The following is a 569,707-nucleotide window of genomic DNA, read 5'->3' on the forward strand; positions in this document are numbered from 1 at the left end:
GTCGTCCAGCGTCCGTGAATGTGCACAGGAGAGGTCGTAACCTTTGCTGTCATTCTTTCGCAGAGGCAATGTCGTAGCCTATGAAGTTTACCCGAGGCGTGATCATTGCTGGTTGAAAACTTTACCCAATACCCTGCCAGGATGACTTGAAATACAGTCAGCTTTGGCAATTTTTGCCAGTCTCTTAAGAGACTTACAAAGTCGTTGGAAAAGAAAGATGTTCCCTTGTTTTGGGGTTGCTTGTAATGAGATCAGGGGAATCGCAAGTTCATCCCAATAGTTGGTGTCACATTCATTTCAAGCTTTGATGAGGCAGTGGACGTTAAAGATATTGAGGTTGCGTTTTACAGAGTGTTGTTTACGTCATGTGTGATGATTTTATGGAGAAATTAGCAAATCACAAAAAATTATTTAGCTGGCTTTTCATAGGAAGGACCACGTTTTTGTCACATGTGCTTTATCTCGTGCAATTGGAGAGTCAGTTCATCATGTTACGCAGACACACCTACACTTACTCTAGCTTAGAAACGCTGCCTCTCTGATGACGTTTTGGAGGACAACTGCTTTTTCCCCAAGAGAAGAGTGTCTCAAGCTGAAGCAAGACTACTCCACTTAAAGAGCTCTTACATACTCTGTTAGAAGACTGAAGCAGGCTCCTGCTCATTTGTGGCATTCTAGTAACATTTACTCTGTCCGCAGACCGGCGAGTAATGAACAGGTCATGATAAAAAAATCCCATCTTTGTCTGCAAGCGTTATAAGACCATAGGAGGCTTAAGACGTGAAGCTCTGGAGCTGAGACCTGAGCCCTGAGCCCGGATAGCTCAGTCGGTAGAGCATCAGACTTTTAATCTGAGGGTCCAGGGTTCTCGGTTCGGGCGATGACTGTTCTCGTAAGATCCTATGTCGGATTTTGTGCCGCTGTGTGAAGAGCTCCGTTTCGCTGGGAATGGCGAGAGTTAAACATATCACCCACCTGACAGCATGTAGTCGTGGCCGAGTGAGTAAGGCGATGGACTAGAAATCCATTGGGGTCTCCCCGCGCAGGTTCGAATCCTGCCGACTAAGTCTGCGGGCGTTTTCCTTTGGCTTTCGGGTCAGCTTTTGGACTCGATGATGGATTGGACTTTAAGAGGCATTTCGTTTAAGGTTTGCCGATGAACGTAAACAAAAAGTTGATTGAGACTTCGGAAAATCAATTCCAAGCGCCTTCCGGCCGACACACTAAGGCAGACCTGCAGGCGGCGTTCTGGTGGAGCCTGGTGGCATGCCGTGATCGTATAGTGGTAAGTACTCTGCGTTTTGTGCCGCAGTAACCCCGGTTCGAATCCGGGTCACGGCAGTCCATTCAGGAAGATGGGTGGCTTACCGTTTGTGATCAGCTGCTCAACCCATTCTGTAAAAACGTAACCTCTTCTTACAAGTTCTTTTCGGCACACACCAAGCCCAGATGGTTCACCCCGACGACTCGTCGTGGCCGTCTTCTTAAGGCGATTGACTCGAAAGCCGTTGGGGTCTACCCACGCACGTTCAAACCCTGCCGACTACCAGCGTTTGCTTCCCGGACGTGTTCTTGTTGGACGTTCCAGCTCACGAGGTGTTGTATTTCTGAAGCTCAAGTTGTTACCGTGGGATATGCGAAGGGAAAACTAAGCAGCCTTTTGTAGTTTCTCCCGTGTGTGTTAAACAAGCAGCCCTGTTGTGGAGTGATGCGGCTTCCATTGTCATTTTGACCATATACAGCGCGTACAACAGGAGACCAAAGAAGAGCTGGAACAGGTCGTTGTTTAGAACGGATGTGCATTGTGGCTAATCGTGTTGATCCTTACCTGAGCCATGTTCTGAGAGGTTAAGGATTAAGGCCCCACCCCTTTCTTTTCACAATTTCCATAATTCCCTGCCCCAAATTGTTGTCATTAATTAATTTAAACATGTTTTTGCACTTATGCTTTTCTTAATAGAAAGCGAAAAATAAATAAACTTCTCGTAAAGATCTCTTACCTGCCGAAAAGGCACAACATACAGCAAAGCAGTACCTTCTTCTTCGTCTTCTTTTTCTTCTTCTTTCTCTGTTTAATGGCGGGTAGCACCAACTTTAAGGTGCATTATTGCCACCTACTGTGTTGGAGTGTGAAGCAGAGTTTTCCCCACAAAAAAAACCCTACATTCTCTTAGTCAATCCTGTTATCTTTAAATAATGAAATAAACTCTCCAAGCCGTAACAGATTATATTCTCAGGGTTCAAGTCAACAATTCCCACTTGCCTAATTGCCCTCTGCAGTGTTTACCCTTTCCTCAATATACTTTCGACAAAAACAAAAAACATGCTCTAAAATCTTTACCTGAAGTCTAATCTCAGTTCTCATGGTGATTACCACCATGTCGTCCAGCGTCCGTGAATGTCCACAGGAGAGGTCGTGACCTTTGCTGTCATTCTTTCGCAGAGGCAATATCGTAGCCTATGAGGTTTACCCGAGGCGTGATCATTGCTGGTTGAAAACTTTACCCAATACCCCGCCAGGATGACTTGAAATACAGTCAGCTTTGGCAATTTTTGCCAGTCTCTTAAGAGACTTACAAAGTCGTTGGAAAAGAAAGATGTCCCCTTGTGTTGGGATTGCTCGTAATGAGATCAGGGGAATCGCAGATTCATCCCAATAGTTGGTGTCACATTCATTTCAAGCTTTGATGAGACAGTGGACGTTAAAGATATCAAGATTGCGTTTTACAGAGTGTTCTTTACGTCATGTGTGATGATTTTATGGAGAAATGAGCAAATCACAAAAAATGATTTAGCTGGCGTTTCACAGGAAGGATCACGTTTTTGTCACATGTGCTTTATCTCGTGCAACTGGAGAGTCAGTTCATCGTGTTACGCAGACAGACCTACACTTACTCTAGCTTAGTAACGCTGCCTCTCTGATGACGTTTTGGAGGACAACTGTTTTTTCCCCAAGAGAAGAGTGTCTCAAGTAGTGATGCAAAGTCCGATTCATTTTTGCGAACCGGCTCTTTTCGGACAGTTCGGCTCATTAAACCGGTTCAAAAGCCGATTCACCGGTTCCTGACGTCATCAAGAAATTACTATACGCATTTATTGTATCAATGAAACATTCAAATAAAGTCGTTTGTGTCAACACATTAGAACATTTAAATAAAAAGTTGTTTTTGTGAAGGCATAGGTGATTTATTGCCTTGCATTCACAAGTTAGTAATGTTTGTGGTCACAGTTTAAATCGCGGATCATAAATAATAAATAAATAGTAAATGCAGATATAACTGACCAGTTTTGACAAGCCTACAACTTGAAAAAGATTCCTAAAAGACACTGATGCACAATTGCGGATGTGTGTAAGTATAAATAATAAATAAACTTGTGTGTTAAACTCATTGGTCTTCCTTAAACGACTACAATATGATTTGCATGCAAAATAAATCGTATCAAAACCAATAAAACAAGCATATCAAGAAACGAATAAAACAAAAAACTTCGCGCATCAGGCTCGTTCAAGTCCTCGGTGATTCACACACAGTATCGTCGGCAATCCTCGCCTCGGCAATCATCGACAAACTCCGTTCGGTTCTATGAGTCCGACGTGCTATTTCGGCTGTGCGTCCTGCGTCATCATCCCGGAACCTATGCCCAAAACTAAAGTTCGATTCAGTTCGACTTGCGAACCTTCTCGACCGGTTACTTCCTGAGAACCGGCTCAAAAGAACGATTCGTTCAAGAACCTAACATCACTAGTCTCAAGCTGAAGCAAGACTACTCCACTTAAAGAGCTCTTACATACTCTGTTAGAAGACTGAAGCAGGCTCCTGCTCATTTGTGGCATTCTAGTAACATTTACTCTGTCCGCAGACCGGCGAGTAATGAACAGGTCATGATAAAGAAATCCCATCTTTGTCTGCAAGCATTATAAGACCATAGGAGGCTTGAGACGTGAAGCTCTGGAGCTGTAACCTGAGCCTGGATAGGTCAGTCGGTAGAGCATCAGACTTTTAATCTGAGGGTCCAGGGTTCAAGTCCCTGTTCGGGCGATGACTGTTCTCGTAAAATCCTATGTTGGATTTTGTGCCGCTGTGTGAAGAGCTCTGTTTAGCTGGGAACGGCTAGAGTTAAACATAGAGTTAAACATATCACCCATGACAGCATGTAGTTGTGGCCGAGTGGTTAAGGCGATGGACTAGAAATCTATTGGGGTCTCCCCGCGCAGGTTCGAATCCTGCCGACTACGTCTGCGGGTGTTTTCCTTTGGCTTTCGGGTCAGCTTTCGGGCTCGATGATGGATTGGACTTTAAGAGGCATTTTGTTTAAGGTTGGTCGATGAACGTAAACAAAAAGTTGATTGAGACTTCGGAAAATCAATGCCAAGCGCCTTCCGGCCGACACAGTAAGGCAGACCTGCCCCAGATTGTTGTCCTTAATTAATTGAAACATGTTTTTGCACTTATGCTTTTCTTAATAGAAAGCGAAAAATAAATAAACTTCTCGTAAATATCTCTTACCTGCCGAAAAGGCACAACATATAGCAAAGCAGTACCTTCTTCTTCGTCTTCTTTTTCTTCTTCTTTCTCTGTTTAATGGCGGGTAGCACCAACTTTAAGGTGCATTATTGCCACCTACTGTGTTGGAGTGTGAAGCAGAGTTTTCCCCACAAAAAAAACCCCTACATTCTCTTAGTCAATCCTGTTATCTTTAAATAATGAAATAAACTCTCCAAGCCGTAACAGATTATATTCTCAGGGTTCAAGTCAACAATTCCCACTTGCCTAAATGCCCTCTGCAGTGTTTACCCTTTCCTCAATATACTTTCGACAAAAACATGCTCTAAAATTTGTACCTGAAGTCTAATCTCAGTTCTCATGGTGATTACCACCATGTCGTCCAGCGTCCGTGAATGTGCACAGGAGAGGTCGTGACCTTTGCTGTCATTCTTTCGCAGAGGCAATATCGTAGCCTATGAGGTTTGCCCGAGGCGTGATAATCTCTGGTTGAAAATTTTACCCAATAACTAGTGATGGGCAGAGCGAGGCTTCGTGAAACATTGAAACAGTTGAATCAATTGTGTCGAGGCTTCGAAACATGGATTGAAACCGCCTCCACAGTGACACGTAGTGGTCATTAGCATGTATTGCCATAGAGCAGCCTTGACAAGGTTTTAGACGAGTGCTCACAAATTGTATCCCACATGATGTGTAATTGCTACAAGTGATCAGGTGGGAGAGTGGATAGTGTCCTTGACTCTCATGCAAAAGCCCTTTGGATCGAACCTCGGGAAACGCATTGTTATTACCGATGATGGCTCGAATCTGGGTCACGGCAGTCCATTCAGGAAGATGGGTGGCTGACCCTTTTGTGTCCGGCTGCTCAATCCACTCTGCAAAAACGTAACCTCTTCTTACAAGTTCTTTTCGGCACACACCAAGCACAGATGGTTCACCCCGACGACTCGTCGTAGTCATATCATAGTAAAACATATCACCCGCCTGACAGCATGTAGTCGTGGCCGTACCTGCTAGCGATTGGACAGCCTAAGCATTTCTGACAACATTTGAATACCTCCGAACGAGGTCGGAACACTTCCAACTGAGGTCCGAACAATTTGCGAACAGCTGCTAACTAAATCCAAACACGTCCTAACGCAAATCCGATATATGAGCCAATCAATTCCTACCAAGACTGAAAGAGACTTAGAAAAAACTAAGCAATACTATAAAGTATTTTATATAATACCATTTATTAAATATTTCATAATTTTCCTGTTTTCTATTATTTATTCCTTATATTTATAGCCTACGTATTTGCTCTTAAACTATTATAAAACTATTATGTTTACAAACAAATTAATATGCATATGCTTGTTTATATATTAATAAAACTTTACATCATGTGTGTGTGTGCTACATTTACATATTTTTTAAGTATGTAAATATCATAAATTTAGAACAAAGTGGAAGAAGACAAGATATAAGGTAAAATGAAATATTAGAAAATGGAAAAATATGAAATATTTAATAAATGGTGATATTATTGCTTTTTTAGTATAACCAATTAAAATCTAAAATATTTCTAAATTAATTATAAATGTAACATGATAAAAACGCTATAAGAAACACATATAGGGAACAGACTTTGACAGAACACCGGACATTTTCTCTAATTATTTTCTATTCTAATTATTAAAAGATTTCCAGATGATTTCATCACTCCAGTCTATCCGTTTAAGGGCTTATTGCAAATATAAACATCTACGTTTATCTTCAAATGGTTTCTTTTACGATATACTATAAAATTTATAAATTGTATAGTAAAAAATCAATCAAAAACCATTTACTAACCTCCAAGGTGATTGTTCCAGATGGCTATTTTTTTTCTTTATCCCCCCCCCTTTCCCCTGTTCCCCCCTTCAAGAACCCCAATCAATTAGCCTTTCGCCAAGCCCCGCCCCCCTTAGTTACTGTTGCTACTTCCGACAAACAAATGACAAGCGCGACAGATTGCCATGACGGAAAGCGATATACCCGTGCGTGTCAGTGACCTTTTTTGGAGCAATACCTCGCGATTTCCTCCAGATCGAGGCAAATGTGGTTACAGTATGCAGTGGAGGGATATATAAAAAATATAAAAATACGCAATGAAGGAGACACGGCTACTGTCGAGGCTAATGCTTACCGGTCTCAAGGAAAAAATTAGAAACCACATGACCGGTAACTCAAATGCAACCAGCACAGCCTTGTGGACCAGTCATGCTCTTGCCCTGCCGGGTAAGTTCTCTTTCATATGGTACGGTCTATTAATGTCTATTGCAAATACAAGGGTATGTTAGCTAGCTAAACCTACATGTGTTTCAAAGCCATTCAAAGCTTACTAACATTTCTGTTGTTTAGAGGATAGCCGTTTTGAGAATCATAATGTTTTATTTCCTTTGGTGATAACCAGAATTCACAAATAGGAAACTGCTTTGGCTTAAAATTTGCAGGACAGATAATATAATAAATAAAATGTATAATATAATAAAATTGCACAGCATTTACGGGATTGTAAGGGGTAAAATAAGGGGTAGGTTTTCCGTTCATAAAATGCTACATGAAAGATAAAAACAAATTATTTAAAGTTGATTGTTAGGGCGCTATGTTCGACTTTGTCATAAACTGACGAAAAATAAAGTTTGGGAGCTGAAAGTCCTAACACAACAGCAGGTAATGTAGCTAGCGTTAGCTAACATGTTAACTAATGTTGGCAAAATAACTCATTAAATTATCTTAGAGAGTAGGTTAACATTCTGGCAATTATATTGATGGTAATCATAACTTTGGTCCAATTTGTGTTCTTGCTTCTAGTTAGTAGATTTAGACCACACTGTAACTAGTTAGCTGTAAGCCTTACCTTTGTGCAGACGTATTTATGCTTCGTAAATGTTCGACACATTTAACTGGATGGGGCAGTCCACACTGTTTTATCCATTGTATGGGGCAGTCCATACTGTTTTATCCATTGTATGCACCGCTCACAAGCGCTGCGGGCGTGAATGTTTGTCGGACGTGCTCGCATAGTAACGGTTGCTGTGATGTGTGATTGGACAATGGCCGTTTTGGGGGAGGGGCCGGCGAAAGGTCAATTAAAAGTCAGTCCTTGAAATTATTTCTACACAGGAAAATCCCCAGTGTTAAATTAACTCTATCAGTGTTAAATCAACACTATTTGGTGTTTATATAATCCACACCAGAATCGGTGTTAAAAAAGACTGGTGTTAAAAATATAACTCTGAATCAGTGTTAAAGTTAATGAGATAATGAAGTGATGATTAAGACATTAATGGTGAACACCTGCTGGTCATTCAAATCAATTACATTTTGGACATTTTCCTGTCTCTAAATTTTTATTTTGATGTCTCGTTTTCTGGAGAAAATACTAAAATAATAAAGAAAGACAATTTATTAAATGCAATAGATGAATACTGTTGGGTGTATGCCTCCAAAAGCTGCCATCTTTCACGTTTGCCTCTCTATCAGCATCTCTGTTTAAAAAATAAAATGATAACTTGCAGATTTATTTTCTAAATGGATAAGTTTAACTTCTAAACAGCTGTCAAAACAAAATACAAGTGCTCAACTATTCCAGCATCCACACGCGTGATTTAGTAGACAAATCTTCTTTCTGACGTGATGTCTCACAAGTCAAATAGACATTTATCACAAAATGTATCACATGAAATCTTAAGTTTGTGTTTGTTATGAGTTCATTTGAAGTCACCATTACTGTGATTAGTGTTTCCTATAGTTAGGCATTTGTCCCTTGACCTTCACTGGTCTAACTCTGCTCTTTTAGCAATAGCAACAATGTTTTAGTAAGATCACTTGTTCATTGCTTCATGAGGAGGGAAGCTCTTCCAGACCTTCTCAGATTGTTTATGTTTATTATAATCTACTCTACAAATCATTGAAACATTTGATCACAATTTAATTATGAAGAAACAGGCATATAAAAAAGCTTTCTCTGCTTTAACAGATGTGTTTTATTAACACACTGCCACAATGAGCAGAAGAAAACTAACACTAAACTTCAAGACCCAAGTACCCAACTAAAGGAAACACTAATCGGCACAATGGTGACTTACTTTATTAACCAGATTTACAGCAGTTCTTTAGAAGTTAAACCTATCATCCATGTAACTCTGCAAGCAAGTTGTAATGTTAGTTTTAAAACAGAGATGATGATAGTGTTCATTAAACTCTAGGCATTTTATCTATTGCATTTAATATTTTGGCTTTCTTCCTCATTTTAGTATTACTTTCTCCAGAAAAAGAGTCAACAAAATAAAATTTTTAAGACGGGAACAATTCCAAAATTTTGTTGATTTGACACGGAATGACCAGCAGGTGTTCACCATTAATGACTCAATAACTTCATTATCTTATTAACTTTAACACTGATTTTGTGTTTTTTTAACACCAATCTTGGTGTGGATTATATAAACACCGAGCAGTGTTAATTTAACACTGGGGATTTTGCTGTGAAACATGTCTGAGGCGATGGATAAGTTCTTTTCAGGCGTTTCCCTTCTGTCAGGCCAAAATTAACGCTTTCTAAAAGATAACGTTTGATTACACCAACAACGGAAACAATTTGATGCACGCTACTACTTACTTACTGGTAATTTAGGAATCGCAAAATGCCCTACGGCAGGGGTTACGGGAAATCTCACAGGATGAGGTAAGGCAATGGACTGCTAATCCATTGTGCTCTACATGCGTGGGTTCAAATCCCATCCTCGTCGTCTGTCGTTGTGATATTGAACTGTATTTAAGACGCAACATTGCCGAGGGTTATGTTGTTTCCTACACCTCTAGGAGTGGTCTGCTACCCAGTAGAGAAAGCAACGTGTCTTCGTTGCACCAGTTTTGAAGTGCTTACAATCCAGTGTGTTTTCAGCCTTTAAAGTCCATGCTATGTGCCAACTGTCTAGAAAATGGTAAAGGGTTGAGCGGATTTTTCCTTTGTTGATGTTTGCTGTAAGAGGAATAGAACAGGAATCATAACAACTGAAAAACCTTAGCGGAATGGTTGAAAACATACGTTGTCTCTAGCACAGTTTTTATAGGTCAGTGCTAGAGCGTTTAAACGCAGATAGGGAGGTCTAACCATTCACTTGGACATTATCAAGACAGCTTTAACTGTGGCGAAGCATAACACATGATGGTTCTTCAATTCTTCAGTCACGTGTCTTCTCATAGGGTGATAGCTCAGTGGTAGAGCATTTGACTGCAGATCAAGAGGTCCCCGGTTCAAATCCGGGTGCCCCCTTTAGCCTGTATGTCCGTAACCTCTTGCGGTAGTTTGCCGCGTTAATATTTCGGACTCAAAGTTCATCATGGATCCTTTTAACGTAGGGTTAGGCAAACGTCGGTCCTGGAGTGCAGCAGCCCTGCAGAGTTTAGCTCCAGCTCCAATAAGGGCCACATGAACAGGCTAACCAAGGTCTAAAGGTCACCTGAGAACCACAGGTGGATGGGGTTTATTCAGGGTTGGAAATAAAATCTGCAGGATTGCTGCACTTCAGGACCGGCGTTGCCTACCCCTGTTCTAATGCTAAAGACGAGCATACACTGTGCCATTTCAGCACAGTCGTGGCTTAATGCCAACGTACACTAAACGAGTAAATACCATGCGACGTGAAGCCAAAGCTCACAAATTTTGTGCTGACACTATACCAGGGGTCGCTGACCGTGCTACTGGTGAGCTTCCGCCCTGCAGATTTTAGCTCCAACCCCAATGAAACTTAGCTGAAGCAGCTTATCAAGGTGTTCAGGGTTGCTTGATAATTACAGACTGGTGTGTTGGAGGTGGGTTGAAACTGAAGTCTGCAGGGCAGTAGCCGACCAGCAGCAGGTTTGGAGATACCTCGTTATTCAGTCAGATCGCAGAGCTGCGACTTGACTGCTCACACTTCACCTCTGAAACAAATCGGAGAGATACCCAAACTAAGAAGTGTGTGGCTGTTTGCCGGTTTCGGTTTGCCATGTTGTTCTTCCGCCATATTGGATTGAACAGAAAACCCTAAAAAAGATTCACAGGTCACCAATTTTGTCAGAACTTTACGAAACTCGACGTACACGATCCTTGGACCAAGCCTCACAAAAGTTACTAGAAGGATTTTTGATTTTCGGAAGCATTTGCCCATCACAGCCCAAAATATACCTGTGGCGTAGTCGCCAAACAGGAAGTAGTTCACATCTCAGGAACTCTTTAACATATCTAAACCAAATTTTTTATATGAACTCGGGACTCCAATGTGAAGATGCCCAAGATAAAAAACATTGCAGTAACATGTCTATATTATGTTATTTTCACTTTAAAATATCCAATTGAACCCTATGTAAATAAGAAAAAATGCATTGCGCCTTCACCACTAGAGGGCAGCCTTTACTTTCAAACGTGCCTTCACACGTGACTAGAAAGAAACTGACTGTGTGATTATTGAAAAACTATATATATTGAGTATTATTTGATACTAAATCCGATAGAATATTAATATTTCTCATATATGTTTGTGCACAAAACTGCAAATGGATGTTATATTCTGAACGCTTGGAGCAACAACCTCGTCGGGAGGATGTGCAGTTTCAGGTAGGAATGATATGATTCAGACATCTGACGTTAAACCCTTTCACCCTTTCTTTTTTAATGATATATGGCATGACAAGTTTAATTCCCTTTTTCATCAATGTAATACTGTAAACTAGGGATGTCCCGATCAGGTTTTTTTGCCCTCGAGTCCGAGTCCAAGTCATTTGATTTTGAGTATCTGCCGATACCGAGTCCCGATCCGATACTTCTATAATACATTAAAAAAAAGAATATAGAAGAGTGAGAAAACAGAACCAGTCCAGGATGTTCCTTATGGCATGCCGCACGCATTGCTGTTTCTGTGTGGAGTCAAAAGAGTCTAACTCTGTGCCAGCGCATAACTACAGATGTGTTAAAAAATAATGAATATATAGTATATATGTTCAGGGGTTAAATTGGGGTTTGTTTTGTGGGGAGGCTCTGTTGGGAGGGAGGGTTCGAGGGGTAACATGTTTAATCCTGATGACAGCAAAGCCACTGGGTGTGTTTCAATGACATTTTGTATCTCTGATAGGATTTTATACGTTTCAGTTTTAAAGCTGTGCCACATGTTGACCCAAACTTTAAAACCTGAACTTTAAATTATGCAAATCTATGAGTCTGACACCCTATATGCATTTGGTGCACATGTCATTATGCACAATTGATCAAACTTTGAATGAAGTTATAAGACTCAACCTCCTTGACTCATTCTAGGCATAAGATAGGCTACCCAAAAAGACGCAATTAACAAGAAAAACAACATACTGATTCAGCAATATATCTTATAAATTAGCCATAGAGATTCCCTAAGATGGTCAGCAGTTAGTTATAAAATACCTATAGTTAGGTCGTGATTCATTTGTATAATCAAAATACATTATTTATTAAACTATACAATCAGTTGTATCCAGAGATGTATAGTAACGAAGTAGAACTACTTCACTACTGTACTTAAGTACTAAAAGACAGTATCTGTACTCTACTGAAGTATTATTTTTTTCTCCTACTTCCACTTTTACTTCAGTACATATTTTCGATGAGTTTAATACTTTTACTCCGATACTTTTTTTATGTGCTGCATCGTTACTCTCGTTATAAAAATTTTACAAATCATTCCAAACCCACATTATCACTGCCGGAGCGGTGACACACATTAGAAACACACACACATCGTGGTCTAAACCAATTGGAGATAGTGAAGGGCGGATCCCTTCCTCCCTCTCACTCACTCACAAATATGAGCTGCGGTTGTGGACAAATGTGAAGCAAAGAGAGAGCCAAAGCAGAGAGAACGAATTTGTGCGCATGAAAGGGCGAGTGTGCGCGAAAGAAGGAAACCTAAATACATTGAAACCCCTTGCACATTTCCCTATTACCATTTATATCGACTAATATTTCATTAATACTGAATTCTGTATCGTTAAATTAATCTGAATATTCCTGTCCTTGTACTGCTGCTACAGCCAAAAGAATTGCGAGACGTCCTTCAGCTTAAACATTTGAAATAATATAAACAATATTATATTCAAACTTTTGACTGTTTTCTTTAATAACTACATTACACAATATTTGTACTTTTACTTTCAGTACTTGAGTAGTATATTTTAAAACAAACTACTTGCAGTACTTAAGTACAAAACATGTTTAATACTTTAGTACTTCCACTTAAGTGCTGTGCCTAAAGAGCACTTCAACTTCTACTCAAGTCACTTTTTTGATAGAGCACTTGTACTTTTACTCAAGTCTGGGTCCCTAGTACTTTATACATCTCTGGTTGTATCCAGTTATCTAGTTAACATTTTGTAATGAGATGAGTGACATGGCTATACATACTTTAATACTTTGTTTCTAGACTTCTACTAAGTTTTTTCGACATGGGCACCATTCTTACCTCTCTTTCTCTCTCTCTCTCTCTCTCATCTCTACAGTAATGTCAAATGATCCTGCGCGAATGCGCGTTCTTGAGGTTCTGAGTGAGACGCGGAACTGCGTCTGAGCACATGTTGACAATAACGTTCAACGCGTCGTTTAAATGAGCGGTAAAAACGCGGTTTTGTCGTGGGTTCCTTGCACGCACGAGTGTGAAGCCTATGAATGAAAGCACGTCAAAAGGCTTGTTCGACTTCATGCGGCGCCGCAACAATCGACAGCCAGGTGACGTCAAACTACCGCGAGAGTGATCCGCAAAATCATACGGAGGAGTTTGCTTTTAAATCGTTCTCGCGGAACTTTGACGTCATGCAGCACCACAAGAACCGGCAGCCGGATGAAGTCGAACAAGCCTATTCTCTTCAGTTCACACGCACCAGCGCAGCGCGTACACTGGCGCGGAGCAGAGCGAGAACTTAATGGATTTTAAACCCTGCATATGTATCCGAGTCCTGATCGGGAGGTAACGTCCAATTCCGATCGAGTCTGAAACCACGTGATCGGGGCCAATTTCCGATTACGTGATCGGATCGGGACATCCCTACTGTAAACGTATTAGTTTGTAAAGACAAACGCGTGAGTGGCGCGTCCTCGCCCAACAGGGGCAGTGCTGAAATGCAGCGATCGGTTCGGCGTTGATTCTATGACAGCTACATTGTTTATGGTTTAAATGATTGTTGACGCGAAAAAGTCAGCATTACCATAAAATCATGCATGTGATCAGGGACGTGCACAGGGGGAGGGGGGTTGCTCAGGTTGCCCAGGCAACTGTGCCCTTCTCGACTCAAGTTGCCCTTCCGAGGTGGAAACAAATAAATTGTACTTTTACTTCGTTACACTGTGCGGCGTTCCTTTGTTACTGTATTTTAATTAATTACTAAATGTGTATTTTATTTTTAAAGTGCCGTCTTCCCAGCTAACAGAAAAAAGTTCTAAGAATGTTCCCTGAAAGTTCCCAACGTTCCCAAAAACGTTCTGCCAACGTTCTAAGAAAGCTTTTGTGTTGTCTGAACGTTAGAGGAATGTTACATTTTACCATTTTTAAACGATGACAATGTCATGTTTTAATGTTCACACAATGTTTAAAACAACAACTGTTTTTATATTGAATTATTTGATTGTTATGTAAAGATAGAGAAACATTGCAATTTATTATTTTATAAAACATTATTTCTGAATGTTCAGTACATTTCGTCGCTGTCGGGCGGAAACCTCGTATGTCAAAATTTTGTCAATTTCATATTTTTTCACAAATCGATGTTATTGGTCAGTACCCACGTGGGTCTGTTACTTTTAGAACTTATTAACCAATCTAATGTCCTGGAAAAGCTTGAGCGCAAACCTCTTAACTCCATTGGACATTTCAACTGACTGAGGAACCTCGAAACCTCACCTCTTCTTCACTGTGCGGGAGAGCTTCGATGCATATTTCTCTTCAAGATTGAGCATCGCAACAAAATCCTCGTCGAGCAACACGTCCACTAAGGTAAATGTCATCAAAACACTGGTTATTTATGTCACGAGGGGCCAGTTGTTCAAAAAGTTTAAAAATGATCCAGATTTGGAAATCACATTTTTTCCTATTCAGGACCAGGTAATCCGTCTTACTTTTATGCCGGTTTTTCAAAGCAACATTGGACTGGATCACCCTGATCCAGATACACAGTTTTCAAGATTACCAAATCCAGATTACCTGTGCTCTAAATGGGACAACATATCACAACATGTGCTACCAGCTATGTGAAGAACAGGTAGAAGAACCAATATGGGATCACTGTAAGAGTTTTTCATTTTGAGACAAAACACAAAAATAACATAAACATCCATTTATAATTTCTTTTATGAACCCTCATCTGAGTCACAAAAATATATATATATACAATAACAAATACATTGTGGACGCACAAAGGACGCTTCAAGTGTCTTTTCTGAGCTCCTGTGACTGCTGGCTCTACCAGTGAGGGTCCAGGTTGTATTTCAATAATACAGTAGGGCTGAGATCCAGAATGAATGTTTCCTCACTTTCCTTTACAATCGTAGGCTCACCATCCCCTACAACACCTCGAATCCCATGCAGAGCTTTATAGTTTTCACCTCCAATAATGTCCAGAACCACATATGTGTATTCATCAACACTACTCATTGCAAAACAAGATGTGCAATTGAGCTTTTAAATGGAGTTCTGAAGGGATGCTTTGCATGCCTTAACTACTTGCGAGTGGAACCACAGAGAGCATGCAACATAATACTAGCTTTGAAATTAATATACGTTAATGAATGACATAGAAATTGAATATATTATTTTTGTTTGTGATTGAAATCTGTTTGGGGGATTATTTCATATTTCATTATTTTTACTTTACTGAATAGCTTAATTGGTAGCCTATGTCTACTATATCTACTTTATCACTGTTACAACGGTTACACAAGTCAAGTTCAAAAAATAAATAAAAGTATATACACTAAATGAAACAAATGTGTTATTTGACCAATTTTATAGTTTTTCTACATTTCCCTCCTGGAATCCACCTTTAAATCCTACCCCCTGTTGGGATTAGGATAATCCAGTTTTTTTTGGATCAAAGTTATCCAAATCCTACTGACAAGTTTTGAACAACACAAACTGAAGGTTTGATCCAGATTTAAACTAGGATTGGATTCTGTGATCTAATCTGATTTCAGATTCCTTCTTTCCCTTTTGAACAACCCATTTTCAAGATTTGATCCAATCCGATAACCAAAATCCAATCATCTTACTTTTGAACACCTGGCCCGGGGTGATTCAGGAGCGGAACTAAAAGTGGCAACTAATAGTTCCGCCCGGACAAGAATCCGTGATGCACCGCTACTTCCTGGTTACTCTGGGCAACCGAATTTGGGCTTCATTACATGCAGGTGTGAAAATAAACGTGGCGATTGTCAACTGGATGAATTAAGGAAGAGGTAGAGTATAAAAAGAGCATTGAAGGAACAGGAAGGGGAGTTGTTATTTCGGTCGAGACGGGAGGTGAGACGGAATAGTGAGTGGGCTGAGAAAGAGAGAGAGAGAGAGACGTACAAAGGATATTGTGGATTTGGTAGCACACACGAAGAGGAATTAAAGGAGTAGTGAGTTTAATATATTAAAGAAGCCTTCATTGCAACTTTGTGTATCCATGCACCACTTTGTTCTACAGTCTCCTGTATTGATCGTCGGCGTCATCTAAGGATGCGTTGGGGAGGATAAGAAGGAAATAGTCGTGGACCGACGAACCTGTGAGTACGCATTGCTACAGCTTATGAATGTTTGTATGGGCGGTGTGTGCCGGCCCGACTCGATAAGGAACAGCAGTGTGGATTACGGTCGCGGGGTGACGCCTATCTAGCCATCCTTCGAGTCAGGCTTTCTGTCTGCCATCCCGGGCCTACTCCCAGCCCCTGTGGCCGTCTGGCCTTAAGTCACCACGAGTGTGTGGATTGCTGTGGGTGAGTCTTGTCATTGCTGTGTTTACACTTGAAGATTTGAGTGCAGTGGTGTGTAAATGTTGTCAGCACCCGCCCCCTAGGCCGAAGAGGAAGCTCTGGATGAAGGAGAGTGAGCTGGTGTCGTTAGATGACCGTTACCTTTATACATACCCAGACAGCGAACTGTAATCCATTCTTCCATCTGTTGCTGCTGCAAATTCTGTAAGGAGAGGAGGTATACTGTGAGTATTGTGTGAAGCACTGAAGCCATAGAAATCAGATCAACTACTGTGTGGGGCCATGGATGTGCTGTATTGTGTGTGATAACACGCTGTGAGTGTTTCAGTTGCCCGCCCCTGTCTAGATCTCTGGTCACGTTGTGGAAGAGAGGAGAGGGAAGCGAAAGGCCGACTTACATCGTACACCCCTGGTGTAGTGCTCCATTCTGGTATATCCATATGAGGGATTTTACCTGAGGCCGTGGAAGGCCCTACGTGCAGCAGCCTGCCTTATACTTCCACTTACCCCTTTGTGCAGCCCAGTGGTGATGTATTGATATTTAATAGCTCACTGAAGTATTCCATTCCCTATAAAGCTCTGTGTGTGTGTTGCTGCCGATCCTTTAGCATCGAGCCAAGGGCTCTGTATCGATGAGGGACTGTGCTACGACGTGTTGGGAGCCCCTGTCTAAGTGTGTCCACCAGGAGTCCGTCGCAGTAAGGAGGATCAGCTGTGTGTGTGTGAACTTACGCTCTCTCTCGCTGTTGAAGGTCTGGAATCTTAAAGTTGTACCCCTGCTGTCTCCGGGTTGGTGAGTCACCACTATAAGGTGGAAATTGCTTCTCCTTTATATTTCCCCGAGTTTTCAATGTCACGAGCCCAGTGTGTCTGCCAAACACCCCTGTACATTAAAATCTGCCCCTTTGACACCTCCCTGTACACCCAAGCCACGAGCCAGTGCATTGCCCCATTGTACTTACCTGTGCATTCAAGCTACGAGCCCAGTGCATTTGCCCCTCAACACCACCTGTGTGTTAATGGCACAAGCCCAGTGTATTGCCCCTTAACACTTACCTGTGCATCCAAGCTACGAGCCCAGTGCATTTTCCCTTTATACTTACCTGTGCATCCAAGCTATGAGGCCAGTGTATTTGCCCTTTGACACCTACCTGTATAACCAAACTACGAGCCCAGTGCATTTGCCCCTTGACACCTACCTGTATATTCAAGCTACGAGACCAGTGTATTGCCCCTTTACACGTACCTGTATATCCAAGCTACGAGCCCAGTGTATTGCCCCTTTACACTTACCTGTGCATCCAATCTACAAGCCCAGTGCATTGTCCCTCTACACTTCCCGGTGCATCCAAGCTACGAGCCCAGTGTATTTGCCCCTTGACCCCTACCTCTATATACAAGCTACGAGCCCAGTGTATTGCCCCTTTACACGTACCTGTGCATCCAAGCTACGAGTCCAGTGCATTGTCCCTTTACACTTACCTGTGCATCCAAGCTACGAGCCCAGTGTACCGCCCCTTTCCACTTACCTGTGCATCCAAGCTACAAGCCAAGTGCATTGTCCCTTTACATTTATCTGAGTATCCACTCTACGAGTTCAGTGTACTTACCTGGTTCTCCTGTGTTACTGTTTGAAGTTGTGAACTCTGAGTTATACCTTTTATACTTACCTGTAGAAGTCCCCCTGACGCTGGACCCTTTGTACTCTCCTAAACAGCCGAATACTCACCTGGGTGTTTTCTAGGCCGTTCTAGGCTGACCCCTGGGACCCTACCGATTCACTGGACGCCTTCGTATACGACCGCAGGATACGTATCTGTTGGACTAAACAACCCCAGGTACCCGCTCTCCCCCATACTTGCCTTCATACCTACCTGTGTGTGTCCTTTCCGCCCAGGAGCCAGGAGTGGAGGAATTGGGCTGCAAAGGCTGTGGACAAAAAGGAAGAGCTCGATTAGGAATACCCATCTGAGTTAAAGGAGCATTTCACCCATAGAAACATTAATCTTTATTGAAAGTGCGTCATATTTGTAGTCGAAATGTAACATACATTTAGAATTTGGTGCCTATTTGACAGAGAAAATGGGTGTTTGTAGTTTCACTCCCTCAACAAAGATATTGGACTTCCTTCTTTCAATGATGCAAAATGATGATTTTTACATCATTGAAAGAAGGAAGTGCAACACTGAAATCTGTATTTCTCCTGTCTCAGTGGCAACTGAGGAAATTATGCACGACCATTAAAAAACATGACTGGGGTTCCAACTATACAAAGATTAAGCAAATGGGTGAAGTGTCCCTTTAAAGACTACAAATCCCATAATTCCACGCTGCTTCAGAGCGTCATTAAACAACGTAATTGTTATTGATTTGATCTGGCGCCATCTAGCAGCGCAGATAATAAAAAACGCATCTTTAAAGAAAAAAAAACTTGACCCCGCTAGTTCTGCCATTGCAGTAGGGATGCAGCTATTAACCAGTTTCACTAATAAGCGCGCTTTAATATCTCACGGTACCCGTAAAGCCTTCGCTACACCCTGTGCTTTTTGTTACACGCACGCACACACAAACCAGATCCACGAACCACCTAGAGGCGCGTGCGTCATGATGCAGACTCAAGTGCACTGTATGACAAAGCTCTGCGTTCAAAAGAATATGTGCGCGGGACACGTCTCTTGGTTGTTCGTGCACCTGGTTTGTGTGTGTGCGCGCGCGCAAGTGATAGAGCCACATTCCAATCGGTCTGTGCAGCATTTAAAACCTCCTGCTCGCGGATCAAACCCGGCCGGAGCTCCTGGGCCCGGTTTTTCAAAAGGTTTAATCCGTATAAAATTGATCTGGATTTAGTAATCCTTTTTTTTGCGATCCGTGATCACGTAATTCAGCTTACTTTTGAGCCAGTTTTTCAAAGCAACATCGGATTGGATCAATCTGATATGGATTGGAACTTTTCAGGATCACCAAATCTGGATAACCAGTGCTTAAACAGGATAGGAAATCACAATGTAGAACTATAGATATGTAAAGAGCAACAAGTAGAATTGCCAGTGTGGGGTCAATATAAATTTATTTTTATTTGAAATGATATATAAATTAGTGACAGAATAAAATTTATTGTTTTTGGTCAATTTTGACAGCTGTTTGGGGGATTATTTTATGAGGCCAAACTCTTTCTACTTTGCTGTAGGCCTATACTGAAAGGCTGAATACGTTAAAGCCTACATAATCACTGTAGCCTGACAGATAAACAAATAAAATTAAAACCTTATGAATAAATAGGATATCTTGTAAGATACTGCATGATCCAAATATAGTATTATTTGATACATTTTTTAAGTTTTCATTACATTTTGGGCATAAAATCCACGCTGAATCCACCCTTCTGATGGGATCAGTTTAATCTAGATATTAATCCTACAAAAAAGTTCTGAAAAACCCAAACTAAAGGTTTGATCCGGATCAAAACCAAGATTGGATTACGTGATCTAATCCGTTTTTTCTTTTGAAAAACCCATTTTCAAGATATGATCCAATCCGTTATCCAAAATCCTAGTGGATTACTTTTGAAAAACCGGGCCCTGGTGGTCTGACTGCATTTCATTACCTTGAATTATTTTAATGCATTAATGATTAATGAATTAATAGCATGGGTTAACATAACATTAACGTTAATGCTGCCACCCCTAATATTTATATTAGATTTTTGTTCAATATTAAGCAACACCTGTCAAAATTACTTGCAGTACCTGGTACATGATGACCCTGTGTTATTATTCGTTTTGAGAGGCTCTTATAATTTTTACTAATACTTCAAACCAGTGGCGAAGCTACGGGTGGGCCTGGCCGGGCCTGGGCCCGCCCACTTTGAGTTGTGGCCCATCCAATCAGAAGGCCATTTTCCAGACAAATGTGTAAATAATTTAACAAAAATAAATAATAGTACTACGAATAGACGTCTTATCACAATATAATTCATATATGTAATAAAATTATAAATATAATTAAAATATAAAATATAAGTGCAAGTTTGCATGTTCAAGCAGTTTCGCCGTTTTCTTTTACCCTATTGGTGCCAAGGTTATTATAGTTTTGCATTTTTCATTCGTTTTTATTTTTATTTCGTTTTGACTTTTTGTTTTCAAATTCAGTTTAGTTTTAATTAGTTTTTGAAGTGGGTTTGCTAGTTTAGTTTAGTTTTTATTTTTTGAAAATGCTTAGTTTTAGTTTAGTTTTTATTAGTTTTAGTGTTAGTTTTAGTCTTTTTCATAATTTGGGTTATTTGTCAGGGGCAAGATTCAAAAAGGTCAAAAAAAGAATTGTGTAATAATAACTCAACAAAAACATCATACAATTTTACGAAAATATTCATTCAAAAATAAAACCAGTACATAAAATGTACATATGGGCACAAATATGTAAACAGTCTCAACACTCCGCAGGAAGTGCAAAATGTGCTGTGTGCCAGTAAAAAATCTAAAGAGCCAACAGACTAAAGAAGACATACATGAACTGCATGTATTCAACCTATTTTTGAGCCACAACAAGAGCTCAGTCTGAGAAAAGACCATGACAAATAACCAGAGGTGAAAAGAAGTAACTAAAGAAATTAATACTCAAGTAGCGAGTTAGTAGTTACTCTTGAGAAAAAAATACACACATGCACACACAGTATACAGTGCACACCATAAGTATCAGGACAGTAAAGACAAAAGTTTGCTGTGGAGACCAGAAATTGGTAAGATGAATATCAGTGTGTCCGAAGTACAGAAGTCACATTTGATCAACCTTTGATTATGTTTCAACACATACATGCTTTAACAACAAAGAAAAACAGCCTTTAATGCTGACTTATATGTTGTACCCAAACGCAAAACTCAAAAGAAATGGATCAAACTGATACTACACACGTGTGAACAATTAATGCATTAGGAAACAGTTAACTTGAACACTTCTGAGTCAATGGTCTCAACATGGCCACATTAGATAGTATTAAAATACAAACGTGTTGCGTCATTGACTTGGAATGGTGCAGTTAAAACAGATGACATTTCTGTACTTTTGTCTATTTATCTTTTAATGTTTAGACATTTCTTGACTTCACAGCAAACTGAGGATTTTTGCCTGTATTGTCTGAAAACTTAAAGATCCAGTATGTCATTTTTTTCAACACAAGAGGGCGCAGTTTCCAACAATAACAAAGGCGAAGCTTGATGACGCTTAGAAAGCAGGCTTAGAAAGCAGGTGACGATGGGAGAAGACGTTTTCAATGAGTTTTCACCATCTATCAATGCATCTACGTCAAATTATTGAATCATGACCATGGATGAGGTAATTTATTCGTTTTTGTATTACCTTTATGTCTGATAGCATTATTTTATGTCATCATAATCAATGAACTGCAAGGAACATGACATGTTATGCTATATTATCCCGTTACAACTTAGCAATTCGTCAAATGATTTTTTTGGGTTAATGCTGTGCAGTTTTATGCGTTTATAGTTAATGGCGTGTTGTTTAACATGTTCAAACCAATCGTTCTCATAGTAAATTTGAACGAACATTTGCACGTAGGGATAGATGCCAACTCTCACGTATTGTCCGCAACATTCACGCATTTGATTGGTTTCACACGCTCGTTTGAGCATGTGAAACCAATTAAATGCGTGAATGTTGCGGACAATGTGTGAGAGTTGGCTGCTCTTTAATTGTACTGTCATAATCTCGGTCACTAAATGTGATGAAAAGCCTTACCGAATTACAAAGAGCAATATAACTGTTTATAAGTGCTATTAAAATCGTCTACGGATACTTAAATAATAAAATAGATTTGCTTACCTGTCTATTAATACACTCGCAAGAGCAGAGTCTCTGTCAAGTCCAAGATTGTCGCAAATCTCTCTCTATCTGGAAATCGCCTGACCGAGATTTACTCTGGTTTTATTCCTCCATTTGTCACAAAGTCTGCGTGTATCCGAATATGGACACTTACGTTTTGTTGGCACTTCTATAACGTTACTCGCCAAAGAGTAATCGTGATCCATATCAGCCAATAACAGCTATATCGCTATAACCCGCACTTCCGCATTTGATCATGTGATATTGATCAATACGATAGTGCGGATATTGCGTCACTGAAAGGCGACGTTTTTTTCCGGGATGGACAATTATTTAAAATCGTAATGTATCTAAAAAAAAAAAATTGGAGACTTTTGAGATATTGTAAGTACACTACTGCTGGAAATATATCACACTGTGCAAGTTATTTTAGGAAATTTTATTAAAAAATATGCATATTGGAAATGCATATTGGATCTTTAATGTTGATGTATACAGCTTATAGCTGAAATATCAGACAAGTAAACAGACAAGAGTTTTGCATTCAGTTATGCATATTAAAGTTAAATCAGAGAATCTCCTAAGGTGGTCTGTGGACATAAATGAAATACAAACTGATTTTAGAAAAGAACTCATGTTTTCTTATGTTGTGAATCTCATGTCACGTGTGTGTGTTGTGGGTGCACTTGCAGTACAGTAGACAGCGAATCAGACGTCAATCATAGATGGATATATAATGGCGGGTACACGTGTGAAGTTTTGCATTTAGTTAAAAGATTAGTAAATTCATATTCACGTAATACAATACTCTTTATGTTCCTGAGTGTTTCTAGACACAAGCAAAACCGCTTCAAACGATTCAGTTTTTGCAATGATCTAAACAATTCATTTAAGCTGATTCGCGAACCAATTCAAAACGTTTGGCCCGTTTGCTTTGTAAAGAATCGACTCAAAAGACTCATTTATTTGCCACACCTTGTAAGGAATTAACCTAAACGAGTCATTAATTCGCGAATGTGTGTGTGTGACGCGTGAGAGACGCACGGAAAGGAGTTTGAAGCGTAATTTGCTCTATGAAAGACATTGAAAAAGACGAAAACTAAGGACATTTAATCTATATTTTTATTTTATTTTAGTTAGTTTTGCCAGACACACATTACAGTTTTAGTTAGTTATCGTTTTTTTGTAATGCCTCGTTTTTATTTTTATTTCAGTTAACGACAATGATTTTTCCCACCTAGTTTTCAATTTTTCGTTCATTTTCATTAACGATTATAACCTTGGGTGCACACGCTTGTCAACATGAAACGTTGAATATGATTCGTCAGTCATTGTTAGTTCCGTCTACGCGCGATTGAACTGAATTTGAAAATAACGAGTCGCAAATCATCGCGTTTAACAGCCTTTCCACGATGACATCTGCTGTTGTCTGTTTACTTTTGGAGACAGAGACTATACATCACTCATGGAAATGTTGGATTACTGAGGACATCTTTTCAAACGTTCGCCCTGTCCCAAATGGCACACTCCGGACTTGTGGTCCTCCTCAGAGTCCACACTTTGATGACATCACGTAGTCCAGACTTTAGGGACCCTTGATGCGAGTCCACGTGGGTGCACCGGTGTCGTATTTTGGGACAGACTCGAGCATCACACCGGAAATAGGTAGAGAAGTTGCCCGTCAGTGTGAACTCCTCCCTTCCGTCGTCTGATTGGTCTTATTGCCCTTTCGCAAGGACTTCTGGGTTGGCAAAGTGCGCGAAGCCTGCTGCAGTGCGGGCTTCGCTGAAGACCGCATCAAGGGGGTAAAGGAGGCGCTGATGAGCACACTTCAAAGCGTAAAAATGACAGATGGGACACCCTACGGACTCGTAGACTAGCGAGAACGCGCAATTTAAGGCCACGAGACCGAAAGTCCACATGAAGTGCGCCATTTGGGACAGGGCCGTTGTCATAATGAAACGAGCACTTATTACTTTGATAAGACGTCATGCTGTGTCAAAGACTGTTCTTCACCACATACTGTATAAAAATCATATAACGTTACACAGCAAAATCCCCAGTGTTAAATTAACACTGCTCGGTGTTTATATAATCCACACCAAGATTGGTGTTAAAAAAACACTAAATCAGTGTTAAAGTTAATAAGATAATGAAGTGATTGAGTCATTAATAGTGAACACCTGCTGGTCATTCCGTGTCAAATCAACAAAGTTTTGGAATTGTTCCTGTCTTAAAATTTTTATTTTGTTGACTCGTTTTCTGGAGAAAGTAATACTAAAATGAGGAAGAAAGCCAAAATATTAAATGCAATAGATAAAATGCCTAGAGTTTAATGAACACTATCATCATCTCTGTTTTAAAACTAAAATTACAACTTGCCTGCAGAGTTACATGGATGATAGGTTTAACTTCTAAAGAACTGCTGTAAATCTGGTTAATAAAGTAAGTCACCATTGTGCCGATTAGTGTTTCCTTTAGTTGGGTACTTGGGTCTTGAAGTTAAGTGTTAGTTTTCTTCTGCTCATTGTGTTTATAAAACACATCCGTTAAAGCAGAGGATGATGAGAGAAATGAAGTCTACAACTGATACTATGTGAAATAGTATGAAAGTATAAGTCTTGGGATTCAATGATATCATAAAGTAATCACTGAATACAAGTGTTTAATTTATGTTCTGCCAACCCTGTGAAGCTCCCATGAAATCCAACAGTGCTGTAAAAGTCCACATACCCTAAAGAGTTAAATATTGTTTACTCAAATCTAATCTGTGGTTTCAATCAGACACATTGAGACATCAACAATCAGCCTATAAAACACAATCATGGTGACAATCAACAACAAAACATCATGCCGCAATGCATGCTGGGTACCAGGATTGTAAAAAACTCATTCATAAATCCCATCATGCATTGCAACATGACAAAAATTTTGCAACTTTCTTACCATTAACTGTCACCATCGTTGAGATTTGTATCAGAAATCATCAAGTCTCTCTTAAGCAAAAAAACAACAACATCAAAAAAACACTGAAGCATGACGGCAATCTAATTCAATACAATGTCATTTACATAGAGCTTTTTTATAAGCCTGTTTCTTCATAATTAATTTGTGATCAAATGTTTCAATGTTTTCTAGAGTAGAATATAATAAAAATAAACAATCTCAGAAGGTCTGGAAGGTTTTCCCTCTACATAAAGCAATGAACAAGTGAGCTTACTAAAACTTTGTTGCTATAGCTAAAAGAGGAGAGTTAAATCAGTGAAGGTCAAGGGACAAATGCCTAACTAAAGGAAACACTAATCACAGTAATGGTGACTTCAAATGAACTCATAACAAACACAAACTTAAGATTTAATGTGATACATTTTGTGATAAATGTCTATTTGAATTGTGAGACATCACGTCAGAAAGAAGATTTGTCTACTAAATCACGGGTGTGGATGCTGGAATAGTTGAGCACTTGTATTTTGTTCTGACAGCTGTTTAGAAGTCAAACTTATCCATTTAGAAAATAACTCTGCAAGTTATCATTTTATTTTTCAAACAGAGATGCTGATATGAAAAGAGAGAGGCAAACATGAAAGATTGCAGCTTTTGGAGGCATACACCCAACATTATTCATCTATTGCATTTAATAATCTGTCTTTCTTTATTATTTTAGTATTTTCTCCAGAAAACGAGTCATCAAAATAAAAATTTAGAGACAGGAAAATGTCCAAAATGTAATTGATTTGAATGACCAGCAGGTGTTCACCATTAATGTCTTAATCATCACTTCATTATCTAATTAACTTTAACACTGATTCAGAGTTATATTTTTAACACCAGTCTTTTTTAACATCGATCTTGGTGTGGATTATATAAACACCAAATAGTGTTGATTTAACACTGGTAGAGTTAAATTACCACTGGGGATTTTCCTGTGTACGCTCATCGATGATAAATGCTCGTCTGAGAAATGTATTTCTACTTTTCTTTGCGCGAAGGGACATATTATGATCAAAGATATTGGACTTTGTTATTATGATCGAGACTTTCTCCATCTTTAACCAGAAGCACCGTCTCAGACTAATACAGTAGGACATCTAAAGGTGAGTTCAGACATTTTCGTAATGTTTATAGTGGTGTCATTACTATTTACTTACAGTTTATAGTCAGGAGTATTACTCCAGTCAACTATTTAAGGGGGCAGACTCTGTGTTGTGTCATAGGCTGTATGATTTACTGTTGTTGGAATAAAATGTACACTTAAATGACAACACATGCAACCATAATGTTTGATGGCCATTTTCTCATTAAATAACAATCTCTCAAACGAGTTCTTTAGTAAAATCAAATCACTAACGTTACCTGTTGAATCTGTCGTATCCTATGACGCTTTCACGTCATGCATTTTGCTGACGAGGAATGACAAATCATTGTTCGGAACTATGTTCACGTAATGTAAATAACGTAAAAACTAATTCCTTTACTAATTCAGTTTATATTGAGTTCTATATTTTTAAGTGGATTAATAATTTTGTGTGGCACTGCCCACACAGAAAAAATCCCCAGTGTTAAATTAACTCTATCAGTGTTAAATCAACACTTTTTGGTGTTTATATAATCCACACCAGAATCGGTGTTAAAAAAGACTGGTGTTAAAAATATAACTCTGAATCAGTGTTAAAGTTAATGAGATAATGAAGTGATTATTAAGACATTAATGGTGAACACCTGCTGGTCATTCAAATCAATTACATTTTGGACATTTTCCTGTCTCAAAATTTTTATTTTGATGACTCGTTTTCTGGAGAAAATACTAAAATAAAAAAGAAAGTCAAATTATTAAATGCAATAGATGAATACTGTTGGGTGTATGCCTCCAAAAGCTGCAATCTTTCACGTTTGCCTCTCTATCAGCATCTCTGTTTGAAAAAGGAAATGATATCTTGCAGATTTATTTTCTAAATGGATAAGTTTAACTTCTAAACAGCTGTCAGAACAAAATACAAGTGCTCAACTATTCCAGCATCCACACCCGTGATTTAGTAGACAAATCTTCTTTCTGACGTGATGTCTCACAATTCAAATAGACATTTATCACAAAATGTATCACATTAAATCTTAAGTTTGTGTTTGTTATGAGTTCATTTGAAGTCACCATTACTGTGATTAGTGTTTCCTTTAGTTAGGCATTTGTCCCTTGACCTTCACTGATCTAACTTTGCTCTTTTAGCAATAGCAACAATGTTTTAGTAAGACCACTTGTTCATTGCTTCATGCGGAGGGAAGCTCTTCCAGACCTTCTCAGATTGTTTATTTTTATTATATTCTACTCTACAAATCATTGAAACATTTGATCACAATTTAATTATGAAGAAACAGGCATATAAAAAAGCTCTATGCAAATTACATTGTATTGAATAAGACTCCCATCATGCTTCAATTTTTTTTTTTGTTGTTTTTTGCTTAAGAGAGACTTCATGATTTCTGATACAAATCTCAAGGATGGTGATGGCGAAATTTTTGTCATTCATGGGATTTATGAATGAGTTTTCTACAATCCTGGTACCCAGCATGCATTGCGGCATGACGTTTTGTTGTTGATTGTCACCATGATTGTGTTTTATAGGCTGATTGTTGATGTCTCAGTGTGTCTGACTGAAACCACAGATTAGATTTGGGTAAACAATATTTAACTCTTCAGGGTATGTGGACTTTTACAGCACTGTTGGATTTCATGGGAACCTCACAGGGTTGGCAGAACATAAATTAAACACTTATATTCAGTGATTACTTTTTTATGATATCATTGAATTCCAAGACTTATACTTTCATACTAATTAACATAGTAACAGTTATAGACTTCATTTCTCTCATCTTTCTCTGCTTTAACAGATGTGTTTTATTAACACACTGCCACAATGAGCAGAAGAAAACTAACACTAAACTTCAAGACCCAAGTACCCAACTAAAGGAAACACTAATCGGCACAATGGTGACTAACTTTATCAACCAGATTTACAGCAGTTCTTTAGAAGTTAAAGGACAAGTTCGGTTATTTAGACTTAAAGCCCTGTTTTCAGATTGTTTATGGTCAAATAGAATGGTTTTGACTGAAATTTCGACATTTTCGGCTGCCCTGAGAATTTTCGCGTGTTTGTGTTTCTGCTCAGACCTCTACAATGGATTTAATGGTGCACTGGAACAATCCTTCCTAAAATGCATTAAACTTTCGTTTACAAAGACGTGAAACTCACCGAGTGGTCAGGGGTGTTCACTGGTATGCTCACACAAAAATCGCTCCAAAAGACGCATTCCAACAGGTTTTATGGTAGTTTTTACCAACTCCATTGACTGTATTAGACGTCCTGTGAGGTACGGTATTACTCCGCGCCGGGAACTTTGTTTCTATTCTTGCAATTGGCAAAGGCGGATTAGCGCCACCACCTGGGCTGGAGTGTTTATTATTCAAGCTCTAAGCGGAAGAATGTACGGGTGTGAGGCGTTTGGGGAAATAGGTCCACAAGTTAACAACGAATGCTAAAACAGCTGTTGGAAAGCATCTTTTGCAGCGATTTTTGTGTGAACATATCAGTGAACACCCCTGACCACTCGGTGAGTTTCACGTCTTTGTAAACGAAAGTTTAATGCATTTTAGGAAGGATTGTTCCAGTGCACCATTAAACCCATTGTAGAGGTGTGAGATGAAACACAAACACGCGAAAATTCTCAGGGCAGCCGAAAATGTCGAAATTTCAGTCAAAACCATTCTATTTGACCATAAACAATCTGAAAACAGGGCTTTAAGTCTAAAATACCGAACTTGTCCTTTAAACCTATCATCCATGTAACTCTGCAAGCAAGTTGTAATTTTAGTTTTAAAACAGAGATGATGATAGTGTTCATTAAACTCTAGGCATTTTATCTATTGCATTTAATATTTTGGCTTTCTTCCTCATTTTAGTATTACTTTCTCCAGAAAAAGAGTCAACAAAATAAAAATGTTAAGACAGGAACAATTCCAAAATTTTGTTGATTTGACACGGAATGACCAGCAGGTGTTCACCATTAATGACTCAATCACTTCATTATCTTATTAACTTTAACACTGATTTATTGTTTTTTTAACACCAATCTTGGTGTGGATTATATAAACACCGAGCAGTGTTAATTTAACACTGGGGATTTTGCTGTGCATAGACTGTATAAAACAGGCACAGCCCCACCTGCCCATATACTGTAGACAAGCTGTTGGTTATTTATAAGTTGTTTTATAATTTTGGCTGCGTGCACACCAACGTTTTTAAACGCGGCTGAAAACGCCTGGAGGACGCCAAATACCAGCTGTTTTTTCAGCCTAGCGCTTTGGTTGCTGTGATACTTGAGCTGTGAGCCGGTTGGTTGTTGTGATATTTGTCGGCCATTCGTCCACTGTGATTAAACGGCCGTGTGAGAACTTACATTGACGAGCTGAGCTTTTTCAATAAATGGACAGCTGCTGGCTGTTTTGAAAAACGGCATGCTTCCATTGGGAAAAAAACATACGCCCACCACGGGCATAAAAACTTTGTTGTGCACGCCCCCAGTTTATGTACATTCTATGCTTTGCCCACCTTGTTTTATAAAGGCCCACCCACTTAAACATTTCTGGCTTCGCCACTGCTTCAAACAAACCAAAATAATATTTTTTGCAGCAACCATGTCTATGTCGTTAAAGGAACTCTGTCATGTACAACCACAATGGAACGATGAACTTGAAAATCAACCATTCTGATGACTGGCCTCCACATCCGAGTAACCAACACAAATACACTCAGTAATGGGCTTAATAAAGAAAAACTTAACTAAGATTTTATCTATGTTAACCTATGATATCAGTTATTGGTGTATTTTAAATATTTACGTATTACTAGGCTTATTATACGTGCATTGAAGTTTTAAAATGTATCTAATATAATACTTGAATTAAATTGAATGTTTTGGATACCACCATTAAATTATTTTTTGCACGTAAAACACAAGTAGCAAGGTTTTTATTGAATTCAATTTCAACATAACTGATCATCTGGATCTATCCAGTGACTGCTGTGAAGAGAGCAGCTGGCAACTAGGGAAAGACCCGGTGACAGCCTGGAAAGACAGCTGACAGGAGGGAAAGACCCCAACGGGCCTGCCCCAGGTTAGCTCCCTGGGGTTGGAGGGATTTGGCACTATTAGTGTACAGGTCCCACCCAGCTCTGGCTACAAAAAGTTCAAGGAAGAAAACACCCCCAGAGTCAGCGAGAGCGGGGGAGGATGATGACTCACTGACAGACTACATGGTTACTGACCCAGGAACGAAACAGACAACGAGAAAGATGATCAATAAGATACCTGAGACGACAACATCTACTCCAGGAATTAAGCTCCAAAGTTGTAGATGCGGCTGGACCAAGGAAACATCCTATGCAGGCCTGAGAAGACATCAAGGCTTGAAAAAGTGCTTGCAGTCAGAGCAACAGGGAACTCGCATTGACCGCTACTTCTTGCGAAGCCGGTCGAATAAGTCAAGTGAAGTTCAGCAGCAGGAACAAAACCAAAGTCTGCCGAACATCAATCCCCCTGTTAGAGAGGAAGACGAGGATCCGAGCATAGTGGTGCCTCACCATCCCAACCTGCCGCAGCCTTCAATCGAGAACAAGAGCCAGGGGCGAAAGCCACAAGTCAAGTGGCCAAAATCCTGTGAGAAAAAGGAATGGAAGACAATCGACACCGACATCAGTAACCTCTTGGGACAAATGAAGGGAGCTGCAATTAAGAAATTAGAGCGAATGGGAGACATGATTTACAACTACGGTGCAGAGCGCTTTGGGACGACAGAAAAGAGGAAGAAAACGTCACCCACCATGACGAAGTCCAGGAGACAGCAGGAGATAGAACAGTTAGTCAAGGAAAGAAGGCAGCTTAAAAAACAATGGAGAAAAGCTCCAGATGAGGAGAAGGAGGGAATTAACCTGCTACAGGCAGAAATTAAGAACCGACTGGCAATCTTGAGGAGAGCAGAGAATCTGAGGAGGAGACGAAAAACGAAGGAACAAACGAGATCAAACTTTTTCGGGGACCCCTACAAGTTTGTAAAAAAACTTTTTACAAAGGAAAAAAGTGGCAAACTCAAAGCATCACAGAAAGATCAGGAAAATTTCCTGAAACAGAGTTACACTGATAGCCAGCGAAGTAGACAGATAATTGTTCCACCTGATATGCCGCCGATACATTCCCCAGAGCATCAGCTGGATGCCAGCCCCCCCAGGTGGAGCGAAGTGGAGATAATTGTACGACGGGCAAGAGCTGCATCCTCCCCTGGGCCCAATGGAGTCCCATACCGGCTTTATAAGAACACACCAGAGGTATTGCGTTTTCTCTGGAGACTGATGAAAGTAGCGTGGAAGAAACAAGCAATTCCAACTGCATGGAGGAGGGCAGGAGGTGTCTTAATCCCGAAAGAAAAGGACTCTGTGGACATCAGCCAGTTCCGCCAAATAAGCCTCCTGAATGTTGAAGGAAAAATCTTCTTCAGTGTAGTGGCTCACAGGCTAACAGCATACCTGGTAAAGAACCACTACATCGATACCACAGTGCAGAAAGCAGGGATCCCAGGCTTCTCAGGTTGCTTAGAGCATACAAGCATGATATGGAATCAAATCCAAACTGCAAAAAAGGATGGAAGAGATCTCCATGTTGTGTTTTTGGACCTAGCAAATGCCTTTGGGTCAGTTCCACATAATCTCCTTTGGGCTGCATTCCAATATTTCAGTGTCCCAGAAGCAATCACCAGCCTTGTTAAATCCTATTTTGAAGACTTACAACTATGCCTGACAACTGACGATTGTACCACAGCATGGCAACAGGTAGAAATAGGAATAATGGCAGGATGTACCATCTCACCTTTAGCATTCACGATGGCAATGGAGGTCATCATCCGCGCATCTCGGTGGGTAGTAGGTGGTCAGAAGATCAAATCTGGTCTTCGTCTCCCTCCTATCAGAGCCTATATGGATGATATGACCATCCTCACCACTACCAAGGCTTGTGCTAGGCGGCTGCTGAACAAGCTACATGAGAACATTCACTGGGCCCGGATGGAAATAAAGCCAAGCAAGTCCAGGAGCATTTCGATCGTCAAGGGAAAGCTGACGGAACATCGGTTTTATGTGGGCAAGGAGCCTATACCAACAGTGGCAGAGAAGCCAGTCAAGAGTCTTGGTCGCTGGTACCATGCCACCCTCAAGGACACAGAGCAAATAGACAGGCTTAGGCAGGACACCATGTGCGGTCTAGAGAATATCAACAAGACCATGCTGCCCGGCAGATTAAAGCTGTGGTGCCTTCAATTTGGGCTACTACCCAGGCTGAGGTGGCCTCTTACCATCTACGATGTCCCAATCTCAAAGGTAGAAAACTGGAGAGGTTGGTCAGCTCATTTGCCAAAAAATGGTTGGGACTTCCCAGATGCTTTACCAATATCGGGCTGTATGGAAGAGATATCTTGGAGATTCCTGTTTCCAGCCTTACAGAAGAGTATACGTGTTCTAAGGTAAGGCTGGAAATGACACTAACAGAGTCCCGTGACCCATGTGTTTCCCAAAAGGCTCATACCCTGGTGACCGGAAGGAAATGGAACCCAGCGGCAGCTACTCACCAGGCAAAGTCAGACCTTAGGCACAGAGACATTATTGGCAATGTGCAACAGGGGAGAGGAGGCCTCGGCCTGGGAGAGAGCAGACCATCGTGGCATAAGGCAGCTCCAGCTCAGCGCCGACAGTTGGTTGTTGAGGAGGTGCGTCGACAGGAACAGGCAACGAGATGTGCAAAAGCAGTCTCACAAGCGAAGCAAGGACAGTGGATGAGATGGGAAGGTGTTGAGAGGAGAAAGTTCTCTTGGAGGGAGCTAATGGGCATGAATGCATTTCACATCAGCTTCATCTTACGTGCAACGTATGATGTCCTGCCTTCCCCCTCAAACCTCAACCAGTGGTACGGAGAAGACCCGACGTGCCCCCTCTGTCCATCCCCCGCAAACCTCAAGCACATTTTGGTTGGCTGTAAAACAAGCTTGTCACAAGGCCGCTATACCTGGCGGCACAATCATGTTTTGAAGTGCCTAGCAGATACCTTGGAAAGCAGACGAATAAAGGTCAATGCCCTGCCTTCTCTATCATTCCATCCTTCATACGTAAGAGAGTTCGTTCGAGAAGGTGCAAAGACAGCCACAGTCCAGATAACATCGGACATCGGACAGCTCGGAAGGGCTCGAGACTGGAAATTGGTAGTAGATCTGAACCAAAGGCTCTTCTTCCCTTCTGAGATTGCCACAACAAACCTCAGACCAGACCTTGTGCTCTGGTCCCCCTCACTCCATATCGTGTACATCATAGAGCTTACCGTTCCCTGGGAGGCTGCTGTAGAGGAGGCATTTGAACGCAAGAGTATAAAGTACACTGAGTTGGCAGCTGATGCTGAACAACGTGGATGGAAAGCCAAGGTTTGCCCAGTCGAAGTCGGTTGCAGAGGCTTTGTGGGTAAGTCAACCATCAGGCTGCTTAAGGAATTGGGAGTGCGTGGCCAAATCCTACGCCAAGCCATTAAAACACTTTCAGGTGCAGCAGAAGAAGCAAGTCGGTGGCTTTGGATGAAAAGGGGAGACTCCAGCTGGGCCCCGAATAACACCTGTTGCACGTAAGGGGTAAAAGCAGAGGGGGGCACACCTGGGACGCCAGGCGGTGCCGATGAGCCCTCTGGAGGTGTCGTGGGCCTATCATCGAAACACCAGAGAAGGAGGGTGCCCACCTGATGACCCCAATGAAGCAAAACCCCAGTCGCAGCCCATTCAGCCACCATCACAGCAGGGAAATTACTGATAAAGGAATTGTCAACACTTATACCTCAGGTCTTATATTTAGGGGATTGTTCCATCTAGTCCTAAAACATAACTGGATACCACCAATAAATTATTCTGTGCATGTAAAACACAAGTGAAGGTTTTTATTTATTGGAGAAAAATTGGCTGTTTAATTAATATGATCATTCTGTTTGTTAGACACTAACAAGTGAAAATAGTTAGGTTTGAGTACATTTATTAAAACTCGATAGCTGTAATGCTTCTGTGCAGAAGGAAGCCTGTGAACCACGAAGGTAAGTTTGTGAGCAGATTAATTTCCACTTATTAGACAGCATAGTCCACTCATCGTGTTTTGTATATCACTCGTTTGAGTCGATTGCTTACAAAGCAAATGGGCCAAACGTTTTGAATTGGTTCGCAAATCAGTTTGAATGAATTGTTCAGATCGCTGCAAAAACTAGATTGTCTTAAACTGTTTTACTAGCCTATGTAACGTTAGAAACGCGCAGAATGTAAACCGTGTTGGATTATGTGGATATAAATTTACCAATCTTTTAACTAAAAGCAAAATTTCACACATGTACCCATCATTATATATGCGTGACCTGTTCGTCGTCAAACACAGTTAAAAGCGTGCAGCCTCCAGAAGCATTGTAGCACAGATTGAAGAAAATCCATCAATGATTGACTTTTGATTCACTGTATACTGTACAGTATGATGTAAGTGCTTCTCACAACACACACGTGACATGAGATTCACAACATAAGAAAACATGAGTTAGCTACGCTCCGTCTGTTTGAAAACAATTCAAACGTCAACAAAAACTAACGTCTCGCAGATTCCCTTAGAACGCCTTTAACTTTGTGTTAATGCACCACATTTGTTATGAACATGTGAAGTTAATAATGTAATTATGTGATTGTTGGTACATAATTGTAAAGGTCATCACCTAATTAATTTACTAATAAAAAGTTTATTTTTGTCAAAAATGTATATTAGATCCAGCTCTTTCACAGCAGTTTGTCATTAAGGAGTTTCAGAAACTTTGGACAAAAAATATCTGCTGTATAATTGGGACGCACAAACATCAAGAATCAGAGTTTGAATCTCAACCATGGTGACAATTAAATGAAAAACTTCATGCTGCAATGCATGCTGGGCAGAGATGTATAAAGTACTAGGGACCCAGACTTGAGTAAAAGTACAAGTGCTCTATCAAAAAAGTGACTTGAGTAGAAGTTGAAGTGCTCTTTAGGCACAGCACTTAAGTGGAAGTACTAAAGTATTAAACATGCTTTGTACTTAAGTACTGCAAGTAGTTTGTTTTAAAATATACTACTCAAGTACTGAAAGTAAAAGTACAAGTATTGTGTAATGTAGTTATTAAAGAAAACAGTCAAAAGTTTGAATATAATATTGTTTATATTATTTCAAATGTTTAAGCTGAAGGACGTCTCGCAATTCTTTTGGCTGTAGCAGCAGTACAAGGACAGGAATATTCAGATTAATTTAACGATACAGAATTCAGTATTAATGAAATATTAGTCGATATAAATGGTAATAGGGAAATGTGCAAGGGGTTTCAATGTATTTAGGTTTCCTTCTTTCGCGCACACTCGCCCTTTCATGCGCACAAATTCGTTCTCTCTGCTTTGGCTCTCTCTTTGCTTCACATTTGTCCACAACCGCAGCTCATATTTGTGAGTGAGTGAGAGGGAGGAAGGGATCCGCCCTTCACTATCTCCAATTGGTTTAGACCACGATGTGTGTGTGTTTCTAATGTGTGTCACCGCTCCGGCAGTGATAATGTGGGTTTGGAATGATTTGTAAAATTTTTATAACGAGAGTAACGAGTAACGATGCAGCACATAAAAAAAGTATCGGAGTAAAAGTATTAAACTCATCGAAAATATGTACTGAAGTAAAAGTGGAAGTAGGAGAAAAAAATAATACTTCAGTAGAGTACAGATACTGTACTTTTAGTACTTAAGTACAGTAGTGAAGTAGTTCTACTTCGTTACTATACATCTCTGATGCTGGGTATTAACAAATTACAAATCTCATTCAGGATTCCCACCATGCACTGCAGCATGGATAAATAAGGATTTTTTAAACAATTTTATTTGTCACCATGGTTGAGAGTCATACTCTGATTCTTGATGTTTGTGCATCCCAATTATACAACGGATATTTTTTGTCCAAAGTTTCTAAAACTCCTTAATGACAAACTACTGTGAAAAAGCTGGATCTAATATACATTTTTGACAGAAAATAAACTTTTGATTAGCAAATTAATTAGGTGATGATCTTTACTATTATGTACCAACAACCACAGAATTACACTATTAACTTTACATGTTCATAACAAATGTGGAGTAAAGTTAACACAACCAGAGAAAAAACTAGCAAGCAAACAGTCAAGAGTCAAGAGTCCAACTAAAACAAACAGTAATCACAATAATGGTGACTTAAAATTAAACAAAACATCAACATCTAAACCTAATAAATGAATTGTGTTTTCTACAGCAATATATTTACTGAACATTCAGAAATAATGTTTTATAAAATAATAAAATGCAATGTTTCTCTATCATTTACATAACAATTAAACAAATCAATATAATAAACAGTTGTTGTTTTAAACATTGTGTGAACATTAAAACATGACATTGTCATAACATTTAAAAATGGTAAAATGTAACATTCCTCTAACGTTGAGACAACACAAAAACGTTCTTAGAACGTCAAGAAAACTGGACACTTTTTCCGTTGGCAGAACGTTTTTGGGAACCTTGGGAACTTTCAGGGAACGTTCTTAGAACTTTTTTCTGTTAGCTGGGAAGGGGGGAAACCCACTTAAGAGGCTAACAAAAGAAAAGTACCACTACACCGGCAAGGTATGTGGCCAGGACAAAAATGAAACAACTGGACACACCCAGCTGAAGGGGCGGTGGTACTGTCCAGTCTCAGGACTGACCCTGGATGTCTGGAGTAAGAGTGTTTAGTTTCTGTCACCATTACTTGTCTTTCTTTATGTCATTTGCCTGTCTGTTATACTAAAGTTTAATCATTTTATTGGAGCCAAGAACCGCCTTCACGTTTTAATTTCATTTCCTCTTAATACCAAGACAGTGAGTGTCATCCATTCAATGTAATTTTTAAACCTAAAGCCAGAATTACTTGCAGAATCATTTTACATTTATTCACAAAACCCAACACTCTATGCTCAATTTGGAATATGTTTTATTCACTTGTGCTGTACAGATGTAGTCTTAAATAAATTAATTTTCAAAAAAAGGAGGGGAAACATGACGGGGAAGTTATTATCATCAGGGGCGGAGTGGGACCAAAAAATCTACCGTGAAATTTCATAGACCACCAGCCCTCTGTTGTCAAATAAAAAATAAAAAATAAAATGGTTTCCTGTAAATAAGTGTAAGACAATTTCCCAAAGTGAGTGCGCGGCAAAAGCCACTCTCCACGATTCACAGTGGACTTCCCACTGAGACACATTTGGGTTTCAAAGACACACCTTTAGGGTGTCATACATTTGTATTCTTTTCTCTAAAAGCAAACTGTATATGAAATGCTACATGCACAAAGAATCTAAAATCTGTATCTTATTTGTTTTCTATTGAAATGTCTCATCGCAAGTGGTTACAATGGTCTCATATAACAACAGAATTCAATGTTAAAGTATATGTGCACAGCAAAATCCCCAGTGTTAAATTAACACTGCTCGGTGTTTATATAATCCACACCAAGATTGGTGTTAAAAAAACACTAAATCAGTGTTAAAGTTAATAAGATAATCAAGTGATTGAGTCATTAATGGTGAACAGCTGCTAGTCATTCCGTGTCAAATCAACAAAATTTTGGAATTGTTCCTGTCTTCAAATTTTTATTTTGTTGACTCTTTTTCTGGATAAAGTAATACTAAAATGAGGAAGAAAGCCAAAATATTAAATGCAATAGATAAAATGCCTAGAGTTTAATGAACACTATCATCATCTCTGTTTTAAAACTAAAATGACAACTTGCTTGCAGAGTTACATGGATGATAGGTTTAACTTCTAAAGAACTGCTGTAAATCTGGTTAATAAAGTAAGTCACCATTGTGCCAATTAGTGTTTCCTTTAGTTGGGTACTTGGGTCTTGAAGTTTTGTGTTATTTTTTTCTGCTTATTGTGGCAGTGTGTTTATAAAACACATCTGTTAAAGCAGAGAAAGATGAGAGAAACGAAGTCTATAACTGATACTATGTGAAATAGTATGAAAGTACAAGTCTTGGGATTCAATGATATCATAAAAAATTAATCACTGAATATAAGTGTTTAATTTATGTTCTGCCAACCCTGTGAAGCTCCCATGAAATCCAACAGTGCTGTAAAAGTCCACATACCCTGAAGAGTTAAACATTGTTTACTCAAATCTAATCTGTGGTTTCAATCAGACACACTGAGACATCAACAATCAGCCTATAAAACACAATCATGGTGACAATCAACAACAAAACGTCATGCCGCAATGCATGCTGGGTACCAGGATTGTAGAAAACTCATTCATAAATCCCATCATGCATTGCAACATGACAAAAATTTTGCAACTTTTTTACCATTAACTGTCACCATCGTTGAGATTTGTATCAGAAATCATGAAGTCTCCCTTAAACAAAAAACAACAACAACAAAAAACTCTAAAGCATTACGGCAGTCTTATTCAATACAATGTCTTTCCAAAGGGCTTTTTTATATGCCGGTTTCTTCATAATTAAATTGTGATCAGATGTTTCAATGATTTGTAGAGTAGAATATAATAAAAATAAACAATCTGAGAAGGTCTGGAAGGTTTTCCCTCTACATGAAGCAATGAACAAGTGGTCTTACTAAAACATTGTTGCTATTGCTAAAAGAGCAGAGTTAGATCAGTGAAGGTCAAGGGACAAATGCCTAACTAAAGGAAACACTAATCACAGTAATGGTGACTTCAAATGAACTCATAACAAACACAAACTTAAGATTTAATGTGATACATTTTGTGATAAATGTCTATTTGACTTGTGAGACATCACGTCAGAAAGAAGATTTGTCTACTAAATCACGCGTGTGGATGCTGGAATAGTTGAGCACTTGTATTTTGTTCTGACAGCTGTTTAGAAGTTAAACTTATCCATTTAGAAAATAAATCTGCAAGTTATCATTTTATTTTTCAAACAGAGATGCTGATAGAGAGGCAAAACGTGAAAGATTGCAGCTTTTGGAGGCATACACCCAACAATATTCATCTATTGCATTTAATAATTTGTCTTTCTTTATTATTTTAGTATTTTCTCCAGAAAACGAGTCATCAAAAAAAAAAAAACAGGAAAATGTCCAAAATGTAATTGATTTGAATGACCAGCAGGTGTTCACCATTAATGTCTTAATCATCACTTCATTATCTCATTAACTTTAACACTGATTCAGAGTTATATTTTTAACACCAGTCTTTTTTAACACCGATTCTGGTGTGGATTATATAAACACCAAAAAGTGTTGATTTAACACTGATAGAGTTAATTTAACACTGGGGATTTTCCTGTGTGAAACTTCATTCAATGTTGAAAGACACCTCCCATTCTAAGCATAAACCAATCACCCACTGTATAGAGATTAAGGACAGCCCTTAGTTCTACAACAACCAATCAGTACCAAATTCCTATATGCTTTGTTCTCTGGTTATTTAAGGAGATGTGTAGAAGATTTAGGCGGGACTTTCAATATCGAGAAATGTACCCCCATGATGCTGTCCTGGCACAGCATCATGTATTTTTATTTTACTTTGAGGAATCTGTAACCAGATCTTCATCTCATTACCAGGTATGCAATGGGTTTTCGTTTGATTTTCGTATTCGAATTGGAATGTAAATTGGCTTCTGAATTATGTTTTACCTACCTGGTTAATAAATTGTGTTTGGATTATTCTGTGTTGCTACGAAAGTTATTGACATGATTAGTAAATTACGATGTATCCTTGTTACCGCAATGTCTGAAAATCAGGCTAGTATTACGGACCAAAATCCCAGACTAGATGGCATAGTAGTACATCAGCGGAGGATTTTGGAGATCCGACTAGCACTTGGCGTTAGTTTAAGTTAAATTAGATGCGTGGAGGCTAATTTCCTGTTTAGAGTAACAAGTAAATGTTGTCTGACCACTCTAAATCAGATGAGCCTCAGCCTCTGGTTATTTCAATATTAATCTATCTAAGTTGCATATTAAATTATGACACGATTATACAAAGCTATCATTGGAGAAGACGGTCAGTTTGTTTTATGATAGTGGTCGTGAGCCTCTGGTTAGAAATAAATATTGTAATAATTAAGTTGCACCTCTATGGGGACTAAATAAAGTATGTTCAGAGATGAGCATGCGTAAAGGGCGGCATTCTGAACATATGGTCTAACCTCTAGCAGCGACCAAGCCTGATTCGGTTGTGATCGTGGGCCCGCATGATTATTAAATATTAATAAACGGCCGGTGCGTGAGTCCAAAGCGACATGAGTAGCCGAATGAACGGATGCAATAACAAGTAGGGCTAAACAAGAATAACCAAACATCCACCCAAATTCTGTAACTGTTAAAAGTAATTATCAATCCGATTTATATTAACATTATCTTGGAGTCAGATAATAATACAAAATTGCATAATGCCAAAACGTCATCTGCAAGCGCCGGAAAAGACAGAACGCGCTATAATCCTCGTTTGGATTCCGCCGTTGGGCCAAACGGATGGATGGGGTCATATTTGGCCCCTTACAAAGTGGTGATTCCCGGGACGTGATATTCAACCAGTGAGAAAATCTTATCAAAATGTACAAAGTACGACTGATTCGATCCCTGGAGAATAAGAGTTTTTTCATGGAGCTAAAGGTTTGAACTTCTTCTATTTCTTCAGCTGATGTGGTAAGTCAATCTTTTCTTTGCCTTTTAAAAATGTTTAAGGGAATGTTTTAAACATCCCACATTTATTAAATAGGTTGTAAATATACCTAATGTTAGACTGGAAATCAAATCCGGTGGGGCCTTTAAGAATGAAATGAAACCACATTATCAAAAAATGCTGTGTAACGCTATATGAAGAATGAATTGCTTTGCTCTGTTAAGATCTTTTGTTTACGTGCCTACGGACAACAAAAGATCGTCTTTCATTGGAGTTAAGTCATCCAAAATTTGTTCTGATTCTCAAACAAGGAAAACATCTAGAATCTAAATTTAAATCACCAAATTCTACACAATTGTTTTTGTTGTGACAGCAAATGCACAACCTAGAAAAGATAGCTAACAAACTTTAACAATTAAAAAATGATGTTGGATGATTTAAACTAATGCAATTAATGTGTTTGCATGTGAAAGGAGGACTTGGACAGTTGAGATGTGATAAGCTTACAGATAGTAAGGTTTTTAAATGCTGCATTTGTATGTAGATGTGATGTTTGACAATCAAGGGTAGCTATCTGTCTGCAGATCTACCATTTCTATGGAGATGTGATGTTTGACTATCAAGGGTAGCTCTCCGAGGAGTCTACTGTATTCAAGGTTGTGAGTGAGCCTTCTAAAAGATCACTCTGGACTGAATGAGGATGAAATCAGGAAGTCATATTACAATTACAAACTTCTAATTCAATGTATTCCTCCATTGATGAGATACAATTAAACAAAATCTAAAATTGTTGCAGGAAAATATAATGTTGTTCTAGGCCAATAAAACAGAAATGGTCTTATCTTTCACTGTGAGAAACCCAACTGAGATTAAAAGGGGCTTACCCCCACTCGGATAACGGGCTATCCATTGTTCCCAAGAGAGAACATTGTTTTTAAGGGAGACACTTGTTTTTAAGAGGAATACATTAGCATGAACCAATGAAAATCTGTGCCTCACACCAGTCTGTCCAGGGCTGACACCTTTTCACATTCAAATATATTGATACAGGAACATCTTGCAAACTAAAAACATCAATCTGGTAATCCTTAAGAGATCAGTAATGAATGTATTTTTAATTAATATTATTTTTAATATAATGTAATCTACATTGTGCTCAAGTTGCAATATACATTATATTATAATGGCCAAACAGGCCTCAGATGGTAAATATTGTGGTGTATTACATGTATGTATACTATATGAAATAACTTGCACAGGCCAAACTCACAGAATTGGTTCACTACACAGTGTGTCAAGGAGCGGAGCACGGTGTCACGTGTTGCCATGTTTTAACACTGAAAAATTACATGACACTCATGATGATAGTGAACCAAATCTCCTTCATTGGAAATCTCTAACCCATCTTTTAATCCAATACAGAGGTCTATTTTAATCATTTGATAACTTAACCTATGATAAATGCTGAACACAACAAGCAAAAGAGTCTTTTGGTTCAGAGATCTGAAGCAGGTGTGATGAGCTGATGAATTGCCCACAGGTCTGACTGAACTGAGCAACTTAAAATGAAGCCATTTGAGCTTATGGAAAAGTTCTCCAGCAGAAATGGAGTTTGAATGCTCACAGCAGACAGCATAAGAGTTTAAAATGCTATCACAGCTTAAAGTAATACACTGTCAGACTACACTGCAATAACAGTAGTCAATAAAAACTCTGACCAAAAGATGAAAAACTAATTTAACCTCTGAAAATAAATCTGCAAAGTAACATGACAATGGTACATCTATTCCCTAATGACTGATCACCAAAAGAAAAAATTTGTACCACATGTCTCAATGCAAATTGCAAAAGGGTTAAAAAACTAAAATTGCTTCTCTGCTTGTCCCTTTATCAGGTTGAAAGCTGTAAATCCTGGCCAGAGATGTCTGGCCTCATCAGACAAGACAGCGAACCCTGCAGAAAAACAATCTAGAAAACTGAGGATGGGTGTGAAGACATTCAAAGGCCATTTTACACCTTACTACACTATACCATCATGAATAGACATGGCCTCAAAATTTGCAACCCTAATTGTTAGAGAAAAAAATCCACCCATCTTCCAGACAAACACTGACTGTACAGCACACACATTGACTAAAACAATCTCGTAACACATCTGGTATAGACGTAAAGACTATCCAGACATAAACACTACACACCATACAACATATTCCAAACTTAACACTACATTTAAAATCAACATTCTCCTGTTACACAACAGAGACATCTAATCTAACACATATGCTAAAGTGATATCATTCACACCCATATTAGCAAAACTAAACTTACATGGCAAAGTCACACTTTGATGATTATGTTTTAATTGCAATAACAAACTTACTGTCTAAATCTCAAATCAATAATCTGACTGTCATAAGTGGGGACCAGTGGCGCCCTGATCCTCAACTTATCACTAAACAACAGCACAAAAATTTTCAAGAAACAATCAAACCATTTACATCTCAACTCCTAATATCAAAGGTGACTTAGCCAACATATCACATACACACCTATATAAGTATTCACATATCTCTACACTCATACACCTACTTATACACGCAAACACATTGAAATCTGAGATTCTAAATCTTCAAGTGTATGGACTACACATACTCATAAACATGCCTATACACACAGACACATACAGATACATATACACATAGGCACATACCTGCGCACATAGAAATCTAACATGAGATTCTGAATATTCAATTGTGCTCATGGACTCAACATGTTCTGAACATATTCTAAATTAATCTTAGGCCTACAAGGTGCTTATATTAGAAAATTCTGAGTTTCCCTCGAAACATTCATTATAGATGTGTGTATGGAATGATTACAACATTATGTGCCTATTACTATTATTATTATTATTACTATTATTATTATTATTATTATTATTATATATGGTCTACCATGCCCATACCTAAATCTATTGTAGCAATATTTTACTATCACGTTTATTGATACACCCTATGAGATGCATTACAAAATTTGACTTTAACATGTTCTGTTATTTTTTTTTTTTACATGACCCAATATATGCATATCTGAATGTTATTTAACACTTTCTGGTTTTTATTTTCTTTTATTTTCACATGACCCAATATGCATACCTGAAGAAGGTTATTTTTACATTTTCTGGGTTTTATTTTCATACAATCTATAATATGCATACCTGAAGAAGGTTATTTTTACATTTTCTGGGTTTATTTTCATACAATCTATAATATGCATACCTGAAGATCATTTTAACCATTCCTGGGTTTATTTTCATACAATCTGTAACATGCATATCTCAAGGTTATTTTAACATTTTATTTTCTGGGTTTTATTTTATAATATGCATACCTCAATGTTATGCCTTGTTGTTTTAACCTGATCTTTTGCATCTTCTTCTTCAATATCCAGAGACCAAGTACATTTAAATTCAACTAAACTCCAAATACAACAGTGGGAAAGAACATTGGTCATTTTATAGATCAGATATATTTGACCTGGTGAGACCGTACCACTTGCACTTTCCACATCAAGGTATCATGTGCTATGTTTTTTATTTATTTTATTTATGGTTTACACTATGAATCTCTTGATAATGTTGCTGAGTCTATCAGTATTGATCAATGTTCAATCAATGAATGGTCCTTAAGATGTGCAGGTGTTTCACACAGTGATGTATTGTCAATGACATGATCCCCACCTGACGATGTCTGAAATCAGAGGAGATCACCGTTCAGAGGTGACAACTTTCTTCAAAGGGACAGAACGTCTAAAAACAGGTGGTTTTTCGCAAAAGAATGGGACATTCATTGAACAAAGCACAGAGGCCTTGGTTGACACACTGAACTTGAACACTACGAACACTACAGAGATTGGACACCACCAAGAGCTAACATCTTACTGTATGTTGATCTCATCGGGACTGTTATGTTCTCCGATATGATCAAGCGGCGGAGCTGTAAGACAATTTCCCAAAGTGAGTGCGCGGCAAAAGCCACTCTCCACGATTCACAGTGGACTTCCCACTGAGACACATTTGGGTTTCAAAGACACACCTTTAGGGTGTCATACATTTGTATTCTTTTCTCTAAAAGCAAACTGTATATGAAATGCTACATGCACAAAGAATCTAAAATCTGTATCTTATTTGTTTTCTATTGAAATGTCTCATCGCAAGTGGTTACAATGGTCTCATATAACAACAGAATTCAATGTTAAAGTATATGTGAAACTTCATTCAATGTTGAAAGACACCTCCCATTCTAAGCATAAACCAATCACCCACTGTATAGAGATTAAGGACAGCCCTTAGTTCTACAACAACCAATCAGTACCAAATTCCTATATGCTTTGTTCTCTGGTTATTTAAGGAGATGTGTAGAAGATTTAGGCGGGACTTTCAATATCGAGAAATGTACCCCCATGATGCTGTCCTGGCACAGCATCATGTATTTTTATTTTACTTTGAGGAATCTGTAACCAGATCTTCATCTCATTACCAGGTATGCAATGGGTTTTCGTTTGATTTTCGTATTCGAATTGGAATGTAAATTGGCTTCTGAATTATGTTTTACCTACCTGGTTAATAAATTGTGTTTGGATTATTCTGTGTTGCTACGAAAGTTATTGACATGATTAGTAAATTACGATGTATCCTTGTTACCGCAATGTCTGAAAATCAGGCTAGTATTACGGACCAAAATCCCAGACTAGATGGCATAGTAGTACATCAGCGGAGGATTTTGGAGATCCGACTAGCACTTGGCGTTAGTTTAAGTTAAATTAGATGCGTGGAGGCTAATTTCCTGTTTAGAGTAACAAGTAAATGTTGTCTGACCACTCTAAATCAGATGAGCCTCAGCCTCTGGTTATTTCAATATTAATCTATCTAAGTTGCATATTAAATTATGACACGATTATACAAAGCTATCATTGGAGAAGACGGTCAGTTTGTTTTATGATAGTGGTCGTGAGCCTCTGGTTAGAAATAAATATTGTAATAATTAAGTTGCACCTCTATGGGGACTAAATAAAGTATGTTCAGAGATGAGCACGCGTAAAGGGCGGCCTTCTGAACATATGGTCTAACCTCTAGCAGCGACCAAGCCTGATTCGGTTGTGATCGTGGGCCCGCATGATTATTAAATATTAATAAACGGCCGGTGCGTGAGTCCAAAGCGACATGAGTAGCCGAATGAACGGATGCAATAACAAGTAGGGCTAAACAAGAATAACCAAACATCCAACCAAATTCTGTAACTGTTAAAAGTAATTCTCAATCCGATTTATATTAACACTATCTTGGAGTCAGATAATAATACAAAATTACATAAATGCCAAAACGTCATCTGCAAAGCTCCGGAAAAGACCGAACACGCTATTAATCCTTCCCATGCGGTTTGGACTTCGCCATTGGGCCAAACGGATGGATGGGGGATATAAATTTCACCCCCCTTACATAAGCAAATGCTGAAATCTAAAATTACAATAAAATGACTGCAAAACAACATGAAATACCAAGTGTAATAATTATTATTTAAAAGATCTTAAAGTCAACAGTTCCCTAGTTTTTGGTAAGCTAAAGCTTACTTTGGTTGCAAAGCAGTTGCTTATAAAATTATTAAGCCTGTTTGGAGAGAGATATTTTATGTGACAAAATGTCAGTCATCATGTGATAACGAAAATATAACGAGGCTTAAACTAACTTACGTGTTCTGAGCAGGTGTTGTCAGTGAACAGGCTGTAAACTGTTGGCTAAGTTTCAGACACTCGTGAAAAACTGATGCTGATTATCTGGGAAACATTCTCTAACAGCAGTCAAGTTGTCATTGTTTGTGTCAAAGTTGTGCATTTGTTGTAGCATTAAAACAGGAGATCAGACTTACTCTGCGCTGCTCAAAGTGATGCTCCGAGCCTCGGAGCTCCATTCCTCTGTGGGTGTGCGAGGCTATGCTTTTTTATTGGTTGTTGCGTTAAATCTTACCCAGATACAACAGTCCTATTTTCTGATTGGCTATTGTGTAGCCTCTTACTTTATTTTTTGATTGGCTGATAGAACTCCAGGGGAGACGGGCTTAAAAGAGAGAGCGGTGCGGCCAGATACATTTTGAGCGCTGAAGCATATTAAATATATGCAAATAGGTTTTAGTGTGGCCAGAGTGCATGACTAAAGACTGAAAGCACGGCTATTATCAGACCAGCCCTCGCAGCCTTAAAACACTACCGGCCCACCGGGAAAAGTCCCGACTCTCCCGATTGCCACTCCGCCACTGATTATCATTTACAGTTATACACTGTTAAAGAGCACCTATTATGAGATACACGTTTTTAAACATCCTTTTGTGTGTAAGTGTGTATTAGTACATGCTAACTATATTCAAAAAGTACATACCTCAAAGAAAACGATGACGCGAGTTATCGTCTCTAACGTTCGAGGACTACAGAAAACACTCGGATTGTAGGCAACAGTTTACTTCCTGGGATTAGTGACGTAGATAAGACCAACATTATCATAGTTCAGCCCTCTCTGCTTTGCTTGGGTATGCCCTCAAAGACGGGGGTGGGGAGCGCCGAGTCAGAAGAGAGCTAAAATGGCGGAGGTTGGGAGTCCCTGCTTTGACTCTGTTTGCAAACTCTTGTTTCATTGTTTAAGCGATTAAATCTCTCGAGTAGACGCTGTCTCTTTAGATGCGAGGGCAAAATAGCACTTTATGGACTTCCACAGAGGACATCATGTTTAATACGGTTCCGGAAAAATCCAGTCAGAAGTTGTTCACGGAGTTTTCACAATAACTGCTTCTCATGAACCGAAGCTGGATTTGTGCGACGTCTCCTTCTGAAAGTTGGATTACTGTGCACTTCTGGATCACAGGCTGTAAGTATTCACGTTTATTATTTGCCTTTTACTGTACGTTACGTAACCGGTAACCGGAGATTAACATAATGTGTGTGATTAACATAGAGCTAAGCTTGCAAGCTAATTGTTTTGTGTTGTAATACTGTATTTCATAAACAACGTACCATATTTACACACGTGTATGTTGAATTATGCAGACTATCTTTTTTTTTATCGATGTTGGTTTAGACATGTTTACAAACTTGCTAAGTTACCAGCTAAACTGTTACCGGTAAAATTTGTTCTCATGATCAAACTCAAGAAACTCTTAAGTACAGATGATTTGTTTAAAGTTATATGTATTTTACTGTTGTATTTACTTGAAGCTTTCTTAGATTTTGAAACGAAGTAAACACGTAATGTGTGTTGCTAATGTTGGGCCATATAATATATTAACGTTTTAATGAATAGTCTTACGATTTAAAGTCGTTGTACTCTATTGTTATGTCTTTTTGACTGAATAATACATGTTTGTTTTATTTGTCTATATCCTAGATTCGCAGCTGGACACATCATTCTACACTGTATGCAAACATGCAACATCATTTCATTACACACAGTACAAGGAGTCAGACTGGCATATGAGGAGCAAAGGTGTGTAACACATATGATATATTTAGCTAGTGTAACCACTACCAGTCTTAAATGTATAACTGATGATGACAAAGTTTTTTTTCTCTGCATAATCATAGGAACCCAGACAGTAGCATCGTTTCACAATGTTTCCATCACCATCATCAGTGGATGCCTTTGCCGTCCGTAGCCTGAGATTTCAGATTTGCAGCAAAAAACTTGATTTTCCCATTTATTGGAATGCTTTGCAGCTATTTAAGTATTTTAGTAAGTGTGTTAAATAAAGTAGTATTTACTTTTACAAAAAATTAATTGTTTGTTTATATTTTTAAAGGTTGTACCTTGCAGCCATCCATTACAATGTCACCAAGCCGTAACAAAAGCAGGAGAGGGAAAGTACAAGGCTATGTTCCCAAAACACACAAGTGACATACCGTAAGCAGTAATGTTTTATTTCAAATACATTCATAATTAAAAACTTAATGTATGAAGCAGGGAAATAAATGATCAAAACAAAAGATTTATTGACTGCAATATTTCTACAGTTATGTGGATGATGTGATCAGGCTTGTGTTTGATGAGGTATATGAAGATAAGCTGAAGGAAACCCCGATTCCAATGGACCTGGCATCACAGTTTGAAAGACCTTCAAGGGAGGACGTGATTGCATGCCATCTTCAGTGCAGGGGTTGTCGGAAGCCAGCATTCTGATCAGGAAGCTCCAAGCATATCTGGAGAACAACACACGACAGGATGATAACCTTATAGTGTCGTCTTAAATAGCACCAGCTGACAAAGCTTTGATACGCCATTTATCTGAATAGATAGCTGTAAGAAATGAATTGAACAATTTTTGAAAGAAGAGCACAATATGGTTACTAAAGTATGTTTATTTGTAACATTTAAATATATATTTGTAATAAATAAATAAACTTTTGACTGACTACTTTATTTTCTTTAAAGTTACATATTTTGTTCTTTTGGGTACTTTGTTCCTATAATGATACTTTAGTGTTATTGGTTTAAAAATGTAATAAAACTTACTCTAGTCCTGCACCTCAAAGGCTTATAGTCGGTACAATAAATGTTCTGTGTGTAGGGATTTAGACAATTTGTGCAAAACCTGGATGATGAATCACGCAGGTAAGAGGCCCTGGAACCTGTTGCATTTCTCCTTAAAACCTAATAAGTAAAAACATAGCACGTATAAGTAGTCTTTCATATAAAAGTTTACCATAGTGAAATAATGTAGAACATTCATTTCAATTAATACTTTCTTTGTGCTACATTTGGTGTTTCCATGTAGTTTGCACAGTAATATAGTATGTAAGCAGTCTTTTATAATAAAGTTTACTATAGTAAAATAATGTAGAAATTACCAAGTGAATACTCAACGAATACTTTCTACCCAGCTAACAGAAAAAAGTTCTAAGAACGTTCCCTGAAAGTTCCCAAGGTTCCCAAAAACGTTCTGCCAACGGAAAAAGTGTCCAGTTTTCTTGACGCTCTAAGAACGTTTTTGTGTTGTCTCAACGTTAGAGGAATGTTACATTTTACCATTTTTAAACGTTATGACAATGTCATGTTTTAATGTTCACACAATGTTTAAAACAACAACTATTTATTATATTGACTTCTTTGACTATTATGTAAATGATAGAGAAACATTGCATTTTATCATTTTATAAAACATTATTTCTGAATGTTCAGTAAATATATTGCTGTAGAAAACACAATTCACTTATTAGGCTTAGATGTTGATGTTTTGTTTAATTTTAAGTCACCATTATTGTGATTAGTGTTTGTTTTAGTTGGACTCTTGACTCTTTGCTTGCTTGTGTTTTCCCTGGTTGTGTTAACTTTGTGTTAATGCACCACATTTGTTATGACCATGTAAAGTTAATAGTGTAATTCTGTGGTAGTTGGTACATAATGGTAAAGATCATCACCTAATTAATTTACTAATCAAAAGTGTATTTTCTGTCAATGATGTAAATGAGATCCAGCACTTTCACAGAAGTTTGTCATTAAGGAGTTTTAGAAAACTTAACACAAAAAATATCTGCTGTATAATTGGGACACACAAACCTCAAGAATCAGAGTATGAATCTCAACTATGGTGACAAAAAAAATTGCAAAAAAAACATTATTTATCCATGCTGCAGTGCATGGTGGGAGTCCTGAATGAGATTTGTAATTTGTTGATACCCAGCATGCATTGCAGCATGAAGTTTTTCATTTAGTTGTCACCATGGTTGAGATTCATACTCTGATTCTTGATGTTTGTGCGTCCCAATTATACAGCAGTTATTTTTTGTCCAAAGTTTCTAAAACTCCTTAATGACAAACGGCTGTGAAAGTGCTGGATCTCATTTACATTATTGACAGAAAATAAACTTTTGATTAGTAAATCAATAAGGTGATGATCTTTACCATTATGTACCAACTACCACAGAATTTCACTATTAACTTTACATGTTCATAACAAATGTGGTGTATTAACACAAAGTTAACACAACCAGGGAAGAAACTAGCAAGCAAAAAGTCAAGAGTCAAGAGTACAACTAAAACAAACACTAATCACAATAATGGTGACTTAAAACTAAACAAAACATCAACATCTAAACCTAATAAGTGAATTGTGTTTTCTACAGCAATATATTTACTGAACATTCAGAAATAATGTTTTATAAAAAAAATAAAATGCAATGTCTCTCTATCATTTACATAACAGTCAAACAAGTCAGCATAATAAACAGTTGTTGTTTTAAACATTGTGTGAACATTAAAGCATGACATTGTCATAACATTTAAAAATGGTAAAATGTAACATTCCTCAAACGTTGAGACAACACAAAAACGTTCTTAGAACGTCAAGAAAACTGGACACTTTTTCCGTTGGCAGAAAGTTTTTGGGAACCTTGGGAACTTTCAGGGAACGTTCTTAGAACTTTTTTCTGTTAGCTGGGTATGTGCTACATTTGGTGTTTCCATATAGTTTGCACAGTGATATAGTATGTAAGCAGTATTTTATAATAAAGTTTACTATAGTAAAATAATGTTAACAAATGAAATAGTTTTATAATCATTTCAACAAATACTGGTAACACTTTATTTTACGACCCGCAAAGTACCGCGTAATTAAACCGAATTTACAGCGTACCTATTTGTAACAACAGGGTAGGTAACCTGTAGGTATAAGGGAATAATATTTTAAGTTTGGGGTAATAAGGGGGTAAGAATATGAAGAATTATAAATTATTTATACTCTAAGTATTTTATAACAACAGGGTACCTATTGTAATATTACGTGGTATGTATGACTTAGTCAAGTCTATGGGGAAATTATGTTTTATTTTTTTTTATTGTGAATTTTTCTTATTGACTACTGAATGTTGTATACAGTCAATGTCTACGAGCCACATCGGCAAAAAAATATAACAGCATATCACTTTTATTTTAGTAGCCTATATTACTTGCTTTTAATAACAAAAGTCCAGCTGATTTAATGTGGTTATCTTTTTTTAAGGTAAGTACAATAAAAATAGCAACTTATTCCCTATTTACCAGGAAACTCCTACATTTGCGGACATATTTGAAGTGGTGCTTTGCAATTTATTTACTGTAAACACAAGTATTTTAGCCAAATATAATTTATGAAATGGCAAACCAGAATGAAACAACAGCAGATATCAGCTCCCGCTAAAGCAAAAGACGACTAACGTTACATGCGTAGGTTAGTGCGCAGGTGTAGGGCGCGCGGCCGTCTGCAGGAGGTTTGCTGGAACGCGATCCTGAGGTGAAATTTCTTTAAGAGGTTTTAAAAACGTTCTACACTGTGGAGTACAGCTGCGAGTGATGTTAGCAGGTTCCGCATGCTGGATAAGGTGACTGGTTTTGTTAATACATGACTCACGCATTTCAAACAATGTTTTTCAAGAAAGTTGCTAGCTAACGGTAGCCGGTTAGCTAGCACATAAGTAAGCCTAAAATTTATAAACGTAACTGGCTTAGAAAACTCTGTTTCTGTCAAGGCACAGTGAAGAAACATTTACTGAAGGCTTTCATTTATGTTTTTTATATGTAATGCAGAACAGCATTTGTGAGACGACATCAACTCATCATCCGAGTGGACAAGAACACCAACAGAGGAAGCCAAGCCGCAAAAACAATGAAAAATTGTCATGACTTTTTATTTTAAATAAAAGTTATGTGATAATAAACATTAAGTGTTGGCTTAATTATAGTGTTTTAAAGATGTTTTGAAATAAGTTGTTTTAAAATAAAAATAACAATATTCTGTATGTTTATGGTATTTACCCTATAACAAGAGGTGAACAAAGCACCACTTTAGTTTACAGCCCGCAAATATGAGAGTTACCTGGTACATACACAGAACAATCGGGGAATAAGCCCCACTTTAGTTTACAGCCCGCAAATATGTGAGTTACCTGGTACATACACAGAACAATCGGGGAATAAGCCCCACTTTAGTTTACAGCCCGCAAATATGTGAGTTACCTGGTACATACACCGAACAATCGGGGAATAAGCCCCACTTCAATTTACAGCCCGCAAATATAAGAGTTACCTGGTAACTCCTGTATACATATACAGATCAAAGAGGTACAAGTTGCTATTATTTTTATTGTGTGTTATATTTTATTTGCCGACGTGGCTTGTAGACATCAACTGTAGGCTATACAAAACACTTCATCAGGTAAGTAGCAAATATGAAAAAAAAAACATATTACACATAGACCATATTACCCATAGACGTAAGTCATACATACCACGTAATATTACAATATGTACCCTGTAGTTATGAAATACTTAGAGAATAATTTTCCATATATTCTTACCCCCTTATTACCCCAAACTTAAAATATTAGGTAACACTTTATTTTACGACCCGCAAAGTACCGCGTAATTAAACCGTATTTACAGCGTACCTATTTGTAACAACAGAGTACCTCTGCAGTACGTACTTGTAGTTATAAGGGAACAATATTTTAAGTTTGGGGCCTACTAGTTATGCCATTGTAGGAAATAGGTGGACGTTTGTGTAGACCGGTTAAAACATTGGTTTTGTTTACACAGAAGTCTTGTGTTAGGGACAACAGTAGGTTATATGATCATCGGGGTGAAATCACTGTTGTAGCCTATTGAGTATTGTATGACACGAGAGTGTTTACTATTTGTAAATTAAACATGTAAACATGATGCACGTCATACAAATATTACTGGTGTAAATCGGTTTTGATTTTGTTTTCACTTTAAAACACTGGAATTGTGGTATTGAAACAGACTTTATGGTCTGTGGAGAATAATTTGAATAATAAAACTAATGAATTTGGGTTTGTTCATTCATCTTATGTGTTCTAGTGTTATTATAGTGGATTATTTAGCTAGGCTGTATGAAAGATTATGTCAATAGGGGTAATATTGAATAATCATTTAAGTCTAGGATGTTTTCTGGCACTTCATATTTTAGGAAGGTTTATTATGATTATTTGGATTTATTGTGGTCAATTTATTAACTAATCTTCATTGTGTGAATTTTTAAATACTGGTTCAAAATGACGTCCAATGAGGAATTGAATGTAGAATTTTCTGAAAGGTTTCTAGATAGGTGCACCAAAGAACAACTTCTAGAACTTGCAGAGAGTTATGCTATTGTTTTGACTAGTAATGATAAGAAGCGCAAGGAAGATTTGTTAAAGGCTGTTAAAAGCCAGTTGATAATTAAAGGAGTTCTTGTTATAGGAGATGAGAGTAGTTGTGGTAAGGTATTGTCTCCAAGTGTAGAGAGAGATTTAATGTCAAGAGAAAAACAAACACAGTTTGAAACTGGGAGACTTTCGTTTGAAGATACTCAAGTATTGCAAGAGAGAGAATGGGAAAAACGTGTTCAGTTTAAAAAATTGGAGCTTGAACAGGAGCGTGAGCGTGTTTGAGTTGAAAAAATTAGAGTATGCACGTGAGAGTGAACGTGAACAGAGGCAGTATGAGATGAAAATGCTAGAGCTTGAACTGGAAGTTAAAAAAGCTGAAGCTTCTAAGTCCGTTCCGGTAGGGCAGACTTCTTTTGATGTTGGTCGAAACATTAAGATGGTTCCTCCATTTTGTGAACGTGATGTAGACAAGTATTTTGCCCATTTCGAAAGAGTTGCTGTTTCTCTAAAATGGCCAGAAAAAGTCTGGACTTTACTTTTGCAGTGTGTTTTGACAGGGAAGGCTCAGGAGGTGTTTGCTTCTCTTTCTGAAGAAGAAAGTGTAGATTTTAAACAGGTAAAAATCGCCATTTTGAGAGCATTTGAATTAGTGCCTGAGGCTTATCGACAACGATTTTGGGGTTACAAAAAACTTGAAAAACAAACTTATGTTGAATTCGCTCGGGAAAAGGAAATGATGTTTACAAGATGGTGTCATTCTCAGAAGGTAGAAACCTTGAACCAGTTGAGGGAGTTAATTCTTGTAGAAGAGTTTAAAAACTGTGTTCCAGGGTCGGTATCTACCTATTTGAATGAACAAAAGGCCTTGACCTTAGCAAATGCAGCTGTGTTAGCTGATGAATTTGTTCTGACTCAAAGAGTTTCTTTTCCTGATAGAGCATCAAGTGATCAGAATAAAAAGTTATTTAGAAATCGGTGGACACCTCCAGTAGTTACATCAGGTACGGTGGCAAGTGTACCCCCTGTGAATTTGAATGTTCCATCTGATAAAAAAGGTAGGGTGGTCTGCTTTTATTGTCATAAAGTAGGACATAAAATCTCTGAATGTAATGCTTTAAAGAAGTCAGCTAAGCCAGTTGGATTAGTTGGGCTTGAACCAGTGAAGATTTGTGCATACGAACAGAATTCTGCGGGTACTAAGGTGATATCAACTCAGGTTAACGTTGGGGATCATTATACAGAGTATGCTCCATTTATTACTACTGGTTTTGTGTCTCTGCCAGGACAAGAGGAAAAAGTTTCTGTGCAAAGTCTGAGAGACACTGGAGCGGCTCAGTCCTTTTTGTTAGAGGGAATTCTTCCACTCTCATGTCAGACAGCAACAGGGAAGGATGTGTTGATTAGGGGGATAGAAATGACTTTCTTAAAAGTTCCCTTACATAAGGTACATCTTTCTTCTGATCTTGTAACTGGTGAGGTGATTGTTGGAGTACGATCTTCTCTCCCTGTGCCAGGGGTTACTTTTATACTGGGGAAAGATCCTGCTCAAAGAAAAGTTTGGGGAACATTAAAATCTGTACCATCTACTGTTGTAGTCTCCAAGCCTGTGTTTACAGATATTCCTGATGAGTGTGGGAAAAAGTTTCCCCATGTGTTTCCTACCTGTGCTGTTACCCGAGCTAGAGGAAAACAACTAAAAGCCAAACAACTGTTTGCAGGTGAAGTTTCTTTAAATCCCGACTGTGAGGTAACCTTAGAGAAAACTTTACCTGTTTGTTCTGAGAATTATGCTGAGGAAAGTGATTTACCCTCTAAGGAAGTTGGTAGTGAGACAGGTGAAGATGTATCACTTAGCATGACCTTAACTGATAACATCATTCAGGATTCATCTGATTACTTTTCTGAGAAACGTGTTTCTCAGGAGGATGGGATATCAGAACAATTTTTGTCTTCTCTTTTAAACGTCTCTCGAGAGAACTTGATTCAAGAGCAGTTAGCTGATGCAACTCTTAAATCTTTGTTTTCAATTGTTTGTCCTGAAGGAGATATTGAGACTTCGTTACCATCCTGCTACTTTTTAAAAGAGGGGTTGTTGCTTAGACGGTGGGTCAGTGAAACTGAACCAATTACCAAATCTTATATTCAAGTGGTAGTTCCTCTTAAATTTAGACAATCTGTGATCAGGTTAGCTCATGATGGAGTGGCTGGACATATGGGTGTGCGGAAAACGTATGATCAACTGCAGCGAAAATTCTTTTGGCCTAAATTAAAAAGAGATGTGTCCAAGTTTATTCGAACTTGTCATGTGTGCCAACTCACTGGTAAGCCAAACCAGAAAATCCCTGTGGCTCCTCTCCAACCTATTCCAGCAATATCAAAGCCATTTGAGTATTTGCTTGTTGATTGCGTAGGTCCCTTACCTAGATCAAAGACCGGTCATCAGTATTTACTTACAGTTATGTGTTTATCTACTCGATATCCAGCTGTGTATCCTGTTAGGTCCATCACTACAAAGTCTATTCTCAGAGCTTTAACTGATTTTATGTCAACGTTTGTCATTCCTAGAACTATCCAGTCTGACCAGGACTCTAATTTTATGAGTCACCAGTTTGCTAAAGCTTTGCGACAGTTAAAAATCAGCCATAACATTTCCAGTGCATACCACCCTCAGAGTCAAGGAGCCCTAGAAAGATTTCATCAGACCCTGAAGTCATTGCTGCGGTCATATTGTGTGGATCTTGGCTCTGATTGGGAAGAGGGGTTGCCTTGGCTGCTTATGGGTGTTAGAGAAGTTATTCAGGACCAATGACTTGGTCTTCGGACATGAAGTTCGTGGTCCTACTGCAGTTCTTGCTGATAACTGGATCCCCATTGAACCCGCTAAAAATGTTCTTGATTACGTAAGTGGGTTTCGATATCGGCTGTATGGAGCTCGTGCAATTGCCCAAAGGAAGCTGGGAAAGTCGCAAAGAAAGATGGAAAGGTTATTTAATAAGCAAGCCGTGTCTCAAAAGTTTAAGGTTGGAGACCAAGTATTAGCTTTGTTGCCTCTTGTAAATAATAAAAATGTGCCTAGTTGCACTACCATTATTGAACACGACATTGATGTGGGTAGTGCTTTACCAATCAAGCAGCATACATATAGGGTAAATCCTATGAAGCGTGAATTTTTAAAAAAGGAGGTTGTTTACTTATTGAAGAACAACTTGGCTGAGCCCAGTTTTAGTGCTTGGAGTTCCCCCTGTCTTCTCGTAAATAAGCCTGATGGATCTTACAGGTTTTGTACCGACTATCGTAAGTTGAATTCCATCACTAAGCCTGGTTGTTATCCTTTACCCCGCATAGATGATTGTGTGGACTGAGTGGGTTCTGCCAAGTTTGTGAGCAAATTTGATATTTTAAAGGGGTATTGGCAGGTCCCATTGACTTCTAGGGCAAGGGAACTTTCTGCATTTGTAACACCTGACGACTTCCTCCAATACCGTGTTATGCCATTCGGCGTTCGAAATGCTCCAGCCACTTTCCAGCGCCTTGTTAACAAGGTGTTGTCTGGATTAGCTGGTTGTGAGGCTTATTTGGATGATGTGGTCTTGTTTAGCTCATCCTGGGCAGACCACTTAGTCCAGATAAGGGAGTTTTTTGTTCGTTTGACAGAGGCCTCTTTAACTTTAAATCTGGCAAAATGTGAATTTGGAAAAGCTACTGTCACTTATTTAGGTAAGATCGTGGGAAATGGACAGGTTCGTCCAATTGATGCAAAAATTGAGGCTATCTGTGCTTTTCCAGTACCTACAAATCGCAGAGAATTGCCTAGGTTTCTGGGAATGTCTGGGTATTATCGCGGGTTCTGCCCAAATTTTGCATCTATTGTGTCACCCTTGACCGACCTTATAAGTACTAAAGTACCTTTTGAGTGGACCACTGTTGCTCAGCAGGCATTTGATGGCGCTAAAGCTCTGTTGGCTTGTGCCCCCGTGCTTGTTGCACCAGATTTTTCTCAGCCTTTTTGTTTGGCTGTAGATGCAAGTGATACGGGAGCTGGAGCTGTTCTCTTACAGAGGAGTCAAGATGGAGTAGAGCATCCAATCTGTTACTTTTCAAAAAAAATTAATGTTCATCAGAGAGTTTACTCCGTTGTTGAAAAGGAGGCACTTGCCCTTGTCCTAGCTATTCAACATTTTGAAGTTTATTTGGGGTCTTCTGCCAGTCCCATTGTGGTCTATACAGACCATAATCCTTTGGTGTTTTTACATCGAATGAAAAATCACAACCAGAGGATAATGAGATGGTGTCTCATTTTACAACCATTTTCCCTTGACATTAAACATATTCGAGGCAGCGAAAAATGTCATTGCAGATGCCTTATCTCGAGTGTGAGATTGTATGTTTTGTTGTGTTCCCTATTTCCTTCTCTTCTCTTTCTATCCTGTTTCCTAGGGCCCAGGAAGCGGGAACCAAGTGGAGTGGGGAAATAATTGGAAGTGGTTTTTTTTCTCCCTCCTGCATTCCTTGGAGGAATACTTTTGTGGGGGAGGTGTTACGCCTCCCTGTTTTCCCCCTGCTGGCTCTGATAAACAGTGCAGATGTTAGTTGGGTAACAGGTGCATTCTATTTGTAATCAACCCTCTTATGTTGTGTGGGTATAAAAGATCTGTGGCGCCTGAGTCTCGCTCTCTCTATTTTCTATAATATATATATATATATATATATATATTCCCCCTTAATATCTTTTTTTCCCTATGATTGTTTGTGTCAGACTTTATGCATATTTAGTTACCACACGCGCGTGTTCTTTTTTTCCCCTAGACGTATGTTGTTTAATGTTTTTTTTGTGTTGACAATAAATTGGTTTATTGTTTGAATCACTTGTTGTTCTCCTCTTTTATGTTGCGGTTTATGAGCCAGCCGTAACAACCAGGTAACTCTCATATTTGCGGGCTGTAAACTAAAGTGGTGCTTTGTTCACCTCTTGTTATAAATGTTATAGGGTAAATACCATAAACATACAGAATATTGTTATTTTTATTTTAAAACAACTTATTTCAAAACATCTTTAAAACACTATAATTAAGCAAACACTTAATGTTTATTATCACATAACTTTTATTTAAAATGAAAAGTCATGACAATTTTTCATTGTTTTTGCCGCTTGGCTTCCTCTGTTGGTGTACTTGTCCACTCGGATGATGAGTTGATGTCGTCTCACAAATGCTGTTCTGCATTACATATAAAAAACATAAATGAAAGCCTTCAGTAAATGTTTCTTCACTGTGCCTTGACAGAAACAGAGTTTTCTGAGCCAGTTACTTTAATAACTTAGGCTAACTTATGTGCTAGCTAACCTGCTACCGTTAGCTACTTTCTTGAAAAAACATTGTTTGAAATGCGTGAGTCATGTATTAACAAAACCAGTCACCTTATCCAGCATGCGGATCCTGCTAACATCACTCACAGCCGTACTCCACAGTGTAGAACGTTTTTAAAACCTCTTAAAGAAATTTCACCTCAGGATCGCGTTCCAGCAAACCTCCTGCAGACAGCCGCGCGTTCTACACCTGCGCAGTAGCCGACGCATGTAGTCGTCTTTTGCTTTAGCGGGAGCTGATATCTGCTGTTGTTTCATTCTGGTTTGCCATTGCATAAATTATATTTGGCTAAAATACTTGTGTTTACAGTAAATAAATTGCAAAGCACCACTTCAAATATGTCCGCAAATGTAGGAGTTTCCTGGTAAATAGGGAATAAGTTGCTATTTTTATTGTACTTACCTTAAAAAAAGATAACCACATTAAATCAGCTGGACTTTTGTTATTAAAAGCAAGTAAAATAGGCTACTAAAATAAAAGTGATGTGCTATTATATTTATTTGCCGATGTGGCTCGTAGACATTGACTGTATACAACATTCAGTAGTCAATATGAAAAATTCACAATAAAAAAATAAAACATAATTTCCCCATAGACTTGATTAAGTCATACATACCACGTAATATTACAATAGGTACCCTGTAGTTATAAAATACTTAGAGTATAAATAATTTATAATTCTTCATATTCTTACCCCCTTATTACCCCAAACTTAAAATATTATTACCTTATACCTACAAGTACGTACTGTAGAGGTACCCTGTTGTTACAAATAGGAAAGCTGTAAATTCGGTTTAATTACACGGTACTTTGCGGGTCGTAAAATAAAGTGTTACCAAGATCTGTGAAGAAGTTCTGGTGTCCTACTTCTCAATCTGCTTTGAGACTGCTGCGAGAGGGTGTATTAGGAATTAGGGGTGTGCAAAAAAATCGATTCACATTTGAATCGCGATTCAAGCTTTGCCGATTCAGAATCGATTCATAGCATTACAAAAATCGATTCATACATTTTTTTTGTAATGCCGTGTTACTGTTGTCCTGAAATGAGTTTATCTCAGTATTCCCATAGATGGCGCTGCGTCGTATTCACTCTGACGCCTGCACACTCTTGTCATACAACTTGTCATAGTGTTTCCCACACATTGACTTTACTTGGGCGCGCTGCCCAGTTATATTAACAAGTGCCCAAGTATATCTGGCATCAAATTTTATCTTTTTTGTTTTTCTGTGATGATGACACTCTTTAATAATGACATTTTGTGTGCGACATGATGAGTTCGGTGTATGCGTTCACGTGCTCTCTGTTTCTCAGTGAATTGGGATGCGACGCGAACTCTTCATGTTTCTGAACTTGAGCAGAGTTTTAACATTAGAGGACTTCACGGAGCACCCGCGGACCATATGGTTCCGGGTTTGTATTTGAAATGGTCTGTCGGGTCCGGGTCCGTCATAGTTAAATTACTTCGGGTCCCAAGTCTGATCATGGGCGTCGGAAGCAAATGAAAAGTGAGTGGGTCCCCACGTCAACACCCCCCCCCCCCCCCCCCCCGAAAATACATTTACTGCAATAGATGCAATTTTCATGTTTCCTTTTAATTAACCTGAACATTTGCGTTTATTAAATAAAAGACAGTATTGCGGTCAGAATTCTGGTAATAGCCCTTTGAAAATTTTGCAAATAATGACAGATGTCATATTTCATTTATCTTTCTCTGTGTCATTTTTTTTCTCTACTCTGCTGACAGTAGGCTACAATGTTTCTTTTTTATTTTGAGGAAATAAAAGGTAAGAAAAACGAATGAAGGTAACTGTTACAATTTTTGTATACCTTTTTATTTGTTATACCCAGTCTCTCTTTCTCTCTCTTAGAGAAATATAAATGTGAGATTCTGGAAATTAGATCAATATATTTAATGGTATTCGTCGGGAACATGCTGTCATAAGAGTTTGAGCATGTGTACTTCTAAAACACAATCGATTAAACAATTGCAGAGGTATGACTTTATGAATCATTTGCAAATGTACCTCGCAAATAATGTTAATACGTGAAGACGTTATAATCGCATGAAAAGTAATTGCAGGCTTCTGTAAAAAAAAAACTTTATGGTGCCACGATCGCTGGATAATTTTAATCTAAATAAACTATTTTACTGCAGTAATAATATTTTAACGAGTAGCCTATACTTTTAACGGTTTGAAAGGGACCACATTTAGTGCTGTGTCAATTATTACCAATAAAAGCATATGCTAAACCTTAACGTCTCCGTGCCTCCGCAATTCATATCTCTCCTCCTCATCTCCTCCGTTTTTTTTATTCTGTTTCTTGAACTTGGGGCTCGAGTCGACCTAAAGTTCGAGCTGCCTTTAAAAACAGCAAGAGTTTGTTTACCGTTAATTATTAAGACTATAGGCAGGCAAACTCGTGAAACAGTGAAAGTAAAATAATTCGCCATAATATGGTTTTACACGTCTATAGAAAATATAGTATAAATAAAGCAGTTATTAATTTTCCTAATGCATGGATGTTTGACCTTTACCTCCGTTTTAAACGTTATTCATTTCGCAAAGGAGGTTTTTCAGCACTTTGTTTGAACAGCAACTCAGCAGCACCTCCCTCCGCGACTTTTTTTTAAAAAGCTGAAACGGTCCGCGGTGTAAAAAGCAAAGGTTGGGGATTCCTGCTTTAGTGGAATGGATTTTGACTAACAGCGCATTGATAAGTGAACAGACAAATGCGCTAAAGTACAGAAAAAGTGGGTGGGTCCATTATCATTGGTCTTAAAAAGTGGGTGGGTCCTGTCCCACCCACGTATAATGGTTCCGACGCCCATGAGTCTGATTAATATTGTGTGTAAAACCCGAGTCGAACGGAGAATGGCCGTGAGCGCTACCGTGCTAAAGCTCGCGTGCAGTTTCAGCGTGCCTGCGGTTTCCATGGCGAAAACAACTGGCTCTTTTCTATTATTATTAATAAACCATATCTTTTGTCAAATCTATTGCACTGAATGAGCAAAGCTCAAGCTGACTCAAGATTTACAAAACGCAATGCTGTAATGTAAAGTCCCCTGTCACTGGGACAGCAAGTAGACTTTTGAATCTGAAATAATGAGTGGATTTAGCTTTTTTTTAATTGGCAAGAGAGAAATAGAAAGAGAGGCACTTTTCCTGCTTCTGCTCTATCTAATAGAAATAATAACCATTATAACACCAGTCACATTTATAATCTATAGACCTGCACTGTCTATCATTAATATACTATATTATTGTATTTAATAGAGTTTCATAAAAGGGGTCATCTAATTGCTTCATAACAGTTTTTATTTTTGCATAAAGACATAAAGTAATATCAAACTACATTTAATTTGTTGTGTTTCTTTTCTTTAAAATTGCATATCTCCTACAATCAGTGACGTCGGGTTTTACACACAATATTAATCAGACTCATGGGCGTCGGAACCATTATACGTGGGTGGGACAGGACCCACCCACTTTTTAAGACCAATGATAATGGACCCACCCACTTTTTCTGTACTTTAGCGCATTTGTCTGTTCACTTATCAATCCACCTGAGTGACGTCATCACCACAAATGTCAAATATTATAAAAACCGAAGCAGCACAAACGAAAATTTTACCTGCACAAACCAGCACAAACGAAGCACAAACGTTTAAGACTATTTTGGGTAAATTTGGAGCATGTTGGGGGGCTACGTGACCTCAGTATGACCTATAAATGTTCTTTTAATATCTAAAAAACCAAAGCAGCACAAACGAAAATTTTTGCGGCACAAACCAGCACAAACGGAGCACAAACGATTGAGCATATTTTGCCGACGTTTTGCGTTGGGTGGGGGGCCAACTTCACGCACGTTGACCACGGTGGTGAAAACAGCCTGCAGGATTTACCCCAGAGCCAAAGTCATCATCTCGACCCTACCTCGCAAAGATGTGCCACATAGGATCATCAATAAAATTAATGAAGATTTAGCTAACGCCTGTGCTTTAATGACCAATGTTCAGATAGCAAACCACCAGCGTATCACCCACGAGCATCTATACAACCATTTCCACATTCATCAAGAGGGAATGAAACTGTTTGCAAAAACACTGAAGGAAACAGCACTGAGAAACCCTCGAAGAGCTCATCTTGATGAACATGTGAAGATGATTGGTGAGACGAAGAGCTATGCCGCTGTCGTGGCAGGTAGAAATAACACAGACAACAGTGACCTCAGCCAGATCAAGAATATGCTGAAAATTATATGTAATAATCTCTTAACCTAATTACCATACAATGCAATTATGATAGGAAAATAACCATTACTTTGAAATCAATTATTTTTAATGTGTATAACATTGTATATTTTGAGGCACTATGTTTTCTTTTTCACTTATTTATGTAATTCCCTTAACTTACTTGATCTTCTTTAAAAACATGATTGATTAATAAATTCATACATTATTCTGGTAAAAATACATATAAATATACTAATGCCATCATTTAAAATAGCATGCTATAATATTCAGGAAATGTGCTCCTCTGTATTTGGGAACAAAAGTACTGATCTTCTTAATATTGTACATAGTTCAGATATAATTATTTTAATTGAGACATGGAGTCGTTCAGACCCTAAAAGCCACACTCCTCCAAATTACAGAGAGTTTAGTTTACCATCAGTTAAACACAATGATGTTAAACATGGAAGAGATTCAGGAGGAATCATAATCTGGTTTAAAGAGCATCTTTGGCATTACATTCAGGCTGTGAAAAAAGGAAAAACACACATTTCTACTACATCAACTACACTTTCTTTCTCTGCTACGACATTCTGTTTTTCATTTTCGATAGCATTTAAATGTGTATTCATAGTAGTGTTTACATTCTCATTACAACTAGTACTTGCCTCCATTATTATTGCATCAACAACACAAATCTGTTCCACAACGGGTACATTTTCAGACGATTGTGCATTTACATTCTCATTAACACTAGTATTTGCCTCCATTGTTAATGCATCAACAACACAAATCTTTTTCCCAATAGGTACATTTTCAGACTTTTGTGCTTCATCACCCTCAACATTCAATGCTACGTTCACTGTTTGCATTGCCTTCTCTGGAGAAGCTCTGATAATGTGTCCCTCTCTCCCACAACCAAAGCATCTCATAATGCCAGATGTCGCAAAAATAACATAATTAAAACCATCCACTTTGAACTTCATAACTAAATTCAGTTCTTCATTTACGTTATTCAGAATCATGTAAACATGCCTCCGGAACGACACAACATGCTTTAAACGGGGAGAAGTACATCTTAACGGAACTTTTTTTATTTTTGACATTATCTTTCCATGCCTTGACAGTTCCCTTTCCAAAATCTCGTCCTTAATAAATGGAGGCACATTTGACAAAGTTACTCTTTTTCCCGGTTGCGCAAGAGGCACAACCAGAGTGAAAGTTTCATTAATCACAATGCCGCTAGCTACGGCTAAGTTAACCTTTTCAATGCTATCCAGAAACACCACAATAGCACTGTTCATCCGGGAAGCAGATACAATACTCTCAAAACCAACCACTTCTGCCATTGCTCCACTGAACATTGTGTCTCAGTGATCACTTTAATACCGTGCGGTCTGCTCAGTTCATCAAAAACTGATGGTGCCGGTTCCGCCATTCCGGCCATCTCGCCGGCGCGCCATTCCGGCCATCTCGCCGGCGCGGACGACCGCGCTTTTAAACTAAATAAGTCTTCCCTAACACAATACTAAACCGACTAAACCATAGATAGAACAGCAGGTATAAGGTTAATTAGAAAAACTCACACACACTCCAGCGTGTCCACACTCACTCAGACGCCAACTTCCACGCTCACTCCGCACATACGAGAGAGAGAGAGAGAGAGAGAGAGAGAGAGAGAGAGAGAGAGAGAGAGAGAGAGAGAGAGAGAGAGAGAGAGAGAGAGAGAGAGAGAGAGAGAGAGAGAGAGAGAGAGAGAGAGAGAGAGCGAGAGAGAGAGAGAGAGAGAGAGAGAGAGAGCGAGAGAGAGAGCGAGAGAGCGAGAGAGCGAGAGAGAGAGCGAGAGAGCGAGAGCGAGAGAGAGAGAGCGAGAGCGAGAGAGAGAGAGAGCGAGAGAGCGAGAGAGCGAGAGAGCGAGAGAGCGAGAGAGCGAGAGAGCGAGAGAGCGAGAGAGCGAGAGCGAGAGCGAGAGCGGAGAGCGAGAGCGAGAGCGAGAGCGAGAGCGAGAGCGAGAGCGAGAGCGAGAGCGAGAGAGAGAGAGAGAGAGAGAGAGAGAGAGAGAGAGAGAGAGAGAGAGAGAGAGAGAGAGAGAGAGAGAGTTCTGTCTCATGGAGAAATGTCTCCCCCTCTGGCAAGGCCCATGCCGCTTATGTAGCTGTTGCCTGATGGACCGCAGCTGGGGCCGATCAGCCTGTGATGAAGGCAGGTGTTCCTTGTCTGTTTCCAGGGGGACGCTGATGACTTCTTAGTATGCTCATCACAGTGTATTATTAGATTTGGTGTTAAAAAACATAACACATTTAATTCACTTTTGATGAGTTACAACATGCAAATGGCACTGATTCAGTGGAATGGCCCTAATATTTATTGATGAAGCTGGGTTTAACCTTACAATAAGGTGAAGACAAATTATTGGACAGTGTAGAGGTTCCTGGCCAGCGTTGGGGCAATTTGACACTGTGTGCTGCTATCAATCATCATTGGGTTCTCCATCATCATGATTCTTTGGGCCCTTACGAAGCACAAAATCTCTTGGATTTTCTCAACCATATGATTCCATTATCCAGTACCAACTGAGAGAAAGGACAGGCCGAGCATGTTCAGTATTATTTGAGATGTTGTACGTTTCCCTCGTGTTGCAATTGGTTCAACGACCACCCCAGATTTACAAACTTCTTTTAACCAGCATACTCCCCATTCCACAAGTTTGGTGGTGGAACATTTATGATCAAAACCCTTATGAACAGGAAAACTTTTTGCAGGCAATGGAAGGTGACAATTTAATTATGTCCATTATTATTGAAACACAATTCCATCAGATTAATTAATGTTAACAATAAAGTACTTTTCCATATCAATTCTGTTAATTCATAAATAACCACATCAATCACTTTCCCTTACTAGATCGTTTGAGATGAATCTAAAGTTCTAATAAATGTGTGTGCAAATACATTGTCATTGTTGAGCCAGAAATCTTAACATATGTTACTTAAGTGACAATGTGGCAATGTTACATAATAATAATTACTAAGGGACAGAAGTTACCCCTGCCTGCAGAGTCTGCATCTAACCTGACCCACAGAATGACACCCATGAAGCATAGGCACGATTTAACACTGACCCACAGAGTGACACAGGTGAAGCACAGAATTCATTAGATAAAACACCAATGAATCACAGACATGGCATAGTGGTCAGAGATTTTCTTTCATCAGTTAGATCATGTACATAATGAAATAAAATTATAAATATATATTTCATAGTATAATATTTATTTCTTAAACATGCACTTCAGATCCTTAGCCCCCTCTCTACATTTGATATTTAGTCTTTTTCTAAATCACCTTTTTTCTTTAAAATGGGCCTTTTGTAGCTGCTTTCCTGCTATCATTTTTGAGCCAAAGGGAAATTGAGATATTTGGTTATATTAGATGATACAGGACATATTAGAACATGTTACTATTGACACTAATGTAACATTTCTATTCTCCACTTCTGTCAACGCAGATCCTAATCGTCCAATGCAAATGAATGATAATTTTTAGTGTAGTGTACTGAAAAGCATTACACAAAATTATTGAAAATCTGTAAGAACTGTAAGGAAGCTTTACAATTAAAATAGGGTTCATTTATCAGCTAAGTAAATGTTTAAAAAGATGGTGATACAGTGTCATACAATGGAAATTCCAAAAACTAAACAGGGTCACCCAAAGGAGCAGAAGTGAAATAAGTACAATATAGTGAATATAATTATAGTGCATTTTATGCATACACAATACAATCATATAAAAAACTGTAAATAAGCCTTATGACAGATTAATGCACTTTATGTGCCACAATGCTTACAAAAATTAACCATGGTTTTATTGGTGTAAAGTTGTGGTAACCATATTTTTATCTCCTTCATGCAAGCAGGCACGGCAGGCAGGAGGTGTCTCATTGTTGAGTGGGCCGGCGGCAGTCTTTTCCCATCATAAAGGTCTCTTACGGCTCCTTCGGCATCTTAAGCGACTAAGAAAATGAATATAAAGCGGTTAAACCAAACCAACCGTGTTTTGCACTATACTTTGCACTTTCTCCAATTTTTATTATAATAATATTATAAATTAAACATCTTCTTGTTATATGATAGCAAAGAAGTAAAGCTAACTTCAACAGCCATGGCACTGGATGAGCAATCGTTATCTAAATGGGCAAACAGTCTAAATTATTATGCAAGTTGACTAGAGAAACAAAAAATGTAAAACTGCATCAGCATGACTGCAAGTGGACTTTTAAAGCTGCAAATGAGTGGATTAAACATTTCAATCGGCAATAGAGGAATAACACAAATTTTCACAACTTTCTTGACAAGAAGGATTGTACATTACAGTCAGGTAGAAGGCTATATGGGTAAGACAAAAAGTTTAATTTTCGCAATTTGTTTATTGACTTATTAATAGCATTTAATATAGATGGTTGTCACTCAACACAATCCCTCCACTGATGTAGCGTTCGGTGACAGAATCCAATGATGGTACGCCTGTTGAACAGTAAATGAAATCAGCAAGTCGAATACACTGAGAGAGCTTGCTGAAGTCTCCCACGAGAAGAAACCGTGAAAATGATGTAGACAGGGGTCGACCTGGCTGATATAGGTGGGTTAGCCCAACGTGACTCCCATAGTAAAACACTGAGTGAAGTTAGAAAAAGAACATGGTTATATACAGTTATTTTCAACTAGGGATGGGACGGGATTTCATATCATGATTATACTGACCAAAGTTATCAATATTATCATGGTTTTGTTCAAATGAGATTAAAATGTTCAAAAAAGAACTGATACACACACTGAAAACATTTGAACAAGTTTTATTTTTGAAAATCACAATTTAATATTTAATTTCCCTGAAATAATTTTTTTGGGAAAAAAATAAATCTGTCCAATAAGTTTACCGTGAATTAATACAATACATTATCCCTTAAATGCCTTCTTGTGCAAAAAAACTATGTTGCATGTGCACGCCTGCGTCAAACTGATTCTGGCTGGACAGGATTTACCGCGGTAATTAAACACGGTTGTAATGATAATTACATTTTTAAAGATAATACTAACCGTCAGGACATTTTATCGTGGCTAATCGTGAAACCGGTAATCGTCCCATCCCTTTTTTTAAACCCTGCATTGGGTCAAAAGGGACAAACCCAACACATTGTCGAGTTATATTCTGTGTTTCCAATGTGTGTGGAAATATCTGAGTCCTCCAGCTTACAGTTGAATAACTCTTTAAAACTTGTTGCAATGAGACAAAAAAGGTTTAATTATAGACAATAATATAATTTCAACATAATCAAAACTAAAATGAAACAAAAACATGTGTTCACTTATTTTATGTTACATTTTCATTCAAATTATGTGACATATTATTCAGTATCACTCTTAGTAATAAGTTAGAAGAAAGATATAAACTGCAAACCAAACTACAACAAGAGATGGGAGACAAAAAGGCCCAGGAAAGACAAAAAGAGCATAACCCTAACTGAAGATGTAATACCTGGCCTCCATTAGAGATATGAGCTGCAGCTATACACATTTGTAAGCAACATGTCAATTTTCCATGATGCATAGCCATTACATTTCTTAAATAGCAAATCCTCACCTTAACTCTAGAAACTGAATGATTCCTGGTCAATATCGGCCAGCACAGACTGGACTAACATTCAGCCAATTCACTCAGTCAGAAAAGACTAAAGAGCATCTCACTGTCCTTCTGTGGCCATCAGAGGTTCAATGGCAGCAAGTAAAGAGCTTTCGAACTCTTGATCTGAGAAGCGGGTGGCAGACATACGTGCCCGGCGTCGAATCTCTAACCGAGCGGCCGGAGTCATTGAAAGAATTCGTTCCATGGCGTCTGCGTAACTGTCTTCATCATCTGCCAGGAAGCCTGTTGGACCACCATCATAGGGTACTACAATGTCCAGCTTTGGCCCACCAGATTTGTGAGCAAGAATGATTGTTCCTGCAGCCATGCACTCCACGATACCTGTCAAAATGAAGAAGAAGATGAGTTATATCTGTGTACTCACTATAACCCCATTCACACAATACTTTGGCCCCAGAAAAGGCTTCTGTGTGAACACAAACACGTCCCGTAAATATTCTGGGATGGCTCCCATAAATAGGACCTAGTAACATTGCAGTAATATTCACGGAAAGCATTTTGTGCCGTCACCACAAGAAGTTATGATTCAGGTCTTTGACACAGGGATTTAAATGCAGAACAACATTCACAACGAAATATGTCGACAAAGATCAGTGCAGATCACTATTAGCGCTGAAGCATGTACATCGCACCTTTACATACTTTGTCTAATTACTTCAATTGAGAATTGAATGCTAAAACAATTCATGATAACATTTATGCATTTGACAGATGCTTATATATATACAAAGCAACTTACAGTGCAATACAAAGTATACATTTTTACTAGTATGTGGGTTTCCTGGCTTTGAACCCACAATCTTTTGTGCCGATAACCCAATTCTACACCACTGAGCTATCCATGAGCAAATATATCAGCATGCACCACTTTTATCCTTTGATGTACCTGGAGTCTAAATGTCGCAATTAATTCATAATGCAACAAACATCAATATTCATCTTACCGATCCCAAAATGTTCATTCCACATTGTGTGCAACCCGATTGTGGCTTCTGTTAGATCTTTCTTCAGTTCCTCATAAGATATATTTTGCTTAAACTCCACTCTGTCTGCCATATCAAGATCCTGACACAATCCCTTCAACATCAGTACCCTGTCTTCATCTTCCTGGTCACGACATCCACCAATCAACACTAGTTTTACGGTCACATGATCGTCAGGATCCTCCTCCATTCTGTCCAGAAGCTTTTTGAAAGCCTTGATTTGCAGCTGATGGTCTTTTTCAGGCCTGAACTGACCCACTGAGACCACGGTGCGACACTTTTTGTCGTTTTTCTCCTCACTCTCTTCCTTAAGAGGCACTTCCAGGAAGGCTTGGACATCACATGGTGGGTAGACGACACTGGTGCGATGAGGTGCACGCCACAGAGCCACGATGTGACCCAATGTCCAGGTGGAATTTACCATGATGACATCACTACAGGAGCCAGACAGGCCGTAGAAGAGTGCAAAGACACAATAGTAAATGAATTTGATGGCACTCAGCACAGGGTTACTGGAGATGTAGTCTGCATTATTAAACCTGAGGGTGAAGAAAGCAATTATGTCATTGTAAAACATACAGAAAAATGTGCCTAAAATACCAGGGATTAGTTAAATACCAGAACCGAGCAAAACCTGAAATGCAAGTATGCAGACTATTGTTCTCCCTTATTTAAAACACCGGTGACACCCATATACTTTTCAGTAGGTTTATGGACTGGAAACGATAATAAATAAGTTCATTTTCATGTATTATTTGCCATTATAAGACAATTTGTTCCAGTCCTTAATGCTAATACCCAATGAGTATCATGGCACAGCACACTAAGCAACATTAACATTATGTGAAACATTCTGCTACTGTTTACAGGCGGTCATGGACTATTTTTCTAGTACAAGGAATGCTTCTAGTGATTCTACTTCATGAGAGTTGCATTGATAAGTATTTTTGGTTTAATATTTGTATTGTATTGTAACAGTTTTATAAAAGCAATCATGTTTTAAAAGCTGTGCTGTATGGTAAATATGTCACTCCTGAGGGGGTTGCATTAACTCCTCTTTGTGCCTAACAACACCACTGCGATTTATAGTTGTGCAAAGGTTCCACGCCGTTGGCTTTGCATAACTCTGCGTAGCCTGCATGCACTTCTGCAAAATTGTACTAACGCGTCCTTTTTACGTGGACCGCAAGCACTGTGATTGGTCTGCTAAAACCCCTCCCATCAGGTCCTCATACGGATTTTCGCTAAGGGCATGTAAAAACAAAGATGTGTCAAGTTGAGCATTGATAAACCAAACTGCAACAAAAGTCGCTGTTCATTTACCCCAATCACAGCGAATCTGCTCAAATCATACACAACAAACTGCTGCTGCTTCTTCTTTGGTGGGTTTACTGGATCCGCAACAAAACAATCCTGACCGCCTGAACAAGGTATTTTCGGACTGGAGCGGTTCACTTGTGGTGAGAAAGCAATCTGACCCAACGGACCAACAAACCAGACTGAATATGATGGGTAATAGCATACAATCAGCAGTGCGTTGTATTACAATGTTCTAATACGCCTGGACAAACATATTTCAGACCAACTGTCCAAAACATAAAAAAAAATTAAAAAGTGTTTACCTAACATCTCAAAAAGATGGGTTTTAATCGCTCTGTGAAACAGTAAAAATTAAATAATATAAGGAGAGCTACAAAGTGAATTCTAACCATTGAGAGGACACTTTAAAGGTTAAGTGTGTAATTTTTAAAAGTATTTCTTGACAGAATTGCAAAGTAATATAAAAAATTATATTATCAGGGGTAGAGGGTAGACCGATATGGCTTTTTATCTGGCCGATGCCGATATTTAGAAATCAGGGCAGCCGATGGCCAATATGTTTGGCCGATTTTCTATATGTACATCAAAATCAAAATGTTCTCATCATTAGCAGATATTTCAATGTAAAAATGTCACTATTTAAGTCAAAGTATTTTTTTAAAAATTATGACTGGTCTTTCTGAAGAGTTTTACAACCTCCTCTGCACCATGCATTTATCAGACACAGATATTACCTGACACTCTGCTGTCATTATCTTTGATCAGTTTTTTACCATGGCTTTTATTGCTTTGTAGGATAAAATGCTTATTTGGTAGACCTAATAAATTATTTATTCATCATAAAGTTAACATAGTAAATGTCTATGTTTTTTAGTTGAGACTGTTATTTAGGGCAAATCTTTCTAAACACATTTACATTCTCATTTCTGAGGCGCTATAAGTGACTGATTGTGCTGACAGTGACGTCTTGTGAGTTTAGTGTTGGGACAGATCTGTTGTTTCAACTGTTCATTCAAAGGAGACACTTTGCGAATCGGACGCGTGGTGTTCTAATCCAGGCTGAGCAGCGCAAAACTGTAAACAAAGTGTTACTGTAACAACACGAAAAACATTTCCTCGGTGTAGATAATTTGGTCTTCCGACCTTTCGCCATCGAGTCAGTTTTATTTTGAGTATTAAAAGCAGGGAGACAGTTTAAAGACAGAAAGCGTGCACGCGCGGCTCTGCTCTCTCTGTCACGCAAACAAAACTCATCATCACTCATTAATCACATGAAATGAGCCTAATCTTTGCACGGACAGTGCACCGCGAGACATAAGCCCGTCGCGCTGTTGTACTGGCTGCTTAATTCGCGCGATTTTTATCTACATACACCGAGGGTCCCCTTACGTGGAAGTCGCCATTTTGTGCCGCCATGTTTCTACAGAAACCCTTAACGGACAAACTTTTTTACTAAGTTGTCTCTGTTGATGACATTTTTTGGAGTGACTACCATGGTTTCTCTATGCATTTCAAAAGCGAGGGAAGAGCAGTGGACTGAGCCATTGGTTGCAATTCGCAACCTTACCACTAGATGTTGCTAAAATGTACACACTGCACCTTTAATCCCATATATTTTAAAAAACAAAATGTTGTCTTTTTGAAACTTTGCCATGTGAAAGCGCACTGAACCAAGAAGAAACTGCAACATCACAACAATGTGAATCTCTATTTTAAAATAAAGCAAACGGTCTATATGTAAAAAAAAAAAACCTTATTCATGACACAGCACAGCCCCTCATACCTTAATACTTATCAAATAATTATAAAACTTAAAAAAAAAAAATTGCATTAATGGAAAGTCGCATTACAATTAAGCTATTGGCAAGACTGTAGAATGGCTATTAGTTTTAATGTGCACTGATGGACTTTTAAAAGCTTGCTTCAAGAGAGACATCAAGCCATTAAGATCAGAATCAGAAAGATCAGCCGGTCAGAATGGCCGCTATAAGGCAGCCTCCCAGACAAAAGAGTTAATCGTCAATCAGAATCCTCTAGGAGAGGTACTTAGCGCATGCGCATAATCGACAGGTCTTGTTCTTCTTGTTTTTACAAGATCTGGGGCCGTTGGAAATATGGTGAAGAAGTGACGCGACTTCCTTAAAAGAACTTTGGTTAGATTAAACACCGAAACACACTCAACAGGGCGAAAAAGAATGTAAAAATAAATACCTCCGATTTTTTTTTAACAACGACTTTCAATTTATACATGCCAAACTAGTGGGTAGGGCTATTGATGCACTGGCCACACCTGTTTCATGGCTTTACATGCTGGCTTTAAATGCACATGCTAATATTAAAATAAGCCCTAAACTACAATTCAATTGATAGGAGCTTCCTTTTACTTCCACATAAAACCGAACTTCAGGCTTTGAATCATTAGACTTAAGTCATGTTTTTCTTACTAACCTTGGGTTTCTTTCTCGAATTACAGACAGCATATCAGTGCTAATGGTGGGGTAATGCACATAGCTTCCCACATGACATCCACCGAGGTAACGAAACACAGGTAAGGTAAAAGCGTAGCCCATCGAGTCAATGAAGATGTCTGGGACAAACTCAGTCAAAGCTTCCCATCCGAGGAACATGGATCCTACGCTCTGCCCCAGAAGGGTGAAATATGGGTAATGTTTGGCATCCACTAGATGACGGTGTTTCAGAAACACAAACTTAACAGCTCGAGGGAGTCTGATGTTGAAGTTTCTTCTTGCTCTGTCTAAGATCTGTTCTGCTGTTACGTCTTGATCACCTGTATAGACCACAAAGGAAACATCCTGGTACCTGTATGTATTAAAAAAGGGGGGATAACAAGGTCATGATGTAGCCCAGTCTTGTTGATTTAAATGTTTCAGACAGCTAAATTCAAATGTTGAAACATCTGACCTGTTTTGAAGAGCACGTAAAGCACACCAAAGCACTCTTTCTCCTCCTCCTCCTGCATTGCAGTACGGGTGAAAGAACGCCACGGTCAGCCGGCCATCCTGAGATCTCCTGGTTTTCCTCTTCTTCTGAAACCAGCTTCTCAATCCAATGATAAGGAGGATGAGGATGACTGTAAAACCAAAACTCAGATAGATGCATGGCAATAGTAGAGTCCACAGCAACCTGAGGAAATCAATAAACACACAATAAACCTTTACTATTATTATTATTATTTTTATTAGTTCACAAACAATTCAATTTCTAACAAGATGCAAATGCAAATACATACAACCCTAAAAGTACATGACAAACATCATAAAGCTTTACTATTCAAAGTTGTAACGCTGTGATTTAAGACACTTATTCAGCCGAACAGTGTAAATACACATGAATGTCTTGAATTTGTTGTCACATTTAAAATCGTCACATCTAGTAATATAATGTAATAGATTAACCATAACCAACCAAAGCTGGCTTTTGACTTGTATTCAGTGGGTTGCGAGTGTTAATTTCAAATTCTGGATAGTATACAGAATAAGGATTAACCATAGTACATAGATACATGAGTGATGTGGTTGAAACAACCCAATAAACAAAATAAGTCGTTTGCGCATTCATTCTACAAAGAGAATGAAGTGAACGAGTAAAGTTGTGTGCGTAGATGTTTTTATAAATTTCCTTCGTGGCATGTGTCCGCCAAAGTTTAAAGTTTTCTCATTCAGCATCATGAACAAAATGTAGAGAATCAATATTTTTTACCTAAGTAATTCGCACAGACAGAAAGACTGGTGATCGTGCGCCGACATCTTTTTGACAACACAACTCTCGTCAGAACCCGGAAGCGCATGACGCTGGGTTGCCAGATCTACGTTACAACATACCCCATTAACCCACACATCTTAAGTTTATACTAGTTACATTTAAGACAGGCTCCCTAGGGATCTCCCTCACAAAAATGTGTTTTGTGTTACGCAAAAAAATTGAAGTTTTATTCTTGGTAGATAGAGTAAAATATTTCAATGCAAACATAGCAGACAAATATACTTTAATCCTGCGGGGATCACCCGTGGTAACCTATTATTTCTTTTTTTACAGTCTATGGTGGCACTGACCTGACAACACTTCTCCTTTTAATTTAAGATGAAGAAACAGCTTGAAAGACATTAGCTTATCATTAAATGAAGCGACAGCCTATCCACTAATCTTTATCATGTTTTACACAACATGTAGATTTACTATGATTTTAATGCTATTTTATAAGAGAATGCAGAGTAGGGAATGTCACGACAGGTAGAATTTATTTACGTAATTTTACCGCCAGCAAATATGTAGCATGTGATGTGATATTTTGTCTTATAAAAAAATGTTTTTTTTCCGTCATTCAGGTTTTCCCATAATGATGCTGAAAAAATATAGATTATTTTTTGTTTAGTATAGAATATCATATATTATTGCACAAAATTTACAGTAAGGCTACAAATCTTCTGCTTTTTCTTATAAAATAACATTTTAATAATACATAGCAAACATGCTGACGATTTATTCAAGTAAGAAAATTGTTTATTCAGTGTAGTGATGAAGACGGCTTGCCTTCAAAACAGCTTTGTACGCATCTATTGCCTGGTTCCTGATTGGTTAAAATGAGAACAACTGGTGAGAAATATCCAATCACAAACAGACACAAAGCAAAACGCACGCGCTCAGTCATTTAGAGGAAAACGGTAGCTTTTCATTCAAACTCAGACTTTATCGACTTCAAAACGTCTGAAAGTTTGAATTCCAATAAACAAGTTAACAAAAATTCCTTTAAGAGATTCTTGAATAAACAGTATTTGTCTCATGCTCCATTCATTTTGACATGCCGTGGCTCATACCATATCTTGACCATAGGGGTGGAACCTATATGACATTTCTTTCTAGTTTTATTAATTTTATTACTTGGCGTTTTTTGCAACCCATGATTTTGTTTTCCTAATTTAAAAATAAAATAAAAAATAAGTTGCTAAAGTTGTTTTGATGTCCGTTATTAGATCCAGTAAAAGCAGAGCTCGCCCTACCGCGCTGAAATAGGTTTCTTCCACGTGTCCCGGAAGTTCTCTGGGCTTTTGGTGACGCTGCATTAGGCGACATGGCTCAGCTCCGTAAGTTATATTTTCGCACATTTTTATAGTTTAATTTATGAATTACCTTCGTGAAATCACCTCAGTGATAAATGTGTTCATGATTTGCTTACTGTATATTTAGTGAGCGCGTTTAATCGTGTTTTATCTGTATAGTGGCGTTGCAGGTAACGTTAGCTTACAGCAGTGCAATGATTTGTTCTGATGTTAATAACCATTAAATATGATTTCAGATGCTTTATGCAGTGTTTATGTGCACAGTATACGGTATTTTATTCGTATGGTTTGATATGGTGTATTATGTGGTGTAATTTTAAATGAGTGCCTGTGTGTCATTCATTTGTCAAGAGCTGAATATGTCATTGCTGTTGGGTGACAATTATATCATTCCCTAAAAGTATTTTCCCCTTCACGGGTTTTGTTGGATTATATTAAAACGATAACAAACTGGGTTGTACTATGATGTCAATTTGTTTTCAGTTGCATTGCTAAACTTAATCAGTTACGCTTCTGCACAATTGGGTGCTCATTGTTATGGATGTTGTTTTTTCTTTAAAGGTTTCTTTAGCCTTTTGGTCCTTTCCCTGGTACTTGGGACCCAAACTCTGACACCAACCCATCATTTGACAGCCAGTGATGTGGCCAGACTCCAGGCTGTATTGAGTCAGCCCTTCACTGATCTCAAATCTGCCTATTATTCTGTTGTTGGACTTGGCAAGTTAGGAATCTTTGTTGCTGATGCAGATGTAAGAAAAAACTTTTTATATTGTTCAAAGAATTTTATAAAAATGAATATTTACAATTTAATGCATTTGGTAGATTCAAGGCATTACAAGGTAGACATTTTATCAGTATGTGTATTCACTGGGGATTAAACCCATGATCTTTGTACTGCTAATTCTAACACAATGCTTTACAGCTAAGTTAAAGGAACACAGATTATTATAACTATACTTTATAAGCTAATTTTATTGTTTATCTGTCCTACAGGAGACATGCAAGTTTATCAAGTCTAACCTGGACACCTCAAGCGTTGAGTCGCTGTTTTATGCAGCTGAGGCCAGTCAAGCTCTGTCTGGATGTGAGGTAACGCAGATTCTCATACATCGTATTACATGAACTTTTATTTCGTTGTCACTCACAAAAATATTCCCAATCATTTTATTTACATTAAGATGTATTCATTTTCACCCGTGGGTGAAATGCTCACTTTTAGTGCTGGTGTGTTAACTGTTTTGCTATATTTTGATGTGAAAGATTCTGGTGTCGAACGAGACGCGTGATTTGCTGTTGGCTGCTGTGAGCGAAGACTCCACGGCGTCTCAGATCCATCAGTCCGTCAGTGCTCTCAGTTCTCTCGGGCTTCCTCTAGCATCACAGGAAGTGGTCGGTGCCCTGAAAGCTCGTATCTCTAAGGAGGACAATGTCTTGGCGTGAGTTTATTTCACAATATTTAGACTCTTATCATTTGTCGGTTCTGTAGTCACACATCTTTTATCTCTTGACAGAATCATTCTGGCGCTGCAGACTGCATCGCGTCTCTCTCAGCAAGCTGAACTCACGGAGATACTGGAGGAGATTGAGGTGAGACGCAGATTGTTTTCTGAACACAGACCAATCAGGTGTAAGCTTGAGGCTACACTTATTTTACGTGACTACATTGATGAGTGACACATTTCCTGTCATTTAGCAGAAGGTGGCACTACGAACCATTTCTGTATTTTATAGTTTTATAGTGTTCTTCATTTTGTATTGTAGGATCTGGCAGCCCGTTTGGATGATCTGGGTGGAGTGTTTCTTCAGTTTGAAGAGGGTCTGGAAGCCACAGCACTGTTTGTATCTTCTGCCTACGCCCTGTCAGATCATGTGGACGTTGAGCCGCCACTTAAAGAGGTAGATCAGGCCCTCAGAAAATGCATGATGTAGAACTATGCAGAACAGATTTTTAGTGCGATGGTAAAAATCTGTAGCCTGGTAGAGCTTTAGTTTCACAGTTAATACTACAGTATAAATTCAACGCTAACCAGAATACAGATGGGTGCTTCCAGCGTAGACAGCTTTGCTTATAATTTCAGTTTGAAACATTGTGATTTTCTGCTTGCATACAATGTAAAAAAAATAAGTTGTTTAATGTAAAAAATTACAAATGTGAGTATATCTGATCATTCACAAGTTCACAAAGGCTACACATGTGGCTGTTTATGCACTAATGCCAGGCTGGTCTTTCATTAGATATTGAGTCTTTTGGTTTGCATCTATCAAGTTTCAACCTGAAAAAAATGAAATAAAACCGTTTCATGCCGTTTTCGTGTATTTGTAGTGCCTTCTCAAAAGAAATAACTGCTTTTCTGGTCCCCCTGGCAGGATCAGGTCATTCAGCTGGTGAATTCAATCTTCAGTAAGAAGTCATGGGACTCTCTGTCAGAGGCGTTCAGTGTGGCCAGTGCGGCTGCAGCTCTCTCCAACAATCGCTTTCATGTACCTGTTATTGTCAGTACTGAGGGCACTGCTGCAGTTTCCCACAGTCAACCCCTTCTACAGGTATATTTTTTTTTCTACACAAACTCATCCTACGTAATTTAAAGAACATTTTGTGAACATATAATCTTGTTAACCGTGTTCTAATTATGTCATATAAAAAATTATGTTCTAATTATGTCGAAGGTTATGGGGCACCCTAGATAGTCATTATAGGGCCGCCGTGATTTCAAAAAGTAAGATGTGATCCTGATTCAACATTTTTTGTTGGTCCTGCATCAACGTTTTAATCAAAGAAACAACAAATTACCCTTAACTGTAACCCGAACCATTCTTACCCCTCAAATTAGTATAAAATAATAGTTTAAGATTATTCTTATTGAAGACCCTAAAGGCTCGTACAGACTACATGACTTTAAAACGTTGGTCTGAACTGTGCGGTTCACACTACATGACTTGCTCTCTGTGAAATCAGGAGTGTTCACGTTGTTGATCAGTTCACACCACACGACATAACGTGACTGCCCCATAACCCAATCCTAAATCTAAAAATCTGCCAATTCCTCCAGAAAACAGTGTGAGGCGCAATTGAGGGTTTACATTTATTACAGAAGGAAATCTTTTGGATTAGTTAATTGTGAAATTGGGACAATAATGGACAGTATTGCTTTGTGGCACAATATTTTTAGATATACGTAGTATTTCAATTTTAATAAAATCCAGGGGACCCCCCAATTTATATTTGTGTGCTTCATAGGGAGTCCCTCAGTGCTTATAGGACGTCCGGGACCATTCCAGCCCCCCTCCCCCTTCATTTGTTCACCGCTCCTTTAATATTGAATAATCTAATGTTGACTAATATTGTAAATGTGTTACCTGACTCTAAAGATTGTTTTTTTTGTCACACAGCGAGCTCTTTGATGATGATCTGTATTTTGTGTGTTTGCATACAGCTTCATGTGACAGACGTTTTGTGGCAGCCGCTCACCTCAGCCACTGTACTGGTGGAGTCGGCCACTGCTGTGTCCGCGAAATCTGCCATCCTGAACCAAGCACCCTTCACTTTCAGAGAGTACATACATTTCATCAATCCCTTTAAATACTTTACTGTGGCATACACACTGCAAGCCATCTGGAGTGACAACCGCATTTAAATGCGGGAGTGAATCCCTTAAATTATCGTTCCATGTATGAACACACAGACCAAGACTTACTCCCGAAAATGATTGACACATGTGTAACCATAGCAACGTTCTGATTTCGTGTGGTTATCATTCACGACTTCAACCAAAATAATATTACAGCATTATGTTTTACGATAAACTTCCGTCTTTATGTTGTGTGTTGTGCATTTGTGAGGTTGCTTCCCAGGGCGCTGTCTTGCAGTGTTGCCGGGTCCACAATTTTTTTTATGGTGGTGCTTAACCGTTTATTGATTTGGCTCATTATCATGATTTTGGTGTGAAAATCTGACTTTTTTCATGTTTAAGTGCTATAATAGGGTCCACAGTGCTTCTATCAACTTAAAGTAGGTAGCAAGACTAATTACAATAATACCGCCCCTTAATATGCACTATACAACCACGGTACATTACACGATTCTGTAAATGCGGTTGTCACTACCTGCATTTTGCGGGAATGATTTTGGTTGTAGAATGCAGTTGTCACACTCGTAAATGACTAAAGTGTCTGTTTATAGAACAGGATTAAGCATTAAAAGATGACAACCGAATTTATATGCAGTGTGAACGAGGCTTGTATATGATCCATCTTCTCTGAGACACTGTTAGCTATATAGTTAGCAATGTTTAGCTATAGTGAGAAGAAAACTAATTTGATGTTATAATACAATGAAGATTTTTAAAAGACTAAGAAAGCCCTTTGACATCAACAGTATAGCCACTCTGAAATCTGCAGCGTTAAACTCGCTGTAGGTGTCAATACCGCATCACACTGGACATGTAAAGCAATTGTAAGCATGAGTTTTAATTTTAAATATTTTTTGTGTTTTTAAGTCTTTCTCTGTTTTCTACAGTGGGATTTTTGAGCTGAATTTCATGGCCAGCCAGCCAGCGAGTGGCTACTATCAGTTTTCTGTTGCCATCAGCGGCGACAGCCGGTTTATTGCCAACAACGTTGAGGTAATCTGAAACTTTATACAAAAAGTTAAGTAGTTAAGCTTGTGTAGCATTTTGTCATGACTCAATTTATATAAGAGGACAAAGGGTTGACCTAAAAGTTTAACTTGTATTTGTCGCAATGATCAGCGTTCAGATATTTAATTGGTCCAGTGGTCCAGACTGTTCATCTTATAATTGTGAGGTCAAGTGAGCGTCACATTTGCTGTAGGAAATTTCCATCAGGTCAAAGGTTTCTTCCTCTAAACAAAGGATTTTAAAAAATGCCACACAATTCCTGTAATTGCTGTATTTTTCTGTTCTTTCCTACATGTTAAGCCTGTTAAATGTCCATTTTGATGTATTAGAATAGTTTCGTCATTTTCAAAGCTTCATATTTAACCTTTAATTTCCACTTTCTCAGCTCAAGGTAAAGGTCTCTACCAAGGTCGCCATCAACAACATGGACTTGTCTGTGGTGGATAAGGACCAGAGCATTGGCCCCAAAACCACCAGGTATGATGAGCTTTTATCTCATGTTTTATATTGTATGCCTGTCATTGCAAAATTGTGCCGACTTACGTGCCAAACTGTGTTTCAGAGTGGAATATCCAAGTAAAGCCAAGGCGTCGTTTATGGCAGACAGCCATCAGAACTTTGCCATGACGTTCCAGTTAATCGATGAGACCACAGGAGTGGAGCTCACCCCTCACCAGGTGCTTGTCACAAACTGGCTTGAGCTGATAATAATATCAATAATAATATATATATTGGGACTTCTTTACTTTTACTTTTATGTTGCTGGACTGTAAAGAACAGCAGAACTACTTCAAATGTGCTGTTATTGAAGATGAATTAATTCTAGTCGTTCCTGTTAGACTTTTGTGAGGTTACACAATCAGAAGACGGGTCAGGAGGTGGTGTTTGTGGCCGAGCCCGACAGCAAGAACCTGTATAAGTTTGAGTTGGACACAGCTGAGAGGAAGACAGAGTTTGACTCAATTTCTGGAACCTATGCTCTTCACCTGATGGTGGGAGATGCTACGCTGGAGAACCCAATCTTGTGGAACGTGGTAAGGAAGTTATTTCTATTGAAGACCGCTTGAGCTGTGTTTCTTGTTTGGCCTTAGTTTGCATGTAATCTGTATTTAAGACTGTAAATTTCCTTGTTAAGAACTTTAAGTCAGTTGGAGGACCGATTTAATGTATTTAATATGTCTAATGTCTTCTCAAAGGCTGATGTGGTGCTCAAGTTTCTGGATGAAGAGGCACCTTCAACAATTCAGGCCAAAACATTGTACACACCCAAACCAGAAATCCAGGTAAGCGGTCGAGAGAGACTAACAGCTTTTCATCCTGTCACTTGGACTGGGCTGTATAGCGAATACTTACAATTGTAATGAAGTGACATACTTGCAAGTATAAGAAAGACTTCAAGGTGCAAAAGAGGATGTTTTCGCCGACTAAGAAGCGTAAGAACAGCCCCCCTCCTTCACAGCTCATTTATAGGGAACGGCTCCCAAAACTCATGCACAAGTATTGGAACATGTGTGTTTGTTTACCATCGGCATATGCTGTGTCGCGTCAGTGGATTCATTACATAAATGATATGATAATAAACACATAAGACGTAACGTTAGCTCAGTTGACGCTACTCCCATTTCAACTAGCATGTAGCAGACTGGTCACTGCCTTACAACTACAGTACAGGAACAACGTTAATATGCCTGAATAAAAGTACAACAATAATTATTCCTAAAAGAAAGAATAATCACTGTTACCTGTCGAGAAGAATTTCTGTGAACTGCGTGTCTGTCTTGACACCTCTATGTTCCTTTGTTGCTCTCCAGCGTGGAGAAACATTTCAAAGAACCACTTTGGTTAGATTACGTTATTCTGACAATTTTTTCCTCTTCTCACGGACTTCAAAAAAAGTCTTTCTTTTGCATCCTCCTTCGAGTTTCTTCTCTTCCATGGTGCAAATTCGAGGAGGAAAGCAGGAGCAACAATGAAAACAAACCGAAACTAACAACAGAGTTTCATGCGCTATGCACATAAGTCGCCTGTGTAAAGTTACTCTCACAAGAAATGTAATGGCAGCGATTGACAAGCCAGAAGGCCAATTGCTTACATGATGATTGCGTAAACCAGGGTTCACCAAATGGCGGACCCCGGTCCGAATCCGGACCGCAAGATGCGTCGTTCCGGACCGCAAATCCTTTTGACGCAATGAAATAAATAAAAAGCAAATACTTTTTAACGTTATTATAAAATCCTTTTTATATCAGGCACTTAAAGGCAGCTCAGTAGCGCTATTTGGGTCCTACACCGACCCAGGTTTGAGTGCTGCGCGCCGACACGAACAATCACAGACAGATGTGCAGCGAAGAGAGCAGAGAGTGAAAAACAATGGCATTCTCATAAATTAGGAAAGTTGGTGCTGAAAACTTATTTTTTGAGGTGGGTGGAAAAATACGCATTTATTCTTTCTCATTTGCTCGGAGTCTGTTGCGGTTGTCAAAAGTGGTAACATTAAACGCTATTACGAAACTAAACATAGACACTTTGAAGAAACTTACCCTCAGCAGTACGAGGGAAGGGTGCGAAAAATAAATGAACTAAAAGCCCAGTCTGAGCGACCCACACGGGTCCTCACTCACTTCCACCCAAAAACGAGCCTATGAGTGTTCACTGAAAATACAGTGGATTTTAGGAAAGCATAACAAGCCCGTTACAGATGGGGAAATAGTGCATGGATGCTGCGTGAAACATTTTTAGATGGAAAAGAAAGACATGAAGTGAGGAAAATAATATTTAAAATGTTAGCTGGAAAGGACAAAGCAATTTCTCCCACTAAAGTTATCAGACAGATTAATGTATGCAAGTTAACATAAATGTAATGTGATTTTTTTTAAACTAGGAAGATTATGCTTCCATCTTTAAGTTAAACTCAGTTTAACCTGATTTATTTCATTTGAGCTTATTTACATTTTTATAGACTTAAAGGAACAGTACAAATTAAGAGAGAAAGTCCATATGAATTAAGAGAGATTATTCAGAATACATGATAACTTACATTTTGTTCAATAAAAGCAAATATTTACACTAATTTCTTTAGTCTGGTGAAAGCCGTCAATTTATGTTTTTACGTGCAGTACATAATTGTCCAGACCTTGGCTTGGAGGAGGGTTCATTTCTGGACCTCAAGCTATTTTAATTGAAGACCCCTGGCGTAAACGGTTGCCTGATGTTTTTAAGGCCCTACATTGTGCACAGATGATGTATATTAATATTACTTTCAGTGCACCTAATAAATATCTTTTATCAGTCAAGTAATATTGCAAAAATGTATAAAACAAACATCATATTTAGAGCATCTCTAAACTTCATTAGCAAACACTGTGTTAGATGTAGGTTTTTTTTTCTTTTATACTCTGAATAAACGATTAATTTGTTATTCTTGAATTTCCTAATATTAGTATGAATGTTAATGTTTTAGAAGACAAATGCATGCTTAAAGGTATAGCGGAAGATTTTCGTTTTCCGGGTGGATCACCACTGTTATTGGTCATCCCAGATTACAATCATTCTGATTATATGTTGACGTATAACCGTCGCACGTGCTCGCCTCTACGTTCGCTTTCTGCACATGCGCACTTTCACGTGTATGTGTGTTGTGCTACGGTTTCAACCATTCATTGAAGGTCGCGTTCTCACTGTGTTTTTTTCAAAATGTCTGAGGGTCGCAAGAGAAAAAGTGTCTACGAATTGTATGACAAGAAGAGAAAGGACTTTAAATAAAGAAACAAGACCAGATGTTTACGGGAGACTATTTCACACGCTGGCATGAGCTAAAAGGACAGGTTGGGCTTTCCAGGCGAAGTTTCTACTGGTACATTTTGTCATGCTATTTGGAGAAATCCATTTAAAATCACTGCTGGTAAAAGTTGATGTAAGCTATGATTTGCGATGCTAGCCCTGGCACAAGTCACGAACCGCACAGACATGGTAAACATGCCGACAGAAACTTGTAAACAGAGCGAAGAGAAGAACTGAGCTCCTGCACGCTCTCTCTCTGTCTCGTGCACGCGTTTAACAGGCGTTCCCTCTCGGGCAGAGATGTTCACAAGTCTCTGAGCTCGAGTCCGAGTCAAGTCTGAAGTCTTTGACCTCGAGTCCAAGTCAAGTCTGAAGTCTTTGAGCTTGAGTCCAAGTCAAGTCTGAAGTCTCTGGGCTCGAGTCCAAGTCAAGTCTTGAGTCTCGTTGTAACAAATAAAACTCTAATAACAAATAAAGAAATTATAAACATTTATAAAAAAACAAAGATGCACATTAAGTAATGTCTTAAATTAGCATTAGGTACAGAAATTAAATTCAATGGATAATAACACTGTCTTTATTGTACAAATTATATATTATTATTATTATTATTATTATTATTATTATTGAGCAATAGAAGTGATTTTCTGTTTGTCTTGGGTTGTTTGATTAACATAAATGACACAGACTTAAGTAGGTTAATTGAGGTTACTGTCTCTTTATTAAGAACAAATAAGCCCAGACTGGTTTCTGACTGATTTCTTAAGACACAAACAAAAATGTTTTTATTAGAAAAAGAATACTGTGAGATCATTTTGCGTGTATGTGCCTTGTCAAGAAAAGAAAGATTTTATGTTGGCTTAACTTTTGAAACACTTCTCTCTGTATGTGCCCTACTGAGGGCACTTAAACGCGTGCTCAAACACAGGCAGAGAATATTCCAAACAGCGCTACAGGAAGAAGATGCAGCAGTCGCTTCACATAAAAACGTTACGTTGTTTTTCATTGCTCTATTCAGCAAATGTATGTTAATGGACTACACTACAGTATGACACAAAGTAGCGCAACTCTGGACCTGACTGGAGCTGGACCGGATACACTTAACCGCATGTGCGTACAGAAATCTGCTTACTTGAGCGCCTTTTTGCGGTTAAATTGTTTAACCATTTAAACAATTGCAAGCCTTAGAAACACGTTAATGACAAACTTACCCTATTTAAATTGCATATTAATCCGCAAATCGCATGCGAGCCGAACCGCGGATCCGTCACAGCACTACCCAAAGCTTCAGATGAATGCCACAGCAGCGGCTGCCTGCAGGTACAGTCAACATGTATGTTCGCGGCCTCGCGCGCGGAGCAGATACGTCACGTGTTACGTCGTGGGCAAGTTGTAGGTAACGGAGGGAGGGGTATGACAGCGAGCTCATCAGACGTTTCCTAAAAATAAACATTGTTCACGAGTCGCATGGCTCGAGTCCGAGTCGAGTCTGAAGTCTTTGAGGGTCGAGTCTCAAGTCGAGTCTGAAGTCACTGTGTGTGCGACTTAAGTCGCACTCGAGTCCGAGTCTCAAACTCGAGTCCCCATCTGCTCTCTGGAGCATTTTTTTTAAAATATCGAGGGGCGGTTCTTTTAAATAATTCGGGAAAATCTTCCGCTATACCTTTAAGTAGTGAAAAACACTGTGTAAAACACGTTGTGATTCCATTTTCAGTTGTCGTTTGGTTAAACTGACTGACTTATTAAATATTAACCTTTTAAACTGTCCAGCCCTGCTTGTTACCGTGTTCCTGGTATTAATAGCATTGTGTTTGTACAGCATCTGTTTAGGGAGCCAGAGAAGAAACCACCAACCGTTGTGTCTAATGCATTTACTGCCCTGGTCCTCTCCCCATTTCTTCTTCTGCTCATACTGGTAAGTTGAACTCTTTATCTGGAGGACTGGAAAAATTGATATGCATAAAAGTTGTAAAAACTGTTAATCACTGTGATGCTGCTATGTATTTAGTTATTCTTTACTCATTTATGTTTCTCTTTTGTCTCCTATTCAGTGGTTTAAACTGGGAGCCAATATCTCAAACTTTACTCTGTCGCCCAGCACTATTCTCTTCCATATCGGCCATGCAGGTGAGATGAGGACCTCATTCTGGTCTGTCACCAAGCTGAAACACGTTGTTATATTACTGGAAAGAAACTTGTGTTATGTGTATTTTAAAGACCATAGCGCATGCAAATACAGTCGAATTGCAAGTGGATGACTCTAAAGACAGGTGTAAATTGAGTGTAAAACGTTTTGAGTTCATCCATTGGTGGCGTAAACACGCATTTGGACGAATGTATTGGAGCAGCCACAAAATACAGCCTGCTCTCCACATATTGGTCTAATGTGGGATGTGTGGAGTGTTCAGCGCAGTCTTTAGATTATGTATCTTTAGCACTTACATATACACATACAAATCGCTAAGCAGCATGTTTTCTAACAACACAAGCAGCGTAGTGCGTGTCATCTTAAGCCCCTCATTTCTCACGCTCGTGTTTTAACCACTTGCCCATAAACCATTCCCTCGAAGTAATCAGTACAAAAGCAGAATAAATCCTTTTCAAGCAGCAAGAATGGATTATATTTCCAAAAACTTGCAGCAGTCGGACGTGCAAAAGTGCGTACATTTGCTCAGACCCTGACATGGTGCTAAGCACTTTTCCACGTCAAAGACCGTTTTTATAAATATGAACGATGCTGTGTTTTTTTGTGTATGCATACTTTTTTAATCAGGCCCCAGGTGTAAAAGCGAATGTGTGTTTCTCTCCACCACTTGTGATCTGATCAAACAAAATGCATTTTACTACTAGGTGTAAGCAAGCTCTTTGTGTATAACTTCATAATCATATAATACTGTAATAAAATAGTTATAAGATTTGATTTATTGTTGATACTTTTATTATGTCCTTTGTTTTTTTTCTTCACCTCCAGCTATGTTGGGTCTGATGTACGTGTACTGGACTCACTTAGACATGTTCCAGACTCTGAAGTATCTGGCTATCATCGGCAGCCTCACTTTCTTGGCTGGGAATCGAATGCTGGCACAAAAAGCTGTGAAAAGGTAATGTTTCCATCCTGCTTATTCAAAACACTTCCACAAGCTAATAAGAAATAAATAAAAAGTTAATCTTTTAAACTTATATAAAGGTGTGCAAGGTCATGGTATAGAAAAGTGCTACAGGGCTGGACAACAGCAAAAAGTTCTTGCAACTTGTAACGGCTGTGTCACTGTTTCTCTCTCTCTCTTTGCTTAATTTAGGCATGCGTCACCGTCTCTAATGATCTTCTCATATTTTGTCCTTTGAGACTAGATTAATCTCACTGGTTTAGAATTAATTTTTATTTTACTTTTTGTGTGCACTTCTAAATAACAACCTTTGGTGGGTGGCAAGTATCTTAGGGGCTCTCAGAAAACCACTGAGGGAACTTAAAGGTGCCGAAGAATGTTAAACTGTATTTATCTAGACAGATTATAAGAGTTATGTACATGGTAATGTCATATCGTGAGCCTCAAACACAATTGTTGCAGTGGCCTAGTGGTTCATGTAGGTTGTCTACAAACCGGAAGGTTGGTGGTTCAATCCCCGGCTCCACTGGACCAAGTGTCGAGGTGTCCTTGAGCAAGACACCTAACCCCAGCTGCTCCCGATGAGCTGGCTGGCGCCTTGCATGGCTGACACCGCCGTCTGTGTATGAATGTGTGAGTGAATGGGTGAATGTGAGGCTAATTGTAAAGCGCTTTGGATGGCCATAGGTCTGTTAAAAGCGCAATATAAATGCAGTCCATTTACCATTTACCATGAGTTGTGCTGTGAAACAGCCAATCATAGCAGAGCTCAACATTATTATTCATGACCCTTCCAAATAAGGCAATTACAGCCCTTTTTATTATAGAGGTTGATAGATGGACATGTAAAACTGATTCTAGATAATTTTTGGACTTAATAAAGCCACATACCTTCAATGTAGATATTAGAGAGCAATTTAACAGATTATTTAAATGCTTTCTTTGGCACCCTCAAGTGTCTTGACATTGTTGACGTTTACACCAGGATGGGGTTCACAAAGGTGCTGAATTTTGCTTGTCTAGAGATTTTTCAGTATAGCCTTTCTAATGAAACGCATATACGCAGTGATTTGCAGATATAAAGCTAACACAACATTATTTTTACTGTTGTTATTGTATTTTCATATAAAAACATAATCCTGTAAAACTAATAGAAATTGTAATTTTTTTAATATACTGTAGGAAGTTGCTACCAATACCACTACCTTCAGCATTACGTCCACTGAGTTACCTTCAGCAATAACATCTCTGTATGTGTGACCGACATAAGCCTCAGTGCTTATTTCTTTAACCTTTCTGCTTGTATTTTTCCATCCTTTCTCTTTCTTTGCCCTTTCAGGATCGCTGCTGAGCAAAGTAGTAGGTTGGCAAAGTATAGAAGCCTGCGGTAAATGACAATATGTTTTTTAAAATAAAAGGCCGATCTTCCAGGCTAAAGTAAGGCTTGCCGCTGGCATTTTTGCATCCCATTATTTGACATCAAAATTTTAATGGCAACATCAACTGCATGGCTGTGTTGGTTTGTTAATGATGCAAAGCTTTTTCATTGAAATATTGTGGCAATTCATAACTGTCCAAGCATAGTTTTCACATTGTGCTGTTGTTTATCGATTGGTTGTGATTTTGAGTGTTGTGATGCCTTGTTTTAACTTAAGTTTGTGTCTCACTTCATTAGTCTGTGCAGTGATGACAGCTAACCTGCAGTTCATTCCCCACCTGATAAATTGCCTAATCTGAGATATGAACTTATTTTTTGCCCCCAAGTCCTTTTTGTCACCACAGAAGTTTCTTGGTTGCTGAATTGCCTGATTGAAGTTTTGCATGAGCAACAATTTGGAAAGCACCAAAGGGGTGAATTCACTAAAACGTTGCTAAGCGCAGTATTTCACTGGAATACCTGAGAGTTCACATATACCATCAAATGTGTTTGTCAAATGATTTGAAAAGAGATGCACCGATTAAAAACGAAAATTCTGCGCTTATTGCGCATTCGATTACTTAGAATGACATCTTCCGATATTTTGCTTTTTACTCAAATTATGATGCTATTAAAGGATTAGTCCGTTTTCTTAAAAAAAATCCAGATAATTTACTCACCACCATGTCAGCCAAAATGTTGATGTCGTTCTGTGTTCAGTCGAGAATAAATTCTGTTTTTTGAGGAAAACATTCCAGGATTTTTCTCATTTTAATGGACACCAACACTTAACACTTAACTAAACACTTAACAGTTTTTTTTTAACAGAGTTTCAAAGGACTCAAAATTAACCCAAACGAAGCATTAGGGTCTTATCTAGCAAAACGATTGTCGTTTTTGACAAGAAAAATAAAAAATATGCACTTTTAAACCACAACTTCTCTTCTTCCTCCGGCTATGTGACGAGCCAGCGCGACCTCACGTAATTGCGTAGTGACGTAGAAAGGTCACGTGTTACATATATGAAGTGCACATTTGCGGACTATTTTAAACAATAAACTGACACAAAGACATTAATTAGTATCATTCGACATACAACAACGTCAGAACGGTCCTCTTTCTCCACAACACTGGGGTGTAGTTTCGCATACATCATCCGTGACCTCTTGACGTGATGACGTTTTGCGTGAGGTCGCGCTGGCGCATCACAGGACCGTATATAGACGAGAAGTTGTGGTTTAAAAGTGCATTTTTTTTTCTTGTCAAAAATGACAATCGTTTCACTAGATAAGACCCTTATGCCTTGTTTGGTAGAGTCCTTTGAAACTACGTCGAAAAAAAGGGTTGGGGTCCATTAAAGTCCATTAAAATTAGAAAAATCCTGGAATGTTTTCCTCAAAAAACATAATTTCTTCATGACTGAACAAAGAAAGACAGTCAACATTTTAGATGACGTGGTGGTGAGTAAATTATCTGGATTTTTTTTAAGAAACTGGACTAATCCTTTAAATCCTAGAAGTGCGGAGCAACAACTGCAACTCTCTTGTCATTGTCAGACAATTCAAAGAAATCACACAGTATAAGTTCTGATGCGTTTTTCTGTCCCCTTTGATCATCAGGATACAATTTTTAATGAAAACTACATTATTAGATGGGAATTAAGTCAAGTGAGTCTAAAGTGCAAACACAACTTTTTCCTATATGCAAAGTAGTTTTGTTACAGAATACACAAAACTCCCAATTGTAAGTGTTTGTCTGGTGAAAATAAAGTTGCAATATTATTGCCTAAAAAAGAGAGAACATTTTTCAGTATCTTTTGGGTATCATTAAATGATCAAAAGAGAAGAAAGCCTTTATAACATGACAAATATCCATACACTCAGTAGCCCAGCATGCTTTGGGCATTAGGAAATGATGTATTATTCCAGCAGTCTCTGCCAGATTGTGATAGGCGGCTGTATCATCCAAAACCAACTGGCCTCAAGTTGAGGAAATGTCCCATGCAAATTTTGTTTTGTATCTTTGGTCATGATTTGCATTATTCCAACTGAATCAGGTGGTAAAGTTCTGCATACAAACAATGTTATTAACAAGCACAGGTTATGAAGAATTCTTAGTGAATTCCCCCTCATGTTTTGAATGTTGAATGGTTTGTGCATGATTAAAGTACTTTTCACATATGTTGTTTCAGATGAAATCATTTACATGACATTATTTATACGTCTTTGCAAGGCAGCACTGTATTGATTTTACTCAAATATTCTGGTTAGGGTTTAACTTAATCTAAATTTATAACCTTAACCTTTTCTTTGCTTCATCTTGAGCACTGATATTTGGTTAACTACCGTGGAAATCTAGTATTAATAAAGACCTTTCCTTTTTTCTCTTTTTCAGACTCAAGGCAAAATAATCTTGGAAAAAACATCTAAAGAAGACCATGGATGCTTTGGTTTCATGTTTGTCTTTATTTAAGAAATCTGGGAAGAATTGGTGGAGGTTTAAAAGTTGAAACAAGACTTTAAAAAAAGAAAAGTTCCCAAAATGAAGTTTGACATCAACAGATTTATTAAGGATCATGCAGTTTGCTTTTCACTTTGTTCATTTGAAAACTGAATGCACTGTAAGGAATTTGCTACATTGAGGATATACAATGATTGTTGCTTGTACAGTAACTTGTGTTTGGTGGTAATCCAAAAGAAAGTTTATGGTGTTCATCCACTGTTTCTTTTGATGTTTTTTTTTTAAATGCAAATTCATGATTTTTGTAATGATTTAGCATATTCATGTTGGGTGGATTTTCTCTTTGTATCAAAACATCAGAGCAGGGGTGTTTTTGTCATCACAATTGGAATTATTTGGTCATTCATCAAAACACAAATGGCTCAATGTTTTTTTTTTTAATGAAAAGAAATAAAACAAGGAAAACACAGCTTGTGGTTATTGGTTGAACAATAAAACGCACAGAAGTAAAGGGTTAAAAGAAGAAAGGCCAGTCATGCACATGTGGCTAAAAGTCAACTATTTTAAGAAATAACAATGTAACAAAATACAGTAAGTTAAGGTGCTGACCAAACAAAACCTTGCAGAATTAAACAGTGTATAGACTATTATTTATAGAGTTTTCTTTGTGAGGTTCTCTTTACTCCTGTGGTAGACTTGCCGAGCATTCGATGTCTGGTGTCATTCCACAAGCACACATAGGGCACAGAAAACTGCAGAAAAGATTTATTGAAATTAAATAATCTTCTTTAAAATAAGACTATTAAAGTGTTTATACAGTGCAACACTACTGTCAACTTACAGTGTTTTTTTAACTCTTTGTGGCTCCCTGTAACTTTGTTCCTTCTCAATGAGATTCATATCCACATCTTGCTTGTAGGTGTCTCCGTAGATACCGGACTGGCGTTTTACATAGTTCTTAGTTTCTGTTCTGTTTACCGAAAAAAATAAAGTGAAGTTTGGTAAGATTTTACTATAAACCACTGCTCCCCAATAACAACAAAACTAATCACAAATTTAATGTCAGACAAAGCAGTCCATGTAAAACGTGAAAACATACCCAAGTCTTTTGCCCATCACTGTCTGAAGGAATTTTCTGGCAGATACTTGACCGAGGACTTTTCGGTAGCTGTTGGTAAAAATGGCATCAGCATGTCTTCCATACCTAAAATAAAAAGGTATTTAAAGCTCCAGCAGAGACATATTATTGTTTAAAGAAAAATACATAGACCCTAGATGAATGATGTAGGCAAGTTTAATGTTAGTAACAGAAGACCGACCTAAACTCTACATCTGGTGTTTGTGAGGAGGGTCTGTCTGCTGACAGCTGCAACGGATCCTCGATGGAGGAGGTCATTAATATTGCAGCCGCTCTCTGACCGAACCTAACAAAAAACACTTTTCTTATCATCACTGGGAAATACATAATATGAACATTACCTATAAAAAATTGTTGAAAAGTGAAATCAAAGAGTTTTTTTTAATGCAAGACAGGTACTGTTTTAATCCAAGTTTTAGTAGGACTGACCATGGTAATTTTACTCCAGTGTATTTTAGTCTCTGTAGATGATGTTGATTCTCAACATTATTTTAACTCTCCACATAACGTTTAAATATTTTGATTACACAGGAAACATAATATAATTAATTTAGTAAGTTATCTTTTATTTATACTAAATACTAAATAAACTAGCAGATAAAATATTACATGTTCCACAAAATATCTATATTTCACATAAACTATTAAAAGTCTCGGTTCTTTATATTTAAACACATTTCTGAATAGTAATGTAAACAATTCAGTAATGAAACACTTCTTGAAACCTAGAAAACCTCAACATTTCCATTTCTTACTAGTGAATAAAAAAATTACAAACAATAAAGTGTTTTGCCCTAATATAATGTGTCCTAAAAAGAACTTGTCCCATATATTAGTTGACTTAAATTATGTCATTCTGCTTAACCAACCAACAGTTATTAATATGATAAAAAAATCATTGAGGTTTTAATTCAGGGGGGAAAAACATGGAAAACCACTGCTAGAGAAAACAAGCATTTATGCAAATTTACTCTTGATTTAAAAGCATGCAAACAGAGAACTTTACTGTCTGATTACAGTCTCACACTTAAATCAAAACGATGATGAAAATTTAAAGAATGCTAATTTATATTAAAAACAATATTAAAAATACCGCATTGAAATTGTTTAACTTGTTTAACAAAAACTTTTTTGAAGCTGCATGTTTGTAGAGGTAACAATATTACAATATGACTGTAATACATTTTTGCAGGTAAATCCTAAAATGACACCCAAACGCCACTCACCCTGCTCTCTGTATTTCTTCAGAAAACAATATTAAATATTAAAATTACAATATTTGTGTAAAAATAAGTTGTGCACTTTTAGTAACAAGGGATGGAAATATGTTGAAAAATGAAAATGAGAATGCTATGAAAATATTATTAGATATATTTCTATTCAGGACAAAAAAAAAAATAAATGGACATAACAGTTTACTACATATTGTTTGTTTAGCCTTGAAATGTATTAAAACTCAATTAAACCAAAATATTTGAAAAAAAAATTGTTAACAAACTAATGTAATGTGTGGCTGAATTATGCTTTCAGTTAAAATAACACACACTGTACGAGTTATTTAATCTCTACCATGAATTAGACCTTTTATTAATATGCTTTTATTTACCAAAAATACCAACATTTAAGAAATAAAATACTAATAACCAAACAAGTCATATTAATACTAAAAATAATGTATTATAAAATACTGGATAATAATTTTCATGTAAAAAAACATAATGCGTTCAGAAAAGCAAACTGACCTGAGTGTAGGATAAAGTGGAGATGATTTTACCAGCAGCACCAGACAGCAGACTGCCAGCAGTGCCGTTCTCTGCATCATTCTCACCTGAAACACAACTCACATTACATTTCACAATCTGCTGAAGCAATACTTTCACTTACTGGGCTTTAGTTAATTGACCTCAGTGGACCCTGTAATTGATTTTTTCCCCTCTGTATTTAATTCCCTGTGAGATGTGCATTACAGATTCAATCATTCACAAATCACATTTCAACAAGACATAAAATAACCTAAAACATAACACAAAAGTAAAGGAGGCTTAATGGGATTTAATAGGACAACTTTTCAAGCAACAATTATTTTCTTGATCTTTAGAAAGTAATATACTAAAACCCACATAGGCTACACTGTAACTTCAAGAACATTATAAGATCCATAAAACCACAAAGTCGGCAAATGCTTTTTTTGTGGGGGCTCTCTTCGAAAGAACAATGAAAATGTTTTACTTTCTAATTCAAAATGATCCTTAATTAGTAAATTATGTGAACTTTCAAGAAAAAAGCTTAAGCTTTATTTACCTTATATTTCCTTCTTGATATGCTCTTCTGGATGCTTTTTGAAGATATTTGACAACCCAGAGATGTTGGTGTTACTGTTGCTCAGGGTTTGGTTTCATTCTCAGCCTCTCCAGTGGCTGTAGTGATGCTTAATGAAGGAGTGAATGAGACTCAGGTAGGGATTATTATTCTCTCTCTCTCTCTCTCTCTCTCTCTCTCTCTCTCTCTCTCTCTCTCTCTCTCTCTCTCTCTCTCTCTCTCTCAAAAAAAAATATGGTTCACAACTTAACCTAGGCTGATTGTACAAGTATTTTATACAGAAAGGCTCATTCAACTCTCATTACAAAAATAAACAATGTTTTTGGTGTATTGATTCTTTTTCTGATTTTACTAAGGTAACCATGGTCTTACTATAGTAAAAAAAATGTATAAAACCATACTTAATTTTCGTAAGGGTAATCAAGTCTATTAAAATAATTAGAATTAAAAATTGAATTAATTATCATTTATGTACGGATGTTTTAGTAGTAACACTCGTTTCGATAGAAACTATGGTAACCATGATACATTTTGCGCGTGTCTACAGGACTCTTATTTTGAAGTATTTCACATCGGTATCGCCATATTTCCAGCAATGACAGCAGTCACGTTGTAGTTTTTGTTAGTTACCGGTTCAGTTAGATTAAATAGTTCGCAATCAGTTTCTCATATCTCAGTGTTGTCTTATTATTCTTCCAGAAGCGCTGACATTACCTAATTTCATCTGCTTTACTGCTTGCAAATGCAAGCATCAGTAAGTCATGAAGGGCAGCCTCAGACTCTTCGTTTTTGCCATGAAAAAATGTTTTTCTAGACACATTCACAGAGACATATATCACAGATATTATTGTTCAGGATCGTCTACTAAAGATTATAGCAGGGTTAGTGAATTAAACCGTAAACTGGCATTTGGTCCGAGTTTCGAGGAGTTCATCAAGAGTTCAAACAAGAGTTCAGATGAGCTTCATGAAGAATACGAGGAGCATTATATTCATGCAGACACAACCTCAGCACATTCAAGGAAAGGTTAGAACATTAATAATAAATAATTCCCCGGATTAAGGAAATCTTATCGCATGTTGACTTGTCAAATGTTTTGCAGTGTTTTTTGAAACGTATGGGTGTCAGATGAATGTCAACGACACTGAAATAGCCTGGTCCATTCTTCAGAAAGCAGGCTATACAAGAACACACGAGCTACCAGAGGTACTGCAGTCTAAACATCTACTGTCCAATAAAACATGATTTTATTACAGTGAAAATATAGTAGTCATGATTTGATTACTCAACCACATTTCTCTGGCAGGGGATTAATAATTATTATCTCTTAGTATCTGTTGTATTACCATTGGAATCACCATAGTTTTAGTTTTCAAGTTTACTATGGGTGCAATAGTGAAATGGTAAATTTGTGTATTCTGAGCTGCCTTACTTCGTGAAAATCAACTATATTTTTACTGCAGTAACCATTATACTTAAACCATTGCATTTGTAGAAAACAAAAATTGTTATGGTAATAAAAGAGAACTGTGAGATATTGTGACGTTTATAATATTGCTAATTGCGATGGTTTGCAATAACTGAATGATTTTAATACTTCAAAAGGTTTTGTAAGTTTTAGGTCGATGCATGTAGCAAAAAAAAACTGGCATGACAGAAATTGATGCTTTCTTTTTTTGAAACATGTACGTACATTTTTCGATTTCTAAATATATTTTATTATAATTTAAAGGTGGAGTGCAAAATTTTTGAAAAACACTTTGGAAAAGGGAGTCAGCAGGCCAAGTACCAAAACACACTTGTAGCCAATCAGCAGTAAGGGGCGTGTCTACTAACCAAAATCGTTGCATGGGTTTGCGTATGTGTGGGGCGGGTCTATCAAAAGAAGGCCCTGGAGGGTATTGCACAAAAGTAGAATTAAGAAAGCCAGGATAACAGAAAAGGCCCAGCTTGACCTATAGTTTAATCAGGGCATCCTGGCTTAGTCTGTTGCACAATTTCCAAGCCAGGATGAGAACGTGCAGCTATGTCAAGCCAGGTGTAGCTAGCTAGGTAAGCGCACATTCGCGGCATTCTTAAACAGACCACGGGATCGATCACAGAATCACTGATGCAAAAATTGATGAAACTCATAAAAATTCTTCATGAAACTGCAAACACTTAACTACTACTAATGTGCATATACAGTATTTGATGCAAAAAAGTGTTAATTATCTTAAAAAAGGTATTTATTTCCTATAACAATTTAAATTTGATGGAACTAAACAGAAATCATTGAATTATAATAAGATTTATATACAGGATTTGACCATATAAAGATTTTTTTAAGGAAAAAATTAGGAAAAGGCAACAATAAAAATTCCACCTGCTAAAAAGCAAACATGCTGGGGTCTCTGTGATACCAAGAAGCCCTCAATATGGGATCATTCAGTGCATAAAAGTGGATTTCAACCCCACCCCCAAACTAAAGCTTCCAAAAATACTACATTTACTGTGAGCTTTAAAAGGTTTTCAAACAGTTTTATTCATTGACATGCCATAATACACTGAATAGTATATTCTGGATTGTTGGTGAATACCATCATGCTCAAACAAGGCTGGTTTGGACTGGAATATTGGGAAGTAAGATGGTAGGTCCCTTGAGTGGGCCAAAAGGACATCTGGAAGATATGTAGAGTATAAAATGGGGAAAAAAGGGATCATGTCTTCTGAAATTAATTTACTTTCATGCAGGATAATACACTATAGCATGCTGCAAAAAAGCCGCACTGACTATTTTAATTCATGTGGGCATTAGGGCTGTCAAAATGGCTGAACAAGTACATTCGAAATTCGTTCTTGAAAAATAATAAAATTCGAATTATATTCGAATTATAAAGACCTACTTTATCTTGGAGAAAATACTCCTAAAAGCCCACAAGAGGGCGCAGCACAAAGCCCCAATAATATAAACAAATCATGCACAGCATATTTTTTGTTAAAACGAATGTTATAAACACTAATAAATTAAGCATAATTTCTTAAATTCATATGCAAAGGAACAAAAGTGCACATAGATATCTGGAAGTGCAAAATGCCTCAACAGCCAGCGTGTGTAGGCTATTAACACAAGAAACTATCCATACATTTACAAATTATTTTATGTACCAAACATTAATTAAATTTACAAAATTAACCAGTATATTTGTGCACCTGTAAATGTACAAAACGAATGCCATAAATAGACAATGCATATTAATATAGGGCATTTTATATAATATATAAGTAGATAAATTTACGTGTTTTAAATTAAGTATGAAAACGAATGAATCTTTATTTAAGCCAAAATAAGTGGGAAAGATCATTAGTCATTAAATTGTGTCAAGCTTAAACACTATTCACAACAACTTATATTATATTTTGTGTGTTCCTTGGTTGAAAATATGTAGAAATATATGCGATTAATAAAGTACAGAACAGAAATGTTTAACTTACGCGCAGAGCGAAGCCGTTAATAAAGCAGACTCTCCGTTATTAACATAGAGTACGTGCTGAAACAGTCGAGTTGGCAGATGATCATCATGTTTATATTTCACGCAGATAATGTTGATGAAAAACTTGCATATCAATGTCCAGGTGAAAGTCAAGTTTCCAGTCAGTTATAAAAATAAAGCCACCGCGGCGTTACATTGCAGCTCTCTCATATGCGGTGTGGACTCTGTAGATGCACATATGGTTTTAATGTTGCTAAACAAGCAGCTGTATTATTGATCAGTTATTTTAAACTTTAAAACTGCATTTAGAAGCAGACGACACTAATTCTGTCATCTCAGCTAGTTTCACTTTGCGGATGAATTCCAGTTGATGCTCCAAAAACCAAAGCAGCATCACACAGCCCTTTTAATATTTATTCTGTCCGACTCGTAATCCCCACTGTCTTTTCTTGCTATTTTTCAAATGAATAACGCTGGCTTGCTCCGCATAGTTGGCTGAGCCGCTCTGTATAACAATCCGCGTCAGTTACGTCATCATCATGTTGCGTGAGCTTCCTGACACAGGTAAAATTCGAATGCAAAGTTTTACGTTCGAATATGCATATTTTTTTTTACATTCGACGAATATTCGAAATTCGAATTAAAATTTGACAGCCCTAGTGGGCATTCAATTCAATTCAATTTTATTTATATAGCGCTTTTCACAAGTGTTAATTGTTGCAAAGCAGCTTTACATGAGTAGATGTAGAGGAGAACACAGAAAATCAATAGATAGTATAAGAAGTAGAATATAGCGGCTAAGAATAAACCGTACAAGCGAGCGTATTAATAATGTAACGTATACAGTACAGTGCTAAGTTTAGCAAAAGTTGGCTGACTCTCCCTGGGATTAAAAAACCCCCTAGGAGAAAACCCGGTGGGAAAAACTCCTAGAAGGACAAAAACCCTAAGGAGAAATTAATATATATTTATCTATATATACACGGTAGGGATAGGAAGCGGGTAAGCAGATTAAACTGGTTCAGCCGGTGGTCGTTGGTTGAGCATCGGCTGGGCATTACGTTGAAGGACAGCCAGTAGATCAGTGGTGCGATGACCTTCACAGCAGCAGCAACTGGATCTGTTTGTCTCATTGTCCTCGGGGTCGAGGACGAGACAGGGAGACAAAAACAGAATTCTAGCGTAGGGGCCGTTCGCATGTAATGCAAGTGTCATACAGTGGTTATAGTGGTTTAAGTCAGCTCGGTTCCAGGCTAACTATTGCGGCAATAGTATATTACCCATATGAGGTATGTGAGTGCTTTGTTCTAGACAAAATAACTACTGTGGGAAAAGTACATTTACTGGACATTCTATGTGAATGCTTTGTTAAAGAAGAATGTCTTAAGTTTAGATTTAAATTGATCGACTGTGTCTGATACTCAAACATTATTTGGTAAATCATTCCAGAGCTTAGGGGCCAAGTAGGAAAAGGATCTACCACATTTAGACACTTTTGATTTTCTAGGGATAATTAAGTAACCAGAATTTTGTGATCGCAGTTTACGTGGTGAATTGTATTCTGGTAGTAGTTCTTTAATATACGAGAGCGCTAGGCCATTTTAGGCTTTGTAGGTGATTAGTAATATTTTAAATTGTATGCGATATTTTACTGGTAGCCAGTGTAAAGATGCCAGAATTGGACTTATGTGGTCATACTTTTTAGATCGAGTAAGCACTCTTGCGGCGGCGTTTTGAACCAGCTGTAGCTTGTTTACCTGATTTGCATGGCATCCCCCGAGTAACGAGTTACAATAGTCTATTCTAGAGGTCATAAAAGCATGGATAAGCTTTTCTGCATCTGATGCAGAAAGCATATGGCGTATTTTTGAGATATTTCTAAGATGGAAGAATGCTGTGCGGCAGACATTGGAGATATGACTATCGAAAGATAGATTGCTGTCGAACATTACGCCTAAAGTCTTAACCGTGGAAGATGGCACCACCGTGCAGCCATCTGTGGGCAACTTGTAATCTGACATATTATGTTTGGAGCGATTTGGTTCAATAATAAGTATCTCAGTCTAAAATAAGAAAAAAATAAGGTATTATACCACATCATCCTTTTACCTTAGTCCTATAAACAGTCTGTGGAGCATCATTATATGAAAGATGTGTAAGGTGGACAGCACTATAATTCATATTCAAACATCAACTCTTGGGATGCAATACTAGCATATTTAAGTGAAATAAAGACAGAAACTATAGACTTACAAGTTTAATGAACGGGAGAGTTAAATGTAAAAAATATGCTCATATATTATTATGTAACTTGTGTTAAATACATTATTTGATTTACAATGGTTTTTTATTATCTGTCCATGCAGCACATTTGACAGATATCTGTTTTGTGGATCATTTTAACACACGGAATTTTGATAAAGTGCCTTTTGCATTATAATTTGAAAAGGCATAAGTTGTGTATTTTTTAAGTATTAAAGTATCTTTTGACATTTTAAATATGTCAAATTACGTATTTAAATATAATAGCATGCACACTGTCATATAACTATTCAAATTAAAATACAATATGTAAACTTACTGACTTTATTTTTAAAAACAAACAAAAATAGCATGTGTATAATAATTTGGACCATCCATCACTTTCAGAAAATCAAGGTTAAGAACATTTTGCATGCTGGTGACTTGATTGCAGAAATAAATCTACACATAAGGTAGTGTCTGCTGACATATTTTATCATCTGTACTAATTTTAACATTAAAAAAGTCTCATATATCTGGCACAGGGGTGGGTGTAGTCCACTGCATCCAATGAAAATATAGGGAAAGCTGTAACACAAAATAATGCCTGTTTTACTTTGACTGCCCTAATGTAACACTTTATGGAGTAATCTGTTCCTGTTACTTGCAATCTTGTAGAAGTGATTTCAGTGCTAGACTGACATTTCTTACATCATCTGAGAATCTGTACCTCTCAGTCAGATATTATTTCTCATGCCTTAATGCTAGTCTACATATGTACTTAATTGAAGCTGCCTTTCAACTTCATCAGTCATTTCTTATCTCAACAACTGCTTTAATAAATGTATTCATCAAACCCCTGACAGCAGTCTTCATAATAATAAGACTAAAATAACAGTAAATAAATGACAGTATATCTAGTATTTTTATGCAAGACCATGAAGTGACTAAAACACATGAATATCTAGTAGGATTGAAAGAGGAACTAGCTGATTAATCTGAAATGGTATAGTCTTCTATACCATGCTGTGGATGTTTTATGAGTCTGTGGTGTCTAGCATCATTTTTTTATGCTGTGGTCTGTTGGGGAATTAGTATGAAGGTGGCAGACAGAAATAAACTGGACAAATTAATAAGAGGGGCTGGCTCTGTACATGGTTCATGTTGTGGCTGAGAGAAGTATACAAACTATATTCAATTCTGAACAATCCCTTTCACCCACTACATAGGGTGCTGGCCGACCAGAGAAGTACATTTAGTCAGAGACTGATCACTGCTTAGTGTTTTACTGAGCGTTTTACAAGATCCTTTATACCTGTGGTCAGGCTGTATAACTCCTCTTTGTAAGTGCTGGGACAATTTACTATTGAAGTAAATTACCCTTTTTTTATATGGAAAAAGTTATAGTTTATAATTTTTTTTATTTCTTATCTATTAATTTTTAAATCATTGATGGGCAATTATGTTTTTATTTATTTTTTCTTTAATTTCTATCTTTTCTATAATTGTAACATTAAAGCAGTATACCTCTGGGATTAATTAAGTTCTTTTAATTGATTAATCACTAGGATTAATCTTAGCCTGGTTGTTAGCCTGCTCTGGAGCAGGCTAGCTGCAAAGAGATAATCTCCATAGTAACTCCATCTAGATTAATTTAGCCTCTCTTCATGCAACCGAGTCAGGGCTAAATTCAGCCAGGATAACTAGAAAATCCAAGCTTAATCCCTTATCTTGCTTTTGTGCAATACCCCTCAGATTCTATTGGGGTAGGGGTGTGTTTGTTTAGGTGATTTCATATCAACATTGGCTTTCTGAGATCATGCACCCCACCTTTAAATAGATTTTCCCAACTTGAAGCATTATCGTGTGGCATCAAAAATTTTTCTTTAGTATCATAAAGACCCTTAATACAAATGGAAATCAGTTTTCAAATAAGGTTTGTATACTTTTACTGTAAACATTGTTATATTTTCTTAATTAAGTGTATGTAGCCTATCCAGAAGGCATGTTTAGGCATTACTGGTATGTTATTTCCTTTTGGGTAGGCAGGTTTGAGTCATGTCTGTTGTAGATTTATATTCAGAATATAAGAAGTATATTAACATCTGATATTTTACTACAGGCAGATGTGGTGCTGCTCGTCACTTGCTCTGTCAGGTAATGAATTTTGCTTTTCAAAGATGTTTTTTGGATGGCATTTTGCAGAAACAGACACAAAATTGGTTCTTCAAGATTGTTTAATAACTTTTTAAGTTTACCTTTTTGTTAGGTTATTGATCACCAACCTTAGGAGGTTAACAAAAAATTTGAGACACAGGGCCCTATTTTAACGATCTAAGCGCATTGTCTAAAGCGCACAGCGCAACGTCTAAATGGGCGTGTCCGAATCCACTTTTGCTAATTTAACGACGGGAAAAATGGTTTTTGCGCCGAGCGCATGGTCGAAAAGGGTAGGTCCTATTGTAATGGGAGTATTTTGGGTGTAACGTGCAGTAAACCAATGAGAGTCACAGCTCTCATCCCCTTTAAAAGCAAGTTGCTCTGGCGCTATGTCTAATCCCTATTTAGATGACGGACTTTGTAAACTGAAAAACTAAGCGGAGGAAGAAGATCCCCAGTTTAAGATTAGTGTTAAATAACTATGTTGTTTTTCCACTTTATTGAAATTGTTATTTTTTTATTAAAACCTTTAAAACCCGTTTTCTTTTAGTCATGGAAGTAAAAAAGCAGGCTTTTAATTGCTTTAAATGTATGGCTATCCAATATCACCAAAAAATAATTTACAAGTATGTAAGATAAGGTTTGTACTCTAAAAATACTTTATTTGTAACAAACAGGAGATAAAGAATTTACAAACGGCTCTCCTCACGTTTCAGCACTTTGGACAGCGTTTTTTTTAGCAAAGAGTTTTTTTAAGCATTACTTAAAAATGTTTCTCATCTCACCATATCCACAGGTACAGAGTCATCATACAGTATACAATAAATCTGTGAGGTAGCATTAAAAAAAACATTTAAAAACAGACGCATTTGTTCAAAGCAAAGCATTTATTTACTTACCAGGCTGCAGGTGAAGCAGCTCTTTGCGCCTTCTAACGTCTCATAATTAGTCCTCATTTATGTCCAAGAGATTCAATAATAATCTTTTACATTCAATCCTTTAATCTTTCATATTTAAAAGCATTTTTGTGCTGCTGCGCATTCATGTACCTTGTGATAAGCAAACCCGCGTTGTCCTCCCGTGTATAGGCGCATTTTACTAATGCGCTCTTTAAATAACATAAAACACATTGCGCCATTGACTTTAGACTTTAGACCAGGTTTTTGTTGGTCAATGGCGTAGTCTATTTTAGTTGCCTCAAAATAGCAACGCGCCAACAATGCGCCTGAACACACCTCGTTTTCAGACCAGAACGCCCATGGGCGCAAAAGGGGACGCAAATGCATTTGCTATTTAAACAACGCGGCGCTAAACGTGAAAATTAGGGTGGAAACTAGCGAAAGACACTTGCGTCGCGCATTGCGCTGCATTGCGCCGGGTGTAAGATAGAGCACACAATCTGTGTCATTTTATTAGCAAAAATAGCAAATATAGCCTAATTTATAGGGTGAATGTGCTTTAAAAAAGTTGTGCATCACCAAAGTGTGCCATATTTGTGACCAGGTTGTGGAAACTCAATTTTATTGTCATTTTCTGTTTTCTACATAAAATCATCCTACATAATAAACAATAAAAATATCATCTTGATATATTAAAAGGTCACATAACACATGCTGTTTCTGCATATCTCATGTTAATCTTGAGTACCTATAGAGTAGTATTGCATCCTTCATATCTCCAAAGTGTCTTTAGTTTTATCAGATTTATAAAAGACATCAGCTGTACCGCTTCTTTCCCGAAAAAGAGCAAGCAACACACATAACATTATCCCACTACCTCTGGATAACTAATGATTATCTACAAGTCCGTGTCGTTTACATTATATGCATTTACACAACGATTGCCAACGAAACAAATATTTGATGCACTTTTATTTACCGCCTGCGACTCATGACCTGTCTTTAAACGAACACACATTGGGAAGATGAACAAGCTAAATTTCCCTTACAAACAACAACACACTACTCTGGTGAAGTTGATTTCGTGTCAGCTCTTGGTTGGTGTCTGCGTGCACTATTTCCATATAAGGACTTCCACTGTACTTCCTGCACTGAAATTGCCCATAAAAGAAATAAAGCAAGATTGTTACGTATGAATCCATCATGTTTGAAAAAACTCTCAGAAACTTGTATGAACCCTGGCACAGAAATACTCATGTCCAACTGCTTTTTTGACATTTTTTTAACTATGTTAAGCATAAGCAAACCAACTATTAAGTAGTGTTATTAAGTCTGAATGCATGACATAGCTTTAGACCCCCCCCCCCCAATACTGACTGAGTAAGGTCATGTCAAAGATTTAAATTAATGAGTGAAATCAAACTTTGATGCTTTAAATCTCATCAATAGATTCATGATTGGATTTTATAGGCAGGGTCTTTAACCTTGTGTTTCCTCTTTTACAGGGAAAAGGCAGAGCAAACAATCTGGAACAGACTCAGACAGATCAGTGCGGTAAAGAAGAGACGTTCAAAACACGAAGCTCCATTAAAAATAGGTGTCCTAGGTAACTATTACAACAATTCCTCTTTATTAACTCTTCAGCTATATCGGAGAAGCATGTGAACAACAGGTGCACACAACATACCTGTGTCTCGCTGTAGGCTGCATGGCAGAGAGATTGAAAACTGAATTACTGGAGCGGGAGAAGTTGGTGGATGTTCTCGCAGGGCCTGATGCCTACAGAGATCTGCCCCGGCTGCTTTCTCTTGCTCACGGTGGTCAGAGGGCCAGCAATGTGCTGTTATCATTGGAGGAGACTTACGCTGATGTCATGCCTGTCCATCAAAGTCCTCAGGGACACAGTGCTTTTGTGTGAGTGAATCTCTGACCTTATAGCTTTGAAGTCTTGTGATTGAAGCATTGGAAGGACGGTGAAAGGATCTTATGGGGAAGACTAGGCTTCAGAATTGTTATAAAAATGGATTAATGTTAAGATCAGTGTTTCTCATTTTCAGTACTCAACCACCTCCCAGAGTGTTTTTGATGTTACCCTTCAGTATATAAAACAACTGTTTTGACTCATCAGCTTGATCAGAAGAACATCACTTTATTTCATGTTACTTCGACATGCCCACATATGAAATTTAAATAAATGTAATGTACAGTAATAAACTAACACATTGATTTTACTGCAGGTCCATCATGCGTGGCTGTGATAATATGTGTAGTTACTGTATTGTACCATTCACCCGCGGCAGAGAGAGAAGCAGACCAATGTCTACTATTCTGGAGGAGGTTCGCATGCTTTCAGATCAGGTACAACTGCACCGTTGGAATGCAATATATACATAATCTAAAATGTGCAAGGCCCAACGTCTGGTTAAACTCTTTCCCCGCGTATGTGTTCCTACGTATGTGGCCCATCTGCTGTTTTACATAAATGCCAAAAACCAGGTGAAACAATATCATAATGCATTCCAATTGACTGTTTTGTAGTCTTTATAATAAGTTGTTGCAAACTAAAAGAAAGGCATTTACACTTCCATAGTGTACTTAGTGCTTTTTTTTTCGCACACTAATTTTGTACTTAATATACTAAAAAATGATCTTTAGTAGTTCTTGAGATGTTCTTAAGATTATCTAAGTGCACTTATTTATGCTATTTTGAGACACCATGCATATGAACTAAAATGTGCTTTTAACATAGTATCTCTGTATTAAAAAATGAATTTAGTTAACACTTTCATACAAAGATGGTTTCAAGTTTACTACAAGTGGTACCTAAATAAATAAATTTTTTAAATATATTTTTAGCACATTTTAGTTCATATTTATGGTGTCTCAAAATAGCACAGTGAAGTACACTTAGATGATCTTAAGAACTAAACTTACTAAAGATGAATTTTTAGTATATTAAGTACAAAATTAGTGTGTGAAAATAAAGCACTTTAAGTACACTATGGAAGTGATCTACTTTTTCACCTGGTTCTGTCCACTATCATCTCAGCATTAGCAAACATGTGCGCATTGCTGCCGTGAGGATCAAACTCCTTTCAGGCTTTGCACTTGAATGGTCACATACATGCATAATAATACCAGACAAGTAAACACAGAGTTTAGGAACAATGTAGTTTTGGACTTGGTTTTGGGCAATTGTGCATTACTGTAGGTCAATCATTTTCAAATGTTTTAATTATCGACCAAAAAAACATGAATTTATATAAAAATCTACATTTTTGCAGCTGAAGTGGTTAATTATTTAATAACATTTTTCTTAAATCATCCTGGTGACCCAGTTTTAAAACCACTGTGTGACAGCTGTCTATGTTAATAATTTTGTTTCTCTGTTCTTATTTTATCACTGACTGTTCACTTAAGTATTTTATTACTTAAGAGCTTCTTGAAGGACACATTTCATGAAAATCTGACTTGTTCCATGTTTAAGTTCTATAATTGAGTCATCAGTGCTTTTATCAACCTAGAAAATGTGAAAAAGAGCAACCCAGTGAAAACATAGGTCATTGAAATTTGTCTCCCGTTGTGATGTCAGAAGGGGTAATATTGCCCCTTAATTTGCACTATCCAACCATCGCACTGCCTTTAAGTGCAGAGATCAGCTCATTTTGTAAAAGGACACATCCAAAAACGGCACATTTTTGCTCATACCTAACAAGGGGACAATTTTAACATGCGATAATAAATTATTTATGAGGTATTTTGAGCTAGAACTACACATGTACGCTTGGGACACCAAAGATTTCTTTGACATCTTAAAAAAGTCTTGTCGCCTTTAATATTAATTTCATTAAAAGCATTTGTATCTTTTTTTGAGAAAAAAATCTAATTTTTCCAGCACATTTCTGAAATAACCACTGCAAACTCAGTTATTTTCAACACAAAAATCACAAAAAAATTTTGTGAAATCTTGGAGAGACTGTAATTTGTGTGTGTTTGTATTTAGGGAGTGAAGGAGGTTACCCTGCTGGGCCAGAATGTGAACAGTTATAGGGATTTGTCAGAAGAGCAGTTCAGCAGTTCTGAGGTCAGCCTTCAACTCAGCCGTGGCTTCAAGACCATTTACCGAACAAGACAAGGAGGTCTCCGCTTTGCGGACCTGCTGGACAGAGTGTCACTCATTGATTCAGATATGAGGATACGCTTTACCTCACCACATCCCAAAGACTTTCCTGATGAGGTAATTGCATCCTGTTCTTGGTGGATCATACTGGAAGAGGTGATTTGATCACTACACTTAGGTGTGATCCTTTACATCTAATTACACAGTTAGGTCTAAGTACAGATGGATGATACATAAATGACACTGTATATACTTGAAGGAGAAGATAGTCTGTACATTTGATGCTGGATTTGACTTTCGGTCTTTTAGGTTGGTCACAACAGGTTTGTCTTGACAAGACATAATTGATCAAAAAGTAAATTTTCATGTTAATGACCCTCTTAATATTGTATTGATATCCCACTGTTGGCTTTAAATCCATCCCTTTAGGTGTTGCATTTAATTCAGGAGAGGAAGAACATCTGCAAACAGATTCATCTCCCGGCACAGAGCGGCAGCAGTCGGCTTCTTCACGCTATGAGACGTGGGTGAGAGCTTATCGGGTCATAAGTTTTTAGAGATGATTTAAATAATACAAGTTATTCGGGCTCACGTTGAAATCGTGAATCTAATATTTAGTTCTGATTTCCTTTTGTTTCTGTACTTTCTTAGTTACACCCGAGAGGCGTATCTTGAGCTTGTGGAAAACATTCGTAAACTAATTCCAGGTAACTTGTCAAATATTGTGAAAAACAGTAAACATTATCTGATTCTTGAGTAACTGGGACAGAAATGGTCAAATTGTTTTTTCTGGTTTTTATATTTACTGTCTAAATAAATTGAAATGAATCCAGTTTCTTTACCTTTTAAATACTGGACCTGACAAGTAGGGCTGTTGCGGTAAACAATCTTGTATAACCGCGCTACTGACAAGCCAACCGCATGGATGACAAACAACAGTAACAACCGCGATGTTCACGTTAAATCCATGACATATCATAAATGTATAATAAAGGTCAAATAAATTATCAAGTGTTAAGAGAGTAATTTGTTTTGTAAATGTTTTAATTCAAAATGTAATACTAGGCTGTTCATATTTTGTTAAATCATACAGTAAATGTGTGAAAAGCCTTGAAACTAAGATGATAGAATTGGCGTCACCTGCCTCTAAATGCAGTTTTAAATGTAAAAATTTAAAAGTACTTTAACTGATCAACACAAATACAAAGCGCCATAATGCTGATTGTTCATAAAACTGATTGCTTAGAGACATTAAAAATGAGCGAGTTGCAGCCAATAACTGGGTATTCATCAACCTGATTTTAGGTGCATTTTGAAGTATAAATCGACATCCAATATTGAATTTCAAATAAAAATCCGTTAATTCACAAAAAAGTTTTTATGCTTGCTTGGGTGGTTTTTGACTTATGCGATAAAGAGTAAATGTGAATAATGGGAGATGGAAACGCAGGGCTGCTGCTGATCAAATGGGTGCCCTAAACTGACGTTTACAGTGGTGCTCCCTTTAGTTAAAAAAAACAACAACAAAAAATCTGACACAACTATACTGTGGTAGGGCTGTCAAATTTTAATTCGAATTTCGAATATTCGTCGAATGTAAAAAAAATATGCATATATAATTCGAATTTTATTATTTTTCAAGGACGAATTTCGAATGTACTTGTTCAGCCATTTTGACAGCCCTATACTGTGGAAACTCATTTGCTGAATAAATTCTAAACATTAAACCTACGTGACTGATCATCTAGCTGTTTCTGCTGTCTTTGTCTTTACCATATACAGGTGCTGGTCATATAATCAGAATATCATCAAAAAGTTGATTTATTCCACTAATTCCGTTCAAAAAGTAAAACTTGTAGCCTATATTATATTCATTTATAACATACAGACTGATATATTTCAAATGTTTATTTCTTTTCATTTTGATTTCGTCATGTTTGGATGAAAACCCAGCCAATGTAATGCTGGTGGCTTTATTGTTAACTAACTGAACACTAGACTTTAATCTAGGCATTTAGATATGCAAATTTTGCAACAATATTTGCATGAAATATTAACTTGATGATTATCTACCGACGTGACAATTTTAGGAAGTCCTCTGCATTATTACGGAGAGTCTGCTTTATAAACGGCTTTTCATTTGCTCGGCATGAGCTAAACGTGTGCACAAATACTGGCTAATTTCATTAAGACACCGCTGTGTTCTTTATTGACCGAGGGTCTGTAAATTTGCACTTAACAAGCCTAAACAATGTTTTTTTATTTTATTTTTTGAATATATTCTATATTATTTGCCACGCAAAATCACTGTATAGAAAATTCCTTCAACGCGACAGCCCTACTGACAAGCCATGATTAAGAAACAAATAATGAAAACACATAAAAATCACTCTTTTTAAATACTCAGAACTTGTGTGACTTGTTGTTTAAACAATATTTAAAAATATTTAATATAAAAATTTATATAAATGATATTTCAGGGGTCAGTTTGAGCAGTGATTTTATCACGGGTTTCTGTGGAGAGACTGAAGAGGACCATCAGCAGACCCTCTCTCTCCTCAGGGAGGTGGGCTATAATGTGGGCTTCCTCTTCGCCTACAGCATGAGGAAGGTCAGCATGTTCCTGTTTTTATTTCTGTTAGACACCTGACACATTTATGAGTTTTATGTTTTCTGTTTTATCTCCACGCTCCCAGTAGTTATATCTTTAAATGTTTGAAATTATTTTTCTAGCGGTTGTGTAAATAAGCATAGCTTTTTCTCACTTTAGAAAACCCATGCATATCATCGTCTGCAAGACGATGTCCCTGCAATAGTGAAACAGCAGCGTCTGGAGGAGCTCATCTCTGTTTTTAGAGAAGAGGCAGCCAAAGTTAACATGTCTCTAATCGGCAGTACACAGCTTGTGTTGGTAGAGGGAGTGAGTATTACATGATCTTCAGTGCCTGCTCATTTCTCATTTGGTTGGAGCAAACTCTTGACATTAAGGGAAGTGTACATTTAGTCCTTTTTTTAACTTCCTTTATGTTTTTTGCGCTAACATTACATTTTATTTACTCTGCCCCCCCCCAAAAAAGCTTAATTTAAGATATACCCTGAAGACAAGTCTTATTATCTTTTCACTTTGCAGCACAATGCAAGTTGTTTTATAGATGTTTACATATAAGAACAGAAGAAGTGTACCTATAATATACATAAGACGGTTTTGTTACTACGTGCCATTAGGTCTCACTTATTTTCATGTCTTGTTATTTTACAGGAAAGTAAACGATCTTCTGAGGAACTGTGTGGTCGGAATGATGGAAGCGTGAAAGTGATTTTTCCTAAAACAGATTTGCCTGTTCAGCCAGGGAAACCTCAGGCCGATTCCATTACACCTGGAGATTATGTATTAGTCAAGGTATGCTGTATGAATGAATTATTCTTGGCTTCTTCTCCTTAATGCAAATCTTGCGGGTTTATTTAGAGAAAATTTAAATTTTTGGTTAACCTGACAGGTGACATACACAATGTTCTGTCTATAACTAAAACTATTGACAAGACAGTATATTAACTTTGATTTATCATTAACAAACATGTGGCAGTTTCTTGGACATGACTGAAGTCTAGTCCCAAACTAAAATGCATGTACGAGTTGTCATATTTGAAAACAGTTTGGATTGACATATCTTAAGTCGCCATAAAACAGAAGTTGCAATTGACTTTTTTCCGCGTTGTGACGTATATACAAATGAAACGACGTCTGAAATGAAAAAGCTATGGCTGGGCTTGTACATCGAAAACTGATTAGATAGTTGAATGTTGGGTCACTACTTGCTAAACACCCTGCCCACCTGCCATACCTTGTGTGACCACAAGTAAAAAGAGATTGTTTGGAGGAGGGGGGGAGATTTGTGTTTTTGATTAAAGATTATAAGGGCATATTAATAAAAATAATAATGTAGCTGACAGATAAGTCTGTTGTAAAAAAAAACACAGTATTCCAAAACAAATTAAAAAGTTTTTCATTTAAATTTCATTGAAACTTTAAAATATATCAGTGCTATTGTTTTTTTTTCTCAAAATGCACACCTGTATTGTTTTTAGTAACGTATATTTGTAAAATACATCTTGTAACACATCTTAAAGGAGCAGTTGATTTCCTGATAATTACTCACCCTCACATCGAAAGGTCATGACGTATGTGAAATGCACACATGGACCATTTTAAACAAAAAAGTGACACAAAGACATTAGTCATTTCACATACAACAATTTCTGAATGGTCCTCCTTCTCCACACTTGTAAGCACTGGAGCGGTAGTTTCACGTGCGTCATGCGTGACCTTTCAACGTGATTGCACAAATATTTAGTAACGGACGCGCATTTCAGGCAGGGTCAGAAATTAACACCCGCCAAGCGCCAAATGCGGGTAGATTTTCCGTTTGGCGACTAAATTCAAAAGGCTATCCGCCACACTGGCGGGTGATTTTCATACCAAAATATTAATGCAATATAATGTGTTTGCCAGTAACTAATCTGGGAACGAGGTGAGCTAGCCACAGAACATCTCTACGTTCCAAGTCTCGCACTAGAGACGGTCTGTAGCTAGTAATGCAGGTAACTTGCGGTCTGCAGCTATCTGCTGCATATTAGCTATCAAAATGCATCCCCGCCCTGCCCGTCGGGCTATCTTGACTTATAGGGAGGAAAAAATATATTTAAATGTTTATGCATTCTTTCACAGATTTGGATGGGTAATAATGGTGTATGAAATTCAGGCATTAGGTATTTAAATTACCCTTGAGCGCGCGCTCGAGTTTTACTTTCACTTTCGCGATCGCGCGAAAAGCCACAGTCCAGGAAGCAATCCGTACTGATTTGTCATGGATTTGTTGGGCAAATCCTCCAACTTAGTCCTGTCACTCATTACTATCCTCACGTAAGAAAATTAAATCTCTCGCAGCAAGCTTTAAAGTATAGATTGTACGGGCAGTGAAAAGAGTGATTTGTGCAGAATCGCTCTTAAAGCGACAGTAGCCCCCGTTTTTCTGATCGAAAAAATTATCCAATCTGTAACTGGATGATCCAAACTGTGAGTTTTGTGACCCCCTGAACCACTTTTAAATGGTGAGTATATCTGGTATGGGGATGAGCAGGAACAGTTGGTTTACATGGAAATCCAGTTTTTTGTTTGTTAAAAAAACAACAGCATCAAAACAACAACAAGAATAGCAGATTAAACATTGTGGTTAGAGGAACTATTGGCTTTGTATTGGCAAAATTTGGCCTGTGGTAAAACTAATTGAATAAGCCTGTGCTATGCCCACAAAGTCAAGTGGCATTTTCTTATCTGTGACTTCAGTAAATATTTCAGATTCAGAATCTGATGTATAGAGATTTCAATTCGGTTAGAAGAAAAATTTGTACTGATGATTGATATGTACTGAAAATTGATATGTGTTATTTGTGTTTTGATAGATGTTTTGTCTTAATATTCTACATTAAAAGTAATGTATTTTTTATTCGGGCTACTTGCATTCATTTCGGGGTAGAGTGCCTGCCCGAAAGGCTACCAGGGATTTTGAAATTTTGCGAGCCCTGCCATGAATACAGCAAATGAAATTAATGTACATGTGACAAAAAAAGGCTGTTTATTATTCTGGCCGGTAAAAAATATGCTTGGCTGGTGGATTTTTTCATCTACCAGTCCCCGTGGCAGGTGAGCCAAAAAGTTAATTTCGGACCCTGATTTCAGGGCTACTGCAAGACAAGAAGTTGTGGTTAAAAACTACAACTTTTTAATTTTTTGGCGAAAATGATTATTGTTTCACTAGACAAGTGCCTCGGTTGGATCGTTTAGAGCACTTTGAAGCTGCGTTAAAAGTCCACTATATAGAGGGAAAATCCCGGAATGTCTCTCCCAAAAAACTACATTACTTTTCGACTGAAGAAAGAAAGATATAAACATTTTGGATGACATGGGGGTCCATATCTTAGTTGAACCGTCAAGAGATTTTTGCGATTTTAAGAGATGCATTTGTATTTGCATTGCAGAAGTGACTGAAAACATTGTTCATATAAGGGCACTCACTGTTTTCACAGATTACATCTGCTAACTCCCAGAGTCTGAGAGGACATGCCTTGATTCGATCCTCACCGAGCAACACAAATGTTTCATGTTGACCAACAGATTCCCTAACCAGACACTTCACTGTATTCATGCTCATTTAAATTAAGTTAACAAAGTTACTGTACTAGAGACTAATGTCCATTGTATTAATGTCATGCATAAATAAAAAAATTCTTCAGTATTAATTCTGTTTTTCGTTGTTATACTTTAAGGTGACATTTATGCTGTGAGTGAAACGTTTGATTCAATCAGCAAGTAATCTATGTAGTTAAATACATTTTAAATAAAGGCTATTTTCTACTTGCTCTCCCAACTTGGAGTAATTAGGCACACATCACGCACATCTTATTTATATTTATGTTAGGACCACTATTATGCATACTGTAATAACAGATGTATTATCTAACATTAACATGGCATGACTAGGGATGCCTTACTTACTTACTTACTTATTCATTTAGCTGACGCTTTTATCCAAAGCGACTTACAATTGCTATATATGTCAGAGGTCGCACACCTCTGGAGCAACTACACTCTCAGAAATAGAGGTACAAAACTGTACCTTTTCTGTCACTGGGGCTGTACCCTAAGTTTCCATTTGATACATTTACAGGAATACAAAACAGAATACAATTTTGGGTAGATTACCGTACCTTAAGGACCTACATTGTTAGAAAAAGTCAAAATATGTACCCTAGCTGTCAGAGGAGCAGCACCCTTTATGTATGTACCATTAGGTACAGATATGTAAACATTTATTACCAATATGTACCTTTGAGATACTAATATGTATTTTTGAGGTACTAATAAGTTCTCTTTGGTCCCAGCATGTACCTATGAGGTACTAAAATGAAATCCTTTGGTGCAAATCTGTACTTTTTGAAAGGGTACAGCCCCAGTGACAGAAAAGGTACTAAAAGTGTTAATTTTTTTAGAATTACAAGGTTCTATCTGCATTTGATCTGTTCCAAAAATTCCCATTTACAAATTTGAGAGGATTTTGATATTGTATATTTAGAATACATTTAGGGTCCCTGTTATTTTCATGTTTGAAAGAAACTTGTCCTAAGTTTTACTATATGTATTGCAAAAACTTTGACGCTCAATATCTCAAAACTGCTCAGAACGCAGATAGAACCTTATAATTCCAATGGGACTATATATTATTTTAAATGTTTTAATTCCCATAAAAGTATATAAAATCATACCTATTATATAATATATCTTCTATAGAATCAGCTATGTCTGTCTATCTCTTAAGGTTTTTCCCTTCTAGTACTTTTCCCTCTTGACTAAAAAAGCATGGAGGTCTTTTCTCCCATGGGTTTTTTTTTTCAATCACTGGGGAATCAGCTGACAGTGGCTTAACGTAGCACCTTCTTCTATACATTACATTATTACTATGCTCGCTACACTTTAATCTTAGCCGTTGTATTCTGCTGCTTATGATGTCCATTGATTTTTCTACGTTTTCTCCTGCATCTATTAAAGGAACACGCCCACATTTAGGAATTTAGCTTTGTCTGACGCAGCCCCCGCTAGCTTAGCTTAGCACAAAGACTGGAAGTGAATGGCTTCAGCTAGCATACTGCTCCCAAAAAGTGACAAAATAACGTGAACATTTTCCTATATTTATATGTTGTGATTTGTATAGTCACACCGTGTACAAATAACATGGTCATATGAGACACAGACATCTTTTAACAGTATACATACTGGGAACTATATGAAGAGTTTGGTTCCAAAACGCAATAAATCCATTTTGACAAATTTGGGTAAAAACGTGTTTTCTATACCAAGAATGTGACAAGATGAAAACTACTATTTTCTGTTACAAACTTTCACATAGCATCTTTAGGTTATAAAAACATAAAAAATTCAAATCCATAACTTGATTTTCAAAGATTTTTATAAAAACAAATTATTTTTTCCACAAAATGCAATAAATCCATGACGTTTTGTTTTTCAAAATTCTATGAATCTATTCAATCAACGTATAAATGTCCATTCATTATTGCCATTTTATATTCATTTAGTTGAACAGTTGTACACACTGATTAAAAAAATAAACATTAATGGCAATAATCTAAACACTTTGTCATATTAGGAACACTGTCATTGCTGCGCGGTTATACTTGACGTCGTCGCTTAAAATTTTTCACAGCGATTAGCTGTGTAAAGCACGAGTAAAGCTAGATGCTGTCGGGAGAACAAGCGAGTGCCTCTCGCGTAAATTATTAGATGTTGATGGCTTACATTTCTTTCCCGTCACAGAAAGCCACCACAGGTTTATCAATGCCATTAAAGTATTATTTTTTGTTTGTTTGTTGATCACGTAGTACAAAGTAGATGAGGAAAACTAGGACTCAGTGTACTCAACGCGCCACCATTTTTTGTTTACATTGCGTGGAATGGTGCGCTCGCTGTAATATGTGGAGCGGATTTATTGCATTTTGTGGAAAAGGAGGAGTGGCGTTTATTGCGTTTTGGGAAAAAAGCGAGAAAAGATGACAGAATAACACAGCGGATATTGGATTTTGCGTAAAATTAAGAATTTAATTTTAAATACTGACCTGATCTAATACTGATTTTGGCAGTAACTCATTTTTTTAAAAAATGGCGTTTATTGCGTTTTGGAACCAATCTCTTCATATTCTCAGAAGGTGGAGCACTGCTACAGGGGCGGAGTGACTCTGAGTGAACTCTCTGCTCCTCAACACTTGGTTTCTTGGGTGTTGCAAGCAAGTGGCATTGCTTCATTTTTTGAGAATATAGTTCCCTGTATGTATATGGTTAAAGATGACCTTGTTTATTGTACACAATGTGACTATACAAATTAAAACATATAAATAGGAAAATGTTGGCATTATTTTGTCACTTATTGGCAGCAGTATGCTAGCTGGAGCCATTCACTTCCACTCTTTGTCTGACGCAGCCCCCCCTAGCTTAGTTTAGCACAGAGATGAAAAAGGTATGTACTTATCTAACTCTGGGGGATATAGTGAATAAGCTAAATTCCCCAAATGTGGGCGTGTTCCTTTAATGTAAACCTGCTTTGAAACAATTGTGAAATAAAATAAAATTGAATTGAATTACACCATGGAATCCACAGGAAACAAAGCCCTGCTTGACCCAAAATTATAAACTTCCAATCAATACACTATGAAAAATAATGTTAAAGAAGTTAAAGTGTGTAGAGCTAAACATATCACACCATGGAACCAAATTGAAGCTATCTACTTGGTGATACATGGGTTCATTGAGTGAGTATCATTTAAATGAGGTGGCTTTGTTGTTTCTCAAAAACATATTTTCCACTGCCACAAACAGCTCTGCACAGGCTTTTGCCAACAACAAAGGTTCCACCAAGACTTGACCTCAGATGACTGAATTCAAAGTTTAGAGGGCTAACCATTACACCATGGAACCTCCAGGCAACAAAGGTCTGCTTGACCCAAAATTGTGAAGTTCCAACCAATACACCATCAGAGCTACCGTTGAAAAATTAAAGTGTGGATTGCTAAACATGACACCATAAAACCAAATTAAAGCCATCTACTGGGTGACACATGGGTTCATGGAGTGAGAATTATTTGATGAAGTGGATATTTAACTTTTCTCAAAATGATCTTCTCCAGTTCCGTACAGGCTTTTCTCAACAACTAAGGTTTCACTGAGACTTGAACTCGGATTACTGTATTCAAAGTCCAGAGTGCTAACCATTACACCATGGAACCACATGACAACAAAACCCTGCCTGACCCAAATTTGTAAATTTACAACCAATACACCATCAGAGCTATGGTTATAAGTTAAAGTGTGGATTGCTAAACATGACACCATGAAACCAAATTGAAGCCATCCACTGGGTGACACATGGGTTCATGGAGTGAGAATGATTTAATAAGTGGATATTTAACTTTTCTCAAAATGATCTTCTCCAGTTCCACAAATAGCTCTGTACAGGTTTTTGTCAACAACTAAGGTTCCAACGAGACTTCAACCCGGATCACTGGATTCAAAGTCCAGAGTGCTAACCATTACACCATGGAACCACACGACAATAAAACTCTGCTTGACACAAAATTATAAATTTCCAACCAATACACCATCAGAGCTACTGTTAAAAAGTTAAAGTGTGGAGTGCTAAACATGACACCATGAAACCAAACTGAAGCCATCTACTGGGTGACACATGGGCTCATGGAGTGATAATTATTTGATGAAGTGGATATTTAACTTTCCTCAAAATGATCTTCTCCAGTTCCACAAACAGCTCTGTACAAGTTTTTGTCAACAACTAAGGTTCCAACGAGACTTGAACTTGGATCACTGGATTCAAAGAACAGGGTGCTTACCATAACACAACGGAACCTCCAGCCAACAACACTCTGCTTGATCCAAAATTGTAAAGTTCCAACCAATAAACCATCAGAGCTACCGTTGAAAAATTTAAGTGTGGAGTGCAAAACATAACACCATGAAACCAATTTGAAGGCATCTACTAGGGTGACACATGAGTTCATGGAGTGAGAATTATTTGATGAAGTGGATATTTAACTTTTCTCAAAATTATCTTCTCCAATTCCACAAACAGTTCTGTACAGGCTTTTGTCAACAACTAAGGTTCCACCGAGACTTAAACTCGGATCACTGGATTTAAAATCCAGAGTGCTAACCATTACACCATGGAACCAGACGGCAACAAAACCCTGCTGGACCCAAAATTGTAAATTTCCAACCAATGCACCATCAGAGCTTCTGTTATCTTCTCCAGTTCCACAAACAGTTCTGTACAGGCTTTTGTCAACAACTAAGGTTCCACGGAGGCTTGAACTCGGATCACTGGATTCAAAGTCCAGAGTGCTAACCATTACACCATGGAACCAGACGGCAACAAAACCCTGCTGGACCAACCAATGCACCATCAGAGCTACTGTTAAAAGTTAAAGTGTGGATTGCTAAACATGACACCATAAAACCAAATTGAAGCCATCTACTGAGTGACACATGGGTTCATGGAGTGAGAATTATTTGATGAAGTGGATATTTAACTTTTCTCAAAATGATCTTCCAGTTCCACAAACCGTTCTGTACAGGCTTTTGTCAACAACTAAGGTTCCACCGAGATTTGAACTCGGATCAAAGCGCAGAGTGCTAACCATTACACCATGGAACCACACAGCAATGACACTCTGCCTGACCCAAAATTGTAAATTTCCAACCAATGCACCATCAGAATTACTGTTAAAAGTTAAAGTGTGGAGTGCTAAACATGACATCATGAAACCATCTACTGGGTGACACATGGGTTCATGGAGTGAGAATTATTATTTGATGAAGTGGATATTTAACTTTTCTCAAAATGACCTTCTCCAGTTCCGCCCAGGCTTTTGTCAACAACTAAGGTTTCACTGAGACTTGAACACAGATAAATGGATTCAAAGTGCTAGCCATTACACCATGGAACCACACAGCAATGCCACTCTGCCTGACCCAAAATTGTAAATTTCCAACCAATGCACCATCAGAGCTATTGTTAAAAGTTAAAGTGTGGAGTGCTAAACATGAGACCATGAAACCAAATTGAAGCCATCTACTGGGTGACACATGGGTTCATGGAGTGATAATTATTTGATGAAGTGGATATTTAACTTTTCTCAAAATGATCTTCTCCAGTTCCACACACAGCTCTGTACAGGCTTTTGTCAACAACTAAGGTTCCACCGAGACTTGAACTCAGATCACTGGATTTAAAATCCAGAGTGCTAACCATTACACCATGGAACCACACAGCAATGCCACTCTGCCACTCTGATCTTCTCCAGCTCCACAAAAAGCTCTGTACGGGCTCTTGTCATCAACTAAGGTTCCACCCAGACTTGAACTCGGATCATTGGATTCAAAGTCCAGAGTGCTAACCATTACACCATACGGCAAAAAAACCATGCTGGACCCAAAATTGTAAATTTCCAACCAATGCACCATCAGAGCTACTGTTAAAAGTTAAAGTGGGGATTGCTAAACACGACACCATTAAACCAAATTGAAGCCATCTACTGGGTGACACATGGGTTCATGGAGTGAGAATTATTTGAAGAAGTGGATATTTAACTTTTCTCAAAATGATCTTCCAGTTCCACAAAAAGTTCTGTACAGGCTTTTGTCAACAACAAAGGTTCCACCGAGATTTGAACTTGGATCGCTGGACTTAAAGTACAGAGTGCTAACCATTACACCATGGAACCACACTGCAACGTCACTCTGCCTGACCCAAAATTGTACATTTCCAACCAATGCACCATCAGAGCTACTGTTAAAAGTCAAAGTGTGGAGTGCTAAACATGACATCATGAAACCATCTACTGGGTGACACATGGGTTCATGGAGTGAGAATTATTATTCGATGAAGTGGATATTTAACTTTTCTCAAAATGACCTTCTCCAGTTCCGTCCAGGCTTTTGTCAACAACTAAGGTTTCACTGAGACTTGAACACAGATAAATGGATTCAAAGTCCAGAGTGCTAGCCATTAAACCATGGAACCAAACGTCAACAAAGCTCTGCCTGACCCAAAATTGTAAATTTCCAACCAATACACTATCAGAGCTACTGTTGAAAGTTAAAGTGTGGATTGCTAAACATGACACCATAAAACCATCTACTGGTTGACACATGGGTTCATCGAGTGAGAATTATTTGATGAAATGGATATTTAACTTTCTCAAAATGATCTTCTCCAGTTCCACACACAGCTCTGTACAGGCTCTTGTCAACAACTAAGGTTACACCGAGACTTGAACTCGGATCACTGGATTCAAAGTCCAGAGTCCTAACCATTACACCATGGAAGCACACGGCAACAAAATCCTGCTGGACCCAAATTTGTAAATTTCCAACCACAGCACCATCCGAGCTACTGTTAAAAGTTAAATTGTGGATTGCTAAACATGACACCATAAAACCAAATTGAAGCCATATACTGGGTGACACATGGGTTCATGGAGTGATAATTATTCGATGAAGAGGATCTTTAACTTTTCTCAAAATTATCTTCTCCAGTTCCACAAACAGTTCTGTACAGGCTTTTGTCAACAACTAAGGTTCCACCGAGACTTGAATTCGGATCACTGGATTCAAAGTCCAGAGTGCTAACCATTACAACATGGAACCACACAGCAATGACACTCTGCCTGACCCAAAATTGTAATTTTCCAACCAATGCACCATCAGAGCTACTGTTAAAAGTTAAATTGTGGATTGCTAAACATGACACCATGAAACCAAATTGAAGCCATCTACTGGGTGAAACATGTGTTCATGGAGTGATAATTATTTGATGAAGAGGATCTTTAACTTTTCTCAAAATGATCTTCTCCAGTTCCACAAAAAGTTCTGTACAGGCTCTTGTCAACAACTAAGGTTCCACCGAGACTTGAACTCGGATCACTGGATTCAAAGTCCAGAGTGCTAACCATTACACCATGGAACCAGACGGCAACAAAACCCTGCTGGTCCCAAAATTGTAAATTTCCAACCAATGCACCATCAGAGCTACTGTTAAAAGTTAAAGTGTGGATTGCTAAACATGACACCATAAAACCAAATTGAAGCCATCTACTGGGTGACACATGGGTTCATGGAGTGATAATTATTTGATGAAGAGGATCTTTAACTTTTCTCAAAATGATCTTCTCCAGTTCCACAAAAAGCTCTGTACAGGCTCTTGTCAACAACTAAGGTTCCACCGAGACTTGAACTCGGATCACTGGATTCAAAGTCCAGAGTGCTAACCATTACACCATGGAACCAGACGACAACAAAACCCTGCTGGACCCAAAATTGTAAATTTCCAACCAATGCACCATCAGAGCTACTGTTAAAAGTTAAAGTGTGGATTGCTAAACATGACACCATGAAACCAAATTGAAGCCATCTACTGGGTGAAACATGTGTTCATGGAGTGATAATTATTTGATGAAGAGGATCTTTAACTTTTCTCAAAATGATCTTCTCCAGTTCCACAAAAAGCTCTGTACAGGCTCTTGTCAACAACTAAGGTTCCACCGAGACTTGAACTCGGATCACTGGATTCAAAGTCCAGAGACTAACCATTACACCATGGAACCAGACGGCAACAAAACCCTGCTGGACCCAAAATTGTAAATTTCCAACCAATGCACCATCAGAGCTACTGTTAAAAGTTAAAGTGTGGAGTGCTAAACATGACATCATGAAACCATCTACTGGGTGACACATGGGTTCATGGAGTGAGAATTATTATTTGATGAAGTGGATATTTAACTTTTCTCAAAATTACCTTCTCCAGTTCCGTCCAGGCTTTTGTCAACAACTAAGGTTTCACTTAGACTTGAACACAGATAAATGGATTCAAAGTGCAGAGTGCTAGCCATTACACCATGGAACCAAACGGCAACAAAGCTCTGCCTGACCCAAAATTGTAAATTTCCAACGAATACACTATCAGAGAAACTGTTGATAATTGTATGTGTGTAGTGAAAATCATGACACCATGAAACCAAATTGAAGCCATCTACTGGGTTACACATGGGTTCATGGAGTGAGAATTATTTGATGAAGTGGATATTTAACTTTTCTCAAAATGGTCTTCTCCAGTTCCACACACAGCTCTGTACAGGCTTTTGTCAACAACTAAGGTTCCACCAAGATTTGAATTAGGATCACTGGATTCAAAGTCCAGAGTGCTAACCATTACACCATGGAACCACACTGCAACCAAATTTGTAAATTTCCAACCAATGCACCATCCGAGCTACTGTTAAAAGTTCAATTGTGGATTGCTAAACATTACACCATAAAATCAAATTGAAGCCATCTACTGGGTGACACATGGGTTCATGGAGTGAGAATTATTTGATGAAGTGGATATTTAACTTTTCTCAAAATTATCTTCTCCAGTTCCACAAACAGTTCTGTACAGGCTTTTGTCAACAACTAAGGTTCCATCGAGACTTGAACTCGGATCACTGGATTCAAAGTCCAGAGTGCTAACCATTACAACATGGAACCACACAGCAATGACACTCTGCCTGACCCAAAATTGTAATTTTCCAACCAATGCACCATCAGAGCTACTGTTAAAAGTTAAATTGTGGATTGCTAAACATGACACCATGAAACCAAATTGAAGCCATCTACTGGGTGAAACATGTGTTCATGGAGTGATAATTATTTGATGAAGAGGATCTTTAACTTTTCTCAAAATGATCTTCTCCAGTTCCACACACACCTCTGTACAAGCTTTTGTCAACAACTAAGGTTCCACCGAGACTTGAACTCGGATCACTGGATTCAAAGTCCAGAGTGCTAACCATTACACCATGGAACCAGACGGCAACAAAACCCTGCTGGACCCAAATTTGTAAATTTCCAACCAATGCACCATCAGAGCTACTGTTAAAAGTTAAAGTGTGGATTGCTAAACATGACACCATAAAACCATCTACTGGTTGACACATGGGTTCATCGAGTGAGAATTGTTATTTGATGAAGTGGATATTTAACTTTTCTCAAAATTATCTTCTCCAGTTCCACAAACAGTTCTGTACAGGCTTTTGTCAGCAACCGAGACTTGAACTCAGATCGCTGGACTCAAAGTGCAGAGTGCTAACCATTACACAATGGAACCACACAGCAATGACACTCTGCCTGACCCAAAATTGTAATTTTCCAACCAATGCACCATCAGAGCTACTGTTAAAAGTTAAAGTGTCGAGTGCTAAACATGACATCATGAAACCATCTACTGGGTGACACATGGGTTCATGGAGTGAGAATTATTATTTGATGAAGTGGATATTTAACTTTTCTCAAAATGACCTTCTCCAGTTCCGTCCAGGCTTTTGTCAACAACTAAGGTTTCACTGAGACTTGAACACATATAAATGGATTCAAAGTGCAGAGTGCTAGCCATTACACCATGGAACCAAACGGCAACAAAGCTCTGCCTAACCCAAAATTGTAAATTTCCAACCAATACACTATCAGAGCTACTGTTGAAAAATGTATGTGTGTAGTGAAACTCATGACACCATTAAAACCAAATTGAAGCCATCTACTGGGTGACACATGGGTTCATGGAGTGAGAATTATTTGATGAAGTGGATATTTAACTTTTCTCAAAATGACCTTCCAGTTCCACACACACCTCTGTACAAGCTTTTGTCAACAACTAAGGTTCCGCAGAGACTTGATCTCGGATCACTGGATTCAAAGTCCAGAGTGCTAACCATTACACCATGGAACCACACAGCACTAACACTCTGCCTGAACCAAAATTGTAAATTTCCAACCAATGCACCATCAGAGCTACTGTTAAAAGTTAAAGTGTGGATTGCTAAACATGACACCATGAAACCAAATTAAAGCCATCTACTGGGTGACACATGGGTTCATGGAGTGAGAATTATTCGATGAAGAGGATCTTTAACTTTTCTCAAAATGATCTTCTCCAGTTCCACAAAAAGCTCTGTACAGGCTCTTGTCAACAACTAAGGTTCCACCGAGACTTGAACTCGGATCACTGGATTCAAAGTCCAGAGTGCTAAACATGACATCATGAAACCATCTACTGGGTGACACATGGGTTCATGGAGTGAGAATTATTTGATGAAGTGGATATTTAACTTTTCTCAAAATGTTCTTCTCCAGTTCCACACACAGCTCTGTACAGGCTTTTGTCAACAACTAAGGTTCCACAGAGACTTGAATTCGGATCACTGGATTCAAAGTCCAGAGTGCTAACCATTACACCATGGAACCACACGGCAACCAAAATTGTAAATTTCCAACCAATGCACCATCCGAGCTACTGTTAGAAGTTAAATTGTGGATTGCTAAACATTACACCATAAAACCAAATTGAAGCCATCTACTGGGTGACACATGGGTTCATGGAGTGAGAATTATTTGATGAAGTGGATATTTAACTTTTCTCAAAATTATCTTCTCCAGTTCCACAAACAGTTCTGTACAGGCTTTTGTCAACAACTAAGGTTCCACCGAGACTTGAACTCGGATCACTGGATTCAAAGTCCAGAGTGCTAACCATTACACCATGGAACCAGACGGCAACAAAACCCTGCTGGACCCAAAATTGTAAATTTCCAACCAATGCACCATCAGAGCTACTGTTAAAAGTTAAAGTGTGGAGTGCTAAACATGACACCATAAAACCATCTACTGGTTGACACATGGGTTCATCGAGTGAGAATTGTTATTTGATGAAGTGGATATTTAACTTTTCTCAAAATTATCTTCTCCAGTTCCACAAACAGTTCTGTACAGGCTTTTGTCAGCAACCGAGACTTGAACTCAGATCGCTGGACTCAAAGTGCAGAGTGCTAACCATTACACAATGGAACCACACAGCAATGACACTCTGCCTGACCCAAAATTGTAATTTTCCAACCAATGCACCATCAGAGCTACTGTTAAAAGTTAAAGTGTCGAGTGCTAAACATGACATCATGAAACCATCTACTGGGTGACACATGGGTTCATGGAGTGAGAATTATTATTTGATGAAGTGGATATTTAACTTTTCTCAAAATGACCTTCTCCAGTTCCGTCCAGGCTTTTGTCAACAACTAAGGTTTCACTGAGACTTGAACACATATAAATGGATTCAAAGTGCAGAGTGCTAGCCATTACACCATGGAACCAAACGGCAACAAAGCTCTGCCTAACCCAAAATTGTAAATTTCCAACCAATACACTATCAGAGCTACTGTTGAAAAATGTATGTGTGTAGTGAAACTCATGACACCATAAAACCAAATTGAAGCCATCTACTGGGTGACACATGGGTTCATGGAGTGAGAATTATTTGATGAAGTGTATATTTAACTTTTCTCAAAATGACCTTCCAGTTCCACACACACCTCTGTACAAGCTTTTGTCAACAACTAAGGTTCCGCAGAGACTTGATCTCGGATCACTGGATTCAAAGTCCAGAGTGCTAACCATTACACCATGGAACCACACAGCACTAACACTCTGCCTGAACCAAAATTGTAAATTTCCAACCAATGCACCATCAGAGCTACTGTTAAAAGTTAAAGTGTGGATTGCTAAACATGACACCATGAAACCAAATTAAAGCCATCTACTGGGTGACACATGGGTTCATGGAGTGAGAATTATTTGATGAAGTGGATATTTAACTTTTCTCAAAATGGTCTTCTCCAGTTCCACACACAGCTCTGTACAGGCTTTTGTCAACAACTAAGGTTCCACAGAGACTTGAATTCGGATCACTGGATTCAAAGTCCAGAGTGCTAACCATTACACCATGGAACCACACGGCAACCAAAATTGTAAATTTCCAACCAATGCACCATCCGAGCTACTGTTAGAAGTTAAATTGTGGATTGCTAAACATTACACCATAAAACCAAATTGAAGCCATCTACTGGGTGACACATGGGTTCATGGAGTGAGAATTATTTGATGAAGTGGATATTTAACTTTTCTCAAAATGATCTTCTCCAGTTCTACACACAGCTCTGTACAGGCTTTTGTCAACAACTAAGGTTCTACCGAGACTTGATCTCGGATCACTAGACTCAAAGTCCAGAGTGCTAACCATTACACCATGGAACCACACAGCACTAACACTCTGCCTGACCCAAAATTGTAAATTTCCAACCAATGCACCATCAGAGCTACTGTTAAAAGTTAAAGTGTGGACTGCTAAACATGACACCATGAAACCAAATTGAAGCCATCTAATGGGTGACACATGGGTTCATGGAGTGAAAATTATTTGATGAAGTGGATATTTAACTTTTCTCAAAATGATCTTCTCCAGTTCCACAAAAAGCTCTGTACAGGCTCTTGTCAACAACTAAGGTTCCACCGAGACTTGAACTCGGATCACTGGATTCAAAGTCCAGACTGCTAACCATTACACCATGGAACCACATGGTAACAAAACTCTGCTGGACCCAAATTTGTAAATTTCCAACCAATGCACCATCAGAGCTACTGTTAAAAGTTAAAGTGTGGATTGCTAAACATGACACCATGAAACCAAATTAAATCCATCTACTGGGTGAAACATGTGTTCATGGAGTGAGAATTATTTGATGAAGAGGATCTTTAACTTTTCTCAAAATGATCTTCTCCAGTTCCACAAAAAGCTCTGTACAGGCTCTTGTCAACAACTAAGGTTCCACCGAGACTTGAACTCGGATCACTGGATTCAAAGTCCAGAGTGCTAAACATGACATCATGAAACCATCTACTGGGTGACACATGGGTTCATGGAGTGAGAATTATTTGATGAAGTGGATATTTAACTTTTCTCAAAATGGTCTTCTCCAGTTCCACACACAGCTCTGTACAAGCTTTTGTCAACAACTAAGGTTCCACCGAGACTTGAATTCGGATCACTGGATTCAAAGTCCAGAGTGCTAACCATTACACCATGGAACCACACGGCAACCAAACTTGTAAATTTCCAACCAATGCACCATCCGAGCTACTGTTAGAAGTTAAATTGTGGATTGCTAAACATGACACCATGAAACCAAATTAAAGCCATCTACTGGGTGAAACATGTGTTCATGGAGTGAGAATTATTTGATGAAGAGGATCTTTAACTTTTCTCAAAATGATCTTCTCCAGTTCTACACACAGCTCTGTAAAGGCTTTTGTCAACATCTAAGGTTTCACCGAGACTTGATCTCGGATCACTGGATTTAAAGTCCAGAGTGCTAACCATTACACCATGGAACCACACAGCACTAACACTCTGCCTGACCCAAAATTGTAAATTTCCAACCAATGCACCATCAGAGCTACTGTTAAAAGTTAAAGTGTGGATTGCTAAACATGACACCATGAAACCAAATTAAATCCATCTACTGGGTGAAACATGTGTTCATGGAGTGAGAATTATTTGATGAAGAGGATCTTTAACTTTTCTCAAAATGATCTTCTCCAGTTCCACAAAAAGCTCTGTACAGGCTCTTGTCAACAACTAAGGTTCCACCGAGACTTGAACTCGGATCACTGGATTCAAAGTCCAGAGTGCTAAACATGACCTCATGAAACCATCTACTGGGTGACACATGGGTTCATGGAGTGAGAATTATTTGATGAAGTGGATATTTAACTTTTCTCAAAATGGTCTTCTCCAGTTCCACACACAGCTCTGTACAGGCTTTTGTCAACAACTAAGGTTCCACCGAGACTTGAATTCGGATCACTGGATTCAAAGTCCAGAGTGCTAACCATTACACCATGGAACCACACGGCAACCAAATTTGTAAATTTCCAACCAATGCACCATCCGAGCTACTGTTAGAAGTTAAATTGTGGATTGCTAAACATTACACCATAAAACCAAATTGAAGCCATCTACTGGGTGACACATGGGTTCATGGAGTGAGAATTATTTGATAAAGTGGATATTTAACTTTTCTCAAAATCATCTTCTCCAGTTCTACACACAGCTCTGTACAGGCTTTTGTCAACAACTAAGGGTCCACCGAGACTTGAACTCGCATCACTGGATTCAAAGTCCAGAGTGCTAACCATTACACCATGGAACCAAACGGCAACAAAACCTGCTGGACCCAAAATTGTACATTTCCAACCAATGCACCATCAGAGCTACTGTTAAAAGTTAAAGTGTGGCTTGCTAAACATGACACCATGAAACCAAATTGAAGGCATCTACTGGGTGACACATGGGTTCATGGAGTGAGAACTACTTGATGAAGAGGATCTTTAACTTTTCTCAAAATGATCTTCTCCAGTTCCACAAAAAGCTCTGTACAGGCTCTTGTCAACAACTAAGGTTCCACCGAGACTTGAACTCAGATCACTGGATTCAAAGTCCAGAGTGCAAACCATTACACCATGGAACCACATGGTAACAAAACTCTGCTGGACCCAAATTTGTAAATTTCCAACCAATGCACCATCAGAGCTACTGTTAAAAGTTAAAGTGTGGATTGCTAAACATGACACCATAAAACCAAATTGAAACCATCTACTGGGTGACACATGGGTTCATGGAGTGAGAATTATTTGATGAAGTGGATATTTAACTTTCCTCAAAATGACCTTCCAGTTCCACACACACCTCTGTACAAGCTTTTGTCAACAACTAAGGTTCCACCGAGACTTGAACTCGGATCACTGGATTCAAAGTCCAGAGTGCTAACCATTACACCATGGAACCACACAGCACTAACACTCTGCCTGACCCAAAATTGTAAATTTCCAACCAATGCACCATCAGAGCTACTGTTAAAAGTTAAAGTGTGGATTGCTAAACATGACACCATGAAACCAAATTAAAGCCATCTACTGGGTGACACATGGGTTCATGGAGTGAGAATTATTTGATGAAGAGGATCTTTAACTTTTCTCAAAATGATCTTCTCCAGTTCCACAAAAAGCTCTGTACAGGCTCTTGTCAACAACTAAGGTTCCACCGAGACTTGAACTCGGATCACTGGATTCAAAGCCCAGAGTGCTAAACATGACATCATGAAACCATCTACTGGGTGACACATGGGTTCATGGAGTGAGAATTATTTGATGAAGTGGATATTTAACTTTTCTCAAAATGGTCTTCTCCAGTTCCACACACAGCTCTGTACAGGCTTTTGTCAACAACTAAGGTTCCACCGAGACTTGAATTCGGATCACTGGATTCAAAGTCCAGAGTGCTAACCATTACACCATGGAACCACACGGCAACCAAAATTGTACATTTCCAACCAATGCACCATCCGAGCTACTGTTAGAAGTTAAATTGTGGATTGCTAAACATTACACCATAAAACCAAATTGAAGCCATCTACTGGGTGACACATGGGTTCATGGAGTGAGAATTATTTGATGAAGTGGATATTTAACTTTTCTCAAAATGATCTTCTCCAGTTCTACACACAGCTCTGTACAGGCTTTTGTCAACAACTAAGGTTCCACCGAGACTTGATCTCGGATCACTAGACTCAAAGTCCAGAGTGCTAACCATTACACCATGGAACCACACAGCACTAACACTCTGCCTGACCCAAAATTGTAAATTTCCAACCAATGCACCATCAGAGCTACTGTTAAAAGTTAAAGTGTGGACTGCTAAACATGACACCATGAAACCAAATTGAAGCCATCTAATGGGTGACACATGGGTTCATGGAGTGAAAATTATTTGATGAAGTGGATATTTAACTTTTCTCAGAATGATCTTCTCCAGTTCCACAAAAAGCTCTGTACAGGCAAGAGTCAACAACTAAGGTTCCACAGAGACTTGAACTCGGATCACTGGATTCAAAGTCCAGACTGCTAACCATTACACCATGGAACCACATGGTAACAAAACTCTGCTGGACCCAAAATTGTAAATTTCCAACCAATGCACCATCAGAGCTACTGTTAAAAGTTAAAGTGTGGATTGCTAAACATGACACCATGAAACCAAATTAAATCCATCTACTGGGTGAAACATGTGTTCATGGAGTGAGAATTATTTGATGAAGAGGATCTTTAACTTTTCTCAAAATGATCTTCTCCAGTTCCACAAAAAGCTCTGTACAGGCTCTTGTCAACAACTAAGGTTCCACCGAGACTTGAACTCGGATCACTGGATTCAAAGTCCAGAGTGCTAAACATGACCTCATGAAACCATCTACTGGGTGACACATGGGTTCATGGAGTGAGAATTATTTGATGAAGTGGATATTTAACTTTTCTCAAAATGGTCTTCTCCAGTTCCACACACAGCTCTGTACAGGCTTTTGTCAACAACTAAGGTTCCACCGAGACTTGAATTCGGATCACTGGATTCAAAGTCCAGAGTGCTAACCATTACACCATGGAACCACACGGCAACCAAATTTGTAAATTTCCAACCAATGCACCATCCGAGCTACTGTTAGAAGTTAAATTGTGGATTGCTAAACATTACACCATAAAACCAAATTGAAGCCATCTACTGGGTGACACATGGGTTCATGGAGTGAGAATTATTTGATAAAGTGGATATTTAACTTTTCTCAAAATCATCTTCTCCAGTTCTACACACAGCTCTGTACAGGCTTTTGTCAACAACTAAGGTTCCACCGAGACTTGAACTCGCATCACTGGATTCAAAGTCCAGAGTGCTAACCATTACACCATGGAACCAAACGGCAACAAGACCTGCTGGACCCAAAATTGTACATTTCCAACCAATGCACCATCAGAGCTACTGTTAAAAGTTAAAGTGTGGCTTGCTAAACATGACACCATGAAACCAAATTGAAGGCATCTACTGGGTGACAAATGGGTTCATGGAGTGAGAACTACTTGATGAAGAGGATCTTTAACTTTTCTCAAAATGATCTTCTCCAGTTCCACAAAAAGCTCTGTACAGGCTCTTGTCAACAACTAAGGTTCCACCGAGACTTGAACTCAGATCACTGGATTCAAAGTCCAGAGTGCAAACCATTACACCATGGAACCACATGGCAACAAAACTCTGCTGGACCCAAATTTGTAAATTTCCAACCAATGCACCATCAGAGCTACTGTTAAAAGTTAAAGTGTGGATTGCTAAACATGACACCATAAAACCAAATTGAAGCCATCTACTGGGTGACACATGGGTTCATGGAGTGAGAATTATTTGATGAAGTGGATATTTAACTTTTCTCAAAATGACCTTCCAGTTCCACACACACCTCTGTACAAGCTTTTGTCAACAACTAAGGTTCCACCGAGACTTGAACTCGGATCACTGGATTCAAAGTCCAGAGTGCTAACCATTACACCATGGAACCACACAGCACTAACACTCTGCCTGACCCAAAATTGTAAATTTCCAACCAATGCACCATCAGAGCTACTGTTAAAAGTTAAAGTGTGGATTGCTAAACATGACACCATGAAACCAAATTAAAGCCATCTACTGGGTGACACATGGGTTCATGGAGTGAGAATTATTTGATGAAGAGGATCTTTAACTTTTCTCAAAATGATCTTCTCCAGTTCCACAAAAAGCTCTGTACAGGCTCTTGTCAACAACTAAGGTTCCACCGAGACTTGAACTCGAATCACTGGATTCAAAGCCCAGAGTGCTAAACATGACATCATGAAACCATCTACTGGGTGACACATGGGTTCATGGAGTGAGAATTATTTGATGAAGTGGATATTTAACTTTTCTCAAAATGGTCTTCTCCAGTTCCACACACAGCTCTGTACAGGCTTTTGACAACAACTAAGGTTCCACCGAGACTTGAATTCGGATCACTGGATTCAAAGTCCAGAGTGCTAACCATTACACCATGGAACCACAAGGCAACCAAAATTGTAAATTTCCAACCAATGCACCATCCGAGCTACTGTTAGAAGTTAAATTGTGGATTGCTAAACATTACACCATAAAACCAAATTGAAGCCATCTACTGGGTGACACATGGGTTCATGGAGTGAGAATTATTTGATGAAGTGGATATTTAACTTTTCTCAAAATGATCTTCTCCAGTTCTACACACAGCTCTGTACAGGCTTTTGTCAACAACTAAGGTTCCACCGAGACTTGATCTCGGATCACTAGACTCAAAGTCCAGAGTGCTAACCATTACACCATGGAACCACACAGCACTAACACTCTGCCTGACCCAAAATTGTAAATTTCCAACCAATGCACCATCAGAGCTACTGTTAAAAGTTAAAGTGTGGACTGCTAAACATGACACCATGAAACCAAATTGAAGCCATCTACTGGGTGACACATGGGTTCATGGAGTGAAAATTATTTGATGAAGTGGATATTTAACTTTTCTCAAAATGATCTTCTCCAGTTCCACAAAAAGCTCTATACAGGCTCTTGTCAACAACTAAGGTTCCACCGAGACTTGAACTCGGATCACTGGATTCAAAGTCCAGACTGCTAACCATTACACCATGGAACCACATGGTAACAAAACTCTGCTGGAACAAAATTTGTAAATTTCCAACCAATGCACCATCAGAGCTACTGTTAAAAGTTAAAGTGTGGATTGCTAAACATGACACCATGAAACCAAATTAAAGCCATCTACTGGGTGAAACATGTGTTCATGGAGTGAGAATTATTTGATGAAGAGGATCTTTAACTTTTCTCAAAATGATCTTCTCCAGTTCCACAAAAAGCTCTGTACAGGCTCTTGTCAACAACTAAGGTTCCACCGAGACTTGAAATCGGATCACTGGATTCAAAGTCCAGAGTGCTAAACATGACATCATGAAACCATCTACTGGGTGACACATGGGTTCATGGAGTGAGAATTATTTGATGAAGTGGATATTTAACTTTTCTCAAAATGGTCTTCTCCAGTTCCACACACAGCTCTGTACAGGCTTTTGTCAACAACTAAGGTTCCACCGAGACTTGAATTCGGATCACTGGATTCAAAGTCCAGAGTGTTAACCATTACACCATGGAACCACACGGCAACCAAATTTGTAAATTTCCAACCAATGCACCATCCAAGCTACTGTTAGAAGTTAAATTGTGGATTGCTAAACATTACACCATAAAACCAAATTGAAGCCATCTACTGGGTGACACATGGGTTCATGGAGTGAGAATTATTTGATGAAGTGGATTTTTAACTTTTCTCAAAATGATCTTCTCCAGTTCTACACACAGCTCTGTACAGGCTTTTGTCAACAACTAAGGTTCCACCGAGACTTGATCTCGGATCACTGGACTCAAAGTCCAGAGTGCTAACCATTACACCATGGAACCACACAGCACTAACACTCTGCCTGACCCAAAATTGTAAATTTCCAACCAATGCACCATCAGAGCTACTGTTAAAAGTTAAAGTGTGGATTGCTAAACATGACACCATGAAACCAAATTGAAGCCATCTACTGGGTGACACATGGGTTCCTGGAGTGAAAATTATTTGATGAAGTGGATATTTAACTTTTCTCAAAATGATCTTCTCCAGTTCCACAAAAAGCTCTGTACAGGCTCTTGTCAACAACTAAGGTTCCACCGAGACTTGAACTCGGATCACTGGATTCAAAGTCCAGACTGCTAACCATTACAACATGAAACCACATGGTAACAAAACTCTGCTGGAACCAAATTTGTAAATTTCCAACCAATGCACCATCAGAGCTACTGTTAAAAGTTAAAGTGTGGATTGCTAAACATGACACCATGAAACCAAATTAAAGCCATCTACTGGGTGAAACATGTGTTCATGGAGTGAGAATTATTTGATGAAGAGGATCTTTAACTTTTCTCAAAATGGTCTTCTCCAGTTCCACACACAGCTCTGTACAGGCTTTTGTCAACAACTAAGGTTCCACCGAGACTTGAATTTGGATCACTGGATTCAAAGTCCAGAGTGCTAAACATGACATCATGGAACCACACAGCAACCAAATTTGTAAATTTCCAACCAATGCACTATCCGAGCTACTGTTAGAAGTTAAATTGTGGATTGCTAAACATTACACCATAAAACCAAATTGAAGCCATCTACTGGGTGACACATGGGTTCATGGAGTAAGAATTATTTGATAAGGTGGATATTTAACTTTTCTCAAAATGATCTTCTCCAGTTCCACAAAAAACTCTGTACAGGCTTTTGTCAACAACTAAGGTTCCACCGAGACTTGAACTCGCATCACTGGATTCAAAGTCCAGAGTGCTAACCATTACACCATGGAACCACATGGTAACAAAACTCTGCTGGAACCAAATTTGTAAATTTCCAACCAATGCACCATCAGAGCTACTGTTAAAAGTTAAAGTGTGGATTGCTAAACATGACACCATAAATCCAAATTGAAGCCATCTACTGGGTGACACATGGGTTCATGGAGTGAGAATTATTTGATGAAGTGGATATTTAACTTTTCTCAAAATGATCTTCCAGTTCCACACACACCTCTGTACAAGCTTTTGTCAACAACTAAGGTTCCACCGAGACTTGAACTCGGATCACTGGATTCAAAGTCCAGAGTGCTAACCATTACACCATGGAACCACACAGCACTAACACTCTGCCTGACCCAAAATTATAAATTTCCAACCAATGCACCATCAGAGCTACTGTTAAAAGTTAAAGTGTGGATTGCTAAACATGACACCATGAAACCAAATTGAAGCCATCTACTGGGTGACACATGGGTTCATGGAGTGAAAATTATTTGATGAAGTGGATATTTAACTTTTCTCAAAATGATCTTCTCCAGTTCCACAAAAGGCTCTGTACAGGCTCTTGTCAACAACTAAGGTTCCACCGAGACTTGAACTCGGATCACTAGATTCAAAGTCCAGAGTGCTAACCATTACACCATGGAACCACAAGGTAACAAAACTCTGCTGGACCCAAATTTGTAAATTTCCAACCAATGCACCATCAGAGCTACTGTTAAAAGTTAAAGTGTGGATTGCTAAACATGACACCATGAAACCAAATTAAATCCATCTACTGGGTGAAACGTGTTCATGGAGTGAGAATTATTTGATGAAGAGGATCTTTAACTTTTCTCAAAATGATCTTCTCCAGTTCCACAAAAAGCTCTGTACAGGCTCTTGGCAACAACTAAGGTTCCACCGAGACTTGAACTCGGATCACTGGATTCAAAGTCCAGAGTGCTAAACATGACATCATGAAACCATCTACTGGGTGACACATGGGTTCATGGAGTGAGAATTATTTGATGAAGTGGATATTTAACTTTTCTCAAAATGGTCTTCTCCAGTTCCACACACAGCTCTGTACAGGCTTTTGTCAACAACTAAGGTTCCACCGAGACTTGAATTCGGATCACTGGATTCAAAGTCCAGAGTGCTAACCATTACACCATGGAACCACACGGCAACCAAATTTGTAAATTTCCAACCAATGCACCATCCGAGCTACTGTTAGAAGTTAAATTGTGGATTGCTAAACATTACACCATAAAACCAAATTGAAGCCATCTACTGGGTGACACATGGGTTCATGGAGTGAGAATTATTTGATGAAGTGGATATTTAACTTTTCTCAAAATAATCTTCTCCAGTTCTACACACAGCTCTGTACAGGCTTTTGTCAACAACTAAGGTTCCACCGAGACTTGAACTCGCATCACTGGATTCAAAGTCCAGAGTGCTAACCATTACATCACGGAACCAGACGGCAACAAAACCTGCTGGACCCAAAATTGTAAATTTCCAACCAATGCACCATCAGAGCTACTGTTAAAAGTTAAAGTGTGGATTGCTAAACATGACACCATGAAACCAAATTGAAGGCATCTACTGGGTGACACATGGGTTCATGGAGTGAGAATTACTTGATGAAGAGGATCTTTAACTTTTCTCAAAATGATCTTCTCCAGTTCCACAAAAAGCTCTGTACAGGCTCTTGTCAACAACTAAGGTTCCACCGAGACTTGAACTCGGATCACTGGATTCAAAGTCCAGAGTGCTAACCATTACACCATGGAACCACACGGCAACCAAATTTGTAAATTTCCAACCAATGCACCATCCGCGCTACTGTTAGAAGTTAAATTGTGGATTGCTAAACATTACACCATAAAACCAAATTGAAGCCATCTACTGGGTGACACATGGGTTCATGGAGTGAGAATTATTTGATGAAGTGGATATTTAACTTTTCTCAAAATGATCTTCTCCAGTTCTACACACAGCTCTGTACAGGCTTTTGTCAACAACTAAGGTTCCACCGAGACTTGATCTCGGATCACTAGACTCAAAGTCCAGAGTGCTAACCATTACACCATGGAACCACACAGCACTAACACTCTGCCTGACCCAAAATTGTAAATTTCCAACCAATGCACCATCAGAGCTACTGTTAAAAGTTAAAGTGTGGACTGCTAAACATGACACCATGAAACCAAATTGAAGCCATCTACTGGGTGACACATGGGTTCATGGAGTGAAAATTATTTGATGAAGTGGATATTTAACTTTTCTCAAAATGATCTTCTCCAGTTCCACAAAAAGCTCTATACAGGCTCTTGTCAACAACTAAGGTTCCACCGAGACTTGAACTCGGATCACTGGATTCAAAGTCCAGACTGCTAACCATTACACCATGGAACCACATGGTAACAAAACTCTGCTGGAACAAAATTTGTAAATTTCCAACCAATGCACCATCAGAGCTACTGTTAAAAGTTAAAGTGTGGATTGCTAAACATGACACCATGAAACCAAATTAAAGCCATCTACTGGGTGAAACATGTGTTCATGGAGTGAGAATTATTTGATGAAGAGGATCTTTAACTTTTCTCAAAATGATCTTCTCCAGTTCCACAAAAAGCTCTGTACAGGCTCTTGTCAACAACTAAGGTTCCACCGAGACTTGAAATCGGATCACTGGATTCAAAGTCCAGAGTGCTAAACATGACATCATGAAACCATCTACTGGGTGACACATGGGTTCATGGAGTGAGAATTATTTGATGAAGTGGATATTTAACTTTTCTCAAAATGGTCTTCTCCAGTTCCACACACAGCTCTGTACAGGCTTTTGTCAACAACTAAGGTTCCACCGAGACTTGAATTCGGATCACTGGATTCAAAGTCCAGAGTGTTAACCATTACACCATGGAACCACACGGCAACCAAATTTGTAAATTTCCAACCAATGCACCATCCAAGCTACTGTTAGAAGTTAAATTGTGGATTGCTAAACATTACACCATAAAACCAAATTGAAGCCATCTACTGGGTGACACATGGGTTCATGGAGTGAGAATTATTTGATGAAGTGGATTTTTAACTTTTCTCAAAATGATCTTCTCCAGTTCTACACACAGCTCTGTACAGGCTTTTGTCAACAACTAAGGTTCCACCGAGACTTGATCTCGGATCACTGGACTCAAAGTCCAGAGTGCTAACCATTACACCATGGAACCACACAGCACTAACACTCTGCCTGACCCAAAATTGTAAATTTCCAACCAATGCACCATCAGAGCTACTGTTAAAAGTTAAAGTGTGGATTGCTAAACATGACACCATGAAACCAAATTGAAGCCATCTACTGGGTGACACATGGGTTCCTGGAGTGAAAATTATTTGATGAAGTGGATATTTAACTTTTCTCAAAATGATCTTCTCCAGTTCCACAAAAAGCTCTGTACAGGCTCTTGTCAACAACTAAGGTTCCACCGAGACTTGAACTCGGATCACTGGATTCAAAGTCCAGACTGCTAACCATTACAACATGAAACCACATGGTAACAAAACTCTGCTGGAACCAAATTTGTAAATTTCCAACCAATGCACCATCAGAGCTACTGTTAAAAGTTAAAGTGTGGATTGCTAAACATGACACCATGAAACCAAATTAAAGCCATCTACTGGGTGAAACATGTGTTCATGGAGTGAGAATTATTTGATGAAGAGGATCTTTAACTTTTCTCAAAATGGTCTTCTCCAGTTCCACACACAGCTCTGTACAGGCTTTTGTCAACAACTAAGGTTCCACCGAGACTTGAATTTGGATCACTGGATTCAAAGTCCAGAGTGCTAAACATGACATCATGGAACCACACAGCAACCAAATTTGTAAATTTCCAACCAATGCACTATCCGAGCTACTGTTAGAAGTTAAATTGTGGATTGCTAAACATTACACCATAAAACCAAATTGAAGCCATCTACTGGGTGACACATGGGTTCATGGAGTAAGAATTATTTGATAAGGTGGATATTTAACTTTTCTCAAAATGATCTTCTCCAGTTCCACAAAAAACTCTGTACAGGCTTTTGTCAACAACTAAGGTTCCACCGAGACTTGAACTCGCATCACTGGATTCAAAGTCCAGAGTGCTAACCATTACACCATGGAACCACATGGTAACAAAACTCTGCTGGAACCAAATTTGTAAATTTCCAACCAATGCACCATCAGAGCTACTGTTAAAAGTTAAAGTGTGGATTGCTAAACATGACACCATAAATCCAAATTGAAGCCATCTACTGGGTGACACATGGGTTCATGGAGTGAGAATTATTTGATGAAGTGGATATTTAACTTTTCTCAAAATGATCTTCCAGTTCCACACACACCTCTGTACAAGCTTTTGTCAACAACTAAGGTTCCACCGAGACTTGAACTCGGATCACTGGATTCAAAGTCCAGAGTGCTAACCATTACACCATGGAACCACACAGCACTAACACTCTGCCTGACCCAAAATTATAAATTTCCAACCAATGCACCATCAGAGCTACTGTTAAAAGTTAAAGTGTGGATTGCTAAACATGACACCATGAAACCAAATTGAAGCCATCTACTGGGTGACACATGGGTTCATGGAGTGAAAATTATTTGATGAAGTGGATATTTAACTTTTCTCAAAATGATCTTCTCCAGTTCCACAAAAGGCTCTGTACAGGCTCTTGTCAACAACTAAGGTTCCACCGAGACTTGAACTCGGATCACTAGATTCAAAGTCCAGAGTGCTAACCATTACACCATGGAACCACATGGTAACAAAACTCTGCTGGACCCAAATTTGTAAATTTCCAACCAATGCACCATCAGAGCTACTGTTAAAAGTTAAAGTGTGGATTGCTAAACATGACACCATGAAACCAAATTAAATCCATCTACTGGGTGAAACGTGTTCATGGAGTGAGAATTATTTGATGAAGAGGATCTTTAACTTTTCTCAAAATGATCTTCTCCAGTTCCACAAAAAGCTCTGTACAGGCTCTTGGCAACAACTAAGGTTCCACCGAGACTTGAACTCGGATCACTGGATTCAAAGTCCAGAGTGCTAAACATGACATCATGAAACCATCTACTGGGTGACACATGGGTTCATGGAGTGAGAATTATTTGATGAAGTGGATATTTAACTTTTCTCAAAATGGTCTTCTCCAGTTCCACACACAGCTCTGTACAGGCTTTTGTCAACAACTAAGGTTCCACCGAGACTTGAATTCGGATCACTGGATTCAAAGTCCAGAGTGCTAACCATTACACCATGGAACCACACGGCAACCAAATTTGTAAATTTCCAACCAATGCACCATCCGAGCTACTGTTAGAAGTTAAATTGTGGATTGCTAAACATTACACCATAAAACCAAATTGAAGCCATCTACTGGGTGACACATGGGTTCATGGAGTGAGAATTATTTGATGAAGTGGATATTTAACTTTTCTCAAAATAATCTTCTCCAGTTCTACACACAGCTCTGTACAGGCTTTTGTCAACAACTAAGGTTCCACCGAGACTTGAACTCGCATCACTGGATTCAAAGTCCAGAGTGCTAACCATTACATCACGGAACCAGACGGCAACAAAACCTGCTGGACCCAAAATTGTAAATTTCCAACCAATGCACCATCAGAGCTACTGTTAAAAGTTAAAGTGTGGATTGCTAAACATGACACCATGAAACCAAATTGAAGGCATCTACTGGGTGACACATGGGTTCATGGAGTGAGAATTACTTGATGAAGAGGATCTTTAACTTTTCTCAAAATGATCTTCTCCAGTTCCACAAAAAGCTCTGTACAGGCTCTTGTCAACAACTAAGGTTCCACCGAGACTTGAACTCGGATCACTGGATTCAAAGTCCAGAGTGCTAACCATTACACCATGGAACCACACGGCAACCAAATTTGTAAATTTCCAACCAATGCACCATCCGCGCTACTGTTAGAAGTTAAATTGTGGATTGCTAAACATTACACCATAAAACCAAATTGAAGCCATCTACTGGGTGACACATGGGTTCATGGAGTGAGAATTATTTGATGAAGTGGATATTTAACTTTTCTCAAAATGATCTTCTCCAGTTCTACACACAGCTCTGTACAGGCTTTTGTCAACAACTAAGGTTCCACCGAGACTTGATCTCGGATCACTAGACTCAAAGTCCAGAGTGCTAACCATTACACCATGGAACCACACAGCACTAACACTCTGCCTGACCCAAAATTGTAAATTTCCAACCAATGCACCATCAGAGCTACTGTTAAAAGTTAAAGTGTGGATTGCTAAACATGACACCATGAAACCAAATTGAAGCCATCTACTGGGTGACACATGGGTTCATGGAGTGAAAATTATTTGATGAAGTGGATATTTAACTTTTCTCAAAATGATCTTCTCCAGTTCCACAAAAAGCTCTGTACAGGCTCTTGTCAACAACTAAGGTTCCACCGAGACTTGAACTCGGATCACTGGATTCAAAGTCCAGAGTGCTAACCATTACACCATGGAAGCACACGGCAACCAAATTTGTAAATTTCCAACCAATGCACCATCCGAGCTACTGTTAGAAGTTAAATTGTGGATTGCTAAACATTACACCATAAAACCAAATTGAAGCCATCTACTGGGTGACACATGGGTTCATGGAGTGAGAATTATTTGATGAAGTGGATATTTAACTTTTCTCAAAATGATCTTCTCCAGTTCTACACACAGCTCTGTACAGGCTTTTGTCAACAACTAAGGTTCCACCGAGACTTGAACTCGCATCACTGGATTCAAAGTCCAGAGTGCTAACCATTACACCATAGAACCAAACGGCAACAAAACCTGCTGGACCCAAAATTGTAAATTTCCAACTAATGCACCATCAGAGCTACTGTTAAAAGTTAAAGTGTGGATTGCTAAACATGACACCATGAAACCAAATTGAAGGCATCTACTGGGTGACACATGGGTTCATGGAGTGAGAATTATTTGATGAAGTGGATATTTAACTTTTCTCAAAATGACCTTCCAGTTCCACACACACCTCTGTACAAGCTTTTGTCAACAACTAAGGTTCCACCGAGACTTGAACTCGGATCACTGGATTCAAAGTCCAGAGTGCTAACCATTACACCATGGAACCACACAGCACTAACACTCTGCCTGACCCAAAATTGTAAATTTCCAACCAATGCACCATCAGAGCTACTGTTAAAAGTTAAAGTGTGGATTGCTAAACATGACACCATGAAACCAAATTAAAGCCATCTACTGGGTGACACATGGGTTCATGGAGTGAGAATTATTTGATGAAGAGGATCTTTAACTTTTCTCAAAATGATCTTCTCCAGTTCCACAAAAAGCTCTGTACAGGCTCTTGTCAACAACTAAGGTTCCACCGAGACTTGAACTCGGATCACTGGATTCAAAGTCCAGAGTGCTAAACATGACATCATGAAACCATCTACTGGGTGACACATGGGTTCATGGAGTGAGAATTATTTGATGAAGTGGATATTTAACTTTTCTTAAAATGGTCTTCTCCAGTTCCACACACAGCTCTGTACAGGCTTTTGTCAACAACTAAGGTTCCACCGAGACTTGAATTCGGATCACTGGATTCAAAGTCCAGAGTGCTAACCATTACACCATGGAACCACACGGCAACCAAATTTGTAAATGTCCAACCAATGCACCATCCGAGCTACTGTTAGAAGTTAAATTGTGGATTGCTAAACATTACACCATAAAACCAAATTGAAGCCATCTACTGGGTGACACATGGGTTCATGGAGTGAGAATTATTTGATGAAGTGGATATTTAACTTTTCTCAAAATGATCTTCTCCAGTTCCACAAAAAGCTCTGTACAGGCTTTTGTCAACAACTAAGGTTCCACCGAGACTCAAAGTCCAGAGTGCTAACCATTACACCATGGAACCACATGGTAACAAAACTCTGCTGGACCCAAATTTGTAAATTTCCAACCAATGCACCATCAGAGCTACTGTTAAAAGTTAAAGTGTGGATTGCTAAACATGACACCATGAAACCAAATTAAATCCATCTACTGGGTGAAACGTGTTCATGGAGTGAGAATTATTTGATGAAGAGGATCTTTAACTTTTCTCAAAATGATCTTCTCCAGTTCCACAAAAAGCTCTGTACAGGCTCTTGGCAACAACTAAGGTTCCACCGAGACTTGAACTCGGATCACTGGATTCAAAGTCCAGAGTGCTAAACATGACATCATGAAACCATCTACTGGGTGACACATGGGTTCATGGAGTGAGAATTATTTGATGAAGTGGATATTTAACTTTTCTCAAAATGGTCTTCTCCAGTTCCACACACAGCTCTGTACAGGCTTTTGTCAACAACTAAGGTTCCACCGAGACTTGAATTCGGATCACTGGATTCAAAGTCCAGAGTGCTAACCATTACACCATGGAACCACACGGCAACCAAATTTGTAAATTTCCAACCAATGCACCATCCGAGCTACTGTTAGAAGTTAAATTGTGGATTGCTAAACATTACACCATAAAACCAAATTGAAGCCATCTACTGGGTGACACATGGGTTCATGGAGTGAGAATTATTTGATGAAGTGGATATTTAACTTTTCTCAAAATAATCTTCTCCAGTTCTACACACAGCTCTGTACAGGCTTTTGTCAACAACTAAGGTTCCACCGAGACTTGAACTCGCATCACTGGATTCAAAGTCCAGAGTGCTAACCATTACATCACGGAACCAGACGGCAACAAAACCTGCTGGACCCAAAATTGTAAATTTCCAACCAATGCACCATCAGAGCTACTGTTAAAAGTTAAAGTGTGGATTGCTAAACATGACACCATGAAACCAAATTGAAGGCATCTACTGGGTGACACATGGGTTCATGGAGTGAGAATTACTTGATGAAGAGGATCTTTAACTTTTCTCAAAATGATCTTCTCCAGTTCCACAAAAAGCTCTGTACAGGCTCTTGTCAACAACTAAGGTTCCACCGAGACTTGAACTCGGATCACTGGATTCAAAGTCCAGAGTGCTAACCATTACACCATGGAACCACACGGCAACCAAATTTGTAAATTTCCAACCAATGCACCATCCGCGCTACTGTTAGAAGTTAAATTGTGGATTGCTAAACATTACACCATAAAACCAAATTGAAGCCATCTACTGGGTGACACATGGGTTCATGGAGTGAGAATTATTTGATGAAGTGGATATTTAACTTTTCTCAAAATGATCTTCTCCAGTTCTACACACAGCTCTGTACAGGCTTTTGTCAACAACTAAGGTTCCACCGAGACTTGATCTCGGATCACTAGACTCAAAGTCCAGAGTGCTAACCATTACACCATGGAACCACACAGCACTAACACTCTGCCTGACCCAAAATTGTAAATTTCCAACCAATGCACCATCAGAGCTACTGTTAAAAGTTAAAGTGTGGATTGCTAAACATGACACCATGAAACCAAATTGAAGCCATCTACTGGGTGACACATGGGTTCATGGAGTGAAAATTATTTGATGAAGTGGATATTTAACTTTTCTCAAAATGATCTTCTCCAGTTCCACAAAAAGCTCTGTACAGGCTCTTGTCAACAACTAAGGTTCCACCGAGACTTGAACTCGGATCACTGGATTCAAAGTCCAGAGTGCTAACCATTACACCATGGAAGCACACGGCAACCAAATTTGTAAATTTCCAACCAATGCACCATCCGAGCTACTGTTAGAAGTTAAATTGTGGATTGCTAAACATTACACCATAAAACCAAATTGAAGCCATCTACTGGGTGACACATGGGTTCATGGAGTGAGAATTATTTGATGAAGTGGATATTTAACTTTTCTCAAAATGATCTTCTCCAGTTCTACACACAGCTCTGTACAGGCTTTTGTCAACAACTAAGGTTCCACCGAGACTTGAACTCGCATCACTGGATTCAAAGTCCAGAGTGCTAACCATTACACCATAGAACCAAACGGCAACAAAACCTGCTGGACCCAAAATTGTAAATTTCCAACTAATGCACCATCAGAGCTACTGTTAAAAGTTAAAGTGTGGATTGCTAAACATGACACCATGAAACCAAATTGAAGGCATCTACTGGGTGACACATGGGTTCATGGAGTGAGAATTATTTGATGAAGTGGATATTTAACTTTTCTCAAAATGACCTTCCAGTTCCACACACACCTCTGTACAAGCTTTTGTCAACAACTAAGGTTCCACCGAGACTTGAACTCGGATCACTGGATTCAAAGTCCAGAGTGCTAACCATTACACCATGGAACCACACAGCACTAACACTCTGCCTGACCCAAAATTGTAAATTTCCAACCAATGCACCATCAGAGCTACTGTTAAAAGTTAAAGTGTGGATTGCTAAACATGACACCATGAAACCAAATTAAAGCCATCTACTGGGTGACACATGGGTTCATGGAGTGAGAATTATTTGATGAAGAGGATCTTTAACTTTTCTCAAAATGATCTTCTCCAGTTCCACAAAAAGCTCTGTACAGGCTCTTGTCAACAACTAAGGTTCCACCGAGACTTGAACTCGGATCACTGGATTCAAAGTCCAGAGTGCTAAACATGACATCATGAAACCATCTACTGGGTGACACATGGGTTCATGGAGTGAGAATTATTTGATGAAGTGGATATTTAACTTTTCTTAAAATGGTCTTCTCCAGTTCCACACACAGCTCTGTACAGGCTTTTGTCAACAACTAAGGTTCCACCGAGACTTGAATTCGGATCACTGGATTCAAAGTCCAGAGTGCTAACCATTACACCATGGAACCACACGGCAACCAAATTTGTAAATGTCCAACCAATGCACCATCCGAGCTACTGTTAGAAGTTAAATTGTGGATTGCTAAACATTACACCATAAAACCAAATTGAAGCCATCTACTGGGTGACACATGGGTTCATGGAGTGAGAATTATTTGATGAAGTGGATATTTAACTTTTCTCAAAATGATCTTCTCCAGTTCCACAAAAAGCTCTGTACAGGCTTTTGTCAACAACTAAGGTTCCACCGAGACTCAAAGTCCAGAGTGCTAACCATTACACCATGGAACCACATGGTAACAAAACTCTGCTGGACCCAAATTTGTAAATTTCCAACCAATGCACCATCAGAGCTACTGTTAAAAGTTAAAGTGTGGATTGCTAAACATGACACCATGAAACCAAATTAAATCCATCTACTGGGTGAAACGTGTTCATGGAGTGAGAATTATTTGATGAAGAGGATCTTTAACTTTTCTCAAAATGATCTTCTCCAGTTCCACAAAAAGCTCTGTACAGGCTCTTGTCAACAACTAAGGTTCCACCGAGACTTGAACTCGGATCACTGGATTCAAAGTCCAGAGTGCTAAACATGACATCATGAAACCATCTACTGGGTGACACATGGGTTCATGGAGTGAGAATTATTTGATGAAGTGGATATTTAACTTTTCTCAATATGGTCTTCTCCAGTTCCACACACAGCTCTGTACAGGCTTTTGTCAACAACTAAGGTTCCACCGAGACTTGAATTCGGATCACTGGATTCAAAGTCCAGAGTGCTAAGCATTACACCATGGAACCACACGGCAACCAAATTTGTAAATTTCCAACCAATGCACCATCCGAGCTACTGTTAGAAGTTAAATTGTGGATTGCTAAACATTACACCATAAAACCAAATTGAAGCCATCTACTGGGTGACAAATGGGTTCATGGAGTGAGAATTATTTGATGAAGTGGATATTTAACTTTTCTCAAAATGATCTTCTCCAGTTCTACACACAGCTCTGTACAGGCTTTTGTCAACAACTAAGGTTCCACCTTGACTTGATCTCGGATCACTAGACTCAAAGTCCAGAGTGCTAACCATTACACCATGGAACCACACAGCACTAACACTCTGCCTGACCCAAAATTGTAAATTTCCAACCAATGCACCATCAGAGCTACTGTTAAAAGTTAAAGTGTGGATTGCTAAACATGACACCATGAAACCAAATTGAAGCCATCTACTGGGTGACACATGGGTTCATGGAGTGAAAATTATTTGATGAAGTGGATATTTAACTTTTCTCAAAATGATCTTCTCCAGTTCCACAAAAAGCTCTGTACAGGCTCTTGTCAACAACTAAGGTTCCACCGAGACTTGAACTCGGATCACTGGATTCAAAGTGCAGACTGTTAACCATTACACCATGGAACCACATGGTAACAATACTCTGCTGGAACCAAATTTGTAAATTTCCAACCAATGCACCATCAGAGCTACTGTTAAAAGTTAAAGTGTGGATTGCTAAACATGACACCATGAAACCAAATTAAAGCCATCTACTGGGTGAAACGTGTTCATGGAGTGAGAATTATTTGATGAAGAGGATCTTTAACTTTTCTCAAAATGATCTTCTCCAGTTCTACACACAGCTCTGTACAGGCTTTTGTCAACATCTAAGGTTCCACCGAGACTTGATCTCAGATCACTGGATTCAAAGTCCAGAGTGCTAACCATTACACCATGGAACCACACAGCACTAACACTCTGCCTGACCCAAAATTGTAAATTTCCAACCAATGCACCATCAGAGCTACTGTTAAAAGTTAAATTGTGGAGTGCTAAACATGAGACCATGAAACCAAATTGAAGCCAACTTCTGGGTGACACATGGGTCCATGGAGTGAGAATTATTTGATGAAGTGGATATTTAACTTTTCTCAAAATGGTCTTCTCCAGTTCCACACACAGCTCTGTACAGGCTTTTGTCAACAACTAAGGTTCCACCGAGACTTGAATTCGGATCACTGGATTCAAAGTCCAGAGTGCTAACCATTCCACCATGGAAGCACACGGCAACCAAATTTGTAAATTTCCAACCAATGCACCATCCGAGCTACTGTTAGAAGTTAAATTGTGGATTGCTAAACATTACACCATAAAACCAAATTGAACCCATCTACTGGGTGACACATGGGTTCATGGAGTGAGAATTATTTGATGAAGTGGATATTTAACTTTTCTCAAAATGATCTTCTCCAGTTCTACACACAGCTCTGTACAGGCTTTTGTCAACAACTAAGGTTCCACCGAGACTTGAACTCGCATCACTGGATTCAAAGTCCAGAGTGCTAACCATTCCACCATGGAACCAAACGGCAACAAAACCTGCTGGACCCAAAATTGTAAATTTCCAACCAATGCACCATCAGAGCTACTGTTAAAAGTTAAAGTGTGGATTGCTAAACATGACACCATGAAACCAAATTGAAGGCATCTACTGGGTGACAGATGGGTTCATGGAGTGAGAATTATTTGATGAAGTGGATATTTAACTTTTCTCAAAATGACCTTCCAGTTCCACACACACCTCTGTACAAGCTTTTGTCAACAACTAAGGTTCCACCGAGACTTGAACTCGGATCACTGGATTCAAAGTCCAGAGTGCTAACCATTACACCATGGAACCACACAAGCACTAACACTCTGCCTGACCCAAAATTGTAAATTTCCAACCAATGCACCATCAGAGCTACTGTTAAAAGTTAAAGTGTGGATTGCTAAACATGACACCATGAAACCAAATTAAAGCCATCTACTGGGTGACACATGGGTTCATGGAGTGAGAATTATTTGATGAAGAGGATCTTTAACTTTTCTCAAAATGATCTTCTCCAGTTCCACAAAAAGCTCTGTACAGGCTCTTGTCAACAACTAAGGTTCCACCGAGACTTGAACTCGGATCACTGGATTCAAAGTCCAGAGTGCTAAACATGACATCATGAAACCATCTACTGGGTGACACATGGGTTCATGGAGTGAGAATTATTTGATGAAGTGGATATTTAACTTTTCTCAAAATGGTCTTCTCCAGTTCCACACACAGCTCTGTACAGGCTTTTGTCAACAACTAAGGTTCCACCGAGACTTGAATTCGGATCACTGGATTCAAAGTCCACAGTGCTAACCATTACACCATGGAACCACACGGCAACCAAATTTGTAAATTTCCAACCAATGCACCATCCGAGCTACTGTTAGAAGTTAAATTGTGGATTGCTAAACATTACACCATAAAACCAAATTGAAGCCATCTACTGGGTGACACATGGGTTCATAGAGTGAGAATTATTTGATGAAGTGGATATTTAACTTTTCTCAAAATGATCTTCTCCAGTTCCACAAAAAGCTCTGTACAGGCTTTTGTCAACAACTAAGGTTCCACCGAGACTCAAAGTCCAGAGTGCTAACCATTACACCATGGAACCACATGGTAACAAAACTCTGCTGGACCCAAATTTGTAAATTTCCAACCAATGCACCATCAGAGCTACTGTTAAAAGTTAAAGTGTGGATTGCTAAACATGACACCATGAAACCAAATTAAATCCATCTACTGGGTGAAACATGTGTTCATGGAGTGAGAATTATTTGATGAAGAGGATCTTTAACTTTTCTCAAAATGATCTTCTCCAGTTCCACAAAAAGCTCTGTACAGGCTCTTGTCAACAACTAAGGTTCCACCGAGACTTGAACTCGGATCACTGGATTCAAAGTCCAGAGTGCTAAACATGACATCATGAAACCATCTACTGGGTGACACATGGGTTCATGGAGTGAGAATTATTTGATGAAGTGGATATTTAACTTTTCTCAAAATGACCTTCCAGTTCCACACACACCTCTGTACAAGCTTTTGTCAACAACTAAGGTTCCACTGAGACTTGAACTCGGATCACTGGATTCAAAGTCCAGAGTGCTAACCATTACACCATGGAACCACACAGCACTAACACTCTGCCTGACCCAAAATTGTAAATTTCCAACCAATGCACCATCAGAGCTACTGTTAAAAGTTAAAGTGTGGATTGCTAAACATGACACCATGAAACCAAATTAAAGCCATCTACTGGGTGACACATGGGTTCATGGAGTGAGAATTATTTGATGAAGAGGATCTTTAACTTTTCTCAAAATGATCTTCTCCAGTTCCACAAAAAGCTCTGTACAGGCTCTTGTCAACAACTAAGGTTCCACCGAGACTTGAACTCGGATCACTGGATTCAAAGTCCAGAGTGCTAAACATGACATCATGAAACCATCTACTGGGTGACACATGGGTTCATGGAGTGAGAATTATTTGATGAAGTGGATATTTAACTTTTCTTAAAATGGTCTTCTCCAGTTCCACACACAGCTCTGTACAGGCTTTTGTCAACAACTAAGGTTCCACCGAGACTTGAATTCGGATCACTGGATTCAAAGTCCAGAGTGCTAACCATTACACCATGGAACCACACGGCAACCAAATTTGTAAATGTCCAACCAATGCACCATCCGAGCTACTGTTAGAAGTTAAATTGTGGATTGCTAAACATTACACCATAAAACCAAATTGAAGCCATCTACTGGGTGACACATGGGTTCATGGAGTGAGAATTATTTGATGAAGTGGATATTTAACTTTTCTCAAAATGATCTTCTCCAGTTCCACAAAAAGCTCTGTACAGGCTTTTGTCAACAACTAAGGTTCCACCGAGACTCAAAGTCCAGAGTGCTAACCATTACACCATGGAACCACATGGTAACAAAACTCTGCTGGACCCAAATTTGTAAATTTCCAACCAATGCACCATCAGAGCTACTGTTAAAAGTTAAAGTGTGGATTGCTAAACATGACACCATGAAACCAAATTAAATCCATCTACTGGGTGAAACGTGTTCATGGAGTGAGAATTATTTGATGAAGAGGATCTTTAACTTTTCTCAAAATGATCTTCTCCAGTTCCACAAAAAGCTCTGTACAGGCTCTTGTCAACAACTAAGGTTCCACCGAGACTTGAACTCGGATCACTGGATTCAAAGTCCAGAGTGCTAAACATGACATCATGAAACCATCTACTGGGTGACACATGGGTTCATGGAGTGAGAATTATTTGATGAAGTGGATATTTAACTTTTCTCAATATGGTCTTCTCCAGTTCCACACACAGCTCTGTACAGGCTTTTGTCAACAACTAAGGTTCCACCGAGACTTGAATTCGGATCACTGGATTCAAAGTCCAGAGTGCTAACCATTACACCATGGAACCACACGGCAACCAAATTTGTAAATTTCCAACCAATGCACCATCCGAGCTACTGTTAGAAGTTAAATTGTGGATTGCTAAACATTACACCATAAAACCAAATTGAAGCCATCTACTGGGTGACAAATGGGTTCATGGAGTGAGAATTATTTGATGAAGTGGATATTTAACTTTTCTCAAAATGATCTTCTCCAGTTCTACACACAGCTCTGTACAGGCTTTTGTCAACAACTAAGGTTCCACCGAGACTTGATCTCGGATCACTAGACTCAAAGTCCAGAGTGCTAACCATTACACCATGGAACCACACAGCACTAACACTCTGCCTGACCCAAAATTGTAAATTTCCAACCAATGCACCATCAGAGCTACTGTTAAAAGTTAAAGTGTGGATTGCTAAACATGACACCATGAAACCAAATTGAAGCCATCTACTGGGTGACACATGGGTTCATGGAGTGAAAATTATTTGATGAAGTGGATATTTAACTTTTCTCAAAATGATCTTCTCCAGTTCCACAAAAAGCTCTGTACAGGCTCTTGTCAACAACTAAGGTTCCACCGAGACTTGAACTCGGATCACTGGATTCAAAGTGCAGACTGTTAACCATTACACCATGGAACCACATGGTAACAATACTCTGCTGGAACCAAATTTGTAAATTTCCAACCAATGCACCATCAGAGCTACTGTTAAAAGTTAAAGTGTGGATTGCTAAACATGACACCATGAAACCAAATTAAAGCCATCTACTGGGTGAAACGTGTTCATGGAGTGAGAATTATTTGATGAAGAGGATCTTTAACTTTTCTCAAAATGATCTTCTCCAGTTCTACACACAGCTCTGTACAGGCTTTTGTCAACATCTAAGGTTCCACCGAGACTTGATCTCAGATCACTGGATTCAAAGTCCAGAGTGCTAACCATTAAACCATGGAACCACACAGCACTAACACTCTGCCTGACCCAAAATTGTAAATTTCCAACCAATGCACCATCAGAGCTACTGTTAAAAGTTAAATTGTGGAGTGCTAAACATGAGACCATGAAACCAAATTGAAGCCAACTTCTGGGTGACACATGGGTCCATGGAGTGAGAATTATTTGATGAAGTGGATATTTAACTTTTCTCAAAATGGTCTTCTCCAGTTCCACACACAGCTCTGTACAGGCTTTTGTCAACAACTAAGGTTCCACCGAGACTTGAATTCGGATCACTGGATTCAAAGTCCAGAGTGCTAACCATTACACCATGGAAGCACACGGCAACCAAATTTGTAAATTTCCAACCAATGCACCATCCGAGCTACTGTTAGAAGTTAAATTGTGGATTGCTAAACATTACACCATAAAACCAAATTGAACCCATCTACTGGGTGACACATGGGTTCATGGAGTGAGAATTATTTGATGAAGTGGATATTTAACTTTTCTCAAAATGATCTTCTCCAGTTCTACACACAGCTCTGTACAGGCTTTTGTCAACAACTAAGGTTCCACCGAGACTTGAACTCGCATCACTGGATTCAAAGTCCAGAGTGCTAACCATTCCACCATGGAACCAAACGGCAACAAAACCTGCTGGACCCAAAATTGTAAATTTCCAACCAATGCACCATCAGAGCTACTGTTAAAAGTTAAAGTGTGGATTGCTAAACATGACACCATGAAACCAAATTGAAGGCATCTACTGGGTGACAGATGGGTTCATGGAGTGAGAATTATTTGATGAAGTGGATATTTAACTTTTCTCAAAATGACCTTCCAGTTCCACACACACCTCTGTACAAGCTTTTGTCAACAACTAAGGTTCCACCGAGACTTGAACTCGGATCACTGGATTCAAAGTCCAGAGTGCTAACCATTACACCATGGAACCACACAGCACTAACACTCTGCCTGACCCAAAATTTTAAATTTCCAACCAATGCACCATCAGAGCTACTGTTAAAAGTTAAAGTGTGGATTGCTAAACATGACACCATGAAACCAAATTAAAGCCATCTACTGGGTGACACATGGGTTCATGGAGTGAGAATTATTTGATGAAGAGGATCTTTAACTTTTCTCAAAATGATCTTCTCCAGTTCCACAAAAAGCTCTGTACAGGCTCTTGTCAACAACTAAGGTTCCACCGAGACTTGAACTCGGATCACTGGATTCAAAGTCCAGAGTGCTAAACATGACATCATGAAACCATCTACTGGGTGACACATGGGTTCATGGAGTGAGAATTATTTGATGAAGTGGATATTTATCTTTTCTCAAAATGGTCTTCTCCAGTTCCACACACAGCTCTGTACAGGCTTTTGTCAACAACTAAGGTTCCACCGAGACTTGAATTCGGATCACTGGATTCAAAGTCCACAGTGCTAACCATTACACCATGGAACCACACGGCAACCAAATTTGTAAATTTCCAACCAATGCACCATCCGAGCTACTGTTAGAAGTTAAATTGTGGATTGCTAAACATTACACCATAAAACCAAATTGAAGCCATCTACTGGGTGACACATGGGTTCATAGAGTGAGAATTATTTGATGAAGTGGATATTTAACTTTTCTCAAAATGATCTTCTCCAGTTCCACAAAAAGCTCTGTACAGGCTTTTGTCAACAACTAAGGTTCCACCGAGACTCAAAGTCCAGAGTGCTAACCATTACACCATGGAACCACATGGTAACAAAACTCTGCTGGACCCAAATTTGTAAATTTCCAACCAATGCACCATCAGAGCTACTGTTAAAAGTTAAAGTGTGGATTGCTAAACATGACACCATGAAACCAAATTAAATCCATCTACTGGGTGAAACATGTGTTCATGGAGTGAGAATTATTTGATGAAGAGGATCTTTAACTTTTCTCAAAATGATCTTCTCCAGTTCCACAAAAAGCTCTGTACAGGCTCTTGTCAACAACTAAGGTTCCACCGAGACTTGAACTCGGATCACTGGATTCAAAGTCCAGAGTGCTAAACATGACATCATGAAACCATCTACTGGGTGACACATGGGTTCATGGAGTGAGAATTATTTGATGAAGTGGATATTTAACTTTTCTCAAAATGGTCTTCTCCAGTTCCACACACAGCTCTGTACAGGCTTTTGTCAACAACTAAGGTTCCACCGAGACTTGAATTTGGATCCTTGGATTCAAAGTCCAGAGTGCTAACCATTACACCATGGAACCACACGGCAACCAAATTTGTAAATTTCCAACCAATGCACCATCCGAGCTACTGTTAGAAGTTAAATTGTGGATTGCTAAACATTACACCATAAAACCAAATTGAAGCCATCTACTGGGTGACACATGGGTTCATGGAGTGAGAATTATTTGATGAAGTGGATATTTAACTTTTCTCAAAATGACCTTCTCCAGTTCTACACACAGCTCTGTACAGGCTTTTGTCAACAACTAAGGTTCCACCGAGACTTGATCTCGGATCACTGGACTCAAAGTCCAGAGTGCTAACCATTACACCATGGAACCACACAGCACTAACACTCTGCCTGACCCAAAATTGTACATTTCCAACCAATGCACCATCAGAGCTACTGTTTAAATTTAAAGTGTGGATTGCTAAACATGACACCATGAAACCAAATTGAAGCCATCTACTGGGTGACACATGGGTTCATGGAGTGAAAATTATTTGATGAAGTGGATATTTAACTTTTCTCAAAATGATCTTCTCCAGTTCCACAAAAAGCTCTGTACAGGCTCTTGTCAACAACTAAGGTTTCACCGAGACTTGAACTCGGATCACTGGATTCAAAGTGCAGACTGCTAACCATTACACCATGGAACCACATGGTAACAATACTCTGCTGGAACCAAATTTGTAAATTTCCAACCAATGCACCATCAGAGCTACTGTTAAAAGTTAAAGTGTGGATTGCTAAACATGACACCATGAAACCCAATTAAAGCCATCTACTGGGTGAAACATGTGTTCATGGAGTGAGAATTATTTGATGAAGAGGATCTTTAACTTTTCTCAAAATGATCTTCTCCAGTTCTACACAGAGCTCTGTACAGGCTTTTGTCAACATCTAAGGTTCCACCGAGACTTGATCTCGGATCACTGGATTCAAAGTCCAGAGTGCTAACCATTACACCATGGAACCACACAGCACTAACACTCTGCCTGACCCAAAATTGTAAATTTCCAACCAATGCACCATCAGAGCTACTGTTAAAAGTTAAATTGTGGATTGCTAAACATGAGAGCATGAAACCAAATTGAAGCCAACTTCTGGGTGACACATGGGTCCATGGAGTGAAAATTATTTGATGAAGTGGATATTTAACTTTTCTCAAAATGACATAATAGTTCCACAAACAGTTCTGTACAGGCTTTTGTCAACAACTAAGGTTCCACCGAGACTTGAACTCGGATCACTGGATTCAAAGTCCAGAGTGCTAACCATTACACCATGGAACCAAACAGCAACAAAACCCTGCTGGACCCAAATTTGTAAATTTTCAACCAATACACCATCAGAGCTATGGTTAAAAAGTTAAAGTGTGGAGTGCTAACATGACACCATGAAACCAAATTGAAGCCATCCACTGGGCGACACATGGGTTCATGGAGTGAGAATTATTTGATGAAGAGGATCTTTAACTTTTCTCAAAATGATCTTCTCCAGTTCCACAAAAAGCTCTGTACAGGCTCTTGTCAACAACTAAGGCTTCACCGAGACTTGAACTCGGATCACTGGATTCAAAGTCCAGAGTGCTAACCATTACACCATGGAAACACATGGTAACAAAACTCTGCTGGACCCAAATTTGTAAATTTCCAACCAATGCACCATCAGAGCTACTGTTAAAAGTTAAAGTGTGGAGTGCTAACATGACACCATAAAACCAAATTGAAGCCATATACTGGGTGACACATGGGTTCATGGAGTGATAATTATTTGATGAAGAGGATCTTTAACTTTTCTCAAAATTATCTTCTCCAGTTCCACAAACAGTTCTGTACAGGCTTTTGTCAACAATTAAGGTTCCACCGAGACTTGAATTCGGATCACTGGATTCAAAGTCCAGAGTGGTAACCATTACAACATGGAACCACACAGCAATGACACTCTGCCTGACCCAAAATTGTAATTTTCCAACCAATGCACCATCAGAGCTACTGTTAAAAGTTAAATTGTGGATTGCTAAACATGACACCATGAAACCAAATTGAACCCATCTACTGGGTATAACATGTGTTCATGGAGTGATAATTATTTGATGAAGAGGATCTTTAACTTTTCTCAAAATGATCTTCTCCAGTTCCACAAAAAGTTCTGTACAGGCTCTTGTCAACAACTAAGGTTCCACCGAGACTTGAACTCGGATCACTGGATTCAAAGTCCAGAGTGCTAACCATTAAACCATGGAACCAGACGGCAACAAAACCCTGCTGGACCCAAAATTGTAAATTTCCAACCAATGCACCATCAGAGCTACTGTTAAAAGTTAAAGTGTGGATTGCTAAACATGACACCATAAAACCAAATTGAAGCCATCTACTGGGTGACACATGGGTTCATGGAGTGATAATTATTTGATGAAGAGGATCTTTAACTTTTCTCAAAATGATCTTCTCCAGTTCCACAAAAAGCTCTGTACAGGCTCTTGTCAACAACTAAGGTTCCACCGAGACTTGAACTCGGATCACTGGATTCAAAGTCCAGAGTGCTAACCATTACACCATGGAACCAGATGGCAACAAAACCCTGCTGGACCCAAAATTGTAAATTTCCAACCAATGCACCATCAGAGCTACTGTTAAAAGTTAAAGTGTGGATTGCTAAACATGACACCATGAAACCAAATTGAAGCCATCTACTGGGTGAAACATGTGTTCATGGAGTGATAATTATTTGATGAAGAGGATCTTTAACTTTTCTCAAAATGATCTTATCCAGTTCCACAAAATGCTCTGTACAGGCTCTTGTCAACTACTAAGGTTCCACCGAGAGTTGAACTCGGATCACTGGATTCAAAGTCCAGAGTGCTAAACATGACACCATAAAACCATCTACTGGTTGACACATGGGTTCATCGAGTGAGAATTATTATTTGATGAAGTGGATATTTAACTTTTCTCAAAATTATCTTCTCCAGTTCCACAAACAGTTCTGTACAGGCTTTTGTCAGCAACCGAGACTTGAACTCAGATCGCTGGACTCAAAGTGCAGAGTGCTAACCATTACACAATGGAACCACACAGCAATGACACTCTGCCTGACCCAAAATTGTAATTTTCCAACCAATGCACCATCAGAGCTACTGTTAAAAGTTAAAGTGTCGAGTGCTAAACATGACATCATGAAACCATCTACTGGGTGACACATGGGTTCATGGAGTGAGAATTATTATTTGATGAAGTGGATATTTAACTTTTCTCAAAATGACCTTCTCCAGTTCCGTCCAGGCTTTTGTCAACAACTAAGGTTTCACTGAGACTTGAACACATATAAATGGATTCAAAGTGCAGAGTGCTAGCCATTACACCATGGAACCAAACGGCAACAAAGCTCTGCCTGACCCAAAATTGTAAATTTCCAACCAATACACTATCAGAGCTACTGTTGAAAAATGTATGTGTGTAGTGAAACTCATGACACCATAAAACCAAATTGAAGCCATCTACTGGGTGACACATGGGTTCATGGAGTGAGAATTATTTGATGAAGTGGATATTTAACTTTTCTCAAAATTACCTTCCAGTTCCACACACACCTCTGTACAAGCTTTTGTCAACAACTAAGGTTCCGCAGAGACTTGATCTCGGATCACTGGATTCAAAGTCCAGAGTGCTAACCATTACACCATGGAACCACACAGCACTAACACTCTGCCTGACCCAAAATTGTAAATTTCCAACCAATGCACCATCAGAGCTACTGTTAAAAGTTAAAGTGTGGATTGCTAAACATGACACCATGAAACCAAATTAAAGCCATCTACTGGGTGACACATGGGTTCATGGAGTGAGAATTATTTGATGAAGAGGATCTTTAACTTTTCTCAAAATGATCTTCTCCAGTTCCACAAAAAGCTCTGTACAGGCTCTTGTCAACAACTAAGGTTCCACCGAGACTTGAACTCGGATCACTGGATTCAAAGCCCAGAGTGCTAAACATGACATCATGAAACCATCTACTGGGTGACACATGGGTTCATGGAGTGAGAATTATTTGATGAAGTGGATATTTAACTTTTCTCAAAATGATCTTCTCCAGTTCTACACACAGCTCTGTACAGGCTTTTGTCAACAACTAAGGTTCCACCGAGACTTGAACTCGCATCACTGGATTCAAAGTCCAGAGTGCTAACCATTACACCATGGAACCACACGGTAACCAAAATTGTAAATTTCCAACCAATGCACCATCCGAGCTACTGTTAGAAGTTAAATTGTGGATTGCTAAACATTACACCATAAAACCAAATTGAAGCCATCTACTGGGTGACACATGGGTTCATGGAGTGAGAATTATTTGATGAAGTGGATATTTAACTTTTCTCAAAATTATCTTCTCCAGTTCTACACACAGCTCTGTACAGGCTTTTGTCAACAACTAAGGTTCCACCGAGACTTGATCTCGGATCACTAGACTCAAAGTCCAGAGTGCTAACCATTACACCATGGAACCACACAGCACTAACACTCTGCCTGACCCAAAATTGTAAATTTCCAACCAATGCACCATCAGAGCTACTGTTAAAAGTTAAAGTGTGGACTGCTAAACATGACACCATGAAACCAAATTGAAGCCATCTACTGGGTGACACATGGGTTCATGGAGTGAAAATTATTTGATGAAGTGGATATTTAACTTTTCTCAAAATGATCTTCTCCAGTTCCACAAAAAGCTCTGTACAGGCTCTTGTCAACAACTAAGGTTCCACCGAGACTTGAACTCGGATCACTGGATTCAAAGTCCAGACTGCTAACCATTACACCATGGAACCACATGGTAACAAAACTCTGCTGGACCCAAATTTGTAAATTTCCAACCAATGCACCATCAGAGCTACTGTTAAAAGTTAAAGTGTGGATTGCTAAACATGACACCATGAAACCAAATTAAATCCATCTACTGGGTGAAACATGTGTTCATGGAGTGAGAATTATTTGATGAAGTGGATATTTAACTTTTCTCAAAATGGTCTTCTCTAGTTCCACACACAGCTCTGTACAGGCTTTTGTCAACAACTAAGGTTCCACCGAGACTTGAATTCGGATCACTGGATTCAAAGTCCAGAGTGCTAACCATTACACCATGGAACCACACGGTAACCAAAATTGTAAATTTCCAACCAATGCACCATCCGAGCTACTGTTAGAAGTTAAATTGTGGATTGCTAAACATTACACCATAAAACCAAATTGAAGCCATCTACTGGGTGACACATGGGTTCATGGAGTGAGAATTATTTGATGAAGTGGATATTTAACTTTTCTCAAAATGATCTTCTCCAGTTCTACACACAGCTCTGTACAGGCTTTTGTCAACAACTAAGGTTCCACCGAGACTTGATCTCGGATCACTAGACTCAAAGTCCAGAGTGCTAACCATTACACCATGGAACCACACAGCACTAACACTCTGCCTGACCCAAAATTGTAAATTTCCAACCAATGCACCATCAGAGCTACTGTTAAAAGTTTAAGTGTGGACTGCTAAACATGACACCATGAAACCAAATTGAAGCCATCTACTGGGTGACACATGGGTTCATGGAGTGAAAATTATTTGATGAAGTGGATATTTAACTTTTCTCAAAATGATCTTCTCCAGTTCCACAAAAAGCTCTGTACAGGCTCTTGTCAACAACTAAGGTTCCACCGAGACTTGAACTCGGATCACTGGATTCAAAGTCCAGACTGCTAACCATTACACCATGGAACCACATGGTAACAAAACTCTGCTGGACCCAAATTTGTAAATTTCCAACCAATGCACCATCAGAGCTACTGTTAAAAGTTAAAGTGTGGATTGCTAAACATGACACCATGAAACCAAATTAAATCCATCTACTGGGTGAAACATGTGTTCATGGAGTGAGAATTATTTGATGAAGAGGATCTTTAACTTTTCTCAAAATGATCTTCTCCAGTTCCACAAAAAGCTCTGTACAGGCTCTTGTCAACAACTAAGGTTCCACCGAGACTTGAACTCGGATCACTGGATTCAAAGTCCAGAGTGCTAAACATGACATCATGAAACCATCTACTGGGTGACACATGGGTTCATGGAGTGAGAATTATTTGATGAAGTGGATATTTAACTTTTCTCAAAATGGTCTTCTCCAGTTCCACACACAGCTCTGTACAGGCTTTTGTCAACAACTAAGGTTCCACCGAGACTTGAATTCGGATCACTGGATTCAAAGTCCAGAGTGCTAACCATTACACCATGGAACCACACGGCAACCAAATTTGTAAATTTCCAACCAATGCACCATCCGAGCTACTGGTAGAAGTTAAATTGTGGATTGCTAAACATTACACCATAAAACCAAATTGAAGCCATCTACTGGGTGACACATGGGTTCATGGAGTGAGAATTATTTGATGAAGTGGATATTTAACTTTTCTCAAAATGATCTTCTCCAGTTCTACACACAGCTCTGTACAGGCTTTTGTCAACAACTAAGGTTCCACCGAGACTTGATCTCGGATCACTAGACTCAAAGTGCAGACTGCTAACCAGTACACCATGGAACCACATGGTAACAATACTCTGCTGGAACCAAATTTGTAAATTTCCAACCAATGCACCATCAGAGCTACTGTTAAAAGTTAAAGTGTGGATTGCTAAACATGACACCATGAAACCAAATTAAAGCCATCTACTGGGTGAAACATGTGTTCATGGAGTGAGAATTATTTGATGAAGAGGATCTTTAACTTTTCTCAAAATGATCTTCTCCAGTTCTACACACAGCTCTGTAAAGGCTTTTGTCAACATCTAAGGTTCCACCGAGACTTGATCTCGGATCACTGGATTCAAAGTCCAGAGTGCTAACCATTACACCATGGAACCACACAGCACTAACACTCTGCCTGACCCAAAATTGTAAATTTCTAACCAATGCACCATCAGAGCTACTGTTAAAAGTTAAATTGTGGAGTGCTAAACATGAGACCATGAAACCAAATTGAAGCCAACTTCTGGGTGACACATGGGTCCATGGAGTGAGAATTATTTGATGAAGTGGATATTTAACTTTTCTCAAAATGGTCTTCTCCAGTTCCACACACAGCTCTGTACAGGCTTTTGTCAACAACTAAGGTTCCACCGAGACTTGAATTCGGATCACTGGATTCAAAGTCCAGAGTGCTAACCATTACACCATGGAAGCACACGGCAACCAAATTTGTAAATTTCCAACCAATGCACCATCCGAGCTACTGTTAGAAGTTAAATTGTGGATTGCTAAACATTACACCATAAAACCAAATTGAAGCCATCTACTGGGTGACACATGGGTTCATGGAGTGAGAATTATTTGATGAAGTGGATATTTAACTTTTCTCAAAATGATCTTCTCCAGTTCTACACACAGCTCTGTACAGGCTTTTGTCAACAACTAAGGTTCCACCGAGACTTGAACTCGGATCACTGGATTCAAAGTCCAGAGTGCTAAACATGACATCATGAAACCATCTACTGGGTGAAACATGTGTTCATGGAGTGAGAATTATTTGATGAAGAGGATCTTTAACTTTTCTCAAAATGATCTTCTCCAGTTCTACACACAGCTCTGTAAAGGCTTTTGTCAACATCTAAGGTTCCACCGAGACTTGAACTCGGATCACTGGATTCAAAGTGCAGACTGCTAACCAGTACACCATGGAACCACATGGTAACAATACTCTGCTGGAACCAAATTTGTAAATTTCCAACCAATGCACCATCAGAGCTACTGTTAAAAGTTAAAGTGTGGATTGCTAAACATGACACCATGAAACCAAATTAAAGCCATCTACTGGGTGAAACATGTGTTCATGGAGTGAGAATTATTTGATGAAGAGGATCTTTAACTTTTCTCAAAATGATCTTCTCCAGTTCTACACACAGCTCTGTAAAGGCTTTTGTCAACATCTAAGGTTCCACCGAGACTTGATCTCGGATCACTGGATTCAAAGTCCAGAGTGCTAACCATTACACCATGGAACCACACAGCACTAACACTCTGCCTGACCCAAAATTGTAAATTTCCAACCAATGCACCATCAGAGCTACTGTTAAAAGTTAAATTGTGGAGTGCTAAACATGAGACCATGAAACCAAATTGAAGCCAACTTCTGGGTGACACATGGGTCCATGGAGTGAGAATTATTTGATGAAGTGGATATTTAACTTTTCTCAAAATGATCTTCTCCAGTTCTACACACAGCTCTGTACAGGCTTTTGTCAACAACTAAGGTTCCACCGAGACTTGAATTCGGATCACTGGATTCAAAGTCCAGAGTGCTAACCATTACACCATGGAAGCACACGGCAACCAAATTTGTAAATTTCCAACCAATGCACCATCCGAGCTACTGTTAGAAGTTAAATTGTGGATTGCTAAACATTACACCATAAAACCAAATTGAAGCCATCTACTGGGTGACACATGGGTTCATGGAGTGAGAATTATTTGATGAAGTGGATATTTAACTTTTCTCAAAATGATCTTCTCCAGTTCTACACACAGCTCTGTACAGGCTTTTGTCAACAACTAAGGTTCCACCGAGACTTGAACTCGCATCACTGGATTCAAAGTCCAGAGTGCTAACCATTCCACCATGGAACCAAACGGCAACAAAACCTGCTGGACCCAAAATTGTAAATTTCCAACCAATGCACCATTAGAGCTACTGTTAAAAGTTAAAGTGTGGATTGCTAAACATGACACCATGAAACCAAATTGAAGGCATCTACTGGGTGACACATGGGTTCATGGAGTGAGAATTACTTGATGAAGAGGATCTTTAACTTTTCTCAAAATGATCTTCTCCAGTTCCACAAAAAGCTCTGTACAAGCTTTTGTCAACAACTAAGGTTCCACCGAGACTTGAACTCGGATCACTGGATTCAAAGTCCAGAGTGCTAACCATAACACCATGGAACCACACAGCACTAACACTCTGCCTGACCCAAAATTGTAAATTTCCAACCAATGCACCATCAGAGCTACTGTTAAAAGTTAAAGTGTGGATTGCTAAACATGACACCATGAAACCAAATTAAAGCCATCTACTGGGTGACACATGGGTTCATGGAGTGAGAATTATTTGATGAAGAGGATCTTTAACTTTTCTCAAAATGATCTTCTCCAGTTCCACAAAAAGCTCTGTACAGGCTCTTGTCAACAACTAAGGTTGCACCGAGACTTGAACTCGGATCACTGGATTCAAAGTCCAGAGTGCTAAACATGACATCATGAAACCATCTACTGGGTGACACATGGGTTCATGGAGTGAGAATTATTTGATGAAGTGGATATTTAACTTTTCTCAAAATGGTCTTCTCCAGTTCCACACACAGCTCTGTACAGGCTTTTGTCAACAACTAAGGTTCCACCGAGACTTGAATTCGGATCACTGGATTCAAAGTCCAGAGTGCTAACCATTACACCATGGAACCACACGGCAACCAAATTTGTAAATTTCCAACCAATGCACCATCCGAGCTACTGTTAGAAGTTAAATTGTGGATTGCTAAACATTACACCATAAAACCAAATTGAAGCCATCTACTGGGTGACACATGGGTTCATGGAGTGAGAATTATTTGATGAAGTGGATATTTAACTTTTCTCAAAATGATCTTCTCCAGTTCCACAAAAAGCTCTGTACAGGCTTTTGTCAACAACTAAGGTTCCACCGAGACTCAAAGTCCAGAGTGCTAACCATTACACCATGGAACCACATGGTAACAAAACTCTGCTGGACCCAAATTTGTAAATTTCCAACCAATGCACCATCAGAGCTACTGTTAAAAGTTAAAGTGTGGATTGCTAAACATGACACCATGAAACCAAATTAAATCCATCTACTGGGTGAAACGTGTTCATGGAGTGAGAATTATTTGATGAAGAGGATCTTTAACTTTTCTCAAAATGATCTTCTCCAGTTCCACAAAAACCTCTGTACAGGCTCTTGTCAACAACTAAGGTTCCACCGAGACTTGAACTCGGATCACTGGATTCAAAGTCCAGAGTGCTAAACATGACATCATGAAACCATCTACTGGGTGACACATGGGTTCATGGAGTGAGAATTATTTGATGAAGTGGATATTTAACTTTTCTCAAAATGGTCTTCTCCAGTTCCACACACAGCTCTGTACAGGCTTTTGTCAACAACTAAGGTTCCACCGAGACTTGAATTCGGATCACTGGATTCAAAGTCCAGAGTGCTAACCATTACACCATGGAACCACACGGCAACCAAATTCGTAAATTTCCAACCAATGCACCATCCGAGCTACTGTTAGAAGTTAAATTGTGGATTGCTAAACATTACACCATAAAACCAAATTGAAGCCATCTACTGGGTGACACATGGGTTCATGGAGTGAGAATTATTTGATGAAGAGGATCTTTAACTTTTCTCAAAATGATCTTCTCCAGTTCCACAAAAAGCTCTGTACAGGCTCTTGTCAACAACTAAGGTTCCACCGAGACTTGAACTCGGATCACTGGATTCATAGTCCAGAGTGCTAAACATGACATCATGAAACCATCTACTGGGTGACACATGGGTTCATGGAGTGAGAATTATTTGATGAAGTGGATATTTAACTTTTCTCAAAATGGTCTTCTCCAGTTCCACACACAGCTCTGTACAGGCTTTTGTCAACAACTAAGGTTCCACCGAGACTTGAATTCGGATCACTGGATTCAAAGTCCAGAGTGCTAACCATTACACCATGGAACCACACGGCAACCAAATTTGTAAATTTCCAACCAATGCACCATCCGAGCTACTGTTAGAAGTTAAATTGTGGATTGCTAAACATTACACCATAAAACCAAATTGAAGCCATCTACTGGGTGACACATGGGTTCATGGAGTGAGAATTATTTGATGAAGTGGATATTTAACTTTTCTCAAAATGATCTTCTCCAGTTCTACACACAGCTCTGTACAGGCTTTTGTCAACAACTAAGGTTCCACCGAGACTTGATCTCGGATCACTGGACTCAAAGTCCAGAGTGCTAACCATTACACCATGGAACCACACAGCACTAACACTCTGCCTGACCCAAAATTGTAAATTTCCAACCAATGCACCATCAGAGCTACTGTTAAAATTTAAAGTGTGGATTGCTAAACATGACACCATGAAACCAAATTGAAGCCATCTACTGGGTGACACATGGGTTCATGGAGTGAAAATTATTTGATGAAGTGGATATTTAACTTTTCTCAAAATGGTCTTCTCCAGTTCCACACACAGCTCTGTACAGGCTTTTGTCAACAACTAAGGTTCCACCGAGACTTGAATTCGGATCACTGGATTCAAAGTCCAGAGTGCTAACCATTACACCATGGAAGCACACGGCAACCAAATTTGTAAATTTCCAACCAATGCACCATCCGAGCTACTGTTAGAAGTTAAATTGTGGATTGCTAAACATTACACCATAAAACCAAATTGAAGCCATCTACTGGGTGACACATGGGTTCATGGAGTGAGAATTATTTGATGAAGTGGATATTTAACTTTTCTCAAAATGATCTTCTCCAGTTCTACACACAGCTCTGTACAGGCTTTTGTCAACAACTAAGGTTCCACCGAGACTTGAACTCGCATCACTGGATTCAAAGTCCAGAGTGCTAACCATTCCACCATGGAACCAAACGGCAACAAAACCTGCTGGACCCAAAATTGTAAATTTCCAACCAATGCACCATTAGAGCTACTGTTAAAAGTTAAAGTGTGGATTGCTAAACATGACACCATGAAACCAAATTGAAGGCATCTACTGGGTGACACATGGGTTCATGGAGTGAGAATTACTTGATGAAGAGGATCTTTAACTTTTCTCAAAATGATCTTCTCCAGTTCCACAAAAAGCTCTGTACAAGCTTTTGTCAACAACTAAGGTTCCACCGAGACTTGAACTCGGATCACTGGATTCAAAGTCCAGAGTGCTAACCATTACACCATGGAACCACACAGCACTAACACTCTGCCTGACCCAAAATTGTAAATTTCCAACCAATGCACCATCAGAGCTACTGTTAAAAGTTAAAGTGTGGATTGCTAAACATGACACCATGAAACCAAATTAAAGCCATCTACTGGGTGACACATGGGTTCATGGAGTGAGAATTATTTGATGAAGAGGATCTTTAACTTTTCTCAAAATGATCTTCTCCAGTTCCACAAAAAGCTCTGTACAGGCTCTTGTCAACAACTAAGGTTCCACCGAGACTTGAACTCGGATCACTGGATTCAAAGTCCAGAGTGCTAAACATGACATCATGAAACCATCTACTGGGTGACACATGGGTTCATGGAGTGAGAATTATTTGATGAAGTGGATATTTAACTTTTCTCAAAATGGTCTTCTCCAGTTCCACACACAGCTCTGTACAGGCTTTTGTCAACAACTAAGGTTCCACCGAGACTTGAATTCAGATCACTGGATTCAAAGTCCAGAGTGCTAACCATTACACCATGGAACCACACGGCAACCAAATTTGTAAATTTCCAACCAATGCACCATCCGAGCTACTGTTAGAAGTTAAATTGTGGATTGCTAAACATTACACCATAAAACCAAATTGAAGCCATCTACTGGGTGACACATGGGTTCATGGAGTGAGAATTATTTGATGAAGTGGATATTTAACTTTTCTCAAAATGATCTTCTCCAGTTCCACAAAAAGCTCTGTACAGGCTTTTGTCAACAACTAAGGTTCCACCGAGACTCAAAGTCCAGAGTGCTAACCATTACACCATGGAACCACATGGTAACAAAACTCTGCTGGACCCAAATTTGTAAATTTCCAACCAATGCACCATCAGAGCTACTGTTAAAAGTTAAAGTGTGGATTGCTAAACATGACACCATGAAACCAAATTAAATCCATCTACTGGGTGAAACGTGTTCATGGAGTGAGAATTATTTGATGAAGAGGATCTTTAACTTTTCTCAAAATGATCTTCTCCAGTTCCACAAAAAGCTCTGTACAGGCTCTTGTCAACAACTAAGGTTCCACCGAGACTTGAACTCGGATCACTGGATTCAAAGTCCAGAGTGCTAAACATGACATCATGAAACCATCTACTGGGTGACACATGGGTTCATGGAGTGAGAATTATTTGATGAAGTGGATATTTAACTTTTCTCAAAATGGTCTTCTCCAGTTCCACACACAGCTCTGTACAGGCTTTTGTCAACAACTAAGGTTCCACCGAGACTTGAATTCGGATCACTGGATTCAAAGTCCAGAGTGCTAACCATTACACCATGGAACCACAGGGCAACCAAATTTGTAAATTTCCAACCAATGCACCATCCGAGCTACTGTTAGAAGTTAAATTGTGGATTGCTAAACATTACACCATAAAACCAAATTGAAGCCATCTACTGGGTGACACATGGGTTCATGGAGTGAGAATTATTTGATGAAGAGGATCTTTAACTTTTCTCAAAATGATCTTCTCCAGTTCCACAAAAAGCTCTGTACAGGCTCTTGTCAACAACTAAGGTTCCACCGAGACTTGAACTCGGATCACTGGATTCAAAGTCCAGAGTGCTAAACATGACATCATGAAACCATCTACTGGGTGACACATGGGTTCATGGAGTGAGAATTATTTGATGAAGTGGATATTTAACTTTTCTCAAAATGGTCTTCTCCAGTTCCACACACAGCTCTGTACAGGCTTTTGTCAACAACTAAGGTTCCACCGAGACTTGAATTCGGATCACTGGATTCAAAGTCCAGAGTGCTAACCATTACACCATGGAACCACACGGCAACCAAATTTGTAAATTTCCAACCAATGCACCATCCGAGCTACTGTTAGAAGTTAAATTGTGGATTGCTAAACATTACACCATAAAACCAAATTGAAGCCATCTACTGGGTGACACATGGGTTCATGGAGTGAGAATTATTTGATGAAGTGGATATTTAACTTTTCTCAAAATGATCTTCTCCAGTTCTACACACAGCTCTGTACAGGCTTTTGTCAACAACTAAGGTTCCACCGAGACTTGATCTCGGATCACTGGACTCAAAGTCCAGAGTGCTAACCATTACACCATGGAACCACACAGCACTAACACTCTGCCTGACCCAAAATTGTAAATTTCCAACCAATGCACCATCAGAGCTACTGTTAAAATTTAAAGTGTGGATTGCTAAACATGACACCATGAAACCAAATTGAAGCCATCTACTGGGTGACACATGGGTTCATGGAGTGAAAATTATTTGATGAAGTGGATATTTAACTTTTCTCAAAATGATCTTCTCCAGTTCCACAAAAAGCTCTGTACAGGCTCTTGTCAACAACTAAGGTTCCACCGAGACTTGATCTCGGATCACTGGACTCAAAGTCCAGAGTGCTAACCATTACACCATGGAACCACACAGCACTAACACTCTGCCTGACCCAAAATTGTAAATTTCCAACCAATGCACCATCAGAGCTACTGTTAAAAGTTAAAGTGTGGATTGCTAAACATGACACCATGAAACCCAATTAAAGCCATCTACTGGGTGAAACATGTGTTCATGGAGTGAGAATTATTTGATGAAGAGGATCTTTAACTTTTCTCAAAATGGTCTTCTCCAGTACCACACACAGCTCTGTACAGGCTTTTGTCAACAACTAAGGTTCCACCGAGATTTGAAATCAGATCACTGGATTCAAAGTCCAGAGTGCTAACCATTAAGGGCGATTTATAGTCGTGCGTAGGTCCTACGGCGTAGCTACGGTGTAGGCTATCCGTAGCCTGTGCGTAGCTCTGCGTAGCCTGACGCGCACCTAAGAAAATTTCTAACAGCGCGTCGGCTCTACGCGGACCGTAAGCGCTGTGATTGGTCCACCAGAACCCCTCCCGTCAGGTAAAAAAAAATGCGTCATAGGTATTTCCGTTTGAGACGGTGAAAACAAAGATGAGCCAAGTTGAGGAGTGATTTAACTCAAACTGAAACATAAGTCGCTGTTTATTTACTTCCATCATTGCTGGTCTTCTCAAATTATACACAACAAGTTGCTATTTCTTCTTCGTTTGGGGGTTAACTTGCTTAGCTTCTTCTTCTGTGACGACTTCTGCTGCTACTGTGGTTACACGCGTGATTACTGCCAACCAGCGGTTTCGCGTGTGTTTGCACGTCGACGCGGACGGCGACGCACAAGTATAAATGAAAACCGACGCGGAACCTACGCCGTCGCTGCTACGCCGTAGGACCTACGCACGACTATAAATCGCCCTTTACACCATGGAACCACACTGCAACCAAATTTGTAAATTTCCAACCAATGCACCATCCGAGCTACTGTTAAAAGTTAAATTGTGGATTGCTAAACATTACACCATAAAACCAAATTGAAGCCATCTACTGGGTGACACATGGGTTCATGGAGTGAGAATTATTTGATGAAGTGGATATTTAACTTTTCTCAAAATTATCTTCTCCAGTTCCACAAACAGTTCTGTACAGGCTTTTGTCAACAACTAAGGTTCCACCGAGACTTGAACTCGGATCACTGGATTCAAAGTCCAGAGTGCTAACCATTAAAACATGGAACCACACAGCAATGACACTCTGCCTGACCCAAAATTTTAATTTTCCAACCAATGCACCATCAGAGCTACTGTTAAAAGTTAAAGTGTGGATTGCTAAACATGACACCATGAAACCAAATTGAAGCCATCTACTGGGTGAAACATGTGTTCATGGAGTGAGAATTATTTGATGAAGAGGATCTTTAACTTTTCTCAAAATGATCTTCTCCAGTTCCACAAAAAGCTCTGTACAGGCTCTTGTCAACAACTAAGGTTTCACCGAGACTTGAACTCGGATCACTGGATTCAAAGTCCACAGTGCTAACCATTACACCATGGAACCAGACGGCAACAAAACCCTGCTGGACCCAAAATTGTAAATTTCCAACCAATGCACCATCATAGCTACTTTTAAAAGTTAAAGTGTGGAGTGCTAAACATGAGACCATGAAACCAAATTGAAGCCATCTACTGGGTGACACATGGGTCCATGGAGTGAAAATTATTTGATGAAGTGGATATTTAACTTTTCTCAAAATGATATAATAGTTCCACAAACAGTTCTGTACAGGCTCTTGTCAACAACTAACGTTCCACCCAGGGGTGGTAAAAGTACTCAAAAGTTATACTCGAGTAAAAGTATTTATACCCAAATAAAAAATGACTCCAGTAAAAGTAGAAAGTCCTCCAATCAAACATCACTTGAGTAAAAGTACAAAAGTATCCAATTTAAAACGTACTTAAGTACCGAAAGTAAAAAGTAAATATTATAAATAAAAGTATAGCAATAATTAGGCAGATCAATTGTTTTGGCAGCATGCAGGGAGAACCAGTTGTGCTTACTAGCTTCCAAGCAAACCCATAACGTTCCCCTAATGTTCAAATATGGTTTCCATTTGGTTATTTATGGGAACCAAATAAGAACGTTCTGGGAACGTTCCCTCCAAGTTATTTTTAGGTTTAATTTTATAACCTAGAGAGAACGCTCATTCCCTGCAGGTTATTTTTAGGTTTAATTTTATAACCTAAAGAGAACCTTCCCAAAACATTTCCTGTATGTTATTTTTATTTTTTATAACCTAGAGAGAATGTTCCCTGTATGCTATTTTTATTTTTAGAACCTAGAGAGATGTCCCACTGCTGCTCCGTATGTATTCACTTCTGCTGCTATCCATCAATTTTTTTGGAAATTAAGTGAAAACATCATTAAATCCATTGTAATCTTAGTGCGAAAGTCGTGCGCGCTCCACTACTCCAGCACGCCCTTCTCCAGCATGCGCTTGCGAACTTAGTTTAATTTTACCTCAGAAACAAACATTATTTTACTGATTTCTTTTCTTTCTTTAGTCATTTAGTAACTTAAATATGAGAGAACAAATATTTATTTTAGTGGTTTTCGATCGTTTTTAACGTCTATATGAGGAGAATATGATGTTAAAAGAAGCGTTTGATTGATGTGAAACGGAGATAGCTAACGTTAGGCGGATAAACTGTGGTAAGATTTGTTAAAGTGAATGAAATATTTTCATCTCAGACTACATTATTTTAGCAAATTCTTTTATATTTTTCTTCATTTAGTAACGTTAACTTAAATATGTGTGGACAAAAATATATTTTAATGATTTTCAATTGATTTGACACGTCTTAAGAGAATATGATGTAATGGAAAAGCTTTGAATATTTTATCTAAAAACGGATTGGCGACTAACTGCAGTGGTAAGATCTGTAAAGTATATATTTATCTGTCAATAAATATCTGTTTTAAGTCCTCTATATTGTGTTGAAGTTATTATTTATATATTTTATAAAATACAATATAATCTAAAAACAATATGTGATGCTGAGTTTTTTTATTATTAAAAATAAGCTCCAGTTCATGTTTTCTGAACAATAAACACTGTTTACATGATTTTTAGTCTGATTATTTGCATTGATGCATATCACAATATAAAGGTTAGGGGAACGACTGAACCTTCACCTGTTTTTGCGGTCATCTTCCACTTCGCAATGCGCCGAACTCACTGCTGAGCGTATGCTGGCAAAGAGCTCGTGCGCGTTCTTTTTTTTCAAAAGAAAATCCAGTTTTTCATTGGTTTGAAAAGCCAGTGTAATTAATACTTAGAACGGGCATGGGGAAATGTATCGGAGTAAGAAGTAAACTTTTTTTTTAATATTGTAGTGGAGTAAGAGTAAAAGTAGATGCAAATAAAACATACTCAAGTAAAGTACAGATCCCCGAAAAAAGTACTTAAGTAAAGTAACGAAGTATTTTTACTTCGTTACTTACCACCACTGGTTCCACCGAGACTTGAACTCGGTTCACTGGATTCAAAATCCAGAGTGCTAACCATTACACAATGGAACCAAACGACAACAAAGCTCTGCCTGACCCAAAATTGTAAATTTTCAACCAATGTACCATCAGAGCTACTGTTAAAAGTTAAAGTGTGGATTGCTAAACATGACACCATAAAACCAAATTGAAGCCATCTACTTGGTGACACATGGGTTCATGGAGTGAGAATTATTTGATGAAGTGGATATTTAACTTTTCTCAAAATGATCTTCCAGTTCCACAAACAGTTCTGTACAGGCTTTTGTCAACAACTAAGATTCCAACAAGACTTGAACTCGGATCACTGGATTGAAAGTACAGAGTGCTAACCATTACACCATTGATCCACACGGCAACAAAATCCTGCTGGACCCAAAATTGTAAATTTCCAACCAATGCACCATCAGAGCTACTGTTAAAAGTTAAAGTGTGGATTGCTAAACATGACACCATGAAACCAAATTGAAGCCATCTACTGGGTGACACATGGGTTCATGGAGTGAAAATTATTTGATGAAGTGGATATTTAACTTTTCTCAAAATGATCTTCTCCAGTTCCACAAAAAGCTCTGTACAGGCTCATGTCAACAACTAAGGTTCCACCGAGACTTGAACTCGGATCACTGGATTCAAAGTCCAGAGTGCTAACCATTACACCATGGAACCAGACGGCAACCAAACTTGTAAATTTCCGACCAATGCACTATCCGAGCTACTGTTAAAAGTTAAATTGTGGATTGCTAAACATTACACCATAAAACCAAATTGAAGCCATCTACTGGGTGACACATGGGTTCATGGAGTGAGAATTATTTGATGAAGTGGATATTTAACTTTTCTCAAAATGGTCTTTTCCAGTTCCACACACAGCTCTGTACAGGCTTTAGTCAACAACTAAGGTTCCACCGAGACTTGAATTTGGATCACTGGAATCAAAGCCCAGAGTGCTAACCATTACACCATGGAACCACACAGCAACCAAATTTGTAAATTTCCGACCAATGCACTATCCGAGCTACTGTTAAAAGTTAAATTGTGGATTGCTAAACATTACACCATAAAACCAAATTGAAGCCATCTACTGGGTGACACATGGAGTGAGAATTATTTGATGAAGTGGATATTTAACTTTTCTCAAAATTATCTTCTCCAGTTCCACAAACAATTCTGTACAGGCTTTTGTCAACAACTAAGGTTCCACCGAGACTTGAACTCGGATCACTGGATTGAAAGTACAGAGTGCTAACCATTACACCATTGATCCACACGGCAACAAAACCCTGCTGGACCCAAAATTGTAAATTTCCAACCAATGCACCATCAGAGCTACTGTTAAAAGTTAAAGTGTGGATTGCTAAACATGACACCATGAAACCAAATTGAAGCCATCTACTGGGTGACACATGGGTTCATGGAGTGAAAATTATTTGATGAAGTGGATATTTAACTTTTCTCAAAATGATCTTCTCCAGTTCCACAAAAAGCTCTGTACAGGCTCATGTCAACAACTAAGGTTCCACCGAGACTTGAACTCGGATCACTGGATTCAAAGTCCAGAGTGCTAACCATTACACCATGGAACCAGACGGCAACCAAATTTGTAAATTTCCGACCAATGCACTATCCGAGCTACTGTTAAAAGTTAAATTGTGGATTGCTAAACATTACACCATAAAACCAAATTGAAGCCATCTACTGGGTGACACATGGGTTCATGGAGTGAGAATTATTTGATGAAGTGGATATTTAACTTTTCTCAAAATGGTCTTTTCCAGTTCCACACACAGCTCTGTACAGGCTTTAGTCAACAACTAAGGTTCCACCGAGACTTGAATTTGGATCACTGGAATCAAAGTCCAGAGTGCTAACCATTACACCATGGAACCACACAGCAACCAAATTTGTAAATTTCCGACCAATGCACTATCCGAGCTACTGTTAAAAGTTAAATTGTGGATTGCTAAACATTACACCATAAAACCAAATTGAAGCCATCTACTGGGTGACACATGGAGTGAGAATTATTTGATGAAGTGGATATTTAACTTTTCTCAAAATGATCTTCTAGTTCCACAAACAGTTCTGTACAAGCTTTTGTCAACAACTAAGGTTCCACCGAGACTTGAACTCGGATCACTGGATTCAAAGTCCAGAGTGCTAACCATTACAACATGGAACCACACAGCAATGACACTCTGCCTGACCCAAAACTTTATTTTTCCAAGTTAAAGTGTGGATTGCTAAACATGACACCATGAAACCAAATTGAAGCCATCTACTGGGTGAAACATGTGTTCATGGAGTGAGAATTATTTGATGAAAAGGATCTTTAACTTTTCTCAAAATGATCTTCTCCAGTTCCACAAAAAGCTCTGTACAGGCTTTTGTCAACAACCAAGGTTCCACCGAGACTTGAACTCGGATCACTGGATTCAAAGTCCAGAGTGCTAACCATTACACCATGGAACCAGACAGCAACAAAACCCTGCTGGACCCAAAATTGTAAATTTCCAACCAATGCACCATCAGAGCTACTGTTAAAAGTTAAAGTGTGGATTGCTAAACATGACACCATGAAACCAAATTGAAGCCATCTACTGGGTGACACATGGGTTCATGGAGTGAGAATTATTTGATGAAGTGGATATTTAACTTTTCTCAAAATTGTCTTCTCCAGTTCCACAAACAGTTCTGTACAGGCTTTTGTCAACAACTAAGACTTGAACTCGGGTCACTGGATTCAAAGTCCAGAGTGCTAACCATTACACCATGGAACCAAACGGCAACAAAACCCTGCTGGACCCAAAATTGTAAATTTCCAACGAATTATTTGATGAAGTGGATATTTAACTTTTCTCAAAATGATCTTCTAGTTCCACAAACAGTTCTGTACAGGCTTTTGTCAACAACTAAGGTTCCACCGAGATTTGAACTCAGATCGCTGGACTCAAAGTGCAGAGTGCTAACCATTACACAATGGAACCACACAGCAATGACACTCTGCCTGACCCAAAATTGTAAATTTCCAACCAATGCACCATCAGAGCTACTTTTAAAAGTTAAAGTGTGGAGTGCTAAACATGACATCATGAAACCATCTACTGGGTGACACATGGGTTCATGGAGTGAGAATTATTATTTGATGAAGTGGATATTTAACTTTTCTCAAAATGACCTTCTCCAGTTCAGTCCAGGCTTTTGTCAACAACTAAGGTTCCAATGAGACTTGAACACAGATAAATGGATTCAAAGTCCAGAGTGCTAGCCATTTACACCATTGAACCAAACGGCAACAAAGCTCTGCCTTACCCAAAATTGTAAATTTCCAACCAATACACTATCAGAGCTACTGTTAAAAAAATTTACGTGTGTAGTGAAAATCATGACACCATGAAACCAAATTGAAGCCATCTACTGGGTGACACATGGGTTCATGGAGTGAGAATTATTTGATGAAGTGGATATTTAACTTTTCTCAAAATTATATTCTCCAGTTCCACAAACAGTTCTTTACAGGCTTTTGTCAACAACTAAGGATCCACCGAGACTTGAACTCGGATCACTGGATTCAAAGTCCAGAGTGCTAACCAATACACCATGGAACCACATGGCAACACAACCCTGCTGGACCCAAAATTGTAAATTTCCAACCAATGCACCATCCGAGCTACTGTTAAAAGTTAAATTGTGGATTGCTAAACATGACACAATAAAACCAAATTGAAGCCATCTACTGGGTGACACATGGGTTCATGGAGTGAGAATTATTTGATGAAGAAGATCTTTAACTTTTCTCAAAATGATCTTCTCCAGTTCCACAAAAAGCTCTGTACAGGCTCTTGTCAACAACTAAGGTTCCACCGAGAATTGAACTCGGATCACTGGATTCAAAGTCCAGAGTGCTAACCAGTACACCATGGAACCAAACGGCAACAAAGCTCTGCCTGACCCAAATTTGTAAATTTCCAACCAATGCACCATCTGAGCTACTGTTAAAAGTTAAATTGTGGATTGCTAAACATGACACCATAAAACCAAATTGAAGCCATCTACTGGGTGACACATGGGTTCATGGAGTGAGAATTATTTGATGAAGTGGATATTTAACTTTTCTCAAAATTATCTTCTCCAGTTCCACAAACAGTCCTGTACAGGCTTTTGTCAACAACTATGGTTCCACCGAGACTTGAACTCGGATCACTGGATTCAAAGTCCAGAGTGCTAACCATTACACCATACGGCAACAAAACCCTGCTGGATCTAAAATTGTAAATTTCCAACCAATGCACCATCCGAGCTACTGTTAAAAGTTAAATTGTGGATTGCTAAACATGACACCATAAAACCAAATTGAACCCATATACTGGGTGACACATGGGTTCATGGAGTGAGAATTATTTGATGAAGTGGATATTTAACTTTTCTCAAAATTGTCTTCTCCAGTTCCACAAACAGTTCTGTACAGGCTTTTGTCAACAACTAAGACTTGAACTCGGGTCACTGGATTCAAAGTCCAGAGTGCTAACCATTACACCATGGAACCACACAGCAACAAAACCCTGCTGGACCCAAAATTGTAAATTTCCAACGAATTATTTGATGAAGTGGATATTTAACTTTTCTCAAAATGATCTTCTAGTTCCACAAACAGTTCTGTACAGGCTTTTGTCAACAACTAAGGTTCCACCGAGATTTGAACTCAGATCGCTGGACTCAAAGTGCAGAGTGCTAACCATTACACAATGGAACCACACAGCAATGACACTCTGCCTGACCCAAAATTGTAAATTTCCAACCAATGCACTATCCGAGCTACTGTTAAAAGTTAAATTGTGGATTGCTAAACATTACACCATAAAACCAAATTGAAGCCATCTACTGGGTGACACATGGAGTGAGAATTATTTGATGAAGTGGATATTTAACTTTTCTCAAAATGATCTTCTAGTTCCACAAACAGTTCTGTACAAGCTTTTGTCAACAACTAAGGTTCCACCGAGACTTGAACTCGGATCACTGGATTCAAAGTCCAGAGTGCTAACCATTACAACATGGAACCACACAGCAATGACACTCTGCCTGACCCAAAACTTTATTTTTCCAACCAATGCACCATCAGAGCTACTGTTAAAAGTTAAAGTGTGGATTGCTAAACATGACACCATGAAACCAAATTGAAGCCATCTACTGGGTGAAACATGTGTTCATGGAGTGAGAATTATTTGATGAAAAGGATCTTTAACTTTTCTCAAAATGATCTTCTCCAGTTCCACAAAAAGCTCTGTACAGGCTTTTGTCAACAACCAAGGTTCCACCGAGACTTGAACTCGGATCACTGGATTCAAAGTCCAGAGTGCTAACCATTCGGCCAAAAATGGGGCAAAAGGGACTGCCCATGGGGGGGGAAAGAAGAAAAGAGAGAGGAAAGAGGGGGGAAAGAGAGAAAAAGAAAAGGAGAAAAGAGGAGGAAAACGTACACTTTATTTTTTCAACATTGTTTACACACAGTTCTATACTTATTGCAAGGTTTATCATCACTTTAATTTTCATGTCTTTTGCGGGATTCGAACCTATGGTATGGCAATGTCGCTTGCATTTTCGGTTGTTCTTTAGTCTCGTAGTGCATTCCGGAAGTACACATGCAATGCATTGTGGGTAACGTAGTCATTTTTTTTAAACTCTTTTCCATATAAACAGAGGCGGACACTACATTAGTATTTTTACTTTATACATAAAAGTAAATTTTCAAGTATTCGTATTTTATTAGTGTTTTTCTTTGGAAAACATTCATTCCAAAGCATATTATTATAATTTTTAGTCCACTACATTTCATAATTTCACGTTTTTGGTTTATATTTAATATTTAAGTACATTAAACATCTAGTATTTTTTTACTTTTACTTAAGTAGAAAGTATTTTTGTACTTTTACTCAAGAAAGTAAAAGTACACAATTTTTTATGTAATTAGGTATTAAATCAAGTTTAATATGCAATATAAAAGGAATACACAGTATGATTCTATGCTTTAGAACGTAGTGAACATTTTTTAGTAAAGTATATTTTTTTTTCCAAGACAAACACTCTGATAAAGCACAGATCCTTGGGAAATTTACTCAAAGTACTCAAGTAATGTCTGCCTCTGCATATAAATCACCATAGTAATAACCCTGTGATTATGCAATTATGCACATTAATGCATTTAAAGCAAATTCTCTTGTAAATAAACATATTTTGTGATGTAAACTAATTAATATTCAAATAATTAACTCAAAATGTCACATGCTACATTTAAAGCTAACAGTAATAACAGTGTATAACTGTAAATGTTAATAATTCCCCCATCATGTTTCCCCCTCCTTTTTTTGGTAAACTCATTTATTTGAGAGACTACATCTGTGCAGCACAAGTGAATAAAACATATTCCAAATTGAGGATAGAGTGTTGGGTTTTGTGAATAAATGTAAAATGATTCTGCAAGTAAATCTGGCTTTAGTTTTAACAATTACATTCAATGGAGTACACTCACTGTGCTGGTATTAAGAGGAAATTAAATAAAAACGTGAAGGCTGTTCTTGGCTCCAATAAAATGATTAAACTTTATTATAACAGACAATCAACATAGAGAAAGACATGTAATGGTGACAGAAACTAAACACTCTCCTTCCAGTCATCCAGGGTCAGTCCTGAGGCTGGACAGTACCACCGCCCCTTCAGCTGGGTGTGTCCAGTTGTTTTATTTTTTTCCTGGCCACACAACTTGCAGGTGTAGTGATACTTTTCTTTTGTTAGCCTCTTCCGTGGCGGTTCCCCCCTTGACACTAGCTCCTCATCCTCCTGGGCAGCTTTCTTCAGCCTCCAGGCACGTTGCCTTGGCTGGGATGGAAGGCACTCTGTAGGAGCTTGCTGCAATGGAGAAGCTTGTGGATATGGAGGAGCATGTGGATATGGAGGAGCATGCGGAAATGGAGGAGCATGCGGATATGGAGGAGCATGCGGATATGGAGGAGCATGCGGATATGGAGGTGAATGGGGATATGGAGGTGCATGGGGATATGGAGGTGCATGTGTATAGGGAGGTGCATGGGGATATGGAGGAGCATGCAGAAATGGAGAAGCATGTGGAAATGGAGGCGCATGCTGCAACTGAGGAGTTTGCTGGAATGGAGGCGCTGGCCCAAATTGTGGAGGGAACTGGGGAGGTGGAGATGGTGGAGAGAACACAGGCTTGCTTACCGCTAGTGTGCGCTGGCGGGGGAAAGCTTCCCCCTCATGGTTTTCAGGCTCCTCAAATGTCATAGGTTCATGTGCATGTTGCACAGGGGCAGCTGGAAGTGTGTTCACTGCAGGAAGAGGCTCCTTGGCCAGGTACAGCTGTTTGGGAAGTGCAGTGCCTTGCAGCTGCATGTTCCTGTCCTTCCTCTTATCCCTCTTAAGCAGCCTACAAGACATACATTCATTATTTTATACATGTATAAAAACCTATCCTCCCTCTCTAAGGTTATTACATATTTTCTAACAAGCATGCAGGTGGATGGTTTTTCTTCATGTTAAATCTCGTTGCAAAACGAGATAACTCCATTTTTTTATTTTTCAGAAATCTCATTTTTTGGTTGTGCATTCCAATTAATATCAATTCAACTGCAGTTGGTTTGTTTTCATTTAAACCTTCATAACTTAAAAAATACAGCTAAGTAGCACCATAAAACAAAATAATAACATGATAACATAATAATAAACATGTTTTGACAAAAATGTTAAAAAAAGGGATTTATCTCGTTTTGTAACGAAACTCTTCATATACTGTCTTGACTGTATGGGAAAGGTAAATGAAATAACACATACCATGAAGATACTGTGGTGTTGTTAACCGGCACCAGACTCAGGTTCGTCTGGTTCAGGACAACCATGCTGTCCTCCAGCAGCTGTTTGATGTGGCTGTAGACGCTGACAATGGACTGAGGGATGGGCATGGTTTTCCCCTTTGCGTCCTTTGGCCTGTTGCATGACTGCTCAAACTCTTTTGCAAGTCTGAGGCAAACACAGTCACTGACCCTATGTATTCCGGGGTCCTGGGCTGCTTGGCCGTGAATCATGTATAGTCTGTGGGAGAGAAGGATGATATTTTCTGGACTGTGAACAAGGATGTAAAGTGATGAAGAACTAAGTTACAATGTCAATAGGGATTGCAATAAAATAATTTACACTCAAAAAATACTTTTCACAGTGACTCGTGCTGTCTCTTAATGATTTGTATTGAACCAAAATAATAGCAAATTGTGATCAAGCACCTCTCTGCCGCCTGCTGTCCAGGAGCAGAGCCACTCGGCTTCCTGGGTGCTCTCCATGGTCCTCCTGATGCATGTGCTTTTTTCTTAGCCTTCTGGGTGAACCTAAACAGTGAAAGAGACATCCATATGCTTCATTCATTCCATGGAATGTATGTTTAATTTTGGTGTACAAAATAATGACTATGTTGTACCTTAAAGGTTTTTTGTCCATGGCATGGAGAGCTGTGTACAGGTTGACTATGTACGCCGCCTCCTTGGCTGACAAGGCGGTGATGGTGCGATTCAAGTCAACTAGGTAGGCTGCAAGGGCATCAACTGCCTCCCATCCCACAACGCCCCTCGAGTCACATTGGCTGGTCTGAAAAGTGATAAGTGAGAAAAAGAAAAAAACAAGCAAATTAATGTACACTCTTATTTCTAATATGTGAGCAATGCTGATTTTATATTTATTTACCTTATTAAAATGTAACCACATTTACTTAACATAAGTTAAATAAGTTAAATATTGCGTTTTTGAGTAAGGTGTTGCAGAAAGTGTTTCTGACCTCTGTGATGAGGGGTCCGGGTTCAGTGTCACCCTCCACAGCACTTGGAGGATCACCAGCCCCTATCTCAGCTGACTGGCAGACAATATCAGGCATGGTAATATGTGAGCAATGCTGATTTTATATTTATTTACCTTATTAAAATGTAACCACATTTACTTAAAATAAGTTAAATAAGTTAAATATTGCGTTTTTCAGTAAGGTGTTACAGAAAGTGTTTCTGACCTCTGTGATGAGGGGTCCGGGTTCAGTGTCACCCTCCACAGCACTTGGAGGATCACCAGCCCCTATCTCAGCTGAATGGCAGACAATATCAGGCATGCTGATGGTGTCATCTGGTTCATCCTCCTCCTCAAGCACCTGCGAGGGGATTTCGGAGACCTGTGATGGAGCCAGCAGGTCACCTCTGTTGGTCTGGGCCAATAAATATTCCACTGCTATACGCTCACCTGTAACCAGTGTAAACACAAAATGAAGAAAGGACATACATTCACTATGGCATAACACAAATGTAACTGTGAGAAATATGCTGGTGATTAAAAGCATCCAAAATAAATCAAAACTCAGTAAAATATATTATATTGCCTAGAAATTGCAAAATACGCGTGTCATGTTTTCAAAATTTTCAATTTTAAAGAGTATAGGAGTTCACATTTAATCTGGGCTCTTATTGGCTGCTTTTTTCAATATTCAGTGTAAGTCATCATTCTAAAATAAAATGTTACTTTTCTAGTAACAATAATTAATCAGTAAAGTAAAAGTAATTTCAAGCATTTAACCATACCCCTTCAGATTAAATGATTTTGAAGATCATAACATTTTAGTCAAGTGAGCCTAAACTTTTGAACAGTAGTGTACGCACATCCTTATCCTACATAAACAGCATGTTTTTCACAGCCAAGAAATGCATGTCCTCTGAGTAGGGGGGTGCTTAAGAAAAAGAGGAGGAGAGGATGTAATACTCTGGTAAGCCAGTGTTGCTCTAAGATCTCTCTTACCAGTAGGTTTCCCGGGTGGGGTGATCTCTGGCACCAGATCACAACCATGGACGCGCTGGCTTAAGTTGTTAAGGTGGGAAATCAAGCGAACATCAAAGCTTCTTAGGGACGAGGCCCCCTCCACATCTACTGCCTCCTTAGCCCGACCCATGTTCCATCTTGATGCCCCCTCGAGCATGTACATTTGCATATGTACAGCATTGCACCTCCAGCCTAAGAAACAAAATACTCTGTTCAGTGAACCATTATTGTAAAGGTAATACATATGAATACCCGGCAGTGGTTATTGTGTTATTTTGAATAATTACAACACATTCTCTGTCATAACAGAAAATAACAATTAGAAAAGATATACAATACAGTATGTCTTGATGCAAATGTACCTGGAATAAAAGCACACTGATGTCGGTGAAAACTCTCCAGGGAGGAGGACCCCCTACCACACCTAAGGATGTCCAGCTCTTTGCCGCCCTTTTGGAGTGTCCCCACCTTTGTGTACAGTGCAACACCTGCAGGGTCTTGGAGGCACTCCAGGTGCTTCTGCTGCACTTTCCACACGTGGCGCATGCTGTCATGGCTCACCAGACGCAGCCCTGTGGTGTCTGTCAGCTCCCATACTGATTCCAGCAGCCCTGAAATCATGCTCCGCATCTCCTCCACTCCACGCGTTCTCCTCCTGCAGTGTCTCTTTAATTCCCCTGGGCTGATAGTGGCCATGAGCTGTTCTTCAGTGGGAGTATGTCCGCTGTGGCTGCTCTTCCACTCTGCTCTCTTGGCCTCCTTCAGGCGTTGCACATCCTCCTGGTCCCATTCAAAAACGCAGGAGGAAAGCTTGGCACAAAAGGTGCCATAGAGAGGGTGGTGTTCTGTAGTGAGGCCGCAGTTAAAGCGTCTCATGAAATGGAAGCTGTCTAAGCGCACTGCAGACCTCCATGGGTGAAAGAGCTTAGCCACTGAAGACACACCTGTAAAAAACAACGATTCATAATAACATAGACCACAACACCTGTACTGTGTGTGTGTGTGTGTGTGTGTGTGTGTATGTGTGTGTGTGTGCGTGCGAGAGAGAGAGAAAGAGAGAGAGAGAGAGAGAGAGAGAGAAATTTTCACCCACCTGACTGGCTGCAGCAATCCCGGTCGACATAGATGACCTCAGGTTCAGCTTGGCCCGCATTCTTGTACCGAGTGACGATGCCTTGGCACAACTCTTCCAACCCTGCACCTTCACCCGTCGTCAGAACAGAGTTCAACACCTGGCCAAACTCGTTGCCGATGTTTGTCATCCATGCAGCACTGTCCCCGATCTCGCCAGCCAGCTTTTTGGTGATCTGTAAAACAAACACAAGAAGTAAACCAATTTCCTGTTTTGTTGTAATTATACATATTTTATTTTATATACATTTTTACTATTGAAATCCTAACCTTCTTTGTTGAATCCATTTTAAGAATTCTACCATAGGTAGAAGTGATCACTCCCTTCATTTCATCCACATGGCTGAGGATTTCATTGGAATGGACCGTCTCAAACCATTGAGCAAGTGGAAGGGGCCTGAAGGGTGGTGGAGGAAGATATACAGCTGCAGAGGGGACGAAGGTAGCCATCTTACTATGACGCTCACAGTCTGAGAGGTAGCGGATGGTCTGCCGAGCCCACTCCTCGCTGTGCGCTTCCTCTATTGCAGACTGGAAGTAGGAGGAACTGTTACCAATGGTCCTGGGCTTCAGGAAAGTCATGCATTTCCTGTCCAGAGCCAGCTGTGTTGTGAGGACAGCGGGGAACATGCTCCTGTGTGCCACATCCACCTGGGAGATTATATCCTGGCTCCATGGGCAGACCGGCTGAGAGCACTTGCTGCAACGTGGATAGTCCCCTCCCACTAGGTAGTAGCGGCTATCCACATCAATTACCTCCCTTATCTTTCTGTAGATCCCGGAGCTGTTCATTTTCCGGGAACATTTTGGGCATTTTAAAAGAATTCCCCACATCCTCATTGGTGCCCAGATGAACATCCTCTGCCGGTAGTACCACCCAGGCTCAGGAGGAGATGGTTTGGGCTTCAGTGGGGGGTGAAACCAGCAGGCTTGGATTTTTTGTTTCAGCCGGCCTGTAGGCTCATATAGGCATTTGGAAATCCACACCTGATCTGCTTCCTGGACTACTCTCCGAAACTGCTCAGGAAGAAAACCTTTCCAATTGATTGAAGTTGGTTTTGAAGTTGGTGGAGTTGCAGTGTGGTGTGGTGTGGCAGAGCTACTTGAAGGAGGAAGCAGAGATGGTGTTGTCTTTGATGGTAGAACTTTTGTGGTGGTAGTGCTTTTGTAGTTTTTCGGGGGTGGCTTTTGCGGTGATGGCACAATAAATGCTTTATAGTGAGCCGTTTGGATGTGATTCAAAAGACCAAGAGTACCCTGCACCTTGGCCCCACAGGTGTCACACATCTCCTCCACATGGTGGTCAGACAGGTGCTCTGAAAATTTGTCTCCCTCCACAAGCTGGTTGCACTTGTAGCACTGCACTTTCTGTCCTGCCACTGATGCCCCTGCCTCTGTGTCTCCTCTCCCTGCCTCTGTGTGGTCTCCGACTCCTCCTGCCTCTGTGTCTCCTCTTGCTGCCTCTGTGTTGTCTTGAACTCTCCCTGCCTCTGTGTCTCCTCTACATGTCTCCATGCCTCCTCTCCCTACCTCCATGCTGACTTGGACTTGCCCTGCCTCCGTCTCAACTACTCCTGCCTCACTGGACCCAGCACCTGATGACAGATCTGCTGGCTGGCTATTCAGAATACATACTGGCGAGTCCCTCAAATGGCTGAATACATGTTGCGCCTTCATCTTTGAAATACTTTCGCTTCACCTTTCGCACTGTTATACTACACTCACACTGGACAAAGTCGTAGTACTGGAAGCCATGTTAATCTTGGCATGAAACGGCCACCGTAGGAGTGAAAACACGCTCGAATTGGGCGGAGGGCTAGAAAGTAATATTCAGTTGGAATAGAATTTCACAGCTAGATGGGAGAAGTTCTTACACAATGCAGCTTTAAAAATAGAACAATATGTAAAATAATGTTTATTCATACAATGTCAATTAAAGAAAAAATTTGAAAAAAGACAAAAAGCAAACAGGCTTTATAAACAGGCATTACTGCAAAATCACTGAAGCCCACCAGAGGAAAAACAACCAAACAAACCAGAAACAATAAATTAGTAAATAGTTTCACCTACCTTATGGAACCCACAGGAGCACCGAAGGCTTCTCCCAAACAGATCCTTAGTAGAATGGCTCTGCAGGGGGCAAGCATCAATTCTCTCCAAGGCCTTTTTCCATTTCTTGGCCCCTGGCCGTTTGCCAGTTGAAAAGTGGTATTGGCCCCGAGCATATTTGAAGCAGATGTCCCTCCAGTAACTATCTGGCTTTCCTGTCTTAGTCATCTGAAAACAATAAACAAAAAATAAGTTAAGGTCAAGCCAGACTATGTGTGTAGACAGACAAACAGAGCAGAGGAAATTATACTTGTATGAGTGTATGTTATGTAGGTAGGTAGGTATGTTTGCATGATTGTTTTATAGTTGTTGTGAAGCAATTTGAAAATGTATGTTTTAAAAGGTACTATATACGTTATTTAAAAGGTACTATATAATAAATTAACACATCTGGGCACATCTGTTCGCTCTGCTCAAACACAAAACCAGGCTCCATTACCGGAGGGGATGAAACTTGCCACAACTATTACACATCTTATGGCTTTTCCCGAGAAATCGACAGTTTATATGGCAAATAAACAAATAAATATATGTTTAAAAGTATGTTCCTCTGCCTCCTTCTGGTAAAATAATGTTTATAGATGGTTTACAAAGTATTTATTAACTATTTAACAAGGTATTATAGTAATCTGTTGCGACCTTATAATAACCACCCAGATAATGTTTATAGCCACATAACTTTACAAACCAACTACTAGTAACCCTTAACAAAGTGTTAGGAATATCTGGTCCGCCTATGTAATGTTGAAGATGTTTTAAAAATGGTTTCTTAAAGATTTACACACATTGTTATTAACCATTACCCGATAAGTTACCTTATACATTATATGACGAATATAACTGTAACTGTTAATTTACAGCACAACTTATAATTAGTAAACATTATTAATTATAATTTCATTGTTTGTTTACAGTAAAAAGACTGTTTGCTAACAGTTAAATGACAATTAACGTTAATTAAAGATTAATTAACAATCAATTTACCATCTATTAATGATGGTTATTATAAGCGGCCACGTAATAAGAACGTTGAAATACAATTTGAATATCATGCTAACGGGACGGGAAATGAAATCGTTTATTGATTTGTGTTTTATGAGTGTTGCTTAATGAGTATTAATCAATTTTCCAAACCTTTATCCCGTGTTTTGAGTTGATGCGGTGAAAAAATGGCCGCCACGCTAAAGCGATAACCACGCCCCCTCCCGCGTCACAACGACTACGTCACTGTCCGGACCTGTGTTAGGACCTCGTTTGAAATTCTTTGATCTCGTTAGGAATGTGTTCGGACCTGGTTAGGAGCTGGTTCAGACCTCGTTCGGATGTTAGGACCTCGGAGGCAGTCCAGACACTGGTGGGTACCGGAACCAGACAGCAACAAAACCCTGCTGGACCCAAAATTGTAAATTTCCAACCAATGCACCATCAGAGCTACTGTTAAAAGTTAAAGTGTGGATTGCTAAACATGACACCATGAAACCAAATTGAAGCCATCTACTGGGTGACACATGGGTTCATGGAGTGAAAATTATTTGATGAAGTGGATATTTAACTTCTCTCAAAGTGATCTTCTCCAGTTGCACACACAGCACTGAACAGGCTTTTGTCAACAACTAAGGTTCCACCAAGTCTTGAACTCGTATCACTGGATTCAAAGTCCAGAGTGCTAACCATTACACCATGGAACCACACAGCAACAACACCCTGCTGGACCCAAATTTGTAAACTTCCAACCAATGCACCATCAGAGCTACTGTTAAAAGTTAAAATGTGGATTGCTAAACATGACACCATGAAACCAAATTAAAGCCATCTACTGGGTGACACATGGGTTCATGGAGTGAGAATTATTTGATAAAGTGGATATTTAACTTTTCTCAAAATTATCTTCTCCAGTTCCACAAACAGTTCTGCACAGGCTTTTGTCAACAACTAAGGTTCCACCGAGATTTGAACTCGGATCGCTGGACTCAAAGTGCAGAGTGCTAACCATTACACAATGGAACCACACAGCAAAGACACTCTGCCTGACCCAAAATTGTAAATTTCCAACCAATGCACCATCAGAATTACTGTTAAAAGTTAAAGTGTGGAGTGCTAAACATGACACCATAAAACCAAATTGAAGCCATCTACTGGGTGACACATGAGTTCATGGAGTGAGAATTATTATTTAATGAAGTGGATATTTAACTTTTCTCAAAATGACCTTCTCCAGTTCCGTCCAGGCTTTTGTCAACAACTAAGGTTTCACTGAGACTTGAACACAGATAAATGGATTCAAAGTGCAGAGTGCTATCCATTACACCATGGAACCAAACGGCAACAAAGCTCTGCCTGATCCAAAATTGTAAATTTCCAACCAATACACTATCAGAGCTACTGTTAAAAGATAAATTGTGGATTGCTAAACATGACACCATAAAACCAAATTGAACCCATATACTGGGTGACACATGGGTTCATGGAGTGAGAATTATTTGATGAAGTGGATATTTAACTTTTCTCAAAATTGTCTTCTCCAGTTCCACAAACAGTTCTGTACAGGCTTTTGTCAACAACTAAGACTTGAACTCAGGTCACTGGATTCAAAGTCCAGAGTGCTAACCATTACACCATGGAACCACACGGCAACAAAACCCTGCTGGACCCAAAATTGTAAATTTCCAACGAATTATTTGATGAAGTGGATATTTAACTTTTCTCAAAATGATCTTCTAGTTCCACAAACAGTTCTGTACAGGCTTTTGTCAACAACTAAGGTTCCACCGAGATTTGAACTCAGATCGCTGGACTCAAAGTGCAGAGTGCTAACCATTACACAATGGAACCACACAGCAATGACACTCTGCCTGACCCAAAATTGTAAATTTCCAACCAATGCACCATCAGAGCTACTTTTAAAAGTTAAAGTGTGGAGTGCTAAACATGACATCATGAAACCATCTACTGGGTGACACATGGGTTCATGGAGTGAGAATTATTATTTGATGAAGTGGATATTTAACTTTTCTCAAAATGACCTTCTCCAGTTCAGTCCAGGCTTTTGTCAACAACTAAGGTTCCAATGAGACTTGAACACAGATAAATGGATTCAAAGTCCAGAGTGCTAGCCATTTACACCATTGAACCAAACGGCAACAAAGCTCTGCCTTACCCAAAATTGTAAATTTCCAACCAATACACTATCAGAGCTACTGTTAAAAAAATTTACGTGTGTAGTGAAAATCATGACACCATGAAACCAAATTGAAGCCATCTACTGGGTGACACATGGGTTCATGGAGTGAGAATTATTTGATGAAGTGGATATTTAACTTTTCTCAAAATTATATTCTCCAGTTCCACAAACAGTTCTTTACAGGCTTTTGTCAACAACTAAGGATCCACCGAGACTTGAACTCGGATCACTGGATTCAAAGTCCAGAGTGCTAACCAATACACCATGGAACCACATGGCAACACAACCCTGCTGGACCCAAAATTGTAAATTTCCAACCAATGCACCATCCGAGCTACTGTTAAAAGTTAAATTGTGGATTGCTAAACATGACACAATAAAACCAAATTGAAGCCATCTACTGGGTGACACATGGGTTCATGGAGTGAGAATTATTTGATGAAGAGGATCTTTAACTTTTCTCAAAATGATCTTCTCCAGTTCCACAAAAAGCTCTGTACAGGCTCTTGTCAACAACTAAGGTTCCACCGAGAATTGAACTCGGATCACTGGATTCAAAGTCCAGAGTGCTAACCAGTACACCATGGAACCAAACGGCAACAAAGCTCTGCCTGACCCAAATTTGTAAATTTCCAACCAATGCACCATCTGAGCTACTGTTAAAAGTTAAATTGTGGATTGCTAAACATGACACCATAAAACCAAATTGAAGCCATCTACTGGGTGACACATGGGTTCATGGAGTGAGAATTATTTGATGAAGTGGATATTTAACTTTTCTCAAAATTATCTTCTCCAGTTCCACAAACAGTCCTGTACAGGCTTTTGTCAACAACTATGGTTCCACCGAGACTTGAACTCGGATCACTGGATTCAAAGTCCAGAGTGCTAACCATTACACCATACGGCAACAAAACCCTGCTGGATCTAAAATTGTAAATTTCCAACCAATGCACCATCCGAGCTACTGTTAAAAGTTAAATTGTGGATTGCTAAACATGACACCATAAAACCAAATTGAACCCATATACTGGGTGACACATGGGTTCATGGAGTGAGAATTATTTGATGAAGTGGATATTTAACTTTTCTCAAAATTGTCTTCTCCAGTTCCACAAACAGTTCTGTACAGGCTTTTGTCAACAACTAAGACTTGAACTCGGGTCACTGGATTCAAAGTCCAGAGTGCTAACCATTACACCATGGAACCACACGGCAACAAAACCCTGCTGGACCCAAAATTGTAAATTTCCAACGAATTATTTGATGAAGTGGATATTTAACTTTTCTCAAAATGATCTTCTAGTTCCACAAACAGTTCTGTACAGGCTTTTGTCAACAACTAAGGTTCCACCGAGATTTGAACTCAGATCGCTGGACTCAAAGTGCAGAGTGCTAACCATTACACAATGGAACCACACAGCAATGACACTCTGCCTGACCCAAAATTGTAAATTTCCAACCAATGCACTATCCGAGCTACTGTTAAAAGTTAAATTGTGGATTGCTAAACATTACACCATAAAACCAAATTGAAGCCATCTACTGGGTGACACATGGAGTGAGAATTATTTGATGAAGTGGATATTTAACTTTTCTCAAAATGATCTTCTAGTTCCACAAACAGTTCTGTACAAGCTTTTGTCAACAACTAAGGTTCCACCGAGACTTGAACTCGGATCACTGGATTCAAAGTCCAGAGTGCTAACCATTACAACATGGAACCACACAGCAATGACACTCTGCCTGACCCAAAACTTTATTTTTCCAACCAATGCACCATCAGAGCTACTGTTAAAAGTTAAAGTGTGGATTGCTAAACATGACACCATGAAACCAAATTGAAGCCATCTACTGGGTGAAACATGTGTTCATGGAGTGAGAATTATTTGATGAAAAGGATCTTTAACTTTTCTCAAAATGATCTTCTCCAGTTCCACAAAAAGCTCTGTACAGGCTTTTGTCAACAACCAAGGTTCCACCGAGACTTGAACTCGGATCACTGGATTCAAAGTCCAGAGTGCTAACCATTACACCATGGAACCAGACAGCAACAAAACCCTGCTGGACCCAAAATTGTAAATTTCCAACCAATGCACCATCAGAGCTACTGTTAAAAGTTAAAGTGTGGATTGCTAAACATGACACCATGAAACCAAATTGAAGCCATCTACTGGGTGACACATGGGTTCATGGAGTGAAAATTATTTGATGAAGTGGATATTTAACTTCTCTCAAAGTGATCTTCTCCAGTTGCACACACAGCACTGAACAGGCTTTTGTCAACAACTAAGGTTCCACCAAGTCTTGAACTCGTATCACTGGATTCAAAGTCCAGAGTGCTAACCATTACACCATGGAACCACACAGCAACAACACCCTGCTGGACCCAAATTTGTAAACTTCCAACCAATGCACCATCAGAGCTACTGTTAAAAGTTAAAGTGTGGATTGCTAAACATGACACCATGAAACCAAATTAAAGCCATCTACTGGGTGACACATGGGTTCATGGAGTGAGAATTATTTGATAAAGTGGATATTTAACTTTTCTCAAAATTATCTTCTCCAGTTCCACAAACAGTTCTGCACAGGCTTTTGTCAACAACTAAGGTTCCACCGAGATTTGAACTCGGATCGCTGGACTCAAAGTGCAGAGAGCTAACCATTACACAATGGAACCACACAGCAAAGACACTCTGCCTGACCCAAAATTGTAAATTTCCAACCAATGCACCATCAGAATTACTGTTAAAAGTTAAAGTGTGGAGTGCTAAACATGACACCATAAAACCAAATTGAAGCCATCTACTGGGTGACACATGAGTTCATGGAGTGAGAATTATTATTTAATGAAGTGGATATTTAACTTTTCTCAAAATGACCTTCTCCAGTTCCGTCCAGGCTTTTGTCAACAACTAAGGTTTCACTGAGACTTGAACACAGATAAATGGATTCAAAGTGCAGAGTGCTATCCATTACACCATGGAACCAAACGGCAACAAAGCTCTGCCTGATCCAAAATTGTAAATTTCCAACCAATACACTATCAGAGCTACTGTTAAAAGATAAATTGTGGATTGCTAAACATGACACCATAAAACCAAATTGAACCCATATACTGGGTGACACATGGGTTCATGGAGTGAGAATTATTTGATGAAGTGGATATTTAACTTTTCTCAAAATTGTCTTCTCCAGTTCCACAAACAGTTCTGTACAGGCTTTTGTCAACAACTAAGACTTGAACTCGGGTCACTGGATTCAAAGTCCAGAGTGCTAACCATTACACCATGGAACCAAACGGCAACAAAACCCTGCTGGACCCAAAATTGTAAATTTCCAACGAATTATTTGATGAAGTGGATATTTAACTTTTCTCAAAATGATCTTCTAGTTCCACAAACAGTTCTGTACAGGCTTTTGTCAACAACTAAGGTTCCACCGAGATTTGAACTCAGATCGCTGGACTCAAAGTGCAGAGTGCTAACCATTACACAATGGAACCACACAGCAATGACACTCTGCCTGACCCAAAATTGTAAATTTCCAACCAATGCACCATCAGAGCTACTTTTAAAAGTTAAAGTGTGGAGTGCTAAACATGACATCATGAAACCATCTACTGGGTGACACATGGGTTCATGGAGTGAGAATTATTATTTGATGAAGTGGATATTTAACTTTTCTCAAAATGACCTTCTCCAGTTCAGTCCAGGCTTTTGTCAACAACTAAGGTTTCAATGAGACTTGAACACAGATAAATGGATTCAAAGTCCAGAGTGCTAGCCATTTACACCATTGAACCAAACGGCAACAAAGCTCTGCCTTACCCAAAATTGTAAATTTCCAACCAATACACTATCAGAGCTACTGTTAAAAAAATTTACGTGTGTAGTGAAAATCATGACACCATGAAACCAAATTGAAGCCATCTACTGGGTGACACATGGGTTCATGGAGTGAGAATTATTTGATGAAGTGGATATTTAACTTTTCTCAAAATTATATTCTCCAGTTCCACAAACAGTTCTTTACAGGCTTTTGTCAACAACTAAGGATCCACCGAGACTTGAACTCGGATCACTGGATTCAAAGTCCAGAGTGCTAACCAATACACCATGGAACCACATGGCAACACAACCCTGCTGGACCCAAAATTGTAAATTTCCAACCAATGCACCATCCGAGCTACTGTTAAAAGTTAAATTGTGGATTGCTAAACATGACACAATAAAACCAAATTGAAGCCATCTACTGGGTGACACATGGGTTCATGGAGTGAGAATTATTTGATGAAGAGGATCTTTAACTTTTCTCAAAATGATCTTCTCCAGTTCCACAAAAAGCTCTGTACAGGCTCTTGTCAACAACTAAGGTTCCACCGAGAATTGAACTCGGATCACTGGATTCAAAGTCCAGAGTGCTAACCAGTACACCATGGAACCAAACGGCAACAAAGCTCTGCCTGACCCAAATTTGTAAATTTCCAACCAATGCACCATCTGAGCTACTGTTAAAAGTTAAATTGTGGATTGCTAAACATGACACCATAAAACCAAATTGAAGCCATCTACTGGGTGACACATGGGTTCATGGAGTGAGAATTATTTGATGAAGTGGATATTTAACTTTTCTCAAAATTATCTTCTCCAGTTCCACAAACAGTTCTGTACAGGCTTTTGTCAACAACTATGGTTCCACCGAGACTTGAACTCGGATCACTGGATTCAAAGTCCAGAGTGCTAACCATTACACCATACGGCAACAAAACCCTGCTGGATCTAAAATTGTAAATTTCCAACCAATGCACCATCCGAGCTACTGTTAAAAGTTAAATTGTGGATTGCTAAACATGACACCATAAAACCAAATTGAACCCATATACTGGGTGACACATGGGTTCATGGAGTGAGAATTATTTGATGAAGTGGATATTTAACTTTTCTCAAAATTGTCTTCTCCAGTTCCACAAACAGTTCTGTACAGGCTTTTGTCAACAACTAAGACTTGAACTCGGGTCACTGGATTCAAAGTCCAGAGTGCTAACCATTACACCATGGAACCACACGGCAACAAAACCCTGCTGGACCCAAAATTGTAAATTTCCAACGAATTATTTGATGAAGTGGATATTTAACTTTTCTCAAAATGATCTTCTAGTTCCACAAACAGTTCTGTACAGGCTTTTGTCAACAACTAAGGTTCCACCGAGATTTGAACTCAGATCGCTGGACTCAAAGTGCAGAGTGCTAACCATTACACAATGGAACCACACAGCAATGACACTCTGCCTGACCCAAAATTGTAAATTTCCAACCAATGCACCATCAGAGCTACTGTTAAAAGTTAAAGTGTGGATTGCTAAACATGACACCATGAAACCAAATTGAAGCCATCTACTGGGTGAAACATGTGTTCATGGAGTGAGAATTATTTGATGAAAAGGATCTTTAACTTTTCTCAAAATGATCTTCTCCAGTTCCACAAAAAGCTCTGTACAGGCTTTTGTCAACAACCAAGGTTCCACCGAGACTTGAACTCGGATCACTGGATTCAAAGTCCAGAGTGCTAACCATTACACCATGGAACCAGACAGCAACAAAACCCTGCTGGACCCAAAATTGTAAATTTCCAACCAATGCACCATCAGAGCTACTGTTAAAAGTTAAAGTGTGGATTGCTAAACATGACACCATGAAACCAAATTGAAGCCATCTACTGGGTGACACATGGGTTCATGGAGTGAAAATTATTTGATGAAGTGGATATTTAACTTCTCTCAAAATGATCTTCTCCAGTTGCACACACAGCACTGAACAGGCTTTTGCAACAACTAAGGTTCCACCAAGTCTTGAACTCGTATCACTGGATTCAAAGTCCAGAGTGCTAACCATTACACCATGGAACCACACAGCAACAACACCCTGCTGGACCCAAATTTGTAAACTTCCAACCAATGCACCATCAGAATTACTGTTAAAAGTTAAAGTGTGGATTGCTAAACATGACACCATGAAACCAAATTAAAGCCATCTACTGGGTGACACATGGGTTCATGGAGTGAGAATTATTTGATAAAGTGGATATTTAACTTTTCTCAAAATCATCTTCTCCAGTTCCACAAACAGTTCTGCACAGGCTTTTGTCAACAACTAAGGTTCCACCGAGATTTAAACTCGGATCGCTGGACTCAAAGTGCAGAGTGCTAACCATTACACAATGGAACCACACAGCAAAGACACTCTGCCTGACCCAAAATTGTAAATTTCCAACCAATGCACCATCAGAATTACTGTTAAAAGTTAAAGTGTGGAGTGCTAAACATGACACCATAAAACCAAATTGAAGCCATCTACTGGGTGACACATGAGTTCATGGATTGAGAATTATTATTTAATGAAGTGGATATTTAACTTTTCTCAAAATGACCTTCTCCAGTTCCGTCCAGGCTTTTGTCAACAACTAAGGTTTCACTGAGACTTGAACACAGATAAATGGATTCAAAGTGCAGAGTGCTATCCATTACACCATGGAACCAAACGGCAACAAAGCTCTGCCTGATCCAAAATTGTAAATTTCCAACCAATACACTATCAGAGCTACTGTTAAAAGATAAATTGTGGATTGCTAAACATGACACCATAAAACCAAATTGAACCCATATACTGGGTGACACATGGGTTCATGGAGTGAGAATTATTTGATGAAGTGGATATTTAACTTTTCTCAAAATTGTCTTCTCCAGTTCCACAAACAGTTCTGTACAGGCTTTTGTCAACAACTAAGACTTGAACTCGGGTCACTGGATTCAAAGTCCAGAGTGCTAACCATTACACCATGGAACCACACGGCAACAAAACCCTGCTGGACCCAAAATTGTAAATTTCCAACGAATTATTTGATGAAGTGGATATTTAACTTTTCTCAAAATGATCTTCTAGTTCCACAAACAGTTCTGTACAGGCTTTTGTCAACAACTAAGGTTCCACCGAGATTTGAACTCAGATCGCTGGACTCAAAGTGCAGAGTGCTAACCATTACACAATGGAACCACACAGCAATGACACTCTGCCTGACCCAAAATTGTAAATTTCCAACCAATGCACCATCAGAGCTACTTTTAAAAGTTAAAGTGTGGAGTGCTAAACATGACATCATGAAACCATCTACTGGGTGACACATGGGTTCATGGAGTGAGAATTATTATTTGATGAAGTGGATATTTAACTTTTCTCAAAATGACCTTCTCCAGTTCAGTCCAGGCTTTTGTCAACAACTAAGGTTCCAATGAGACTTGAACACAGATAAATGGATTCAAAGTCCAGAGTGCTAGCCATTTACACCATTGAACCAAACGGCAACAAAGCTCTGCCTTACCCAAAATTGTAAATTTCCAACCAATACACTATCAGAGCTACTGTTAAAAAAATTTACGTGTGTAGTGAAAATCATGACACCATGAAACCAAATTGAAGCCATCTACTGGGTGACACATGGGTTCATGGAGTGAGAATTATTTGATGAAGTGGATATTTAACTTTTCTCAAAATTATATTCTCCAGTTCCACAAACAGTTCTTTACAGGCTTTTGTCAACAACTAAGGATCCACCGAGACTTGAACTCGGATCACTGGATTCAAAGTCCAGAGTGCTAACCAATACACCATGGAACCACATGGCAACACAACCCTGCTGGACCCAAAATTGTAAATTTCCAACCAATGCACCATCCGAGCTACTGTTAAAAGTTAAATTGTGGATTGCTAAACATGACACAATAAAACCAAATTGAAGCCGTCTACTGGGTGACACATGGGTTCATGGAGTGAGAATTATTTGATGAAGAGGATCTTTAACTTTTCTCAAAATGATCTTCTCCAGTTCCACAAAAAGCTCTGTACAGGCTCTTGTCAACAACTAAGGTTCCACCGAGAATTGAACTCGGATCACTGGATTCAAAGTCCAGAGTGCTAACCAGTACACCATGGAACCAAACGGCAACAAAGCTCTGCCTGACCCAAATTTGTAAATTTCCAACCAATGCACCATCTGAGCTACTGTTAAAAGTTAAATTGTGGATTGCTAAACATGACACCATAAAACCAAATTGAAGCCATCTACTGGGTGACACATGGGTTCATGGAGTGAGAATTATTTGATGAAGTGGATATTTAACTTTTCTCAAACTATCTTCTCCAGTTCCACAAACAGTTCTGTACAGGCTTTTGTCAACAACTATGGTTCCACCGAGACTTGAACTCGGATCACTGGATTCAAAGTCCAGAGTGCTAACCATTACACCATGTAACCAGACAGCAACAAAACCCTGCTGGATCTAAAATTGTAAATTTCCAACCAATGCACCATCCGAGCTACTGTTAAAAGTTAAATTGTGGATTGCTAAACATGACACCATAAAACAAAATTGAAGCCATCTACTGGGTGACACATGGGTTCATGGAGTGAGAATTATTTGATGAAGTGGATATTTAACTTTTCTCAAAATTATCTTCTCCAGTTCCACAAACAGTTCTGTACAGGCTTTTGTCAACAACTAAGGTTCCACCGAGACTTGAACTCGGATCACTGGATTCAAAGTCCAGAGTGCTAACCATTACACCATGGAACCAAACAGCAACAAAGCTCTGCCTGACCCAAATTTGTAAATTTCCAACCAATGCACCATCCGAGCTACTGTTAAAAGTTAAATTATGGATTGCTAAACATGACACCATAAAACCAAATTGAAGCCATCTACTGGGTGACACATGGGTTCATGGAGTGAGAATTATTTGATGAAGAGGAAATTTAACTTTTCTCAAAATAATCTTCTCCAGTTCCACAAAAAGCTCTGTACAGGCTCTTGTCAACAACTAAGGTTCCACCGAGACTTGAACTCGGATCACTGGATTCAAAGTCCAGAGTGCTAACCATTACACCATGGAACCAAAAGGCAACAAAGCTCTGCCTGACCCAAATTTGTAAATTTCCAACCAATGCACCATCCGAGCTACTGTTAAAAGTTAAATTGTGGATTGCTAAACATGACAACATAAAACCAAATTGAAGCCATCTACTGGGTGACACATGGGTTCATGAAGTGAGAATTATTTGATGAAGTGGATATTTAACTTTTCTCAAAATTATCTTCTCCAGTTCCACAAAAAGCTCTGTACAGGCTCTTGTCAACAACTAAGGTTCCACCGAGACTTGAACTCGGATCACTGGATTCAAAGTCCAGAGTGCTAACCATTACACCATGGAACCAAACAGCAACAAAGCTCTGCCTGACCCAAATTTGTAAATTTCCAACCAATGCACCATCCGAGCTACTGTTAAAAGTTAAATTATGGATTGCTAAACATGACACCATAAAACCAAATTGAAGCCATCTACTGGGTGACACATGGGTTCATGGAGTGAGAATTATTTGATGAAGTGGATATTTAACTTTTCTCAAAATAATCTTCTCCAGTTCCACAAAAAGCTCTGTACAGGCTCTTGTCAACAACTAAGGTTCCACCGAGACTTGAACTCGGATCACTGGATTCAAAGTCCAGAGTGCTAACCATTACACCATGGAACCAAAAGGCAACAAAGCTCTGCCTGACCCAAATTTGTAAATTTCCAACCAATGCACCATCCGAGCTACTGTTAAAAGTTAAATTGTGGATTGCTAAACATGACACCATAAAACCAAATTGAAGCCATCTACTGGGTGACACATGGGTTCATGAAGTGAGAATTATTTGATGAAGTGGATATTTAACTTTTCTCAAAATTATCTTCTCCAGTTCCACAAAAAGCTCTGTACAGGCTCTTGTCAACAACTAAGGTTCCACCGAGACTTGAACTCGGATCACTGGATTCAAAGTCCAGAGTGCTAACCATTACACCATGGAACCAAAAGGCAACAAAGCTCTGCCTGACCCAAATTTGTAAATTTCCAACCAATGCACCATCCGAGCTACTGTTAAAAGTTAAATTGTGGATTGCTAAACATGACACCATAAAACCAAATTGAAGCCATCTACTGGGTGACACATGGGTTCATGAAGTGAGAATTATTTGATGAAGTGGATATTTAACTTTTCTCAAAATTATCTTCTCCAGTTCCACAAAAAGCTCTGTACAGGCTCTTGTCAACAACTAAGGTTCCACCGAGACTTGAACTCGGATCACTGGATTCAAAGTCCAGAGTGCTAACCATTACACCATGGAACCAAAAGGCAACAAAGCTCTGCCTGACCCAAATTTGTAAATTTCCAACCAATGCACCATCCGAGCTACTGTTAAAAGTTAAATTGTGGATTGCTAAACATGACACCATAAAACCAAATTGAAGCCATCTACTGGGTGACACATGGGTTCATGGAGTGAGAATTATTTGATGAAGTGGATATTTAACTTTTCTCAAAATTATCTTCTCCAGTTCCACAAACAGTTCTGTACAGGCTTTTGTCAACAATTAAGGTTCCACCGAGATTTGAACTCGGATCACTGGATTCAAAGCCCAGAGTGCAAACCATTACACCATGGAACCACATGCCAACAAAACCCTGCTGGACCCAAATTTGTAAATTTCCAACCAATGCACCATCAGGTCTACTGTAAAAAGTTAAAGTGTGGATTGCTAAACATGACACCATAAAACCAAATTGAAGCCATCTACTGGGTGACACATGGGTTCATGGAGTGAGAATTATTTGATGTAGTGGATATTTAACTTTTCTCAAAATGATCTTCCAGTTCCACAAACAGTTCTGTACAGGCTTTTGTCAACAACTAAGGTTCCACCGAGACTTGAACTCAGATCGCTGGACATAAAGTGCAGAGTGCTAACCATTACACAATGGAACCACACAGCAATGACACTCTGCCTGACCCAAAATTGTAAATTTCCAACCAATGCACCATCAGAGCTACTGTTAAAAGTTAAAGTGTGGAGTGCTAAACATGACATCATGAAACCATCTACTGGGTGACACATGGGTTCATGGAGTGAGAATTATTATTTGATGAAGTGGATATTTAACTTTTCTCAAAATGACCTTCTCCAGTTCAGTCCAGGCTTTTGTCAACAACTAAGGTTCCACTGAGACTTGAACACAGATAAATGGATTCAAAGTCCAGAGTGCTAGCCATTTACACCATGGAACCAAACGGCAACAAAGCTCTGCCTGACCCAAAATTGTAAATTTCCAACCAATACACTATCAGAGCTACTGTTAAAAAAATGTATGTGTGTAGTGAAAATCATGACACCATAAAACCAAATTGAAGCCATCTACTGGGTGACCCATGGGTTCATGGAGTGAGAATTATTTGATGAAGTGGATATTTAACTTTTCTCAAAATTATCTTCTCCAGTTCCACAAACAGTTCTGTACAGGCTTTTGTCAACAACTAAGGTTCCACCGAGATTTGAACTCGGATCACTGGATTCAAAGCCCAGAGTGCAAACCATTACACCATGGAACCACATGGCAACAAAACCCTGCTGGACCCAAATTTGTAAATTTCCAACCAATGCACCATCAGGTCTACTGTAAAAAGTTAAAGTGTGGATTGCTAAACATGACACCATAAAACCAAATTGAAGCCATCTACTGGGTGACACATGGGTTCATGGAGTGAGAATTATTTGATGTAGTGGATATTTAACTTTTCTCAAAATGATCTTCCAGTTCCACAAACAGTTCTGTACAGGCTTTTGTCAACAACTAAGGTTCCACCGAGACTTGAACTCAGATCGCTGGACATAAAGTGCAGAGTGCTAACCATTACACAATGGAACCACACAGCAATGACACTCTGCCTGACCCAAAATTGTAAATTTCCAACCAATGCACCATCAGAGCTACTGTTAAAAGTTAAAGTGTGGAGTGCTAAACATGACATCATGAAACCATCTACTGGGTGACACATGGGTTCATGGAGTGAGTATTATTATTTGATGAAGTGGATATTTAACTTTTCTCAAAATGACCTTCTCCAGTTCAGTCCAGGCTTTTGTCAACAACTAAGGTTCCACTGAGACTTGAACACAGATAAATGGATTCAAAGTCCAGAGTGCTAGCCATTTACACCATGGAACCAAACGGCAACAAAGCTCTGCCTGACCCAAAATTGTAAATTTCCAACCAATACACTATCAGAGCTACTGTTAAAAAAATGTATGTGTGTAGTGAAAATCATGACACCATAAAACCAAATTGAAGCCATCTACTGGGTGACCCATGGGTTCATGGAGTGAGAATTATTTGATGAAGTGGATATTTAACTTTTCTCAAAATTATCTTCTCCAGTTCCACAAACAGTTCTGTACAGGCTTTTGTCAACAACTAAGGTTCCACCGAGACTTGAACTCGGATCACTGGATTCAAAGTCCAGAGTGCTAACCATTACACCATGGAACCAAACAGCAACAAAGCTCTGCCTGACCCAAATTTGTAAATTTCCAACCAATGCACCATCCGAGCTACTGTTAAAAGTTAAATTGTGGATTGCTAAACATGACACCATAAAACCAAATTGAAGCCATCTACTGGGCGACACATGGGTTCATGGAGTGAGAATTATTTGATGAAGTGGATATTTAACTTTTCTCAAAACTATCTTCTCCAGTTCCACAAACAGTTCTGTACAGGCTTTTGTCAACAACTAAGGTTCCACCGAGACTTGAACTCGGATCACTGGATTCAAAGTCCAGAGTGCTAACCATTACACCATGGAACCACATGGCAACAAAACCCTGCTGAATCCAAAATTGTAAATTTCCAACCAATGCACCATCCGAGCTACTGTTAAAAGTTAAATTGTGGATTGCTAAACATGACACCATAAAACCAAATTGAAGCCATCTACTGGGTGACACATGGGTTCATGGAGTGAGAATTATTTGATGAAGTGGATATTTAACTTTTCTCAAAATCATCTTCTCCAGTTCCACAAACAGTTCTGTACAGGCTTTTGTCAACAACTAAGGTTCCACCGAGATTTGAACTCGGATCACTGGATTCAAAGCCCAGAGTGCAAACCATTACACCATGGAACCACATGGCAACAAAACCCTGCTGGACCCAAATTTGTAAATTTCCAACCAATGCACCATCAGGTCTACTGTAAAGAGTTAAAGTGTGGATTGCTAAACATGACACCATAAAACCAAATTGAAGCCATCTACTGGGTGACACATGGGTTTATGGAGTGAGAATTATTTGATGTAGTGGATATTTAACTTTTCTCAAAATGATCTTCCAGTTCCACAAACAGTTATGTACGCTGGACATAAAGTGCAGAGTGCTAACCATTACACAATGGAACCACACAGCAATGACACTCTGCCTGACCCAAAATTGTAAATTTCCAACCAATGCACCATCAGAGCTACTGTTAAAAGTTAAAGTGTGGAGTGCTAAACATGACATCATGAAACCATCTACTGGGTGACACATGGGTTCATGGAGTGAGAATTATTATTTGATGAAGTGGATATTTAACTTTTCTCAAAATGACCTTCTCCAGTTCAGTCCAGGCTTTTGTCAACAACTAAGGTTCCACTGAGACTTGAACACAGATAAATGGATTCAAAGTCCAGAGTGCTAGCCATTTACACCATGGAACCACACGGCAACAAAGCTCTGCCTGACCCAAAATTGTAAATTTCCAACCAATACACTATCAGAGCTACTGTTAAAAAAATGTATGTGTGTAGTGAAAATCATGACACCATAAAACCAAATTGAAGCCATCTACTGGGTGACCCATGGGTTCATGGAGTGAGAATTATTTGATGAAGTGGATATTTAACTTTTCTCAAAATTATCTTCTCCAGTTCCACAAACAGTTCTGTACAGGCTTTTGTCAACAACTAAGGTTCCACCGAGACTTGAACTCGGATCACTGGATTCAAAGTCCAGAGTGCTAACCATTACACCATGGAACCAAACAGCAACAAAGCTCTGCCTGACCCAAATTTGTAAATTTCCAACCAATGCACCATCCGAGCTACTGTTAAAAGTTAAATTGTGGATTGCTAAACATGACACCATAAAACCAAATTGAAGCCATCTACTGGGTGACACGTGGGTTCATGGAGTGAGAATTATTTGATGAAGTGGATATTTAACTTTTCTCAAAATCATCTTCTCCAGTTCCACAAACAGTTCTGTACAGGCTTTTGTCAACAACTAAGGTTCCACCGAGACTTGAACTCGGTTCACTGGATTCAAAGTCCAGATTGCTAACCATTACACCATGGAACCAGACGGCAATAAAACCCTGCTGGACCCAAATTTGTACATTTCCAACCATTGCACCATCCGAGCTACTGTTAAAAGTTAAATTGTGGATTGCTAAACATGACACCATAAAACCAAATTGAAGCCATCTACTGGGCGACACATGGGTTCATGGAGTGAGAATTATTTGATGAAGTGGATATTTAACTTTTCTCAAAACTATCTTCTCCAGTTCCACAAACAGTTCTGTACAGGCTTTTGGCAACAAATAAGGTTCCACTGAGACTTGAACTCGGATCACTGGATTCAACGTCCAGAGTGCTAACCATTACACCATGGAACCAGACGGCAACAAAACCCTGCTGAATCCAAAATTGTAAATTTCCAACCAATGCACCATCCGAGCTACTGTTAAAAGTTAAATTGTGGATTGCTAAACATGACACCATAAAACCAAATTGAAGCCATCTACTGGGTGACACATGGGTTCATGGAGTGAGAATTATTTGATGAAGTGGATATTTAAATTTTCTCAAAATCATCTTCTCCAGTTCCACAAACAGTTCTGTACAGGCTTTTGTCAACAACTAAGGTTCCACCGAGACTTGAACTCAGTTCACTGGATTCAAAGTCCAGATTGCTAACCATTACACCATGGAACCAGACGGCAATAAAACCCTGCTGGACCCAAATTTGTACATTTCCAACCAATGCACCATCCGAGCTACTGTTAAAAGTTAAATTGTGGATTGCTACACATGACACCATAAAACCAAATTGAAGCCATCTACTGGGTGACACATGGGTTCATGGAGTGAGAATTATTTGATGAAGTGGATATTTAACTTTTCTCAAAATTATCTTCTCCAGTTCCACAAAAAGCTCTGTACAGGCTCTTGTCAACAACTAAGGTTCCACCGAGACTTGAAGTCGGATCACTGGATTCAAAGTCCAGAGTGCTAACCATTACACCATGGAACCAAAAGGCAACAAAGCTCTGCCTGACCCAAATTTGTAAATTTCCAACCAATGCACCATCCGAGCTACTGTTAAAAGTTAAATTGTGGATTGCTAAACATGACACCATAAAACCAAATTGAAGCCATCTACTGGGTGACACATGGGTTCATGGAGTGAGAATTATTTGATGAAGTGGATATTTAACTTTTCTCAAAATTATCTTCTCCAGTTCCACAAACAGTTCTGTACAGGCTTTTGTCAACAACTAAGGTTCCACCGAGATTTGAACTCGGATCACTGGATTCAAAGCCCAGAGTGCAAACCATTACACCATGGAACCACATGGCAACAAAACCCTGCTGGACCCAAATTTGTAAATTTCCAACCAATGCACCATCAGGTCTACTGTAAAGAGTTAAAGTGTGGATTGCTAAACATGACACCATAAAACCAAATTGAAGCCATCTACTGTGTGACACATGGGTTCATGGAGTGAGAATTATTTGATGTAGTGGATATTTAACTTTTCTCAAAATGATCTTCCAGTTCCACAAACAGTTCTGTACAGGCTTTTGTCAACAACTAAGGTTCCACCGAGACTTGAACTCAGATCGCTGGACATAAAGTGCAGAGTGCTAACCATTACACAATGGAACCACACAGCAATGACACTCTGCCTGACCCAAAATTGTAAATTTCCAACCAATGCACCATCAGAGCTACTGTTAAAAAGTTAAAGTGTGGAGTGCTAAACATGACATCATGAAACCATCTACTGGGTGACACATGGGTTCATGGAGTGAGAATTATTATTTGATGAAGTGGATATTTAACTTTTCTCAAAATGACCTTCTCCAGTTCAGTCCAGGCTTTTGTCAACAACTAAGGTTCCACTGAGACTTGAACACAGATAAATGGATTCAAAGTCCAGAGTGCTAGCCATTTACACCATGGAACCAAACGGCAAAAAAGCTCTGCCTGACCCAAAATTGTAAATTTCCAACCAATACACTATCAGAGCTACTGTTAAAAAAATGTATGTGTGTAGTGAAAATCATGACACCATAAAACCAAATTGAAGCCATCTACTGGGTGACCCATGGGTTCATGGAGTGAGAATTATTTGATGAAGTGGATATTTAACTTTTCTCAAAATTATCTTCTCCAGTTCCACAAACAGTTCTGTACAGGCTTTTGTCAACAACTAAGGTTCCACCGAGACTTGAACTCGGATCACTGGATTCAAAGTCCAGAGTGCTAACCATTACACCATGGAACCAAACAGCAACAAAGCTCTGCCTGACCCAAATTTGTAAATTTCCAACCAATGCACCATCCGAGCTACTGTTAAAAGTTAAATTGTGGATTGCTAAACATGACACCATAAAACCAAATTGAAGCCATCTACTGGGTGACACGTGGGTTCATGGAGTGAGAATTATTTGATGAAGTGGATATTTAACTTTTCTCAAAATCATCTTCTCCAGTTCCACAAACAGTTCTGTACAGGCTTTTGTCAACAACTAAGGTTCCACCGAGACTTGAACTCGGTTCACTGGATTCAAAGTCCAGATTGCTAACCATTACACCATGGAACCAGACGGCAATAGAACCCTGCTGGACCCAAATTTGTAAATTTCCAACTAATGCACCATCCGAGCTACTGTTAAAAGTTAAATTGTGGATTGCTAAACATGACACCATAAAACCAAATTGAAGCCATCTACTGGGTGACACATGGGTTCATGGAGTGAGAATTATTTGATGAAGAGGATCTTTAACTTTTCTCAAAATGATCTTCTCCAGTTCCACAAAAAGCTCTGTACAGGCTCTTGTCAACAACTAAGGTTCCACCGAGACTTGAACTCGGATCACTGGATTCAAAGTCCAGAGTGCTAACCATTACACCATGGAACCAAAAGACAACATAGCTCTGCCTGACCCAAATTTGTAAATTTCCAACCAATGCACCATCCGAGCTACTGTTAAAAGTTAAATTGTGGATTGCTAAACATGACACCATAAAACCAAATTGAAGCCATCTACTGGGTGACACATGGGTTCATGTAGTGAGAATTATTTGATGAAGTGGATATTTAACTTTTCTCAAAATTATCTTCTCCAGTTCCACAAAAAGCTCTGTACAGGCTCTTGTCAACAACTAAGGTTCCACCGAGACTTGAACTCGGATCACTGGATTCAAAGTCCAGAGTGCTAACCATTACACCATGGAACCAAAAGGCAACAAAGCTCTGCCTGACCCAAATTTGTAAATTTCCAACCAATGCACCATCCCAGCTACTGTTAAAAGTTAAATTGTGGATTGCTAAACATGACACCATAAAACCAAATTGAAGCCATCTACTGGGTGACACATGGGTTCATGGAGTGAGAATTATTTGATGAAGTGGATATTTAACTTTTCTCAAAATTATCTTCTCCAGTTCCACAAACAGTTCTGTACAGGCTTTTGTCAACAACTAAGGTTCCACCGAGATTTGAACTCGGATCACTGGATTCAAAGCCCAGAGTGCAAACCATTACACCATGGAACCACATGGCAACAAAACCCTGCTGGACCCAAATTTGTAAATTTCCAACCAATGCACCATCAGGTCTACTGTAAAAAGTTAAAGTGTGGATTGCTAAACATGACACCATAAAACCAAATTGAAGCCATCTACTGGGTGACACATGGGTTCATGGAGTGAGAATTATTTGATGTAGTGGATATTTAACTTTTCTCAAAATGATCTTCCAGTTCCACAAACAGTTCTGTACAGGCTTTTGTCAACAACTAAGGTTCCACCGAGACTTGAACTCAGATCGCTGGACATAAAGTGCAGAGTGCTAACCATTACACAATGGAACCACACAGCAATGACACTCTGCCTGACCCAAAATTGTAAATTTCCAACCAATGCACCATCAGAGCTACTGTTAAAAGTTAAAGTGTGGAGTGCTAAACTTGACATCATGAAACCATCTACTGGGTGACACATGGGTTCATGGAGTGAGAATTATTATTTGATGAAGTGGATATTTAACTTTTCTCAAAATGACCTTCTCCAGTTCAGTCCAGGCTTTTGTCAACAACTAAGGTTCCACCGAGATTTGAACTCGGATCACTGGATTCAAAGCCCAGAGTGCAAACCATTACACCATGGAACCACATGGCAACAAAACCCTGCTGGACCCAAATTTGTAAATTTCCAACCAATGCACCATCAGGTCTACTGTAAAAAGTTAAAGTGTGGATTGCTAAACATGACACCATAAAACCAAATTGAAGCCATCTACTGGGTGACACATGGGTTCATGGAGTGAGAATTATTTGATGTAGTGGATATTTAACTTTTCTCAAAATGATCTTCCAGTTCCACAAACAGTTCTGTACAGGCTTTTGTCAACAACTAAGGTTCCACCGAGACTTGAACTCAGATCGCTGGACATAAAGTGCAGAGTGCTAACCATTACACAATGGAACCACACAGCAATGACACTCTGCCTGACCGAAAATTGTAAATTTCCAACCAATGCACCATCAGAGCTACTGTTAAAAGTTAAAGTGTGGAGTGCTAAACATGACATCATGAAACCATCTACTGGGTGACACATGGGTTCATGGAGTGAGAATTATTATTTGATGAAGTGGATATTTAACTTTTCTCAAAATGACCTTCTCCAGTTCAGTCCAGGCTTTTGTCAACAACTAAGGTTCCACTGAGACTTGAACACAGATAAATGGATTCAAAGTCCAGAGTGCTAGCCATTTACACCATGGAACCAAACGGCAAAAAAGCTCTGCCTGACCCAAAATTGTAAATTTCCAACCAATACACTATCAGAGCTACTGTTAAAAAAATGTATGTGTGTAGTGAAAATCATGACACCATAAAACCAAATTGAAGCCATCTACTGGGTGACCCATGGGTTCATGGAGTGAGAATTATTTGATGAAGTGGATATTTAACTTTTCTCAAAATTATCTTCTCCAGTTCCACAAACAGTTCTGTACAGGCTTTTGTCAACAACTAAGGTTCCACCGAGACTTGAACTCGGATCACTGGATTCAAAGTCCAGAGTGCTAACCATTACACCATGGAACCAAACAGCAACAAAGCTCTGCCTGACCCAAATTTGTAAATTTCCAACCAATGCACCATCCGAGCTACTGTTAAAAGTTAAATTGTGGATTGCTAAACATGACACCATAAAACCAAATTGAAGCCATCTACTGGGTGACACGTGGGTTCATGGAGTGAGAATTATTTGATGAAGTGGATATTTAACTTTTCTCAAAATCATCTTCTCCAGTTCCACAAACAGTTCTGTACAGGCTTTTGTCAACAACTAAGGTTCCACCGAGACTTGAACTCGGTTCACTGGATTCAAAGTCCAGATTGCTAACCATTACACCATGGAACCAGACGGCAATAGAACCCTGCTGGACCCAAATTTGTAAATTTCCAACTAATGCACCATCAGAGCTACTGTTAAAAGTTAAATTGTGGATTGCTAAACATGACACCATAAAACCAAATTGAAGCCATCTACTGGGTGACACATGGGTTCATGGAGTGAGAATTATTTGATGAAGAGGATCTTTAACTTTTCTCAAAATGATCTTCTCCAGTTCCACAAAAAGCTCTGTACAGGCTCTTGTCAACAACTAAGGTTCCACCGAGACTTGAACTCGGATCACTGGATTCAAAGTCCAGAGTGCTAACCATTACACCATGGAACCAAAAGACAACATAGCTCTGCCTGACCCAAATTTGTAAATTTCCAACCAATGCACCATCCGAGCTACTGTTAAAAGTTAAATTGTGGATTGCTAAACATGACACCATAAAACCAAATTGAAGCCATCTACTGGGTGACACATGGGTTCATGTAGTGAGAATTATTTGATGAAGTGGATATTTAACTTTTCTCAAAATTATCTTCTCCAGTTCCACAAAAAGCTCTGTACAGGCTCTTGTCAACAACTAAGGTTCCACCGAGACTTGAACTCGGATCACTGGATTCAAAGTCCAGAGTGCTAACCATTACACCATGGAACCAAAAGGCAACAAAGCTCTGCCTGACCCAAATTTGTAAATTTCCAACCAATGCACCATCCGAGCTACTGTTAAAAGTTAAATTGTGGATTGCTAAACATGACACCATAAAACCAAATTGAAGCCATCTACTGGGTGACACATGGGTTCATGGAGTGAGAATTATTTGATGAAGTGGATATTTAACTTTTCTCAAAATTATCTTCTCCAGTTCCACAAACAGTTCTGTACAGGCTTTTGTCAACAACTAAGGTTCCACCGAGATTTGAACTCGGATCACTGGATTCAAAGCCCAGAGTGCAAACCATTACACCATGGAACCACATGGCAACAAAACCCTGCTGGACCCAAATTTGTAAATTTCCAACCAATGCACCATCAGGTCTACTGTAAAAAGTTAAAGTGTGGATTGCTAAACATGACACCATAAAACCAAATTGAAGCCATCTACTGGGTGACACATGGGTTCATGGAGTGAGAATTATTTGATGTAGTGGATATTTAACTTTTCTCAAAATGATCTTCCAGTTCCACAAACAGTTCTGTACAGGCTTTTGTCAACAACTAAGGTTCCACCGAGACTTGAACTCAGATCGCTGGACATAAAGTGCAGAGTGCTAACCATTACACAATGGAACCACACAGCAATGACACTCTGCCTGACCCAAAATTGTAAATTTCCAACCAATGCACCATCAGAGCTACTGTTAAAAGTTAAAGTGTGGAGTGCTAAACTTGACATCATGAAACCATCTACTGGGTGACACATGGGTTCATGGAGTGAGAATTATTATTTGATGAAGTGGATATTTAACTTTTCTCAAAATGACCTTCTCCAGTTCAGTCCAGGCTTTTGTCAACAACTAAGGTTCCACCGAGATTTGAACTCGGATCACTGGATTCAAAGCCCAGAGTGCAAACCATTACACCATGGAACCACATGGCAACAAAACCCTGCTGGACCCAAATTTGTAAATTTCCAACCAATGCACCATCAGGTCTACTGTAAAAAGTTAAAGTGTGGATTGCTAAACATGACACCATAAAACCAAATTGAAGCCATCTACTGGGTGACACATGGGTTCATGGAGTGAGAATTATTTGATGTAGTGGATATTTAACTTTTCTCAAAATGATCTTCCAGTTCCACAAACAGTTCTGTAGAGGCTTTTGTCAACAACTAAGGTTCCACCGAGACTTGAACTCAGATCGCTGGACATAAAGTGCAGAGTGCTAACCATTACACAATGGAACCACACAGCAATGACACTCTGCCTGACCGAAAATTGTAAATTTCCAACCAATGCACCATCAGAGCTACTATTAAAAGTTAAAGTGTGGAGTGCTAAACATGACATCATGAAACCATCTACTGGGTGACACATGGGTTCATGGAGTGAGAATTACTATTTGATGAAGTGGATATTTAACTTTTCTCAAAATGACCTTCTCCAGTTCAGTCCAGGCTTTTGTCAACAACTAAGGTTCCACTGAGACTTGAACACAGATAAATGGATTCAAAGTCCAGAGTGCTAGCCATTTACACCATGGAACCAAACGGCAACAAAGCTCTGCCTGACCCAAAATTGTAAATTTCCAACCAATACACTATCAGAGCTACTGTTCAAAAAATGTATGTGTGTAGTGAAAATCATGACACCATAAAACCAAATTGAAGCCATCTACTGGGTGACCCATGGGTTCATGGAGTGAGAATTATTTGATGAAGTGGATATTTAACTTTTCTCAAAATTATCTTCTCCAGTTCCACAAACAGTTCTGTACAGGCTTTTGTCAACAACTAAGGTTCCACCGAGACTTGAACTCGGATCACTGGATTCAAAGTCCAGAGTGCTAACCATTACACCATGGAACCAAACAGCAACAAAGCTCTGCCTGACCCAAAATTGTAAATTTCCAACCAATGCACCATCCGAGCTACTGTTAAAAGTTAAATTGTGGATTGCTAAACATGACACCATAAAACCAAATTGAAGCCATCTACTGGGTGACACGTGGGTTCATGGAGTGAGAATTATTTGATGAAGTGGATATTTAACTTTTCTCAAAATCATCTTCTCCAGTTCCACAAACAGTTCTGTACAGGCTTTTGTCAACAACTAAGGTTCCACTGAGACTTGAACTCGGTTCACTGGATTCAAAGTCCAGATTGCTAACCATTACACCATGGAACCAGACGGCAATAAAACTCTGCTGGACCCAAATTTGTAAATTTCCAACCAATGCACCATCCGAGCTACTGTTAAAAGTTAAATTGTGGATTGCTAAACATGACACCATAAAACCAAATTGAAGCCATCTACTGGGTGACACATGGGTTCATGGAGTGAGAATTATTTGATGAAGTGGATATTTAACTTTTCTCAAAACTATCTTCTCCAGTTCCACAAACAGTTCTGTACAGGCTTTTGTCAACAACTAAGGTTCCACCGAAACTTGAACTCGGATCACTGGATTCAAAGTCCAGAGTGCTAACCATTACACCATGGAACCAAACGGCAACAAAGCTCTGCCTGACCCAAATTTGTAAATTTCCAACCAATGCACCATCCGAGCTACTGTTAAAAGTTAAATTGTGGATTGCTAAACATGACACCATAAAACCAAATTGAAGCCATCTACTGGGCGACACATGGGTTCATGGAGTGAGAATTATTTGATGAAGTGGATATTTAACTTTTCTCAAAACTATCTTCTCCAGTTCCACAAACAGTTCTGTACAGGCTTTTGTCAACAACTAAGGTTCCACCGAGACTTGAACTCGGATCACTGGATTCAAAGTCCAGAGTGCTAACCATTACACCATGGAACCAGACGGCAACAAAACCCTGCTGAATCCAAAATTGTAAATTTCCAACCAATGCACCATCCGAGCTACTGTTAAAAGTTAAATTGTGGATTGCTAAACATGACACCATAAAACCAAATTGAAGCCATCTACTGGGTGACACATGGGTTCATGGAGTGAGAATTATTTGATGAAGTGGATATTTAACTTTTCTCAAAATCATCTTCTCCAGTTCCACAAACAGTTCTGTACAGGCTTTTGTCAACAACTAAGGTTCCACCGAGACTTGAACTCGGTTCACTGGATTCAAAGTCCAGATTGCTAACCATTACACCATGGAACCAGACGGCAATAAAACCCTGCTGGACCCAAATTTGTAAATTTCCAACCAATGCACCATCCGAGCTACTGTTAAAAGTTAAATTGTGGATTGCTAAACATGACACCATAAAACCAAATTGAAGCCATCTACTGGGTGACACATGGGTTCATGGAGTGAGAATTATTTGATGAAGTGGATATTTAACTTTTCTCAAAATTATCTTCTCCAGTTCCACAAACAGTTCTGTACAGGCTTTTGTCAACAACTAAGGTTCCACCGAGATTTGAACTCGGATCACTGGATTCAAAGCCCAGAGTGCAAACCATTACACCATGGAACCACATGGCAACAAAACCCTGCTGGACCCAAATTTGTAAATTTCCAACCAATGCACCATCAGGTCTACTGTAAAGAGTTAAAGTGTGGATTGCTAAACATGACACCATAAAACCAAATTGAAGCCATCTACTGGGTAACACATGGGTTCATGGAGTGAGAATTATTTGATGTAGTGGATATTTAACTTTTCTCAAAATGATCTTCCAGTTCCACAAACAGTTCTGTACAGGCTTTTGTCAACAACTAAGGTTCCACCGAGACTTGAACTCAGATCGCTGGACATAAAGTGCAGAGTGCTAACCATTACACAATGGAACCACACAGCAATGACACTCTGCCTGACCCAAAATTGTAAATTTCCAACCAATGCACCATCAGAGCTACTGTTAAAAGTTAAAGTGTGGAGTGCTAAACATGACATCATGAAACCATCTACTGGGTGACACATGGGTTCATGGAGTGAGAATTATTATTTGATGAAGTGGATATTTAACTTTTCTCAAAATGACCTTCTCCAGTTCAGTCCAGGCTTTTGTCAACAACTAAGGTTCCACTGAGACTTGAACACAGATAAATGGATTCAAAGTCCAGAGTGCTAGCCATTTACACCATGGAACCAAACGGCAACAAAGCTCTGCCTGACCCAAAATTGTAAATTTCCAACCAATACACTATCAGAGCTACTGTTCAAAAAATGTATGTGTGTAGTGAAAATCATGACACCATAAAACCAAATTGAAGCCATCTACTGGGTGACCCATGGGTTCATGGAGTGAGAATTATTTGATGAAGTGGATATTTAACTTTTCTCAAAATTATCTTCTCCAGTTCCACAAACAGTTCTGTACAGGCTTTTGTCAACAACTAAGGTTCCACCGAGACTTGAACTCGGATCACTGGATTCAAAGTCCAGAGTGCTAACCATTACACCATGGAACCAAACAGCAACAAAGCTCTGCCTGACCCAAAATTGTAAATTTCCAACCAATGCACCATCCGAGCTACTGTTAAAAGTTAAATTGTGGATTGCTAAACATGACACCATAAAACCAAATTGAAGCCATCTACTGGGTGACACGTGGGTTCATGGAGTGAGAATTATTTGATGAAGTGGATATTTAACTTTTCTCAAAATCATCTTCTCCAGTTCCACAAACAGTTCTGTACAGGCTTTTGTCAACAACTAAGGTTCCACTGAGACTTGAACTCGGTTCACTGGATTCAAAGTCCAGATTGCTAACCATTACACCATGGAACCAGACGGCAATAAAACTCTGCTGGACCCAAATTTGTAAATTTCCAACCAATGCACCATCCGAGCTACTGTTAAAAGTTAAATTGTGGATTGCTAAACATGACACCATAAAACCAAATTGAAGCCATCTACTGGGTGACACATGGGTTCATGGAGTGAGAATTATTTGATGAAGTGGATATTTAACTTTTCTCAAAACTATCTTCTCCAGTTCCACAAACAGTTCTGTACAGGCTTTTGTCAACAACTAAGGTTCCACCGAAACTTGAACTCGGATCACTGGATTCAAAGTCCAGAGTGCTAACCATTACACCATGGAACCAAACGGCAACAAAGCTCTGCCTGACCCAAATTTGTAAATTTCCAACCAATGCACCATCCGAGCTACTGTTAAAAGTTAAATTGTGGATTGCTAAACATGACACCATAAAACCAAATTGAAGCCATCTACTGGGCGACACATGGGTTCATGGAGTGAGAATTATTTGATGAAGTGGATATTTAACTTTTCTCAAAACTATCTTCTCCAGTTCCACAAACAGTTCTGTACAGGCTTTTGTCAACAACTAAGGTTCCACCGAGACTTGAACTCGGATCACTGGATTCAAAGTCCAGAGTGCTAACCATTACACCATGGAACCAGACGGCAACAAAACCCTGCTGAATCCAAAATTGTAAATTTCCAACCAATGCACCATCCGAGCTACTGTTAAAAGTTAAATTGTGGATTGCTAAACATGACACCATAAAACCAAATTGAAGCCATCTACTGGGTGACACATGGGTTCATGGAGTGAGAATTATTTGATGAAGTGGATATTTAACTTTTCTCAAAATCATCTTCTCCAGTTCCACAAACAGTTCTGTACAGGCTTTTGTCAACAACTAAGGTTCCACCGAGACTTGAACTCGGTTCACTGGATTCAAAGTCCAGATTGCTAACCATTACACCATGGAACCAGACGGCAATAAAACCCTGCTGGACCCAAATTTGTAAATTTCCAACCAATGCACCATCCGAGCTACTGTTAAAAGTTAAATTGTGGATTGCTAAACATGACACCATAAAACCAAATTGAAGCCATCTACTGGGTGACACATGGGTTCATGGAGTGAGAATTATTTGATGAAGTGGATATTTAACTTTTCTCAAAATTATCTTCTCCAGTTCCACAAACAGTTCTGTACAGGCTTTTGTCAACAACTAAGGTTCCACCGAGATTTGAACTCGGATCACTGGATTCAAAGCCCAGAGTGCAAACCATTACACCATGGAACCACATGGCAACAAAACCCTGCTGGACCCAAATTTGTAAATTTCCAACCAATGCACCATCAGGTCTACTGTAAAGAGTTAAAGTGTGGATTGCTAAACATGACACCATAAAACCAAATTGAAGCCATCTACTGGGTAACACATGGGTTCATGGAGTGAGAATTATTTGATGTAGTGGATATTTAACTTTTCTCAAAATGATCTTCCAGTTCCACAAACAGTTCTGTACAGGCTTTTGTCAACAACTAAGGTTCCACCGAGACTTGAACTCAGATCGCTGGACATAAAGTGCAGAGTGCTAACCATTACACAATGGAACCACACAGCAATGACACTCTGCCTGACCCAAAATTGTAAATTTCCAACCAATGCACCATCAGAGCTACTGTTAAAAGTTAAAGTGTGGAGTGCTAAACATGACATCATGAAACCATCTACTGGGTGACACATGGGTTCATGGAGTGAGAATTATTATTTGATGAAGTGGATATTTAACTTTTCTCAAAATGACCTTCTCCAGTTCAGTCCAGGCTTTTGTCAACAACTAAGGTTCCACTGAGACTTGAACACAGATAAATGGATTCAAAGTCCAGAGTGCTAGCCATTTACACCATGGAACCAAACGGCAAAAAAGCTCTGCCTGACCCAAAATTGTAAATTTCCAACCAATACACTATCAGAGCTACTGTTAAAAAAATTTATGTGTGTAGTGAAAATCATGACACCATAAAACCAAATTGAAGCCATCTACTGGGTGACCCATGGGTTCATGGAGTGAGAATTATTTGATGAAGTGGATATTTAACTTTTCTCAAAATTATCTTCTCCAGTTCCACAAACAGTTCTGTACAGGCTTTTGTCAACAACTAAGGTTCCACCGAGACTTGAACTCGGATCACTGGATTCAAAGTCCAGAGTGCTAACCATTACACCATGGAACCAAACAGCAACAAAGCTCTGCCTGACCCAAATTTGTAAATTTCCAACCAATGCACCATCCGAGCTACTGTTAAAAGTTAAATTGTGGATTGCTAAACATGACACCATAAAACCAAATTGAAGCCATCTACTGGGTGACACGTGGGTTCATGGAGTGAGAATTATTTGATGAAGTGGATATTTAACTTTCTCAAAATCATCTTCTCCAGTTCCACAAACAGTTCTGTACAGGCTTTTGTCAACAACTAAGGTTCCACCGAGACTTGAACACAGTTCACTGGATTCAAAGTCCAGATTGCTAACCATTACACCATGGAAGCAGACGGCAATAAAACCCTGCTGGACCCAAATTTGTAAATTTCCAACCAATGCACCATCCGAGCTACTGTTAAAAGTTAAATTGTGGATTGCTAAACATGACACCATAAAACCAAATTGAAGCCATCTACTGGGTGACACATGGGTTCATGAAGTGAGAATTATTTGATGAAGTGGATATTTAACTTTTCTCAAAATTATCTTCTCCAGTTCCACAAACAGTTCTGTACAGGCTTTTGTCAACAACTAAGGTTCCACCGAGATTTGAACTCGGATCACTGGATTCAAAGTCCAGAGTGCTAACCATTACATCATGGAACCAAACGGCAACAAAGCTCTGCCTGACCCAAATTTGTAAATTTCCAACCAATGCACTATCCGAGCTACTGTTAAAAGTTAAATTGTGGATTGCTAAACATGACACCATAAAACCAAATTGAAGCCATCTACTGGGTGACACATGGGTTCATGGAGTGAGAATTATTTGATGAAGAGGATCTTTAACTTTTCTCAAAATGATCTTCTCCAGTTCCACAAAAAGCTCTGTACAGGCTCTTGTCAACAACTAAGGTTCCACCGAGACTTGAACTCGGATCACTGGATTCAAAGTCCAGAGTGCTAACCATTACACCATGGAACCAAAAGGCAACAAAGCTCTGCCTGACCCAAATTTGTAAATTTCCAACCAATGCACCATCCGAGCTACTGTTAAAAGTTAAATTGTGTATTGCTAAACATGACACCATAAAACCAAATTGAAGCCATCTACTGGGTGACACATGGGTTCATGGAGTGAGAATTATTTGATGAAGTGGATATTTAACTTTTCTCAAAATTATCTTCTCCAGTTCCACAAAAAGCTCTGTACAGGCTCTTGTCAACAACTAAGGTTCCACCGAGACTTGAACTCGGATCACTGGATTCAAAGTCCAGAGTGCTAACCATTACACCATGGAACCAAAAGGCAACAAAGCTCTGCCTGACCCAAATTTGTAAATTTCCAACCAATGCACCATCCGAGCTACTGTTAAAAGTTAAATTGTGGATTGCTAAACATGACACCATAAAACCAAATTGAAGCCATCTACTGGGTGACACATGGGTTCATGGAGTGAGAATTATTTGATGAAGTGGATATTTAACTTTTCTCAAAATTATCTTCTCCAGTTCCACAAACAGTTCTGTACAGGCTTTTGTCAACAACTAAGGTTCCACCGAGATTTGAACTCGGATCACTGGATTCAAAGCCCAGAGTGCAAACCATTACACCATGGAACCACATGGCAACAAAACCCTGCTGGACCCAAATTTGTAAATTTCCAACCAATGCACCATCAGGTCTACTGTAAAAAGTTAAAGTGTGGATTGCTAAACATGACACCATAAAACCAAATTGAAGCCATCTACTGGGTGACACATGGGTTCATGGAGTGAGAATTATTTGATGTAGTGGATATTTAACTTTTCTCAAAATGATCTTCCAGTTCCACAAACAGTTCTGTACAGGCTTTTGTCAACAACTAAGGTTCCACCGAGACTTGAACTCAGATCGCTGGACATAAAGTGCAGAGTGCTAACCATTACACAATGGAACCACACAGCAATGACACTCTGCCTGACCCAAAATTGTAAATTTCCAACCAATGCACCATCAGAGCTACTGTTAAAAGTTAAAGTGTGGAGTGCTAAACATGACATCATGAAACCATCTACTGGGTGACACATGGGTTCATGGAGTGAGAATTATTATTTGATGAAGTGGATATTTAACTTTTCTCAAAATGACCTTCTCCAGTTCAGTCCAGGCTTTTGTCAACAACTAAGGTTCCACTGAGACTTGAACACAGATAAATGGATTCAAAGTCCAGAGTGCTAGCCATTTACACCATGGAACCAAACGGCAACAAAGCTCTGCCTGACCCAAAATTGTAAATTTCCAACCAATACACTATCAGAGCTACTGTTAAAAAAATGTATGTGTGTAGTGAAAATCATGACACCATAAAACCAAATTGAAGCCATCTACTGGGTGACCCATGGGTTCATGGAGTGAGAATTATTTAATGAAGTGGATATTTAACTTTTCTCAAAATTATCTTCTCCAGTTCCACAAACAGTTCTGTACAGGCTTTTGTCAACAACTAAGGTTCCACCGAGATTTGAACTCGGATCACTGGATTCAAAGCCCAGAGTGCAAACCATTACACCATGGAACCACATGGCAACAAAACCCTGCTGGACCCAAATTTGTAAATTTCCAACCAATGCACCATCAGGTCTACTGTAAAAAGTTAAAGTGTGGATTGCTAAACATGACACCATAAAACCAAATTGAAGCCATCTACTGGGTGACACATGGGTTCATGGAGTGAGAATTATTTGATGTAGTGGATATTTAACTTTTCTCAAAATGATCTTCCAGTTCCACAAACAGTTCTGTACAGGCTTTTGTCAACAACTAAGGTTCCACCGAGACTTGAACTCAGATCGCTGGACATAAAGTGCAGAGTGCTAACCATTACACAATGGAACCACACAGCAATGACACTCTGCCTGACCCAAAATTGTAAATTTCCAACCAATGCACCATCAGAGCTACTGTTAAAAGTTAAAGTGTGGAGTGCTAAACATGACATCATGAAACCATCTACTGGGTGACACATGGGTTCATGGAGTGAGAATTATTATTTGATGAAGTGGATATTTAACTTTTCTCAAAATGACCTTCTCCAGTTCAGTCCAGGCTTTTGTCAACAACTAAGGTTCCACTGAGACTTGAACACAGATAAATGGATTCAAAGTCCAGAGTGCTAGCCATTTACACCATGGAACCAAACGGCAACAAAGCTCTGCCTGACCCAAAATTGTAAATTTCCAACCAATGCACCATCCGAGCTACTGTTAAAAGTTAAATTGTGGATTGCTAAACATGACACCATAAAACCAAATTGAAGCCATCTACTGGGTGACACGTGGGTTCATGGAGTGAGAATTATTTGATGAAGTGGATATTTAACTTTTCTCAAAACTATCTTCTCCAGTTCCACAAACAGTTCTGTACAGGCTTTTGTCAACAACTAAGGTTCCACCGAAACTTGAACTCGGATCACTGGATTCAAAGTCCAGAGTGCTAACCATTACACCATGGAACCAAACGGCAACAAAGCTCTGCCTGACCCAAATTTGTAAATTTCCAACCAATGCACCATCCGAGCTACTGTTAAAAGTTAAATTGTGGATTGCTAAACATGACACCATAAAACCAAATTGAAGCCATCTACTGGGCGACACATGGGTTCATGGAGTGAGAATTATTTGATGAAGTGGATATTTAACTTTTCTCAAAACTATCTTCTCCAGTTCCACAAACAGTTCTGTACAGGCTTTTGTCAACAACTAAGGTTCCACCGAGACTTGAACTCGGATCACTGGATTCAAAGTCCAGAGTGCTAACCATTACACCATGGAACCAGACGGCAACAAAACCCTGCTGAATCCAAAATTGTAAATTTCCAACCAATGCACCATCCGAGCTACTGTTAAAAGTTAAATTGTGGATTGCTAAACATGACACCATAAAACCAAATTGAAGCCATCTACTGGGTGACACATGGGTTCATGGAGTGAGAATTATTTGATGAAGTGGATATTTAACTTTTCTCAAAATCATCTTCTCCAGTTCCACAAACAGTTCTGTACAGGCTTTTGTCAACAACTAAGGTTCCACCGAGACTTGAACTCGGTTCACTGGATTCAAAGTCCAGATTGCTAACCATTACACCATGGAACCAGACGGCAATAAAACCCTGCTGGACCCAAATTTGTAAATTTCCAACCAATGCACCATCCGAGCTACTGTTAAAAGTTAAATTGTGGATTGCTAAACATGACACCATAAAACCAAATTGAAGCCATCTACTGGGTGACACATGGGTTCATGGAGTGAGAATTATTTGATGAAGTGGATATTTAACTTTTCTCAAAATTATCTTCTCCAGTTCCACAAACAGTTCTGTACAGGCTTTTGTCAACAACTAAGGTTCCACCGAGATTTGAACTCGGATCACTGGATTCAAAGCCCAGAGTGCAAACCATTACACCATGGAACCACATGGCAACAAAACCCTGCTGGACCCAAATTTGTAAATTTCCAACCAATGCACCATCAGGTCTACTGTAAAGAGTTAAAGTGTGGATTGCTAAACATGACACCATAAAACCAAATTGAAGCCATCTACTGGGTAACACATGGGTTCATGGAGTGAGAATTATTTGATGTAGTGGATATTTAACTTTTCTCAAAATGATCTTCCAGTTCCACAAACAGTTCTGTACAGGCTTTTGTCAACAACTAAGGTTCCACCGAGACTTGAACTCAGATCGCTGGACATAAAGTGCAGAGTGCTAACCATTACACAATGGAACCACACAGCAATGACACTCTGCCTGACCCAAAATTGTAAATTTCCAACCAATGCACCATCAGAGCTACTGTTAAAAGTTAAAGTGTGGAGTGCTAAACATGACATCATGAAACCATCTACTGGGTGACACATGGGTTCATGGAGTGAGAATTATTATTTGATGAAGTGGATATTTAACTTTTCTCAAAATGACCTTCTCCAGTTCAGTCCAGGCTTTTGTCAACAACTAAGGTTCCACTGAGACTTGAACACAGATAAATGGATTCAAAGTCCAGAGTGCTAGCCATTTACACCATGGAACCAAACGGCAAAAAAGCTCTGCCTGACCCAAAATTGTAAATTTCCAACCAATACACTATCAGAGCTACTGTTAAAAAAATTTATGTGTGTAGTGAAAATCATGACACCATAAAACCAAATTGAAGCCATCTACTGGGTGACCCATGGGTTCATGGAGTGAGAATTATTTGATGAAGTGGATATTTAACTTTTCTCAAAATTATCTTCTCCAGTTCCACAAACAGTTCTGTACAGGCTTTTGTCAACAACTAAGGTTCCACCGAGACTTGAACTCGGATCACTGGATTCAAAGTCCAGAGTGCTAACCATTACACCATGGAACCAAACAGCAACAAAGCTCTGCCTGACCCAAATTTGTAAATTTCCAACCAATGCACCATCCGAGCTACTGTTAAAAGTTAAATTGTGGATTGCTAAACATGACACCATAAAACCAAATTGAAGCCATCTACTGGGTGACACGTGGGTTCATGGAGTGAGAATTATTTGATGAAGTGGATATTTAACTTTTCTCAAAATCATCTTCTCCAGTTCCACAAACAGTTCTGTACAGGCTTTTGTCAACAACTAAGGTTCCACCGAGACTTGAACACAGTTCACTGGATTCAAAGTCCAGATTGCTAACCATTACACCATGGAAGCAGACGGCAATAAAACCCTGCTGGACCCAAATTTGTAAATTTCCAACCAATGCACCATCCGAGCTACTGTTAAAAGTTAAATTGTGGATTGCTAAACATGACACCATAAAACCAAATTGAAGCCATCTACTGGGTGACACATGGGTTCATGAAGTGAGAATTATTTGATGAAGTGGATATTTAACTTTTCTCAAAATTATCTTCTCCAGTTCCACAAACAGTTCTGTACAGGCTTTTGTCAACAACTAAGGTTCCACCGAGATTTGAACTCGGATCACTGGATTCAAAGTCCAGAGTGCTAACCATTACATCATGGAACCAAACGGCAACAAAGCTCTGCCTGACCCAAATTTGTAAATTTCCAACCAATGCACTATCCGAGCTACTGTTAAAAGTTAAATTGTGGATTGCTAAACATGACACCATAAAACCAAATTGAAGCCATCTACTGGGTGACACATGGGTTCATGGAGTGAGAATTATTTGATGAAGAGGATCTTTAACTTTTCTCAAAATGATCTTCTCCAGTTCCACAAAAAGCTCTGTACAGGCTCTTGTCAACAACTAAGGTTCCACCGAGACTTGAACTCGGATCACTGGATTCAAAGTCCAGAGTGCTAACCATTACACCATGGAACCAAAAGGCAACAAAGCTCTGCCTGACCCAAATTTGTAAATTTCCAACCAATGCACCATCCGAGCTACTGTTAAAAGTTAAATTGTGTATTGCTAAACATGACACCATAAAACCAAATTGAAGCCATCTACTGGGTGACACATGGGTTCATGGAGTGAGAATTATTTGATGAAGTGGATATTTAACTTTTCTCAAAATTATCTTCTCCAGTTCCACAAAAAGCTCTGTACAGGCTCTTGTCAACAACTAAGGTTCCACCGAGACTTGAACTCGGATCACTGGATTCAAAGTCCAGAGTGCTAACCATTACACCATGGAACCAAAAGGCAACAAAGCTCTGCCTGACCCAAATTTGTAAATTTCCAACCAATGCACCATCCGAGCTACTGTTAAAAGTTAAATTGTGGATTGCTAAACATGACACCATAAAACCAAATTGAAGCCATCTACTGGGTGACACATGGGTTCATGGAGTGAGAATTATTTGATGAAGTGGATATTTAACTTTTCTCAAAATTATCTTCTCCAGTTCCACAAACAGTTCTGTACAGGCTTTTGTCAACAACTAAGGTTCCACCGAGATTTGAACACAGTTCACTGGATTCAAAGTCCAGATTGCTAACCATTACACCATGGAAGCAGACGGCAATAAAACCCTGCTGGACCCAAATTTGTAAATTTCCAACCAATGCACCATCCGAGCTACTGTTAAAAGTTAAATTGTGGATTGCTAAACATGACACCATAAAACCAAATTGAAGCCATCTACTGGGTGACACATGGGTTCATGAAGTGAGAATTATTTGATGAAGTGGATATTTAACTTTTCTCAAAATTATCTTCTCCAGTTCCACAAACAGTTCTGTACAGGCTTTTGTCAACAACTAAGGTTCCACCGAGATTTGAACTCGGATCACTGGATTCAAAGTCCAGAGTGCTAACCATTACATCATGGAACCAAACGGCAACAAAGCTCTGCCTGACCCAAATTTGTAAATTTCCAACCAATGCACTATCCGAGCTACTGTTAAAAGTTAAATTGTGGATTGCTAAACATGACACCATAAAACCAAATTGAAGCCATCTACTGGGTGACACATGGGTTCATGGAGTGAGAATTATTTGATGAAGAGGATCTTTAACTTTTCTCAAAATGATCTTCTCCAGTTCCACAAAAAGCTCTGTACAGGCTCTTGTCAACAACTAAGGTTCCACCGAGACTTGAACTCGGATCACTGGATTCAAAGTCCAGAGTGCTAACCATTACACCATGGAACCAAAAGGCAACAAAGCTCTGCCTGACCCAAATTTGTAAATTTCCAACCAATGCACCATCCGAGCTACTGTTAAAAGTTAAATTGTGTATTGCTAAACATGACACCATAAAACCAAATTGAAGCCATCTACTGGGTGACACATGGGTTCATGGAGTGAGAATTATTTGATGAAGTGGATATTTAACTTTTCTCAAAATTATCTTCTCCAGTTCCACAAAAAGCTCTGTACAGGCTCTTGTCAACAACTAAGGTTCCACCGAGACTTGAACTCGGATCACTGGATTCAAAGTCCAGAGTGCTAACCATTACACCATGGAACCAAAAGGCAACAAAGCTCTGCCTGACCCAAATTTGTAAATTTCCAACCAATGCACCATCCGAGCTACTGTTAAAAGTTAAATTGTGGATTGCTAAACATGACACCATAAAACCAAATTGAAGCCATCTACTGGGTGACACATGGGTTCATGGAGTGAGAATTATTTGATGAAGTGGATATTTAACTTTTCTCAAAATTATCTTCTCCAGTTCCACAAACAGTTCTGTACAGGCTTTTGTCAACAACTAAGGTTCCACCGAGATTTGAACTCGGATCACTGGATTCAAAGCCCAGAGTGCAAACCATTACACCATGGAACCACATGGCAACAAAACCCTGCTGGACCCAAATTTGTAAATTTCCAACCAATGCACCATCAGGTCTACTGTAAAAAGTTAAAGTGTGGATTGCTAAACATGACACCATAAAACCAAATTGAAGCCATCTACTGGGTGACACATGGGTTCATGGAGTGAGAATTATTTGATGTAGTGGATATTTAACTTTTCTCAAAATGATCTTCCAGTTCCACAAACAGTTCTGTACAGGCTTTTGTCAACAACTAAGGTTCCACCGAGACTTGAACTCAGATCGCTGGACATAAAGTGCAGAGTGCTAACCATTACACAATGGAACCACACAGCAATGACACTCTGCCTGACCCAAAATTGTAAATTTCCAACCAATGCACCATCAGAGCTACTGTTAAAAGTTAAAGTGTGGAGTGCTAAACATGACATCATGAAACCATCTACTGGGTGACACATGGGTTCATGGAGTGAGAATTATTATTTGATGAAGTGGATATTTAACTTTTCTCAAAATGACCTTCTCCAGTTCAGTCCAGGCTTTTGTCAACAACTAAGGTTCCACTGAGACTTGAACACAGATAAATGGATTCAAAGTCCAGAGTGCTAGCCATTTACACCATGGAACCAAACGGCAACAAAGCTCTGCCTGACCCAAAATTGTAAATTTCCAACCAATACACTATCAGAGCTACTGTTAAAAAAATGTATGTGTGTAGTGAAAATCATGACACCATAAAACCAAATTGAAGCCATCTACTGGGTGACCCATGGGTTCATGGAGTGAGAATTATTTAATGAAGTGGATATTTAACTTTTCTCAAAATTATCTTCTCCAGTTCCACAAACAGTTCTGTACAGGCTTTTGTCAACAACTAAGGTTCCACCGAGATTTGAACTCGGATCACTGGATTCAAAGCCCAGAGTGCAAACCATTACACCATGGAACCACATGGCAACAAAACCCTGCTGGACCCAAATTTGTAAATTTCTAACCAATGCACCATCAGGTCTACTGTAAAAAGTTAAAGTGTGGATTGCTAAACATGACACCATAAAACCAAATTGAAGCCATCTACTGGGTGACACATGGGTTCATGGAGTGAGAATTATTTGATGTAGTGGATATTTAACTTTTCTCAAAATGATCTTCCAGTTCCACAAACAGTTCTGTACAGGCTTTTGTCAACAACTAAGGTTCCACCGAGACTTGAACTCAGATCGCTGGACATAAAGTGCAGAGTGCTAACCATTACACAATGGAACCACACAGCAATGACACTCTGCCTGACCCAAAATTGTAAATTTCCAACCAATGCACCATCAGAGCTACTGTTAAAAGTTAAAGTGTGGAGTGCTAAACATGACATCATGAAACCATCTACTGGGTGACACATGGGTTCATGGAGTGAGAATTATTATTTGATGAAGTGGATATTTAACTTTTCTCAAAATGACCTTCTCCAGTTCAGTCCAGGCTTTTGTCAACAACTAAGGTTCCACTGAGACTTGAACACAGATAAATGGATTCAAAGTCCAGAGTGCTAGCCATTTACACCATGGAACCAAACGGCAACAAAGCTCTGCCTGACCCAAAATTGTAAATTTCCAACCAATGCACCATCCGAGCTACTGTTAAAAGTTAAATTGTGGATTGCTAAACATGACACCATAAAACCAAATTGAAGCCATCTACTGGGTGACACGTGGGTTCATGGAGTGAGAATTATTTGATGAAGTGGATATTTAACTTTTCTCAAAATCATCTTCTCCAGTTCCACAAACAGTTCTGTAGAGGCTTTTGTCAACAACTAAGGTTCCACCGAGACTTGAACTCAGATCGCTGGACATAAAGTGCAGAGTGCTAACCATTACACAATGGAACCACACAGCAATGACACTCTGCCTGACCGAAAATTGTAAATTTCCAACCAATGCACCATCAGAGCTACTGTTAAAAGTTAAAGTGTGGAGTGCTAAACATGACATCATGAAACCATCTACTGGGTGACACATGGGTTCATGGAGTGAGAATTACTATTTGATGAAGTGGATATTTAACTTTTCTCAAAATGACCTTCTCCAGTTCAGTCCAGGCTTTTGTCAACAACTAAGGTTCCACCGAGATTTGAACTCGGATCACTGGATTCAAAGCCCAGAGTGCAAACCATTACACCATGGAACCACATGGCAACAAAACCCTGCTGGACCCAAATTTGTAAATTTCCAACCAATGCACCATCAGGTCTACTGTAAAAAGTTAAAGTGTGGATTGCTAAACATGACACCATAAAACCAAATTGAAGCCATCTACTGGGTGACACATGGGTTCATGGAGTGAGAATTATTTGATGTAGTGGATATTTAACTTTTCTCAAAATGATCTTCCAGTTCCACAAACAGTTCTGTAGAGGCTTTTGTCAACAACTAAGGTTCCACCGAGACTTGAACTCAGATCGCTGGACATAAAGTGCAGAGTGCTAACCATTACACAATGGAACCACACAGCAATGACACTCTGCCTGACCGAAAATTGTAAATTTCCAACCAATGCACCATCAGAGCTACTGTTAAAAGTTAAAGTGTGGAGTGCTAAACATGACATCATGAAACCATCTACTGGGTGACACATGGGTTCATGGAGTGAGAATTACTATTTGATGAAGTGGATATTTAACTTTTCTCAAAATGACCTTCTCCAGTTCAGTCCAGGCTTTTGTCAACAACTAAGGTTCCACTGAGACTTGAACACAGATAAATGGATTCAAAGTCCAGAGTGCTAGCCATTTACACCATGGAACCAAACGGCAACAAAGCTCTGCCTGACCCAAAATTGTAAATTTCCAACCAATACACTATCAGAGCTACTGTTAAAAAAATGTATGTGTGTAGTGAAAATCATGACACCATAAAACCCAATTGAAGCCATCTACTGGGTGACCCATGGGTTCATGGAGTGAGAATTATTTAAAGAAGAGGATCTTTAACTTTTCTCAAAATGATCTTCTCCAGTTCCACAAAAAGCTCTGTACAGGCTCTTGTCAACAACTAAGGTTCCACCGAGACTTGATCTCGGATCACTGGATTCAAAGTCCAGAGTGCTAACCATTACACCATGGAACCAGACGGCAACAAAACCCTGCTGGATCCAAAATTGTAAATTTCCAACCAATGCAACATCCGAGCTACTGTTAAAAGTTAAATTGTGGATTGCTAAACATGACATCATAAAACCAAATTGAAGCCATCTACTGGGTGACACATGGGTTCATGGAGTGAGAATTATTTGATGAAGTGGATATTTAACTTTTCTCAAAATTATCTTCTCCAGTTCCACAAACAGTTCTGTACAGGCTTTTGTCAACAACTAAGGTTCCACCGAGACTTGAACTCGGATCACTGGATTCAAAGTCCAGAGTGCTAACCATTACACCATGGAACCAAACGGCAACAAAGCTCTGCCTGACCCAAATTTGTAAATTTCCAACCAATGCACCATCCGAGCTACTGTTAAAAGTTAAATTGTGGATTGCTAAACATGACACCATAAAACCAAATTGAAGCCATCTACTGGGCGACACATGGGTTCATGGAGTGAGAATTATTTGATGAAGTGGATATTTAACTTTTCTCAAAACTATCTTCTCCAGTTCCACAAACAGTTCTGTACAGGCTTTTGTCAACAACTAAGGTTCCACCGAGACTTGAACTCGGATCACTGGATTCAAAGTCCAGAGTGCTAACCATTACACCATGGAACCAGACGGCAACAAAACCCTGCTGAATCCAAAACTGTAAATTTCCAACCAATGCACCATCCGAGCTACTGTTAAAAGTTAAATTGTGGATTGCTAAACATGACACCATAAAACCAAATTGAAGCCATCTACTGGGTGACACATGGGTTCATGGAGTGAGAATTATTTGATGAAGTGGATATTTAACTTTTCTCAAAATCATCTTCTCCAGTTCCACAAACAGTTCTGTACAGGCTTTTGTCAACAACTAAGGTCCCACCGAGACTTGAACTCGGTTCACTGGATTCAAAGTCCAGATTGCTAACCATTACACCATGGAACCAGACGGCAATAAAACCCTGCTGGACCCAAATTTGTAAATTTCCAACCAATGCACCATCCGAGCTACTGTTAAAAGTTAAATTATGGATTGCTAAACATGACACCATAAAACCAAATTGAAGCCATCTACTGGGTGACACATGGGTTCATGGAGTGAGAATTATTTGATGAAGTGGATATTTAACTTTTCTCAAAATTATCTTCTCCAGTTCCACAAACAGTTCTGTACAGGCTTTTGTCAACAACTAAGGTTCCACCGAGATTTGAACTCGGATCACTGGATTCAAAGTCCAGAGTGCTAACCATTACACCATGGAACCAAACGGCAACAAAGCTCTGCCTGACCCAAATTTGTAAATTTCCAACCAATGCACCATCCGAGCTACTGTTAAAAGTTAAATTGTGGATTGCTAAACATGACACCATAAAACCAAATTGAAGCCATCTACTGGGTGACACATGGGTTCATGGAGTGAGAATTATTTGATGAAGAGGATCTTTAACTTTTCTCAAAATGATCTTCTCCAGTTCCACAAAAAGCTCTGTACAGGCTCTTGTCAACAACTAAGGTTCCACCGAGACTTGAACTCGGATCACTGGATTCAAAGTCCAGAGTGCTAACCATTACACCATGGAACCAAAAGGCAACAAAGCTCTGCCTGACCCAAATTTGTAAATTTCCAACCAATGCACCATCCGAGCTACTGTTAAAAGTTAAATTGTGGATTGCTACACATGACACCATAAAACCAAATTGAAGCCATCTACTGGGTGACACATGGGTTCATGGAGTGAGAATTATTTGATGAAGTGGATATTTAACTTTTCTCAAAATTATCTTCTCCAGTTCCACAAAAAGCTCTGTACAGGCTCTTGTCAACAACTAAGGTTCCACCGAGACGTGAACTCGGATCACTGGATTCAAAGTCCAGAGTGCTAACCATTACACCATGGAACCAAAAGGCAACAAAGCTCTGCCTGACCCAAGTTTGTAAATTTCCAACCAATGCACCATCCGAGCTACTGTTAAAAGTTAAATTGTGGATTGCTAAACATGACACCATAAAACCAAATTGAAGCCATCTACTGGGTGACACATGGGTTCATGGAGTGAGAATTATTTGATGAAGTGGATATTTAACTTTTCTCAAAATTATCTTCTCCAGTTCCACAAACAGTTTTGTACAGGCTTTTGTCAACAACTAAGGTTCCACCGAGATTTGAACTCGGATCACTGGATTCAAAGCCCAGAGTGCAAACCATTACACCATGGAACCACATGGCAACAAAACCCTGCTGGACCCAAATTTGTAAATTTCCAACCAATGCACCATCAGGTCTACTGTAAAGAGTTAAAGTGTGGATTGCTAAACATGACACCATAAAACCAAATTGAAGCCATCTACTGTGTGACACATGGGTTCATGGAGTGAGAATTATTTGATGTAGTGGATATTTAACTTTTCTCAAAATGATCTTCCAGTTCCACAAACAGTTCTGTACAGGCTTTTGTCAACAACTAAGGTTCCAGCGAGACTTGAACTCAGATCGCTGGACATAAAGTGCAGAGTGCTAACCATTACACAATGGAACCACACAGCAATGACACTCTGCCTGACCCAAAATTGTAAATTTCCAACCAATGCACCATCAGAGCTACTGTTAAAAGTTAAAGTGTGGAGTGCTAAACATGACATCATGAAACCATCTACTGGGTGACACATGGGTTCATGGAGTGAGAATTATTTGATGAAGTGGATATTTAACTTTTCTCAAAATTATCTTCTCCAGTTCCACAAACAGTTCTGTACAGGCTTTTGTCAACAACTAAGGTTCCACCGAGACTTGAACTCGGATCACTGGATTCAAAGTCCAGAGTGCTAACCATTACACCATGGAACCAAACAGCAACAAAGCTCTGCCTGACCCAAATTTGTAAATTTCCAACCAATGCACCATCCGAGCTACTGTTAAAAGTTAAATTGTGGATTGCTAAACATGACACCATAAAACCAAATTGAAGCCATCTACTGGGTGACACGTGGGTTCATGGAGTGAGAATTATTTGATGAAGTGGATATTTAACTTTTCTCAAAATCATCTTCTCCAGTTCCACAAACAGTTCTGTACAGGCTTTTGTCAACAACTAAGGTTCCACCGAGATTTGAACTCGGATCACTGGATTCAAAGCCCAGAGTGCAAACCATTACACCATGGAACCACATGGCAACAAAACCCTGCTGGACCCAAATTTGTAAATTTCCAACCAATGCACCATCAGGTCTACTGTAAAAAGTTAAAGTGTGGATTGCTAAACATGACACCATAAAACCAAATTGAAGCCATCTACTGGGTGACACATGGGTTCATGGAGTGAGAATTATTTGATGTAGTGGATATTTAACTTTTCTCAAAATGATCTTCCAGTTCCACAAACAGTTCTGTACAGGCTTTTGTCAACAACTAAGGTTCCACCGAGACTTGAACTCAGATCGCTGGACATAAAGTGCAGAGTGCTAACCATTACACAATGGAACCACACAGCAATGACACTCTGCCTGACCCAAAATTGTAAATTTCCAACCAATGCACCATCAGAGCTACTGTTAAAAGTTAAAGTGTGGAGTGCTAAACATGACATCATGAAACCATCTACTGGGTGACACATGGGTTCATGGAGTGAGAATTATTATTTGATGAAGTGGATATTTAACTTTTCTCAAAATGACCTTCTCCAGTTCAGTCCAGGCTTTTGTCAACAACTAAGGTTCCACTGAGACTTGAACACAGATAAATGGATTCAAAGTCCAGAGTGCTAGCCATTTACACCATGGAACCAAACGGCAACAAAGCTCTGCCTGACCCAAAATTGTAAATTTCCAACCAATACACTATCAGAGCTACTGTTAAAAGTTAAATTGTGGATTGCTAAACATGACACCATAAAACCCAATTGAAGCCATCTACTGGGTGACACGTGGGTTCATGGAGTGAGAATTATTTGATGAAGTGGATATTTAACTTTTCTCAAAATCATCTTCTCCAGTTCCACAAACAGTTCTGTACAGGCTTTTGTCAACAACTAAGGTTCCACCGAGACTTGAACTCGGTTCACTGGATTCAAAGTCCAGATTGCTAACCATTACACCATGGAACCAGACGGCAATAAAACCCTGCTGGACCCAAATTTGTAAATTTCCAACCAATGCACCATCCGAGCTACTGTTTAAAGTTAAATTGTGGATTGCTAAACATGACACCATAAAACCAAATTGAAGCCATCTACTGGGTGACACATGGGTTCATGGAGTGAGAATTATTTGATGAAGTGGATATTTAACTTTTCTCAAAATTATCTTCTCCAGTTCCACAAACAGTTCTGTACAGGCTTTTGTCAACAACTAAGGTTCCACCGAGACTTGAACTCGGATCACTGGATTCAAAGTCCAGAGTGCTAACCATTACACCATGGAACCAAACAGCAACAAAGCTCTGCCTGACCCAAATTTGTAAATTTCCAACCAATGCACCATCCGAGCTACTGTTAAAAGTTAAATTGTGGATTGCTAAACATGACACCATAAAACCAAATTGAAGCCATCTACTGGGCGACACATGGGTTCATGGAGTGAGAATTATTTGATGAAGTGGATATTTAACTTTTCTCAAAACTATCTTCTCCAGTTCCACAAACAGTTCTGTACAGGCTTTTGTCAACAACTAAGGTTCCACCGAGACTTGAACTCGGATCACTGGATTCAAAGTCCAGAGTGCTAACCATTACACCATGGAACCAGACGGCAACAAAACCCTGCTGAATCCAAAATTGTAAATTTCCAACCAATGCACCATCCGAGCTACTGTTAAAAGTTAAATTGTGGATTGCTAAACATGACACCATAAAACCAAATTGAAGCCATCTACTGGGTGACACATGGGTTCATGGAGTGAGAATTATTTAAAGAAGAGGATCTTTAACTTTTCTCAAAATGATCTTCTCCAGTTCCACAAAAAGCTCTGTACAGGCTCTTGTCAACAACTAAGGTTCCACCGAGACTTGATCTCGGATCACTGGATTCAAAGTCCAGAGTGCTAACCATTACACCATGGAACCAGACGGCAACAAAACCCTGCTGGATCCAAAATTGTAAATTTCCAACCAATGCACCATCCGAGCTACTGTTAAAAGTTAAATTGTGGATTGCTAAACATGACACCATAAAACCAAATTGAAGCCATCTACTGGGTGACACATGGGTTCATGGAGTGAGAATTATTTGATGAAGTGGATATTTAACTTTTCTCAAAATTATCTTCTCCAGTTCCACAAACAGTTCTGTACAGGCTTTTGTCAACAACTAAGGTTCCACCGAGACTTGAACTCGGATCACTGGATTCAAAGTCCAGAGTGCTAACCATTACACCATGGAACCAAACGGCAACAAAGCTCTGCCTGACCCAAATTTGTAAATTTCCAACCAATGCACCATCCGAGCTACTGTTAAAAGTTAAATTGTGGATTGCTAAACATGACACCATAAAACCAAATTGAAGCCATCTACTGGGCGACACATGGGTTCATGGACTGAGAATTATTTGATGAAGTGGATATTTAACTTTTCTCAAAACTATCTTCTCCAGTTCCACAAACAGTTCTGTACAGGCTTTTGTCAACAACTAAGGTTCCACCGAGACTTGAACTCGGATCACTGGATTCAAAGTCCAGAGTGCTAACCATTACACCATGGAACCAGACGGCAACAAAACCCTGCTGAATCCAAAATTGTAAATTTCCAACCAATGCACCATCCGAGCTACTGTTAAAAGTTAAATTGTGGATTGCTAAACATGACACCATAAAACCAAATTGAAGCCATCTACTGGGTGACACATGGGTTCATGGAGTGAGAATTATTTGATGAAGTGGATATTTAACTTTTCTCAAAATCATCTTCTCCAGTTCCACAAACAGTTCTGTACAGGCTTTTGTCAACAACTAAGGTTCCACCGAGACTTGAACTCGGTTCACTGGATTCAAAGTCCAGATTGCTAACCATTACACCATGGAACCAGACGGCAATAAAACCCTGCTGGACCCAAATTTGTAAATTTCCAACCAATGCACCATCCGAGCTACTGTTAAAAGTTAAATTATGGATTGCTAAACATGACACCATAAAACCAAATTGAAGCCATCTACTGGGTGACACATGGGTTCATGGAGTGAGAATTATTTGATGAAGTGGATATTTAACTTTTCTCAAAATTATCTTCTCCAGTTCCACAAACAGTTCTGTACAGGCTTTTGTCAACAACTAAGGTTCCACCGAGATTTGAACTCGGATCACTGGATTCAAAGTCCAGAGTGCTAACCATTACACCATGGAACCAAACGGCAACAAAGCTCTGCCTGACCCAAATTTGTAAATTTCCAACCAATGCACCATCCGAGCTACTGTTAAAAGTTAAATTGTGGATTGCTAAACATGACACCATAAAACCAAATTGAAGCCATCTACTGGGTGACACATGGGTTCATGGAGTGAGAATTATTTGATGAAGAGGATCTTTAACTTTTCTCAAAATGATCTTCTCCAGTTCCACAAAAAGCTCTGTACAGGCTCTTGTCAACAACTAAGGTTCCACCGAGACTTGAACTCGGATCACTGGATTCAAAGTCCAGAGTGCTAACCATTACACCATGGAACCAAAAGGCAACAAAGCTCTGCCTGACCCAAATTTGTAAATTTCCAACCAATGCACCATCCGAGCTACTGTTAAAAGTTAAATTGTGGATTGCTACACATGACACCATAAAACCAAATTGAAGCCATTTACTGGGTGACACATGGGTTCATGGAGTGAGAATTATTTGATGAAGTGGATATTTAACTTTTCTCAAAATTATCTTCTCCAGTTCCACAAAAAGCTCTGTACAGGCTCTTGTCAACAACTAAGGTTCCACCGAGACGTGAACTCGGATCACTGGATTCAAAGTCCAGAGTGCTAACCATTACACCATGGAACCAAAAGGCAACAAAGCTCTGCCTGACCCAAATTTGTAAATTTCCAACCAATGCACCATCCGAGCTACTGTTAAAAGTTAAATTGTGGATTGCTAAACATGACACCATAAAACCAAATTGAAGCCATCTACTGGGTGACACATGGGTTCATGGAGTGAGAATTATTTGATGAAGTGGATATTTAACTTTTCTCAAAATTATCTTCTCCAGTTCCACAAACAGTTTTGTACAGGCTTTTGTCAACAACTAAGGTTCCACCGAGATTTGAACTCGGATCACTGGATTCAAAGCCCAGAGTGCAAACCATTACACCATGGAACCACATGGCAACAAAACCCTGCTGGACCCAAATTTGTAAATTTCCAACCAATGCACCATCAGGTCTACTGTAAAGAGTTAAAGTGTGGATTGCTAAACATGACACCATAAAACCAAATTGAAGCCATCTACTGTGTGACACATGGGTTCATGGAGTGAGAATTATTTGATGTAGTGGATATTTAACTTTTCTCAAAATGATCTTCCAGTTCCACAAACAGTTCTGTACAGGCTTTTGTCAACAACTAAGGTTCCACCGAGACTTGAACTCAGATCGCTGGACATAAAGTGCAGAGTGCTAACCATTACACAATGGAACCACACAGCAATGACACTCTGCCTGACCCAAAATTGTAAATTTCCAACCAATGCACCATCAGAGCTACTGTTAAAAGTTAAAGTGTGGAGTGCTAAACATGACATCATGAAACCATCTACTGGGTGACACATGGGTTCATGGAGTGAGAATTATTTGATGAAGTGGATATTTAACTTTTCTCAAAATTATCTTCTCCAGTTCCACAAACAGTTCTGTACAGGCTTTTGTCAACAACTAAGGTTCCACCGAGACTTGAACTCGGATCACTGGATTCAAAGTCCAGAGTGCTAACCATTACACCATGGAACCAAACAGCAACAAAGCTCTGCCTGACCCAAATTTGTAAATTTCCAACCAATGCACCATCCGAGCTACTGTTAAAAGTTAAATTGTGGATTGCTAAACATGACACCATAAAACCAAATTGAAGCCATCTACTGGGTGACACGTGGGTTCATGGAGTGAGAATTATTTGATGAAGTGGATATTTAACTTTTCTCAAAATCATCTTCTCCAGTTCCACAAACAGTTCTGTACAGGCTTTTGTCAACAACTAAGGTTCCACCGAGACTTGAACTCGGTTCACTGGATTCAAAGTCCAGATTGCTAACCATTACACCATGGAACCAGACGGCAATAAAACCCTGCTGGACCCAAATTTGTAAATTTCCAACCAATGCACCATCCGAGCTACTGTTAAAAGTTAAATTGTGGATTGCTAAACATGACACCATAAAACCAAATTGAAGCCATCTACTGGGTGACACATGGGTTCATGGAGTGAGAATTATTTGATGAAGTGGATATTTAACTTTTCTCAAAATTATCTTCTCCAGTTCCACAAACAGTTCTGTACAGGCTTTTGTCAACAACTAAGGTTCCACCGAGATTTGAACTCGGATCACTGGATTCAAAGTCCAGAGTGCTAACCATTACACCATGGAACCAAACGGCAACAAAGCTCTGCCTGACCCAAATTTGTAAATTTCCAACCAATGCACCATCCGAGCTACTGTTAAAAGTTAAATTGTGGATTGCTAAACATGACACCATAAAACCAAATTGAAGCCATCTACTGGGTGACACATGGGTTCATGGAGTGAGAATTATTTGATGAAGAGGATCTTTAACTTTTCTCAAAATGATCTTCTCCAGTTCCACAAAAAGCTCTGTACAGGCTCTTGTCAACAACTAAGATTCCACCGAGACTTGAACTCGGATCACTGGATTCAAAGTCCAGATTGCTAACCATTACACCATGGAACCAGACGGCAATAAAACCCTGCTGGACCCAAATTTGTAAATTTCCAACCAATGCACCATCCGAGCTACTGTTAAAAGTTAAATTGTGGATTGCTAAACATGACACCATAAAACCAAATTGAAGCCATCTACTGGGTGACACATGGGTTCATGGAGTGAGAATTATTTGATGAAGTGGATATTTAACTTTTCTCAAAATTATCTTCTCCAGTTCCACAAACAGTTCTGTACAGGCTTTTGTCAACAACTAAGGTTCCACCGAGACTTGAACTCAGATCGCTGGACATAAAGTGCAGAGTGCTAACCATTACACAATGGAACCACACAGCAATGACACTCTGCCTGACCCAAAATTGTAAATTTCCAACCAATGCACCATCAGAGCTACTGTTAAAAGTTAAAGTGTGGAGTGCTAAACATGACATCATGAAACCATCTACTGGGTGACACATGGGTTCATGGAGTGAGAATTATTTGATGAAGTGGATATTTAACTTTTCTCAAAATTATCTTCTCCAGTTCCACAAACAGTTCTGTACAGGCTTTTGTCAACAACTAAGGTTCCACCGAGACTTGAACTCGGATCACTGGATTCAAAGTCCAGAGTGCTAACCATTACACCATGGAACCAAACAGCAACAAAGCTCTGCCTGACCCAAATTTGTAAATTTCCAACCAATGCACCATCCGAGCTACTGTTAAAAGTTAAATTGTGGATTGCTAAACATGACACCATAAAACCAAATTGAAGCCATCTACTGGGTGACACGTGGGTTCATGGAGTGAGAATTATTTGATGAAGTGGATATTTAACTTTTCTCAAAATCATCTTCTCCAGTTCCACAAACAGTTCTGTACAGGCTTTTGTCAACAACTAAGGTTCCACCGAGACTTGAACTCGGTTCACTGGATTCAAAGTCCAGATTGCTAACCGTTACACCATGGAACCAGACGGCAATAAAACCCTGCTGGACCCAAATTTGTAAATTTCCAACCAATGCACCATCCGAGCTACTGTTAAAAGTTAAATTGTGGATTGCTAAACATGACACCATAAAACCAAATTGAAGCCATCTACTGGGTGACACATGGGTTCATGGAGTGAGAATTATTTGATGAAGTGGATATTTAACTTTTCTCAAAATTATCTTCTCCAGTTCCACAAACAGTTCTGTACAGGCTTTTGTCAACAACTAAGGTTCCACCGAGATTTGAACTCGGATCACTGGATTCAAAGTCCAGAGTGCTAACCATTACACCATGGAACCAAACGGCAACAAAGCTCTGCCTGACCCAAATTTGTAAATTTCCAACTAATGCACCATCCGAGCTACTGTTAAAAGTTAAATTGTGGATTGCTAAACATGACACCATAAAACCAAATTGAAGCCATCTACTGGGTGACACATGGGTTCATGGAGTGAGAATTATTTGATGAAGAGGATCTTTAACTTTTCTCAAAATGATCTTCTCCATTTCCACAAAAAGCTCTGTACAGGCTCTTGTCAACAACTAAGGTTCCACCGAGACTTGAACTCGGATCACTGGATTCAAAGTCCAGAGTGCTAACCATTACACCATGGAACCAAAAGGCAACAAAGCTCTGCCTGACCCAAATTTGTAAATTTCCAACCAATGCACCATCCGAGCTACTGTTAAAAGTTAAATTGTGGATTGCTAAACATGACACCATAAAACCAAATTGAAGCCATCTACTGGGTGACACATGGGTTCATGGAGTGAGAATTATTTGATGAAGTGGATATTTAACTTTTCTCAAAATTATCTTCTCCAGTTCCACAAAAAGCTCTGTACAGGCTCTTGTCAACAACTAAGGTTCCACCGAGACTTGAACTCGGATCACTGGATTCAAAGTCCAGAGTGCTAACCATTACACCATGGAACCAAAAGGCAACAAAGCTCTGCCTGACCCAAATTTGTAAATTTCCAACCAATGCACCATCCGAGCTACTGTTAAAAGTTAAAATGTGGATTGCTAAACATGACACCATAAAACCAAATTGAAGCCATCTACTGGGTGACACATGGGTTCATGGAGTGAGAATTATTTGATGAAGTGGATATTTAACTTTTCTCAAAATTATCTTCTCCAGTTCCACAAACAGTTCTGTACAGGCTTTTGTCAACAACTAAGGTTCCACCGAGATTTGAACTCGGATCACTGGATTCAAAGCCCAGAGTGCAAACCATTACACCATGGAACCACATGGCAACAAAACCCTGCTGGACCCAAATTTGTAAATTTCCAACCAATGCACCATCCGAGCTACTGTTAAAAGTTAAAATGTGGATTGCTAAACATGACACCATAAAACCAAATTGAAGCCATCTACTGGGTGACACATGGGTTCATGGAGTGAGAATTATTTGATGTAGTGGATATTTAACTTTTCTCAAAATGATCTTCCAGTTCCACAAACAGTTCTGTACAGGCTTTTGTCAACAACTAAGGTTCCACCGAGACTTGAACTCAGATCGCTGGACATAAAGTGCAGAGTGCTAACCATTACACAATGGAACCACACAGCAATGACACTCTGCCTGACCCAAAATTGTAAATTTCCAACCAATGCACCAGCAGAGCTACTGTTAAAAGTTAAAGTGTGGAGTGCTAAACATGACATCATGAAACCATCTACTGGGTGACACATGGGTTCATGGAGTGAGAATTATTATTTGATGAAGTGGATATTTAACTTTTCTCAAAATGACCTTCTCCAGTTCAGTCCAGGCTTTTGTCAACAACTAAGGTTCCACTGAGACTTGAACACAGATAAATGGATTCAAAGTCCAGAGTGCTAGCCATTTACACCATGGAATTAAACGGCAACAAAGCTCTGCCTGACCCAAAATTGTAAATTTCCAACCAATACACTATCAGAGCTACTGTTAAAAAAATGTATGTGTGTAGTGAAAATCATGACACCATAAAACCAAATTGAAGCCATCTACTGGGTGACACATGGGTTCATGGAGTGAGAATTATTTGATGAAGTGGATATTTAACTTTTCTCAAAATTATCTTCTCCAGTTCCACACACAGCTCTGTACAGGCTTTTGTCAACAACTAAGGTTCCACCGAGACTTGAACTCGGATCACTGGATTCAAAGTCCAGAGTGCTAACCATTACACCATGGAACCACACAGCAATGACACTCTGCCTGACCCAAAATTGTAAATTTCCAACCAATGCACCATCAGAGCTTCTGTTAAAAGTTAAAGTGTGGAGTGCTAAACATGAGACCATGAAACCAAATTGAAGCCATCTACTGGGTTCATGGAGTGAGAATTATTTGATGAAGTGAATATTTAACTTTTCTCAAAATGATCTTACAGTTCCACAAAAAGCTCTGTACAGGCTTTTGTCAAGAACTAAAGGTTCCACCGAGACTTGAACTCAGACCGCTGGATTCAAAGTCCAGAGTGCTAAGCATTACACCATGGAACCTCACGACAACAACGCCCTGCTTGACCCAAAATTGTGAAGATCCAACCAATACACCATCAGAGCTACCGTCTAAAAATTAAAGTGTGGAGTGAAAAACATAACACCATGAAACGAAATTGAAGCCATCCACTGGGTGACAAATGAGTTCATGGAGTGAGTATTATTTGATGATGTGGATATTTAGCGGAAAAAGCTTTTGAGGCGTCGCCTTAAAGTTGCTGCTACCCAGTGTGGCGACGATGGGCTTTCGGGTGAAGGGCTTGGTGGAGGGGATGCGCAACCGGAGACATCCAGGGGCGTGACTTCCCTCAGCTGGTCCGACTTACCCCACCCTGCTTTTCCAGAAGAGAACATCTTCAAGGAAATTGCGGCGTCAGCCTGCAAACCAGTCAATTCTGGCGATGGTGATGACGCGGACCTTCTTGGGACCTCAAAGGACGAGGAGGCCATCCCGCCCTCATGTGCTTCCCAGGTCAACGGCCCCCCGCGGCTTTACCTCAGTTCTTTCTCCTCAACGTATACAAGCGCGCGGCTCAAAATCGAGTGGCCTGCCCCACAGAGCGCCAACGATCAGAAGAGGGACATTTATGATGGGAAAGTGCTGGGACCCCCTCCCGGCCCGAGGAAACAACTCTTTCCAGTTCTTCCTGCGTGCGCTAAGCACATGAGGCATTATTGGAAGGACCCACTCGACCTTAAACATGGTCTCGCCGGCCTCAAGGTAAAGGATGTGGCGGCTCTCGGCTTGGGCGACCCGCCCGCGGTCGAGCCGTCGATCGCCAGACACCTCAACCCAGTCCAGTGTGGGCTGCTCGCCCGCCGAAGCCGGTCTTGCCAAACAAGATGGACCACTTTTCTGTCTCGGTTCTACAGGCCTCATATAAGTCCTCGGCTTTGGCGGTAAGGGCTCTTAATGTTTCCTCGCTCCTTTCCGCCTACCAGGCGGAGAATTTGGAAGACTTGGGTGCTCAGCTGGACAAAGGGGCACCCTCGCCGACCTTGTGGAAGGAGATCCTGATGGTAAACGACCTGGTTCTCCGTAACGCTCGGCAGGCAGTCCAGGCTTGCGGGCGTACGATGGCGCTTTCTGTGGCGGGGAAGCGTGTGCTTTGGCTCAACCTGTCAGGCCTCCCTGACAGCAAGAAGAGGCGAATCGCTGGTGCCCCAGTTGAACCTGGCCAGGCTCTTTTCGGTCCCGCTGTCGCTTTGATGCAGCAACGGTGTGACGATAAAAAGAAAGAGGACAAGGCTTTCAAGCTCTGCCTTCCCAGGAAGGCAAACCCACATCAGGTGCCCCCTGTTCGTGTGCCTAACCCCCCGGCTACGGGTCGGAACCCGCATCACAGCAAGGAGAGACCCCGCCACAAACCCTCTCCACGGCAGGACTGTAGCAGTGCCCGATTGGGTCATGAGAACAATCATGCAGGTCTACAGACTACAGTTTGTCAGAAAACCCCCGCTTTTCAACGGTATTCTCTTCTCTCACACAGTGGAGAATTCCGCTCACATTCTGACAGAGGAAATCTCCTCTCTCCTAATAAAGGGAGCGATTCAGGTAGTGCCCCCGATCTGATAAATCAGGGTTTTTATTCTCGTTATTTCCTGGTTCCAAAGAAGGACGGCTCTCTCCGCCCTATCTTAGACCTCAGAGTGTTGAACAAACATTTAAGGAAATACAATTTCAGAATGTTAACTCACGGTTCTCTGGCCCAAGCCATAAAACAGAACGACTGATTCACCTCAGTCGATCTGAAGCATGCTTTTTACCACATAAGCATTTATCTGCCTCACAGGAAGTTTCTGCGTTTTGCATATCAAAACATATGTTACGAATTCACAGTTCTTCCTTTCGGTCTCTCTCTCAGCCCTCGGACGTTCTGTCTGTGCACGGAGGCGGCTCTCGCCCCTCTAAGAATGTCAGGTCTACGGATTTTGACATACATAGACGATTGGCTCATCATAGCCGAGTCGAAAGAGAAAGTGCAGAGGGAAACCCACCATGTGCTCTCTCATATCACGTCCCTGGGTTTCAGAGTGAATGTGAACAAAAGCAATTTCACACCCAGTCAGAGTGTGAATTTTCTGGGGTTGGAACTGAACTCGGTCTCCATGCGAGCGCATCTTTCTCAGGAGTGCGTCCGCGCTTTAATGAATTGTGTGTCACAGTTCAGAGAGGGGGAGAGAGTGCAGTATCGTTCATGCCTCTGATTACAGGGTCTTATGGCCTCAGCTATTCAGGTTTTGCCCCTGGGTCTCCTGAGAATGAGACCATTCATGAAATGGGTTTTGTCATTACATTTCAGCCCGTTACGCGATCTCTGTCGCGGTGTCACAGTGATGCGCACCTGTTCGGCAGCTCTGCGCTGCTGGAGGAACGCAGACTTTTACGCACAGGGGACACCCTTGCAGACAGTTATGCTGCGAAAAGTCGTGACGACAGATGCGTCCCTAACGGGGTGGGGTGCAACCCAGGAGGGCAGAACGGTGAACGGGCTGCGGTCGAGCGGTCTCCATTCAGCGTACAAAAATTATTTGGAGCTCCTTACCATATGGAAAGCTCTGAATCATTTTCTGCCGCCTCTGCAGGGGCATCACATGCTCGTTCGCTGCAACAATACTACAGCTGTGGCATACATCAATCGCCAGGGCGGTGTACGCTCATCGAAACTCCACAATCTAGCTCACAAGCTGTTAGTGTGGAGCAAGGGGGTTTTCGTTACGCGCGACTCATGTTCCGGGCATTATGAACAAAGGCGTGGATCTTCTGTCAAGGGGAAACCCTCTTTACGGGGACTGGCGTCTCCACCCACAAGTGGTGTGTGCGATATGGAGGCGATTCGGACAGGCAACCGTAGATCTGTTCGCCTCGCACGAAAATGCACATTGTCCTATGTTCTTCTCGCTAAAGGACTCACCCCTCGGTAAAAATCTGTCCCTGAATGAGACCTCTCCATGGAGCTGGACGCCCTGTCTCAATACCCCTTTGAGCCCCTGGGTGTTATTTCCTTGAAGCTGCTGTCTTTTAAGGTAGCTCTGCTCTTGGCTCTAACATCAGCTAAATGTGTTAGCAAACTGCATGCATTTTCTGTACACCCTTCTTGCACTAAATTCTCTCTGAGTGGAGATAAGGTTTTCCTAAACCTAACCCGGCATTTATGCCTAAGTGCTTCCCTGCGTTCACATAGGAGGTGGTGGGGCTGTCCGCTTTTCACCCTCCACCTTTTTCCTCTGTGGAGGATCAGAGGCTTAATGCTCTATGTCCTGTTTGTGCATTACAGACGTATATCGACAGGACTAGGGTTTTCCGGAAGAGTGACCAGCTCTTTATCTCATGGGCGCCCCCTCACAGAGGGAATCCCGTATCTAGCAACGCCTCTCACATTGGCTTGTGGACGCGATTGCCTTGGCATACGAATCGAAGGGAGTGCAACCACATGGGAATATCAGAGCTCATTCTACAAGAGGCGTGGCCACCTCTTGGGCTTTGTTTAGGGGAGTTTCACTGCAGGACATCTGCTTTGCTGCGAGCTGGGCTTCTCCCCACACATTTGTCCGTTATTATCGGTTGGATGTTACTAAAACCTCAGTAGCACACTCCGTTTTGGGTGTAGGGTCATCATAGCCCTTCACTGCTGCATACCTTTTTCTTACTGTTGTCATTATAGTAGGAACAAAGCGCTTACGGGTTTTGAGTCGTTCATGTTACCAAGCATGCATTCACATCCCTGCCCTAGTTTGTTTTTTGCATTTATGGGTTTCCCTAGGGTGTGCTTTTTACATATTTTCTGCCTTGCATGCGGACTACAGCCACTTGTGTGTGTGTGTGAGGCACATTATTATAGGATGTGTCGGGCACCGTCCCCTGGGGGTGACCGTACCCTTTTTGTACTGGCTGTCATACCTTACTGCGAGTGTGTTGGGCAATCGGGGAGCTGTCCATGTCTCTCCCATAGGTGGATCTCGAACATGAGATGATGAAAGAGAACAATAGGTTACTTTCGTAACCCCAGTTCTCTGAAATATCGAGTGGAAAGATCCACCAGCTTTGCCCCGCTTGCCGCACGAGAAGCGAATACACTTACTGAGGAGGAGCAGCGCGCATTGGCCTTATATGCCAACAGGTAAGAGGGTGTGGTCTTACCTGGCATTGGCTGCGCACTTCTGTCTGTCTAGCCAGACTTGGTGCAATTGGATGCTTCTGTAGAGGTCAGGTACGGATGCCCTTCCCATAGGTGGATCTCTCCACTCGATGTTTCAGAGAACCGGGGTTACGAAAGTAACCTATTGTTTCTAAAACTCCTTAATAACAAACTGCTGTGAAAGTGCTGGATCTCATAAACATTATTTACAGAAAATAGACTTTTTAGTAGTTAATTAATTAGGTGAGGATCTTTACCATTATGTACCAACCACCACAGAATTACACTATTAACTTTACATGTTCATAACAAATGTGATCTGTTAAAACAGGGAAAAACCTAGCAAGCAAAAAGTCAAGGGTCAAGAGTCCAACTAAAACAAACAGTAATCACAATAATGGTGACTTAAAATTAAACAAAACATCAACATCTAAACCTAATAAGTGAATTGTGTTTTCTACAGCAATATATTTACTGAACATTCAGAAATAATGTTTTATAAAATAATAAAATGCAATGTTTCTCTATCATTTACATAACAATCAAACAAGTCAATATAATAAACAGTTGTTGTTTTAAACATTGTGTGAACATTAAAACATGACATTGTCATAACGTTTAAAAATGGTAAAATGTAACATTCCTCTAACGTTCAGACAACACAAAAATTTTCTTAGAATGTCACGGAGTGACTTAGGGCGGAAACAAAAATGGAGAGGAGAGGTTCCGCCCGGAGCGTATTTTTCAAACCCACGTTTACTTCCTGGTTCTCCATGGCGACAAAATCAGGCTTGATTCGCTACAGGTGCATGAATGAGGCAGCGATTATTGACTGGGCGGGTCATAGGAGTACTGGATACTTTATGACACCATAAAACCAAATTGAAGCCATCTACTGGGTGACACATGGGTTCATGGAGTGAGAATTATTTAAAGAAGAGGATCTTTAACTTTTCTCAAAATGATCTTCTCCAGTTCCACAAAAAGCTCTGTACAGGCTCTTGTCAACAACTAAGGTTCCACCGAGACTTGATCTCGGATCACTGGATTCAAAGTCCAGAGTGCTAACCACCCAGATAGCAATTTTGTTCCGGCCCAGCTCCGGCCCACACAACCAGTTTTTCCTCGGCCCACATACAACGAAGAATGACGGCCCTACAGTGGCCCAGTTCTGAATTACGGACAAAGGCCACACATGGGCCACAACTGGCCCATGTCTCTGACAGAAAATAGCCCATAATTGGCCCAAACCTGGGCCAGAACAGGTTATAACATCGGTACCAGTTCTCAGCCATAGGTCAACCATATTAAAACCAGCATTTAACCAGAACTTCCAAAACTGAGCCATAACTCAGCCTAATCTTGCCCAAATTATATTAATAAATAAATCACACGAAAAATTACTTTCAAATTGTTTGCCTTTTTATTAATCAATAGCACACAAGTCAATAACACTACAACATTGTATTTGTTAAAACTCTTCTAGTATAAACTGCCAGCAATAAACAAAAATACTAGTTTGTTCAAATACATTATTGGCATGAATCTACCAACAACTTAAATTACAAAGCAATTTCATCCTTAGTAAACAAACAAAAGTTTAGAACAAACTGATAATAAAAAAACCTTTGTGACAGTTACATTTGTGTGTTAAACGTAGCTTGCCCAAATTGCCAGCTATACACAAGTTCATTGAAATTAATATATAAGCATGAATAGAAATTTAAATGAATTACCATGGGTAAATACAAGTTTAAACCAAACTGAACTTAAAAGTTAGTTAATTAGAAACTTCATGTGTATGTGAAACCAACTCTACAGCCAGCCAGCCAGCAAAGATACAAGGTCCAGTTAAAGTATAAGCATGATTCTAACTTAGGTAATTTCAAATAAAACGAAAAATTAAAACAATACAATTCATAAAAATGAAACAAACAATCAAACACTAATAATAATCTATGTGTATGAGAAAGTGTTCCTATTCAGGATTGTCCTCAACAAGAAGTACTGCTTTCCAGCCTATCTTTTCTTCTCAGCTCCTCTTTCCATAGATGTAAACATTACAGCAGCCCACTGTTATATAAAAGAAAACAGATGCAAATCAATAATTGTTATGAAGCAAAAGCCATATAATAAAGTTATTAAAAGCATAATGGTATACTTTAAAACAAACAGTTAGATAAACAATTAGAAGATGAACCTTTTAGGATGAACTGCTTCTGTTTTCTTCCTCAAGTTGCTTTGGATGAAAATGGCTGCGTTGAATGTCTAAATAAAATGAAACATAGCTTAGACCTTAAAGATGTACTTTTCATTTAGATACAAAGCAAATGAGCAAATGAGATATGTTATAAGCATGTATTTAAAATATATTATATTAGGAATATCTCCATTATTAGTTAACAAGAAAATTTAGTCAAATCAATATAAATGAAAGAGAGAAGAACCATATACTGCACGTCTAAGGTCTTCACAATTGCTGTCATACTTTATCCACATATGAGAAATTCAGCTTTGCAGAAATAATTCTAAAGATTTGTCAAGTATTGATTTTGGAAGCAATTAAATTAACATTAAATTAAATGGTGGCCCTGATGTACTGTCACTAACCTGAATGTCACCTCCTCCTGTCCTGTCAGCATCCTTGTCCCACCTCTTTACCTTAAGCAAACACAGCAGATGATTAACAGAAAATAATTTCACAGTATTCCATATATTCAAAATATTTGTATTTTTACCATTTTCCTTTGTATTCAACAATGCAATTCGTGTAACTAAAGTAATGTTAGGCTATGGTCAGTTCTTACTCACCTAATGAATGAAACCACTGTCCAGCCCTCTGTATTTATCTGCTTTCACTGAAATCACAATGTGACTATTTAGCCATATAGAGCAATCTTTTGATAATAAACACAAAGATGCAAACATAAGCCTCAATATTTAATTTACCTTAATGTGTCTATTTGAATATACACCCCATCATCCTTCTCTTGTCCCACTCCAGAGTCTTCATGTCTTGATGAACACAGACACACTTTCATCAAAAAAGGAAATTAAACGTTACAGAAATACATTTTAAAATATGTTTTTTATATAAATGTTCTAACATCAGGAAGACCAGATAACCAAATTTGATTACTTCATTATAATATGATCACAGTTATTCTTAACCTGATAGAAAACAGCTAATTAAATATCAATATAACGTAAATTGTCACACATTACGTTACACACGAATCACGTAAACGTTTGCAATCCTTTATACGTTTGTAAGACATTTAAACAAAAACATTTTTATGATTGTAAAAGTTTAAATATTTAAGTTCAGGTACTTACTATCTTTCATCCTGCTGCCTTTGAAATCTGTGTGTCCGTTATGATTGATTGACGCGGTGTAACTGCTACTCCGACGGTAACCCCGCCTATTGGTTAATTTGATTGGCTGCCGCTCGGCTTCCGGTAACAGGAAAGCTCGTCTTCTGTTATGTGATTGGCCAGTGGCACTCGCCTTTTTTGATTTGATTGGCCATCTCAATCATTTTTGACAAGGTGTTCAACGTAATGCTGAGTTGCAGGAACTGAGAAACGGATGACGTTAAAATACCGCGAGAGTGATTTGAAATCAGAATGCTGTCCATGATCTTTCGAGTCGCTCTCGCAGTACTTTGATGTCATCCGCGTGTAGGTTCTTGTTGCACTTCATAAATAAACTGCGCATCCTTAACGTAACGTGAAGGTTAACAATACATTTAGTTTATTTCTGCAGTATCTAACATTTGATTGTACACAATGATAGTTTTACTTAGTCATTGAAGTCAGAAATCTTCAGCACAGTAACGTTTATTTCTGCAGTATCTAACATCTGATTGTACACAATGATAGTTTAGTCATTGAAGTCAGAAATCTTCAGCAGGAATAAACTCCTGCTATAATGAAAATCGCGCAAAAGCAAGTTTAAATAGAAACGATCCATGGTGCTTCTCAAAGCAACGTTATAGAAACTTTTAAATTCAGAAAGAAAAACTTTTGGAAGTTCAGGGTCATTTGAACAAAATAATCTTGACCCATGATCTGAAGGCAAGTTTATGTGATTGAAATGTAGACAAACATTATTGTCCAAATATATTAGGTTCTTTTAATACAAAACTAACATTTTACTTAATAAAGGTTAAATTAACATTAAGATTAAGATAGCCTGAAAATCCTTCAATTCTTCTAATTATTTATTATAAATCAGTATTTTAAATGTGGCTTACAATCACTAGACTGATCTGGGCCAGAATCACTACACTGATCTGGGCCACATACCTCCCAATCACAACTGGCCCAAATTTTATCTGCCATCATGGATCCAGTGCCATCATTGCCACACCTGGCCCATACTTGGCTGACATGTTGCATGCCGTTGCCGGCAGCACGCCAGCAGTGCCATCATGAGGCCACATTCGGGCCGAGTCCGTCTGCTATCTGGGCATTACACCATGGAACCAGACGGCAACAAAACCCTGCTGGATCCAAAATTGTAAATTTCCAACCAATGCACCATCCGAGCTACTGTTAAAAGTTAAATTGTGGATTGCTAAACATGACACCATAAAACCAAATTGAAGCCATCTACTGGGTGACACATGGGTTCATGGAGTGAGAATTATTTGATGAAGTGGATATTTAACTTTTCTCAAAATTATCTTCTCCAGTTACACAAACAGTTCTGTACAGGCTTTTGTCAACAACTAAGGTTCCACCGAGACTTGAACTCGGATCACTGGATTCAAAGTCCAGAGTGCTAACCATTACACCATGGAACCAAACGGCAACAAAGCTCTGCCTGACCCAAATTTGTAAATTTCCAACCAATGCACCATCCGAGCTACTGTTAAAAGTTAAATTGTGGATTGCTAAACATGACACCATAAAACCAAATTGAAGCCATCTACTGGGCGACACATGGGTTCATGGACTGAGAATTATTTGATGAAGTGGATATTTAACTTTTCTCAAAACTATCTTCTCCAGTTCCACAAACAGTTCTGTACAGGCTTTTGTCAACAACTAAGGTTCCACCGAGACTTGAACTCGGATCACTGGATTCAAAGTCCAGAGTGCTAACCATTACACCATGGAACCAGACGGTAACAAAACCCTGCTGAATCCAAAATTGTAAATTTCCAACCAATGCACCATCCGAGCTACTGTTAAAAGTTAAATTGTGGATTGCTAAACATGACACCATAAAACCAAATTGAAGCCATCTACTGGGTGACACATGGGTTCATGGAGTGAGAATTATTTGATGAAGTGGATATTTAACTTTTCTCAAAATCATCTTCTCCAGTTCCACAAACAGTTCTGTACAGGCTTTTGTCAACAACTAAGGTTCCACCGAGACTTGAACTCGGTTCACTGGATTCAAAGTCCAGATTGCTAACCATTACACCATGGAACCAGACGGCAATAAAACCCTGCTGGACCCAAATTTGTAAATTTCCAACCAATGCACCATCCGAGCTACTGTTAAAAGTTAAATTATGGATTGCTAAACATGACACCATAAAACCAAATTGAAGCCATCTACTGGGTGACACATGGGTTCATGGAGTGAGAATTATTTGATGAAGTGGATATTTAACTTTTCTCAAAATTATCTTCTCCAGTTCCACAAACAGTTCTGTACAGGCTTTTGTCAACAACTAAGGTTCCACCGAGATTTGAACTCGGATCACTGGATTCAAAGTCCAGAGTGCTAACCATTACACCATGGAACCAAACGGCAACAAAGCTCTGCCTGACCCAAATTTGTAAATTTCCAACCAATGCACCATCCGAGCTACTGTTAAAAGTTAAATTGTGGATTGCTAAACATGACACCATAAAACCAAATTGAAGCCATCTACTGGGTGACACATGGGTTCATGGAGTGAGAATTATTTGATGAAGAGGATCTTTAACTTTTCTCAAAATGATCTTCTCCAGTTCCACAAAAAGCTCTGTACAGGCTCTTGTCAACAACTAAGGTTCCACCGAGACTTGAACTCGGATCACTGGATTCAAAGTCCAGAGTGCTAACCATTACACCATGGAACCAAAAGGCAACAAAGCTCTGCCTGACCCAAATTTGTAAATTTCCAACCAATGCACCATCCGAGCTACTGTTAAAAGTTAAATTGTGGATTGCTACACATGACACCATAAAACCAAATTGAAGCCATCTACTGGGTGACACATGGGTTCATGGAGTGAGAATTATTTGATGAAGTGGATATTTAACTTTTCTCAAAATTATCTTCTCCAGTTCCACAAAAAGCTCTGTACAGGCTCTTGTCAACAACTAAGGTTCTACCGAGACGTGAACTCGGATCACTGGATTCAAAGTCCAGAGTGCTAACCATTACACCATGGAACCAAAAGGCAACAAAGCTCTGCCTGACCCAAATTTGTAAATTTCCAACCAATGCACCATCCGAGCTACTGTTAAAAGTTAAATTGTGGATTGCTAAACATGACACCATAAAACCAAATTGAAGCCATCTACTGGGCGACACATGGGTTCATGGACTGAGAATTATTTGATGAAGTGGATATTTAACTTTTCTCAAAACTATCTTCTCCAGTTCCACAAACAGTTCTGTACAGGCTTTTGTCAACAACTAAGGTTCCACCGAGACTTGAACTCGGATCACTGGATTCAAAGTCCAGAGTGCTAACCATTACACCATGGAACCAGACGGTAACAAAACCCTGCTGAATCCAAAATTGTAAATTTCCAACCAATGCACCATCCGAGCTACTGTTAAAAGTTAAATTGTGGATTGCTAAACATGACACCATAAAACCAAATTGAAGCCATCTACTGGGTGACACATGGGTTCATGGAGTGAGAATTATTTGATGAAGTGGATATTTAACTTTTCTCAAAATCATCTTCTCCAGTTCCACAAACAGTTCTGTACAGGCTTTTGTCAACAACTAAGGTTCCACCGAGACTTGAACTCGGTTCACTGGATTCAAAGTCCAGATTGCTAACCATTACACCATGGAACCAGACGGCAATAAAACCCTGCTGGACCCAAATTTGTAAATTTCCAACCAATGCACCATCCGAGCTACTGTTAAAAGTTAAATTATGGATTGCTAAACATGACACCATAAAACCAAATTGAAGCCATCTACTGGGTGACACATGGGTTCATGGAGTGAGAATTATTTGATGAAGTGGATATTTAACTTTTCTCAAAATTATCTTCTCCAGTTCCACAAACAGTTCTGTACAGGCTTTTGTCAACAACTAAGGTTCCACCGAGATTTGAACTCGGATCACTGGATTCAAAGTCCAGAGTGCTAACCATTACACCATGGAACCAAACGGCAACAAAGCTCTGCCTGACCCAAATTTGTAAATTTCCAACCAATGCACCATCCGAGCTACTGTTAAAAGTTAAATTGTGGATTGCTAAACATGACACCATAAAACCAAATTGAAGCCATCTACTGGGTGACACATGGGTTCATGGAGTGAGAATTATTTGATGAAGAGGATCTTTAACTTTTCTCAAAATGATCTTCTCCAGTTCCACAAAAAGCTCTGTACAGGCTCTTGTCAACAACTAAGGTTCCACCGAGACTTGAACTCGGATCACTGGATTCAAAGTCCAGAGTGCTAACCATTACACCATGGAACCAAAAGGCAACAAAGCTCTGCCTGACCCAAATTTGTAAATTTCCAACCAATGCACCATCCGAGCTACTGTTAAAAGTTAAATTGTGGATTGCTACACATGACACCATAAAACCAAATTGAAGCCATCTACTGGGTGACACATGGGTTCATGGAGTGAGAATTATTTGATGAAGTGGATATTTAACTTTTCTCAAAATTATCTTCTCCAGTTCCACAAAAAGCTCTGTACAGGCTCTTGTCAACAACTAAGGTTCCACCGAGACGTGAACTCGGATCACTGGATTCAAAGTCCAGAGTGCTAACCATTACACCATGGAACCAAAAGGCAACAAAGCTCTGCCTGACCCAAATTTGTAAATTTCCAACCAATGCACCATCCGAGCTACTGTTAAAAGTTAAATTGTGGATTGCTAAACATGACACCATAAAACCAAATTGAAGCCATCTACTGGGCGACACATGGGTTCATGGACTGAGAATTATTTGATGAAGTGGATATTTAACTTTTCTCAAAACTATCTTCTCCAGTTCCACAAACAGTTCTGTACAGGCTTTTGTCAACAACTAAGGTTCCACCGAGACTTGAACTCGGATCACTGGATTCAAAGTCCAGAGTGCTAACCATTACACCATGGAACCAGACGGTAACAAAACCCTGCTGAATCCAAAATTGTAAATTTCCAACCAATGCACCATCCGAGCTACTGTTAAAAGTTAAATTGTGGATTGCTAAACATGACACCATAAAACCAAATTGAAGCCATCTACTGGGTGACACATGGGTTCATGGAGTGAGAATTATTTGATGAAGTGGATATTTAACTTTTCTCAAAATCATCTTCTCCAGTTCCACAAACAGTTCTGTACAGGCTTTTGTCAACAACTAAGGTTCCACCGAGACTTGAACTCGGTTCACTGGATTCAAAGTCCAGATTGCTAACCATTACACCATGGAACCAGACGGCAATAAAACCCTGCTGGACCCAAATTTGTAAATTTCCAACCAATGCACCATCCGAGCTACTGTTAAAAGTTAAATTATGGATTGCTAAACATGACACCATAAAACCAAATTGAAGCCATCTACTGGGTGACACATGGGTTCATGGAGTGAGAATTATTTGATGAAGTGGATATTTAACTTTTCTCAAAATTATCTTCTCCAGTTCCACAAACAGTTCTGTACAGGCTTTTGTCAACAACTAAGGTTCCACCGAGATTTGAACTCGGATCACTGGATTCAAAGTCCAGAGTGCTAACCATTACACCATGGAACCAAACGGCAACAAAGCTCTGCCTGACCCAAATTTGTAAATTTCCAACCAATGCACCATCCGAGCTACTGTTAAAAGTTAAATTGTGGATTGCTAAACATGACACCATAAAACCAAATTGAAGCCATCTACTGGGTGACACATGGGTTCATGGAGTGAGAATTATTTGATGAAGAGGATCTTTAACTTTTCTCAAAATGATCTTCTCCAGTTCCACAAAAAGCTCTGTACAGGCTCTTGTCAACAACTAAGGTTCCACCGAGACTTGAACTCGGATCACTGGATTCAAAGTCCAGAGTGCTAACCATTACACCATGGAACCAAAAGGCAACAAAGCTCTGCCTGACCCAAATTTGTAAATTTCCAACCAATGCACCATCCGAGCTACTGTTAAAAGTTAAATTGTGGATTGCTACACATGACACCATAAAACCAAATTGAAGCCATCTACTGGGTGACACATGGGTTCATGGAGTGAGAATTATTTGATGAAGTGGATATTTAACTTTTCTCAAAATTATCTTCTCCAGTTCCACAAAAAGCTCTGTACAGGCTCTTGTCAACAACTAAGGTTCCACCGAGACGTGAACTCGGATCACTGGATTCAAAGTCCAGAGTGCTAACCATTACACCATGGAACCAAAAGGCAACAAAGCTCTGCCTGACCCAAATTTGTAAATTTCCAACCAATGCACCATCCGAGCTACTGTTAAAAGTTAAATTGTGGATTGCTAAACATGACACCATAAAACCAAATTGAAGCCATCTACTGGGTGACACATGGGTTCATGGAGTGAGAATTATTTGATGAAGTGGATATTTAACTTTTCTCAAAATTATCTTCTCCAGTTCCACAAACAGTTTTGTACAGGCTTTTTTCAACAACTAAGGTTCCACCGAGATTTGAACTCGGATCACTGGATTCAAAGCCCAGAGTGCAAACCATTACACCATGGAACCACATGGCAACAAAACCCTGCTGGACCCAAATTTGTAAATTTCCAACCAATGCACCATCAGGTCTACTGTAAAGAGTTAAAGTGTGGATTGCTAAACATGACACCATAAAACCAAATTGAAGCCATCTACTGTGTGACACATGGGTTCATGGAGTGAGAATTATTTGATGTAGTGGATATTTAACTTTTCTCAAAATGATCTTCCAGTTCCACAAACAGTTCTGTACAGGCTTTTGTCAACGACTAAGGTTCCAGCGAGACTTGAACTCAGATCGCTGGACATAAAGTGCAGAGTGCTAACCATTACACAATGGAACCACACAGCAATGACACTCTGCCTGACCCAAAATTGTAAATTTCCAACCAATGCACCATCAGAGCTACTGTTAAAAGTTAAAGTGTGGAGTGCTAAACATGACATCATGAAACCATCTACTGGGTGACACATGGGTTCATGGAGTGAGAATTATTTGATGAAGTGGATATTTAACTTTTCTCAAAATTATCTTCTCCAGTTCCACAAACAGTTCTGTACAGGCTTTTGTCAACAACTAAGGTTCCACCGAGACTTGAACTCGGATCACTGGATTCAAAGTCCAGAGTGCTAACCATTACACCATGGAACCAAACAGCAACAAAGCTCTGCCTGACCCAAATTTGTAAATTTCCAACCAATGCACCATCCGAGCTACTGTTAAAAGTTAAATTGTGGATTGCTAAACATGACACCATAAAACCAAATTGAAGCCATCTACTGGGTGACACGTGGGTTCATGGAGTGAGAATTATTTGATGAAGTGGATATTTAACTTTTCTCAAAATCATCTTCTCCAGTTCCACAAACAGTTCTGTACAGGCTTTTGTCAACAACTAAGGTTCCACCGAGACTTGAACTCGGTTCACTGGATTCAAAGTCCAGATTGCTAACCATTACACCATGGAACCAGACAGCAATAAAACCCTGCTGGACCCAAATTTGTAAATTTCCAACCAATGCACCATCCGAGCTACTGTTAAAAGTTAAATTGTGGATTGCTAAACATGACACCATAAAACCAAATTGAAGCCATCTACTGGGTGACACATGGGTTCATGGAGTGAGAATTATTTGATGAAGTGGATATTTAACTTTTCTCAAAATTATCTTCTCCAGTTCCACAAACAGTTCTGTACAGGCTTTTGTCAACAACTAAGGTTCCACCGAGATTTGAACTCGGATCACTGGATTCAAAGTCCAGAGTGCTAACCATTACACCATGGAACCAAACGGCAACAAAGCTCTGCCTGACCCAAATTTGTAAATTTCCAACCAATGCACCATCCGAGCTACTGTTAAAAGTTAAATTGTGGATTGCTAAACATGACACCATAAAACCAAATTGAAGCCATCTACTGGGTGACACATGGGTTCATGGAGTGAGAATTATTTGATGAAGAGGATCTTTAACTTTTCTCAAAATGATCTTCTCCAGTTCCACAAAAAGCTCTGTACAGGCTCTTGTCAACAACTAAGGTTCCACCGAGACTTGAACTCGGATCACTGGATTCAAAGTCCAGATTGCTAACCATTACACCATGGAACCAGACGGCAATAAAACCCTGCTGGACCCAAATTTGTAAATTTCCAACCAATGCACCATCCGAGCTACTGTTAAAAGTTACATTGTGGATTGCTAAACATGACACCATAAAACCAAATTGAAGCCATCTACTGGGTGACACATGGGTTCATGGAGTGAGAATTATTTGATGAAGTGGATATTTAACTTTTCTCAAAATTATCTTCTCCAGTTCCACAAACAGTTCTGTACAGGCTTTTGTCAACAACTAAGGTTCCACCGAGACTTGAACTCAGATCGCTGGACATAAAGTGCAGAGTGCTAACCATTACACAATGGAACCACACAGCAATGACACTCTGCCTGACCCAAAATTGTAAATTTCCAACCAATGCACCATCAGAGCTACTGTTAAAAGTTAAAGTGTGGAGTGCTAAACATGACATCATGAAACCATCTACTGGGTGACACATGGGTTCATGGAGTGAGAATTATTTGATGAAGTGGATATTTAACTTTTCTCAAAATTATCTTCTCCAGTTCCACAAACAGTTCTGTACAGGCTTTTGTCAACAACTAAGGTTCCACCGAGACTTGAACTCGGATCACTGGATTCAAAGTCCAGAGTGCTAACCATTACACCATGGAACCAAACAGCAACAAAGCTCTGCCTGACCCAAATTTGTAAATTTCCAACCAATGCACCATCCGAGCTACTGTTAAAAGTTAAATTGTGGATTGCTAAACATGACACCATAAAACCAAATTGAAGCCATCTACTGGGTGACACGTGGGTTCATGGAGTGAGAATTATTTGATGAAGTGGATATTTAACTTTTCTCAAAATCATCTTCTCCAGTTCCACAAACAGTTCTGTACAGGCTTTTGTCAACAACTAAGGTTCCACCGAGACTTGAACTCGGTTCACTGGATTCAAAGTCCAGATTGCTAACCGTTACACCATGGAACCAGACGGCAATAAAACCCTGCTGGACCCAAATTTGTAAATTTCCAACCAATGCACCATCCGAGCTACTGTTAAAAGTTAAATTGTGGATTGCTAAACATGACACCATAAAACCAAATTGAAGCCATCTACTGGGTGACACATGGGTTCATGGAGTGAGAATTATTTGATGAAGTGGATATTTAACTTTTCTCAAAATTATCTTCTCCAGTTCCACAAACAGTTCTGTACAGGCTTTTGTCAACAACTAAGGTTCCACCGAGATTTGAACTCGGATCACTGGATTCAAAGTCCAGAGTGCTAACCATTACACCATGGAACCAAACGGCAACAAAGCTCTGCCTGACCCAAATTTGTAAATTTCCAACTAATGCACCATCCGAGCTACTGTTAAAAGTTAAATTGTGGATTGCTAAACATGACACCATAAAACCAAATTGAAGCCATCTACTGGGTGACACATGGGTTCATGGAGTGAGAATTATTTGATGAAGAGGATCTTTAACTTTTCTCAAAATGATCTTCTCCATTTCCACAAAAAGCTCTGTACAGGCTCTTGTCAACAACTAAGGTTCCACCGAGACTTGAACTCGGATCACTGGATTCAAAGTCCAGAGTGCTAACCATTACACCATGGAACCAAAAGGCAACAAAGCTCTGCCTGACCCAAATTTGTAAATTTCCAACCAATGCACCATCCGAGCTACTGTTAAAAGTTAAATTGTGGATTGCTAAACATGACACCATAAAACCAAATTGAAGCCATCTACTGGGTGACACATGGGTTCATGGAGTGAGAATTATTTGATGAAGTGGATATTTAACTTTTCTCAAAATTATCTTCTCCAGTTCCACAAAAAGCTCTGTACAGGCTCTTGTCAACAACTAAGGTTCCACCGAGACTTGAACTCGGATCACTGGATTCAAAGTCCAGAGTGCTAACCATTACACCATGGAACCAAAAGGCAACAAAGCTCTGCCTGACCCAAATTTGTAAATTTCCAACCAATGCACCATCCGAGCTACTGTTAAAAGTTAAAATGTGGATTGCTAAACATGACACCATAAAACCAAATTGAAGCCATCTACTGGGTGACACATGGGTTCATGGAGTGAGAATTATTTGATGAAGTGGATATTTAACTTTTCTCAAAATTATCTTCTCCAGTTCCACAAACAGTTCTGTACAGGCTTTTGTCAACAACTAAGGTTCCACCGAGATTTGAACTCGGATCACTGGATTCAAAGCCCAGAGTGCAAACCATTACACCATGGAACCACATGGCAACAAAACCCTGCTGGACCCAAATTTGTAAATTTCCAACCAATGCACCATCCGAGCTACTGTTAAAAGTTAAAATGTGGATTGCTAAACATGACACCATAAAACCAAATTGAAGCCATCTACTGGGTGACACATGGGTTCATGGAGTGAGAATTATTTGATGTAGTGGATATTTAACTTTTCTCAAAATGATCTTCCAGTTCCACAAACAGTTCTGTACAGGCTTTTGTCAACAACTAAGGTTCCACCGAGACTTGAACTCAGATCGCTGGACATAAAGTGCAGAGTGCTAACCATTACACAATGGAACCACACAGCAATGACACTCTGCCTGACCCAAAATTGTAAATTTCCAACCAATGCACCAGCAGAGCTACTGTTAAAAGTTAAAGTGTGGAGTGCTAAACATGACATCATGAAACCATCTACTGGGTGACACATGGGTTCATGGAGTGAGAATTATTATTTGATGAAGTGGATATTTAACTTTTCTCAAAATGACCTTCTCCAGTTCAGTCCAGGCTTTTGTCAACAACTAAGGTTCCACTGAGACTTGAACACAGATAAATGGATTCAAAGTCCAGAGTGCTAGCCATTTACACCATGGAATTAAACGGCAACAAAGCTCTGCCTGACCCAAAATTGTAAATTTCCAACCAATACACTATCAGAGCTACTGTTAAAAAAATGTATGTGTGTAGTGAAAATCATGACACCATAAAACCAAATTGAAGCCATCTACTGGGTGACACATGGGTTCATGGAGTGAGAATTATTTGATGAAGTGGATATTTAACTTTTCTCAAAATTATCTTCTCCAGTTCCACACACAGCTCTGTACAGGCTTTTGTCAACAACTAAGGTTCCACCGAGACTTGAACTCGGATCACTGGATTCAAAGTCCAGAGTGCTAACCATTACACCATGGAACCACACAGCAATGACACTCTGCCTGACCCAAAATTGTAAATTTCCAACCAATGCACCATCAGAGCTTCTGTTAAAAGTTAAAGTGTGGAGTGCTAAACATGAGACCATGAAACCAAATTGAAGCCATCTACTGGGTTCATGGAGTGAGAATTATTTGATGAAGTGAATATTTAACTTTTCTCAAAATGATCTTACAGTTCCACAAAAAGCTCTGTACAGGCTTTTGTCAAGAACTAAAGGTTCCACCGAGACTTGAACTCAGACCGCTGGATTCAAAGTCCAGAGTGCTAAGCATTACACCATGGAACCTCACGACAACAACGCCCTGCTTGACCCAAAATTGTGAAGATCCAACCAATACACCATCAGAGCTACCGTCTAAAAATTAAAGTGTGGAGTGAAAAACATAACACCATGAAACGAAATTGAAGCCATCCACTGGGTGACAAATGAGTTCATGGAGTGAGTATTATTTGATGATGTGGATATTTAGCGGAAAAAGCTTTTGCGGCGTCGCCTTAAAGTTGCTGCTACCCAGTGTGGCGACGATGGGCTTTCGGGTGAAGGGCTTGGTGGAGGGGATGCGCAACCGGAGACATCCAGGGGCGTGACTTCCCTCAGCTGGTCCGACTTACCCCACCCTGCTTTTCCAGAAGAGAACATCTTCAAGGAAATTGCGGCGTCAGCCTGCAAACCAGTCAATTCTGGCGATGGTGATGACGCGGACCTTCTTGGGACCTCAAAGGACGAGGAGGCCATCCCGCCCTCATGTGCTTCCCAGGTCAACGGCCCCCCGCGGCTTTACCTCAGTTCTTTCTCCTCAACGTATACAAGCGCGCGGCTCAAAATCGAGTGGCCTGCCCCACAGAGCGCCAACGATCAGAAGAGGGACATTTATGATGGGAAAGTGCTGGGACCCCCTCCCGGCCCGAGGAAACAACTCTTTCCAGTTCTTCCTGCGTGCGCTAAGCACATGAGGCATTATTGGAAGGACCCACTCGACCTTAAACATGGTCTCGCCGGCCTCAAGGTAAAGGATGTGGCGGCTCTCGGCTTGGGCGACCCGCCCGCGGTCGAGCCGTCGATCGCCAGACACCTCAACCCAGTCCAGTGTGGGCTGCTCGCCCGCCGAAGCCGGTCTTGCCAAACAAGATGGACCACTTTTCTGTCTCGGTTCTACAGGCCTCATATAAGTCCTCGGCTTTGGCGGTAAGGGCTCTTAATGTTTCCTCGCTCCTTTCCGCCTACCAGGCGGAGAATTTGGAAGACTTGGGTGCTCAGCTGGACAAAGGGGCACCCTCGCCGACCTTGTGGAAGGAGATCCTGATGGTAAACGACCTGGTTCTCCGTAACGCTCGGCAGGCAGTCCAGGCTTGCGGGCGTACGATGGCGCTTTCTGTGGCGGGGAAGCGTGTGCTTTGGCTCAACCTGTCAGGCCTCCCTGACAGCAAGAAGAGGCGAATCGCTGGTGCCCCAGTTGAACCTGGCCAGGCTCTTTTCGGTCCCGCTGTCGCTTTGATGCAGCAACGGTGTGACGATAAAAAGAAAGAGGACAAGGCTTTCAAGCTCTGCCTTCCCAGGAAGGCAAACCCACATCAGGTGCCCCCTGTTCGTGTGCCTAACCCCCCGGCTACGGGTCGGAACCCGCATCACAGCAAGGAGAGACCCCGCCACAAACCCTCTCCACGGCAGGACTGTAGCAGTGCCCGATTGGGTCATGAGAACAATCATGCAGGTCTACAGACTACAGTTTGTCAGAAAACCCCCGCTTTTCAACGGTATTCTCTTCTCTCACACAGTGGAGAATTCCGCTCACATTCTGACAGAGGAAATCTCCTCTCTCCTAATAAAGGGAGCGATTCAGGTAGTGCCCCCGATCTGATAAATCAGGGTTTTTATTCTCGTTATTTCCTGGTTCCAAAGAAGGACGGCTCTCTCCGCCCTATCTTAGACCTCAGAGTGTTGAACAAACATTTAAGGAAATACAATTTCAGAATGTTAACTCACGGTTCTCTGGCCCAAGCCATAAAACAGAACGACTGATTCACCTCAGTCGATCTGAAGCATGCTTTTTACCACATAAGCATTTATCTGCCTCACAGGAAGTTTCTGCGTTTTGCATATCAAAACATATGTTACGAATTCACAGTTCTTCCTTTCGGTCTCTCTCTCAGCCCTCGGACGTTCTGTCTGTGCACGGAGGCGGCTCTCGCCCCTCTAAGAATGTCAGGTCTACGGATTTTGACATACATAGACGATTGGCTCATCATAGCCGAGTCGAAAGAGAAAGTGCAGAGGGAAACCCACCATGTGCTCTCTCATATCACGTCCCTGGGTTTCAGAGTGAATGTGAACAAAAGCAATTTCACACCCAGTCAGAGTGTGAATTTTCTGGGGTTGGAACTGAACTCGGTCTCCATGCGAGCGCATCTTTCTCAGGAGTGCGTCCGCGCTTTAATGAATTGTGTGTCACAGTTCAGAGAGGGGGAGAGAGTGCAGTATCGTTCATGCCTCTGATTACAGGGTCTTATGGCCTCAGCTATTCAGGTTTTGCCCCTGGGTCTCCTGAGAATGAGACCATTCATGAAATGGGTTTTGTCATTACATTTCAGCCCGTTACGCGATCTCTGTCGCGGTGTCACAGTGATGCGCACCTGTTCGGCAGCTCTGCGCTGCTGGAGGAACGCAGACTTTTACGCACAGGGGACACCCTTGCAGACAGTTATGCTGCGAAAAGTCGTGACGACAGATGCGTCCCTAACGGGGTGGGGTGCAACCCAGGAGGGCAGAACGGTGAACGGGCTGCGGTCGAGCGGTCTCCATTCAGCGTACAAAAATTATTTGGAGCTCCTTACCATATGGAAAGCTCTGAATCATTTTCTGCCGCCTCTGCAGGGGCATCACATGCTCGTTCGCTGCAACAATACTACAGCTGTGGCATACATCAATCGCCAGGGCGGTGTACGCTCATCGAAACTCCACAATCTAGCTCACAAGCTGTTAGTGTGGAGCAAGGGGGTTTTCGTTACGCGCGACTCATGTTCCGGGCATTATGAACAAAGGCGTGGATCTTCTGTCAAGGGGAAACCCTCTTTACGGGGACTGGCGTCTCCACCCACAAGTGGTGTGTGCGATATGGAGGCGATTCGGACAGGCAACCGTAGATCTGTTCGCCTCGCACGAAAATGCACATTGTCCTATGTTCTTCTCGCTAAAGGACTCACCCCTCGGTAAAAATCTGTCCCTGAATGAGACCTCTCCATGGAGCTGGACGCCCTGTCTCAATACCCCTTTGAGCCCCTGGGTGTTATTTCCTTGAAGCTGCTGTCTTTTAAGGTAGCTCTGCTCTTGGCTCTAACATCAGCTAAATGTGTTAGCAAACTGCATGCATTTTCTGTACACCCTTCTTGCACTAAATTCTCTCTGAGTGGAGATAAGGTTTTCCTAAACCTAACCCGGCATTTATGCCTAAGTGCTTCCCTGCGTTCACATAGGAGGTGGTGGGGCTGTCCGCTTTTCACCCTCCACCTTTTTCCTCTGTGGAGGATCAGAGGCTTAATGCTCTATGTCCTGTTTGTGCATTACAGACGTATATCGACAGGACTAGGGTTTTCCGGAAGAGTGACCAGCTCTTTATCTCATGGGCGCCCCCTCACAGAGGGAATCCCGTATCTAGCAACGCCTCTCACATTGGCTTGTGGACGCGATTGCCTTGGCATACGAATCGAAGGGAGTGCAACCACATGGGAATATCAGAGCTCATTCTACAAGAGGCGTGGCCACCTCTTGGGCTTTGTTTAGGGGAGTTTCACTGCAGGACATCTGCTTTGCTGCGAGCTGGGCTTCTCCCCACACATTTGTCCGTTATTATCGGTTGGATGTTACTAAAACCTCAGTAGCACACTCCGTTTTGGGTGTAGGGTCATCATAGCCCTTCACTGCTGCATACCTTTTTCTTACTGTTGTCATTATAGTAGGAACAAAGCGCTTACGGGTTTTGAGTCGTTCATGTTACCAAGCATGCATTCACATCCCTGCCCTAGTTTGTTTTTTGCATTTATGGGTTTCCCTAGGGTGTGCTTTTTACATATTTTCTGCCTTGCATGCGGACTACAGCCACTTGTGTGTGTGTGTGAGGCACATTATTATAGGATGTGTCGGGCACCGTCCCCTGGGGGTGACCGTACCCTTTTTGTACTGGCTGTCATACCTTACTGCGAGTGTGTTGGGCAATCGGGGAGCTGTCCATGTCTCTCCCATAGGTGGATCTCGAACATGAGATGATGAAAGAGAACAATAGGTTACTTTCGTAACCCCAGTTCTCTGAAATATCGAGTGGAAAGATCCACCAGCTTTGCCCCGCTTGCCGCACGAGAAGCGAATACACTTACTGAGGAGGAGCAGCGCGCATTGGCCTTATATGCCAACAGGTAAGAGGGTGTGGTCTTACCTGGCATTGGCTGCGCACTTCTGTCTGTCTAGCCAGACTTGGTGCAATTGGATGCTTCTGTAGAGGTCAGGTACGGATGCCCTTCCCATAGGTGGATCTCTCCACTCGATGTTTCAGAGAACCGGGGTTACGAAAGTAACCTATTGTTTCTAAAACTCCTTAATAACAAACTGCTGTGAAAGTGCTGGATCTCATAAACATTATTTACAGAAAATAGACTTTTTAGTAGTTAATTAATTAGGTGAGGATCTTTACCATTATGTACCAACCACCACAGAATTACACTATTAACTTTACATGTTCATAACAAATGTGATCTGTTAAAACAGGGAAAAACCTAGCAAGCAAAAAGTCAACGGTCAAGAGTCCAACTAAAACAAACAGTAATCACAATAATGGTGACTTAAAATTAAACAAAACATCAACATCTAAACCTAATAAGTGAATTGTGTTTTCTACAGCAATATATTTACTGAACATTCAGAAATAATGTTTTATAAAATAATAAAATGCAATGTTTCTCTATCATTTACATAACAATCAAACAAGTCAATATAATAAACAGTTGTTGTTTTAAACATTGTGTGAACATTAAAACATGACATTGTCATAACGTTTAAAAATGGTAAAATGTAACATTCCTCTAACGTTCAGACAACACAAAAATTTTCTTAGAATGTCACGGAGTGACTTAGGGCGGAAACAAAAATGGAGAGGAGAGGTTCCGCCCGGAGCGTATTTTTCAAACCCACGTTTACTTCCTGGTTCTCCATGGCGACAAAATCAGGCTTGATTCGCTACAGGTGCATGAATGAGGCAGCGATTATTGACTGGGCGGGTCATAGGAGTACTGGATACTTTATGACACCATAAAACCAAATTGAAGCCATCTACTGGGTGACACATGGGTTCATGGAGTGAGAATTATTTAAAGAAGAGGATCTTTAACTTTTCTCAAAATGATCTTCTCCAGTTCCACAAAAAGCTCTGTACAGGCTCTTGTCAACAACTAAGGTTCCACCGAGACTTGATCTCGGATCACTGGATTCAAAGTCCAGAGTGCTAACCATTACACCATGGAACCAGACGGCAACAAAACCCTGCTGGATCCAAAATTGTAAATTTCCAACCAATGCACCATCCGAGCTACTGTTAAAAGTTAAATTGTGGATTGCTAAACATGACACCATAAAACCAAATTGAAGCCATCTACTGGGTGACACATGGGTTCATGGAGTGAGAATTATTTGATGAAGTGGATATTTAACTTTTCTCAAAATTATCTTCTCCAGTTACACAAACAGTTCTGTACAGGCTTTTGTCAACAACTAAGGTTCCACCGAGACTTGAACTCGGATCACTGGATTCAAAGTCCAGAGTGCTAACCATTACACCATGGAACCAAACGGCAACAAAGCTCTGCCTGACCCAAATTTGTAAATTTCCAACCAATGCACCATCCGAGCTACTGTTAAAAGTTAAATTGTGGATTGCTAAACATGACACCATAAAACCAAATTGAAGCCATCTACTGGGCGACACATGGGTTCATGGACTGAGAATTATTTGATGAAGTGGATATTTAACTTTTCTCAAAACTATCTTCTCCAGTTCCACAAACAGTTCTGTACAGGCTTTTGTCAACAACTAAGGTTCCACCGAGACTTGAACTCGGATCACTGGATTCAAAGTCCAGAGTGCTAACCATTACACCATGGAACCAGACGGTAACAAAACCCTGCTGAATCCAAAATTGTAAATTTCCAACCAATGCACCATCCGAGCTACTGTTAAAAGTTAAATTGTGGATTGCTAAACATGACACCATAAAACCAAATTGAAGCCATCTACTGGGTGACACATGGGTTCATGGAGTGAGAATTATTTGATGAAGTGGATATTTAACTTTTCTCAAAATCATCTTCTCCAGTTCCACAAACAGTTCTGTACAGGCTTTTGTCAACAACTAAGGTTCCACCGAGACTTGAACTCGGTTCACTGGATTCAAAGTCCAGATTGCTAACCATTACACCATGGAACCAGACGGCAATAAAACCCTGCTGGACCCAAATTTGTAAATTTCCAACCAATGCACCATCCGAGCTACTGTTAAAAGTTAAATTATGGATTGCTAAACATGACACCATAAAACCAAATTGAAGCCATCTACTGGGTGACACATGGGTTCATGGAGTGAGAATTATTTGATGAAGTGGATATTTAACTTTTCTCAAAATTATCTTCTCCAGTTCCACAAACAGTTCTGTACAGGCTTTTGTCAACAACTAAGGTTCCACCGAGATTTGAACTCGGATCACTGGATTCAAAGTCCAGAGTGCTAACCATTACACCATGGAACCAAACGGCAACAAAGCTCTGCCTGACCCAAATTTGTAAATTTCCAACCAATGCACCATCCGAGCTACTGTTAAAAGTTAAATTGTGGATTGCTAAACATGACACCATAAAACCAAATTGAAGCCATCTACTGGGTGACACATGGGTTCATGGAGTGAGAATTATTTGATGAAGAGGATCTTTAACTTTTCTCAAAATGATCTTCTCCAGTTCCACAAAAAGCTCTGTACAGGCTCTTGTCAACAACTAAGGTTCCACCGAGACTTGAACTCGGATCACTGGATTCAAAGTCCAGAGTGCTAACCATTACACCATGGAACCAAAAGGCAACAAAGCTCTGCCTGACCCAAATTTGTAAATTTCCAACCAATGCACCATCCGAGCTACTGTTAAAAGTTAAATTGTGGATTGCTACACATGACACCATAAAACCAAATTGAAGCCATCTACTGGGTGACACATGGGTTCATGGAGTGAGAATTATTTGATGAAGTGGATATTTAACTTTTCTCAAAATTATCTTCTCCAGTTCCACAAAAAGCTCTGTACAGGCTCTTGTCAACAACTAAGGTTCTACCGAGATGTGAACTCGGATCACTGGATTCAAAGTCCAGAGTGCTAACCATTACACCATGGAACCAAAAGGCAACAAAGCTCTGCCTGACCCAAATTTGTAAATTTCCAACCAATGCACCATCCGAGCTACTGTTAAAAGTTAAATTGTGGATTGCTAAACATGACACCATAAAACCAAATTGAAGCCATCTACTGGGCGACACATGGGTTCATGGACTGAGAATTATTTGATGAAGTGGATATTTAACTTTTCTCAAAACTATCTTCTCCAGTTCCACAAACAGTTCTGTACAGGCTTTTGTCAACAACTAAGGTTCCACCGAGACTTGAACTCGGATCACTGGATTCAAAGTCCAGAGTGCTAACCATTACACCATGGAACCAGACGGTAACAAAACCCTGCTGAATCCAAAATTGTAAATTTCCAACCAATGCACCATCCGAGCTACTGTTAAAAGTTAAATTGTGGATTGCTAAACATGACACCATAAAACCAAATTGAAGCCATCTACTGGGTGACACATGGGTTCATGGAGTGAGAATTATTTGATGAAGTGGATATTTAACTTTTCTCAAAATCATCTTCTCCAGTTCCACAAACAGTTCTGTACAGGCTTTTGTCAACAACTAAGGTTCCACCGAGACTTGAACTCGGTTCACTGGATTCAAAGTCCAGATTGCTAACCATTACACCATGGAACCAGACGGCAATAAAACCCTGCTGGACCCAAATTTGTAAATTTCCAACCAATGCACCATCCGAGCTACTGTTAAAAGTTAAATTATGGATTGCTAAACATGACACCATAAAACCAAATTGAAGCCATCTACTGGGTGACACATGGGTTCATGGAGTGAGAATTATTTGATGAAGTGGATATTTAACTTTTCTCAAAATTATCTTCTCCAGTTCCACAAACAGTTCTGTACAGGCTTTTGTCAACAACTAAGGTTCCACCGAGATTTGAACTCGGATCACTGGATTCAAAGTCCAGAGTGCTAACCATTACACCATGGAACCAAACGGCAACAAAGCTCTGCCTGACCCAAATTTGTAAATTTCCAACCAATGCACCATCCGAGCTACTGTTAAAAGTTAAATTGTGGATTGCTAAACATGACACCATAAAACCAAATTGAAGCCATCTACTGGGTGACACATGGGTTCATGGAGTGAGAATTATTTGATGAAGAGGATCTTTAACTTTTCTCAAAATGATCTTCTCCAGTTCCACAAAAAGCTCTGTACAGGCTCTTGTCAACAACTAAGGTTCCACCGAGACTTGAACTCGGATCACTGGATTCAAAGTCCAGAGTGCTAACCATTACACCATGGAACCAAAAGGCAACAAAGCTCTGCCTGACCCAAATTTGTAAATTTCCAACCAATGCACCATCCGAGCTACTGTTAAAAGTTAAATTGTGGATTGCTACACATGACACCATAAAACCAAATTGAAGCCATCTACTGGGTGACACATGGGTTCATGGAGTGAGAATTATTTGATGAAGTGGATATTTAACTTTTCTCAAAATTATCTTCTCCAGTTCCACAAAAAGCTCTGTACAGGCTCTTGTCAACAACTAAGGTTCCACCGAGACGTGAACTCGGATCACTGGATTCAAAGTCCAGAGTGCTAACCATTACACCATGGAACCAAAAGGCAACAAAGCTCTGCCTGACCCAAATTTGTAAATTTCCAACCAATGCACCATCCGAGCTACTGTTAAAAGTTAAATTGTGGATTGCTAAACATGACACCATAAAACCAAATTGAAGCCATCTACTGGGCGACACATGGGTTCATGGACTGAGAATTATTTGATGAAGTGGATATTTAACTTTTCTCAAAACTATCTTCTCCAGTTCCACAAACAGTTCTGTACAGGCTTTTGTCAACAACTAAGGTTCCACCGAGACTTGAACTCGGATCACTGGATTCAAAGTCCAGAGTGCTAACCATTACACCATGGAACCAGACGGTAACAAAACCCTGCTGAATCCAAAATTGTAAATTTCCAACCAATGCACCATCCGAGCTACTGTTAAAAGTTAAATTGTGGATTGCTAAACATGACACCATAAAACCAAATTGAAGCCATCTACTGGGTGACACATGGGTTCATGGAGTGAGAATTATTTGATGAAGTGGATATTTAACTTTTCTCAAAATCATCTTCTCCAGTTCCACAAACAGTTCTGTACAGGCTTTTGTCAACAACTAAGGTTCCACCGAGACTTGAACTCGGTTCACTGGATTCAAAGTCCAGATTGCTAACCATTACACCATGGAACCAGACGGCAATAAAACCCTGCTGGACCCAAATTTGTAAATTTCCAACCAATGCACCATCCGAGCTACTGTTAAAAGTTAAATTATGGATTGCTAAACATGACACCATAAAACCAAATTGAAGCCATCTACTGGGTGACACATGGGTTCATGGAGTGAGAATTATTTGATGAAGTGGATATTTAACTTTTCTCAAAATTATCTTCTCCAGTTCCACAAACAGTTCTGTACAGGCTTTTGTCAACAACTAAGGTTCCACCGAGATTTGAACTCGGATCACTGGATTCAAAGTCCAGAGTGCTAACCATTACACCATGGAACCAAACGGCAACAAAGCTCTGCCTGACCCAAATTTGTAAATTTCCAACCAATGCACCATCCGAGCTACTGTTAAAAGTTAAATTGTGGATTGCTAAACATGACACCATAAAACCAAATTGAAGCCATCTACTGGGTGACACATGGGTTCATGGAGTGAGAATTATTTGATGAAGAGGATCTTTAACTTTTCTCAAAATGATCTTCTCCAGTTCCACAAAAAGCTCTGTACAGGCTCTTGTCAACAACTAAGGTTCCACCGAGACTTGAACTCGGATCACTGGATTCAAAGTCCAGAGTGCTAACCATTACACCATGGAACCAAAAGGCAACAAAGCTCTGCCTGACCCAAATTTGTAAATTTCCAACCAATGCACCATCCGAGCTACTGTTAAAAGTTAAATTGTGGATTGCTACACATGACACCATAAAACCAAATTGAAGCCATCTACTGGGTGACACATGGGTTCATGGAGTGAGAATTATTTGATGAAGTGGATATTTAACTTTTCTCAAAATTATCTTCTCCAGTTCCACAAAAAGCTCTGTACAGGCTCTTGTCAACAACTAAGGTTCCACCGAGACGTGAACTCGGATCACTGGATTCAAAGTCCAGAGTGCTAACCATTACACCATGGAACCAAAAGGCAACAAAGCTCTGCCTGACCCAAATTTGTAAATTTCCAACCAATGCACCATCCGAGCTACTGTTAAAAGTTAAATTGTGGATTGCTAAACATGACACCATAAAACCAAATTGAAGCCATCTACTGGGTGACACATGGGTTCATGGAGTGAGAATTATTTGATGAAGTGGATATTTAACTTTTCTCAAAATTATCTTCTCCAGTTCCACAAACAGTTTTGTACAGGCTTTTTTCAACAACTAAGGTTCCACCGAGATTTGAACTCGGATCACTGGATTCAAAGCCCAGAGTGCAAACCATTACACCATGGAACCACATGGCAACAAAACCCTGCTGGACCCAAATTTGTAAATTTCCAACCAATGCACCATCAGGTCTACTGTAAAGAGTTAAAGTGTGGATTGCTAAACATGACACCATAAAACCAAATTGAAGCCATCTACTGTGTGACACATGGGTTCATGGAGTGAGAATTATTTGATGTAGTGGATATTTAACTTTTCTCAAAATGATCTTCCAGTTCCACAAACAGTTCTGTACAGGCTTTTGTCAACGACTAAGGTTCCAGCGAGACTTGAACTCAGATCGCTGGACATAAAGTGCAGAGTGCTAACCATTACACAATGGAACCACACAGCAATGACACTCTGCCTGACCCAAAATTGTAAATTTCCAACCAATGCACCATCAGAGCTACTGTTAAAAGTTAAAGTGTGGAGTGCTAAACATGACATCATGAAACCATCTACTGGGTGACACATGGGTTCATGGAGTGAGAATTATTTGATGAAGTGGATATTTAACTTTTCTCAAAATTATCTTCTCCAGTTCCACAAACAGTTCTGTACAGGCTTTTGTCAACAACTAAGGTTCCACCGAGACTTGAACTCGGATCACTGGATTCAAAGTCCAGAGTGCTAACCATTACACCATGGAACCAAACAGCAACAAAGCTCTGCCTGACCCAAATTTGTAAATTTCCAACCAATGCACCATCCGAGCTACTGTTAAAAGTTAAATTGTGGATTGCTAAACATGACACCATAAAACCAAATTGAAGCCATCTACTGGGTGACACGTGGGTTCATGGAGTGAGAATTATTTGATGAAGTGGATATTTAACTTTTCTCAAAATCATCTTCTCCAGTTCCACAAACAGTTCTGTACAGGCTTTTGTCAACAACTAAGGTTCCACCGAGACTTGAACTCGGTTCACTGGATTCAAAGTCCAGATTGCTAACCATTACACCATGGAACCAGACAGCAATAAAACCCTGCTGGACCCAAATTTGTAAATTTCCAACCAATGCACCATCCGAGCTACTGTTAAAAGTTAAATTGTGGATTGCTAAACATGACACCATAAAACCAAATTGAAGCCATCTACTGGGTGACACATGGGTTCATGGAGTGAGAATTATTTGATGAAGTGGATATTTAACTTTTCTCAAAATTATCTTCTCCAGTTCCACAAACAGTTCTGTACAGGCTTTTGTCAACAACTAAGGTTCCACCGAGATTTGAACTCGGATCACTGGATTCAAAGTCCAGAGTGCTAACCATTACACCATGGAACCAAACGGCAACAAAGCTCTGCCTGACCCAAATTTGTAAATTTCCAACCAATGCACCATCCGAGCTACTGTTAAAAGTTAAATTGTGGATTGCTAAACATGACACCATAAAACCAAATTGAAGCCATCTACTGGGTGACACATGGGTTCATGGAGTGAGAATTATTTGATGAAGAGGATCTTTAACTTTTCTCAAAATGATCTTCTCCAGTTCCACAAAAAGCTCTGTACAGGCTCTTGTCAACAACTAAGGTTCCACCGAGACTTGAACTCGGATCACTGGATTCAAAGTCCAGATTGCTAACCATTACACCATGGAACCAGACGGCAATAAAACCCTGCTGGACCCAAATTTGTAAATTTCCAACCAATGCACCATCCGAGCTACTGTTAAAAGTTACATTGTGGATTGCTAAACATGACACCATAAAACCAAATTGAAGCCATCTACTGGGTGACACATGGGTTCATGGAGTGAGAATTATTTGATGAAGTGGATATTTAACTTTTCTCAAAATTATCTTCTCCAGTTCCACAAACAGTTCTGTACAGGCTTTTGTCAACAACTAAGGTTCCACCGAGACTTGAACTCAGATCGCTGGACATAAAGTGCAGAGTGCTAACCATTACACAATGGAACCACACAGCAATGACACTCTGCCTGACCCAAAATTGTAAATTTCCAACCAATGCACCATCAGAGCTACTGTTAAAAGTTAAAGTGTGGAGTGCTAAACATGACATCATGAAACCATCTACTGGGTGACACATGGGTTCATGGAGTGAGAATTATTTGATGAAGTGGATATTTAACTTTTCTCAAAATTATCTTCTCCAGTTCCACAAACAGTTCTGTACAGGCTTTTGTCAACAACTAAGGTTCCACCGAGACTTGAACTCGGATCACTGGATTCAAAGTCCAGAGTGCTAACCATTACACCATGGAACCAAACAGCAACAAAGCTCTGCCTGACCCAAATTTGTAAATTTCCAACCAATGCACCATCCGAGCTACTGTTAAAAGTTAAATTGTGGATTGCTAAACATGACACCATAAAACCAAATTGAAGCCATCTACTGGGTGACACGTGGGTTCATGGAGTGAGAATTATTTGATGAAGTGGATATTTAACTTTTCTCAAAATCATCTTCTCCAGTTCCACAAACAGTTCTGTACAGGCTTTTGTCAACAACTAAGGTTCCACCGAGATTTGAACTCGGATCACTGGATTCAAAGCCCAGAGTGCAAACCATTACACCATGGAACCACATGGCAACAAAACCCTGCTGGACCCAAATTTGTAAATTTCCAACCAATGCACCATCAGGTCTACTGTAAAAAGTTAAAGTGTGGATTGCTAAACATGACACCATAAAACCAAATTGAAGCCATCTACTGGGTGACACATGGGTTCATGGAGTGAGAATTATTTGATGTAGTGGATATTTAACTTTTCTCAAAATGATCTTCCAGTTCCACAAACAGTTCTGTACAGGCTTTTGTCAACAACTAAGGTTCCACCGAGACTTGAACTCAGATCGCTGGACATAAAGTGCAGAGTGCTAACCATTACACAATGGAACCACACAGCAATGACACTCTGCCTGACCCAAAATTGTAAATTTCCAACCAATGCACCATCAGAGCTACTGTTAAAAGTTAAAGTGTGGAGTGCTAAACATGACATCATGAAACCATCTACTGGGTGACACATGGGTTCATGGAGTGAGAATTATTATTTGATGAAGTGGATATTTAACTTTTCTCAAAATGACCTTCTCCAGTTCAGTCCAGGCTTTTGTCAACAACTAAGGTTCCACTGAGACTTGAACACAGATAAATGGATTCAAAGTCCAGAGTGCTAGCCATTTACACCATGGAACCAAATGGCAACAAAGCTCTGCCTGACCCAAAATTGTAAATTTCCAACCAATACACTATCAGAGCTACTGTTAAAAAAATGTATGTGTGTAGTGAAAATCATGACACCATAAAACCCAATTGAAGCCATCTACTGGGTGACCCATGGGTTCATGGAGTGAGAATTATTTGATGAAGTGGATATTTAACTTTTCTCAAAATTATCTTCTCCAGTTCCACAAACAGTTCTGTACAGGCTTTTGTCAACAACTAAGGTTCCACCGAGACTTGAACTCGGATCACTGGATTCAAAGTCCAGAGTGCTAACCATTACACCATGGAACCAAACAGCAACAAAGCTCTGCCTGACCCAAATTTGTAAATTTCCAACCAATGCACCATCCGAGCTACTGTTAAAAGTTAAATTGTGGATTGCTAAACATGACACCATAAAACCAAATTGAAGCCATCTACTGGGTGACACGTGGGTTCATGGAGTGAGAATTATTTGATGAAGTGGATATTTAACTTTTCTCAAAATCATCTTCTCCAGTTCCACAAACAGTTCTGTACAGGCTTTTGTCAACAACTAAGGTTCCACCGAGACTTGAACTCGGTTCACTGGATTCAAAGTCCAGATTGCTAACCATTACACCATGGAACCAGACGGCAATAAAACCCTGCTGGACCCAAATTTGTAAATTTCCAACCAATGCACCATCCGAGCTACTGTTAAAAGTTAAATTGTGGATTGCTAAACATGACACCATAAAACCAAATTGAAGCCATCTACTGGGTGACACATGGGTTCATGGAGTGAGAATTATTTGATGAAGTGGATATTTAACTTTTCTCAAAACTATCTTCTCCAGTTCCACAAACAGTTCTGTACAGGCTTTTGTCAACAACTAAGGTTCCACCGAGACTTGAACTCGGATCACTGGATTCAAAGTCCAGAGTGCTAACCATTACACCATGGAACCAAACGGCAACAAAGCTCTGCCTGACCCAAATTTGTAAATTTCCAACCAATGCACCATCCGAGCTACTGTTAAAAGTTAAATTGTGGATTGCTAAACATGACACCATAAAACCAAATTGAAGCCATCTACTGGGCGACACATGGGTTCATGGAGTGAGAATTATTTGATGAAGTGGATATTTAACTTTTCTCAAAACTATCTTCTCCAGTTCCACAAACAGTTCTGTACAGGCTTTTGTCAACAACTAAGGTTCCACCGAGACTTGAACTCGGATCACTGGATTCAAAGTCCAGAGTGCTAACCATTACACCATGGAACCAGACGGCAACAAAACCCTGCTGAATCCAAAATTGTAAATTTCCAACCAATGCACCATCCGAGCTACTGTTAAAAGTTAAATTGTGGATTGCTAAACATGACACCATAAAACCAAATTGAAGCCATCTACTGGGTGACACATGGGTTCATGGAGTGAGAATTATTTGATGAAGTGGATATTTAACTTTTCTCAAAATCATCTTCTCCAGTTCCACAAACAGTTCTGTACAGGCTTTTGTCAACAACTAAGGTTCCACCGAGACTTGAACTCGGTTCACTGGATTCAAAGTCCAGATTGCTAACCATTACACCATGGAACCAGACGGCAATAAAACCCTGCTGGACCCAAATTTGTAAATTTCCAACCAATGCACCATCCGAGCTACTGTTAAAAGTTAAATTGTGGATTGCTAAACATGACACCATAAAACCAAATTGAAGCCATCTACTGGGTGACACATGGGTTCATGGAGTGAGAATTATTTAAAGAAGAGGATCTTTAACTTTTCTCAAAATGATCTTCTCCAGTTCCACAAAAAGCTCTGTACAGGCTCTTGTCAACAACTAAGGTTCCACCGAGACTTGATCTCGGATCACTGGATTCAAAGTCCAGAGTGCTAACCATTACACCATGGAACCAGACGGCAACAAAACCCTGCTGGATCCAAAATTGTAAATTTCCAACCAATGCACCATCCGAGCTACTGTTAAAAGTTAAATTGTGGATTGCTAAACATGACACCATAAAACCAAATTGAAGCCATCTACTGGATGACACATGGCTTCATGGAGTGAGAATTATTTGATGAAGTGGATATTTAACTTTTCTCAAAATTATCTTCTCCAGTTCCACAAACAGTTCTGTACAGGCTTTTGTCAACAACTAAGGTTCCACCGAGACTTGAACTCGGATCACTGGATTCAAAGTCCAGAGTGCTAACCACTACACCATGGAACCAAACGGCAACAAAGCTCTGCCTGACCCAAATTTGTAAATTTCCAACCAATGCACCATCCGAGCTACTGTTAAAAGTTAAATTGTGGATTGCTAAACATGACACCATAAAACCAAATTGAAGCCATCTACTGGGTGACACATGGGTTCATGGAGTGAGAATTATTTGATGAAGAGGATCTTTAACTTTTCTCAAAATGATCTTCTCCAGTTCCACAAAAAGCTCTGTACAGGCTCTTGTCAACAACTAAGGTTCCACCGAGACTTGAACTCGGATCACTGGATTCAAAGTCCAGATTGCTAACCATTACACCATGGAACCAGACGGCAATAAAACCCTGCTGGACCCAAATTTGTAAATTTCCAACCAATGCACCATCCGAGCTACTGTTAAAAGTTACATTGTGGATTGCTAAACATGACACCATAAAACAAAATTGAAGCCATCTACTGGGTGACACATGGGTTCATGGAGTGAGAATTATTTGATGAAGTGGATATTTAACTTTTCTCAAAATTATCTTCTCCAGTTCCACAAACAGTTCTGTACAGGCTTTTGTCAACAACTAAGGTTCCACCGAGACTTGAACTCAGATCGCTGGACATAAAGTGCAGAGTGCTAACCATTACACAATGGAACCACACAGCAATGACACTCTGCCTGACCCAAAATTGTAAATTTCCAACCAATGCACCATCAGAGCTACTGTTAAAAGTTAAAGTGTGGAGTGCTAAACATGACATCATGAAACCATCTACTGGGTGACACATGGGTTCATGGAGTGAGAATTATTTGATGAAGTGGATATTTAACTTTTCTCAAAATTATCTTCTCCAGTTCCACAAACAGTTCTGTACAGGCTTTTGTCAACAACTAAGGTTCCACCGAGACTTGAACTCGGATCACTGGATTCAAAGTCCAGAGTGCTAACCATTACACCATGGAACCAAACAGCAACAAAGCTCTGCCTGACCCAAATTTGTAAATTTCCAACCAATGCACCATCCGAGCTACTGTTAAAAGTTAAATTGTGGATTGCTAAACATGACACCATAAAACCAAATTGAAGCCATCTACTGGGTGACACGTGGGTTCATGGAGTGAGAATTATTTGATGAAGTGGATATTTAACTTTTCTCAAAATCATCTTCTCCAGTTCCACAAACAGTTCTGTACAGGCTTTTGTCAACAACTAAGGTTCCACCGAGATTTGAACTCGGATCACTGGATTCAAAGCCCAGAGTGCAAACCATTACACCATGGAACCACATGGCAACAAAACCCTGCTGGACCCAAATTTGTAAATTTCCAACCAATGCACCATCAGGTCTACTGTAAAAAGTTAAAGTGTGGATTGCTAAACATGACACCATAAAACCAAATTGAAGCCATCTACTGGGTGACACATGGGTTCATGGAGTGAGAATTATTTGATGTAGTGGATATTTAACTTTTCTCAAAATGATCTTCCAGTTCCACAAACAGTTCTGTACAGGCTTTTGTCAACAACTAAGGTTCCACCGAGACTTGAACTCAGATCGCTGGACATAAAGTGCAGAGTGCTAACCATTACACAATGGAACCACACAGCAATGACACTCTGCCTGACCCAAAATTGTAAATTTCCAACCAATGCACCATCAGAGCTACTGTTAAAAGTTAAAGTGTGGAGTGCTAAACATGACATCATGAAACCATCTACTGGGTGACACATGGGTTCATGGAGTGAGAATTATTATTTGATGAAGTGGATATTTAACTTTTCTCAAAATGACCTTCTCCAGTTCAGTCCAGGCTTTTGTCAACAACTAAGGTTCCACTGAGACTTGAACACAGATAAATGGATTCAAAGTCCAGAGTGCTAGCCATTTACACCATGGAACCAAATGGCAACAAAGCTCTGCCTGACCCAAAATTGTAAATTTCCAACCAATACACTATCAGAGCTACTGTTAAAAAAATGTATGTGTGTAGTGAAAATCATGACACCATAAAACCCAATTGAAGCCATCTACTGGGTGACCCATGGGTTCATGGAGTGAGAATTATTTGATGAAGTGGATATTTAACTTTTCTCAAAATTATCTTCTCCAGTTCCACAAACAGTTCTGTACAGGCTTTTGTCAACAACTAAGGTTCCACCGAGACTTGAACTCGGATCACTGGATTCAAAGTCCAGAGTGCTAACCATTACACCATGGAACCAAACAGCAACAAAGCTCTGCCTGACCCAAATTTGTAAATTTCCAACCAATGCACCATCCGAGCTACTGTTAAAAGTTAAATTGTGGATTGCTAAACATGACACCATAAAACCAAATTGAAGCCATCTACTGGGTGACACGTGGGTTCATGGAGTGAGAATTATTTGATGAAGTGGATATTTAACTTTTCTCAAAATCATCTTCTCCAGTTCCACAAACAGTTCTGTACAGGCTTTTGTCAACAACTAAGGTTCCACCGAGACTTGAACTCGGTTCACTGGATTCAAAGTCCAGATTGCTAACCATTACACCATGGAACCAGACGGCAATAAAACCCTGCTGGACCCAAATTTGTAAATTTCCAACCAATGCACCATCCGAGCTACTGTTAAAAGTTAAATTGTGGATTGCTAAACATGACACCATAAAACCAAATTGAAGCCATCTACTGGGTGACACATGGGTTCATGGAGTGAGAATTATTTGATGAAGTGGATATTTAACTTTTCTCAAAACTATCTTCTCCAGTTCCACAAACAGTTCTGTACAGGCTTTTGTCAACAACTAAGGTTCCACCGAGACTTGAACTCGGATCACTGGATTCAAAGTCCAGAGTGCTAACCATTACACCATGGAACCAAACGGCAACAAAGCTCTGCCTGACCCAAATTTGTAAATTTCCAACCAATGCACCATCCGAGCTACTGTTAAAAGTTAAATTGTGGATTGCTAAACATGACACCATAAAACCAAATTGAAGCCATCTACTGGGCGACACATGGGTTCATGGAGTGAGAATTATTTGATGAAGTGGATATTTAACTTTTCTCAAAACTATCTTCTCCAGTTCCACAAACAGTTCTGTACAGGCTTTTGTCAACAACTAAGGTTCCACCGAGACTTGAACTCGGATCACTGGATTCAAAGTCCAGAGTGCTAACCATTACACCATGGAACCAGACGGCAACAAAACCCTGCTGAATCCAAAATTGTAAATTTCCAACCAATGCACCATCCGAGCTACTGTTAAAAGTTAAATTGTGGATTGCTAAACATGACACCATAAAACCAAATTGAAGCCATCTACTGGGTGACACATGGGTTCATGGAGTGAGAATTATTTGATGAAGTGGATATTTAACTTTTCTCAAAATCATCTTCTCCAGTTCCACAAACAGTTCTGTACAGGCTTTTGTCAACAACTAAGGTTCCACCGAGACTTGAACTCGGTTCACTGGATTCAAAGTCCAGATTGCTAACCATTACACCATGGAACCAGACGGCAATAAAACCCTGCTGGACCCAAATTTGTAAATTTCCAACCAATGCACCATCCGAGCTACTGTTAAAAGTTAAATTGTGGATTGCTAAACATGACACCATAAAACCAAATTGAAGCCATCTACTGGGTGACACATGGGTTCATGGAGTGAGAATTATTTAAAGAAGAGGATCTTTAACTTTTCTCAAAATGATCTTCTCCAGTTCCACAAAAAGCTCTGTACAGGCTCTTGTCAACAACTAAGGTTCCACCGAGACTTGATCTCGGATCACTGGATTCAAAGTCCAGAGTGCTAACCATTACACCATGGAACCAGACGGCAACAAAACCCTGCTGGATCCAAAATTGTAAATTTCCAACCAATGCACCATCCGAGCTACTGTTAAAAGTTAAATTGTGGATTGCTAAACATGACACCATAAAACCAAATTGAAGCCATCTACTGGATGACACATGGCTTCATGGAGTGAGAATTATTTGATGAAGTGGATATTTAACTTTTCTCAAAATTATCTTCTCCAGTTCCACAAACAGTTCTGTACAGGCTTTTGTCAACAACTAAGGTTCCACCGAGACTTGAACTCGGATCACTGGATTCAAAGTCCAGAGTGCTAACCATTACACCATGGAACCAAACGGCAACAAAGCTCTGCCTGACCCAAATTTGTAAATTTCCAACCAATGCACCATCCGAGCTACTGTTAAAAGTTAAATTGTGGATTGCTAAACATGACACCATAAAACCAAATTGAAGCCATCTACTGGCGACACATGGGTTCATGGACTGAGAATTATTTGATGAAGTGGATATTTAACTTTTCTCAAAACTATCTTCTCCAGTTCCACAAACAGTTCTGTACAGGCTTTTGTCAACAACTAAGGTTCCACCGAGACTTGAACTCGGATCACTGGACTCAAAGTCCAGAGTGCTAACCATTACACCATGGAACCAGACGGCAACAAAACCCTGCTGGATCCAAAATTGTAAATTTCCAACCAATGCACCATCCGAGCTACTGTTAAAAGTTAAATTGTGGATTGCTAAACATGACACCATAAAACCAAATTGAAGCCATCTACTGGATGACACATGGCTTCATGGAGTGAGAATTATTTGATGAAGTGGATATTTAACTTTTCTCAAAATTATCTTCTCCAGTTCCACAAACAGTTCTGTACAGGCTTTTGTCAACAACTAAGGTTCCACCGAGACTTGAACTCGGATCACTGGATTCAAAGTCCAGAGTGCTAACCATTACACCATGGAACCAAACGGCAACAAAGCTCTGCCTGACCCAAATTTGTAAATTTCCAACCAATGCACCATCCGAGCTACTGTTAAAAGTTAAATTGTGGATTGCTAAACATGACACCATAAAACCAAATTGAAGCCATCTACTGGCGACACATGGGTTCATGGACTGAGAATTATTTGATGAAGTGGATATTTAACTTTTCTCAAAACTATCTTCTCCAGTTCCACAAACAGTTCTGTACAGGCTTTTGTCAACAACTAAGGTTCCACCGAGACTTGAACTCGGATCACTGGACTCAAAGTCCAGAGTGCTAACCATTACACCATGGAACCAGACGGCAACAAAACCCTGCTGAATCCAAAATTGTAAATTTCCAACCAATGCACCATCCGAGCTACTGTTAAAAGTTAAATTGTGGATTGCTAAACATGACACCATAAAACCAAATTGAAGCCATCTACTGGGTGACACATGGGTTCATGGAGTGAGAATTATTTGATGAAGTGGATATTTAACTTTTCTCAAAATCATCTTCTCCAGTTCCACAAACAGTTCTGTACAGGCTTTTGTCAACAACTAAGGTTCCACCGAGACTTGAACTCGGTTCACTGGATTCAAAGTCCAGATTGCTAACCATTACACCATGGAACCAGACGGCAATAAAACCCTGCTGGACCCAAATTTGTAAATTTCCAACCAATGCACCATCCGAGCTACTGTTAAAAGTTAAATTATGGATTGCTAAACATGACACCATAAAACCAAATTGAAGCCATCTACTGGGTGACACATGGGTTCATGGAGTGAGAATTATTTGATGAAGTGGATATTTAACTTTTCTCAAAATTATCTTCTCCAGTTCCACAAACAGTTCTGTACAGGCTTTTGTCAACAACTAAGGTTCCACCGAGATTTGAACTCGGATCACTGGATTCAAAGTCCAGAGTGCTAACCATTACACCATGGAACCAAACGGCAACAAAGCTCTGCCTGACCCAAATTTGTAAATTTCCAACCAATGCACCATCCGAGCTACTGTTAAAAGTTAAATTGTGGATTGCTAAACATGACACCATAAAACCAAATTGAAGCCATCTACTGGGTGACACATGGGTTCATGGAGTGAGAATTATTTGATGAAGAGGATCTTTAACTTTTCTCAAAATGATCTTCTCCAGTTCCACAAAAAGCTCTGTACAGGCTCTTGTCAACAACTAAGGTTCCACCGAGACTTGAACTCGGATCACTGGATTCAAAGTCCAGAGTGCTAACCATTACACCATGGAACCAAAAGGCAACAAAGCTCTGCCTGACCCAAATTTGTAAATTTCCAACCAATGCACCATCCGAGCTACTGTTAAAAGTTAAATTGTGGATTGCTACACATGACACCATAAAACCAAATTGAAGCCATTTACTGGGTGACACATGGGTTCATGGAGTGAGAATTATTTGATGAAGTGGATATTTAACTTTTCTCAAAATTATCTTCTCCAGTTCCACAAAAAGCTCTGTACAGGCTCTTGTCAACAACTAAGGTTCCACCGAGACGTGAACTCGGATCACTGGATTCAAAGTCCAGAGTGCTAACCATTACACCATGGAACCAAAAGGCAACAAAGCTCTGCCTGACCCAAATTTGTAAATTTCCAACCAATGCACCATCCGAGCTACTGTTAAAAGTTAAATTGTGGATTGCTAAACATGACACCATAAAACCAAATTGAAGCCATCTACTGGGTGACACATGGGTTCATGGAGTGAGAATTATTTGATGAAGTGGATATTTAACTTTTCTCAAAATTATCTTCTCCAGTTCCACAAACAGTTTTGTACAGGCTTTTGTCAACAACTAAGGTTCCACCGAGATTTGAACTCGGATCACTGGATTCAAAGCCCAGAGTGCAAACCATTACACCATGGAACCACATGGCAACAAAACCCTGCTGGACCCAAATTTGTAAATTTCCAACCAATGCACCATCAGGTCTACTGTAAAGAGTTAAAGTGTGGATTGCTAAACATGACACCATAAAACCAAATTGAAGCCATCTACTGTGTGACACATGGGTTCATGGAGTGAGAATTATTTGATGTAGTGGATATTTAACTTTTCTCAAAATGATCTTCCAGTTCCATAAACAGTTCTGTACAGGCTTTTGTCAACAACTAAGGTTCCACCGAGACTTGAACTCAGATCGCTGGACATAAAGTGCAGAGTGCTAACCATTACACAATGGAACCACACAGCAATGACACTCTGCCTGACCCAAAATTGTAAATTTCCAATCAATGCACCATCAGAGCTACTGTTAAAAGTTAAAGTGTGGAGTGCTAAACATGACATCATGAAACCATCTACTGGGTGACACATGGGTTCATGGAGTGAGAATTATTTGATGAAGTGGATATTTAACTTTTCTCAAAATTATCTACTCCAGTTCCACAAACAGTTCTGTACAGGCTTTTGTCAACAACTAAGGTTCCACCGAGACTTGAACTCGGATCACTGGATTCAAAGTCCAGAGTGCTAACCATTACACCATGGAACCAAACAGCAACAAAGCTCTGCCTGACCCAAATTTGTAAATTTCCAACCAATGCACCATCCGAGCTACTGTTAAAAGTTAAATTGTGGATTGCTAAACATGACACCATAAAACCAAATTGAAGCCATCTACTGGGTGACACGTGGGTTCATGGAGTGAGAATTATTTGATGAAGTGGATATTTAACTTTTCTCAAAATCATCTTCTCCAGTTCCACAAACAGTTCTGTACAGGCTTTTGTCAACAACTAAGGTTCCACCGAGACTTGAACTCGGTTCACTGGATTCAAAGTCCAGATTGCTAACCATTACACCATGGAACCAGACGGCAATAAAACCCTGCTGGACCAAAATTTGTAAATTTCCAACCAATGCACCATCCGAGCTACTGTTAAAAGTTAAATTGTGGATTGCTAAACATGACACCATAAAACCAAATTGAAGCCATCTACTGGGTGACACATGGGTTCATGGAGTGAGAATTATTTGATGAAGTGGATATTTAACTTTTCTCAAAATTATCTTCTCCAGTTCCACAAACAGTTCTGTACAGGCTTTTGTCAACAACTAAGGTTCCACCGAGATTTGAACTCGGATCACTGGATTCAAAGTCCAGAGTGCTAACCATTACACCATGGAACCAAACGGCAACAAAGCTCTGCCTGACCCAAATTTGTAAATTTCCAACCAATGCACCATCCGAGCTACTGTTAAAAGTTAAATTGTGGATTGCTAAACATGACACCATAAAACCAAATTGAAGCCATCTACTGGGTGACACATGGGTTCATGGAGTGAGAATTATTTGATGAAGAGGATCTTTAACTTTTCTCAAAATGATCTTCTCCAGTTCCACAAAAAGCTCTGTACAGGCTCTTGTCAACAACTAAGGTTCCACCGAGACTTGAACTCGGATCACTGGATTCAAAGTCCAGATTGCTAACCATTACACCATGGAACCAGACGGCAATAAAACCCTGCTGGACCCAAATTTGTAAATTTCCAACCAATGCACCATCCGAGCTACTGTTAAAAGTTAAATTGTGGATTGCTAAACATGACACCATAAAACCAAATTGAAGCCATCTACTGTGTGACACATGGGTTCATGGAGTGAGAATTATTTGATGTAGTGGATATTTAACTTTTCTCAAAATGATCTTCCAGTTCCATAAACAGTTCTGTACAGGCTTTTGTCAACAACTAAGGTTCCACCGAGACTTGAACTCAGATCGCTGGACATAAAGTGCAGAGTGCTAACCATTACACAATGGAACCACACAGCAATGACACTCTGCCTGACCCAAAATTGTAAATTTCCAATCAATGCACCATCAGAGCTACTGTTAAAAGTTAAAGTGTGGAGTGCTAAACATGACATCATGAAACCATCTACTGGGTGACACATGGGTTCATGGAGTGAGAATTATTTGATGAAGTGGATATTTAACTTTTCTCAAAATTATCTACTCCAGTTCCACAAACAGTTCTGTACAGGCTTTTGTCAACAACTAAGGTTCCACCGAGACTTGAACTCGGATCACTGGATTCAAAGTCCAGAGTGCTAACCATTACACCATGGAACCAAACAGCAACAAAGCTCTGCCTGACCCAAATTTGTAAATTTCCAACCAATGCACCATCCGAGCTACTGTTAAAAGTTAAATTGTGGATTGCTAAACATGACACCATAAAACCAAATTGAAGCCATCTACTGGGTGACACGTGGGTTCATGGAGTGAGAATTATTTGATGAAGTGGATATTTAACTTTTCTCAAAATCATCTTCTCCAGTTCCACAAACAGTTCTGTACAGGCTTTTGTCAACAACTAAGGTTCCACCGAGACTTGAACTCGGTTCACTGGATTCAAAGTCCAGATTGCTAACCATTACACCATGGAACCAGACGGCAATAAAACCCTGCTGGACCAAAATTTGTAAATTTCCAACCAATGCACCATCCGAGCTACTGTTAAAAGTTAAATTGTGGATTGCTAAACATGACACCATAAAACCAAATTGAAGCCATCTACTGGGTGACACATGGGTTCATGGAGTGAGAATTATTTGATGAAGTGGATATTTAACTTTTCTCAAAATTATCTTCTCCAGTTCCACAAACAGTTCTGTACAGGCTTTTGTCAACAACTAAGGTTCCACCGAGATTTGAACTCGGATCACTGGATTCAAAGTCCAGAGTGCTAACCATTACACCATGGAACCAAACGGCAACAAAGCTCTGCCTGACCCAAATTTGTAAATTTCCAACCAATGCACCATCCGAGCTACTGTTAAAAGTTAAATTGTGGATTGCTAAACATGACACCATAAAACCAAATTGAAGCCATCTACTGGGTGACACATGGGTTCATGGAGTGAGAATTATTTGATGAAGAGGATCTTTAACTTTTCTCAAAATGATCTTCTCCAGTTCCACAAAAAGCTCTGTACAGGCTCTTGTCAACAACTAAGGTTCCACCGAGACTTGAACTCGGATCACTGGATTCAAAGTCCAGATTGCTAACCATTACACCATGGAACCAGACGGCAATAAAACCCTGCTGGACCCAAATTTGTAAATTTCCAACCAATGCACCATCCGAGCTACTGTTAAAAGTTAAATTGTGGATTGCTAAACATGACACCATAAAACCAAATTGAAGCCATCTACTGGGTGACACATGGGTTCATGGAGTGAGAATTATTTGATGAAGTGGATATTTAACTTTTCTCAAAATTATCTTCTCCAGTTCCACAAACAGTTCTGTACAGGCTTTTGTCAACAACTAAGGTTCCACCGAGACTTGAACTCAGATCGCTGGACATAAAGTGCAGAGTGCTAACCATTACACAATGGAACCACACAGCAATGACACTCTGCCTGACCCAAAATTGTAAATTTCCAACCAATGCACCATCAGAGCTACTGTTAAAAGTTAAAGTGTGGAGTGCTAAACATGACATCATGAAACCATCTACTGGGTGACACATGGGTTCATGGAGTGAGAATTATTTGATGAAGTGGATATTTAACTTTTCTCAAAATTATCTTCTCCAGTTCCACAAACAGTTCTGTACAGGCTTTTGTCAACAACTAAGGTTCCACCGAGACTTGAACTCGGATCACTGGATTCAAAGTCCAGAGTGCTAACCATTACACCATGGAACCAAAAGGCAACAAAGCTCTGCCTGACCCAAATTTGTAAATTTCCAACCAATGCACCATCCGAGCTACTGTTAAAAGTTAAATTGTGGATTGCTAAACATGACACCATAAAACCAAATTGAAGCCATCTACTGGGTGACACATGGGTTCATGGAGTGAGAATTATTTGATGAAGTGGATATTTAACTTTTCTCAAAATTATCTTCTCCAGTTCCACAAAAAGCTCTGTACAGGCTCTTGTCAACAACTAAGGTTCCACCGAGACTTGAACTCGGATCACTGGATTCAAAGTCCAGAGTGCTAACCATTACACCATGGAACCAAAAGGCAACAAAGCTCTGCCTGACCCAAATTTGTAAATTTCCAACCAATGCACCATCCGAGCTACTGTTAAAAGTTAAAATGTGGATTGCTAAACATGACACCATAAAACCAAATTGAAGCCATCTACTGGGTGACACATGGGTTCATGGAGTGAGAATTATTTGATGAAGTGGATATTTAACTTTTCTCAAAATTATCTTCTCCAGTTCCACAAACAGTTCTGTACAGGCTTTTGTCAACAACTAAGGTTCCACCGAGATTTGAACTCGGATCACTGGATTCAAAGCCCAGAGTGCAAACCATTACACCATGGAACCACATGGCAACAAAACCCTGCTGGACCCAAATTTGTAAATTTCCAACCAATGCACCATCAGGTCTACTGTAAAAAGTTAAAGTGTGGATTGCTAAACATGACACCATAAAACCAAATTGAAGCCATCTACTGGGTGACACATGGGTTCATGGAGTGAGAATTATTTGATGTAGTGGATATTTAACTTTTCTCAAAATGATCTTCCAGTTCCACAAACAGTTCTGTACAGGCTTTTGTCAACAACTAAGGTTCCACCGAGACTTGAACTCAGATCGCTGGACATAAAGTGCAGAGTGCTAACCATTACACAATGGAACCACACAGCAATGACACTCTGCCTGACCCAAAATTGTAAATTTCCAACCAATGCACCAGCAGAGCTACTGTTAAAAGTTAAAGTGTGGAGTGCTAAACATGACATCATGAAACCATCTACTGGGTGACACATGGGTTCATGGAGTGAGAATTATTATTTGATGAAGTGGATATTTAACTTTTCTCAAAATGACCTTCTCCAGTTCAGTCCAGGCTTTTGTCAACAACTAAGGTTCCACTGAGACTTGAACACAGATAAATGGATTCAAAGTCCAGAGTGCTAGCCATTTACACCATGGAATTAAACGGCAACAAAGCTCTGCCTGACCCAAAATTGTAAATTTCCAACCAATACACTATCAGAGCTACTGTTAAAAAAATGTATGTGTGTAGTGAAAATCATGACACCATAAAACCAAATTGAAGCCATCTACTGGGTGACACATGGGTTCATGGAGTGAGAATTATTTGATGAAGTGGATATTTAACTTTTCTCAAAATTATCTTCTCCAGTTCCACACACAGCTCTGTACAGGCTTTTGTCAACAACTAAGGTTCCACCGAGACTTGAACTCGGATCACTGGATTCAAAGTCCAGAGTGCTAACCATTACACCATGGAACCACACAGCAATGACACTCTGCCTGACCCAAAATTGTAAATTTCCAACCAATGCACCATCAGAGCTTCTGTTAAAAGTTAAAGTGTGGAGTGCTAAACATGAGACCATGAAACCAAATTGAAGCCATCTACTGGGTTCATGGAGTGAGAATTATTTGATGAAGTGAATATTTAACTTTTCTCAAAATGATCTTACAGTTCCACAAAAAGCTCTGTACAGGCTTTTGTCAAGAACTAAAGGTTCCACCGAGACTTGAACTCAGACCGCTGGATTCAAAGTCCAGAGTGCTAAGCATTACACCATGGAACCTCACGACAACAACGCCCTGCTTGACCCAAAATTGTGAAGATCCAACCAATACACCATCAGAGCTACCGTCTAAAAATTAAAGTGTGGAGTGAAAAACATAACACCATGAAACGAAATTGAAGCCATCCACTGGGTGACAAATGAGTTCATGGAGTGAGTATTATTTGATGATGTGGATATTTAGCGGAAAAAGCTTTTGCGGCGTCGCCTTAAAGTTGCTGCTACCCAGTGTGGCGACGATGGGCTTTCGGGTGAAGGGCTTGGTGGAGGGGATGCGCAACCGGAGACATCCAGGGGCGTGACTTCCCTCAGCTGGTCCGACTTACCCCACCCTGCTTTTCCAGAAGAGAACATCTTCAAGGAAATTGCGGCGTCAGCCTGCAAACCAGTCAATTCTGGCGATGGTGATGACGCGGACCTTCTTGGGACCTCAAAGGACGAGGAGGCCATCCCGCCCTCATGTGCTTCCCAGGTCAACGGCCCCCCGCGGCTTTACCTCAGTTCTTTCTCCTCAACGTATACAAGCGCGCGGCTCAAAATCGAGTGGCCTGCCCCACAGAGCGCCAACGATCAGAAGAGGGACATTTATGATGGGAAAGTGCTGGGACCCCCTCCCGGCCCGAGGAAACAACTCTTTCCAGTTCTTCCTGCGTGCGCTAAGCACATGAGGCATTATTGGAAGGACCCACTCGACCTTAAACATGGTCTCGCCGGCCTCAAGGTAAAGGATGTGGCGGCTCTCGGCTTGGGCGACCCGCCCGCGGTCGAGCCGTCGATCGCCAGACACCTCAACCCAGTCCAGTGTGGGCTGCTCGCCCGCCGAAGCCGGTCTTGCCAAACAAGATGGACCACTTTTCTGTCTCGGTTCTACAGGCCTCATATAAGTCCTCGGCTTTGGCGGTAAGGGCTCTTAATGTTTCCTCGCTCCTTTCCGCCTACCAGGCGGAGAATTTGGAAGACTTGGGTGCTCAGCTGGACAAAGGGGCACCCTCGCCGACCTTGTGGAAGGAGATCCTGATGGTAAACGACCTGGTTCTCCGTAACGCTCGGCAGGCAGTCCAGGCTTGCGGGCGTACGATGGCGCTTTCTGTGGCGGGGAAGCGTGTGCTTTGGCTCAACCTGTCAGGCCTCCCTGACAGCAAGAAGAGGCGAATCGCTGGTGCCCCAGTTGAACCTGGCCAGGCTCTTTTCGGTCCCGCTGTCGCTTTGATGCAGCAACGGTGTGACGATAAAAAGAAAGAGGACAAGGCTTTCAAGCTCTGCCTTCCCAGGAAGGCAAACCCACATCAGGTGCCCCCTGTTCGTGTGCCTAACCCCCCGGCCACGGGTCGGAACCCGCATCACAGCAAGGAGAGACCCCGCCACAAACCCTCTCCACGGCAGGACTGTAGCAGTGCCCGATTGGGTCATGAGAACAATCATGCAGGTCTACAGACTACAGTTTGTCAGAAAACCCCCGCTTTTCAACGGTATTCTCTTCTCTCACACAGTGGAGAATTCCGCTCACATTCTGACAGAGGAAATCTCCTCTCTCCTAATAAAGGGAGCGATTCAGGTAGTGCCCCCGATCTGATAAATCAGGGTTTTTATTCTCGTTATTTCCTGGTTCCAAAGAAGGACGGCTCTCTCCGCCCTATCTTAGACCTCAGAGTGTTGAACAAACATTTAAGGAAATACAATTTCAGAATGTTAACTCACGGTTCTCTGGCCCAAGCCATAAAACAGAACGACTGATTCACCTCAGTCGATCTGAAGCATGCTTTTTACCACATAAGCATTTATCTGCCTCACAGGAAGTTTCTGCGTTTTGCATATCAAAACATATGTTACGAATTCACAGTTCTTCCTTTCGGTCTCTCTCTCAGCCCTCGGACGTTCTGTCTGTGCACGGAGGCGGCTCTCGCCCCTCTAAGAATGTCAGGTCTACGGATTTTGACATACATAGACGATTGGCTCATCATAGCCGAGTCGAAAGAGAAAGTGCAGAGGGAAACCCACCATGTGCTCTCTCATATCACGTCCCTGGGTTTCAGAGTGAATGTGAACAAAAGCAATTTCACACCCAGTCAGAGTGTGAATTTTCTGGGGTTGGAACTGAACTCGGTCTCCATGCGAGCGCATCTTTCTCAGGAGTGCTTCCGCGCTTTAATGAATTGTGTGTCACAGTTCAGAGAGGGGGAGAGAGTGCAGTATCGTTCATGCCTCTGATTACAGGGTCTTATGGCCTCAGCTATTCAGGTTTTGCCCCTGGGTCTCCTGAGAATGAGACCATTCATGAAATGGGTTTTGTCATTACATTTCAGCCCGTTACGCGATCTCTGTCGCGGTGTCACAGTGATGCGCACCTGTTCGGCAGCTCTGCGCTGCTGGAGGAACGCAGACTTTTACGCACAGGGGACACCCTTGCAGACAGTTATGCTGCGAAAAGTTGTGACGACAGATGCGTCCCTAACGGGGTGGGGTGCAACCCAGGAGGGCAGAACGGTGAACGGGCTGCGGTCGAGCGGTCTCCATTCAGCGTACAAAAATTATTTGGAGCTCCTTACCATATGGAAAGCTCTGAATCATTTTCTGCCGCCTCTGCAGGGGCATCACATGCTCGTTCGCTGCAACAATACTACAGCTGTGGCATACATCAATCGCCAGGGCGGTGTACGCTCATCGAAACTCCACAATCTAGCTCACAAGCTGTTAGTGTGGAGCAAGGGGGTTTTCGTTACGCGCGACTCATGTTCCGGGCATTATGAACAAAGGCGTGGATCTTCTGTCAAGGGGAAACCCTCTTTACGGGGACTGGCGTCTCCACCCACAAGTGGTGTGTGCGATATGGAGGCGATTCGGACAGGCAACCGTAGATCTGTTCGCCTCGCACGAAAATGCACATTGTCCTATGTTCTTCTCGCTAAAGGACTCACCCCTCGGTAAAAATCTGTCCCTGAATGAGACCTCTCCATGGAGCTGGACGCCCTGTCTCAATACCCCTTTGAGCCCCTGGGTGTTATTTCCTTGAAGCTGCTGTCTTTTAAGGTAGCTCTGCTCTTGGCTCTAACATCAGCTAAATGTGTTAGCAAACTGCATGCATTTTCTGTACACCCTTCTTGCACTAAATTCTCTCTGAGTGGAGATAAGGTTTTCCTAAACCTAACCCGGCATTTATGCCTAAGTGCTTCCCTGCGTTCACATAGGAGGTGGTGGGGCTGTCCGCTTTTCACCCTCCACCTTTTTCCTCTGTGGAGGATCAGAGGCTTAATGCTCTATGTCCTGTTTGTGCATTACAGACGTATATCGACAGGACTAGGGTTTTCCGGAAGAGTGACCAGCTCTTTATCTCATGGGCGCCCCCTCACAGAGGGAATCCCGTATCTAGCAACGCCTCTCACATTGGCTTGTGGACGCGATTGCCTTGGCATACGAATCGAAGGGAGTGCAACCACATGGGAATATCAGAGCTCATTCTACAAGAGGCGTGGCCACCTCTTGGGCTTTGTTTAGGGGAGTTTCACTGCAGGACATCTGCTTTGCTGCGAGCTGGGCTTCTCCCCACACATTTGTCCGTTATTATCGGTTGGATGTTACTAAAACCTCAGTAGCACACTCCGTTTTGGGTGTAGGGTCATCATAGCCCTTCACTGCTGCATACCTTTTTCTTACTGTTGTCATTATAGTAGGAACAAAGCGCTTACGGGTTTTGAGTCGTTCATGTTACCAAGCATGCATTCACATCCCTGCCCTAGTTTGTTTTTTGCATTTATGGGTTTCCCTAGGGTGTGCTTTTTACATATTTTCTGCCTTGCATGCGGACTACAGCCACTTGTGTGTGTGTGTGAGGCACATTATTATAGGATGTGTCGGGCACCGTCCCCTGGGGGTGACCGTACCCTTTTTGTACTGGCTGTCATACCTTACTGCGAGTGTGTTGGGCAATCGGGGAGCTGTCCATGTCTCTCCCATAGGTGGATCTCGAACATGAGATGATGAAAGAGAACAATAGGTTACTTTCGTAACCCCAGTTCTCTGAAATATCGAGTGGAAAGATCCACCAGCTTTGCCCCGCTTGCCGCACGAGAAGCGAATACACTTACTGAGGAGGAGCAGCGCGCATTGGCCTTATATGCCAACAGGTAAGAGGGTGTGGTCTTACCTGGCATTGGCTGCGCACTTCTGTCTGTCTAGCCAGACTTGGTGCAATTGGATGCTTCTGTAGAGGTCAGGTACGGATGCCCTTCCCATAGGTGGATCTCTCCACTCGATGTTTCAGAGAACCGGGGTTACGAAAGTAACCTATTGTTTCTAAAACTCCTTAATAACAAACTGCTGTGAAAGTGCTGGATCTCATAAACATTATTTACAGAAAATAGACTTTTTAGTAGTTAATTAATTAGGTGAGGATCTTTACCATTATGTACCAACCACCACAGAATTACACTATTAACTTTACATGTTCATAACAAATGTGATCTGTTAAAACAGGGAAAAACCTAGCAAGCAAAAAGTCAAGGGTCAAGAGTCCAACTAAAACAAACAGTAATCACAATAATGGTGACTTAAAATTAAACAAAACATCAACATCTAAACCTAATAAGTGAATTGTGTTTTCTACAGCAATATATTTACTGAACATTCAGAAATAATGTTTTATAAAATAATAAAATGCAATGTTTCTCTATCATTTACATAACAATCAAACAAGTCAATATAATAAACAGTTGTTGTTTTAAACATTGTGTGAACATTAAAACATGACATTGTCATAACGTTTAAAAATGGTAAAATGTAACATTCCTCTAACGTTCAGACAACACAAAAATTTTCTTAGAATGTCACGGAGTGACTTAGGGCGGAAACAAAAATGGAGAGGAGAGGTTCCGCCCGGAGCGTATTTTTCAAACCCACGTTTACTTCCTGGTTCTCCATGGCGACAAAATCAGGCTTGATTCGCTACAGGTGCATGAATGAGGCAGCGATTATTGACTGGGCGGGTCATAGGAGTACTGGAGACTTAAAAGACGGGCTGAAGAAGCAGAAGGGAGTCGTTTTTCGGGCGAGTCAGCTTCCGCCTTGGGCAGCACAACAAACACCAGCCTCTGAAGAGTCCGCAGGCCCCGCTGATCCGGCGACCGCTAGGAAGCGGGCGGAAAGAGTGCGGGGCTGGTTCGGGCGAAAGGACGGCGTGGATGTTTGCAGGGGGCAGTTTGTTGGGGTTCATTGTTGGCGCTGTGGTAGCGGTGCTGTATTTGACAAACCGTTTCGTTGTCGAAGAGAAAGGACCTGGGCACAGAAACGAAGCAGAAGAGGAAAACAGAGCCAGAGGCTGAGTATGTGATATCTATGAAGATTTTGGAAACGAATGGATTTATGTGCATCACTGTTGTGTGTTGAGTATCAATGAAGAACAAGCCGTAAGAGCTGCTGGAGAAGATTAGAGCGGTGTATTTGACCACTGGCGAAGAGGATTTCATCGGTCTATAGGGCCGTGAGTATTTAGCGGCTGATACAGTGTGTATTGTGGAGTTGTCTTGTTCAACGGGTATTGTGAGTCTTCAGTAAACAGGTTGACGGCCCTGCCACTGAGCAGAGTGGTGGGAGAGCCGGGTAGTGAGGATTCTGGGAGAAGCACGGGGCCACAACAGCGACGTCTATCTTACTGGCCTACACTCCCAACGCCAACCGGTCCCAGGTGAAATTCGAGGAAGACGGGGTTGTGACCTTAATGTGCACATAGAATGCTGTGGGTGAGTCTGTGCCTTTGCTGTGAGAATACACTTTGAATTAGTTCAGTGGTGTGCTGTGTTTGTATTGTCGGTAGCCCCCTCCCTTCACTGAATTCACCGTGGGAGAACGAGAGGCTGTGGAAGCCGGTTAAACAACCCATTGTATATGCTGTGTGTGTGTCCCTGTATTGAAGCTTCAAGTGTGGGGCCTGTTCTGGTCATCCCTTGGATTCGGCCTGACTCAGTGAAACGGTGGTGAAGGACATCGACTTCCTAGACTGCTGTGAGTAAAACCCATATTAACAAGTGTTCGTGTGTATGAAGAACTTCGTACTGTTATAGGAAAGGTGGCGAAGATCAGACCTCACCTGTCACGGAGCCTCTTCAAAGGTGCGCCCCTGTCCAGTTCTCTGTAGCTGAAGTGGAAGAGAGGAGAGGGCAGCGTTCGGCTCGGCGTGACGGTGCTAGATTTCCCCCTTTGCAGTGCCAGAGGCCTTTGGGAAGGCTATATCACGACGCCTTACCTTCTTAAGGTTTGGAGCATAACTACCCACCTTTGAAGTGCAGTCACCGTAAGTCCACCATTCATGAGCCGTATCCAATGTTGTTAGTATCTGTTGAATGACCAAAAGTTACGAAAAATTCGAAGGAAAGTTGGAGAAATGCAGTAGCTAAAGCTAACTCGCCTCTGCTTTATGTAAGGAGCTTCCCGACTTACCAGTGTGAGTTCCTGGATCTGTAACTGTAATCCTTTGTGCCACAGCTAAAAGCCTGCAGAAAGAGAGAGAACCTGAGTACCATACCTGTGAAGTACTTACCTGTATGTCATCACAAGCCAACTAGGTGAAAGTCCCAGTGTCTGCTACGTAATCTTCTGTGTTACAGCTAAAAGCCTGCAGAAAGAGAGAGAACCTGAATACCATACCTGTACGTCATCACAAGTCGACTAGGTGAGAGTGGAAGTCCCAGTGTCTGCCACGTAATCCTTTGTGTTACAGCTAAAAGCCTGAAAAAGGAGCCCGAATTCAATACCTGGAGATACTTACCGTGGGAAGCCCCGTTGGCACCAATTACTGTTTAAGCTTGTAAAACTCCTTGTACTATTTTAATCTGCCTCCAGGAGAAAAGGAGGGCGCCACGGGATCAAGGAAACAAGGCGTAGGAGCCTTGCCCCACTGTCTCCCCCCATCACTCGGCTCACCTGGAGAGCAGACGGAGATACCCTTTATTTTAACTTACCCTTGCGCCTTTCCCTATCCGTTTTAAATAAATTAAATAAAGTGTCTTTTAAATTATACTTACGCTTGTGTTGTCTGGTCATTGGGTTGACTTTGGGACCTCCTCGAGGTGGAAACTAGGAAGGGGCGCGGCTTGTTTACATCTGTGGTCCGCCCCGACCTGTGACAAGAACGTCAAGAAAACTGGACACTTTTTATGTTGGCAGAACGCTTTTTGTTAACGTTGGAAACTTTCAGGGAACATTCTTAGAACTTTTTTCTGTTAGCTGGGTTGGAGCCAGACAAGGTGGTGAAGATCACAATGGCCTCCGTGTGCATCCACAACTAGTAGCTCAGAAGCATATTCCCCTAACAGACTATGTGCTGTTAGACTATGCGCTAGGCGCACAAACCATTTTTGCCGTCGTTAAATTAGCAAAAGTGGATTCAGACACTGCCTTTTAGACTGTGTGCTGTGCGCTTTAGACCATGCGCTTAGATCATTAAAATAGGGCCTTAAATGCCCTTTTAAATGACTTACCTTTGGTCACTGGCTGTTGCACAATTTTATTTCTGGCTTGTCAGGGCAAAGTTGTTTGATGTCCATTTTCCCATTAACTGACAATATTTTAAAATAATTCTGTAATAAAAACTTTACACTATTACAATTGAGTGAAATTGTACCACTTGCAATGCTCACAACCTGGAGAATCAGCCGTACTAACATTGTCACGCAGACTAATAAGAACTTCGCTAAGAGAAAAAATAAGTAGGTCCAGGCCCGGACCATCAGGACAATTCCTAGCAAATTTCCCCGCTGCCAGTGAGCCGCATTTTTGTTTTTATGTACCAAAGTTGAATTAAACAGCAAAATCATCAATCAGTTTCACTTCACTGCATGCACGAGCAGAGCATTCGCGTTGCACACGAGCCATGCCTCTGCAGTGCATATAGTGTTGATTGGTGAATGGATGAGTTATAATTTGACAGGATTCATTTTTTTTTTGGCGCGACACCATGGTGTTCTTTGTTCTTAGTTAAAGAAAGTTATGTGCCATCCAGTCCCTAATATCACTAATGCAGTCTGTTAGCTTAGCAAACTGGTGGGTTTCGCTAGGATGTGACGAGATGTAAAGCTGGGTATCATCCGCATAGCAGTGAAAACTTATGTTATGTTTCCTGATAATGTCTCCTAGAGGTAACATATATAACGAGAATAGGATAGGGCCTAGAACTGATCCCTGAGGTACGCCGTATTAAACGGGGGAGTGATAGGACTCTTCCTCATTTACATAAACAAAGTGATATCGATTGGTTAGATACGATCTAAACCAGGCTAACGCCTGACCACTGATGCCAACATAATTTTCTAGTCTCTTGAGTAAGATTGTGTGATCTATTGTGTCAAAGGCTGCACTAAGGTCTAGTAATATAAGAATTGAGATTTCACCACGGTCGGATGTTAATAGGAGGTCATTTGTAACTCTAAGCAGCGCTGTTTCTGTGCTATGGTGGGGCCTGAATCCTGATTGGAACTTTTCATATGTATTATTATTCGCTATGAATGTGCGTAGCTGGCTTGCCACTACTTTTTCTAATATTTTAGAAAGAAAAGGTAGATTTGAGATTGGTCTAAAGTTATTAAGATCTCCCTGGTCAAGGTTTGGTTTTTTAATGAGCGGTCTAATAACTGCTAGTTTGAAAGCTGTTGGAACGTATCCTAATTCTAGCGATGAGTTAAAGATATTTAGTACCGTGTCGGACACTACATGAAATACCTCTTTTAGTAAATTTTAGTAGTAATTTGTGGGAACGGGGTCTAATATACAGGACGATGATTTAGATGACGTTACTAATTTAGAGAGCTCTTCTATTGTAGTAGGTTTAAATGACTCAAGATGTTCGTATGATAATCTAGTGGTAAATGTACTATTGGGTAGAGTGGTTGCTGCTTGCGTAGTTTGTATGTTTTCCCTAATAAACATAATTTTGTTAGTAAAGAAGTTCATGAAGTCGTTACTATTGTGTTGGAGTTTACTATTGGTTTCTGTTTGTTCTTTGGTTCTAGTCAGTTTCGCAACTGTGCTAAAGAGAAAACGAGGGTTGTTATGATTTTCTTTAATAAGCGTACTGAGATAGGTAGATCTGGCGGTTTTAATAGCCTGTCTGTAGTGTTGAACACTCTCTTTCCATGCTGAACGCCATACCTCTAACTTTGTGTTTCGGTAGTTTCTTTCTATTTTTCTAGCAACTTTTTTAAGGGCTGCAGTATGATGGCAGTAAGCAATCTGCAGTACCATGGAGCTGACGTTTTTTCTTTGATTCTCTTTTTTCAAATGGGAGCAACGGCATCCATCGTGCTAGAGCAAACGTTGTTCAGGTTTTCTATTATAATATCCAGATCTTCACGGTTATCTGCTACATGTTTCATTTGAGACAGGTCTGGAAGAGTGCTGATAAAGCTATCTTTAGTGGTGGAAATGATTGTTCTGGCTAATCTGTAGCATGTTGTAGACTGAGCGGTCCTATCTAGAAGTATTGTGTATGACACAAGGCAATGGTCTGAAACGGCATCGCTCTGGGGTGATATTTCAATGTCATTAATATTGAGTCAGAGTGACAGAATTAAGTCTAATATGTGCTTACGAGTATGCGTGGGCCCTGACACGTTTTGTTTAATACCGAGAGAATTTAGAACATCCATAAACGCACGTCCTAATGCATCTTTTGAGTTATCCACATGGATATTAAAATCACCGACGATAAGAGCTTTATCTACAGTGACTGTAAGCTCAGATAGGAAGTCTGCTATTTCTTTTAGAAAATCTGTGTGGTTGCCCGGAGGCCTATATATGGTAGCTAAAATGAACGAAAGCTGTTTGTTGTTATGATCAGTTATTTCCATGTTTAACAGTATAATTTCAAACGAATTAAATTTTAGTTCTGATTTATGGTTTACTTTGAACATTTTGTTGTATATTGTAGCTACACCACCCCCTCTCCCTTTTAGACGAGGAACGTGTTTATAATAATAGTCTTGTGGGGTGGATTCGTTTAAACTGATGTAATCGTCTGCTTTAAGCCAGGTCTCTGTTATACAGAGTGCATCTAAGTTTTGGTCAGTAATTATTTCATTGATAATAGGTTCTTTATTGGTAAGCGATCTAATGTTAAGAAGGCCGAATTTTAACATCCGAGTTTCATCTGTTAATGTATTGTGTTCTAATTTTATGTTAATAAGATTTGTACGAGACGAGGTAAACGGTGTCCTGTATTTATTTGTTCGAGGAACAGACACAGTCGAGATGTACTCTGGTAAAAAAGGCTCTATGTGCTGGGATATATGTGATCTTGACATGTCAAGGCAGCTAACAGACTGATGGGTAAGCCGATCTGTCTGTTTCCTGACCTGGGCCCTGGATAGTCAGACAATATCAAGTAAGACTATTGGTCAGATTTCTAGAGAGTATAGCACTTCCTTCCGGAGACGGATGGAGGCCATCTCTCTTTAGCAGGTCAGGTCTTCCCTCCAATTGTCTATAAACCCTACATTATGCTGAGGGCACCACTTTGACATCCAGCCATGAAGAGACACTAATCTACTGTAAGTTTCATCCCCCCGGTAGGCGGGGAGGGGGCCAGAGCAAATTACATTGTCTGACATTGTTTTTGCAATTTCACACACCTCTTTAATAGTATCTTTGGTGATCTCCGACTGGCGGAGTCTGGTGTCATTCGTGCCGGCGTGAATAACAATCTTAGAAAACTTACGTTTAGCATTAGCCAGCACTTTCAGTTTGGATCTAATGTCAGACGCTCTGGCTCCCGGTATACAATCGACTATGGTGGCTGGTGCCTCAATGCCAACGTTCCTGAGTATAGAATCTCCAATAACCAGGGCACCTTTAACAGATGTCTCAGCCGGTGTATTGCTGAGTGGAGGAAATCTGTTTGATATTAAAACAGGAACGTGATTTGCATGCTGAATGTGACTATGCCGCCTGACAGTCACCCAGTTAGTCAGCCGCCTTGACTCTGAAGTCGGAACCGAGCCATGTGTATTACGCTTAACACTAGGCGCACCCGAAACAGTGTTCGTAACATTAACATTCACGAGTTCGCATTAACATGTAATCGATAGGGAATGAGATAAAGCATATTTGGCGTGCTGTCCGAGGAGAGGGCTCCGAGCTCGGAATTTTAGCCCGAACCCAGAGTACTCCCCCCTCTTTAATTGTGATAAATGAATCTAGATGAGAGTGAGGTGATGGGGTGGAGGAGGGATGCTGCAAAAAATCTGTCACGGGACAGAGATGAGGGACTGCCTTTTATAGGCACCTCTTTGCACTGATTGGTTGGATCACATGACCATGCTCCTCCCGAACTTAGTTAAATAAACTTCATTTCACGAGTTCGCATTAACATGTAATCGATAGGGAATGAGATAAAGCATATTTGGCGTGCTGTCCGAGGAGAGGGCTCCGAGCTCGGAATTTTAGCCCGAACCCAGAGTACTCCCCAAAATGCCACATAAATGACAGACAGCAGCCAGAGAAATCATCCCCAAAAAGTGTAAGCGAAAAGACCTATAGAAAGCGGTGGGAAAACTAGTGGTTTGACTGGGAGGGTTCTCGTGGCATCCAACGGGGGCATTGTCTGAGATGCTCGCAGCATTGGATGGGAAAGCCCCGCCGGCAGTCAAATGGGGAGCGCATTTGCGAACTAAGACAAGCTGCGGTATTAAGCGAGTTAAGGCAAATTCACTGGGAGGCCGCCGCAGTGTCCAACGAGAGCTTTGGTTGAGATGCTAGCAGCATCGAACGAGACGTCTCCACATGCAGTGGGGAAATGCTGGTGAGGACGGGCAGAAATTTAATAAGCAAAACAAGCAACATTCGAATTAAACGTTTGACCGGGAAGACCCTCGCAGCATCTGACGGGGGCTTTGGCTGAGGTGCTCACGGCATCAGACGAGCAGGTCCTGCCAGCAGTCAAACAGGGATGCTCGACGATAAAATATTTTAAATAAGCAAAATTAAGCGTCCAACCGGGAGGACCCTCGCAGCATCCGAAGGGAGCTTGAGCGAAGATGCTCGCTGCATCGGATGGGTAGGTCCCACCTGTAGTAAAAGAAAATGTTTGATATAAGGTTTAAAAATCAAAAATTTTGGTGTCCGACCGGGAGGACTCTCGCAGCGTCCGAAGGGAGCTTTAACGGAGACGCTCGCAGCATCGGACGGGTAGGTCCCGCCTGCAAATTCGACATGAAAATATAAAAGGTAAGAAAATGAGTGATGGGGCTCGACCAGCGATTCGAAGGGGCGAAACTTAAATTGGTGAAAGAAAATTCCGCACTGCCTACAAACGGGGAGCCCATACAGCGACGTGCACAGTAGACGAGAAAACGCAATATATTCTAAAATAGTGTGTAATAAGCAAGTTAGGTCCGCCTCGTAGCGTATAACCAGCAGCTGGAGACGCTGCTTCTAGATAACATACACAAATGGCAAATGTGAGATCGCACGACTCAAATAACTACAGAACTGACTGACAGATTTGTGATTTAAATTTATGATTCAAATTTATAATTCGGGCAGCTGGTAGCACAAAAGTCTGCCGTTGTGATGAAAGCGTGAGCGGTTGCTTATTAGGTTTTTAACTAGAGGGAAAAGCAGAGCAAATTATTTCTGAACAGTAGCTAAATCAATACAAAACTCATCAAAACGAAGGATGTAAGTACTATACTTTTTAAGAGAAACGTGGAAAGAAAAATCAACACGGTCTACATTGAGATCGAGAAGTCCGAGTTGCGGAGGAAAATATCGATAAACGCTTAGTATGTTGATTCAAACCGATGACTGTTTTTTGAGTCCCTGTGTTAATAATCCGTGCGTTTCAAAATGATTGCATGGGGATTGATTGAATGAATAAGGATCGGTGGTCTGCGGAGGCAATCTCCTGCTATATTTGGTGATATTAGAACAGGTTGAACTAAAGACAGAGGAATATGAGAGATAATAGCGTCAGGGCTTGAACCGCTAGCGGAGGCAGCCTCACGCTAGGAAGCACCTGAAGTTAACATCCTAGTATGGACAATAATACAGATGAGGAAAACGGATCGCTACGCTGGCGGATATAACAGAAATATTTGGTGAAATGGAAGCGGGAGCCACTGTTATGCGGGCGAGGGAACTGATTGAAACCAGCGCTCTAGGACGCGGCCCGGACCTGCCGAGCGCCTGCCACCTGTGGTGAGAGGCATTAGGGAAAACCCGGTACTCGGCGGAGTAGGGTGGAAGTTGCAGGACGCGAAATTTGGGCCCGGTGGCCTTGCTTGCTAGATGAGGACGAGAGGCGGGAAATGGTTAGTAGTCATAGCGTTAAATCTGCGCGAAAATTATAGTTCAATAGTGATCGTTTCAAAGCTTTTATCAGTCCCTGTTTAATGATTCGGCTCGATTGTGCCGGATAGGAACCGAGGCGAAAAATGGCGGATGTCTCGCCAGCGGGGGCGAGAGTAGGATTCGGCGTCCTTGCGTTAAGTGGAAAGTGTCGGTTAATATCCCCAAATTTTCAGGTAGAGAGAAATTATTCCTTGCTGGGTAAGTAGTGGCGGGCCGAGAAAGCGTGTCGTCGCACAACAACGCTCGAAACCGGACGTGACGACACATGGGCGGGGCCAAATGCTGCAAAAAATCTGTCACGGGACAGAGGTGAGGGACTGCCTTTTATAGGCACCTCTTTGCACTGATTGGTTGGATCACATGACCATGCTCCTCCCGAACTTAGTTAAATAAACTTCATTTAGCGGTCTTACTGTCCTCAACTAGCGTTCGGATGCGCGCTTCTAGTTCTGCAACCTTCTCCGTCAGCCTAACTACTTCAATACACTTAGCACATGTAAACCCCTCTATGCTGACGGAAGAAGCTAAACTGTACATGTGGCAAGTAGTGCAGGTTACAACAACAAGCGGAGTCTTACCATTTTCATGCTGGGCGATGGCGTCTCTGTTCGCCCGAACGCGGTCCGTGAAGCTGCATCGAGACGGGTGCTGGCTCGCAGCACGCCTCGGCCGCCTACGACCGTCTGTGGTCAGGGTGATGTGAGGCAAGCTGACTCTGCGAAGGCCGGGCAGCACCTCCTTCACAGCTTCCCGATCTGGTGTGGACAGGTCAGAAAAGCATACATCGTATGAATCTGCCATTAGATCGCCAACGAAGGCAGGTTTAGTAAACAGACGGTAAGAAATGCTAGCTTCAGCTGGCACCCGTGATGCTTGCGGGCTATATGCTAACACTGGGTGTTACTAGTGATAAAATCGTTTCGCTAAGTAATACAATTCAGTAATCGTCAAGGTAAAGTATTCCTAAGATAGACTAATAAGTTCTGTATTTAATATACACATAATATAAAATAAAAACACATAAGAACCTTGCTTTCTGCACTGCGCGTAAATGTTTCTTCAACGACATTATTACGTGAAACATATTCTTCACATACAGCCTTGTGAATGATAATTGCGGTTCTGTCAGTGATCATGACTGTTGAACTCATGAACTGATTATTGCACATGTTTTAAATATTATTTGATAGGTTACAGTCAAATCCCTGCTTACATGAATGGAGCTATTTTATTAAATACAATTCCATACATTGTCAGACTTACTTGGTAAACCAGATATTAAAAAAAGTTAAAATTCCTTATAATAATGACTTATCTTATTAAAACAAGATACGACTATAATGATATTTAAAAACATTACAACTTGTATTTCAACAGAGATAATGAAATACAATGGAATGGACCAGTTCTGATAGAACAATAGGCTTCATATCTGATCTAATGTAAATTATTGAAGAAGTCTCTAAAATAAGGCAGATTACTAAAATCTACCAATTACACATAACTTAATTTAAAAAAAAATTATATATATAATAACAACAAAAATTATATATATAATAACAACAACATTGCTTTTCCCAGTGGATGTCGCCAGCGTGCAGTGTTCTGGTCACATTGCGCATGTGAATGTTAAGTTTTATCTTATGAGATACGAAGTCGAAATTTTGACTTAGTTTCTCGTTATTATAAGATACTTAGTCATTATTATGAGAAAGTATCTCATTGCTATGACATACTGACTGTTTGTGAAGAATGTTTAAAACTGTGTCAATCAATGTTTCCCCTTCATTTTGCCACATGGCATTCCAAAATTTGATCAAGGCATTTTATGTAATTCAAATATAATAAGCCTTAATAAAACACCTCAAGTTGGAGGTTCAATCTGGGCCCTTTCATGTGTAGATCTTGCCTTATATCAAGGTTGAGATTGTGGATCTTGGGCATAAAAATATTGTATTAAAGACAGGCCATGGGCAAATGTATCATTCAACACCACTGCTGAGTATTTTCTCCACAATTAGAGACAGTCTCATTACTGTGGTTTTAAATCATCTTTCTGCTGGGTTGTTTTTATCTTAATGCTGGGTAAATATTGGACAGAAAACATGTTGCGTTAATCAATAAACATATTCTGGGTTGTTTCTCATGGTTGGGTTAACAACAGGCCAACATGTGTTCTGTGTTTCAATCATCACAAACATGTAACAAATCATATCAACACAGCTGAATCCATGGATCAGTTATTTGAGTTATAGATATATAACTGCTACTGAAGCACTGCTGCCTCACCTCTGCTTCTGTGCTGCTCACACTGGAAGTGGAGACTAATTAGCATATTTATAGATCCACATACATTAAATGAGGGCAAGGATGTACAGATCTTTTACATTTAAGCTTTTAAATCATTAAGAATATACTGTGACCGGTTTAACTTATGCTATTATGTAAGCAAAACTATGACCGTTGAGTACATGAAGTGTTCAGCTTTGTACCTTAAAATTATTGGTTGAAAGAGTGCACTTCTTTTTTTGGACTTTTCTGTGTGAGCGCACTATTAATTTTTATACTAGATATGCCATAGAATAGTGCACAAGTATACGAATTAGGACGCACCTTCAGTCTGGGGCTGTATCCGAAATATACCCCTTTATACCCTCATTTGCTATTCCCTACATAAGTCCACTAATATAGTTCACTCGAAGGAGTGAGTGAAAACAATGTAATTCCGACATTTTAGCTCATCGAAGTGCTGCAGTGTGGGCTCCATGATCTTCCACTTGGGCCCTGTCCCAAATGGCGTACTTCATGTGGACTTTCAGTCTCGTGGCCTTAAATTCCGCTTGCTTGCTTAGTCTACGAGCCCGTAGGGTGTCCCATCTGTCATTTTGCACTTCGAAGTGTGCTCCTCAGCGCCTCGTTTACCCCCTTGATGCGGTCCTAAGTGAAGCCCGCACTGCAGCAGGCTTTGCGCACTTTGCGAAAGAGTAATCAGACCAATCAGACGATGGAAGAGAGGAGTTCACACTGACGGGCAACTACTCTTAGTATTTCAGGTGTGACGCTCGAGTCTGTCCCAAAATACGACTCCGGTGCACCCACGTGAACTCGCATCAAGGGTCCCTAAAGTCTGCACTACATCAGTGGTTTTCAATCTTGTCCTAGGGGACCCACAGCTCTGCATATTTTGTATGTCTCCCTTAACTGACACACCCAGTTCTGTTCATGGATCTCTCCCTTAATGAGCTGATGATCTGAATCAGGTGTGTTAGATAAGGGAGACATGCAAAATGTGCAGGGCAGTGGGTCCCCTAGGACAAGATTGAAAACCACTGCACTACATTATGTCATCAAAGTGTGGACTCTGAGGAGGACATTTGGCCATTTGGGACAGGGCCATAGATGCAGGAATTCATTCGGCAGGAACCTTGGCCCTGTCCCAAATGGCACACTCCAGACTTGTGGTCCTCCTCAGAGTCCACACTTTGATTATATCATGTAGTGCAGATTTTAGGGACCCTTGATGCGAGTCCACGTGTGTGCACCGGAGTCGTATTTTGGGACAGACTCGAGCGTCATGCCAGAAATAGGAAGCTGTGAGTGTACGTTGGTTGTACCCTCATTAACTCAGTAATGATTATTATGATTTTGGACATCACTAAAATGGATGTGTCTTCAAATAGTGCACTATTACTGAAGCTATTTCGGACACTGCACCGTGTCAAAAAAAACCATCATCTTGTTGTAAACAGTTAGCTTATTGATAACGTGTACTCTGCTGGCAAACTATTAAAATAACCAAAGGTGGCTTAATTATTTCAGTATGTACCGAAGCTTTTGAACGTGGCTGAAAACATTGACTATTGGCACTTGCTTGGTAGCATTAGCTGAGGCGTTTTTCCATGATACGAAATGTCCAACAATTTAGTCGACAAATAATTATATTATGTTGGTCCAGGGATGTCTTCTGGTACAGAAATAGACTGTCGTAGAAATAATATTAAACTTTGCATTGATTTTCAGTCGTTGTACACAGACATAAGTTGGTACAAGTATAGTCTCGCGTAGCCAGACCTTCAATACTGAAAGTCTTTAGCCAACAGTCTGTGGGCGTGACGTCTGAGGCTGAGCCTAGTACAAGTAGGGTGTGCTGATTGGTTGGTCTGGTATTTGTCCCGCCCTTCCTCCACTGTGATGGGACGGCTAAGAGAAAAGTGCAGAGTGCAGGATTTTTCCCCACAGTTAATCATCTTCAACTCTTTAAAAGACCCAAAACTCAGGAATAACAAAAAATTCTTTATTGTGCAGATTTTTTTGGTGATACATTTGTATCTGTCGAAATCACATATAGGGGGCGCACATATCCTCTAGTGCCGGGTCTAACTAAATGATCCTTCTACAACATGTATGATTTTATGACTTTATTGCTTACTTTAGAAATGAGTAAAGACATCAAAACTATTAAACCACACAAATGTAAGTATTGATCCTCGGCACTGACACAGGTTGCAAATATTATGAAAAACTATACAGTAATCAGAGCAGGTTGTTTTAGTAAAATTTGTAAGATTTGTGTGCTTTATAATATGTGGTCTCATCAAACACCGAAACATGAATTTCTTGATGGTTGCTTGATTACCATACCAACACTTTGCCACTTTTTCTACTTTGTAGAAGTCATTATTTTACCGAAAAGTCATTTTAAATTCAGTTTCTTTTATAGCTGTCATGCATAAAGCATCAGACTGATATGGAAGCTCAGAGCTTTGGATACAGAGGCACAGAACAAACACAGCATTTATATTATCTTGACATTGTCTTTAAACCTATTTTTTCTCCATCATTTTAAATCGTGATACTCCTTAACACAATTAACTGATGTTACTTGTAAACATAATAGCAGTCTTATTCTTGTTAATTTTCCTTTCTGTGGTGGTATATTAATGACATGAATCCTTTGCTGACACAGTATTGAATCATTCTGATGCCTCCACTATCATTGTGAGGGGTGGTTACCCAGACAGGGCTTACCCGAGTCCCAGACTAAGATGCATGTTTGAGCTGCCTTAATTTAAAAACTTCTTGTATTGACATATCTAAACATATATAATTGCCAACAGTTTTGTTTTTTGTAAGGTTTGTTTGTAAAATCTACTTAAATTTCCTACTATACCTCAACCCTGTCTGGAAAACTGCAGTAGTGTTTAACTCTTCAAAGTACTAAAAGGGCTCTGGTTACTGAAGCTAAGCTAGTTCTATAAGGTCCGCCTTTATTGATCCACAGTAACCTTATAGCACCACACTCCACTAATACTATTTTGGTAACCCATTTGGCTTACAGAAATCTAAAAATAGAGCTTCTATATAAATCACATGGACTCAACATTTGCATCTTTTACTAATGCTGTTTCTTAACTGTCAACATGAAATCCACCTTTTTAATTTGAATAAAGTTTTTCATAATTTGCTTTCATTTTAATTTTTTTTAATTCCTGCCAGTTGTAGCTCATCAAATACTTCAAATGCCAGCTTTGTAAGGCACTGACTAAACTATCAGGTCTCAAAAATTTTATATAAAAAGACTGTTTACATAGATATTGGGGTGGTTTCCCAGACAGGGCTTATCCTAGTCCCAGACTAAACTGCATGTGAGCTGCCTAATTTAAAAACATTTTGCACTGACATATTTTAACATATCAGCACCATTGTTTTTTTGTAAGGTATGTTTGTAAAAACTTCTTTTAATGTCCTAATATAACTGAGGCTTAATCTCAACCCTGTCCGGGAAAACGCCCCATTATGTTTCTATAATGCTATCTTTCCAAGGACTTAAAACCATCTGCATTTCAAAAACTCTTAAATAAAATATTTAGATTTAGAAGGCATAAATGCTACAAACAGGAATTGCAACAGATCAGAGGCTTTTAATAGGTTTGCTATATTTATGTTTGGTATTACAGGGAATGCCTGGAACTGAAACTGATCCCAGCTTGTAAAAAAAAAGAATCCCATTTAGAGGGGTTTCTAGTTTGACAGTCACTTTTCACAGAGGGATAAGGGTGGCCAGAAAACAACTTATTTCAGAACTTTCAATTAATTCATACTGCATTTAAGTGGCCAGGCCAGTTATACTTTAAATGCATGTAAACACTGATTTTAAAAACTTGCAAATAGAAAATGTGATTCAAAATAATACTTGTGTGTATTCACAGGAAGAAAACTTAAAATATGACAAACTCAGAAAAGAAACTTGAGACTTTACACCCCTTCCTCCTCCAGTTTTATTGATAGTTTAAAATTACATTTCTATGTCCTAGAACTTCAGTTGCATTTACCTTCCGACTTAAAAACTGAGTACAAGCAAATGATAGTATTTTTTCCAGAGTAGTCTAAGTGATATTGTACAAAAATAACATTTTGATTTCTGTGAAAACATTCACCTTTCTACGAACTCCAAATATGTTTTATGATCTTTTTTTCCTTTTATTGTTATTTTATTGAAGTTTTCACCTTGGGTAGAATGACCAAAACTCCAATGCTATCTTGGGATGTTTAACTAAGTTTTTAACACCATAGCTGCTGTAAGCGGTCAAACAGCCAGTGTTTCACAAATGATATCATTTTCTGAAACTGTTATTACGCGACGTTTCCAGAATATGCTTTATATTACACGTTACGTTTTTCTCCACATAGCTGCGTACTGCTGGTTCGGCCTGGATAGACCTGACTGTAATGTGTCCCGTGCTGCTGTATCAGGTCAATCACACGTAGGCTAACTCAGTCTCGTTGATAAAACAAAAACGCAAATCATTCAGACGCGAACGCCTCCTTGATTTGTACGGTTCATTTTAAACCGTTTTTTTTCCGATCTCTCCGAGGCTACGTTCCACGAGTCTCTAGAGGCCTACCCCACAAACGCTCTTCCCACTCAACTCACACATCCCTGCTCACCAGTGGCATGGAAAGGGGGTTCTTTAACAAAGCATTATACATAACACCTCTACCAAACTAAACATAAACATTTTTTTTGTATTAAATGCAGAAAGTGGAAAGTTTTTTTTCCACCCCTTTCCTCCTTTAACATGTCAAGAGCTCACTGGCCTGGGAATAGCCTCTATCTGCCAACCGTTGGCCAGTGAAGAGGATTCAGAGAAAATAATACAACCATCAATCAGAAAAAGGAGGGGCGAACAAGGAGACGGGATTAAGCGGTGGCCTCGATGGTGCATTCTTTCGCCACGTGGCCAGATTTTCCGCAGTTGTAGCAGTTGACCTCGCTCGCCTTGCTGCACTGCACGGCAACATGACCGATCTCACCACACCTGTATGGGTCAAAATAAACAATCAGGCACATCAATGCTTCACGCTGGACATTTGTTTCTGTAAAATTCTATTACCTGGAGTTCCTGAAGTTCAAACTAAAAGACACGGTTAACCTACCTGTAGCACTTGACTTTCTCGCAGCCTTTCTGAATGTGTCCAAAGCCTCCACATGAGTAACACTTCTGCTCATTGGCATGGTCACAATCACGGGCCATGTGGCCGGCCTTGCCACAGTTGTAGCAGACTTGCTCCCTCTCCTTCTTGGGTTCCTTGCAATCCCTTGAGATGTGGCCACTCCTGCCACAGTTGTAGCATGCTGGAAAAACATTCGCAGAGTTTAAAAATCGATGAATAAGCAAAAGCAAAATAAATAAATAATAACATATCAAGGCACTTCAAGAACCACCAATGTATCATTTATCTTTAGAAAGTTCTTACCATCCTCAGTCCTCTCACAATCTCTTGCAACGTGTCCTGGTTCCCCGCAGCGATAGCAGAAAAGATCTAGATAAAGATCAAAACAAACATCTGTCATATCAAATTTGACACTCACAATTTAAGTTCATAACAAACATGTAACACAGTGGATCTTACCCTTTCCCCTGCCGCGGCCCTTGCCACGTCCACGGCCAGCATTCGGACAGTTCTTGATCCAGTGGCCTGTACGGCCGCAACCAAAACACTCGTTGCTGCTCATAGCCTCTTACTGCACCCTACGACTGAAGCAAACTTTGATTAAAAAAAAACAGATATAAGCTGGCACGGCATTCATAGCAATAAGCCGGCATGAATAAGGCAAAGAGTTGCAGTAACAGTCCATATCATTCTTGTTTTGGCTTCACAGTTATGTCAAATATTTAATGAACACACAAACCTAAATGGTGAAGGGCTATATAAAGCTAACACTTAAGGCCTGTGGGTCAAACGCTACACTAATGCAACTTGAATACCTGATTAAGTTATTAAACAAAAACATGCATGAAATACTAGCTGGTAAAACATTCCCAACAAAAGTCAAATGAGTACATTTGACTTAACAGCTGTTGGACAAAGCAGTCTCTCAGTCTGCAAAACCAGTTTCTCTACTACGTATCTATTTTTACAACACATGTCCAAGCACCTGGCACACTTATCCACGAACACGTATTCACACATGGTTATGGACTAGTAAGCTAAACACCATTACTGGACAAGTTTTTGTGCATGTCCAGTAATACTTAGAAGTCGCCTCTGATGTTCTAGTTAGGCACAACTAACTTTATTATCCACGTATCAATTCTCAATCGGTTTTCTTCGACAGTTTCTACAGACTGCACGTGCCTAAATCTGTCCGCGCTAACAAACTACTGTAATGGGGTCATCGCTTAAGGATCTGCACATACACGCAGAGCTAAAATAAAAAAATAAGATGATCTTGTGATATGAAAACCTGATGAAGATCAGCAGTAGTCTTTAGGTCTGAAAGATCCTGGCCTTTCCACTCACCCGGTCCATCACGCTGGTTCCCACAGACCCTTTCTGACCATTAGGGAGACCATCCAGTCCCACGACGCCATTATATCTATCCTTCAGCTACGTGCATGTGCTCGAACTTTAACTGCATTCGCTAATGCCAAAAAATCGCCATTGCAATCATGCGATCACTCGGTGAGATCGCGTGACTTTCCCGCTCGCAGCCTGTCGCAGTAGGCCAAAGTGCGCCGTCAGAAAACCTCACTCGTGCGCCTTTCTGAACCGATTAAACCTCAACGTTTCGTCTCAAATTCACATGTCTGGCATTTAAAGAGAGCGGAAACACTCTCCGACACCGTGACGATGTCAGCACACCGTATGCATCGTGTTAAATGTCGTGTTTTCGTCCTTTATGGGAACTCACCTCGGCGACGTGACTCGTTGCTGTTTATTTTCGGTTCCTCCTCTATGCGCTGCGCCACACGCGGTTTGCGCACGGCACGCTCATGGCCGACTCCTCTGGGCCCGCCCACCGCGCTTTGCGCACGGCCCGCTTGTTCTGCAAACACTACAGATCATCATATAGCACATTTATCATTGACAGACGGACACACACAACCAGCTGTGGGACGCTTTTGTCATACTTATGTCACAATGTATAGCCTACATGAATACATGGTTTCCATTTCATTTCCATTTTCAGACGCAGGCCAATATAGTCCTAATTATTATTTATAGTTATTATTTTGAATTCTCATACAAAAACATACACAGAGATTAGACTGCATAAACAATGCAGGTACAACTTTATTTAAGCTGAACGAAGGTAAATAGCCGTTATCGTAATGGCAAAAACTTTCAGTTGCTTATGGGTAGCACTCAACTAAATAATTCATGTTTGCTTGTGTGTCTGCCAGTAGCTTGTGTGTAGTTTTGTAATAAATAATATATATGCATTTTCATCCATTACTAGGGTTTTATAAATGAACAACATTTATTTAAGTCTTCACAATTTTCTACGATTTTAAATTCTCTCTCTCTCTCTCTGAGATTGAAAAAATAAATCATCATCAACATCACAAAGAACATTGGCAATAGTCCATTTGTCAACAAAGGCTTGCAAGTTATTTACCAATTTATAGTAGGCATACTCTATTTTAAGTCAAGCTGTTAATAATACTACAAAAATCTTATAGAGCTCTTTTGACCCTTTGTTTTGAATTATATTCTTCCTTGAAAGGCATATAGAAAGTTTAGCCACTCCAAAGACAAAATTCATCAAAATGTGTTTTTGTTTCTTATTGACAGAATACTTTGGTCCAAAAATTAACAAAGGAAAAGAAAAACATTGTTCCCAAAGAAAATACCATTGTTCCAATAAATTGAACAAAGATCCCAACCTGTAGCAACCACAAAGTTTCATTTTGTGAGCAAAATGGACAATCAACACTCTGATTAGGATCTATATGGGCAACATGTTTATTAGTAGCAATAGCCCCATGTATTATTCTCCATTGGAGATCACCAGAGAGAGAGAGAGAGAGAGAGAGAGAGAGAGAGAGAGAGAGAGAGAGAGAGAGAGAGAGAGAGAGAGAGAGAGACATACTGTTGTGTTGGAGGCTTTTATCGAGGAGTCAGTTTACAGATGGGACAGAATATTCCAGCATCTCACTTAGAATCGATACATTCAGAGCTGTGTTCATTGCTCACTGTTAAGGTCGTTTGTATATTTAGAGCTATTCAGCCCTGTGTGTACTTGTAATGCAATTTTCTCAGTAAAATACATAAAATTGAGATTTCCTATTTGTTCATTTTGAAATGACACAGATAATGCATAATGACTTTATAAATGGAGGAATATTTATTTGTGTCTGAATCAAGATCAACACCCAAATGTCACAAACTTTCTGCCACTGCCCAGTGAATTAACATTACACAGCAGGTATTAAGAGATTGTTTTGTTAGACTTGTACTGTTTTCAGATGATGCAAGCTTGAGGGAATACCTTAAATCTGTGCCACAAGGTCCTGCGCCGTGTTCTCTCCGCCTCTATCTCTATGAGAGCTGAGTGCATTTGAGATGCCCTGGGATTTATAGAGAGACTTGCCACTCAGCTGCAGCTCTATAGCTGCCCCAAATGCCCCAGATGTGCCATAGTTATTACAATTTTGCACTATAGGATTATTGTCCTAAATTAATTTATAATTATTTTGTTTGTCCTACACTGAATCAGTTAAGAAAATGGGCGTGAAGAAAAGCAATCAGACTGAGCATTTGATGGTTTCATGGTGGGATATGAGACAATAATCGAATGAACATGGATGAATTTCACCGGCCTTCAAGATTCAGGTAGGCATAATAATAGACTTATAAATGAGTTACATTACTAACATCTTTTAAGCTTATTTGAACACAAAATAGTGATTATATTTTATCATAGACAAGTAGCTAAAATAGATTGCAATGACGGTGGTAGGCTAAACAGACAGCTACCAAGCTGTGGAGGTTATCTGTATATGATTTCTGGATTACGTCTTAAAAAAAAAAAAAAGTAATTTAACTTGTGTCATTTGAGATAACATTGTGTTGGATTATTATCTGTGTGGTATGCCAATGGTTCTAAAATGTTAAATTGTGCTTTTACAAACACAGTAACAGGAGAGTACGTAATACAAATCTTAAACTACTGTGCTTACTTACATGGCCAAGTGATGGCACTGTTTATTCACACAAAATATATTTTAGTATTTTTCAGTTGTTTAGCAATTACAAAGAGTAATAATAAATATAACAAAAAATAAAAACTATTATTAAAGTACTAATACTGGTTGACATCATATCAAACGCATTTAACAGAATCAAATAAACAATTGGAATTTAAAGACCAATGTCTTGCTTTGAAATAACCAAACAGGCTTTTCTTTCAGATAACAAAAACGGGCTGTATAAATGTACGGTTTTCAAAGCAACACGGCACTGACTGACAAAACCTGTAGGCTACATTTGTATTGCCAAAGCATCTGTGCTGCATATTAAAAATGTACAAATAAAAGTAAAAATAAGAGTATGTAGTGAAGAATTAAAAGTAAATAGTATTAAACAAATAAAAAAGAGTAAGAACAAAAAGCTACACAGAATGAAATAGTTAAATAACAGAATGCCAAAGCATTTGCAGCTGGGCTGCATACAAATAGAAAAGATAAAGAGCAAATTAAAAGATAAAGAGCTAAGATGTATGTAGTGAAATAGTAAGAAAGAGAAATAAAGAAAATCAAAAAAGAAATAGGCTAAGAGTAGGCTACAGTAAAGATTTACAGAAAAGCAAACACATACACCAAAATCACCCATATTGGTTAACAAAATCCTGAAACAACTTACTGGCTCAGCGGACTCGTACAAAAGGCAAAAAAAATAAATAAATAAAAAATAAACCAACAATAAGCGCAGTGATGAATATGATGACGTCACAGTGACGCCATGCGTTTTTTCTTCCCGCAGCGATAATCATGGCGGATCAACAATTCAACAACTTTCACTGGTAAGTAAACCTTCACTGTACACTACGTAGACTTTATATCGTGCAGATTAGTGCGCGGTTCGCTGCTAAGCACACTGTAGGCGGTTGATTGTAAGTGAAAGTGTAAATATTTGCTGTTGTGTTGAAACATCAGTCGCAGCTGTTATTGTTTGTTTGTGTCTAGTTTGGACTAAAACTACATAAAGAACAGAGCCTATCGGTAAGCTTATTATACGAGTACATTTAAATTCAACAAAGCGCCTTTAAATTTCTGACATGCAGCATTTGTTTCAATAGTCAGCAGTCATCTACATGTCTTGGTAACATGAATACAGCCATTACTAAAGTATTCATTCAAGGACAGTTTTTAACCTTATAGTGATGTTTTTTAGTTACAGAACCCTTAAAGCATCTATTAGCAAAATATTCATGACAGGCGGTTAACTGAAGGGTTTGTAGTTTAATAAAAGTGTTATTGGATCTTACGTTAAGTCTTTTGAAAAAGTGGATCAAATGATAGACATAACTGGGTCACACATTACTTCTCTGCATTATGATCTCTTTGTAGGTTAAATAGTTTTGTTTAAAGGTCAAATAAACAGTTAAATGCAATCTGAGCTTAACCCAAATGTTAAAGAAATATAAATAATATCTTTGACTTGTCTGTGGAACAACAATCGTCTGCTGTTGTATTATCATATTTCTTACCCAACCTGCCTTTACTTGGTTTCTGTCATGTATAATGCATTTATATAGTGAATTGGTATGGATGGATTGCAGATCTATTGTGGTTTATGGTTCAATGGTTTCCTAGTAGCCGAGTGATTTGTTCTTCTCTGACTGTAAAGAGAGCAGACGGGATGCATTCAGCACTTTCTTCTAATGCTTAATTCTGTGGCTGGATTATCATACATGTCAACTTGCTGATGCAGGATTTCCAGAACTTGTTTTAATTGTATATGTAGGGCATAAGAAGAATGTAAGCAGAAATATACAAGAACATTGCATTTTATTGTTTATAAGAAAATCATCCAAATCCCCTAACAAATAGATAAGCTGTTGTGGATCATCACCAAAAGTTCTTTAAAGATTGAAGAGCTCAGATACAAGACATTCTCAGTGTGTCTAACATGTTTTCTTGTAAATTTGCATCTTTTTATCTGACTCTTAATGGATTCTGCCAACAAACTGGTATTTTTAAATGGCCTGAGGCCAGGATTAAAGGTATATTCCACTTTCATAAAATAAAATACTGATAATTTACTCACCCCATGTCATCCCAAGTTGTTTATGTCTTTCTTTGTTCAGTCGAAAATAAGTTAAGTTTGTTGAGGAAAACATTCCAGTTTTCTCAATTTAATAAACTGTACTGAACAGTTTCAACACAGCTTCATAGGCCTCTAAACGATCCCAACTGAGGCATAAGGGTCTTATCTAGCGTAACGATAGTCATTTTCGGCAAGAAACATAAAAATATGCACTTTTAAAACTTCTCGTCTTGCACTAGCCATGTGACTCACCAGTGTGACCGTACGTAATTACGTCATCACGTCGAAAGGTCACATGTTACATATGTGAAACACACATTTGCGTACAATTTTAAAGACATTAATTAGTATCATTCCACATACAACAACGTCTGAATGGTTCTCTTTCTCAACACTTGAGCGGTAGTTTCGCATACGCCATGCATGACCTTTCGACGCGATTACACAATACGTAAGGTCGCGCTGACTACTGAGGTCATGTTCATTTATCGTGCGACAAGTCTATATAGTAGGGCTGTGCAAAAAATCGACTGCGAATATCATGCGCATGTCATCAGTAAAATCGGTCCCGTGATTAGAAGTAAATCGCCATCAGCTGCTTTCAGATGGAGCGGCATTTATTACACAGACCCGTAGTTCACCGAGAAGCTAGGCAAAATCGCATAGATAATCGGAATCGATTTTCCTCGATTATGAACCCGATTTTGCCTAGCTTCTCGGTGAACTACGGGTCTGTGTAATAAATGCCGCTCCATCTGAAAGCAGCTGATGGCGATTTAATACTAATCACCGAACCGGCTGATGACACGAGCATGATAATCGCAGTCGATTTTTTGCACAGCCCTACTATATAGTCATTATCGCAACAGGCCTAATGTATACAATATTAACTAGGAATTTATTATAGAGGTCAGTTTAGCCACTAGTCAGACAGATAAACAAGAACAGACCTAAAGATAACTTTGAGCCAGGCACATAACCATGGCAAAATGACAACTGTCTATAGAACCATTTAGCCAAAATGCTTTTTTATGGAATTGTGATTAAGCAACTTTGTTTAAGAGTGTTTGCCCATCAAAAGTGCAAAAGGAAATGTATTAGTAGTCTTTTAACTAGTTTGTTATTAAACAAGTTCTCTACTAGTCTCATTCGTTATATAAATATGTAATTCATCATTCAGTGTATGCTGCATGAGTTTTATTTTATTTTGAATATGAAAATTTTTTACTTGCACTTTAGCCAATTTTACTTAAATTTTCTATTTACTTCCTTGTCATTTATTTTTCCTAAACAAACAAGCAAGCAAGAAACAACAGAAATCGAACTGATGTTTACAATAGGGCTGCATGATTATGACAAAAAACATATTTGCCGATTATATTGATATTGTAATTGCGATTATTAATGCAGATTAATAGATTTTTACATTAATGTTTTAAACATTTTATAACTTTCTGTGAAGCAGCAGCAACAGCCAAAACTGAATAATATAATGTAAATAAAAAATATTTATATATGTTATATAGTTAGTAAAAAATCCAAAAGAATGGCTAAAGGCCACGTCAGCTCATCAATTTTAAAATCTCTGATTCACCACTGTAGATACTGCGAAATGCACATTAAATACCACAAGTGGACGGCAGTAATAAGGATTTTGCTGAATATGTAATGGTTTCACTCGTAATTGTAATCCCAATTAGTTTTTTGATTAATTGTGCAGCTCTATTTTACATAATATTTTGACTGTAACTTTATATTGTGTCATTACAAAACCAGTCTAAATTTGAAAAGTTTAATTAACAAACAATTTACTTGAATCTGTTTATAAGCAAGTTGACCACAATCTAACTTTTTTTTTAAAAAGAAAAACACAGCAACACAAGGCCATGATCAGGCCTTTATTGCAATATATGTGATGATGATTAATGTTAAATACTTACAGTATAAGCACACTAGTGGCCATATCAGTCATGTGAGTTTTTGTCTTATATACAGACCTGCTCAACAGGTTTCTGATGTCAGAACCTAAAACAGATCAGCATTCAGAGTTTAGTCAAGAGCTAAAACTAGAATAACTGCAGTGTTGGTTTATGTGTGAGAACAGGCAGATATCACAGTGCCTAATGCGAACTGGGTGAGAAATGTGTTAGTCTTGGCATGGGTAGCACGCATGAGCTGTCTGCAGATTGGTCAAACTGTTGATTGTGAAAGGGTAGTTTGCAGAAGTTTTATACAAAAAAGGTTACCACAGAATAACAGTCCTGCACAAATCCAGGCATTAATGATACTGTAAAGCTCAAAGTCTTGTATTTAAACTAGTTTCTTAAATGTTGCTATGCTATTCATCCATCATGACATGATATCTATCACTCAATCTACAGTTGTTATCTTATTGTGCTGTGAACATGTGACCCACTTGATCACATATACTTCTTGATAACATTTCGAGCACTGTTGTGCAAAGAAGATGTTGCCACCCCAGTCGTAATAGTGACCACATTTCAGTATCCAAACTAGACAAAAAATACACTTATAAAGCAAAGTTACAGTAGTGTCTATGTTATATGTTTAAAGAGCCCCTATTTCGGTGCTAAAAAGAACATTATTTTGTGCATTTGGTGTAATGCAATATGTTTACGTGGTTTATGGTAAAAAAAACATTATTTTCCACATAATGCACATTATTGTTACTTCGATTTGTTCAAAGCTTATCGTTCTTAGAAAATACGGTGTGCTCTGATTGGCCAGCTATACGGTGCGTTGTGATTGGCCAAATACCTTAAGCTTGTGATGGAAATTTAGTACATGAAATGTATAAAACTTTAAAATAAAAACTTGCATGCGTCCTACTTTATGATATTTTAATGATTGTCGCCAAAGCTCACAACCAGCTTATGTCTAGATTCAAAAAGCCACTGATCCATTGAGCCAATGATAAATATAAACATTTTGCTGTATTCCTTTCACACCAATATTGTGCGACTTAAAATACAACAGATGTGTTCAATATGATCTATTATTGTAAGGTTTTCAACAATATGTTGATAATATGAGAGGGATTAAATAATGACACCATATTCCCATATTCACAGCAACTTTATTATTATCATCTAAAAAAACTTAGTTTTTATTATATGTCTAATTTTGTCTGGAGGAGACTATCAGAATAAATTTTTCTTTATCGTTTACATGATGTGAACTGTGTAATAGAAAGACTGTTGGATTAAGTCTTGCAGAATGACCTTGCTATAAACTGTGGGTCTAATATTTTAAAGGCCTATTGCAGTTAGTCACGTAGTCACATTACAAATACAATACCCACTTTAAATTTGGCAGTGCTGTATGAGAATATTGAAACAGGCAAAAGGTTTTGCTTCATTTGTGTTTTGTGAACCGGCAAATCAAACCTTATGACCCAGAGGAAGCATTAGAGATTTCCATTCTCCGTCATTTTGATGGACGGGTTGTAAACATTCTGTCATAATAAGAAATTATCCATTATTTAATATTTTATTAAGTAAGGGATAATGTAGAGGCAGCCGGTAGTTATTGGGAAATAAGCCCCGACAGTGTGATCAGGACCCGACGCGAAGCGGAGGGTCTTGTATCACACTGAAGGGGCTTATTTCCCAATAACTACCGGCTGCCTCTACATTATCCCGCTTATTACACGGCTACTTGCCACATAAGAAAAAAAACTGGACATGAATATGAATTTGAAACATTTTATTTGTTTTAAATTAACATTTTTATCCTTCCGCGAAACTTTGCACAGATGCATAAAATGATCGTAATACCTTATTAAGATCCTCTGCTTCATACTTTCCATTTTTTCTCTTTTAGCCAGTCTTTGAGAAGTTTTAATGCCTATTCTGTATTTTTTTGTGTGTTGGCTTCGTAGCTGTCATGCTCTATTTTGTCAAGTTCAGTCTCAGTAAGCTCTCTGTGTCTTGTCGTGGTTGTCGTGTGTTTGTCACAAGATGGCGTCAAACAGACAGTCATCATTATTGATCTTTATTGGCGCGGAGCGATTTTACTCGTGCAAGTAGTCCGGCTATGCGTTATTATTTTGGAGCGGTTATTATTTGAAAAGAACGAACCTGCAAATGTCTCAACTGACCAATCAGAATCAAGCATTCCAGAGAGCCGTGTAATAATAATAATTAATATTCATGACTAATAATTGTAATCAATAAGTATGAATTAATTGATTATTACTAAATTATGAATACTAATTAATTAGAAATTGTGATTAAAATATCAACAAACATGTAAATCCATCAGTTGTTAATGATATGCCAAGGTACAAATCCTAAAGTATAAAATGACTTGAGTCACATATATATTTATTTTATAGTCTTTCCCTGGACTACAATGAACGCAAGGATTGTAGACAACAGTTTACTTCCGCAGCTCATTTAGTACTGACTAAACCATGATTTAAATGCAATAATCAATACGTTTTGAGCAGTGCAGAGTAGGGCTTGTTGTTTGTCGTTTCTACGATCACAAATGCAGAGGTGGTTTTATGTTTTATTATCCTTACCTTATCAATCTGTTATATTCAGGTGTGCTTCGTGAAAAGTGAAGCCGCTGGGTCTTTGATCGCCCCCTTGTGGCTGGGTGCAGTACAATTTATAAACCCCGCCCTCTCCATGCAAACGAATGGGACTGGGCTCTAAATTAAAAAATTATTTACACTTCCAATAAAATTTTCTGAAAGATGGTTTTGGACTTTAAAGGTAGTTGTTATCATGCTGATATATGTTCAATTGTTCATTTTTGTGATCAGTTTCATTTTAGATAGTAATTTGATGCTATAGAAATGGGGCGTGATGTTATGATTGACATTTGTGATTGACAGCTTCACTGTGCAGACCCTCTGAGCTTCGATGGAAGATTGAAGATATAACTAACTATTAATTTTCGATTTCTGTGTTATTTCACACAGACAAAATTTGTTGTATTTAACTTACCTTATTTTAGCAAGCCAGTCAAATGAGACGTTCAAGTGGCGTGGTTAAATTGGGGTCGCAAGCCTTTGGGTGGAAGTTTGATACCGCAGTTTCGCCCCCGGGCTCCACAGGCGATTCCTTCTGCGCATGCCTTGGCTCCAAACTGATGTTTTTTGTGTTAACAACGTCTGGTTCATTTGACTATATTGTCTAGTGAATGCAAACAGAACCAAGAAAAAATTGCAACATTGTAGCAATTTATCCCCCAATTTCGGAACAACGCACGCAATCAATCTTCAGGTCTGAAAACACCCTTAGGAGCCATTCACATGTCGCGCATAAAACGCATGGAAAAAATTAGGCATGTAGGTTCTTGTCACATGACCTGCGGTGCACTTGCAGCATTCTGAAAAGTTGAGATGTTTTTAACTCAATGCGATGCGGACATGCTTGAAAAAAGCGTGGCTTACATTACAAGCGTGCATACCACGCGCCTGCATTTGAAATAACGAACTTTTGCGCGCAAAATACGCAATATGTGAACGGGCCGTTAAGGAGCCAATCACACCAAATGTGTTTTAAATGCATGGAAACGCAAGGTGCGCAGGCGGCTAAAAACGCAAGGCGTTTGGCGCGCATAAACAGCACGCATACCGCTCACTGCTCATAGAAAATCACTCAAAAAAGGTGCTGGACATAGAGAAGCAACAATAATGTAGGTTATGGGGAAAATTATGTGTTTCGTGAAACATTAACCACACAAACACATTGTATTACAACAAATACACAATAATGTTGTTTTAGCAATGTATTAAGCTCTTTAAACTTCAGCAGTACTGCGCAGATCTGTTGGCCTATGACATCAAAGTTTCTCGAGAAAGTTTAGAGACCAATCACTTCACATAGATCCGACTGCACAGTGCTACATTAGGTCAAATACGCACTTGCCACCAACTAGACAGGGCTGGGAATTGCATTTACAATTTGTGAGTGTAATCTGTCAAAATGACGTATAGTTTTCAGATTAATATTCCGTTGCTGTCAAAGACGGAAAATTCTTCGGTTAACGCGACCTCTGTTATGACTTGCCTGATATATGTTTAAATGCTTTTAACTTGTTTCTTTTAACTCCATCCTGTATTTACGTATTTTGTTGACACTTTGGTTTAGATCAGAAATACATTTTAAATACATCACTTAATTCTTGAGAGTATCTGTAAATAAAGAAACTTGTTTCAAAGTCTTTAAGCTACAGACTTTGTTAAATTGGTTGAAAATAAGAAAATGACAGACAGATACTAAACTGCCCTGTCTGATGTTTTACTCATCCACATTTTTTTTAATTAGGAGTGTAAGGCGTGACCATAATTTTAGGTTATGGGTAATGTTATCACAGTAAAATCGTTTTTGCTAGATACTATCTAATCTTGGAAGATTATCTTGGAACAAATTAAATTGTTCACAAATGACAGGTTTATCCTATTTTATTTAGTTTTTAAGAGTTACTTTACCCAAAGTAAAATATAATACATATATGTTAGAATTTCATATTGACATTGCAATATTTTGTCTTTCTGTGATGTATATTACAATATAAGAAATACTGAATGACTTTACCAGATGATTAAATGACTAATTTATACATGCCTATCTTTTTTCAATGCGTGCACTTTTAATCTTTGTACAGTGCATCGTGAATGTGTTAGGATTTATCCCAGCCCCATTCATTCATTATGATCCAAACAAATGTTTTATTTTGTGCCACCATACTTACTCGTGTAACTACTCATGTAACAGTCTTTAAATAGGGAAAACATGGAAGTATTTGGTGGCTTCTAAATTCATCCCTGTTTGGATCCTAAGTAATGAATGAGGCTAGGCTAAATGCTAACACATTCACGATGCGCTGTAAAAAGATTAAGTGCATGCATTGAAAAAGATAGGTATGTATAAATTTGTCTAAGTTGAGGTAAGAACATAGTAAAATATTGAAAAACGGTGGTGTTTTCCTTTAAGAAAGCTAATATCATAACATTGATTACACACACACACACACACACACACACACACACAATTTGTGAGTTTGATGACTTGATGTTGGTTTTGTTCTGATTGTAGATTATTGTAATCTGCTGCCCGCTGTGATGGAGCACATTCAAGGGGCCTGGAAAAGCATCAGTCATGGGTTTGGAGGCAAAGACTCTGTATTTGAGGATTCCTGCATGTCTCCCACCATTCTCAAGAACTACCCATACCGGAGATTATCAGATGATGGGAGAATACCAGACTCTAAAACAAGCAGCACAATCCGCGTCTACCTGCCTAACAAACAGCGCACAGTGGTAACTTGTTCAGAACATTGTCTGTAGATGTGTTGTGTTTTTATAAACTAAGGTCCAGGTCAACATTGTTGTTTTTTTGTAGTAGCTGTGGTAGTGCTTGTAAATGATGAACTTTTACAATTGGTTGAATGTGCTAAAATTTTCATCCTTAGAAAATTTGTCCATATTTTCCCTCTGTGTTAAAATTCCTAAAATCTTCTTCTAAAAGGTGAATGTGCGACCAGGCATGACGCTGCACAACTGCCTCGTCAAAGCCCTGAAAGTCCGTGGACTTCAGCCAGAATGTTGTGCTGTGTTCAAGCTGCACCCAGAAAATACCAAAAAGTAAGTGTTAAGCCAACTGGGCACCTGTGTTTTTTTTCTTTAACATAAAATACCTAAATCATCACTACAGCAGTCAGGGCCATTTTTAAAACGCGCAGAATTTGGGATGCTCCTTTCAGTTAAGTTTCTCGACCGACAACCGCAGCTTGTTAACCATTAACATTAACAATAAGATTTTTATATTATATGGCCATTTAGTAAAATACAGTTGATGGTTGTCTGTGACCCGGTACAAACATTTAATTTAATTTAAACGAGCAAACAGCAACAACAGATCAACAACAACCAGGATTGATTCATTATGAAATTTTCATAATTTGATAATCAAAGAGCACGCGATCAGTCCAGAGGAATAATATTCAAATAGGGCAGTTTGTCTCTTATTTACCACAGGTGCCTGGTTCCACTGGTCATGGAATTTCTGGAATATCATGGAATTTTTAAAAGACATTGAAAGTCAGGGAAATGTATATTTTTTCATTCAAGAGACGTCATGCCTGCTGCACTCATCTTAATCCCATCTCACTTGTCAACTGGCAAGTTTTTCTTACATTCTAGGTCATGGAAATTCAGCTTTTTAGTCAAGGAAAAGTCATGGAATTTATTGCATTTAAAGTACAACACATTTATAAGAGCTTTTACCTCTTCTTTCTCTATTCATGTAAAAAGAGAGATGTTTATGGTCAGGGTCTAGGACAGGAGCGATCAGCGAAGGTCTGGTTCCCTAATATGTGCGGACATGTCCCTGTGTAGCTACAAAACCATACTCGAGCACGGACGCATGTGCAGTACAAAATCATTTCTTATACAAATGATTACTTTTACAGAACGTCAATTACTGGACATTCACAAATAGAAAAGTGCACAATTACAAATACAATCCTCGTCTTTATCTGATCTTTATGAGATGTGTGTGAACTCACAGATTGCAGAAAATCATTGGCAGTGTGAATGAACTACAATCAAACAAGCCCTGGACAAATCCCATACACATTTTCTTTGCATTTTCTATAATATGTGTATAAAAAGTCTTTAGACAAGATTGCTCAAATGGAATGGACAGAAAATAAATGTATGATTTATAAAATTTTTAGCAGAAAGTCACGTATGGATTGGAACACAGATTCTACCTCACTGGTCGGGGAGGAGCTCCTGGTTGAAGTCTTAGATCACGTACCCCTGACTACGCACAATTTTGTAAGTTGAAAATATGTGTTCACAGTGCCGAAATGATTTACCAATGACTGATGTGCCTAAGTTTGCTTTGACCTCTTTTCACAGGTACGAAAAACGTTTTTGAAGTTGGCCTTCTGTGACATTTGTCAGAAGTTTCTTTTGCACGGCTTCAGGTGTCAGACGTGCGGCTACAAATTTCACGAACATTGCAGCACCAAAGTGCCCACCATGTGTGTGGACTGGAGCAACATCCGCCAGCTTCTGTAAGTATAAAGACAGCATATCAAAGAACAAACACCATCTTTAACTTAAAACAGTTGGAGACATTTATCTGTACTATTTTGAGCAAATGTTTATCTTTATTTTTTGATTAACCACGTTAGCCATGTTGTGTAACATACGTTTATCTATAAATCTTATTCTCAATATCATCCACACCACAGTGTTTTCCAGTGAAGTAAGGATAGGTATGTAAATGTAATTTAAGAGAAGTTATTACTTTACAGATCCACAGTGCACAGTAAGTTTTTTTCCCTAAGGCGATCAGGTTACTTAACAGCTGTGGCTGACTACTGTTCTTATCGCTTTATCTCTCTCTCTCTCTCTCTCTCTCTCTCTCTCTCTCTCTCTCTCTCTCTCTCTCTCTCTCTCTCTCTCTCTCTCTCTCTCTCTCTCTCTCTCTCTCTCTCTCTCTCTCTCTCTCTCTCTCTCTCTCTCTCTCTCTCTCTCTCTCTCTCTCTCTCTCTTATCCCTTTATCTCTCTCTCACTTTCTGGATGCTATGTTAATTTTCTCCCCCACAAACATAATTTTGCACTACTACAATTTAAGGACTCTAAGCTACTTTCATTGCATTCAGTGGTCCCCCTTATTGCAATATTTGCACACGTACTATTGCACTTTTACTTAGAAATCTATTATAAGGGCCGGTCACATTATAACTATAACTTAAAAAAATATAGTTTTAAAAATCGTTTTATATTAAAGAGAATAGCGGAGTTCACACCACAATTATAACGATAAAGATACAAACAACGATATCGTTGGGATCATTTTCCGTGCATTTTTTCCCCCACCTGATTAACGATAAACTATTGACAACCAATTAAATCTATCTGAACTTCAAGTGCACGCACAATTGAAATGACTGTGGAAAAGCTCATTGCTGAGGTCCATAACAAAAAAATTATCTTGAGTATCCAGCACTGTTGCAGTTGCTGTAAAATTGACTATGTAATGCTTTTTTCCAACCACACTGACGGTACATTCACACGGGGCGTAAGCGTTAACGCTTAACGGAAGGCTTGTCTGAAGCGTGGCCAACAGCCAATCACTGTGGCCGCGACACAAGCTCCGGTCTTCCATAAACGTAATTGGCTGGCTCTGCCTAGGTTATTTGCATAAAGCGATATGATTGGCTGACGCACGCGTTGCCGCTTGAAAAGTTGAGAAATGTTCAACTTCTGCCGCAAGCAACGGCACTGACGCGGCGCCGACGGATCCACAATTCAGTTCGCCAACGCTTGACGTCACCCATTAAAAGTGAATGGGAAGCGTCAACGCTTACGCCCCCCGTGTGAATGCGCCGTCACAACGGCAAAAGGTAAGATATTAGATTGCACAAATTACCAGATTCACTGTTTAGAGTTAACGTGAAACGCAGCGTGTAGAGGACATCTGCTGGTTACTCGCTGTGTAAATGCAACAAGAACAGGATATTTACATATTCAATGACATGTTAACAATTGCAAAAGTTTTTATTACAAGAACTATGCAATATTAGATAATGCTATTAAAAGACAAGTGATTAGCATAAAGTTATCTTCCGGTGATGTGGACGCTAATATAGTTATCGTTATAATGTGACCGGCCCTTTTTAGTGTCTGTTTTTTTAAATTTTGAATACTGCTATGAAGATGTAGTAAATGTTTACTGTACTGAGCTGTGCTTGTTTGTTTTAGAATTGTTAGATGTCTTTTTAAGCATACTATGTGTTATATGTTATGTTTCGCTATGATGCTACCAGAGATACTGTGTTTGGTTTCTCCCTGGTTGGAGGAAAGACAATAAACTTGAACTGAAGTGTTGAAGTGTTTTGCATAGAGGCCTTGGCATACTTTTAATTCTGTAGATGTTTATCAATGAAAATTAGGTAATGCAGAACACAATGGTCCATTCTTCTGCTTCTCATGCTAGTAACTCTATAAACCATGGGATATGTTGTAACAGAATGGCTGTGTTTTAATAACAACTTGGTCATATTTTGGATTCTCTTATTCTTCCAGGCTGTTTCCCACTCCAGGAGAGAATGGGACTCCATCCCTCCCGCCTCTCTCCTCTCGCCGTATGCAAAACTCTAGATTCCCTTTCAGGTAATGATGGCTTGTTTCTACAGTGGTGGCCAAAGTTATAAGAACACCTGACAGATCTGAAAATATTAACCTTTTTGTCTCCTGAACATGATTTATTTTTATAATGATGGTTGTTCTGAGCACAAAAAATATCAGATGATGTGAGTCGTACAGTTTTATTCATTTTTAACTTTAATATTCAAGCCAAAGGCTTTCCTTTGAATTAACAAGTGCAGTTTATTTTCCAAATCAGCCCAAATTTGCTTGATGTGGTTGAGGTCTGGAATTTGAAGGGGGCAGTAAGGAAAATTACCAAAATCTGCTTATGATAGCCACCACTGTTTCTGCAAAGTCATCATTATGCTTTATAAACCATAGAATAGTGCCATCATAAGGAGATTTAAATCTTTTGGCCCCCTTAAAGTCCAGACCTCATCCCCGTTGAGCAAATTTGGGGGAAGTTGGAAAATAAACTGCACTTGTACAATCAAAGGAAAGCCTTTGGCTTGAGTTGCAGAAGCGATGGGATAACGTTACTGCTAAAGAGGAAATATATTGACACTACGCCAGAGAGATGTGCTGCTGTAATTGTTGCAAAAGGTGGACATACCAAATATTAAAGTTAAAAGTGGATAAAAACGACTCACTTCAGTTGATATTTGTCGTGCTCAGAGCAACAATCACAGTGAAATGAAATCCAAAAAATTTTTGGAGGCAAAAGAAAGGTTAATATTTTTATAATCTGTTAGGGGTTCTGTCAATTTAGCATGAATCTACAGATCTGATCCAACCTGCTCTTCAAGAATGTCAAATGTACAAAAAACATTTTGTGCTGAAATGATTTGTTCTGAAACTTTTTGCCATACCGGATTAACGGTGCAGAAATGTTTTAAAAGGAATGTTAAGTGTTCAGATCAGTTAAGATGATTTTAGATCATTTGACAGATTTTATGGCGCAATGTTGATCACTGAAACTTAGTTTCATTTTTTGTTTAGCTACAAGACTAAACAAAAATAAAAAATGAGGTCATGCACATCAAGGCGTTTACATCGGCGGCCGGCGTATGTTTTTTTGTTGTTTCCAATGAAGCGTCGCGCTTTTCAAAATGCGGGTTTTATCCGAGCTGAGTGCCGAGAGTTGACAAATGTTTAACTTTGTGTGAAACGCTAAGCTTGTCAATGTCACTTCTCACTCGGCCGTCCAATCACAGTTAGGGAGGACATATGTCACAACAGCCAAAGCGCTCTCCTGAAAAAACACTGGCAAGCGTCTACCTTTGGCTTCCGTCTACGGTTTTCAGACGTGTTTAACTGCTTTGGTGTACACCCTTATGAGCACATGTGGACCTGGTATTAAGATGTGTTTTGGTCAATCGGAGCACAAATGGACGAGAGAGGCGCATGTTCGTTCACTTTGTCCACTTTCTACCGCTTCTGTCCTGAATACATTGAGGGGATGGTCTGTGGACGAGTCATTAAAACATGAGCGGGAGAAATGACGGGTTTAAGATAATGCACAATAATATTATGTGAGAATCACTGATCTATATAATTGACTGGATTGCGCAAAGAACGCTTGACGTAACCGCGTGAGGTGAAGCCAGCGCAGATTTTGAGCGGCCATCTTGGTATACTCAACCGGCAGAGGGTGTCATTGACTTCCATTCAAAATCATGATCAAAATTTACCCCCTTTACAGCATATCAGTTGCACAAGGTTAATTTTTAGGATATGTGTACATAAATTATTTGTTAATTCTGGTGTTATTTGCAATGTTTATGTTTTAATCGGGCAGGATAATGAATTTATAAAAAAACGTTAAGGTGAGTGTGTCTGCTGCATTCTGTTAATGACACGGGCATTTTTTTTTTACATTAAGCTATACAGTGACGGTAAGCGTTATTTCTCTCAATAAGTCTAGGTAACTTGTAAGTTTGAATAACATAATTACAAAACCAGCAAATTATTGCATGCACATACGATACAAAGCATGATTATTTATTTAGATTTCAGGATGAGCACGTTTGTCATTAATACTAAATATGCTTCGGTCTGTCTGCTGATCTGATACTGTAATAAAGATGACTGTATAATAACTGTTTATAAAGCAAAATCTGCAACTATTTACATGCTTAGGACGTTCGTGTTGTAATAATGTACAGGGTAACTTCAGATATAAAAACGAAGTAAAGTGATGTTTTATCATTAAAAACTCATAACGTCCATTGATTTAATAGAATGTTTGGGTATACCAACATGGCGACGCGTTGGCTTCACAAATGTGACGTCATGCGCAATCCAGTCATTTATATAGATCAGTGGTGAGAATACAGCTGCTTGTGTTGTAAAATAAACGTCTTGTACATGTATGGGCTTTTTAAATATTTCAAAGCGATTGATGAAATAAGCTCACACAGCTTTCCTTAACAAAAGGAAACATAAGAGGCGGAGAGCAGCCGTTTTAGTTTTATCAATGAAAGCCTAAAGATAGCACTGTGGGTTCGCACTAGAAGTTAGGACTGATGTAAAAACATTGTGCTCTGTACATTATATATTAGATTAATGGACTGAGAGTAGGCAGTGTTTTGTGGCTGTTCAAACACATTCGACCACACCTTTTGAGGTGCGTCTACACCTTAAAAGCAATCCAGTCAAATGTGTTTTTAAAGGAGTAGTCCACTTTAAAGATGGGGCCCATTGACTTGCCATAGTATTTTTTTCTTACTGTGAAAAGTCAATGTACCCCATCTTTAAAGTGGACTACTCCTTTAATTAGCTCTAAATGTGGTCGAAACTGGACGAGCTCTTTTACAACTTCGATCGACCAAAACGCATCTTAATACCAGATGTAAACAGGGCCTAAATAATTTTACACATTTGCATTAGATTAGTGGGAAAAAATTGCTTACTTACCTTGTTTTTGTAAAACTGTTAAAAACATGGTTTGTAAGGTAGTCAACATTTTTACAAATGCCATTGATATAGCTTAACTTGAATTGAATTTTGAACCTGAACTATTTCTTTTAAGCACATACTCTAAAATAATGTTGGGTTTTATGCAGCCGTTGGGTAAAATTAATCCAGAATATTTTGAATTACAGCCCAGCTGGTTGGGTTCTTCCCTTTTTAACCAAACAATGGGTTTAAAATAACCCAGCATTTTTTATAGTCGCATTAAGATGTAAAGATATTTCTTTAGAGCAAATCAAGAGAGAATGATGTAATTTTTGTTTTTGCATCAGCCATTGTATCATCATCTTATTCTGTATTTGAACATTTATTGGCCTGGTTTTCATAATGGCTTCCTTAAACATTTCCCAATGTTTTATGTTGTGAGAAAACCATGTAAGAATTAAATGTTAGTGGAAAGATCTTTTAGAAAAATATTATTCATCTCAGTGAGAGTGCCAGATCTTCACTGATGTACGAAACACCTTTTCAGTCCATATCATAGATACTCAACGCCAAATGCTTTCAACTACATCACGCCTATGCCGTCCCCTGGGGTTTCTCTTAGTCACAATAAAGTGCTGTCCACATCCACACCTAATGTACATATGGGGAGCACCACCCAACCTGTTGATGAAGCTGCTTATCAGGTACAACAACAACACTAAAGATCGTATCATATTGTTTCTTTTTCAAGATTGCCATTGCTATTCATTATTGATTTATTTTTGTGTTAAATTTTCCATATTTAAAACATTGTTACTTCCCCATATTTTTTCATAGGAAGCCTTAGGAGGTAATGAATCAGGTATGGGGCTTTCTGTTTTATCTTTTATATTTTTACCAGTTAAGTGCGGCCTAATCAGCTCATCCTTCCTTTTTGTATTCACGTTCATTTACAGGAAGTCCTCAAAACCTAAGCCCAACGGAGTGGTCCAAAACCCCGGCCCCAGCTCATAAGGAGAAAGCAACTACAGTTAACACTCAGGAGAAAAACAGAATTGTAAGTTTGTTAGCTTTTTCATGTAATTTTACAATCTATATATATAAATAACTTAATATAAGAATAAAAAATCAGAACCCTAAACCAACACACATCTATTAAGCCTGATTTGCACCTCTCCAATAGGGCTGGACGATTTATATTGGGTGGGATTGTTGTGCACATCTTATCTGTAAAGCCAGTTCGGTGATTAGTAGGAAATCGCCATCACCTGCTTTCAGATGGAGCAGCATTTACTACACCAAGCCTTAGCTCACTGACAAAGCTATGCAATATCGCATTCATTATTACAGGCACAGCCCATTAGGACAGCCCTACTCTCCAAAAATGTAACAATGTGTCAATTCTATGCGGACTGCAACGGCTGTGATTGGTCTAATGGAACACCTCCCACAGGTCAAAGAAAATTGTGTAGCATTTCCTTATAAGCATTTCCGCTTGTGACATTAAAAACAAAAATGGACCAAGTTGATATTTAATAACTGAAGCTGCAACAAAAATTGCTGTCCGCCATTACTGCTGATGCTTCCCCAAAAATGTACACAACATTGAGTGCGTTAACATGCACAGTCTTACGCCGATTATGCTTAATAAACTGATAACACGTGGGGTCATGTAAACGCGTAAAGCGGTTTTCTTTAATCGGGGAAAGCCCATAAACAGCGTAAGCAAAAACCGATCGGCACAGGTAGTTTTTTGCTCATTACGCCGATTTCGCGTGGCATGTAAACACCTTAACCCGCTTTCTCACAGTTTTGTCCATGTGCGCATGTCTCCGCGTATGAAAGATGAACGTCACACGCGGAAGTAAGCGCAAGGTAACGCATAAAAGTCTCCGCTCGACTAAAGCAGTTGACAGAGAAACTGTGAAAATAAAAGCTCATGTTACATTTACAGGTTCTGCAGACACGAGGAGAGCTACAACAGTACAGCTTAAGACAGATATGTCGTTGACTCTTTGATCGACTATTGTGTACTATAGGTGGTGACGTCACTGCCTGCGAGAAAACTGATAATTCTTCAAGTACCATGTAAACGCAGTTGTCTGCATAGCCGGTTTATTGATTTGCATGTAAACGCATGAAAACAGTTTTCTATAATAAGCAGATTTTTAATAGTTATCCGCTTATTCTGCGCATGTAAACGCACTCATTGTTGCATCTTCGGCTTTTGCCTACATACTGTAGGTTACACCAGTAACATGCCAGTGCTTACTAGCTGGTGATTAATTGCACATCGACACAACCAATGATACAGAGGTATAAATGAAAACTGATGCGAGCCTACAGCATAGGTCCAACCCAGAAGTATAAATCAGCCTTTACAAACATTAAAACATATCTGGGAATATAAAATTGGAAGGAGTAGTTTTTTTAAATTCTAGGCAGGTTTTGTACTCATACTGAACATTTTTATGTTTTAACACCAGTGCTTGAAGTGGGAGAAAAAGTACTCATACTCTCGTGCACCTTTGATATTGCTAGTACAGCGTGTGTGCGTGCATCAGAGGTAAAAGATTACTTAGCAGTTTGGGGGGGGATACATTTATCACATTTAATGGTAAATTATTTCACTTGTAATTCATTACATTGAAATATACTCATTATCAAAAGATAGAGGATTCTGTTCTAAAATGTTTAAGATCAAAATATGTTTACCTCATGAAACAGGCTTGTGACGGTATTAGGGTCACCTGGTACTGGCCACTAATGGTCATTACTGTTTGAGGTAATGGCAGCGGTAACGTTGCTGTTAAAACTGCAGGCGCAGGGTTGCTCTGGGACAGTTTTTACTTTATCATGGTGAAGTTCTGACTCGCACATCTTTGGTCCCTTTCAAATTAGGAAAGAAAACGTCCTATAGATGGTTATTATTTGCGTAATTTGTCGAGATGATAGATAAATCAGAAAATTCACTTAGTGCCCCCTCCCTGTAGTGTGATGTCATTACTATTAATCAGCGATTCATTGATGCTTTGATTCAGAGAGGCGAAGTGATGAAACGCAAGAGAAAGTGCAGGGATGCTAGATTAAAATAGAAGTGCCCGTACTGCGTACCGGTGAGTACCGGTCCCCTTCAAGCACTGTTTAACACCATATATAAGGGAATTTGACATAATAGGTTCCCTTCAATTTATATCACTGTACCACTATGCCAAGAAAATTTTGAGTAAATTGTGATCTGTAATCCATCCAGCTTTTATTTTGTTTTTTTGACACTAGCGTCCTCGAGAAAAGCGAGATTCCAGCTACTACTGGGAGATTGAGAGCACTGAGGTGTATTTCCTCTCTAGGATTGGCTCAGGGTCTTTTGGCACAGTTTACAAAGGGAAATGGCATGGTAAGATTTCATAACCCACGAATGCTGTATTTGTCAATTTATAGTTAAAAATAAAACATAAGAATAAAATTCATCATCGTTTTTGTTTCAATATATACTCCCTGTTCAGGTGATGTTGCTGTTAAGATTTTAAATGTCAGAAATCCCACACCAGAGCAGTTTCAGGCCTTTCGCAACGAAGTGGCTGTTCTCAGGTAAAACAACTTAAAACCATACTGAAATAAGATTGGAAATCTTGGCTTCTTGGGTTAACATTTCAGTGTAACATTCGGTATGTGCAGGCAATTATGCCTTATCTGTTTTTTCTTCTTGATCACAGAAAGACCAGGCATGTCAATATCGTTTTGTTCATGGGTTACATGACCAAGGAAAATCTGGCCATTGTGACGCAGTGGTGTGAGGGCAGCAGCCTCTACAAACATCTACATGTGCAGGAGACAAACTTCCAGATGTTTCAGCTCATCGACATCGCCAGACAGACAGCTCAGGGCATGGAGTGAGTATTTCAGAAGGGAATTCAGAGATCTGTACTTTTAATGTACGTGGTAAATATGCAGGAAGCTATTATGTGAACTAACATTAACAAAGTAAGCTCATACTGCACATTGTTAATTAATACATTTAATGAAGAGATAGTTCCCCAAAAATAAAAATACTCACTCTTAAGTTGTTACAAACCTGTAGAAATTTCTTTATTCTACTGAATACAAATCAAGATATTTTGAAAAATGTTTGTAAACAGGCAGATTAACTCTTTCCCCGCCATCATTTGAAAAAAGTTGCCAGCCAGTGCCAGCATTTTTCATGATTTTCACAAGTTTAAAGCCTTCCCAAAAATGTTCTTCTTTAAATATATAAACATACAATATATCAAAAGAAAGAACAGATCCTCTGCTTTCAAAAAAACCCTTCATTAGTTCTCTTTTTATCAAATGTGGGTAGGTTTCTTCAAAAACAAAAAGTTTTGAGCAAAAAGCTGAGATGATTACATTTTTGTGAAGGGCTTTTGATAGAGATCAGATCAGGGCTACATGATAAATCGCATGCGATATCACGCGCATCTCGTTAGTAATGTCCGTTCCTTGATTAGTAGTAAATCGCCATCAGCTACTTTTAGATTTTACTTTTGAGGGCATTACTAGCCTGCTGCAAAAAAACAATAAAACCATTACAGAAAATTCTAATGGTTTTATTGGGAATTTTATTGTTTCTAATGGAATATGGCCCAAAACGCAACAGTGTATTGGTCTTTGTTGGTCTCTAATGGTATGTATTGGTTTTATTGGTTCTATGTATTGGTTCTAATGGAATATGGCCCAAAACACACTAAAGTGTAGTGGTTTTAATGGTAAAAGCTAATGGTTCCTAATGGTATTTTAATGGAAACCATTAGAATTTTTTTGTAATGGTTTTATTGTTTTTTTCAGCAGGGCACACAGAAGTGCCGTAGGATGGTTGCTAGGACATTATTATGTGGTTGCTGATGTGTTCCGGGTGGTTGCTAGGGCATTATTATGCAGTCGCTAGAGTGTTTCAGGTGGTTGCTAGGACACTTTGTAGTTAATGCTACTCCATCTGAAAACAGCTGATGGCAATTTACTACAAATCAAGGAACCGCCATTACTGACGAGATGCGTGTGCACAATCACATGCGATTTATCGTTCAGCCCTAGATCAGATGCAGAGCAATCCTTAAAACATGCACAGAGTTCTTTCTCTTTCACCTGAGGTGTTACTTCCGGGATGTATAAGTGCGCCACCTGGTCGAGAATAGTGGTATTGCGGAAAGCCAGAAATTCTCGTCATTGGCGGGGAAAAAGTTGAAGGCATGATTGAGCTCCATAGTAGGAAAAAAGAATACTATGGAAGTCAATGGTGCCGTAGATCTGTTTGGGTCCAAACATTTCTCAAAATATCTTGAGTGAACTATCCCTTTAACAATTACAACCTTAACTAATAACTAATTGTTAACAATTACAAGCTTATTGTAAAGTGTTACCAAAATGGCTTAATATCATAGCAAATAGTTTGGAAATTTTATTGACGGACCGAATAGGAAAATTGACAAATTTATTAAGAAATGCCTTTATAGTGTGAGTATTTGGTTTCTAAATGTTGACTGTCAGCTGAAGACAATAATTCACTATGCAAAACACACAAACTGTGTTTATCCTGGTTGCAAGTAAACCCATCTAGTCTGAACAAAACTATGCAATATAATGCAAACATGTAGCAGTTTTTTAAGATTAGGGCATATCACGCAACCTTGCATGTCAGCATCTAATCAGCATCTAACGTCTTATCTGACATCTCTCACAAGTGAAAGGTTTGCATCAGAACATTGCGCGGTTTTAAAGGACGCACCATCTTTGACCAGGTCAACAAATGTGGGGAAGACCAATTGTTTAAAATGGATGTTTTTATTACTGGTATTTTAAGTTAATGTTTTTGGACCTCCAACAATTTCATAGTGTAGCATCTTGCCATAGTAAATGACAGCATTATGTTACTTTGGTGACAGATTTACATTTCAATCACATTACCATTTGTTATTTATAGAAATGGGACGATGCATAAAAATAGAACAAAATGTTGGGGGTGTTTATACGTAAACATAGAGGTGGTTTATCAGTTAACACTTTAGACTGTTTACTCCACCAGCACAGTGATAATGCCAAATATATACAGAAAATGACCTCTGCAAATATGATTTAAAATGTATAACCCTGTCTGTGAAATTCATAATCTAATGAAGAGATTAAAGAAGCATTAAAGTTTGATTTCACTTAACTCTGTCGATATTAAAGATAACAAGGTTATATTCTCACAGAATGTTATTTTGATGATGTAGGATGATTTTATGTCTGGGTCACATATGTCATATTACTCATCAAGTTTTCTCTTTTGTAGTTACTTACATGCAAAGAATATCATCCATCGGGACATGAAGTCAAACAGTATCTTTTACAAAGTTTTGAAGTGTTCAACAAAATGTACAGCTGCTGAATAAACATACTGAATGATTAATCAACACCTGCAAAATAAGAAGAAATGGTCAAACTTTTTTGTTTTGTTTGTTTTGGTCTGGTCACACACCAAAGTCATTTTTTTACTTTTTTACCCAACTCAAGTTGTTTTCAACCTGTATACATTTCTTTGTTCTGCTGAACATAAAGGAAGATATATTTAGCAATGTTTGTAACTAAACAGTTTTGAGCAACATTGACTTCCCTACTACGAAAGTCAAGGGTGCTTCTGTTTTTTGCATGATTACAAATATTTTAGGTGTTCAGCAGAACAAAGACATTTTTTATGTTTGATACAACTAGAGGGTGAGTACATAATGACATAATTTTCATTGTTGTGGGTAAACTATCCCTTAAATAGTTCTGTGGTCAGTTCTTGTGTATATGTGTGCTTCAGCAGCCATATTGTTCCTTAATGGGATGCTTAGATATTTTCCTACATGAAGGATTGACAGTGAAGATTGGAGATTTTGGACTGGCAACAGTTAAAGCCAGGTGGAGCGGATCACATCGAGTAGAGCAACCATCTGGATCAATTCTGTGGATGGTGGGTTCAAACCTAAATTTCTGAACACTTTTATACATAAGATACTGTGTACTGTTACTTAAAAAACAACAAATACTCTACTTCCACATATTGATATTATATCATTGTGTCTAATAAATACATTAGTATCTGGATTTTTGGCAATTTTCCAGAGGTGGACAGTACTTGAGTATTTTTGTTACATTTTCAAGCATCTATGCTTTATCAGGGTGTTTGTCTTTAGAAAAATCTTACTTCACCTTGAAACTATCGCGTGCGCACGTGGAACTATCGTGTTTACTTTTTCGAAACTATCGCGTTTACTTTTTCGAAACTATCGCGTTCACTTTGGCGAAACTACCGCGTTCACTTTGGCGAAACTACCGCGTTCACTTTGGCGAAACTACCGCGTTCACTTTGGCGAAACTACCGCGTTCACTTTGGCGAAACTATCGCGTTCACTTTGGCGAAACTACCGCGTTCACTTTGGCGAAACTACCGCGTTCACTTTGGCGAAACTACCGCGTTCACTTTGGCGAAACTACCGCGTTCACTTCGGCGAAACTACCGCGTTCACTTCGGCGAAACTACCGCGTTCACTTCGGCGAAACTATCGCGTTCACTTCGGCGAAACTATCGCGTTCACTTCGGCGAAACTATCGCGTTCACTTCGGCGAAACTACCGCGTTCACTTCGGCGAAACTATCGCGTTCACTTCGGCGAAACTATCGCGTTCACTTCGGCGAAACTATCGCGTTCACTTCGGCGAAACTATCGCGTTCACTTCGGCGAAACTATCGCGTTCACTTCGGCGAAACTATCGCGTTCACTTCGGCGAAACTATCGCGTTCACTTCGGCGAAACTATCGCGTTCACTTCGGCGAAACTATCGCGTTCACTTCGGCGAAACTATCGCGTTCACTTCGGCGAAACTATCGCGTTCACTTCGGCGAAACTATCGCGTTCACTTCGGCGAAACTATCGCGTTCACTTCGGCGAAACTATCGCGTTCACTTCGGCGAAACTATCGCGTTCACTTCGGCGAAACTATCGCGTTCACTTCGGCGAAACTATCGCGTTCACTTCGGCGAAACTATCGCGTTCACTTCGGCGAAACTATCGCGTTCACTTCGGCGAAACTATCGCGTTCACTTTGGCGAAACTATCGCGTTCACTTTGGCGAAACTATCGCGTTCACTTTGGCGAAACTATCGCGTTCACTTTGGCGAAACTATCGCGTTCACTTTGGCGAAACTATCGCGTTCACTTTGGCGAAACTATCGCGTTCACTTTGGCGAAACTATCGCGTTCACTTTGGCGAAACTATCGCGTTCACTTTGGCGAAACTATCGCGTTCACTTTGGCGAAACTATCGCGTTCACTTTGGCGAAACTATCGCGTTCACTTCGGCGAAACCATTGCGTTCCCTTCGGCGAAACTATCGCGTTCACTTTGGCGAAACTATCGCGTTCACTTCGGCGAAACTATCGCGTTCACTTCGGCGAAACTATCGCGTTCACTTTGGCGAAACTATCGCGTTCACTTTGGCGAAACTATCGCGTTCACTTTGGCGAAACTATCGTGTTCACTTTGGCGAAACTATCGCGTTCACTTTGGCGAAACTATCGCGTTCACTTTGGCGAAACTATCGCGTTCACTTTGGCGAAACTATCGCGTTCACTTTGGCGAAACTATCTTGTGCGCACATGAAACTATCGCGTTTACTTTTGCACGCATGAAACTTTTTGTTTTCACGTGCAAGCAAAAGTTTTCACGTGCGCGTGCGAAAGTAAACAGGATTGTTTCACATACCCAGGCGATAGTTTCACGAAAGTAAACGCGATGGTTTCATGAAAGTAAACGCCATGGTTTTACAAAAGTAAACGCCATGAAACCAACTTTATTTAATTTTTGCTACATGTCCCCTTAGGGGCTCCGTAACATTCAAATTATGTGCTTTTATACTTTTACTGAAGTAAAAAGTACTTTTACCTGAGAAAAGTAAAAAAGTACTAGATGTTTAATGTACATAAATATTAAATGTTAAACAAAAACTTGTATTTATGAAATGAGTAAAAAATTATGATAATATGCGTTTGGGATGTATGTTTTCCAAAGAAAATACTTAAGTACTGTCCACATCTGCTGTGAAGATACATTAAAGATGATAGTATTTTGTGTGTATACTACTATATAAAATAATTACAGCTGGAGTTTTAACACATTTTTACTTTAGGCTCCTGAGGTAATCCGGATGGAGAATAACGATCCTTACAGTTTTCAGTCAGATGTGTATTCGTATGGAATTGTTCTGTATGAGCTGATGACGGGAGAATTGCCTTATTCTATGATTGGAGATCGAGATCAGGTAAGATTAAATAATCATTCAGGTGTGTTTCCAAAAGCATATTTAGCTAACAAAGGTCATAAATTCCATTGAACTCTATTGGTAATGACAGAACTTGTGACTATAGTTGCTTTTGGGAAATGCACCCCAGTTCATTATGTTTATCATGTATAGACATTTTCAATGGTAACAGCATAAACAAACGGCTTTCAGGAACAAACGTAATTTCCTGTAAACTTCCGCAAAGACTCAATAACAACGAAGTCCTTTTAGAGTAGTTTATTTCTGATAACAAGCAAAATAAACAAGTAGATTATCTTAGTTTTAATCAGAGCTAAAGTGTTTCAAAAACCACACTGAGCTGTGTAAAATGTGTACTATATAATGTAAACAATCTTGACTACAGATCATTTGCCAAACCTCCCTTCACATAGCTGTGATCCATGATCACCGTCTCGCCTTGTCTTTAGGAAAAGACAAGGGGTCCCCTTGTTTTTTGTAATTTTTTAGTTCAGTTTAGACCTTGCCAAACCATTTTACAAACCGAGACCAGAGGTTAAGTTTCATCCAGACGCGTAACTGCGACAATGCACATGTGTCTGATGAAACCGTCTATAGGAACAAAAGTGTTAAATCTTCAATTAGTTTTTTTGTGTGTGGTCTCTCACATTCTGAAAATCTGATAAGATTAAAAAATCTTTTGGTGTGGCCTGCTTGAAACTGCTGAGAGTCAATTCAATCAAATTATGCGAAAACGCTCCTCATTGTAGGCCTGCTGGATGTAGGCATGGACCGGTATGAGATTTTGGCGGTATGATAAGCAAAAATACCACCGTTTCATAGTATTGTGGTTTTTCCATTGCAACACTAAAATGTTTTATTTTCAGACCTAAACAAACAAAAACTTTTTAACTGGACCAAATGCATTTTATTTTTAAGTAACATACAATCACGTTTGCTGAGTGAAAATAAAGCCTTAAATTATAATTTTCTTTCAAAAAATATTTTTGTAATATAGACGGTTTCATCGGACGCACGTGATACATGTCTGGATCCGAACTTTACTTCCGGTTTCGTTTTTTTAATGGTCTGACTAGTTGCTAAACTGATCTCTTGAACGAATGCCTCGTCGAAAATAACAAATGTTTTGGTCTCCTAGGTAATCTGTGTGTTGTTTTTTTGCTTGTTATATAAATAAACTACGTTTAACTCTTTCACCGCCAGCGTTTTTAAAAAAAATTGCCAGCCAGCGCCAGCGTTTTTCATAATTTTCACCAAAGTTTAATGCCTTCCAGAAAATGTTCTTCTTTAAATAAATAAACATACAATATACCAAATGAAAGAACAGACCCTCTGCTTTCAAACAAAAAAACCGTTTCATCCTACCTTTAGTGGTTCTTTTGCAATCAGCTTTTGAATATGGGTAGGTTTTTGCAAAAACACCATATTTTGAGCAAAAAGCAGAAATAATTCCATATTTGTGACGGACTTTTCATAGAGATCCCATTCAGAGCGATCTTTAAAACAGACACGGACATGCAGCAGCTTGTCATAGGGCAATACTTCCGGTTTTAAAAAGTTGCGGAAGGGCGCCACCTGGTGGATAATAGCGGTATTGCGGAAAGACGGAAAATCTCGTCATTGGCGGGGAAGCGTTTTCTCTTAATTGACGAGATATCTCGTCAATGGCGGGGAAAGAGTTAAAGTACTTCGTTGTTATTTATTATTAGCGGAGTTTACCAGAAGTTACGTGCGGACTGCGACAGCGGCTTGTTTATGTTGTTACTGCTGAAACCATCATATATTTAATGTAAATTACATGACTTAATGATTTAATTACATTTGTGTAAACCCAGCTCAAACCTTGCAAATGGTATTACAGAAAATGTTAGTGGTTTTGAAACCTTGACTCTTTAAAACCTCAGTATACCTTGAAACCGGTAACCGGCCCATGCCTAGCTGGATGGCACTGGTGACACAAACTCAAAATCTGATTGGTTAATGCTACATTTTATTGCCATTCATCTTAAGCTGACGGCACCCGCACTGCTCGTTCTGAAGGCCTAGGCAGATTTCTTAGACCCATGATGAAATATGATTGGATAAATGCTCTATCATAAATACAGCGCAACCAAGAGAAAAGCTATTAAACAGATAATATACTATTATGGGATTAATGAATACACATTCATGGAAAAATATATTAAAATATAAATCAGTAATTCAGACAGTGTTAAGGCCAGCAGAGAAGGCTTTGCTGGTCCTGACGGCCACCACTGGTTTGTGGTGTGTCTTAAGCTATTACTCAGCTCATGAGTTTGGTTCTCAGTGTTTCTTAGATCTGCTGAAATGTGTTTGGCAGTAGCCTAAGTGTGATCTGGCTGGGCAGTCACCCTGGAGCCATGCTGCTAAATTTAGCTGCCCAAAGGCTAAAGATCCATTTAAAAGCAAAGTCACTGCTAGTGTTGCCTGTGACCCTGCTTTGTTTTTTAAAGAGTCTGTGGGCTTCAGTTTAAAGCTAAAAACAAAGGCCTGATCTTTTTAACAAATATATCAAGGTTATCTTAATATAATTCATTATTAGCATTAGTATTTGCTTAGGCATCACTTTTGTTGCTCAGTAACAACAATAAGGTACATTCTTAGCATTAGTTAACAACAATGAACAGTACTTTTACAGCATTAGGAACCTTGGACCACAAAACCAGTCGTAAGGGTAATTTCTTTATTAAGATTTATATTTGTTAGGTTAAGACAGGGATGCCAACCGTGTTCCTGGAAGGCTACCGTCCTGCAGATTTGAGCTCCAACCCCAATCAAACACAGCTGAAGCAGCTAATCAAGGTGTTCAGGGTTGCTTAATAATTACAGACAGGTGTGTGGGAGCTGGGTTGGAACTGAAGTGTGCAGGACGGTAGCCCTCCAGGAGCAGGGTTGGGCACTAGGGCTGGACCAGAAAATTCGAATATTCGTTCCGTGGGTTGACATTCGATTTTCAGTTTTGAGATTCGAATATATATATATAAATATTTTTCAGCGTTAATGCAGAGCTTTTGCCAAGCAGGAAGTGCGCTTCACGCTCCCGCTCTATAGGTGGCGCAGAGAGACCAACATCCATAGTCAACAGCCACCAAACGCCACCAGTGGAAGAGATCGCCTCGAACGGAAAGCGCGCTTCCTGCTTTGGCATTCACGCTAATAGTGTTGTAAATAACGTTCAGTTTCTTGCAAAAACTGATTGATTTGCTTCACAAGACGTCAATATGTCACACAGAGTTATGGGGGATTACTTTTGTATTGGATATATATGCTTTAGCTCTTAAAGGGTGCGGATCGGTTGACTTGCATGACGGAGCACTGGGGTTTCTGCAAAATATCTTCTTTATTGTTCTGCTGATGAAAAAAAGCATATTGGATGGTGTAAGTGTTAGTAAATAAACTTGATTTTGAAAGTATGCTAAAGTTTTATTACAGTTTGTTGAACTTCGTTCATTTATTTTCGTTGTTTTATTTAAATAGCCTACCCTTCGTTGTCAGTAATTACTGTGCTGCTAATTTCTGATACGGGAATGTTTATTTGTTAGAAAAATGTTAGGCTACCTTATTAAAAGTATTGCTCTTGTGTTTTGTTTCACTAATGCTGTTCTCGCAGGACGCGTGACAGGCACGCCGCTTCCAGCTTGCGCTGTTCTGTAGTATTTTTAAAGTTTATTTCTTAAAGTTTATTCTAAACGTGTCACATGTCCGTATTGCATGAAAAAAAGGCACTAAACTCCCTTGAGTCCGCAGCAACACATCCGCCACATAATAAAACTGTAGATAAACAGACACACACACACACACACACACAGATTCCTGCCTTTATTAAAGAGAAAAATATGTTCAGCCCCTCCTAACGAAGCTTCGAATATTCGATTTTATTTCTACTAGAGCTTCGAAGCTCAAAAAATGGTATTCGGAACAGCCCTATTGGGCACCCCTGGGTTAGGACAATATTTGGCTGAGATTTTGAAAATCTGTAAACTTTAGAGTGCAAAAACCTAAATATTGAGAAAATCGCATTTAAAGATCAATGTCCAATGAAGTCTGTATACAGCAAGGCATATTAATGAAAAACATATTTGTTTAAGTGCTCTCTACTGGCTTACCACTGTAATGATCTTGTTAACTGAATGGGGGAAGTTGGAAGCTTTTACATTAATCAAACTTGAATGAGAAAACCCTAGGGAACAGGTAGTTTTTTAGGCAATTTTGCTGCATCCACTCACAATTTTTTTTTTTTTATTAACGGTAGGAAATGTACAAAATATATTAATGGGACATGATCTTTACATATACTAATGATACTATACATTTTTGGCATAAAAGAAAAATCGATAATATTGACCACTGCAATGGATTTTTGTACAAACATACCCGTTTGGCTTAGGATTGTTTTTGAGGTACAGTGTCACATTTATTAAAGTTCATGTTACTTTGTACATTTGCTAATACATTTTCTGAAACAAAACCAGTAAGTAAAGCAACCACCCAGAATACCCTAGCAACTACGCAGAACATCTAGCGACCGAAAAGTAATGCCAAAGCAACCACCTGAAACACTTTAGTGACTGCATAGTAATGCCCTAGCACAGGAGTGGGGAACCCTGGGTCCTGGAGGGCCACTGTCCTGCAGAGTTTAGTTCCAACCCTCATCAAACACACCTGAATTTAATTTCCAAGTAATCCTGAAGACTTGAATTAGATTTTCAGGTGTGTTTAATTAGGGTTGGAACTAAACTCTGCAGGACAGTGGCCCTCCAGGACCAGGGTTCCCCACCCCTGCCCTAGCATAACCACCGAAACACCCTAGTGACCGCATAGTAGTGTCCTAGCAACCACCCGGAACACCTCAGCGACCACATAGTAATGTCCTAGCATAACCCAGAACACCTCAGTGACTGCATAGTAATGCCTTAGCATAACCACCGAAACACCCTAGTGACCGCATAGTCACTACTAGCAACCACTCGGAACACCTCGGCAACCACATAGTAGTGTCCTAGCAACCACCCGGAGCACCCCAGCAACCACATAGTAGTGTCCTAGCAACCACCCGGAAAACCCCAGAAACCACATAGTAGTGTCCTAGCAACCACCCGGAAAACCCCAGCAACCACATAGTAGTGTCCTAGCAACCACCCGGAAAACCCCAGCAACCACATAGTAGTGTCCTAGCAACCACCCGGAACACCTCAGCAACCACATAGTAATGTTCTAGCAACCACCCGGAACACCTCAGCAACTGCATAGAAATGTCCAAGCAACCACCCGGAACACCTCAGCGACCACATAGTAGTGTCCTAGCAACCACCCGGAACACCTCAGCGACCACATAGTAGTGTCCTAGCAACCACCTGGAACACCTCAACGACTGCATAGTAATGTCCTAGTAACCACCCGGAACACCTCAGCGACCACATAGTAGTGTCATAGCAACTACCTGGAACACCTCAGCGACTGCATAGTAATGTCCTAGCAACCACCCGGAACACCTCAGCAACACATAGTAATGTCCTAGCAACCACCCGGAACACAACACCAATCAGCATAGTAAAGTCCTAGCATAACCACACAAAAACGCCCTAGCTACTGCATAGTAGTGTCCTAGCAACCACCTGAAACACCCTAGTGACCGCATAGGTCCTAGCAACCACCCGGAACACCTCACCGACCACATAGTAGTGTCCTAGCAACCACCCGGAACACCTCAGCACCGCATAGTAATGTCCTAGCAACCACCCGGAACCTCAGCAACCGCATAGTAATGTTCTAGCAACCACCCAGAACACCTCAGCGACTGCATAGTAAAGTCCTAGCAACCACCCGGAACACCTCAGCGACCACATAGTAATCACATAGTAATCTCCTAGCAACCACCTAGGTGAAAATTTATTAGCAACCTCCTAGCACCCCATAGACCGCATAGTAAAGTCCTAGCATAACCACACAAAAACGCCCTAGCTACTGCATAGTAGTGTCCTAGCAACCACTTGAAACACTCTAGTGACTGCATAGTAATGCCCTAGCATAACCACCGAAACACCCTAGTGACCGCATAGTAGTGTCCTAGCAACCACCCGGAACACCCCAATGACCGCATAGTAAAGTCCTAGCATAACCACCCAGAAACGCCCTAGCTACTGCATAGTAGTGTCCTAGCAACCACTTGAAACACTCTAGCGACTGCATAGTAATGCCCTAGCATAACCACCGAAACACCCTAGTGACTGCATAGGTCCTAGCAACCACCCGAAACACCCAAGAGAACGCATAGTAATGCCCTAGCAACCACATAGTAAATGCCCTAGCACATGGGTGCCCAAATTCGGTTCTGGAGGGCTGGTGTCCTGCAGAGTTTGGCACTGCTGTCTAGCATAAGCACATGAAGTTGTGGTACTGCGACTGACATTTCCCAAAAAGCACCACCTACAGTTACATTACTTGCATTAAAAAATGTAATTAAAGGTAGTTTTGAATGTTTCAGGTAACATATGAATGTATAATAAAAGATTCTTCTCCGTTGTTGGATGTAGATCATCTTTATGGTGGGCAGGGGCTACTTAACCCCAGATCTCAGTAAACTTTACAAGAGCTGTCCCAAAGCCATGAAGAGACTTGTGGCTGACTGCATCCAGAAGTCCAAAGACGACAGGCCATTATTTCCACAGGTAACATCACTGCTTTAAAGCAAAATTAATACGAATTAAATCCTGTTCATGGTTATTATTGCAAATTCTCTGTGTGTGTTAGACTTATATAATCTACTTTTTAAGGGTCATTTCCATGTAAGCTGGAAATGTATGGTTTAGTATATCTGTTAGTTATCATTTTAACTAAATGTCCTGTAGTCTCAGTAAAATGCATTTAGCGCTTTAGGTGCTTTTATAAGGAATTGCAATAATACCTTCTATTAATTTACCTGTTTTCTGTTTTCTTTACCTAAAGCTGCTTTTAAACAAACAATAGAACATTGTAAAAAAACAGTATATAAATACATTTACCAGAACTTATTAGTTGATGTGGTTAAAATGAACACACATCTGTTCGCACTTTCTCAGTGTTAAAGATGACCTGTCACTTTCGTTTGTGTCTTTTTTAGATTCTTTCTTCAATAGAGCTGCTACAGCACTCCCTTCCCAAAATAAACCGCAGCGCATCAGAGCCTTCGCTCCACAGAGCCTCGCACACCGAAGACATCAACGTCTTCACGCTAGCGCTCACATCTGCCTTCAAGTGAAACCCAGCTGCTCGCTTCAGCTAAACACAAGCTAGAAACACAGACTCCAACATATTTAAGCTATGAACGGACGCTCCGTGGACTTTAACACCCGGGTGGCCTCTGAAATCTTTTATTTTTTGACCAGTGAAACATGCTGGAGGTAATAGGTTATACTTAAGAGAGCTAGTCATCCAGGTCAAAGGCTGACTTTTGATGCTGCTGCTGGTCTCTTTTCTGGACTGTTGGACTTCGTTGTACCCCAGGATCCATTCGGAGAGGGAACGGCCAACAGCACTTTAATGGTTCACACTTTGATCCGTTTCGTCCATTCATATCATGTAGATTAAGCCTTAAACCCCATTCATCAGACATATTATCATAAAAAGACCTTCTTCAGCTTTTATGGGATTTCATGACACAATTATACAATCAGTTATACAGAGTGTGATATGAGTGACACCACAATGTAGCATGTTGTATATTTTTCTTATGTGCCAGTACTGCTAATGGCCACATGTTTGTTGTCAACATTGTGTTTTTTGTTGTTGTTGTTGTTTTTTAATCAGACAACATTTAAAGGCCTCCTTAGCACAGGGTATGGGGAGCACTTTATGATCATGTCATCTCTTTGAGTTTGTACCTGTACAGAAGTCAAAGAAAAGTGGGTATTAACTTTATTATGAAACTTACTAGGGATTCATATATTTTTGGCTTGTTATTGCTTGTCATTGAGAATTAACTTGTAAACAGATCGTTTATCCATTGTATTTTAATAAAATTAAGTTAAATACAACACATGGACTCCTTAATGTTTCAGGCTTGGGGAGAATACTGCTATGATACATGCTATTTTAGAATAGAAACTCAACAAAAAACTCAGGTATAAATAAATATACTTTAATGTACTTAAAAAAAACTTAAAGGGAAAGACAAAGAAAGATATTTTGAAAAATGTATGCAAGTAGATCTGGGACACTATTGACTTCCATAGTAGGAAAGAATTATCCTATGGAAGTGGATGGTGCCCCAGACCTGTTTGGTTATTAATAGTTTTCAAAATATCTTTGTGTGGAGCAGACCAAAAAGGGTGAGTAAATAATGACAGAATTTTCGTATTGTGTACTATCCCTTTAATTACCAGCAAGTACATTTTTAGTAAATTGTTTATTTTGTACTACTAATACAAAAATACTAATCAAAAGATGTATATTTTACTACTTAAAGGAACAGTATGTAGGATTGTGGTCAAAACTGGTATTGCAATCACAAAACTTGTGGCTAAAACTGGTACTGCAATCACACAACTGGTGGCCAATACACAACATGACAACATAAACATCAGTTGAGGGCTGCAACTCCACTTTTTAAATGACAATATCCTGGCCGGACCACTGTTGTGAGCGATATATGTATTTGAAATGAAAATGATTTCTTAATGTCTAGTGACATATCAGGGCCATTTTATGATTAATTGATATAAATTTCTTACATACTGTTCCTTTAAGTAATACGTAGTGCTTAGTAATATTAAACTGATTTTTAATCTATTAAAATAAATGGTCTCAAGAACATATTTGTACATGTGCTATTTTAAGTACCAAATGTTGTTGCTTTGTTTATTAAGTACAAAATTAGTTCATTGAAAATAGTACATTTACTAAATGTACTTGTGTCACAACATAATTCCCATATTTGGGTTTGTGGTATACCCAGGTGAAAAAAGCTCTAAAATACTAAACAAAAATAATTAAAAAATGTGTTTTATCAATTATATTTTTGTCAACAAAGCAAAAAAAAAAAAAAAATGTTTTTATGCTCCTAAGAATCATTACAAACAAGATCCTGACCTAAACGTTAACCTAAACTCGAGGGTTCCCAAACTTTTCATTTCACGACTCTCATTCCCAGGACCAACCAACATATTTTTAAATCTAAATATGAGTAAAAACAATTTTTTTTGGTAGTTTTTATTTACCTTATCTCAAATAAATTTACATTTCATTAATAAAATATCAAAACACCAAAATTATTGTCAGTGCTATTAGTTGGACTAAACAGTTTTTTTGCCATTCACCACAACAGCCAAGCGACTTTGGGTTGGGACCACAGACTGTAGGTTGGGTCACACAGTGGTACACTGTTAAAAAATTCTGCAGAAATGACAGTATTACAGGCAGCTGGTTGCCATGGCAGTGACTTACTGTAGATTTTACATTTATGTTATTTACTGCCAACAGTTTGTTCAAAGTTAAATCTACATGAAACATTTTCAGTCTTTTTCTTCTACAGTAAGTTAATGGCAACCAGCTGCATAATAACAGCAATTTTTTACAGTGCAGGTGCATAAATTTGGGCACCCCAACAGAAAAATCACATCAATATTTAGAAGAGCCTCCTTTAGCAGAAATAACAGCCTCTATTTGAAAGTGCTAATCCAAACACCCAAATATTTATAGATTAAAATCATGGAAATTGTAAGGGGTGCCCAAACTTTTGCATACCAATAAGGTGGGATTAGCACAGTTTTTACTGGTAGTTTGTGTGTATGTTAAAAGTGAGCAGAAATCATATTTTTCACCCTGTTCATGCCCCCTATAAAATGTTATTAAGATCAGGAATATTTGAAATCTTATGGGGGCAGTTTCCCGCACAAGAAATTTAAAAAACATTTTGCACTGACATATTTTAACATACATCAGTGCCATTGTTTTGTCTCACAATGCACACCAGTATTGTTTTTTGTAATGTATGTTTTTAAAAACTACTTAAATGTCCTACTATAACTAAGACCTAGTCCTGGATTCCCGGACAGGGTTTAAAGGAAAACGCCACCATTTTTCAATATTTTATTATGTTTTTACCTCAACTTAGACTAATTATCACATACCTATCTTTTAAAAATGCACGTGAATGTGTTAGCATTTAGCCTAGCCCCATTCATTCCTTAGGATCCAAACAGGGATGAATTTAGAAGTCACCAAACACTTCCATGTTTTCCCTATTTAAAGACTCTTACATGAGTAGTTACACGTATGGCACAAAATAAAACATGGCGATTTTTTTAAGCCGATATAAAATGAGAACTATATTGTATAAATAGGATCCAAACAGGGATGAATTTAGAAGCAAAAAACACTTCCTTATTTTCCCTAAGGAATGAATAGGGCTAGGCTAAATGCGAACCCATTCACGATGCTCTGTACAAAGACTGCACACATTGAAAGTTGAGATAAGAACATAGTAAAATGTTTTCCTTTAAACATTAAACAGACTTTAGATCAGTTTAGTTTTGATCCATTTCTCATTTCAGTTGTCTTTTTCCAAATTACTGGATGGGATGATTGTATGCAGACATTTATCTATCTAAGATCTATTCTTAGTGTGTTCTGTACAGTAAATGTTTAAAGAAAGCACTAACCACTTAGTCACTTAACTGTTTATTACACTCTCTCCAGTGTCACTCAACGATACAATTCATAAAACAGAATACAGAATAACCCCTATGATGAGATCGGCTACAAGAGTACAGCAGGTAAGTTAAATGCAGTGCTATGATACTGGTTGATTGAGTCCAAAATGAATCATCTACACCCAAACGGTCCTCAAAAAATATAGATATATCCATGTATCGGCAAAGAATAAACATGTTACAAAAGTGTATTTTTAAATCACAGTAATGTATTGCATGTTGCCCATCAGTAATAAAGTGCAACATGTACTTTTTATTTTTTACACATACTGTATACACCAAGTGCTTTTAAAATGTGCCAGACATATCAGTTCTCATTTTCTTTTGACCATACATTCATCTTTGGGTTGAACGTTAAAAAATGTAGTTAATCTGGCCGAGTCCTAATGAAGGTCAGGAGAACACAGAGCAGCCTACAGACATGATACAGGTGCTTTATATGGTTTCATACTCGTGTAGTGTATGCTTTTGCACACAAACCTAGCACTTGTAAAAATGTCTTCTAAGGAAACCATCTCTAATGTAAACATGAAACGTTTACCTGCGAAAACATTTTTATTGCCTAGTAGTTAGTTAATCGGGTACTTAATAGTAACCGTACGTGTATGATGTAATCAATGTGACGCTGAAGAGCCGCTCTCGTCTCCGCCCCCTGACAGCTGCATGAACAGTTCACCCAGTTCATTGACTTCATCTTCATACTGCGGTACGCCGCGCTGTTCACGCTCCTCTATGAAGTCCCACAGACGCACCGAGTTAAGAAACTGAGGGAAAAGGGGTCGGGGCATTATATACATTATACACATAATATACAACAGTTAGGTCCGACTCATAACAGCGATCTTTTACAAGAAAATATATATTTATATGTACTGTATATATGAATTGTGTGTGTTTTTACCCGGACGCTGCCCTCAGCACTGAGTTGTTTGCGTGGTTTGTCGGGTTCTGCCCGTGTCCCATCAGGGTAGGCATGCATATAGAAACAGTTTCCTCCGAATGGACACGTTCCTCTACCCTGATCAAAGTATTTACACGGCTTCTTACTGCAAGATACATATGAGAATACAGAAATAGGTTTACAAACAAATTCAAGTGCATACTGATACTGACACAATTTCATCAATTTGAAAGGTATATGAATGGATGAAACCAAAGTAACATCTAAAGTTCCCAACTACTGTTTTTAGTGCAGTTGAAAGGGTGAGAGATGAAAGATCAAAGGCTCAGCACTATGGGAAGACTCCAAACACTAAACCTTTGATATTTTATTTATTTCTGTTTCAACTCTGAAGCTTGTCTTTAAAGTGAACTGTACAGCAGTCTATCTGTTGAATAAGAGTGGTTTACTGTTAGTTAAACTGGTTAGGATAGAAGCTTAAAAACACATGAAAGTCATGATATTTACGGTTTGATAGTTTCTTGTTTTTGTTTAGGACAGTGTAAAGCCTTAAAGGGGTCATATTATGAGATTTTTATAGATGTAAAATAAATCATTGGAGTTTGTATGTGAAGTTTTAGCTCAAAATAACCCACAGATAATTTTTTATAGCATGTTAAAATTGCCACTTTGTAGATGTAAAGCAATAATGTGACGTTTTTGGGTGTGTCCTTTAAAATGCAAATGAGCTGATGAACACTAAATGGTGGTTTGTTGAAATTGAAACTCAATTGTGCTGTCAATTTTTCTCGTTCTCTTTCTCTCTGCACTAAATGGTAGTAGTGTGTACGGATAGTGCAGATTAAGGGGCGGTATTTTTGTAATAAGACTCGCTACCTACATCACAAAAGAGGGTAAATCTGAATGACCAAAATCATACATGTGTACATGGTTTTACATGCTTGCAGAAAATGGTTTACTAAAACAAAGTTACTGGCTTGGTTTCTTTTTCACTTTTACTAGGTTGATAGAAGCACTGGGGACCCAATGATAGCATTTAAAGGTAGGGTAACAGCTTTGATCCTGAAACATTTTTAGTTATGCTGGTTAAAAGTCGCTCACATCCTGATAGCAATCACTGTCTTAAGTTGTTTAAAGGTATTTGTAGAAATGTATGTCATCTGTGAAAGGCGTAGGACCAAAAAATGTTCAACAAATCATAGATTTCGGTCCGAACGGATGTTTCCTTTTTTGTCCCTCATACGCAAGCGTAATTTGAATTCCCACCGCACAGCGAGTCCACGCAGACACCATACGTCATCGGCGCGTTCACGTGCGCTCACCTCCTGTAAACAGCGAGAACAGCAAACTTTTCTGCTGAATTGACAACCTACACAGGAGCCACAAAACTAAAGGCACCTTTTTAACATCAACAGCAAAAACTGCCTGGATCAGCAAGAACAAAAACCCAAATTAACATCGGTAACTTTACTGCTTTACCACGAGATGCAAACAGCTGCAGGAGGCAAAGGGTCTGAAAGGGTCGTTGCACTGTTTATTTTGGTAAGGTAGGTACGCGATATGTTTGTATTGAGATGGATTCAGATATTCTACTTTGATGAAACATTGTGTTGCTTATGAAATTTGTGTTCGTTTACGGATTAGCATAACGATATAGTTACTACGTCTACACAACCGAACGTGTGCTTAAACTAATTCTGCTGTAAACCAGTTGTTTATGTTGGTTATTTTGGTAAGGTTATTCACTTTGTACTGCAAAGTTTTCTCACTGCTGAATGAGACATGAGATGTGACCGTCTGATCTGATCACGTGTTCATGTGGTTGAAAGAGGCATGACTTTGGATGGCGATTTGACTTGAGGGTGGGATCGGGATTTCATTGCTAGGCAGCCACCGTTAGCATTTTTCAAAATGTGTTACCCTACCTTTAAAGCTCTACTGTGTACTTTATTGAGTTAATTCTTAACAAAAACCCATGTTTTCTTTCAAAAGTATGTGCTCATTCATGTGTAATTACTTCCCACCCACTAATCAAAGTATTCTCGTAAGTGTAGAATCTGCTATTTAAAATGCATACCGTCGAAGCGCTCTCTGGCTGAATCCATGTTGTGCCTCCATCTTTGAAATACATTCGCCGACGAGGGACATTCCTGAAATTCAAGCTCCGCCTTTCGCGCTTTCTCTCTACACTCATGCTGGCCGATAGCTGAAGCCTCCGGAGGTTGCATGTGTAGGCGGTATACGTCATCAAGACAGTCTTATTTCAGAATATTAACAATTATAAAGCTGACAATTATTCTTAGTTAATTGTAAATTGATGTAATATGCGTATGACTTGCGAATGTAATGCTCAGTTGATTTAAATAAACCAGGCTTGATGACGTATCCAGCCTGTGACCTGCGTAGCTGAATCCTTCGGATTTTACAACAGCCGCACACCGTAATGAACCTGCGATCTAATGCTTTGATTTGAAAGCCTGTTGAAGACATATTCTCGAGGACATTAAAACAAATCACCAAGGAAGCGAAACGGGGATTATAAACGACAACGCGACAGGAAAAACATCAAGACCAAAGTCACTATTGGAGTTAGTTTTCCAAGATGGGGCTCAAGGGACACTGAAGTTGCACTTTATATCTTCTCCACAGGTAATTCAGCATATTCGTTTACATCTATACAGTCCATGTTGTAAACTTGAAGTTTTATAGTTCCTTGGCTAACTTTAGCATGATTATGCATAACACTTGTTAGTGTAAACATGCATGTGGTTTAATGTGTTCGAACAGCCACATGCCGTCTCTCCGCCCATTTATGTAATCTGAGGTACTGAGATAAATGTTTTTCATCTTTTCTGACCTCTAGCACAAACACACGGTGACAGCCATATTTTTAGCCTTTCATATACATGGACATGTAACGTTTACTTAAAACATAAGCATTGTACTCTGACATAATACTCTGATAAAAGCGTCTGATCTGCGCGTCTTTCGTTTCATTTTACAAGCGTGTGAAAGTTGCGCGATCTTTTTTCACCAATATGAGAGAAAGCTCTTACATATACACGGACATGTAACGTTTACTTAAAACATAAGCATTGTACTTTGACATAATATTAGTTCGCGTCCATTTAAACCCGTCATGGTTGCTTTTTGTATGTGATTTTAAGCGGACATATCATGACAATCAGACTTTTTTCATGTTAAACATAAATCTGTGTGCTTTGATGGATCACAGGCAAAGGACATTGCAAATTGTTCATTTTTTTTCTCATTGCTTTTGCTTTGTAGCTACTGGAAGCCATGTTAACCTTGGCATGACACGGCCGGGCCACCGTACGAGTTAAAACGCGTTCCGAATGGGGGGGGCTAGAAAGTAATATTCAGTTGCTTGTCATATAGACTTTCACCGCTAGATGGGAGTAGATCCTACACAGTGGAGCTTTAAGGTGGAATGTGTTAAATTTTTAACCAGGACTAAAAGTTCAAAGATTGACCACTGTTGAATTTAAGTATTTTAATTGGTTTGAAAACTCCTTTAAAACACACCTGACTCCAGATTTGAACGCTTCAATGAGACGATTTTTCTCATCCTGATCTTCTACCCAGTACATACTGGGTATGACAAACTCAGAAACCACACGGCACTCTGGACAAGACCTGCAGACAGACAGACGGACAGAAGTCACACCATTTCATATTTTATTAAACACTTAATTACTAGATACCAAGATAAATTCTGCAATGTGGTTCATAAAAAACAAGACATTGCACCGGTCAATGAAACTTCTAACAGATATTAATACTTATTTTGCTGTCAGCTGTCATGCTCAAAAGCACCTCAGTTGTCCACTCCCGGTCTTGGGAATCAAAACAGGCAACCTTCACATTATAGCCCGACTCTCTAACCACTAGCACTGAGATTGAGTTTCTTCATACATCATCTTGGAATGGCTTAATTATTCCATTTCATTTTGCTGCCTTTGTATACGGCTTTGGATATAAGCTAAAATAAAATGCTTAAATATTAATGTTATTGGAGGTCAAAAAAGTAAATTATAGGTTCCATGGAACGATAAGACAGGAATAAGAATGATAAAATGTGTCCGATTAACCTATGGACTACTGTATATGGACACAACAATGAAAGCATATGGTTTGGGTTTTGACTTACTTGCGAATCTGGTTCTTAAACTGCTCGACGCAGCGCCACTGACGGATGCAGCTTAAACAGTACGTGTGACAGCAGCTGGACAGGATGCCGAAGCGACGCTCTGATGGAGACACTTTGTCATACACCACCTCCATACAGATGGTGCACTGCTTGTCCTGACTCTGTTGGGCCGCGAAAGCTTTCTCCATGTCCACCTCAAAAGCCATCATACATATCTAAGAGCACAGAGACAAAATTCTCATGACACAAGAGTCGTGTTTTAGGTATTTGGTGAACAATGGAAAAAACACGCTGATAGATGGCTTTCACATAAGGATACTCTTTATGATATCTTATTTGTGCAGTTCGAAACAATGCATATAAGTAAAGGTAGAATCACCTTTTCATGCGCCGCCCTTTGTTCAGGGTCGTGCGGATCCAAAACTCTCAGCTGACATATTTCACACATATCGCCGTGAAGATACGGGCACCTGTCTTCAAAGTGACACTGCCCCGCTGCCATGTATGGACACAGCTGAGTCTGTTGGCTCATGTCTGGATAAGAGCTGGCAGTGGCTGAACTCTCCAGGCCTGAGCGGATGGCATCCAGGTAAGTGTGTGGTTTGCAGTGAGCGCTGTAGTCCCAACAGTCTGCGCTTCCTCCGCTGTATGCCCGACCTGTGGTGTCACAGCCTAGATCTATTACAAGAAAAACAAACCAAAAGATAGGAAAATGTGTTTTTACATGCAATATATGTAAAGTTCACGAGTTCACATTAACATGTAATCAATAGGGTAATGAGATAAAGCATATTTGGCGTGCTGTCCAAGCAGAGGGCACAGAACTCTATATGAAGGTATCTCAGGAGACAGCATCTGAAGGCAGCATTTTAGAGATTTCAGATGCAGCCTAAATATTTTCTATTAAGGACTATTAACCAATGAACGTTTGTGTTAAAAATAGCATCAAGAGCTGTTTATATACCTTTGTCTCTCAACACTAGTGGTTTTTTGACATGTTTTGTCGTGGTTGATGGTGGTCCTGGTGCTCCTGCAGTACTGGCTCTGGTAGTGTGGTCTACTGGTGGGCCGCTGCCACGGCCATGTGGTTTGACGTGGTCATATCTGTAAGACATAGAAAACTTATTTTTTACTTATACTTTAAAAAAGTAAAGCCTACATTGGCCTATATATTAATTTATGATATATGAGTGATCTTTTAGAATGATAAAAAATGTAAGTAAAACTTAGTAAAAGCATATAGATTTAAACTAAACTTCAGATATGGTTGTGATGTGACAGGGAGCACAGCTCTCTCAGAGCTGCAGAATGACTGCTTAAAGGCTGCAACAAATGCTCCTCTGTTTCTTGCATAAACCTAATTGGCTGGCTCTGCACTAGGTAATTTGCATAAGGCGATGTGATTGGCTGACGCACACATTGGCACTTGAAAAGTTGAGAAATGTTCAACTTCTGCCACGAACCCACAATTCAGTTCGGCAAACACATGACGTCATTAAAGCTCATGCCCCATGTGAATGTTCCCATAAAGGTGCAGTGTGTACATTTTAGGTGTATCTCCTGACAAAAATGCTATAATATGAAAAGCATAACTATGTTTTCAGTAGGGGTGCACCGATATATCGGCCCATGATGCTTGCTATGCTTCTCAATAAATTACAGTGAAATGCCGCTACATCCAAAAGCCAGAGGGCGCTCTTGTGCAGAAACTCAATATGCGCTGCAGACGAAGAACCATACACATGCAGCTATGACACGCATCACCAGGAAATGGCTTATGGATATATTGATATTGCTGTTTTTCAAACCTTTTCAGATAGCTTCATGATAAAAAAGAATATATATAATGATTATGTTTGACGAGTGTTGCTTTTTCAAATGCATTTTAAACGATTTCATCAGCAATTTCAGATCGATAAGGACTTACTGATCAAAAGTCGTAGAATAGCTGTGGATAATAACGGCCACGCATTTTAAGTGTATATCTGCATTTATCGGTGCACCCCTAGTTTTCAGTGGTGCATAAAGACCTTATATAATGCACCGTTATGTTTTTATTACCTTATAATGAGCCATGCATTTTACTGCATGCATTTGAGTATCTGCGATGTAAACCTGTTTATCGTAAAAATCTCCAAGACCTGGATTTAAATAGATAGTATAGATTTGAAACAATGAGGGTGAGTACATGATGACACTATTTGCACACTAAATCTATATCACAAATCATAATTAGTCATATCACTGACACATATCATGTCATGATTAAACTCTATTTTATTTTTAAAATAAAATTAAATATCAAAAGGTGTTCCACTGTGAAACGGTGACAGTTAAGGGGTTAATTATATGTAATTATCAAACCCAACAGTATTTGACAACTATAATTCAAATAACTAAATTGATTTGATTTCTTCTATTAGTTTAAACTAAACTGTCTGCTAGTCCAAGGCTTGTACAACCTTTCCTCCAAAAACAGCATACATACATTATACCAAAATCCATATATTTGATCAAAGCCATGATTTTTCAAAAGCATGAGAACAATTGCTACAAGTCTCACCTGCATTTGTCTCCATAGGCACAAAATCCTCTCTGATAGTATTTACAGATAGTTGAAGGTCTGCTTGTGTTTAGATCATGAGAGAACATGCATCTGCTCCCCTCCCGACAAACACCATTAAGGAAATATCTAGAGAAAGACAGAAAACATCATTCAAGCAATTGATGTCATATGTGAATCAAACGTGATGGAGCCTGTTTGTGAAGATCTTGAAATGCGCCTTAATTTTAACCATCAGTGCTCTTCTTACTAAAATCTCTATGTTAAATGAATCTATATATGTGAGTGTGAATGTAAGAGATCGGATCTGAGATCTGCAGTCACACATGCGTCAGTCCAGCAGCACCATTTTCTCTCATGTCAAAGTCATACTGATATTACTAACATTATTAAATAAAGCTATTCCTCAGTGGATATATAATAACGGTTTGGTGTTTTTCCTTACCTGCAGGTCACTTGTTTCGTTGACATATTTTATTCCGTAAACCAATTTGATGTTTGTTACTGTATCCACGGTTCTGTGCATCCGGAAAATAAGCCCGGCTAGATTGCAGACACGTTGCTGATTGGTTCCGTCTCTGCGTTGACATGTTGGTGACAGTGAACAAGTAGCATGCATTTTTTTTTTTTTTTAACAAGTAGCATGCAGACAGCTTTCCATAATTTAAATAAATATTTTTAAGAAATGTTTTGGAAAATATATTATTGGTAATATCTAAATGCTTCGTCAACAGCTTGAAAGTTCAACAGTAGGCAGCTGACATGAAAACAGCTGTGAGACGGATTTTTTTATTTCAGTTAGAAAGGCGTAAGGGACAAGTTTAAGGAGCCAGACAGTAGAAATAACGAATTTATGCATTAATTGACAATAATACAGGAAGTAAAAATCAGTAATAATAAAGATATGTTTTGTCATAGAAACAGAATCAGCGAGCTCCAGAAAGGTTTCTTAATTGAGCAGGTATTTTTTAGTTTACTTAAAATAGGGAACAATAATAAGCATATGAAAATACAACACACAAACATGTGATTACATATTTGTACTATTTGTGTACAAGCCGAATGCTCCAGTAATATACTACTCCTACTCCTACTACTAAAAATAATAATAATAATCATCAAATAATCGTATTTAATGACAGGGATGGTGTTACTTGTGCTTACGGACCGACATTTTGATTGCATTCTTTTTTACTGAGGTTTGTCGTCGCGTGCCCCCTGGCGGCACAGTCCTGAAACCAATGACGTCATAACAGAAATGTGAGAAAGCGAAACTGATCTGAGGTCAGACTTAGACAACAGGTAACGCGAGTCTCAGTCTACCACCAATGGACCAAACTGTGATCAAATACAGACATTGCGGAAGAGACGTTTACTGTTTTTCGTGTTCAAATGCTCATTTTAATAAACAAACTGATGATTTAAACAGACGCGAGTGTCCGATCTGCCGTCACACTCTTACATTTGGCCTATTGGACGCACCTGTCGCGATCACCTGCCCTTTCATTAACGCACATAAAGTCTCGTGTGCTTTTATAATAGGATCAGTTCACGGCCCATCACATTTAGGGTGAGTTTATAATGATTATATAAGTAAATGTTATGTTAATAACATATGGCAATATCATTTCTGTTTTTCTCTAGAGAATGGCTTGACACAGAAATACATGTGGGACTCACAAATTCACAAGGTATTGTGCATTATCGGAAATATTATATAAAAAACATATTTAGGTCATATTCATCACATAATCATCAGGGTAAAATGCTCAGCATATTTTCTTAGCATGAAAATCAGATTTTTTGCATTATGTTGAAAAGATTTTAAAAAAATCACTGAAAATCATCATGTCAACACATTTGCCTCATGCAATTTTTTTTAGCAAAGTTTAGGTTAATTTTGTGATTACAGTGCAACACTGATATGCTATTATATCTGTTATTTGTTTTGATGTTGTTTTGTTTTCTAATGTTCATCTTTAGGTCTGGTTTATAACTACACACTGTCAGGGGTCCAGAGAGATGATCATGGTTGGGAACAGTGTGTCTGTGTACAGTTGGTCCCACCGTGGAGACATGACCTGAGAGATTCATGGGACAGAGAACTGAACGAGTTTTCTCTACTCCCAGAATGGGTTTCAGAACGGTACAACAATACATCTTATGCAATTAAGCCAAAACTATCATGTGTATGGTACAGCCCTATCTGATATTTATCTGATTTTTTTATAATTTGTAACCAAGGATTCCATTACTTAAGATTCCAACACACAAACAATAATAATTTATATTGGGGCCTAGTTTCTGGGGACTAGAATTATATATGATGTAACATACAGTCTTGTTCAAAATAATAGCAGTACAATGTGACTAACCAGAATAATCAAGGTTTTTAGTATATTTTTATTGCTACGTGGCAAACAAGTTACCAGTAGGTTCAGTAGATTCTCAGAAAACAAATGAGACCCAGCATTCATGATATGCACGCTCTTAAGGCTGTGCAATTGGGCAATTAGTTGAATTAGTTGAAAGGGGTGTGTTAAAAAAAATAGCAGTGTGGCATTCAATAACTGAGGTCATCAATTTTGTGAAGAAACAGGTGTGAATCAGGTGGCCCCTATTTAAGGATGAAGCCAACACTTGTTGAACATGCATTTGAAAGCTGAGGAAAATGGGTCGTGCAAGACATTATTCAGAAGAACAGCGTACTTTGATTAAAAAGTTGATTGGAGAGGGGAAAACCTATAAAGAGGTGCAAAAAATGATAGGCTGTTCAGCTAAAATGATCTCCAATGCCTTAAAATGGAGAGCAAAACCAGAGAGACGTGGAAGAAAACGGAAGACAACCATCAAAATGGATAGAAGAATAACCAGAATGGCAAAGGCTCAGCCTATGATCACCTCCAGGATGATCAAAGACAGTCTGGAGTTACCTGTAAGTACTGTGACAGTTAGAAGAAGTCTGTGTGAAGCTAATCTATTTTCAAGAATCCCCCGAAAAGTCCCTCTGTTAAAAAATAGGCATGTGCAGAAGAGGTTACAATTTGCCAAAGAACACATCAACTGGCCTAAAGAGAAATGGAGAAACATTTTGTGGACTGATGAGAGTAAAATTGTTCTTTTTGGGTCCAAGGGCCACAGGCAGTTCGTGAGACGACCCCCAAACTCTGAATTCAAGCCACAGTACACAGTGAAGACAGTGAAGCATGGAGGTGCAAGCATCATGATATGGGCATGTTTCTCCTACTATGGTGTTGGGCCTATTTATCGCATACCAGGGATCATGGATCAGTTTGCATATGTTAAAATACTTGAAGAGGTCATGTTGCCCTATGCTGAAGAGGACATGCCCTTGAAATGGTTGTTTCAACAAGACAATGACCCAAAACACACTAGTAAACGGGCAAAGTCTTGGTTCCAAACCAACAAAATTAATGTTATGGAGTGGCCAGCCCAATCTCCAGACCTTAATCCAATTGAGAACTTGTGGGGTGATATCAAAAATGCTGTTTCTGAAGCAAAACCAAGAAATGTGAATGAATTGTGGAATGTTGTTAAAGAATCATGGAGTGGAATAACAGCTGAGAGGTGCCACAAGTTGGTTGACTCCATGCCACACAGATGTCAAGCAGTTTTAAAAAACTGTGGTCATACAACTAAATATTAGTTTAGTGATTCACAGGATTGCTAAATCCCAGAAAAAAATTTTTTCGTACAAAATAGTTTGTAGTTTGTACAGTCAAAGGTAGACACTGCTCTTTTTTTGAACACACCCCTTTCAACTAATTGCCCAATTGCACAGCCTTAAGAGCGTGCATATCATGAATGCTGGGTCTTGTTTGTTTTCTGAGAATCTACTGAACCTACTGGTAACTTGTTTGCCACGTAGCAATAAAAAATATACTAAAAACCTTGATTATTCTGGTTAGTCACATTGTACTGCTATTATTTTGAACAAGACTGTATGTACACTTTAACCCCATCAATGTTCAAGACCACATTATGTTTTAGATCACTTTGGGACAGTTTTCTAGATATATTAGTCTAAATGTTTGAGCTGTCATAACTGAAAACATCTTGTACTGACATATCTTAAAATATATCAGTGCCATTATTTTGTCTTAAAATGTACACCAGTAATGTTTTCTGTAAGGTTTGTTTGTAAAAACAACTTAAATGTCCTAATATAACTAAACCCTATTCCTGGCTTTATCTTAACCCTGTTCGGGAAACTGCTGCATAATTTCCAACAGAACTAGAAACTGAAACCACCCCCTTACGTGAAAGCTGCCAGCTCTCTCCTTTTTCAAATACTGTTACAACCTGAATGGGTGCTCGCGATTGTGTTTGAAGTCGCTGTTAAAACCTGCTTCCCTCTCGTGCAGATACACACTCTTTGGCCTATTTGCACAGGGGACATTTCAGTTCAGTTTTCAGTTCTATTACCAAGCCTGCTCAGGGCCCACCACAAACACCCCAATGAAGCATGGCGGATAACAACAGAACTGAATTGCATAACCTCGCTCTATGCAGGACCCATTGGTAAACATTTGGCAGATGTCTCCATTTTACCAAATAGTCTACTACGAAATAGTGTGAGTTGAAAGGCCAGCACCGTGGCCAGACTGACCTGGCTGACATTTTTATCCTCCCTCAGAGGGTCGATACTGTGCATGTAGAGGGACACCTTACTCCACAGTTTTACATGCCTCCTGAAACGTTTAGATGCCTGCGTTTACTGCATAGCTGCAAGGCTGGAGGTAGCAAGAGGGGTGTTCAAGAGAAAAGCTTTGCTGACATGATGTCCGACAAGTTGAGCCTGAGAGACCGATTCTACCCCTCAACGAGATTCATTTGTAAACCCCATGAGTGAACAAGCTGCCCTGCCTCGGAGCAGCGGGACCACAACCATGGGGAACGCAAGCTCAGTTGCACTCCTTGAAGAGCGCCAGGCAGGTACACAGCGTGCGAATGGGCACCCACTCGCAGTGTACACAGATCCCTCAAGAACTGACTGTGCATGCTGCACTCCCATGCACATAATACACAACTCATGTGTTTTTCTTTGTCTGTATTGTAGTGGGGACAGGGAGGAACACAACATCTTAACTGTTTGTTTGACATAACTGGCCACATGCACACACAAAGACATTGCTAAGGCACAACAAGCTAAGTATGTTCATTCTGGATGTGCTTTAATGCTTGCTGGGCCATACGTCATCCCGTCTATTATGTATCTTCCTAAAGCCCAATTTATAGTTGTGTGTAAGCTCTATGCCGTAGTAAAAAATTGGCGTCATAGGTATTTACGTTTGCAACGGTGAAAACAAAGATGAGCCAAGTTGAGGAGTGATTTAACTCAAATTGCAACAAAAGTCGCTGTTTATTTACTTCCATCAATGCTGGTCTTCTCAAAACATAAACAAGAAGTTGCTGTTTTTTCTTCGTTTGTGAGTTAACTTGCCAAGCTGCTTCTTCATTGAGGGCCATGCTGCTACTATGGTTACACGCGTGGATACTGCCTTCCAGCGGTCTGCACATGTGTTTGCACGTCGACGACGAAGCAAAAGTATAAATGAAAACCGACGCGGAACCTACGCTATTGCGGCTACGCCGTAGCTGAGCCCTAAAGCCCAATTTATAGTCGTGCGTAAGCTCAACGCTGTAGCTAGGCCATAGGTTATCCATAGCCTGTGCATAGTTCTGCGTAGCCTAACGTGCACCTCGCAAAATTTTTAACAGCGCGTCAGTTCTACGCGGACTGCAAGCGCTGTGATTGGTCCACCAGAACCCCTCCCGTCAGGTAAAAAAACTGCGTCATAGGTATTTCCGTTTGCAACGAGAAAACAAAGATGGGCCAAGTTGAGGAGTGATTTACTTCAAACTGCAACAAAATAATGTTATAGTTGTGCGTAGGTCCTACGGCAAAGCCGCGACGGTGTAGGTTCCGCGTCGGTTTTCATTTATACTTTTGTGTTGACATGCAAACACACGCGCCGACCGCTGGTAGGCAGTATCCACGCGTGTAACCACAATAGCAGTGTGACTGTCAATGAAGAAGCAGCTTGGCAAGTTACCCCACAAACGAAGAAGAAACAGCAATTTATTGTGTTTGATTTGAGAAGACCCGCATTGATGGAAGTTAATAAACAGCAACTTTTGTTGCAGTTTGAATTAAATCCTATGATCCTTTATACTGTTGTATGTAGTAAACAAGATACAATACAATAAGTGTGTATCTAATTTTTACTTTATAAGGTTAAATATATGAGTGCTTCTACTGTGACCTAAAAACTATACAATTGTAAAAAACAGTCTGTTAGTTTAATATAATCTAAATGTTTTTACCAACAGATTTCATGAGGAGAGGGAATTTGGATCGTGTTGTTACGGTTTTGCTTTGACTTTCATAAACCGCATGCGCTCACTGGATGGAAAAGTGGCTTTGAGTAGAGATGAGTTCACAGGATGTCATGTTTTACCCAGAATAAAGACAGTGTCCACATACATCAACATCTACCATACAATATTACAACATGGATTTTACATAGCTGACAAATTGGATAACATGTGACACAATTGTTTTGATGAAACAAGCAAAATGTAAAGGTAGTAAAATAGTATTATAAAATAGTATTGTAAAATAGTAGGTCTGTAAACACAATGTTTTACAACTCTATACTGCTGTAAGTGCAGTGTAACACTGAAACCACACGTGTGGTGTGAGGTGTTTACAGGATTCATTTACATATGACAGATGTGAATTAATTACTCATGACAGGCTGTTAACCTCTAAATATTTTAAAAGCGGTTTTAGGCACATAATTAAAACGCATGTTTAATAAATCTTTGGATGTAATGCATATTTTTGTGTTTAAACAATGTGTTTAAGAAGTTTTGTTTATGGAACAACATTTTAGTACATATAAATGATTTTTGATATCCTTATTTAAAAAAATGTCAGGTGGTGTAACCAATATATTCCAGAGTGAAGGTGGTATCACCAATCATTGTCTATTTGACAGGTAAGTTTTAATGCGCTCACTGTGTCATGCTGAATCTTTGTTTATTTGATAGTTTTATTTAAAATTATAATACTGAAAATAGTTTAAAAGTGTTAAAAAATTACATTTAAGAACAATAATAAAAAACTATTTTAGACAACCGTAATTTGCATTTATTAAAATTGTTAGCTAAATTATTAGCTTATTAAAATTATTTAGCTTAATTTTTATTTCTTAGGGGAATATAGCAGTTGGACCCACCTGACCTTTATAATGAATTTACATAAATATACGTTTTAAATGCAATTTAACATTGGTTGTACCACCTGACACATAAAGTGTACCAGCCCACCCATGTGATGTGATGATGTGACATCATGTTCACCGTTTATACTTGTTAACTTCTTAATAAAAGGCCAATGATTGACCCAACTGTTTTGCATGTCAATTATCTGTTCAATGAATGAAATATGACACTTCAAGTAAATTAACCTAATTATAATATGTGTCTCTATGTGCATCTGTATTGGTAAGATTAAAGTAACTGTAGCTTGTTCAAGCAGTCTTGACAGAAACATGGCTCAGGATGCAACTTCTGCACTTAAGGCCAGAACCACATCCTAAACATTGAGGGGACAAAAAAAGCAGGGCTCTACGCATGTGTATTAAAAATAAACGGTTGGGGGGACAAATGGGCTGTTTCCTATTTTGGGGGGAACACGTCCCCCTCAATGTCTATTGTGGTTACTGCCCCGTCCGCACATAAGCATTAATGAACTTTAATGAAGTTTAAGCCGTGCAAACAGATACAGTTGATCCACAGGTTTAGGGTTAGCTGCAACCAGATAGGCTCCATACAATCGACCAATCAACATCACTCTATTGAAACACAATTGCTGGTCCCTTTAGACTCTGGCATTATTGCCGGGCAGCTCTGTATATAGCAGCTGTTTCTGGATGTTCTCTCCCAATGGATAAGAGTGTTATTAGATTCAACCACTGTGACAAGGACATCTTTTGTTGCTTCGTTCCAGATCAGTGTCCCGAATGTGGAGTTAGTTTCAGTGGAAAGAGGCTCGAGGAAGCACCGGTCAGCATTCCCAACCCCTTTTCCAATGGACATAAAGTCCCATGTGCTTTTCTGGTGGCACCAACAGAGGATAATGTGTTAAGGTAGGACCATGGAGGTTTCATTCATAGATGCAGTCAGATCTTATAAAATTCCTCTCACTGTTACAAATGAAAAGTTTTAATGAAGTTGAGTTTTATGGAGTGACATCTAAAGCCACTTTATTTCTACAGAGAGTTTAATGGCCAATCTGATCTACACACAGGAATAACTAACACAGATGGTATGTAGCTCCTCTGCATCGTTGTAATTACAGAGTAAAGGTTTCATGCACAGTCAAGAATATTCATGGCTTTAAACAGTAGGGGAGAACGGGGCTAATTGTCATACTTTTTACCCCACTTTTTACTATTTTTTTCAGGGTAGGCTTAATTTTAACGCAGTTTCTGTGTAGATGTCCTTAAGGGGTTCGACTACAACAAAGGCATTGGACCTTTCCATTGTTATTGCACAGAAAAAAAAATTATTGAACAGATGTTAAAAAATACAATATAACAAAAATACAAAACCAACAGAAATAGCAATAAAATGGTACAGAAATAGGATATATAAATAGTATTCAAAATGTGTAACACATGTGACAACTTGTAATTTTTAATAAAATATTCTTGACCTAAAAGTACCTTGATAATATATCTGACCTTTGCCTGAATGTAAACTAGTTACATGGATTTATTTTGTTTTTTTTTTCTATCCTGCCAGCTATAAATAATATCATAATATTGATAAAAATATGATATCCAATTTTTAGCTGAAAGCTTGGTTTAAAAGCAATTATTAAAAACAATTTTAAAGTAAATTTATGAATCCAACATACCAAATCATAGCCACACATTTGTGTAATTGGATTTATAGTTATACCTATAAATATTCCCTGTGACAACTAGCCCCCTTCTTCCCTGTATTAGAGATTTTCAATTTCTAAATGCAGACGGGGACCTCTTTGACCCAGAGAATATTAAATAAATCCAAATGATATCAAAGTGATGCTGTTCTTTTGGTTGACTGCAAAATATGTGAAACATGTTTCTTTTTGTAACAATTTAGGAGTGGTCTACAATTACACCAAGACGGGTGTTCACAGAGACCATCAGGGCTGGGAACGCTGTATTTGCATCCCGCTGGTTCAGCCCGACATGTTTAATCTGATCAGTCAGTGGGATCAGTATCTGGAGAAGTTTTCTTCTGCCCAAATGTGGGACCCTTCGTGGCAAAGGTGAGACTTTAAAAAGACTTTAAAAGACCTATTCAGAATCCAGAGCATGACTGTAATGATATTGTTTTGGGATCACTTTCAAAGCATTTCTTTCCCATCTGATGAACGATAAAACATTGCCAGTCATTTAAATTTATTCGCATTTAAAGGGCTCACGAATCAAACTTTGATGCTCCTAATCTCATCATTAGATACAGAGACAGACATGGTCCTAAGATATAAGTAGTCTTCCGAATCCAAATGTTTCCAGATGCACAAATTAAGGTGATTCGGTGCCATTGAAGAACCCTTTCTGTCTAAATGGTTCTTAAAGCACCTTTAACTTCTGAGGAACCTTTCTGTTTCACAAGTTTCTTCAAGGTCAAAAAAGGTTCTTCAGATAATAAAAATGTATAAAAGGAAATGATTTGTCTAAATGGTTCTTGGAACCAAAAAGGCATCGATGTGAAAAACCTTTTAAACATCTTTATTTTTAATAATTTTTATTTTGCTTTTATATTTTTATATGTAACACAATGAAATGTTTACATTTGTAAGTTTGACTGACGTGTCCCAATACTTTCATGAAACACTGGTAATCCATCTGTTCTTTGTTTTTTAGCTTTAATGAAGAAACCCACAATTGCTACAGTTACACACTGATGTTTTTAAACTGCGTGCTGGCCACCCAATCAAAGCGAGCCCTGAGTAAAGATGAATTCACAAACACATTTGTGCTGCCTCGGATCAGGAGAACAACCAAATACATGATGTTGTGTCGTGAGATTTCCCAAAATCACTTCTACATTGTGAACAATCCTCGGAGAAACCCGCAACAGAGTCCATATGAGGAAGAGGAGAACAATTTTTAATCCAGTTGATAACTGATCACGGATCAAGGTGACATTCGATAGCATGACGATTTTATGTTCCCGTTGCTCTGTACCGCCTTAAATTTTAATGCCACTTTCGTGAAGCTGTTCTGGGACGGATTCGTTTTTGCTTCACTGAATGAATGAATGTTTTATGAGGCCTGTGTTGAGAAAACGCTTATGGGTTTGGATTCATCAACTGAAAGAGGTGGATAGTGACTTTGTTTTGTGAAGTTGGTGTTAAGCTACAGCATTAAATTGCAAAGCTAGGGCTTATTGAATAGGTGAGTTTGAACTCTGTCACCCTCTTGTGTTTGATCGGTCTGCATCACAATAGACCTGTAAGCACTCATAAAGTGATGAACTTTAACATACTACAAAAACATACTGTATACAACTCATGCATGTTTATGAAAGACCATTTATTTTTATTCTCAACAAGCAACCTTACAGTCTTTGGACATTTTTAGAAAAGCAAATAAAGGAAAAATAAAAAACATTCTGAAGCTTTAATTCACTTATACAATAAATATTGAAGAAATGTATAAAGGAATGTTGGCTTGTAAAACATTAATAGAGTCTAGAGTTCATCCTGCTCAGTTCGCTCTCTGGAGGAGACCCATCTGCTTACAATGACCTCCTACAACAACATCAATAATATCAGAAAACAGAACAGAACCCCCCCCCCCAAAAAAAACACGTTGTGAGGATGTTTAATACCTGTACTGTGAGTCTCTTTAGACATTCTGGAGAGGAGAGAGCGTCGTCTGTCATGTTTGATGGTGTGATGATGTAGCAAAGCATCAGTTCCTGTACAGGAAATTCAGTTTATATTTCACGTTTATTTCTGTATCGACATAGCTAATAGTAAAAATTGCAAAACTTCAGACAAAACCTTAATGCTGTTAAGTTATATATTTATTTCTTTTAAGGAAATCAAAAGTATTAATTGGTTCTCAAGCTTGTGGTTTTTGAATTGCAGACACAAACATACTGTAGCTAGATAGGAGCTTGAAGCTGGATAGCCCTTGGTCAATATTTAAATATCTATGCGCTTTTGTGCTACACAACAACTGGATCTGTAATGACGTCATTTCTAAGGGTAAGTAAATACAGATTTTTATTTTTAGTTCATTTAGTGAACCTCTTAAACTTGCAAGTAAAAAATATGTTATCAAGATGCCCCTGCTATCATGTGACGCTGGACCACAAAAATCATAAGAGATTTATACATCATCTGAAAGCTGAATAAATAAGTATTTGTCTGAGATATATCTGAGGGTGCAAAAAAAAACAAAGCAAAAAAACCCACATATTATTAATGATAAATCTATTTTATATTTATGGTAAGAAAATTACAAAATATCTTTATGGCACATGATCTGTGGCATACAAGAAAATTGATATTTTTGACCAATACAATGTATTTTTGGCAACAAATATACCAATGCTACTTGTGATTGGTTTTGTGGTCCAGGGTCACATATGTGGTATCATCTGACTACTTAACAGTCTGTATTTTCTGCAGAAAAAATTGGGAGCTTTTGAAAATACATATGCCAAGTTCAGGCAGAAATACAAAGAAATCTATTCCTCAAAAATAATTTTTACACACAATTCAACCCCAATTTATCCCCAAGAGTAGTGATTTAAAGAGCAATTTTTTTATGATTTTACATTTCTTTTGGTGTGTAAGTGTGTATTAGTTCGTGTTATACCACGGGTCTGTTGAATGCTGTATTTTAATTGGCTGAGAAATTTTCCGTGGGTATGCATTAATTTCTGATAACGGCACACCTAACTTGTCAAATGTTTGCACCAGAGCAATGTTTGTGGTAACCGTGGTATAAGAGGAATAATTGACTCCGGTCCTTTGAATTATTTGAGAATAATGCACACCGCTTCGCGTCGTGCCGCATCGCACCTTGGGTGTGCATTATTTTCTTGTAATTCAACGGCCCGTCGTCAATTATTCCTTACTTAACGATATGCAAAGGTATAAACCCCAAAGTAAACAGTGATGCAAGTTATCGTCTCCAGCATTAAACTCTTTTTTTGGACTACAACAAACACATGGATTGTAGGCAACAGTTTACTTCCTTGACCTGTTGACGCGGACAGGACGGTCATTATCAAAACTCCTCCTCCCGCTTCTGACTAACAGCCTGTAAGTAGTCTAAGTTTTTATATTTAAATTATTTACTACTGAATAAACCATGATTCAAACTAGGGATGCTCATATCAGTTAATTTTCCCGACTGAGAACCGTAGCTTCTAAACCGAACATTAACCGTTAACTTATAAGATTTTAATATGAAATTGTCATTGAGTAAAAATACAGTTGCCGGTTGTCTGTGAACTAGTAAAAACAAAACATTTAATTTGAACGTGCAAACAGCAGCGACAGATCAACAATAGAACCAGGATTCATACATTATCAGATATTCACGCAACATTACCTTATTAAAAAGCACGCGATCGGTCCAGTAGATTTATATCCAAAAAGGGCAGATTGTCTCTGTTCTATCTACCACAGTGGTCATTTCTAAAGCAGGACGCTTTTCAGAAAGTTTTGGTTTTGCGTCGTCTTTCTCCGTTTGTGCAAAAAGATAGATGTTTATGGTTAGGGTCAGAGGCCATCAGTGAACATCTGTCCGGATGTGCGCGAGACGGACCGCGTCATCTTGCGCGGAGACGCGCGAGCTTCCAAACACGCATACAAATGATTTCTCATACAAATTATTACTTTATCAGACCATCAGGGCAGCAATCATTTATGTCATTTACAGGACATTCACAAATTAAAGATAGAAAAGTGGCGAAATGTCTGTCGGCTCATGACGACACGCAGCATGTATTAACAAATATTTTTTTTATTTTAACTGATAATGTTAATCGGTCATAAATTCTTACCTTCGGTTAACGGTTAAATGGTCAATGTGAACATCCCTAATTCAAACACAAGTTTTGTGCAGTGCAAAGTAGTGCTTGTTGTTTGTCGTCTCTACGATCAGAAATGGAGACATGGTTTTAATGTTTTAGTATTTTTACCTTACCAATCTGTAACGTTCTGCTCGTGCTGTTAAAGTTGATCGATCAATTTGGTCACCTGCATGTTCTGGTTCAGGCTCGTACTGACATGGTAGTAAAGATGATATCATTTGCATTTTTAGCTAATCTTCAAAACATGGCAAGTAGCGTCCCATTTCCGGCTGACGTCAGAGGTATTCAGGCCAATCACAATGTACGGGGACACAATGCTTTTCAGAATGAATCAGTGCGTTTCAGAAAGGGAGGGATTTATGTAGCAACAATAATGTACAGCAGTGTTCTTCAACCCTGGTCCTGGAGGACCCCCTTCCAGAAAGTTTTAGATGTCTCCTTATTTAAAACACCTGAACCAACTCATCAGCCTCCTTCCAGAATGTCTCCCTAACAAGCTGATAAGTTAAAACAGGTGTGTTGATTAAGGAGACATCTAAAACTTTCTGGAAGGGGGTCCTCCAGGACCAGGGTTGAAGAACACTGATGTGCAGTATGTGAAAAATAATGTTTTTTGAACCACCATTTGTACTATGTAAACACATTGTATTATATGAAATATACAAAAAAAAATTGTTTTTAGCAATGTAATAGGTGCTCTTTAAAATAATTTTAATACAACATCAATAATTTTTATGAGGAGTATTATTATTTTTCTCCAAGAAACATTCACACAGTTGATTCAGCTGTCACACAGTAACAAGTACATTTAACTGGCTATATTTGTACAGGTAAGACATTGAGTGTGTGTGAGCCCTTTCTATTAATTTCTTTGTTAATGATTGCTATGTAGATATAAATTGAAATACCTTTGAGACATTGCCAGTGATTCTGCTGAGAGCAGCGAGAGATCTCCAGGTAAAGGGCCGCAGTACAGAGCCTGTGAACGACTCATCTACTCTCTCCACCACCACTGAGTAACTGCATATAGAAAAAACGTAATGTTTACTTCCATTATTAACAACACTAGTAACATAGTAAAGTATCAATGTTTCTTCCTCGTATCTTTATTTTGACAAAGCAAACATGAGTTTTTGAGAGCGGGGTAAGAAGTGCCACCCCCTTAGTGGGTGTTATGCCAAAGAAAAATCTAACCAATGGTTATCTTGAACAAAGTTGAATTTAAACACTTCATTTTATTTTTCTAAAAGTTTCACACTGGCATAATAAGTATTTGTTATAACTGATTGAAAAAAAAACATCTTGTTTCTTTAATCAAGAAAGCAAAGAAGAACAAACCTTGCGTGATAAAATGGTGGTCCTTTTCGATACAGCACTAGAAAGAAGAGAAGAAGAGAATCAGCACCAGAACAAATAAGAACGACCGCAAGAAACCAGATGCAACTCTATCATGCTGTAGTCGAGTCATGTGTCAACGGTTCATGACTTCACCCTCCGGTCCTGAAGTTTCCATACAGTGCCACGAGACTCTGGTGAAATGAGCAAGAAGCAAAGCTTAACACAGCTGAATAATTCACCCGTCATCTTTAAGTGTTATCCACACTACTTGGAAAATCTATCTCATCTAAAATCAGTCAATCCAGGGTTAGGCCTAAATGTTTCAGTGGGACAAGCCTAAAACAACACAACTCGCATCTTCAGATTCCGTCTTCAGATGAACTAGGGAAAGTATCTTAAGATTTAATACATCATTTTACCACATTTACTCAAGGGGCTCTATCTTGCACCCAGCGCAATTGACTTTGTCCGTGACGCATGTATCATTCGTATTTTGCCCCAGCGCACAGCGGGTTTTTCCCGTCACAGAAGCACGTCGGCAAACTTGGGAATGAACTTGCGCTCCCTGGGTGGTTCAGCGCAAAAAAAGAGGCGTGTTCCGGCGCAAACCATCCCTGATGCTATTTTGCAGTTTCAAAAAACAATTGCGCCACTGACCAGAAAAAAAAGTTTAAAGTCAGTGGTGCGTTGTTCATTATGCTATTTTAAGGGCGCATGCTTGACCATAATGTATAGGGTGCACAACGCGCATACACTTTGCTTATCTAATCTACACATATGCAACAGTTATTTTTGCAAATCATAAATTGTTACACTTAAAAATATTAATACACGAGATAAGGGGAATCATAGTGGTGAGCATTGTGGTGATAGTTTTTATTTATTCTCATGCAAATAACGATTAAAATATTTTCATAACTTTGTTGTGTGGCTGTATTACGTTTATTTTATGTAAATAATAATTAAAATGTTTTCATAAGAAACCTTAATGTATATGAACTTGATTTGTAAGAGTACTTTGGGGTTGGACCTTGCTTGCGTTTCTTGGGTCCGATTTCAAAGCCCCCAAACCCTTTCAGCGGTGAGGGTGGACGCAGCGATGTCCTCTGCTTGCGTCAAGTCCTGAGGCAGATCCACCTCCCGTTACACGGCGTGCCCGATTTATGCTGGCAAGCGTGGGATTCCCCCGTACAAGGACGTCGGTCTCCTCGGCTGTGAACCGCTCCTGGCGTGCGCCTGGTAAATCCGTCATAATAATAGCAACCCGCCATGGAACTTGCGCCCTTGTGTTTAAAGGGAATGTTGGCTAGCGTTCTGATTGGTTTATTTGACGTTACGCCCAAACCACACCTATGAATAATGAACCTACTTCAGACCAACCCCTTATTGATTTGCGCCCGGCGCAAGAGTTATTTCTCACGCCGGGAAAATAGCAACAGCGCCCAAGATCCGCCCACAAACTCACTTGCGCGTTGCGCTTCGCACTTGCGTTTCAGATCGTTAAAATAGGGCCCAAGGACTTTAAGGACTTGATGATTGTCAATAGTGATCTCACTGACAGTCCTTCAATGGTATTGTAATAGGTAAAAGATATTGCTGATTGAGTTATTTTTACAGACTTATTTATTACAAATAAATGTTCAGATGCACACACTGGTACGCTTAAATGCCTGTCTTGGCAACATATATACTTAAGGAACAGGCTCTTGTACCAACTAAGTGTTACTATAATCTGGTATTAATGTTATAGTTTCATGAAAACACTCGCGGCCACCATACACAATGAAACTATGAAGGCAATTCAATTATTTACACTTATTATATAAATTTAAAAAATGAATAAAAATCCATAGGATTGTTCATCCATTGATGTGCAAGACAATTAACTGAATAGTTGTACTATTGTATGCAATGATTAAATCATTAGAAAATTATTTATACAATTAAATTTATTTATTTATTTTATTATTATTGTTTTAATTATACTTTCTTAGAGTCAGAATTAAAAATGTTTCAAAACATTTAAAGTTTTTTTCAGATCCTGTGTCTTAATTTTCACAATCATTTTCATTTTTGCACCAGACATATCGGTTCAAAATATCAGTTATCGGTCTGCTTGATCAGTAATAATCGGTATTGACACCGGCCCTGAAAAACACATATCGCACTTGAGCTTATGAAATTATTTGCTTAAAGTCACCATGAAAATTAAATGGAAAACTGTAATTTATTTTGGAATGTTGTGTGTTTTTTTTTTTTACAAATGATTTATCTGTGAGCTTATTTTTTTTTTAAATTGATGTGCCCTCATATTGATATTCACTTGATGCATAACTCTACACTAGACTTAAGCCAGAACTAGGCCTAAGCTATATTAGGACATTTAAGTAGTTTTTACAAACATACCCTTTGAACAACATTACTAGTGTGCATCTTGAGACAAAACAATGGCGCTGATATATTTGAAGATATGTCAGTGCAAGTTGTTTACAGTTCAAACATGAATTTTAGTCTTGGATCAGCCTTAAAGCCTGTCCAGGAAACTGTTCCTATAAAGTAATCAATGTATAGTGGTGTAAAATTACAACTTTGCGTAACCATATTTTATTTTTGTGTTCAAATTTTGATTTCTTTGGATATGGTTTGCAACATTTGTCAGGAAGTTTTTTTTAAACATTTAAGTTAATGTCAGAGGTGCTTTCATTTTTTTTCCAAATTAATGTTCCAGTTTGATCTAGGTAAGGTTTAGATTATAAAATTAAGAATGAAATAATATATTATATGCTTACTTAAATCTGTTCCATATTTAATGCCAGACTTTGGTACCCAGCCTTTAGCACGGAAATAGTGATAAGCTGCATAGGTGAATGAGAAGTTGGGCTGCGCCGAGCAGAACGTCGACCAAACCTGAAGAACCGACAGAGGCTCCTGAAGTAAACACACAGAACTTTAACAAACATGTATTTAGTATCGTTCTGGTTACATGACATTAAACACACACTGGTCACCGCAACAGAAAGAAACTTACCCCACTGTAATAAACTGACAAGCATCCAAGTGCATAAACCAGAAAAAATGCCTGAAAGATAAAGAGTTTATCATGAGAAAAACCTTCAGCCACCCACCGAGTTTTGTTTCTCTACTAATTTGCTAAGCGTTCATATGTTAGGATGTGTCCTAAATTACCGTGCATTAGGGTCAGACTGATGATAGATGTCTAAGACCCCTCACTAGTAAACACACAGGGGAATGTAACACAGAGATCAAGCATACAGCTGGTATGAATGAATTATAAAATATCACACATTCCTCAAGACTCTTGGGTCCAGTACACTAGAGAGTTATATTATATTATAATGGGTGTGATATCAGTAAACTTCTGATGAGGGAGGTTGAGTTAACATGCGCAGGAATACAATAAATAAGACTTAACATATTCACTTCTTCAGTTTTGTTTGGATTGGCTTAGTCAAGTGAAATCTCTTAACTACATCCAGCTGAAACAATACAAGCTCGACTGAAGGGTTTAATCCATTGTTTGACTCGCACTCGCAGACCACAGCACAGTTGACAACAGTTGCTGTCATATTTAATATTTTAAAACGTTCAGGTTATTGTGAAGTGCTGATGAGTGACTTACTTCTTCATAACTGAGCTGAAGATACTCCATCATGGTGAAAGGATTGACTCGGCACTCCAACCTCTCAGATCGGCCCTTACATGGAGAAAGAGAATAATGAATTAGACCATTCATACTTACAAATAAGATAAATGAAACCGCACTTATAAATATATGAAGGAACATTCCCCAACCAGACAATTTCCATGACTTTTGTGTCTGAGATTAATGATTAAGGATTATTATACAGCACTCAGAAAACTTTAGTTTTAGCTGATAAAATATTCTCGAGCTAAGCATAACAATAGTAAAATATATTTACTAACTTAAACTGAACAAAGATTTTAATAATGTCCATGACATTTTCAGACCTGGACCAACAGCTCCACTAATATGTCCAGGCCAAAAGTTTGGACCCACTCACTCATTTTTTATTTATATATTTTTCCACATAACAGAATAATAATAAACTTGTCCAAACTATGGCATAACACAAATGCAACTGTGGAAATTATGTTGGTGACCAGTGTTGGGGGTAACGCATTACAAGTAACTTGCATTACGTAATAATATTACTTTCCTGAAGTAACAAGTAAAGTAACGCATTACTATATACATGTACACATTCATATTTGAGTTACTTTTTAAAAAAGTAATGTGAGTTACTTTTCAGTTTAATTAATTCAATTTAAAAATAAAATAACGACCTGAATTAAACTGAACATATTAACGTAGAATTACGCATATACGTTGACATTTTTGCGATCATAAAAAAAACCTGCAAGGCCTGAAAGAGATCAAGCCTCAGCCAAGTAAGAAAAAGTAACGCAAAAGTAACTTAAAAGTAACGTAAGCATTACTTTCCATGAAAAGTAACTAAGTAATGCAATTAGTTACTTTTTTGGGGAGAAACTTAATATTGTAATGCATTACTTTTAAAAGTAACTTTCCCCAACATTGTTGGTGACTGAAAGCATCATAAATCAAAACTCTTGCTATATTTTATCATCTGAAGTGCAGTCACCCTTTGCCTAGAAATTGCAAAACCATACTCGTATCATTTTATCAAGAAGCTTCTTGAAGTTTTAAAGAATATTGAAGGACTTCACATTTAATCTGAGCTCTTGTTGACAGCTTTTTCTGTAATATTCAGTGCAAGTCATCTATTTCAAAAATAATATTTTTTAAATATAATTTTAGTTTTCCAATAACTGAAATTAATCTGTTTGGCACAGGTATAGTTTGTTCTACAAACGTAATTTCATGCATTTAACCATACATCTCCAGTTTAAAAGATTTTTAAAATCATAGTTTACATTTTAGTCAAGTGTGTCCAAACTTTTGGCCTGTACTGTATATAACAGCCAAATAAACTTGTGTAAACACACAGTGGGGGCCGGTGACTTCCTTTTTCGAGGGCACACGATGTGAAGCCCATCACAACATCTATTTAGCCCGTTATGTGGGTTACTCATACTCGTCATGGCAAAATGTGTGTTCGGCGCGTTATTTTAACGTGTGTGCATCACGCTTAATGTCAAAGTAAGACACTTCAAAAAGGTTTATGATAAAAGAGACGCTCGCGTTTGCCAGATACTTTTTTAATCTTATGTGTAATCAGAGTTTAGTGTTAAATTAGTGTCTTGCGAGTATTTTGTGAACGAAGCATCACTTTTATCAGAAACCCTTTCGATGCATGTGCAGCAGGCTCACATTTTGACATGACACATGATACACATGGTTCGCATGATGCAACATTTTTTGACATGATGAGCAACACACGACACGTGCCCTCGTAAGAGAAGTCACTAGCGCCACAGTGTGTATATACATACATTTTTTACATACATACATTACTTTTTTACACCTATCTAACACATGGGGCAAAACACAATACTGGTCTAAAATCACATGCCTGCCTTTCAGTTAAAATATATTTTTAATAGAATGTAATGTAAAATTTTATCTGGCCTCTTTTTACATTAGGAGATGAACCAGACAGATATTATCACTTATTTATGATGAGAAGGAAATGTACCACAACAGTATGTCCTATTGAAAAAAGCACCAAATGTTACTAGTCTAACACACCACAAATCTCTTTAGACTTATTTTTTTAATTGACAAAGTTGTTGTACATCTGAAAAATTAATATGACAATTCTTCTCTATTCATACTGGTGTTCTGTCTGTGATAGTGATTCACTGTCAATGTTACAAACAGGGCTAGACAACCAGTATTGTGTTTTCACCCATAACTATCTATTCTTTATGTTATCATATTTTAAATTGTGAAACACAAATAGTTTTATTTACATTTGAGTCCGTATCCTTGGTGGAGTTCTCATGATCATCTTCAGGTTCCTCCACTAAAACATATTCATAATCTTCAGAAGGCTCAGTATGGCGTTCCCTCATCTTTGAAGTCATTGTATGGTTATTATCAGGCCTACAGCCACAGTGAATAATCCAGTCATCATGGCGCTCGCACATCATATTGGATCCTGAATGCTCATTTTCTTGATCCTGTCGCTCAGGTTCCTCAGGACAGAGTTCAGCCAAAGGATCATAAAGTGCGTTTCCTTGCCTTCTAGGTTTTGAAGTGTCAGTATCGTCCAAGTCACCTTTATCATAGTTTAGATCGGAGACGTCATTCATTACGTTGTCAATCAATGACCCATTCAAATGTTCTGCTTGAGATTTGATTGGTTCTGGGCCAGGTTCATCCCCAACATCAAGCTCCACTGGTTTTGTGAGGGTCTGCAATGCTTGACTGACAGCATCATCATCCAATCCCTGCGTCAGGAGAGCAGCTCGTGCCCAGCTGACACGTTTCTGGTATCTGATAGAAATAAAATCACCATCATTGATGTTTTAGCATGCGGTCTAAATCTGCATTAAACATTAAAGTTATATCACTCGAAATAAACTTCAAGAACTTACTCTGATGACGTTATCACAGGAAGATACCTGTCGCCAATGTCTAACAAAAGAAAAGACGTATGAGTACAGAATTCACATACACTAAATAATCTATGAAGTACTGTAGTCATTTTCATATCAAAGATTTAGACGGCAACTTCTGCGCTGAATGTATAAAAAATAATAAAGTTTACCCACATTTCCATTGTTTAGAGATCCTGTGTTCAGGCCTGGACCTAGAAAACACTCCTTTACCAAAATAACCCTACAGGAAGAAATAAAACAAGAATCAATTATGTGCATAGTGAACAGTTTTATAACTAACCATTCAGAATAATCAAATGATCACTATTAGCATTACCACAGTTCAATAATGGCCTAAGATTATAATATATTACTTATCAAATTCTATATGGTAGGTACTCAAAAAATACCATGGTACTATAATACAAGGTTCTCACACCATGGTTAACTTTAAATTCAAGGACCTTTGAAGGACTTTCCAGGTCCAATACCCTTAAATTCAAGGACTAAATGTGGGGACACATTTCAAGTGAGAGCAAGGTTACATCGTGTTACCTTTTAAGATACATTGTTACTGTTCCCTTTTGAGGGAACTCGCGCTAGGGCTGTGCAAAAAATCGACTGCGATTATCATGCGCGTGTCATCAGTAAAGCCGGTTTGGTGATTAGTATTAAATCGCCATCAGCTGCTTTCAGATGGAGCGGCATTTATTGCACAGACCCGTAGTTCACAGGGTTCATAATCGAGGAAAATCGATTCCGATCATCTATGCGATTTTGCCTTGCTTCTCGGTGAACAACGGGTCTGTGTAATAAATGCCGCTCCATCTGAAAGCAGCTGATGGCGATTTACTTCTAATCACGGAACCGGCTTTACTGATGACACGCGCATGATAATCGCAGTCGATTTTTTTGCACAGCCCTAACTCGCGCTGCGTCACTGCGGTGTCACTTTTGGGACCCCTCCAGTGTCTGAATGTGTATATCAAATTCAACCAATGGTGAGGCTTAACGACAAAGACAGGGTGAAGTGGGAGCCAGGAAGTATATCGCTATCTGAAATATTGCCAAAGATGGCGTTACAGGGACGCAGGAAGTACGGCGCAGGAGACGCAGCGTCTCATTCCCTTCTCAGGGAACAACAGCTACATATGAAACCCGAGATGTTTTCATGTGTCAAACACAACTATGCAAAAAAGCATTTTGGTATGTATCAACATTCACATACAGAAGATATAAACATTTAAAGTGAACAGTTTAGCACGTGTGCTTATAAAGTCTAGAATTTTTATGATATTATCCTACACTACACAGGGAATAATATGGATTTTTTGCAGAAAACTTCTTGCATAAAATAGATTCAAGCACTTTCAATGACCTGTTTCTATGTATGTATATTTTCAACAACTTCCCAGGGCCTTGAATTTTTCCCCCCAGATTCACAAACTTTCAAGAACCCGTGGGAACCCTGTATAATAGTATATAATAGTTAATAAAAATTATATTTTAATAATGTTCTGGTTATTATGATAAAATGTGCGGGGAAATATATTACGATATAATATAAATTAAGTAGTAGTCAGTCAGTGCCATTTCTGTTAGTATCAAACTTTGTTACACATACATGAGTGTCAACATGGTTACTCTATCTTGGTAACACAGTTTGACAGTAACAGAATTGACACAGACTATTGGAACAACACGAAATCATGATTTTTAGCTACAGTATGGGTAAATGACGTGACACTGTTTTTGTCCATATGTTTTAATTATATTTAAAAGGGCTACATTTTAAAAGTTCAAATTACTTGAATACATTCTTAATTTTGAAGCCAAGTCTAACATTTCTGTGGAATGATTGCAAAAATGTCAATGTGGCTTAACTGTAAAAACTAGCAAAAAATTTTGAAAATTCTCAATAAAACACCATATCAGCTAATCTGGAAAATAGCTTCACTTTACAACTAATTAATAGCAAATAAAAGTAAATGGATTGTTCAAATTATTATAATTAATTCATGCGAGTCAAGGTGTAACCATCATTAAAGGCGGGGTGCACGATCTCTGAAAGCCAATGTTGATATTTGAAATCACCTAAACAAACACGGCCCTACTCCAAAAGAATCTGGACCTTCTTTTGATAGACCCGCCCCACACATACATAACCCAGATAACGATTTCGGTTAGTAGACACACCCTTACTGCTGATTGGCTACAAGTGTGTTTTGGTACTCGGCCCGACTCCCTTTTCCAAAAATTTAAAAGTGAAAGAAAAAGATAAGTATTTTTCAAAAATCATGCACCTGTTTTTAGAGGAGCCATGTGATGGCAAATTAAATCACAGAGAAGGACAATTTTACATTTATAGGGTAAGGTTATATAATCCTATGGGGTGTGCAAAAAGCGATCTAACAAAAAGCTTTTGTTAAAAGGTTTTATTTCTGGTTTAATATATGTGTGTTTGTCTTTTTAGGACTTTACTAGTTTTAGGAAGGATTTATTACATAGCTTCTTGTTTTAAAAAGAGCTAAAGTTTCTAATTCTCCGTGCTTGTGCATTCAGCAGACAAATACCCAGGATCGCCGACGTGTCTTTCTCATAAACTGCAATGGTGTTCAAGATGTCTTGATTTTAAGTGATAAACGAAACTTGTGGTGCTGCACTCTAAAAAAGGATGTGTTCATTTTAACACCTTGATTTGTGTTATCCTATTTTAACACTTAATGGGGTGGTTTCCCAGACAGTGAGTGCGTTTACATGCACAGAATAAGCGGATAACTATTAAAAATCTGCTTATTATAGAAAACTGTTTTCATGCGCTTACATGCAAATCAATAAGCCGGCTATGCAGTCAACTGCGTTTACATGGGACTTGGAGAATTATCAGTTTTCTCGCAGGCAGTGACGTCACCACCTATAGTACATAATAGTCGATCAAAAAGCCGACGGCATATCCGTCTTAAGCTATATTGTTGTATCTCTTCTCGTGTCTGCAGAACCTGTAAATGTAACATGAGCTTCTATTTTCACAGTTTCTCTGCCAACTGCTTTAGTCGAGCGGAGACTTTTATGCATTACTTTGCACTTACTTCTGCGTGTGACGTTTATCTTTCATACGCTGAGACATGCGCACATGGACAAAACCGTGAGAAAGCCGGTTAAGGAGTTTACATGCCACGCGAAATCGGCGTAATGAGCAAAAAACTACCTGTGCCGATCGGTTTTTGCTTACGCCGTTTATGGGCTTTCCCCGATTAAAGAAAACCGTTTTACGCGTTTACATGACCCCACGTGTTATCAGTTTATTAAGCATAATCGGCGTAAGACTGTGCATGTAAACGCACTCAGTGATTAGCTTATGCCAGGACTAGACCTTAGTTTAATTTAAAAAAAAAAAATAGTTTGAAAAAACATGCATTACTAAAAACATTAATTTTGTGCATTTTGAGGCAAAACAAAGGCCACTGATGTATTTTAAGATATGTCAGTTTAAGTTGTTTTCAGTTTGGACAGCTCTTATTTCTTTTAGTCTAGGACTAGTCTAATCCCTGTCCGGGAAACCACCATAGGGTGTTAATTTAACACATTATGTGTCATTTCGTGTTGATTTTGAGTTCAAATAAATAAAAGGAACAACACAAGATGTGTTAAAACAACACAAAGTGTGTTGTTCCAAAAGTAACACAGATATGTGTTAAGGACAACACATGAGATGTGTTGCCCTTAACTAGACACAAGATGTGTTATTTTAACACATTCGTTTTAAGAGTATGTATGTTTTCGCGTCTTTCTTAAAAACGCTTACCAACATGTTTGCTGCATTTGCGTGTCTCTCACCCTGGCTGGTTATTATTTGATCGCGTCATCATAGACGTCCTTAAAAGACCTTATTGACCTACCATCAAAAGACCTTATTGTTTGGTAAAGTTTATTCAGTCTTTTCACTTTCACATGTGTTTTTTCAGCTGAATAATTTTGGTTAGCGAAACAATTGGTGCATTCCTAATATTTTTTTCTGCCAAAAATGCTTATACTTTTGCTAGATAAGACCCTTATGGCTGATGACTTGGTTGGGATCACTCAGAGACCTTTGAAGCTGCATTGAAACTGTAAATGTTGGGGTCCAATAAAGTTTATTAAATTAAGAAAAATCCTGGAATGTTTCATTAAAAAACTTTTCCTTTAAGTAGAAGAACTTAGTAGTAGAAGAACTTTATTGTCCCTGTGGGGCAATTGGATTTGCGGCGCAGTCTCAAGGCACTACATGACAACATTTAACAAAAAACAATACGATACATTACAAAAACACTAAAATACATACATACAAATAAAATACCATCGGGTCTAACCCTGCCAGCTGGACAGATAGCTTATTTTAAAGGGATAATTCGGCCAAAAATTATATTAAATCCATTGTTAACTCACCCCCAAGCCTTCCGAGATGCATCTGTCCATCATTTTTCAGTAGAACACATTTTTAGTTATTTTAGAAAATGTCTTTGATCTTTTAGTTAATCAAATATTAAGTTACGGGTCCACTCCTTCAAGTCGGCGGCATTATCGAAAGCTAGTTATTTTCATTAATAAAGTTTTAAATATGGATATTTCTACAACAACACCGCACGGATTACCCTCAGAAGACCTTTGTTTATCATCGTGCAGCCATTTGGATTTATTTTGTGAAGGATAGATGCACATTTTTTGGACTTGAAGGACGGGGACCCCTTAACTTTACATTTGATTAACTAAAAGATCTAAAACATTTTCTAAAATAACTGAAAATGTGTTTGTCTGAAAAATGATGGACATATGCATTTCGGAAAGCTTGGGGGTGAGTAACTAATGGGTTTTAATATCATTTTTGTCCGAACCATCCCTTTAAGCAACACATAACATCATATAATAATAATATATATACATATGTGATCTAATAATGTAGCAGAATTAAGTGGGTGTCTACAGTACATTTGAACATAAACTCAGTGAAAGAAGAAATCAGGGTTTTTCCTGAATTTAAATTTTTTTGGTGGGCACCAAAATGAATTTTTGTCCCACAAAGCACTATTTGACCATTTATCGTTATGAAGCTCGCTATCTCTTTTCCTGAAAACTAAAATGATGCCGAAAGGTCAAAAAACCAAATCCAATCCATTGAGCAAAAGTTCACATCTTGCCAAACCTTATATTGTCACTGACCCCTATATAAGAAGCTCTTTACACAAAATATTATATTATTAATAATAATATGGCATGTAACATCTTGTAATGTATGGCAAGTACCAAATTATTAAAATAATAAAATGCTTTTGAAAAAAACATTTTGGAGACCAAATGTACCTGCAATTACACAACCACTCATATGTCCATTAAAGCTATAACGTAAGTTAGGTCCCATTGTCAAAAACATGGTATATCCTTGATACTTTTGTGATGGACTTCAAACTGACTACATGTATGTGTATTGAAAAAATGTGTCTCACCCTCTCATATAGAGCCTGTATATAAACAGGATCTTTCACTATGACATGATGACTGATGATTTCTGCTCTGTATATGATCTGATCTTCATCCTCACTGAAGGGAAGAGGAGCTTCAAATGTTTCATAAATCTTCGCCCTCCGTTTGGGGGCTTGAAACACGGCTTCGGTCATGGACGACAGGTCTGTTTTACATCATATAAACAACAATTACTTCGACAATCTGTCAAAATTTGCGTTTCTTAGACAGAAATATCATGCTTTAACCCACTGTATTATACACGTGAGTGGCGGTGTCGCAGTAAATATCATCCGTGGCGCTTCAAACAACATCGTCTTTAGTTCCGAGAAAGTTTAGCTGCTAATTTCCTTTTTGCTTTAAAAGTCAAATATAAATTATTTTAGTATTATTAGATTGGTAATACATGTTTAAAAATCTTATATATCCATAACAATCGGATGTTACAAACCTATGCACACATTTCCGGAATTGTTTTTGTATTAAGGGTTGTTAGCCACTAGAGGGCAATGTTTCTCAATTAGTACATAAACATTATTAAATGTGCAAGTGCTCTTAAGGCATTTAGCACCGTGATAAAAAAAATCATTACAGAGGAGTAAGAAGTAGAAAAGCAATTTCTAAGAAAGTTCAAGTAAAAAAGTCCCTACACCCAATTTGTAAATGAATTGGTAAATTTTATTTTAAAGATGACTCGAAATCATATGAGACAGAAGTTTTTGTCATTCCAGTAACTTGCTGAATGTAAAGTATATTACAGTTTACATATAACAACAGATATAGTGGTTTGAAAAACTGATAATCTGTGTTCACACTTGACTTATGTCCATCCATCTATACCAAGCCTCATTGTAAAAATCCATACTTTAATACTTTAGAAAAAAAATATTGTAAATTATTAATTTCCCCCAATACAATAAATATTAATTAAACTATGTCAAAATAGATTTTAAAAGAAAAAAAATGAAATTCTGTCATCATTTCCTCACCATTACGTTGTTCAAAACCTACACGAGTTTTTTTATTCTATTGAACAAAAGAAAGATATTTTGATAAATGTTGGTAACTATGGTTGGTAACCACACAGCTGACGATACCCAATGACTTTCATAGTCGGAAAAAACATCAACTGTGTGCTTACCATCATTTATCAAAATCTCTTCTATTGTGTTGAGCAGAATACAGAAACTCATACAGGTTTAGATCAACATAAGGATGAGCAAATGATGACAGAATTTCATTTTTCACTGAACAATCACATTAAACAAGATTTAAGTAAGATTTTAGCGAATGACAATTCAGTGTTTCTCACAAAAAGTTTCATATGGCTTGACTCCCCTTTTTTGTGACACCTGCTACACCAGCTTAACCAGCTAAAACAAGACTGAGAGACCAGCTAAAACCATCCAACCAGCTAAGCTGGTTTCAGGTGGACTTTTCAGTTGGGCAGTGGTTCTCAAACTTTTTCAACATGCGGCCCCTCTTGTATAGGGTGCATCCCTACATACCCCCCCCCCCCCCGAAAGAAAATGTATAACATAAAACACTCCAAAACGTAAGTCCTTTAGGGTTAGCTAGGCATAGGGACGATGATGGGCTGTTTAAAGCAGGAATGGACCACTGCTTCAGTGATGTATTGAGGATCGGTCTACAGGTGCTGGTCATCACAGGTTTTTAAGACAGAGAGGTGAGACACCATTTTGGCAATTTGTAAGGTCATTGGGTTCATAAATATCAAGTTATCAAATGTCAATCGCTTGGTTATACTGTATACACACACACACACACACACATTTTTTTTTTTTTTTGTGGAATCAACTCAGATTTACAAGTCATGACAACTTACTAATATTTAACAATACATGAGTTGCTATAACTTAAAATTAGTTGAAATAAAAGGCAACTTCATTTTATAAGATATACCAACTCATCTCCAGTCAAGATATAAAAAAACAGTAAGTTTAAATGACTTGTTGATCTAAGTTGATTAAACAAAAAATGTAAGGCAGCAAATAATTTTTTACAGTGCACAATACCTTAAATGTATGAATGTTTTCACATAAAATTGCTACTTATTTATGCGTATGTGTACATACAGTATACAGTATGACACCATATGATACAGAATTATGTATGTATGTTTATGTCTATTTATGTTTTGCAAATAAAAAGCACTAAATAAATGGTTTACAAATGTGGTAAACATTCAGTACCCGTAACCGGTGTATACATAGATGACTGTACTGTAGATTTTATTGTATGTTGTATGTACAGTTAACACATGTGCATGTTTGTATGTGTGGGCTTAATCACTGACAGCAAAGCTTTACTTCCCCTCCTTTAGACGCTTGAGGGACTTTTCTTCAGGAATGAATGACAGGATTTGACGCTGTATCTCTCTAAACATGTATTTCTCAGGACTGCATGTGGGTGGAAAATAGACTCGTTGGAATGGTTAGATAATCTTACACAACGCCAAAACCTTGTTGATAGTTTACTCAACATGAAAACTTTTCATGATCTTTTGTTCGAAACCCCGGGTGCCGCTCCTGTAGGATGACACATGTCAAATGAACAATCATACATACATACAACACACATACAAACAAACACACACATACAAACAAACACAAAAACGGACTCAGATTTTAAACAGTGGACAAAATGTTGCCAAAAATGACCAAATTAAGCAACTTATTAACATAAAGTACAAGATACGGGCCAAAAATGCCGACATCTCCAAAATTAAAAATGGTTAAAAAATTCTAGTGGTTTGTTTATTTGTTTCTTTATTATTTGGTAGGCTATAATAAATAATGGTATATAAGTCAATCATGTTAGTACAAACGTAGACTTGAGTGGCATAATAAAGGTGTCATTAAAAAAATCCTCTAAAATAAATTCTAGCCAATAATTGTTTAATTATTTTAACGTTTTTTAAACTGACACACATAAGCAGACTTTTAAATCTATATTAGTGAGGATCTCGAATGCTTTCTACCAGATTTAAAGTTAATTATTGCAGATTTATGTACGTTCCTTAATATCATTAAAATGAAGTATAAATCTTTATATTTACATACAGGTTTGCTTCATAATGATGACATTTATGGAAAATGCTATAAATTATCTGTCATGATGATTAACTGTCAGTCCGACAAACTGAGTAAAATGTTTAATGTGTCATGCTTTAATTTCCCCATAAATATTACACAATGGTATTAAACGGAAAGTAAAAATAAGTTTTATAGTGATCATCATAACCTATAAGACATTTAGTGTTTAGAGGTCAATTGCTCCAGAATATTCTGACAGAAATATAAGCATAAGGGTATACATACAGTATAAACAAGGGTATGACTCTTATACACCCTTAGCCATATATAGTTATTTGACATTTGATGTTAATGAATAATCAAATGTTTCAAAGACGTGGAAATAATCTAAGTTAACTTATTAAAAAAAGTCATTATTAAACAGTTTTTTTCACAGTGGTTTACAACCATCTAACAATCCTAAAGTGTATTTTAAAGGTGCCGTAGAATGTAAAACTGTTTTTATCTAGGCAAAGATGAATAATAAGAGTTCTGTACATGGTAATGACATATTATGACCCTCAAACACGATTGTTTCCTCCTTCTTATGTAAACCTTGTGTATGCAAAGACTGCAGGAAAACAGACCAATCAAAATTACACCAACTGTGACATTACAGTCGAGATGTACACCCCCAAGATTTAATTACACTTTAAATTAAGTACAATGTTGTTTCAATGCTAAAAACAACATTGTGACTGTTGAGTTAGCGCTATATGCTAGTCAATGCTAACATTTAGGCTAAAGTTCTACTCTTGGCGTTACAGTTTTGCAGGCCCATACTGAAAAATAAGGTAATAATAGACCATTTAATTCTGAAGGCAAATCCTAGGGTTGTAAATGATCATGTAACACCATCTCTGGATAATTTTTGCACTTAAAGGCTCTCTAAGCTAATCTGTGTGACGTCACTACTGTTGATGTTCGAAGTGTTGTCAAACAAAACGGAGCGTAGCTAACTCCTCCCCTTTCCTTCCGTGCTTTCTGGAAAGAGTCATGAATGCACCCAACCCCCACTCCCAAATCCTGCTTGTCGTTTATTGGCTGGAACACGTTTGTTATGTTTCGTGGTTGTAGGCTGCGCCACTTTGGTTTTGTTTCAGTTTGCGGAGCCTGGGCTGTCTACAGAGACCACGTTTTTTACAGTGTGTTCTAGGGCTGGGCAGTATGACGGTATATTCCGTTACCACGGAATAAAATGTCAGACGTAACAGATTTTTCTATTCCGTCCTTTCCACGGTTATGCAAATTTGAAAACCACGCCCACCGGGGGGGGGACAATCCAACCTTCTCCATTGACTTTGTATTGCAAGAGGCTGCCTTCTTGTCATTTCTGGCTTATAACAAAAACAGATAATACCTAAAAGCTGCTGTGTGACAATATGTACATCTAACAAGCCAAAGAACCCAGAAATAAGTTTTTATAAGCTGTCGAGCCGTAAAACCCAGCCTTTAAGGAAAAAAAAGTGGATCGCCGACTACGGTTCCCCCTAGTGGACGCAGTTCTACTAGTAGGAGTACTATGAAAAGTTGCCTGTTTCCACTTATGTGTCTTTAAACGCTCGTTTTTTGGGGTTGACGGCTTATAAAAACTTATTTACAGATTAAACTTAAAAACAGAATAATACTTAAAAGCTGCTGTGTGACAAGGTGTACAGCTAAGAAGCCAAAAAATCCAGAAATAAGTTTTTTTTAAGCTGTCGACCTCAAAAAACGAGCGTTTAAAGAAACAAAAGTGGAAACAGGCAACTTTTCATATTACTCATATTAGTAGAACTGCGCCCACTAGGGGAAATGTAGTCGGCGATCCACTTTTTTCTCCTTAAAGGCTGGGTTTTACGGCTCGACAGCTTATAAAAACTTATTTCTGGGTTCTTTGGCTTGTTAGCTGTACATATTGTCACACAGCAGCTTTTAGGCATTATTTAGTTTTTTATTATAAGCCAGAAATGACACGGAGGCAGCCTCTCGCAATACAAAGTCAATGGAGACAGTTGGATTGTTTTCCCCCCGGTGGGCGTGGTTTTCAGGTTATGACGCGCTGCGCTCTGTCTCTATGCAAATAAGTGTGCGTTGCTAACTATGCCCTCCCGCATGTTAGACTTAGTGTGACGGAGAAGCATGTAAAATAATTCACTCATAAAAATTTACAAGTTTTTGTGTAATTTTTATAATAAGTGCCAGTGAATCCACCGCGGGTCTTGCAGCGAGACTCTCACTCGCTCTCTCTCTCTCTCTCTGTGCGCATGCAACAGCCGGCTGGTCTTTCGCGTGCAGAGGTCTCTCTAGGCACGTGCAAGGAGCTGCGACGCCAAATTCTTCATGCACATAATGCTAATAGTTGTAAAGTTTTCTGAATTTTAAGTAAGCTAAGACAAAACTCGCGTTTATATCAGTGACACGTACGCTGCTGGAGCGATGTAGTTTGATGCACCATTTGCTTATACAAACATATTTGATGGAAAGAACGAGAAAGAGACGCAAATGTTAAAGGAACAGTATCTAAGAAATTTATATCAATTAATCATAAAATGGCCCTGATATGTCACTAGACATTAAGAAATCATTTTCATTTCAAATACTAATATCACTGACAACACTGGTCTGGCCAGGATATTGTCATTTGAAAAGTGGACTTGCAGCCCTCAAATGATGTTTATGTTGTCATTTTGTGTGTTGGCCACCAGTTGTGTGATTGCAGTACCAGTTTTGGCCCAATCCTGCATACTGTTCCTTTAAGGTCTAATAGAAAGTAAAGGCCGTCAAGACCTTAAAACAGACTTCATGATCATCACATCATAGCACCTGTTATATTTATAATATCTAGAGCTTCATCTCTCATATAGGCTAAAGGTATTCATCCTGTCTGTAGGTTTTTGCATATATTTATGCCTGTTCATTTTACATATTGCCTATTTTTAATGTTATGTATGCATAAACAATTATAAACAAGATTCTGTCTTATGAAGACTTAATCTGTTGTTATCTTCTGGGCATTTTCACTTTAACATTTTTAACTTTAAAATGCTCATAATTTAAAACTGTGGTGAGCATTTATTTAAAAGCTATAGTGACTGGCAAATATCTGTACATTTTTATAATAAAAAAAAAACAATATAAACGGAAAAATATTTATACCTTGAAATATAGCGTTCCGTGAAATAAAATGACTCATTCCGTAAAATAGATTTTTGGTCATTCCTCCCACCCCTAGTGTGTTCAGGGGACAGGCAGATAGTGAGGAGATAGTAAGGCAACTTTTATGGCCTGAAACGCGTGAATTCGGTTAGAGCACCTTTAATAAAGCCACATATCTTCTATGTAGATATCAGAGAACAATTTAACAGATTATATCAATGCATTCTTTGGCACTTTTAAAGGTAAGTTTGTCGACCACAGAAGATTAAATTGGCGCTTAAGCAGCTCCGAGTGACAGGACATTTTGGGGATGGCTTGCTTTCAACTTCTGCAGTGTCAAAACCCATCCGGGTGGATAAAAATGTAGTATTGCACTGTAAAAAACATTTAAACCAGTCCATATTGCTCGTTCAGCGCTTTTGTTTCGCCTTTAGCAGGTGAGTTTCATCAGGCATCAACGTTGCACACTCCTAAAATTCCTCTGTTCCCATATTAAAACACACTGAACAGATTCACACTGCTGGCTTTAATACTTCACAAACACACTCCACTTGCTTCCCAAATTGCTCTTTGGCTGCATTCCTCCAAAGATTTTTAAAGCAGGAAAATGTATTTTCTGAAATGACTTGGCTTTGTCCATAAAGCGTCTTGGCAGGGTAAAGTCTCGGGGGAATTGATAGTAACAAAGTAAGGATATGCTGACACGACACAAAAACACATTTAATCATCCTCATCAGAACAGAACAGGGCTGTGCTTAAGCGTTACAAGGGCCGATCCACTTGAAACTGTCCATTCCCATCCTTGTCTCAGGAGAATATGAGTTTATGAAATGAAGTGAAAGTATGAAACCGTTTCCCATAATAATAATAATGGTATCAAAATAAGTAGCGCAAGAGTTATATGAGAACTCAGAATTAAAGCAACATAGATGTTTAGTTTGCGATTAAAGAGCGAAACCCGACTGTACAGTTTTTTAAAAACTCACCCACCGGTTTTGTTCAGAAGATTGTGAAAGAGATTATAGAGACATCTTTCAGAAGTACAAATACACCAAAAATGGATGACCTTTCTAAAAGAAAAAAAGAAAATTGGTAAAATCCTTCTGTGTATCATTTTAAAAAAAATGATTAAACTATTTTCATTCAAGTTCTTCGTGCTGCTTTGCGGCACTTTCAAAACACGTTATATCAAAGGGAAGAAATGTTCCTGTCTAGCAGCTGGAAATGACATTTTGTCAGGGGAGATATGCATCTACACCGGGGTGCAGTGAAGTTCACGTTTTGCAATCACAACAGGGTGTGTTCAGAGACACACTATAAAAAAGGATGATGTAATTGTTGCAAAGTAGCTTTGCGTGTTACGGGACCGCACGCAACCTGACCGGTGAAAACTTCAATAGGAAGACATCGCCAGACATGTGGTGTAGGTGTCCATGACGTGATCATCTGAGCAGATAGCATGTTAGCATTACACATGCAAATACACATTGCACAATTAATCCAGAGAAATGAAAATATTTATTTACATATTCAAATACAATTGACATTTAAAATGCATGAAAGATGCTCCCGTTTTTATATTTACATACATTTTGGGAATTAATCAATCAATCAACGTTCTGGAATGATCTGAAAAAAATAAGTTTTACTTCCTGACAAAAAAAAAGAAAGTGAATAAAAGTATCCCTCACGATGTCTACATAAAACATGTCCAAACATAAATGTGAAAGACGAACGTGTTAAGGTTCCTCTTTTGAGGCGAAAAGCTAATTTAAGAAAGATCTGAGAAAGTGTTTCATTTGCTTGTCAAAGCAAAAAAAAAAAATCTAAACTAAACAAGCGTGAACCTGTGGCAAATATCAGTGGTTAATAAAGCTGCGTGTGTATTCCTCTCATACAGGCTCTTTGGTACAGTACATTTAGTAGCTGGTGCATGTGCATGAGTTTCGTAACTTGTTGCGGACATATATGTGGCCCTCATAAAGATTTTTTGTAAATTATCTATTTTACAATCACCAAAAATTAACAATTGTATTTAAAATATGCTATCTTTCTTTATTAAAAAAAGGAGTGTCACTTTTATGTCCATGGCTTTATCTGTAAGGACCACGAAATTCATGTTTTGTACAACATATTCACACTGGTCCTGTCTTTATTTGAGTCCTTGCAATGGGCACCAAACGACACTCTTTTGTCTCCAAGGCCAGAAACGAATCACAAAGCGTTAACTGACAAACAACTAACGCTCTGGTCTAGTTTCTCTGTCAACAAAGGTTTCAGACAGTGCAAAAACATCACCCGTACTTCAGAGTGATAAACCAAAACTTAAAATCGATATCAACAGGTCACGCATTAGTACAAGTCCCTTATAATCTCCTGCAGAAGAGGATGTAAGCACCAGTCGACCTCCGTGTCTTTCATCAGCTGGATCAACTGAACGTGGTTGGCCACGAGCTGCCGTAGATCAGTCATCTTCTGCAAAACTTTGGCGAAGAGCTGAAGAGAGTCAGGATGGTTGGTCTTCAGCTGAAGCTCCAGAGAATGTAAAACGGTCTCCTGAAGATCTTCAATGGGCTTGACGTTCAAAAGCCCGGGTCGATCTGGCAGAGACAAACAAGATTGGATCAAAATCTTTTTTATTCATACAAAAACTAAATTGGTTACTAACAGATAACAAGCAATTTTTTTTCAGCTTTATTTGTTTTTCTTGCCTCAGTGTGTCGAATGCAAAAATCTCAAAACAAAATTTCCCCATGATCTAAAAATTCTATTTTGGATTGACTGGATTGATATGATTCACTTCATTGTGACATTATTTTTATTTTAAGTAATATTACTGTAATGTAAAACAAAACAATTTTTATCAATTTAAATAACAGATACAAATTGTTATGCAATCATATTTTCAACAATGCAAAAAATCCTGATGGTCCTAAAAATAAAGTCTTCAGTTTCTTTCACTATTTTTTTTTCACATTTTGCCTTTTTTGTTCCTGTAAGTTTGTTTTTCTTAAGGTTCATTTTCACTATGCTTTTTCATTATATGTCTTAATCATCAAAGTTCAAGGCTGAGATTTTGTTAAATGACCACGAATTACCAATAAAACTGTGTGATAACTGCACCGCTGCTTACCAACTCGTGCGGTGACAATCATAATGATAATCTCAGATCAATGTTCACAATGAGCCAAATATAAACCTGCCAGTACTGGTTTAATTGTATGACACAACCGATCACATGAGTCTGCTTAAGCTCGGTGCCCACGATAAGTGAGTCACTGACATTGCGGTTGGATTTGCAGTAAAAATGCAACTAAGACTGATATTAAAATTGACTGCATAAGCAAAGGAGCTTTCACCATTCAGGTGGCATTGCTATAACACAAATAAATATTTATGCATTTGGCAAACGCTTTTATCCAAAGACACTTACAGTGCATTACAAGGTACACAGTATAGGTTTTAACAGTATGTGTATGTGCAAACCCAATGCTCTACCACTGAGCTACTCTATATAACATATTTGCCCTTTTCTTTATTTCATTAATACTGTGCATTTACATACATTGTACACATTGTGTACATACACATGGGTTTAGTGTATAGCCTTTAAATCACTTTGGATAAAAGCATCTGCCAAATGCATAAATATTACACATACAAATGCAATGTATGTATGTTATATCTACATGCCTGACTTGTGTCAAGACTCACCTCCGCTCAAGATGATAACGGCAAGGAACAAGGCCATGTCACTGTCATCCAACTCCAGCATGTTGAATTTGACTGAGAACTCGAACTTGGGCTCCATCATTTCACAGAAGGGCTTGCGCAGACTCTTGACGAACTCCCGGGTCATGAAGATCTGCCCATAGGAGATGAGCGTGCCATCTTTGTTCATGAGGGGAGACATCATGATAATGATAACCTCGATAACTCCGTACTTTAGGAGCGTCACTTGATCGTTCAGGTCCAGGTTCACGAATCCCGGGATGCTCTTGGCGAATTCGGTGATTTCGCTGACGGCTTCGGCCGACCGCGATTGGCAGCTGTGGAAGAAACGAAGCTCCACCTCGTGCATGACACCCATCTCTGATCTCCTGTGGTCCTGCATTGGCATTTGCCGGCTGTTGATTATCTGCTCACCCTCCATCAGAGACTTCATGTCGTGAATAACAAAAGGCTGTTGACGAGATGAGAAGAGAAACCCAATGACATATATGCAAGCTTCTAGTGTTAAAATATACAAATTGTCCCCACTAAAATTGTTGTTACTGGTAATGAAATCATAGTAAATACACATGACAATGACCTTCCTAAGTCATCCTTTTGACAAAATAGGCTTCTAGACATCAAAGGGACACGCCACTTTTTTTGAAAATAAGCTAATTTTCCAGCTCCCCTAGCATTAAACATTTGATTCTTACCGTTTTGCGCTAGCACTTTTAGCATAGCTTAGCACAATCCAATTAATTTGATTAGACCATTAGCATCGCGCTCAAAAATAACCAAAGAGTTTTAATATTTTTCCTATTTAAAACTTGACTCTTCTGTAGTTACATCGTGTATTATGACAGACAGAAAATTAAAAGTTTTTAATTTTTCGTCCATCTTAGTACACAATGTAACTACGAAAGAGTCAAGTTTTAAACAGGAAAAATATCAAAACTCTTTAAGTTATTTTTTAACGCGATGCTAATGGTCTAATCAGATTCAATGGATTATGCTAAGCTATGCTAAAAGTGCTAGCGCCAGAGTGAATTCCTGAATTCCAAAACGGTAAAAATTAAATGTTTAACTCTAGGGGAGCTGGAAAATGAGCATTTTTCAAAAAAAGTGGAGTGTCCCTTTAAAGGCAAAATATGTAACATTTTTGCATTAACTCTTTTGCCCGCCAGCATTTTTCATGATTTTCACAAAAGTTTAATGCCTTCCAGAAAATGCTCCTTTTTAAATATATAAACATACAATATATGAATTAAAAGAACAGACCCTCTGCTTTCAAACAAAAAAATCTGTTTCATCCTACCTTCATGTGTTCTGTTTTTACCACCTCTCAAATATGTGTAGGTTTCATCAAAAACACCAAATTTTGAGCAAAAAGCTGAGATAATTCCATTTTTGTGAAGGACTTTTGATAGAGATCAGATGCAGAGCGATCTTTAAAACATACACAGACATACAGCTGTTTGCCCTAGGGCAATACTTCTGGGTTTTATAAGTTGCGATAATAGCGGTATTGCAGATTGACAAGATAACTCGTCAATGGCGGGGAAAGAGTTAAAGTATATTTAACAAATGCACTTGAATGTTTGAATTGAGAGAATTCCCAGTTTTTAAAAACGCTCTGTGTCGTTCATAGGTTTGCTTGCCAATTATGTTATGTCCAGGTAATGCTAGGTTTCCGCATTTGCTGCCATAGAAACCCTAAGTGAGTTGGACTTCTTGTGGCACAGCGCAGACTGATCGGCCTATGACTTCAAAGTACTGCAAAAAGTAGATGTTTGAATGTAAAAGTTCTGTATAAGGATTGCGAAAGTAGTAGTTTTAATGTCTAGCATGCTGCTTTGTTGTGCCTTCAATCAAGCCTCAGTGTGGGCTTACATTAATATATGATGGTTATAAAACTTTATACCATGGGGCTGTTGAATGCTTTATTCTGATTGGCTGAGAAATGTTCCACAGGTATGCATTCTTTTTTGATCAACCGGGCAAAAGTCTTAAAATAAGCACCAAAGCAATGTCTAGCAATGGCTGTCTTAACCGTATTAAGCTATGTTTATACTCGACGCGTCCGCATGGGTGACCCCATTTCGCGTGGCGGTGTGCACAGCATTTTTTGTAACTTTCCGCGCGGCTCCGCATCTGAAAATGACCGAACTCGAGGCGATTCTGTCCGAGCAGGCAAGCCTGTGACGTATCTCTTTGATCAATCCAAGCAAAACAATATATATTTATCTTACACTCTGTAAGTAAAGTATGGAAACTTTGCAGTTTAAAACACGAATTCTTTTACATGATTCAGAATGTTTTGCTTATATTTGTATTGAATGAACCACTAGACGAGGAATAAAATACAAACCTTAAGATATATGTACTGTTTGTTTAGTAAAAAATGTTAATGAAATGATAATGTTTAATAAAGACATATTTAAAAGATTGTTGTTTTATTCATGTTCTCATATTTATATATCAAACTCTGATGTTAAAAGCACCAGGGTTGTTCCAGAGGACGACTTCTTCTATCCTTTTCTTTATGTTTGTTTTTGACTTTATTGCTCGCGTCGCCCCCTGGTGGTTCAAAAAATAGTGCAACAGCGAGCGCGTCAACTTTAAAGCCTCGTCCGTTTGGTGAGACGCGTGCGCGATCCGTGGAGGCTTTCGTTGCGGACCAAAGCGCGAGTATAAACAAAGCTTTATAAGCAAAATAATTGACGCCGGTCATTTTTTGGCACTTTGCGCCACATTATCACCTTCGGTGTGCATTATTTTAGAATAATTCAACAGCCCGTTGTCCATTATTCCTTACTCATAACATCATCCATGATTTGTTAGATCGATTCCTATCGACATTAAAGGTAAAGACTACTTCTTGCAGCAAAATTACAAACTGTTCCTTTAAAATCTGTTGTTAGTTATGCTCAGTGATTATCTATCTATGTTGGAATGAGAAAATGTCTTTGTATTGTAGGCCACATTTAAAATATGCAGTTATAAATGTGGATCCAAGTGACGCACAAATGAAATGAGATTATTTAACATTATTACATATAAATACTCAAATCGTTTCTCAAGCACTCTGAATCATTTACAAAAGGCGAAGAAGTCTGTGGAGTTTAAAATGTTTGCTAATGTCCCTTTAGGGTCTCCATATCCCAGGTCTCCAGAATGTTCACTGAGAATGTCTTTTTCACCCCTGCCTCCAATGTCACCCAAACAAAATCCATATACGTGGTTTCCTATAACCATAATTCATCTCAATGTTTACTCTTGTTTTCGAAACAGAAAACGCGTTCTGCAAAAATATCAACCTTTGGGATTGCTGAGCTCTCGCAGGACTGCTCGGGCCTTGCATACAGTATGAAACAAATAAAACATGAATGAAGAATGATGAAATAAGAAGATTTATATCTATGGTTTCTATATTATTGCAGGATTTTCTTTCCTAAGCATGTGCCTGTATAAACATAGCCTCCCTCTGAAGAGAGCAGATGTTTGGTATCAGTGAGCTTGTATCATCGCCTGTGTTAGTCAAAACAAGCACCTAACAGCCTTGGTCATATCTCTTGTTACACGATGCCTTCGTTGCGTGGCAAATTTGTGGGGTGTGTGTGCTAATACAATTTTATTTTCACTCAAAATAAAATATTTTGCTAAAAAAATTGATGATTATTACATTTTTACTACATTTTAACTTTGACCTCTAAATAGGCCTTCAATAAGACTTTAATTCTAAGAAAGCTCTAAATAATCTACAAATACTATCCAAATTGTAATTTATGCCTTTACGACTTATTATCCCCAGCAATAAGGTAACTTACTAATCTCAAGATATGACGAAAGCGTACGGCAAGATTATCTGCGTGTAGATACGAATGATGGGTTAACGTTAGAAACCTGAATTTCTACCTCGGCCACGCTTCAATTGAAGAACACTGTTCCTTATGCTGTCTGTACAACAACAACTATGGATGATGAATTCATTCCTGCACCTGTAAATCATCTCTTTGAACCGATAAGCATTTCGCTCATGGAAAAATGCAAAAAAGACTGTTCAAAAGCAAACTTACGGCATTGTCGCTGGTCTTTCCTGAGAGTATAGCCCTGGCCTTGGCTTTGGTAAGAGGGAAGTACTTGAGATACGACTCATAGAGGTGCTTGGCCAGGGCCCTGAGATCAGCCGACTCCGGGTGCATATGATCCACGTCAGTGGAGAATTCCGCCAAAAGCTTTTCTTTCTCGGCTTGGGGCATCCGACCAAAACGAATGGCTGGGAAAAAAACAAACAAACAGACAGTTGAAAACCCCCAAATCCCAGATCCAACATGATTTCAGTCTTTACTAATATCTTTGGTCTGTTGGGATCTGTGTGGGAGTTGAAGGCAGGGAGTTTGTTTTCAGTCTTTCGGTATGTTAGCACAGGTCATTATGACCACTTACAACATTCTTTAATGTTTTTATTCTGACTGTAATTTAGAGTGTTCACACCTTAAGTTTGATTAAAAACCTAAACAGTGCTTTGTATGGCTTGTTTGGAGAGACGTTCGGTTGTATACGTTCATAAACTTTTTTTAACATTATCTGATTGTTGGCCGGCTCTCCTTTGGGGACTTGTAGACAAAACCACAACATTTGGACTTCTGTCACTTTGATGGGAAAGTTTAAAAATCCGAGACAACATCACTTGAACTACACGTGACAGCGATGACGCTGCATTCCAGGAGACTGCATGAAAATTAGCTGCACCTCCAGGAATCTTGACATGTCTGTTTTCAAGCTATTTATCAAGACGCTCCCTGATGTGTAAAGAATCGGAGAGCGTGTCTCCTACAAGAGTGAAGTAATACATTTTGATTCATTTACAATGCCTACCAGGCCACAAACCTGATGGTTTGGTAACTAACCAAGTGTTTAAAGTTTTTTGCAACATTAGAAAGTAGAGAGATGACAAGAAAGTGAAGAGGTGGGGTCAGATTTATGCCCATGTGTCCAACACAACCACACACTTCAAACATACAGTTTGAAGTCATAAAACACAGGCATTATGCTTTTTAATCACTACATTTCTTCGACCACCGGATCAACATCACCAGTTTTGGGGCAGTTGCTACTCTCATTTTTAGATGTTTGTGTGTAAGCCCTGACCAGCTATGACATTTAAAAGAAACCATTTCTAAACTAGAACCCACTGCTGTTTGTCGCGTGTCACCATCGCGGCTTAAGGCAGAAAGTGATCGATGGGCATTTCATACACGGTACGTGGCAGAACTGCCACACGGCTGCCGCTTTTCTCTACATCTGCCGCAAAAAGCCATGCCTGCGGTAACAGCAATATGTTTGGGTGCACGAGGACCGCGTAAGGTCCGTCCACGCTTCGCCTACGAAACTGCTTTCCACGTCTCCTATTTAAACTAGACACACGGGACTGCTATGTACCGCTTGAAAAGGATATATTTAAGAGTTTAATAAGAAATCATCATTTGGGTCAGATTGGAAAGCATTGTTCGACACTCCTGGTTTAAATAAGCCAGGACTAAGTCTAAGTTACATTAGGACATTTATATGTAAGTAGTTTTTAAAATCATACTACAATACAAAAAAACAACACTGGTGTGCATCTTGAGACAAAACAATGTCACTGATATATGTTAAGATTTGTCAGTGCAAGATGTTTTTTTAGTTAAGGCAGCTCAAACATGCATTTTAGTCTGGGACTAAGATAAGACCTGTCCTGGAAACCACCCTTGAGACTTTAAAAAGACTGAAATATTGCAGTGTCTTCTGATAAAACTTGGGTTTTTGTTTTAGGCGAGTAAAGGTGACGAAACATTCCGAACCCACGCTGCTTTTAAACCTGTATGTCATTACAGTAGTTATCTAATATTTGTAATGGTAGAATGTGAGCGGTTTCTTGCCTGTATCTGCCTCGACTTGCAGCAAAACAGTTTTGATTGATTTGACGTGCGCATTACTATTACACCTTTTGTAAACCAGCACATGCCAAACTACCTTCCTTCTCCTGTAAGGTTTGGCCTCAGGCCAGATCGAGTGACACAGCATGTTTGTGGCAGCCGCTCCACGCTTTCATGAATCATTGATAAAAGAGACAGGCAGCCAAATCCCAGCCAGATTTTATCCAATCACTACGGGTGTGCGTGTGTGAAAACAGAGAAAGAGAGAAAGAGAGAGAGAGAAAGAGAGGGAAAACAGAGCAAGCCAATCGGTAGTCGAGGAACTGATAATGTTAAACTTGATTGACCCTGAGGGTAACACCTGCAATAGTCTCAGGAACGCTTTTAAACACAGAGAAGTTCAAGAGTCTTACAGGTTGATCGTTTAAAGTGCACCTATTTCATCGCTAAAAAGCAATGTTATTTTGTGTACTTGGTACAATGTGTTTACATGGTTTATGGTTAAAAAACACATTATTTTCCACATGCAGTACATTTTGGTAGCTCCAGATATCCTGCCTTCCTCAAACGCTTTGATTTTGTACAAACCTCATCGATTTAATAAGTGCTGTGTCCCTGATTGGCCAGCAAATCTATACGTTGCGATTGGCCTGAATACCTCTGATGTCAGCCGGAAAGGTGACGCTCCTTACCATGTTTGAAAGATTCGGTTGCTAACAGGAGTTAACTTACAGGTTGTAAGTCTAAGCGGGAGGAATTATGATAATGTCAGTCTTGTCTACATTACCAATCCCAGGAAGTAAACTGTTGCCTACAATCCGTGTGTTTGTTGTAGTCCAAGAAAAGAGATTTGCGTCATTGTTTACTTTGGGGTTTGTACCTTTTGCATATCATTAACATGCACCAATACATTCTTACACACCAAAGGAAATGTAAAATCGTGAATCGGACCAAAGTTGCTCTTTAAGCCAGAAAAAGATAAAAAAAAATGAATAAACAAAATGGAAAAATATAAAATGCATAATTTGAAGCAAAATATATACATTAATATACTAGATGGGCTGGTAAGGGATTAAGATTTTTAATCTGATTAATTATATGATGTGCCGATTAATTAATCGAATTAATCGCATTTAATCACACAAACATAGTGGCATGCATATGAAAAAATCCAAATAAATAAAATAAACAGTGCTTTTCATGTTTTCAGTTTGGTCTGTAGTTTTTAGGTACTGTACAGAAATTGAATTAAGTTATCAAATATGAAATAATACTGCATAACTGTAGTCTTTCCTGTATAAATTAAACATGATTAATGATTCTTACCTTACAAAAGTTAATCGGTCAAGACAAATAATTGTTTAAATTTTTTCTTTATTTTCATTGTTTGATTAACAAGCAGTTTTATACTGTCACTTTAAGAGTGCACGGACGAATACAATATCTGCATGTGATATTTATTTCTACATTGCTTATATTCACTTAAAGTCTGTTTACAAGAATAATGACATTATTTTAAGATAATTTACTATAAATATTTCTGTTCAAACCAAACGCAAAAACTCAGGTAGCTGTCTTTACTGTTTGCGTGTTGTCTGAAGCCTTGAGATGCGGTCTGGGGTCGTGCTTTAGATGTGCGCACATACAAAACTTCTTAAACAGCGTGTGAGAACTGCATTGAGATGGGTTATGCTTCTTCTTGTGCTTAAATATTTAAACTGGCAAGGCCTGAAAGCATTTAAAATGATAAACTTTTGTGACGATGCAGCACTGGCATGATCACGTGCGTTAAAAGCATTTAAAAAATACATTTTCCCCATGATCAATTCATCTAATTAAAGCATTACATTAAAAGCCATATATAGAAACGATTAACCACAACCAATTTTTCCCAACGTTTAAAAACTTAAGCAATTAAGGAAATATATCACAAATTCTAGGAAATATAAAGATGGGCTGGGTGTATTTTTCCATTCTCTTTTCTCTTACTGGTCATTGAATAACTTTATTAGTTTGTAACATTCTGCATTATTCTTCCCTGTAGTCAGTGGTAGACACATTCCTAGATGTTACACATTTGACAGACGCACGTTCGGTTCCTTCTTGATGCTTTTTCTAAAAGCAATTCAGTGAAGTCAAAAAATAAGCTCCAACCAAATGTGACACTTTACTGATATACATCTACTAAAAAAGTTTCGATTTGAAAGCGAATGTTCGTTTAAATAACTCAAGTGAAGGACAGAAAGACGGAAAGTTGACAGACAGATAGAAAAATAGACAGATTGAAAGGTTTCTGTATTATGTCATACGTTGTTATCTTTTTTTATAGCTTGTAGATTATAACTATGACTTTTAATGAAGTTTGCATCTCTCAGCTGGTGCAGATGCTAATTAACTGTGGTGTTCCACACAGAGGTGCTTAAACCAAAACTCGTGCGGTTGCAGGGTTGCAAGTTAGGCGTCACACTGTGAGGGAAGTTGCCTTTAAGCCCCAAAGCAACGCACACACAGGCGCATACAAACGCGCACACTCAAACACACCAGATGTGTGCACGTTCTGACAGAAATGCCACATATGTTGCAGCAGGAGACCACACAAAGGAAACAACAAGGCACACGAGGCCAAGCGCAGTTGCCTGAAGAGGCGTAGCGTTAAGAGTCTACATCGAGTGGTTCAAACAGAAAGCACTTCTCTGAAACAACAGGGCCTTTCTCATGAGTGATGGTTCACAGTGGCACCTCACCGTTGTGTGACATGCCGACCATTAGGCACTTCTGGAACCTGCAGTACTGGCATTTGTTGCGACTCTTCTTGTGGATTCGGCAGTGCAGGTCGCAGTGGTCGTAGATCAGTTTCAACCGTATGGTTCGACGGAAGAATCCCTGCCAAACAAAAAGGAATGCTGTTAGGAAGGAAGGGGAATAGGCTTTCCTGATGCCTTGTTAGTACTCTTATCTATTCAACTCATTGTCAAGAATCACAATACCAGCGGCGTCCTGAGATCAGAGAAGTTCTCCATCCCAATGACAGAAAACTATCAGAACGCCGCTGTTTTAAGTGATATCCTACCTGTAGTACAATAAACTTCTATATTAGAGTAATATGTATTTGGTTATGTATTGCGGTTTATTTAGAGTGAATAAACCCCAATACATACCTGTAAGGTTATGTGACAAACATGGACATGGACCTGTTAGAAATTAAGTGCTGCAGGGATGACGTATTTTTGTAGGCCAACCCAGAAGTTAGCTGGACACTGCTTCTCTCGATAAAAAGCCCATTAATTTTTCCCAAAAAATAAGCTCTGTGTTTAAGAAAAGTTAAAGACACTTACACGTCCAACAAGATAATCTTTGCAGATGAAGTGTAAACATGTTTAATAGAAATTTAAAAGGTAAATTTTGACTTCAAAAATCATAAAAGTTGTGTTCATCATTGAAAACGAACTTTTCAACGTATCATACACTTTTGTAAAACACAGATCATTATTTTTTGAGATAATCCAAAAGGGAAAAATGAATGTTTCCCGCCAACTTCCGGGTTGGCCTACAAAAATGTGTAATCTTTGCGCCACTTTCTGTGTAAGTAAGACTTTTAATAGTAAAACTGTCAAAAAATTGGCTGGTTTTAGTCCAGGGTAGGGTTGCATCAGTCATTCGTAAATTCTTACTTAAACAAGGACGTAAAGTCCAAACTAGAGCCTTAGTAACTACTAGGTAGTTTATAACTAACTCTTTACTTTAGCAGTTAGGTCATAAGCTCTCTGTAAAGTAATGCGTTGTTGTATATAATGACGTCTATTTTTCTAAACCCAATCACAAGCCTTCTAATAGGTTAACAGGAAATAGTCTGAACAGCACGTAATTTCAAACTCATTTTGACTGGCCTAAACTGAAAGTTAAAAAAGATGTTAAACCATATGTTATCGAACTCAAAACATTACATTTTTTATTGAAAATATCTATCCCACACATGAAGGAGAAAATAAACAGTAAGAAAACTAAAATCTTATTTTAATTGATGGATACACAGAAAACAAAACAGTTCTTGAAAACTCGTTGACAAACTTGCGGCTCTTCATAATCAATTACGAGCTCATCGATGTGATCTAATATGGCTGACATTTTATTCCGAGTGTTAGTCATGGACCGAGGCTTCCATAAATATTTAGTTACAATGTATTGTAACGTTTAAAGTAAGTTTAATGGCAACGCAAAAACATTTAGTAGTGCGTAACTTAGTGCCCATTTACGTTGAAAATAAGCTGCTTCTAACTTACACACAGCTGGTGCAACCGGCCCCAGTTGGTCATCAAAAGTGCACAAAACAACATAACAAATTTGGTAGTCACTGATTTGGGTCGTGATTCTGAATCATTTGGACAGTTAATACATTCAGCGAATCACCTAAAGCTGTTTCTCATTCAGTAAAACAGTAACAGGATGAATGAAGTGAAACATTTCTAAACAAAATCTGCAAGTGCATGCTATCATTTGCAGCGACAAAGGTGTTCATTTTAACACTTGCACCTGTTAACCACATATCTCTGCAGTCTTTTTAAACCAATATCAAAGTGTACCAGTATCAAACATTAACTGTAAAACTAAAGTACTGTGACATTCATATGGTCTGCACACGTTATTATCATTTTTCCTTAAATTACCATCTAAATACACAAGCTTGTCCTGCAAACAGCTTAAACAAATTATTGTTACATTTTAAAATATGGGGGTTGTAAAAACCGACAGTGTCATATTGTGTGTGAGGTTATTAATTGACGTGTGACAGTCACCACCAATCAAAATGCGGGTTTGTTTATACATAACATGTGAACTCTGAACATGGTCCCTTACCTAAAATTCTTACCAAGATAACCTTTTTTAAGTTTAGTTGCTAAATTACAAAATGCTCCTGTGTGTCGTATTTCAGGTAAGTGACAAACGACACATATGGTCGTATGAGTTGGAGGATATGTTGATATTGCAACATAAGGTGTCACTTTTAAAGTGGTCCCAGATAGGGTTTAGGCCAAGCCAGGACTAGGGGGCTCATTATACTTCTTTGTCGTTGTTTGCGTCAACTTGCAATTAAACATGCGGACCCCTAGTAGGCAGTATTCACACGTGTAACCCACCCTAGCAGAGCAACAGAAAAAGCAACTTATGTCACATTTCAGCTTGGCCTATCTTTGTTTTCTCTGTCGTAAGAGAAAAATCCGTATGAGGAAATGTGACGCAGATCGTTTTGACCTGACGGTAGGGGTCCTAGCAGACCAAGTACGTAGTACCCGATATTGTTTTAGTACCACCTCGGTCGGGGTTCCAAGTGACCCGAGCTGATACCAAAATGTGATGCGAAAACACTGTAGATCACTGATTGGTCGAAAAGAATTGTCAACTACCAACATCATCGCTATAAGGTAAAAGATTAGCTTTACCTTCATGCTAGTTTGCACTGTCTCAAGCTACAAGTAACATGTTGTCATTTGTCCTTTTCTATAAGTTCCCAAACTCCCTTTTAGCGATGAAAAACATCCACAGGTTTTGAATCAGGAACATCATAACAGTTTTTTTCCAGACTTGCAGTTTGTGGGGGCACATTCGCGATGCTGACGTTCACATATATGCTTAAATGCAACTTAAATTAGGCGTATCGAGTGATGCCACAGGTGTTTGAACAGAAACTGTCATGTGTGATAAACGCGATGTGCAAACATCTATTTGTGGTGGTCAATTTTAATTTTGTGGCGGACTGAGAAATAAATAAATGTATGGGAATGTACAACGACGTTCTCACTTTTATGTACTGTAGGTATGATGACAAAACCACAAAGCTCAAAATTAATCACATGACTAGACAGAGCAGACATTCCCATTTACAAAGATTCCTGGATAGTAAAAATCCGTTAAGGAATTAGAAAGTTAATAATATTTTTAATATTAGAAATCAGAGGAAAAAGTTATATGGATGTCTATGGAAGGTGTGTGACCGAAAATGCTGCTTATTCACATTTTTTTGCTTGTAACTTTCTCAAATTTTCAAAGAGTTGCAGTGAACTAAAAACACCTCCGGATTGAAAGCTCAAAATATTAAACGCTCCCGGCAGAAACAGATTTTATGCCTAATACTAAGTACCCACCAAACATGTAGCATCGCGTTGCTCGCTCTAGATTTCTTGCAGGATTTAACTTCATGTCATGCAAATTTTTGCTCCAGTTGACTATTTTCGACTTGGACATCATTCGCATCGCCCCACGCGAGGATGCGTCTGATCGCATCTTTGCATTGACTTTGTATGTAATCTACTCACGCAAATCGTTGAACTCGCATCTGGTTTGAACCCACAGTAATACCAAGTACACACCAAATGTGTAACATGACGTTGCTCGCTCTAGAGTACTCGCGGGATTTATCTTTGTGTCATGAGAATTTTTCGCTTGAGTTGACTATTTTCAACTTGGGCGAAGACGTGTTTGAGGCCGAATAGTGCATGTTTTCGCGGCAAGCGCGCCGCCCATATCGCGTCATTTGCATCGGCCCATGCAAGGATGCATCTGATCGCGTTTTTGCATTAACTTTGTATGTAATCTACTTAATAAATCGTTGAACTTACATCTGGTGTGAACCCACAGTAAGAATTTTGACGTGCGTGCCCGCGATGTCAGCATTGCTATTGTATGATGTCACAGCAGTAGGCAGCGCAAATATAACGACACGCCTATAATCCCTCCCACTCTGGAGTGTTACTAAACTCGATGGAAGAGCTAACCAAGCAAAAGTTAGGTGAGCTGACCCAACCTAACCCAAATCAAACTGGGGGGTGCTATGCAATGGAAAAGTGCCATTAAGTAGTTACCATACAAAATATTTTTTGTGTGTATTTTGAGACAAAACAACAGCACTCATATATTAAGATATGTCAGTGCTCAACCACAACTCAACCATGCATTTAAGTCTGGGAAACTGCCCCTTATAGTTATGATACAAAATTCAAATATAGCTCAGATAGTAGCTAAACTTTTTTCCTGCCATTGACGAGTTATCAATTAAGAGAAACCGCTTCCCTGCCAATGACGATTTTTTTGCGGCAATCCATATTTCTGGTATTGTCCATCAGGTGGCGTTCTTACAACTTATAAAACACTGAAGCATCCACTGATCCAAAAACAGTAAAAATGTATGTTTAAATCATCACTCTGAATCTGACCTCTAACAAAAGTCCTTTACAAAAATGCCATTTTTTAATTTTTAATTTTTAAAGAAACCTACTCCTATTTGAGAGGAGATAAAAAGAGAACAAATGAAGGTAAGATGAAACGTGTTTTTCAATTTAAAAGTAGAAGCTCTTTTGATTGTATGTTTATATATTCAAAGAAGAAAATTTTCTATAAGGCATTAAACCATAAATCATAAAGAATGTTGGGGCTGCATTGGAACTTTTTTTTAAAAGAATGCTGGTGGGGAAAGAGTTAAAAGGGTATAAACTTGTAATATAACTTGATCTGTAACTATCAGCTTTAAACTTATATTTTAACTCTCTGCACTCCTCAGTGTATATCTGTGCTTTAAAAGTTATGCTTTAATCCAATACAAGCACAGGCCCTTTCCGAGATTTACTTAAAACATGCCACTAGAGTCATTATGTACCCAAAGATAACCTGAGGTCTCATGATAGCAAGGCTTTATCTAAATAATATGTCATTAGGACAGACAAGCACTGGCTGCTTTGGACTTTGGCCAGAAAACAATTCTAGTTAGTCTCTATGTTGATGAGAGATCATTAATAAGTATAGCTACAGATCGCAATGCAAATATAACGAAACCCCACACGGTCGGGCCGCAAAAACAACGAGCGTGCTAGAAAAAACCCTGAGGATTTCATGTGCGCGCTACGCTTGGCCGATTCTTGAGCACATCCGTTAAGCGCACGTAAAGTGGAAAACAATACAAGGTGCAAAAAGACATTGACCGTATTTATTTTTGGTTGACTTTCTCATAAACCTGTGCAGCTACGTGCAGTATTTTTAGTAAGTAAAAAATATGTACAGATGCGAGAACTATGCAGACAGGAAAGAGCCCTTTTCAAAAGAGGATGTTTTTCATGCATTTTACACTAACCCCCTCGATCACTATTATATTTTTATATTTAGAAACATCATAGGCCAAAAATATAAATAGTAAGGTGAGAACCCATGGCTTTGTGTCATTGAACAATAAATAAGTTGGCTGAACCCGCCTTTGAGCATTCTTTACATTGTTAAGCGATCGGACGCTGGAAATATTTCTGCTTGTGACCAGAACTCGGTTGCACCATTGTAGGAACTTTCTAAATTTAGTCTGCTACGATCATCATGTTTTTTAGACAAGTGCAGAGAAAATAGTTGAAAATGGCGGAGAAAGGTGCTTATCGGCCAGGGATGTGGTTAGCCACAAGATCTGCATTTTCTCGAAAGGATCATCCTGTTACAATTTCTGCGCATTTCATAAACGATCAATGTTTAAAATGGTCCAAAACGTGACAGTGTTCCATTCATAAATGTTTGTCTTTTTAAGTTTCTGTAACATGTATCATCAAAACCACACAGACACCTCTGTTGAGTCTGTGGGATGTGTGCACCTGACATGTCTGGGTCACCCACTCATATGATTATTCTTATTCAGACATATTGTTTTGCCCATATGTATTTCTGCCACAGTGGAAACTTATCGAGGGTTTGTGGTCGATGTGACAGACAAGTTTAGGTTGCTCAGGCATGGAAGGGCACTTTTTCACCTCATCTGCATGTCTGAGTGTGATTTCAATTTTAAACCTTCTATATTTATCATAATGACTGGAAGAGCTCAGGACATTCGAGGTAATACCGCGTGTAAAGATGTTCAAAACTCCTCGTATCATCAAACGACTTGTGTGCGTGTGTAGGTGGTGTGGCGTTTTGGTTAAAGATCTAAGCTGGAAAGCACAGAAAAAGTGGTGAGTTTGTAAGTTATTATCTGCCTGCCCGTTATTGAGATATTTAACCCCAGGTCCTTACAGCGACATCACCATGTACTTTTTAGTTTTCGTTTTGTAAGGAAAATCGGTTAAGTCGTGTTTTTTTTTATTTTTATTATTAAATTATAGCCGACAAAATTGACAGGAATGTGTCAAAATGTATTAAACCAAACTACAGACAAACACTTTAATTAAATTTAAAAACAACTGACACCAGGCAATCCTAAAATGCTAAAAGATAGATAGTTATAGTGTTATAGATAATACTGTATAAAGATAGTGAAGGGTAGTATAATGTGAATCAGCTATAGCTTTTCTATATGTGTTTTTCATCTCGTCTTATCATCCACCAATTAACATTGTTATCTCTAATTTCTTGTAAAAGATTAACATCCCTTACAGACATCAAGAAAATACATGTACAACATATACAGTGGCCTATATGTTTATGAATTTCATTTTACATACTTGTACATATATGCAACATCTATTTTAAAACTGGTAGTGATTTTATGACACATACATGTTTTCTGTTTTTAATATGTTTTGAAAAATCAATCAATTAGGACTGTATACGCACGTCTAAACTAAAATGTAATTTATATGTTCATATATGTCCACAAAGTATATCAGATCAGACCATGTATGAAGCTGTAAAGAAAATATGTGTTTTAATATGTATTATTATTACAGACACGTGATGTGTCCTAACCGTATGTGTCACAATAAATCAACAAGCAATAAAAGCTGCATCAAGCAAAGAGCAAGAAAACGTTTGTTGTTTGACTTCTATTGCTGAGTACGAGCAGTCTGCCCACTGATTGGTCTAAACAGCAGATCCATATAGCTGTATGCTGAACATCTTTCTGATTGGGTGTGATTGTGTTACATCACACAGCAGTTTTTAATTCTTAGAAAAGGCAGACAAATGACTCTGGAAACTTGTCGTGACACTCCTCAAAACGTGTTTTTATCTATGAACTCAGTCACGCCAACATCTATATGCTGATATCATCCATATGTTCACCTTAGAATCATCATTCTAATAAGTTTTGTCAAATTTTGTTTTTTTTCCAGTGTCTAAACATCCTAAAAAGGGCCATAAGATGCTTCTTTCCACAGAAAATACCTTTAGTTTAGTTTGGGGTGTTTTCTTGTTTTAAGCACACATTTACAGATAAAAAATTTATGTTTTATGTTTCAAGAAACTAAAATGGTATTGTAGTGTTATTTTTGAAGTGATAGTAGAAAAAGACAGGAAGCGATAGAGGAGAAGAGACTAGTAAAGGATCATGAGTCGAACGCAAACTCAGGTTGCCCAAAGATGTGTTGTGATACAGTACGCGTTTAGAGTCAAAGACAGATTTTGTACTTTTGCAGTGCATTAAAAATGAATCTGAATTATTGATGTGGAGATCAGGGTTTTTTTCCTGCTTTTATGAATCCGCCCCCCCAGCCTGCCCCGCACCACTGTTTCTATTTTTACATCCCGCACCCGCAACAATTAAGATAGACATACTAGGCATTTGTAATGTAAAAGAGGCTTTATTTCAGCCTAAAAGTGCTTGGAAACAGCCATTAGATTATATGGTCCTGAAAACTGGCAACAACATATGCTTTCAACCATAGAAACCACCATGGTCATATAAATATAGAGATAGGATAATGATAAACATTTTGAACATTTACAAAGCAGTGTTTGTATTATCTATTCACAAATTCCTGACTTTAATTTCTTCTGCAGATCATCTTTCATCTTCACTTTTATTCAATATGATCTCATGGAAAGTTGTGTTAAATTTATTTGTGACCAAGGCACAAAATTCAGCTTTTTTACGTGCCTTGAGCACAAATGTCTTTTTCATGACACTCGCACAAATTCCTGTAAATAGTTTCTCGTGTCCGTGGCACAACATTCTTTTTCGTGTCATTTTATGTATTGTTTTTTTCCGATTTTTAAATTGGGGTTGGGGTTAGATTTGGGGTTTGGGTTAGGATGTATTTTTATGTATTGGTTTCTACATGTTTTTCTTCCACTTTTAAAACCATTCTAGCCTGGAGTTGGGGTTAGAGTTGGGGTTTGGGTTCGGATGTCTAAAAATGTAACAGAAAGTGATTTTAAGCCCAAACCCAAGCGACAATGGTAAGAAAATAGGAAAAAAACAATGAGAAAACAATACCTAAAATGAAACGAAAAAAATACCTTCGTTAGGTATTATTTTCGTTAACTTTATTAACGAAAATAAATACCTTCCGGTAGCGTCCGCATTCAAGATCAGAGCTTTACGCAACTTACGGAGGTTACTCTGCTGCTGCTCTGTGCCCCCGCCCTCCGAATTTGTCATACGTCACTAAGAAAAGTGCGTACACTACGCTAATACTCTCTCCTGAATACAGAGGAGTCTAAGATGGCGGCACTACCGGAAGGTAGTTATTTTCGTTAATAAAGTTTTAAATATGGATATTTCTACAACAACACCGCGCGGATTACCCTCAGAAGACCTTTGTTTTTCATCCTGGAGCCGTTTGGATTTATTTTGTGAAGGATGGACACACTTTTTTGGACTTGAAGGACATGGACCACGTAATAGGGATGCACCGATACCGATACTGGTATCGGGTATCGGCCTCGATACCACATTTTCTAAAGTACTCGTACTCGTTAAAAGTCCCACGATACCTGGAATCGATACCACGGTCTGAGAAATGTCTATGTTTGAGCGGCGTGTAAGGGGTTAATGCCTCTTGTGTTGTCCAAAGAGGTAGAGTTTACAACAAACTGGAAAACTAGTCCTTTGTTTTTTTTGTTAAATTATATGACTAAAGCTGTTACCTGTAAATTTAAATCATGTTTTTTTTATTAAGTACTCGGTATCGGTATCGGCAAGTACTGAAATGCAAGTACTCGTACTCGTACTCGTATTCCAAAAAAGTGGTATCGGTGCATCCCTACCACGTAACTTTACATTTAATCAACTGAAAGATCTAAAACATTTTCTAAAATATCTGAAAATGTGTTTGTCTGAAAAACAATGGACATATGCAACTCGGACAGCTTGAGGGTGAGTAAATCATGGGTTTAATATCATTTTTGGCCAAACTATCCCTTTAAGTTGCTATGTAGGCCTAATCTTAACCTTATCAAAGAACCCAATAAATATGTAATATTGGCTATAAACATACATGTTTTTATTTTGTAAATAAAGTGACAATTTCTTTACCCGCCCCAACCCGACAACTAATCTGTATCTCTTATAACTGGAGCCTTACACTAGATAAGCAGTAATATCTAATGAATGCATTTCAAACAGTACCTTGCATCCTTCACACGCATGAACGCCATAGTGAAAACCAGAAGCTTTGTCTCCACACACACGACACTCGATGTTTAAAGCCGAAGTTGACGGATCCTCGTGAGGTTTGGAAAATGGAAGGCTGTTCTCTGCAAACTGTGGAGGTGACTCAGGCTCGAGTTTGATTGTATCTGAAAATAGATGTTTAAAATAGAAGTTCAAAACAAAAAGCAACTATCACTGATGTTTATAGGTGTAGTGCTTAAAAACCTGTTCTTAAGCAAATAAATTCACTAAATAGTTTAGTGAGGTATTTCAGCGCAAGCACCTGCATCACATTCACTTACCACCCAAGTACTGAATAGTGAGTAAACATTAAACATTTGGCAGATGCTTTTATCTAAAGCAACTTGCAGTGTTTTTGAAATACATATTTTATCAAATATGTGTCCTCTGGGAATTTAACCCCATGATCTTTGCATGGCAATACATGATATTATTTTAGGGCGTATCATGCATTCCAGATTTATTAGCCTATGGTAATTTCTTCCTTGTTTTCTATTTGTCTGACACATGATTTGATGAAAAGTGTTATCACATAACCTAATTTTGAAATACCCAGTCCATACTTTGGGGTTCATGTGATCTGTAGTTGCTCTCTTCGGTAGAGTAGCTGCTCTCCTGGCCTCGGTAGTTTCCTGCGTGTCCTCTGTAGTTGCTCTCGTGAGCCCTGTAGATGCTCTCCTGAACCCTGTAGCTGTCCTGCGTCCTGTAGTACATGTGCGTCAGATCCATCATGTGCGGCATCTCGCTCTGCGGCGGGCTCGGCTCATACTCGACGCTGGAAATCGTGTTGTAATCCAGCGTTGAGAAAGGTTTCATGTCCAGTGAGTGAGAACTATCGTCAAGTTCCTCCAGTTCCAGAGCACTCAGACCAAATCCCACAGGCCAGGCAAACGTCTGCGTGTCCACCATATCTGCCCAGAAGAAACACAACTGCAGAATGAGGCCAAAGGCAAATCTGGCTTCTACTTTTAATATCAACTGGATCAGAATTGGATTTTCCAGGTCATTCTACACTCTTAAAAATAAAAGGTTTTCACAGTGATGTATTGAGAAACTATTTTTGTTACCACAAAGAATCTTTCAGTCAAAGAGCCATTTCTTAATAACAATCATGCACAGCTTGTGCGTGTACTACGGCATTTGGTCAGTAAGAAGTCCTTATCAATCTAAAATCATTATGAGTCGGAGTCGTTTATAATGTGCATGAAACAATTTGAAGAACAACGTATAAATATTCCTGTAGACATTTCCTGGAATAGCGTTTGTAATGCTACTTCTTCTGTGGCACAAAGGGAGTTTCTGCATGAGATGTGCCGGGTTTTTACCGTAATTCATTAAAATTCATTCATTGAGAAAACGTGCATTTGCACGGTTAATCGTTACACCCCTACTTGCCACTGACTTGTTTTTCCACCTAGAACGCAAGTAATTGCTTTTTTAAGCGCTTTTATATTTTAAAGAAACCCACAAAACAACAGGAAATGACCAAATTTACGTGTATATTTACAGCTGGTCTATACGCACTGGATAAGTATTACCTGAGGTAATTTCTCCGGACCTTTTTACAGAAGGTAGAAGTTGCCTTAATCTTAACTGACATTGTCCGTAATGATTACTGACATGGAGCATTCAGACAGGACTAAAATCACTGAGAAGCTCCGATGAAAATGGCTTTACCCCACATCCCTATGTAAAACTTATCCCGTCCGAATAGTACTGTACTAAAGTTTATGGGTCATTGTTCTTTACACACTGCATGCCTATCTGGATCAGCATTTAGTTGCTGTTGTGTCCACACTACTGGATGTTGAGTCACAGACAGGCTTAAATATCTAGCATGTAGAGATGCACTGATTTTTTAGCAAAAAAAATGTTTGGTGTTCGGCAAAGAACGAATAAATTTTACCGAACAATGAGGCCTTTGATGATGCAACCAAATAGCAACCAACGCTGAGTAAGAGGTGTGCACGCTTTATTAACTCTTTCCTTACCAATGACGAGATTTTACGTCAATCCATAAATCCAACAGCTCTTACCCAACTTATAAAACACAAAATTTGGTATTTTTAAAGAAACCTACCCATATTTGAGAGGTAAAAATAAAAAAACAAATAAAGATAAGATAGAAGCAGAGGGTCTGACCATTTATTTGATATTTTGCATGTTTATATAACTGTCACCGCCCCTTTTGAGTGGGGGGGGTGAAAAGGTGATCTGCACGTTAAAATTACTATAACTCTGGCATTCTTTGGTTTAGAAGCAAAATCTTGGTCTCTTTTTAAAGAAGACAATTTATAGTTTTACACTGAGGTGTTTGAAGTTGTAAATATTAGATGACAAAAAAGTTATACCCGTTTAAATTTATTTAAAAAAATAAAAATAATGCAATAAAGTATATACTCTCTAATCAAATGTATATAAAATGTAAATGTTTTACTCTCAAAACACCACACCAATAAAAACACAAGTCTCAACTAGTTCTGAACAAAATTTTAGGTGAAAATAACAAAAAATGAAGTTTCTGTCACACTTTTAGTGGTTTTACCAACCAAGGCCACTAGGTGTCAACGGTTAGTTGCATTATCTTGTCACAAATTAATAAATTACTTTCTCTGCATTGTGTTTAATGCAAAAGGTTTTGAAATATGAAAACTACATTCTTAGAGCTTTCCAAAGATATATAGTTTGTCAAGATTTTTGAAGATTCATATATTCATTTTGAAGAATATTAGAATTATGAATATATACGAATTCATATGGACTCCTATAGGGTCAGTGACAAATAACAAAATGACTGTCCCTACTAAATTTCCATCATCAAATGGCCTTGGAATATGAAAACTACATTCCTAGAGCTTTCCAACAATATATAGTTTGTCAAGATTATTTCAAGAATATAGGGTATTAGTGTTATAAATATATAATCATTTATATGTATTCCTATGGGGTGAGTGACATTTAACAAAATTACTGTCCCTGTACAAATTCTATCATCAAATGGCCTTGAAATATGAAAACTACATTCCCTGAGCTTTCCAACAATATATAGTTTGTCGAGGTTATTTCAGGTTAATGGGATATTTACAAATAAATATGTAATAACATTTTGGGCCCACCTGTTGGTCTGCGACATTTTAGAAAATGACTCTTACTACATACTTTTTTTTCAAAATGGTGTTGATATATTAAAACTACATTCTTAGAGCTTTCCAACGGTATATAGTTTGTCAAGATTGGTGTAGGTTTAGACTATGTAATTATTGTTTTAAAACCCACCTGTGGGACAGTGACAGTTATAGGGAACATTTTCTGAAAGGCATTAAACTTTTGTGAAAATCATAAAAATGACTGGTGCTGGCTATCAGCTTTAAAAAACAAACAAAAAAAAAACAAAAAAACGCTGGCAGGGAAAGAGTTAATGCAGCAGCATTACAAGTATTATTTATGATCTAATATCCTATATGAGAAGACAAACAAAGAGGAGCGTCAGCAGTATGTAATAAAAACTTCCTAGAACCAGTAAAGTCCTACAATGATAAACATGCTTAAAGAAGAAATACAACGTTTAAAGGAAGATATTTTGAGAAATGTTTGTAACCAAACCGTTTATGAGCCACATTCACATTCATAATAGGAAGAAATAATACTACACTCTAAAAAAGGATGTCTTCATTGTTAATACATTGTTTTGTGATATCCTATTTAACACATTATGTGTTATTTTAACCAATCGTGTCTCATTTCGTGTTCAAATAAATAAAAGGGACAACACAAGATGTGTTAAAAGAAGTGTGTTGTTCCAATAATAACACATAGATGTGTCAAGTTAAGAACAACACTTTAAATGTGTTGTTTTAACACATTTAATGTTTTAACATCTGTCGTTTTAACACATTCGTTTTAAGAGTGAATGGAGGTGAATGGGGTTTGATTACGAATATTTCAAAAAATATTTTCCTTCGTGTCCATCAGAACAGAGAAATTCATACAGGTTTTTAACATGAAAGTGAGTTAATGATGATAGAAGTTTTATTTTTGGGTGAATTATACCTTTAACAAAAGCATTTTGTTAGACAGAAGCCTGTCATGCTCCTGTCAAACTCTCGCCGTCTCTCCCTCTTGAGCCTTACTGAGCAAAGCACACGCGAGTCCACTGCTCAACATAAGTAAAGGCTGTGCATTTGAGTATGCGCGTGCATTCGCGTACACTTAAAAAATTGACTATACTCCCGGCTTAAGCGTCGTTGCAAGTTTCTAAAGTTGGAGTAATAAATACATCATTGAATTTAGTTCAGGAAAATTAAAGATCAGATTAATATTATAATATCATTTATGTGGCCCAATGTAAATGGAACAGTTTAATAAATCAGCTTTCAGATAAGAAATAAGAGAAGTGACCAGGTGTAAAATTTTTTTAAAATGTTCATTGTGAAATAAATAAAGTAAAAAGGTAAATTCTGAAAATGGAAAATCATTAGGAAAATGGAAAAAACATGTTCGATGCATCCCTATTAGCATGCCAAATATCTCAACACATTGGCGACTCAGCGAGATTGCGTCTTTCAGAATGCACACTGCATGATCATCACTCACATTTGCTTCTGATTTCCGGCATTTGTCGGCAATTTCCCCAAAACCAGTCGTCGGCTGGTGCTAAAATCATACAGTGTGTACCCGCCATTAGGGAACTGGTTCTTAGATGGCATTTATTTTTAAAAGTGTAAGCTTGTTTTTTGAGGGTTTTGTTTTGGCAGTCCCTATACATTTATCATGTTGATCACATTTTCTGCATGCATGCATACAACCCTTGCGCTTCATGATCGCAAACATATCAATAAAATAAAAACAGCAGTATTTCTTTGGTGCAAAAGCTCATCTTTTAGCATGCGTTTGTTTAAGTGCTTAAATACCCTAACAACATACAACTAATCATTCATGTTATGTCTGCATGAATGTCCTCCATTTAATAAATGGCCCTATGACTTCTATCTAAAGAAGTCTTCTTAAAGTGTGAACATTCCACCAAATAAGGTGTTACAGTGTTAGACAGACTGTTTATTTATAAATATACGAGCCGTATGTGCTAAGAAAGAGACCTGACTATCAGCTTTATCTAACTAACAAAGTCTTGGTTTCATATCAGTATGGTTTCAATCGACCACGAACATCTTCAAGTTTCATTTCTAATAAAGATTACAGTCGTAGTGCCAAAGCTAAAGAAAGTTTATTGCATCCAGTTTCATCAAAATGTCAACTGATGCCGCATTGATAAAACATGACAATAACAGAAAAATATGATATCAGCTTCTGAAAACGAAAGAGCATTTTTTCCTCCTACATGAATTTCTCTTCTATATTTCTTTTGTTCACAAATATTTTGTCAGGCATAGTGCTCCATATTCAATTATTTGCTTTCAAACAATGTTTGGTGACCAATTAAATGCTTGCAATAGGATATATTGCCCACAAGTATAAATTCAGTTACAAGTCAAACCAATTACTCCTTCAAATAATGTCTATCAGGATAGTTTTTTGCTTCTTTGCGTAATGCTGTAACTGAGCAAAAGTATGGCATGTACTGTACATATGAAACTGTCTACGCTCTATAGGAAGGGCCTATCCCTTGTAGGTAGGCGTTATATTTCAATGTTTGTATAGTAACCTGGTAGTGAAGGTGATGGTTTTGAGAAGCTTCTAAAGCAAAGTAATTCAATAATTATGGCATCATTAGAAAACCTCCCAACGCTTTCACATCTCCAAATAGTTTATAATAATACATTTTGTAAAGACATTATACACTCTTTGGCACAACGTTTGAAGAGAGACAGGCATGCTAAATATAGAATCCAAAGACTGCAAATGCCACAGAAAAAGATAGTATTTGATAATAAACCGAAGTCTACCTCGGTTGACCCCACAAACAGTTTGCATTGGCTTTCTCTATGTCGACCCCGTACACAGATGACTTTTAGATAATCAAGGTCGCTGATTGTGCAAAACACCACAGAAAATTTTGTGCGCTGTATTATTCATCATCTGTCAACCTTCTTGTTAATCCAGTGTTCATTTCTTTCTCAAAAAATGTTGTTTTCACAACAAATGTTTTTCTTCTTAGGGATAAAATCTACAGTTCGCATAGATTAAGCAGTTCTGGTCTTGTCCGAATGACACAAAGCATTTTAAATGTAAAGTCCTCCCACCCAGAAATCTTTCAACACCGGACTACAACGCAGGCTTAAAAAGTCACGTCAAGAGGTGAAGACAGCGCTTTTAAATATTTCATGAGAAAGTGTGTGAAACTCAAACAAGGCATTGTAAAATATTCAAGTGAAATACTTTAAATGATACTTTGAGTGATTTTTCTTAAAATACAGGTTTAGTCCCATCTGAGCATCTAAATAAAAAGCAAACCACACCGCAAAACTCTACCAATTGTCCTTTGTCAACATGGAGAGAGGGCTTTTCTCGATAAACTGCATATAACTGTCTATTCTTAGTAAACGCAAAGTTTCCATTCACAACTTGCCCGTTTCAATATGCAATAAACATTTTCCGCTGCGGGACACTTGCTCTACTTGGCGAACGATAACGTAACAAAGTCAGAAATTTCATTTAGTGAGACAAACTTCCACTCCTCTGACTCAAGTGGTTAAAAACCCAAAGATATTTTGGTTGCAACCACAGGCTCGTCGAAATATAAGGTCAACATTTCAGGGTTGTATTCTTTACACCACAGTTGATTTCTAACCATGAATATAATGGATGTGTTATTCACTGAATATTATTATCTCCAGCCAAACGCTCAAACATTTTTTTTTCGTTACGTAATTCTGCCAAACCAAAGGGGACAATGGGCTCACGTCTCATCTTATGGCTCATTGGATGGAAATGTTTGCGCCGATATGACGTGCGAACAGAACATAACAAAACATGACAAATTGCCCAAGTTAATGCCCTGTATCTTAACAAAAGACAACAAATACCACGTGGACAGATTTCAGCGTTGCCTCCGCCAATCAAGTCTGATCATGCAGTGAATGTGGAAGTTGAGACAGGGCTCCGAGTTAAACGTTCAAACGTTTAAACGCTTCAAACAAAGACTGTGAAAATCCTGCGTGCCCTGCCTAAATCTATAGCTAACAAAAGACAAATTACTGAAGGCCCAGTAATGTTTACTGTTAAAGTAAATAATTAACACACTTAATGTAATAACAGAATTTTACATTATTCTGTGTATAGTATGCTGTAAAATAAGCTGAAAAAAAGTTAGTCTATAAGTAATTACTGTACATTTATATAAACAGTTGGTTTAGTCTGGTCAAGCTGGTGCTTAGCTGGTTGAGCTCAAAAGCTATAGCTGGTCTCAAAGTCTAAACAACTTCAAAGTGATTTCTAGAGGGGCTACTATATGTATTTACTGGTGCTATCAGTGTTTTATAGGTGCAGTAAGCCCCTTCAATTCTCTTGTCTTTTGGTTTTATCCTTACATGTGATGCTTTTTTACCATTTATTTTTGCATTAACAAGCATCATTGATAAATACAAAAAAGCAACAAAATGATAAGAGAAAATGGGTAAAGAAATGATAACAGTTGCGCAGTTGAACACAGACTCACTGCATTTTGTGAGAAACCAATAAAGCAGAGGAGTCTGCTATGTGAAATCCGTTCCACAGGGACAGTGTTGCAAAAGTACCATGATGTTTTTCACTGATATTTCTTAAGAGCATCAAATAAAGGCCAAAAATATCAGGCCAACACATTTCATATTAATCTGAAAGTCTGGATGTTTAATACTACATTTATGTAACAAGAGGAATTAAGCACGAGCGTACGAAAACACAGCCTGGTCTCACTGTTTATAACATACTTTTTTGTACATTTTAAATAGATGCTAAAGCGTACAATGTAGATGCATTTCAATGCGTTTGAAAGACGCCAATGTCTGAAATCTGTGACGTAGCACGCAAGAGACGTAAAGCAAATATTTGAATATAATTAAAAAACGAACGCGAGATTTGACGTTTACGGTCACTGATAAGAACTGGGATCAAGATCGCTGGATAAAGGGTCTCGCAATCGTATGAATTTTAAAGGTGTGCATTTCAGCGAATTAATAAAATCTTTTGTGAATTTATGTTGTGTTTTTGTGTAATTGTTGTTGCATAGGAGAAAGCATGTTTTTGTGTGTCATGGCAAACAAACTAAATATTACATAATGGTTAAATGATCACAGAAATGTTATTCAATTTAAGGTTTTAAGTCTAGTCTTGTTTAATATTGTGTATTCTCTGAAAGTCATGAACATTTAATTTGGTAATAAATGAATAAACAAGTCTTAAATTGTCTTAAATAAGTCAGTAAATATGACTGAAAACATGTCATTAATATAAGTAAGAAACGCCAATATCCGCAAATGTAATATTTATTAATAGGAATATGGAATCTGTACATCTGTAAAGCTCTTAATAATACAAAAATAAGTAACGTATTAGTCCTGTCAACATGTCGATACTATACGTTGCATTGTTTATTAAGTAAGGAATAATTGACGACGGGCCATTGAATTATTCGAAAATAATGCACACTCAAGTTGGTAATGCAACACGGCGCGAAGCAGGTGTGCATTATTTTTAAATTATTCCTCTTATACCACGGTTACCAAAAGTATCGCTCTGGTGGTTATTTTAGGACATTTAACAGATCAGGTGTGTGCTTTTTCAGAAAAATAATACTAATAACACCTATGGAACATTTCTCAACCAATCAGAATAAAGCATTCAACAGACCCGTGGTATAAAACGTAAGTAAATATATGTGTGGTACAACCAAACTTTACGTGAAAATATACACGTATTCTCATGAAACGGAAAAAATAGCATGAAATAAAAATAAAACAGAGTTATCATGAAGAGTAACTGGACTCATTTCTTACATGAGTATAAGCAAGCAACCATACATTTTCTGAAATGACAATTTGCCCTCTAAAAATATTGAAAAACATGATTTCCATTCCTGAAAACAATTCAAATAACAGTTTGTTAATATCAGATATTTCTCTAGCAGGGACATGCTTCGCATTTCACATAACAGAAGCCGAGCGCCGCTCTGAAGAAAGCCAAGAGAGAGCGCACAGGAAAAACCTGCCTGACGACATTCACTGACATCTGCACGTTGATCAACACCACCGCAAAGAGAAGTTTCCTTGAAAGATTCCCAAAGGCCCTTCTACGAATGATAGCACCACTAAAACCTGATAATAGGGTGTAACCCAAACCCCTATCATTTTCAGGTTTATCCTATATGGTTGTACGTCATAAAGTTTGCTAAACTGTGGGACAAAACCTTTTGACATAAACATGTGTTTTATTTATTTTCGATTCTTTATACTTCACTACTTTCTGTAGTTTACAGAGAAATGTAAATTCTGAAAATACTCTCATGTCGTCCCAAAACCATATGACTGTCCGTCTTTCTTTTGTGGAAATGAAAACAAGAACTCAAACTCGTACAACGGCAAGTTCATATAGTGACTATAAAGAACAAAAAACACAATAAAACCACCATAAACTTAAAGTTATATGCAACTTTAGTATGGACTTATCTGGGCACCATATTTCTTTTCATATGATAGTTTTGTGTAAGAAACATTTCAATTGTTATCCACCCGCGAGACTCAATGGCACTACCACGATTTGGGAAAATAATGTGATCATGAAGACTATTATCAGCAAATAATCACTTTTGGTCTGTCCCTTATACTATTTATTGTATGATTTTAGCCGACAATACATGATTTAATTTCACTGAGTCGGGCAGACATGATCAATTGCTGACCTGACTTCTCCACAGCCTGAACAACACTGAAAGATGACAAAAACAATAACCAAATTTTTGAGGTTTGAATTATTCCTGTAAGACTCTACGTTACCCGATTCGACTCTTTCTTCTGAAGCACGGAGGAGTTTGTGTGTCGTGGGCACCTTAGGTACCGGGGAGGGGGAGAACCCAGCGTGACCTCAAAGCTTTGTCAAACATGAAAAATCTGACTTCCTGACCTCAGCACTCTGCTACAACAACCTCCATACCAAAGTCTGACCCCTGCCCTCTCGCTATGAGTCTTTGCCCAGACAATAAAGTCGTCTGGCCTCCTACTCGGCTACTACTGATTTTGCGATGCACGCATATGTCGCTTTGATGCAGGTGTTACGCTCTACACATTTCTGACCACAGTTTAGCTAGCCTGGCACAGATCCCTCAACCATGGCACGTGAACCAAGTGAGCCCTGATTTATTTTCAAAAGGGGAATTCTTCAAACTTCTTTTGATTTTAGTTTTGGTGCTGCTTACTTACAAAACAAATCTTTCAATTTATGAGAAACTAATTGATACCCATACAGTAACGCATTTTATTGGCCACTCTAGTAATTTTTATTTGCATGTAAAATCTTTTGTATTCTTAAGCTCTTAAACTATGACGAATGATGACTAATATGCCTTCAAGCACTTTGAAATGTTTTCCACATCACTTTCACAACAAGTATTTAATATCATTCTTCAACCCCATTGAACCCAAGATGAAGAACGGCCGCTCTTTGTTTTGTCTTCGCTATGTAAATTCACAATCATAACACTTTGGTTGATACCTGACCTTACCTTTTAGCAAGTTTCAATTCACGGCTACGAAAGCAACACTCGAGTAAAAATCTCAAAAAAGCACACATACACAAACACATCCAACAAAACCAGACGAACAGACTACATCTCACCCTCAAACCCGAGTTGCTTTCTTGAGGTCAAATCCTTGTTGATATGTGTTGATAAAGTGACTTCGGCGCTCTGAACTTTTGACTCAAGCGAATAGGCAAGTGAGTGGCTATTTCTGTGGTTATATTAAATTTAACAGGAACTGAAGGATTTTTTTTGAAACTTCACAACAGCCTCAGCAAAAGTGCAGACAGCTAAGTATCATGTGGTCCTGCTATGAGGTGTATGGCTCGCCAACACGACTTCCTGTTGCTTCATTCTAACTCAAAGCTTTGCTGGTTCCACTTCTCTTCACAGAAGAGCGTCTGATACCAACAGTTCTTCTAATAAACGGACACGAGAGACAGAAGTTAAATTTGGCTTTTGAGACGACATCCGCCGTCTCAAGAAAACTGATAGTCACAATCGATTATGAAGTTTCATCACTTTCCACAACCCGTGACACATTTGTGGGATAAAACGTACACTTTAAAAAATGCTAGGTTATTTTCAACCTAGTGTTGGATCAGCAAGGGACAAAGTCCAATGTTTATATTTCACCCAACAATGGGTTAAAGCATCCCAGCATAAAAACACGGATTTTAACCTAGCGCAAAGTTTAAAGCTCATTAAAAGAAGACATTACGTACATTTGACCAAGGGACAAACAATGACTTCTGACGTTTCACCCAAACATTCACGAGGGACTTATGCAAACCTTTTGCAGAATTGTGAAGCTCCTTGGGAATTTCGACTTGCACAACATCTAAGGACATGAACTTTCTCCCAATTACTTTTAATAGGAATGAGTTAACGGTGGATGACTCTCCTGAGGGTTCTGCGGAGCTTCCTAAACGGATAAGGAAGGAACATGCTCTCTGTCAAGGCCTTCGTAATACACTACGCCTACAAATCCCGTGAAACCAGAGGAAGGGTCTTCCTTGTTCCTCGATGTGGACAGGAAAGGGGGTAGAAGGTTAGTTGTGGTCACATCAGGGCTAAAAACATGTGCTAATGGTGCTACTGTGAATGATTTCTGAGAAGGGTTCCCAAAATCCTCAGTGCTTTTTGGACATCGCATCTTCAGTAAAAACTACAGCCCTTGACATGACCCCATCTCTGAAACCACAAGTCCTGAACTAAGTGTTCTGTTTTAAACCATACACTTGTTTACGGACAAGCGTCACAGTTTGAAATTAAAATTGTAGTTGCAAAAGATAAGACCACATTGGGCCTTTCTATGCATGTTTTACGCTGGAAGTCTTTTCTACACTGAAACATTCACTTTAATCGTTATTTAATCGTTTAATCGTTATTGTTATGAGAATGTAAAAAAATATTTTGTACTGAAAAACTAAATGACAAATTCTCACCTCGAAAACATTGCTTAAGTTAATTTAATTTTAATCATGTAATACGTGTACAGTAGAACCCAAACATCTGTAAATCTACACTTTTCTAGGGCTGTCAAAAGATTAATCGCGATTAATCGCCTACAAAATAAAAGTTTGTTTTTGCATAATAAATGTGTGTGCACTGTGTGTTATTATTTTATATATATTTAAGAAACATTTACATGTATATATATATGTACAGGGCTCAACGCAAATAATTTTTTATACTGTCCCGGTCGGGTCAGTGGTTCAGGTTTTCACTTGCCCTGCCAAAATTTTCACTGGCCCCAATAAAAAAATGTCAGTGTCACATATTTAAAAATAATAATTCAAAAGTCAAATATAATTGCATACATATATGACAGACATGTTCCAATGAAAAAAGGCTCCCAACTTTTCTGCTTTACCTGTAAACTGACAGCAAATTATGCAAAATATTGCATCGTTTCTTTCATTTGGTTTTACTCAAGTAAATGTCTGCTTCCAAGATTAAATAATATACATTGAGGCAAATATATTTTAGTGACTGAGGGTGAAGCACTGGTCCGATCAGGAAAGTGACAATATTTTTTACTGGCCCGAATGTCTCTCATGCTTGCCCCAGGCAACCGGGCAGTCCTTAATGTTGAGCCCTGATATATATATATATATATTTAGATTTTGCAATATTTTATATTATATATAGAGAGAGAGATAAAAATATATACATACATGAAATGTTTCTTAAATGTATACATGCATGTGTGTATTTATATATATAAAATAATTACACACAGTGCACACACATATATTATGCAAAAACAAACTTTTATTTTGTATGCGATTAATCGTGAATAATCTTTTGACAGCCCTAGTTCAAACACTAATTGTAAAGCGTACACACATTATACAGCCCACACGCATATATGCCACGCATGCAATGCTGCCACGACAGGTTCCTGGAAATGAAGTTCCAGGCCATTGAATTGTAAAGCTCAGAAGGCGTCTTTGGATAAGGTGCGGCCGCTGCCATATAATGAACTAAATGCTGCTGTATGATCACGGAATTTGTGTAGGAGCACATGTGAGATAACACACTCGTGTATAACTGGACCATTTCAAAAGAGACCTAATCCATCATCAGTACACTGAAACTGTGTCATTTACTGTTTACTTCTGTAACCGGTTCAGTCTGTGGTGTGGGCATTGATGGAAAAAAAACTTTAGAGTTTGTGGATGAATTTGTTAGCATGTTTTGAGTATTTATTCATCAGGTACAGTATGCTATTTAATTTTACTTTCTGTAAACTGTATTACTTGTATGTACATTATATTGTAAATTATATGGTCAGACTCCACACAAAGAACACGCAACAAACCCTACATTGTTTACAAACATACAAAATAACAATGACGAATAAAAAGCTTTGCTTTATTGAGTTCTGTCCAACAGTTGCTCTTTATCGGCCTCAATTATTTTAAAGCTAAATCTGAAAAACAACAGGCTGCTTTGCCATAAAGATCAACACGCAGCTATTTCCACACCTTGCATTTATGACAACGGGCCAAAGTCCATCATGCTGTATGACAGTTATACAACTGACTGCTCTGACCGTCTCATTTCTATTGGCTAGATCTGTAGCGCTCAATACTAGGGGCTTTCTATAAAACATATACACATGTATATTCAATCTAAATTTATATTTGTGCTTAAAAAAACGCTTTGGTCTAAATTCTCACGATTAAACATATAAAATATTTTTTTTAGACAAATACAACTTTGTGTCATGTCCAGCAGACATGGGCACTCCTTCAATATTGTTTAAAATGCATCCCAGGATGCACCTGCGGTTGGTTAGGAGAATGACCAGAGTTTGCGGAGCTGTAATCTAGGCAAAGCACGGCTACTTTGAAATGGGTCAAACAGGTGAAAAGTTAGTTTAGATGTTGTACTGTTGGTCACTGTTAAATACGCATCCTACCATTTCTGTTATATTGACTTCAGTACTAATAAGTAGTATTCTAAAATGTGTAAAACGGTAAAAATAACAAATGAGCATGCATGCACGAACGTTTGACTGGCTTTGTATGTAAACATGCAAATCACACACGCACAGATGGAAATGCACACCGTGACAAACACAAACGTGAATCACAAAAACATACAGACTTTTCTATTTCAATTTTCATTTTCAATTTTCATTTTTTCCACCCACTTTTACCATTACTCACTGCCCCCAAAAAATCAAAACAGAACGAGAAGTCTAAAGAACTTACAAAGTTGACCTCTGATTTCTGGGTAAAGCACAATCACGTATTTAGTGACCCATTGGTCAAGATCATTTCGCAATTTGTATCATGCATCACAAATGTCAGAAGATTATTTGATTTCCTTAAATAACTGCAAGCCAGACATTTTGCATTAGTTGACATTTGTGAAAGTCACAAGAACCTGACTCTTAAACAATGCTTACATGAGCAAAGGTTTTTTTTACTTGTCAGGGATAAGTCATTGGCAAACCATGAAGAAACTGACACCAACAGATGTCAGGTTTTATGTTTAAAAGGTGCTAACTGTGAATTATGATGTAAATATGTGAAGATTTAGAAATTTACATTGCGCAATTGTAACAATAAAATCAATACATCAAAACCTAGACAGTTTTACAGCTAAAAAAACAGGCACCATGTGAGATGTGCAGAATATGATTATGTGTCTAACTGTCTTTTTGAAGCACTCATAATAATAAAACTGTACTATATGCTTATTAATGAGGAAGGAGATTATATAAACACGATTGTTGTTTTTAACAGTAGCTGGCCAAACTGATTATATTTTTCCTAAAGCACTTTTTCACAATTTGTATTGTGCCAAATCAGTCTAACAGAGAAAACCAAATAGCCCACAGTGAGCAAGCAAAATCAATGCCAATAAAAATCTCCCTATGGCAATAAAATATGTAGATTTTTTTATGACATTTAATATAAGTCGAGAATGTTTTTAACATGGCATATAGGATTTAGTTAAAATGTTTCTCCGGTCTGAAAATTATTTAAATAAGTCTAAAATAAAATAAGGTACTACTGTACCATGTTTATTTACATTTACCTTAAAAATGCCTTAAATTTTTCTTTTGTAGGATACAATGTGTAATAGACTTAAAATACCTTATCAGTATATAATAATTAATTTTTCTTATATGTTACTAAATAGTTCTATATCTATAAAAATCCTATAGAAATTACTTTTTAACGCACAAAGTCAACGCATAATTCATCCACACAACAGGATTGCTCTTGTAAAGCTAACTTAAAAAAAACAACGTCATGCAACTTATTATACAGTAGGTATGCTAATATATATCTTACCTGGCGTAAAAGATGTATTTTTACTATTGAAACGACTGTGCTGCAGCATATATGTATAGTATAAAGAGACAGTCTGTATGGTAAATAAAGTGTTGTTTTCAGTATCATTCACCTGCTGCTCACTAGATGTGGTCCAGGACTGCACTGACCTGAGGGGTCTTCTCAAAGGGCTCGATGACGACAAATATGATGTTTCCGCTTGGTATCTACAGCAAACTCTGCTTTACTGTGTGGTCTGCAGGCTTTTCCGGGCTGAATTTGTCCTGGACCTGACAGTAGTCAGTGTTCAACAGGTTTGTGGTGATATGGAGTGGGCAACAGATGCGGGAATCACTGCTTCAGCTCTATAAAGCGCACTGATGCGCTGGGCACGTACACTCGAGGGATGTGTTTCAAAACTTAGAGAGACGCCTAACTAGACAACATTCCGACTCAATGTAACGCTCGAATGTGGCATGAAGCCTAAACGTGTTGGCAATAAATAATAAATTAATCTGTAGATTATACATTTTGGAGGATTACCAGTGTTTAGCATAGTTTGGACAGTAAATATGCACGCATTTTTGATGTTCCAAAATGATTTTGAAAAAATTTTATTAAATTGATTATTATATATTGAGATTAAATGGTGCACTTACCTTAAAGAGTAAAAAGTAATCACAGATCTGCAATGATGTTACATTAATCTTTGAAACTTAAAAAATAATAAGTTGTGTAAAAGTGCGCTATGTATTATGTTTTGAGACACAACCCCTCCATTTCTCCTCCCATCTGGATGTCCTTAGGAACACATGGACTAATGCGGAAGAGCGACTTTACTACATAACTACACTACAGCATACGATTATACTCCACCTGTTGTCAACTCAGAACCTTACTTCATAATATCGATACTTGTAAATTAGACGACTCATTTTTGAGCAAAAAAAAAAAAAAAAAAATGTGATTTTGTATAGTAAAACATGAAAAATATTACCAGGGTGATTTATTTACATGTGTGCAAATGTTTCATCTCGTTTCATCACTTGTTTTTTTATAAACAAATCATTATAGTTTTTTTTTTAATAAGTAAAAAAGACATTTTAATAAATTGAGAGTGCTGTATGTCTCAAACACTCTGATCCGTTATAATCTGTTATGAAAACATCGACTGCCTGTGATTCATTGTAATACACAGACAGCCATCATAACAGTTGTTTATGTTTATGTCATTGTTTTATATGGTCACATGTAAGATATGTTTAGATAATGTGTAATAGAGATGTTAAAAGGGCAGATGGGTTAAGATTTACAGTCGTGAAAATCTGTCAGGTGCGATTAATCATCATTAGTAATACTAAGAGACAAAACTATTAAGAGAAAATGATGTCAAGAGTTGTTTTAAAAGAGTTGGGAAACCGATTGTGTGCATACAGTATACCAAACTTAAAATCTAATCATTTCAAATCATGTTTTATACACCTGTGTATTTTTTATTTATTTATTTGTTCCAGTTAAATTGAATCTCTTAATATTTATTGATCATTTTACCTTTGCTCGTGTCTGTATTTAAGGCACATTACCAGTCATCAAGTGCCACCTGCTGGAAACACATGCTATGGCTTTTATAAACCAAGCTAATAAGAGACCACAAGGTACAGAAAATTCAGCTGGGAACATTTCTTTTCCTCAAACTTACTGATTGAGACCCCTGGTTGTGAATACATTAACATAAATCACAAGAACATCACAAATGCATGCATAACGGTATTTGTTCCCTGCTGAAAAAAAAACAATAAAACCATTACAGACAATAGTAGCTGCACTACTTCCTGAACTTTAGCCAGCTCCTTGTTTCCTGTCTTCCATTATTGGACAAACTGATTAATCCAGCTGTGCCTGACCTCAGTAGTCACAACAACAATAATCAGACACACCTGGATAAATCAGTTATCCAATAATGGCAGACAGGAAACAAGGAGCTGGCTGAAGTTCAGGAAGTAGTGCAGCTGGGCATAAAGCCTATTCTAATGGTTTCCATTTAAAATACCAATAGGAACCATTAGCTTTTACCATTAAAATCACTACACTGTACTGTGTTTTGGGCCATATTCCATTAGAACCAATACATAGAACTAATACATACCATTAGAGACCAACAAAAACCAATACACTGTAGTGTGTTTTGGGCCATATTCCATTAGAACCAATAAAATTCCCAATAAAACCAATAAAACATTAGAATTTTCTGTAATGGTTTTATTGTTTTTTTCAGCAGGGCTCTCACTCAAATGTATGGATAATGGGCAGACTACAAATGAAAACAGGACAGAGCACACTGGTGTATCAGTGGAATGGTGTACCACATGTTTATTGACACTTGTACAGAGAAAACAGTTCTCACCGGGTCATGCAAAGCAATATCACTGTGCACAAAGAAAACACAACATGAACAGTGTGACACCGGAAATAAACATAAATTAAACTCCTGAGATGTTAAACATACAGTACAATACAATATGTAGAGATACTTTAACATGGCACTCATGAATATCTTGACATGTTGATAAGTGTGGGACACAAGCTATGTCACTAAAATACCAAGCATTCCACTGTAAATCCTGACCGGTCCAAGAATTGATTATTGTAGGAAACTTGAATAGGAAAGTGCATTTATAAAGATCTTGAGGCTATGTCTTACTGACTAATGATTACAACACACCAACTGGATACACACTACATGAGTTAAGCAAGTCACAAATATTTGTCTCTGGGTAATGAAAACACACTACCACGATACGACTACAACATCGAAGGGATAAGACAACTTCAGCATACACCAGCCTCCTGTAACCGAACGCTTATGAACCATCCCCTCCGCACGTGGATCCCACTGGTTCAGGGCAATGCAGCTCATAAATGCACACACCTCCATCTCACAAGGACGATCACCGGACACTCGGCCCCCAATTGTTAATTGAAAGTCGGATAATTACAGCAGAGTTGGGAGAAGGGGATTAAATGTATACGGCTACATGGAATTATCCCCAGACCAGGATGCATATCGATCGATCACGTCACTGGCCACCTGTTGGGCTGTAGGGTTTTTCATTAGTCAGAGAACAGGCTGGCAAAAGACTTTCGCAAGTTTCGGATGGTCTCAGCCTTTGCTTCGTCTTCGTTGCTTGATCGGAAGGTATCGCCAAAAGCATTGAAGGCGTTTGTCAGGGACTGGGATTTACTGCAAACATTAAGAAAAAATAAGACAAGCAGTTGGTCAATAATCATATTTTTATGGAATACAAAAATAATCGTTTACAGCAGAAGAGCTCAATTGCACTCCTGCAGGTTCACCTTCTATCAGAGTTTGGGGTATTAAAAGGTCACCTAATATGGCAAGTCTTGGGTGTCCCCAGAATGCTCCTGTAAAGTTTCAGATCTATACACAGTATAAATAACTTATTATACAATGCTGTAAAGGTAAATTGGTGGTCTTTGTACATTTGTGGGCGGAGCCTGTGCAAAGTGACATCAGTTTGCTTAGAAAATGTCAACAGCTTGTTTCATTGGACTGTTGAGGTTTTACGGAAATGTAATAAAAATGACTGGGCAGATTTTTATCATTACAGGGTGGATGTGTATACGTACAGGCGGCACACATTTAAGTTCAAACAACATACTGTATAAAAGTGAATTTCTCATATTAGGTGACCTTTAAAGCAAACAAACTCTCTTTGCAGGAAGGTAGCAATTCACATTCCACCATGTATGCTATGTAACTTTAGGATTAGTTCATCTCATCAACATACTACAGCACAAATTTTCCCCAACATTACAGGGTGGTTTCCCAGACAGGGGTTAGCTTAAACTAGAACTAGGCCTTAGTTGAATTAGGGAAATACAGTACAGCGGGGAAAATAAGTATTTGAAACATCAGCATTTTTTTCAGTAAGGAGATTTCTAAGTTTGCTATTGACACAAAATTTCCACCAGATGTAGCCATCAAGCCAAATATTGAATTCATACAAAAATCAGAACATTTAAGTATACAAGTTGAGTCATAATAATTAAAGTGAAATGACACAGGGAATAAGTATTGAATGCATGAAGAGAACAAGGTGCAAAATGGCATAGAAAGCCAGGAGATCACCTAAAAGCTGTCATTATTGAGAGAAAAACTCTGCCCCCTATCAGTAATTATTGATCTCAGCTGCTTTAGTCCTAATTGATGGCCTATAAAGGCTTCTCATTACCCAGGAGGCATACAGGAAAGACTTAATGATGGGTAAAAGCAAAGAACTGTCTCAAGATCTTCGTAATCTTATCGTTGAAAAGCATTTTGTTGGGAATGGTTATAGCCGCATTTCCAGAATGCTGTATGTTCCTCTGATCACTGTGGGGGCCATTATCCGGAAACGGAAAGAGCATCACTTCACCATAAACCGGCCACGATCAGGTGCTCCACGTAAGATCCATGTCCGAGGAGTCCAAAGAATATTCAGGAGAGTTCTCCAAAAGCCAAGAACCATTTGGGCAGAACTTCAGGAAGACCTTGCATCAGAAAGAAAACTATAAGCAATGCACTGAACCGCCATGGCATCCATGCACGCTCACCACGCAAGACTCCATTGCTGAACAAAAAGCATGTTGAGGCTCGGTTAAAGTTTGCGAAAGAGCACATGGATTTTTGGGAGACTGTAGTATGGTCAGATGAAAGCAAAAGTGAACTTTTTGTCATTCTACACACCATGTTTGGAGAAGAAATGGCACTGCCCACCACCCCAAGAACACCATAACTGTTAAGTTTGGGGGTGGAAGCATCATGGTTTGGGGCTGCTTTTCAGCAAGGGGTACTTGCATACTTCATATATTGAAGGAAAAATATAAATAGAGAAATGTACTTGGAAATTCGAGATAAAAAACTGCTGCCATTTACCAGAAAGCTGAAAATGAAAAGAGGGTGGACATTTCAGCAAGACAATGATCCAAAACACAAGGCAAAGGACACAATGAAGTGGTTTCAAATAAAGAAAATCAAGTTGCTTGAATGGCCCAGTCAGTCACCTGACCTAAATCCCATAGAAAATCTATGGAGAGAACTGAAGATCAAATTTCATAAAAGAGGCCCAAGGAACCTCCAAGATTTAAAGACCATTTGTGTGGAAGAATGGGCCAGAATCACTCCTGAGCAATAAAGTGTGTTCAATACTTATTCCTGGTGTCATTTTACTTTATTTATTATGACTCAACTTGCATATATAAATGTTCAGATTTCTTTGTATGAATTCAATATTTGGCTTGATGGCTACACCTGGTGGAAATTTTGTTTCAATAGCCCACTTAGAAATTCCCTTACTGATAAAAATGCTGATGTGTCAACTACTTATTTTCACCGCTGTATAACTAGTTTTAACAAACATACCTAACTATAAACATTACGTGCTCACATTTTGAGGCAAAACAAAGGGTACTGGATGTATTTTAACCCTGGAGAACCCAAGAACCCAGGGTTAAGATGTGTCAGTGCAAGTTGTTTTCAGTTTGGACAGCTCTTACATTTATTTTAGTCTATGACTAGTCTAATCCTTTTCCGGGAAACCGCCCCTACATGTTTTGAATATATCCCTAACTTAACACAACTTCAGTTAATCAGTTTGTTAGCAGGGACCTGAATTGCATGTGTCCAGAAAAGAAAGACACTGAAAAGGGGCCTATTGTCATACTTCTGCACATGAAATTAAATCCATCCATTTTTTTCCAAAAGCATAGTTGAGCAAGGCTGGTATAATGAATGCTGAATTGTTTCCTGCTCCAGTGGATGCGCTTTGATGTAGATTTGAAAGTGCTAAAACAAAAGAATCTTACTTTAGGAGAGGATGAGTTGACTTCTGCTGGGGTGCAGGCTGGTCCTCCACAGGAGGCTGGGCTGGGGTGGGATTCACTGGGGCAGGGGTAGGAACTGCTCTAGTAGTGACTGAGGGTCCTTCGGATGGTGCAGCAGCAGTCTGAGCTCGGGTTTCAGGTTTGGGTTGCTCTTTGAGCACAGGTTTAGGCTGAAGCTGAGGTTTAGCTGGTGATGGGGGCTTGACAGGAGGCTTGGCTGGGGTTTGCTCTTGTGCAGGGACTGAATCTGCCTGGATCTGACCAGGATCTGTGTCATCAAGTTGGGGTTTTGGATGGGCCTTGGTGGGTGGTGGGGTTTGGGGCTTCGGTTGGATCTGAGGCTTGGAGTTTCTTCGGATCGGAGGTTTTGGGGGAAGTGGTTTGGGAGGTTGCGGTTTTGGTGGCAGATCTGTTGGCTTCCCTGGAGTGGGTTCAGGTTCTGCTTGAGGCTGGGGTTTGGGTTGCTGCGTGGTGGGTGGAAGAGTTGGGGAAGGGCCTGCTTTGGGAACAGGTTCCTGGGCAGGGACTGGCTCAGGTGGAGGTTCTTGACTCTTAGATTGTGGTTCTTGGGGTTTCACTGCCCCCCCTAGGTTTAGCACAGAAGAGATTCATCATATTATAACATTCTTGAAATGCTGAAAGCTACAGTAGCAAAAGGTTTTAAATCCAGCACCAGAAACTTGGATGATTTATAGTAAGAAATTAAGAAACCCCCAAATCTGGCCAAAGTAACCACACAAATCAGAGTTAACTCCACAAGATTGTGATTTTCACAAAGCAAAGCAAAATCTGTTTACTCTGAACAAGGCGAGTTAAACAGAAGGAACATTTAGCCCGCAGCAGGATCACAGGTGTGAATGTGAAGATTAATTGTTTCACAACAACAGATCATGCATACAAAGAATAAAGACGGGTGTTGCATGCTGCATCTTTACGTTTCCAAATCTGTCTTGGTTTTGGTGTTTTGCCTTGCATTTTTTTCCAGACATACTTTGTTGTTAGCTTTATACAAAGCAATTTAAAGAACGATAGAAACAATACACAAAATGTGTGTTCTTTATACATACCAAACACAAAGAAACATTAGGGAAACATGCAAGAAACAAGGGAAAAGTAGGAGATTTTTCTTTTCTTTTTGTATATGAAAGAAGAAAATCCTAGTACAAACTAGTTGTGGCATCACTTGATTGTTAAAAGGTTTGATTATGCTTCATAATATCTATATATGAATATAAAACACTGTTGGTTTTGGCCCTTTAGAAAGTTTACAAAGACACATACTGTATGCATATCTTTCATAAAGGGTACTCAGTCAGTAATAAGGATATCAAAATATCATTCAGTAACACAGAACATATGCAATAGGTCTGGAAAATGGGAGCTTTATTACTTTGGACATGAGGGGGGAAAGACTAGATCAGACAATCACATGTGTAATTAATAAGTACTGGATTTAAAGAGGCAGTGACATCAGCAAAGCATAAACTACGTATTAGATTTTTCACTAAAGTTTGATCATATTAAAGGCAATGTTGTGATACACACAGTAAGTTAATAGATATTAATTCACATAAACACCACAGATTGTTGGGACAATATCATCATCAGCATACTGCTAAAGATCTGGGATATTATGTTCATCATATTATCTTTCATCACAGTCATTTAACACTTTAAACTCTTTATACGACAAATATTCATATTTTCCATTCTTTGGTAATGCATGCAAGTGATCTTAAGGTAACAATTCTCATGCAATATACGGACATATTTTACACTGTGAACATTGATATCTCTTATGTATTATTACCATTATGCAAGTTAGGTCAATAAAATTGTTAAAAACATCAATATACAGTACAGACACTATACACTGATAATATATCTCTCTTGTGCATGTTCAGTCTGTTCAGTCGCAGAACACTACACAGTGTATTTATAACTCAAGAACCTAATTGAGTTAAAGAACCATTTAAAAAAATAAAAATGAAAATTCTTGCAACCCATGTCATGTCAGATGTATGTGACTTTCTTCAGCTGAGAAAGATGAAAACTTCTTTTATACAAACAATCATTATTTTGTTGGCTAATACGCAACTTCATTAGCTCATGATTAGTCATTTAAAGTTAGATTTGAAGTTAGAGCAATGCGGCCATATTTAAATTTAGTGCTAATTGACCCTGGACCACAATACCATAGTCAAAAGTAGCATGGGTATATTTTAGCAATTGCCAAAAATACATTGTATGGGTCAGTATTATCCGGGTATATTTTAAGGGTCAAAAGTCATTACACTGTAAAAAAAACCTTTTTTTAATGTAAAAATTACCTAATCTAAAAACAAGTTGTTTTACTTAATTTGTTAAGTTAAAGTAACATAAAAATATATGTTGATTTGAAAAAAAAACTTCTCTTTTTAAGTTATGTTTTTATGCTTTATGTTCCATAAATATTTATAAATTTCCTACCAAATATGTATTTATCATTAGTAATTTGTGCTGCTTTGGACTTCATTTGGACAACTTTAAAGGTGATTTTATCAATATTTAGATTTTTTGCACCCTCAGAATCCTAGTTGTATCTTAACTAAATATTGTCCTATCCTAACAAACCATAGATCAATTGACCGTGTATTTATGTATTCCACTTTTAGTGCTATTTAGCACCATTTCTTCGGAGTGTATAAATGTATATATATATACAGTATATATAAATAAATGAATACATTTAGTTTGCTGTTGACTAAAGAAATTCATATCCATCTGAAATGACATAAGGATAAGGAGAGAATTTTCATTTTTTGGGTAAACTATTTCTTTAACATTTGGACAATTAAATATTGCATTATGTATTGCCAAGGCCATATTTGTATTTTACTATATCAGCTTACATAGTTTATTGAAAATATCTATATTCAAATTTTTCTATTCTAATATTTGCATAAAAACAGTGTGTCCACTGTATGGCTAAAACATGGCATTTCTTGTAAAAAAGCACAGAAATGCACTGTGAAAGAAAAAATAATAATTTTGTAAACAGTCATAGCAGTGATTATTGTCATATTTCTTTACTCTTAGCTCACTGTACATTCAATGAACAAAAGCCATCACTGGGGCAGCAGTACCCTTTGAAAAGGTTCTTTTCTCCAACAGATATGTATACATTTGGTACAAACATGGCCTACCTTAAGGTACTAATATGCACGATACAAATGTGTACTTTTTTGAGGGTACCGCCCCAGTGACAGATTTTGTGCCTTTGTTCTGAGAGTGCATGAAGTTGCAGGATATTTGGTTAAATCTCATAAAAACATGCCCTAGTCACATTTCACCCCAAAGTCAGAAGAAAATATGAATAAGGCATCAACCACATGTTTTGACTATGACAATTAAACATGTTTCCCTTTAAAAATGTCAATTTCTGTATAATGCAAGATGTTTGTCTCTTGACCTTAAAATGATAAATATATTTAATAAGATTAAATTTGACAAGATTCTTCCATTTAAATAATTCCTCGATCAGCAACAGGTTTCACATTGCTTATTATAAGGATCTACAGTATAAGCTGAAAGTTCAAAGAGGATGGGGTCATGGCTAAAATCTATAGCTGGCTATTCTGAAATGTTACATTCATTGGCATAAGTTTGGAATGTAATCGCCATTCAGTTTAATGGCAATCTTCTGGTGAGCCCCATCAGTCAGATGTCCACTGTTTATCTGTTTACAGTTCAGGTTAAAAAGAAAAAAAAATCTTGTAACTCTGGCGAACAACAAGTAGTCTATTTCCAGCACCCTTACATTTAACCTGCTCTTAGAAATCATGCTAAAACAACAACTTATTACAGTAAAAAAAAAACAAGAACTGGATACACACTGTGTGCATCCGAAATGTAAACACATGGATTTACTTTTCACTCATGCAAAACCACAAACACCACATTTAAATACAAACAACATCACACACATAACACACACACACATCTGCAAACAAGACAATATCAGTCTGATAAACAATAATAAACTACTCCAACTGAAATAAGTCGTACAAACAGTACATTTTTCATATTGACCACACGGGACACTATAGCACTGAAGTTTGCGTAGGCACAATCAAAAATCTTCTTTAGCTAACAGCCAAGCCCTGAATACCACACGACTAACAAGAAAACGAAGGCAGCCATCAAAATGAAACAAAATATAAACAGTACAGATAAACACCACATACTGTAGGGGCAAACTACCCAGTCGAGGCATATTCTGAAGAGCACAAGCTCCAAACTACGCAACTTTAACTATCTTAACCCCAACCAGCACCAGTGGACTGAACTTTCTCTTTATTGTGGGTTTATCTGGATTTGAGGCGGTTGAAATCATTTTGCCTGGACTTGTTTGGGTCCAACTGCAACTCCATTACAGTCAAGAATGTACTGTAAACAACCTTGTGGAGGGGGCCGCTGGCCGGGGATCTTGTTCGGATCAGCCTGGCTTTCCTTTAAGGCAGTGCTCTGAAAATATGATATGCAAACAATCGTCAACATTTTTAGATTCTCTTCAACATATGCATGCACCGATATCTCGGCCTATAATCGCTTTTGGCATATTAAAGCATTTTTTTCCCACTATCCGACATCGGCTTTTGTTTAAAAACAGCTGATGATCAGGGCAATCAAAAGGGGTGGAAAAGCACTTTAAAAACATCCTGTATTTATTCAAGTAAGTCTATATCAATTGCTATATATTATTATTTATACTAATAATCTGTCATGACAGTACACATAGTTTTTCTTTATGATGTGGTTGACTCATGTTGAGTCAAGAAACTCACAATTTTGTTTATAAAATATAAAAAGCAGGAAGATGCTCTCAAGTACAGGTAATTACAGTGAGGAAAATGAGTATTTGGACACCCTGCTATTTTGCAAGTTCTCCCACTTAGAAATCATGGAGGGGTCTGAAAATGTCATCTTAGGTGCATGTCCACTGTGAGAGACATAACATAAAAAAAATCCAGAAATCACAATATATGATTTTTTTTAAACTATTTATTTGTATGATACAGCTGCAAATAAGTATTTGAACACATGTCTATCAGCTAGAATTCTGACCCTTAAAGACCTGTTAGTCTGCCTTTAAACTGTCCACCTCTACTCCATTTATTATCCTAAATTAGATGTACCTGTTTGAAGTCGTTAGCTGCATAAAGACACCTGTCCACCCCATACAGTACAATCAGTAAGAATCCAACTACTAACATGGCCAAGACCAAATAGATGTCCAAAGACACTAGAGACAAAATTGTACACCTCCACAAGGCTGGAAAGGGCTATGGGGAAATTGCAAAGCAGCTTGGTGAAAAAAGGTCCACTGTTGGAGCAATCATCAAATCATCAAAATGGAAGAAGCTAAACATGACTGTCAATCTCCCTCGCACTGGGGCTTCATGCAAGATCTCACCTTGTGGGGTCTCAATGATCCTAAGGAAGGTGAGAAATCAGCCCAGAACTACATGACCTGAAAAGAGCTGGGACCACCGTTTCCAAGTATACTGTTTGTAATACACCAAGACATCATGGTTTGAACTCATGCATGGGACGAAAGGTTCCCCTGCTTAAACCAGCACATGTCCAGGCCCGTCTTAAGTTTGCCAATGACCATTTGGATGATCCCGAGGAGTCATGGGAGAAAGTCATGTGGTCAGATGAGACCAAAATAAAACTTTTTGGTCATAATTCCACTAAACGTGTTTGGAGGAAGAAGAAGAATGAGTACCATCCCTACTGTAAAGCATGGGGGTGGTAGCATCATGCTTTGGGGTGTTTTTCTGCACATGGGACAGGGCGACTGCACTGTATTAAGGAGAGGATGACCGGGGCCATGTACTGCGAGATTTTGGGAAACAACCTCCTTCCCTCAGTTAGAGCATTGAAGATGGGTCGAGGCTGGGTCTTCCAACATGACAATGACTCGAAGCACACAGCAAGGATAACCAAGTAGTGGCTCTGTAAGAAGCATATCAAGGTTCTAGCGTGGCCTAGCCAGTCTCCATATCTAAACCCAATAGAGAATCTCTGTAGGGAGCTCAAACTCCATGTTTCTCAGCGACAGGCCAGAAACCTGACTTATCTAGAGAAGATCTGTGTGGAGTAATGGGCCAAAACCCCTCCTGCAGTGTGTGCAAACCTAGTGAAAAACTACAGGAAACGTTTGACCTCTGTAATTGCAAACAAAGGCTACTGTACCAAATATTAACATTGATTTTCTCAGGTGTTCAAAAACTTATTTGCAGCTGTATCATACAAATAAATAGTTAAAAAAATCAAACATTGTGATTTCTGGATTTTTTTTTGATTATGTCTCTCACAGTGGACATGCACCTTCAGTACAATGACAATTTCAGACCCCTCCATGATTTCTAATTGGGAGAACTTGCAAAATAGCAAGGTATTGAAATACTTATTTTCCTCACTGTATCACTGAAGATGTTTAACAAATTAAGGGCCAGATGTACTAAACAGGGCAAATTAAAGTTAGATCGCAATTCCAAAAAAGCGCAGATGGAAGTGAAAATATCTGCGGGTTATTTACTACAAAGGCACAAATTAAATAACACATGCCAGAAGCTAATTTCCATAAAGACCAACGCAATCTAAGAGCAGCGCAAATTATTACCACGGACAATGCAGGTGAAAATGCAGACTGTGAAGCCACAGTCTACTGAAAAAATGTGGAGGACAAAAAATTAAGGGTTGCAAAAAGTTTTGAAACACATGGTATTACGTGACGACTCCTGCTTCAAGTCATCTCTTATTTCCTCAAGCAAATTATAAATAACATGGCTTGGCAAACAATATTTTTGGATAATTTGAAAAAATACATTGAAAAAAATCCTCTCCCTTCTACCATGCGATCTCTGAGATGCTTCTTCCTGGCAGCAACAATTGCAACAAAAAATCCATTTAAAGCGTACATTTTTTTGTTAATTAGCGGCACAAATTCCAGTAATTTCACAAATCGCAAACATTAGTAATTCGCATTGTGTGAATAATTGAAAAACTCCTGATATGAAAGGGGAACTTTGACAAATGCATATGCAATCAGTCGCAAAAATACCTAGGCCATACCGTTACAGTGTTAATTATCCACTGCGCTGTTTTAGTAAACCCGGACAGCCGTTATTTAACGCCAAAATTATGGTTTGCCATGGCGCAAGCTGTTAGTAAATCTGGCCCTAACAGTGCTTGTATTAGATTTCGGTGTTTATATTGTGTTGTTTAGTCAAAACATAATAACATGTACGGTCAAATAAAATTCAAGTTTATGACCATACCTGAGCAGGTTGAGCTGTGGTTGGAGGTCTTTGTGGAGCTGCTGGACGACTTCCTTCCTGGTTCATCTTGGCAAGGACGATTGCAGCTATCAGCTGACGGTCTTCAACCTGATGATCTCCAATGAGTGGCATTGAAGATCCCACCACCTACAGCCAAATACATCATATCATTATTTTACTTGCTGTACAGATATTGATGTTAAAAAAGCTCAATTAAAGGAATGTTAAGAAAATGCCCATGGGACATTTCTCAGCCAATAAAGCCAATAAAGCATTCAACAGACCCGTGGTATAACTATTAATAACCATTAATGATTAAATAACATTATGTTGTGTTTCTTCTGTCATCTTGGATGTTTTTTGTTTGTTGAGCTTATCTCAATGCCTTTACCATAAAGGTTATATATGCAGAGGCGGGAACCATTGGCTTACTTAATTTCCTGAACAACATGATAAATGGCCACAGGCAAAATAAACACACACTTTTTACTCTGTAGTTCTCCCATGTGTTGGCCTTTGATGCACTGAAAACTATCCAAATAGATGTCTCGCTGGATTTTATAACCAGAGGCTGTGTGTTGGCAAATTATCCAACTTTGTATTGTCTCTCTGCATTACATCTCTTTATGTCTTTGGGAGATAATAAGATGGGTTGAATGACATCCAACAAGCTTTGAATTATACATTGTTAAATCAGTCATAAACAGTATGACCCTTTGGCCTTGTTTTTGACTTCCTAGTCTCCCAACATGCAAAATAACAAACCAAATGTAGTTATTTATTCACTTGTAGAGTGAGGATACAGAACCATAGGAGAAAAGTGGCATAGACAAAATGGGATGATTTTATGCTAATCACTGTACGCTAATACAGAAAACAGTTTCCATAGCAACAAAGCCATGGCATCTTTATGATGAAGTGGCATAGCGGGGAAAACAACACTTAAGCACGGCACTACATCATCTGACTAATGATTTTGTCAGATTTGCAAATATGTCTTGAATGCAAAAAGAACATTGCCAGTGTCAGGTTTTCTCGTAAACAGTAAGCACTTGTATGATTTAACCGTTCAGTCATTGTAAGATGTCCTTGGGGAGGAGCAATAACTGCAACATCCTTCCATGGTGGAAACTAAACTTGAAACTAACATTTTTAACCACATTAATAGCCTGTAGCTCCTTGAGGCCATCATAACCCTTCAAAATCATCTTTCATAAAATCTATTTACTGAAACACTTGGGACTTCAGTTTCCTTTTTTATGTGAGTTCAGAGAATATATTTGAAATGCTTTGTCTGAACCTTTAGATTGAATAGAATCTCAGATGTTTATTTCTTGCTTTCCCGGTGAATGCTCGCATCTTCCTCTGCGTCTACTCTGTACAGTGAGCTGAGACTGTAAGGAACTGACGCGAGAATGAGCTTGGTCAGCCTGACCTCACGAGAATGTGTACATATTTTACGAGGTGGCTAATTTGTATGAATTCATGAAACTGCATGAAGTCAATCATGCAAAAACGTATGCTTATAATAAATTAAAACAACAATAACGAAACCGCACCTCTAACCCAACGTCACAGGGGTTAAGGCAAATCGTATAAAAAAGTATGAATGTGGTCAAGTATGAATTAATACAAATTAGCCACCTCGTAAAATAGCCATATCACCCTGTAGCCCAAGACTAGTTGCCCACTGAAGCCTAGTATCCCCCTTTCATATGTGAAGCGCTTTATTATTGCATGTAACAAATTATTATTATTATTAGCATGAGATAGCATTGGCTGCGTACATATGAAATAGCGTTTCCAATGAACAGCAACTTGTTTGCTTGTTGTTTGTTTTGAAATTTGACTGTTTAAAGGACAAGTGCGGTATTTTAGACTTAAAGCCCTGTTTTCAGATTGTTTATGGTGAAATAGGATGGTTTTGACTGAAATTTCGACATTTGCAGCTGCCCTGAGAATTTTCGCGTGTTTGTGTTTCACCTCACACCTCTACAATGGGTTTAATGGTGCACTGGAACAATCCTTCCTAAAATGCATTAAACTTTCGTTTACAAAGACTTCACTCAATTTAATTTTTCAATTTTCAATTTAAAGAACTTTATTGGCATGATTGTGTCACTTATAATATTGCCAAAGCATTATACATAAAACGAGAAACATACAATAACACAATATTAACAAACATTTAGGTGCAATTAAGCTAAGGTGCTGGGTGATGGATGAAGTACTACTGCAAATAAAATAAAATAGAATCAGAGGATATTTACAATTTAAAGTAGACTTTGAAATATAAACATTGGAAGTATACAAATGTACATTTATGGAGGCAGATGAGAGGTAAAATAAAAATACTGTACAAGATCAGGGCTGTAGATTATTTCTGATGGTGTGTAACTGATAAATGAATTTAGCAGCAACTGATGGGTGTCTGTCTTCCCCCAGTAACATTTTCATTTGATCTGAGTCTGAAGAGTTATGAAACTCTGGTATGAGCTTTGAGATTTTGTCAAAGTGTTTTTCTCTAAGCTCTTTATATTTACCACAGTAAAGGAGAAAGTGTGTCTCTGTCTCGATCTCACCACTGTCACAATGGACTGTCACAACTCACCGAGTGCTCGGGGGTGTTCACTGATATGCTCACACAAAAATCGCTGCAAAAGATGCTTTCCAAAAGCTGTTTTAGCATTCGTTATTAACTTGTGGACCTATTTTTCCAAACGCCTCACACCCGTATATTCTTTCGCTTAGAGCTTGAATAATAGACACTCCAGCCCAGGCGGTGGCGCTAATCCGCCATTGCCAATTGCAAGAATAGAAACAAAGTTCCCGGCGCGGAGTAATACCGTACCTCACAGGACATCTAATACAAGTCAATGGAGTTGATAAAAACTACGATAAAACCTGTTGGAATGCATCTTTTGCAGCGATTTTTGTGTGAGCATACCAGTGAACACCCCTGACCACTCGGTGAGTTTCACGTCTTTGTAAACGAAAGTTTAATGCATTTTAGGAAGGATTGTTCCAGTGCACCATTAAACCCATTGTAGAGGTGTGAGGTGAAACACAATCACGCGGAAATTCTCAGGGCAGCCGCAAATGTCGAAATTTCAGTCAAAACCGTTCTATTTCACCATAAATAATCTGAAAACAGGGCTTTAAGTCTAAAATACCGAATTTGTCCTTTAAACACGAAGATAGCTTTACAGTTTGTTAACCAGACGGACTTAAATAGTTTAACAGAAGTAAGATTCCTCGTACGTTAACAATGTTAACACGCAGTTTTAATGGGTCACCTTCAGTCGCTATTTCATACTTCATTCTTATACTTTGTTTTATGGTTTGACAACATACAAATAAATAAACCTTTATTAGGCATTCGGCTGTATTAAAGTACAGCTTATGATGGTTCAGAAAGTAAGAGAAACATAAAACAGCGCTTATGTAGTCAGAATACAAATACAACGTTATATATTAATAATAATAATAATTTAAATAGCACTTTTCTGCAGCACTTTACTTGTGAAAGGGGGAATCTTCTCAACCACCACCAATGTGCAGCATCCACCTGAATGATGTGACGGCAGCCATATTGTGCCAGAACGCCCACCATACACCAGCTTAATAGTGGAGAGGAGACTATAGAGTGTGAGAGTGATATAGCCAATCAGTTTATGAGGAGATGATTAGTAGGCCAATGGGGCAAGTCATCCTGGGATATTTAATGACCACAGAGAGTCAGGACCTCAGTTTAACGTCTCATCCAAAGGACGGTGCTTTTTGACAGTATAGTGTCCCCGTCACTAGTTGGGACCCAGACAGACCACAGGGTGAGCACCCCCTGCTGGTCTCGCTAACACCTCTACCAGCAGCAACCTGGTTTTCTTAGGAGGTCTCCCATCCAAGTACCAACCAGAATCAACCTTACTTAGCTTCAGTGGGCAATTAGTCTTGGGCCTTTCCATTGAACATATTTGCCAACACTGATGAACAGCTGTTTTGCATTACAACTGGTTATCAATGGTGTGGCGCTCACACAGTAATTTCAGTAAATTTACCAGAATGACTCTACTATTAAATACAAAAATGTGTGATTCACACATACAACGATGTTGTGTCTTTTTACCAAGATTTCATTCAGACACCAGTACCGAAATACTGGTAAACTATGTCAGAGAAGTTTCCCGCTACTAACCTGCCTCCATAGCATTAAACGGGTCAAAAAAGTGCCTTTGAGAATGCAAATTTTCAATAAATAAATAAATACATCTGAGATTTTCCCAGATTTTAACTTCATATGTTTTGTATTAAGGAGACCTTAGGTTGTTAGAAATGCATATTGGTCAAGCTCCAGCACATTTTCTGAATGAACTGCAAGCAGACACTATACTATACTATAAGCAAACCAAAAAATATGTCCACCCTGTCATGACAAATTTATGTCAGTTATGGGAACAGATCACAAGCTGTTTATTTTAAGTTTACGGTTTATCTTCAGCATTTTAAAACCATATTATACCATTATTATCACCACAACATGATGAAAAAGTAAACTGTAGTACTGGCATTATCATGCTCACTGAATGAATTAACACACATCATGGATTACATATCATTGCGTAACCAGTACAAACACAAGCAACACTCCTTTGAACAATGTTAATACCAAAAACTCAAAGAAGAAACAGAAATTCTACCAAATATCAAAGATAAATGAACATTAAACACTAACAAGTCTTTGTAGTGAAATCACATAAAAGAGTTTCATTTCAAAATTTGTCTACAAATCCACAAGGTGTGTCTACCGAAATCATTAATCTTCAAAACAAAATTATTAACTTAACTTCCTCTTTGCAGATTTAAGTGGATTAATTTTTACAGTTCGTGTGTGTGTGGTAACTGATGATGACGATGGAAGCCTTCTTCAAAATAAACTTTTAATACAAAACTCACAGCAGACAGGCTAAACCACAGACATCACAAACACAACATAGACGAGAACCAACAAATGAATTGAACAAAGGCAGATGGTATATATACACAGATCAAACAAGGAGCAAATTGGATAATTAATAGGACACAGGTGGAAACAAATAAACTAATCAACAAAGGAAAACTAGGACACAGAGGGCAAAACTCAAAACATGATTAATCCACACGGACATTAGTATTTTTGTGACCTTTTTTTTTACATGGTTCGGCCGTTTTCCACACGAAAATGCAGTATCAGGACACTGAAACTGAAAATTTTTGAAACATTCTTGCGACTTTTGTTAAGCTTCTGATTGGCCATGGTGGCTTTATGATTTGGGTTATATCGCCGCCTGCTGGTGTGTCATGCTCTTGACAGCACTTGAAAGCGTGTTTTTGCTTTTTCATGAGGATGGAGATTTCTTTTAAACCGAGCATGTGTGGACAGGATTTTTTTGGAGGGAAAACTCTGGCTATAAAAATACCCAGGTCCGTGTAGACTAGACCTAAGACACAGACTGAATTATGACTATAGTCCCTTTCACACATACAGTCTTTACTGGTAATTTACTGGTAAATTGCAGTTAACATGTCATGTGTGAACAGAACCTTTCCGGTAAATCAGTGCTCCCAATTTACCAGTAAGACAGGTTGTAAGATTAACGGTAATTTGCCGGTAAGCGCTGTGTGTGAACGAAAAATATAGCATTACCGGCATTTAGATGACGTCAGACCGCGCTGACAGATCGGGCGGGCCAATCAGAAAGTTTTTTATACAGGTGACGCGGTTTCCCCCAGACTGTTTACGGACGTTTCCACACACATGTTGCTTAAAAGTCGAGCACACCTGAAGTTAACATCCACATTTCTTCACCAAAGTTGTTTAAAACAGCTTACCATCTAATTGCCAAATTGCCGACGTCCTTAGCACACCATCTGTGAAGCCTAATTTGCAAACGCGCAGGTTCCGTTTGATGCCGCCTAACGCAATGTTGTTTGGTCACGAGCAACTTCGCGACCGTTTGCCACAGATGTGAAAACAACAAAATACGGACCGTGGATATTAAGTCATAACCCGCCGTTTACAAATACGACACGGACGGAGCTCGCCGGCCGCGCGCCACAGGAAACTTCCGCTTTCTCTCCGAATTTACCGGTATTTTGATACTGATGTGTGAATGATGTCTTACTGGTAAAAAGACGGAATGTCACTGCATGTGTGAACAGCACATTTTTGTATTTACTGGTAAATTCATTCTGGTAAATTCATGGTAATTTACCAGAATTACTGTGTGAAAGAGGCTAATGATAAAATAAAGTTTAATTTATTCAAAAAAAAAATTATTATAATATTCAAAACAAAAATGCTCATTTTATTTTATTAAATCTACCATTGCACAACCATTTTTTACAGTGTGTGGAGAGAAACTTCAGTAAACAGCATGAGTGGTAAACGCGGCGTCTGTGTGAGAATGTTATGATTGTCCCTGGAGCTATCAGCGCGTTTTGATGTCATCCGTGGTTATACTGGTAATCCTACTCTCTGTTCACACATAGCATCATACCAGTAAAAATGGTAATCGTACCACTTATCTTGTTTTTTAAAATAGGCCTGTTCATACATAATCTCTTCATTGCAATTTATCAGTAATTTACCAGTGAGACTATGTGTGAAAGAAATTCATTTTACACACTGACATAATGGTTTTACTGCACAAATGATATTTTTATGTTCTAACCCTTTAGAGAAAATCTGTCATTTTTACTTTTACTTTTGTTTAATGTAAAATCAGAAGCTCCCCTGACGATTTGTCTAAAATGAGACACTTTGGGACTGCACATATTTCCAGTCCTAATGTTACTGCAATGTTCACAAATATGATTGTGTAATTGTCTGGATGTTTTACTCACATATGCAAGACCACAAGGGCAATGAATTAACGAAATAACATGAGTTGAGGCACTGGGCACAGTTACCCCCCCCATAATTGTGTAACCTGTAACAGTGCCCAGTCAGAGCCGGCGCCAGACCATAACAGGGGGGCACTTGGCTTCCAACGGGGGGGCACGCAATAGCAACAATAACTTGCAAAAACAAGATATTAAAACAACAAATACAGCAAGCACACACTCATACAACTGGTACAGACTTTCAGCTCATTTCCCGTATAAAGTGCAAAAGACCACAAACTATGCGCAAAACTATTGAACTTCGACCGCGGCGTGAGCGCGAGATCCGCTGCGCTCGCGCTTTGCTCGACACAACAACAAACCGCCCTCGCGCGGTGCAAGCCATTGAAATGAATGGGTTTCATAGCGCAGCGCACACCGCGTCCTAGCTTTAAAAAAGCCGCTTTACCATAATCACGTCGTAATGCTGTTAACGGTCTATAGCCACACTTCACATTTAAGCTTACGTAATTTAAAACAACGCTAACTTACCTTTAAAATAGCTGAAGACGGCGTGTACGAACATTAAACTTCCTTAAAACAGTTTCCTGTAGATTTGTAAATTCCACCTCGACCTCTAATCTCTGAGTTTGAGCCAGTCTGTGTTTGCATGAAGTCAGATGAAGCAGGCGGTGCTGGTTCGTTCTAAATGTTCTAATATCCATATTTTACACGATCCATAAAATGCCGCGAAAAAACACGTTGCTAGTATCAAGTCACAAATATGCTAAAGACGTAAGACGGGTGAGACGCGGCAATACATCCAATCAGAGAAACTGGTCTATTTTAATTAAAGAAAACGTATATCAACTATATTTTCCTCATTTGATTACATTACAAGTCATGAAACATTCAATGTTTAATTTATTTTAATTATTCTTGATATATACTAAATTAATAAAAGACTATGGGGGGCACAACAACCTGTTTGTGGGGGCACTGCCCGCAAATGCCCCCCCTTGACGCCGGCCCTGTGCCCAGTGTGCTTCGTTTAGTCATCACGTACTGGGCATGATATTCCGATACGGGAGCAATGAGCGAGGATACATAAGTGTATACTGTGGAAGTGTTTTATCGTTTAAACCTGACGCATGTATAAATCTCCTTCACATGGGTCCTGTACACACTGCATATTAATTCGGTTGTCACTTCACCTTTTAATGCTTAATCCTGTTCTGTACACACACAGTTCAGTAATTTACGGGACTGACAACCGCATTCTACAACTGAATTAACTCCCGCAAAATGCAGGTATAGTGACAACCGCATTTAGAGAAACTCTGCATACATAACCGAACTGAACAACTAGTATTTAATCAAGTTTTTAAACGTGCATCATGGACATGACAAGTCTCTCTTCTGAAAAAATAAATGTCTAGAAGGGGAAAAAGTCTTCTGTATGTGCGGTTCAGAAAATGACAGAGGCACAAGCGTTTGCTGACTAGTGTTGCCAGATCTTGCACTAAAAAAACAGCAAACAAGAAAAATCCAATAATAAACCAAAATAAATCTAAATGCTTTACCTCAAAGATCGGAATATTGGGACCACACCTTCACACTTTATTAACACCAAAAACGTAATCGCTTCATGAGCCAAAAGCCATAAACGGTTAAGCGACAAAAAAGACGAGGACCTGGCAACACTGAAAGACCGCGCGCTGTGAAGCAGCCTCACAAAAGTGTACAATACACAACGCCAAGATGGAGGTTTATTGCAAAACACAATGCTGTTAAATTATTTTGGTCAAAGCTCTGAGTGATAAGCACACAAGACGGCAGAACTTTGCTATTGTTATCTCTGAGTCAATCATCACATTTTCGGGATTTACAGACATGAAACGAACATTTAGGGGATTCACTCCCGCATTTAAGTGTGGTTGTCACTGCCGAAAGTTTGCAGTGTGTACAAGACCATCACGTCTTTGAACACACATTAATGTTGGTATTAAAGGGATAGTTCGGCCAAAAATGATATTAAACCCATGATTTACTCACCCCAAGCTGTCCGAGTTGCATATGTCCATCGTTTTTCAGACAAACACATTTTCGAATATTTTAGAAAATGTTTTAGATCTTTCAGTTGATTAAATCTGAAGTTACGGGGTCCACGACCTTCAAGTCCAAAAAAAGTGCGTCCATCCTTCACAAAATAAATCCAAATGGCTCTAGGATGATAAACAAAGGTCTTCTGAGGGTAATCCGCGTGGTGTTGTTGTAGAAATATCCATATTTAAAACTTTATTAACGTAAATAACTACCTTCCGGTAGCGCCGCCATCTTAGTCGCGTCCGCATTCAAGATGAGAGTGTATGCAGCTTACGGAGGTTACTCTGCTGCTGCTCTGTGCCTGAATACAGAGGAGTCTAAAATGGCGGCTAAAATATCCGAAAATGTGTTTGTCTGAAAAACGATGGACATATGCAACTCGGACAGCTTGGGGGTGAGTACCGGTAAATCACGGGTTTAATATCATTTTTGGCCGAACTATCCCTTTAATCATTCAATTATTTTCAGACAGTGTTTTTAATATTCATGTATTGACCTCCGATCTATTTATAGACACATATATTAATTTTAATATTTGGGGTTTTTAATGCACTTCATAATTTGATAACAGAGAATGAACTTTATACAAAGAGTGAGGAATGAGGATATGCCATTTCATTTAATGCTTCATCTTCTCTGTCCTTGCCTCTTTCCTCGTATGCATCTTAGAAGGGTGGAGCCGAGAGGCTAGGAAAAGAAGCAAGGAAAAGAAACGAGGATGCACAAATAACAATCCAGAAGCACCCTTTGCCTTGCCCAAGAGGGCCAATCCTGCCTCTACACAGGCCTGGCCCACCATCCCTCCCAACTACACTACAGCACCCACCTGGCAGGCTGCATACGTCATCAAGCCTGGTTTATCTAAGTTAACTGAATGTAACATGCGCAAGTCATAAACATATAACTATAATGTACGATTAACTAAGAATAACAGTCAACTTTATAATGGTAGATGGACTGCATTTATAAAGCGCTTTCATAGACCAATGGCCATCCGAAGCGCTTTACAAGTTTTTGCCTCACATTCACCCATTCACGCACTCATTCATACACCGACAGCGGTGTCAGCCATGCAAAGCGCCATCCAGCTCGTCAGGAGCAGCTGGGGTTAGGTGTCTTCTCAATGACACCTCGACACTTGGTTAGGTGGAGCCGGGATTGAACCACCAACCTTCCGATTTGTAGACAACCTACATGAACAACTGAGTGACTGCGCCCCATGTAATTATTAATACTCTGAAATAAGACAACCTCGATAATGTATACAGCCTAATAAATGCGACCTCTGGAGGCAGCAGTCTTCGGATTGAGACAGTCATTGTCTGGAAGTGTCTGGAAACCGCTCCTAGGGACAAGACTCTGTCACGTATCTGTCCTGTTTTTCCAGGTTTGTAACTCTTTTTGAAGTCTTGTATTCTGTTGTCCATGTTTGTAGTTTTATGTTCTTTTGTTTATTGGTCCGTGTGTTGATAGTTGCACAGGTGTGTCTTGTTATCCCGATTACTCTGTGTTTATAGCCTAATGTTTCCATTGTCTTTTGTCAGTTGTTTTATGTGGATTCTCTGGTTTGAATTATTTTGTTTTTGTTTTATTTTGTATGGTTCTATTTTTGCCTCGCCTTGTTTTATGTTCATTAAGGTCATTTGCATTTGGATCCGCCGCCTCTGCCTGCTTTTGTCTACACCGTTCCAGCTTATTACAAAAAGTGTAATCTGGTGACCTCCAGCATTACTTGAAATGACTTTTTATGTGAATCATGACCTTCAAAAACCTTCAAAAACATTATGACAAAACTTCATAAAATGCACAACTGAAACGCACAGCACACAAATTTAGCTCTAGTTATATTAATTTTATTTTGTTTTTTGTCAAACAATATCAATTTATGGCAAATTTGGTGTTGAATGTTTTATAGAATTTGAATTACATGATAATGTTTGTGATAATGTTGATAGTGGGTAATAAGGTTAAAAGGAGTGTTCTTAAATCACAAGAGTGAACTATTTATTTTCTCTTATAAGAATTAAAGTTGGAGTGTGGGGATATATTGCAATCTCTAACATAAATTCCCTAAATGTTTTTTCGCTCCCTTATGTCTCTATTGAGACAAAATGTTGTCTTGTCTGTCCTAACACAGACTGAATACATAACCCCAATTTATTGCATAATGTACTGCAGTGATGCACAGGTTGATCCACAATGAACGAGTGCCTGCGGTCACCCGCGGTTACCTGCGTTTACGAGTCATCCAAAAATATTTTCATGATATTCGGGTTGTGGTCGGTCGGGTCGTTTGAAATAAAGATGCCAATTAACTATTTTAAACAATTACTACTTTTAAAAAACTTGGGGCTAGGAAGCGGGTCGGGTACAATATGTATATATATTTTTTTGCGTTCCGCGTTGTAGGCAGGTTAGTTGAAAACATCGGTCAGATGCAGGTTGTTTATACATTGACCCGCGCATCACTGATGTACTGCTAAGATTAACTCAAATAACTGATAAATAAGTTTAATTGACTAAATGAAAATAATGTAACAAAGTCATTTTGCAGCTTTGACATTTATTTAATAGCACAGCTTTGATGTCTTGACAGCCCAGCAAGCAATTTTGTGTTTAAAAGACGTCTAAAGCCACCTTTCCACTGCACATGACATTCAGACACAATTGTCATAGTTCACTCCCTAGTGGCAGTCGTAATGAAGTTTTAATTTAATCGTAACATTGGAGAAAAGCTTATTTCAGCGCAAGAGGCTTCATTCTAATATTTACCAGAGTGAAATAAATAAATGAATGCAAATGAATAAAACAAAAAACAGCTATGCATATATAACAAAGACTGACAATATTTTTGGGAGAGAACATATGGAGACAAGATTAAAAAAATAATGTATACATATTAAATGAATAATGTATTACTTATCATCAGTAATGAATAGTGTTTTGAGAATACACTAAAATATATCACTTCCGGTCAGCGTATCACATGTGGTGTAGTCGCACAAGCAAAAAAAAAATCGACTCTCCATGGAATGAATGACTTTGGGTTTATTGTTTTTTGTCATGTGCACTGGAAAGGCGGCGTATTACTGTATTTGTCCAGACATCTAGGCTAAAACAAGGCAAAATTTGGGCTGTAAGTAAAAACTGCATAGACTATCTAACCATAGTCTAACCATAACCCATATATAAATATATATAAAAAATTATAAATTAAAACAACCACCTTGTAATCACTCTTGACTTTAGATAAATGATAGAATATCACACAGTTATTTTGGCAAAAAACAACATGTAAGCAAATTCAAGTTTATTTTGGCTAGAAGTGGGTTACTCATAACCGAACTATAATGGATAGTTAAAAGGATATTTCACCCAAAAATAAAAATCATGTCCTAATTTACTCTCATGTTATTCTAAACCTGTATGAGTTTCTTTATTCGGTAACGCTTTAGATTACAGCCCGGAAAGTACTGGGTAAGTACAGGGAATTTTTCAGCGTATGTTTCTGTAATTATAGTTTACTTATGAAGTACGTACATGTAATTATAAGGGAACAATTTATAATATTTGGGGAATAAAAGGGTAACAACCAGGAAAAATACAAATAATATATGCAGTAAAGTACTGCGTAAGTACAGCAAATTTACAGCATACATTTCTGTAATTATAGTGTACTTATAAAGTACATACGTGTAATTTTAAGGGAACAATTTATAATATTTTCGGAAAAAAGGGGTAACAAGTGCCACTTTAATTTACAGCCCGCAGATGTTGTATTTACTCTTTAACTACATGAAACAAGGGGGTAACAAGTGCCACTTTAATTTACAGCCCGCAGATGTTGTATTTACTCTGTAACTACGTGAAACAAGGGGGTAACAAGTGTGTTGATTTTGTGTTAAAATATCACACAAGTTGTGTGTAAAGTAACACAAAATGTGTTGTTTCCATAATAACACAGAGATGGGTGGATTCTGGGACAACGCATTTAGTGTGTCGTCCCAGAATCAACACTAATGTGTTGTTTTTAACACATTCGTTCTAAGAGTGTAGTTCTAGTTTTGCTTGCTTTGATTTCACCATAGTTGCCTTGCCTATTTTTTATTTTGCTTGATGACCCAACAAATTCCTGTACTCTTTTTCTTTCTTAAGGTAAGTAACCTTTATTGAAAAGTCTAAATAAATTGTATTGTATAGCATAAACACATTAACTAAATTTCAAGTTTTGTTGTTTAGTAATCTAAAATAATTACTGCATATATTATTTGTATTTTTCCTGGTTGTTACCCCTTTGTTCCCCAAATATTATAAATTGTTCCCTTATAATTACACATACGTACTTCATAAGTTTACTATAATTACAGAAACATACGCTGTAAATTCGCTGTACTTATGCAGTATTTTACTGCATATATTATTTGTATTTTCCTGGTTGTTACTGTCAGGACTCTGCCTTGAAGTCTTGTTATATTTGTGTTTTGTCATGGTGGCAGAGTTCTGGCAGTCCCTGGCCTTGTGTGGAGGTTCATGCCTTGTTTTTGTGTTTGGGCATGTGCCTCCGGTGTCTTGTCATTTGTCCCCGCCCCCTCGTCCTCCTGCTTATTGTTAATTATTACTTATTCCCATCACCTGTTCCCCGCTCGTTATCTTGTTTGGTTTATTCTATTTAATGTCAGTGTTTCTTTAGTTCTGTGCAGGATCATTGTGCTGTGTGCTGTATATCGTGTTTCATGTTCCAGTCTAGTCTGGCAATCTAGTGAAAGTTAAGTGTTTCATGTGTTCATGTCGTGTACCCCCTCGTGGGTTTTTGTTTTGTGAAGAAATAAAGTGTTTTCTGTTTTCCCCGACATCGTCTGCTATTGGGTTCATTCGTCTGCTATTCCTCACAGTTACCCCTTTATTCCCCAAATATTATAAATTGTTCCCTTATAATTACACATACATACTTTATAAGTAAACTATAATTACAGAAACATACGCTGTAAATTCGCTGTACTTACGCAGTACTTTCCGGGCTGTAATCTAAAGCGTTACCCTTTATTCTGTAAAAAATAAAAGCAGATATTAGATAAATTATGATAAGCACACATTGCTCTCACCTCAGTGATGTAATCCGTTCCATCTTTTCCATGTATGGCTTTAACGGCACAGATGTCCAGACCTCCAAAAACATCTGCACAAGCATCCACCCACAGCTTGTATCTGCAGGACAAAAAAAAAAACACACAGCATTAGCTTTTACATATATATATAACTTATATGGTTGGCAAGGCATGATGGCTGACATGTAATTGGATCAAAGCACAAATTGGGAATAATTGAATACACATTCATGGAAAATATATTAAAACATATGTCAGTGATTTTGATAGTGTTTAGGGAAGCAGAGAAGACCCACCGCTGTGTTTGACTGGGCTACTTTGCCTGATACATTCTGGTCTGTAACAAACTAAAGATCTGACTGAGTGATTATACACTCCAATTATAGACTTACAAGTTAGACAGATAATGAGACATAATGAATGTTTTAAGATTCCAGAAAGCCTGGAATTTGGCTCCTGACAACATTCACTAAAAAGGCTTGTTCACTTTGTCTTAAACTGGATGATAAGACCATACTTTACCAACTGAACACATAAAATAATATGAATCATTTAATAACCACAAATTAATTACTTCAAATGTATTTAAATATATAATATATTACATCTATTAATTTATAACAAATTATAAAACAGTATTTTTAATTTCTGGAATCTGATTGGCTGATAGCCCTGAAATATTCTACTAGTACGTCACGGTAACCATATCGTTTATGCATAATTTTGCCACTGCTGGTTTTAGAATGACATGCTCACACATTCAGTTCACACACGCTGTTTTTAAAGACATTTTGTGTCTCAATCTGTTCCCTGTTTCCTAGGTCGTGAATTCATGGATGAATTGATCATTCCTATGCCCTATTCTGTCTGATGCATTTGAATGTGAAAGTCAATGGGATGAAAGGTGTAGTGTGACCGTCCCTTAAGACACAAAGAGAGAGGGGGACTTTTTACCTATTGTAGTTTGTGATTTACTACTTGTTATTGCTAGTGAAGATTCTCATCATTGTACTACAGCACATAACACTATACTTGGTTACACTCTTGTTCACAAGATAGGTGTTTAAATATTTGTATCATCTATTCAATACATTTCTATCCTTTGTTCTGTGGTTAGAGTGTAAATTTTAGACTACATTTAAACGTTCCGTATATAAATGTTTTGTTGTACACAAGTACACTGTAGTTAGCTCAAAGCTAACAGATCGATTTTACAGAATTTTTAAAGACTTATATTGTTCATATATGGACTGATGGACGGTCTAACTCACTTGTCAGTCATGGCCACCTGCTCCAGCATAGCAGAGCCTGTGTTTGACTTCCAGTTGCCAGAGATGGATGTTCGCCTGTGGAATAAAATCATTTCTTATGTCAGACACAATATATCACAGTCAATCCGTGTAATGATTTAGCCAAACCTAATTACAATGCTTCTGAAGTTTCATTTTACAATACACAACATAATCAGGAATTGCAAAGAATACTGGCATTAGCACAGAATTGCTGTATTGTGTCTGTATATCCCAATGTTAAAACAAATCCACACGTAAATAAAAATAACATTACATAGTAATTCAAACTATCTGATGCAAATCTATTGATTTGAATAAAAACAGACACTAATACAGCAGTGTATATCTGGTGATCAAATGTAATTGTACTTACATATAAGCTTTGTAATCAGATCCAATCTTCTGAACCCTGATGTCATATTTAGCATCAATAAATGGCTCTGTGGTTGTGTATGTCTGAGTAATCGCCACAACACTTGCAATGTCTTGGAAGTCACTATGATTGTCAATTTTTACCTGGCAAGAAAAAAAACAAAGCATAATTTCTCCATTAACGTGATTTACTGATCAAAAAGTACTATAGAGGTATTAATAAATAAGTTATGGAAGCTGTGTCCGACCATTCTCCTTAAGGTACAAAACCCCTGTTAGACTAAAAATGAACCAACACAGCTATAAAAATAATTTAAAAGTTTTCTAACACTTGTTTTTTAATTTTCAATTGATCAAGAAACAGAAAGTCCCGCCTTAAACTCAAACAGAATATAAATTTCACAATTTAAATGTTCAGAAATTGCTTAGAAGTGTTTTATACTGTACATACAATATCATTAACCTATAAAACACTTCTCACAGCATCTACTGTTTTACCAAATTAAGAGATTGAAAACCATTGTAATAGAAGTGTATTTCATTAACAGTGAGAAGTATTTCAAAGCATCAAATCTTATGATTTACCTTTCCCATTCCAGAGTGGGCGTGTCCGATCTTCACAACAACGGGAAATGTCGGCATTGTAATCTGGAAGGCAGAATATATTGAACATTAAACTTTGAGAATGAAAGGCTGTTACTTATAAATCAGTTCATTTTACATAAGTTTTTTTACTGACAAAAAATAGAGCAAGCCTTGCTTCAATGAGTGTAAAATGTTACTTTTATTTGATATCCTGATATTTCGAATAGGATGGCTCTGTGGATTGTTAATCTTTTCAAAAGAGACCATATTTGTCATTTTGTATTCACTTGTGTTCACCCAACAGTTTCTCACAACAATTCATACGTATTTTACGAGGTGACTAATTCATATTAATTAATATTACCACATTTGTACATTTATGTATAATTTGCATTGACCCCTGTGACGTTGGGGTTACGGGTGGGGTTTCGTTATTGTTTTTTTATAATAACCATACGTTTTTGCACGATTAACTTCATTCAAATTCATGTTAGCAAACTCGTAAAATATGTACGAATTCTCGTGAGATCAGGCTGGTTCACCTTATTAATTTAAAAAGTACTCATGAGTTGTTTAACAAGTACAATTAAATGGAAATATATCTCTTGATATCTAAATTACTCAAAGAGGTGCCTGGTTTCATAGATTTTCATAGATTTTTGTTATTTGACGGCTCCTTAGCTTGCTTGGCCCCATGGGATAGTGAAGTATCCATCGAATGTCTAGCCTGAAGTAGTAGGTCGTCCGAGTAAATTCGCCTACCGTTTTTCAAATACTATGAATTCGACGTATGGATACTGGTCAAGCATACAGATTTTCAAGGCATGTCATTTACTTTCTGTCCCCTGAAATACCTTCATAGTCTTGTTCCATAATTTTATGTGTGGGGCGTGTGCGGGAAATGTGATTGGTCGAGCCTGGTCGAGTTTGAAAAAATAAAATGGCGGCTGAGAAAGCGACTGAATCCCAAATTTAGTGCTAACGAGGTTATATTTTAACTTTTGGTTGCATTTCTAGCAAGAACTTAGTATTGTAGTTTTCAAATATGGGATCACAAGGGCGCTCTCTGTTTATTTTTCAAACAGAATTCCATTACGCTGCCCATGAAAGCTGTTTAAATGCGTTTCCCGGGGCTGCCTTTATGCCGCCAAGTCATTGCCACACGAGGCAGCGATGCAACAAATCACCTGCCTTAGTTTTCAGACACAGCTTATGTTTCCCCAACATATTGTGTCCAGGTGTGTCTTGTTACCATAAAAAGTATATAATCCCCAGTGTTTGCCATTGTCTTTATTCATTATTGTTTTATTATATGTGCTGTTTTTTGTTCATGTTCACGATAATTGTCCATGCTTTGAATTGTTGTAGCACTTTGTATTAAATAAAAACATACAGTAGATCCAGTCTTTTTGTTTCATGTTTGGACAAGATTCAAGATTCTTGGATCCAGGAATGAGGGAGGGTTGGGGTTTGTTTAGTTGTTTAGAGAGTTGAGTCCCTCCCTCAGACTCACATGTGAGCTACAAAAGACGTCCACGTGCTTCAAGATAGTAGAGGACATTTTTATCACAGTCTAAATCGGACCTAAAAAGTGTTAAAAGATTAGTATCAATTTGCTTCTGCAGATCATGGGTGTCACATTATCTGGTGTGGTGCTGATCTTTTTGTGTATAGGACTGAGTAAATGGACGGCAGAGGGCTGCAGCTGTATCCCACTTCACCCTCAAAGACTATTCTGCAGTTCTCAAATAGGTATGTCAAACGCTCCTGTAACTCATGAGCTTATATACTTTTTTTATTTGTAAAACATTTGCAAAGTAATGTGCTATCAGTTATTTTGCTTGAAGTTTGTGGAGAGTACAGTTATAAATCATTTACATCTTTGCACATTCTACAGTATTTGTACATTAAGCTAAGAAAGATTTAACTTAGCCGTGCACTTTAAATTGTTTATTTTACAAACATGTAATGCCCTCTTTATGGGCTCTGAATATTATAAAGGAATAATTGCATTTAAGGCAGTAATTCCTTACTCTTTTCAGTAATCGTGGTTAACCTATGATTTACTATTATTTAAAAAATATAGTCTTAGACTAGGTCTTAAATGCTTAACTCTGTTACTTGTGGCATTATAAATATGCATTTCTGCAACATTTATTTTTTACGCTCTTCAGCATGGTAAATACAAATGAAATGGTAAAGTAAATCAGAATCCAAGGAACAGAATGAATTGAAACATAATATAGATATTTTACAGCTTTGTTCATGTAAATGATTATTGTGGGAAATCAGTGTCCTGAAAGATGTTTCCCATTTTGTGAGTGCTGGAGTCAATCTCAATGAAAACCTGCTTCAGTGCCTAAAGCATGTTTAACATTCCAGCATTAGTTCTGGAACAGTGAGGCACTTAATGAAAAAAAAGTGGTTGGACTGACAAACAGATGCTTTTAACAAAGTAAATCAAACAAATCCATCATCTATGACATCAGTTACAGTATGACATCAATCTGACATCCAACAAACTATTGACTTATGATAGTGTCCATTAAATTTGTATTTTCAATTATATTGTTCTTCATGCAGTTCAATGCAAAATTAATTTAGATGGAAAACGTGTTAAATAACATCAGTTAAAAACAAAGTAATAATTATATATATTTTTAATTGTCTGCATATTGATAAAAAAGACAATAATGCCAGCCAATAAAAAAATATACAGGTTAAATAATTAAGGCCCCAGAACTGATCCTTGTAGTATTTTTACTACAAGTCTAGCTAAAGCTAAATCTTAAGACCAAGACAGCAGGGTTTTTATAAAGGAGCTGATAAAGAAGATGGCTGACATGTGAGGTTGATTGAAGATAAGGGAGCGTGAAGGATCATAGGAAATGGAGTTCGCGTGGAGATGACAGGGAAAACAAAGGGAAACAGGCACAAACACAGAACGGGACTGTATATGTTCATAATGTCTGCATATTATCCTTTGGAACAGCAGACAAAACATGATGACTTTCTTCTTTTTTGTAACTCCATTTAAAATAAAAACAAATTATTCCCTAGCATGAAATTATATTATTTCTAGGAAGAAAATGCTGGAAATTGATGCTTTCATTCAATGCACCAGTAATAGCAACTGACTTTCCTCCTTTAGTGATGCGAGCTGAGATAACTGGAGAAAAAATGAATTACGATTACAAGATGTATGGCCTGAAAACAATTCAATATCCCATCAAAGTTATCAAGGTAAGCTAATGAGTAGGCAAGTCCTTAAGTTCCCATTTGTCTCAGCAAATTCTCATCTCTGATAAGATGCTTTTCTTGGTGCAGGCTCCGTTTGTGGCCACATCATTGTTTAATTGATTGATTAGTACTTTTGGTGCTTTTTTGAGTTTTTCAGCTCACTTGCTATGCATGGTGCCAGCTACGGGTCCTTACTACAGGTTTCACCCCAGAATGATGCAGAACTGATCAAATGTATAGATTAAATGCATTGGAAAGTACTTTTGGAAAAAAATGGGTATTTGTCCTTAATGTATGTAAATGTAAAAGATACATGTAGGTTTAAAGATAAAAGAGCACCTGCAGAGGCAGTGAGGTAATATACATTTAAAAAAAAGAAAAGAAACAGTAAATGAAATTATTTGAATGATTATTACAAGAAAATAGTTATGTTCAAAGAAATGAATGAATAAATAAATAAATCAATAAATATGGTGTTCAGAATAATCAGAAAAAGAAAATAATTGATACAGCAAAAAAAAAAAACACATATTGTATTTTTCACTTATTCAGGTGTACAGGGGTTTTAATGATACTAAAGAAATCCAGTATGTCTACACCAATTCCGAAGAATCAGTGTGTGGTACCACATTGAACCGTGGCCAGTATCTGCTTTCAGGTAAAAACATTTCTACTCTTTCTAAATCCAAGGTTTTTGAGTTTAATCTGGTCCCAGTCCCCATATTGAGTTCTGCATTTCGTGTTAATACTGATCATACAATTTGTACAATTTGAAAAAGTTACAGAAAAGCAATGTAACTCTTAGAACCAAAAATTCATTCCCCAGTCCAAAAAAAACTGTTGTAATGTATTGTAACACTTAACAATAACGTTGCATTTGTCAACACAATACATTAGCTAACATTAATGAGATACAGTTCAGCATTTATTCCTCATTTCAGTTAATGCTTATACAATTGTTCATGTCACTGTGGATTAACTACTATTAACAAATACAAGTTCGATGTTAAAATGTATTTTTAAATGCTGTAACTAACATTAAATTTTATTAATAAATGCTGCAGAAGTACTGTATTGTTCACCGTTAGTTTATGTAAGCTAATGCATTAACTAATGTGGACTACACATATCAATTTACTGTCAACTACTTCACTATTTTATGCTACCCATTTACCCATTTAGACTTAATATTATACTGTAATTATCACTAGAAGAATAAATGATAAAGTGTGGTGGAATTTGTCAAGTGTTCTTCCCATTTCAGTCTGATCTATGGCTGCATGATTCGTGCTAAAATGAGAATCACGATTTTTCTCCATGGGAATTGAGATCCCGATTCTCTCAAACGATTCTTAAATTTTCAAAAACACATTTATTGCACCCAAGTAACAAAAATGTGCTACACCGAGTCACGAAGTGTAAAATGGAACCCACGTGCAGATAGATGTTTGGATGAACACAAACTCTTTATTAAATAAACAGAAAGCAAAGACCCAAGAGGGGGCAAAACAACATAAACAGGATAACTAAATGAGAAAGTCTAAACACTAAAGGGACAAAAACACAAGACAAGACTATAACCCTAAACTTGATAACAGTAAACAATAAACTTGAATTTACACTACGAATATAATAAACTTGACTTGACTTGACTTGACAGCGTACTCACAGGATATGGAACACACAACGAACAAGCGCAGAGGAACAAACACAAGGACCTAAAATAGGGGAGAACTAATGAGGACAACAGGTGACATGGGTTAAACAATAAAGATGAGGATGACAAGGGAGCAGGGTAAAAGTAACAAGACACAGGGAACATGTGGTCTAGTAAAACCAATACCATGTGATCCCACACAAAACATGGGTCTGTCATGATCCTGTCACAAGATTAGATTAAACAAAGGACAAGATGGCAGAATCATGACAGAACCCCCCCTTAAGGAGCGGATTCCAGACGCTCCCCAGGGGAACACTAGACACGGGACATGACAGACTACATACAAGACAGAACCAGATGAAACATAACAAATAACAACAATGGCATACAATGAAGAATAACAAAAGGGTTGGGGTGACACAATAAAAACAACAAACAAGGGAGGGGGGCGGGGGAACAAAAAATTTCACATGTGGTGGTCCAGGCTGGGTGGAACTGGGAGGGGAAGGAGTCTTAGGTTCAGGGGTAGTATGTGAGGGTCGAGGATGAGGAATACGGGTGGGTTTGGTGGGGAAGGCAGATTTGGTAGAGGACCAGGCAGACAAATATGACGACAGTGCAGGGGAGGAAACAGCTGGTGAGACAGGAGGCGCTGCATCCGGCAGCGGAGGCGAGACGAGGACCATGACAGGGGGCACTGCATCCGGCAGTGGAGGCGAGACGGGGACCATGACAGGGGGCGCTGCGGACGGCAGCGGAGGCGAGACGGGGACCATGACAGGGGGTGCTGCGAATAGCAGTGGAGGCAGACGGGGACCATGACAGGGGGCGCTGGGGACGGCAGCGGAGGCGAGACGGGGACCATAACAGGGGGCACTGCAGACTGCAGTGGAGGCGAGACAGGGGGCGCTGCAGCGGGCTGTGGCAGTGGTTGAGCCGGATGTGGCAGAGGCTGCGCCGGCTGTGCAGACTGCTGGAGCTGCGCTGGTTGCCAGACTTTTAGTTATAACACACCAGACTTTTAGTTATAATAAAGTGTCTTCAAAGTCTCTTTTCCTTATTTTAGAAGATGAGTAACTTAAAATGTGTTAGCTGATAAACATAAACAATAGAATGCACAGGTACTATTTATTTAAATCAAACTGGTCAACCTTAAAACTTTACAAACATGAAACCTTTAAAGAACTAAACGATGATACAGAGACCGTTTCTCAATCTTTCGTTTCTCAAAAGAAGCCCGCATTTCGAAGCTGCATTCGTCATCAAGACTTATTTCAGAATATTAACAATTATAAAGTTGATTATTATTTTTAGTTAATCGTAAATTGTTTTAATACGGTTATGACTTGCGAATGTAATGCTCAGTTAAGTTAAACCAGGCTCGATGCCGTATGCAGCCTGCATATGTAACCTATGGAGGCTGCAGCCTTCCGATTGAAAAATGGTCAGAGGTAACTTATTTTCTTGCCTTTTTCGGGAACCAACATTGTTGCATCGTCACTCTCTCCGTCGCCACCAGGATCTTCCGCAATAGCGCAGCACACATTTTTCCTCTCATTCGTTTGAAAATTGCCGCTCCAAATGCATCAAGTAAATCGATGTGTTTAGGTTTGCCGCTTTGTTCCACGTCACACGGGTGACAGCCAAACGTCGCAAATTAGGAGAAGATAGGAGAGAAACGATCCGGTCTGATTGGTGAATGAATAGGGTTTGGTTTTACACTGCGTGAGTGTAAGCAAGTTTAACTGACATAACATCTAGATTGTTGTAATGTAAATATGTGAACGCAGTATCTAAATACAGGGAAATACTGTACATGCAAGAGAATCGCCGTCATTTAAAAAGAGGATCGCGTGTATGTATGAATCAAGATTGTGATTGTTTTTTCGATTAATCGTGCAGCCCTAGTCTGATCTGTGTATTGCGATGCATGTCATCCCAACCTACTTGGTAGCACTTTATCTTACAGTGCGTGTACCTTGTACATATATTGTAGATATGTTGTACTTAAAGACATCCCTACAGCTGTGTAATGAATGGTAGGATACCATTCATCCCACCACCAATTCTAACTCTATTGCCAGACGACAATGTTTAAAAATGTATAAAATAAATAATAAAAAAAAGAGTATAAACCAATACTTAAAGTGACATCCTAACGCAAACACTAAATCTAACCCTACACCGAAGCGAAAAAGCAGTTGAGTAACCAATACATGACAGTGACAGCTAGGGAACATTTCTTGACCGTTCTTTCTAACAGTGTACCGCTTCTGAGACTTTTTATGTACCTGTACCTGTGTTTCTGTTTGTACAGTAATGTTTTTATTTATTGCCTCTTAGGGGAAATGAATCCTGGTGGGTTCTACGTTTCACTGTGTGATTTTATTCAACACTGGGACAAACTCTCCCAAACACTGAAAAAGAACATCAAACACAGATATAAGATGGGCTGTGACTGCAAGGTAATGGCCTGTGTCATATTTTCCCCTCCCAATCAATAACTATAAAACAATTTTAAACCTACATTTACATACTGTATTAACCAGTATCAAAAATTTGGCTCAGTAAACTTACACAAACTGTTATGTTATGGTCCTCGTCTATTACGTGATTTATGTTATAACCATATATAAGACTAATCTTTATCCTGTTATCTTTACAGATTTCCACGTGTTTTCGGCATTCCTGCCAGTCCACCTCTAACACTGAGTGTATACTGACAGACAGGAGAGACTTATGGTCAGAGGACAAAAAAGACATGATTAATGAGAATGTTTGTATTAAACACAGCAGTGGTTCCTGTAGCTGGCACACTGGAACTTTAAATTCTTCAGACAGTATCACTACAACATAAATGTGTCTGTGATCTCAAGACCAAAAGAAAGAGTGTTTCTCAGTTAACGAAAAATAAGTAAAACAAGAGATGTAAAACAAAGTTCTCAGTAAAAGAAGAGAAAAGGGTTTGATCCCGAGTCCTGTTCTGCATTGTAGGATTTTTTTTTACAATAGATTAACAGACATTTATTTACTCTTATTTTAAATGAATTTTAAAATTCATCTTTATCTTTATAATGTAATCATTAAAGATTTTCATTTTTTTTTAAACATTTTCTTTGCATCAACTGAAAAAACAAACATTCCTCTACAGAAAACCTGTAGGCCCCTAATGCATGATTTCAGTGATGGAATAGCACTTGACTACATTTAAAAACAAGATGCACATTATAGTGATTGTTTTAGTATAGAAAAATCTGTTATGCAATCAATACCGCTGCTCCATATGCAGTTTACGCATAAAAGAAAAATCCAAAATAAAACTTTCAGGTTTTTCATCTGCTGTTTTCTTGAAGCTGACTTTTAATCTACTTACAAGAAAGACATTTATGGGCGGTTTCTCGGACCAGGATTAGCTTAATCCACGACTAGGCCTTAGTTTAATTAGGAAATATAACTAGTTTTAACAAACATGCCTTACTAAAAACATTACCTGTGTGCATTTTGAGGTAAAACAAAGAACAATGATGTATTTTAAGATATGTCAGTGCAAGTTGTTTTCAGTTTGGAGAGCTCTTAAAAGCGTTTAAGTCTAGGACTAGTCCAATCCCTGTCCGGGAAACTGCCCCCTAGTCATTCCCAAAAATTGCTTGGATTAATACTCACATGTAAGATTAGCTTTGTCACATTAGATTAAGCTAAAGTCCATTACAGATGCAAAAATATAGACTATAAAATATAACAGCATATTTGTATAAATGTAGTTTGTGTTGCTGTCAAAATAATATTATAAATGACAACAATAGCATTTTAATAAAGTTATATTCTCACTATAGTTGTGTGTGATTTTTGTTTTGTTTTTTTGTTTTTAACTGATAAGGGCACCACAGTAAGAGTCTGCTTAGGGCACCCATTGGGCAAACAGCGGTCCTGTACGCAATGCAGGGATTAAAGTGAAAAAAATTCTTCTGACTGAAATTTTTTTTAGGCCAAGTCATATTCCTTTAACTTACACTTTATGTAGGCGAGACCAATAACATTTTAAGGGGAGATTTTTTTGCCATTAATTCCATATTAAAGTCTCCTGTAGTATATAAGGTAGCTGTAGTTTACAGGGAATTTCAGATTAAGGTGAAACAGCTAAATAACTCACTATATAAAAAGAAAACATGAATATCACCACCTTTAATGAATCTTTTATTAATTATTAATTAATTAATTGTAAATGTATTAATTTGAGCATTTACTAATATTTTTTTTAAATCAAAGTTGAAACTGTTAACATTAGTGAATGCACCATGAACTACCGTCAATTACTGTAATGACATAAACAAGAATGCTTATATACTCTATATTTTCATTGTTTGTTCATGTTGTATAATGCATTTACTAATGTAAACAAATACAACTTTTTCATATCATATTATTCAGTACACAAACAAATAATCCAGGGTCTGTTCTGTTCACAAAACAGCTTACAGTCACAGCTCTTATACAGTAACGTTATGTATGAATATAAATCCTAAACGAGTAACTCGAGTCAAACTCGTGTACAATAAGCACAGTCTGTAACCATAGTGAAAGATGTAAAATGAATGACTGTACCTTTATCAACAAATTATTATGTTACAATAGAGGCAGCGCTGATGTGCTATTTTGTGCGCAATGTTTCTGCTGTTTACTTTCTCCTAAGACCTAAATGGCCGTGTTTATATGAGGATATTTGCAAAGACGGGATTTTTGACGCATATATTTATTTAAGGCCAATAAAGCGGCAAAAATACTCACACAATGAGAAGCGAATGCGCGACTTTGCGTGCCCATCTGACACAGAAACAGCGGCCGCATTTTGCACTGTTGTTTGATTTGAATGGCTTAAATCACTTGTTTTTAAACTGTGGTGCTTAAATATGTGTACAAATGTTAAGTTTTTGTGACCACACGCAAATGCAACTGCAAGAACCGACATGTGGTTGACATCAAAGTCCCGCGAGAGCATTTCGGAAGCAGTCTCCTCTTATGATTCCTCGAATCGCTCTCACGGGATTTGGATGTCATCTGCCTCCTGGTTCTTGTGGCGCCACATGAAGTTTACCCACGAGTTTAACAAACATGTTGTATCAGCCACTGGTTAGATCAGCAGTCAAAAACGGGACGCGGGTGATCACGTACGGGGGAAATCATTTACCCCCAAAATACAGCACCCCTAGTCATACTGTGCAAAGACACGCAAGTTACCTGGCTTTTTGGTTTTCTTAGCCCACGAACTGAAAGCCTTGCCAATCTTCATCATTTCGCTAAGTCAATCTCCAGGTCTTTTACACCTTTATCGATCTCCAAAACATCGGAGCCTTCCTGCATTATAAGTTTGTCCATGCTAGCTGAAATAAAGTTATCCCTCAGCTTACCGTGATACAGCCAGAAAACCCGGAGTGGATCCGGTGCGTGGTGGTTACAGAACGCTTACAGTGGAGAGAGGAACGTGATTTGGCTCCACTCCAGGCTTTGATCACATCCCACTTAAAAAGGTGAATACACGACTCGTCTTTATGAAAAGTGAATTTAATAATTTTTCAATTGACGGAAATCCGTCTAGCGACGGAAAACTTTAATCCATGCCAATGATTTTATGGCCCAGAATGTAATAGGCTAATGATTTAATATTTGTGCTTGAATCTAAAAAATTCAGAATTATTTTAAACCCAGTTTTAAGCCATAAAGGGACAAACACAGCCACTGGGTTAAATCAACCCATACAATTTTTATATTGGGTTACAACAACCTGGGTTTTGAAACATAGTCCAAAGGGGTTGTACCTATTCACCGAATGAGTCATGGGTGTGTTTTGGGTAAACAGTCTATGAAGCAAAGAGAAAATAAATGCGAGATTTACGATTAAGCCTTATCTTGACAAGGCAGGGAGTCCACAAAACACATAGCAACATTACACAATAAACCGGCACAGGACAGCAAACACATGGGCATTAAATATGAAAGGAACTGGGAGTAACATACACTGTAAGAAAAAAAGTTCAAAATATGTGGTGACTGGGAGAGGACCCTTTAAATAGTCTTATCTGTACCTAATGGGTACATATTTGGTATACATGTGATATCAATATGTAGAGAAGTGTTTCCCAATCCTGGTCCTCAAGCACCCCCTTCCAAAAAGTTTACGATGTCTCTTCATTTAAAACACCTGATTCAACTTATCAGCCTCCTTCCAAAATGGTAAACATGTCTACCTAACAAGCTGATGAGTTAAATCAGGTGTATTAAATAAGGAGACATCTAAAACTTTTTGGGAGGGGGTGCTCGAGGACCAGGATTGGGAAACACATATGTAAGTCTGAGGTACTAATTTGAACTCTTCAGGTCCAAAGCTGTACTTTTTGAAAGGGTACTGCCTCCGTGCTGAGTTACATATTTTGACAATTTTAATAGTAACAATAATATATTGAAATAATCTGCATATGGCAGAAGGATCTGTCTAGGCAGGAGAATTGTAAACTATACAGTATTGTTTTCCTGAGAATCTAATCAAAAACAGAGGAACAGTTCACTCTTCTTAAACAACAGAACACATGTAATCCTGTTTACATCTCCAAGACAAACCACCTACAGTAACCCCTAAATGAATAGTTCTGTTAGAAAAAACTACAGGCTCTTTAACTGAACATTAAAACATTTCTCTATATTTCTTCTATATGTGACCCGTGTCGTCAAAATGAGTCTGAAAGTGCACAGTGTAATTTTGAGCTACAGGCAAAAGAAAGTATAAATATTGATTTTGGTCAAAATTAAGGTTTTCATAAAAATAATTACATTAAGCCCTCATCTAGCGATCCCAATCCTCTAAATAGTCATTAAACATCTAAAATGATCTTTATTTGTATGTTTTCTGGTGTACTGTTCTTAAAGCTTAATCTAGTACAATGATGCATTTCTGTCCATATGCGAGTGCAGAACTTGCTTGATGTTAAAAGAGTTATGAAGAGCGACAAGACATGAAAACAATCTTCCTTGCGCTGACTGACAGATCCAAAGCTTGCACATATGCACAAGCCTGATATATACACATCTACACATAATTTATTTAAAAAAATATTTGTTTTGAGAAGGATTCACGCAGATATAATATGTTATGTCTTTAGTGAATGTTTGGTTAAAAATATCTAATGTGTAACATTAAATTAGATCCTTGCATTACAGTAGATCTTAAAGTCTGTCTTAATGTCAATCAAACAATTAAAGAAAAAAAAAGTTGAACATACAGTATGGATTTCAACATTGATGGTCAACATCAAACCGATCTAGCTCTGTCATTTTTTTTTGTCAAGATTCCAACCAATCATACAATGGTCCAGGGACATAAGGTTCAGAGACACAAATACTTTAGAAATTGTTAGGTATGATAACGTAAATTTAAACTGTTGTTATATTTATTAAGGTAATATGTTTTACAAGGATCTTATAGGGCATTATGCATACATTATAATGCATTAAAACAATGTTATACAGTAATGTAAATGCAAGTTTAAAAGAAAGTGTGTATCCTGCAGATACTGTAACAGTCAGGGCCATCAGTAGACATGGACTGCAACCCCCAATATCTTCTGAATCCCCAAATTAATATGAGGCAAATAACTTTGACTTTACTATAGGGCATTAACAAACAAATCTAGAATTAACCAATCACGTGTTACATATTGCATTACATGGGTGGCACAGTTGCTTAGTTGGTAGCACTGTTCCATCATAGGAAGAAGAAACCTGGTTCTTCTTTTTGTTTTAAGTTTTTATGTTAAGAGTTTTAAGGTAGAGTCACTAAATTACAAGTGCTTGTGTATCTGAGTGCCATGTCTAAAAATTGAGTCAGGGTGGATTGTGCATGTGGCCAGAGATGCTGGGAATATCACCAGCCCCATGGAACCCTGCAGGGGATATGTTTGTTATACGTACCTGCATTAGTTTCTGTTGTTCCCCCAATATGTAGCAGAAGATGGTAATGAGATTTTACTAGTTTATTAGTCTATGCACAATTTATTATCTTTGATTCACCTAACTTGCATGTTTTTTTTTTTTGGCTGTGAGAATAAACCAATCCAGAGTAAACCTATCCCAAAACAGGGAGAATATGCATACTCCTTACAGAAAGACCTCCCGATCTAGCTGGGGCTCAGGGACATTCTTGGTGTGAGGCAACAGTGCTAACCACTAAGCCACATCCCGCCCCCAAGATAAGTTTAATAAAAACAGTGTTTTCCAGGCTGGCCCCAATGATGCTCCTATCAAAAGAGTGTAGGGCTTTTCACACTGCGCTTAACACTGGGTTATCTTCGCTCTAAACCCTTGTGAGAAAGCCCTAACCATGCCCCCTTAAGTTGTACGTCATGCCTGCACCTGAGACATGCTTGGGCATGCAGACTCTGCAACTGAGAGTGAAAGGAGGCTAGCTGGATGGCTTATACAGATTTGTGTTTTTCCTGTGTGTACTTGACTACGGACCATGTGTGAATAAACATATACAGATCTGCATTTGATTCACCGAGTGCGTTTACATGCACAGTCTTACGCCGATTATGCTTAATAAACTGATAACACGTGGGGTCATGTAAACGCGTAAAGCGCGTTGTCCATGTGCGCATGTCTCTGCGTATGAAAGATAAACGTCACACGCGGAAGTAAGCGCAAGGTAACGCATAAAAGTCTCTGCTCGACTAAAGCAGTTGGCAGAGAAACTGTGAAAATAAAAGCTCATGTTACATTTACAGGTTCTGCAGACACGAGGAGAGATACAACAATTATAGCTTAAGACAGATATGTTGTTGAATTTTTGATCGACTATTGTGTACTATAGGTGGTGACGTCACTGCCTGCGAGAAAACTGATAATTCTCCAAGTCCCATGTAAACGCAGTTGACTGCATAGCCAGCTTATTGATTTGCATGTAAACGCATGAAAACAGTTAATTTTTAGGTATAATAAGCAGATTTTTAATAGTTATCCGCTTATTCTGTGCATGTAAACGTACTCAATGAGCTGAAGTATGACTCCTTATTCTGTTTTTTAACCGGAAACACTTACATCCATATTGACTGGATTTTTACCTGAACCCACTGAGTGTCCTTAACACTCGTATATGGTCCTTTGAGCCGGTGGATCATGAGATGGATCATGAATCGAGATGAATCATGAATCTAAAGTGCAACTGAGCCTGTTGTACGTCCTCATCCTCTAAGAGAGAGAGAGTCATTGTCCTGCCCATCTGACCGATTATAAAGTTCAGCTTCCACATAATCTACATCCAGAGCCACCTCCTAGATGCATCATCACAGAGAGCATGCATACATGCATCTAGATCTATTTCTACCAGTACGGTTTCCATATCATCCAGATCTCAGCGTAGTTCATGACGCAGTTCTCCAAGACATGGACTCTCCAATCTTCATGCTGCTAACTTGGAAGAAAGACCAAAGGCTTTGGACTTGGAAGAACTTCAATGCCAGATTCAAGAGGACACCATAGTAGATAAAGAGTGTAAGGGACTTGATGCTCAAGCTAGAGATGCACAGTATAAACAGGAACAAGCCAATAAGGCAAGAGAATTGTTAGCTAAGCAAGTAGAGACCAGACGGCATCTTAAAAATTTACAAAATGAGCTTGAGGCTGCTAAATATGTTTGTGTACTTCTTAAAGGAACCTCAAAATGTTAATGTTACTAATGTACAGTTTAGTCTAACTACTGGTCCCCTGTCTGAGAGTTGCTGTTAACGATGAATACAAGACATCTACTCAAGTAATGCCTAGCCATTATACCTCTCATCATGTTAACTTTACTTCTGTGTCATCAGTAATAGCTCCCTCTGTATTATCTGTTAAGCAGGGCTCACTTGACTCTGTCATCTACCCCCTGCTGAAAAAAACAGCATACCAGCAAGACCAGCGCATCAAACCAGCATAGACCAGCATAATTCCCATTCTGGTCTATGCTGGTTTGATGCTGTTTTTTTCAGCAGGGATGTGACGCGATAGTCAGCACTCAGCACATTATCATTTCAAATAAGTATACAAGATGAATGCTCTTATGTTTAATATAAAGTTTACATTGCGTTGTAAAAATAAAGAAAATTATCTTCATACATGCTTAATTCATAATGAGAATGTATTAGCACAAGCTTTTTTATTCTGCTATAATATATAACACTATAAACAATAATTTATGTCATTTATAAAATATAATATAATATACATGACATGCACATTATCTGGTTCATGTTGGTCCAGTTTATTTAGAGGGCTCGTTGATTGGAGTATTCATTTTCATTGCAAGCCTTTAAAAAGTAATTATTTTAGATGCAATTTTGTAATTGTAGCTTAAATTGTCTAATATCTTTTAAAAACATTTAAAATTATTCTGCAGATTTTTTAAAAAAAATTCCACAGAAAAAGCAAAAAAAGGCAGCAGATTCCGTCTGGCCCTGGTCAGAAGCATATCACAACAGTGTACGATTAACAAAGAATAATATTCAACTTTATAATAGTTAACGTTATGAAATAAGACATCCTTGATGAGATATACAGTTTACAAATGCGACCTGCGGAGGCTGCAGCCTTCGGATTGAGAAACGGCCAATATCTTGCCTCATTGTTTCGCCCCCAAGCCAGCGGGTCATCACTGATCACTGTTTCCTTCCCTTGCAAATAGCGCATTAACTCTGAGTCTACTGGTTGTTTGCATAAACACGAACTTGAAGACATCTCCCTTGGCAAGATTGTACTTTATATTTTTCATAGTTTGTGACGTGCAGGGTGCACTTCCCCCTGCAGGTCGCACTTCACCACCGCGGTGGTACGGTGGTTATGACAACCGTCACAGACCTACTCTTTACCAGCAGTTGAAACTGAATCAGATGCAGAGTTGAAGAAATCTGCAATTTGCTTTAATGTACCAGTTCAGACAATGCCCTACCTGATATCAGTCAGTATACTACCTGGATTGAACTATTAAAGTCCTCCTTCCATGGGGCAGCTTCCTCTTCCACACAATCAACAGATGATCCATTCAATTTTATCTCAGCAGAGAAGCTCCTCTTACAACAGGCTCAGAAAGATTCCTTCCCAGAGAAGTTTAAGGCTCTTGGTTCAGAGCGACCATTACCATCCAACAGCAGATTAGCATTGTTATCAAATGAACTTTATAAGATCAGTGAACTTATCAGGGTTGGCAGGAGATTACGAAATGCCAAAGGTATGGAATTGGACATCATACACCCATTGTGCTTAATCCACAAGACAGCCTAACCAATCTTCTAATTACGATGATATTGGATTCTACAAGGAAGGGGGTCTATTTAGAAACATCCATACACATGTAGGGACTGTCAAAATTGGCAGCCAAGACTAACATACCCAAAATAGCAGACCTTCCATCAGCACTCCTACGTCTGTACAAGCCCCCCTTCTATTCCACAGGAATGTATTGCTTTGGTTCATTCAGAGTGAAGATTGGCCGAAGAACTCAGAAAAGATGGGGAATAGTTTTTAAATGTCTGAGAATCCGTTGTTTCTATCTTGATCTGTTAGAAAGCATTGACACAGATGCATTCATAATGTCTCTCAGAAGATTTGTAGCTCGAAGAGGGAAACCAAGAGGGAGCTCCTTCCTGATAATAGTACCAATTTAGTTGGAGGATACATAGAGATGAGAACAACCTTTGAAGCCATGACACCTGATGTTAAGCAACAACATGCTGAACAACAGATTTCATTCAGATTCAATCCACCTTGTGCCTATCATTTTGGGGGAGCATGGGAACGGGAAGTTAAGTCAGTAAAACAGGCCCTAAAAGTAGTACTGAAGGACCGAGCGGTGACAGAGACTGTACTCTGTACCATTTTCACTGAGGCAGAGGGCATCTTAAATGCTAAACCGTTGGGATACACATACTCATGTGGCAGATCTGGACCCAATTACTCCTAGCTAATCCTGCTAATGGGTTGCCATGATTCTCCTCCCCCACAAGTACTCTATGATTCAAGTAGTCTTTTGGGACTAGAAGATGGAAACATATTCAGGTACTTGCTGACCATTTCTAGGCTAAATTTATCGGTTATTATCTCCCGAATCTGCAAGAAAGACAAAAGTGGTGTAAAGAAGGAGGAGAAATTAGTCTAAACCAGGTGGTATTGATAGTGGATCCACAACTTCCACGAGCATGTTGCCCATTAGGAAGAGAGACTAATACTTTCCCTGCACTTGATGGACGTACCAGAACAGTTGAAGTTCAGGTACACAATCGTACATGTGTAAGACCTGTATCCCGTATAGTGTTGCTCCCTAAACTCAATGAAGATGACACTATTGTGCCTACCATTTAGTTAAGATTTCTCCCTATTTCAAATGTCCTTATACACATTTAGGGGCGGCTGTGTGAGAAAGCCCTAACCACGCCCCCTTGCGTTGTACGTCATGCATGAATCTGAGACATGCTCGGGCATGCAGACTCTGCAACTGAGGGTGAATGGAGGCTAGCTGGATGGTTTATATTTTACCATGTGTACTTGACTACGGACCATGTGTGAATAAACATATACAGATCTACATTTGATTCAAAGAGCTGAACTATGACTCCTTATTCCACTTCTCTAACTGTAAATGCCCAAATCCATCTTGACTGCATTTTTACCCGAACCCACTGAGCGTACGTAACGCTCGTATAACCTTGCTTTTAACCCTAGGTTAAGGAGCGTTTCACATTTGTAATTTAGATGCAGGGTTATCCCTGAAATTAACCCAGGGTTATGAAACCTTGCTTCGAAGCAGGGTTGGCAGTGCTTTTGCAGGGTGACGCATGCAGTGTGAATGTTGTGACTTGATGAATAGCAACGGACAGCCAATCAGAAACTGAAGTACAAGTACCTCATATCACCATGTGTGTACTGAAAACACCTGAATTGAGTAATAATGATATCCCAGGAGATTTAAAACATCCAAGAGAGATTTTAGTCACGACCTGTTCTGTCACTGACGTGGCAGCGCGAGACAAACGGTTATTTAAAGCGACAGCACGCTGTTTTAATACAGTCAGTTTGACATCTTAAGCACTTTTTATCCAATCATGACTGTTGATACCACAAATATAGAAATAAAAATGTTAACCCAGGGTTTAGGAATGCACAGTGTGAAACGTCAGATTATGAATAATCAGGGTTATCTGTTAACCCTTGGTTAAGAATAAACGGTGTGAAACGTGAAACAGATAACCCAGGATTCTGTTAACCTGGGGTTTAGAATAACCCAGGGTTAAAAATTTTAGGTGTAAAAAGGCCCTTCTGTTGGTTTGGTAAGACATGTTGCCTGTCCTCAGGAAATTTTGATAAAATGGTTTGTCCAAAAAACTGGCCAATTTCTCCCTATGGGTTTGTCAAGCTAAATGGGTCTGCAAGTTCTTTAACTCTTTCACCGCCAGCGTTTTAAAAAAAAGTTGCCAGCCAGCACCAACGTTTTTCATGATTTTCACCAAAGTTTAATGCCTTTCAGAAAATGTTCTTGTTTAAATATATAAGCATACAATATACCAAATGAAAGAACAGACCCTCTGCTTTCAAAAAAAAAAAAAAAAACGTTTCATCCTACCTTCAGTGTTTTCTTTGTAATCAGCATTTGAATATGGGTAGGTTTCTGCAAAAACACCACATTTTGAGCAAAAAGAAGAGATAATTCAATTTTTGTGACAGACTTTTCATAGAGATCCCATTCAGAGCGATCTTTAAAACAGACACGGACATGCAGCCGCTTGCCATTGGGCAATACTTCTGGGTTTAAAAAGTTGCGGAAGGTATAATAGCGGTATTGCGGAAAGACGGAAAATCTCGTCATTGGCAGGGAAGCGTTTTCTCTTGATTGACAAGATATCGGCAAGAGTTGAGACAACAACTATTCAAGTGCAAGTATCTCCTGATCTCATCACATAAAAAACTTTTAATCCATTTCCAGCTTCATGTAAAATGTTTTCAGCGGACCGTTAAGTTGTGAAATACACCAGATGTTTCTGTGCAGTCATAGGTCTGGCTTTGCTAAGACGACGTGACTAAGACAACATGAACTTCCACAATTTCAGTGATATAACAAAAATCAGGAATTAAGTTAAATTATTAATTTAAAATTTTTTATTAACATTGTGTTTGTTTAATGGGTGGGGCTTGTTGGGATAGAAGGCGGTTCATTTTATCAAACAGACACAGACTCTACATACATAAGACGTCAACTTCCCTCAAAAGTGAAGAGGATCACAGCAGAGAGAAAGAAAGAGCTATCAGAAAACATCTGTTTCAAAGGAATTTTATTTCGTTTCTCTTCTGGAGTAGATCATGGGTGTTACACTTGTGTATGTTATACTGATCTTTCTGTCCATAGGACTGAATAAACAGGCAGCAGAGAGCTGCAGTTGTTTCCCAGTACATCCTCAAATTTTTTTCTGCAATTCTCAAATAGGTAAGTGAATCTCATACGATGTCAATCTGATAATACAATATTGAGCAAATAAATGTCCCTAATGTTTCTGCACTTTGGGGAAACTGATAAATATCAAGTTAATAGAGATAATATGGATGATGTTGTTTCTTACGAGGCATTTTAAAGTTTTAGCTTTTACTGTCATTAAAACAGATCAAGATCAGATTTTTTATATTCTTTTTGTTGCAGTATCTGCACATTGCACTAAAACCATCTTTGGTTGCATTTGTTAATTTTGTGTAACTTAAACTATAAAAGTGTTATGTAAAGAGAGACTCTGAAACTCATAAAAGAATGTGCAATAATCATAAAAAACCAAGTCAATATTTATTGTGTGACAGTTTTATACACATCAAGACGGCATCATTTCCAAACATTTGTGCACTAATAACATTTCAACAAAAGTTGCTGTGCAGTTACAAAGGAGACAAAAGCAACAGTGTGAAGCATGTTTATGAAATGCATATAAAAATAAAGATAAATATATGTGAGCAGAATATTTGGTTATGTAAAGGAACAGCAATCTGATTAAAAAGTGTATCTTTTAAAAGCGTATACTATATCAACATTTACACTACACACGTGGCAGTAACAATAATTTGCGACACCGTAGACTTTGGAATTTGTAACTTTGCAGATCATTAACATGTGCTAACACACAAAAAGGAATGTAAAATCATGAAAAGGAAAAACTCTCTTAATAGAGAGTTTATTAAGTCCACAATGCTAAAAGAAACACCCATGAACAGATTTTTCATGACTCATTATTTTTCCAGCTGTGATTCTAGCTGAAGTAACCAGTGAGGAGATTGTTAGTGAGGACACTGCATCTAATGATTCGGGGTCAATTCGATACCAAATCAAAGTGATCAAGGTAAGTTAAAGTAATCGCTACTCTATTTTTAAATTGCCAAATCCATGAATGCTGGTAGTGTTCCCAGTGTCATTTCATAACACAGCGTCTTCTTAGAAGAACATTACAAATATGGTTTATGATGAAATAGCGCATAGTGAAATAAAAATAACGAAATCTCTTTTTTCAGGTGTTCAACAGTTTTAACAATACTAAGCAAATTCAGTATGTCTATACACATCAAGATGAAGGCATGTGTGGCATCAGGTTGGAGCGCAGCCTCTATGTGCTTTCAGGTAAAATCATTTCCACCTCTCCATAACACATTCAATTTAACATTGTGACACACTCAGAGATTGAGTTGGAGATCAGCAAAGCGTCATTTCATTGTTTCAATGAACAGTGAAATGTACAGTGACCTTGTTTAGGTATAATTTATTAAAACAGACAAACAAAGGTTCAAAATTTCACACACTTAAGCCTGGAGAACCCACGATGTCAAATTTGTTCAATAGAAGAAATGTTTTTTTGATTCTCACGGGTTCTTCATTGTTAACCTACTTTTGACCTACATATTGACTGCCTTGAAAATGCGAAAAAATGTGAAATGAAAAGTCAACTGCTTAATGTGTCCGATGAGAATCTGTTATTTCTGCTTGTTTTTGCATCAAAGGAACTTTATGGAATGATGATGGGATTGTGGTGGAAATGTGTGACCTTGTCAGGCATTGGGACAGTCTGTCCTTAACAGAACAACAAAACCTCAACCAAACATTTCAGATGAGCTGTAACTGCACGGTAATGACAGTGACGTAAACCAAAAAGCTATAGTTACAATATGTGACCACAGTAAAGATTAACCACTGCTTCAGACACTAAACCTTCACTATCTGATAGGGGGCCCACATTAATTCTTTTACTGTACATGGATAGTTCATCCAAAAATAACAAATCTGTCACCATTTATTCTCATGCTGTTCTGAAATGGCGTGCTGTTCTTTCTTATGAGGAAGATAAAAGGCATAATGTACTGAGAGCCTCAGTCCCCATTTACTTTCATTGTCTCTTTTCTTTTACTGAATGCACACAAGGATTGAGGCTTTCAGAGAATATCCTTTTCCTAACATCTCATGTCACATTCAAGCAGTAAATGAAAGTCATGCATGCCGACCTGTGACATGAAGAAATAATTAAATAATTTTATTTTGGGTTATTTTCGTTTTTTAATAATTTCTTAAAAAATAGCAGCTCAAACTAATGTCAAACTGTGATCTTTGCAGGTCTCTCTGTGTATAGTAAAACCCTGTTGTGTCCAGTCTCAAAAAGATTGTGTGTGGGTACCCTTCAAATCTCAAGCTCTCAAGTACGCCTGTATGGAGAACAGTGACGGTTCATGTAGCTGGTACAGAGGAGATTCAAAAGATCCTCAAAATGACAAGATGGCCATTTGCAAACCCAGAAAGTCAAGCACTGGAGCCGTTTCTCATTTTTAAAGATGCCGAGACATGCTGTTCTTTTCAAAATACTAAGGGGACAAAGTAATGGGGTTAATTTTACAGCTATTTTACATGCTAGTTACATAGGGCTGAGCAATCTGTACTTTTGGTCTTTTTCTGTGAATTTCAAAAAATTATCTTCTGTAAATTTCTGCAAAGTTTTGATGTGTTTTTAGTTTGGATACAGGACAAAAATTGGTGGTGACCACCAGCTAAACCAGCCTCAAACCAGCATATTTCCCATGCTGGTCCATGCTGGTTTGATGCTGGATTTTTCAGCAGGGAATACAACATCAGGGAAAATAATTGATTGAAAATTATTTTTTTTGTCCTAAAAGATTACTCCACTTTCATTAAAAAAAATGTACTCCCCCATGTCATCCAAGATTATTATGTCTTTCTTTGTTCAGTTGAAAAAAAGTATGTTTTCTGAGGAAAACTTTCCATGACTTTTCAGTTTACAGTTTCAACGCAGTTTAAAATTGCAGTTTCAACACAGCTTCAAATGGGTCTAAACAATCCCAACAGAGGCATAAGGGCCTTATCTAGCAAAAGAATCGTCATTTTCGCCCCCCAAAAATAAAAACACGTACTTCCACAAACCACACTGTCGGAACAACCCTCTTTCTCCACACTTGACTGGTAGTTTTGTATACGTCATGAGCTTTCGCCAGGGCAAACCATCATTTTGGTGTTAAGTAACAACTGTCGGGATTTATTGAAGATGCGACTGACTTATTGCATTTGCATTTCTAGGAGTTTCCCTTTCGGACACAAATTTTTTGGGAGGAGATTATTTAAATGATTTACTAATGTTTGCTTATGTGTAAAGACTGATATTTGTGCCAATATTAAACGCAGAAAAAAGCATGTTAAATTACTTTGCGCTTGAAATGGCTGCAACTATTGCTAAAAAAAGAGGCACCACAGAGAGCAGAGAACACGTGATACAGGATTGTTTTAACATGTGACAGTTTATATGGAACGCCAGAGGAACATATTATTCAAAAATATTGTTTGTCAAGCCATGTTATTTTTTATTTGCTGAAGTAAATAAATGAGGAGTCACTAGAAGTCGTCACACAATAACAGGTGTTTCAATACTTATTGTAAACCTTCCCCTTTCAGGCTACGTTTACACGTGGCGGCTATTTTCATAAACGGACATTTCAACCTCTCCGGTTTCAAAAATAACATTGTACACTCCGTTTTCAGAAAAGTATTCATTGACATGTACCCATGTATATATGCCTTCAAGAGAAGCTCAAGCCCACATAAGCCAAACACCGGCGGGGCTGGTGGTGACGCGGACAAATTTTTCGTGTTGGAGGGAGGAGTTGTTGCAATAGGTGTTCCATGACATCAAAGTACCGCGAGAGCAATTCGAAATTAGACCTCTAGTGTGATTTCTCAACTCGCTCTCGCAGTACGTTGACATCATCCGCCTGACGGTTCTTGCAGCGCCGCATGAAGTCGAACACTCGTAAAATTGCTGACCTCCGAGCACTCGTCTCTACTCAACATAATGGAGCAGCTGTATTTGCAAATACAAACACAAAACGAGTTTGCACAAACATAAATGTGATCTTGGAAGCGTTCAGAGTAACAGCCACATGTAAACATAGGTCGCACTTTTGACGTAGGTGCAAGCTCTGGCGCATACTGTGACGTTGGCCGCCGAAACATCCGTTTGTCTCAGTTTACATGCAAGCATGCAAACAAAGGTTTTCAAAATATTCACTTTGGCCGGAGATTTTAGAAAGAATCGGTTTCAAAGGTGAAATCTACGTTTACGTGTAAACGAAGGTAAATGTCTCCGTTTTTCAAAATAACCATGTACGTGTAAACGTAGCCTCAGTGTCCTGCTTCTTTAGCCGTGATGTCCTTATTAAAGTGAGTTGTGTAGTTAACCGTCAAGTTGTGTTCTTGTTAGTTTTGTCTAGTTTATTATTTCATTATAGTTGATTTTGTTTTATGTTGTTTTGCCCCCATTGTGGGTTTTGTTTTTTGTTTATTAATGAACCTGTTTTTGGTGTCTATACTGTAAAAGTAGGTTTGTTCTTGATCAAACATGATAGTATATGTACAAGTTAAGTACACGTACTGTAAAATAAAGTGCTAGCACTACAGCTGAATAGTCAAAAAATGTTCCCAAGCTGTCACTGGAGCAGGACCTTTGAAAGGTCCTAATATGTATTTAGGTACAGATATGTATAGGCTACATTTGGTGTACTAATATAACCTCTTTAGGTGCCACTGTAAAAAAGTGAAAGTTGGAAAACTTAAATATTTTAAGTGTTACCAATTGAAGTCCAACTTTCACTTTTTACAGTGCAAAGGGTACCACCCCATTGACCGCATATACAACCATTTATTGACCATTCTTTCTGACAATGTACCACTTCTGAGACTTTGGTACTTTTGTGTATGTACATGTGTTTCTGTTTGTACTTTATTTATTGCCTCTTATGGGAAATGAATCCTGGTGGGGCCTGTGTCGTATTTTCCCCTCCCAATCAATAACTATAAAACAATTTAAACCTAAATATTGACCAGTATCAGAAATTTGGCTCTGTAAACTTACACAAACATGTTATGGTCCTTGTCTATAACGTGATTTAGGTTATAATCATTTAAGAGTTTCTCTTTTCCTTAACATTTTCTTTGCATATACTGAAAAAAACAGTACAACAATCATTCATGTACAGAAAACCTGTAGACCCCTAATCGCCAAGCATTAAAGATGCAATTTGTATTTATGCGCCACTAGATGGCACCAGATCAAATCAATAACAATGGCGTTGTTTAATGACGCTCTGAAGCAGCGTGGAATTATGGGATTTGTAGTCTTTAACTCAACCGCTGATGACCATCAATCAGACGCGAACGAGAAATCACGTTGATGGATAAGTTAATCAAGTCTTATAAATGTTGGGTTTGATGACATTGTTTATTTCATTATGTAAGTTTGTATGTGATGTTCAAAACGAAATTGTTAGTCATAGATCTAACACTATTAATCCAAATTCGATTGGTTAACACAGCACAGAATTAAGTTTTCAACTTACAATCTACAATGATTTTTCACATAATGTATTGACAGTACAAATCTTATTTTGAAGCGTCTTAAAATGACCATTTATATTGCTGTACAATACCTTTGATGTGCATATCGTCCGCGGGAAGACGCGCTGATTACAGTCTACACACTAATATAACATCAATATAATAGCATACGGTTTTTGAAGGGTTACGAATCAAAACAACTCACCCATCACGTAAAATACAAGCAGGGTCAGAATATCGGTCTAGTTAAATGTTGTCGTGAAGCTCTCTCCATCCAGATAATGCAACAACAAATTGATCCTCTCTCGTTTTGTTCCAAACTCTTATTGGGTCGTTTGGTTGGCCCGTACGCTTACAGGAGCTGTCTTTGCTGACACAACGAGCGGCAGACGGTAAAAAGTAATCCATAAGTCCGTAAGCAAGCGTGTAGCCCGACAGGCTAACGAATAGTTCCGCATTTGTCCACGACACTGGCTCGCTTCGTCCGAAAACTCAAGGCAGTGACTTGTTGCCTCGCTGCCTCATGAGGCCATGACTTCGGAGGCATGAACGCAGCTCAGAGAAAGGCGGCGTGTTTAAAAATAAACAGAGAGCGCCTTTGTGATAACTAATCACATATTTGAAAATTACAATACTAATTTCTCGCTAGAAATGCAATTAAAATGTGTAAAAAGTGAAAATATACGTTTATTTACACTAAATTTGTGCTCCAGTCGCTTCCTTGGCCGTCATTTTATTTTTTCGAACTCAACCACTGTTGTCATGTGGTTTACGTCAGTAAAGGCGGTGACAAAGGGTCACATGGATATTAACATCATTGACAGGAGACTGCACTGCCCCGTGTCAATGTTTTGAATGGCAATTTTCTCACAATTTACAATTAGTTGAAAACATTACAGATATTGATAGTAATCAGCTGGACAAAATATATAACACTGGCCTAGTGGTTTTTGGACATTTTACTGTAAATATTTTACAAATTGCACCTTTAACATGATTTCAATGAAGAGTAACACTTCCACAGTAATAAGATCTACATTATAGTAATTGTATTAGTATAGAAAAAAATCTATTATGCAATGATTACATGGCCCAGAATGTAATAATTATTTATCTATCTTTGTACTGGAATCTAAAAAATGCTGGATAAAGTTAAATTAACCTGTTAACACAGGCTCTTTAACTGAACATTAAAACCTTTCTCTATATTTATACTATATTTATACACCGTGTGCACAATTATTAGGCAAGTTGTATTTTTGAGGATTACTTTTGTTATTGTACAACTACTGTGCTTTTGTTCAATTCAAAATGTTAACAAACCCTCAAACCTGAACATTTAATTAGTTAAAGTGAAGTTTTGGCTTTCTTAAGAGAACATTTACAGTATATGTACACCATTATTAGGCAACTATTAGTGTGCAGAATTTTTATGCAACTACATGAAAAACAAAGATTTTCCCATCTCACTAGTTTTTTCACCTGTTGAAGTGAGAATAATAAACAAACTCTACATTTACAAATAAATATAGCCACCCTTCTTTTCAATAACAGTCACAAGCTTTCCATTCACTGATTCAGTCAGATCTGGCCAGAATCAACATTTTGTGTGGCCACAACCACAGCCTCCCAGACACTTTCATAAAGGTGTACTGTTTACTTTCACTGTAAATGTCCTGCTTAAGAAGGGCCCAAAAGTTCTCAATAGGGTTTAAGTCAGGTGAAGAAGGGGACCATGTCATTAGTTTTTCAGCTTTAAGGCCTTTACTGGCCAGCCACGCAGTGTTGTCTTGCAAAGTAATCAGTTTTCTTGAAAGATGGAAACTTTTTCCTGTACCACTGCTTGTAGAAAGTATCTTCTAAAAATTATCAGTAGGTCGCAAAAGTTCCAACTTGCTCATCTTTAAAAATACCTGTCTGTGCCTGCCTGCCTGCCTGTAGTTTAGAAGACATTATGCTTCTTTGGTTCATAACTTCCTATTCTAAAAGTTTCATCAATTGTGCATAATGACATGTGCGACTTCATAAAGTTAAATCTTTCTAGTATATTTAGTAATGCAGTTATTTTGGGAAAATGTGAATAATTGCATTGCAGGCTAATTTAAGGTGTGCCCTAAATCAGTGGTTCTCAACTCCAGTCCTCGGCCCCCCCCTCCCAGAATGTTTTAAATGTCTCCTGATATGAAACACTTGATTCCATTCATTAGACTCCTTCCAGAATGTTTGAAACATTTCCTTAATTTACACACTAACAAGCTGATGAACTGAATCAGGTGTTTTATATATGGAGACATCTAAAATGTTCTAAGAGGGGGGGCCCGAGGACTGGAGTTGAGAACCACTGCCCTAAATTTTCTCCTGGCGCTCCTAGAATTTTTAGTTAAGGCTGGTTCAGACGAGACGAATTTAAAATCGTTGGCCGATTTTCCAACCCTGAGAGACCCCACACACGGCGATAAAACATCACGGGTCTAACAGTTTTGGTCGTACAGTGAGTGGTGCGCAGCCACATGGCAAAATCAACACATCACACACGAACCGATTTGACTCCCGAGCATTCCCAGGTCAGACGGTAAATCTCGCAAAATCTCTCGAGATCATGGGGGTGAGATGTTTTTTTTTCTCATAGAAATGTCGTTACGTACTCCACCGGACTTTTTGGTGCGCCATTCTGCCGGATGTTTTGATTTTGTTTTCCGGTGCTTCCTCGCTGCCTCATCACCTCGCTTTCTGATTGGCTACACGTCACAGGCTGCATGCTCGTTTGTCCCCGGGAGACACCACACATGAGAAGAAATCGGGCCAAAAAATCCAACATGTTGGATATCCCCGATTTGAGATAGGAGTGGTCTTGAGGTCCTTCTGAGTAGACAAGAGCAGTCTTAAAATTGGCCTAATTATCCTGCCGTGTAAACCAGGCTTTAGGGGCTTAGATAAATTTAGATAAATTTGATGGGTGTGCAGAACAGTGTAGAGGCTTTATTCTTCAAGTGAAGATTTACTTTGATAACCAGGAAGAGAAGTTTGTGTCGAAAGGGAAAAAATTGCTTTTTGATGATGACATTACTATCTGGGAAAGCTTTAGACTGGGCCGCGGCTGTTTAGGAGATGGATGTATGATTCAGAACGTCCTTTGATTATTTCATTCAGCAACTACATGAAACGTTTGAATATCCCGCTGGGGGCAGGGACGATTCAACGCAAATTTTACATATGAAACAGGAAAATCGCACAGCCCTTAAACATAAATATTTCCTTAAAGCTGTCTTTCAACAAAGCCTCAACCTCAATAATGTTACCGTTAAGTTCTGCTTCCCTCTTCCATTGGTTCCCTCAGCCTTGGAACAACTCTGCAAAGCCACCATCTACTCCAAGCTTGACCTATGGAGTGTTTATAACTAATCACAATCAAGGAGAGTGAAGAATGGAAAACTGCCTTCCTCATTACTAGGGGGCAGTATGAGTACCAAGTTATGCCGTATGGACTTGCCAACACACCTGCCATGTTACAATCCTTTATTAATGAGATTTACCATGACATTCTCAACCAGTACGTAATAGCTTACATTGACAATATTTTAATCTACTCTAAATCCAAGGATGAACATATCAGCCACGTCAAGACAGTTTTTGCTTGTCTACTTGCAAACTAATTATATGTCAAAGCAAAGAAATTTGAGTTTCTCGTTAAACAGACTTTGTTTCTGGGCCAGCAGGGGATAGAAATGGATGACCCCAAAGTCAAAGCAGTCACTGAATGGCCACAACCATCTACTGAATGAGCTTCAAAGGTTTTGGGTGTTTGCCAACTTTTATAGATGGTTTATCAGAAATTATAGCATGATTGCTTTCCCTCTGACATCCCTTTTGAAAGGATAACCTACGAGGTTAAAATGGAATGAAGAGGCCAACAGGCATTCAAGTCTTTGAAAGAAAGGTTTACCACAGCCCCCATCTTAAGCCATCCTGACCTGAATCTCCCGTTTGTGGTGGAAGTAGACACTTTGACTGTGGAATAGGAGCGGTGCTCTCTCAACGTCATGGCCAACCCGGGAAACTATACTCAGTGCATTCTTCTCCAGGAAATTAACCGCTGCAGAGAGGAATTATGATGTAGGGAATAAGGAGCTACTGTCCATTAAAGCAGCCATTGATGAGTGGAGACACTGGCTTGAGGTTGCAATCCATCCCTTCCAAGTAATTACCGACCAAAACAATCTTCAATACATCAAGAGTGCTAAATGGCTAAACTCACACCAGGCTCGCTGGTGCCTGGTTTTTTCCCAATTCCAGTTTACCGTAACCTACCAACCAGGAAGCAAGAATAGTAAGGCAGATGTTTTATCCAGGCGAATTTGATCTCTCTACAGAAACCCTTACACCTGAATGCATACTTCCAGCATCTATTATCATTGCTCCTGTCACCTGCGACCTAATAAAGGAGATACAAAGAACAACTGCAAGAGCCAGTGCCTCCAGAACCTACACGCGGATGACATCAAAGTACTGCGAGAGCGACTCGAATGATCATGGGCAGGATTCTGATTTCAAATTGCTGTTGCGGTATTTTAACGTCATCCGTTTGTCAGTTCCTGCAACGCAGCACTACGTCGAACACCTTGTCAAAAATGATTGAGATGGCCAATCAAATCAAAAAAGGCGAGTGCCACTGGCCAATCACATAACAGAAGATGGGCTTTCCTGTTAACGCAAGGCAAGCGGCGGCCAATCAAATTAACCAATAGGCGGGGTTACCGTCAGGAGTAGCAGTTACGCCGCGTCAATCAATCATAACGGACACATATTACTTTTTTCATAACTGGACAGTGGTTTCATTGATTTAGTGAGTAAGAACTGACCATAGCCTAACATTAATTTAGTTACCCGAATTGCATTGTTGAATACAAAGGAAAATGGTAAAAATACAAATATTTTGAATATATGGAATACTGGGAAATAATTTTCTGTTAATCATCTGCTGTGTTTGCTTCAGGTAAAGAGGCGGGACAAGGATGCTAACAGGACAGGAGGAGGTGACATTCAGGTTAGTGACAGTCCATCAGGGCCACCATTTAATTTAATGTTAATTTGTTTGCTTCCAAAATCAATACTTGACAAATCTTCAGAATTATATCTGCAAAGCTGAATTTCTCATAGGTGGATAAAGTATGACAGCAATTGTGAAGACCTTAGACGTGCAGTATATGGTTCTTCTCTCTTTCATTTATATTAATTTGACTTAATTTTCTTGGTAAATAATAATGGGGATATTCCTAATATAATATATTTTAAGTACATGCTTAGAACATATCTCATTTGCTCATTTGCTTTGTATCTAAATGAAAAGACGTCTTTAAGGTCTAAGCTATGTTTCATTTTATGTAGACATTCAGCCCAGACATTTTCATCCAAAGCAACTTGAGGAAGAAAACAAGGAGCAGTTCATCCTAAAAGGTTCATCTTCTAATTTTCTATCTAACTGTTTGTTATAAAGTATATCATTATGCTTTTAATTACTTTATTATATGGCTTTTGCTTCATAACAATTATTGATCTGCATCTGTTTTCTTTTATATAACAGTGGGCTGCTGTAATGTTTACATCTATGGAAAGAGGGGCTGAGAAGAAAAGAGAGGCTGGAAAGCAGTACTTCTTGTTGAGGACAATCCTGAATAGGAAAACTTTCTCATACACATAGATTATTTTTAGTGTTGGATTTTTTCTTTTTCATTTTTATGAATTGTATTGTTTTAATTTTTCGTTTTATTTGAAATTACCTAACAGTGTTTCCTCTAGGATTTTTTTCAGCTGTGGCGGCAGGGGGCGCCCATGATGATTATAAATGTAAAAAAATTGTTAATGTAGAATTTAGGCTACAGTAAACTAACATGTATTTTTTTATAATTTTCACGCTGTCATTTACTTTTCCTTATATTTATAGCATATTGCTTTTCTATTTTTGATCTAAACTGTATTTTCTTAAAAAAAACGTTACACAGCTATAATTTTAATGTAGTGTGCATTGCAAGTTCGTCCTCGTGTTTAGCGTACAGAGCTGTTACAAAGTCATGCAGTCCTGTTTGATAATCCGCACCGCTGTGATTGACAGAACAACCGACCAGTTATCCGACAGCAGCAATTTTATTTCACACCCGTACCATTTGACATAAAGACTGTGACCCCGAGCCGGTCACACCGCAAATCGCGCAGTTAAATATAAACCTTTACCGGTCTTCAGACAGATCTTAAACACAAATAAGCACGGTACATTTAAAAACGAGTCTAATTTTGTTCTTGGATGTTAGACCCGCATTTTACTCTTGTCTATTGAGTCCCGACCTGCATCTACAACACAAATGACACGCGAATAGCCTATTACACCCCTTAGATCAAATATTATGCGGTTCACCCGCGGGTACCCCGACCCTGCTGTTTCGTCTGAAAACAGATAAAACAGTCTCACCGTCTGCCCCAAGTTTCTATTACCAACGTTCTTATCTTCCACGGGAATAATGTAAGTTTCCTTACAAACAGATTCGACTATTAATGTCTTGCAGTCGCATATAAGTAGTATTCAGTATTTAGCCTTTTGTTTTTGGACAAATATCTTATTTAATGTGAAACTTTGTGAGTGTCGATCTAAAGCACAGACGATTGACTGACAGCTGAGTGGTCAGCAGCGCGCTGCGTTTATAGCCTATACTGAATAACTAATGGCCAGATAAGTTTATAATATGAGTACAGTGATTCCAAATGAATGTCCAAAAAAGTCGTAATATGTTAAATCAAAAGTTTAATCATGTATTTTCTCGCAGACCAGCGCTGCGTCCGTGTATATGCATATGTGAAAAGCATACGCGTGATGACCTTGCAACTTAAATTACCCTTAATTTATTGCCATACAGATAAAAGTAAAATAACATTCGAAACTAAATTTTTTTTTATTTGTGTAAACTCACAATAAGGAGAAAACCTTGTGCTTATTTATAATCCTTAAAAACATGACGTGCTTTCTGCTGGTTTGGTTTTAGAGCGCGTCACAAAAAAAAACAGAAACTCAAATACTTTTTTATTCGTTTTGTCAATTTAATAATTATTTAAGTGCAACATATTTCGTATAGGCTTATTTATTTTATTATTATTTCTCAAAACAGAAACGTAGCTTAATAATCCTCTGTTGATTTAAATCTATTTGTGCATAAAAACTAAACCCATGGAGGAAATTATGATATTTTAGGAAATTAATTTATAAATGAGTGAACAACACAAATCCAGAAAGGAATTTATTTCTAGACAGCCAGTCTCGCAGAGCGGACATTTCGGTAGCTTTTTTGCGAGCTGCCGCTGTGGGTTTTGTCTAGAAGGGATACAGCAAATGCCGAAAAGTTAAGGATTAGATTTGGAGGTAGGATTATTAGGATGAAAACAGCGGTTCTGGCTAAATTAGATACAAATACATCCTACAATCGTGTAAAATTTTGTGTTTAGAGTTGGGTTTGGTTAAAGGATTAGGATAAAACAGTGCTCATCCAATGAGATTTCGTTTGCTGTATCCCTTCTATCCACAACCGCAGGTGTGGCGGGGATGTTTTAGGAGGGGCGGGCCGCCACGGTTGTATGTATATAGCGGAAACACTGCCTAAGTTAGATTCATGCTAATACTTTAACTGGAACTTGTATCTTTGCGTGAAGCTGGCTGTAGAGTTGGTTTCACGTACACTAGAAGTTTCTAATTAACTTAACTAACTTTTAGATTCAGTTTGGTTTAAACTTGTATTTACCCATGGTAATTCATTCAAATTTCAATTCATGCTAATATATTTATTTCAATAAAAAGTTCTGTATTTGTGAATAGCTGGTAATTTGGGCAAACTACGTTTCACACACAAATGTAACGGTCACTATTTTTTTTTAAGTATCAGTTTGTTCTAAACTTTGTTTGTTTACTAAGGATGAAATTGCTTTGTAATGTAAGTTGTTGGTGTTAGATTCATGCCAATAATGTATTTGAACAAACTAGTATTTTTGTTTATTGCTGGCAGTTTATACTAGAAGAGTTTTAACACATACAATGTCGTAGTGTTATTGACTTATGTGTTATTGATTAATAAAAAGGCAAACAATTTGAAAGTCATTTTTCGTGTGATTTATTTATTAATATAATTTGGGCAAGATTAGGCTGAGTTATGGCTCAGTTTTGGAAGTTCTGGTTAAATGCTGGTTTTAATCTGGTTGACCTATGGCTGAGAACTGGTACCAATGTTAGAACCTGTTCTGGCCCAGGTTTGGCCCGATTATGGGCTGTATCTGGCAGAGACATGGGCCAGTTATGGCCCATGTGTGGCCCTTGTCTGTAATTCAGAACTGGGCCACTGTAGGGTCGTCATTCTTCATTGTATGTGGGCCGAGGAAAAACTGGTTGCGTGGGCCGGAGCTGGGCCGGAACAAAATTTGCTATCTGGGTAGTTAAGGTGGTAGGGTTTTCCAAGCTTAGGCGGGCCGCCTGAACTGAAATATGCTGGGGGAAACCCTGAGGTATGTCTTGTTACCCTAAAAAGAATATAAACCCCAGTGTTTGCCATATTCATTATTGTTTTATTATGTGTGCTGTTTTTTGTTCATATTCACGATAATTGTCTATGCTTTGAATTGGTGTAGCACTTTGTTTTAAATAAATACATACAGTAGATCCAGTCTTTTTGATTCATGTTTGGACAAGATTAAAGATTCTTGGATCCAGGAATGAGGGAGGGTTGGGGTTTGTTTAGTTGTTTAGAGAGTTGAGTCCCTCCCTCAGACTCACATGTGAGCTACAAAAGACGTCCACGTGCTTCAAGAGAGAAGAGGACATTTTTATCACAGCCTAAATCGGACCTAAAAAGTGTTAAAAGATTAGTATCAATTTGCTTCTGCAGATCATGGGTGTCACATTATCTGGTGTGGTGCTGATCTTTTTGTGTATAGGACTGAGTAAATGGACGACAGAGGGGTGCAGCTGTATCGCATCTCACCCTCAAAGACTATTCTGCAGGTCTCAAATAGGTATGTCAAACGCTCCTAACTCATGAGCTTTGCAAAGCAATGTGCTATCAATTATTTTGCTTGAAGTTTATGGAAAGTACAGTTATAAATCATTTAAAAAATCATCTTGGCACATTATACAGTCTTTGCAAAGTAAGCTAAGAAGGTTTAACTTAGCTGTGCTCTTTAAATTGTTTATTTTACAAACATGTAATGCCCTCTTTATAGGCTCTAAATATTATAAAGGAATAATTGCATTTGAGGCAGTAATTCCTTACTCTTCTCAGTAATCATGGTTAACCCAATTATTAACTATTATTTAAAAAATAATAATAGTCTTAGACAAGGTCTAAAATGCTTAACTCTGTCACTTGTGGCATTATAAATATGCATTTCTGTCACATTCATTTTTTAAACATCTTCAGCATTGTAAATACAAATGGCATTGTAAAGTAAATCAGAATCCAAGGAACAGAATGAATTGAGACATAATGTAGATATTTTACAGCTTTGGTGCTATAAACATTTGTTATACATTTAAATTACTGGAACTCAGTGTCCTGAAAGTTGTTTTCCATTTAGAGTGCTGGAGTCAATCTGAATGAAAGCCTGCTTCAGTGCCTAAAGCATGTTTAAGATTCCAGTTCTAGAACAGTGAAGCACTGAATGAGAAAAAAAGAGGTTGGACTGACAAACAAATGCTTTTAAAATGCATAGTAAATAAAACATCCCTCATCTATTACACCAGTTAAAGTATGACATCAATCTGATATCCAACAAACTATTTATTAACATATAATAATGTCCATAAAGTTTGTATTTTCAATTAACATGAGTTTGTTCTTCATGAAGTTCAATGCCAAATTAATTTAGATGGAAAACATGTTAAATAACATCAGTTAAAAACAAAGTAATAATTATATTTTATAAAATTGTCTGCATATTGATGAAAGACAATAATGCCAGCCAAAAGAAACATATACATGTTAAATCATTAAGGCCCCAGAACTGATCTTTAGGGGACACCGAGGATCCTTACTGCTTAAGAAGAATATCTACAGTGTTTTACACAGCAAACATATGATTTAAAGCACTGTTAAAAGCAAAAAATTATTTTTACTACAAGTCTAGCTTAAGCTAAATCTTACTTGTGTATAGGGTTGGGAACCGATAACCGGTTCTTATTCAGAACCGGTTCCGTTTTTTAAAAGGAACCGGAACCGCACGTAATTCTTAAGTTTCGGTTCTAAAAGCGGTTCTGATGCGAGGCACGTGCAAAGCGCTTATGTCTCTTACCTCATGAATATTAATTACGTTGAGCCACTGTTTATAGTCACTCACGCAACCAAATTAACGCAGCTTACCACAGAAAACACTCAGGCTGCTGAGGTAAGCTTTGTATACTTCGTGTTAAACATGTCTAAAAGTCAAAAGTGTGGATTCTAGGGCTGTTGATGGTACAGTGCGACCCGCGATGCCGTGCACTTCACAAACTATGAAAAATATAAAGTACAGTCTCACCCAGCGAGATGTCTTCAAGTTCGCGTGAAAGCAAACGGACATAAGACTCAAGAGTTAATGCGCTATAAATATAAATATTCTTGGTCAAGGTTGCGAAAAAGTATCAATCTGCACTACCAGTATAGCAACATGCGTTTTCAGCACTGTGCAGACATTATAACCCCAAAAAGGTTCCTCACTTGAACCGTGTGTTGTTTCACGGATGAAAGTGATAAAATAAACACGCATATAGCCGCGCCGATCCCGTGGTCGCTCCGGGGCTCGAGCATCACCGACCGAAATGGCCATGCACATTATGCTCAATTGCTTCACATTTCGCATCTAAACCCACACGGAAAACGTGATCGCGCCACTTTTCTCCAAAGCGCGTGGACGCTCCAAAGCATCTGTCATTGCTAAGTAACCTAAGGATTGCTTGATGTTGTGACGAGCAGCCTCCGGCGAAAAGAAGTCAGTGCATATGAACACGCATGTTTGTTAAGAAACGTATATCTGATCCTCATTTACATTTTTATATTTCAAAATATATGTATGCATTATATATAAGCCTATACGCATGCACATACAAAAATTATTACTTGTACAGCAGCCTTTTCAGGATATATGACAAAACACTTGCTCCAGCATATAAATCTCAAATCATATGTTTGAGAACTACTGCTGCTATCATGTTCACTTCAACAGGTAGGATCTTACGAGGACTACAACAGGAATAAATGATATAGGCCTAGTGACTGAAAAAGTGAAAATATTAATCATTTTACATTTAAAATATTTTATCAGTAATTAATAAACACAAATTGAATTGTTTAAGTATTGTGCATTATTTGTTATTATATGGAACCGGAATCAGAACCGGAATCGTTAGGCAGAACTGGAACCGGAATCGTAACCGGAAAATTTCTAACGATTCCCAACCCTACTTGTGTACGACGATATAAACAAACAAGTAACTTTTAATTAATAAGGTTATCTGAATATACACCAAACTACATACACCAACACTACAATAAAAAGACAAGAACAGACCAAGACAAAGGGAACAGCAGGGTTTTTATAAAGGAGCTGATTAAGATGATGGCTGACATGTGAGGTTGATTGAAGACGAGGGAGCGTGAAGGATCATGGGAAATGGAGTCCGCAGGGAGATGACAGTGGATACAAAGGGAAACAGGCAGGAACACAAAATGGGACATTAACAGTTTATGTTCATGATGTCTGCATGTTATTCTTTGGAACATCAGATAAAACATGATGACTTTCGTCTTTTTGTAACTCCATTTAAAATAAAAACTAATTATTCCCTAGCATGAAATTTAATTATTTCTAGGAAGAAAATGCTGGATATTGATGCTTTCATTCAATGCAATAGTAATAGCAACTGACTTTCCTCCTTTAGTGATGCGAGCTGTGATAACTGGAGTAAAAATGAATTACAATCACAAGATGTATGGCCCGAAAACAATTCAATATACCATCAAAGTTATCAAGGTGAGCTAATGAGTAAGCAAGTCCTAAAATTCCCATTTGTCTCATCTCTGATAAGATGATTTTCTTGGTGCATACTCATTTTGTGACCACATCATTGTTTAATTGATTGATTAGTGCTTTTGGTGCTTTTTTGAGTTTTTCAGCTCACTTGCTAATGCATGGTGCAAGCCATGGTTCCTTACCACAGAACTGATCAAATGTATAGTTTATATGCACTGTAATTCACTTTTAGAAAATAATGTTGGTATCTGTCATTAATGTATGTAAATGTTAAAGATACATGCTTTGACACATGTAGGTTTAAAGATAAAAGAGCACCTGCAGAGGCAGTGAGGTAATATACATTACACAGAGAGAAACAGTGAGAGTTTAGAGTTTAGAATAATCAGAAACGGCAAAAGGGAAAAAAAATGATACAGCAAAAACAAAATGTTTTTACAGTATTTTACTTTATTCAGGTGTTCAGGGGTTTTGATGTTACTAAGAAAATCCAGTATGCCTACACCGATTCCGAATCCTCAAGGTGTGGTATCAAATTGAAACGTGGCCAGTATCTGCTTTCAGGTAAAAACATTCCTACTTTTTTTCTAAATCCACTACTTCACTACTTTATGCCACCCATTCACCCATTTAGAATAAATGTTATACTGTAATTATCACTAGAAGAATAAATGATAAAGTGTGGTTACACATGCAGTGTAAAACAAAGCAGGGTTGGAATGTTATGAACCAAATTAAACACAGCTGAAGGAGTTCATCAAGATGTTCAGGGTTAATTGATCATTACAGACAGGTGTGTAGGAGCAAGGTTGGAGACACCTGACCTAGGGTTTAGGATTGCACAGTGTGAAATGTCAGATTATGAATACCTAGTAGGGGTGGCACGGTTCATGAAAAAAATCAGAACCGTTCGGTTCGCTTGTCTCGGTTCGGAGCGCGTGTGTGTCGCACGGTTCAACGGTTCATGGCATGCACAATGTAGCCTCATGCCCTGCAGGTTATGTTACGTGTAGAAATGGCAAGTGGGAGAGAAAAGGAAGTCTGCCCACAGTTGGAGGATGCGCCAGCGTCGTATAAGTTTGGTGTGTGGAAACATTTTTTATTTCATGTTACCTATGATGACAGCGGAAATAAATGGGTTGAATGTGTTCGAACAGCCACAGGAGACCACCTTCTCTCCGACCATATATCTAATCTGAGGTACTGAACACTGTTTTACGTCTTTTCGTATTCAGCGCTATATTTAGCCTTTCATTTTTAAAACGAAAGCGGCTGATTTCCGCGTAGTTTCATTTTGCTAGCGTGTGAAAGTTGCGCGATCTTATTTCAGAAATTGCTCTTCAAAGTAATCAGGACAGAAGTGGTCAAAAGTGCACAAAAGAGACGGATTTAAATATTACAGGTGTTAAAGTTATGTTTCTCTCTCGTCCACATATACTCTCTGCAGTATTAAAGCAGCCTCTTGGTGATAAATCTAAGAGCTAAACTGAAGTTGGCATTTTAATAAATGCAAGTTATCTTTGTGTGCTAAAAATGCACATAAAGTTCATGTAGAAGGCAATACACATTCTCTTTTTTGCCAAATAAATGAAAAGCATGTTGAAATCATTAATGTCTTCCTTCTTGCTGTATCAAAATCTCACCTGGCTTTCCTCAGAGATGGTCCCAATAATGTGCTTAAAGTTAAATTCAGTTTGTGCATGATTACATGATATACCTTTTTTAATACTGTATCCTAAATTATGTATAATTAATACATTAATAAGAGGATAAATTTCTGAAGTGTTAAAAATTAAAAGAAAAAAATAACAACAAGAACCGTACTGAACCGAGAACCGTGACCATAGAACCGTGATACGAACCGAACCGAGGGTTTTGTGAACCGTGCCACCCCTAATACCTAGGGTTATCTCTTAACCCCTGGTTAAGTATGAACAGTGTGAAACAGATAAGTATTGTGTTAACCCAGGATTTAGAATAACCCCAGGGTTTAGAATAACTCAGGGTTAACTATTTCCAGTGTGAAAAAATCCTATTATGCAACTTTAGATATGTGTTGAGTAATACCAGATATATAATTATAGTGTAGGTATACTGTAACTAACAAGAAACACTAATGTACTTACAAATGAATGTACAATATAAGTATTTAGTACTTACAGGTAAGTGTGGGTTAACGACAGGTACTTATAGTGTACCTATATACAACCCCAAAACAGAAAAAGTTGGGACACTGTAGAAATTGTGAGTAAAAAAGGAATGGAATAATTTACAAATCTCATAAACTTATATTTTATTCACAGTAGAATATAGATAACGTATCAAATGTTGAAAGTGAGATATTTTGAAATGTCATGCCAAATATTGGCTCATTTTGGATTTCATGAGAGCTACACATTCCAAAAAAAGTTGGGACAGGTAGCAATAAGAGGCCAGAAAATTTAAATGTACATATAAGGAACAGTTGAAAGACCAATTTGCAACTTATTAGGTCAATTGGCAACATGATTGGGTATAAAAAAGCCTCTCAGATTGGCAGTGTCTCTCAGAGGTCAAGATGGGCAGAGAATCACCAATTCTCCCAATGCTGCGGCGAAAAGTAGTTTTCTGAGTTTCTCAGAGAAAAATTGCAATGAGATTGAAGTTATCATCATCTACGGTGCAAAATATCATCCAAAGATTCAGAGAATCTGGAACAATCTCTGTGCGTAAGGGTCAAGACCGGAAAACCATACCGGATGCCTATGATCTTCGGGCTCTTAGATGGCACTGCATCACATACAGGAATGCTACTGTAATGGAAATCACAACATGGGCTCTGGAATACTTCCAGAACACATTGTCAGTGAACACAATCCACCGTGTCATTCGCTGTTGCCAGCTAAAACTCTGTAGGTCAAAAAAGAAGCCATATCTAAACATGATCCAGAAGCACAGGCGTTTTCCCTGGGCAAGGCTCATTTAAAATGGACTTTGGCAAAGTGGAAAACTGTTCTGTGGTCCAACGAATCAAAATTTGAAGTTCTTTTTGAAAAACTGGGATGCCATTTGATCCGGACTAAAGAGGACAATGACAACCCAAGTTGTTATTAGCGCTCATTTTAGAAACCTGCATCTCTGATGGTTTGGGGTTGCATGAGTGCGTGTGGCATGGTCAGCTTACACATCTGGAAAGGCACCATCAATGCTGAAAGGTTTATCCAAGTTCTAGATACATATGATCCCATTCAGACGTCGTCTCTTTCAGGGAAGACCTTGCATTTTCCAACATGACAATGCCAGACCACATAGTGCATCAATTACAACATCAAGACTGCATAGAAGAAGGATCTGAGTACTGAAATGGCCAGCCTGCAGTCCAGATCTTTCACCCAAAGAAAAGATTTGGTGCATCATAAAGCGAAAGATGCGACAAAGAAGACCTAAGACAGTTGAGCAACTAGAAGCCTGTATTAGACAAGAATAGGACAACATTCCCATTCCTAAACATTGGTCCTCCTCCAGCTGTTCCTTTATATGCCCATTTAACTTTTCTGGCCTCTTATTGCTACCTGTCCCAACTTTTTTTGGAATGTGTAGCTCTCATGAAATCCAAAATGAGCCAATATTTGGCATGACATTTCAAAATATCTTACTTTCAACATTTGATATGTTATCTATATTCTACTGTGAATAAAATATAAGTTTATGAGATTTGTAAATTATTCCATTCCTTTTTTACTCACAATTTCTACAGTGTCCCAACTTTTTCTGTTTTGGGGTTGTAATAACTAATGACAAACACTACTGTACTTAAAATTGTATGTACATTGTAAGAGTGTAGTACATACAGGCCAGTGTAAGTTAGTGATCGGCATATACAGTATTGTGCATGTATCCTAAACTAACAAGAAACAATACTGTACTTACAAATTCTATACACATGGTAAGTGTGTACACTACAGTAATGATACCATTTAATTACCATGTAGATACTCAACACACATTTGTCTGTAAGTACAAAATTATTTACTATTTATGTACAAGGTAAGTACACGTACTGTAAAAAAGTGCTACCGCTGTGGCTGAACTGTCCGAAAATGTTTCCAAGCTGTCACTGGAGCAGTACCCTTAAAAGGTCCTAATATGTATTTAGGTACAGCTATGTATAGGCTACATTTGGTACTTATATGCACCTTTGATGTACTAATATAACATCTTTATGTCACGGTGATCCGTGTCATGTTTTGTTTGTCTCTCCGATTACGTCACCTGGACAATTCACGGACTGATTCATCACACCTGTTCCCTGTTAAGTGTTGTGTATTTATACTGCTGTCTGTTTCTCACCTGTCGCCGGATCATTGTCGTAACTTCCTTGTCTGTTCCTGTTGGTTTCTGTATTGGATGTTCCTGTGTTGCCCCTCGTGTTTTGTTTCTGTTCATTTTATATTAAATGTTATTTATTTCATGGTGAACCCTGCGTATGCGTCCTACTTCCTGTTACCCAGTCATGACAGAATGATCCGGCCTGACTGGACGCAGCGGGTTCACGGAGGGCGGCTCCCCCAGGAGTTTCGTCGAGGGGGAGTAGTGACATCGGGGTTCATTCCCCATCAGCCCCGGTGTCTCTTGGGGACCACCGTGAGCGATCGCTCGCTCCTGCGAGCATGCGGGAGGAGGATCGGCCCAGGCGGTCCCCCAACGGTTGAGTCGTCGTCGACGGTCCCTCGGAGGACCACCATCCTGCTCGCAGGGGGATCCGGAACGGACCACGCCCGATCATTTCCCCGGGGTGGTTACCGTGAGAGGGTCTCCGTTTCCGCGAGGGGATGGGAGATGACTTCCGGGGGCAGCTGATCGTCGGCGATTCCCAGGAGGGGGGTAATTCGTCTGCCTCGGTTCTCGGAGCGATCGCTCCGGTTCTCCTGGCGCAGTCCGGCCTACCGTTCCTGTTGGTCTCATCCCGGCGGCTGCCGGCTTCGCCAGGGTCCCCAAGCCCTCCACCCCTCCCTTGGACTCTCGCTACCAGACGTTTGTGTTGGTTTTGTTTTTGTGAGTGTCTGGTAGCCACTCGTAGAGGGAGGGGTCATGTCACGGTGATCCGTGTCATGTTTTGTTTGTCTCTCCGATTACGTCACCTGGACAATTCACGGACTGATTCATCACACCTGTTCCCTGTTAAGTGTTGTGTATTTATACTGCTGTCTGTTTCTCACCTGTCGCCGGATCATTGTCGTAACTTCCTTGTCTGTTCCTGTTGGTTTCTGTATTGGATGTTCCTGTGTTGCCCCTCGTGTTTTGTTTCTGTTCATTTTATATTAAATGTTATTTATTTCATGGTGAACCCTGCGTATGCGTCCTACTTCCTGTTACCCAGTCATGACACTTTAGGTGCCACTGTAAAAAGTGAAAATTGGAAAAAAATATATTTTAATTTTTTAAAGAAGATCCTACTTTCACTTTTTACAATGCAAAGGGTACCACCCCAGTGACAGCATATATGACCATTTCTTGACCATTCTTTCTGACAGTGTACCGCTTTTGAGACTTTGGTACTTTTGTATATGTACCTTTGTTTCTGTTTATACAGTAATGTTTATTTATTGCCTCTTAGGGGAAATTTATCCTGGTGGGTTCTTCATTTCACTGTGTGGTTTTATTCAACGCTGGGACAAACTCTCCCAAACGCTGAAAAATAACATCAAGCACAGATATGAGATGGGCTGTGACTGCACGGTAATGGGCTGTGTCATATTTTCCCCTCCCAATCAATAACTATAAAACAATTTTAAACCTACATTTACATATTGACCAGTATCAAAAATTTGGCTTAGTAAACTTACACAAACTGTTATGTTATGGTCCTTATCTATAACGTGATTTAAGACTAATCTTTATCCTGTAATCTTTACAGATTTCCAAATGTTTTCAGCATCCCTGTCAGTCCAGCTCTAACACTGAGTGTATACTGACAGACATGAGAGACGTATGGTCAAGGCACAGGAACATGATTTATAAGAATGTTTGTATCAAACACAGCAGTGGTTCCTGTAGCTGGCACACTGGAAGTTCAAATTCTACAGACAGTATCATGTTTCATGTCTCAAGACCAAAAGAAAGAGTGTTTCTCAGTAAACGAAAAAGAAGTAAAACAAGAGAAGTAAAACGAAGTTCTCAGAGAAAAGCGTTTGATCCCAAGTCCTGTTCTGCATTGTAGGATTATTTTACAATAGAGTAACAGACATTTATTTACTCTTATTTTAAATGAATTTTAAAATTCATCTTTATCTTTACAATGTAATCATTTAAGATTTTCAGTTTTCTTTAACATTTTCTTTGCATCAACTGAAAAAACAAACATTCCTCTACAGAAAACCTGTAGGCCCCTAATGCATGATTTCAGTGATGGAATAGCACTTGACTACATTTAAAAACAAGATGCACATTATAGCGATTGTTTTAGTATAGAAAAATCTGTTATGCAATCAATACCGCCGCTCCATATGCTAAACTACGCATAAAAGAAAAGTCCAAAATAAAACTTTCAGGTCAGTTCACAAGCCTGTAAAAATGTATAGCTTTGGCTGCTGACACCACCAACTCATCTGCCTGATTTAAATAAAGTATAATTGAATATTAAAAGTATAGTTGTGTGGTATTTTTAAATCTCAGCTTTAAAGGTGCTCTAAGCGAATTCACGCGTTTTAGGCCATAAAACATACAGTAAACATCTCCTGACTATCTTCTAGCTGCCTGTTCCCTGAACACACTGTAAAAAACGCGGTCTCTGTAGACAAGCCTAGGCTTCGCAAACTGCAACAAAAACAAAGTGGTCTAACCCAGTGGTTCCCAAACTTTTTCAGTGTGCGGCCCCCCTTGTGTACAGTGCATTTTTTTCACGCCCCCCCGAAAGAAATTTATGATAAAAACAGTTTTAAAATATAATATTTTAATTAAACAAAACATATTAAATTATACCTAGTAGTGCTGTTGGTTAGTTGGCTTATTATTTTAGAGGTTTAATTTCACAGAATTCATGATAAATGAATGTATTTTATAAAATATCATAAAACTGGGGCCCCCCTGGGACCATCTTGCGGACCCGCTGGGGGCCCCGGCCCCCAGTTTGAAAACCACTGGTCTAACCTACCACCACGAAACATAACAAAGTGTTCCAGCCAATAAACGACAAGAAGGATTTGGGAGTGGGGGTTGGGCGCGATCATGACTCTTTCAGAAAGCACGGAAAGGAGGGGGAGGTGTTAGCTATGCTGCGTTTTGTTTGACAACACTTTGAACATCAACAAGAAGGGACGTCACACAGATTCCCTTAGAGTGCCTTTAAACTTCATTTTTTAGGATAGCTTTTAATTGATTTATTGTCTTTATGTTTATTTTACAGTGTATTATGTAGGGGTGACCCCGAATAGTCGAAGATTCGATGCATCGATAGGAGAAGCCTGATTCGACTACCAATCTCATAGTCGAATCGTCGCAGATGTGTTATGAAATGAGGATCATTCAATTTTGGCCGTATATGGGTGCACACATTATCTGATTTCACATATAACAGCTTTCTCACAATATATTAATATACTGCATATTATGATAATGCTGCAAATAATATGTGAAGTAGCAGCCTTCAATAAATATTTTTAAAATGCGTTAATAAATCCAACAACCCCTGTGACCCGGGCTTCACGTCCATAAGAGGTCTCTATGTTAATAAAGCCTTGCCTCTTTGTTTCGACATTTAAAAGACAAAGCTGGCAAATTAAACTATGACTTTCGTTCTTTTAATAATTTCTATATTTTATTTTATTTTATTTATAAATCACTTTGGGTTATCTGATTTAACTATTTGGCTTGTGTCTTGTTTCCGTGCACTTGAGGCATTTTGCATATTTGTTCTGCACTTTGTTACTTCTGACTAGGGGTGTCCTCGACTAAGGATTTACATATTCGAATCAGAATTTTCGAATCTTTCCATAGTCGACCGATAGTCGAATCATCTATGTTTGTGTGCATGGGTTGGGAGGGGGCCAGACCAGGTACAAATTGGTAACTTTTATTTTCTTTCACAAGCAGCACACATAAACAACTGTCTGATAAAGTGACCAAAACTGTCTTTCAAGGAATAAACGAAGACAAAACTGACGATGCATTTATATATATATTTTTTAAGGTAAAATGTAAGGCAACATTTGTTTAATTATTCCTCATAACATTTTAAAGCCACGATCTACAGAACATCACACAAAAATACATTTTGATAACTAAACCTTAAAAAATAACAAAGGTGATCCTGCCTTGGAAACTCCGGCTACAATTAAGTGTTTTTATTTAATTTGGAGATAGCGCGTCAAAGCAGTCATGACCAAAAAACCAGACAAATGAGAAATGACAAATATTTTGTGATTGTGACTGTAAATGACAAAAACTAATCTTTATATACTATTCATTAAACTTTAATTTATAACAAGAAAAACACTGAAATTAATGATTTTATAGACACTACGCGTTATTATTTAGCACAGAAATACCTGCTTGCTTGCTTTGACTTTGATCATCTCTGTATTCACTTTAGATACAGAAAGACCGGATGATATTATTTATTTCAGGAATCTCTTTGCTATCATTTGAAAGTGAACACCGACTGACCATAATATTAAATCACAAGAAAGACATTTGTGTCAGGCAGAAATAGGTTCGGTGCAGATACTAATTTCCATTTCATCACCGAAATAAAAAAAAACGGCTTACCTGTTTTGTAGTTTAACTTTAAGATAGACAATATAACCACTCTGTTTTGAATACATTTTAAAAACTTATACTCGTCGAAAAACATCTGTTTTTTAATGTTTAGTTTGATGAACTCCTAAATATGAGACGCATGCAGAGCACCTAGCCCGTTCGGCTAAATTACATGCCCAAGCATGGCCAGCACGCAATAGCGCAACATCGATACAACGAAAAGCTATCCAAAATTTACATACTTAAATTAGATCAGAATTTACGTTTATAATAAATACAATTTTTTAATAAAATAAGGTCAGAAGTAACAAAGTGAAGAACAAATATGCAAAATGCCTCAAGTGCACGGAAACAAAACACAAGCCAAATAGTTAAATCAGATAACCCAAAGTGAATTATAAATAAAATAAAATATAGAAATTATTAAAAGAACGAAAGTCATAGTTTAATTTGCCAGCTTTGTCTTTTAAATGTCGAAACAAAGAGGCAAGGCTTTATTAACATAGAGACCTCTTATGGATGTGAAGCCCGGTCACAGGGGTTGTTGGATTTATTAACGCATTTAAAAAATATTTATTGAAAGCTGCTACTTCACATATTATTTGCAGCATTATCATAATATGCAGTATATTAATATATTGTGAGAAAGCTGTTATATGTGAAATCAGATAATGTGTGCACCCATACGGCCAAAATTGAATGATCCTCATTTCATAACACATCTGCGACGATTCGACTATGAGATTGGTAGTCGAATCAGGCTTCTCCTATCGATGCATCGAATCTTCGACTATTTGGGGTCACCCCTACTTCTGACCTTATTTTATTTAAAAAAATTGTATTTATTATAAACGTAAATTCCGATCTAATTTAAGTCTGTACATTTTGGATAGCTTTTCGTTGTATCGATGTTGCGCTATTGCATGCTGCGTCTCATATTTAGGAGTTCATCAAACTAAACATTAAAAAACGGATGTTTTTCGACGAGTATAAGTTTTTAAAATGTATTAAAACAGAGTGGTTATATTGTCTATCTTAAAGTTAAACTACAAAACAGGTAAGCCGTTTTTTTTTATTTCGGTGATGAAACGGAAACTAGAACCTATTTCTGCCTGACACGAATGTCTTTCTTGTGATTTAATATGGTCAGTCGGTGTTCACTTTCAAATGATAGCAAAGAGATTCCTGAAATAAATAATATCATCTGGTCTTTCTGTATCTAAAGTGAATACAGAGATGATCAAAGTCAAAGCAAGCAAGCAGGTATTTCTGCGCTAAATAATAACGCGTAGTGTCTATAAAATCATTAATTTCAGTGTTTTTGTTTTTATAAATTAAAGTTTAATGAATTGTATATAAAGATTAGTTTTTTATCATTTACAGTCACAATCACAAATTATTTGTCATTTCTCATTTGTCGGGTTTTTTTGGTCATGACTGTGGAAGGTTTTTTTGGTCTTTTTTAAATTTATTAATTAAATTATAAAATAATTAATTAAATTATAAAATAAAAAATGAAATCGCAAAATATGTCCCAAATTTGAAAATTAAATGCTAAAATAAAAATTTAAACATTATATTAAATTATTTCATTTTCATTTTTAACGTGATGAAGCATCATTTCGGCCAAATTAAAAAAGAAAATTAAATTGATGATTTGACATTTCATTTTCAATATAATCTTGAGTCAAGACTGACAATATTAAAATAAAAAGTCAAGCTTGAAAAGGAATCTGTAAATACATTTTTAAAAGGGTTTTTATTCATACCCAAGCAATAATAGGGACACAATTAAAATGTATAGTTCAGTTTTAATTTTATGTTCTCTTTAAATTATTTGTTTTCATTTTCTTTTTCGTTTTCATTTTCATTTTCAACTTGTATGCAAATTTAATGTTAATCAGTGGGTGGCGTTTACTTGCTCAAAAAAGGGGATTGGCTAAAGCTGCGTTGCCAACTCAGCAACTGTGTTGCTAAAATAGCGACTTTATTGCTACATCTAGCGACTTTTAGACAAACTTAGCGAATGTTTGGATGAATCTTAGCTTCACATCTGTACAGATAGGCTACTGTGTCGCTTGTACTGGCCCACGAGTGCCGGGTGGCGCTGTCCCGGTGGGTGAAATGTGCGTCTGGTGTCTCTGTGCATGGAGCTGGGCAGTGTAGGAGCTGACGCGTGGATGAGATTCGCGTACATTGTTTACATTTCATAGGAGGAACAAACAATAAAAAGTGGCTGGTCCGCTGTTATATATGTGCGTATTTTCACACATCTGATCCGGTGAGGCGTCAGCCATTCTCATCAAATGCATACACATAGCACAGTGTGATTATCGTGCAATACATAATTATGCCAAAATCCGTGAAGGACTGGAGTATCATATGCTCGCAAAATTGGCGTATATATAGCACTATAATCACACTGCGTGTTATTTGTATGCATTTCATGAAAATGGACATACAGTGACCAGTCACTTACTTTTGCAGCGGGCACACTGGCAGAGCAGACCTTCAGCCTTTGTGGCATATTTGTAAGTGGTCCTCATTTGTAACGCTGATTTGTGAGTAGGGCTGTGACCGTACGGGATTTTATTTTACCGTGGTGAAGAAGCAACAGAATCACGCGGTTAGACTGTTAGCACAACAACCCACCCCATATTATTAAAACAACAAATTATATTAGCAATAACAATGTGAAATAATATGTATTTCTATATGTTAACTTTTGTTTTTTATATCTTTTGAAAATACTATGATTTATAGACCTTTTATGTCATCGTTTATAACCCATTTTATAAAATACATTTCATAGAATAACAACCTGAAAACCTGCAGAGTTTAAGATTGTTTCTGATGAGTTGTGCAAAACCTGATTCCTATTTCTTTAGACATTCATTTTCGGTAAACTCTCCGTGAATAGAAACACACTTCTCCAAACATGTTGAAACTCTTAATAATTTATTGTACAAAAAATGGGTTACAAACAATGACAAAAACTGTTCCATAATTGATATTAAACTCAAAAGATATCGAAAATAAATATTATTTAATGTTATTATTGTTAGTATGTTTAATTAGATTTTCTCAAAGTGGATACAAAACGAAATCGACAATTGCTTCATTACGTAAATAACTGCGCAAAACTTATGAATACTCCAATCATTGCTTTCAGAAATTCGCTTACAGTAGCTCCAGATATAAGCACAGCATTCAACCAAATAACGAGTTGTGCTGTCAGTATACGCGCTCCTGCTTTCATAGTTGTCATGTTTGCCCATTATAGTTTTAAATTATTATTATGCTATCATTATCATCACCAGTAAGTGCCTGCTTCTCCTTGAATGAGAAAGCTTAATATGCGCGTGGCTCGGACTCCTTGCACATGAACTTTCATGGGCATGGCTCTGACATTTCCTTGCAAATATGTTGTTATTCGCGCAGGGAAACCAGGGAGTGAGTTGGTAGTTCAAGAGATCAGAGCACTTGGACATGACGCGCTTTATAAGGTTGCGGCCGTGACATCACCGCAGCTGGCATCTTATTACAGCAGTGATGCAGTTTTACTGTGATATCGTCACAGCCCTTATGTGCGTAGCTCGTCTTCCACGCTTCAGCTATGGTCAGAAGAACTGTATGTTGTGTCCAGTGCAGTGTACACAGAAGACTCCGAGAGACTCACATTTCACAGAGGACGCAAGTTCTGATACTTGTACAGACAACACATAGGCTAAATAAACAGATAATGTTCATTTAAAAGTAGGTGACTGGTCGGTGTATCAGCTCGTTAAACTGACGCCTCACCGGACCAGATGTGTGAAAATACGCACATATATAACAGCGGACCAGCCACTTTTTATTGTTTGTTCCTCCTTTGAAATGTAAACAATGTACGCGAATCCCATCCACGCGTCAGCTCCTACACTGCCCAGCTCCATGCACAGAGACACCAGATGCACATTTCACCGGGACAGCGCCACCCGGCACTCGTGGGCCAGTGCAAGCGACACAGTAGCCTATCTGTACAGATGTGAAGCTAAGATTCATCCAGACATTCACTAATTTTGTCTAAATGGGGGCCTAAAAGTCGCTAGATGTAGCAATAAAGTCGCTATTTTAGCAACAGTTGGCAACGCTGCTTCAGCCAATCCCCTTTTTTTAAGCTAGTAAACGCCACCCATTGATTAACATTGAATTTGCATACAAGTTGAAAATGAAAATGAAAATGAAAACGAAAAAGAAAAAGAAAATGAAAACAAATAATTTAAACAGAACATAAAATTAAAACTGAACTTTACATTTTAATTTTGTCCCTATTATTGCTTGGGCATGAATAAAAAGCCTTTTTAAAAAAATTATTTACAGATTCCTTTTCAAGCTTGCCTTTTTATTTTAATATTGACAGTCTTGACTCAAGATTATATTGAAAATGAAATGTCAAATCATCAATTTAATTTTATTTTTTAATTTGGCCGGAATGATGCTTCATCACGTTAAAAATGAAAATGAAATAATTTAATATAATGTTTTAATTTTTATTTTAGCATTTAATTTTCAAATTTGGGACATATTTTGCGATTTTATTTTTTATTTTATAATTTAATTAATTATTTTAAAATTTAATTAATTAATTTAAAAAAGACCAAAAAAAATTCCATACTATGACGCGCTATCTCCAAATTAAATAAAAACACTTAATTGTAGCCGGAGTTTCCAAGGCAGGATCACCTTTGTTATTTTTTTAGGTTTAGTTATCAAAATGTATTTTTGTGTGATGTTCTGTAGATCGTGGCTTTAAAATGTTATGAGGAATAATTAAACAAATCTTGCCTTACATTTTACCTTAAAAAAAATATATATATATAAATGCATCGTCAGTTTTGTCTTCGTTTATTACTTGAAAGACAGTTTTGGTCACTTTATCAGACAGTTGTTTATGTGTGCTGGTTGTGAAAGAAAATAAAAGTTACCAATTTGTACCTGGGTCTGGCCCCCTCCCAACCCATGCACACAAACATAGATGATTCGACTATCGGTTGACTATGGAAAGATTCGACAATTCTGATTCGAATATGTAAATCCTTAGTCGAGGACACCCCTAGTATTATGTCTCTTTAATTATAATCATTTTGTGTTCTGTATCTTTGTTGTTTTAATTGTTTCTGTACAGCACTTTTAGACATGTTAACACGCTATAGAAAATAAAGGTTATTATTATTATAACAATGTGCCAATTTATATCATGTAACTTCAATTGTTTAAATGGCATTGTGCTGCGTTGCGTTCTAAAGCATGGTAAAGATATCTAAGCTAAAGACATTTGTGGTTTTGTATATAGTGATAAGAAGGGTCTATTCAACTATTTATTATTTGAATAAACAAAACTTGCTTAACTGAATGCCATAACCATCCATACCAACTTTTGTTTTTGTTAATAGAAATCTGCTGTTTTCTTGAAGCTGACTTTTAATTTACTTACAAGAAAACATTAATACTCACATGCAAGGCTTTGAACCGGTTCACGGAACGAAAACGAAAACCAGAAACTTGTGATGTTTTACATGGAACAAAAACGAAACCAGAAACTTTCAAAAAATATATGTTCTGGAACATAAACGTTTATTTAAAATAATGGTAACCGGTTAACCATTTTTTTTTTTCGTTCTTCGACAAGATTTCTGTCTAATATGACTCGGTGAAGTTCACTTCTGGTCGTCATTGACTCATTGGAGAAATAAGAAGCTTGCCAACCAGCAAGTAGTCTACTCAAGCCCAAGTCTCTAAAGCTCAATCATAAGAGGGAAATATTGTAGGCTACAGAGTTTCTCAAGATGTTTTTTTTATACTAATAAGTGGTGTAATGGATCCATACAAATCACGACCCACAGTTCGGCTCGCATGCGATTTGTAGATTAATATGCACATTTGAATATGGTGAAAGTTGATTATTTGCACGTGTTTCAAAGGCTTGCAAATGTTAACACTTAAGTGATTTTACACAATTTAGCCGCAAAAAGGCGCTAAAGTGAGCAATTTTCTTTAAGCACAGATGCACATGTTGTTGAGTGTGTTCAGTCCAACTCCAATCAAACATGATTATCCCTATGCCATTCAAAGATCAGAACTCTTGATGTGTAAACTTGAGAGAGAGTTGCACTACTGTATCACTACTGTGTAAAAAACATTTGGTAAATAAATCACTGAAAAACAACGTAAGTTTTACTTAGTTGAGCGACTGTTTATGCTGCTGTTTATGTTCTTCCCGAAGCGCCGTTTGGAATTCCTTCTCCGTCTGTGTGTGTGCGCGTGTTAAAGTGCACTCAACAAATGTAGGCATGTCAGAATTACAGTTATGCCGCTTACATAAAGTATACTTTTTTAATGTTTGATGAAAAGTCCTAATGATCATCCTACTTATTTGTATGTTCCACAGCTGACATGGAACGTTATTAACCAGTTTAGGAACTTTATTTTTTTGTTCTAACCGGTTCAGGAATGTCAAATTTAGGGTTGAACCGAAAACCAGAAACGTTAAAATACTGTTTCTGTTCGGAACAAACCAATTGGGAAAAAATTCTGGTTTAAAGCCCTGCTCACATGTAAGATTAGCTTTGTCACATTAGATTAAGCTAAAGTACATTAACAGGTACAGATGCAGAAATATAGGATATTATATATAACCGCATATTTGTATAAATGTAGTTTTTGTTGCTGTCAAAATACAATTATAAATTACAACAATTCCATTTTAATAAAGTTATATTCTCACTAGGGCTGTCACGATTATGAAATTTGGATGTCAGTTAATTGCCTAATAAATTGTGACGATTATGACAATTAATTGCCTGTTTTTGGGCTTTGCCGGTTATAACGATTAATTGTCTATTTTATTGCTTTGACATTGAATTCTCATACATTTTGTTTGTTCATGAAATAATTTTCATACATTGTTGTGATTATTATTATATAAATTATATCTTTTGCGAGATTTACCTAGCAGTGAATTTGATACTTATATCACAGGTCTGTTGAATGCTGTATTCTGATTGGCTGAGAAATGTTCTGTTGGTATGCATTAAGTAAGGGATATTGTAGAGGCAGCCGGTAGTTATTGGGAAATAAGCCCCGACAGTGTGATCAGGTCTTGTATCACACTGAAGGGGCTTATTTCCCAATAACTACCGGCTGCCTCTACATTATCCCGCTTATTACACGGCTACTTGCGACATAAGAAAAAAAACTGGACATGAATATGAATTTTAAACATTTTATTGGCATATTTGTTTTAAATTAACATTTGTATCCTTCCGCGAAACTTTGCACAGATGCATAAAATGATCGTAATACCTTATTAAGATCCTCTGCTTCATACTTGTCTGTCTCCATTTTTTCTCTTTTAGCCAGTCTTTGAGAAGTTTTAATGCCCATTCTGTATTTTTTTGTGTGTTGGCTTCGTAGCTGTCATGCTCTATTTTGTCAAGTTCAGTCTCAGTAAGCTGTCTGTGTCTTGTCGTGGTTGTCCAGTGTTTGTCACAAGATGGCGCCAAACAGTAATCTTATTGATCTTTATTGGCGCGGAGCGATTTTACTCGTGCAAGTAATCCGGCTATGCGTTATTAATTTGGAGCGGTTATTATTTGAAAAGAACGAACCTGCAAATGTCTCAACTGACCAATCAGAATCAAGCATTCCAGAGAGCTGTGTAATAATTTTTGATAACCGTACACCTAACTTGTGAAATGTCTTGTGGAACTTGTGAAAATAGGCACCAGAGCAATGTTTGTGGTAAGCATGGTATAAGAGGAATAATTGACTCCGGTCCATTGAATTATTTGAAAATAATGCACACATTACTCCGCTTCGCGTTGTGCCGCATTACACCTTGCGTGTGCATTATTTTCTTATAATGGCCCATCGTCAATTATTCCTTACGAATTACACATATTTAAAAGTAATTATTTAATGATTATAGTTCATACTGCTTATCAAAGTTTCGTAGCATTTCTTTAAATTATGTTTTTTTTTTCCACTGTATTGAATGGCTTTGCAATGTATCACATTACACTGTCAGTTAAGGAACGCCATCTAATACCATCTTGTTTAAACAGGCGCTACAGCTCCCCCTTCTGTTTTAGAGAGTTGTGCAATCATTGCGGTGATTTGAAATCATCGCGATGAGGTCAAACAATTGCGATGAGACGATTATTTAATCATTGTGACAACCCTAATATAGTTGTGTGTGATTTTTTTGTTGCTTTTTGTTTTTAAAGGAGTGGTGAATCAAACAATACATTTTAACTTGATAATTTGTTATATAAGAGGTCATTATACTTCAATAAACATCCTGCAAGTTTCAACACCGAAAACGTAGTGCCACTGAAATCTAACAGTTTTTGGCACCAGGCCAGGAAAATGGTAGAGTCAGGAATGTGCCGAAATATGTAGTCAGAGTAGAATTTAAACATCTCCCCAAACGCAAATACAATGACCACTTTTGTAACCCTGCCCACAGCTTCGCGTGACACACGTGTGTGCCAGGGGCAAAGCAAACCATGCAGTGTCTCAACAATCAGTAAACATGTCTTTAAAGATTGCAAAATGTAACCATAATTACTTTTAAATAAGTTTTTTTCTATTTTGACGCGGTGAACTGTTATGATAGAGTAACCGTGGAAACTGAGTGAACACAGACACTGGATAACCTAAACTCGTAGGCTCAGAACATAACGTTGGGAATGCTTGGTTAAAGTTTTTTGAAGAAGTTCCAGCTCACGTGGGGAGTGTTTGTTTACTTTGTGTACCACAGATTAATTTGTAAAGAAGCCACAAGTCAATGCTGTATATGCAGAGACACTGTGATTAAAAGCACCACTAATATTGGATCTGACAAAAATGACACAGCAGTATTCACCTTATTTTTCACGACAACAAGGGCAGCGCCATTTCGCTCATTTTGTCAACGTTCTTCCGGCCGCAGAGACGATGAGCAGCTGAGGCAGTGACTGAAGGCGACGTGTTAAGCTTAAAAAGCTCACTCGAGCGCCTTTATGTTTCTTTCTTACCAATTTTAAGCCAACTGAGGAACACCCTTATCCTGGTTCGACTACGATGTTCCGGTAACTTTAAACCACGCCTGGTGTTGAAAAGGTGGCCAGTTTCAGGTAAGCTATCTTAGCTAACTTTGTGCTCGTTCGCCTAAAGTTAGATTTGTGATGTCCGTTCTACAAATACACTTAAGATCAGTAATGTTAGTTTATAAAATGCAACTATTTGAATGGTTTTAATTGTCCACCTATATTTTTATATTTACGATAGTACAACGAGATATTATAGTACATTGCATTCTTACAGTAGCCAACGTGATTCCTACAAGTTACTGAGATTTCAGATGCTAGAATGTCAGTTCATTTCTCATTCAGATATTGATAATGACATATTAAACAACGTATTATTTAACACTGAAGTTAAAGGTTGTGTGTATAATGTTTCTGTCTCTTTTTAATGCATCTCTCTCTTACACACTGTTCTGTTTAAGTATGGGTGCCATTTATATATTAATTCTCATGATGCAAGTTTATTTTAAATACTAACATAAAAATGTTTATGGTTATATTGTTTTCACAGATGCATTGATGTTTAGTGATGCAGTGGACAACTGTGAGGATGATACAATCAACATGTTCCTAAACTGTGATGCAGAAACACAATGGGAGCATCTATCCGTCTCTGACCACAACTACACTTTAAAATCACAACTCAACCTGAAGCAACATACATCTGATATGGGAAAACAATGGTGTGGTTTCCCGGACAGGGCTTATCCTGGTCCCAGGCTAAAATGCATATTTGAGCTACAATAATTTAAAAACACCTTTTACTGACATACCTCAACATATATTAGTGCCATTGTTTTGTCACAAGATGCGCACCAGTCTTGTTTTTTTGTAGGATTTGTTTGTAAAAACTAAAATGTCCTAATATAATTAAGGCCTAGTCCTGTAAACCCTGTCCGAGAAACTGCTTCAATGCTTCTGCTTCATGTGTTGAGCTGACACAAATGTACATATCTCTGCTGAGAAACAACCATCTTTGGTTCAGCTTTACACAGGGTTGATATTGCATCCATTACACAGTCGCCAAGCACTTTACCAGTACATACACCAACAGCTTCCAGATATACGCTTAGGATCAGCTCCTGATGACTCCGATAAAGCTGTGTCTTAATTTATTGCAGGGTGGTCTTGCTTTACCTGTTGTAAAGTTACATTAAACCTTCATATGTGATCAGATGTCATGCAGTGATATTAAACATTTACAGTGTGATCAGATGTTGTGCATTTATATTAAACATTTACAGTGTGATCAGATGTTGTGCATTTATATTAAACCTTTACAATGTGATCAGATGTTGTGCATTTATATTAAATCTTTACAATGTGATCATGTTGTGCATTTATATTAAATCTTTACAATGTGATCAGCTGTTACCTGTCATGCAGTTATATAAACATTTACTATGTGATCAGATGTAACCATGCAGTTATATAAACCTTTACAGTGTGATCAGTTATTATCTGTAAGGAATTTCTTAAACCATATGTGAGCTTTAGAGATTCCACTTAAAAGGATTTTAGTCTCATGATTTGAAGGAATAAGTGTTGGCAAGTTTGCAAATGAATTCTATCATGGTACCACATAAAAACAAAATAGTTATTGGACTGGCTAAGGTGCACATTTGCTATAAAAAAGACGAAATCACTGTGTAAATATTGGTAGACATACTTTTAATAATTTTCAATGCTGCTCCATCAACTCCTGACAGGACGAGGTAATTAAATATGCCAGGTTACTTGCCGCGGCCGCTTCATATCGTCTAATCACGAGACGATTGATGGGACAATATAAGACTATCCAATCGTCGTATGAAGTTTTAACCGTGCTCCTAATTTAAAACATTTACAGCAGTAGCGATATTTGTCATTTCACTAAAGTTATAGTGAACTACAAACAATCTTCTAACCACCAAACTAACCACCGAATGCACTGTGCCATATTAGCAGCGGAAGTCGGTTGACAAGATGCGGAAGAGCGAAGAATTAAAAAGGGGCGTGGCGGAATAAGGTGAATACACAGTAAGTATTAGTAAAGTACATTTTACTTTATTTAAGTTACTGTGTTTCACTATTGCTTTGTTAGAAGAGATCACTTGATATGTCCTGTTGTAACATCTGTGTCTAAACATGTATGTTTGACTGTTTTAATTTACTAAAAACATTAAACATTTAATAAAGTAGGTATGATGACAACATTTTCAAAAACCCTAAAGCTTAAAATTTATCATATGGCTAGACAGAGAAGACATTCCCATTTACAAAGATACCTGGATTGTAAAAAATCGGTTGAGGATTAAGAACGTTATGATATTTTTAATATTAGAAATCAGAGGAAACAGTTATATATGTATGTCTATGGAAGGTGTGTGACCGAAAATGCTGCTTATTCACATGTTTTTGCTTTTAACTTTCTCATTTTATCAGATATTTGCATGAAATTTTGCAGCGGGAGGCGTCATTGTCTGTGTATATTTATATACTGGATAAGCGGCTTGTGTTTTCGCCCATGCCCCCAAAGGGAACAGCGTGACTACAAAATAAGGATAGTTCGCCCAAAAATAAAAACAATGTCATTAATGACTTACCCTTATGTCGTTCTAAACTCGGAAGACCTCAGTTCATCTTCGGAACACAGTTTAAGATGTTTTAATGTTAGATTTAGTCCGAGAGCTTTTGTCCCAACCAAAATCTATGTACGGTTTCCATATCCAGAAAGTTAATAAAAACATCATCAAAGTAGTCCATGTGACATCAGTGTGTCAGCTTGAATGTTTTGAAGCATCGAAAATAAATTTTTGTCCAAAAATAGCAAGAATTATGACTTTATTCAGCATTGTTTTCTCTTCCTGTTTGAGCGTGAAGTGTATTGTAGTGACTGTAGTAACGCTGCTGACCTGTCCCTCAGACATGTTTGCAAAGTTTTTTTCCAAACTTGCAGCATGCGTCTCCCCAGACTGTAAACGAATTCGGGCGCACACAAAAAAAGAAAAAAAAAAAGAATCTAGGGCGGAACAGATAACAGTCAGCCACGTTGTACGTCACTGGCTTGCACGACTTTATGCGGCGCTGCAGTCGGATGACGTCAAAGTACCGCTCTTCAAGAAATCCTACGGAGTAGTTTAATTTCGACTCGCTCTCGCGGTACTTTGACGTCGTCTGTCAGTTCTTGCAGCGCAGCATGAAGTCAAACAGATATATGTTACACAGAGATAGTTGAATTCGTTATTTAATTGGCAACATGTTTTGTCTATCAATATTTTCCATGAAGTCATTGGCTGATGGAGGAACGAGTGAGCGATTGGTAACATCTCTAAAGGATGTCACATTTTTGACGGCGCTGTTTGGATGATCTATTATACTACCTCCCTATTTTAAATACAAAGTTTGAAGGCGGGTTCATGTGTTTAACGGAGTGTAATCTCATATACCCTTACATGATATGATGTAAATAGTCCTCAGATTGTATATTATATTATATTATCAGACGTTCATGTGAAATCTGATGTAAACAATAGACTATATATATCTATATTTCACGGATTATACGCATTTGTGGACAAAAATGGTCATTGGATGATTCACACATCTGAAACAGACTGGATTCGACTTGTGATCAACACAAAGGTAAGAAGTGCTGTTTATTTTTGCGTGTTGTCATCCGGACTTCTGTCACAAAAAACTACATATGATGCTAGAACATCTGTAACTCAAAACGGCTTTACAGGGGGTATGGCTTAGCTAAATGAGCACTATTGTCTCCCCCAGCTAAAAAAGAGAGTCCCTTTCGTCTCTGTTTTCTCAGTTTTAGTTTTTCTGAGTTCCTAAATTCAAATGGCTTTCAGAAACCCAGGCCATGAAAAAATATATTGAGGAAGCACTAAGCTCTGGGTTCATCCACCCCTCCACCTCTCCAGCTGCTGTTAAGATCATGCATTGATTACAGAGGACTCAATAATGTTACCGTTAAGTTCTGCTACCCTCTTGCATTGGTCCCTTCCGCCTTGGAACAACTCCGGTAAGCAACCATCTACACCAAGCTTGACCTACGGAGTGTTTATAACTTAATCACAATCAAGGATAGTGATGAATGGAAAACTGCCTTCTTCAGTACTAGGGGACAGTATGAGTACCAAGTTATGCCGTATGGACTTGCCAACTCACCTGCCGTGTTACAATTCTTTATTAGAATTAGATTTTCTGTGACATTCTCAACCAGTACGTAATAGCTTACATTGACAATATTTTAATCTACTCTAAATCCAAGGATGAACATATCAGCCACGTCAGGGCAGTTCTTGCTTGTCTACTTGCAAACTAATTATACATCAAGGCAGGGAAATGGAATTTCTAGTTAAATAGACTTCATTCCTGGGCTACAACATCAGCAACCAGGGAATAATGGATGAATCCAAAGTCAAAGCAGTCACTGAATGGCCACAACCATCTACTGTGAAGGAGCTTCAAAGGTTTTGGGGTTTGCCAACTTTAAAGGAAAGGTTTACAACAGCCCCCATCTTAAGGCCTCCTGACCTGAATCTCCCATTTGTGATGGAAGTAGACGCTTTTGACTGTGGAATAGGAGCGGTGCTATCTCAACTTCACGGTCAACCCACTACCGACCAGGAAGTAAGAAAGTAAGGCAGATGCTTTATCCAGGTGAATTTGATCTCCATACAGAAACCCTTACACTTGAATGCATACTTTCACTATCTATTGTTATTGCTCCTGTCACCTGGGACATAATGGAGGAGAAACAAAGAGAACAACTTCAATATCCTGTGTCTGAGAATTTTCCTCCTAACAAGCAGTATGTTCCACAGAGTTTTTGTCACAGAGTGACACAATGGGTCTAAACCTCTGTCAGCGCTCTTCATCCAGGTATATCTCGCACCTTAAACTTGCTGCAGAACTTATTCTGGTGGCCCTCAATGATTAAGGATGTAACCACTTTCGTCAAAGCGTGCCAGGTTTGTGCTCAGTCGAAGACCCCCAAAGAGTTACCTTCAGGTCTCCTCCAACCAATACCCATCCAACGGTGTCCTTGGTCACACCTCTCCAAAGATTTTGTGACCGATCTACCACTCTCTGATGGCTTCACTACTATCCTAACCATAATTTATATCACCCCTCTCTCTAGGTTAGTTCACTTAAACATCTTGATGACATCAACAATTTTCTAATCATACAAGTACTGCTCCATTTGCTTTAATAGATAAGGGCGCACTCACATTATCCAAACCAAACCAAACCATGCCCCAGCGCGATTGTCACCCCTCCCTACTCCCCCAGATGCACGCACTCACACTGTACTTTTATCGATCCGAGCCCGGGCACGCTTTTGTCATTAAGATGCGATTGTTTTGAAAAAAGAAGGAAGTAAAACGCTCTCTTAACACTGAAACCCACCGTAATGATAAGTCTGTGTTTTTTTTTCGGAGTGGTTTGGTGCGTGATTACAGACAGCTCTCTCACATGTCATTATATTGCTTAGTTGATCTGTCAAGTGTGCAGCTCGGACATTCACATAACCCCAATGCGCGCATCAAAAGGTTTTTTACGGAGGCAGATGAAGGTGAGTGTTCACGCTACTGACATCTTCATCTTTTGAATCGTGTTAAGGCGCGATTGCGCTCACAACACAGCCTTCCGCACCTGAGCCCAAGTGAACCACGCTCCAGCCCACCTCTGCAACCCGGCCGGGCGCGTTTAACCAATCCGCGCCCGGGCGCGGTACAGAGCGATCACACTAGTCAAATGAACCAGGCTTTGGGGGTCAAACATGCCCGAGCACGGTTTGGATAGTGTGAGTACACCCTAAAGCTCAAATCATAAAAATTGTTCTTCGGCTCAGATCATTTTATAATGTATTTATTTATTCTTAACAAGAGTCCAGCATCCATGGCGAGAACTTGTAATCTATGCACAATATATTATCTTTGATTCACCTAACTTGCATGTTTTTTTTTTGGATTGTGAGAATAAACTGGAGAATGCGGAGTAAACCCATGCCAAAACAAGGAGAACATGCATACTCCATACAGAAAGACCTCCCAATCTAGCTGCGACTCAAGGACATTCTTGCTGTGAGGAAAAAGTGCTAACCACTAAGCCACATACCGTCTCCCAAATCAACAGTATTTTCCAGGCTGGCCCCAGTGATGCTCCTATCAAAACAGAATGTTGCCTGTCCTGCAGATAACTTGATAAAATGGATTGTCCAAAAGACATTTTTCAAGCAAAATAGGTCTGTGAATTCTTTACGACAAACATAATTCAAGTGATCTCCTCACATAAAAACCTCATCAAAAACAATGTTTTTACAGTGTTGTTGTTGGATTGTGTAACTTTTTATTTCTAGTTTCCATCCATTTCTTTGAGAACTGCTTAAGCCACACTGCTAGAAAAAATGAGCTGCATGTTAATGTTTTCAGCAGACTGTTGACTGCTGATTGGATGACTTTCAGCTATTTTTACAAGAACATACTTCTCTTGAACAGTTTAAGTTGCGAAATACACCAGATGTTTCTGTGCAGTCATAGGTCTGGCTTTGCCATGGTGACGTGAGTAAGGCAACATGAACTTCAACAATTTCAGTGATATAACAAAAATCATACAGGTCAGGAATTACGTTAAATTATCCATTTTAATTTTTTTTATTAACATTGTGTTTGTTTGATGGGTGGGGCTTGTTGGGATAGAAGGCGGTTCATTTTATCAAACAGACACAGACTCTACATACATAAGACGTCAACTTCCCTCAAAAGTGAAGAAGATCACAGCAGAGAGAAAGAGAGAGCTATCAGAAAACATCTGTTTCAAAGGAATTTTATTTTGTTTCTCTTCTGGAGTAGATCATGGATGTCACACTCTTGTATGTTATGCTGATCTTTCTGTCCATAGGACTAAATAAACACACGGGAGAGAGCTGCAGTTGTTTCCCAATACACCCTCATTTTTTTTTTTGCAATTCTCGAATAGGTAAGTAAAACTATCTCTTGGAATATCAATCTGATAATACAAGATTGAGCAAATACATGCCCCTAATGTTTCTGCTCTTTGGGGAAACTGATAAATATCAAGTTAATAAAGATACTGTAATATGGATGATGTTGTTTCTTATGAGGCATTTTAAAGTTTTAGCTTTTACTGTCATCAAAACAGATTTTGGCAGAGATTTTTTTCTTCTTTTTGGTGCAGTATCTGCACATCGCACTAAACCATCTTTGTTAATTTTTGTAACTTAAACTATAAAAGTTTTATGTACAGACTCTTGACTTTTAATCCAAAATAAAACTTGACAAAAGCATGAAGCATGTTTATGAAATGCAAATAAAAATAAAGATAAATATATGTGAACACAATATTTAGTTATGTAAAAAATAATGTACAAAAATCTGATTGTTATCGCAGATTAAATTTGGACAAGGTCAGTTTGACCATGACGCAAAGCAGAGGCTGAAATGACAAATGCACAGAGATGTTCACAAGTCTCTGAGCTCGAGTCCAAGTCAAGTCTCAAGTCTCTGAGCTCAAGTCCAAGTCAAGTCTCAAGTCTCATTGTAACAAATAAAACTCTAGTAACAAATAAAGAAATTACAAACATTTATAAAAAGGAACAAAGTTGCACATTAAGTAAGGTCTAAAATTAGCATTAGGTACAGAAATTAAATTAAATGGATAATAACACTTTCTTTATTGTACAAATTAAATAATATTATTTTTAAAGCAATAGAAGTGATTTTCTGTTTGTCTTGGGTTGTTTGATTAACATTAATGACACAGTAGATTAATTGAGATTCCTGTCTCTTTAAGAACAAATAAGCCCAGACTGGTTTCTTAAGACATAAACAAATGTTTTTATCAGAAAATGAATACTGTGAGATTATTTTGTGTGTATGCCCTTTCAAGAAAAGAAAGATTTTATGTTGGCTTAACTTTTGAAACACTTCACTCTGTATGTACACTACTGAGGGCACTTAAACGTATGCTCAAACACAGGCGGAGCGCTTCAGGAAGAAGATGCAGCAGTCGCTTCACATAAAAACGTTACGTTGTTTTTCATTGCTCTATTCAGCAAATGTATGTTAATGGCCTACATATGACACACAGTAGCGCAACTCTGGACCTGACTGGAGCTGGACCGGAAACAAATTTTAAGCGCATGTGCGTACAGAAATCTGCTCACTTGAGCGCCTTTTTGCGGTTAAATTGTTTAACCACTTAAACAATTGCAAGCCTTAGAAACACGTTAATGATGAAAAACTTACCCTATTTAAATTGCATATTAATCCGCAAATCGCATGCGAGCCGAATCACGGATCCGTCACAGCACTACCCAAAGCTTCAAATGAATGGCACAGCAGTGGCCGGTGCAGTTGACATGTATGCTCGCGGCCGCGCACGGAGCAGATAAGTCGTGGGCAGGTTGTAGGTAACGGAGGGAGGGGAATAACAGCTAGCTCATCAGACGTTTCCTAAAAATAAACATTGTTCACGAGTCACGTGGCTCGAGTCCGAGTCGAGTCTAAAGTCTTTGAGTACGAGTCTCAAGTCGAGTCTCAAGTCACTGTGTGTGCGACTTAAGTCGCACTCGAGTCCGAGTCTCAAACTCGAGTCCCCATCTCTGCAAATGCACTGAACATTTTTGTGTTTCTGAAACAAATGACACCAACTGACAGACTTCTGCTGTGAAAACTACTATAATTACAGAAATATTACTTCACAATAAGTAAATCCTGAACATTTATAATTTCATACACTACAATTATTAACATTATATTATCCCTTTAAATCAACGCAATTTACATTGTTACTGTCTGGAAACTGCTTCTGTAAAGTTCTACCAAAATTTCCAAGGTTGGCAGGTGTTTAATGTGCATTGAGTTCATGTCGACTCATTACAAAAGTAAACTGTTGCCTACAATCCTTGTGTTTATTGTATTTTAAGGAAAGAGATTTAATTTGGAGACAATAACTTGCAACACCATAGACTTTGGGATTTGTAACTTTGCAGATCGTTAACATGTACTAACACACACTTATACACAAAAAGAAATGTAATATCATTGAAAGGAAAATAGTGGCTCTTAAAAAGAGAGTTTATTAAGTCCACAATGCCAAAAGAAACACCCATTGACTCATTATTTTTCCAGCTGTGATTCTAGCTGAAGTAACCAGTGAGGAGATTGTTAGTCAGGACACTGAATCTCATGGATGGGGGTCAATTCGATACCAAATCAAAGTGATCAAGGTGAGTTAAAGTAACCGCTACTCTGTTTTTAAATTCATCAATAAAGGAAGAAATATGCTCTTCCTAATAATTATGTACATATCATTTTATTGCATGACTATTTTGGTCATTTCTTTTGGCTTAGAGAAAATTTGCTCAAATAATCTTAAAAAGAAATGTAAAAAATCAAGACAAATTCTATGTTCCCTTTCGAGGGAACTCAATGCTGCATCATAAAAATGTCACTTTAGGAATGCCACCAGCATCCGCGCATCTAAATACACTATCATACTAGTCCGTCCTATAGGAGACAAGAGACGACATCACCAGTTTAATAACTACAGGAAGCCATAAAAGGGAAGCGCAAACAGCGCATGTCAGCTTCTGTCATTCAGCAGCTCTTTGTGTGAAAAATGTGTCTGTCTTTCAAGATGTCCTAAAATATATTCTCTAAGTTAGACTGCATAAAATAGTTTAATGGCTAGTGAGAGTTTCAAGCAATATGTGGTTTTCTGCCCTCAACTTTACTAACGTTCATGGGACTCACAATCTTTGCTGCTCCCAGCCGGTCTGTTGAATCTTATATAGTTACAAGCAGTTGATAGAGGTTGTATCTCGCGAAACTACTAGTTTAAATATTTATTGACCAGCAGATAAGAAAGAAACTACACCGATCAGCCATAACATTATGACCATCTGCCTAATATTGTGTAGTTCCCTTTTTGACACCAAACAGCCCTCACCTGTCGAGGCTTGGACTCATCTAGAACATTCTATCAGAACCAGCATTCACTTTTTTAAGTAATTTCAGCTAGAGTAGCTCTTCTGTTGGATCGGACCACACGGGCCAGCCATTGCTCCCCACGTGGATCAATGAGCCTTGGCCCCCTAAGAGCCTATCGCCGGTTCACCACTTTTCCTTTGATAGGTATATTCAGAAGCTGGTGAACTCTGGTGGCGTTCCCTATCTCAGGGGACAGAGGTTACAGTCGTAATCGAGACATTATAAATATGGTTTATAATAAGAATAACAAAATCTCTTTTTTTAGGTGTTCAACAGTTTTAACAATACTAAGCAAATTCAGTATGTCTATACACATCAAGATGAAGGCATATGTGGCATCAGGTTGGAGCGCAGCCTCTATGTGCTTTCAGGTAAAATAATTTCCACCTCTCCATCACACATTCAATTTAACATTGTGACACACTGTTAGTTGTAAATCAGGTGTGTTAAAAATGGAGACATACAAAAAGTGTAGTTTTTTTCACCCCCTCTATCTAAAGCCACACCCTCTAAAAGGTATGGACACATGTTAATCAAATATGGAGCTGGAGATCTGTAAAGAATCATTTCATTGTTTCAATTGGTAAAAAATCTAATTAACCCAAACAATGAAATGTACACTGACCTTGTTTAGGTATAATTTATTAAAACAGACAAACAAAGGTATCGAAATTTCACACATTTAACCTACTTTTCAACCTACATATGGGGCCCTATTTTACCGATCTAAGCGCATTGTCTAAATCGCACAGCACACAGTCTAAATGGGCGTGACCGATGCCACTGTTGCTAATTTAACGACAGGAAAAATTGTTTGATTAAAACCTTTACAAGATGTTTTCTTTCAGTCATAGAAGTACAAATAGCAGGCTTTGAATTGCTGTAAATGTATTGATATCCTACATAATCATTGTAATCTCATAAAATAATTTGCAGATATGCAAGAAAAGGTTTGTACTCTAAAAATACAAAGAAGAGATAAAGAATTTACAAACGTGCGGAGAGCCGACGCGTTTCAGCACCTGAACAGCGCCATGAGATTTTTTAAGCATTACTTAAAATGTTGCTCATCTCACCATATCCACACCACAGGTAGCATTTAAAAAAAAAAACATTTAAAAATAGATGCATTTGTTTAAAGGAAAGCATTTATTTACTTACCATGCCACAGGTGAAGCAGCTCTTTGTGCCTTCTAATTGACTTAATAATAATCTTTTACATTCAATCCTTTAATCTTTCATATTTAAAAGTGTTTTTGTGCTGCTGCGCATTTATGGATGTGATAAGAAAACCCGCGTTGTCGTCCCGTTTAAAGGCGCTTATTACTAACGCGGTCATTAAATAACAAAAAACTAATTGCGCCATTGACTTTAGACTTTAGAGCAGGTTTTTGTTGGTCAATGGCGTACTCTATTTTAGTTGCCTCAAAATAGCAACGAGCCAACAATGCGCCTGAACACACCTCATTTTCAGACCAGAACGCTCATGGGCGCAAAATTGGACGCAAATGCATTTGCTATTTAAACAACGTGGCGCTAAACGTGAAAATGATAATTGCGCAGGGTGGAAACTAGCAAAAGACACTTCCGTTGCTTATTGCGCTGCATTGCGCCGAGCATATGATAGAGCCCTAAGACTGCCCTCGAAATGTGAAAAAATGGTTAATTGGTAGAAAATCCCAATTGTGATTGGCTAAACAAAGTTAACACAGTCAACGGCTGTTTTAGGTCAGGTAGGAACATGTTAAAAATAAGGAAATCTTTGTGGATAACACATCTGAAATGAAAAGTCAACTGCTTAATGTGTCTGATGAGAATCTGTTATTTCTGCTTGTTTTTGCTTCAAAGGAACCTTATGGAATGATGATGGGATTGTGGTGAAGATGTGTAACCTTGTCAGGCATTGGGACAGTCTGTCCTTAACAGAACAACAAAACCTCAACCAAACATTTCAGATGAGCTGTAACTGCACGGTAATGACAGTGACGTAAACCAAAATGCTATAGTTACAATATGTGACCACAGTAAAGATCAATCACTGCTTCAGACACTAAACCTTCACTATCTGATGGGGGCCCACATTAATTCTTTTACTGTACATGGATAGTTCATTCAAAAATAACAAATCTGCCATCATTTATTCTCATGCTGTTCTGCAACGGCGTGCTGTCCTTTCTTATGAGGAAGATAAAAGGCATAATGTACTGAGAGCCTCAGTCCCCATTTACTTTCATTGTTTCTTTCCTTTTATATTGAATGACGAACAAGGACTGAGGCTTTCAGAGAATATCCTTTTTCTAACATCTCATTTCACATTCAACCAGTGAAAGAAAGTCATGCATTCTGACCTATAACATGAATAAATAATTAAATAATTTTATTTGGGGTTATTTTCGTGTTTAATAATTTCTTAAAAAATAGCAGCTCAAACTAATGTCAAACTGTGATCTTTGCAGGTCTCTCTGTGTATAGTAAAACCCTGTTGTGTCCAGTCTCAAAAAGATTGTGTGTGGGTACCCTTCACATCTCACGCTTTCGAGTACGCCTGTCTGGAAAACAGTGACGGTTCATGTAGCTGGTACAGAGGAGATTCAAAAGATCCTCAAAATGACAAGATGGCCATGTGCAAACCCAGAAGGTCAAGCACTGGAGCCGTTTCTTATTTTTAATGATGCCAAGACATGCTGTTCTTTTCAAAATAGTAAGGGCACAAAGTAATGTGGGGTTAATTTTACAGCTATTTTACTGTAGTTACACAGGGCTGAGCAATCTGTACTTTTGGCCTTTTTCTGTGAATTTCAGAAAATGATCTTCTGTAAATTTCTGCAAAGTTTTGATGTGTTTTAATTAAGATATTTAAAGTGTTTTGGTGGCATGAAAGTAAATCTTTTCATCTTATGTTTTTTTTTAATTATTATTTCTGAGTTAGGTTTGTAAGTCACCAAATCCAACCTTACACTGTTACCTAAAACAGCAACATTTTGAAAAATGTCAGCAACTAGTACTGTAAGTTGAAACTGATAGCTATGATTAAAAATATTTTTTTACACAGCTGGGTTTGTTACAGTAAAACTAAGCCTAAGCCTCTTGTATACAATGTTAATGAAATGAAAACAATGTACATTTTATTAATCAAAATGATAACTGTAAATACAACATCAAGGAAAATAATTGATTGATTGAAAAAAAAAAAACATTTTTTGTCTTAAAAGATTACTTTCATTAAAAAAAATCCTGATATTTTACTCACCCCCATGTCATCCAAGATGCTAATGTCTTTCTTTGTTCAGTCAAAAATACATTAATTTATCGGCAAATATGACGATTGTTGCATTGAATGTGTACAAAAGCTGTAGGTTCCACATACAAACCTTATGTGGTCATTTGTAGCAGAGATGTTTGTAGTCTAGTAGCCAGCCCATAGAGCCCCATTGTGAACCCGGAAATGTTGAGTACACCAAAGTTTTATTGCATGAATGGGAAGTATAGGTCCCCAACATACAGAAACTGCCGGATGCTAATTTGCATATGTTGAGCAATTTGCATAATTAGCATAATTAGCAATATTAGCTTAATTGTCCATTTTGGTCACATATTTTGCACTGTATGGCCAATTTCTACAATATGTAAGTGGTTTTAGAGGTTTTAGAGGATTCTGATTTCATTTCTGCCACTTTCAGACTTCAAAATGGTAATTCTATAACAGATTTGGATTAATTTAGACACTTTTTTATTAATTCCGAACAAAATTTTAGGTTATTTTTATGGTAAACACTATATTCTCACATTTCAGAATCACAAGAACTCATGCTCTTTGATGTGAATGTTGATAACCTCAATATGTTTACATTTCTTAAGGTCTGGTCATGTTTTTATGCAAATAAGCTGTTGCAGTGAGCTGTTGTATATACAATAAGTATGTTGTGAAGCAAAGGAGCATAGTCTATTTTTAAAGTTGAAATTATCCTTGCAGATTTTGTTATATTCTTATATCATATTTATGTTTTCACATTAAGATAAAAGGTTATAATGAGTTATAATGACAGTTTTGTTCAGTACATTGTGAATTTCTATTCAGATCCATTTTGTGAGTGAATCTGGTGTTCAAAAAAGTTACCATTATTAAAAAAAATTGTATTATTCTTTTTTTAAATTCAGACTTCTTGTGATTTGATCAGGAATGGATTAAAAACATTTGATATTCAGTGTTCTTGCTGCTTTCTCAAGTTGTCGTGTAGTATTAATTTAACCATTCGGATCTAGGTTTAAAGGACAAGTTCGGTATTTTACACTTAAAGCCCTGTTTTCAGATTGTTTATGATGAAATAGAACGGTTTTGGCTGAAATTTCGACATATGCGGCTGCCCTGAGAATTTTGGGGTGTTTGTGTTTCACCTCACACCTCTACAATGGGTTTAATGGTGCACTGGAACAATCCTTTCTAAAATGCATTAAACTTTCGTTTACAAAGACGTGAAACTCAGTGAGTGGTCAGGGGTGTTCACTGACATGCTCACACAAAAATCGCTGCAAAAGATGCTATTTCACTATTTCATCATAAACAATCTGTAAACAGGGCTTTAAGTGTAAAATACCGAACTTGTCCTTTAAGTACTTTCAAAACAAAGAGAAATGTTTTGATCAAGTCGAAATGTCAGGAAAGAAGTGTCTGTTTGCACCATGCAGTGGCAAAAATAGCGACTTTAAAATATCTTTACAATCAGAGGAACTCTGTAACCTTGGATGGAGCCCGTATGAAATTTACCGAAAGCGCAAAAGGCCCCCAGCAGTGAAAGCACTACCTCCTACAGAACGTAATATGCGCCTTCATGGAAGATGTGCCCACCTACAGGTGCTACTATGAAAATCAGCTGACCAGCCTGATCCACCGGTTGTGGATATCACCTTGTTTGGATGGGACAAGAAGATGGGTCTAAAGGAAGGAGAGGAACTGCTTATGCCCACACAGGATTCAAGTCCAGTTGCTCCTCCTGCTTTGTTAGATGTTGTCAGCTGTGGTTTTAAAGCTGTGTTGAAACCTTGTACATCAGCAAAGTCCAGCTGTGTAGCTGCAGGTCTGGGCTGGGCTTGCGTCTGGCGAAGTTTCAGTTTACCCGATTACTATGTATCATACAGTTCCAGGATCCAAGTTATGTCAAATACCCGCATTGCTTTTTCATCCAGAAATGCATAACATTCAGCCTAACAAAGATTCATTGTTTATCCAAAAAGCTATTTTGAATCTTCAAAAGTGTCAGGAGGGGATTCAGCCTCACTATACCCTGTAAACAATGAATCAACATTTATAAGTGCACTCATGATTCTGAAATGTTAGATTATTGTATTTACCTAGCCTAGAAATCTAGACGCACCCTAGCGGCTGCAAAATATATTTGCTGCCAGGGTTTAGTCTAGGCACTCACAATACACTTAACAGCTCCAAAAACCAAAATTTGGTCAGGCCAATCACATCGTGTGTAGCGTCTGTGGGGCGGGCTTAACATGATGACGACAGAGCTGCAACGGTTCCTACTTGAAAACAAAGAATGGCTGCTGCTGCTGGCGAACAGCTTTCTTTTGAAGCGGCTTTGGCCGCGACTCTGGAGGACTTAGACTTATGTTTTTCTTTGAGAGAAGAGCAAATAACCCTACTGAAGTCCTTTTTAAGCAAGAAAGATGTGTTTGGAGTTTTGCCGACTGGTTACGGTAACTACGTCACCTTCTTCGTTGCTCTGATTGGTCATAGCGCTATCCTATTGCGTGCAGAGGCATTTTGAGGGACAACCTTATATCCCGCCCCTTGCATTGAGCCGTTTGTGTGAAGAGTTGCCAGACCTTACATCTTGATGTAGGTCTGGCTAACCAGGCTAGTATTTACCATAAAATAACCTAAAATTATGACTGAAAGTAATAAAAATTTGAATAAATAAATCAAAATTTGTAATAAAATTAGCTCTTTAAAATCTGAAAATGCCAGAAATGAAATCAGCATCATCTAAAACCTCTAAAACCACTCACATATTGTAGAAATTGGCCATTTAGTGCAAAATATGTGGTCAAAATGGACGATTAAGCTAATATTGCTAATTATGCAAATTATGCAAATTGCTCAACATATGCAAATTAGCATCCGGCAGTTTCTGTATGCTGGGGACCCATACTTCACATTTCTGCAATAAAACTTTGGTGTACTCAACATTTCCGGGTTCACCTAGTTGGCTACTAGACTATTGTGTTGCTTTTGTAAAAAAAAGATTATTTTTTAATAACTAAGCAAAAACCAAAATGTGTTTTGCCCAAATCTTTCCCACTTAAAGCTTTATTATATTAACTTCTACGTCAATTGTTGTTGAACTAACATTTTTGTTAATATAAAAACAAGTGAAGTGCGACATCAAGCCAGCTTGCAATATTTTTCACCACACACAACATTTATGGATATCTGAATGTGCTCTTACCATGTTTCTGTGGTTTGAGTAGAACGTCTGATCAATGAGAGGAAATTTTTCTGGTCCCAACCTCACATAAGTGCTGATCAGCTGAGCAAACTGTGAAAAACACATCATTGAAATGAGTGTAGATGTTTCTAAAGTTTCCTTTTAAAGTTCATGTAAAAAATTGCTGTAATGTATGCAGCCCTTTCCAGTAACCTACTGTAGATTTAAATGTATATTATTTACTGGCAACAGTTTTTTAAAGTTAAATAAACATTAAACAAGAACAAGTCTTAAATTAACTCGTACATTAACAGCCGCATACAAAGCATTGGGAACCAAAAAATCCTCATCAACCTTTTACAGTTTTTTCCTTAAGATTTAGTTTCCCAGAATGCTTTGCATTAGGCTGTTATTTTTATTCTGTAAAGACAAATACTTGTTAATGTTAACTGTTCATTTAACTTTGAGCAAACCTTTGGCAGTAAATAACATCAATTTAAATCTACAGTAAGTTACTGGCAAACAGCTGTAATACAGTAATACTGTCTTTTCTACAGAATTTTTTTACAGTGCATTCTTGTCATTAGCAAATGGTATTTCAGTACACTGCTGAAGTGTACAGTAGTGTATACTCACAGCCCATGGCTTATCACAGAGGTTATAGATTGACTCCAGTGAGTTGACACTGGGGATTCCAGCATACTGCAAGCCAATGATGATATTTCTGAAGTCTTCATTCTGTGTCATACTGAAAGCATGCTGTCGGACCAACACAAAGTCAGGCTTGAATGATCTGTGTGAGACACAATAAATAACACATAAGCATTAAACTTGTGTACAGTAAGATTATGTTTGCACTTACTGTAAGGCAAACTGTGAAATTCTCCATTATTTGTAATTTGTACGCTTTTGATTTTGTCTACTAAATGAATACATTTAAATGTATGTATGTAAATATAAAATGAGCAGCATTTAATGAGTGAATACTGTACGTCTTCCTTTAATAAACAAGTAATGTCTAAAAAATAACACATTTGAAAATGTGTTACACACGGGTATTTCTGAATGGCCTGAGGCTGGGATTAAGAAGATTTAAAGCAAAAGTTTTTAATGAACATATAATACCTGCCTAGAGCATCTGAGTAATATAATTGTCTCATGTTTGATGGAGGTTGCGTTAAGTAAAGGTCTTCATGGGTCCACTTAGATCCGAAAACCTGAGGTCCGACCCGAGCGGGTTCCGGTCTAAAAGTTTCACGTGTGCATCAGACAATATTAGTGCCATCGGGTCTCAGGTCATTTAAAATGAATGTGTTTGCGCCAAACGGAACCAAGAAAACCTGAACTATTTTGGGGGTGAACGCATTGTCCTTTCCCAATGCCTCCTTTGTTTGCCGAGAGCACTTGCAACATCGTATGGCTGGCAGTAGATAATTTTCGTTGAGCCAGACCTGTCAATCAATTTTGAATGCACATTTTAGTGGTTACTGTGGTGCCATAGTTGTATAACAAATGAAAAAAAATGGAGCAGGGGGCCAAATTGGTCGCGAGGCCACCGGGTTTCTTTCTATCTAAAGAGGCTACCGGGTTTGTTTCTTTGAAAGACAATTTTCTATCCCTGCTGGTCTAGACAATAAAGCAGGGTTCCTCCAATCTTAACCCCTTACCTGAGGGCCGGAGCACTGCAGAGTTTAGCTCCAACTCTAATGAAATTTACCCACCTGTGATTTTCTAGTGATCATGAAGACCTTGATTAGCTTGCTCAGGTGTGTTTGATCAGGGTAAGCAAGCTAATCAAGGGCTGCGTCCGAAAACTTAGGCAGATAACTTGTTGCCTCGCTGCCTCATGAGGCAATGGATCTCATTCACTAAGCATGCGTACACAAAAATATGTGCGTGAGATGTGCGCACGGATGTTTTCACGAACAAATTGTGATTCAACAAAAACTGGACAGCACTGGCTTCCTCCAGCGACAACATAACCTCCCCCCCAAAAAATGCAAAGCAAAACATAGCTTTACCGATAATAAATATGATCATGCATTTCTTTTTGAGCTCTTTTCCTTCTATGACAAACTGCTCTAAAGTTTTCTGTGGACTGCGCTGCAGAAAACCCTTAAATGGAGCTGGTTTGGGCGTGTTTTATGCAAATTATCAACCTCATGCACGTTGCCACTCATGTAGAACACTCCAAGTTCACTAACGTAAGAACAAGTACTGTATAAGAACAAACTCATGTGCGTACGCATGTGTTGTGAATTAGGCGGAAAGTTTTCGTGAGGAGTTCAAGTGTGCGTATAAATACAAAAAACTTTTGCAATTATTAATGAATGAGACTCATTGACTTCGGAGGCATAAAGGCAGCTCAGAGAAACACTTGCGGAACAAAGTGAACATTTTACATTTATTCACACAAATTTTTTGCTTCAGCCGCTTTCTTGGCCGCTATTTTATTTTTTTAACTCAACCAGGCACGACCAATCACATTCCCCATGCGCACACTCGCATAGAATTGTGGGATATGATGATGTTGGTATCTCAGGAGTCAGAAGTAAACCTAACATTGGATTCGGACATGGCTTCATGCCTTGGAATGCTGCCTCAGAATGCAGCAATTTAGAGTTTTCGGATGCAGCAAAGATCTTCACGATCACTAGAAAATCACAGGTGGGTAAGTTTGATTAGGGTTGGAGCTAAACTCTTTAGTGTTCCGACCCTCCAGAGTAAGATTTGAGGAACCCTGCAATAAAGCTTTTGAATTTGATCTGACTGGTGCATGCGGGGCTGCAGAATGTACACACGTTGTTACACCATCACACAAGAGACATGTCTTACCCCACATTATATACAGTATATTGTGATTTTATGTATATTTGAGTTTTAATAAGTTTTACATGTTTACATTTTATTTCTTTTACTATTTTATGTGTGTGTGTTTTATTTTGTTTGGTCTGCCTGTCAAGTGAGAAATCACATGATAGGAAAGAGAATGCCAGTATAAACGGAAGTAGCAGAAGCACACCCAGATAGCAATTTCCTTTGGACCGGATCCGCATGAAAGCCTTTAGATCCATCTGTAGCGGACATACGGTATCTGACTGTGGGCCAGATCTGCACCTGATAAGATTTCAGCTCTGCTAGCAAAGCTGTTTTTTCATCGATTTACAGATTTGTTCCAGGTCCGGTTTCCGCAACTCAACCGGAAGTCAGGAGATGCGTTTAAAATACAAAGCACTAATTTGGCCCAAACCTGTGATACGGATATGGGCAGAAGGAGCAGGTGGTAATTGAACAGAGAAGTCAACTAGCTGGCTGCTGTAGAATAAAAGTATTTTGTAATGGCACAAATTTAGAAACATGAGGGTGCACTATGTGCCCATGGCCACTTCATTTCTACACTAAATTTAAGCTAATTGGCTCAGTATATGTGCCAGTTAGACTTTTCAGTGCTGTTTTTCTACAGTCAGCAGATTTGGGCCAGATCCACTTACCACATCAGAACCAAAGCTTCCAGAAAGACAGTTCCCTGATGTGGCCCACATCTGTAATATTGACCCAAACCACCTCCAAACTTGTGTGTTCCACTCTGGTTTACTGAACAGAGCCGAACGCGCGAAGTGAGTGAGGTCCGTCCGTTTGAGAGACGTTATGCTGATCTGGCCCTCATTCGTACCACGGATTATAGCCAGAAACCGTTGGAATAGATCAAATGAAACTTTTGTGGGGGTGCCCATGCCCTATTTCGTTATTAAATCCTGATTTGTTAAATCTTACAATGGAACACTTGCACGTAGCCTACACAAAAATGATAAATTCACTAACAAAGTAATAGGCTTGTCCCAAAATGGAAGATTTACCACATAACAAAATAATACATTAGCAACTGTCCACTATCCAAGTGCAATGGTCCAAGCTGTATTGCCATCCTGGGAAGAAAAAAAGTTGCGAACATCGTGGGAAAAAACGGCACTGGCGCACATAATGGATGGCAACATGGGTACGTATATTGATTTTATAATACTATATTTCGTTGGCAATGGTGTGATTATGGTGAATATAGTGTTATGGGACTGCAAGTTTCTGCTTTAAGTTTTAATTTGCCCCAGGGGCGGTTCTAGACGCTTTTAAGTGGGGCTCCAGCCACCCCGCCGTCATCTTAGCCCCCCTAAAATTAGTCTTAATATTTCTACCAAACTATCAAATATATTTTTCTGAAGTTTTATTTATTTGTAAAAACAATTAATTCGAAGATAATTATTAAAAAAACGCAAAATGCAAGACATTTAGAAAAAATTTACGAGTTTATGAGGCATTTGATTAGCTTTGCTGTTCTGCGCATGCGTCGTAACCGTCAGTGGAGGAGAGCTCGAGCGCCTGTGCTTCAGGTCACACAGAGGGAGCAGTTGTTTCATAAAATATCCAGCGTGGAAGCTCAGAAGGTATTTTCGCTAATGTTTTAATTTGTTTGCTAACCTGTATGAGTGCAGTCATGTCTACAAAATATATAAGAATATTTGCCGTCTTAAATGAGATAATAATAGGTTGGTATCCCCCGTTTATAATTCAAAACTGCTTTGCATACTGAAGCCGTGCCGTTTAAAGTTTGCCGTTGTCATGACATTTTGCAATACTACAAGGTCTATATTTGTACCTTTTTCTAGTTAACAGTAATACCAGCTGTGAATAATATGATGCTAAGTTATCGAATGTGCAATTGAGAAATATGTCATATGAGTTTAACCCACGAAATTAAACACACAAATAAGATAGACTATAAACAACATTCAGTGACTTGTTCGCTTTTATAGATGGATATATAACGTTTTTTAAATGCTGGAAAGGAGAGCAAACAGGTGGAGAAAGAGTTAGAGAGACTGAGGTCAGAGACAGGTAACGTTAGGAGATGATAAAGTGATTGTTGCAGTTTCATAGTCATGATAAATGTTATTATTATTAGCCCCTAAAATATACATCATTCCATTATTTACTTACCCTTATGTTGTTTTAAAACATAACAGCTTTTATTTTCCGATCAGAAACTAAAGGGGTCATGTATGATTTATTACAGTCATATTTAGAATCACTGCAGGTTGTTGTTAGTAAGTTTATGAATATGGTTATGCATGCTAGAAGCATGCATGATACATCTGGAAAGTAAAACTGATTTATAATGTATACCGAAAAGTACAGTCTGACTCGTATAAATATAAATTCTCATATAAATTGTTAGTATTCATTAAACTTTGAATATACATATAGTACACTCTAAAAACCGTTGGGTTATTTGTTTTACCCAATAGGTGGGTTAAACGTATTGGGTTGTTCTGTTGGGTTATTCCTAGCTTGTATTGGGTTATTTCCATAACAACCCAGAGAGTTGGGTTAAAATCGGGCTCACGTCACGCATTTTGAATTTCAACGGTTGACCGGTGCCACTGCTGAGTGCGGACAGACACGAGAGGTACGTTTTAAAATATATATCTCTGTGTAATGTTTTATTTGCTACAAAGTGTCTTTAAGCTCTAACACACCGTAAACTATCAGTCACGTTTAAATAAGTGTACAAAAATGCTGCTGTCTAGTTTTTGTCCGTTACACCTGTTCCATTCATTAACTGTTATCGATGCCAAACGCGTTTTTAAGCAATCATAAACGTAGAGAGACATCGCAATTTATTTTAATAAACAGCACCAACAGCATGAGCCCTTACGAAAATGAATCATGTCTTTTTTTAGTATAACGTTAGTTTCATGGCGTATTGATTGCCATATTGCTTTAACCATGGTTTCTGTAACAGACAATGTTTTTTGGTTTAAAGTGTAGTAAAAACCGTTTTTTAACTTTTATAAGGGATGCAAACAGCTGTTTTTTGCTCCAAATATTTTTTTAGCCGGTCTGTGTTATAGACACAGAGCTGTAATATAAATGTGATTCTGAATGTAAATGTCTTAAGAAATGACTCGATGGCATTTTATTGTCGTCTTACTTCAGTATAATCCCTGATAAAGCGCTGTTTAATCCTGCACGTACTGTTTACTGTAACCCTGGTAACGGTTGAATTTGCAATTCAGCGCCATCTACTGTCAAAGTAGAGTATTTATTCAGCGTGCCAGATGTGTTTGCTTTGAGATTTAATTAATTATTATTTTCTTTAAATGTAGACATTCTTGGAGATGTTGCATTAAAAACCTTACAAAATGGCCAGCAAGATGGTTCAGCCTTCCTACAGTACCAAGAGGCAAAGCAAACATTTATTAATTTGCAACCAAGTATCATTTATGACACTTGTTTTTTTTAACCTGTTTATGTGTGCATATTTACATTGTGAAAATTCTGTCTTCAGGTCAGAAAACAAACATAATTCAGTATTTGGAGGAGGAGGTATGACGAAGACCCCATGTTCTGCTATGGGATGAATTTGACTAATCACAAGCCTTTGTTATCGTGGGGAGGCATGGCCCTGGAGCAAGACCAGCAGTTGACATGTGCTTTAATATTTTTTTTACATTTTATACAGAGTATCCCAAGCCTTTCACTACTGTTAAGTAGTTTCTGTAACACAATACATTTTGTACCATGTGATGTTTCCTGAACACACTGTCACCTGCTTAAAGGGACAGTTCCCCCAAAAATGAAAATTGTCATAATTTTCTTCCTCTCCTGTCGTTACAAACCTGTACACATTTTTTTGTTCTGATGACCACAAAGGAAGATATTTTGATGTTTGAAACCAAACAGATCATGAGCCCCATTGACTGTCATAGTAGGAAAAAAGAATACTATGAAAATGAATGGGGCTCATGATCGGTTTTATTTTTTAAACATTCTTTGAAATATACCTTTGTGGTTATCAAAGTAAAGACTTATATACAGGTTTATAACAACATGAGAGGGAGAAAATGATGACAAAATGTGTGAACTATGCTTTTAAGCAGTTTTTAGTTGGATAAGATTGAGTAGATTTGTTTTGTTCTTATGTTTTTGTTTATTTATGTATGTATATATGTATGTATGTGTGTATGTATTTATGCTTCTATACATGTATGTATTTATACATTTAAATGCAGGTGCAAATGACTAAATGAAAATAAAGCATTATAAATGTATTTGTAAGTTTTGAATTATTTATTTATAAAGCAAATAATAGTAATAAATAATAATAATAATAATAATAATAATGGGGTTAAAACAGCATTGCAAAAATAACCCAACAAATTGGTTATTTCATAACCCAACTAATTGGGTAAAACTTTCTACCCAATGCATTGGGTTAAAATAACCCAACAATGGGTCGGTGCTATAGTAACCCACCATTGGGTTATTTATTGGGTTATTTTCAACCCAACTGTTTTTAGTGAGTATACATGAACTTGAATTCAAGATACACAATAATAAATAATAGTAATAAATAACTTTTATACCTTTTATATCTGTTCAAGAGAATTTTTATTTATTTGTATTAGGTTAATAATAATAAGGGCTTGGAACTATATAGAAGAGTAATGTATATGTAGCCTACATGAATTTATTAATATAATAATACTGGTCCCAATTTGCAAAAAGGCATCATAATGCTCTCTTCACATAATCACTGAGGGCTAAGCCCCCATAAGAATGAAATCCTAGAACAGTTTGCCCCATCCCGCTATCAGCTATCGTGAAGTAATTACCAACCATTTCGTTCGAAAAATTCTAAAACAACAATGTTTTTAATACTTTAAAATAACATTTGATAAATGAAACTTTCTCTTGGAGGTTTCTTAAACAAAAGGCTGCATAGGAGGTCGCATTTGTAAACTGCATACGTCATAAAGACTGTCTTGTTACAGAATATTAACAATTATAAAGTTTTACACTATTATATTTAGTTAATCGTAGCTGTATTTAAATTTAGTTAATTGTTGTAATATGCTTATGACTTGCGAATGTTATGATTAATTAACTGAAATAAAGCAGGCTTGATGACGTACTGTATGCATTAGGGCTGTCACTTTTTATTCGATATTCGAATATGCATTCGAACATGACGTGAAATATTCCGTATTCGAACTATAAATAAACCATCCGGTTTTTTAAATGCCATGTGTAGCGCATTTTTTACAGTAACACCTCGTAATAGGAAGGAGGCTGAGAGTGAGACCGACGACGGCAACTGTGCGCAAGAGAGGGAATCAAATGGGACCAAAATGAACCTCATGTGCATGTCAAGATAGAATTATAGTTTGTATATAAAATGACATATGGTTTATAGTGTTAAATATTATAGCAGAATAAAAAGCTTGTGTTAATACATTGCATTATGAAATTAGCTTGTATGAAGATATTTCATCATTTTTACAATGCAATGTAAACTTTATATTAAATAACAACAGCATTTGTCTTGTAAACGGATTTGAAATGATCATGTGCTGACTGTTGCGCGTCACATTGACGACAAGTGAGATCTGCTTAACTCAGCGGTAAGTTTAATTTCATCTCAAGTATCAAAGGGTTTGTGCTCTCTATCATTGAAAACGGGCAAGCAAACAGCACGCGCAGGGTTAATGTACTTGTCAATGACGGCTCACAAACGCGCGGGATAGGCTTTGTATGTGTGCTTGTTGTCAATGACAGTTCTGGTCACAAACACGCTCAAGCGCGGGATATGTGTGCTTGTCAATGATGGTCATTAAATCCGCGGAATTCTGCAGAGTTTTCTGCCGAAATCTGCGGGCGCGAATTCCGTTTGCGTCTGCCTATATACTCCTGCTGCTATTTAAGTTGTCACGTTATTGTTTGTAACTGTTCTGAATCGTTTTATATATATATAAGTTTGTAATTCATAAGTTGATAACCTGCTGTTTCAAACATTAAGTAAAAAAGTAATCCAGACAACCCCGTGTATGACTGTCACTGTTAATAATTTTGTGATTGAATCTCCATTGCGGTGGGTTTTTGATGCGCGTGGGGGGGGGGGGGTGGCGCCTAGATATTCGAATATATTCGGATACATTGCATGATATTCGAAATCCGTTCGAATTTGATTTTTCTCAAAAGTGACAGCCCTAGTATGCATCCTGCATATGCGACCTGCGGAGGATGCAGCTTTCTGTTTGAGTAATATCAGCATAAAGGTTTCTGGCTAAAGCTTTCACGGTGCAATGTGCATGCATTATATTCTGTCTTTTACTGCGTGTGCTGTTTTGTTTGGGTTTCCAAATGTTCGTCTGACACGCGTTGTGAATCAGGGTATCTTCCGTCCATTCCATATTCGTTTTAAAATTAAAAACCAAAAATGAAAAAACAAATCGAATTTTCATTTATCGTTTCCATTTATAAAATGAAAAAAGAAAAATAGAAATTTATACATTTTTCTAGTTACCCAGCAAACATTGGTCCGACGGCAACGTCGTGTCCCTGGCCAAAAATAGTCGCGGTATGACGGCATAAATCGGTGAAAATATGTAAAAAAAAAAAAAACATGTCATAAAAATGCATTCAGATACATTTGTACATGTCTATAGTTCTATGGGGTTACATGTATAATTGTTACTTTGACTTTTGATATATATACTTTGATATATTGACACTACGTGTACTTCAATATATACCCTGATGTGAATTGGATGCATGTCTTTTACAGGTGCATTTATAGTCCATCATGACATAAAAAATCCTCTGCATGCAACCACGAGGAGAGGGGGAATTTACTAAGGAGTTTTGTCTATATATTATATAAAATCTACTGTTGAGTAAGTACATTTTGTATTATTTGATTAACGTGGTTAAGTTTTACTTGTTTGACACAAATGAACCAAAATAAACATTGCCAGAATTGTCCACACTGAGTATGGCTAAAATTAGCTAATAGGCTAAAAGGTACTTTGAACTTACACATGTTATACCATAGTATAAAGTATATTTAATGATAGAGTCAAAGTTATTACTTTAGCTTATATATGTAGCCTTTGAGAATTTCTTTCAGAAATTAAAACATCTGAAAGAGAAAAGTTATTTGGCATGATGGAATGATTTGATTGCCTACACATTGCACATGTAAAATGTTAAATACTGTTCTGTATTAAAAGCTCAGCATAAGTGTTTGATTAACTTCCTTTGCTTTTGTTTTGTACAAAGGAAGAGCAGAACCTAATCCAAATAAAAATAAACAAGCTGTTAAAAGCCAGGTAAATGCCTCAGTTTTATACACTTAAACACATAGGAGTTGGTATTTGTGGGGTTAATATCAGTAATTACAATTTCATTTTGTTTACAGTTGAAGGTGGTCAACACAAACCAAATGAAGATGTTGCACATTCCACAAACAATAAAAAAGAAGGTATGGCAAACTGTAGATATGGTTTAAACAGTCAGTCTACATATTTGTTAATGTTCTAATGTGTCATATCTTCTTGTTTGTGCTAAAGATCAAGTTTTGTGTCCAACACACTTGGATGAGACGTGCCCGACCCCTGACTTTGTCTACCCTACATTAAGTTGTAAGTTTTTGACTGCTTTGCTTTACTTTGAAAAAGAATCATGCTTTCAAAAAGGACTTTTATATATTTCGATATGAAACTCAAAAATTTATATAAATTGTTTTGGTGTATTTTGTTTACACAGGTGATGGCACACTTCATGACAGTAAACATCGGTATCAAGATGATGTGATTGATCTATACCCTAGAATAAGCTGTGACACTATGAGACGTACGTGCTACTGATGCTTTTTGTTATTTTTTTGGTGCATTCCCACACTATACAAACACGTTGCTTGGCTCCAAAGTGCATACACTTTTGACTTTATAATGTCATTCTCATTTATAGGTAAACATTTATTCCATCAGGGTTTTGCCTGAATGTCAACATAATAGCCCAAAACTTTGATATAAAAAGTGATTTATTTTAATATTTTACACTACTATACTTTTTTAAATACATTGTGCGTGTGTATGTTTATTGTACTTAATGAAATTACATGCAAGGTGTAATTTGTTTTGCAGGGTGACATAATGAACAGCCATCTTCCAGACAACCGAAACAGGCAGAGTATTGTTTTCTTGTGCATTGTCATACACCTAAAGAGGATTTTTTGTAATTGTACAGTTATGGCGTTATTCATTCATTAATGTGTCCTTTCTTACCTTAAATAACTTGTCATTTTTCACTCCTTTTGTTTTTAATGTCTATATAGTATTGTCTACAATACCAAATTCTGGATTGACGCCCCAGTACCAGAAGGCACTCCAATCCCAGAGAGCATCCCATTGTATGTGAGAACTTTATAGTCGCATCTTATTTTAAGCAGATGCACTACTAGGGATGCACAATATATCGCATGTGATTGTCATTGCACATCTTGTCAGTGAAGCTGGTTCCATGATCGCGATCACCTGCTTTCAGATGGAGCGGCATTTACTACACAAAGCCTTAGTTCACTGACAATTGGGGCGATTTCGCATTAATTATCGGGGACGCATCTCCTGCAATACATGCGATATGGACCAGCTTGTCAGTTAACCTCAGCTTTGTGTAGTAAATGCTGCTCCATCTGAAAGCAGGTGATGGCAATTTACTACTAATCAAGGAACCGGCTTCAATGACGAGATGCGCATGATATCGCATGCGATTTATCATGCATCGCTGGAAACTACATTAGTGACAACACAGCTTAGAGTATAAACATGTACATTTCTCTGAATTTCAGTTAATAGTTACAAATACAGAGCTTATAATGTCTGTCATTGCTCAACCACAAAGACCTAAAGTACAGCCATCTGATTTCATAACTAATGCAGTATTACACTGTGAAGTGATTTACTGTTAATATTTTACACTACCATATAATTAACTATATTTGTACAGGTGAGGTAACACAACGAAAAAATAACAGGATGGAGACTACCTGATTCTTCACCTATGGCCTTAGCTTCAAATGCAAGAAGTAAGAAATGCTATATGACGTGTATTTTGCATTATGAATGCATTATGAATGCATTATGAATACATCAAAGATGTTGATAACAAGTTGATCTGTGTAAGTTGTGATATAAAGAATATGTATATATATTTCCATCTATCTTTCTATAACATTATTTCAATTGTTTTCACATTTAGGTCCAGCAACTTTCTGAACTGGTGGATATTCTATCAGAGACTGCATGAACAACGTTATGAACAGGTATGTGTTTCCCTTGAATTGTGTAATCCTGCATAATATTGCAGGAATATTGATTACAACCATAATTAACCCAGCAATTTATATTACTTAAATTCAGGATTTAATCTGTCACACATCACTTGTTCAGAACTATTAAAGTTCGTAGTGGCTCAAACAGTCAGCCATACTGAAAACAAGAAATCAAATCATAATTTCAGTGTAAGCCAGTGGTGTCAAACTCAGTTCCTGGAGGGCCGGTGTCCCTGCAGAGTTTAGATCCAGCCCTAATCAAAAACACCTGATGCGTTTAATCAAGGTCTTCAGGATTACTAGAAACTTCCAAACAGGTGTGTTGGAGTTGGTTGGAGCTAAACTGTGTAGGACACCGGCCCTCCAGGAACTGAGTTTGACACCCCTGGTGTAAGCCATTACTTGTCACCAAAACCTATGGATGAGGATATTGTTTATAGCACATGTTACATGGTAGATGAGTAGTTGTGAGTATGTTTGAACATTGCATGCAATTGCTATGTTGCACATTACTGTTAATTGTAATTTATTGACCATTAAGGTAATTTGTCTAAGGTGAAGTAATCTTACATTTCTTTCACAGAATGATGTCTAATTGTCTTATGGCAAAGTTCAATATGAGGGGTGGTGGACATCTGGAAAATAAGTCTTTTAAAGGCACACCTTTGTATTATGTTATTCAAGGTAATTTGGGGAATATGTTGATCTAAAAAAAACTCTTGTTCTTGTATATTGATGTAATTTTTATTACTATGATTTATGTATTTAGGGGACATCACAGCTCACCTGTCTTTATCAGAAATATCCTGTTCATTTTTTGACAGTTACACACCTAGTTTAGGGTCTTTCTCAAGGGCACCACAGTGGGATTGAAGAGCAAGGGTACAAATGCTGTTGGTCTCACAACTGATCTAACACTTATTTAAAGCATAACATCTTTTATACAATAATTTATATATATATATATGAAGAGTTTCATTGCAAAACGAGATAACTCCGTTTTTAACATTTTTGTCAAAACATGTTTATTATTCTGTTATCATGTTATTATCTTGTTATATGGTGCTACCTAGCTGTATTTTTTTTAGTTATGAAGGTTTAAATCAAAACAAACCAACTGCAGTTGAACAACCAAAAAACAAGATTTCTAAAAAATAATATATATATAATTTTAGCTGTAGACCATAAAGATTTTGAAAGTAAGTGCATGTCATTTACCTCAAATGTTTAATTGTATTTATTTTAAAAAGAAACATATTCTTCTCTTCCCTCAGATGCTGTGAGGAGGTGGAGCCCAAAAGCCACGGACTCGGAAATCGATGCAGCTATGGCAGACCACCTCAAGCACGCTCCAGGAAGAGAGCTAGGGGTTGTGAATACAAAAAATAAGCCAAACAGATGTAATGTGTTAGAGATAGTTCACACAAAAATGAAAATTGTTATAATTTTCTTACCCACGTGTTTCAAACCTGTATACATTTCTATTTTTTGCTGAACACAAAGATTGAATAATGTTTGTAACCAAGCATTTCTCACAACCCATTAACTGTCATAATAATTTTTTTTACAATTGTAGTAATGGGTTGTGAGATCTGCTTTTTTAAAAACATTCTTTCAAATATCTTTGTGTTCCGCAGAACATAGAAAGATATACAGGTTTGAAACATGAGAGGGAGTAAATGACTAAATACTAAATATTCATTTTTGGGTGAACTATCCCTTTATATAATAAAGTATTTTGAAATTGTTATTATAGTTAAAAAAATAAAAGTCTTAAATCAGAACATGCTTCTTTTTTGCTCATGTCCACAAATAATGTGTTCTTTAATGTGTTTAATGCCTAAAGACCTACACCAAGCGACAAGTGCTATGGTTGTTAGCTTATATACATTCTGAAAATTTCATGTGTACTTTATGTGAATGGAGGCCTATGATTATTGCTTCTGACTGTAGGGTAATTAAATATAAGGTAGCCTAAACACATGAAAGACTAAACATCACATAGGCCATAAATCCCAAAAATAAGGCATAGCTGGCATTGATCTGGTACGCGGATCTGTGCCGCATCTCTATGCGGGACTGGGCCAGCTCTGTTCCATTTCCAGTTCAGATTCGTGAAACTGATCCTGACCACTTCTTGGCCGATGTGCGTTTGGACACTGGACCGTGTTAGTTAAACGGATCTGATGCGGATGGAACGGTATGTGTGGGCCAGCTCCACCCCAGTGTTGTTTTACTGTTTTGGTACGAGAGTGGGCCAGGGCTGACCCATCTCTGGTGCAGAGCCATGAAACAAATCCTGATCACTTTTGGCCCGTTGTGCATTTGGACACTGGACCATGTCCGTGAGATGGATCCGGGGTGGATCGCATGGTAGGTGTGGGCCAGAACCACCCCAGTGTGGTTTTGCTATCTGGGCATTGTTAGCTGATGCTAAAGCTAAAACAGTTGCTGGATGGTGGAGTTTCTTTATATGTGGACTTACCCTTCCAGATATGTTTAAAGAATTGTGGATTAACACTTTAATTTTATATACTAGTGATGGGAAAGTTAATCCTTAAATGAAGCACCAATACTTCCGTTACTGTTTCGAACCATGATTTGAAGCCTCAAAGAGGGAGTCGAAAACAGCAGCATCTTTTGGTTAATAAAACATATAGCAGTCGCTTCTGGAGCAAATGAAGCAATATGACACACTTTCAATTAAAATTAATGTTTCTACGGGTGAAATGCTCCTTTAACTAGACACAAAATGTGTTGTTTTAACACAACCGTTATAAGAGTGTTGTGAATTTTTAAAACACGAAATGGAGTTTAATTAATATGGACTTTAAATGAGGCAAGTGAAATGGATTTGAAAAAGAGTGAAAGTCCAGGCTGTAGCTAAAACACATTTATTATGGCATTCCTCTAGCGCAGTGTTCTTCACTCGCAATCCTGGAGAGCCGGTGCCCTGCAGAGTTTAGCTCCAACCTTAATCAAACAGACCTACCTGTGATTTTCTATGCTGAGTCCCAATTCGCCTACTTATAGTACGACCTAAAAGTATACTGTTTTTGTGAGGAAAACGTACATACTTTTGAGGGTATAGCAAAAGAGTATGCACGTTCTGGGACATACTTCAATGACGTCATGCAAAGAGAACGAAAACGTGGTTGCCTAGTTATGCACACCACGGCTGTTAACAATATTTCATTCATTCTTATAACTTATGTCCAATATAATTTTATTTACTATTCCCAACTTTTTTCTCATCGTTTTTTTTTTCTCAATACATTTTACAATGTGTTCTACCAAGTTTAGGAGTGAAGCAGAGCATCACCGTAGAACCAAACGCAGGTCGTTTGTGAGGCGGCTGGTTCTGATGTTCATGTGCAATGTGTGTAACGAAAGCTACTTATTTTAAAGTCAAAATATTTAAAGTTTATAGTATAACTATTGTTTAACATATTTTATCCTTAATTTTATACTTAATTTTATACTTACTAAATCAAAAATACCCAGATGAAAATGAACCATGCTTTTACTATAGTAAAAGTGTAGTAACCATATTTCTTTCGTTGGACTAATAAAGTTAACATTTGTACAGCCACACTTGGTTGTGGGCAATATTACCCCGTAGAGTGTGCATTGATCTGCACTTTGAATTCTAGCCGGAAATAGTAGACCATCCGGGTATCTTTGGAATACTCATTTCAACATACTACGATTTGGGACGTACTAATTCTAGTTTCGAATACTATTTAGGACGGATAGTATGCGAATTGGGACTCAGCACTAGTGATCATGAAGACATTGATTAGCTTGCAGGTGTGTTTAATTAAGGTTGGAGCTAAACTCTGTAGGGCACCGGCTCTCCAGGGTTGGGAGTGAAGAACACTGCTCTAGTCCAGTGTTTCTTAAACTTTTTCTGCCATTCTCCACTTTGGAGGTAGGGAAGGATCCCTAGCCCCACCTGTCCCCAATTGCCCCAACAAAATTTTTATCAAGTAGGCTTCAAGTTTAACTGTTGAAATGTATTAATCACATTATACTTTAAAACATAACAGCATTAAACACTCTTAAAACTTGCAAATGTATTAGCACTTTGCATGAAATAAGACTTTGTTCAAAAGTAAATAATAATGACTTCCGATTGACATGGATGGAGGGAAGGTGCGTCTCGCCCATGCTTCCACAGTTTTCATTATGAAGTAAATTTTTTGGTTCATCAGCAACTTACTAAAACAACATATTAGTCGGTTTACTTCTTTGGAACGCTCTGAGTGAACATGACTTTGAAATCTAAACACAACACAAGAAAGAAGATTATAAGAAAGATGAAACACAAGCCAGCGGGGGCTTAGCGGATATTGCTACCTTGAGGGCACTACTGCAAAAACATAGAGCGGCGTTGTCTTCCGAACTTAAATTGGTGGTTTCTACTCTGGAAGCAAAATTGGACAGGTTACACATAGCCATGAACGATCATGAAGAGAGACGTCTCTCACTTGAAGCAAATGCAGACTCTTAAATCCAGGCAAAGATTTTTTGAACTGGGTGAAAAAGCAGGTAAATTATTAGCGCATCTAACTAGAGCATCGGCACAATAAGGCAGATTACAGGAAAAAGGTTGCCACAGGGAGATATTATCCATGATGCATATGAAATTAATAAAATTTTCTCCGTTTTATTCAGTCTTTATATATCTGAGCTTCCTTCAGGAATTAACTGCGAGGAGTGGCCCTTAGATAAGATCATCTTTCCCAAGATTGATAGTATTGCAGCAGGACCCTTTGTGATCCAATATCAATAGCTGAAGTGGTGGAAGCGATTACAGTTCTTAAAAGTTGCAAGTCACCAGGCCCTGATGGGTTTACCACTGAGTTAATAAGGCCTTTTCTACGTCATTAGCTCCTGATCTACAAAATATGTTAAATGAAGCTTTTTCTAAGGGCTGCCTACCTCACACTTCATCATTAGCATCAATTACTTTGATTGCGAAGAAAGACAAAGTACCCCTTTTGTGTAGTAATTATAGACCCATTTTACTTGTTAAGATTTTGTTCTTGTGTTTACAGCAAGTGCTACCCCAAATAATTTCGGCTGACCAAACAGGTTTTATGATTGGAAGGAACCTTATCAATATTCTCAATACGTCCAATTGCCAGAAGTGGTCTTGGCTCTTGATGTGGAGAAAGCGTTTTATAGAGTGCAATGGGGATATCTATTCTGTGTAATGGGGAGTTTTGGTTTTGATGATGGGTTATATCTTGGGTCAAGTTATTATACGTCTCTCCTCAAACATCTGTGTTAACTAATGGTTTGTCCTCACCTCCATTTTGCTTTAAAGGGGTACTAGACAGAGCTCTCCTCTGTCATCTTTACTTTTTGCAATTGCCATCGAGCCACTAGTTAGCTGGCTTCATGGGGATATAAAGGTATCAAATGGCGAGATAGATAGTATACATTATCCCAAACACAAGTTCAAATTTAGTAGTGTCCCACTCAAATTAAAATATGGACTCATTTTAGAAGGGTCTTCTGCCCTTCCCCAATTTCTAGGAACCACTGCTTTGCACTATCTATCTAATATGGATCTACTCAATTCCCACTTATTTTGTTTCTTTCAAGTCAGGCACTTGGAATCGTCCTCTGGAATCTCCACTGCATGACTTTTTAAAGCTTGGACCACGCTCAAAACATTGTATTTCTGTCATTTATAATTTGATTCACAATGTTAACCCAGGCTCTACAAATCAGGCCAAATGTGCTTGAGATTTGAACTGTCTGATGATCAGTGGGAACGTATTCTTGAGCTCATACATACCTCATCTATATGCACAAGACATGGGCTTATACAGTGTAAGATTCTACGCAGGGTTTAGTACACTAATGCTAGACGTGCTAAAATGTATAGGCTTTCACCCTTTTAAAGTGGAAGCATGTCTCACCCCCTTCTCTTGATGCATGGCTAAAGCAGGTGTTCACTTGCATAAAACTAGAAAAGATCAGACCCTCACTTACTGGTTCTTTACAGACAATTGACAAGGTGTGGCATCCTTTTTAGATTATCTGCTAGCTAATGCTCTTGATGCATAAGCTGAGCATTAATATATGTTATTCTTTTAATTATTTATTTATGTAATTTAATATATATATATATATATATATATATATATATATATATATATATATATATATATATATATATATATATAATGTTTTATGTATTTTTATTATTAATCCCCCATGGGAAGTTAAGGTTGTTGAGGGAGGGAAGTGGTTTAATATCAGAGTTAGTAATATCATGGTATAATAATACTATAAAATGAATGCTTTTATTGGTGATTTGATATTCCATGTAGAAAATCAAATAAAGAAACTTAAAATAATACAAATTTTATAATAATAATGCAACTGTGTTTGCATTTTGTCTCTGAGGAAAGTCATCATACTTCCTTTGCAGCTGGCTTTTTTGTTGTTTAGGTCCAGTGTCCGTCTTAGGCCCTGTTTACAGGTACATGGTTATTTTGAAAAATTTAGACATTTCCTTTCGTTTACACGCAAACGGAGAACTCGCCTCTGAAACCGATTCTTTCTAAAAACTCCGGTCAGAGTGGAGATTTTGAAAATCTTCGGTTGCACGGTTGCATGTAAACTGAGACAAACGGATGTTTAGGCAGCCAACGTCACAGTATACGCCAGAGCTCGCACCTACGTCAAAAGTGCGACCTTGTTCAAAAGAGGAACAGGAAGTGATTTGTTGCTGTTTTTGGGATTCTGATTGGCTTACGTGGGCTTGAGCTTCTCGTTACACCATATATACATTGGCACATGTCAATGAACACTTTTCTGAAAACTGACATGTGTGCACAAAGTTCTTTTTGAAACCGATGAAATTTCCGTTTATGAAAATAGCCGCTCACGTGTAAACGTAGTCTGAAAAAAAAACTTTAAGTAGCCCTTGCAGCTTTTATTATTTTATTATTGATTAGGGGGAGAACCCCTTCTGTTCTGACCCCATGTGACGGGTGCCATATTTCTTTAATAAAAGTGTTAATGAAAATATCAGGATCAAAAATGTTATATAATGTTTGTTATACACTTTATTGTTTCATCAAATGTCATTATTCAATTAGAAGACATAGTCCCTTAAATGTGAACAGTGATGGTTTGTTGCAAACCAACCCCTTGCATACAGTAGGGGTGAGTGCGGCAACGCAGGGTTAACTTTAACACAAATGTTTTACATAGTTACACAGGGCTGAGAAATCTGTGCTTTTGGTCTTTTTTCTCACTGTCACAAAATGATCTCCTGTGAATTAGTTAAGATATTGGGCAAAGAGTGTTTGTTTTTAAGGCAGGAAAGTAAATTTCTTCATCATATTTGGGTGTGCCCCACTCTCCCCTACATTAAATAAAGCTTACTTATGGCTGCTACTAGTGACACAGATGGTCACTTGGTGAAGAGGTCAAAATTGTGCTTTATCATTAATTAACCATAGATTATCAGCATTCAGAGATAACTATCTTATACTGACCAACCACCCTTTAGAAAAAACGCCTACTTGACTGGTAAATGCAATATTTTGAGGACTGAAATAATAATGATTTTATTTTGGCCTGATTTGTATTTTTACAGTATTTGTAACTTACCGAACCACTTTGGTTCCATTTCTGATGGCTTGCATGTCCACATTGCATGTGCCGTTAGCATGTGCCATGAGATTGATTTCAGAGAATTCCGCCTAGAATTACAACATAAATATAAAAACAATGAATTACAACATCACAAACACACAAAACTAGCAGAACACTACAGCAATGGTAAGGAAGTGTGTTTTTGTCCGTTTCCTTCCCGAAACCTTGTTCCTCTTACCTACTCTGGCCTTGTTGTGGTCTGATCGCTTGATGTTTTGTGCTTTCTGCCACCACCTGGCACTATTTGAGGCCCATTTTCTTTTATCTTTTTTGTTATTATTATTTAACATAAAGTTAACCCAGCATTAAAAGAATACATCATAAAACATGCTGGGTTATTCTCAAGTCAATAAGGAACAAACCCAGAGGTTGGGTAAAATAACCCATACATTGGGTTAAATTACAACCCAATGGGTTGTGTTTGTCCCATTTTGACCCAATGCAGGGTTAAAAATACCCCAAGATTTACTTAAATGTAGTTTTAAAAATCAGTCCTTATAAGCTTTTGTCTGTCCCATCTAAAACTTTTGATGTTTCTGAACGTACTCTGTAGGCATGGGCCGGTAACCAGTTTCAAGGTTTAAAACCACTAAAATGTTCTGTGATACGGTCTTCAAGGTATGAGCTTTCGTTTATACAAAATTCATTAAATCATAGTCATGTGATTGATTTGATGTTTACATTTAATATACATTATGAAAAATTATATATATTTTTAAAGCATATTATAATTTAAAAGCTTTATTTTTACCTGCCATTTGAAAATAACACATTTTAGTGTTGCAATGGCAATACCGCAACACTGTGAAACCGTGGTATTTTTGCTAAAGGTTATCATACCGCCAGAATCTTATACCGGCCCATGCCTAGTACTCTGTCGCTGAATTCGGTGAATAATTTAAAATATTTTCTACATAACACAGTTAATAAAATGGTCATGACATTAATAGCAGTAATAAGTGACAGTAGAAGTACATCCATTAAGCCTTAAACTGTAATTATTCCCTTCATTCGTAGTGTGGGCTTGCTCAGCTTGATCTATTGTGCATTGTGAGAAGAAAAACCTGAGCTTTATATAAGGACATAAAAAAACTGAATTAGCCTGCAGCTTTGAGCAAATTTGAGTTTGAGAGGTCTCATATATTTCTGCAGAATGGTCAGAAATGCATAACAAACATCTAGTTATATTGTAGCAAGCTGTCTTAGTGATTGCTTTTTAATTAGAGCGATTTACTTTATTGACTATTTAGCAGAAGACTACAGTACACATTCATTTAAAAGACATCTTTTAATACATTAGGGTTAGGGTTAGATCCACTTGTGTTTTTAAAGCCCCTGTTAAGTCAGATATAAAATGTGTAAATAAATCAGCGATAAGCATGTAATCTTTTTTGTTGTCCCTCAATTTCTTTGAATAAAATACCTTTTATTTATTACCTCTGTGATCTTGATCAATATAACCCCTGGGCAAATCCAGCCATTAATTGAATTGAGTAAATTACAGATATTGACACAACTAAGAACAACTGCATTGGTTTCCTATCAGCAGCTTGTGCCCTAAGATTGCAATGATAAGGATCATTAAGTACATAATTTGGAATTAAAGCATTTTGTAACTGAAAGCTATCCAAAACAGATTCATAACTTTAAACAATGAATTAAGAAGAATGAATGTACTCTAACAAGACAATAAGCTAAAACTAATGAAAATCACCCCCTAATTCTGAGTTTGCGTCATCACTAGCTGTAAAAGCGTCATTTAATTTAATCTAATTTAGCATGGTCTTGTTTAATTTAGTCATCTCGACATGTTACAAGCATGACTTGCTAACCATTAGGCCACATTTGCCCCATGACTGCTTTGGTCAGGGCTGTCCGATCCTGCTCCTGGAGGGCCGGATCGTCGCTGCAGAGTTTTGCTCCAACCCTTATCAAACACACCTGATCCAGCTAATCAAGGTCTCCCTTGGCAGATTCAACTTTCAGTCAGGTGTGTTGAGGGAAGTTTAAATTAAACTCTGCAGGACACTGGCCCTCCAGGACCGAGTTTGGACATCCCTGGCTTTGGTGGAGTTATACAACATAGAGCGATCTTAAACACTTTTCTTCCAATCAGATTCAAGGACTCAAACTGTCCTTCACATCAAATTTTTTGATTGACTGTGATGGTGTCATGAAACATATTTACATTCAGTGTAGACAAAAAATTAGTTTGTCACGCTGTGTTGAGCTGTGACCATGTGACTGTTAAGCATTTAGTTACAGAGAGAATCAGTGTGTGAGCTACTAAACAGACAGACAGACACACTGGTTAATTATAATCTCTGTCAATCGGCTTTGCTTCTTAAGCTGAATCACTGTATGTGAGGAGGAAAGAAGGTTACGGATTGCACCTTTAAGTGTTGAAACACCTTAAAACCAGATAACTGGACTAGTTTAGTTTACGTATTTAATAAGCAAAATATTGATCACCATAATGGTAACTACATTTACACATTTGACAGCCTGACCCAACTGTGACACAAGTGTCCAAAACCTCTCTAAAGCCATCATAACAGACCAGTGTAACAGTTTTTGCTAACCATTAGGGCAAGTTTAGTTCTGTTTAGTGCCATTTAGCACTATTTTTACAGTATAGGTTTATATCTGTGAAACCTAAAATCAATGTCTTACCTGTTCAACTTTAACATCATAATCTCCTTGGACCTTCTTTCCACGAAAAATCTTCGACCTGAAATACAGACAAGATATTCATTGAACATTATAATATGATGTTTATGCGCATACACAAAAACTGACATCATTTATATGCCTGCTGCTATAATGACTGAATGAGCAATTAAACAGACAAACAGCGTAATTGCAGAGCGTATGGTTGAAAAATGACAACTATGCAATTGCCTGCTATTGTAATGCAGTGCTCAAATCATTAGGTTTTGATAAGTTTGAACATTGATGCATTTTGTTTATCTTCCCTTTCACTGTGTAGTTTCCACAGCTTGTGTTTGGTTGTAACAAATAAGTTACAGGCAATTCAACACGGCTTTGCCCGCTGTGAAAGCACAGCATGATATAATTACTGAAATAATGAAAAACAGTCCCAAAATAACCTAGAGATACCAGATAACAAGAATTTACTTTAGGGCCCATCCTGACCAAACAATTCATGTGTCCTTGCTTGTGCATGACTTTCAACACAATTTGACATATCCAATATTCATTTACTGCTGGTTAATGAAAAACATTACAACGCTGACAGATAATCTTGCTGTCAATATCTGTGTATTTTAAGAGTTCAAAAGGTTTTGCAAATAAATCCATAATAGGAGAACGCAAAACCAAAATGAAGGTTTGATTATGCAATGCTGCCATCTACAGAAAATTCAATACTATGAGACACAAAATCCAGTCCCATTCCCTGATGCATTTGGGGTAAAAACCATAATCATATCATTTAAATGTGTTTATTTTGTAGATGATTTTATTCAAGAGCTGTACATGTGTGACCCTGGGAATCGAACCCAGGACCTTTGCACTGCTATCACAATGCTCTGCTCTACAAGTTGAGCTGCAAGAACATTAATTCATGTTAATAAGCTTTTCTATTGACTAGAATTGCTTCACATAGCAGCACAGAGACGCTATAAAAGGAACTGGAGTACTAAAGCTGAAATGAGGCAAGCTGTAGCACCATTTGGTTGATTTTAATCTTGGCAGCGCAGGAAAAACAACTGGTTGAAGTAGTGTTGAACAGATTGGAAATGATTTCCCAGTTCAAAAACAGCAGGGTGAAATGAACAGGTTTCTCGGAGTGCACTCTCCAAAAAAAAGTACAAGAAGGTACAAAAGCTGTCCTTGGTGCAGTACCTTTTGAAAAAGTAATATTGCATATTGGTACAGGTACCTCAAATGTACACATTGGTACTAAGGAGGTACATACTTATACTTCAAAGGTATACATATCTGTACCAAAATGGAACAGTACATACTGGGACCTTTTGTGTAGAGAATATTCACTGCGTGGGATTATAAGAGTTATAAGTCTTTGCACAACAGCTCAGCGCTGAAACCAATGGAAAAACAGAATTCATTGGGAAAATGCCATGTTTTCTATTAAGATCTATTAGTTTGCTGCCTAGTTTATCTCTGCTACACAGATTCAGCTAACTTAAATTCTTCTTCAGTAAGTTTCTTTTCTATTAGCTATATAGGCTAGTAATGTATTAAACCCTAAACTGTAAATTGAACATATGGTGAATAATTTGCCATGAGCAATACTTGAACAATACCTTGCAGATTGTTTAGGAGAGGTCTGCTAATACTTTTGTAAAATTGTCTGGGGTTAAAAAAAATATGAGAAATAATCTCTCAACCATAGCAATTGCCAAACAATTTCATCTGAACCACTGCGGCAAGTCAAGTCTCGGATTATATAGTGCTTTGAAATACAGATTGTTTAAAAGCAATTTAATTTAAAGGGAAATAACAAGATTTATGAGTGATTTCATCAGTGTAGACGTCATCAGTGTACAACTGTATGCATTATAGAGTAAATCAATTCGTGTTGATTTTGTGTTCACTTTTACTCATGTACACACAGCAGAGTAGAAAGACTGATGTGGTTTACATGTAACCTTGAAATCTTTATAAGACTTTTACAGAATGATGGTCAAAAATCATTGTGAATTCTTGATATAAAAAATACAGCATAGTGATTCCCCACTGAAAAAAAGATTCATTGAATTTGCTTAATTCTTTTAAGGTAAGTGGTTGCTATGCATTTAGTTGAACTTACTCAATTGTTTTTACAATTATCCTGCAGCAACAGCACACATTTGCAAGCTAACAATAACTAACACTCAACTAAAACAAAAGGTTATCATGGCATAAATTAGGATGCTAAGACCCAACTAGACCTGACCGGTCTGCTCCACTTCCCCCCATCCCATTCGTGGCAGTAGTCACGCGGGAGGATGTGGGTCTCACCACCATCGATGCGTCCTCCTCCTCCTCCGCCACGACCACAACGATTCCTCTGCTTCAGGCCATGAGCTCTGTGTGCCTCGCCCCAGGAGGAAGAATAGGAAGAAGGGAGCTTCGGCACCCCAACTTGAGTTCTCCCTGGGGTCCGCTTCAGCCCATTGCAGCGCCTCCGGTCTTGGCTCTCCAGCCCACTTTAGTGCCACTGATCTCTGCTCCACAGTTGGCTGCAGCGCCCCTGACTTTGTCCCTGTCTCGCCTCCGCTGCCGGATGCAGAACCCCCTGTCTTGCTCCCTGTCTCGCCTCTGCTGCCAAAAGCAGTGCCCACTGTCTTGGTCCCTGTCTCAGCTCCCCAGCCAGCTGCAATGTCCCCTCTCTCTTCTCCTGTCACGCCTCCGCTGCCAGCGACAGCACCTCCTGTCTTGGTCCCTGTTTCACCTCCACTGTCAGCTGCTGCATCTCCTGTCTCTGTCCCCATTTCCTCTCCACTGTCAGCACCCCCCACATACTGTAATACTCTAATGATTTGCCCAGGGCCGCCACATCAGGAATGTTAAATAAATAAAATAAAAGGGGCTAGCTGTTAAAGAATGGAGAAAAGTCATTATAAAAATTGGACTTTGGTAAAGAAAAGTATAAAGCAGCTTTAGACTTCTATAATGAAGTAAATCAATGCACAGTCAGAAAGTCTGACTCTACAGAGTCAAAACACAAAAGCAAACACAATCACAGTAGGAACAATTCACTTTGACCACACAACCCATTAATAATGAGTCAAAAATAAAAATAGCCACAATGCAGCCCTGCTCTAATCAAAGCTAGCGTTGCCAAGAGCCATCCGGACAGGAATTGCGGGTTGGCGTACATGACCCGTGAACCATCACTGTAGAAGATTAAGTGATATCACACAGTCTGTCTCCATTAAACTACAGGGGACCTGGATATTCCGCATATTGGTCAGGCAGAGAGCTCTGCTTCATTAGCTTTATACACTTACAACTGAGATCGGAGAAACAAACCGAATACAAACTTACCAACAGCAACACAATCGAAGCTCATTTGTGAAAACTTTTCTCTTCTCTTTGAGGTTGTGTCACAGTCCTTTCATCCTGAAGGGCATTTTTTGGTCATTTTGTGACAGGATTGTGTCTTGTAGCATGTTACACACACACATATATATATACTTTGTCATTAAGTCTGGATTCCACAACTTCTAGTTGGGCATTGTTTGTTATGTGGTTGTAATACTGCCTCCTATACTCCATGATGTTGTTGTGTTGATGTTTTGAAAGAGCATTGTGTTTGGATACTGAAACTCTGTTTCTTGTCTTGGTTTCTGTCCCTGTTGTCTGGATCTAAACCCATGCTCTATGTCTGTGGTTCACTCAATGTTTTGTTGGGTGTATTCATATCAAGAAAGACTAGGCATACATTTTTTAGTAACTGATATCTTACTGCTTGAGGTTTGCTATTATTTTTGACTGGGACATGAAAAAATTCAGCCAAGACTGATGGACGAACTAGGGATGCATTTTCCAAAAGCCAACTAATGTTGCTAAAACTAAATTTGGTGTTTCCCAAAACCGTAGATCAAATGAACATTCGCAAACTACATTGCAAACTTGTGTGGTTTAAACGACATCTCTATCTCTCTAAAACACAATAGCAAAAACAGTCTTAAGATGTAATGTTCGTTATTTACTGCAATAATCTGACATTAAATTGATGTGAACAGATGATTTAGTACTCCACCTCCTACGTGACATCATCAACTATATTGTTGAACCAACATGGTTCAAACGATGGATGTTGCTCCAACTATGCATCGTACTAAGGTGGTTCAGCTGCGAGTTATTTCATTGTTCAGGAAACGCACCCCAGAACATCCCAGAAAATCATCTTTATTTGGACTACTAAGATACAGCAAATACTTTACACTCAGAGATGTTGTTCATTCATAAGTCTTCATCCTGAAATAACCCAACTACATATCTGTAATTCATCATAAAGTCACCACAGTAGAAACTGTATTCTTGTCCTATGGTGTCCATGAATCAAGAGAAACCGGTGAGGTGTATCACCACCTGACAGTTGTTATTAATCACACAGGTTAGTGCTGCAAATGTTTCTGATGCGGTCGCTTTACTCAAGGAGTTTCACTGAACGTTTCATGATTAAGTCATTTTATCCACTCTTCTTTGGCTGTCAGTGCAAAATTAAAAGAAACATCTAGTAATGAAAACGTTGTCTTCTTCAGTGATCCTTTCAGAGGAAGCTGACAGCCAATTTGATAAATCTGACGTTCTCTTAATGCAAACAGAATATTCTTGACAGTAAAAGAAATGTATGTGTCACCTTTAGTCAAATTGCTCTTCAGACTATAGTACTACATAAAGAGATGTCGAGGGTTAGATGCTGTACTGTTACATTTGATTCCTTTGAATTTCTCACCCTGATATTTTCATTTACATGTATGCATTTGGCAGGCACTTTAATCCAAAATGACTTGTAGTGCATTCAAGCTGTATATTTCATCAGTATTTGTGTTGCATGGAGATCGAACCCATGACGTTTGTGCTGCTTATCCAATAATATACCATTAGTACTACAGGAACAAATCATATGCTATGACTATGATAATCCCAATAATATGTTCATTTATTTTTTTTAAATGGGATTTATTTTGATAAAGGACAAAAAACATATATTCTATTGCATGTGTATGCGTGCAACACTAATGATGGTGTCGTGCTTGTTCAGCTGCATGAGGTCACAAAAAGCCACATTTTTCCACCCAGCTTTCACCGTCTCAATACGGAAAGTAATTTCGTGCCATACTGTGTGTCACTGCAGATTTCCAACAGCAGATAAAAGAGGGAAACTAATAAGCACCAATTCCTTTGATCCTGCCATTTGATAGAGGCAGCTGCCGTCATTGCTGTATACAGACGAATAGAGGAAATACCCCTGTGAGCAACTGAGCTTCATCTCTGATCTGCTTGTGAAGTTCAACTGTTACTGCTGGTTTTCAATTTACTCATTATGACTCTGAAACCCTACCATAAGGAATTCAAAGATGATTTAAAAAAAATAACATCACTGCATCACACTAAAATAAGATGCATTTCATATTTTTAAGTATTTATCGCTAAACTAGATTTTTACATTTCATTTCATGGTTGACTATGCAAAACTTAATATAATGATACTGGGGTTTGGTTAATGGTCTCGCGTAGCCACTGGGGTTTTTGCTGCTTTTTCTGGACAAAACCCGCCCATGAGCTGTTTGACCAACATGTCAAACAACCAATCACAGTTTGTTTCATCTAGCGTCACGTTTCGGACTCCCCACAATAACGAGCCAGCTGGCAACAAGTCAGTTATTGAAATAATCAGCCAACCGAATAGCATCTACAGTAAATAAACAACATTACTCACCATAGAACAACATTGTGCACTTCATCAACAGCCACACCAATGAGACGCTCCTGTTAAACATCTGTTTGAAGCATCTGTCCACTTTTTAACACCTACAAGCAATTCAGGAGAACCAAACTTTTTCACCCCACTAACTGCCTCAAGCAAAACTCTTGGACGTCTTATAGAGTCTATGCCGCGAACTTTGCATATTTTTGAGAATCCGCGTCTCATGGAAAACGCGTCTCATGGAAATCTGGTTTATTTCAACCAATCACAGACGACTTCGACATTCTCACAGGGTTTCCAGAAAAGTGTATGAAAAAAATCAGATGTTTAGCCAACAGTTTTTGGGTGTGATGTCTGAGGCTGAGGCTAGGTTAATGATTGCCTTGGGTGTTACTATGATGGATGCATGACCCTTACAAAAATTAACCATGGTTTTATTGTACTAAAAGGTTTTTTGGTGCATTGATTACCATCTTTAAAACCATGGTTCTACTACAACAACAATGGTTAAACTATAACCTCTTTCACAAAACACATTGATCCCAGAAAATTGTCATAGATTTATCTTCTGTGTGAATGCAAAAACGTCCCAGAATGAATTCCAGGATAAATCCCAGAATGTGGAGCTAGTACTATTGCCGGGATAAGTCCCGGAACATGTCCTGTGAACCAATGCCATAAGGCAGGGGTGTCAAACTCATTTTAGGCTGAGGGCCGGATGGTAAATAACGCCATGAAGTGCGGGCCGGATAATTTTTTTTAAACCTTAGTGTGCTGATAATTGTGTTAAAATTAACTAAACAAACCAATTAATTAGTTTGTTTAGCAAGAAAACCAGAGAAACACACACCTCTGTGAAAACTACATTTCATAAGGTCACACTCATACTGTATATTATACACACAAATTTACATCTGAACAAAACCCACTGGCCTTATAGGTTGAAAAGCTTTAATTTAACTGCTGCTAAAAGCTTCTCTTTCTGTTCTCTGTCGTTATTTTGTGAAGGCATTGGTGTTTTTTGTATTTTTTTGTCTACAAAGTGTGCCAACAACAGCAAATTTAGTGTTTATATTAACTTAGATCTGATCGGGAACATTAAATCGATTAGACAAGCATTGTAACGTTAATAAGAATGTGGATATTTTGTTGTTGTTTGCTTGCTAAGTTGTTAGCACTTTTAGAACACTGACAGCAAATCATTAACGGAGGAAATACATAAACATACTTACAAATTACTAATTCTGCGGTTTAACAACTGATATAATGTAATGAATCTACCTGTTAATGCAACGAACTTCGGAAACTGTCGTCTTCGCTCTCCAGGCAGAGAGTGGACACAGAGATGCTGCGGAGCGGGCGGGAAAACACAAAGTGGATTACCAGAATCGGTGGATCTTTAGCGGAGCGGTAACAATAAAACGGCAAGATTTTTGGGCACCGTGTTTACTCTATGTTCCGCGTTTTGCTGCTTTCCGCAAGTCTCTCATATTAAAAACGAACTAGACACCCGCCTTAAAGGGTTTTTAAAATATGTATTTAATATTTAATAAAACTGTATAAATCATCATGCGGGCCGGATTGGACACCTTTGCGGGCCGTATTCGGCCGCATGTTTGACACCCCTGCCATAAGGGCTGTAAATTATAGAAGACTTATGTGTTGTCCCAATGATGTAGTTAGCATTCAGTTCTTTGACCAATGAGAAATTGCAAATGATGAGAAAACCAAAAAATCCACCAAGTGCACGATTCCAATTACATGTGCATGTGTGAACGGCTGCACAGATTCCAGAAAATCACTGGCAGTGTGAATAAACCATAATTTTAATATCCTGGGACAATTTCTGGGGCACACCATTTTCTGGAATTTGTGTGTGAAAAGGTTTAATTATAGTAACTATGGTTAATTTTCATAAGGAAGGTATTGCTATGTTGTTCTGGGTAAGTTATCCCACAGTATTCGCACAAGACAAAAGTGAAACCCATACATGTGACCACTGCATTTAACCCATCCAGTGAATAGTGAATACACGCACTGCAAGTCATGAACACCCGGAGCAGTGGGTAGCTATCCCTGCAGGGCCGGGGGAGCAATTGGGGTTAAGGTGCCTTGCTCAAGGGCACCACAGTCTCAACCCACCAGTCGTGAGCCTTGAACTGGAAACTCTCGGGTTACAAGCCCGATACTGTTACCACTAGGCTACAAAAGCCCCTACAAAAAACACCCAGACCAAAATAAGTATGTGCTCCATAAATATGTCTAACTGTCACGCATTGGTTAGAAATGATAACACACTTCTCTCCACTATACATGATTTATTACATCTTATTAAGTATGTACAAATGCCACAGTAACTCTACTAAATAAATGTCTCCGATAAAAACTTTTTTAGGATGAATGTTGTTCTGGGTATCTACAAGGCATTGGAAGAAGAAACCAATCCATTATTTCTGTTGTTGATGTTTTATTCCCTTGAATCAATGCAGACATCTCAAGTAAAATATTGGCCAGACCCGCAGCAGCAGTTTTCTCAGTGCCCTCAGAAAAGTGCATCCATTAATGGGCAACCAATCAATGCTCCTGACAACCATTATGTCTGCAGAGCGACGAGACAACAATCGACAAGTCTTACATTGATAGATTCTGGGCTCGTCTCAGTGTTCAAACTCAATGAACTTTCCGTCTATAACCACTAGAATATCTGATGATGATTTTAGACTGTGGATTTAAGGTGAAACATCTCAGATATGAGTTTACACAGCACTGCCTGAATCAAATTACTGTATCAGACCGGGGAAGAGTCTTACTCATGCTCACCAGCGCCTGCTTGCTGTCCAGCCCGCGGTTATGATGAGCATACTAATGAATGTTACACATCATGTGACCGGCTCTGAACTACACGCACACCATTTGAAGTCGGAAAAACAACTCTGGATACAGACAACCCTTGCTGCTTGCAGCGTTATTAAAGCTCTGGGTTTTATTGTTTTTTACTTTTAGGTAGATTATTTCACACTTAAATGATTTTTATTGATGCAATGTAATCCACTGTAACATGCACTGTAAGATGCAGTATTAATTTAATCCGCTTTATTACAGATCATTGGGTCATTTTATTTGGTCGTTATCAAAAGTGATGAGTAAAGTCTGTTAGTAACTTTGTAATTAGACCATTCATTTACACCAGTTTGACCCATTCATGCAGATTTATGAACCAGCTGACAAATATATTAAAACAAAGTCCACTGGTCATATCTGCTTGTTTTAACTGCTTTCTGAACAATGTCACAGGTTTGCTACAAATTTGATAAATATGTCTAGTTAGCACCATTATTAACTAGTCCTTTCCTGTTCAGCCTGGTTTCTCCAAAGGTTCTCTCACCACCGAGAGCTGATTTATATAGTGTATCAAGACACATTTACTTAATATTGCAACAAATACAACAGTTTGATATTAGTCAAATGGTTTGTAATTTCACAATTTGTAATGTAAAATTAATATCTTGTTATGCGTTGTTCGTTAATGTTTACTGAAACTTGTAAATAGTAATATCATATGACTTATATAACTAGCACTGACACTATACTGGCATAGGTAGAAAGGAGAGGACTGTGCCACCAAACAGAGTCTGACTTTGGGTATTTTCAGATCTGTAGATCGATTGCTTTGTTCCGAAACCAGGGGTTAAATGGCTACAATGTTGCAAATTTATCGTTCGGTTTGCATTCACAAGACGATATTTCCAAACGGACCAGACTTTGTTAATACAGGTCACATGGGAGTAAACTCTGCTTTAATTGGTCAGATAAGACTTAAAACCAAAGATATATTCTTTCTAAAAAAAACACATAGCTACATTACTGTGTGGTAAGATTTGCATGACACCGCCCAATTGTATACACAAAGAAAGAAGGCATAACTTTAATTCATGCTGTATTGTTGGGGTGGTCGCCATGTTGAGGACATGCTGTGTTTTATTAAGGGGTGGACAGGGGCACCGTAAACGATTCCTTTAAACCATACTTCTTATGGCACCTGTTGCCACAGTTGACTTAATTCCCAAATGATGATATTTTTGCATATTTGTTCTGTGTATTATTCTGTCTGTTACATAATGGTTTCTGTTTATGATTATTTTGATACATAATATTTTATATCCTGTCTGCACTGTTAGAACAAACTTTACCCGTACACTTAATGGTTCCATTTCGTACCTTTATGTGTTCAATATTATACCCTAATGACTTATTGTGTACATTTAAGGACCTATTGTGTGCCAATTAAATCAGTGGTTCTCCAACTTTTTCAGCGTGCGGTCCCTTTTATGTACGGTACATTCCTTTGCGGCCCCTCCAAAGAAAATTTATGACAAAAACAGTGCTAAAACGTAACATTTTAATTAAACAAAAAATTAATTAATTATTAGCCTTATTTTTTAGGTTTAATTACAAAGAATTTTATGATAAATGAATGTATTTTATAAAATGTCATAAAACTGGGGCCCCCTGGCACCATCTCGGAGCGCCCCTAGGGGCCCCGGCCCCCAGTTTGAGAACCACTGAATTAAATGTTAAAGGGAACAAAACAGTTAACTGTACCTTTCAAAGTACACAATTGGTCCTTAAAGTACAGTTATATAACCAAAACAATACAGCATGGTATTATTTTTTGTATAACTGTAAAGGGAACAGAATGAAACTGTCTAGCAACAGAAAAGGTACAGTTTTGTATTTTTTATCTGACAGTGTGTGTTTCTATGAATTACTAATGTTCCTTTAGAGGGTTTATTGATGTTCAGTCGATGATATATCTGATCTGAGGATCATATAGTAACTTAGTAAACTGTAATTATTTATTTTTTTCTCGAGGTGCTCTGGTTGTTCAAGAGATCAGTCAATCTGTCCTGGATGGCTTCTGGCAGGTACTGTGATGTCTATCTCTGTTTAGGAGTAAGTTCCTGTGGCTACTGTTTCCATGGTGATTTCTCAATAGTAGGTCTAGATGATTGCCAAACATTGAGTGTGCAGCTATAAGTCTCTTGTGAATCTTACTGTGAACTTACCAATTAGATACTGCACTGCGCTTTTAGTAAGCATACAGATGGCGGTACGCACCGACAGTCATAGTAGGAAAAGACAAATATTATTGAAGTCAATGAGTATTGTAACTGCGCTGACCATTATTTATCAAATTGTCTCTTTTGTGATCAACAAAATAAAAAAAATCTCATACAGGTTTTAAACAACATTAGGGTGAGTAAATGTTGACAGATTTGTACCTTAAACATATTCATGGTCACCATCCAGTTTTTTACATTTACATTATGCTTTGACAGACACGTTTATCTGACATACAGTGCATTTAAGGTATAAATTTATCATTTTGAGGAATCTTTTACTGTCCACACCAATAAGTAAACATCGACTTATGTCAACCACATGTGGATATAAGACCAGGGCAAGTTGTTATAATTTTTATTATAGTAAATATTACTTAAGGTAGGTTTATTTAGGTAGGTTTATTATTTAAAACTCACTACATGTATTGCAGTGTATTGCTAGGCTAGTCAACTGGCGGCCCACAGGCCAAATGCGGCCCTCTAATCATCTTTATCCGGTTCATCTTTGTCTAATTTAAAATCAATGTGATTACTTTTACCTGCACTGTGCATGACAAATGACGGCCGATAAACCGGAAGGAGAGTCGTAAAGGGGCTGCATGGGGTGTCAACCATCTGCGGGTGGGAAATTATTGGATTCAATTTGAGTTTTGGATGCATTTAAAAATATTAACTTTTGCGACTGATACATACCAGAAGTGATGTATTTCGGTGTGTACCAATGGAAACACATTTGGCTCTTGCAATGTTAAACTGCAATTGTTTTTAAAATATTAAAAAGAAAAATGTGAGTTTTCAGTAATTAAAATGCTAAATTCTAGATACAAGAAGTGTCTTTTTTGAAAATGCATGTTTTTAATATATGACCTATAACAAAAAGTAACAAAAACAATAAAAGTAATAACATTTATTAGTATTAGTATTATAGATAAAAGTAAAAAAATATATTAAAAGGTAACAATAGGGGTAAAAGTTTGGCCCACATCATATTTACAATTTTAAAATCTGGCCCTTGAAGAATAGTTGAAGACCCCTGGGGCCTCATTCATAAAATGCTTCGTAGAAACCATCCTACATTTGATCTTACGATTATTTATCAAAAATGCGTATGTGTAATTCATAAACCGAACATACGTGCAGAAAATGCAATTACCCCTTTCTTTCAGATGTGAAATGTATAAATCGCGAATGATCTTGAACTTGTGCGCAGCTGAGCAGTTTCAGATCTTTGCCTTTAAAAGATTCCTAATTAATGTCATAGACATAAAAATAAGCGCTTGTCAATGTTTAAACCCAGTTTCGAGAAGCAATAATGGCTTATATTTCCAAAAACCTGCAGCAATCAAACAAGCAAAAGTGTGTATACGTCTGCTCATATCCTGACGTGGCGCTAAGCACTTTTACACGTCAAAGACAGTTTTTATAAATATGGACTTTGCTGTGGATTTTTGTATACACACACTTTACGATCAAATCTGTGCGTACGCACGCTTTATAAATGAGGCCCCTGCGGTGTATAACTTCTCATTAATAGGTTAACACATAGTTGATGTGTGTTGCACAAAAATATACTTCAGTACAGCTGACTAAGAGAAAAGATTATGTCCCGGGATAACCATGTTGTGGATGTTAAAACAATGTCTTGTGGAACAATGAGACCACTATTCAAAGTGATGACAAGAGCAAAGTTTCAAGGCAAAGAGGAACAGCTAATGATCCAAAACATAAAACCTCGTCTGTGAATCGATGAGTACTGGTTCACCTATCTTCATTTAAGGTGTCACTGCTGATAGCAGTAGCAAAAAAGTAGCCAAATCAGTCACTTGATTTATACCTCCATCGAGCAAACCTGTTACATTATATGCTTTTATAAAAAATCAGTTATGGGAAGAAACAAAAGATGGCTGCAGTACAGAGAAGATCTTCATCGTCTGCTGATGTCTGTGAGTCATCATTATAGACAGACCCTCCAGACAACACATGTGCAATAAACCTGACTGATTTAATTTATGTCACTGCTGAGTCCCAAACATTATGATGCACTTGTGGAGAGAGCTATGTACAGTATCAAAAATGTTCTTGCCTGTTTAAACTAAACGTATAAAAATATCCTCAAATAAAACACAAATGTGAGCATGGGAAACGTTTAATGCGGTTTGGCTGTTTGTTTACATGATGATGACGTTTTGGGGTCCTGATAAAGGAAACTTTTGAAGACAGGTGTCAACGTGCACATTTTTGATTAGTCTTTGTGTAAATTTGGTTAATGTAAATAAGTGATAATGATGACGTAAATAAGTGATAATGATGACATGGTTACTGTATGTTTAATAATCCTTCTCCAGCAATTTACAAAATATTGGCACTTTATAGTCCATGGTCACTTTTAATAATAAACCTACCTCCTCGTCCATCTAAACAAAACTGCCTGATGCTTTCAACGTTGTGATTGTTTGTATTTATCACTGTATTTATTTTGTCTATTTACAAGATAACATTGCTGGCCTGTCATATGTAATAGTATTTAATAGTTTTTTAACAGCATTGTCATGTGTTCATGAAATCTTTCATATATGCTAAGGAAAAACTTTTAAAAAATTAAATAAAATAAAATAATGAAACATGACTTTATTATTTACTACACATTGTGGGAACACTGTAAATCTTTTGAGATGGATTTACCATGAGAAAAATACACAAAAGGCAGGGAAGCTAGTACTTGAGCGTGAATCATTTTCTAAAATTAATTTCACACTAATAATGGTCTGCGAAAAAAAAAAAAACATTTGACAGTGCTTTGCAGTAAGTTTTAAATTCTGCTTTGATGAGTGCTAGGAGATTTTGCTGTTTGGTTATTTGGCTTGTGTAGTCAAATTTGAGAGCTCTGAACATTTTCAATTTCAATAACAGACAAATTCCATCTACACTACTAAATGTCACGCTGCTTCTGGTTAATGTATTTTGTTATGCAGAGCTGCTTTGCAGCGACTATCTTTGAATGCAGAAAGTAATGCGCATGCCTTTTGTCAACCAACATTACAGCAACTTGTCAACCTTTTAAAATGTAATCCCTTAAGATGTCTAAATGATCATTGTCATGGCCTCTCCTCTCCAGCACTGGACTGGACTCATGACAACTGTAATACAGCTACAGGAGAAACAGAAAGATTAAACACAGCTGGTAGCTCTGTATTTTCTATTCAGTACCTGTCCTGAAGTTTGATATAATTGGGTACAAAACTGACAAAGCACATTTCAGAATTAGCATTTTTGCCTTTTAACTTTAAAAAATACATAAGAAACATAAAAGAGGACATTTCACAAGACTTTTTTAAGATGTCAAATAAATCTTTGGTGTCCCCAGAGTACGTATGTGAAGTTTTAGCCCAAAAAACCATATAAATAATTTATTATAACATGTTAAAATTGACACTTTGTAGGTCAAAAAAGTTTTGTATGTGTCCTTTAAAATCCAAATGAGCTGGGCCCGGTTCCCCGATAACGCTCACTCTTAGCGCGCTAAGAAGACTCAAAAAGATATATCTTACCAAAGTTGTTGATGTTCCTAAGTGTGTTCCCCGAAGTGTCTCTTAAGAAGCTTCTTAAAGAGTCATGAAACCCCTGAACCAAAATTTCTGAGATTTTAACAGAGGTATGTGTGTTGAACACCACTGAAGACAATGTTAGCAGCTGTTAGATTTAATACTAGGGGGGAAATGGTTAAATTTTAGTTTTTATACGCTATTTTCGTCTTCCGGGTTTAAAATCTTCATCCAGTTCACGTCACAGGCTGTGACGGGGCAGAGCACAGATAGTAACTTGACGACTCATCGTTGTCTCATAATTATTAACGAGACTGAGTTTTTTATCCAATGAGAAGACAATCTCTTAATTATTCATGACACCACGCGGATCTTCCCAACGACAGACTTGTCAAGCAAGCTGTGATATCGCGCAGTAGATGAGTGAGGCGATCATGGGACGCAAGTGTTTGTTTTCGTGGTGCAAAAGTTCAAATGGGTTGCATATGTTTCCCCGCGATGCTGCCAGGGCTAGACTCTGGCTTCGGGCGGTTGGTTGGCCATCAACCACGGACACATCCAGATTATATGTGTGCAGCAAACATTTTTCGAGAGAGAGCTTTGAGAATTGGAGAATGGTGGACTTTGGCCTTGTTGACGACCAATGCAAGTTGCGTCTCGCGATTGATGCGGTGCCAATTCCCGAGGACTTTTCTATCCTTTCAGAGGTATGTGTGTGTCTAAAATTTAAACCTATTCGTTTTGCTTTCCGTTTGTTAAATAAGCGCTCGTTATTAAAATAATTGATATTTCGATAGTACCCAGTAGTAGGTTTTTTTTTTAATTAGTATTTCCTCACGTTTTATCACTTATTTTTAGTGACAGTCCATATGCATGGGCTACTGGCGATGAGAGTTTCCCCCCTCCCCTCTCCTCTCCCTTGCCGTACAACACACACTCCCCTCCCCCTTCTCACAGCCACCACGCCCATTTCAGTTGCATTTTTCAAAAAGATTGTGAGCTAGACTTGAGCTAAAAGAGGGGGGTTTCATGACCCTTTAACACGCTGCCTCTAAGAACGACGTACAATGGCGCTGTCCCAAGTGAAGGTGCTGAATTATTTGCAATCGATCACTCAGGGATCGATTTTCCACTTCACGCGAAGGTGCATTACGACGTTAAGAAAGACAACACGTTATATACAAATGGAACATTACTCAAATTATTCCAGTCACATTTATTTTATCATAGTTTAAGTTATCAGTAAAATATAGACTATTAATTAAATTATCAAATTGTCGGTAATACGGGTAAACAAACCGGGTATCCCTCGCTAATCATCCACCCTCCTTATCCCGTTGTGCCACTTGTGCTGCTTCTTGACATGGGTTTAACGTCTTTTTAAAATTATGTAATACACTTTTATACTAATGGTAAGGTACTTTACAATCAGAATTTATTGGCAAGCAGCTGCAGTTACTTCTGTTTAATGCGGTATTGCTTGCCATTGGTTAATGTTTTCAATAAAAAGCAACCTATCTACAATGAACAGAGAGAGAATATGGTCTGAGAAGATCTAGAAGCGCCATAATGAATTGTCTTGGGAGGCAAAATTTTTCTAATATCCACGTCATGCAAAATGTCAAAGGGGCTTAAGTTTTGCCGAATAAAAAAATTGACATGGACTAAACGGTTACGCGGCCAGTGTTGTGTCGAAGTCTGTTCCCCCTTGTTTCCCTTTAGTGTCGTGTTTTATACTGATGTATGTGTGCATTTTTGTCATGTATTTTTATTGTTCTTAATGGTATGTCGATTATTTTTACAGTAATCATATTATATGTATAATATATATTTATTATGTATGCAAACATAAAATTTTTAAAACAAACAGTAGAGAGCCTTATGTTAAAAGACATACCCTAATATAAAACTGTAACATGTATGAAATATTTGATAAATTGTATTATAAAATACATGATATTATTGCTTTTTTAGTATAACAAATTCAAATCTTTATCATTCTAAATAAATTATAAATGTAACGCTATTTTTATTTGCACAGCGATAGCGTCTTGCGCTCAAACAACGCTAAGAGAGAGCTTACGAATGGTCCAGACCAACCTTACGAAAGTGTGACTTACAGAAGATATACTTAGCATAAGAACGTGTCGGGAATCGTGCCATAGAGTTAAGAGAGAGGTTAAGGAATAGCTTAAGAACTACTTAGCGATAAGAACGTTTTGGGGAACCGGGCCCTGATCTCTTCACTAAATGGCAGTGCCGTGGTTGGATAGTGCAGATTAAGGGACGGTATTATTATAAGATCCCCTTCTGACATCACAAGGGGAGCAAGATTTCAGATTTACATGCTTGCAGAGAATGGTTTACCAAAACTAATTTAGCAGGTTTTTCTTTTTTTTACATTTTAGGTTGATAGAAGCACTGGGGACCCAATTATAGCACTTAAACTGGAAAAAGTCAGATTTTTCATGAGATGTCCCCTTTAAAGAAGAATAAAAATAAAGAAAACTGAAATAAACCTGAAAGTGAAGGCATAAAAATATCCAGAAACTACTAGCACAGTGTAATATATTTTGTTTAAATGTGTATTTACATCATCCCAAATGTTTAAACAATGTTTAAATTTAGAGAATTTGCGGTTTTGAAAGTGTTCAACCTCTGTTCATAGTGTCATATGTTAATGGTGTCCGAAATAGCCATCTATTCCCTTATTCACTATTCCATACATTAGTCCTTCTTCATGACATTACATAATGTAATTTCCCCCTCACTTTCAATTGTTATATTTCAATCAAACATCATATTTTTTTTGTTTTTTTTATTAAAGCTTAAAAGAAGAAACATTGTGGATTTTTTTACAGCTTTATTTGCTCATATTTACCAAGGGTGCCAAAATTTTTGGCTACTATGTAACTTCTATGTAGGTATCAAATAACAATATAACATATTGTATCAATGCATTTTTTGGCACCTTTAAATTGAAAATCATATTCTAATGCATGTCATCATTGCAAACTTATGCTCCAATATATAATTTCATACCCCAATAGTGCCTCTACCTGTGTCCAGTAGAGGCACTAATTTAGTAAACGCATCTATGGGTCATATTTGGGTAAAGGACAAATTACCAAAACAAATATTTTGTTGAAGGATAGGTTGCATCACAGTAAAGCAGTACTGTTGCTCAGCATTTTGTGGCATGGGTACCGCAATACAAGTAATAATCTGTACCGTGCATATCCATTAAGACTTTAAACACTACTTGACACTTGAATTTTAACTTCCATCTACAATTTTAGATTTTGCTATCAAAACCTTTAGTGCTAGAATAAATCCCAGCATTCATATCACCATTGTCATTCATTAAGTCTAAAGGCAAATCTTAAAATGACTAGAGTGCTTCAAGCAAAGCTTTATAAATGGTTTGTGGGAGGTTTAATCATTGTTTCACATAGGAGTTCATTTTAACAGCACCTTACGGCTTTGCCATTTATACAGTAAAAACTCAATCTGCCTTTTATACAGATGTTGTTAGTCAGGCTACAAGATTGTTAGCTTACATGAGATTTGAAGATATCGATGCCTTTAGTAAAATTAGAAGCTTTAGTAATAAGACGAGCAGACCTTAGTAGTCATCTCGTAATGTTAAAAGTCCTTGTGTTCAGTCTAGTGAGATGAAGCCTGAGGTTTTGTCGACCACTGGCAGTCAGAAGTCAGATGAAACTGTGCTGTATTATTTAATAGGATCTTTTCTCCACATATCTCTTATTTTTAGAGGGAATTTTGCCAATAGTTAAAGATGAACCTTGTCGGTCCCATGGGCTGTCATAGATTATGGCAAATAAAATGTTAGTGTGCTGTAAAACACAGAAATAGGACCATTATCATTACAGAAATTAATCTCAGTCAAACTCTAATCAAATTGAGGCATATTGAAATCATACAGGAAATCTGATTGTAGCATGCATATATTCCTTCCTTGAATCTGAGTGGGAATGTGAATTACATAAAGACTCCAAGCAGCCGACTGCTTCAAGACTCTGATTGTCAGCTTTGAAAGCGTAGACATGACAATTATCTTCCTACAGTCTATAAACATTGATTTGTGTTGCTTCCCAATCACCCAGTTACCCTTATAAAGATTTAGCTGTAGCTTAGTTGTACAAAGACAAGCATTTTGAAGTCACTGATCAGCGGTGATACGCGACAACCCGTTCCACCCCCCAGATCTGGATCGATTGGGAGCCCTTTGAGGATTCATGGTAGACCCAAAGGCCAAATGAAAAGATGTCTTCTGATGGATTAATGAATTATGTGAGGTCGAAATAACCATAAAACTACAACTGCTAAAAAATTGTAAATCATAAAAAGACACAAAAGGTAAGGCATGCTGTCATGCAGTTACGAATTATGATGAAGGTCTTTATTTACATGTAAGCTCTAAAAATTCTTCCTTTCTGAAGAATTTTAAGCCAAAAATCTGAGCTGTAAAAACGTGAATGTTTTGCTAATGTGACTTACAGTATTTAGTAGATATTTAAAAAGATATAGAATGACACCATTCACACCTCTACCTTTGTAGGCAAATTGTAAAGGGTCAAGGCTAGCCTGCGTCTTCTTTAAAATCAATTCATTATCTATGCTTTCAAAACATTTCATAATTAACCATGTTAATGCCACTGGTCTAAAATAATTTAACTTCTTAGGCACACTATTTTTTGGCACAATGACTACTAGATTTCTTTCATGTTTTGGGGACTTTTTTGCACCTTAAGAGTCTCTGAAATATGTTGAAAATTCCACATAACTGATCTAACACCTTGCCTCCAATATTGCCAGGCCCTGAACTCTTCTTCACATCTATATTTTGAAAAATATTTTTATGTCCTTCATTTCTAAATTAAAACTTGATTATCAACCCTTTAAAGGATAGGTCAGCCAAAAATGAAAATTACCCCATGATTTACCCAGCCTTAAGCCATCCTTGATTTATATGATTATCTTCTTTGAGACAAACACAATTAAAGTTATATTAGAAAATGTCCTGGCTATAAAGCCAAGCATTATGATGCTAGTAAATGGTGCTTCTTATTTGAGGCCCACAAAAGTCCATCCATCCTTTATACTGTAGACCAGTGGCGAAGCCAGAAATTTTCAAGTGGGTGGGCCTTTATTAAACAGGGTGGGCAAAGCATAGAATGAACATAAACTGGGGGCGTGCACAACAAAGTTGCCAGCGTATGTTTTTTCCCCCAATGGAAGCGTGGCGTTTTTCAAAACAGCCAGCAGCTGTCCGTTTTTTCTGCGCTGTGGTCAAGAAAATATTTAACTTTGGGTGAAAAGCTCAGCTCGTCAATGTAAGTTCTCACACGGCCGTCTAATCACAGTGGACAAAGGGCGGGACAAATTTCACGACAACCAACCGACTCACAGATCAAGTATCACAGCAAACAAAGCCCTCTGCTGAAAAAACAGCTGGCATTTGGCGTCCTCCAGGCGTTTTCAGCCGCGTTTAAAAGCTTTGGGGTGCACGCTACCTCAGCCAAGTTACCTTGATGCCATGCAGGCAGCATAATGTTTCAAGGGGAAAATTATAAAACAACTTATAACCAACAGTAGCTTGTCTACAGTATATGGGCAGGTGGGGCTGTGCCTGTTTTATACAGTCTATGGGCAGTGCCCCACCAAATTATTAATCCACTTGAAAACACAGAACTCAATATAAACTGAATTACTAACGGAATGAGGGTTTTACGTTATTTAAGTTACGTGAATGATGTCATTCCACGTCAGCAAAAAGA

At 38.6% G+C, this 569,707-nt stretch overlaps 16 protein-coding genes, 6 long non-coding RNA genes and 180 other non-coding genes across 216 annotated transcripts in view; 19 read left to right on the top strand and 183 right to left on the bottom strand.

The window, feature by feature from the left end:
• Positions 1-51: 51 nt before the first annotated feature.
• Positions 52-192, top strand: LOC135747407 (U4 spliceosomal RNA). The gene has a single exon (XR_010531911.1). It is a non-coding gene; the product is annotated as a U4 spliceosomal RNA (small nuclear RNA).
• Positions 193-985: 793 nt separating this feature from the next.
• trnas-aga (transfer RNA serine (anticodon AGA)) lies at positions 986-1,067 on the top strand. The gene has a single exon. It is a non-coding gene; the product is annotated as a tRNA-Ser (tRNA).
• Positions 1,068-2,431: 1,364 nt separating this feature from the next.
• On the top strand, positions 2,432-2,572 carry LOC135747350 (U4 spliceosomal RNA). Its single transcript, XR_010531856.1, has one exon. It is a non-coding gene; the product is annotated as a U4 spliceosomal RNA (small nuclear RNA).
• A 1,395-nt stretch (positions 2,573-3,967) lies between these two features.
• On the top strand, positions 3,968-4,040 carry trnak-uuu (transfer RNA lysine (anticodon UUU)). The gene has a single exon. It is a non-coding gene; the product is annotated as a tRNA-Lys (tRNA).
• Positions 4,041-4,155: 115 nt separating this feature from the next.
• trnas-aga (transfer RNA serine (anticodon AGA)) lies at positions 4,156-4,237 on the top strand. The gene has a single exon. It is a non-coding gene; the product is annotated as a tRNA-Ser (tRNA).
• A 696-nt stretch (positions 4,238-4,933) lies between these two features.
• On the top strand, positions 4,934-5,067 carry LOC135747410 (U4 spliceosomal RNA). Its single transcript, XR_010531914.1, has one exon. It is a non-coding gene; the product is annotated as a U4 spliceosomal RNA (small nuclear RNA).
• Positions 5,068-9,735: 4,668 nt separating this feature from the next.
• On the top strand, positions 9,736-9,807 carry trnac-gca (transfer RNA cysteine (anticodon GCA)). Its single transcript has one exon. It is a non-coding gene; the product is annotated as a tRNA-Cys (tRNA).
• Positions 9,808-48,555: 38,748 nt separating this feature from the next.
• Positions 48,556-49,307, top strand: LOC135747341 (uncharacterized). Its single transcript, XR_010531850.2, has 3 exons — positions 48,556-48,654; positions 48,753-49,068; positions 49,179-49,307. It is a non-coding gene; the product is annotated as an uncharacterized lncRNA (long non-coding RNA).
• On the bottom strand, positions 49,087-65,559 carry LOC135747340 (uncharacterized). The gene is made up of 3 exons (XR_010531849.2): positions 65,496-65,559; positions 49,678-49,815; positions 49,087-49,364 (listed from the first exon to the last, which is right to left on the bottom strand). It is a non-coding gene; the product is annotated as an uncharacterized lncRNA (long non-coding RNA).
• LOC135747307 (uncharacterized) lies at positions 51,831-59,269 on the top strand. 2 transcript variants are annotated; one of them, XR_010531835.2, is made up of 3 exons: positions 51,831-52,520; positions 52,726-53,017; positions 59,227-59,269. It is a non-coding gene; the product is annotated as an uncharacterized lncRNA (long non-coding RNA). The 2 variants fall into 2 exon arrangements; XR_012335020.1 differs by lacking the exon at positions 59,227-59,269 and having other exon boundaries at positions 52,726-53,330.
• Positions 65,560-68,744: 3,185 nt separating the features above from the next.
• alg11 (ALG11 alpha-1,2-mannosyltransferase) lies at positions 68,745-75,758 on the bottom strand. Its single transcript, XM_065265903.2, has 5 exons — positions 75,635-75,758; positions 74,837-75,058; positions 74,363-74,734; positions 70,556-71,133; positions 68,745-69,932 (listed from the first exon to the last, which is right to left on the bottom strand). The coding sequence occupies exons 1-5, from the start codon at positions 75,679-75,681 to the stop codon at positions 69,649-69,651; spliced, it is 1,503 nt and encodes a 500-aa protein (XP_065121975.1). The 5' UTR covers positions 75,682-75,758; the 3' UTR covers positions 68,745-69,648.
• A 1,115-nt stretch (positions 75,759-76,873) lies between these two features.
• On the top strand, positions 76,874-92,862 carry rpn2 (ribophorin II). 3 transcript variants are annotated; one of them, XM_065265955.1, is made up of 18 exons: positions 76,874-77,016; positions 77,554-77,741; positions 77,986-78,081; positions 78,253-78,428; positions 78,504-78,579; positions 78,754-78,888; positions 79,360-79,536; positions 80,427-80,545; positions 81,509-81,614; positions 82,015-82,106; positions 82,192-82,306; positions 82,469-82,663; positions 82,826-82,912; positions 87,229-87,324; positions 87,461-87,536; positions 88,381-88,510; positions 89,856-89,953; positions 92,328-92,862. In XM_065265955.1, exons 1-17 carry the CDS (start codon positions 77,004-77,006, stop codon positions 89,905-89,907), a joined length of 1,929 nt encoding a protein of 642 aa, XP_065122027.1. In that variant the 5' UTR covers positions 76,874-77,003; the 3' UTR covers positions 89,908-89,953; positions 92,328-92,862. The 3 variants fall into 3 exon arrangements, with proteins under 3 accessions (XP_065122027.1, XP_065122026.1, XP_065122028.1); XM_065265954.1 differs by having other exon boundaries at positions 89,856-89,903; XM_065265956.1 differs by lacking the exon at positions 89,856-89,953.
• ghrh (growth hormone releasing hormone) lies at positions 92,476-95,955 on the bottom strand. 2 transcript variants are annotated; one of them, XM_065265958.2, is made up of 6 exons: positions 95,833-95,955; positions 95,274-95,359; positions 93,713-93,817; positions 93,493-93,561; positions 93,235-93,363; positions 92,476-93,145 (listed from the first exon to the last, which is right to left on the bottom strand). In XM_065265958.2, exons 2-6 carry the CDS (start codon positions 95,351-95,353, stop codon positions 93,073-93,075), a joined length of 456 nt encoding a protein of 151 aa, XP_065122030.1. In that variant the 5' UTR covers positions 95,354-95,359; positions 95,833-95,955; the 3' UTR covers positions 92,476-93,072. The 2 variants fall into 2 exon arrangements, with proteins under 2 accessions (XP_065122030.1, XP_065122029.1); XM_065265957.2 differs by having other exon boundaries at positions 93,493-93,597.
• Positions 95,956-96,424: 469 nt separating this feature from the next.
• Positions 96,425-115,028, top strand: cdk5rap1 (CDK5 regulatory subunit associated protein 1). The gene is made up of 13 exons (XM_065265930.1): positions 96,425-96,876; positions 96,953-97,056; positions 103,687-103,721; positions 106,129-106,229; positions 106,327-106,537; positions 106,861-106,981; positions 108,627-108,860; positions 109,173-109,270; positions 109,395-109,450; positions 111,224-111,354; positions 111,514-111,663; positions 112,003-112,143; positions 114,828-115,028. The coding sequence occupies exons 1-13, from the start codon at positions 96,612-96,614 to the stop codon at positions 114,906-114,908; spliced, it is 1,728 nt and encodes a 575-aa protein (XP_065122002.1). The 5' UTR covers positions 96,425-96,611; the 3' UTR covers positions 114,909-115,028.
• Positions 115,029-122,275: 7,247 nt separating this feature from the next.
• On the bottom strand, positions 122,276-122,347 carry trnaq-uug (transfer RNA glutamine (anticodon UUG)). Its single transcript has one exon. It is a non-coding gene; the product is annotated as a tRNA-Gln (tRNA).
• Positions 122,348-122,594: 247 nt separating this feature from the next.
• Positions 122,595-122,666, bottom strand: trnaq-uug (transfer RNA glutamine (anticodon UUG)). Its single transcript has one exon. It is a non-coding gene; the product is annotated as a tRNA-Gln (tRNA).
• A 1,487-nt stretch (positions 122,667-124,153) lies between these two features.
• On the bottom strand, positions 124,154-124,225 carry trnaq-uug (transfer RNA glutamine (anticodon UUG)). The gene has a single exon. It is a non-coding gene; the product is annotated as a tRNA-Gln (tRNA).
• Positions 124,226-125,889: 1,664 nt separating this feature from the next.
• On the bottom strand, positions 125,890-125,961 carry trnaq-uug (transfer RNA glutamine (anticodon UUG)). The gene has a single exon. It is a non-coding gene; the product is annotated as a tRNA-Gln (tRNA).
• Positions 125,962-128,262: 2,301 nt separating this feature from the next.
• trnaq-uug (transfer RNA glutamine (anticodon UUG)) lies at positions 128,263-128,334 on the bottom strand. The gene has a single exon. It is a non-coding gene; the product is annotated as a tRNA-Gln (tRNA).
• A 746-nt stretch (positions 128,335-129,080) lies between these two features.
• Positions 129,081-129,152, bottom strand: trnaq-uug (transfer RNA glutamine (anticodon UUG)). Its single transcript has one exon. It is a non-coding gene; the product is annotated as a tRNA-Gln (tRNA).
• A 549-nt stretch (positions 129,153-129,701) lies between these two features.
• trnaq-uug (transfer RNA glutamine (anticodon UUG)) lies at positions 129,702-129,773 on the bottom strand. The gene has a single exon. It is a non-coding gene; the product is annotated as a tRNA-Gln (tRNA).
• Positions 129,774-130,018: 245 nt separating this feature from the next.
• trnaq-uug (transfer RNA glutamine (anticodon UUG)) lies at positions 130,019-130,090 on the bottom strand. Its single transcript has one exon. It is a non-coding gene; the product is annotated as a tRNA-Gln (tRNA).
• Positions 130,091-130,533: 443 nt separating this feature from the next.
• trnaq-uug (transfer RNA glutamine (anticodon UUG)) lies at positions 130,534-130,605 on the bottom strand. The gene has a single exon. It is a non-coding gene; the product is annotated as a tRNA-Gln (tRNA).
• A 1,065-nt stretch (positions 130,606-131,670) lies between these two features.
• On the bottom strand, positions 131,671-131,742 carry trnaq-uug (transfer RNA glutamine (anticodon UUG)). Its single transcript has one exon. It is a non-coding gene; the product is annotated as a tRNA-Gln (tRNA).
• Positions 131,743-131,973: 231 nt separating this feature from the next.
• On the bottom strand, positions 131,974-132,045 carry trnaq-uug (transfer RNA glutamine (anticodon UUG)). Its single transcript has one exon. It is a non-coding gene; the product is annotated as a tRNA-Gln (tRNA).
• Positions 132,046-132,291: 246 nt separating this feature from the next.
• trnaq-uug (transfer RNA glutamine (anticodon UUG)) lies at positions 132,292-132,363 on the bottom strand. Its single transcript has one exon. It is a non-coding gene; the product is annotated as a tRNA-Gln (tRNA).
• A 245-nt stretch (positions 132,364-132,608) lies between these two features.
• On the bottom strand, positions 132,609-132,680 carry trnaq-uug (transfer RNA glutamine (anticodon UUG)). The gene has a single exon. It is a non-coding gene; the product is annotated as a tRNA-Gln (tRNA).
• Positions 132,681-133,123: 443 nt separating this feature from the next.
• On the bottom strand, positions 133,124-133,195 carry trnaq-uug (transfer RNA glutamine (anticodon UUG)). The gene has a single exon. It is a non-coding gene; the product is annotated as a tRNA-Gln (tRNA).
• Positions 133,196-135,504: 2,309 nt separating this feature from the next.
• Positions 135,505-135,576, bottom strand: trnaq-uug (transfer RNA glutamine (anticodon UUG)). Its single transcript has one exon. It is a non-coding gene; the product is annotated as a tRNA-Gln (tRNA).
• A 245-nt stretch (positions 135,577-135,821) lies between these two features.
• Positions 135,822-135,893, bottom strand: trnaq-uug (transfer RNA glutamine (anticodon UUG)). The gene has a single exon. It is a non-coding gene; the product is annotated as a tRNA-Gln (tRNA).
• A 247-nt stretch (positions 135,894-136,140) lies between these two features.
• trnaq-uug (transfer RNA glutamine (anticodon UUG)) lies at positions 136,141-136,212 on the bottom strand. The gene has a single exon. It is a non-coding gene; the product is annotated as a tRNA-Gln (tRNA).
• Positions 136,213-136,653: 441 nt separating this feature from the next.
• trnaq-uug (transfer RNA glutamine (anticodon UUG)) lies at positions 136,654-136,725 on the bottom strand. The gene has a single exon. It is a non-coding gene; the product is annotated as a tRNA-Gln (tRNA).
• Positions 136,726-137,274: 549 nt separating this feature from the next.
• Positions 137,275-137,346, bottom strand: trnaq-uug (transfer RNA glutamine (anticodon UUG)). Its single transcript has one exon. It is a non-coding gene; the product is annotated as a tRNA-Gln (tRNA).
• Positions 137,347-139,655: 2,309 nt separating this feature from the next.
• trnaq-uug (transfer RNA glutamine (anticodon UUG)) lies at positions 139,656-139,727 on the bottom strand. Its single transcript has one exon. It is a non-coding gene; the product is annotated as a tRNA-Gln (tRNA).
• Positions 139,728-139,972: 245 nt separating this feature from the next.
• On the bottom strand, positions 139,973-140,044 carry trnaq-uug (transfer RNA glutamine (anticodon UUG)). The gene has a single exon. It is a non-coding gene; the product is annotated as a tRNA-Gln (tRNA).
• A 247-nt stretch (positions 140,045-140,291) lies between these two features.
• trnaq-uug (transfer RNA glutamine (anticodon UUG)) lies at positions 140,292-140,363 on the bottom strand. The gene has a single exon. It is a non-coding gene; the product is annotated as a tRNA-Gln (tRNA).
• Positions 140,364-140,804: 441 nt separating this feature from the next.
• Positions 140,805-140,876, bottom strand: trnaq-uug (transfer RNA glutamine (anticodon UUG)). The gene has a single exon. It is a non-coding gene; the product is annotated as a tRNA-Gln (tRNA).
• Positions 140,877-141,425: 549 nt separating this feature from the next.
• trnaq-uug (transfer RNA glutamine (anticodon UUG)) lies at positions 141,426-141,497 on the bottom strand. Its single transcript has one exon. It is a non-coding gene; the product is annotated as a tRNA-Gln (tRNA).
• A 550-nt stretch (positions 141,498-142,047) lies between these two features.
• Positions 142,048-142,119, bottom strand: trnaq-uug (transfer RNA glutamine (anticodon UUG)). The gene has a single exon. It is a non-coding gene; the product is annotated as a tRNA-Gln (tRNA).
• Positions 142,120-142,666: 547 nt separating this feature from the next.
• trnaq-uug (transfer RNA glutamine (anticodon UUG)) lies at positions 142,667-142,738 on the bottom strand. Its single transcript has one exon. It is a non-coding gene; the product is annotated as a tRNA-Gln (tRNA).
• Positions 142,739-143,181: 443 nt separating this feature from the next.
• trnaq-uug (transfer RNA glutamine (anticodon UUG)) lies at positions 143,182-143,253 on the bottom strand. Its single transcript has one exon. It is a non-coding gene; the product is annotated as a tRNA-Gln (tRNA).
• A 724-nt stretch (positions 143,254-143,977) lies between these two features.
• Positions 143,978-144,049, bottom strand: trnaq-uug (transfer RNA glutamine (anticodon UUG)). The gene has a single exon. It is a non-coding gene; the product is annotated as a tRNA-Gln (tRNA).
• Positions 144,050-144,598: 549 nt separating this feature from the next.
• Positions 144,599-144,670, bottom strand: trnaq-uug (transfer RNA glutamine (anticodon UUG)). Its single transcript has one exon. It is a non-coding gene; the product is annotated as a tRNA-Gln (tRNA).
• A 550-nt stretch (positions 144,671-145,220) lies between these two features.
• trnaq-uug (transfer RNA glutamine (anticodon UUG)) lies at positions 145,221-145,292 on the bottom strand. The gene has a single exon. It is a non-coding gene; the product is annotated as a tRNA-Gln (tRNA).
• A 547-nt stretch (positions 145,293-145,839) lies between these two features.
• Positions 145,840-145,911, bottom strand: trnaq-uug (transfer RNA glutamine (anticodon UUG)). The gene has a single exon. It is a non-coding gene; the product is annotated as a tRNA-Gln (tRNA).
• A 443-nt stretch (positions 145,912-146,354) lies between these two features.
• Positions 146,355-146,426, bottom strand: trnaq-uug (transfer RNA glutamine (anticodon UUG)). Its single transcript has one exon. It is a non-coding gene; the product is annotated as a tRNA-Gln (tRNA).
• Positions 146,427-148,089: 1,663 nt separating this feature from the next.
• trnaq-uug (transfer RNA glutamine (anticodon UUG)) lies at positions 148,090-148,161 on the bottom strand. The gene has a single exon. It is a non-coding gene; the product is annotated as a tRNA-Gln (tRNA).
• An 866-nt stretch (positions 148,162-149,027) lies between these two features.
• trnaq-uug (transfer RNA glutamine (anticodon UUG)) lies at positions 149,028-149,099 on the bottom strand. The gene has a single exon. It is a non-coding gene; the product is annotated as a tRNA-Gln (tRNA).
• Positions 149,100-150,339: 1,240 nt separating this feature from the next.
• trnaq-uug (transfer RNA glutamine (anticodon UUG)) lies at positions 150,340-150,411 on the bottom strand. Its single transcript has one exon. It is a non-coding gene; the product is annotated as a tRNA-Gln (tRNA).
• A 443-nt stretch (positions 150,412-150,854) lies between these two features.
• On the bottom strand, positions 150,855-150,926 carry trnaq-uug (transfer RNA glutamine (anticodon UUG)). The gene has a single exon. It is a non-coding gene; the product is annotated as a tRNA-Gln (tRNA).
• A 724-nt stretch (positions 150,927-151,650) lies between these two features.
• trnaq-uug (transfer RNA glutamine (anticodon UUG)) lies at positions 151,651-151,722 on the bottom strand. Its single transcript has one exon. It is a non-coding gene; the product is annotated as a tRNA-Gln (tRNA).
• Positions 151,723-153,527: 1,805 nt separating this feature from the next.
• trnaq-uug (transfer RNA glutamine (anticodon UUG)) lies at positions 153,528-153,599 on the bottom strand. The gene has a single exon. It is a non-coding gene; the product is annotated as a tRNA-Gln (tRNA).
• Positions 153,600-155,781: 2,182 nt separating this feature from the next.
• trnaq-uug (transfer RNA glutamine (anticodon UUG)) lies at positions 155,782-155,853 on the bottom strand. Its single transcript has one exon. It is a non-coding gene; the product is annotated as a tRNA-Gln (tRNA).
• A 245-nt stretch (positions 155,854-156,098) lies between these two features.
• On the bottom strand, positions 156,099-156,170 carry trnaq-uug (transfer RNA glutamine (anticodon UUG)). The gene has a single exon. It is a non-coding gene; the product is annotated as a tRNA-Gln (tRNA).
• An 884-nt stretch (positions 156,171-157,054) lies between these two features.
• Positions 157,055-157,126, bottom strand: trnaq-uug (transfer RNA glutamine (anticodon UUG)). Its single transcript has one exon. It is a non-coding gene; the product is annotated as a tRNA-Gln (tRNA).
• A 247-nt stretch (positions 157,127-157,373) lies between these two features.
• On the bottom strand, positions 157,374-157,445 carry trnaq-uug (transfer RNA glutamine (anticodon UUG)). The gene has a single exon. It is a non-coding gene; the product is annotated as a tRNA-Gln (tRNA).
• A 1,567-nt stretch (positions 157,446-159,012) lies between these two features.
• On the bottom strand, positions 159,013-159,084 carry trnaq-uug (transfer RNA glutamine (anticodon UUG)). The gene has a single exon. It is a non-coding gene; the product is annotated as a tRNA-Gln (tRNA).
• An 869-nt stretch (positions 159,085-159,953) lies between these two features.
• Positions 159,954-160,025, bottom strand: trnaq-uug (transfer RNA glutamine (anticodon UUG)). The gene has a single exon. It is a non-coding gene; the product is annotated as a tRNA-Gln (tRNA).
• Positions 160,026-161,090: 1,065 nt separating this feature from the next.
• Positions 161,091-161,162, bottom strand: trnaq-uug (transfer RNA glutamine (anticodon UUG)). The gene has a single exon. It is a non-coding gene; the product is annotated as a tRNA-Gln (tRNA).
• Positions 161,163-161,712: 550 nt separating this feature from the next.
• On the bottom strand, positions 161,713-161,784 carry trnaq-uug (transfer RNA glutamine (anticodon UUG)). The gene has a single exon. It is a non-coding gene; the product is annotated as a tRNA-Gln (tRNA).
• Positions 161,785-162,849: 1,065 nt separating this feature from the next.
• On the bottom strand, positions 162,850-162,921 carry trnaq-uug (transfer RNA glutamine (anticodon UUG)). Its single transcript has one exon. It is a non-coding gene; the product is annotated as a tRNA-Gln (tRNA).
• Positions 162,922-164,304: 1,383 nt separating this feature from the next.
• trnaq-uug (transfer RNA glutamine (anticodon UUG)) lies at positions 164,305-164,376 on the bottom strand. The gene has a single exon. It is a non-coding gene; the product is annotated as a tRNA-Gln (tRNA).
• A 724-nt stretch (positions 164,377-165,100) lies between these two features.
• On the bottom strand, positions 165,101-165,172 carry trnaq-uug (transfer RNA glutamine (anticodon UUG)). The gene has a single exon. It is a non-coding gene; the product is annotated as a tRNA-Gln (tRNA).
• A 427-nt stretch (positions 165,173-165,599) lies between these two features.
• On the bottom strand, positions 165,600-165,671 carry trnaq-uug (transfer RNA glutamine (anticodon UUG)). Its single transcript has one exon. It is a non-coding gene; the product is annotated as a tRNA-Gln (tRNA).
• Positions 165,672-166,842: 1,171 nt separating this feature from the next.
• trnaq-uug (transfer RNA glutamine (anticodon UUG)) lies at positions 166,843-166,914 on the bottom strand. Its single transcript has one exon. It is a non-coding gene; the product is annotated as a tRNA-Gln (tRNA).
• Positions 166,915-168,153: 1,239 nt separating this feature from the next.
• On the bottom strand, positions 168,154-168,225 carry trnaq-uug (transfer RNA glutamine (anticodon UUG)). The gene has a single exon. It is a non-coding gene; the product is annotated as a tRNA-Gln (tRNA).
• A 5,195-nt stretch (positions 168,226-173,420) lies between these two features.
• Positions 173,421-173,492, bottom strand: trnaq-uug (transfer RNA glutamine (anticodon UUG)). Its single transcript has one exon. It is a non-coding gene; the product is annotated as a tRNA-Gln (tRNA).
• Positions 173,493-174,337: 845 nt separating this feature from the next.
• On the bottom strand, positions 174,338-174,409 carry trnaq-uug (transfer RNA glutamine (anticodon UUG)). Its single transcript has one exon. It is a non-coding gene; the product is annotated as a tRNA-Gln (tRNA).
• Positions 174,410-174,933: 524 nt separating this feature from the next.
• Positions 174,934-175,005, bottom strand: trnaq-uug (transfer RNA glutamine (anticodon UUG)). Its single transcript has one exon. It is a non-coding gene; the product is annotated as a tRNA-Gln (tRNA).
• A 218-nt stretch (positions 175,006-175,223) lies between these two features.
• On the bottom strand, positions 175,224-175,295 carry trnaq-uug (transfer RNA glutamine (anticodon UUG)). The gene has a single exon. It is a non-coding gene; the product is annotated as a tRNA-Gln (tRNA).
• A 1,383-nt stretch (positions 175,296-176,678) lies between these two features.
• Positions 176,679-176,750, bottom strand: trnaq-uug (transfer RNA glutamine (anticodon UUG)). The gene has a single exon. It is a non-coding gene; the product is annotated as a tRNA-Gln (tRNA).
• A 1,063-nt stretch (positions 176,751-177,813) lies between these two features.
• trnaq-uug (transfer RNA glutamine (anticodon UUG)) lies at positions 177,814-177,885 on the bottom strand. The gene has a single exon. It is a non-coding gene; the product is annotated as a tRNA-Gln (tRNA).
• Positions 177,886-179,408: 1,523 nt separating this feature from the next.
• Positions 179,409-184,277, bottom strand: LOC135747324 (uncharacterized). The gene is made up of 10 exons (XM_065265939.2): positions 184,080-184,277; positions 183,772-183,985; positions 183,041-183,622; positions 182,658-182,870; positions 181,885-182,108; positions 181,660-181,734; positions 181,306-181,472; positions 181,115-181,216; positions 180,669-180,926; positions 179,409-180,264 (listed from the first exon to the last, which is right to left on the bottom strand). Exons 1-10 carry the CDS (start codon positions 184,257-184,259, stop codon positions 179,475-179,477), a joined length of 2,805 nt encoding a protein of 934 aa, XP_065122011.2. The 5' UTR covers positions 184,260-184,277; the 3' UTR covers positions 179,409-179,474.
• A 5,341-nt stretch (positions 184,278-189,618) lies between these two features.
• trnaq-uug (transfer RNA glutamine (anticodon UUG)) lies at positions 189,619-189,690 on the bottom strand. The gene has a single exon. It is a non-coding gene; the product is annotated as a tRNA-Gln (tRNA).
• Positions 189,691-190,753: 1,063 nt separating this feature from the next.
• Positions 190,754-190,825, bottom strand: trnaq-uug (transfer RNA glutamine (anticodon UUG)). Its single transcript has one exon. It is a non-coding gene; the product is annotated as a tRNA-Gln (tRNA).
• A 247-nt stretch (positions 190,826-191,072) lies between these two features.
• Positions 191,073-191,144, bottom strand: trnaq-uug (transfer RNA glutamine (anticodon UUG)). The gene has a single exon. It is a non-coding gene; the product is annotated as a tRNA-Gln (tRNA).
• Positions 191,145-193,475: 2,331 nt separating this feature from the next.
• trnaq-uug (transfer RNA glutamine (anticodon UUG)) lies at positions 193,476-193,547 on the bottom strand. Its single transcript has one exon. It is a non-coding gene; the product is annotated as a tRNA-Gln (tRNA).
• A 1,073-nt stretch (positions 193,548-194,620) lies between these two features.
• On the bottom strand, positions 194,621-194,692 carry trnaq-uug (transfer RNA glutamine (anticodon UUG)). Its single transcript has one exon. It is a non-coding gene; the product is annotated as a tRNA-Gln (tRNA).
• A 2,330-nt stretch (positions 194,693-197,022) lies between these two features.
• Positions 197,023-197,094, bottom strand: trnaq-uug (transfer RNA glutamine (anticodon UUG)). Its single transcript has one exon. It is a non-coding gene; the product is annotated as a tRNA-Gln (tRNA).
• A 246-nt stretch (positions 197,095-197,340) lies between these two features.
• Positions 197,341-197,412, bottom strand: trnaq-uug (transfer RNA glutamine (anticodon UUG)). The gene has a single exon. It is a non-coding gene; the product is annotated as a tRNA-Gln (tRNA).
• A 247-nt stretch (positions 197,413-197,659) lies between these two features.
• On the bottom strand, positions 197,660-197,731 carry trnaq-uug (transfer RNA glutamine (anticodon UUG)). The gene has a single exon. It is a non-coding gene; the product is annotated as a tRNA-Gln (tRNA).
• Positions 197,732-197,978: 247 nt separating this feature from the next.
• trnaq-uug (transfer RNA glutamine (anticodon UUG)) lies at positions 197,979-198,050 on the bottom strand. Its single transcript has one exon. It is a non-coding gene; the product is annotated as a tRNA-Gln (tRNA).
• Positions 198,051-198,297: 247 nt separating this feature from the next.
• On the bottom strand, positions 198,298-198,369 carry trnaq-uug (transfer RNA glutamine (anticodon UUG)). The gene has a single exon. It is a non-coding gene; the product is annotated as a tRNA-Gln (tRNA).
• Positions 198,370-198,616: 247 nt separating this feature from the next.
• Positions 198,617-198,688, bottom strand: trnaq-uug (transfer RNA glutamine (anticodon UUG)). The gene has a single exon. It is a non-coding gene; the product is annotated as a tRNA-Gln (tRNA).
• A 247-nt stretch (positions 198,689-198,935) lies between these two features.
• trnaq-uug (transfer RNA glutamine (anticodon UUG)) lies at positions 198,936-199,007 on the bottom strand. Its single transcript has one exon. It is a non-coding gene; the product is annotated as a tRNA-Gln (tRNA).
• Positions 199,008-199,254: 247 nt separating this feature from the next.
• Positions 199,255-199,326, bottom strand: trnaq-uug (transfer RNA glutamine (anticodon UUG)). The gene has a single exon. It is a non-coding gene; the product is annotated as a tRNA-Gln (tRNA).
• Positions 199,327-201,449: 2,123 nt separating this feature from the next.
• Positions 201,450-201,521, bottom strand: trnaq-uug (transfer RNA glutamine (anticodon UUG)). The gene has a single exon. It is a non-coding gene; the product is annotated as a tRNA-Gln (tRNA).
• A 247-nt stretch (positions 201,522-201,768) lies between these two features.
• trnaq-uug (transfer RNA glutamine (anticodon UUG)) lies at positions 201,769-201,840 on the bottom strand. The gene has a single exon. It is a non-coding gene; the product is annotated as a tRNA-Gln (tRNA).
• A 1,138-nt stretch (positions 201,841-202,978) lies between these two features.
• trnaq-uug (transfer RNA glutamine (anticodon UUG)) lies at positions 202,979-203,050 on the bottom strand. Its single transcript has one exon. It is a non-coding gene; the product is annotated as a tRNA-Gln (tRNA).
• Positions 203,051-205,512: 2,462 nt separating this feature from the next.
• Positions 205,513-205,584, bottom strand: trnaq-uug (transfer RNA glutamine (anticodon UUG)). Its single transcript has one exon. It is a non-coding gene; the product is annotated as a tRNA-Gln (tRNA).
• A 566-nt stretch (positions 205,585-206,150) lies between these two features.
• On the bottom strand, positions 206,151-206,222 carry trnaq-uug (transfer RNA glutamine (anticodon UUG)). Its single transcript has one exon. It is a non-coding gene; the product is annotated as a tRNA-Gln (tRNA).
• A 247-nt stretch (positions 206,223-206,469) lies between these two features.
• Positions 206,470-206,541, bottom strand: trnaq-uug (transfer RNA glutamine (anticodon UUG)). Its single transcript has one exon. It is a non-coding gene; the product is annotated as a tRNA-Gln (tRNA).
• A 1,801-nt stretch (positions 206,542-208,342) lies between these two features.
• trnaq-uug (transfer RNA glutamine (anticodon UUG)) lies at positions 208,343-208,414 on the bottom strand. The gene has a single exon. It is a non-coding gene; the product is annotated as a tRNA-Gln (tRNA).
• Positions 208,415-208,980: 566 nt separating this feature from the next.
• Positions 208,981-209,052, bottom strand: trnaq-uug (transfer RNA glutamine (anticodon UUG)). Its single transcript has one exon. It is a non-coding gene; the product is annotated as a tRNA-Gln (tRNA).
• Positions 209,053-209,299: 247 nt separating this feature from the next.
• On the bottom strand, positions 209,300-209,371 carry trnaq-uug (transfer RNA glutamine (anticodon UUG)). The gene has a single exon. It is a non-coding gene; the product is annotated as a tRNA-Gln (tRNA).
• A 1,801-nt stretch (positions 209,372-211,172) lies between these two features.
• Positions 211,173-211,244, bottom strand: trnaq-uug (transfer RNA glutamine (anticodon UUG)). The gene has a single exon. It is a non-coding gene; the product is annotated as a tRNA-Gln (tRNA).
• A 566-nt stretch (positions 211,245-211,810) lies between these two features.
• Positions 211,811-211,882, bottom strand: trnaq-uug (transfer RNA glutamine (anticodon UUG)). Its single transcript has one exon. It is a non-coding gene; the product is annotated as a tRNA-Gln (tRNA).
• A 247-nt stretch (positions 211,883-212,129) lies between these two features.
• On the bottom strand, positions 212,130-212,201 carry trnaq-uug (transfer RNA glutamine (anticodon UUG)). Its single transcript has one exon. It is a non-coding gene; the product is annotated as a tRNA-Gln (tRNA).
• Positions 212,202-213,705: 1,504 nt separating this feature from the next.
• Positions 213,706-213,777, bottom strand: trnaq-uug (transfer RNA glutamine (anticodon UUG)). Its single transcript has one exon. It is a non-coding gene; the product is annotated as a tRNA-Gln (tRNA).
• A 566-nt stretch (positions 213,778-214,343) lies between these two features.
• Positions 214,344-214,415, bottom strand: trnaq-uug (transfer RNA glutamine (anticodon UUG)). Its single transcript has one exon. It is a non-coding gene; the product is annotated as a tRNA-Gln (tRNA).
• Positions 214,416-214,662: 247 nt separating this feature from the next.
• trnaq-uug (transfer RNA glutamine (anticodon UUG)) lies at positions 214,663-214,734 on the bottom strand. Its single transcript has one exon. It is a non-coding gene; the product is annotated as a tRNA-Gln (tRNA).
• Positions 214,735-216,238: 1,504 nt separating this feature from the next.
• Positions 216,239-216,310, bottom strand: trnaq-uug (transfer RNA glutamine (anticodon UUG)). Its single transcript has one exon. It is a non-coding gene; the product is annotated as a tRNA-Gln (tRNA).
• Positions 216,311-216,875: 565 nt separating this feature from the next.
• Positions 216,876-216,947, bottom strand: trnaq-uug (transfer RNA glutamine (anticodon UUG)). Its single transcript has one exon. It is a non-coding gene; the product is annotated as a tRNA-Gln (tRNA).
• A 247-nt stretch (positions 216,948-217,194) lies between these two features.
• On the bottom strand, positions 217,195-217,266 carry trnaq-uug (transfer RNA glutamine (anticodon UUG)). The gene has a single exon. It is a non-coding gene; the product is annotated as a tRNA-Gln (tRNA).
• A 247-nt stretch (positions 217,267-217,513) lies between these two features.
• Positions 217,514-217,585, bottom strand: trnaq-uug (transfer RNA glutamine (anticodon UUG)). Its single transcript has one exon. It is a non-coding gene; the product is annotated as a tRNA-Gln (tRNA).
• A 2,121-nt stretch (positions 217,586-219,706) lies between these two features.
• Positions 219,707-219,778, bottom strand: trnaq-uug (transfer RNA glutamine (anticodon UUG)). The gene has a single exon. It is a non-coding gene; the product is annotated as a tRNA-Gln (tRNA).
• A 247-nt stretch (positions 219,779-220,025) lies between these two features.
• trnaq-uug (transfer RNA glutamine (anticodon UUG)) lies at positions 220,026-220,097 on the bottom strand. The gene has a single exon. It is a non-coding gene; the product is annotated as a tRNA-Gln (tRNA).
• A 1,504-nt stretch (positions 220,098-221,601) lies between these two features.
• trnaq-uug (transfer RNA glutamine (anticodon UUG)) lies at positions 221,602-221,673 on the bottom strand. The gene has a single exon. It is a non-coding gene; the product is annotated as a tRNA-Gln (tRNA).
• A 566-nt stretch (positions 221,674-222,239) lies between these two features.
• trnaq-uug (transfer RNA glutamine (anticodon UUG)) lies at positions 222,240-222,311 on the bottom strand. The gene has a single exon. It is a non-coding gene; the product is annotated as a tRNA-Gln (tRNA).
• A 247-nt stretch (positions 222,312-222,558) lies between these two features.
• trnaq-uug (transfer RNA glutamine (anticodon UUG)) lies at positions 222,559-222,630 on the bottom strand. Its single transcript has one exon. It is a non-coding gene; the product is annotated as a tRNA-Gln (tRNA).
• A 247-nt stretch (positions 222,631-222,877) lies between these two features.
• Positions 222,878-222,949, bottom strand: trnaq-uug (transfer RNA glutamine (anticodon UUG)). The gene has a single exon. It is a non-coding gene; the product is annotated as a tRNA-Gln (tRNA).
• Positions 222,950-223,515: 566 nt separating this feature from the next.
• trnaq-uug (transfer RNA glutamine (anticodon UUG)) lies at positions 223,516-223,587 on the bottom strand. Its single transcript has one exon. It is a non-coding gene; the product is annotated as a tRNA-Gln (tRNA).
• A 247-nt stretch (positions 223,588-223,834) lies between these two features.
• On the bottom strand, positions 223,835-223,906 carry trnaq-uug (transfer RNA glutamine (anticodon UUG)). Its single transcript has one exon. It is a non-coding gene; the product is annotated as a tRNA-Gln (tRNA).
• Positions 223,907-224,153: 247 nt separating this feature from the next.
• Positions 224,154-224,225, bottom strand: trnaq-uug (transfer RNA glutamine (anticodon UUG)). The gene has a single exon. It is a non-coding gene; the product is annotated as a tRNA-Gln (tRNA).
• A 3,358-nt stretch (positions 224,226-227,583) lies between these two features.
• On the bottom strand, positions 227,584-227,655 carry trnaq-uug (transfer RNA glutamine (anticodon UUG)). The gene has a single exon. It is a non-coding gene; the product is annotated as a tRNA-Gln (tRNA).
• Positions 227,656-227,902: 247 nt separating this feature from the next.
• Positions 227,903-227,974, bottom strand: trnaq-uug (transfer RNA glutamine (anticodon UUG)). Its single transcript has one exon. It is a non-coding gene; the product is annotated as a tRNA-Gln (tRNA).
• Positions 227,975-228,221: 247 nt separating this feature from the next.
• Positions 228,222-228,293, bottom strand: trnaq-uug (transfer RNA glutamine (anticodon UUG)). The gene has a single exon. It is a non-coding gene; the product is annotated as a tRNA-Gln (tRNA).
• Positions 228,294-228,859: 566 nt separating this feature from the next.
• trnaq-uug (transfer RNA glutamine (anticodon UUG)) lies at positions 228,860-228,931 on the bottom strand. The gene has a single exon. It is a non-coding gene; the product is annotated as a tRNA-Gln (tRNA).
• Positions 228,932-229,178: 247 nt separating this feature from the next.
• Positions 229,179-229,250, bottom strand: trnaq-uug (transfer RNA glutamine (anticodon UUG)). Its single transcript has one exon. It is a non-coding gene; the product is annotated as a tRNA-Gln (tRNA).
• A 1,191-nt stretch (positions 229,251-230,441) lies between these two features.
• On the bottom strand, positions 230,442-230,513 carry trnaq-uug (transfer RNA glutamine (anticodon UUG)). The gene has a single exon. It is a non-coding gene; the product is annotated as a tRNA-Gln (tRNA).
• A 1,502-nt stretch (positions 230,514-232,015) lies between these two features.
• Positions 232,016-232,087, bottom strand: trnaq-uug (transfer RNA glutamine (anticodon UUG)). The gene has a single exon. It is a non-coding gene; the product is annotated as a tRNA-Gln (tRNA).
• A 247-nt stretch (positions 232,088-232,334) lies between these two features.
• Positions 232,335-232,406, bottom strand: trnaq-uug (transfer RNA glutamine (anticodon UUG)). Its single transcript has one exon. It is a non-coding gene; the product is annotated as a tRNA-Gln (tRNA).
• A 247-nt stretch (positions 232,407-232,653) lies between these two features.
• On the bottom strand, positions 232,654-232,725 carry trnaq-uug (transfer RNA glutamine (anticodon UUG)). The gene has a single exon. It is a non-coding gene; the product is annotated as a tRNA-Gln (tRNA).
• A 247-nt stretch (positions 232,726-232,972) lies between these two features.
• trnaq-uug (transfer RNA glutamine (anticodon UUG)) lies at positions 232,973-233,044 on the bottom strand. Its single transcript has one exon. It is a non-coding gene; the product is annotated as a tRNA-Gln (tRNA).
• Positions 233,045-233,291: 247 nt separating this feature from the next.
• On the bottom strand, positions 233,292-233,363 carry trnaq-uug (transfer RNA glutamine (anticodon UUG)). The gene has a single exon. It is a non-coding gene; the product is annotated as a tRNA-Gln (tRNA).
• A 566-nt stretch (positions 233,364-233,929) lies between these two features.
• Positions 233,930-234,001, bottom strand: trnaq-uug (transfer RNA glutamine (anticodon UUG)). The gene has a single exon. It is a non-coding gene; the product is annotated as a tRNA-Gln (tRNA).
• A 247-nt stretch (positions 234,002-234,248) lies between these two features.
• trnaq-uug (transfer RNA glutamine (anticodon UUG)) lies at positions 234,249-234,320 on the bottom strand. The gene has a single exon. It is a non-coding gene; the product is annotated as a tRNA-Gln (tRNA).
• Positions 234,321-235,511: 1,191 nt separating this feature from the next.
• trnaq-uug (transfer RNA glutamine (anticodon UUG)) lies at positions 235,512-235,583 on the bottom strand. Its single transcript has one exon. It is a non-coding gene; the product is annotated as a tRNA-Gln (tRNA).
• Positions 235,584-236,149: 566 nt separating this feature from the next.
• trnaq-uug (transfer RNA glutamine (anticodon UUG)) lies at positions 236,150-236,221 on the bottom strand. Its single transcript has one exon. It is a non-coding gene; the product is annotated as a tRNA-Gln (tRNA).
• An 874-nt stretch (positions 236,222-237,095) lies between these two features.
• On the bottom strand, positions 237,096-237,167 carry trnaq-uug (transfer RNA glutamine (anticodon UUG)). Its single transcript has one exon. It is a non-coding gene; the product is annotated as a tRNA-Gln (tRNA).
• A 566-nt stretch (positions 237,168-237,733) lies between these two features.
• On the bottom strand, positions 237,734-237,805 carry trnaq-uug (transfer RNA glutamine (anticodon UUG)). Its single transcript has one exon. It is a non-coding gene; the product is annotated as a tRNA-Gln (tRNA).
• A 247-nt stretch (positions 237,806-238,052) lies between these two features.
• On the bottom strand, positions 238,053-238,124 carry trnaq-uug (transfer RNA glutamine (anticodon UUG)). The gene has a single exon. It is a non-coding gene; the product is annotated as a tRNA-Gln (tRNA).
• Positions 238,125-238,371: 247 nt separating this feature from the next.
• On the bottom strand, positions 238,372-238,443 carry trnaq-uug (transfer RNA glutamine (anticodon UUG)). The gene has a single exon. It is a non-coding gene; the product is annotated as a tRNA-Gln (tRNA).
• A 1,185-nt stretch (positions 238,444-239,628) lies between these two features.
• Positions 239,629-239,700, bottom strand: trnaq-uug (transfer RNA glutamine (anticodon UUG)). The gene has a single exon. It is a non-coding gene; the product is annotated as a tRNA-Gln (tRNA).
• Positions 239,701-245,235: 5,535 nt separating this feature from the next.
• LOC135747318 (uncharacterized) lies at positions 245,236-248,612 on the bottom strand. Of its 4 annotated transcripts, none has more exons than XR_010531841.2 (6): positions 247,483-248,612; positions 247,096-247,161; positions 246,958-247,004; positions 246,757-246,807; positions 246,347-246,414; positions 245,236-246,219 (listed from the first exon to the last, which is right to left on the bottom strand). It is a non-coding gene; the product is annotated as an uncharacterized lncRNA (long non-coding RNA). The 4 variants fall into 4 exon arrangements; XR_010531842.2 differs by having other exon boundaries at positions 246,958-247,021; XR_010531840.2 differs by having other exon boundaries at positions 246,958-247,021; positions 247,096-247,180.
• Positions 248,613-248,882: 270 nt separating this feature from the next.
• trnaq-uug (transfer RNA glutamine (anticodon UUG)) lies at positions 248,883-248,954 on the bottom strand. The gene has a single exon. It is a non-coding gene; the product is annotated as a tRNA-Gln (tRNA).
• A 247-nt stretch (positions 248,955-249,201) lies between these two features.
• On the bottom strand, positions 249,202-249,273 carry trnaq-uug (transfer RNA glutamine (anticodon UUG)). Its single transcript has one exon. It is a non-coding gene; the product is annotated as a tRNA-Gln (tRNA).
• Positions 249,274-249,839: 566 nt separating this feature from the next.
• Positions 249,840-249,911, bottom strand: trnaq-uug (transfer RNA glutamine (anticodon UUG)). Its single transcript has one exon. It is a non-coding gene; the product is annotated as a tRNA-Gln (tRNA).
• Positions 249,912-250,158: 247 nt separating this feature from the next.
• trnaq-uug (transfer RNA glutamine (anticodon UUG)) lies at positions 250,159-250,230 on the bottom strand. The gene has a single exon. It is a non-coding gene; the product is annotated as a tRNA-Gln (tRNA).
• A 566-nt stretch (positions 250,231-250,796) lies between these two features.
• Positions 250,797-250,868, bottom strand: trnaq-uug (transfer RNA glutamine (anticodon UUG)). The gene has a single exon. It is a non-coding gene; the product is annotated as a tRNA-Gln (tRNA).
• A 566-nt stretch (positions 250,869-251,434) lies between these two features.
• Positions 251,435-251,506, bottom strand: trnaq-uug (transfer RNA glutamine (anticodon UUG)). Its single transcript has one exon. It is a non-coding gene; the product is annotated as a tRNA-Gln (tRNA).
• A 247-nt stretch (positions 251,507-251,753) lies between these two features.
• Positions 251,754-251,825, bottom strand: trnaq-uug (transfer RNA glutamine (anticodon UUG)). The gene has a single exon. It is a non-coding gene; the product is annotated as a tRNA-Gln (tRNA).
• Positions 251,826-252,391: 566 nt separating this feature from the next.
• trnaq-uug (transfer RNA glutamine (anticodon UUG)) lies at positions 252,392-252,463 on the bottom strand. The gene has a single exon. It is a non-coding gene; the product is annotated as a tRNA-Gln (tRNA).
• A 566-nt stretch (positions 252,464-253,029) lies between these two features.
• trnaq-uug (transfer RNA glutamine (anticodon UUG)) lies at positions 253,030-253,101 on the bottom strand. Its single transcript has one exon. It is a non-coding gene; the product is annotated as a tRNA-Gln (tRNA).
• A 247-nt stretch (positions 253,102-253,348) lies between these two features.
• trnaq-uug (transfer RNA glutamine (anticodon UUG)) lies at positions 253,349-253,420 on the bottom strand. Its single transcript has one exon. It is a non-coding gene; the product is annotated as a tRNA-Gln (tRNA).
• Positions 253,421-254,611: 1,191 nt separating this feature from the next.
• Positions 254,612-254,683, bottom strand: trnaq-uug (transfer RNA glutamine (anticodon UUG)). The gene has a single exon. It is a non-coding gene; the product is annotated as a tRNA-Gln (tRNA).
• Positions 254,684-255,249: 566 nt separating this feature from the next.
• trnaq-uug (transfer RNA glutamine (anticodon UUG)) lies at positions 255,250-255,321 on the bottom strand. Its single transcript has one exon. It is a non-coding gene; the product is annotated as a tRNA-Gln (tRNA).
• Positions 255,322-256,195: 874 nt separating this feature from the next.
• On the bottom strand, positions 256,196-256,267 carry trnaq-uug (transfer RNA glutamine (anticodon UUG)). Its single transcript has one exon. It is a non-coding gene; the product is annotated as a tRNA-Gln (tRNA).
• Positions 256,268-256,833: 566 nt separating this feature from the next.
• trnaq-uug (transfer RNA glutamine (anticodon UUG)) lies at positions 256,834-256,905 on the bottom strand. Its single transcript has one exon. It is a non-coding gene; the product is annotated as a tRNA-Gln (tRNA).
• A 247-nt stretch (positions 256,906-257,152) lies between these two features.
• On the bottom strand, positions 257,153-257,224 carry trnaq-uug (transfer RNA glutamine (anticodon UUG)). Its single transcript has one exon. It is a non-coding gene; the product is annotated as a tRNA-Gln (tRNA).
• A 247-nt stretch (positions 257,225-257,471) lies between these two features.
• trnaq-uug (transfer RNA glutamine (anticodon UUG)) lies at positions 257,472-257,543 on the bottom strand. The gene has a single exon. It is a non-coding gene; the product is annotated as a tRNA-Gln (tRNA).
• Positions 257,544-258,728: 1,185 nt separating this feature from the next.
• trnaq-uug (transfer RNA glutamine (anticodon UUG)) lies at positions 258,729-258,800 on the bottom strand. Its single transcript has one exon. It is a non-coding gene; the product is annotated as a tRNA-Gln (tRNA).
• Positions 258,801-264,260: 5,460 nt separating this feature from the next.
• On the bottom strand, positions 264,261-264,332 carry trnaq-uug (transfer RNA glutamine (anticodon UUG)). Its single transcript has one exon. It is a non-coding gene; the product is annotated as a tRNA-Gln (tRNA).
• A 247-nt stretch (positions 264,333-264,579) lies between these two features.
• trnaq-uug (transfer RNA glutamine (anticodon UUG)) lies at positions 264,580-264,651 on the bottom strand. The gene has a single exon. It is a non-coding gene; the product is annotated as a tRNA-Gln (tRNA).
• A 247-nt stretch (positions 264,652-264,898) lies between these two features.
• Positions 264,899-264,970, bottom strand: trnaq-uug (transfer RNA glutamine (anticodon UUG)). Its single transcript has one exon. It is a non-coding gene; the product is annotated as a tRNA-Gln (tRNA).
• Positions 264,971-265,536: 566 nt separating this feature from the next.
• Positions 265,537-265,608, bottom strand: trnaq-uug (transfer RNA glutamine (anticodon UUG)). The gene has a single exon. It is a non-coding gene; the product is annotated as a tRNA-Gln (tRNA).
• Positions 265,609-265,855: 247 nt separating this feature from the next.
• On the bottom strand, positions 265,856-265,927 carry trnaq-uug (transfer RNA glutamine (anticodon UUG)). The gene has a single exon. It is a non-coding gene; the product is annotated as a tRNA-Gln (tRNA).
• Positions 265,928-266,493: 566 nt separating this feature from the next.
• trnaq-uug (transfer RNA glutamine (anticodon UUG)) lies at positions 266,494-266,565 on the bottom strand. The gene has a single exon. It is a non-coding gene; the product is annotated as a tRNA-Gln (tRNA).
• A 566-nt stretch (positions 266,566-267,131) lies between these two features.
• On the bottom strand, positions 267,132-267,203 carry trnaq-uug (transfer RNA glutamine (anticodon UUG)). The gene has a single exon. It is a non-coding gene; the product is annotated as a tRNA-Gln (tRNA).
• Positions 267,204-267,450: 247 nt separating this feature from the next.
• On the bottom strand, positions 267,451-267,522 carry trnaq-uug (transfer RNA glutamine (anticodon UUG)). Its single transcript has one exon. It is a non-coding gene; the product is annotated as a tRNA-Gln (tRNA).
• A 566-nt stretch (positions 267,523-268,088) lies between these two features.
• On the bottom strand, positions 268,089-268,160 carry trnaq-uug (transfer RNA glutamine (anticodon UUG)). The gene has a single exon. It is a non-coding gene; the product is annotated as a tRNA-Gln (tRNA).
• Positions 268,161-268,726: 566 nt separating this feature from the next.
• On the bottom strand, positions 268,727-268,798 carry trnaq-uug (transfer RNA glutamine (anticodon UUG)). Its single transcript has one exon. It is a non-coding gene; the product is annotated as a tRNA-Gln (tRNA).
• A 247-nt stretch (positions 268,799-269,045) lies between these two features.
• On the bottom strand, positions 269,046-269,117 carry trnaq-uug (transfer RNA glutamine (anticodon UUG)). Its single transcript has one exon. It is a non-coding gene; the product is annotated as a tRNA-Gln (tRNA).
• A 1,191-nt stretch (positions 269,118-270,308) lies between these two features.
• Positions 270,309-270,380, bottom strand: trnaq-uug (transfer RNA glutamine (anticodon UUG)). The gene has a single exon. It is a non-coding gene; the product is annotated as a tRNA-Gln (tRNA).
• Positions 270,381-270,946: 566 nt separating this feature from the next.
• trnaq-uug (transfer RNA glutamine (anticodon UUG)) lies at positions 270,947-271,018 on the bottom strand. Its single transcript has one exon. It is a non-coding gene; the product is annotated as a tRNA-Gln (tRNA).
• An 874-nt stretch (positions 271,019-271,892) lies between these two features.
• On the bottom strand, positions 271,893-271,964 carry trnaq-uug (transfer RNA glutamine (anticodon UUG)). The gene has a single exon. It is a non-coding gene; the product is annotated as a tRNA-Gln (tRNA).
• Positions 271,965-273,149: 1,185 nt separating this feature from the next.
• trnaq-uug (transfer RNA glutamine (anticodon UUG)) lies at positions 273,150-273,221 on the bottom strand. Its single transcript has one exon. It is a non-coding gene; the product is annotated as a tRNA-Gln (tRNA).
• Positions 273,222-273,787: 566 nt separating this feature from the next.
• trnaq-uug (transfer RNA glutamine (anticodon UUG)) lies at positions 273,788-273,859 on the bottom strand. Its single transcript has one exon. It is a non-coding gene; the product is annotated as a tRNA-Gln (tRNA).
• A 247-nt stretch (positions 273,860-274,106) lies between these two features.
• Positions 274,107-274,178, bottom strand: trnaq-uug (transfer RNA glutamine (anticodon UUG)). Its single transcript has one exon. It is a non-coding gene; the product is annotated as a tRNA-Gln (tRNA).
• A 566-nt stretch (positions 274,179-274,744) lies between these two features.
• On the bottom strand, positions 274,745-274,816 carry trnaq-uug (transfer RNA glutamine (anticodon UUG)). Its single transcript has one exon. It is a non-coding gene; the product is annotated as a tRNA-Gln (tRNA).
• A 247-nt stretch (positions 274,817-275,063) lies between these two features.
• On the bottom strand, positions 275,064-275,135 carry trnaq-uug (transfer RNA glutamine (anticodon UUG)). Its single transcript has one exon. It is a non-coding gene; the product is annotated as a tRNA-Gln (tRNA).
• An 874-nt stretch (positions 275,136-276,009) lies between these two features.
• Positions 276,010-276,081, bottom strand: trnaq-uug (transfer RNA glutamine (anticodon UUG)). The gene has a single exon. It is a non-coding gene; the product is annotated as a tRNA-Gln (tRNA).
• A 1,185-nt stretch (positions 276,082-277,266) lies between these two features.
• trnaq-uug (transfer RNA glutamine (anticodon UUG)) lies at positions 277,267-277,338 on the bottom strand. The gene has a single exon. It is a non-coding gene; the product is annotated as a tRNA-Gln (tRNA).
• Positions 277,339-277,904: 566 nt separating this feature from the next.
• trnaq-uug (transfer RNA glutamine (anticodon UUG)) lies at positions 277,905-277,976 on the bottom strand. Its single transcript has one exon. It is a non-coding gene; the product is annotated as a tRNA-Gln (tRNA).
• Positions 277,977-278,223: 247 nt separating this feature from the next.
• On the bottom strand, positions 278,224-278,295 carry trnaq-uug (transfer RNA glutamine (anticodon UUG)). The gene has a single exon. It is a non-coding gene; the product is annotated as a tRNA-Gln (tRNA).
• A 566-nt stretch (positions 278,296-278,861) lies between these two features.
• trnaq-uug (transfer RNA glutamine (anticodon UUG)) lies at positions 278,862-278,933 on the bottom strand. Its single transcript has one exon. It is a non-coding gene; the product is annotated as a tRNA-Gln (tRNA).
• A 247-nt stretch (positions 278,934-279,180) lies between these two features.
• On the bottom strand, positions 279,181-279,252 carry trnaq-uug (transfer RNA glutamine (anticodon UUG)). Its single transcript has one exon. It is a non-coding gene; the product is annotated as a tRNA-Gln (tRNA).
• A 246-nt stretch (positions 279,253-279,498) lies between these two features.
• On the bottom strand, positions 279,499-279,570 carry trnaq-uug (transfer RNA glutamine (anticodon UUG)). The gene has a single exon. It is a non-coding gene; the product is annotated as a tRNA-Gln (tRNA).
• A 247-nt stretch (positions 279,571-279,817) lies between these two features.
• Positions 279,818-279,889, bottom strand: trnaq-uug (transfer RNA glutamine (anticodon UUG)). Its single transcript has one exon. It is a non-coding gene; the product is annotated as a tRNA-Gln (tRNA).
• Positions 279,890-280,135: 246 nt separating this feature from the next.
• Positions 280,136-280,207, bottom strand: trnaq-uug (transfer RNA glutamine (anticodon UUG)). Its single transcript has one exon. It is a non-coding gene; the product is annotated as a tRNA-Gln (tRNA).
• A 566-nt stretch (positions 280,208-280,773) lies between these two features.
• On the bottom strand, positions 280,774-280,845 carry trnaq-uug (transfer RNA glutamine (anticodon UUG)). Its single transcript has one exon. It is a non-coding gene; the product is annotated as a tRNA-Gln (tRNA).
• Positions 280,846-281,092: 247 nt separating this feature from the next.
• trnaq-uug (transfer RNA glutamine (anticodon UUG)) lies at positions 281,093-281,164 on the bottom strand. The gene has a single exon. It is a non-coding gene; the product is annotated as a tRNA-Gln (tRNA).
• Positions 281,165-282,355: 1,191 nt separating this feature from the next.
• On the bottom strand, positions 282,356-282,427 carry trnaq-uug (transfer RNA glutamine (anticodon UUG)). The gene has a single exon. It is a non-coding gene; the product is annotated as a tRNA-Gln (tRNA).
• Positions 282,428-282,993: 566 nt separating this feature from the next.
• On the bottom strand, positions 282,994-283,065 carry trnaq-uug (transfer RNA glutamine (anticodon UUG)). The gene has a single exon. It is a non-coding gene; the product is annotated as a tRNA-Gln (tRNA).
• Positions 283,066-283,937: 872 nt separating this feature from the next.
• trnaq-uug (transfer RNA glutamine (anticodon UUG)) lies at positions 283,938-284,009 on the bottom strand. Its single transcript has one exon. It is a non-coding gene; the product is annotated as a tRNA-Gln (tRNA).
• Positions 284,010-284,575: 566 nt separating this feature from the next.
• Positions 284,576-284,647, bottom strand: trnaq-uug (transfer RNA glutamine (anticodon UUG)). Its single transcript has one exon. It is a non-coding gene; the product is annotated as a tRNA-Gln (tRNA).
• An 874-nt stretch (positions 284,648-285,521) lies between these two features.
• Positions 285,522-285,593, bottom strand: trnaq-uug (transfer RNA glutamine (anticodon UUG)). The gene has a single exon. It is a non-coding gene; the product is annotated as a tRNA-Gln (tRNA).
• A 247-nt stretch (positions 285,594-285,840) lies between these two features.
• On the bottom strand, positions 285,841-285,912 carry trnaq-uug (transfer RNA glutamine (anticodon UUG)). The gene has a single exon. It is a non-coding gene; the product is annotated as a tRNA-Gln (tRNA).
• Positions 285,913-287,097: 1,185 nt separating this feature from the next.
• On the bottom strand, positions 287,098-287,169 carry trnaq-uug (transfer RNA glutamine (anticodon UUG)). Its single transcript has one exon. It is a non-coding gene; the product is annotated as a tRNA-Gln (tRNA).
• Positions 287,170-307,059: 19,890 nt separating this feature from the next.
• cnbpb (CCHC-type zinc finger, nucleic acid binding protein b) lies at positions 307,060-310,158 on the bottom strand. Its single transcript, XM_065265963.1, has 5 exons — positions 310,005-310,158; positions 308,723-308,847; positions 308,567-308,632; positions 308,246-308,444; positions 307,060-308,127 (listed from the first exon to the last, which is right to left on the bottom strand). Exons 2-5 carry the CDS (start codon positions 308,823-308,825, stop codon positions 308,010-308,012), a joined length of 486 nt encoding a protein of 161 aa, XP_065122035.1. The 5' UTR covers positions 308,826-308,847; positions 310,005-310,158; the 3' UTR covers positions 307,060-308,009.
• A 1,537-nt stretch (positions 310,159-311,695) lies between these two features.
• raf1b (Raf-1 proto-oncogene, serine/threonine kinase b) lies at positions 311,696-345,757 on the top strand. 3 transcript variants are annotated; one of them, XM_065265959.2, is made up of 18 exons: positions 311,697-311,929; positions 313,079-313,118; positions 321,439-321,662; positions 321,871-321,986; positions 323,081-323,183; positions 323,268-323,425; positions 325,447-325,533; positions 328,955-329,111; positions 329,245-329,269; positions 329,364-329,464; positions 331,687-331,804; positions 331,914-331,998; positions 332,124-332,300; positions 334,715-334,761; positions 335,259-335,377; positions 337,593-337,724; positions 344,279-344,413; positions 344,845-345,757. In XM_065265959.2, the coding sequence occupies exons 3-18, from the start codon at positions 321,465-321,467 to the stop codon at positions 344,980-344,982; spliced, it is 1,896 nt and encodes a 631-aa protein (XP_065122031.1). In that variant the 5' UTR covers positions 311,697-311,929; positions 313,079-313,118; positions 321,439-321,464; the 3' UTR covers positions 344,983-345,757. The 3 variants fall into 3 exon arrangements, with proteins under 3 accessions (XP_065122033.1, XP_065122031.1, XP_065122032.1); XM_065265961.2 differs by lacking the exon at positions 325,447-325,533 and having other exon boundaries at positions 311,696-311,929; XM_065265960.2 differs by lacking the exons at positions 311,697-311,929; positions 313,079-313,118 and adding an exon at positions 313,185-313,317.
• A 2,628-nt stretch (positions 345,758-348,385) lies between these two features.
• Positions 348,386-356,667, bottom strand: mkrn2 (makorin, ring finger protein, 2). The gene is made up of 8 exons (XM_065265962.1): positions 356,514-356,667; positions 356,069-356,197; positions 354,470-354,609; positions 353,885-354,183; positions 353,506-353,720; positions 352,881-352,991; positions 349,335-349,479; positions 348,386-349,197 (listed from the first exon to the last, which is right to left on the bottom strand). Exons 1-8 carry the CDS (start codon positions 356,537-356,539, stop codon positions 349,048-349,050), a joined length of 1,215 nt encoding a protein of 404 aa, XP_065122034.1. The 5' UTR covers positions 356,540-356,667; the 3' UTR covers positions 348,386-349,047.
• A 674-nt stretch (positions 356,668-357,341) lies between these two features.
• mkrn2os.1 (MKRN2 opposite strand, tandem duplicate 1) lies at positions 357,342-363,436 on the top strand. 2 transcript variants are annotated; one of them, XM_065265895.2, is made up of 5 exons: positions 357,342-357,638; positions 357,713-357,759; positions 358,052-358,214; positions 362,423-362,677; positions 363,033-363,436. In XM_065265895.2, the coding sequence occupies exons 1-4, from the start codon at positions 357,397-357,399 to the stop codon at positions 362,640-362,642; spliced, it is 672 nt and encodes a 223-aa protein (XP_065121967.1). In that variant the 5' UTR covers positions 357,342-357,396; the 3' UTR covers positions 362,643-362,677; positions 363,033-363,436. The 2 variants fall into 2 exon arrangements, with proteins under 2 accessions (XP_065121967.1, XP_073667866.1); XM_073811765.1 differs by having other exon boundaries at positions 362,423-363,435.
• A 351-nt stretch (positions 363,437-363,787) lies between these two features.
• On the top strand, positions 363,788-366,767 carry mkrn2os.2 (MKRN2 opposite strand, tandem duplicate 2). Its single transcript, XM_065265896.2, has 4 exons — positions 363,788-364,245; positions 364,375-364,424; positions 365,249-365,417; positions 366,019-366,767. The coding sequence occupies exons 1-4, from the start codon at positions 364,043-364,045 to the stop codon at positions 366,266-366,268; spliced, it is 672 nt and encodes a 223-aa protein (XP_065121968.1). The 5' UTR covers positions 363,788-364,042; the 3' UTR covers positions 366,269-366,767.
• tsen2 (TSEN2 tRNA splicing endonuclease subunit) lies at positions 366,672-382,890 on the bottom strand. Its single transcript, XM_065265894.1, has 11 exons — positions 382,594-382,890; positions 377,288-377,354; positions 377,111-377,150; positions 376,484-377,009; positions 374,190-374,264; positions 373,578-373,628; positions 373,339-373,477; positions 370,550-370,586; positions 370,120-370,231; positions 366,989-367,078; positions 366,672-366,908 (listed from the first exon to the last, which is right to left on the bottom strand). Exons 1-11 carry the CDS (start codon positions 382,762-382,764, stop codon positions 366,849-366,851), a joined length of 1,368 nt encoding a protein of 455 aa, XP_065121966.1. The 5' UTR covers positions 382,765-382,890; the 3' UTR covers positions 366,672-366,848.
• Positions 382,891-390,341: 7,451 nt separating this feature from the next.
• pparg (peroxisome proliferator-activated receptor gamma) lies at positions 390,342-427,101 on the bottom strand. Of its 5 annotated transcripts, none has more exons than XM_065265948.1 (7): positions 426,951-427,101; positions 411,390-411,737; positions 410,782-410,951; positions 401,219-401,357; positions 396,633-396,832; positions 392,557-393,025; positions 390,342-391,442 (listed from the first exon to the last, which is right to left on the bottom strand). In XM_065265948.1, the coding sequence occupies exons 2-7, from the start codon at positions 411,733-411,735 to the stop codon at positions 391,195-391,197; spliced, it is 1,572 nt and encodes a 523-aa protein (XP_065122020.1). In that variant the 5' UTR covers positions 411,736-411,737; positions 426,951-427,101; the 3' UTR covers positions 390,342-391,194. The 5 variants fall into 5 exon arrangements, with proteins under 5 accessions (XP_065122020.1, XP_065122021.1, XP_065122018.1 ...); XM_065265949.2 differs by lacking the exon at positions 426,951-427,101 and adding an exon at positions 426,462-426,669; XM_065265946.2 differs by lacking the exon at positions 426,951-427,101 and adding an exon at positions 426,425-426,669.
• A 1,511-nt stretch (positions 427,102-428,612) lies between these two features.
• Positions 428,613-569,707, bottom strand: part of syn2b (synapsin IIb) — a 185,250-nt gene continuing 44,155 nt past the window's right edge. The window contains exons 2-13 of the mRNA XM_065265920.2: positions 549,508-549,565; positions 546,790-546,881; positions 527,619-527,775; positions 527,004-527,093; positions 455,824-455,886; positions 455,240-455,382; positions 454,846-454,920; positions 453,572-453,674; positions 439,503-439,649; positions 436,614-436,680; positions 432,157-432,760; positions 428,613-429,532 (exon numbers count right to left, since the gene is read on the bottom strand). Coding sequence (XP_065121992.1) covers positions 429,403-429,532; positions 432,157-432,760; positions 436,614-436,680; positions 439,503-439,649; positions 453,572-453,674; positions 454,846-454,920; positions 455,240-455,382; positions 455,824-455,886; positions 527,004-527,093; positions 527,619-527,775; positions 546,790-546,881; positions 549,508-549,565 — 1,729 coding nt within the window. The 3' untranslated portion in view covers positions 428,613-429,402. The remainder of the gene's footprint in view (positions 429,533-432,156; positions 432,761-436,613; positions 436,681-439,502; positions 439,650-453,571; positions 453,675-454,845; positions 454,921-455,239; positions 455,383-455,823; positions 455,887-527,003; positions 527,094-527,618; positions 527,776-546,789; positions 546,882-549,507; positions 549,566-569,707) is intronic.
• Positions 457,320-477,967, top strand: LOC135747291 (uncharacterized). The gene is made up of 10 exons (XM_073811844.1): positions 457,320-457,575; positions 458,975-459,066; positions 459,616-459,721; positions 463,067-463,188; positions 463,389-463,571; positions 475,091-475,217; positions 476,015-476,112; positions 476,282-476,387; positions 476,765-476,889; positions 477,372-477,967. The coding sequence occupies exons 1-10, from the start codon at positions 457,452-457,454 to the stop codon at positions 477,582-477,584; spliced, it is 1,296 nt and encodes a 431-aa protein (XP_073667945.1). The 5' UTR covers positions 457,320-457,451; the 3' UTR covers positions 477,585-477,967.
• LOC135747298 (metalloproteinase inhibitor 3-like) lies at positions 489,433-499,737 on the top strand. The gene is made up of 5 exons (XM_065265921.2): positions 489,433-489,695; positions 492,595-492,686; positions 493,145-493,250; positions 498,283-498,404; positions 498,583-499,737. The coding sequence occupies exons 1-5, from the start codon at positions 489,572-489,574 to the stop codon at positions 498,883-498,885; spliced, it is 747 nt and encodes a 248-aa protein (XP_065121993.1). The 5' UTR covers positions 489,433-489,571; the 3' UTR covers positions 498,886-499,737.
• Positions 510,324-511,781, top strand: LOC135747319 (uncharacterized). Its single transcript, XR_010531843.1, has 2 exons — positions 510,324-510,580; positions 511,044-511,781. It is a non-coding gene; the product is annotated as an uncharacterized lncRNA (long non-coding RNA).
• On the top strand, positions 517,102-523,718 carry LOC135747299 (metalloproteinase inhibitor 4-like). Its single transcript, XM_065265922.2, has 5 exons — positions 517,102-517,510; positions 519,685-519,782; positions 520,811-520,916; positions 522,394-522,518; positions 523,002-523,718. The coding sequence occupies exons 1-5, from the start codon at positions 517,387-517,389 to the stop codon at positions 523,212-523,214; spliced, it is 666 nt and encodes a 221-aa protein (XP_065121994.1). The 5' UTR covers positions 517,102-517,386; the 3' UTR covers positions 523,215-523,718.
• LOC135747316 (uncharacterized) lies at positions 536,738-540,721 on the top strand. Its single transcript, XR_010531838.2, has 10 exons — positions 536,738-537,148; positions 537,238-537,300; positions 537,389-537,460; positions 537,585-537,671; positions 537,965-538,005; positions 538,156-538,230; positions 538,827-538,905; positions 539,079-539,142; positions 539,735-539,835; positions 540,426-540,721. It is a non-coding gene; the product is annotated as an uncharacterized lncRNA (long non-coding RNA).

This window comes from Paramisgurnus dabryanus, chromosome 14 (assembly GCF_030506205.2).
Source record: "Paramisgurnus dabryanus chromosome 14, PD_genome_1.1, whole genome shotgun sequence".
Taxonomy (NCBI): domain Eukaryota; kingdom Metazoa; phylum Chordata; class Actinopteri; order Cypriniformes; family Cobitidae; genus Paramisgurnus; species Paramisgurnus dabryanus.

Bases quoted from the DNA above. Each gene is read 5' to 3' on its own strand.
- pparg (XM_065265945.2), bottom strand. From the start codon at position 426,361: ATGCTGCAGCACAGTCGTTTCAATAGTAAAAATACATCTTTTACGCCA. The intron at 410,952-411,389 runs GTATGGACTGGG...ATCTATTTTCAG, and splicing joins CAGATCACATGAACCCCAAA to ATACAATCAAACTCGAGCCT. The intron at 391,443-392,556 runs GTGAGTCTTGAC...TGTCTCTGCCAG, and splicing joins CGTTATCATCTTGAGCGGAG to ATCGACCCGGGCTTTTGAAC.
- LOC135747291 (XM_073811844.1), top strand. From the start codon at position 457,452: ATGGGTGTCACATTATCTGGTGTGGTGCTGATCTTTTTGTGTATAGGA. The intron at 459,067-459,615 runs GTAAGCTAATGA...TCACTTATTCAG, and splicing joins ATCCCATCAAAGTTATCAAG to GTGTACAGGGGTTTTAATGA. The intron at 476,890-477,371 runs GTAATGACAGTG...TGATCTTTGCAG, and splicing joins AGATGAGCTGTAACTGCACG to GTCTCTCTGTGTATAGTAAA.
- cnbpb (XM_065265963.1), bottom strand. From the start codon at position 308,825: ATGAGCAGCAACGAGTGTTTTGGTTGCGGCCGTACAGGCCACTGGATC. The intron at 308,445-308,566 runs GTAAGAACTTTC...ATGTTTTTCCAG, and splicing joins TTGTGAGAGGACTGAGGATG to CATGCTACAACTGTGGCAGG. The intron at 308,128-308,245 runs GTAGGTTAACCG...TGACCCATACAG, and splicing joins GAGAAAGTCAAGTGCTACAG to GTGTGGTGAGATCGGTCATG.
- raf1b (XM_065265959.2), top strand. From the start codon at position 321,465: ATGGAGCACATTCAAGGGGCCTGGAAAAGCATCAGTCATGGGTTTGGA. The intron at 329,465-331,686 runs GTAAGTTTGTTA...TTTTGACACTAG, and splicing joins CTCAGGAGAAAAACAGAATT to CGTCCTCGAGAAAAGCGAGA. The intron at 331,999-332,123 runs GTAAAACAACTT...TCTTGATCACAG, and splicing joins AACGAAGTGGCTGTTCTCAG to AAAGACCAGGCATGTCAATA.
- ghrh (XM_065265957.2), bottom strand. From the start codon at position 95,353: ATGATGCAGAGAACGGCACTGCTGGCAGTCTGCTGTCTGGTGCTGCTG. The intron at 93,818-95,273 runs GTCAGTTTGCTT...GTTTTTTGTTAG, and splicing joins CCACTTTATCCTACACTCAG to GTTCGGTCAGAGAGCGGCTG. The intron at 93,598-93,712 runs GTCGGTCTTCTG...TTTTTATTTTAG, and splicing joins ACACCAGATGTAGAGTTTAG to GTATGGAAGACATGCTGATG.
- mkrn2os.1 (XM_065265895.2), top strand. From the start codon at position 357,397: ATGGACCAAACTGTGATCAAATACAGACATTGCGGAAGAGACGTTTAC. The intron at 357,760-358,051 runs GTATTGTGCATT...GTTCATCTTTAG, and splicing joins GGGACTCACAAATTCACAAG to GTCTGGTTTATAACTACACA. The intron at 358,215-362,422 runs GTACAACAATAC...TTTTACCAACAG, and splicing joins CCAGAATGGGTTTCAGAACG to ATTTCATGAGGAGAGGGAAT.
- alg11 (XM_065265903.2), bottom strand. From the start codon at position 75,681: ATGTCGGCGCACGATCACCAGTCTTTCTGTCTGTGCGAATTACTTAG. The intron at 75,059-75,634 runs GTAAAAAATATT...TGATTTCCTCAG, and splicing joins TGTCTGTGCGAATTACTTAG to GTTGCTGTGGACTCTACTAT. The intron at 69,933-70,555 runs GTAAGATGAATA...TCATTTTGACAG, and splicing joins GAATGAACATTTTGGGATCG to GTATCGTGGAGTGCATGGCT.
- tsen2 (XM_065265894.1), bottom strand. From the start codon at position 382,764: ATGACCGAAGCCGTGTTTCAAGCCCCCAAACGGAGGGCGAAGATTTAT. The intron at 373,629-374,189 runs GTAAGTCACTCA...TTTATCTTTCAG, and splicing joins TTCAGCTCAGTTATGAAGAA to GCATTTTTTCTGGTTTATGC. The intron at 370,232-370,549 runs GTTTGTTCTTCT...TTCTATATGCAG, and splicing joins CCACCATTTTATCACGCAAG to TTACTCAGTGGTGGTGGAGA.
- cdk5rap1 (XM_065265930.1), top strand. From the start codon at position 96,612: ATGAAGGGCAGCCTCAGACTCTTCGTTTTTGCCATGAAAAAATGTTTT. The intron at 106,982-108,626 runs GTACAACTGCAC...GTTTGTATTTAG, and splicing joins TTCGCATGCTTTCAGATCAG to GGAGTGAAGGAGGTTACCCT. The intron at 112,144-114,827 runs GTATGCTGTATG...CTGTTTTCACAG, and splicing joins GAGATTATGTATTAGTCAAG to ATTACATCTGCTAACTCCCA.
- mkrn2os.2 (XM_065265896.2), top strand. From the start codon at position 364,043: ATGGATAAGAGTGTTATTAGATTCAACCACTGTGACAAGGACATCTTT. The intron at 364,246-364,374 runs GTAGGACCATGG...TTATTTCTACAG, and splicing joins ACAGAGGATAATGTGTTAAG to AGAGTTTAATGGCCAATCTG. The intron at 365,418-366,018 runs GTGAGACTTTAA...TTTGTTTTTTAG, and splicing joins TGGGACCCTTCGTGGCAAAG to CTTTAATGAAGAAACCCACA.
- LOC135747299 (XM_065265922.2), top strand. From the start codon at position 517,387: ATGGATGTCACACTCTTGTATGTTATGCTGATCTTTCTGTCCATAGGA. The intron at 517,511-519,684 runs GTAAGTAAAACT...TTATTTTTCCAG, and splicing joins TTTTTGCAATTCTCGAATAG to CTGTGATTCTAGCTGAAGTA. The intron at 520,917-522,393 runs GTAAAATAATTT...TTTGCTTCAAAG, and splicing joins CAGCCTCTATGTGCTTTCAG to GAACCTTATGGAATGATGAT.
- rpn2 (XM_065265954.1), top strand. The intron at 78,429-78,503 runs GTGAGTTTATTT...ATCTCTTGACAG, and splicing joins AAGGAGGACAATGTCTTGGC to AATCATTCTGGCGCTGCAGA. The intron at 82,107-82,191 runs GTATGATGAGCT...ACTGTGTTTCAG, and splicing joins ATTGGCCCCAAAACCACCAG to AGTGGAATATCCAAGTAAAG.
- mkrn2 (XM_065265962.1), bottom strand. From the start codon at position 356,539: ATGTCAACGAAACAAGTGACCTGCAG. The intron at 356,198-356,513 runs GTAAGGAAAAAC...GTCTTTCTCTAG, and splicing joins ACGAAACAAGTGACCTGCAG to ATATTTCCTTAATGGTGTTT. The intron at 353,721-353,884 runs GTGATTCTACCT...CTGTGCTCTTAG, and splicing joins AAAGGGCGGCGCATGAAAAG to ATATGTATGATGGCTTTTGA.
- LOC135747324 (XM_065265939.2), bottom strand. From the start codon at position 184,259: ATGGCTACCTTCGTCCCCTCTGCAGCTGTATATCTTCCTCCACCACCC. The intron at 183,986-184,079 runs GTTAGGATTTCA...TTTGTTTTACAG, and splicing joins AAATGGATTCAACAAAGAAG to ATCACCAAAAAGCTGGCTGG. The intron at 180,265-180,668 runs GTATGTGTTATT...TATGTCTTGTAG, and splicing joins AACACCACAGTATCTTCATG to GCTGCTTAAGAGGGATAAGA.
- LOC135747298 (XM_065265921.2), top strand. From the start codon at position 489,572: ATGGGTGTCACATTATCTGGTGTGGTGCTGATCTTTTTGTGTATAGGA. The intron at 489,696-492,594 runs GTATGTCAAACG...TTCCTCCTTTAG, and splicing joins ATTCTGCAGGTCTCAAATAG to TGATGCGAGCTGTGATAACT. The intron at 492,687-493,144 runs GTGAGCTAATGA...TACTTTATTCAG, and splicing joins ATACCATCAAAGTTATCAAG to GTGTTCAGGGGTTTTGATGT.